The sequence below is a fragment of the Cygnus olor genome, chromosome Z (genome assembly GCF_009769625.2).
Source record: "Cygnus olor isolate bCygOlo1 chromosome Z, bCygOlo1.pri.v2, whole genome shotgun sequence".
In the NCBI taxonomy this organism is placed as follows: Eukaryota; Metazoa; Chordata; class Aves; order Anseriformes; family Anatidae; genus Cygnus; species Cygnus olor.
In genome coordinates this window covers 41773189-42349904 of record NC_049198.1, presented here as the reverse complement: position 1 = coordinate 42349904, position 576716 = coordinate 41773189, and the positions used below count along the sequence as shown (strand labels likewise).

General features: G+C 38.9%; 10 protein-coding genes and 2 long non-coding RNA genes across 43 annotated transcripts; 9 read left to right on the top strand and 3 right to left on the bottom strand.

Annotated features, from left to right (window-relative positions):
• The first annotated feature begins 40167 nt into the window (after positions 1–40167).
• On the top strand, positions 40168–85933 carry SLC28A3 (solute carrier family 28 member 3). The gene is made up of 18 exons (XM_040541187.1): positions 40168–40320; positions 47437–47538; positions 52184–52266; positions 56446–56537; positions 58009–58198; positions 60690–60834; positions 62508–62621; positions 64152–64229; positions 69671–69751; positions 70819–70899; positions 71957–72082; positions 73267–73397; positions 74715–74883; positions 76658–76855; positions 79594–79675; positions 80522–80620; positions 82375–82498; positions 84237–85933. The coding sequence occupies exons 1-18, from the start codon at positions 40264–40266 to the stop codon at positions 84349–84351; spliced, it is 2067 nt and encodes a 688-aa protein (XP_040397121.1). The 5' UTR covers positions 40168–40263; the 3' UTR covers positions 84352–85933.
• A 55163-nt stretch (positions 85934–141096) lies between these two features.
• On the bottom strand, positions 141097–152591 carry LOC121062227. The gene is made up of 3 exons (XR_005815478.1): positions 152581–152591; positions 150739–150741; positions 141097–141382 (listed from the first exon to the last, which is right to left on the bottom strand). It is a non-coding gene; the product is annotated as an uncharacterized LOC121062227 (long non-coding RNA).
• A 1615-nt stretch (positions 152592–154206) lies between these two features.
• On the bottom strand, positions 154207–157803 carry RMI1 (RecQ mediated genome instability 1). 4 transcript variants are annotated; one of them, XM_040542351.1, is made up of 2 exons: positions 157675–157803; positions 154207–156955 (listed from the first exon to the last, which is right to left on the bottom strand). In XM_040542351.1, the coding sequence occupies exon 2, from the start codon at positions 156925–156927 to the stop codon at positions 155068–155070; it is 1860 nt and encodes a 619-aa protein (XP_040398285.1). In that variant the 5' UTR covers positions 156928–156955; positions 157675–157803; the 3' UTR covers positions 154207–155067. The 4 variants fall into 4 exon arrangements, with proteins under 4 accessions (XP_040398285.1, XP_040398284.1, XP_040398283.1 ...); XM_040542350.1 differs by having other exon boundaries at positions 157695–157798; XM_040542349.1 differs by lacking the exon at positions 157675–157803 and adding an exon at positions 157488–157655.
• Positions 157694–177524, top strand: HNRNPK (heterogeneous nuclear ribonucleoprotein K). Of its 13 annotated transcripts, none has more exons than XM_040542365.1 (16): positions 157694–157802; positions 159880–159958; positions 160064–160143; positions 160854–160951; positions 162328–162384; positions 163897–163940; positions 164865–164937; positions 165510–165623; positions 166641–166769; positions 167252–167559; positions 167907–167961; positions 172184–172234; positions 175535–175556; positions 175634–175716; positions 176047–176216; positions 177065–177524. In XM_040542365.1, exons 3-16 carry the CDS (start codon positions 160095–160097, stop codon positions 177093–177095), a joined length of 1284 nt encoding a protein of 427 aa, XP_040398299.1. In that variant the 5' UTR covers positions 157694–157802; positions 159880–159958; positions 160064–160094; the 3' UTR covers positions 177096–177524. The 13 variants fall into 13 exon arrangements, with proteins under 13 accessions (XP_040398299.1, XP_040398296.1, XP_040398291.1 ...); XM_040542362.1 differs by having other exon boundaries at positions 177004–177524; XM_040542357.1 differs by having other exon boundaries at positions 165495–165623; positions 177004–177524.
• A 1076-nt stretch (positions 177525–178600) lies between these two features.
• CZH9orf64 (chromosome Z C9orf64 homolog) lies at positions 178601–186241 on the top strand. Its single transcript, XM_040542368.1, has 4 exons — positions 178601–179264; positions 179801–180060; positions 184363–184558; positions 185799–186241. Exons 1-4 carry the CDS (start codon positions 178928–178930, stop codon positions 186029–186031), a joined length of 1026 nt encoding a protein of 341 aa, XP_040398302.1. The 5' UTR covers positions 178601–178927; the 3' UTR covers positions 186032–186241.
• A 436-nt stretch (positions 186242–186677) lies between these two features.
• Positions 186678–211982, top strand: KIF27 (kinesin family member 27). 10 transcript variants are annotated; one of them, XM_040542342.1, is made up of 20 exons: positions 186714–186825; positions 186997–187118; positions 188274–188668; positions 190640–190840; positions 191649–192607; positions 195148–195291; positions 197569–197775; positions 198445–198605; positions 198997–199130; positions 199682–199837; positions 200172–200270; positions 200896–201101; positions 201465–201662; positions 202009–202122; positions 203748–203924; positions 204575–204790; positions 205834–206040; positions 206813–207011; positions 207486–207650; positions 209905–211982. In XM_040542342.1, exons 3-20 carry the CDS (start codon positions 188359–188361, stop codon positions 210366–210368), a joined length of 4317 nt encoding a protein of 1438 aa, XP_040398276.1. In that variant the 5' UTR covers positions 186714–186825; positions 186997–187118; positions 188274–188358; the 3' UTR covers positions 210369–211982. The 10 variants fall into 10 exon arrangements, with proteins under 10 accessions (XP_040398273.1, XP_040398281.1, XP_040398282.1 ...); XM_040542343.1 differs by having other exon boundaries at positions 186719–186928; positions 186997–187070; XM_040542341.1 differs by having other exon boundaries at positions 186719–186928.
• Positions 211983–213514: 1532 nt separating this feature from the next.
• Positions 213515–234724, top strand: GKAP1 (G kinase anchoring protein 1). Of its 4 annotated transcripts, none has more exons than XM_040541502.1 (12): positions 213515–213880; positions 219149–219407; positions 220349–220492; positions 223979–224056; positions 225512–225644; positions 226705–226727; positions 227419–227571; positions 227989–228090; positions 230375–230438; positions 231702–231772; positions 232673–232750; positions 234420–234724. In XM_040541502.1, exons 2-12 carry the CDS (start codon positions 219192–219194, stop codon positions 234465–234467), a joined length of 1110 nt encoding a protein of 369 aa, XP_040397436.1. In that variant the 5' UTR covers positions 213515–213880; positions 219149–219191; the 3' UTR covers positions 234468–234724. The 4 variants fall into 4 exon arrangements, with proteins under 4 accessions (XP_040397436.1, XP_040397438.1, XP_040397440.1 ...); XM_040541504.1 differs by lacking the exon at positions 213515–213880 and adding an exon at positions 213922–214038; XM_040541506.1 differs by lacking the exon at positions 213515–213880 and adding an exon at positions 214212–214419.
• Positions 234725–239973: 5249 nt separating this feature from the next.
• Positions 239974–266598, top strand: UBQLN1 (ubiquilin 1). 5 transcript variants are annotated; one of them, XM_040540486.1, is made up of 11 exons: positions 239974–240305; positions 253365–253516; positions 257042–257157; positions 258159–258421; positions 258582–258740; positions 259396–259639; positions 260141–260262; positions 261211–261294; positions 263319–263434; positions 263761–263929; positions 265427–266598. In XM_040540486.1, exons 1-11 carry the CDS (start codon positions 240147–240149, stop codon positions 265577–265579), a joined length of 1737 nt encoding a protein of 578 aa, XP_040396420.1. In that variant the 5' UTR covers positions 239974–240146; the 3' UTR covers positions 265580–266598. The 5 variants fall into 5 exon arrangements, with proteins under 5 accessions (XP_040396420.1, XP_040396421.1, XP_040396419.1 ...); XM_040540485.1 differs by having other exon boundaries at positions 239975–240305; positions 265424–266598; XM_040540484.1 differs by having other exon boundaries at positions 239976–240305; positions 260120–260262.
• On the top strand, positions 240315–244398 carry LOC121061522. Its single transcript, XR_005815134.1, has 2 exons — positions 240315–241435; positions 244001–244398. It is a non-coding gene; the product is annotated as an uncharacterized LOC121061522 (long non-coding RNA).
• A 2875-nt stretch (positions 266599–269473) lies between the features above and the next one.
• Positions 269474–277297, bottom strand: IDNK (IDNK gluconokinase). The gene is made up of 5 exons (XM_040540489.1): positions 277144–277297; positions 276963–276993; positions 276497–276583; positions 274775–274818; positions 269474–270501 (listed from the first exon to the last, which is right to left on the bottom strand). Exons 1-5 carry the CDS (start codon positions 277182–277184, stop codon positions 270156–270158), a joined length of 549 nt encoding a protein of 182 aa, XP_040396423.1. The 5' UTR covers positions 277185–277297; the 3' UTR covers positions 269474–270155.
• A 12732-nt stretch (positions 277298–290029) lies between these two features.
• Positions 290030–442432, top strand: FRMD3 (FERM domain containing 3). Its single transcript, XM_040540488.1, has 14 exons — positions 290030–290210; positions 353170–353274; positions 371385–371427; positions 379917–379995; positions 392801–392898; positions 394100–394223; positions 406335–406422; positions 408060–408148; positions 411065–411128; positions 412145–412233; positions 415857–415931; positions 416506–416574; positions 420200–420321; positions 439001–442432. The coding sequence occupies exons 1-14, from the start codon at positions 290112–290114 to the stop codon at positions 439594–439596; spliced, it is 1740 nt and encodes a 579-aa protein (XP_040396422.1). The 5' UTR covers positions 290030–290111; the 3' UTR covers positions 439597–442432.
• A 64617-nt stretch (positions 442433–507049) lies between these two features.
• RASEF (RAS and EF-hand domain containing) lies at positions 507050–546171 on the top strand. The gene is made up of 17 exons (XM_040541649.1): positions 507050–507484; positions 518488–518634; positions 519289–519379; positions 522212–522307; positions 522991–523068; positions 523563–523678; positions 524419–524487; positions 525852–525936; positions 526766–526857; positions 529715–529949; positions 530937–531074; positions 531171–531318; positions 532267–532348; positions 533655–533769; positions 534653–534772; positions 538581–538657; positions 541335–546171. Exons 1-17 carry the CDS (start codon positions 507117–507119, stop codon positions 541441–541443), a joined length of 2166 nt encoding a protein of 721 aa, XP_040397583.1. The 5' UTR covers positions 507050–507116; the 3' UTR covers positions 541444–546171.
• Positions 546172–576716: the final 30545 nt, after the last annotated feature.

Here is a 576716-nt window from a genome sequence, read left to right as displayed (position 1 = left end):
ATAATATCATAAACATTGTTGCTAAAACACATTCCATTCATTTTCAGTGTTTGTCAGTGGTATTTCAATTGCATGCATATGAGTGATTCTTAGACATGTTTCAAGAATTCATCTAATCCATGCAAAGTTCTTTGGAATGAAAACTGTTACACTCTAAACACTAAGCTTGCAGAACTAGGGTCTATACTTAAGTGATTCCCAGAATTTGAAACTCCCTCTAGACATAAGAACAATGTATTCTAACAAAGAAACAGATTGTTAATGTTTTTGTTATTTCAGAGGTACTGATAGCTGCACTCCGAGGAGGAGAGAATTCTGAAGTAGGGAGAAAAATGAAAACATGGAAAGATTAGTCTTATGCAAATTATCCATTCACTTTACTGTGAGTCAAGAGCTGTATGTATACCAAGAGCTATAGATGCTTTAAGGTAGTAAAAAGAGTAGAATTATTCATATGGCCTTCTGGTGTTGTTAAGCACTTAACCATAGTATTATCAATTACTTGCTGTAAGAACATAACTTCATTGTTGCTGAAAGAAATAGTATAATATTACATAAGATAACATCAGACTCCATTTCACCATTTACCTTGATTTTTCACTACTCCCTCACTAAAATAAAGTTAGGTTTTATGTTGAACATATACTTGCTGTATATGGTATTCTCTGTTACAATACTATGAAACCTATTTTCAGCTTCCAGTGTAATTCTTATACAATGAAATATACATATTCTGTGTGTTATCACCATGTACACTGATGATGTGTGAATAAATCTTAAATTCCTGGGGGAAATATAACTTTAAAAATTCAGATAAGTCAAAGGTCTGTATTCAAGAATGCTAACACATTTCTCAAAAATACGGTGGTATGTTTGAACCTTTGCTAAATATTCTGCATCTGGGAGTGAAGACAAAATCAAACCATTTTGACTGCTACATTTAGGAATCTCAAAGGACAGCAGTTCTACCACTGATGCAAGTAGAGACAGCCAAAGCTTTGGTCAGGTGTATGAGCAATTAGGCAGACTGGATCAGGTAGCTCCAAACCACTCAATGCAGTTAATGTTATCACCAGTTTGCTGTCTCATCTCCTTCCTCCTCCACTCTTATACAAAGGCACTCTCCAACATGGTTTTCTATCACCAAGAAAGAATTTGGATGTTTCACCATTTACACACAGAGTGACATGAAGAATATTTAGGACAATAAATAAATGCTGCAACAGCAAGCAGAATGGAGACATCCTGAGATGCAGTGACATATGCTTACACAGTCAACAAGGGACAGAAAACTGTTCCCATCCCTTGCAGTACTTCCCAAGTCTGCTAAAGTTCTCGGTGTTCCCCAAATGACAAACATTTCATTTTCAACAAAAAAACTGTGCAAATATTTAGCTATGAAATCATGTTTCTTGAAGAGGATATTTCATCTGCTTCTACCTTTGAACAGTGATACACCCATTCTGTACATCCAAAGATTTTTTTTTCTTTTTCTCTTTTATTTTCTTTTTCTTTTTTTTTTTTCTTTTTTTACTTAAGTGAGTTTTGTAACACAGAGTCTGTGAGACATATGTTAAACAGAGGATGTACCCACCTTATAATACATCATCAATGTATGTCAAATGAATTGCCCTTCCCACAGCTGCCTTTAAGTGTAGAACCATCACCTTTAAAATGTTCAACAGTGAGATTAAAGGCTAGTTTCTCAGTTGCACAAAGCATGAAAAATGAAGGATAACTGGGTTTTGGCCCAGTTCAGTGCATTTGCTGACTGGAAGTTGCCACATCTGCATATAGATGTTTCTGCCTATAGTTGTCATTGCAATAGTAATTGTACTGGCTGTAGTAGGCTTCAGTGGCAGTATCTGAGAGGCCAACAAGATCATCTAGTTAATGAACTTTCATATCCTACCACTCATAGCACAAAGTGGATAAAACGACCCTTTGGAAATGTCTCCATTTTCACCACACTTTTATTTTATAAACTTAAAATCACCTCCTGTGTTTTGATGTTGCTTTAGATAGTATATTTTCAAGCCTCTGTTTTACTTTCAGAGGTAAACTTAGGGTTTCATATACCTTATCACAAAGATGTAACGTGTGTGTTTTCATCCACCCTCTTGGAAACCGATGGAACTGAGCACTGACTCTAGTACTTAATTGCATACTGAATTACAGCACTGAAGTCATAGAAAAAAATGGAACAAAAACAGACATATCAATCGTGTTTGGAAAATATGTAGGTGGGAAAAAATAGTAATAAAATAAAAAGATTCATTAAGAGAGACACACTAGTTTAAGATTTTTCAGAATTCATTTCTTCATCAGACCACATTCTTTTTAGTGTTTCATAGAATAAAGCTAATTCTGGTTAAATACTAAGTAATGGTATTTTGGTGCATCCTGGAGTGATTTGTAACTTCTTATAGAATCACAGCTCTCTGTAGTTTCCAAATATTGGTGTTCAATGACTCAAATATTTTTAATTTCTGTGGAAAAGTGTTTAAGATGTAGTTACCAAATTAATTTCTGGTCTAAGAAGTCACATTACTCAGGGCATTGAACTTAGTTCCTCACTTCATGTAAAAATGTGTGTGTAAATACAATAGGAGTGAAAATAGAGCCTGAATCCAGTTTTTAAATGCAAAACATGACAATTATTTCCATGCTTTTATAGATAGATTTTATCATAGCAATAGATGCAGTAACTGAAGTTATGAAGTTATCTAGGTTATCTGTCTAAGTTATCTATCTGAAGTTATCTAAGTTACCTATCTGTATTATACTATCTATGAAGTTATGTCTACTTCCACAGTCACTATGTTGCTACTTATTCATATGTCCTCATTTTATTTCATGTTCCATATTTAGTAAAAGATCTTCCTAATAATTCCTTCATAAGTGAGAATGGAGACATTTGTTTTGTCACATTAGCAAACTATAAGAATCCAAAACCATGTCACAGTGCTGTCCCAGCCCAGGTTCCCTCACAGCAAGTGTCTGACTTGTACATAAATCCCGTGCTTCCTGACAAAGAGAAAAACCCTGAGGTTTCATGCACACACATGCAACTTGGTGTGATAGCACTTTATCATTTTGTTTTGGCGTTATTCTCTACTACAGTACTAAAGTACTTTCTAAGTGCAGCAGTTATGTCTTCGTGGAAATTGCAGTTAAAACTTGGGAATGGGGAGCAAGAAACTTTCTTAGTTCTTAATTTAATTTATTAAGATCAACTAATTTTTTACAAAGGAGGGCAAATATTTTATCTATATCACATGTCTTTTCGTCCCTTAAAAAGATGGCTCAGGGCATCTTCAAATACAGAACCGGAATGTATCTCACATAGACAAATATGCTTACTTCTGCAAAAAGAGGGTGGGAATTAGTGCAAAGGCTTCACATTTTCCTGAGTTTACTTATCAGCCATAATTACCCACTTCCTCTGTTGATTTTTTTTTTTTTTTTCAGAAAGTTCCCTATAATCTCTCTTTGATAAAAGCAAGATCTACACAGCTGTCTCAGGACTTTTCATAGATACAGTCCAGCCAAAGAGAGAAAAGAAACAGTGGCTTGCAATTTAGGCTATCAATCAGAGCAATCATTTTGCAGGATGGGACTTTTTAAGAAGAACATGGTACTTCTGATTAATAATGCTTTTGCCTTTCAACTATAGGTGAATACAATAAAATTTCACTAACAAGGAATGAGATATGGCAGACAGATAATAGCAGATGATGATTGCAGTTCAGACATCAAATGCATATACAATGTGTGAGAGAAAGGGATCGTGGCAGAATTACCTTGGTTCTGAACAATACCATGTTGGAAGATACAGAAAATACTGCAGCTATTTCAGTTACATGGGAAATGCTACGAATTGATATTATGACTTAGCTTGCTTCTGCTATCTAAGGGAAAAACAACAACAACTCCTGAAGCACTATACTTCCTTCCATTAGTTTAGCAAAAAGATTGATGCTTCTCTCACTACAGCAAGTACATATCTGGGCCTAAAGCAGGATATCAAGACTTCCAGCTATCTGGGTGCACCTGAATTTTGCTTAGAATCTGAAACAACACACCTGAAGATACATTTTATGTGCTACAGTTCACAAAATCTAAGCAAAAAGTACATTTGTGGAGGGCCTGAAAGCAAAGAGTAACCCATCTGGTGTTGCAGTGGTCAGGACAGATTTCCTCTCTAACCCACCATGCACACTCCCCCCATTCCCAAGGACTTGTAACGATTTAAGTGGGAGGTTACCCTACATCTTTTGTAGTGAGGGGGTATCCCATGGGGACAATTCCCTTCTGTTCTGGAGGGAAGGAGAGAGATTATCTCCGAAGTTGGTCATTGTTTCAAGAGGCGCTTAAAGGGTTCAGCCACAGCATTTCTTATGAAAACCCTGGAATGCAGATGTAATAGCTAAAGGATTAGTGAACCCTTGAGCATCTGGTAATCTAATGCTGGGGTTAGGCCTTTATGGATTGCTGGGAGCACGACTGCATCATGAAGGTGCTCTGCATTTCCTCCCTGTTCATAATGCCACAGCATTTGTCTAAACACGGCAAATCACCCTTTGGGCTGATTTGCAAGTTTACCCCCACTAAATGGCGTAAGGCCTCTTTCCTTGCCTGTTGGGACACTTTGCACCAGCTGTAACTTGCATAGAAACTTCAGGGTTAACTCCATGTGGAGGATATTACAATAATCCCATCGGGAAGTAGGTGCTCTGAGCCTGGAGTATCAGCTCTGAGTACTAATTTTGTTTTGCTTCTTCCTGTATGGAGTCTTTACCCTCATGAGCTGAATTCTCATTGCAGCTGGTCTGGAAGATCAACTTGTAGTGTGTGAAACCAAAAGCCACTAAAGCTGGTTGGTCTTTAATGTTCAGGTCAGCAGTGAGGTCTGCCTGATGCACGCAGTACCACTGGCTTGGAAGCTCTTGCCTTCCAACTGGCACCATTATGGGGCTTGGGGGTATTTGTTAACAGTGCTGGTGTTTCATGTGGCACCTCCTGGCTGCCCTCTGGGGGCAGGAGCCACGGGGAGAGGCAGAGTAGGGCCTCACCCTAGGTCAGCCCCACCACCCCTGCCAGGCAGAGGAGCAGCCAGGGGGCACTGGGGCAGCCCCAGCTCCCAGCATCAGATTAAGCTGACCCAGAAAACAGGGGTGGGCTTCTACCAGTGCCTGCCCACAGGGCATCTGGGAATCTCTTCCCATATCATTATGGGCTCTGAGCTAGCCCTGGGCCCCAGCAGCCAAAACTCCTAGGGGCAGGGGGCTGATCTTTGTAGGATCTGGCATTAAGAACAAGGGGTGTAACTCTCTTAGGCCCAGTCTTTGAACTGAACAGAGGAATCAGTGGCATCCCAATCCTCTGTTCAGGTATCCTCCAGAAATCCATTTCTCTTTCAAAAAATATTCTATGTGCTCATACACAGATCCTAAGTATTATGCAAATCCGACTCTATACTTCTTGGGCAAAAGCTTGTGTTTTTTTTTTTTAATACTAATCAGAACATACTTTGTGTTTGGCTAAGATATAAGATGAGTAATAAAGCCAGTTTTTCTCCCCAAATTTTCAGGATCTTTCTAATTGTCATTGTTCCAAGAAAAAAAAAAAAAAGTGCTATTTTAAAATCTTTTCTCAGAAATCTAATAAGCAGAAAACTGAACAAACACTCTCTGAAGGTTTTAAACTTTCAGAAACAAAACTTTTACCTACCTTGTCCTATGCATTGCAAGGGAATTGAAAAAGAAATTCATCTCATTGGCTTCAGTGCAGCTAAGACAAGTTTAAATCAGTGAAGACATGGGAGAATCAGACCATGTTCTCATAGCTAAACAAGCTTGTACACAAAGTTTGATGGTAAGTAAAAACAAAAAATGGACTACTTCCTGAAGAACATGCATACAGATCTTGATTGTTAGTGTCCTAAATATAAAGAAGATTCCAGATGCATTATTATATACCAACAGGCTTCTGTTATAAAATTTACACAGTTTGCAGTCCATGAGAGTTCGTTTTTACTCAGTTTGTAGAATAGGCTAAAACTCCTAGCATGTAGCACATAGGCTAAGTTAACTATGGAAAGATACACCCGACTCCTCCAGAGTCCTGCTCAATGCCTTCTCATGAAAGTGAGAAACTTACTAGAAGGAAAATTATGTTGAAGACCAGATTCAGCAATTCTGCTCACATGTGACTCCTGAGCAGTGTAAATATTAGCTTTCTGGACTGCACTGCCGAGCTTTAAACCGCTTTGCACTGTGACTCCGAAAATGGTCTTCAAGCACCTTGATACTTTGCATCTGTTATGCATTTACTTTTCAAGACTACTCAGGAAAATAAAAATGTCAGTTTTCATCTTGTGCACCATATGGCTCAGGCATTTTAGATCTGGCAGCTTAATCTCACAGATCTGGCAGTTTAAGTCTCACTGTGTTGGTTTTCACTTTTAAAACAAAAAAATTCCCCTCTAATACATAGCACAGTATTAAATGAAAACCTCCATGTACTGTCTAGTATGGTCCCAATTATAATTGTTGGCACAGGGATGTGTGCTGAAGAAAAGGACTTCTGGGTTCTTAGGCAGAAGACAAGCTTGATTCACACATGGAGATCATATCATAAGGGATGCATCTCAACACAGTTCTATATCATTCTCCTCAGTCAACAGCATACCATCTTAACCTGTAAACTACTGGGAGCTTGGATGCTTTTGTATTATGGATTCAGACACAGCTTTGCAGAACTGACCCCTGAGCTACATTGGGCACCGTGAATGCAGTATTAACAACAATCTTATATTTTCAGCTCCAATGGTATCAATGGCTTTCCCTTAGGTGTTGCACACTCTGTTAAGTGAAAACTTTGCCTGTTTGGACATTAGCTGATGTGTGTGACGAGCTGCATACTCACCTGAACCAGGTCTAGCTGGGAAGATGATTAACTCTCTGTTGTGTCTGAACTCATAAGCTCCATAGAACAGCAAGATGGGGATGTGTACTTAGATGCACTTCCTCAGCTGCATTTTATTATGTAGCTGTTCTCTGACTCATAGAAATAACAAAGGCCAAAAGTCACATTTCCTTATTTTGTCTCTATATCACAAGCCTATAGGTAAATGTAAACACAAAGCTGTAGTTTTCATCTGCCACTTGTTAGCTGATGTGGTAAACTTACTGCCTTTGCAATATGATAAATCTTCTGTCTGGTTTATTATCGTTAGTGTCTGCTATCAATTATTCATAAGCATCAGAAATAGAAAATTCTGTTTATTGTAATTGCATAACAAATTACAATCCACCATGTATGAGACAACATAATTTGGAGTTTGTTTCCTACGTATTAGCCATCTTCACTCAGAAGTAAATTATTTGTATTTTACAAAGCAGCCAACAAAATCAATTCCAAGTCTAAAAACACAGTAAGGCAAGAGAGGGAAGTTGGGCAATTTGATTACTGCTGAGGTATAATAGGCCAGGGCACTTGCATGAGGCTGCAGAGCTGGATTATCATTTTAAAACGATAAGAATTGTTTCACAGTGAGACCTGCAATCCCTCTAATCCAGCTTTCCACTTCTGAATCTGACCAGCAATGCTTCTGAGGAACATACAAGAATGCCATAGAAGAGGCAATGTATCAAAAGTCCTCTACAGCTGTATTCATCTAAGCTCTAACAGAATTCAGCTTAAAATCTAGAGCCTCTATTTAACAAATCTGTTCCTTTCTAAATGCCCACAGTTGTGACGACTCCAAATTTTGAGGTCTTAACCTCCTAGGTCTCCTTTTTAAACATGCTGAATTACTACCCTCAGTTACTTGAGGTAGTGATGAATTCCATGATCTCATTATATTGCACCTGTGGAAAAGAGAAGTCTTTACCAGTTAGGAATTTGATACTGACCAAAACTGTGACAGAAAGTGTAGAGACTACTGTTAGATGCAGATGAAGATATACGACTATACAGATCAGTATTATTGTGCTTCCTCTTCTGATCCTCACATTTTTTCTGTGTCTTGCTTTTTCCTTTGTGTTTTGTTGAGCTCTCCAAACAGATGCTCTGTTCCTTGACCCATGTCTATAAAGAAGTTAGTAAAATATAGGAGCTAAAATATGGAAGTTAAGTGTTTTCCTTTGAAGGTTATGCATTTGTCAACACCGAATTCTGAATTCTGTCTGCCTTCTTCCCGCTACAGAGGGAAGGTGACAGCCCCTCAGCATGTGAATCTGATCCTTGTTTGAGTTTCTCAGTTCAAAGGCAGAGCAGGGCTCAACACAGCAAATCAGTTCAGTGAAGCAAAAGTGATGTCCTCTTCCATTTACCTGTGCTTCTTCTGCCTTAGAAAAAAGATGGCTAATTTGTATTCTGTTGAATTTCCATTTCAAAAACTTCCACTGTCTTCCAATCCATCAAAAGCCACGCTTACTTGAAAGTCTGGTGGTTCTGCTTGAGCTGTCATTTGAAACACCTGACCTTTCTATGTGATGTAGAAGAAGGGATCATGTCAGTGCACTACTGCAGTAACATAGCTCTTACTCATTTCCAAAATAGTAACATATATTTATATTGTATTACAAAGCAGGTGCTTAAGAAAACTCCTGCAAAGCACAATGTATGTGTAACTATTAATACTTTTTTTTTTCCATTTTTAAATTATGAACTCTATAACTGTGTTCAAATTGCCGTATTAAAAAAAATAAAAATACAAAGCTATGCAGTGCCTCAGTTTAAAAGCCTTGTCAATTTGTCATCTTGGGATTTCATGTCCATCAATCTTATCACTGAAACATGTTATGTTCAGAACAATCAATGAAGAGTCCTGTCCATAAGAGAGTAATAGCTTCTAGAAATCTGAGACCACTACTACAGATAGTGGTTACAATAAACTAATAGAAAATAAATGGAAGGGTACAAGAAACCCAGGAGAGCCCATAGGAAAAGGATAAAATAAAATAAAAATTATCTTGTCAAGCATAAAGTAAAGATGAGATAGTGTTAGTAAGGACAGGAAAAAAAGAGAAAAAAAAGAAAAAAAAGGTAAATGCAGGATGACAGTAAAGCATACAATTAAAAGAAAATGTGAAATATATAGAGCCAAAGGAACAGTATGCAGTCTTCTTGCAGGTGCTTTAGAGATTAGGCTTCATTGTCACTGCAAATGAATCAAGTCTGCAACATAATCACATGTGAAAGCATCTTATCTCCCATCTTATTTCTCAGACAGCTTTGAGAGTGCAATAGACAAAAGACCGGAAAAAGGAGAAAGGAATATTGTTCTGCAAACGCTGCTTCTTTAGAGCACTGTTTTGACTAATATTAGTATGTGGCTAAACTTTTTGCCTATGAACTGTAATGGATAGAAAGCTGGAGTCATCTTACCTACTAATAAGATGATATGAGTGTTTTTCTGTAGGAATATGTCTCAGACCTGCTCTGGAAGCAGAACTGCTATGGAAGAGATAAGTCAGTGATGAACAATAGACAGTTTTGGGGTTTTGTTAATTGTTAAAGAAGCAGCTGATTATACAGATTATAGGTAGGTCAACAGTCAGTAACTCTAAAAAAAGTCCTGCAAATAACAACAAACATTAATATAATGCTTCTGGTGATCTCTCTTTACCAAGCACAGCTGGCATTAAGTTTGCAAGGAGGCTATCAGAAATACAGTTTGCTTTTCATCAGTGAGCTGAATTGGTGATCATACAGGAAGGTCCTGTCCCTATCAGGTACCTACTTCTCCTGCAGTTGAAGAAAAAAGATTTTTACCAACACATCTGCTATTTAGAAGCCTAATTGCTGTTCACTTTCTCTAGAAATTATTTTTTTTAATAAACTTCTGCATCTTGAAAGTTTAATTTCTATCAAAAAGATTATGGTGGTGTGGAATAATTGCCTGAGATGACTTAGAAATAAAGCTTATATTCACATTTTAAAGAAAAGGTACAGCATTGGAGAAGCTTCCAGGGCGGAGTGTAGCTGCATTCCATAGAAATTCCCAGTGCCTCCAACCTTAGATGTTGACCACACGGGGGAAATTTAGTGTGCTGACTCTAAGAGGAACTAGGAGGGTAGAGAGGAGTGGAGACGCAACAACCAGGCTCTGTAATACGACGGGGACTTGCAGGTACATCGGAATCAATAAGCTGCATATTTGCTACCCTGGGCCAACCGCCAGCCATGTTTTTCCTGTGAAAAAATGCTGTCCTTTTGGTAAACTTGTTCATTATAATATCATCATAATATCAAAATACACCTCCATCCCAAAGGCTATCCACCTCCAAGGTGTAACCATGCCTCATTGAGTTTGCATTATTTTTTTCTAGTCTATACCTTTACAAGCAAAGCAAGAGAATTTAGCACCAATCGTAATAACAGTATGTTTGACTAGAGTCACTCAAGCTTCACCTGACTGATAAAAAATGATATATATTAGCTTAAGGGAGAGAGGATGTTAGGGAAGATATCATCAGGAAAGAGAAGATACCATCTCAAAAGATACCTTCTGCCTTCTGGAATCAGTTGATGGGCTGAGCCTCTCTTCCCCCCACATTGGGATGTCTTTGGGTAAGATTTGAACACTTGATTGTACCAAATGCCTCCCCGGGAAACTTAGAAATCTCTATAGAGTTGCTTCATATCTTTTAACAGATTTGTAGTCAGGCTATATTACTCATACCTTTGGTATTTGCACATGCTTTGTAGACAGTGGATTTATCACCAGCAATCCAAAGAGCCTATGTATCTGTTGCTTTAATAAATTGCACTGCTCATTAGTCTAGCCATGGTAGTTTTCATTGAACACAACCAAACTCCATGGCAGTTCATGGAACATGACTAGACTGAGGGTGTGTATTACGTTATTTGTGCATCCGTAATCATGGTAGTTCAGTACAGGGAACATGACTGGAATTACAAAGGCTATTTGGGCATCACTCTCAATTACTTTAACCTTTAATGCAACCTAATTTAACCTTTAATGGCCTCCTAAATCCCACCATTACTCTTGCAAAACATCTCCTGGAGTCTGAAAATAACACTTTTACATTTAATACAGTGTGTATAAACTGTTGAGGATTTATGCATCTATTTTATCTTTTATGCATTAACAACTGATAAAATCTGATGTTTGTGAACACTGTTAGCTAGGATCCTTTAAAACAGAAATGCTGTAAAATGTGAATCCCCTTTGGCTTTCATTAATTCAATACAAATCTGAAATTTGCAGATTCAGCAAGGTTTCCTGGGGTAATTTAACTGGCCTTGCATTGATTTGTTTCACTTGGACAAAGACAGAAACACCACAATTGCAGGTATTGTGCTTGGAGGTCACTGACATCCTGTTAAAAGGTGGTGTGCAATGAGATACTATTCTCATCATGTTTGGAAATAAAGACAGTTGACCAATATGCACAAAATGATCTCTCTGAGTGTTATGTTCTTACCAGTTGATGTTACAAAGTCAGCAAAAGTATTCACGAACACTTTGAAAGAGTGCAACTTGCAGAATGTGCAAACAATGTGCCTAACTAGCAATATGCCAAATAAAAACTAATTTCCAGCTGTGAAAGGCCTGACAATTGTTTTCAGATAGTAAAGAGAGTAGCATCTTTGTACCTCATCATATAAGTAATTATATCAAGGCAGTGCAAGTAGCTCTGTAAAAAAAAAAAAAAAATGCAAAGAGCCTTCAAGCTCTAAAATAGTCTTTGGCCTGAATTATCAGTGATACTTGAGTAAAGCAGTAACTGCCGAACCTGATTCACCAACTCTCTAACTATTCTACATGGCAGAGTTATGTACAGTCTTAGTTTGCCTATTACTTTTTTAATGCAATTGTTTTGATATCTTTTTGCCTAATACTGAATGAAAGACCTGTGTGCTTCCAGCATTGTGTTGTGTGGCTGTCCCTGGACCTTCATCCTCCGAGTGGCAGCAGAGAAAACTCTCCCTAAAGGAGATGTCTATAATAAAGCAGCAACTATGATACTGGTCTACTAGGGACCATGAACATGTTTTCAGATTTCTAGCAGCTGCTCAAGTTTCAGCTGACACATTTTGTTGCTGCTATGCAAATTTAGATCTAGAATGGCTGCATCCCCTCCAATAATAGCACACCTTCTTTTAGAAAGTAGTCACACCCTCAGATAAGAAGGGAAAATATCTGTGTGCCCACAACTAAAAGAACTGCAAAGGGAGGCAAAGAAAGAGGATTTGGGGTTTAAGCGTATCCTGTAAAGCACAAGAATGAAATTTGTGGGTCTTAGCTGTTTCTCCATAGCCATTTTTATGATAATAAAAATTCTTTGCAGAAATCTCATGACTTCTTTGACTGACTCATCTTTGCATTTATCCAAAAAGCAGTTTTTGACTCAAAGGCAAAAATTCTTGTAACACTGCTTTTACTGGTTAGGAACACACCTTGTCCTTTGGTTTCCTTCCTGAGGGGGGAGAAAAAAAAAAAAAAAGTGGTGAGGGATTTTTTTAAAGAGCTTTGTCTACTCATTGTGAGGAAATGACTGTTCTGTAATTTGCTCACTAATTCACACTGCCTGGCTGAGGTATAGAGGTTACTATTACAAATTTTAAAGAAAAATACAAATGAACCCGTGAATGGGAGCAGTCATTTAATACACACTCTGTTATAAAGACAAGATGTTCTGTGATTCTATGAAATCTATGATTCTAAGATTTACTCTTGGTAAGTATTAGTTCTTCAACTACGAACATATATATATATATATATATATATATATTATTTTCCACTTTCCAGATATTGAGAGCTAGAAGAAAGGGATAAGGAGACATTAGGCACAAACAGTTTGTTCTCTTCTCCTTCAGAGCGGGGTAATGCAGCTTTATTGACTGGCAGGCTCTCCTCACTTGCAACCTAACTCTCCTACTTGTTACAGAAGTCTGTACATTAGATCCCCAGCTGGTGCAAAACAGTGATCTGATGTCTTCATTGGAAATGCATCAATCTGCACCCTTTAAGAGTCAAACTATGCTATTTCCTATATTAAATGGCAAAATTGAAGCCAGTGAAATTCATATTTGTCTTATCATCAGCAGCATGAGGGTCTTGATGTTCCCACACTCAAGAAATTGAGATTTTGGGCTAAATCTTATCCCATTTACAAATAATTCTACAACATGTGAGATTACATTTAAAAATAACCTCCATGTATTAGATGAGATTCTGATTTAAAGGTGAATTCATGATTGTGCCGCTCTGTTTTCAGTGTTATTCATTGCCTTATTTCAATGGCAGCTAATTTCCTCTCAGTGACAACATGCTGAATATATGCAAATTACTTCACAAATTAGGACTTTGCCAAGATAATTCTTCACTTAAAACATTAACTTTCTTAGCTTTCTTTAAAATGTTTTAATCTCATACCATTTTTCTTATTGATTCAAAGGTAGTAAAAATTAAACACAGCATTACTTTTATTGGTGTATGTGGTTCAATTTCTAATGTGGTTATTAAGGAAATGCTTTGTTAAAGAGCTTGCATTATTTATCTGAAAGAATAATGAAATCATAATTAATGTACACTTGTGGTACCAGATGAATTTCAAACAGAGAAATCCTCCTGTTCTTCCCTGAACTACAGGAGGCATTTCACTATCAGTGAGCTAAGTAATCTGCATTATCGCATTAGTAAGTTACCCTCCAATTAAAGAAACCAGACACGGATAAAATTTCAGCAAAAAATAACACAGTATCTGCAAAGTTCACTATCGTCTTTCACTGACCCCTAGATTTCCAGCAATTCCAGTCTCAGTATAAGTGAATTTACATCTGTTCCTGACAGGTGCAATTCCAGAAGATGCTAAAATCTAAAGTTCACCCTCCTCAATCCAGTCAGAGGTGATACAATATGACATTAAGACTACTATCTTAAAAGTTTCTGAAATCCAAGTATGAAGCCTTTGCCAGGGAGAGGGAAATAGATTATTTAGCCAGAGTTTTCTTCAGAAAGCATTAGGGACACTGAGCTTCATTTCTCATTTTACCAACATTCAATGTACTTAGTTCTCCTCATGATCTGAAGTTTAATTGTTTGAAATTCATCTTGCTGCTGATGGTGTATTGTAGCCTTTTTTTTTTTTTTTTTTCCTGAGCAAATACAAAAGGGATGCCATAGACTAAAGTTGCCTTTTCAGTGGATATTTCAACTGGCAAAGGTTGAAGACATCAGAATTGCTTTTTGCTTTATTACTTTTCAGATTAGATTCTCTCCCTTTCTATTCCTTCCATACGATTTACAGAGTTTTAGGATACAAAAACAGGTCAAGACTTTGCCCTTGAAGACCAACAAATAGCATACAATTGCAAAGCCTAAGAAACATTTACAGCTCTGTATCAGAGGCTGTGCTGTGAGCCCTCTGAGTATTTCTACTTTCCACCCTCACTGCAAAGATGATCTCAGCTTCTCCTGGAGCAGCAGCCAACCCACTGGAAATTACAGCTTCCATAACAACAACAACAAGGGAAGGAAGGGAAGGAAGAGAAGGAAGGGAAAGAAGGGAAGGGAGGGAGGGAAGGGAGGGAGGGGGGGGGGGAGGGAGGAAAGAAAGGAGGAAGGGAGGGAGGGAGGGAGGGAGGGAGGAAGGAAGGAAGGAAGGAAGGAAGGAAGGAATTTTCTCTTCTAAATGAAAAGTATTCAAGTATCACATTGGCCCTGATTCATCAAAGCACTTCAGCAAGCATTAAAAATCCATTCATTTCAAAAGCATAATTGTTAACACATTTGAAATACTAAGGCTCAAGCGAATGAGTTCTACACACCAAATCTAGAAATTTGTTCTTTCTAAAAAACTGATTTTTTTTTCACAGATTTTCAATACAAAATCAATTTATAATGAAGGAAAATGACAACTGATGGAACATCTGTAAACACAGGCTATCCATAAATTTCTGGCTATTCCCAAATTCTGTTAATTAATTTAGTTTTCATGATTCGTAAATCAGTGTGTAACAAACTTTCAGCTCTTTTGACACAGCTCTTTTAGAGAGTTTGACATATTCTACTTCAGTTCTAAGAAGGCAACTACACCTGTCTGTATTTCATATAAGCTTCATAAAGAGAGATAGTTTTGTCATACATGATTTCTAAAGCATTCTGTTAAGCTTCCACTTTACAGATTACTGGCTAGCTTTCTTAGATCAAATTAAACTGCTGTTATGGAACATAATGTGGTATCTGCAGAGATACCAGTATAATTTATTTCTGTCTTGTGACTGCAGACTGCTGGGATTTCTATATAAAGGGGATTTGATAGTGCTCTCAGAAAACTTCTCCTTTTTTAAAATTTTAAAAAATTTCTTTGTTAAAATTTCTCCAGTTTCAATTGTTTTTTTCTCATGTTCATTCACAGAACACAATGATTAGGAATATTTTTCCCCTTCAACACTTAAGAAACTGTTCATATTGTTTTTAAGATAGTGACGTTACAACCATTGCCAGCCATCGAAAAAAAATAAAATTAAAGCCTGAAATTGTACCCCCCTTTTAAAGAATAAATAGTTGTTCATACATTCTTCACTTTTGCACATCTACAATTGGAGCCAAATGAAAAAAAAAAAAAAAAAGCTGTGAAATGTGAAAAACTGCTAGCATTTTGCTGTTTTTTTTTTTTCTTTTTAAACATTGCCTCCTCCTAAATCTAGCATTATTGCCATCCACAGCTATATTAGTAGAGTTCAGCATCAGAGACCTTCACTATCCCCCATTTCCTATTATAACAGCTCTCCCACTTTAGCCAGAGCAGTCTGGTGCTGATTTCTTATGAAACAAGCAATTCTTCACACCTCATATTCCACATGGTAAGCATTTGGTCCTTTGTGCTATTCAAGTAATATATAGTACTTGATCTGGATTAGTATGCTTTTAACCTTTTCAGAGGTCCAAAGTAAGCAGAGTGGACCTGTCAGGCTTTTGTTTGTTTCAGCACTTAGTTAACCAAGAAAAGTCCTACCAATAACTGATAAAGAGAAAAGAAGAGATGACATAGCCCTGGATCAGAGACTTGAGAGTGCTGGTGTCTGGGTGGAAGTAAACCCTACACATCAGTGCCAGCTAAGAACAAGAATGCAGCAACACCAAATAAATTCAGATTAACCTGTCAAGAACCAGCACTCTTTCCAGAGCTAGCTAACCCCAGTCCTAGATATTTCTGCCAGCAGTAGTCATGACCTTCCCTTCCTGCTAGGATTAGCCCACCAGCAACTGCAGAGCCAGATGAGGGATCTAAATTGTTTTCCAGCAGTGCTTTTTAGTAGTACTAGATCTTCATTCTGGCTGTGCAGATGGATGTGTGCTTTTACCAGCTGCCCAGAAGATGAAGAACTGACCCTTCTGGAGGCAAATGAGAGTTAGACCAAGATGTGCAGAAAGTAACACACTTTGGACACTCCTGTTTCCCATGGTCTACCATGCTGACTTTGCAGCTCAGGCTGAAGCTGCTGTTCACAGCCTTTTGCCACTCTTTGGGAATTCAGTATAACTTCCCCTACACCTTCTGTTTTCGTCTTCATATATTTCTGAAAGCAATGTATCTATTATAGATTGAAATCTAGATCCGTGCAGAGGACCAGCACAAGATTTTTACACAGCTGTAGTCCAACTATGAGAAACTACCAAGACAAGATATGTATGGCAATGGCCAAAATACACTGCTCAAATTCAACAGGACTTCAGCAATACACAATTTTGGTCACCTATTGCTGCTTTTCTCTGTGTATGTCTATAGCTCCACAAATAACCCTGCTAGAAGTCTTAGCTGCAGCCTTTTTTCCTTGTGGCAAATAAATATTTCTCTCTAGATGAAGAAACCATAGTTTTTTTACAAAAGGCTAGTATCCTATTAATGTCTAATTATAGAAGAACTCATCCTATTCCCTCTTGAGTCAGGAAGAATTGTATCACCCATTTCAGCAGAAGTATTCTAACACAATACTGATTTACAAATTATCTCTTTATTATACACTGGCTAAATCCGAGTTTCTAAACTAGGAATAATGATTTTTGTAAATACAGAGACAGAAGTTTGGAGCTCTTCTCTCTATTTAGAATAAAATAGTTCAGTTGGAAGGGACCTACAAAGACCATGAAGTCCAACTGTCTGACCACTTCAGGGCTAACAAAACCTTGCAACACGTTATTGAGGGCATTGTCCAAATGCTTCTTGAACACTGACAGGGACAGGGCATCAACCACCTCCCTAGGAAGCCTGTTCCAGTGTCTGACCACCACTATGGCAAAGAAATCTTCCCTGATGCCCAGTCTGATCCTCCCCTGGCACAGCTCTGAGCCATTCTCCTGCGTTCCATCCCTGGTTCCCAGGGAGCAGAGACCACCACCTCCCTCTGCACTTCCCCTCCTCAGGGAGTTGTGGAGCCATGAGGCCACCTCTCAGCCTCCTTTTCTCCAGACTAGACAAACCAAGTGTCCTCAGCCTCTCCTTGTAGAATATACCCTCCAGCCTGTTCCAGTGTTTGACCACCCTCACAGAAAAGAAAATTTTCCTAAAATCTAGTCTGATCTTCCCTTGGAACATATTTGTGCCATTACTGTGCATCCTCTCATTGGTTACCAGGAGCAGAGACAAGCACCTCCTTCTCTGCTTCTCCTCCTCAGGAAGTTGCAGAGAGCAAAGAGGTCACCTCTCAGCCTCCTTTTCTCTAAACTGGACAAGCCAAGTGTCCTCAACCTCTCCACATAGGACATGCCTTCCAGCCCCTTTACCAGCTCTGCTGCCCTCCACTGATGCATTCAGGGACCTTAACATCCTTTTTATATAGTGTAATACTCAAGCTGAGGATGCACCAGTGCTAAATATAGCAGGAGACCTCATTTGACCAGCTGGCTATGCTGTGTTTAATGCACCCCAAAATGTGGTTTGCTGTCTTGGCTGCCAGGGCACACTGCTGGCTCATGCTGAGCCTTCTGCCACCAGCACCCCCAGATTCCTTCCTGCTGAGCTGCCCTCCAGTCACTCACCTCCCAGTCTGAACTTGTGACTATCATTACTCCATCCCAGGGGCAGCAACCAGCACTTCACCTTTGTTGAACTTTAAGCCGTTAATGATTGCCCAGTGCTCCAGTATATCTAGACACCTCTGCAAGGCCTCTCATCCCTCCAGGGAGTCAAGAGCACTTCCCAGGTCAGTATCATCAGCAAACTTGCTGAGGATGCACTCCACTCCTGCATCCAGATCATTGACGAAAATGTTGAACAGAAACAGACCTAGAACTGGGACCTGCAGAACACCACTAGTGACTGACCACCAGCCAGATGTAGCCCCATTCACTACAACCTACCATCAAGCTAGTTCATCACCCAGCATAGCATGAACCTGTTTATCTCACAGTCAGACAATTTGTCCAGAAAGATGTCATGAGAGACAGTATCAAAGGCCTTATTAAAATACAGAAATATTACATCCACTGACTTCCCTTCATCCGCTAAGTGGGTGATCTTATCATAGAAGGAGAACAAATTACTAAGGAGATCAAATTACTATTATAAACCAAACTTTAAAATGCAGACATCTAAATGCTTAAAACCACATTAGTCTTCCTATATAGTCAATCTTATAGATGCTGAAGGTCATAGAGTCTACAGACTTAATTAGTTTAGAAAAGAAATATGGAAAACATACAAGAAATTAAGGCATATATATATATAATGTATTTTAATTCTCTTGGCATATATTTTAAATATCTTAATTTGGTTAAATTACAGTCTTACTGAAATAAAAGCAAAATTCCCACTGATTTCAACTGAGTCATGTTTTGGTTGAATTATTATTTTGATCTTTTGAATTTATATTATACATGCCCATTTTCTTTTATGTGAAGTATTTGTATATTAACATGTGTTACTTATTTACCCTTTTGGTCATTTGAACATCTAATAAATACAAGGTACAATTGTCATTATTAAGTTTCATTTATTCTTGATCTGAATAAGTGTGAATAAACCTAGGGTTACATTTTCTTCTTCAAGACTTCCATAAATACCAGTTTTCCCATTAACTTCCATGGTACAGTATCACTTTGATTGATTGAATGTAGGTATCAGATCTGTAAGCTTTTATTAAGACTATTTTAGAGAAATTCTTTAGTTTTATGTAGGCACTCTGTGGCATATTTGTGAGCACAGTTTAGAGGTGAAAGCGTATATGGGGAGGAATAAGCAATGTGATAGCTTAAAAAATAATCAGAAGTAGTCCAACACTGCATTAATACTTTCCCTTTCATGCATTTGTACAAGGCAGATGACAGCCATGTAAGTTCCTAAAAGAATCCAATGTCATCAAGCTTTTATCACAGCTGAGATATGATCCAGAGGTTAAATGGTCAATTATGTGTCTGCAGCAGCCCATTGGGCAATTTTCCAGTCAGATACATCTACAGTCATCATTGCTGAAGTTCAGTGGTATCTGAAAATTTACATCATGTTCACAGAATATAAAATGACTGTAGGAAATCTCATGCTGAAGAAAACAAAAATGGGACTATCTGACTAGGATTTTTTGCAGAGCCTTGTGTCACTTATTTTATCCAAACTTACAGCTGAATGATATCATGTGCTTGCTATAAACAACTTTGTTCCTTCTAGCAGCTCTGTATTTTGGTGTATCATGGCACAAAGCACCTACTAATATCCCACTTAGAGCCATTACAAAATAATCAGAGGGGCAAATGGGATATTGCCTGTAGCAGTGCAAATGGCCCAGGCAATGGGGTTGTGCTCTTCTGCATTCTCCCAGCTCTTACATCAGGATTCAATATTCATGTGAAGAGGGTAAGCCACCTTACCTGGTTGCTCCCATCCCTCTTCCCCACATCAGTCCTCTTGTTTTCATCCCAACTCTACCAGTTGTGCTCTTCCAGCACAAGCAACTGTTTGGCAAACCAGATCAGGCAATCAACTTGACAGAAAAATAATTTCTTATTCTAACAGAGTTAATTTCTGGTTTACCACACCACCAAACATTACACTGAGATGGCAACAAGCGGCCAAGTAAACAAATAGAATCATAGACTCATTAAGGTTGGAAGAGACCTCCAAGACCATCTGGTCCAACCATCACCCTACTACCAATGTTACCCACTAAGCCACGTCCCTAAGCACCACGTCCAACCTTTCTTTAAACAACCCCAGGGACAGTGATGCCCCCAAGTTCCAATGCCTGACTGCTTTTTCTGAGGAGAAATGTCTCCTAATTTCCAAACTAAACCTCCCATGGGGCAACTTGAGGCCATTCCCTCTAGTCCTATCACTAGTTACCTGCAAGAAGAGGCCTACCCCCAGCCCCCCACAACCTCCTTTCAGGTAGCTGTAGAGAGCAATAAGGTCTCCCCTGAGTATCCTCTTCTCCAGACCTGACCCAGCCCTGAGTTATGTGAGGCAGTGCAGCCGCTGCCGCAGGAGAAGTTGCACACAACCACTTTCCTCAGCCCCTGAGGCACCAGCTGGGAAGAACGGACAGCAACATAGGCTGCCAGAAACTTTCCATACAACTGCTGCAGGCTGTTCAGTGAGAGTTATGCATTAGACCACCTCCTTCCTGGAAATTCTGATGTTACTGCTTCAGGAAGCACAACATGTGATTTAATACTCACATGCACCAGCAGGGAAGTTCACCGCTAGTACATATTTCTTATCTTTGACACGTCAGAGCAATCAAAGAGAGCCTGTATTACACAGACCTATATAAGAAAGAAACTAATTCATTCAGAAAATCCACTCTATTTTCCATAAATAACAACATCTCATGCTCTGCACAACTCACTTCCAAGCTCCTGTTGCTCTATCATGTGTAACTTTTATCCTGCGGTCATGTTTATGCCAAAAGTGGCATCATCTCTACTGTCATCACACAACACACAGGTACACCAAGCATTTACAGAGGTGACATATCTTCATCATAACTTTGTCTTCACCCCAGCTGAATACATTCCCATACAGTGTATGTATTCAGCTATCAGCTTATAGGCTGGTATTACCTTGTAAGGTGAAATCTATGTCATCTTGACTTGGCCCTTCTATATACAATATCAATTTTGACTAAAATAATACCTCTAAGGAAAAGGGGGGGGGGGGGGGGGGGGGGGGGGGCAGGAATTAATTAGAGGTGATTTGGGATTTCTTTTTTCTTAAGGTCACACAAACCAGTGAATGAAACGAATTCAGAAACTCACAGTCAGTTTATCTGTTTGGTTAGAAGAATATGGTGCTGGAGTCTCTGAGCTTGCAAGTGTTTTTACTTTCATGTTTTATGTTTTGTTCTCCTGAGCCTCCATAAATAAGACTCTAGAAGCCCATTTGCTTCATTTGAGACATTTTAACAGAATATTGAACAAAGCATTAGCTCCTCAAAGAGAACTACTACATAATACATTTATGGATTTAAAAACTGGTATATGCTCAGATTGTAAAGATTTATGTGCTTGAGAAAAGAAGGACCTAATGGATGTAATTTATATTAAGCATGTGAGATTGATATCCTTGTTTATTGATGGCAATAATCTATTAATAATTGAAATACAATTCCTTCCCTATTATTTATATGTACTCTACAACATTATTCATATTTATTTTGCAATGGTTTATCAGTATCATCTGCACATTTCTAGTAATTATGTTTTTGTAAAGATATATTTTTAGGGCTGTAATGAATTTGCCTCCAACTTTGAAAAGTACTGGCAAACATAAATTTAGAAGTTTAAGGCACTGTTTCTTTTTTTTTTTTTTTTTTTTTGAGAGAGAGAGAGAGACCAGAAATGGTGTAGATATGGACAATATACAATTATAAAAAATGCAAATAAATATCAAATGAGAAACCAGTGGACTAAAAATCAAACCAGAGAGGCCCATGGGAAGAAAATTAAAAAAAAAAAAAATGATTAGCAGCAAGTCTATCTTTGGGACAAGATACCCACACGCTAGAATAAGGTGACATTAAACTCCTTGCTGGGTTATCTGCCTTATAGATACGCTTAAGCACAATTTGTATCCAGGGTCTGGAGTGAATATATTCAGCTTGCAGATGGAAAAATGAGATGAAGAAACATATATCAACCAGTCGTCTCCTGTTTGACCTGAGACTTTGCAAAACACCAGCGGTTCTGTTTCTAAACTTGATCAGAAATATTTAGACTGAATAGACAGGTGTTTAATTCCCCTAAAGGGATAAAAGAAGTGAAGCAATATTTAAGTTCTTTTATGAGCCCTACACAGTAGGATGCTGTGAGTACATTTCTTACAAACAGACTCTGAACTGAAAGTTTGCTAACTGCTTTCTTTCAAAATGCAACCAAAAGAGGCCCCTTCATATTATGTAATATCCCAGTGAATAAAGCAGTCACGTAGGTGAGACAGCCTGAGTTTCTAGCTCTCCTCAGTCTGAGAAGGTTCAAGCCACAAAAACACTAACCACCAGGTCAACAGAAAACATAAAGAGAAGCCTAGAAGTATGGACCCTTCTCCTACCATTTTAACAAGTAAATTGTCTCTTTCTGACCCAAGAAGTTTTATACTTTTCTACCCAGTCACAAACTGTGATCAGGAGACAAGAACTCTTTGCATGTAGACAGCCATGTAGTCTAGTCATACATGTTAAGGACCTATACAACCCAAGCTTTCCCTGTTGAAGAGTCTTTAAACAGCACTGAGTAATGTCTAAGTCAGATGGCTCTCAGCAATTCCTCCAATAACAGGAAAAAAGATTGCAGCACACTCCTGTTTTCAGGTATTTCCTATTGGTTGCTAGGTATACAAACTTTCTGGAGCACTGCTCTGAAGCATGAATTGTCCTTATGGACTACAAAAGGAAACAGGAGCTTCAGCTCTGGGTTTGATATTCCATTCGTGCACCACACCTTTGGCTTCCAGGTGTTTATGTTTATTGATTTGAATTCTCAATCTTAAGTGGCATCAGATCAGCTCTTCAACATCCTCCCATATACTATGCCAAGAAGAGCACTAAAAAAACCCTATTCTTCAAGAACAATTTGATGTGAACATTGCAGTAATTACTCTACTATCTCATTTCAGACTTAGTTTTAGCTCACTTACAATGTGATTTTAATGAGATGCTAAGTCTTTCAATTAAAGACAATGGCTGTGGGGAGACCTTTGCTCTTCACAGATGTGCTACTTGAATATTTCCCCTTCTCTACTCCCCAGCTGTTAGCAACTGCTTGTCTGCTGGAGGTTGCCACCCTGGCAGAAAAATGTGTGTGTGACTGATGCTTAATCCACTCCCCGCAAATCCAGCTGCACTAATTTAAACAGTTCATACAATGGTTTGAATTAACTTAGTTTATTTTGCATGATACGGATTAGGGGGTATTCCAGCATCCCTTTAACCAACCACGACTGTAGAAGGTGGAAATTTCAAACCAGCCAAGAAAGACAACCAGAGAGAGCAAGCAGTAATGTCTTCAGCTGATGCTCGTACACACAAAAGTGATCATCTCTTCATGAAATCAAATGAAGTTTCAGAGGCAGTAAAACTGAAGATTTTCACTACTGAATTACCAGATATTATGCATTTGATTTGAATCAGGTGTGTACACATAATCACATTTTTATCAGATTAATGATGATAAGCAATCTTGATCCAACAGAAAGTTAAAGAAGTATGATAAATTATACTTGATCCAAAATAAAATTGGTCCTTAACACCCCACACAAAATACATTAAAATCACTTTGTACAAGGTAAGTGAATTTATATTGTTTCAGTGCTTTGTGTTAAAAAATGCATTATTTTTTGACTTGTGTATAAGAACTCAAAGTATTATTTACCATCTTATGGAACCACAGCTGGACAGAAGCTTATTCTGGGGTATTCTTATTTTTTCACAATTTGTTGTAGAAGAATCCATGCTTCTTATGTTTTTGAAGAGTTCAGAGAATCTCTTCTACAAGAACAAGGGTAACTCCATAGAACCAACAGGGATGAAGCAGCCCCTCTTTTACAGTGAAGCTATGGAAACAGTAAAGCAGATTATGCAATTGCAGGAAAATCTGGAACAATCTTGCTAGTATGAAACAGGCTTACTTCATAAGTAAACCCATGATAACTAAACACATTAAGATCACCGAGACTTCAACTGGAATAAGAAGCATCTCATATTAGGTGAAGGAACCGAAACCCAACACAACACTCATATTTCAATACAATTAGCTATTTACCCTGTATAGAAAGACTTGCGTATTTCTTTGATTTTAATATCTGAAATATTCTGTCTTACTATCTGTAGCTCCTCCCCCTCAAGTCTAAGCCAAGAGTAAACATTTTTATTGTTGATGTCTTTATGAGCTCCATTATTGATCATATGCATAAATAAACTGGTGGATTGAGTACAGATTCAATAACCTCTTTTTAAAATTACTTATTGAAGATTAAAAATTTCAAAACTTTCGTAATCAAAAAATAATGCTGCTTGGGGCAGATGACGGCAGGGAAGACTTGAATTTACCTTAAGTATTGCTTACCTTAAATATTATCATTGGACTAAAATACACAACCAGAGCCAAAAACAAACTTACAGAGTCAATCATTCTTGACCTGGAATAGAAATCAAATCCATATCTAAATTTTAAAATGATCACTGTAAAGTTCAAAAAAGCAAACAGAAAACAAAAGCAACAGAAACGTCTGGTAAGAAAGTCTCTTGAACTATGTAGGATTAATCCTTAGTCCTCTTTCAGATCAGCATTTTACAGTTTAGGAACATCTCCATATTTGGGGCAGACTTTCAACCACACTACAGCTCTTTTAAACACCTAATATTAAAGAAAATCTACAAAACTTAAATTTATAGTACTATTTCTGTATTTCCTAGAGGCACTACAGAGAAACTGAGCATGAATAAATCAAGTTATTCAAATACACAGGAAAACACAACCCCATTCCCCCAAATATTTGAAAAGTTGCAGTCAGCAAGCTTCACTTTTGATGTCTGAGTTTTGCAGCTTTAGATTAAATTAATGGGAACTCCATATCATGAGCATCTTTGCAACTCAAATCATCACCTTTGTACTCAGGGAGATAATGGGACGTTCCCTCTAAGTATCTGTTCCTAACACATAAAAGTGAAAGATTTTTCTGCTCTAGCAAACTGAAAATAGCTTTGCGTACTCTGAAGCACCACCTACTGGTCTGTCCTCTAGCTACTAGAACAGTTGATTTTTTTATTTTTATTTTTTCTTCATTGAGGAGGTTTGGATTTTCTTTGATCAGAAGTCTTTTTTTTTTTTTTTTTTAGGTAAATAAACAGATTGATACTTTAAGAGAAATGAAGAAGTTGAATAAATTTTTTTAAATCACTAAAATATTCACAGAATTTACAGCCACTCTCAACATACACATTACCCAGCCATCCCTATCACCCCCCACCCCCCCCCTTTATTTTTTTTCAGATCCTTACAATGTACCTTTATCTCAGAATCTGCAGGCCAGCTCAGAAGTTGTAGTAGCACACAACTCAGCTTTAAACGTAGCCCACTGCAACAGAGGTTTGGTTTATCACTTGGAAGGATAGCAAGAAAAGACTGAATAAGATACCAGAGAATAAATGTGGAATGGGTTCTTAGTAAACTACAGAGGTTTGTCTCGCAATGACCACTGTTATTACAGCTCCAGTATGAAGCAATAATCCACTCTCCAAAAATGGTGTGCAGGGAAACAATGGGGGCTGCTGTTATTATATTGTCCTTCCAGTGCCTCCAATTTTTGATGTGCCTATTGAACACACTTGTTTAGAAGCTTCTATTTGAAATGGATCTTCATAAAATATTTTAAAATGTAATTTGTGAAAACTGAAATATTCCATGATCACAGTCCAACAAAAGAGGCAGGGTTTTATACTTCCCAGGCTATTGTCACCTAGGTCAGGGGACAACCTGATATGCTGGAGCTGCCACGAGCTGCAGTTCTGGGGTTGCATACGATTATTTTTCTAGGTAATGGGAGATGGACAATCATAGATTTTGAGAAGAACAGCTAACCTTATTCCTGGTAGAGACATAGCCAAGCCAAGAGCTTCAGAACTTAGATTCCAAAGGGAAAATAAAAATTAAAGAAACAAAGAAAGGAAGGAAAGAAGGAAGAAAGAGAGAAGGAAAGAAGAAAAGAAGGAAAGAAAGTAAACTATACCCTAAATAAATTATTTCTCTTCTAAATAAAGGTCCTCAAATTCTTTATCCCACTGGAAATGCTGGAAAGTCTATTTACCTTTTCCAAGCACAGAGAACAGTTTTAGACATTTCCTTGGAGAAGAATTTCAGTTTCCAAAGGGTTCTGCTGCAGCCCAAGACTACTCTGTGCATTGCTGTCTTCCTAAATCCTGTCATTGCTAGTCATTCCTTTGGGAAAGTAAAAGGGGCTAAAGCTCTCCTCTCTCTCCCCAAACACACACACACGCATGCACATCTTAATATCTCCTGGAGCCATAGTGATTTCAGAAAATGTTTTCAATGGGGCCCACAACTTCTGAATTTTGATTAGTTCAACTCTAAACTCCCAACAGTATTACTTCACTTAGCATAAATTATTAATTTATTACAGACCATTTCAAGGGAACAGAGGAATAATTCAGCTAGATAAAGACATCAGCTGCAACAAGGAGAGGGAGTCTCCCACACAGTGAGAGAGGTAAAGCTCTGTGCTCAGCTTTTCAAATGAAAACAGGTGGAAAGATGGATCAACTGGACATGAATATTCCCTATCTTCATCCTTACAGTAAGTACTCAGTGGATCAGACCACAGTCACTAAAAATAAGTAATGTCACAGTTACACTGATTTACACCATCATAGGAACTCTTTTAGCATTTGACATGGATTGAGCTTTATCTTGTGTGATTTTCCTCCAGTTTCTAAAACTTTTTAGGAAAAAAATAATAATTATGAGCAACATGAGGGAAGCCATACTATAACATGATATCATTGAACACTTAAGGCTGTGAAAACGATCTCATGAAACCAAAGGATGAGTTTCAACAAACCAAACAAGACAGAAGCAAAATTTTGAAGAAAAATAAAGAAAACACAACCATTATTCTTGTTGTAACTCACTGAAGCAAAGTTGCATTAAGAAAGCAAATATTTTCCCCAAATAAATGCTTGGCGTTACACATTTTTACCAGACCACCAGAATGTATATTTTGCTATTTGCACCACAAACATTTGCATCTGCTGCTCAAATTTATTTAAAATATATATAAAAATAAAGTATTTCCACCAGTCTTATTTGATATTAGGGTAGGGCTGAAAATATGCCACAGCCTACAGGTTTCAGAACACAGAAGGGATTGAATATAGATATTGTTATATGTATGCCATAATGTACATATTCTTCATGGTCTCAGTCCTTAGTTCTGAGCTAGGGTGCATCTGCAACCCCTCAAATGGCTCATTGCCACATTTATATCTCTGCCACCTGTGTGCAGTATTAGCAAGGGATTATTTCAGACATCTGCACAGGCCTGGCATCCCCAGGGAACCATTTCCAAAGGTATCACCAGCAGCAGGTCAGGTACTGGTCAGCAGGTCAGCAGCTGTACAGGAGGCTGCCCCTCATTGCACTGGGGGACCACTCCCGCCTATTCAACTGCTCAGAGATATTTTGCAGCACCAGCAAGCGGCCAAACGTTCCAACTGCTGCTGAAGCATTGTACCACCTGGAAGGCAATCATTATTGGAGGATAATGCTGTCACAAGAACCCTATGTTAATTTGTAATCAATATAACCCCAAACAATATTATCAGCTGCACTATGATAGATTTCAAAGAACAATTCGCATAACTTATGTCTTGAGATTTAGCAGAAAGGGTCAATAAGAGTTCCTGAGATAGCAAGTCAACAAATGGAAAAAAAAAAAAAAAAAAAAAAAAGGACTATTTAAAGCAAATATGTGTATGAAGACAATGGCAGTAGGAAAAATAATAAATCATATTTACTGTCCTCCTTCTCTTCTGCAATTCTCTCTTTTTCTTCCTTTTCCTTCACTCAGCCAAAAATGCCCACAGCTCTTCCCAGGCTGCAGCAGAAACTGCATGGCTAATGGAGTTCCTGGTGCAAAAACCCAATGCAAATACTGCCACCAAGTGCCCAACACATCTGTTCGCAGTGCAGACTCCTGTCTGCAGCTGCATGCAGAGATGTGCACGTTAATGTACATCAGTCATGGATGCTCACATATGACTCTCTCTGGTACAGTGTCAAAAAGTTAAAGAATCTGAATGCACAGGCAAATGCAGCTATCCTCCCAGAAATAGCAGAGCTGCATGAGATATACACAAGTGCACCCAGGATGGGAGTGGCATCCTCCTCATGCTGTTGCTTGTGTGACTGTAAGGCCTATTCCATTTCCTGGTATGCCCCAAAATTAAATCTAAACCCTCTCTCTTTATTCAGCACTTAGTTGTGCTAGCAAGGTCTTCAGAAGAAAGCACATTTAAAGGTGGGGGGACGTTTCCAGTAGCGCACAAGGGCTGGCATTAATTTGGATAATGCCCTGACCACAGTGCGACATGGTCCTACAACACCCGGAGTGTGGAGGAGCTCCCTATTTGCCAGCGACCACTCTAAGGCAGGACCAGTTCCTGGGGCTTAGGACTTCTTTCCTCTGTGCTTGCTGTGGGAGTGAGACTCTGCTGCTTGCCTGGCCCTCCAGCTCACTGGCACCAAACACCTTTCCCCTCCTCAGCTTTTGGGCTCACAGGCCCGTTTCAACTAGCTCTAACTGAACCCACACTTTTTTCTCGAAAATCTGTGATTTTCAGTGAAGAAAACCCTTCAATCAGACAGCTGACTTCTTCTTTTTTTATCACCCTTCTGACCCGACCCATCTGATACATAATAAGGACCCAGATTGGATGTCTTCTCATTTTCAATATTTCTACTTGCATTTTCACTGTGTTATTTTAAGCAGTTAAAGAAGTGCAAGGAATAAAATAAAATAAAATAAAATAAAATAAAATAAAATAAAATAAAATAAAATAAAATAAAATAAAATAATAAAATTAAAATAATATAGGCACATCCTCTAGCTATGTTAAATGTTATGCTGTAAATGACTGTATCAGCAGCATAAATAAATATCATGAGAGAACTGAGGGCAAATGATTGTCAGCAAGAAAAAAAGGTGCAGGAAAGTTTTCTGTCCAAACAGTCACCAGAGAGATTTGAAGGGAACTGCTTGTGGAGAGAAACAGTGTGATTTTTGGAAGCTTAGAAGTCATCAGGGCGGGATATAGGAAGTTGATAGGCAGAGAAAGAGATGAAAGAAAGGACTAAAGGAAAATATTAGTAAAACCAAAGGAATGTAGGGGAAAATTATACTAAATTAAATTGGAGATTAAAGAAGACACTCAGACATAGTAAGGATGAGTTTATAAAATAAATAGCTTGAATACTGTGTGAGGCTTAAAGGTGAAAACTAAAAGCCTCAGTATGGTGTAGAAGTTAACGAATAAGGTGATTCAAGACACTAAACAAGGAGATAATTTTATAGGCAGGTGTGGGTTAGATTATTCTCTGTGCATAAAATACCAGTATTACAGCAACTGGCATTACTGGCCTTGGCTGAGCTTGCTGATCCTTATACTGCCAAAGACAGAAAATCCTTACTTGGGAAGATTAGACATATAAACAAGCTAAGGATTAGTTTAATATAAGTGCTGGTAAGGGGACAATTACAGTTATCCCAACTAGGAGACACCAGGACCTTGCAGCAGGGGCATTTCGGTGCCAGCAGTACAGGAGGTGGTCAGGGAGTTGGCTGCTGCTGTGCCTTGGCAGAGGCACCAGGACTAGGGATGACCTCTCCATCTGGGTGCCCTCCCAGGCAGCAGGAGAAGCCAGCACTGTCAAAGCCAGCAAGTCAGACTTCGATTCTTGTCAGGAAAGCTGATTTAAATGTGCACTAACCATTATATCTATTCATACGCATGGACAAGATATTTTTGTTCCGTTACTTGGTCAGATTGAGGGCATATGTATGAGTAATGGCATACAAGTAATAGTAAAGATAATGCTTATATTCATTTTTCAAACCTCAAAGACAGCTCGAAATATCAGTGCTTACTAACAATGTCACTTTAGGATAAACAGAGGCTTCCTGCTCTGACAGTCTCTGGTGTGTGGCCTCTCTGGCATGCAGCACACAAATACTGTATTTCTGCTACCAGCAAATATTACTCCACTGCTTAGAATGAGATAATTTATTGGAGTTTTTTTCTCCCTTCCAAGAAAGAAAGGAGGGTAAGGGGGGGGGAGTACACCTGACCTTTCATAGTTCTTTACATCAATCGCTGCAGGAACTGTAATACAATTCCCACACACTGTGGTCTGGTGCTGCCTAACAATTAATCTCGTGTACAGCTGGTGCAGGGCAGCTCTGCAAGGTAATTTGCTTCCAGTGGAATTTTCAAATATGCTTTAAAGTACTTAAGTGTAAAGCTTTGTAAAATGAATAATCCATCACAAATAATTAGAGCTGCCCCTAGAGGAGTTAGACAGAAATTCAGAAACAGATGTGTCATGCATTTAGCTTACTGGTTATGTGTGGCCAGAAGAGTCAGCTTTTCTGATGAAGGCATTGACTTAGATGGTAGTTAGCTACTCCAGAAGGTGTCAATTGGCAATTTGCTCCTGTGAGGAAAGGCCAAAAATGAAAGCAAGAATGGAAAAGGAATGAACAAGTACTTTTACAGTGTTTCTAGCATGGAGCCAGGAGTTGGACTTGATGATCCTTGTGGGTCCCTTCCAACTCGGGATATAATGTGATTCTGTGATTTTCTTCATGATTTTTTTTTTTATTTGTTTGTGATGTGGAATTCACTATCCAAGTATCATTTGATACTCTTCTGGCACAAAATATATTTTATTTCATTATGTTCTACACCCAATTCCATATTTAACAAGAACATCTTGCTCAGCTACATGGTTATGATTCCTTCACACTTTTAAATTATTCCTTTATTTTTAGTCCAATGGCAAATAATTCCGTTTTTCCCCCAATACTTATTTTAAGCAGCATGTTACTCCAAAATATGCCCCCAACCTTCTCTGTGGTATGTTTCAATACAAGATTCAGGCTTGGAAATAGTGCCTGCAAGGATCTGAGCCCTTCTTCCAGTACTCTCCTTCCTCTCTCAATTCTTCAAAATGACTTTTTTATTCATCAGTAATCCTCAAGGATACCAGTAGATTTATACAGCCCAAAACATTGAATTTAAAGACATGCAAAGAAACTGCAACCTGCAAGGAGACGCCAAAATTAAAAGTAACTACATGAGGATGTGGGATCAGAAGACTAAAATGAACAGGAGATTTTCCTATCTAGAGGTTTTGTGCAATACATGTCAGCAACTTATAAAAGTGTTTCCTGTGTAAGTTAGATCAGAAAGAACTAGCTAATTCTTGTGAAGCAATAGTGTCATGCACCATCAATCCTTAAATCTAGGTAGCATAAATCAGCTAGAGGGAGCTCTGTTGTTGAAAAAGCTGGCAGAAAAATTACATGTAATATGGTGAAGTGGGAGAGATGATGGTTTTGTCTGTCAGGAACATAAGTAAAAAATGTCAGGTTATGTTGTGTCCATTTTATGAAATAGATTTTTTAAATATACTGCTAGCAAAAGCAATTCAAAAAAATCACTAGCCCAGCAAATATTTAGCTGAAGGGGTACTAGTAAGTCATCAGTACACATGCCCTGCAGTATTGAAATATTACAATAAATATGGAAGGCAGGAGCTTTGGATATTTTTTGAAGCAGAGTAAAACAAAATCTGCAAAAAAGTGACTTCAAATCTAAAATACCCATGAACAGATTAGCTGTGGTAACACAAGATCTGTTGCCAGAAGGAGGAATCCTCTGGGTGATTATAATGTTGGTTGTCCAAACGCACTTATGTTCTGCTAAATCCTTTGCCTTGACAGGCAAGCTGTAGTTTTGTGCCTCTTGGAGCTTAAAGATGTATATCCTGAAATACTTAAGGGAGAGAGGGTTGCAACTCCTTATAGTAAACTATGCTTGGAATAGATACACTTTTACTCTTAGGCATAATTCCAGATTTGGTGTCTTGGAAGACACGCTTAACTATTTCCCAGACAAAAACGGGAGATAGGTGAAAGTGTCCTGCAGGGATAATGCAGGGCATGCACAGCCTCCAGTCTACAACAAAAGTTTCATTTCAGCTGGCAGAACTAGTCTAGGCAGCACTGCTGTGACGCTAGAGCAACCTGCAGCTTCCCCAAACCGTGCTCTAGGCCAAACCCTTCCCAAAAGGCCAAACCCATCCTATTATCTGGTTGATAATAGCTTCAGCTGTGTTAACAGCAGTATGTTAACAGTGGTGTTTAGTCATTGCTGGCCTTTTTATCTCAGCTGTGGCAAAGGCCTGAACTTCTAAATATCCATTAAAAATTCAAAAGAACATTTTAAGTGGTGCCTCTCTCCCCCCAGGCATCCGAGTTTTAAAAAAATACTCCCTGGAGTTCAAACTGAGTGCACATGTTGCCCTTGGCTGGTGTAGTATTCCACAACCTAGGGAATTATTTTCTTTCTGAAGGATATTTCACTTCAAGTTCTGCATCTGGTCAAAAAATGTAAAATACACAAATATGGAAAACACTAAAGGATGTTTAATCATGTGTAAGAATTTCAGTGAATCGACTTCCTGATATTCAAAGAGGAGGGTTCTTTCTTTTAAAAGGTTTTGATGTTTCGATTCCTTTTAAGTTGCCTTCAGCACTCAGGAGATGACCTTTAATAGAATCACACTTTGTGATTCCATTGCATCAAGCAGAGAGACACTACATCATCTCTGGTTCACCTGGGGAACCAACATGGGGCACAGATTTAGCCCAGTCACTTCAAGCAAATAGGTGATATTCAACCCCATTTGTCTTCAAGACTTGATGTCCACACGAGGCTCATTTCTGAAGTTTTGTCTTGCTGTAGACCTACAGAATATTTATTCAAAACCACAGCATATGCTTGTTCTGTTTCAAATTAATTCATTCCACCAAGTCTGTGGTACATAATTAAAGCAGGATTGCTTAATGAAAATCTATGGGGAAGAAAACAAAAACCAAAACAACAACAACAAAAAGCCCTCAACAACTACAACAAAACAACACACACAGCTAGTGGGTAAGTAATTTGCCCCCAAAGAGCTTGCATTATTGTGGTCCTTTAGCCTGATTAAGCCCAAAATCTTTCTCTACTTCCTCTTGAAAGCACACACGCACCATTCCTGTCCTTGCACAGGCCTAGTTAGATGCACTAGACGGAAAGTATTTATCATAGTAGTATAGTAGATGAAAAATAGTTAGGGTATAATGCATCCCAACACCCTTTTTCCTACCACATTTGTTATGCTAGAAAGGAGGCTCTGAGGCTGGAGGAATGGAAGCTGGGCATCCTGGTCTGAGCAGCAAATTAGGGCACAATCCAGAGCTTTGATATTTTGAAAACATAAGCCTGTTGAACTGAGAGTAAGAAAAAATAGGTGGGCCAATACATGGATAAAAAAAGCTTCACCAACAGAGTGCTAACTAAAAATACATATATTGGAATCTTTTACATAGGATATTGCTCATGTGGAGATCTAAATCTCTCAAAAAGGGCTGTCAGTAACTGCACAGATGATGCAGGGCTCCACACTGCAAGTGTTGCAATAGCATTGTCACTGGATCAGATGAGAGTCCCCATAAGGTAGCTCAGGTGGGATCTTACAGCTCTAGTAATCCTTCTAGGATTGTAAGTGTCGTGCTAGGTCCTGCTAACAGGATGACTACTTCAGCAAGTGCATGATCCTTTGCTATCATTTATTTTAAACTATCTACAGAGCATAGCCTATCTTATTCGTGCACAAAATACTATCTTACATTACCATTCCTGTAGTTACCATTCCTGCAAATGCAAGTACAGTTTCTACTGACTTTACATTCTTTTATCTATGCAAATTTTGGTCAGCTCCTTCCTCTGCAGCAGGAACTGCCTGGGGGAAGCCCACAGAATCACTCAGTTTCTCCAGTCAGGGTGTTGGCTAATGCACCCCAACAGGCTCATAGTCTGTCACTGGTCTCTGCCCAACAGGATCTGCCAGAAGTCCTGACCCAAATGGGAACCCAGCATATGGATAGCAGCAGGACCAATTAGGCAGGTGCTTTGTAAGAAATCAAAGTAGGAGTTCAGTCAAGTAATTTGTTGCAAACAGTTCACCATCTGTTTTATACAAAGACAATCCGGGGAGTTCCCCTGACTAAGCACTCCAGGTATGCACAAAGGCACAGCCCTTGTATTCACAGCCTTTACACATCCCAGCTACACCACAACAACTGTTACTACAAGAAAAAAAAATCTTCCTTATATCACAATTGTAAATTAATTTCCATGGGTTTTGCCACACCTGCCTTCACAAAGAGTGCAACATGCTTGCATTACTTACCTTTAATACACTTTCTACCTCAGAGATCTAATTTTCATAACAGTAGTGACTGGCCCATTCATCAATTCTCTGCAGTGTTTCATTTCACTGAACACAAAACCTAAATTATTACAAAGCAAATATCTACCAGTGAGTCTGCACACATGCCTATTTGAAAAGATAGCATTTCCTATTTAAGTGCATAGATTTTTTTTTTAATTTACATTCTGTATTCACATGTCACATGAATGTCCTGCGAAAGTATCTATGTAATGTTACTGTCTTTTACTTAACCTGTGTTTCTTGATTAATATGTCACACACAATGACCTTTTTCTGTTTCTCTGAAAGCCCACTCTTTTTGGGGTTATGTCCTTGAGTTCTCTTTAAGTTGCTGTTAACCTCTGAGAATCAACAGCTGTAGGATTCCTGCCATTTAGACTTACATAGTTATTTGTCACAATGTAAAAAAAAAAAAAAAAAGTCTTCAAAATACCTTTAATTTCATCCCAAGTAATCTTCACAGATTCATTAATTTAGCTAAACATGAAGTTCCTTTACATTACTCTTTGTCTTTTGTAATGGGGAGTTTTAGGACAAATGGGAAACATGAAAATGTTGCATTTCTACTTTTAGGGTTTTAGAAACCCTAAACCTAGGAACTAAATCATTTTCTCAAGAGTTATTCTGCCCAAGTATCTCAGCACAAGCTGGGAGAGGAGAAGGTGGTACCTGGCCACCCAGCCACTGCACAACTGTGGGAGTAGCATATTTTCATAAAGTCCATCCAACAAAAAGTTAAAATTATTCTGAAAAAGCTGGTGATTTTACCCTACCATTTATCTACTGAGCAAACACATTCAAAGTATTCCAGACAGTCCAGATGTCACGTCTCAGAAGTTAGACACTCTGGATTTTTCAGTCTTTATCTTGTGGTTTTCCTCATTCTTCTGTTTTCCAGGACAGAATGGTAAATTTGCTGCTTTTTCTGGGTAAAAAAGTTCACAGTTTCTAGATCAAAAATTCACTTTTCCTCATCTAAATTCAGATTTCAGAAATATATTCTGTCATTTTCCAAAAAGTTTAGTAATTTCTTTTCTTCCTTAGCAAAAGATTTCAGATGAAGCAACATAACACTTCCATCAAAACCAATTCTTTCCGACATATGAATAACGTACACTTTTACAGAATTGGCTGCAAAAAACCATAGTGTTTCTTCAATATCATGTATTGTCACTTTGTATAGATGTAAAAGATTTTTTCTTTAAATCGCTTTTCTTTAGTGTAAACACTTCAGTAAACTTGACACTGTTCTGATTTTTTGAAAACTATTTTTATATTGGAAAGAACTTTTTACTTTCTAACTTTCCCCAAAGAATGCAGGACCAATAGCTGGTAATTTTTAAAAGAATGTTCCCCTTTAATGAGTCCCAAAGTCAGATTGTTCAGGAAAAGCATGTGTTGAGGTAAGATTTTACACATATAATATTGTGTTTCTTTCCCAGAAAACAGTCATTACTTCATCCATTATTGTCATTATATTGTTGATATTTTTACATTGGTAACCTAAATGAACATGTTTATAATAATCGAGTTGGCCAGAGTGCAAACACCAGCAATTTGGAGATTGTAAATATTAGCATAGAGTGTATTTTTGTCCAAGTCTTTCCAAATGTGGAAAAGACCCTTTTCACTCAGAGAAGTTAGTATGGTGATAAGCAGGACTGCTTTAATAGAAGTTGGGATATACAAGAAAAAGTAAAGCAATTCATTTTCTACTTGCCAACCATTTATGTGTGAAAGTATTTATGTGTGAAACATTTATTGTTTCATTTATCCTTCCTTTGAGAGGCAAAACCTATGCAGCAATATGGAATAATCTTAAGAATACTTGTCTGTCTACAGTTCCTCTCTGGCTCTTCCCCAAAGTCTTTCCCAAACTGTTTTGATTTTTTCTGTCTTTTGTCACAGAGATTTCAACAGCCTTGTCAAAGACTTTGCACAGACAATCATGGTCACTGATTGCCAGAATAACAGCACACCTGGAAAATCTACCTGGCTTTTGTCATTAGATCAACACTGAAGCTGCTCTGCCCACCTCATGATCTAGCCCATTTTTGGTTTGAAGTTACATACTGCTCACTCAGGACAGTAAAAGATATTATTTGAGATTGAATTATCCCAAAGTTTTTGAAATCTTGGGGGTATATTCTAGAAAATACAGCTAAATAAATTTAGTGCAGTTATCAATATGATCAAGTATGTAGAAATTATTTTTTTGAAAAATTGTATGTCCTATCTATGAATTTGTTTCCTGTAGTTCAGCAGTGAAAAAAACAACAGAATGATGCCACTCTTTTTAGATATCTCACCCATTTCTTCATACTCCTGCTCATCCTATTTATATATCTAGCAAGTAATTAAGAGTCATATTTCTATGTATTTTCCTGCTGCATATACACTAAGCTGTGCTGTTGATTAAGGTTCTTACATATTACCCAAAAAACCCTGCCTGGTGTAGCCAGGCTTCATAACAGTTTCAGAGTAGATTGAGCATTGCTGTGTTCTTATGTGAAGCATGACAAAGCTATAAGTTATGCCTGCTATTCCTTATGACTAGGATTTCATGGCAGTTGTTTAGCACTGGGGCTACAAGATTTCCTGTTTTTAACTGAAAGTTTTATTTATTTGCCATAATACTCCCTTTTTTTTTACTACTCAAATGTCTGTATATGGGAAATATGGGAAACATTGATGTCTGCTGTCAGCACAGCTACCACTGCCTGTAGGGTATCCATTTATACCAAACTTTATTACATTATGCTACTGAGAAGTACATTCTTCTGTATTACAAAGTACACAGCTCAGCTGAAAGCCTGTCCTGCTAGGAAGGCCTCTGCTTTTCTTTACCTGTATTAGAATTCAAGGATTCAAGGAAAATCGTTTTTTTTTTTGGGGGGGAGAGGTGAGCTGTTGGTGGAAGAGCAGAGGGAGTGCACACAGGGCATGGAGAAGTTCATGCTATCTGCTTCCTTAATAAGCTTTCATGTAATGACTGAAAATCTCTCATGTTTTGAGGAAAGGATCTACAAAATTTTCAACAATATAATTTTTTTTCTCAAGCTTTTTTTCTGGGTTTCAGTCATATGTGTGAAAAAGTAACAGCAGCCCATTGTGCCTGCTGCTTGCAAAGTTATAAAGATACACAATTCATTGAAATGAAAGTTTTCTCATTCCACATACAAATTCTACTTTCTGTTATGTAAATTGTGCAACTGAGCTCCTTTTTCAGACCATTTTTTAACACAACCAAATGCTTTTATTTCCTAATTTCTGAGGCCTGCTAAGCAAAAGAGTAGCATTATTTCAATAAATTCACAAATTTCTACCACTAAAAATGAAGTGAGAAGCATCAAAGAAAATTACGTTTATGTCTTCACAGGAGAATGAACTTCCTCCATGTATTAACCGAATAGGAAAAAACGTAAGTCCCGTTTATATGTTAGGCTTTTTGATTGGTCTCCCTATAAGTAAGAGAAATGGAGTCTTGAATGCAAACTATGTTAGAATGTGTTTCTATTGACTGTAATCTACACAGAAGTATATGGTCTGAACTTGAAGTTTCTTAGTGCTGTTTTTAAAAAGCAGTTCCTCAGATGTAAATGTTTCTATTACTAGTGGGTATAATTTTGGCAACATGGATTACAAGGATAGAGCTGTTAGTCTAATGCTGTATAACACCCTAAAATTTAAGAATCCAGGTCTTCAATGCCATCTTTTATCTGGAGGAATCACATGAGTTTAGAAAACAGATGTTCAAGCTTGTTATCAATTGAAATGGCAGGATGTGATTTCCTTCAGACAGTTCTTGAAAGTCCATGTCTTCATTTAAGTATTTAAACTAATCAGAAATGGGAAAGAGTTTGCTATAAACCTAATATTTAGTAGACTGCATGCTGATCTTAGCAAAAAGTGCCCATCAGTTCCCACCTTGTGTTTAAGACACAGTGCTTTGTGTACAGCAACCCTGCTTTCAGTATCCTGTGAGTTCACTTATATAAAATATATTTCAGAGGAGGAAACTATGCACTGAAATGATCAAGTCAGTTTTATTCTAGAATTCTTTCAACGGGAAAAAACAGTGAAAGACAATTGAATGTGTTGTTGAAGAAGAGGAACAACAGCAGAAAGCACTTGTGTCTTGGTGTAGATACTTCTGTAGAACTTTCTTCCAATCATGCAAGTGCAGAATAAAAATTCTAGGACTGAAGGGTCTGGATCTGAAAATGACTCAATGTCATGTTTCCTCCGGCATTTTCCCTCTGACAGTAAAAGCACTTCCAAAACTGGCAGGAAGATAGAAGGCAGAAAGGAAGAGAGAAACAGCTGAGGTACAGGGTAATCAGCAAGCAATTATACCAAACTTGTTAAAGATATTTGCAGCTATTTTTGCTGGCAGATAGTGTGCAAACAGAGCGGCAATTAGTCACAGAAATTGCTGTATTCACAGAGCAAATACAAATAGGAACAAACGTGATGATTTCAAAATCTGAGACATCAGAAAAAAATCTTAATTATATGTTCTGTTTTTCAGTGTTTAAAGTTATTCATTTCATACTGAAGCACAGAAAAAAAAAAAGTCTTCTTTTTAAGCAGTACTTAGATTCAGAGACCATATACTGCAAGTATATGATACATAATGTAATTAAAACATGATTAGATGATTCCTCAGAAAGATGCGTCACCTTATTTTTCAGACAACTGTTCTTTCCCAAAAATACATTTATTCATGCTAGTCAATTGTGTCTTTATTCCTAAAACAGGACATCATTTTTTGCTTTTTCACAGGAAAAGGAAAAACTCAACATTTTCAATGCCCATGCAGAAAGTTAGGAATTTAGGAACCTGATGAGTATGTAAATATATGTTGCTGCATTTCAAAGAAAAAAAAAATGTTTTTCTCAAAATTTTGTCAGAGATTAGTGTCAGTAAGAGCTCTACTATCTTCAGTCAACTTGTAGAGAATGAGCTGTTGAGAAGCCCATAGGTGACTAAAAACATGTTTAGGAGACCCATCTAGCAGTTCTAAGAACGTAACTTTTCCATACTGGAACTAACAATCCTGAAAACCTGTAAAAAACAGTAAACTTCAGTTAAAGGTGAGTAATGTCAGGACAGATAACCAAATGACCCTGTGTCATAAGATTTGTCATGCAAACTATAAGTGCATAACAGATACTTGTTGAAGGTCCTGGAGTTGCTGCTCCTTTCCTCATGTTTTCTGTTGCTAGATGAAATACCTAACCACTATGAAAACAGAGCCATAATAACATTAAAAAAGTTGACCTGAAAATAGCTCTTAAAAAAAACAAAAACAAACAAACAAAAAAAAACCTGTGCTGACGTCTCAAAGACCTGGGTGGAGAAAATTTTCCATTCACTTTTTACTCCCCCAAGCAAACAAGGAAAGCCAGAAAGTCATGTAAATACATATATTTGCTTTGGGGAATCACCCAGAAAGATAACAGCTTTTGGGGGCATGCAGAAATCCTCCGTTCTGGTCCCAAGGAACTTTGAATTGAGTTTCTCACACAGGTCAGAAGGGGCAGTCCAAGGGAGCAAGAAGGTGGAGCTAGCGACCTGAGAGTCCCTCCAGTCAACCAGACTTCAAGTGCCAGTAGAACACCTCGTGGATGGATTAACTGGATGGTGGCTGCTGTTGCCCTGTGCTACAAGTAGCTTTCAGCACACACCTTGAATTCTCCTGTCCATGCTAGGCACATGGAGCTGAAGGAGACCACCCGTGATCACGCAGGAATGCGCAATTTGGCCTTCCAGGTAAGCGTGGTTTCCTTTGCTTTGCAGGGAAGAGAAAGGACTTAAAAACAATGAACAAGGCTTACCTCAGAGTAAAGAAAGAGCAATTTCTGCTCTCTGCCTGCAGATAGTCAACAACACCTTATATGCTTTGCACTGATATCCTGCCAAAGTACAATGCTCTTATACAAAAAGCCACAATTGACACATTCAGGAATAAGCTCGTCTCACTCCCTTCATCTGCTATCTGGTATACTGACATCTCTGAAAAGTCTCCCTACTCAGTAATATTTGGTAAGCTGACAGGTCTCACAACTAACTCATCCTGTTTTCCTATCTGTTGTATCAATTGCTGCTTTTTCCTGAGGATACTTAATTTACAGTTCTGTTGAAGAGGAGATCAAAATTATGTAGCAGACATACATCTCATCAAAGCAATGTATATTAATAACATGGGAAAAATAATCATACAATCAGAGTGGGGCATATCTTCTTTCTTCCACAATTAAGATAAGTGTAACTGTGTGTTCTGCTCTGGAGAAGAACACAGAGTGGAGGTAAGGAGCCAACACAGAAGGTTCTTCATATTATGTGCATGAGGGAATGTTAACAAATATTTAAACATTGCAGATTTCAAAAGCTGAAGCACCAAAAAACAAACAAACAAACAAAAACCTATTAACCAGTCAGTTATTGTTTCTCAGTGCTTGGCATCCCTGCACTTTCAAAGGAATCAGAGTAGGAACAAACAACACAAATCTACAGCCTAGCCAGTTTGCCATACTTTGTTAGTGAAAGTAGGATGGGCAGAGGAGAGCCTGGTGCTCTGATGCATGCTCCAGTGGTAATGCATCCCTTAATGTCATCCTAGAGCCTTCAATCCTTACACTGTCACAGAGCTCAGCTAACAGGAAGGACAGCACATAGTGGGTATGAATATCAGCCAACGCTATTCAAATAATGCAGAAAATGTTTGCAGAAGCTAAGCATGCAGAATATTTTCTAACACCAATAAATATACAAGCACTCTGTCCTAATAATTAAATATTCATTGGGCTATAGAGACACACATACAAGAGACTGATTTGATAACCTGCCAGCTGGGGAATATTTGCGGAATGTAAAGGAGCTAGGGTCAAGTCCCTACTCCAGTCAATAGTTAATAATTCACGCTAAGTGGGACAGCTTCAAGAGGAGACAGAGTGATAACTCTCTTAAAACATGATAGCCCAGTGGTTAGGGCATTCTCCTGGGTAATCACAGTGCCCTCGTTGCATCTCTGATTCAGAGCAGATATACAAGCAATATGAACTTGTGTCTCTTTCAGTGCAAATGATTGAGTTAAGTGAGAACTTCATCCAGGCTTTGCTTGCACACAACGCAGGTGCCCAAGTCAGCTTCCGAAATCTGTGCATACAGATTCACAGAGGAGAGAAGCATCTCCTCTAGCTGCAGAAGCTCAGTGCCAAATGCTCTTGAATGGCACAAACTGGAAAACATCTAATTCCTCAGCAGTCTCTGTGGAGTACAGAGCAGTGACTAGTTAATTTCCTGCCTTGGACAGCTGCCTCACCTGGACAATATGCAGAGACCCCAGGAGTTCCTCTCCCGCTTGCAGCAGAGGTTTGCAAGAGCATGGACATCTCATTTGATTTAAATAATCTAAACGTAAAATTACTGAGACTAGCCATTAATGAAATCTGGGACTTGAGTCAGGTTTTCTGGTTATTTTTTATTTTTTTTTATTGGAACACCAGAAGAAGTTAACATTTACATTTTTGCTATCTCTGACTCAACATATAAATCACTCTCTTGGCAAAGTAAGCACAGAAGAAAATAGATAACTTCCTGCATAAAGAAAAACAAAAGCAAACAAACAAACAAAAAACACTTCACAGGAGAAGCCACTGTGTAGAAGAAACACATCTATTTTTTTTCCTATTTTCTTGTATTTGATCTTTTCTTGGACAAGCAGTACTCTTCTTCCTCCTTGATATAGTATCTTCTAGTATTAAGTATCTTCCCTGCAGCACGAAACCAAAAAGTGTTCTCAAAATAAATTCATTTAAGCCATTTTTAAGTACCAATGAGGGGTTGCACTCCAAAAGTACCTTCAGATGTACCTGAGCTGTTTAATGATTAACTTGCAAAGTGATAGAAAAAATCAGGGACAAAGTAAACCCCAGTTAGGTAGTTTGTTTTATAAAGTAAATATGTTAAGAAAACAGCTCTTGATGTTATTACAAAGCGGTTAAATACTAACAAGTGCTGTCGAATGGATTATATTTGAGCTTTATTATGCCAAGAATGATTGGCCTTTTGCCTGATGATGTAGAGGGACTCTTAACGGGATGAAGAGGTTGTTAACAAAGTAATGTGTCTTTCAACTAGGCATGCAAATGTTCAAAGGGGATAACTATTTGAGCTTTTTTTAATTTTACATTGGCTATTGATATTTAAACATACATCCTTTAATGTTATAATTGAATTTCCACTACATTACAGGAGTGTAAAACTTTTTCAACCAAACTATAGTAGACCTTAAAAATCAGTTATCTAATGTTAACCTTCAGAGATGCATCCATGTAGCGTAAAGTTCTACTAATTCCATCAATTACATTTCTTATAATGCTTGATCCTGCAAAATATCAGCTACCACTTCTGTATGCTTCATGGATTCCACTGGAACCATAGGTATAGCTGCAAAAACTGCAGTTCCTATTTTATTGCCTTGTGATATAGCCAGTACTTGGGAGACTCAGAAGCAACTTTCTTTCCTCATTCATGTGAGAAACTAAGTTGTGTTTTTGCAGTAGAGAATTACTTTTCTATATTCCAAGCTAGTTGTGTAGTCATAATAAGGAGAAATGCTAAGTAGATAAGTGGACAGTAGAAGGCCTCACTGTTCCAAAATAAGGTGGAAGCTTGAGAAAAACAGGATGACCAGTGTGGGAACAGTAAAACAAAGATCACAGGTTCTCAAAACATAAGAAAGGGGAAAAAAAGGGGGGGAAGGGAGAAATTAAAGGCTTGAAAAAAAAAAAGAAAAATTGTACATATATGGTATAGAAGAACGTCGAGTAGCTTGTGAACCTGTAGTACTCAGCCAATGACGAAACAGGGGTGGTGATCAGGTGTCAGGTAATAGGGAATAAAAGGTTATGATTTGTTTACTGTAATGCGCTCCTAATTGGCAGGACGCCCACCATTGCAATTGTGAATAAAATAGCTTCACAGAAGATCCTGTCTGAAGAAAATTATTTGAGATTTTTCTCACATTCACAACTTGTAATGCTCTCAAAGGAAAACACACAGCAAATCCCAAATGTACAGCTCCACTGTATCTCTCTCTCTCACTGATTTTAAGGCTCCCTTACTAGCAGCCATTTGGGTGCATTACAATGGGTAAGTTTCTTGTATTGATTTTAAGAAGACACATAGCTCTAGCCACACTATCAGTCTGCCCAAACACTCCAAGGCAATGTACCCAGAATAAAACCCCAATGCAAACATTAGGCCTACATGGAAATGTTACCTGCATTGGATGCAAACTCATAGCTAGAATAAACAGATTGCTGCATTGTTTAAACCATCAGATTCAGGTTTTTAATTGTTTTGTTCCCTTAAATATGTCTTGCAATTTAAGGAACCTGAATCATCAACAGATACATTATCCTCATAGTCTCATCATTACCCAGAAGACTGTCCATGCTAAGTGTGTACAGATCAATGTAATATATTGTGTCTATATCTACAATAATGTCATAACGTACATAGACGCTGCAGTGTCTCTTGCTTTCAGTCTGATTCAGTTAGCTTCTCTCTGATGGCGTTGGCTAAAGGTTCACTGCAGCTTCCCACTGGATTTTCTGCTCACAAATCCAGCTACACCGACAGTAACGTTAATATTCAGATGTTAGCATTTGCCTAGCTTGTGTTTAGCCTGCATTTAAGATGCAATGGTTTTACTTGTTTAGTTCTGATGATTCAGATCTCTGCTAATAATGACATTAAACAAGAAGTCACACAACCCTCAAGGGATGAAAAGAGATGGCTCATAAAGGAACGGTAAGCGGAAGTGGGATGAAAAAAATGCCCTGACTCAGGGAGGAATTGGGAGTTAAAAAAATAAACTAAATACAATGCAAAGGGCAGATAACAGGTAATAAATATTTATTGTTCACTAGCCTCTGACTGACAGTGTTATGATGCATTAAGCAGTCAGAACCGGTTTTTGTAGCCTAGCACACCATGCTGTTAAGGAGCTCACCTGAGGAAGGATCTCAGATATAACTCTGCCTTTTATGCATGCTGCATAAGGTGCTGCCCTAACAAATGCAGCTTTCATACTCCATTCCACTCAAACAATGTATCTATAAAAATGACGTTTATTTCTCTTAGTATTTATCAGCATTCTCCACAGCATCCTAGATACTCAAGTCTGGTTGCCTAACAAAGAGTATATGCACTGTGAAGAATATCCTATTTTATGGGCATCCCTGTTATAATTTTCCTTGAAAATTATGAAGGCATTGCACTGTATAACATCATCAGACACAGGCAGGAAACTATGTAGTCCTTTCTCACATTTTCCAAATTTGCTTTCCAAAGCCATGCTGGCATTTATTTATTTATTTATTTTAAGAAGTGTTTTCCTACTATGATATACCACCCTGTCTCTTGCAGGAAATAGTAAAAGCCAGTCATACCTCTACAGACTTTTGTACTGAGGCTAAGTAAATATATTTAAGATTCTTGTCTTTGTTATCCTCTTTGTGTTCCAGCTTGCCATCAACAGATGTTTTGAATGCCACAGCTACAGGGGTTATGTATACTTTGTTATCCTCCCTCTTTCAGTTTTTCTGAATTTTGCTTTCTGGTCCTCATACACTTACTTGTTCTATTTCTTTTGTACAGCCAGCTTCTGCCAGTCTATCATTGTAACTTTTTTATCCTGCATTTCAAATACCATCTGACTGTCCTACTGGTAGAAGACAGACAACTTAAGCTTTTAAAGAAAACTAACATACTAAGAGGTCGGTGAGCTTAATTTACAGCCTGTTTCAAAATATCTCATGAAAATTTAGCCAGTTAAATTTAAATCTGGCACTACACATTTTTTATTTTGTCTTTTATTTACCTTATCTCCTGTCTTTGCGATTTGTTTAACCTCAGTTTAAGGCATGGATAATGGATATTCATCATTCTGGGATAACACTTTCGATCCTGTATGCTGAATTTCATAATCTGACAGAAAATTATGAAAACTATTATTATGGATCAAAAAAATTTCCCCTTTTATTTCAGTATTTAACATTCATTTAAATTTCTTCAGAATGATGACACTGGTTAATCAGACAGTAGATGTTGGAACACCTCAGATTAATGGTCTTAAGCTGCACTGAATATTAAAAGAATTAAAAAGTTTTGAACTATAAATCATGTGACTTCATTTCAATTGACTGAAAGCAATCCACGAAATCCACCTAATCCAACATGGTAAATTAAAATGTTTGCTTTTGAAGCATCTGTTTTGCACTGAGTTGCTTAAGCACCCTAATCTCCAGAGCGGAAGTAATGATCCACCCTTAAATGTAAAACAGTTAAAGCATCTGTTTGGATTCTCTGACAAACATTTTGTTTAAATCACTACCTGGAAGGGGTGGAAAACAATCTACTCTTGAGTGGATGCCTTTGTTAAAAGTGCAACCAAAAGCAAGTGCTAGAAGTACTCTCTATAAAACCAATTATCCCTCAAAACCCCAGGAGAAGGTAGGAGGGAAGCTCAAGGAATGTAGTTATTCAAAAAGACTAGTCGAATAAACAGCTTGTCTACAGGGAAGCAAACAGACATTGAAGGAGCACAAGTACAAGATAAATCCATGCCCTTGCCATTTAATCAAATATTTTGCAAACAGGAAACTCCAATCAGTAACGTACAACAGAATGTGCAAGTTGTATAACACTGTTCTTATTTGCCAACATTCAAAGTAAATGGATCAAGTCTGTAACCTTTTCAGCGTAGCCTAGAGGGAAGAGGATTTTCCCATCCAACTTGTTCTAATTTGTTTTTAACTTCCTTCTTCCTTATGTCAATGCAGATTGACTAAGTTCAGAATTGACTTGGCATGTTGCTGGATCTGTGGTCATAACAGGCTACAGAAGATGTGGCCTGTGGCCATGAAGACAAAGTTCGGGAGCACCTCTTATGAAGACAGGCTGAGAGATGGGGTCATTCTGTCTGGAGAAGAGAAGTCTCCAGGAAGACCTGGAGGTCTTCCAGTACCTAAAAGGGGCCTTCCAGTATCTAAAAGGGGCCTGCAGGAAAGCTGGGGAGGGACTCTTTGTCAGAGAGTGGAGTGTCAGGACAAGGAGTAGTGGTTTTAAACTAAAAAAAGGGTAGATTTAGATTAGATATTGGGAAGAAGTTCTTTACTCTGAGGCTGGTGAGGAACAGGTTGCCCAGAGAAGCTGTGGATGCCCCATCCCTGGAGGTGTTCAAGGCCAGGCTGGATGGGGCTTTGGGCAACCTGGTCTGGTGGGAGGTGTCCCTGCCCATGGCAGGGGATGGAACTGGGTGATCTTTAAGGTCCCTTCCAACACAAACCATTCTATGATTCTATAAAAGGCATACCACAGAGAACTTATGTAGTAAATCTAACTGCTGTCTATAAAGACACTCTGAGAGTTTATTTCAGAAACAATAGAAGTACATGTTAAAACAACGTACACATTTACTACATATGCATTAATAGATGGCATTGTCTTGAACAAAGGTACTAACATCAGGGGGAGGTCCAAATAGGCCATTTTAGAATTGGTGGGAAGAATGGACAAATCTTTGTAAGCCTTCTAAACCACTCCTAGGGCAAAGGGCAGCACTGTCAGAAGATGTTAGTTTCAATCAAGAAAACAGCAGATTCACATTAGCCAAGCTCCACCCATGACCAACAAAGCTTTGTGCAGCAGTGTGGGGGCTTGAACACATTAGTTTTGTACACTGAGTTTTGGGCTCTTCTGTAAGACTAAAGTAAAACACGGAAGTGCAAGCATCAGGATAAATCAGTTCTCACTCTACACAAGAAAAGCTTTCAGCTTTTGATGTGAACTGAGATAATTTCCGGTCTTGTATCCCAGAATAACACCGAAGACATGGACATTATCGATCAGGACAGTATTGGAGACAGTTCACAGAAAATCAAGAATTCACAAAAGGACAAAACTGTACTTAATAATAAGGTATGTTTTTTACTTTCTTCTTCTTTTTCCTTTGAGAGGTAAAATAAATACAGGTATTAGAACAATCTTATGTAAATTCATAAACCACAAATTCAATGTGAGTTGCTGTGATAGCACATCCAATACAGATATTTTAACAAAACATGAATTTGATTTAAAATTCATAAACTTACAGGGAAGCCAGTTCTGTTCTCAGAAATAAATTAACAACAAATATACAAACAAAATAGAAAATCGATAAGGACATGTAGGATCCAAGAAAAAAAAAAAGTTTTCTAATGCCGAAATGGCTTCATGCAAGATATACAACAGGCATCAGAAATGGTAGTCAGAGGGAATACTGGAGACAAGATGCTGAACTGGAAGTATTTTCTCCTGAGATGTTGAAAGAGACTACCTGGAAACACTGTTTTTAGTGATACTATCTTTCAGTCATACAGGGTGTCGTAGATATTGTTAAATACCTGCTCATCCAAAATAAGGGAAATTTCAGAAAAAGGGGAAATTTCAAAAAAACTCAAACTGGAGGCAACAGCTCTGACTTGTGATAGACCAAAGAAAATAAACCAACCAAACAAACAAAAAGATGAGAATACAATAGAAATGACTTCAATAACATGTCTATTTTGACATCTTTTACTAGTAGGTTTGTCTAAGCCCACATTGTATGTGGGCCACACTATAAAGGCTGGAGTAACATTAAAAAAAAAAACAACACATGGAGCTTTTTTGCCAAAAGCAGGTATTTTTCTAGTGTCATATACTAATATTTCCACATCCACACTTAGAAAATAATCTGCTATTCAGAATTTTTTTGTTAAAAACATTAAGTAACCATGTTGTAATCATACTTACTTATCAAGTTTGTTTACGGTACTTGAAGCCACACATAAGAAGCAGAGGTTTCCTGATGCTGGGTATTAATCTTCCAATGGGTTTTTCATATGAACAGAGGCAGCAAAGGCATGTTTGCCTCCTCTGTGCTCCTCAAAGCTGAAGTGATTCCAAATTTACAGTGATGGAAGGGATCACTCATGCAATTCTGATATGCAGACCTGGAAACTGGATCCTAGGAGAGGAATGTGGTAGACAATGCCTATATCTGCCTCTTCAAAAAAGTCATCAAGAAGGAAATTATCAAAAGAAAAGAGGACTTTCAGAACTGTTGGAAACTGCTGAAAATTTAAGAAAATTTGTGGCAGTCAATGAAAGCTCAATTTTAAGTCAAAAAAGCTGCTTTCCAACTGAAAAGGTTCAGCTGAAAACATTCAGCCAGTACTGTGTACAAATATACTACATATACACATATCCTCACCGACACGTTCTCAAGGCACACCATGCCTTGAGGCAGAAGAGTTTATCTGGGGACTCTGGAGCAGACTGACTTTGCTATGCCCCTGGTGGTTGAAGTCTATATCCTCCATACAGTGCTTTGGTGAGCCTCAACAAGGACCAACACCTCCCCAGGAGCCAGATCTGGCTTTATGTTTGGCCAAAGAAAAAGAAAGAAAATGGTTTGGATCCATTCTCCTTTTCCCTCGTGCATCTGCATGGAGTTAGATACAAAGTGGTTTGATTTCAGATTTTCTAAATACTTTGATTTTTTTCTAAACTTCTTTGATTTCAGATTTTCGTAACACTTTTTAATGTAGACTTAGGAAATAATTTGTGACAATAATAACATAATAATATTCTAGACCTATTTAAATACCTTGTAAACAACATGAAAAGATATGGATTGATGCTTTTTACAATGAAACAAAATTTAAAAATACTGAATCAATAGTAGAAAAAAATAGGTGACATTCTCAAGACAAATACTCCTTCCCAGCTTTCATTGCCCAGAAACTTTATGGCACCAGTGTATTCCACAGATTTAAAGGGCCAGGGTGCAGGTAGTAGGTGATCCTCCTTGCCTGGGGAGGACAACACGGCATGGGGAAAAGGGACAAGGGAGCACAGTCTCGACTGGATAACACAAAGCAGGTAGGTTGGTGATGGTGGTAGGGATGGAGGAGGGACATGTGGAACATCAGCATCATGCTACAGCTTGGAGAGAGGACAAGGTGCCACGGGAAGTGCAGTCATCTGCAAAACTGGATGCACGGCTCCTCAACCCAGAGGACAATTCACTCCTGATCTATAACATAGGCCTGAGCTTTTTCTATTTACATAATCAAAAATCTGTGAGAAGCATTGGCATGCAATATAACTTGAAGCCCAGGGAAAAATCAATCAATCAATCAACCAATACCCTCTGCACTCACTGTCCCTCAAGTGAGAAGTCCATCTTCTATAGCTACCGGGAGGAGTGCTCCCAGCTACCAAAACAATAGCAATTCAGCAGGCAGCAACATCTGCATTTTCAGATTTGCTCTATTTCATAGTTGATACCAAAGACAGAAAGAAATTAATGTAACTTAGAGTGCAGCTCCACACAGTCACATGAGTCCCACCCATCCTGCTGTAGAAATTTCAGTTAAGAGGACTGAGAGATTCCTATCTGTGTTTCAGTGGGATTTGTTGTAAGGGAATGAATAGCAATTTCAACATATGTACTCCTACATACCATTTTAATTACAGGCCATACATCTGTCCTTTGTCTTGTGCCCGTGAGCTGTTTTGTTTCAAGTTTCTTGCTAGAAACAGTGGGCTTGCCAGGACTGTCAATGGAGGCCCCAGCATGGGCATAAAAGCCAGGCCAAAGGCAGGGTCATGCTCCAGGGCATGCTCTGGTATACAAAAAGCAGCCTGGGGAACAGGGCTGGCATAAATAATTGTGACATAGGAAAGGTAAATTCCCACGCAGCCTGCCACTGCTCCAAGCTGCATTGGGTTTTTTCCTCCCTAGAGGGTAGCACATCACCCAGCATGGAAGGAAAGCACTGCTTGCTTTTGTGGTAGTCTCCAGCGTGGAGCACATGACTGGTCATGCTGCTCTGACTGGGTGTTAAAACCAGAAGCAGTACAGCAGCAAGGCACACAGCAATGGAGTTGCTGTGCCGCCTTCAAATGCTCCAGGGCTCACCTGGGTCCCCGCTGACTGCAGGCCCCACCACAGAGCTTGAACATGGCCTGCCATGAGCACCGAGGTGCACATGGGTGGGACAGGCACCTGGTGTGCCTCCGAGCAGCATAGTGCCACTGCCCAGCGGCCATGTAGGGAACATCAGGGAAGCCATGTAGCTTCCAGATGCCATGAGGACAGCCACCAAGCATGACAGAGAGAGCCCTATGCTTGGCGCAGCACTGGAACAAAATTTGCTGTGGTTTTGGCAGAGAAATGGGAACTATCCAGAAGATGCAAGTGCTCAAAATGAGAGATTAAGAGAAGAGCTTTGTAGTGTTCCTGATAAGAAACTGCCATATTAGACTGCAAATATATACTTCAAGGTAAGATTAGTAACCTAAAGTAATTAATTAAGGATAGGAGGAAAAATGGATGTTTTCCTACAAAGGGAGATCCAGGTACGAAACAGGAATACATTCTGGAGTTTATGCTAGGCCCACTGGCCGTAGTGAAATAAGCTTCAAGGCGAAGGCAAGGTATCAGTGCAAGTGCCTGTTTTTGCAAGCCATGTGAATCCAGACTGCCATAGGCACCCAGCTTGCCTGCACGTGGGCCTGGAAACAGCAGGCCCCCAGCATCCCAGGCCATGCCAGGACACAGAGCCCCAGGCTACCCTGCATGCAAAAGCTGTAAGACCCCCCAGGCCTGCCCCATCCACAGCACAGCTGGCCGAAAACAAAACATGCAAAATTTATTGAATTTGTAGCTGAGATCACACTGTGGTTATTCAAAATATGGATGTTATTAGGAGACAGACTTACGTGGAGCAAAAAGGTGTATCTCTGATGAGATTGTGCTGTCAGGACAAATTTCAAGTTTCTGTTGCTTTCCTAACGAGTAAATTAATTGGCTTAGCTAATTGTTTAAAATGCTAACCCCTAAAATTTAACCATTCTCCATAAATAAAATTTCCATTCAACCATATTAAGGTTTGGCAAATAGAGAAGTAACAAAAACAGGCAGTCACTAATGGGAAGTGTTGAGCGATCTCAGCACTTGAGGGTGACAGAGCACTGGCACAGGTTGTCCAGAGAAGTTGTGGCATCACCTTCTCTGAAGATACCCAAAACCCTCCTGGGTGCCATCCTTAAAAATATGCTGTAGGTCATCCTGCTTGGCAGGAGAATTGGACTAGATGATCTTCAGAGGTCCCTTCTCCCTTCCAACCTCAGACATTCTGCGATTCTGTGATCTGGTTAGTAGGCAACCATACTATCCCCACCCCTAGCATTCACTCTTCAGTAGGTATGCAACGCTAATTTGTACAGGTGCGTCTTTAACTCCAAGTAACACTAGAGGGTTTTTGTCCTTTATTTCCTCGTTCAAAATTGTGTGAAAGTCTTGGAAAAGTTTGTAACTCGGAACACTGGTGAGTTGGCAGTCATGGTCTAACTAGTGCATTTGCCTGCTAGTTATCACAGCCTTGGTGGCAGAAAGGAGAGTTGGAGCTGTGCTCACAATACAGAAGGAAGTCTTGTGACTGCTTCAGCCATTTGCCTGCGGGGATTTGTGTTTTTCACGTTACTTAACAAGCATGCACCCTTCTCACAGCATTGGTACTGATCTGTTTTCCAGACGGATGAACACATCAATATTGAGAGTGATCTGCATGAAAACAAACACAACTCAGCAGCTGAGGAACAACCACACTTAAAAGGGTAATGTCTTTTGGATGAGTAAGTGTTCTATTGACTTTATTCCAGCCTAAGCAGTCAGCAGCCAGTGTTTCTGCATCTGGAGCAACAGCTCAAAATTTTACAGCTGTGTCCCTGTGCAACACAGACTTTTGTATCACAATTTGGGTAATACAGAAACACATTGTATTTTAAAAGATTATACCTTTCAACTGGCATATGATTACGGAACACTTCTAAAACCTTGCAAATTAAAGGAGCAATTTTATTTCTTTTTAAAATTAGCTGTATGTCCAATATTTCTGTAAGGGCATTCTTAAAAGAGGCCTTAAACAGTATGCTCTTGCAGGAAGTGCAAGATTCACTATTGTCAGATTCACTACTTCAGTTTACATAGCTATTTACCTATTTACCCCACTGCAAATTATGAGTAGAATAGATGTTAAAAAAAAAAAACATTTTGATCTGTTAGAAATTTTACATTTCATTAGCAGTAACACTAAATGACTACACAGTGAAAGTATACATTTTACTTGTGGATTAGTATTTTGGCAAAAACTACAAACCCTGTATAAGAAATTCAAAAATTTAAGATAGAATACATAAAATTTTACTTTAACGTCTTAATATTTTTCTGTCATATTGAAACTTCATATAAATCCTCATAGAAGTCACACAATTTTTTTGCTGATTTCTATTTCTGCACTCTATTATACATTATGCCATTTCAGCTTTGAACCTATGTTTCTATCAGCATATTCTAGGAACTGACTTGCTGGATATCCTAAATAGGAGTTTGTCTAACTCAAACTGAACTACTTGAAATGATCTCATGCTTGTAGAAATGATACACTTATATACAGAAGCAGTAATTTTGGTGACTTCATTTATGCTTCTGAATTGTACTGAGAGAACTTTAAAGACTTCTTAATACGATAAGGTTTGCTGTTGACATCATATTATTAAAATACTGTTTCAAAGAGCCAGCAAAAGTCTTTAGATATCATTTGAATTTTCTCTCGTTTCTATTCTGTGTTCTTTGACGATTTTGTCATTCCTGTAGCAGTACATAACATGAAACAATTTCTTGTTTAAAACACTTTGGGTCTTCTCTACCAAAACAAAAGGTGATATTTATTAGATCAAACACCAGAACGACTTACTAAGAGTCACCAGTGGCAAGTATCCGGTGTCTACCCAGAAGTAAATTAATTGCACAGGCAAATGTTGGCACAGAAGTGCACGTATAAGGTCTGCCCTCTTCAGACCTCAGCCTCTGCCCTGAGAGAGGCAGAGGTAGGTAAGAGACGAAATAGTCATTCTCATAGAATGGCTCAGGTTGGAAGGGACCTTAAAGATCATCAACTTCCAACTCCCCTGCCATGGGCAGAGCTGCCACCCAGTAGATCAGGTTGCCCAGGGCCTCATCCAAGGTCTTGAACACTTCCAGGAATGGGGCATCCACAGCTTCTCTGGGCAACCTTTTCCAGTGCCTCACCACCCTCTGAGTGAAAAATTTCCTCCTAACCTCTAATCTAAATCTCCCCTCTTTTAGTTTAAAACCATTTAAAACCTTGTCCCGTCATTATCTGACTGAGCAAAAAGTTCCTCTCCATCATTTTTATAAGCCCCCTTTCGTTACTGAAAAGCTACAATAAGGTCACCCCAGAGCCTTCTCTTCTTCAGACTGAACACCCCCAGATCTATCAGCCTTCCTTCATAGGAGAGGTGCTCCAGCCCTCTGACAAATACTGTATGTTTGTCATTTATTTTGGTTTATTTGTACTCCTATGGAGACCCAAGGGCTAACAGGTTTAACTCACAGGGCCTAGGTCCCCTTGTTCTTCCAATAGCAGAAGGTATCATGGCCTTGAGCTGCAAAAGCTGTTTGCAGACTGGAAGCTGAAGAGCACTTTTCTCTATTTTAATTATATTCAGGCTACTGCTTGTCCTGTGTTGTTGGATTTGTTCTTGGGGTCTAAGTTTATTTTTGTGTTGAGCACCTGACAACAGCAAGGTAGCTCTAAAAGCATGCCCTAATGTGATTTAATGTATTCCTTGTGTCTGGTTAAAAGAAGTATTCACAAAGTGCCCCTTAATTTCAAATGCATCGATTTCTTTCAACTGAACAGCTTGTGATCCGAGACGCAAAACCTTTGAAAGATCAGTCTGGATAACAATGATATGCAATATGCACAAGGTGGTAGCATTCACTTGGAGAGTACGTGCAGACCAGAACAAGGATTTAACTGAGATGCAAAATGAAAGCAAAAATAGTTTTGGTATACAAAAATGTTTCACATTAAAGTTCTCTTTTAATGTGCTTAAATGACATCTGCTTTTTCAACATCTTCTATTAAGTAAAAGCCAACAGCAGTGTGCTGCACTTTAAGCCCCTAGGGTCAGCCTTTAACAAACAATGTTTATTTAGTGAAGTAACCAAACTTCATTAAGAAGATGATTTTTTGTCCCCTTTCAGAACAGAGCTGTATATTTATAACATATATGCCCGAATTTTTAAGATATGCTTATACCAACATGATAACCACTAAAAACTAAAATAACAAAGGAGGGAAAGATGTTAGATTAAATAAGAAATTATAAAGAATTGTAATCTTAAAATAATGATTTTAAATGCCTTTTATGTCTTTTAAAGGACTCAAAAGACATAGTAACAGATAATAGCAACTATTTTCTCCTTTTTTTTTTCTTTTTTTTTTTATTGACGGAAGAACAATAAACTTGATAAAGTCACTCTGGCTTTTTCATGCCAGTGTCTTTCATTTCTACTTTTCTTTTCTTTTCCTGTTATATCTAATCTCTCCTGAGATTGAGTGGCTAACCTAATGTTCTAAAAAGTAAAAGCAAAGAATTATTATTTGTGAAGTAACAGGAATTCCTAGGAAAACAAACAAACAAATAAACAAAGAAAACCTGAAATATAAAAAGCTATCAAGATATCTCAGAGGTCCTGTTACTCTTTGAACTGAACACGTATTTTCATTCTCTACTGAGTGCTAATGTAAATTAAGTTAATATTCCTTGTTTTTCTCCTTTTTTTTTTTTTTTAAAGTGCAGAAAAGTAGGGTATTCATGCTGAATTTCAGCATGCATCTGACTCCAGCTACAATTAGTTTCCCAACAAGTACAGTCTGGATGATTAGCTACTCTAAACACATCACTGTCTTTGTAGACGTTAAGGCTATGAGGCACCACTTTAGAGAGACATAAGCTATAGCTGTGATTTCTTTTTCAGCTTGAACAATACTGAGGCACTTATTTAGCTAAAGCTTATGTAACTAAAATACACCCACATCATCAGTGTATTTAACATTGGAAATCTGTGCTGAATTAATTCCCTTAACTGCTATTTCCCTAAATCTCAGCCTTTCTCATGAAATCACTTTGTGTTACTCTTGGTGAAATGAGAAAAAAATAAGAAAAAAAAAAAGTATTTTGTATTTTAATAGACACTAGGAAAGGACATTCAAATATTAAAAATTATTCTACCTTCTATGAACTGATGAGTCTTAGATTAAAGGTTAGTGTAAATAACAAATTTTCAAATCCAGAAGCATCTGTGAACACTATAATGTTTTAGATTGATACTGGTTATTTTGCATCCACAAGTGCAGATGGAAGCTACATGCTTTAAGACAAACTCTTTAATATTATTTATTTCTAGGAATGTTATATTTTCATAGGAATGTCACACAATTATTTTTTCAGCCTTCCTTCAAACCTCCTCTAATCTATTCCCTTGGGCCTTCGCAACTATAGCAACACTTCTCCACACAGCAGTGCTGGGCTGACTGTACTAACAACTTTTGTGGGACTAGTAATGGACACAGAATCTTTATCTACCTACCTAGTCTGCACTAACCTTGTAAAACAGGCCTCCTCACAGAAGAACTGTACTGTGGAGGCTGGCAGAACTGGCCTGCTGACTTCGGCCCTTCAGATACCTGCCAGATTTTCCTTTTTACTTGTTTAACATCAAACAAGAGAATTCCCTCCCAAAAAAGTTTTGAAGATATCAAAATTATTTTCTTTGGCACTTAGGGTTCCAAATTTATCTCTTACTCTGGTGAAGAATAGTCCAGCAGAGAAATTTTTGTCAATTTAACCTGATGTTCCTGTGGAAACTACTTTTTTAATCTATAACTCAAGTTTCTGTTCTGTTTGTTTTTCACATTTTCCTAGGCCTTTAGAAAAGAAATATGATAAAGCCTGTGATTTTTGCAAGAAACATAAAACCAGAATCAACTATGTGATCTATGGAATATTAATAACAGGTACAGTATATTACACTTAGTGTTGCTGAAGCCTTACTTATTTACCTGTACAAGGTTGTACATTATGCTTTTCTTCTATCTGATACAAAAACTCTTGACTATCTTAAAAAATGCATTTGAAAGGAGGTAAAAGTGAATTTAGTCCCAGAGAAAGTTCCAGATTTCAAACCTCCACTCGTTCCCAAACACAACAAAACCACAAACTTTGCTACACTGCTCTTCTAGCATGTTTTAACTCTGACTAACTGTTTTTCAGGGGATAAAAGGGTAGTTCAATCTCCATGTCTACTCAATTAATATCCATCTTCAAGAAGCTAGTTAAATTACAGTGTTAGGAACTTGCTCAAATCGATGAAATTCCTCTAAAAAGAGTCAGGGAACAACCTGGATGGAACATAAGTCAGCAGGCTAGAAATGAAAGCTTTCTGCTCTAATCCATATCACTCAATACCTACAGCAAATGTCTGCTTTAAGCAATGTTGTGTTGTATGTCAGCATGTAGTGCAATGTCATTCAATTATTCTTGTTTGTTACTTTCCTAATTATCCAGTAGGTTGGTTTGTTTTCTTCAACTTCACAAAGTTTATTTTTAAGATCTTCCTTTTGAACACTTAGTGAGAACATGTAGACCTAAACATGCCCATTTGATAGGTATCAGCATAATGTAAAGTGGTTATATAAGAGACTCACATACAGAATATCCTTTCCAACTAGCATCAGCTCTTCTTGCTTTGTAATAGTACAGAAGTATCCTGGCTTAAGAAAGGAGGTGAGTTCTAAGAATATGTCAGGGGTTCATACATTAATTCCATAAAAAAAACTTGCCTTAAAAAAATCAGTAGTTCTTTCTTATTTGTCATAGACAAAATCAGATTAGTATTTAAAACCACCTTTTCCATAGCCAGCATGTATAAGCATTGAAACTGCCAAATGACGAATGATTAATAACTACTTTATGAAATAAATACATAAACTGCTTTTAAGCTTCCCAGTTAGTTCAGAGGGCAATCAAATCAGGCAATTGGCAAATGTTTTTAAATGTTTCTTCAAGTTTTATTGGATAAACTCATCCTCTTGTGAAAGAAGAAACAAGATGTATTTTCTTCAATTCACTATTTTTACACAGGAAAAAAGCAGCTATATAGATGTGTTTGATTTTCCAAAATGATTAATATAACTTATATGAACTTGACCTGGCCAAGGTATATATATTCTGCTTTCACAAAAGAAAGTTACCAAAGAACAATTCCACCATTTTCCAGCAATGCAGTTTCATATCAATAAACATAAGTAACAAAACTATTTATGAAAGCTGAATTTCTCAATAGTTAGGCCAAGAGTCAGAAAAGCACTCAAGGCAATCAAAAGATAAGCACAGGCCTGAGTTTAGCCACATCCTTAACACTGAATTTAAGATCTGATTGTGTTTTCAAAGAGACCAGACTGATATGTGTTTTCGTTTCTGTGACAGCTTACTTGGCAGTAGTTATTGCGGCCTGCAGCTTGAATTTTCAGAGGGCCTTTCCTCTCCTCATCATTACTGTCCTAGCTGTCGTCTTCATCTGCTGGGATTTTTTAGTAGCGAAGTATGAAGACAGAGTTGCTGCATTTTTTTCCCCTGGAGAAAGATATTTGGAGAAACAGTGGTTTTGGCTGAAATGGTAAATATGAATGACTACCTATTTATATAAAAGAATAAAGTGTTAGTCAATTTACCTTTAAATCTTTCTTTAAACTTCTGGCCCATAAGCCATGGGATGGATCATAAGCTCATAAGCCAATATGGATCAATCATAAAGAAAATGCAATAAGACCAAATGATAAATATAGGTTTTTTGTGGTTTGTTTTGTTTTTTTCCAGTTTGGAGATGTCAGGCACACCCTTAATATTTTAATGCAGTAGTCAGGTGTCAGGAATCTTTACAGAAAGATAATGTCTGCTGCATTCATTCTACAAGCCAAAATGTGTCATTGTCGGCTGTTCAGAGAACTGAAGTCTGTTATCTAAGCACTACTTGTTCACATACCCCATAGCAATGACCTCTAAGCTTTTTTACTTTAATCTTCAGGCGTCAAAACATACCAGCTACATTTGGTATTGTAATAAGGTCATACAATCTTATTTGGGATTGTAGACATTTATCCAGTAGACAAATGGTAGATATTTAGATATGGTTGCTTTTTATTCCAAATATTCCTTAGCAGTTATCAGGAATATTTAACTTATTACTGGGTAAATGGGGTGTAAAAGGAGGCCCACAGAGTTTCCAAAGGACAAAAAAAAATCCTTAAAAAGAAAATGAATGTGGTCAGTCACCTTCACTCTCAACTACATCACTTTCTCTCAGAAGGAGAAAAAGCTCTAAGGAGGAGTCATTCTGGGTTCAGGAAAATGAACCTGAATGAATCGTTTTAAGATTTTTATATGGTTTTACCCCAGGAGCAGGAATTTCTAAGAAAGATGCTATAAAGATTGTAGTGCTTCTGCTTCCGAGTCACATTAGAGAGCAATTGCACACTAGTACCTATGTTAGACAATTTGGCAGCATCTCTGGGGAGAGGAGGAGCACAAAGACCAGGAGGACTCTGATGGGCAGATGGAACAAGTCAGGGTCAGTAAGTGCTGTATTATTATGCAGGCTGCAATCTGTAAATGGCGTGTGTCAGATCAAGTGCTTAACTGTAGGTCACAGATTCCTACAGGAGACAGAAAATCTCTCAGGTGCAGAAAGTGTTATTTAGCATTGCAGTGGACAAAACATTTTGTGAAGCTAGTTTGCAGTATTTTTGATCCAGGTCTAAAAACAAAATTTGGTTATCTAGGTACCACTGGTATCACTGGAAGCTAAACAACAGCTAGACATAGGTAACATGAAAGAACTGGGACCCTGTTTAATCTTCCTGTCTGTAAATGGGATGATGTATGTCCTTGTCTCTCAGACTGTCATTGGGATAGTTACCCTAATACGGAAGTGTTGTGGTTTAATGCGGTCGGCAGCTAAACACCACACAGCCATTCGCTCACCCTCCCCACTCCCTCTCTGGGATGGGGGAGAGAAATGGGAAAGTGAAGCCTGTGAGTTGAGATAAAGACAGTTTATTAAGACAGGGAAAATAATAATAATAATAATAATAATAATAATAGTATTAATAATAATAATGTGTACGAAATAAGTGATGCACAATGCAATTGCTCACCACCCGTTGACCGATGCCCAGCCTATCCCCGAGCAGCCGGCCCCCCCCCCCCACCCCGGCTAGCCACCCCTATATATTGTTCAGCATGACGTCAGATGGTATGGAATACCCCTTTGGCCAGTTTGGGTCAGCTGTCCTGGGTCTGTCCCCTCCCAGCTCCTGCTGCACCCCTAGCCTGCTCGCTGGCAGGACAGAGCGAGAAGCTGAGAAGTCCTTGGCTTGGTGTAAGCACTGCTCTACAACAATTGAAACATCAGCATGTTATCAGCACTCTTCTCATCCTAATCCAAAACATAGCACCCTACCAGCTACTAAGAGAAGATTAACTCTATCCTAACTGAAACCAGGACAGGAAGCCAGACACAGTTCTATGTTAGTGGGGACCATAGAAACACTGAACACAGATGTGGACAGTGCTCTTGTTATTTCTAAGATGGTTAAAATTGCTATGACTAGAAGTTATTTTTTAAACAGATTACAGCCAGTTGCAAAGTACACGAATTTCATAGGCCCACCAGTTAAACTGCACAATTCATTTTGAAATGAAATGAAATGAAAACCACACGATCAGGCTGACCTGCCCAGATCTAAGAAATGAATCAAGAGAGATGACAGGAAGGGAAAAGGAGGATAGAGTGAGAAGAAATTTTCATTTCATTTAACAGAAATAATGCTCAGACAAAAGTCACTTGTGTTTTATTGTTTTTTCCCCACACTTTGACTTTGGGGACAGGTCGGAGAACAATTCTAAATGCCAGCAAGGGATGTTGCTGTTAGAGTAGCATGAGTAGCACAAGTAAGTATGGTTTCCTGCTTATGTACTGCTAAACATTTCAGCTTAAAACGTGCTCAGAGTTCTCGTTCACAGACAGCTGTAAATGTACAGGGGACAAGGGGAGAAGGAATGTCTGGTCTCCTTCACAATGTCATGCCTGACACTTTTTTCTCTTGCAGGGTGCTGTGTGCAGCTCTTATCATAGCTATCATCCTCTGGCTCATCTTTGACACAGCGAAACAGGGATCCCGCCAGATGATCTCCTTTGGTGGGCTTGTGATGTATGTTGTCTTGATGTTTATTTTCTCCAAATACCCAACCAGAGTGAGTATCTAGTCTATTTTATAACTTTTGTATTTTGAGTTTAATGTCTCAAAACTATTTCCCTACCCTAGTGCCGAGTTCAGTAAAAGTATCTTAAATCCTATGAACATCAAAATTTAAACTTGTCAGAGCACAGTGACATGTTTTACTTCTGAAGAAAGCCATTCTGATCTGACATCTTGGGAAGCACACACAGGGCTGTACCGGCAGCTGGCTCTCACTTTTCTGGGAGGCTACATCCTGTCCTTTGTACTAGCACGTCTGCGGATGGAGATGCATTTGCTCCCAGAGCATCATGGCAAGGCTAGGCAGTTTGCTCTGTGCCTCAACCAGAGCAGGCTCACCGCAGCTCCCAAGATGTCACAGGTGCTTGTATGAATACATTATTGTCATATCAACACAAATTGAGTGCAACTGGAGATGGGCTCCTCTTCTGTGGTTCTTACTGCCTCGTAAGTTTGATTCCCACTGCAAATGCCAAGCTCCGTCCCTCAGATTTCATTAACGTGTTCCCATAGGCTTGTTGATGCCATTTATTTTAATTTTCCAGCTGAGATGTCCACCTTAATACCCTGCACTGCTGTGATACTACAACGGGGTTAATTCAGCCACCACACCTCTCACCTCAGCTTTTATCCCTGTGTGTATGCCAACCATATAGTGTCTGCTTTTACTGGTTGTGTATTAATCTACTGTCCGGGTCATCACGTTTCACCAACATTTTTTTAACACTCCTACATTTGTGCTGAGGATTTGCTTCACAGAAATAGCTCCCTCAGCATGGACTGGTGGCCCTGCCACTCCCCATCCTTTACAACTGCTACTGCCTCCAGCTGAGGTGAAAACTTGTATGGTCCAAATCCTTTGTGCTTTCCCAGGGGTTCTTGTTACACCTAATTGGCTTGTGTTATTCAAATATCATCTGAATAAATTAGCAAGTGCCATCTCAGCTCTTTGCCTTGTAAGTTATCAGATTTAGATTCGGTGTTCACAAAACAAAGATGTTTACTGAGGCAGCAGAACAGAAATCTGAAGTATAGTAAGGAGTGACTGGTCACATACTGCCACAGTTTTTCAATCAAACTGCCTTTATATCATATGAATTGCAATAGCCAACACTAAGTAGCTCTCAACTAGCCAAGCTCTTTAAAGCTGGGGAAGACAAATATGGTTGAAATTACTTTAAAAATAGTAAAATCACTTTATTCCCAGTCCAGATATGTGAAGTGTCCCTATGGTTAGTTAATTTTTTTTCTGATGTTTCCACTCCAGTTAAAAAAAAAAAAAGAAAAAAAAGAAGAATCATGTCAAAGTAACACTTGTCTGCTGCCATCATGTATATTTCATACATCTTTAAGCTTTAACATCTTTAACACAGGAAGAACAGTTTCTCCTTTTCTTTCTCCTTGTTTACTTGCACTCTGTAATTGTGAAATGGACATGTTCTTACTTATCTAGACAGGTTTTCAGCATCTAGCTCAGATACAGACAACCACATCTCAGACCCTTTGAGCCCCCTTGAACATGTTTTGGCAGCTGCTGCTGCTACCCTGAAGTAAGCCAGACAATCCTTACATTATTTTAACAAACATCTAAAGTATATTATTATATATTTAAATAACAAGTGGTTTCTCTCCTTCTTTTTTATTGTTTTTATTTTTCTGTCCATCTAGGTTGTTTGGAGACCTGTATTTTCGGGAATAGCAATGCAGTTTATTCTTGGAATTCTTCTTCTGAGGACCAAAGTGGGGTTTGATGTATTTAACTGGCTAGGAATTCAGATCCAGGTAAACTACTGGACAAAAACATTTTTTTTTATATCATTTTCTGTCTTAAGATTCTTACATAGCAGTCTGGCAATGCAATGATCCATTTGCCCTGGGATGTTTCCCCAGCTGAGAAAAACTGAGATCTCAGAGTGGTAATTAACAACCTGAATTCAATCTTCTCATTTCTGTTTTGCCCAATTAGCACAAGACCTTGTGGGACAGCTTGATAAGTAATGACCAGAGTAACTCTGTTTGTTAGTGCCTCTACTTTCCTTGGATTAAAATCATAACTTGCATCCCTCCAAATACACAGAAAAACTATTCTTCCATGACACTTATAGAAACTTAGACTTGGTCCAACTCCAAAACATCCTTCTGATAATGCTGCTGTGATTAAAAGCCTTGGGATTTAGCAAGGCAGAACAATCATTATCCTCAGAATAGCCCATGGTCGTGGTCACAGTGGCATTTCATAATTCTCACAACATGTAAAAAACTAAATTCAAGTAGAAGTGGCAGAATCCACAGTTGGGACCAGACAAAACAGCTCGCTGCAAGCAGTAAGGGATCTTTAGGGAGGTGACAAGATCCTGCCACAGGTATCTCTACAGCAGTCTGCAGGCACAATTTCTTTTTTAAAAAGTCCATTGCTGAAAGGTAATAATTAAGATAAATCCAAAAAGCAGGTCAGAGAGTACCCACTGAAGGACATTCAGACTTTCCACCCCAGGGATACTACTCACACAACTGTTCTTCACAGTACAGATAATTAAGTGCATTTAAATCAAGACAGTGCAGAATGTACCGTTTCTGTGAGAGAGTGAAGGCACAGGTCTGACGTCTGTCTGGCTGCTAATCTGCAAGCAGCAGGAGTCATCCGGGTTTTGTCACTACATTCTCAGCCTCCCCTTCCAATTTCGACTGAAGTGGGTCTAGTGCCCCCTTTTGTTAGCTCCGGATAGTTTACAGCTGCTCCTCGCATAACTCGTTACTCTGGCTATTACATTTCCATTTTAAACAGAATCATTAATAGCATATGTTGTCATCAGGAATATAAAACTGCACCACATTACCAAAATTAAAAAGAAAAAGCTTCTTTTATGACAGCTTTTGGCTACTCTTTTCACAACTCACTAGTTCAACCATTAAATTTAAACTGTAATTTATTGTACATATTAACATTAAGGGAGTGTAGAAATACACCACAATATCAGGATTAAAAAATACATTTTTATTTTATTGTAGTTTATTGCCTTTATTTTGTTGGGTGCAACAGGAAAGCTTGCCCTGTGCTTTTCATCTACACAGTTTGAAATAATCTGCATTCATAGAGGAACAGAGCAGAGACCCCTGATTCAGCCAGACACAGTCAGTTAAGCCTGGACTCATAAAGAGCAGAGCACAAGCTCCTCAGACCTCACCAGATAGCTGCAGGAAGACTAGCAATATTTGCATATGTTTTATCATGAACATGGACTAGCAATATTTGCATATTTTTTATCATGGACATGGAGCCTATGACTAATTTCCTTTGCTTTCTGTTTGTAGACTTTTCTGGAGTACTCTGACACAGGTGCTAAGTTTGTGTTCGGTGAAAAGTATACAGATCATTTATTTGCTTTTAAGGTAAGGAAGCTTTTATATATGCTGTATAGACAGATAGGCAACAGAGAAAGGACGAGTATGCTTGGGAAATATATATCTTGTGATACCAGTGCAGTAACCAAACAGATCAGCTAAGAGGAAAACTCTTCCTTGTTCTACTCTGAATAGAAATTTTGGAAACCTCGCGTATCAGGGATTGTAATGATAGGAGAAAGAGTAATGGTTTTAAACTAAAACAGGGTAGATTTAGAATAGATATTTGGAAGAAATTCTTTAATCTGAGGGTGGTGAGGCACAGGAACAGGTTGCCCAGAGAAGCTGCGGATGTCCCACCCTTGGGAGTGTTTAAAGCCAGATTAGAAGGGGCTTTGAGCAAGCTGGTCTAGTAGGAGGTGTCCCTGCCCATGGCAAGGGGGTTGGAACTGGCTGATCTTTATGGTCCCTTCCAACCCAAACCATTCTGTGATTTTGTGATTCTATGATGAAGCCCTTCATTTACTGCCAGGCGCTGACTGAGGTTACACTTGTTTAGTCCAGTTACAGCAACATATATCACAAGTATACAAGACTTTGGGATATGTTTCTACAAGGAATAGGTTAAAAGGCTCCTCTCTGGTCCTGCTGAAACAAATATTATCTCAAGCCTATCTTTCCCACCCATCCACAAGTAAAGGTGCTATATTATGTTATGTTGTTACGTTGTCCTATTCTAAAGTGCTGTGTAGACCACTGCCTCACAGACATTGCCCCTGTAGAAGTGGAGAGCCTAGTTTTATCCTTATACCTAGTAGAAGGGGCCCATGCATAAGCACAAAGAATTGCATTGAGTCATGTCTGGCATTCATGTGATCCCATGGAGATTCCCCTGCTCTCCCTTAGAATTTGTAGGGAAACTGTTGTAATACAGCTCTGTGCTCTTTACCATGTAACAGCATGCTGTCTGGTTTTGTTCCCACATAGAGTCCATGCCATGACACTAGTCTGGAATCAAGAACATTTATACGTTCAAAACAACATCATCAACAACAAAAATAATGCAAAATGTATAAGGACTTTATTAGGGACCATTCATCTGATCAGACAGAGACTACTGTCAGGAACTTCAGACATCTGACCATGGGCTTACAAAATTTTTATCTTCTTTCTTGCCTGAATGTGATATTCCAAACTAGATATATTTCACACTTAGCACTATTGCTTCTTAAAAATAAAAAATAAAAATAAAAAAAGATGTTACCTATAAGATATGCTGTTACTAAGAATACTCATAATAATTTAACAGGGAAAAAAAAAGAAGCATTTCAGCAAGGAATAGAAATTACATTTTAATTACAGTATTTTGTCTTCCTTCTGGTTTCCTTTTCGGTCTTCTCTCACCTGTACTTTATTAAACACTCAAATGGCAACTTGCATTCATGATTACATATTTTGGGGGTGAAATGATTTTATCCCTAACCCCATCCCAAATGCTATTTTTCCTGTGTTTCTGCACAGTGCATTCTGAATATGATTTTTCAAGTTAATTTTATAATGCTTCTGAGATGACGCAAAACATTTTGCTGACTAAAGCCGTAACTATTGACCAGACTGTAAAAAGTTTGCTTCCATGCACACAAACAGCAACCAGTTTTACTGTATGTGGAATTTCTAGAAGATGATAACAAGCACAAAAAGGCATTTTCACACTGAAAAACAAACAAACAAAAAAAACACAATGTGTTGATTTTCAGAGCTGCATATGTCTTTGTATAGGAATATATACAGTAAACATAGTGGCAGATAAGCACACAGCATGACAAAACATCCTCCATCCACTACTTCTGTAGAAAGAGATTTCTGTCTTTCTACAATGTTCATGAGTGACAGCCAGCCTATTATCTCTTGAAACACGTGTCAGTTTTTTAGACATTAAGATGGTCAAAAATACTTTTGTGTCTTTCAAATATTTTATCAAATCTGCCATGTAGAGCTGAGCTGACCAGATTTTGACCCATGATTATTCCGAACTGTCTTCAAAAAATGAAACCTCTCAATCTTGGCTTAGCTCAAGAGAGAGAGTAAAAAAGTAATAGTACAGTCTTTGCAGAAAGCTATCAGAGCCCAATCATATCCATACTGCATCCTTAGGAATATGCAGGGACACCTCAGTTTTCTGCTGTCTTAGATGCATGCAGTTCCCAGAGTAGACACATCCCCCACGGGCACCCACTGGGCATTCTGACAAATTCCTCTACAGCCTTTGAGCCTTTTAGTCACAAAAACACTAATTAGTCACAATTGCATGCATTTGCATGCATAAACTGGGTTATTTCAAATGCATGTTTGTGTATGCAGATGCAGAGTTTAGAAGTTCTGAAAAAAACTTGCCCATATAAACAAGCTAATGCACATTGTTTTACTGTAAGAAAAGATACTTTGAACTAGCAGAAACACTCTTTTAGTTCTATTACTAAGTCTGATGGGTGCGATCACACAAAGTTTCTCTTAACTTTAGCACACCTGAGTAGTCAAGTAGTTGGACAATACCTTAATATTGAGTCATCTACTCTGTTGACTACAAAAGGCAAGATTTGCTTCAAGAAGCAGGGAGTTAGATTTCTAAGCCTAGATTTCTAGTTAGATTAGTAAGCCATATAAATGTAATTCTAAAGAGCTCTTTCATATCAGTTCTCAATGGAAATATAATGGGATTTTTCAGGGTGGTCATTAAATTTATTCATTAAATACATTTCTCATTTAACCAACAAATGAAACACAGCTAATTACAAATGATATTGCACCACTACCTCCCCTTGCTATACAGGTATTCCCACATACACAATGTGTGTAGATGTCCCATAGTTAAGAGAGGGAAGTTGTTCTTAGATTCCATGCCTCCTTGTGGAGGCTGCTCAATCCCTAAGGCCATGAGAAGGAAGCATCTGATGTTATTGATGCTGTGACTTTTACTCTCCTTGTTTGGGCACTGCAACAAAGAGGAGGGGTTTGGCCTCCTCTCACAGATATCTTGCTATAGGACAAGAAGGAATGGGCTCAAGTTGCTCCAGGGGAGGTTTAGGTTGGAAATTAGGAGACATTTCTTCTCAGAAAGAGCAGTCAGGCATTGGAATAGGTTGCCCAGGGAGGTGGTGATGTCACCAACCCTGGGGATGTTTAAGGAAAGGTTGGACATGGTGCTTAGGGACGTAGTTTAATGGGTAATATTAGTGGTAGGTGGACATTTGGACTAGATGATCTTGGAGGTTTTTTCCAACCTCAATGATTCTATGATGCTATGAGGGAGAGGATGGCGAGCAACAAAGGATGTTCCTGCCTTCTCCATTCTCCCACCCTCATCCAACCTGCAATATGCAGTCCCACATAGGCCCAGACTGAAAGTGACATTTCTCCTTCTCTCATTCTCACGGAGAGAGGAACCATACAGACATGGGACCAGAGGAGTTTTCTTGAGGTTGTTCTGTCCTTTCTCCCAAGTTTCAAAACCACTGACTTAACATTTCAGTGTATTAGTACTGCAGGGTGCCTTTCTGCAAAACAGTTCAGGTGGTTTGTTTTTTTGTTGTTTGTTTTATTTTCAGTTGTTAAGTTGTTAAGTGTTTTTCATTGCATTCATGTCTGCAGACAGTGCAATTGAAAACCCACTGCTATGCCATGGGTTGCGAGTAGTTTATTTCCATTCTGCTTATTTTAGAGTAATGGTTTGCGGATACTTTTTTCCCTGTGACTTTGTTATGACCTAGATAAATGCTAGCCTGGTTGTGACAGATCATTGCAACAATTATTTACCTGTTAAATAGTTGCTACTATTTTCTGATGAAGACATAACATAATAGGTACCACATTAAGTCATTGTGAATTCAGTCAGGAGAGTTTACTTACAAAGTAGTCCCCAATTTCTTTACGCAGTGAAGGTAGATATTATCAAAACTGGAAAAAACCCTCCCTGTTTCATAAAAACTAATGCTACATCCAGAACTGCCTTTAACTCAAAAATGGAAAAGCATGTTTTAGAGTTATCTAAGTTATTTTCTTAGGAAAGTGCACAAGAAGTGAGGTAGAGGGATGCTGGCTGTCACCCAGCACAGGCAGAACATTGTCTCCTCACTCCTTCAGCTAGAAATGTGCATACCATGGTAGCACTCCTCATCCATTCAGAGTGAAAGACACTTGACTTATGATTTTTACCATCCAATATATACAGCTGACCTTTGATCATCTAAGCTGAGTCTCCAGAGTTTTATCAAAATTGTTGTTGGTATTAACTCTCCTGTAGAAAGGAACAGCATTAATTTACCAGAAAGTTCTGAACAAACAATGCGTTTTGTTCTTTCTTGTTCTGTTTACTTCTTTTATGATGTATTTTGATGATTTTTATGATGTATTATGACCTTGGTTGAACATACATAAAAGCATATTATTTCTAATGGTGCTGTTTTAGCTATAACAAACTTGTATGCCTAATTCTGGACCTTTCTGGGAGATTTTTCTTCCTGTTTTCTTCCTTCCATATACAATCATAGAAATGCTGAGATCCTGCATGTTTAACATACTTGAAAATCAAGTGATACTAGTTTTATTCAGTATGAAAAACTAACACAGTTAGTTAACTGTGATAACCTGTCACACAATGGGTTAGGCATTGTTGGAATTCTTTTAAGTTATATTTAAGGAAAATGTTCTTCCTTCAGTCTCAGCTGAAGGAGAGATACTTATAGACTCCTTGTATTTAAAAAGTGTACACCTGTGAATTTGTTTTTAGGCAGACTGTGTCTGCATTTACAGTTACGGAGTTCTTGAATGTGCCCCATTGTCATTACACTGTCATATAATGTTATCAATAGCACTGAATAACAAAGGAAAGGAAATAGTGTGTTATTAGGAAGCAGCTACACTGTTTGAGCTTTCTAAGGAAGCTGTCCTTGATCCTGGGAAATAAGTCAGTTACAATCTCCATCAGAATCTCTCCATCTTCTGAGGGATTTCTGTCCCAATGCTTATATAGCACTCTAAAAAGTTTTTTTGTTTGTTTGTTGTTTTTTGTTTTTAAACACACACACAGAAGCTGAGTTCTGAATTCTATGCTACAGTCCCACTGTACATATTTCATGGTTTTCAAAGTCTGCAGATGTACTTATCCAAGTCTTTGTAGATGCCAGTGCCCAGTAATTGTTTGATGGCCATAAACAAATGTGTATCATGTTAAATCAGACAGTTTCAAAACTGTTGCAGTCCTATCAGAGAACTACTCAGATACATAAAAAACAATTCCAGCACAAACATACACAACAAGTCTAGAAGGTCAAAATTTTTACAGCATAAGTGTAAGCTTAATGATGAGTTTTCAAGACCTCTAAGTGTATCTTAAAAAACATGAGCCTCTTTTTCAAAAATTAAATGGCCTACAGAATCAAGGACAGGAAAACCACGCTCGAAGTGTTAATGATTTTGTGTTTCTAAATCAGGTCCTGCCAATTGTGGTTTTCTTCAGCACAGTAATGTCTATGCTATATCACCTCGGAATCATGCAGTGGCTCGTTGGAAAGGTAGGAATTGTCGCCAGTAGGTTCTCATTTGCCTAGTACAGGACACCTCTTAAACACATGTAACACTGGCTCTGTCCAAGCTGTTCAGGGATGGACATATGGGAGGTAGTTTATTTTTAACCTGGAAATAGTTTTGAATGTTACAACCACAAAATCCTAACTGACATCACCTAGCACAATTTCCTCCCCCAGCCTGGTCTTATTGTTAATATCACAGTAGTTGTTAGGCTTGCATGGCTCTTTGGCATTCCTCGGATGCCATACTTGCCTAAATCTTCATTTCCACCTGCCCCATGTCCACCCCCCAAAATGCAGGATTGAAGTTAGATCACAGCCAGTGGATTGCTCCCTGCTGCTAAGCATTGCGGTAGGAACTGCAAGCAGTTCCCTGTCACAGATCCCCAGAGGACTTGTCTCTGAATAAGATCAGAAGATGTTTCCTCACCTCATTCTTGAAGTGTTCATTTCAGTCAGGTCCTAGATCCAGTGTCAGTGTCCAATAGCATAATAGCAAGTCTACGAGTAGTCTTTCTGCCCTGTCTGCCCAAAGAACTTAGCAGATGAGGGAAAAGATCTTTTTGTATGGTGGTGGTTAAAGCATATTTCTAGATAAACTTCAAAAGTCCTTTGACCTTCTCATTCCCAGGATTGTTACATTATCACCACAAACCTAACCTAGCTGAAATACCATGTGATAAAATTTCTAAGATGTATTTTTAGCCTTAATATCATTTTACATTTTTTCCCTGTATATGATCAAAGTCCCTTTGGACAGGTACATAAATAATAAGGACACGTTAAAATATCTGCTTTTAGTAACTTAGTTTAAGTGCCAAGGAGGAACCTGGGGTCTTTCAGTATTGTACTCTCAATTCTGTTAAATTATTCCTCTTCTGTCTTATTTAAGCATGCTACTATTACATGAATGGACAATATCTTGGTGTTGGAATCATTAACTCAGGAAGTATTTTAAGGTGTCTCTGAACTCTGACATTGACATGATTAATTCAAGAAGTACATGGATTAGGCAGACCAATGTCTCCTTTTTTTTATTTTAATCATTTTAGGTTGGCTGGATAATGCACGTTTTTATGGGGACAACTCCTGTTGAGTCTTTTGTAGCTGCTGGTAACATATTTGTGGGACAGGTGAGTTGAAGCATGGAAAAACATGCTAGCACAGGATAACTGTATATTGTGAAATATGGCTGCTCAGCAAGCATCTTTGTGTAAAAATAATCCTCATTTCATATGAAGTAAGGACTCCAGTACAGAAGGAATGGTGGCTGATTTCCAGAAAGACTGAATTCCGCTAAGTGTTGGCAGTGATACCCAGTGGGGCAGGTCTGGGGAATCTGTTCCCAACAGAAATTTAAGCTTAACTCTAGGTGATAGATCTCCCTTGAAATGACTACAAGACTACTCCAAGGCTATGAAAAAAAATATTTTTTTTTTCAAATAAGGAGAAGGCAAATGGGATGAAAAGAGTATACATGAGGTAGGCAAGAGCAGAGAAACAGATAATTCAGAAAAACTAAGATCCAGGCTTGGCTTTGCAAGGCCTTAGACAGGAAAGCATGGGACAGTCTAATTTCCCACTGAATGGGAAAGTCCAGTAAAACAAGACTACAGCAGTGTCTGTCCCCGTCTTCAAAGCAATGGGAAAAGATCACCGAGTAGTATCCAAGCACAGAAACAACGCTAACACATGATAGTTATTTTGCAGCAGTGCCTCACTGTTTTGTACTTCTTCCAGACTTAAACTAGTACGTCCATGTAATATTGCCCTCAGAATGTGCTCACACGCATGCCAGAGGGATTCAGAGCTTTAACCTGCCCATAAATACTGGCTGGTACGCATGTTTCACATGACGTACAGGTTTAACTGCAGCTCAGACCCATGGCTGTTTCTAACTCACTCAAAACTGGGTTGGGATTTCCTGGCAATTTCACTAGGTTTAGGGGGAGACATTACAACAGCAAGAACTGTCTTCAGACAAGACGGATGTTGGTACAATTTTCCCTCTTGGGGAAAAAAAATCAAAATCTTATTAATATTCAGAGCATTCATTAGCACAAAGATTAACTAGTCAAAAACACCTGGGAATGTGCAAGGCAGCCACCGATTTTCCTGACCTGTTAATAAGAGAAACCTCTGAAGATTTATTAGGAGGTTCTTCATTTGTTGGTTGTTTTTCACTTCCAGACAGAGTCTCCTCTCCTGGTACGGCCCTATTTACCATACATCACCAAATCTGAACTCCATGCAGTCATGACAGCAGGATTCTCCACTATTGCTGGAAGTGTCTTAGGAGCATACATTTCTTTTGGGGTAAGAAAGGGAAGAAGAACTGAAAAATACATTGCCTTAAATCATGCAAGTATAGAAGCCTAATTAAAATGCTGGCAGGTATCCACGAGTCATTCCTGGATTATTATTTTATTTATTTTTTTTTAAAGGAATTAACCACAAAAAATTCCCTGTCTCCTGATGGTAGAAAAAGACACCAAGACCTGATCTAAAGTATCATGAACTTCTACCTAAGTAGTACAGAGCCTTCTTGCCATAGCTGCAAGGAAATTACTGATTTGTGTACTTTACTACAGTCCAGTTGAACCAACATGGAATGTGCTAACTGATCAATGCCTGCAGCAGCGATATCAATTATGTCCTTCAGGAATGGATGCTAGGCATACAAGCCTAAAGAGTCCACTTGTGACTGAGGTTCTAGTAAAGCTGTGCAAACACAAGTAGTAAATGTCTTGTCTGCCAAAGGGCTGATAGCACAAGGTTAGACAGAAAAACAGAGTTGAATATATGATTTATGATCAGAGTCATCAGGAGATGGTTAATAAACATTCAATATCTGCATAAAATACAGTGGAGAGGCAGTTGCAAGAAAGGCAGGGTTGACTGAAAAGACAAAGTAAAACAAGAAGAGGAGAGATGGAAATACTGCAAAAGTTAGCAAAGAGGAAGTTTTGTATAAAAACTTGTGGTAAAAGAGGTGAAAGAGCAGTAGAGGAATTTATGTTAGGTCCTGTATTTTTTTTTTTTTTATAAATCACAACTTCAAGAGACAAAAACAAATTTCTGCCATCAAGGGGCATAACTTAGGGGTGTCCTTAGGTGGAAGGCTGGCTCTCACTCATCCGCTCTGCTATTGTTACACCCCAGACCTGGCTTTTTTTTTTTACTCTACTCCATAGATCTGTTTTTTTTTGTTTGCTTGTTTCTTTCTTTTGATTTTTGCTTTGCCACTAGACAGGGGAGAAGCAGCTTAACTCTTGGAGCAATTACTCCTTACTTTCAGCTTCTTAGATTCTTCCTTTCTCCAATTAGCTCTGTCCTATATTGCTCATTTTCTTTTTTTTCCCTATGAGTTATGTGATCTTTTTAATGACCTCCTGTAGAAAATTATCCAAACTTTTAATGATTTTTATTGCTTTTTACGTTTGCTTATGATGTTCGTGATGCAGTTACCACAGCATATTTTCTGTTGCCTGAAATTCTAGATTTCTGCCTCCCACCTACTGACTGCTTCCGTCATGTCAGCACCAGCATCATTAGCCACCTCCAAACTATTCTGGCCAGAAACTGAAAAGCCTCAAGTAACTTTGAAGAGTGATCTTAAAATGGCAAAAAGGTAAGCTGATCTAGACTCTAGTTAATAGTGATACTCATGCAATAATGAGCTTTAGAAGAATAACTAAGGTTTGGGGGCAGCACATGGTAGGTGTGCAGGTAATTAATGACACACCACGGTACACTAAGCTAACAGTTTCTGTATTCAAGTGCAGCATGCCCTGCTACACCTGTATGAAGGGACCACCATTCACTGGGACAGGCATAGAGCTGTCATGGAACAGGGCTGGACAATAAACTCTTCAAAGAGCAAAAGAAATTCCTGCCCAATGTGAACCACCAAAAGATTTTCCTAGTTGCTCCTTGCTTTGCAACAAATCTGTAAATACAAGCAAACAAAAACAAAGGTGGAGAAACTGATGCTTTCAGTGATGGCAGCAGCAAATATTGCTCATCTGCAGGGAGACTTGCTTGCCTCAGAAATGACAGACAAAGTAGAAAGGCTTGTGAGAAGCTGCTCCCGATCAGCCTGGGACATCTCTGCAAGGGCTGCCTCAAGAAGAGAAGTGCCCACTCCCCCATCCCAGGCAGTTGCAGCGCAGGGGTCTGATCCACAGCCTGCCTGACCGCTCCATCCCTGCCCCAACTGTGCCAGAATTTGTCCTCAGGGAACTAAAGGCACACCCTCCTAGTGGCTCCCAAGAGTATACAGGCCAGAACCTACTCCACCTGGTCATTAGAGAGTAGATTTAGATTAGATATTCAGAATAAATTCTTTACTATGGGAGTGGTAATATGGGAGAGGCACTGGAACAGTTTGCCTAGAGAAGCAGTGATTCCCCATCCCTTGAAGTGTTTAAAGCCAGGTTGGATGGGGCTTTTAGCAACCTCGTCTAGTGGAAGGTGTCCCTGAAGGGGAGTTGGAACTGCATGATCTTTAGGGTCCCATCCAACCCAAACCATTCTGTGGTTCTATGGTTATGGAATTTCTAACCACATCAATGTTACCTTTAGTTCCGTTATTTATTCTCGAATTACAAACTGTTCATATTTGTAACAAAATGTCACAAAATAAATGTTTTTAGGACAAGAGTGAATGGCCTCAAGTTGTGCCAGGCCAGGGGAGGTTCAGGTTGGATATTAGGAGAACTTTCTTCTCAGAAAGGGTAGTTAGGCATTGGAATGGGTTGCCCGGAGAGAACTGGTGGAGTCACTGTCCCTGGGGGTGTTTAAGGAAAGGTTGGACCTGGTGCTTAGGGACATGGTTTAGTGGGTGATATTGGTGGTTGAGGGAAGGTTGGACTAGATGATCTTGGAGGTCTTTTCCAAACTTAATGATTCTATGATTCACACACTGGTTTTGTTTTCACTGATAAAGTGAATCAAAGAACCTGCTGGAGGCAGCCAGTCAAGGTGCATCTAGCTCCATTCTGCTGGTGGCAAACATCGCTGTGAACCTGATCTCCTTCCTTGCCCTGCTGGCTTTCATTGATTCAGCCCTCTCTTGGGTGGGCAATCTGTTTGACTATCCACAGCTGAATTTCGAGGTATGGTCTTCAGGTCCTTAATTCAGCCTATGTGCATACATAACTTGCCTTTCTCAAATCAAGCGTCTGCATGGTTTCCTGTTGTTTGTCTAATTTTTTCTTTTAAATATGATCGAAAACTCTATATTTTTGTGTGCATGTTCTTTAAAAAAATGTCTTTACAGCCATTTACAGCCAAAGGAGAAAATTGTTGCCATGTAAGTATTTCTGTATCCATTAGTCCAGGTACAGTTTCCCTCTCGGTTGTTCTTGATAACCAGCAGAGTACTTTTTCCAAGCATTGTATGTTAATGCCCACCTCCTCTGACTTGGCAACGTCTCAGATCTGACACTTGCTAAGCCATTAACATCTCTTTCCTCTTTCTGCTAAACATTAAAGTGTCTTTAGCTTCAGATAGCCACATCAAGTCCTTAATGCTCACTAACTTCATCTAGATAAGGACAATGGGACAAGGCTGAACTTGTCTGAACCCATGCTTACTCAGAATTGCTCAGTTTTCAGCACAATTAAATTGTAAATCTGCACCCAAATCACTCAGCTGAGCAAACAGCTTTAAACAGAACTTGTTTTTTACCTTAGGTTAATACATCATTTTTGACCCAATCAAACAATCTTGTTTCAGTGGATTTGAGCTATTTGTTTTGCAACCTCCTGATAAAAGGGCAGTGTGAAACACGGCTATAACACTGTAATGCAGGTGTTGGAGAAGTGTATAAACACTCATAGAAGATATGGATTCAGCAATATTAAGATGCTACCCTACTCAGCTGCCACCACACGAGACACCTACAGCAGAGGAAAGGCACATTTATGCATACTTCAGCCATATTCATTGAAAGGGTGGTATTTTGATAACTGCTAGATGGAACAGGATTTGGTTGAATTGGCAACCCACAAGGAGATGCAACCCAAAGACATGTTGCATTCAACCATTCCTTTTGAGAAACACTAACATCTGTTGTGTTTGGTTCCATTGTTGGAGTAGATCCAGCTGGGGACCTTAAGTTTAGGCTCATTTTGTGGGACTGTGTTGTGGACATACTGACTTGCTGAGTATTTCTGTGCTGAAGAGGAAAGGAAAAAGTTTGTGTGGGATCATTCTTTCTGGGGGCAGAGAAAACAATGAGGAATAGTAATTGCTCAAACACTTCAGTTAAATTCACAAGAGACCATCTGACCAAACCTTTTCACCACTGGATGTATTTTCTTTCATATATAAAAATAGCCTATAGTGGGATATGCTATTTATTTCTCTTGCATAAGTTTTATGCTAGGAAAAAAACATATAGCTCTAATTATCTTAGGAATACAGCTTTTCTGCAGAGTCAAGCCCTTTGTTTACACCAGTTGCAGTCCAATAACATGATTGTTAAAGCCTGTTCATTGATACACTCGATTTAATTAGCACATGAACTGGATTTCTCTTTTCTCTTATCGCTCTTTTAACTCAATCCTCAGTTTGCTTCAAACACTCTGTCCAATCTGAAGGAAAAAAGGCAAGGAAACTTTTGTTTTCTTTTAAGTGTAAAATTCAGGATATACCGGACTACTTTGTTAGACCTAGATTTTCTGTTGGTCCTTTTCAATTTGCTCAGGCATACCTGCCTATTAAAAATTCCCGGTCTCACAGATGTGTTGGCAGTAAGAGGTCAAGACCAAAGTTCCTGTGCTGAAATAAAACCATCCTTATTTTAAATTTAAAGAGTTTTTCAAATGCCATTGTTCTTTGACCAATCATCTCTTTTGACCAGCTTTACCTTATATATTTTGCAGAGCATTTGTTCATATATCTTCATGCCATTCTCCTTCATGATGGGAGTAGATTGGGAAGACAGCTTTATTGTTGGTGGACTTCTAGGTTACAAAACTTTCTTCAATGAATTTGTGGCTTACGAACGCCTCTCAAAACTGATTAACAACCGAGAAAAGGGTGGGAGCATGTACATTAATGATGTGAAACAGTATATGACTGTAAGTAACATTTTTTATTCTGGAGACTTTTTGGATCTAATTCTTTTTTGCTGTGACTCAGCTGGCATTATAATATGTTCACAGAGGGATAATGGCAGCATATTAAAATGTATCTTTCAGCAACAGTTTTCAGCAAGAGTTTAATTATTAAAATACAGCATTGCCTTGTGAAGCTGCCGTGACTGTCATAACCCTAGATATCTCTAACAAACATAGCAAAGAAAGATACAGACTTTGGTAAGGGGAGTTTTGAGGAACATGCACCATCCTGCAGAACACTGCACTAATGACCAAGGCTGTCTTCAAATTTAGTTTCTTCTTAACTCATTCTTAGCTAGAACTTCCCTATGAGATACTCTCCTATGAAAATCCTGGGCAAGAACTGGCAGATACTGCTGTCCACAGAGGTTTACCCAAGCCTCATGTTTCTGGAAAGGCATCCAGGTAGCTCTAGCTTTTAAGATATTATTTAAGATATCTTTTAAGATATTATTGACACTCCGTTGTCCATGGCACACCTGTGACGGAGGTTATTGTCCTCTGTGCAGAAGGCAAAACATGTATTACATGGCATACACCTCCCCTGCCACACTGAGTCCAGCCACTTTGTTTCAAATGCCAATAAAGGTTAGTATGCACAAGGACTTCCATCTGAAGCCTGAGCCCAGCTGTCCTTCACACATCCACCTGGATTCACCCAACAGGATACCTGATTTCTACTACAGTTCAGTGAGGAAGAAACCTCACTGAGGATGGCAACAAAAAGGGCATCTCAGGTGTGTGCATGAGGGCAAAGAACACACAGTGATCAAGGCTGACTTTTTCAGCTGTGACTCTTGCATCTCCGCTTGGCAGTCCTGGTTTCTACCCCATCTGGCCTCCCCATGCAGACTCTGTGCCAAATTTGTCCTCACTCTAAGCACCATGATACTTAGATTTGTAACTGCATTGGCCTTTGCTATTCAAATCAAGATAAGTTGTCACTATAGAGGACCCCTACTTAGGAAGCGTCCTTATGTACAGCCCGTAATCTTCATTTTATCTAGTATGATGATGTGGATACCTGCCCTATGTACAAACCAAAACCGTATTCCTGACCACTTGCATTCCTTATTACTGAAATATATTTTACAAATGGAGGTAGAAAGACAGGAAGTCTGTTCAAATACACTCTTGCAAGAGTACCCATTGCTAGTGGTAGGACCCTGAGCTAGACAGACCTTTGATCAGCTCCGCTATAGTCATGTCATGTTCTACGAGGGGAATATGGCTCTCAACTAAACAAATGCTTAGATAATTTTTTTTTTTAATCTTGAAGTCAGCTTTTCTGAGTCAGATCTCATCACCTATATTTTAACTTTTTTTCGTCAGTGAAATGTAGTATAGGACTTCTTTGCTCACTTTCAATACCTACAAAGAGCTGTATTAGCTTCTGTGGTAAAAAGCTCTGAGATGCAAAAATAATTTTGATTCATAACACTTGTAAAAATTGCCAAATAACCATTTTAGCTATGGCACAAGAGTCCATCTGAGAGTAGCCTGGCTTCCAGTTTTAATGTCTGTTCGGTTTCAGAACTCTCTAATACATCCAGTCACAGATATTCCATCAGAGAAAGCAAACAATCAGTCTTCTCAGCTACCTTACCTGAGTCAGTAATAACAAGTCTTCTTGTTTTCTGAGCTGGGAGAATGCAAGTGAAAGCCGGGAAATCATCATACGCAAAGCCTTTTCTAGGAAAAGCAGGTAGAGTGCACACTTGAAAAGCATTTTCCTGCATATATGCAGACTGATTGAAAATGTCTGCAAATTGGTTTTCATAAAACAGGAAGGGAAACAGAGAAATGTCTGATAAATAGGAAACCTACTAGCTGTGTTCAGCTTGCACTTAAAATGCAGAAAATAGGAGTTCAAAGCTGCCTGGGGGCAAAAATCCATTTGCTGAGAGATGTTGCATCTCTTCCCAAAATGTCTGAACTACATCTGTCTCTAGGTTTATAACCTGATTTCACCCAAAGTCATTCTGTGTCCTGTGGGGAGTAGGGATGTCCCTCCATGGGGGCAGATGAAGGGTGACCCATATTGTGCTCTGAGGTCCAGAATAAGTTGGTGTTGCCCAATGGAAGGAAAGTGGCTGAAATCAGGAAGCAAATATACTGCTACTGGGGATTCCAAAATCATAAAGTCCCTCTGCCTGTTATCACACCAAAGCACCCACTCCAGAGGAGACACATTTCCCTTTTTCTTTTTCTGTGCACAGAGTGGAGCATGCACAGAGCAGCTGGGCACATGGAACCCTCTGCTTGTTCCAGGGACAAGGAATTCAGGAATACATACAAAAACTTGAGGTTTAAACAGAGTGTTAGAAAGGCAGGCCAGCTATGAACAGCAAGCTGAGTTAAAGCTCTGGTTCACACCCTGAAGAAAAACAATAGCTGAATTGCCACTAGTGAGATAAGAAATTTTTTTGTCTTTAATTACTAGTACTCAATTCAGCAAGGCACAGCAATGTACATGAAAAATAAAACTGTCACACAGTCTGAGTCCTTGGGTATGAAAGCCTGCACACCTTCAAGAGGAGAATGAGCTTACCTTGCTCAAAGCCACACACTGGAGTAGCAACCAAGCGAAACAGAGTGATTTCATTACTCAGAGCAGTGGGCCACAATGCCATGCTTCCAGACCTCTAAAACAGCATGGGTTGTCTCAATTCACTCAACCATGTGTGTTTGCTTTTCAGGTCCACTCTGAAACAATTGCCACCTATGCGCTTTGTGGATTTGCCAACTTTGGCTCTCTGGGACTGGTAATAGGAAGCCTGAGTAAGAACACCTCTCACAAATAATTTATTTAGTAAGCAAATCCCAAAGAAAACACCCAGAAGGACAGGCTATGGGTGAAGCTTAGCAACACTCGGGGCTGAGCAGCTGCTTTGCCAAGACTCAGTACCTAGCTGGGCATGGGAGGGCTCACCAGGGGACGCAAGCATTGGGGCACAGGTACTGGGAGATGGGCTGAGAGCAAGGGTAGGGGACCAAGCCCTGACCACAGGTCTTCCAGTCCAGATCTCGTGTTGCCAACTGCTGCAGCTATGGCAAATCTTGGGCTTTGGGGTAAGCAAACCATCTCTGTAGCCCACTAGTTTGAAAGATAAAATAAGCTATTTTCTCTAAAAATGCTAAACGTATTAAAAAAAAAAAAAAAAAAAAAAAAAAACTTTTTAAAATGGACTTTTTGGATCTCTAGGAAAATTGAAAAGTCATCTGGGTTTCCCACCAGACAGACAGAATTGGTGTCAGATCCCTTTAACCTGGGATACCAGGTGGGTTCTGCAGTTCCAGTAGCAGGGCAGTGTGGAAGAGCCACAAGGCCAGACCCCAGTGCCTTGCCTGGGTTTTGCTTCTGAAAGCTGCTTTGAGCTGGCACAGACCTGTGAATTGCCAAGGGAAACAGAAATTACCTTTTGGCACACGCCATCTTAATGGAGCAAGCAAACCTTGCCACGAGGCTTTCAAATGCCCCACTAAAATGTCTCATTTTCCATCCTTGTTTCTCATGGTTAGAGCTACAGGTTGGGGCTTTCCTCTCATGAAGGGAGAATTGTCAGGCTCATTTTCTTTATATCTATATGCATTTATGGTTTATAAACACTTTGTTTTTCTTCCTAGCAAGCCTTGCTCCCTCAAAAAGAAAGGAAATAGCCGGTGGTGCTTTCAGGGCTATGATTGCTGGAACTGTTGCCTGTTTCATGACAGCCTGTATTGCAGGTACTGTACAGAAGTTTAGCATGTCATAGTGTGAGTGTCCACAGGGTGGCAGTGTATCTGTGTGATAAATGCAGCAGAGAAAATCCTGCTACATAAAACTAGTATTTTTGGTTTGACAAGATTAAAAGCCAATATTCAAAAAGTTGCTGAAAATTGGAATATATATTAAAAATCATATTATTTCTTCCCTTCTATATTTTTTGTTAGTCTATGTATAATGCCTGACGTGCAAAAAAGAGATAATTGCAAGTTATAGATGTGACACAGTCCCTCATACACACTGCTGGCTACAGAAATATTGAAGTAATTACAGAGCAGAAATGGAGAAGTAGAATGAAAGTAGAATGCAAGAGAGAAGGAGTAAGGGGGAAGCTGAACAATTTTTGGCCTTAGTGATAAAAGGATATTTTATGCTGACAGTATTCCCACAGTGCATTTAAGTTAATGAAACCATCTTAAAGTGGAACTCAGCAGCAGATCCTTGATTTCAAAGTCTCACCTTCAAGCTGGATGAAGAAGCACAAGGAAACAGCCATTTTAGGGAGGAAATGAAAAAGAACATAGTCATTCTGGATATATGCCCAGATATGATTCAGCAGGCAAAATTTACCCCCAGTATTTAACTTTTCCAGCTTTCTTTTTGGAGCACATGATATGCAGGATTGTATGACAAAAGTTCAAACACTGATATTCCTCCAGTGAAGAATGAACTTGGTACTTTATGTAGCTGAAAAAAAGTGTCTGTACGAACCCCAGCTTCCCTATCCCTTTGTATTCACTGCAGCAACAAAAACATATATGTTGTAATGATAATCCTGCACTATTTTCTGAAGGTTATAGATCTAACAAACTTGAAACTTTGTTGGTCACACAGCCCTCCATAATAATTTAATGCATTACACTATTCTGTATAACTGAAAAATCATGAAGTCTTCCTAAAAGGTGTCATTTCACAACCTTGGCCTTAAGAATAAAATCATGAATAGCCACTGGGAAATCTTTACAAAACAATAAAATCTGCCAGGGAAAGACAATTACATTCCACCCATTCCTGGCATGGCAAATGCTTTCATCTTACCCAGAAGAAGTTAAAAGAGCAAAGCAATGTCTACTATCATGTTTAAGATACAATCATATTAAAAATGTGGCCAAGTTTCCCAACACTAAGTACAAGAGGGGCCTGTCATTTTGATGTGTTTGTGTCTCCATCCCTATAATGAATAGTGATATTAAAATTTGTAGGAGAATTTGGAGAACATCTAGCAAAACAGAGATAAGACCTTAACTATATCCATTTAAGACAGAAGATAAGCTCATGTGTTTACTTGCACTACTATAAATGTACCATACTTCCATTTTATTTATTGAAGGAACACTGGCCCAGCAGTGAGAAAGGCATTAGCATACCTTTTTAGAAGCATTAAAAGATGTAAGCAAAGTTGTCTGAGTGTAGAGGATTACCACAGTTTAACTTCTATAGGTTAAAAAAAAAAAAAAAAAAAGATAATTCCTTAATCCAATTCTATAAAATGATTCAGATTTTTTTTTTTCAAAGCCCACATTTCGAGGCTTTTAATCTTGCACCATTTTACAGAAACATCTCAGAGAAGATGAAATCAGAGAAAGATGAAATCAGAGAAACATCTCTGATTTCAAATCCACCGGAATGTTTCATCCAACCTTGCCCCAGCAACTGATATCCCAAAACTTATCTTACTCATTGCTCATTAGAAAAATTGTTACTTACTCCACAGGAATGCTGACTGTCCCTGGTGTGGAAGTTCCCTGCCACATGTTATTAGCAAATGCCTTCAACTCCACAAGTTTCCCTGCCAACAGCACAGAGGTAGTCAAATGCTGCCAGCAGCTCTTCACCAGGTAATGAGTGTCCTGAGTGTCCCCCACAAGCATGGCAGGCTGTGCTGCAGGTGGTTGTCAGCCCTGCTCCTGTCCTGTACCACTGCCCCCTGCCAATACCCCCTTCCATCCCCATCTCCCAGCCATGAGCCCTGCGGGGCTGAGAAAAAGGGAGCCAGGGGAGTTGAGACCCATCTGTCTCACTGCCAAGAGGAGGTAATGAGGAACTTTTCACCCTTTTTCAGCCTAATTCTAAAAGCCTTTTTTTTAAAAAAAATCTCTAGTAGGTATTTTCTGTGACCTTACACCTTTTAAAGAAAAGAATATTTTAGTGCTGTTCGAAAAGTTTTCATTTTCTTTGGCATTTATCTCTGCTACATGGAAAATACAAACAGAACCTACTGAGAACTCAAAATATCTTTCTCCAAATCTGCTAAATCCAGCTAAAGCTAGTAACAATGGTGACTGTTTATGCAGAAAAATTTATACGCATTTGAAGTAGGAAAATATTCAAATTATATTTTATGATTGTCTATCCAGATATATGGAGAAGAAATAAGAGTATTAAATAAGGAATATATTCAGACATACTTTACACTGTCTCACAAAGAAGTAAATGTCTTTGTCTTTAGTTTATGGCAAGAACCTTTTAAATTTCAGGTAATATGTGGTGTTTTTTTCACATATAACTGCTTTAGGAAAAAAATACTATATTTGATCTCTTTTCCATTCTACTGAAAATCAAAGGAATTAATCTTTCTTTTCACATTTTTTGAGCAAAGACAATGCTCTAAGATTAAACATTTGTCTACAATAAAAATGTATAATATAAACATAACAGTGAGGTTGCTGTAATCTAACCTGCAAGAATTCTCTAAACAAAATCCCCAGATGGGGCGATTTCACTAGATCTTCCTTCACTTCCCACAGTGGCTACTTTAAATTCCTTATGATGTTAAATACAGTAGGAATCAAAATTACGATTCTAACTGCAGGTGATTTTTTTCCTGTATTATTCTTTTGAAACATATTTCTTCCTTGACATAAAATGTAGCTTTGAATATGGGTATATACAATATTTAAGGTGGCCTTATTTTTGTGGAAACATTTCAGATTTCAAATACTCGTAAAAAGTCAATTAGCAAAAATTGTTCATATTGGTATCAATATTACCACCTTGTGTCTGAACATCAGCACATGCCTATCACAGCAAGGAAATGTATATTCTTGCAACTTGATATTTCAAATGAGTTTAACTTAACATGTACCACAGTGACACAAACTTTTCTGCAGAGTGAACATCATGCATGATCCTGGATATGTACCTTCATTCAGGTTTCTTCATCCATCATACTTTTTCTCATCACACACATTTTAACGTTGCCAGGGTACAATGAAGATTATAGCTTGCTCTGTTTTCACCAGAATCAATGTCGAGCAAATGCTTTGAAAATACAAAAACCTTGAGTAGTGAAATGAAGCCCTCAATCATTTCAGTTATCTAGGAAGATACACCTGAGGCACAAGGACTTCACACAGAAAACCAAATATCAGCCCAGTAAAATCAGAGAACACCTGGTGATGCCACTTGGCTGGCATTCAGAAAGGTGTCTCTAAGTTTCACTTCTTGCGATAGTTTTAACACATTTACAGTTGCTTTGAAGAAAAGGGTATGTTCATATGTACATATACATACATATACCCACAGACAAAAGAGAAAAGGAGTAAATCTGAGTTCTGCTTTCCCCTTTCTTCCCAGTGCAAACAATACTCAAGAGAGCTTCCTTGGAGGAAACTACCACCTGAGTTCCTGGAAAGGATGTTGCGAAATACTGAATCAACCTGCTTTTAATTGCACTTGGATTAAACCTTGACTTGGGGTGGGATAAATCATAACTAAGAGATTTGTTTCTTGGCAGAAAAGTAATTAAAAACTTCCTTTTCCACAACAAGTACAAAAAAAAAAAAAAAAAAGAAACAAAACAAAAAATTGACCTTTGTTTCCTGTCTCTTGCAAGCCCAATTCCTATGATGTGCATGGAATTACTTCAAATTTAAACTGGGATAAAAGCAAGAGACCTCTTGCTGCAGATCTCTTCTCCTGTTAGAGATCAGAAAGGCGGAGAAAATTTCTGAGCCTGCATCTTCTGCTTTCATTTTCACCTTGAAACAGATGACTACATGGGATAAAGCTGCTCTAGGCAAGAAGGAAATCAGATTCAGGATTTGACTTCCAATTACAGAAAGTTATGAAGTGGAAATAATGTTTAGAATTGCCATCCTACTAGTATTTTTGCTCTTTTTGATACCTAAGAAATAATTTTACAGCACCAAGATAAATGACTGTTCTCAGAAATCTCTGTATATTTCTTCTGGTAACTATGGCTACATGTGAACTGAGCTGCTAACATGCAGTGAACCTCACCACTTTGGTCACCAAAGTACACAGATCAGGGACGAGCCGCCATGTGCTCCAGACCCCCTCTTTCCACAGTCAGACAGAGGGGAGAACTAATGCATGCCCTAAGGGCAGGAGGTGTCCACTCTGTACCTGGATTCAGGGTGTTGGTCCCTGTTGAGAGGTAACTCATCAGAATCAAAATGTCCAAATTCTAAGGAAAGTTTCCCCTACCAACTCATCTCAGTCTTTGTTGCTAACAATTCTGAAGGTTGATCCTGTAGCCACCAAGTGGGTACTCACTGCAGTATTCCTACCAGAAACAACAGAGGTGTGCTGCTAACTGAACATGGCTAAAATCTGGTCAGAATCTGACTGCTCCCTGTGAAAGCAGCATTTGTGGATCACGAATACCAGACCATGAATAGAAGGATGTGCTATCAAACAAAATAAGTCTGTTGAGCAGTGTCTTATTTTTTGTCATCCAGTTACGTCTTCTGCAACAGGGTGGAGGATACAGGTTTGTTTCCAAATCTCAGTAAGATAGGTCCTGCAACAAATTGCATAATGGAACAGCTGTTTTAATAAGATAGGGAAACAAACAAACAAACAGGAATATTGGTAGAGAGTAAATCTTATGTCCCTTCAGATGCTGGGAACCCTGGCTTCATGCAGCACTGGATGGACCCCAGGTGAGTTTTCCCATAGCAGGCTGCATGGTTCCCATCCATGGAGAGGTTCACCTGGGGTCTTTCTGATGCTGTCTGAAAGGAGAGTTCCCACCATCTGAAGGAACGTAAGATTTACTCATTATATTCTTTATTATTATTATTATAGGACATAAGATTTACTTGTTATACCCCTCTTTTCTTTTTTTGTTCTGTCTTCAAACAGCTGAACTATCCTCTTTACTTCTCTCCATGCAGAACGCTGTGTTTTCATGTGTAAATATCACAAAAAAAAAAAAGGGGGAAAGATAAGCTGTATGTAGGTAATAAAATATGTTTTGAATTTTCTTAATAATGTGTTTTTGAGATCCATCTGTTGACTGAAGTGTTAATTGGTCCCATGTGAAGAATTTCCATTAAAAGGGAAAGTCTGTTAATTTTCTAATCTCTAATCCTTTCATGGACTTAAAAACTGAAAAGTTTTATGTAGATTGTTTTGCAAAATATTGTGATATGTATTTCTATCCTATAACATTGTTAATGCCAAAGGCTTGAAGAAAAACAAGCTAAGAACTAAAGTACAGGAATGTCAGAAAGTCCTGACATACCCTCCAGAGTAAAACTGGTATGGAAGAAGACAAACCAGTCTATTCTGATAAAGCAATAACTACTTTCTCACCCTTCCATTAATTATTGCAGAGTCTGTTCTGGGAAAACCAGACTGATAAACTTAGCTGCCAATATAGCTATTTTCAGTGGGCATTTATTTGGATTTATCATTAAAGATGCTTGTTTCCTGTAAAACTTGTTTTATTAATTTAATCATCCAAAAATTATAAATGCCAATATTACTACTACTTCTGAATTTTAATACTGGTTTCATATTGTTAGGTGTTTTTCTTTGGCTTCATTAGGAGAGTGCATGACAACTTTAGTCTTCAATGCTTTTATAGAAAATTTCCAACCCTGATTATTGCAGATTATGCTCAAATATTTGATGCAAGCCTGTCGTAAAGACACCACGTGGTTTTGGTCCTTTGAGTGAGCATCATTAATATAGCAGGGCATAGCTTTCAAATCACTTTAAAGCTATCTGATCTGAAATACAGAAATATATTCTTTCAAGAGAAATGAATCAGAAATATTAACTCTCACTGTTGGGCAGAATTCCCCCATTTATGAGACATCACTGGCAGTCTCCCTCCTTGCTTCTCCCCAGCATGGTCTATTTCATATTAGCCTTTTGAAATAGCTGCTCTTCCTATTCTTGGAACTGTAAGCTGTTTAAAAGGGGTTCTCTCAGGAGTAAAGGTGACCATGCATGAAATTCTAAAAAAGCCTCTCATGGCTTGGGGCAGCAGCCTTCCTACTACAGGAGAGATGTGGTGTGTTTCTGTTCTTTTTAATGACTCCTCTGTAGTAGGATTACATGGAAGGTAATTTCAGCAGAGGATATGTGACATTGGTCTACCTACATCTGGTCAAACAGATTGCCTACTTGTTTTGCTGGTGGCTTAGTCAGAAGATGATACAGATGGCATGTTGTATCCTAAATGTAGCAAAGGAAGCAGAGAGAGCAGAGCAGGACTCGTAAGTACCACCATGCTTTCAGGTGGCTATTTTCCCTCCTTCCTTGTGATGGTGTTTGGAATTCAGCCTCTCTTGGCACAAAAAGAGAGCTATACATTTCACTGGTTCTGGGTTAACCTGGCACCTTGGACCATGGGCTATCAGTGCCCAGGAATACATTTCCAACAACAAAATTTGCTAGCACTGTATGCTTGTATAGACACAAACACCTGCATGAACTTTCAGGAAATATTAGATTAAGCAATGGACAGAGCCTATGTAGTGGCATCCCTGTTTCCAAGGTCTTGCAAAAAAAAAAAAAGAAGAGCTTAACCTGCTTTGCGGTTACTGACATGGCAGTGTACAATTCCCTGTAGCTAACGCAGATGACAAGCCAAAGAAGCACAGGTGATGTAACTCAATCTGTCTCTCTCAGAAGCTCCCCACTGGATGTCACTGTGTATCCAAAAGCCTTTGTACAGAACTTTGTACTGAAGCATTCACAGGGTGTTAGCTAGTCACTAAAAATTACAGGTAATAATTCCAGGAAATGTTTTATGCAGTTCAGTGTGCAGTAATTCTGGGAACACCATGTAGCCATTAAAATGCTCAGAGCATATACAATCAAAGAAAGCTTGTTTATCAAAAGACAAATTTTCTCTGGCCTCAAACTAGGAAAGTATTGAAATATGTAAATGGGGCAAGGCCAGTGTGGAACAGGAGTATTTCTATTTTCATTGGTTGAAAGGCTGTTGGAAAAAACAAGAACACTTTTAGAAACAAAAGCTTTCTCAAACTCTAACGTCACAACAGCACTTGCAACCTACGTTTGTTTGTGAACATGTGAATAATTGTGTCAAAGAGGCAAATCACAGGGCAGCAAATAATGGAGACTAGCAAGTGTTCTCCAGAGGTGGTCCAGCATTATCACCACCTCTTTCTGAGAAAAGGTAGGAGTAGAGAGAGAGAAATTTCCTAAAGAGGCAGAATATTAATTCTAGTTCTTTTTTTCAACAGAATGAGTGCACCCTCAGCAAGTTTGTGGATGACACCACTGATAGTCTAGCTAGATAGTCCAGAGTATCTAGCTGACAGTCTAGAGGAAGTACAGACTGGGTGACGGATGGATTGAGAGCAGCCCTGCAGAGAAGGATTTGGACGTGCTGGTGGTTGAAAAACTGTGCTTCAGCTGACAGTGAATGAATGCAGCCCAGAAAGCCAACTGTATCCTGGGCTGCTTCAAAATAAGTGTAGCTAGCAGGCTGAGGGAGGTGATTCTCCTCATCTCTTCCACTCTCATGAGACCAGCCGTGGAGTGCTGCGTTCAGTTCTGGGGCCCCAGCATAAGAAAGACATGGACCTGCTGGAATGAGTTCAGAGTAGGTCGAGGAAGGTGATCAGAGGGCTGGAGCACCTCTCCTATGAAGACAGGTTGAGGGAGTTGGGGTTGTTCAGCCTGGAGAAGAGAAGGCTCCAGGAGACCTTACAGCAGCCTTCCAGTACCTAAAGGGAACCTACAGAAAAGCTCGGGAGGGACTCTTCATCAGGATGTGTATTGACAGGATAAGAGGTAATGGTTTTATTATAAAAGAGGGTAGATTCAGATTAGATGTGACCTATGAGGGTGATGAAGCACGGGAACAGGTTGCCCAGAGAGGTTCTGGATGCCCCATCCCTGGGGGTGTTCAAGGCCAGGCTGGATGGGGCTTTGGGCAACCTGGTCTGGTGGGAGGTGTCCCTGCCTATGGCAGGGGGGTTGGAACTGGGTGATCTTTAAGGTCCCTTCCAACCCAAACCACTCTGTGATTCTATGAAACAGGATTTCCTGTACAGATTAGACTGCTTCCCACTAAGCAGAGCTATAAATCCATGGTTCCCACATTTTGGGAATGGATCGCCTCCAAATCTGGCATAGACACAGGCAACTTTAAAGCCACATAAGCAAGATGCACTGTTTAGCATGTGCATGTAGCCAGTGGTATCTCTGAACCTTAGCCACACCAGCAATGCTAGAAGACAAACCTGTGTCCAAGGCAAGAGGAGCTCCCTACTCTGGCATGGGCAGCACAGAGCCCTACCTGGCAGCTGGTGGCACAGGTGGGTGTGCTCAGGGGAAGCTGGACTGAGGCCCCAGCCTCACAGAGGGTTTGGGAGCACTGTTAATCCATGTAGCACTGTTCCTGCTTTGCAAGCAGATGCATGGAATAAATAAGCCTGCTAGCATTCTCAGCTGTTACCTGATATCAAACATAAAAACAAATGGCAGATTACAAACCTTTAACATTTGAGATGCTGAATCAAATTCTTCTCTCATTTATATCAGTCTAAGCTTGGGGGATCTTCACTGAAATTTGCTATACATTTATACCAATGTAAACAAGGCAATAATTTGTTTCCTGGGATTTGATTCTGATTTCAAGCAAGTTTCAAAGTTGTATCCATTCACAGGCTGATGGAAGTACTTCAATTATGACAGCATTGTGATAGTGATCAGTGCATCTGTACCCATGTTTCTGTTTGCTTCATGGAGCTCTGATTCTGAAACCTGAGAATATTCAGGAAAACAAACTGGGGAAAACCTTCTTACTCTTTAGTTCAAAACTACTTCATGATCGACTTACAGAAAAAAAAAATCAAAACATTTTCTTGTTGCTATGGCATAGAGATTCACTATAGCAACCAGTGTACTAGCTCAAAAGGCATTGATCAGAACGGATGGGTTGCCATAGTGAAAACAGATATTTTCTTTTTGTTATATTCATTACTGCCTTTGGTTTCAGGTGGCTAGAAATGTCAGGGAGGGTTGAGAACCCTTCACGAGATTGCTGTATGTTCCTTGGTGGCAAGTGAGGGCTGGAGTTCAGGACCAGGTTGGTCCAGACGAAATGAGAAAATCTTGTGCATTTACTTGCATAAACTTGCATGTTGCCAGGATTAACTCTATTTGAGAAATATTATACCTGTGTCCTGTTTGTTTTCTAAATCATAGGGAAATGTCCCTACCTCAGCAGCGTAACAACATCTGGAGTCTCCCTGATAGGGAGAACAGACCTATGCTTAGGGGAATAAATGTGGATTTGTGTCCAGCTGCCAGTTCTGCCACAAGCCCCATGTGTCCTTGGGAAAGTTTCTCAACTCTGTGATGTCTCTGCTCCTGATCTGCAAAATGAAACAGCAGCCTCGGGCTGTTCTTAGCAAACACTACAGGAAAAATGGTCAGATAGCAGAAATGGTCGAGCAGAACCTTTGCAGCTGTGGGACAACATACCCAGGGTCTCTCTACAGTGTTTCTGTGCTGGAAACTATACACTACTTGGCTGGTTTCTGTTAGAGGTTCTTACGTATGGATTGAAACAACTACAACTCTACCAATCTGATGCTTTTCCTAAACAGAACAGTTTTGGTTAAAGTAAATGAGGAAGACTGTGGATAAGTCCACAGTCATTTTCCCCTTCTAAAGAAACACTAAAGCTCATATAGCAGGGACACAAACAAATTGGTGCCCATACCAACTGACTGTTCTTACATCACACTGTCCCAGCTAACATCCCTAGCTGCTTTATTACATCTATAATCCCCTTTATTCTAAGTATCCGTAAGTGCTGGCCTGAATTTTCCTAAAAAACTCCCACTGGACAGTAATTCATTCTAATTGGCTATTTTCCACTAATTATTACACATGAAAAAAACTCAAAAGCCTCTTTTTATCTTGAGTGATTTATATGTTTCATGTACTTCCCCATGAATGAAGAAGAACTTGTCAATGCAGTTAAACACTATTCTTGTGAACAACTCAAGCTGACATCAAATGAGGTACTCTGTACTATATATGTACCTCATGTAACTCACTGCATATCTGGCTTAACCTGAAATTACCTAGGAAAACTTGCAGAACTGCCTGAGAGCAAAACCAGCACTATCAGCTCTCTCCGTGTGCTAACTTAGCTACCAAGATAAAACCACGTCAGAGCCCAGACTGAGATTTCAGGTCAGACTGCTTACATGCTCATCCAGCTATTTTGTATTCTCAAGCCTCTTGCTTCTCTCCTTTCATTCTTTCTTCTCTGACTTCTCCATGGCTTTACAATAGCGCCTTTCACATAGTGCTTTGTGCACCTGCTGGTTTAACTCTTGGTCACCTTTCGTTTTATTTCCAACACCACCACAGAGGACACTTGAATTTTTCACTTCTCAGATCACTAGGTGGCAGAAAGCAATCAGTGAAAGCCCTTCACAAAAACAAAACAAAACAAAACAAAAACCACCCACCATGTGAGGGTACAAGTATCTAGCATTTTCATTTGGACATATAGGGTGCAATTGTTGGTTCTTGCTCAAAATGGCAGAATAAATATTTTAATTAGCTGCACTCCATTTTAGGGTAATATAAAAATATGGTGCATTTTGGCTGAGGTAGTTTGTTTTTAGTGGGCCACTGCAGGCACTTTGAATAGCTCTCTGAAAATTATCTTTTCCTAAAATGCTGCTTGCTGATCCCCTCAAATCTCTTGTTACCTTTGTAGTTGTGGTGGAAGGTGTTAGTGACTGTTGACAGTAACCTTAATGAAAGTAGCAGAATGAATTACAGAATAAGTGAAGAAATAGGTGCTGTAAAAACTTTCAACTGATGACGTTGTGGGGATGTTAGATGTGCACCCTGCTCCAATATCCCCATGCTACTTAGCTGCAGATAATATGGAGGCTAAATGCTTCTGACTGTCTACATATCTCATGCATAACCCAGAATAGTAGCACCAGTAACTCTACCACCAGCACTGCTCCTCTGCCACCAGCCTAGCTCTCAGCATGTCATCTGCCTTGGGGCTTGCTAAACTGCTCTCAAAAGAAGGCTTTTCACATGCTCCACGAGGTGGAGATTTCCTTAGATGCAGTGTAGGGGCCAGGGGGAGCAGAAGGAGTCAGCTCACTGCTGTGAGGTGGGTTAAGGAAAAAGGCATGAAACATGGTATGCTCCGTGATTGGCGGCCCTAGAAAATCATGCCCTTGGAAAGGAGAGAAAAATGTACTGTGGAGAAAGCAATGACAAGATGTGTTCTTATGAGATGTAACTCAAGTGAATGGCTGCTTCTGGAGTGCCATTGGTTGCAATGCCTGGCACACTCTTATTTACAGGGAAGAGGGAAGCACAAAGAGCCTTCCTTGCCTTCCAGAGATACTAGAACCACTACTCAAGAGCTTAAAACTCACTGCTAAATATGGCAAAGTAATCCACTTTGTGGAAGAGTAGCCTGCTCGCAGTGAGCTGCAAGAGCTTGTACAGCATTTAAGAGTCTCCTTAAAAGAAACTGGATGGGTATAGTCTTCTCAAAAGCCACATCAGGAGGGTCTCTCCATTACTTTCACTCCAATTGAGAAATGTTTCATCAAATAATACGAGACAGCAAAGCACATGCTACTTACTTTGGGCTGTTGTCATCTCTCAAAGCTGTGACAGTGTTAACAGGAACATTGAGGAAAGGCAAGGGAATGTGATCACACAGCCTTCAGAAACCTCAGCGGAACCCTCCACAGAACACTCCTGAAAAAAATGAAAGGCTCAAAGCCAGAAACAGCATGCTGTTGAGACAAGCCAAGTTTTTTGGCTTTCTTACATCATCTTATCTTCATTTACAGGCATTCTGTAAAATCTATAATGTATGTTTATCACCATTAACTAAAGTTCGGGGGGGGCAGGGCGAAGTTCTTACCAGTGATGCCCTGCTTCAAAAAGGTTCTCTTTTCAGGAACATTTCTCATAAAAGCATTTCCACTTGGGCATGAAAGGCAGTATATTCTCCACAGGTACTTTCAGGTGGTTCCAAAAGGTGCTTTTACGTCCTTCACACTTTAGCTTGCCTGTTTCCACTGAAAAAGTTGCTAAATAAAGCTGTAAAGTAGAGACAAAAAGGAAAAGAGGATAGTGTTGGTGTAAGTCACTATAGCATTTTCTATATATTCCTTTCTTTCCAGGGATACACAAGACAAAATAGTGATACTTTTCCCTTCTGCGGAGCTTGCAGCCTAAATTTCCTTGAAAATATTAGCACCAAATGGAAGTGCTTTCTTCTCCCCGTCTGAGTCTATCTGAACTAGAAAAATATAATTCTTTAATCACCGCTATTCTGTCTACAGGAATGTTCATTCCTTGGCAGTTCTGGGAGGGTTCAGTACAACACTAAAACAGTGCAGAACTTGTTACTGCATTAGAAGTCACCCTCATCCACTTCTTACTCTAAACAGTCCCTAAAATAGCAACAGGAAGGTGCTTTCAGCTACTTCTAGATTTATTTCTTTTCTAAGACAATGTCTGTGGTCTCTACAAACATTTTCAATAATCCTACACCAGAAAAATCCTACAACACTGATATCAGGAAAAAGAAATGGCTTCTGCTCTTTGTATATGTTTACTTACGTGTGGTTAGTTATGTGGCAAAAATATTTTCCTTTTGTATTTGACTCCACTAAAGCTGTATGAGGCAATGGCAGAGAGTGAACTGGATTTCTTTTGTGTCTTACACCTGTTCATGTATAGCTGTTCTAGCTATTTCTGTGCAAATCCAGTCTGGTAATTACTCATTAGCCATCAAAGAGAGAACCAGCTTGACTCCTAGGACCTACGTGACTTTTCACTGTGCACTTTGCACAATGAAGAAAAAATTCTTATCTGACAGGCTTGAATCTACCGAAGAAAGTTCCAGTTGTATCAGACCTGTAGTACTGCCCAAGGGCAGAGTGAATTGGCAATCCTTTCCCTTGTTTATTTTTCAGAGGGGACATTGAGGACACCATTTTTCAAATGACAAAAAGCCTTCCTTTTGCTGATTTCCTTTACCAATATAGATATTGCAGGGAGACAAGGATGAATCCTGAGGTCTTGGTAAAACTGACCCAGGAAATATTCTGGTGGTATTGGGAACTATTACTGATCTTTCTCCAAAAATGATCTCATTTAAGATTCTTGGAAAAGCCTCTTGTACTTATATGCCCCAGCACAAACCACTGCTAGCCGTCTTTTTCCTGCGTGACAAAATGAGTCTATGTTGATCACGAATGCCTTGTTTGACAGCACTGACTGCAGTGAAACATATTCGAAAACACAGTAGGTATAATTCTGAGCGTATTACTTTCATAGGGACCATGAACTGGCAGTAATCTCCATTTTATTCTGCATTGTACAAACAAATATACTAAGCACCTAGGGAGAGCTTTTGATTCAATTTTTATGGAATAATAAGAAAAAAACACATGTAGGGATAAAGGCAACAACAGAGACAGGTGCACAGAACAGTAATCATAGTGGTGCTATCTTGGATAAATTAAAGGCAGTAAAAATTAAGGAGCCATTAATGATATAATACAGAGCACAATCCAAATAAAACCTAGCTTATTTTCCTAAGAAAGAGTATGAATGTATTGCACTTTTATTCTACTTGTATGGTGTAGCCCTCAATGCATATAAAACAATACAATGCAATGGGATAATCCCTCCCTTTTGCTGCTCAGCCCCATGTTTATTGTACCACAGCTAAGTCTGTGTCAGCCAGCTCCACCACTGGACTCCAATGAGAGCTGAAGTTTCCATTTGTTGTCACAGATCGGCCTGTGGGGCTTTGTTTCTGCTGCAGGCATCCAGCTGCCTCTCAGTGGGTTGGTACTTGAGTTTTATATAGACATATTTTCTGAAGTGACTCTTCTATCACTCCAGCATCAGTCAGAATGTTTTGAGGGAGATTTTTGTTTAGTGTTAGCATTAGCCTGTTCGTCACAAGCCTAAACAGACCAAGGTTGAAACTGTGTGTGACTGGCTCTGCTCCAGTAGCTCCAGTGGGGCTAAAAAGGGGCAGCAAGGACAAATGTCTCACAAAAAGCATTCGTAAAGGGTTAGGAAACAGCAGCTTTGTTAGTTCATTTGCATTGTGTTGCTTAGCCTATAAATAGGCAGTTTGATAATGATCAAGAGTGAAAGAATATATCAGTTCTGTAATGTAATCTTCACACTCTGCTCTACCTGGGTTCTAAGGACCAGCCTGTGAGGTCTCTGTTTCTGCTAGGTGTGTGGTGGGTCTGTGCTGGACCTCCATCATAAACCAACCTAGGTGGTGCCACCAGCACTCCTCTGCTCTCGGTGGCAGAAAGGCTGGAGCTGCCACTGCTGGAGCACTCCTGCACACAGGACAGAGCAAGTTACACACAAGTGAAATGGAGAGCAGTCTTACAGCTGCAGTTGTGATTTCTTCTGCAAACAAAGTCAGCAAAACATCAAACCCCAAACTACAAAAGCAGTTGTATGGGCTACAAATGAAAATTTTCAGCAACCTCTTTGTTGCAGAATTATCCTCACATGCATCCACCTTTCCTTTATTGCAAGAGAAAAAAATTGCTTTCCTGCTTAAACATAACTTGGGGATGGTTGCTCACCTTGTTGGAGTACACAAGGTAAGTCTTGTCCTATAGCTGTGCCTTACAATGACAGTGTAAGTTTCCATATTATATGTCATTGCACATCCTATGGAACAGGTTCAGGCTATGAAACTGTTCTGGATGGCCCAGCAGGCTGGAAATGAAAAACAAAACAGGTAAACAAATAAACTCCAATTGCTCTCTGTTAAAAAGAGTCAGGAACATCAGAAATGGCACTAATGGAAATATTACTGGGCTATTACCTTGTGCTACCTCCGTGTCTAATCAGAAATACAAAACTACCTTATCTGACTATTATTTAATAAAAAATGAGCTACGAGAACCAGCCTGTGACTTTTAGCTCGTGTAATTATCACCTCTGTTTTGCTTATTCCTCTCATACAAACTCTAAGATCTTTTAGGGGCAAAGTTTATTATTTTTCATTTTAGCCACTTTGGCTACTGTGTATTATTGAGTAGATAAGATATTCCTTGGAAACTCCGAAGAAGGAAGGAACCATCAACAAAGGCAGTCTTTGTTTCCATTCCTGTACCCATTTCTACCGGGCGCAGTGAGTGCTGCCTCACGGGATTTTTATGAGGTGCTTGTGCTGCCCCTTGGTTCCACCCACACAAGGAGAGGTTCCAGCAACAAAAGAGGTGACCAAACCTAGAGCTGCCCTGCTGCTATGAACAAGCCAGGTAAGCAGTTTTGGGCGGTTTTGGGGACAGCTTTTCAAGCATTTAATGCTTACAGAGAGCCTCCACATATTCCGTATCAAGCTGTTTGCATCCCGACACCTGTACCTAAAACGTCCAGAGAGGTCAGCATCCAGAGTCTTAAACGCTGTAAGAATTCGTTTCTTTTCTGATGTTGAAATTGGATCTGAGCCCCCTCAAAACTGACTGTGTACCAGCTACTAGTAAGCTCTTCAGAGCAGACTCTGCAAAGTACATGCGCTTCTGAGCCACGGTGGGCTCTGAAGTCAGTCAGGTGTTTTGTTTGTTTGTTTGTTTCTTTTAAAATTGTGTACCTTCCTCTCCAGTATTCATCTGCTTACATCGTCTTAACTGTTGTTTCAAATTATCTGTTCAGTGGAATCCTATGGCAAATGCTAGAAGCTTAAAAAAAAAAAAAAAGGTGAAATCTCCAGATTGCTGGATCCTAACCACAAGCGCCCCAAAAGTATGTTTTTTTTAGGCTGTTCCCAAACTTTTACTAAAGATCTGAAAAATCTACCCCTCATGCTGTTTGTGTTGTGACAATGAAGAAATACATAAGGCATCGGTGACATACTGACATATGTCGTGACGTGTGCTGTGAAAGCATACATGCCACAGTACTCCCCTAAGGAGTGAGACGGTGAAGGGGCATGCAGGACCCGCGCCTCTCTGGGCATGAAGGATGCCACCTCTTACTTGACAGAGTTTGAGGCAGATGCTCACTTGATTCCAAGTCACCTTTTTGAGCTTTTCCAACCTCTTTTCTGCCCTTCCCCTCTCCTCTGATTCTCTTGTGAAGCAGCTTGCCAAGCAGCCGCCTTTGGCACAGGTTGGTGAACAAAGGCTGGCCTGTGAACTGAAGACTGCCGAAGCCCAAACAGGGCTTTCAGTACCGTGTTCTCCAGGTGTACACAAAACGATCTGCCATTTCTCACCAACACAGAGGTAAAAGATGAAAATGTTTAAGAAAACCTGGAAGGTGGAGCTAAAATACGAAACACAAAATGGTTGAAGTTTAAAACATTCGAGTGCTGCCTGCAGAATTTCCATGCCAGCACTATTTTCTGAAACAGGAACATGCTTTGTTCTTTTCTGTTTTGGCTGAGACTTTTTAATACTGCAATTCTGATTTTTCCTGTTCTGTGTTTGGACTCCCTAGTGCTAACAAACATACATATGTCACACATCTGACATTCAAGAGGTTCATTAATGACTCATTTTGTCTGGGGTAGAGTTAATTTTCTTCATTGCAACCTCTATAGTGTTGTGTTCTGGATTTGTGATAAAAACAGTGGCAGTAACACACCCATGTTTTAGCTGCTGCAGAGCAGTGCTTGCACTGCACCATGGTCTTTTCTGCTCCTTGTGCTGTCCTGCCAGTGAGGAGCCTGGGGGTGCACAAGATGTTGGGAGGGGACACACCAGCACAGCTGACCCAAACGGACCATAGGGAAGGCTTGTACCATACGGCATCATACTCAGCAATAAAAGCTGGGAGAAAAAAATAAAAGAGAAGGGAGGACATCTGGAGTTACAGTATTTCTCTTCTCAAGCAACAGTTATGCATTACGAGTAGTGCTTTCCTGGAAATGGCTGAGCATCTGCCTGCTAATGGGAAGTAGTGAATGAATTCCTTATTTTTGCTTTGCTCATTACCACAGATTTTGCTTTACCTATTAAACTGTCTTAATCTTGGCCCATGAGTTTTCTTACTTTTACCGTTCTGAGTCTCTCCCCCATCCCAGTGCAGGGGACTGAACAAGTGTCTGTGCGGTGCTAGCTGCCTTCTGAGGTCAAACTACAAAAGTCTTTTACGACACTCAGTGTGAGGCACAAGGGGTTCAAGATAATGACAACTTGACTGGAATGTGCTAGACCAAATTTTATAGCTGTTACAGCTCTGTAGCTACTAATTGGCAAGGTTCCTATGCCTGCCATTGGTCTTGCTTGCCTTGCTGTATATTAGAGTCTAGTTCTGGTTAGCAGCTGCTTTTTGCTCTTGCTGTTTGCTGATCTGCTTATCATCTTATTTTGCTGTGCCTAGGAACATTTTGATAGCAGTGCTGGCCATGCACTTGGGCTGGTAGACAGACAAGGCATTGCTGCTGTTCCTGTGCTGCTGTACTGGACAGGCTGGGACTCCATAGTGAACACAAGTCAGAGCTGTGGATGAGTCCACATGGGAGCATGGACACCCCAAAATGTCTGTGGCCATGAATAAGCCCACTCCAGAGCAGGTACACCCTTGAAGGGACAGTGTTCATGGATAATTACAGGCAGAAGCAGGTATACCTCTAGGCATCTGTGGATTTGGACAGGCCCACAAGGCAGCAGGTATACCTCTGAAGGAACTGTGGCATGGGGATGGGCCATAGCAGAGCAGGTACACTCCAAAGGGACTGTGGACAAGCAGGAGGGGCAAGGGCAGGAGTTCCTTGCAATGTTAAACCCTATAGCCTTGTCCAGATGGACCAGGGGTGGTGACTGTATTGGATATGCCTTTAAACTGTCTGAATTGTACGTTATAGGAAGTACTGTAGCAGGAACCACGTAATCCAATAGAGGATGAGCCTCACAAGAAGCAGTGCAAATGCAGCAATGACCTGACCTAAGCTGGCTTTGTCACCCAGCAACTACATGCAACACACTGGCTCTCTTGTCCTGAGGGACCACTGTAACAGACAGAAACCAGACATGGACTAAAAGAGCACAGTGGACATTTTATTGTTATTTTATAGGCATTTAACAAGGGTGGCCAATACACCACCATTGAGGGAATGATAGCTGTGTACATATCAAAGGATGAGAAGGGGCTGGGGTAGTTAATAAGGGTATATTAGATAGCATGGGACCTGAGCATGACAAAATTGCTGTGGCATAGCTGGGGGAGATTGTACTAGTTTGGGCTGATAGAGAGATAATTTTCTTCATTAAAAAAAAAAAAAAAAAAAGCTATGGTTTTATGTTTTGGATTTGTGATGAAAACAGTGTTGATAACACCCTGATGTTTTTGCTGTCACAGAGCAGTGCCTGCACAGAGCCAAGCTCTCCTCTGTTTTTCACGCTGTCCCACCAGCGAGGAGGCTGGGGGTGCACACAAGTCTGGAAGAGGACACAGCCAGGGCAGCTGATCCAAATGGACCAACAGGACATCCCATACCATGTGATGCCATGCTCAGCAATAAAAGCTGAGAGGAAGAAGGAGGGCGGTGGTAGGCATTCAAAGTTGCATTTTTTTTCCCAAGTAACAGCTATGTATGATGAGCAGTGCTTTCCTGGAAATAGCTAAACATCTGCCTTCCAATGGGAGGTAGTGAATTAATTCCTTATTTCACGTTAATTTGTGTGCAAACTTTTGCTTTACATTGTCTTTTTCTTAACACGAGTTTTATCACTTTTTACCTCTCCAGTTCTCTCTGCCATCCCATTTGGGACAGGGAGCAAGTGGCTCTGTGGGTCTCTGACGCCTCCTAGAGTTAAACCACAACAGTGAAAACTGGCAATTTCAATTTATTTAAAGCTATTTTTTTTTCATGAGGCAACAGGAAAAAAGTTTGCATTTTAAAATTAGCATTCAGACAATTTTTAATGGCATATACATCCAGAAAATGTGTAATAGTTCACATCAATGTTGAAAATTTGTTCCATCTCTCATTGTGAATCTATCGTGCTTGTATATATTTAATTTTGTTGTTTTCCCCAGTTCTAGTGTTGTGTAGTTTCCAAAAATATTACTACATGAAATACAGAGAGAGAAACTACTGGGAATGTTCTTCAGAGGTAGAATTAATCTTTCCTCTTTCAACACTATTACTTCACAGAATTTTCTTTTGGTCTATCACAACAACACACAGCTAGGCTTTATGTGCTGTTATGAGGAATGCTCCAGAAATGCTTGAGACTGGTTTGTATCTGTATGCCAGCATCAATGTGGGAGTGATCTCACTTTGTGCTTCCTGGTATTTCATTGTTAGTTTTCAAGCTCAGACTTTCCAGCCATCAGAGAATTGAAAAATGCAACATCTGAGAGAAAATGATAGAATATTAAGTGCACTCATTTTTCATCAAGTAGGTTTCCTGCAGTAATCATTCGTGAACCCAGAGAGCTATTATTGAAAACACTCATCACTAGAAAACCCTCAGCTTCAACAACAGCTAAATAGTCTTTCCAACTTGTCTAGACTCATAGAGGCTTGCTTGGCCTGTTGCTACCCTGGCTGATTTAATACTCATTTCCATACTCATCACTCTCTGAAAAGAAGGCAAAATTCTTTTCCTTGAGAAACTCCTGCCACTTTCTGAAACTTCCTTCTTTTTTTTACCTATCTCCACCTGTTCCCCTTCCCCAGTGAACTTCAAGCTGTTGTTCCACTCGTGTCCTCCTGACTCAGCTATGTGCTGTTTGAATCCCTGCTTTTTCTGAGCCCTGATTAACTGCCTTCTATTTTCTAGTCCCTTCTCACAAGTCCAGCGTACAGTTCAGCCTTTCAGATGACTAAGTACTCATTAGCCCTTCCTTGGCTAACATCCTTAACAGCCAGGTAGCCACACTTGTCTCTTGGTAGTGGTCCTTCCTCAGCTCACTGATGAATTTCCTCCTCCTCCTGTTTTACTAGTGCCAACTTCTGAGTGCTGTTAAGTACAGAGTACTTGTTTAGCTCCCCTGTAAAGATATGATTAAAAACCTATGCAATTAATACCTATCAACAAAGGGGTGGCTGGGGGAGACGGGGGGGCGAGGGGGAAGGGGGGTGTCACCATGATGAACATTAGCAAGTTTTCCAGTCCACTGCCCCATCAAAGAGTCACAGAAATTTAGGGTTTGTTTCAAAGGCAAGCAGAGTATGAAGGTGAAGTCCCACCAATTCTTGTGATGTTTTGGATTAGACTCATAGTACCTGAGGTGCAATGCATCATTGTAAGATAATGAAGTAATAGATTTGTATACATAGAATATTGATCAATTTATCTGTCGTTTATAATTTGTAATAACTTACATTTTTATTCTTTCTCCCTGGAGAATCTCAAAGAATTATATCAAGCTCTGAAAAACTAAGCTTTTCCTTTTTAATCTCCATTAGTTTTATTAAATTGCAACTTTTCAGCAGCTGATTGTGTTTTATTAAAAGAGAAAAATCTTTTCTGGGAGCTATAGCAATGCAAAAGCATATTGAGGATTTGATGATGTGGTAGGCAGAAGGTGACTCTCAAGTGCCTTGCCACACTGAAATCTTGAGAGGCTGTGAGCATATAGCTAGCCTCACTGGTAGTGCAGTTCATGGGTTGGTGGCTTTTGTCATGTTTTAAGAAGACATGCTTGTCCCTCTTCCCTCTGGTGTGAGCTGTACATATGTTCTCCACAGGCCAGTTCAGTCTTGCTACTGTAGTTTGTTTTTGCTCTTTCTGCTTTTACTTTCAGTTCTGTCTGACAAGGAAGCTAAGGGACCTTTTTATGCAAAGATCATAAAAATGCAACATGTGATATGCATGGGGGTTTCAACTGTAGAAAAAGGATATTAACTGAATGTTAAACACTTGGTAAAAAGAAATATAAGAATATTGATACAAATAATTTTCTTCAAGCATTAGAACTCACAAATGCAGGAGACATAGTTTCTATTTCGTGCTATCTGCTGGTGGTACAGGTTGACCTTGCTGCATTTGGCCAAATTCCGTAGGTATTTGTAAGGCTTTCTTCATAATCACCTGTATCATACTTTTTCAGTGTTCGTATAAGATGCATATTCTTAGGCACAAATATTCTGCAACCATTGAGTTAAGTTGCCACCTACCAGGCAGTCTCAAATATTTAGAAAGGTAAAAGTATTATTAAAAAGAAAAACAGCTATAGGTAATATTAAAAGAAAAAAGTGTATTAAAGGTGTGTGAAACGTGGGTATTTGTCACTTGTAATTTTGCTTCTCTTGTAATACACTGATAACTAGAGGGGGAAAAAAGTAAAAAGAAAATGGAAACAAATAGATAACTACCATGAAGATTTATACCTTACCAAGGGAGAATAACATGGGAGTGTGTGGCGAGACGAGAAAACTGTGAGCTGAAACACAAAGAAAGAAGTAAAGTTAGAGCCAGAGGACAGGAAAAGAAATAAAAGCAGAAGAGAGAAGTTAGGGGTCAAGAAAGAGATAATAGTGAGAGAGAGGAACTGAAGGGGATAAAAGAATTAGGGAAAAGACAATGAGCAGGAAGAAGAAACAGAAAAGAAAACAATCAAAGTGGTCAGAGCGACAGGAGGGTTGAAGAAAGAGTATGAGAATGAAATTGATAGAACTCATCTGATGGTGAAGTGAAAATGAAAATCATATAAGAAACTATCAGGGTATTAAATAATTCAAAACCCAAGGAAAATAAAGTACAAGCTCCAATTACACAAATGGATTTTTTTCCCCTCTGCATTAACCTCTTGTTGTGGTTATACTTCCCTGTGAGAGGAAAAAAAAAAAAAAAAAAGGCAGACAAAGGTCCAGATTAAAAAAATCTTGGGATAATCTTGGTCTGCACAAAGTGCAAAGAAAATCTTCAGTCGCTTGCTATGGACCATCCATAGATCTCATTCTCAGTCCTCGTAAGAAGGCCAGAAGGAGCTGATTGTCTTAGGGTATAAGGAACATCTTTGCAAACAGGTAACAGAGAAATATAGTGAAAGGATTTGGTCTGAGTGTCCTGCCCTCCAGTTGAAGAAAAAATTGTTTCAGATCAGTTAAAGCATTTCTCTGATATGCTTGAACAATCTATGAAAACTGCTGCTATATCTATCTTGCATTTTGCACCGTAGTGAAAAAGACTTGCATTTTGCATTTCGGACAGCCTATACTGATGATTTTGAAACTTTTCCAAACATTTTTCAAGCACATGAATTTGTTGAAAGAAATGCTTTCCTAGCAGAGAGAGAGAGAGAGAGAGAGAGAGAGAGAGAGAGAAAGAGAGAGAATGGCTTTTTAGGAGGGAAAAAGTGAGCTTTGACTAATTCCTGTCTCCCTGGTATTTAGAATCAATGTTTCCTTCAAAATACTAATGTGATTTGTTGCTCTAGATGTAGAGGCCTATTATCACTGCTTAAAAGCTAAGGCAACTAAATCCTTTTTATACTTCATGAGTAATGAACCTTCTGTTACTTTCTCTCATTAATATGATAAAGCCATAAATAAGTTATTAATAATCAAATAATCTCTGTTAACAAGATTATGATCATGATTTTCTGTAGCAGGAAATATAGGCTTAAGTCCTTTGGAAATGCCTTTGCAAAAAGATGAAAGGCTGTTGGATAAGTGCAGACTCAACAAGAATTCTGCCAAATGTCTTGGCTCTTCACCATGCTCAAAGTCCATGCTGAATGTTGCAAACAAAATGGATCCCCAAGTTCCTTTAAAAGCTTTATAGAATTTATTTGGGAAACCATCCAAGCCAGCTGTTTTTTCATTATTTAGAGCATTAATGGCCTCCTCAGTGAATGCTTTTTCTGAGCCATCCCTTTGTATATCTGGGCATGTGGGCATTTGGAGGTTGTTAAGGCATCCATTAATGTTTTTATGTGCATCAGGGTAGTCATTTTCCAAGCATATATCTTCACAGAGCTGCCTACAGGCTTTATCTTTTTGTTTGTTTAAAGTTACTTTCCATTATCTTGAATTTAAATTGAACTTATTTTATTATTTCTAAATGTACATTCCAGATATTTTTCCTTGCCTGTTCTCCATTTTCCAGTGTCGTTCCCTTAAATGGTAATGTACAACATACTCTGTACTGCGGATCATTTTATCTGTAAAAGCAGTGAAATAGAAGATTCATCACTTTACCACAATAATGTGTCCTGAGGTTTGATTTTTCACAAATCACAATTTGAGATGGATCAATAATAGTTGCCATTTATATAACAACTTACATCTCAGGAACTAAAAGTACTTATAAACATTACCAGAGCCAGAGAATGTCCTGTAAAGTTTTACTAATTCTATAGTGTGTTATTTCTCCCACTTGTTGGGCTACATAAACACAATACTTTAAAACAACAACAACAAAATAAACAAACAAACAAATAAATAAATAAAATTGTGAGCTTCTCACACTTGGGCTGCAGTACTAGGAGGGAAGCAAAACATGCCGATGTTACTGTCAACTGTCCAACCAGTGCAGCTAAGAAGGGGGCTAGAGAGGTTCTCTGGTGGGCTTATGGGGATGAGGACATGTCAGGATCAGATGCAAGAGCTGAGGGTTTTTAACAGGGATATTAACCAACAGCAGCAGAGTAAGGAAAAACAGTTGTAGACACACATAGCTAAGTCATTTGTTAGAACAATATTACTTTAGCAAAATCCTCCCATTAAGCCTTCATCATTATTTTGTAGTATACCTATGCCATATCTATGTTCTATTTTGATGCCCAGCCCTTTTTGTGTATTTGCTTTAAATAAAACTTTAAGTTGTTGGACACTTTTAGTCAGGGTCTTGAGCTCCAAAGTTTATTTTGACTTGCCATGGAACATCAAAAAGTTTCAGTAGGAGCTTCCAAACAAGAGCTGATCCACACCTCAGATAAAAAATGTTTTGGCTGAAAAAATACAGGGGTAGGGGAAAAAATAAATTGTTTATTTAGTTTAACTCCTTAATTTGAAAACATCTGCTGAAGGTACAAGAATCTGGATTCACAGAGTCCCCCCTTTCCTATCTTCCCCTCCCCCCCCCAAAAAAAAAAAACAAAACACAGTGTTTGTGAGGGGTTGAGATGCTTGGGAGATTCAGCTTATTTCTTTTTTTCATGGTCATACTTCTCTAGCCTGAATAAATTCACAGATCTGGAATAGAAAGTGTTGGTTGTGTAATGTAGGTCCTATGTTTGGCAAATGAAAAGAAAGACATGGCCTTAAGAATGGGAGTGATTATACCTTAAACTAGGTCTGTTGGTGACAAGTTAGTACATTTGCATTGCTTTTAAACTATCATGTTTGTTGAGCTGAGCTTGGTGGTGAGATTCAGGAAATCCACACTTCTGCACCTGAACATTCTTGCTTCATCCTAACACAAACTTTCCATTAGCTTTATAGCTGTGGTTTCTTGAGCAATGATTTAAGTAGCCCTTATGCTGAACTCATTTTTTCCTGGTGAATTTACTTTCTTTTAGTACCCACGTGCTCCTGCAGAAAGACTGGAGGATGACCCTGCACAGATCAAAGAGCAAACCTCCGATTGTTTCCTGAGGGTCCAGTGTTTATAGATTTCCTCATTTTTGCTACTCCTGACACCACTGTAAACAGCCTCCAGTACCAATACTGACATTGCTCACACTGCGTTATGAAAACTGTAAGACGGATAGCTTGTCCTTTGTGTGCATGTTCTTTCTTCAAACAGCAGGAACACTCTGGCTGAAGTCTAAACATTTTGAAGCAATCGTAGTGCAGGGGCAGCTCTTTTTAGTAAACTAACAAACTGAGGTGGGATTGGGAGACACAGAGATTATTCAACAAACAGCATTCACCCCAGACAAGGGCACCTCTTTAAAATACTCCACTGCCCAGGAAAATTCCTCCTTTTGATCACTCTTTGTGCAGTGAAATCCATTAAACAACAAGCTGGGCAAACCTCTTTTTTGCATGTTGTGGCTGTCTATTCCAAATGGCCGATTGCCAGCAGTTTTACTGATAGTGGGAGCCATCCGATATTTCAGTGCACAGAAAGAGAGAGAGAGCATCAGCAGGATACAGGGGATCAGAGAACTGAATGGCACTCAGAGCACAGCCTGTATTTTCTGTATGGTTTGAGAGACAGCACAAGTTGTACAAAAACATGATTTGGCTGATAACCAGCTTTTGTCCAACAGGCTCCTTTTAAGCTCTAAGCGTGTAATGGATGTGCTTATTGTTTACAGCTTGTTAAATAAGGGCTTGAACAGCTCCAGTTTGAGTCAAACTGTCCTCCAAGACAGGAGTGAAAGAGAAGAACCATACAGATTTTTCTCATGAGGAATGACAAAAAGCAGGAGCACTTTGTGTGATAGCCCCATGTTACCACTTTCCCTAGTACTAGACTTTAACAAAACATGCTCACAATGCTTCACATTTACTGACTCAGATATACTTTCTGATTTCATATCTCTTCAGCTGATCTGGAAGAAAACTTCCCACATAATTGTATTCCCGCAGTTACCTTTACCACAGAGTTAAACAGGGCATTTACTACACTGCTGACGTAAGTCCTCCCCTTCTTCCTGTTCCAGCTAAAACCTTCTCAGGCAGCTTCACTGTGGCTCTCAAGCTGTGGTAGCTTGCTATCTAGGCAAGATTTTAAACCTTGAGAGGTTTTTGGCTGTTTTGTAAGTCATCTCCTTTGCAGTGAGGTTGCAGCCTGTGTCACTCAGCTGCAGGTAGGCCTCTGGTGCCTCCTGTTTCATGCCCAAAGAAGAAATGTGCTCTTGTATGAGTCAGAATGGAGGAATCACAGAACTCCTAAGTTTATGAAGGCTCCAGGATGTGTCAGTCTCTACTTCTCAGTAACACACACCAGCTACCACGATGCCACTGCTCACACCTGGGCTGGGCTGACCTGCATGCTCAAATTCAAGTAGAAATAATCTGACTTGACTGTGGTGATGACACACCACTTGACATTATCATCTAGAGCTTCCAAGTCTGCTCTCAGCTTAGGAACCTCCACACAGCTCTACATAGCAGACGTGAGTTCTCAATCCTTCCCATTGCCAGAGAAAACCTTTACAGAAGGAGTCATATTCCTTGACTGTCCTGCAGTCATTACTTGAAAATTATTGCAATCAACATCATTAAAATCTTTGAAAACAACATGCCACTCTTGTACACTCATATTGTAAGTATTTATGAGCAAGACTTGATGATTTCTATGTAATTAACATGAAAAAAAAGGCAGGATTTAAATAGAATCACTCAAGGTGAGTAATATCAGAGAGTTTAAAGTCTATATTTCTCATAACTCATGCTGTTATTAGTGTACTCAGCTCAGCAATAACAGAATTTTCAGATTTTTAATATCATATATTACTGAGTTTAACTGAATTATTATTATGTACATTAACCCTAGCAGGCAGCTAAGCACCACACAGCCACTCACTCCACCTCCCCTACTGGGATGAGGGAATAGGAAAGAGTAAAAGCAAAAGAATATTGGGCTGAGACAAAAATCATTTAATACACAATGAAAAAGTGAAAGAAAAGAATAAAACAAGAGATGCAAAGGCATTCATTCACCACTTGCCCTAGGTAGCCAAATGCTGAGCCAGCAAAAGATGGCTAACCCACCGAAACCTCATCCCCTCTGTTTCCTTGCTGAGCATGCTGTTTAATGGCATAGAATAACTCTTGGTTTCTGCAAGTCATCTGTCTGGTTGTGCTCCCTCCCATACTCTTGCGTACCCCCTGATCTACCAACTGAGTCAACAGAGTGAGAAACAGGAAGCCTTGATGCTGCCCAAACACTGTTCAGCAGCAGATATAAGCACTGGTGTACTTTCAGCATTGTTTTGGTCACAAATCTAAAACACAGCACTGTACAGGCCGCTGCTAAGAAAATTAACTCCGTCCTAGCCAGACACAGTACTAATGGTTTTATCTTCTGTCTCTGGTATGAATTTCCTTGACTTGGTTTCCATAGCCATGATCTCTATTTGAAAGGCAAGCACCGTCACCCTCTCGATGACTAAGGGGAATGGATAGAAGCATAAAGCTGCTTTGGTCCCTCCAGAAGTCATGGCACAAGTTCTAGTGCAGTAGCCACATGACCAAGCTCCAACATCGTAAAATCCATACCATGCTCACATGGGACTACCAGGGTAAGGGGTAGGCATGCATTGCATGAACCCAGCACAAACACCCTCAGATACTCTTGGTCACCTCAAAAGAATTAAACTGAAACACGCTTGGACAAGGTGGATCTGCTGCTGATGGTTCCTCCAAATTTAGAAAGGTCTGAATGATCTTCCACTATGCCATTTTTTGGAGGAAAGAGAGTCTGACTTAAGGCAGGCGTTGCTGAATATTCTCCAAATAAGCTCTGGCTATAAATATACCTACTTTGTATTTAACATAGTGTCTTTTTTGAGATGACCCCAAGCTGCCAATGTCAGCACATTTCATCAGTGTCATTGTTGTGGCTGTTTTAAAAACAAACAAACAAACATACAAAAAAAAAAAAAACAGTCATGGGTGGAAGTGTATGCTGAAACCTGATAATAATTCCCTACTGGGACCAGTGGATAAGTAAGGCAGCAAGGAAGGGCTATGGTGGCCTGGTGACCTGACTTTTTCAGATGTTGTGGAAGGGCATTCAAGGATGGAAATTTTTTTGTCAGGGTACTAGCCTGTATCTGCTCTGACCTTCTCATTATTTAGACCGATGATCCACAGCTTATACTCAGATATGTCTACACCAGTTTCAGTTCATTTCTTTTTTGAGATTGGATTGACCAATGCTAAGCAATGAGTTTTCCTAAATTAATTTTCTTTTATTATGTTTTTATAGGCGACTTTATTATTTTCAGGTGGGGAGGGCAGTCTTTTTTTTTTCTTTTTTTTTTTTCAGTGAAGTCAGAAATTACAGATAAAGAGTTAGCAATAATAATAAAACTGTGCCATCACTGGAGCAATGCAATACAGGAGAATGAAAGCTCTAGCAGGGGTTGCTGGGGTAACAAATAATAATAGTAGTAATAATTACAGTTCAAGAACTTTTAACTATATACATGTTAAGCCATAGTTTGATTTATCTGTCTGTGTGAGTTAACAGGAAACAAATCTGTAATAGCATGGCATAATTTTCTGTTCAAATTATTCTATTTGTGTACTTATGTTGTGTTGAAAAAGACAGAGGTCAACAAAGGGATAAAAATATGCTTCAGCTTAGAGACCACTTTCAGAAACACTCAAATAATGCCTGGCCTTCCACTGTTTTATCTGACTGCCAGGCAGGTTCTTGTAGGTGCTTTTGGATTAGGTTTCTCCTCCTCCTTAATAAACAAAGAAGTTAAAGTAAGAAGAAGAAGACAATTTCAATGTTTCTGTTCATTGATAAAGCTAATAGTGAACAACAGGGGAAAAAGGGGAGTCTGATTTCTTGAGAACGACTAAACAAATACAAATCATTTAAGATAAGGCCTTCAGATGTCATATAAAGTGCCTGTATACTTTACACTTACAGCTTTTATGACCATCATTGGTAATTAGAATGATACATGGCACATTTTCTAAAATCAAGTATTAGGGTAATAAGGGTGTTCTATTTTGCAAAACAAATTGACAACATTAACCGTGCCAAATGTACAAGTGGTTTCAGGTGTTGGAAATTACAAAGGGATTTGGGGCTTCAAAATGGCAAAGGGATTTAGCCACATAACTTCCATTGATTTCAATGTTAGATTAATGACTGGATGCCCTTGTTAAATTTGTAAAACTTTTTGTCTTTTTAAATCAAAGCCCAATACTAAATAGTATTTTATCCCAGCTTAGTTTTTCCTGCAGATGTTTCATATCAACAAGCAAAAACATTAGTGTCTAGCCTTCTGTTCAATTACTTTACTTCTCCCCAGTTGCTTTTTCCTATTTATGCTAATAAGCAAAATACTAATAATAGCTTTTTAAACATTATTATGTTCTTAAGAACCACAGCAAGGCCTATTTGAGTTTACTTAGCAAGGCCCTTTTTATTTGGGAACACATGTACATGCTGCTTAATTGTGAAACACAGCTACAGAAAGAAAGATCCGGCAACCAAGCAAGTAAGGGGCTGAAATGGTCTGTAAACTCTGCTTAGTCCAAATTAGCAATGTGGGCAACAATATTGCGTTGTGTTTTCATCTTCAATTGCATATATTAACAGCTACACATGCAAAACAAATTCTCCTTTGTGGAGAATGAATTATGTAAATGTAATTTATAGCATTAATTTGGACTTGTATATTTAATCCACTCAAACATAAAAAGGTTTTCATGCACTGAATATTCCTGAGGTAGTTTAATATGCTTAAAATAAATGTGGAGCAGCTGACAGAAAAACATTCCCTCCATATCACAAAAGCTGTTTAAAAACAATAATTTAAGTGCCTAATTAATATTTACTACCCAGGGATTAAACTCCTAAGTAAATTTTCTCTCTAAAATATTCATTGTGCAATCTATACAGGTGGCAGGTATTGATGGGAATAGATCACAAATGGACAAGCCAAAGGCACATTATAAATGCTACTATATTGAAAAATCCTTCCATGAAATAAGAGTATCTGTTAAAAAAGACAGCTCGAGTTTCAGGTCTTTGTTTTATGAAGTGCATTTTCCACAAGCTCCCAATTTTTCTGAAAGTAAAGGTAGTATAATCTCCCCACAAAACTTTTGTTTAAAAGGCTATATGTTAGCAGTGCACCATCAACTGCTTGTTCACCAAAAGAGAAATGCAGTGAGCCCCAAACACAACAGCGAGGGTGTTGCATTGCACTAGCGAGCTAGGCTGAACTTGTGCCTTACTTCAATCATTAACTGCTTCAGCTTTTGAACTATTCTGGGCTAATCTCTCAACTTGTTAAAATCTCCCAGATGAAACTAGCTTGACTTTTCCTACTGGTTCTAAAATTCAAAAATGAACTTTTACTGTGGGAAGTAAGGTAAATCTCCCAAAGTAAAATGGTACCATTTTTTTCCTTTGCTTGTTAGACTGAAAAGAAGGAAAAATATTTCTGTAACTGTGAGTTCTCTATGATTTCTCTCTGAAGTGCATCTTCAAGTATCTATCCTGGGGGATATAACATGATCTTTTACAAGCAATTTTATTTCCTTGCTACAGCCAAATCCTCCTTATCTTCAGTAATGGATTAATTTATACTTAGAGTATAAACAAAAACCTTAGGTTAGCTTTCTGAGCACTATCTTTATTAAAGATTGTGTTTTGCAACTTCACCATAATGTAAAGCTAGTAACTGAAAAACATTAAGCCCTGCTGCCTGTCCAGCCAACTGGTAGCAAGTCTGACGAAATCAAACCCCTCAATAGAAAAAATGAGATCTGGGCTAGCTGCAATTAAACACAGCTGGTTGTGGGAGGACCTTTGTAATCTGATACAGGGGTTTCTAAGGCTGAAGATAGTGGGAGTCTGCTCATAAAGAAAATTAATTTATATGAAATCATAGTTCTTTTATAACCAGCAATGAAGGAGACACGTAAAGAGCCAGGCTATAGTAGAAGTATAAGGTCTGTAAGGTGTTTGATCAACGTCCATTAGCGCATACCCATGGCAGGGCTTGAAGTGGGTGAAGTGATACTTTGCAAACCCCTTTTGTTCTGAAGGAGTGGAGCCCAGGAACCCTGGTGTAGCAGTATCAGTTTATCTGCATTTCACAGAATCAAAGAATCACAGAATGGTTTAGGTTGTAAGGTACCTCTGGAGGCCATCTGGTCCCACCCCTGATCAAGGAGGGACACCTAGAGCAGATTGCCCAGGTCCATGTCAGACAGCTTTTTACTATCTCCAGGGAGGGAGATCCCACAACCTCCATGGGCAGCCTGTTGCCAGTGCTCAGTCACACTCACAGTAACGAAATAGATATAGACAGAATAGTTCATTTGGAAGGTACCTTCAAAGATCTTCTAATCCAACTTCCCAAAAGTGTTTCGTGATGTTCAGGCTCCCATGTTTCAGTTTGTGCCTGTTGTCTCTTGTCCTGTCACTGGGCTCCACTGGAAAGAGCCTGGCTCCATCCTCTGTGCGACCACCCTTCAGGTATTGATACATAGATGATACCCTCCCTGAGCCTCCTTTTCTCCGACCTGAGCAGTCCCAGCCCTTTCAGCCTCTCCTCGCAAGAGAAGTACTTCTGTCCTTTAGTCGTCTTTGTGGCCCTTCATTGGACTTTCTCCAGTAGCTCCATCTCTCTTCTGTGCTGGGGAGCCCAGAACTGGATACAGTACTCCAGTGATATCCTCACCAGTGCTCAGCAGAGGGGAAGGCTCACCTCTCTTGACCTGCTGGCAATACTTTGCCTAATGCAGCTCAGGATGCCATTAGCCTTCTTTGCAGCAGGGACACACTGCTGAATCATGTTCAACTTGCTGTCCACCAGGATCCCCAGGGCCTTTCCTGCCAGGCCACTTTCCATCCGGGTGGCCCCCAGCATGAAGGGGGTCACCCAGATGGAAAGCATTATTGAACTGCATTAGGTTTCTGTCAGCCCACTTCTCCAGCCTGTCCAGGTCCTTCTGGATGGCAGTGTGACCCTCTGTTGTACCAGCCACTGAACCCAGTTTTGTGTCACTTGCAAATTTGATGTGGGTGCACTCAGCCTCATCACCCAGATTATTAATGAAGGCATTAAACAGGACTGGGCCTAGTATTAACTCCTTGGGGTACACTGCAAGTTACTGGCCTCCAACTAGACTTTGATCACCACCCTCTGGGCCTGGCTGTTCAGCCAGTTTTCAATTCATCACACTGTTTACCCATCCAATCCATATATCAAGAGCTTGTCTATGAGCATCTTATGGGGAACAGTGGCAAATGCCTTACTGAAGTGCAGGAAGACTATACCGACTGCTCTCCCCTCATCCATCAGGCTGGTCATTTCATTGTAGAAGCTTAGCAGGTTGGTCAAGCAATGGCTTCGCCTTGGTGAATCTGTGCTGACTAGTCCTGATGATTTTCTTCTCCTTCATGTGCCTGGAAACAGTTTCAGGATTAGCTGTTCTATCACCTTCGCAGGGATCAGGGCGAGGCTGACCAGCCTGTAGTTCCCTGGGTCCTCCTTCCTGTCCTTCTTGAAGACAGGAGTGACATTTCCTCGTCTTCAGGCACTCTTCCCAGTTGCCCTAATCAGTCAAAGATTATTGAGAGTGGCCTCACAATAACATCTGCCAGCTCCCTCAGCACACGTGGGTGTATCCATCAGGGACCACAGACTTATGCATGTCCAATTTGCTTAAGTATTCCCTAGTCTTCCTTTTGTCATTTATGTGTGTACATACACCTTTCTTGTTGCCCTGGACATCCCTGGTCAGATTCATTTCCATTTGGGCTTTAGCTTTCGTAACTTCATCCCTGGATGCTCAGACAATGACTCTGTGTTCCTTCCAGGTAACCTGTCCTTTCTTTCACTCTCTGTATGCTTCATTTTTGTGTTTGAGTTTTGTTTATCTGTTTGACTTTTCAAGCCAAGCTGTTGGAAAGGGGTGAGGCCTACACTGCCAAAAGAAAACAGGGGTCCCACACTCTCAGGGTCTTGATTAGCAGCCTGCCAGTTAATCATAAGCATAAAGTGGAGAAATCGGATGAAAGCAATCACTGATTTTTATATAAGTATGTAAATAGCTATATATACACAATATATTCACCCAAATATGAATTAATTTAAATTTTATATTGCACGTTCAAATAAAGGCAGGTGCAGGTGATGAGTTCATCTGAAGGTGCAATCATTCATAGGCTCTTCATTTCTCTTCTGTAAAAAGAAAGACAAAAATTACCTGCAGATGATTATCGTACATTGGAGGCACATTTGTATTTTTTTTTACATATACTGATGTCAGGATGTCTAAGTTGCTGTTTCACCAAGTATAATGAAGGTGAGACATCTTTTACTTCTTCAGATGCACTGAAGTTGAAAAAATAAACATTAATGACAAACACAGCCCTATGGATCTTTAATTTTCAATTTATGCAAACCCAAAGCCAGGTGTTCTCTAATCTGTTAAAGAAAAAGAAAGGAAAGAAGAAAAAGATTCATTTTAACCCTCATGGTCCACTGAAATATCTCTACTTAAGGATCACTAAATTACTCTTCTTCTGAAATTAAAGCAGAACTTTTCCCAAATCATGTTAAGAGTTTGGACAAGAACTATAACTTGTCTTTAAGTGCTCCAGCAGCTAACTAATTCTGAAATAATTTTAGAATAGAGATCTATACTATGTTCCTGAATTGTCTTCTGAATCACTGTTAACCGTTGTGTAAGTGGGATTCATATAGTCTTGTTTTATAGCTCATTTAGTATTTAGGAAAGCTTTGACATTCTAGGGAAAAAAAAATCCAAAGAATTCACAGAGTTTTAAAGTTTAATATCTAAAAACTTTCTTTTTTTTCCAATTGCTGTTGTTATGATAGTTGTACTTTTCCTCAGTATAATCTGAAGCAGGACTGCATGGGAAAAATGATAGAAATTAATTTTAGTAAAGTAGTTCTTTTTAGGATTATACAGTATGTTATTGCACTGATCCAAAAAGAACAATGGCAACAAAGCATATTCAAGCACAACACAACAAAATTTGACAGCTGGCTCTTGCAAGAGTTTCTAGAATATGCATTTTCCCATATCTTTCCCATATCTTTCGCTGCTGTGACTTCTAAGCCAAGTTTTTACAAACAAGATTCTATCATGTAGCTCAGGCCCTTTCCTGTCTAAAGAACATATATAGGCTTTTGCCTGAGAATTAAGACTTTGATGTCCTCTGAGGCCCTTTCAGTAATTTGGGAGATAACAGGGGGTGATCTTAAGGATGCCTGGGATCTTCTAGATCCTTTTGAGAAAATTAATAGATGTGAAGAATGACCTTCCATGTGATTATACTCTGAAAATGATCCAGAGTTACTTATCTGGCACCACAGAGATCATCACAAGACAGAAAGCTGGAGCATCAGCTCTCTTGCATACCTGACATCTGAACCTGCTAGACTGTTTCTTTTGGTGCGGGACACAGGAGGACGAAGATCACCTAAGTCAATGGCAGCAGGGAAAAACCAGCAGCAGGAGTCACTGGAGGCAGAAGAACAGGATGCAGGGGCGGAAGCCAAAGAGCAGCATCTCATGTCCCAGCTGTAACCTGTCATGGGAGAACAGATGTCTGGATGTAGGACTAAGTGTGAATAATAGCTCAGGCGCAGAGACTAACTGGGGATCAGGAGACTTGTTGAGGCCGAGGTCCTGCACTACGGTCCAGAGAGAGTGGCATGTTCACAGCAGGAATGTATGAAGGGAGAAAGAAGGAGTTCTTATATTTCATCCAGTTTTTATAAAACTCACCATTTTATTTGTGTAAGAGAAGGGAGAGAGAAAGAGAGAAAGAGAGAGAGAGAGAGAGAGAGAGAGAGATATTCTTCACAGAACGTGAAGAATTAAAGAGGTATAACCTAAGAATTAAAAGGTGTAATCAAGCAAATATCTGATGCATCAGTTCTGCCACAGACCTCATATTTCCTGCCAAAAGCCTGGCAAGAAATCCAGCATTATCCCAGTGAACCATCCTAACCCACTTTTCTATAGTAGGAATGACCTAGTAAATTTGCTATGCCCAGCAGTGAGTGGCATAATGCCACTTCAATGAACCTGCTAGGAAGAGCCTTTTCCTGTGAGTTGCTGAGAAAAGACAGCATGCAATATCTTGCTTCACTATCCCTGTGTAACTCGTGCTTTTCTTCTCTTTCCTATTCTCCACAATGATTCTTGAGACTCTTTGGGTACAGAGAGCAGAAGGCTTTCTCCATCCCTAGCTTCACCCACCGGGCATGCCTAACCCTATGCAAACCACACCATGCAGCAGGGACACAGCTCAACCCCTAAAGAAAGAAGAAGAAAAAAAAAAAAGGCTCCAGAAGCCCAAAGCTGCAACGGCGTTCTGTAGCAGGGACAATTTTGACATTTACTGTTTCCAGTTACTTTTTTGTATAATAGACTGCTTTGAAAAGTGAATGTTACAATCATTTCTTTTCTTAATTAAGGTCTTTAAACACAGGATTTGTAATTTAATTAGAACACTCTCACTTTATTACCATTCATGTGTCTGCCAGAATTAAACTATCTGCCTTGTCTTTTACCTAATATGTAAATTGTTCCTGGAATGTAATAAAAATTCCATCTTACTCTTAAAAATTCAAGCACAAGATAACCATTTTGTTTTTTTGTTTGGTTTGGTTTGGTTTTGTGTTCCAGGAGCTCCTCATTCATCCATGCAGGCCTCATGGTATTTTTGCCTGGCTTCTTCTTTGGGATGCATCCCTCATGAGCTTTGAGAAGGTGATCCTTGAATATTAATTAATCAGCTTTCTTGAGCCCCTCTTCCCTCCACGAGTTTGTTCCATGGTACTCTACAAGCAGATCCCTGAAGAGGCCAAAGTCTGCTCTCCCAAAATCCAGGGTAATGAGCTTGCTGTGCTCCCTCCTCACTGCCCTCTGGATCCCAAACTGCACCATTTCATGGTCACTGCAGCCAAGGCTGCCCTTGAGCTTCACATTTCCCACCAGCCCCTCCTTGTTGGTGAGAACTAGGTCCAGCACAGCACCTCCCCTCGTTGGCTCCTCTATCTCTTGTATAAGGACTTTATCATCAAAGCATTCCAGGATTCCAGCAATCCTCCTGGATTGCTGATGCCCTGCTGTCCCTCCGGCAGACATAGGGGTGGGTGGTTCAAGTCACCCATGAGGGCCAGGGCCTCTGAACACGAGGCTGTTCCTATCTGCCTGTAGAGAGCCTCACCTGCTCGGTCTTTCTGATGTGTATGTCCAGTTAATTTAAGGGCTCCCTAACCTGATCTTCCTGCAACATGGGTGTATCTTCTTTGCTCCAGACTTCCTCATGTCCCAGGGGCTTGAGATTCCCAAAGACTAGTCCTACCAGCAGAAAACGAGGCAAAGTGGCAGCAGGCCCACATTTTCCCTAATCTTTATTTTTGCTGCTGATATACCCACAGAAATTCTTCACAGAATGACACAGAATCACAGACTGGTTGACGTTTGACATCTAGAGGTCATCTGGTCCAACCCAAGCAGGGCCACCTAGAGCAGGCTGCCCAGAGCCATACCCAAGTGGCTCCAAGAAGATCTCCATGGAGAGAGACTGCAAAAAAGAAGTGCTTCCTGATTAACAAGAGCTTCTTGTTGCCTTTCATGTCCCACTCTTGATTCAACTATAGGTGGGCTTTGGATTTCCTTACTCCACTCCTGCATGTTTGGATAGTGCCTTTCTGTTCATCCTGAATTACCTGATGCTGGTTTCACCTCTTGAATGCTTCTTTTATGCACATGAATTTTGTTATGATCTCTGTGTTCATTTGTGCAGGGCTCCTGCCACCTTCGCTTTAACTTCTGCATGTTGGGGTGGACTGTTCTTGAGCTTGGAGGAGGTGATCCTTGGAAATCAACCATCTTTTTTTAGTGGTACCTTGCAGACTGTTAGTCTTCAGTATAGAACTTAGGATATTTTTTTAGTAAAGGAAACAAGAGGAAATGGTCATGTTATTTGAACACCAGCACAATTACTACCCATATCTTTGTTAAAAAAATAACAGCTTCAGATTGCAGTTGGAAAATGTATTACAAATCCTTCATTTTCAGAGAAGGAGAAGAATGACTAAGGTATTTTGTACACAGAATTGATAACATAGTATGAGAAAAAAGATGGATGTCACCCTAAGACAGTGCAGACACGTGACTTGTCTGGGGGATGAAAGATAGAGATATTTAAGAATCAAACAAGATTTTCAGAAGTGCTGAAGACACTTGAAATCTGTAAATGTAGCTCCCTCTTTTTTAAAATCTTTAGGTCAAGAAATTGTAGCCCCTACATTTGTGTTGACAACAAATCCTTTTTGGTACATGAGAAAAAGTGTTTATGAGCAAATAGATATCTAAGCATCTAATAGTGCAGTGGCCTACTGTTCTTTTTGGTAATCTATTCTGTTTGTATTTAATTACTTTTAAAAATTTAAAGATTAAATAAACTTTTAAGTTTGTGCAACATTTAGATCTTTGTATACTCACCATTTAACAGTAAAACAGGCCCATAAATAATCACAGAAGGGTTTGGGTTGGAGTGGACCTTAAAGACCATCCAGTTTCAACCCCTCTGCCATGGGCAGGGACACCTCCCACCAGACCAGGTTGCCCAAAGCCCCATCCAGCCTGGTCTTGAACACTTCCAGGGATGGGGCATCCACAGCTTCTCTGGGCAACCTGTTCCAGTGCCTCACCACCCTCTGAGAGAAGAATTTCCTCCTAACAACTAATCTTGATCTCCCCCCTTTTAGTTTAAAATCATTCCCCCTATTGCTATCACTATCTGCCCATGTAAAAAGTCTCTCTCCAACCATATAATCTTCCTTCATAACACAGCATTAAATAAAAACACATGAAATAGAAAGGTATGGCAAGTGTCATGTTGCTCTTAAGAGAATTTATTTTAAATTCTAGCCAGGTCACAGTAACATTAAAAATTAGAATCAGGGGAATACAGTATGCATGTATCTCTGTTTAAACCAATATTTACTGATGTAACTTTGTTTTTGCATATGGTTTTAACTATCAATTTACATTTTATTATGCAAGCATTACGTACAAGCTGTCACATTAAATTGATGTTATTGCCATTGGAAATGTTATTCTCTGATTATCTGAAAAACAACAGTCTTTTTAAAAGGAACCTACACTTCACAGAAACAAAAATCATTATTTAACAGTTAGTTATCCATGAGCACAGATATACGTAAAGGCAACAACTGTAAAATCTGCTGTTGCATAAGGTTATATTACTCATTCTCACCTTCTGCTTTCAAGATCCTTTACCAAATGTCTCTGTGGTCAGCCTTCATCCCTGAGATGAGCAGGAGTTATGACGCATTGCTTCTGTAAGGGGTTTTCCTTCCAAAGATGGGGAAAGCAGCATCAGCCCCCTCACATCTTGGTCTTCTTTATTTAATAGTGCTTAGCAGTTGCAGCTCCCTTTGAGTTCACTGATATTTTTGTGTAACTGGGACTTCTTAAATCCAGACTAGCTTTATTTAGTTTCTTTTTAGTTTTTTGTTTTGTTATTGTTTTTCCAGGACTGAAAAAACACCAGTTTAGAAACTTGCAGCACATTGTTAAAATGATCTAAAACTTTTTCAAGTCATAATAGCAGTAGCTAGCACAAATGACTTATTTTCAGCATTTAATCTATTGCCAGACAAGAATGTATCTGTATTTCCTCACACAGGTAGCCATAGCTCTGAAAAACAGTTTTGTTTCTCTTTGGGGGGAAAAAAAATCACATTTACTCATTTGTGGCTAACCCCTATATATATGAGAGCAAGACAAATCTACTTTCAGTGTTTGCACATTGCCTTTAATAAACTGCTATTTACGGGGCTCCCACTCCCACCATGAGGATGGACAGATTGTGTCAGGGCTACAGTGTGCTATTCTGCTCAGCAAAATACACTTTAGTGCTATCAGTTCCTGTTTTCACTGAAGTCAATATTATTTTGTCATGAACAGCAGCGATGGCAGTATTTCGCCCCTAGCAAATAAAATTCTTGCAAATCAAGGAAGAAATATGATCCTGGAAGAGAGCCAAGCGGCAAAGTATCATGATTTAATCTTCAATTACTTAATCAGCTATATAATATAACCATATAGGGCTTTTCCTGCCCTTTCCAGTAAGTTATATTAATAAATAGGCTCCCTTAAATAAATACAGCTAAGATGCACTCCAAGACTAACCGGATCTAGTTAATGAAAGAGTATGTCATATAACATATGCATGAGGAGGTACTCTCTGCATCTTAGCAGTGCTTTGAAATTGTCTGGTTCACCTGGATGTGTGTGTTTTTTGAATGTCATTGGCAAAAGAAAATTGATTAAATGTAGTGCTATAGAAAACAGGAGGCTGCTGTGAATGGGTTTGTAGTATAACAGCAGATGGCACAGGTTAAATCTATTTATTAGCAGCCGTTTGTCAGGGAGATTGAAAAAAAAAAAGAGAGAGAAAACAGAGGACAGGTGTAACATGATACTTAGTATAACAGTTCCCCAGCTTAAAACCAAAATATGCTTCATCTTCCTGTTTCTCTCACTTAAACTTACCTCATCCTTCTACCAGAAGTGTTTAAAATACACTGTTTCCCATTAGATTTAAAAAAAAAAAATCTGCACATGTGCTCAACAACATTGCTGGACAGCTGTTTTTCCACTGCTCAAAAACATGAATGCTATTATTCCTTCAGCTGAAAATCAAGGATCAGAAGTAATACAAACTCATCAAATGGTGATGAAGAGAGCTAGTTTGACATGGGAAATACATTCACCTGAAACAAGCAAGTAGGATGGGTAGCTTAACTGCCTGCCGAGTGTTTTCAGATTAAACTCCCTCCCCTCTTTGTTTAATGCTCTGGTGTATTGTACCTCTTTAAGAAAGAGAATGCTGATTTTCATGGATATTATTCTTGTTTTCTCTGTGAAGTTTCTGAAGGGATTAAAAATACATATTTTTAGTCTCTTAATTTTGTTTTCAGCATTAAAAACTAATGGGCATTACAGTGGCCTGTGTGTTCAGAAGATAATTATCCTATTATTGCTCCCTTAGATCTCATTAAAATGGCAATGCATTTTTTTTTAAGGAGACAAGGCTGCTAACTCTGGTGATAATAATATGATAATCCCATTTGTTTTTCTTCTTTTTCTTCTTTCAGAGGTTTGGCATTCATGGCAAGAAAGGTAGCTTTGGTCACCATTAAGTCAATCTCACCTTACATCCTTTCATAAGTGTGAAGTTAATTCTGAGTGATACTGATTATAGCAACTGTATCCTGGCCTTGGGCAAACCTAATTACTATTTCATGTGGTGTGGCACTCCATTATTGTTTTCAGGTAATATGGCCTCTTTTTTGCTTAGCAGCCTTTGCATGCAGCTCTCTGTTAATGAATAGGCAGAGCTGAAAACCTACACAGATTCTCAAATGACCTCTTTTGCATTGTAAAAAGATATGTGGATTGATAAATACACTAGGATGTGTTATTATCTATTATTCAGGTTTACAATTAATGAACACCTGGCATGGGGAAAGTGAGATGACTGTTTGCTTCCCATCAGTATTAATGCTGATTTCCAGCCCGCATCAAAGAGAATACAAATTTCACCCTTTCAGAGGAGACAAAAATGTGAAATAAAAACAAAAAAAATCCTAATGTTAAGAGATATAGACTTAAATGTTAACTTTAAAAATTATGGATTACAAGCTTTTTCTTAAAGGATCACTTATATGAGTCTTCTTTATGGAGTTGAAATAAGACTAAAAGGGATTTTGAAAAGTCAATCTATTTCAAGTCCACAAAATAACAGGGAGATAGGTCAAGAAGGTATAACAATGAAGTTGGGCGTAACCAGACAAAGAACATTTTGTTTTGTCTAGCTGATATTACCCAGCAGAGCTGAATCAACCTGATTTTCAAATAGCATTTTAAAAAAAGTCTTCAGTAAATTACAGATATGAAAACTTGGTAATGTTTGATTGACCACTATTAGGTGTTGATTGGTCTGACGTCTCTAGTCTCCAAATGTATCATTTTCTATTTAAATGTGTGTTTGAACAAACACATGGGTAGATCAGACTTGCCAATCAACAATATCTTCTCTAAAAGAAACGCTGAACAAAGTTAAGAGGAATCACATGTTTGCTTAAAGTCGCCATTTGAACCTCCAGAAATTCACAGCTAAGACTTCAAGTACAACAAAGAAAACAGGTAAAAATATTAATTTTAACTTTGACTGTTCTTCATGGAATTAAGAAAGATTTGTGCGCAAAAGTATGGATTATTTTTCTTTAATGTGTGCATGGGTCTTTTTTTTTTTTTTTTTTGAGCACTGAATTAACTTTTTGATGGTTTATACTAAAAGCAACGTGACCCTCAGATAACAAGTATAAGGAGACAAAAAATTAGTATACTTATTAAGAAACATTGACTTTTTGACCAGCATATATCTCAGAGTAACCCAGGCTGCTTTTCCAGAGGGATCAGGCAGAGAAGGAAGGAAGAAAAAATAAAGGCTTATTAAAGACTTATAATGAAGAAAAAAGAAAGAAGTGTTAATGGTGTACATCTTAGTTACAAAACCAGACTCACTCATTCACAGAGCCAGTCCAGATAAAGCCCAAATTGTCCAATGTGTTACTAATTTGGGAACAGTAAACCACTAAACACTAAGCCACAAAATCTTTTGCTTAATAAGCATATTTTCAAATGATGTTGTGAAAACATAGGCTGGAGCCTTCCAGTGCAACCTACAGACTTTTTCATACATGAGGATATTTCGGCTGACATCCATGGGCTGCTGTTCTATTGTCAGACTGAGATTGATTGTACTGAGTTTGTGGTTAAAGGACACTGGAGGCTAAAGGTGGGACAACAGAGGCATCAGTGCTCATAAAATGTACCAGCCCAAAAACACAGCACTGCATTTACACACCATCTCATAGGAGAGGGCATGCTTTCATTCACCTTTCCTGCTCTTGCCACCCACTCTACCCCATCTATAGGATCCATAACTTTTGAAAAACTTGATAATACTTTTTAAAGAGACTGTAGCAATAGGTGCTGTCATCAGATATACAGTTGTCTGGCCTGTATGGTTGGTTTGTCTGTTGTTTTAATGCTAAGATATAATAACTAATACAAACATGCAAAGTTTTATTAGCCATGAAAGTCATAGCTCCCACTGACATCTCTAATGCATATGCATTGTCATCTTTATGGCTTTGGTATCAATGCAAGTTCATGAGAGAATAACTTTTTAATAAACTCATTTTATTAACATCTGTTCCACAGATCAGCTGGAGCTAACATATGTTTAGCAATGCTTCAGTATTTAAGTGGTGCTGAAGGTCTTGTAGACTGATATTCCCTGGCTGCGATTAGTTTTGGGGCACATACTGTACCAGCAGCTTTTGCAGATACTTACATGCTTTGCTGCATCTTAAAGCAGCATTAAAATTGGGGAACACAAATAATAACACACTGAGAGGCTGTTCCTGTGGAGACAAAACAAGACTGGCAAGGATTAGTTCTGTGAAATACCTCTTCAGAATACAGCCATTAAAAATAAATGTAGTTTCCAGATACCTGGCAACTTATAGTAAGAAATTTGCTGTAGACTGAGATGCAAATTTGCAGGCACTGTTCTCCTAACCTTAAAGATGCTTGCTGGGTGCTAATAGCCTCAGACTCACCTAAGGACAGAGAGATGAAGATGATTGTTTTGGATTATATCAATTAATAAGAATAAAGCCTTAGATAAGGCTTAGTGAACCAAATTCTGCCCATGGTAAAATGTTTATGATTCTTCAGAAAGTCCCCCCAAGGAGCGACAAGTCAATGGACATTCATTTAGTGCAAGTTCTGACGATCCTACAAGCTGCAGGAAACAAACATAAACACTTCTTTTCCAGCCCCTATAAATAATGCTGTCTTATAACTGCTCTTTAAAACTGTCAGATCCACTTGCAGTCTTCTCTCTATACAACATCAGTTTCTGGGCGTCTAGGTCAAATCTGGGTGTGTGCCTGCGAGGACCATACAAATGCAAAATGAAAAGCTGCAGGCTGAAAATTAGTGAATCTATTAGCTGAAGTACAGTCCACTAAAAAATAATAAAAAATAAAAAAGACATTTGAATGATCAAATTTGCTAAATTTGTGCCTTTCCAGCATTGACTAGAAATAACAACATACTAATGAGACTGAACCTTTCCAAAATATGAATGCAGGACTTTCCAGAATTCTTGAAAATATCTCTGCAGAGCTGAGGTAAAGGTTTACAGTAAAAGAGTACATTAGAATTTGTTCTGAAATAAGTTTTCTGGTTTTGGGCAACAAGAAAACTAATACTGCATTTTTTAAAGTAGTTAAAAAAAAAAAACTTTTTAACCTTACCCTGACTACTACTTCATTAATAATTATAAGCATTCCTTGCTTGCTAAACAACATGCCAATGTTTTACAAAGGCTTTTTAACCTCCTAGAGTCATCTAATTGGACAGAAGTTCTGTGTTAAGATGACATCACATGCCATAACTTAAAAAATATGTATGTATTAAGGCTTTAGATGATCTCCAGTTAATTATATGTGGTATTAATTCGAGAGCAGTAGTCTCCTTCTCTATGAGCAGTGAATATATGTAACAGCAAGAGATACAGACTGAGAGAAAAGTGTACTAGCTTCTCTTATGTTTGGCGTAGCAAAAAGCCATCAGCCCAGTAGGCTAAATATCAGCATTTAAATCAGTGTAGATGCATGTAGAGTTTACTAGCTTATACAAATTGTCAAAGCAGAGAAGAAAGGGACTGCAACAGGGCTAAATCTGGCAGCAGAAGGGAGCAGCATGCTAGCCAGGGAAAAGGGTATAAGCCAGACTTGCTACCAGTAGGTAACCAGAAATCATATAAGCCTTCTGCAAAACAAACTTCTCAAAATTGATCAGATGCTTTCATGTGAGAGATTCAAGCCAGGCAAATAAGAGTTTCATTCTTACTGGTTCTACTGATTGCAGTCAGAGCAATGGAGAGTCTAAGGGTTCCTAGACAAGGATGGCTCTTAGCGATAATGCTTAGATTGCGTGGCTGCTCTTCTGAGGGGAGGGAGCACAGGGAGTGAGAGCCAACAGAGTAACTGAGCAAATTGTCTTGTCTGTCTGTCATTCAGGGTTGCAGATTCTGTGGAGGGTGAAAGGAAACCCAAAATTGTTTTGCCATTTGTACAGCAGGCATACTGACATATCTGAATGTAGCCTTCCCAGTGCCATGGTAGGTGGCATAGGTGGAAAGGACAGTTAGTGAGCAGAGGTTCAGATCATTCCAGTATGGAGAACATATTAAAGTCAGGCAGAGAAAAACTGGGATAGTATCATTCCCAACTTACATACCCAAATGCTTTTATTTACTGTCAGCAACGCAGTTTCTTGTTTCACAAAATGGCACTGCTGCCCAGGTCAGCTGCTGCTGGTTAACAGGAGAGGGGAAGAGAGTGCCCCAGTCGATAGACAGCAACTGTGCGCACAGAGCTGCACTGAGAACCAGCTAACCTGGGAGCTTTTAAGTCATGTGAAAGTGCTGCACACACATGAGAGCACTGTTCGGTAAGGTGTGCTGCGACTGGCTGCTGTTCAAGGCCCTGATGCAAGCAGCTGCTCCGGCAGCTCCCCCTGCTTGTGCAGGAAGGCATGGTGCCCCCAGTGCAATGAACGTGGGAGCAGGGCTTTGTGGGGAGCAGGGTGCTCACTGGGCTGAGTCAGGATCTGTTTCTGCCCAGGAATACACTAATACCTGTGCCTTGGGGTCCTGGTGCTGGCTCCCCTGTTGGGGCTGAGGCTCGTCCATGCTCTGTGGCCACTTTGGTAGAAAGGCAGGACCACAAGGCCAAGTTCTCCGTAAGCAGCTGGAATGACTAGGTCACCAAGTAGGGTGATTTCACAGTGTTGTGAGAATTGCAAAGCCAAGGCATTTATCAGGAAAGTATATTTTGAAGGTGCTGCTGGTGTAACATTGGTGTTACTGCACAAAACCAAAATACACCCAGCAGGAGGAAGAAAAAAAAAAAGTGTTTTTTTTTTTCCACTGACAAAAGTGGAGACCAGCCTTTTCTTGTCAATCTTCTGATCATCAATGGATGACTCTTCCACCTTATTACACATGTTTTTTAAGTGTCTTCTCAAAGCAAGTGTTTCCATTTAGAGCTTTTACTACCCCTGAGAGATCTCTGCTTTTTCACCTTCTATTAGCGTTGCTTGCTAGTCTCTTTCATTCTTATTTTCTTTTGGTGCTTATATTATACAGTGAGATTTGTTTTCTTCTGAGTCACAATGCTTTTTACTTTTTTCAGCTGGGATCAAGAACTTCTTAATGATTTGTCACCAACCCTGTTTTTTTTTTTTTTTTTTTTTCATCTCAGGTGTATCCTTCAGGGTGTATCCAGTTCTAAGACAAATCTTATACTCCCAACATTTTATACTAATGTGCTTCTCGTTCCATTTTTTTTCCTAAATTCTCCTTTCAATGAGGCTTGAAAGATTGCCATTCTACTTACTAACAGGCTTGCTATGTTGTAAGCATTACCTACTTCTGTTGAAGCAAGTTGAGGATACTCCATTCATTTAAGGAGATATTCAGAAGCTTAAATTTTCTGTCCTCTGTAACACTATTGATCTGCTCTCTAGCAGGCAGACTACATAAAACAAGTACAACTACATGTTAGCACATCTGTTTGTCTGAGTCCAGGCATTTAAAACAAAATGCAAGTTCAGCTGTATAACTGTTACAGTGCCGCAAGCAAGACATGTTTGATTTCCAACAGTTTATTTTTAATCTGATGCTAACATGGACAGAAGAATAGGATTTTATAACTGTTAGAGAAAAGGCTCAAAGCTTAACTGAAGGCATCTTCTCTACCTTAGATACATTACATTTAGCACTTCCAGTCCCAGAGTCTCAACATCCTTGTATTAAAGACATGAACAGGTACTCAGATCTTCATTTAATGAATGAGGAAGCTGAAATGCAGAATATCATCAGATTAATGACAAAACTGTGATCAGAACTGAGGACTTTCAGTTTCAAGTCCCAAACCTTATCCACCTTCTCTGGCAATAAGACTGTGAAATAAAAAGTGTTTGCTGGTTATAATAGCATCCCCATTTCACCTACATCAGTTGGCAAAAACAAACAAACAAAGTAAAACAAAACAAAATCCAACAGAAATAAATGGATCTTATCCGCCTCTACTTCGAGCAACAAAAAAATTGTCAAGTGTTACTTACAACTTGCAGATGAAGTTCTGTTATTCACTACTAAGATAGTGACATGGTGTGTTTTGGTATGTGACATATTTAGCTTTAGAAAAAAAAAAAAATATATATATATGTTTAGAAAGGCCATAAGATTTACAGAGCATTGTTATGATTATCACTGGTACTTATTTGTGTTTAAGAAATATTTTAGTCAGAATAAAAAATTTTAGTCACTGACAAGGGAACAGATTAGACAATATATATAAACCAGTTGCACTGGAAGATAATTCAGAATCTTCATTCTAGTAAATGGTGTGTGCATGTGTGTGTGTGTGTGTAAATTGGGATGTAGTAGTTTGATACTATTGCCCTTAAAATACATTTTGCTGAAACACTGTATAGGAAGCATTACTCCTCCTTCTACTTAATTTCCTTGCCTATCATACAGTATAAAGCAATTAAGAAAAGATTCATTAAAATGTTTGCTATAATTTAAAGCTAGCTCAATTTGGAAAACATTTGACTCTTTGTCTTGCATATAACGTTGTGATTCATCTGTTCGCAATTCCTTCTTGTTTGTTTCAGTGTTGCCATAGCAATCCTTGCCTTTCAAGTACCAAGTAAATTGTTGAAAAGTACATCTTTTCTTGATTATGTAAACAGCATGCTCCTATAGAAGGAAATACTTTACTATTATGTGCACTAACATTTCATCTATTGTAGCTACACTCCCCCCTTTCAATAGAAGTATATCCATTAAGGTCCTAGTTTTTAAAGTTCTTTTCTTATCGTGACTTCAAAAGATTTTCTCCTCACAATGACATTCAAAAGATTTGCTCCTCAAAAAGGGCATGGTAATCAAATTATAAATGTTAATATATTTCCTTTTTCATAACAGTTCTGTAATATCCTTGTGCAAGCAAAGCACTTAACAACAAAAAGTCTGCTACACATATGCCAGAATTCCAGTCCAGTATCTCTCTGTAAATGGAATTACTTTCAGGCATCTGAGCAACCCCCATAACAAAAAGAGATGCATTAGAAGACACAAAGCTCACAAATGGTTTGGCTTTTTCCTGCTTATTAAAGCAATGTCTTGTCAGAACTGCAAGTAAATGTAAAGGGAAAAGGAGAACAGATATTGAACAGAATGGTATTGGTCCACTGGGGAGGAGGGGAGTGATGCAGTTTTATGTTTTTAAGAGCGTAGGATAATCTCTGTTGGAAGGGACAAAGTCCAACCTCCTGCTCAAAGCAGGGCTGGGTTTGGCATCATACAAGATTGCTGAGACCTTTATCCAGTCAGGGAATTTCACGCTGGGAAAAGCAGTGAATACTTGTTTTGCTTCACTGGTTCACATAGATTTGCTTTATCTAGTAAACCATCTTTATCTCAACCCACAAGTTTTTACCTTTTACCTTTCTCATTCTCCCCTGGACCATGTTCCTTACCTGGACCAGGCAGTCTGTAACTCACTACCACTCTGCTGTCAGCTTTACTAGGCTCTCTCCTGAACCTGGCCCACAAACTCTACCCTGCCTGTCATCTGTCCCACGACTCCTCCTTCACGTAGATGGCATCTCCCCCCTTCTCTTCCCTGCCTGTGCCTCATGAAGGGCTTTGTCTGTCCATCACAGCACTCCAGATATGTGAGCTTTGCCACCTCCTCTGAGCAGTTTCACTAATGCCATAGTTCTGTGACTGCACATGAAGGTTGAGTCCCTCCTACTTGTCTCTAAGGCTGCATGCATATGTGTTTACATACTTGAGATGCATGGCCCTTCACCTTGTTTTACCCTTTCCGAACTTGCCACCCTGCCTTTGTTGCTTTCTGCCACATCCAACATCTCCTCCTTTTACCGTGCACCAACACTTCCTGTCCCCATCATTACTAGTTTAAATCTCTCCTTGTAAGATTGACCAGCCTGTTGACAAAGATGCTTTTGCCCCATTTTCTGGCTGGATCACATCTCTTCCCAGCTGTCCTCAATTCACAAAGTGGGTTCTGTGGGGACAAATGCCAAGTTCTTCTCCATGACACCAGCAGTGCAATGAGGCATTGACCTGAAAAATCAATCAACTCCCCTCCGATCCTTTGCCCTTCACCAGTAGTGTAGATGAAACTCAGCCTCGTGTCTCATGCCCTCAGCTACCACCTCCAGAGACAGGCAATCATTTATATGGTCAAGGTAAGCCTTGGCCATATTACTGGTGCCCACTGGGACAAGCAGCAGGGAGGAACAGTCCAAGCACTGAGCAAGCCTCAGCAGTCTCCCCACAGCATCCCAGATCCAAGCCCACAACAAGCAGTAAAACTCCCTAGGCGGCAAGTCAGATCAGCATATGAGGACTTCTGGAGTCACTCTCTGTCACCTGCTGATACCTCCTGTTGCTTCCGCAGGACTGGGGATCACCCAGTTCTGATGCTTCTCCAGACAGGGTTTTTTGCCCCTCTCCTGCTAGCATAGTTTGCTATGCAACTGCAGATCTGCAGGTGGAGCAGCAGCTGTCTTCTTGCCAAAAGACACAAACTTCCAACCTGTCCCCACCACAGGGGTTTCTGTTCATCCCCGTGTCAGCCAGTCTCTAGCTGCCTCTCCTTTGGGGCAGTTAGGGGTTCAGTCTTTGTTCTCTGCAGAGTCTCTGTGAAGATATCACCAATTTTAACTGTATGCATGTATGTTTGTTTCTTTCTTTCTTTTCTGATGCTGAGCAGTCTGCGCTCTCAGCTCCTTGGCAGCTCAGCTCCTTGGCCAGCACTCCCTTCCTGCAGGCAAACACACCACCTGCCGCAGTCCTGGAATGGCCTCCAAACCCCCAGCCTGGGGAGCTGCCTCCTCCCTCTGGAGCAATGCCTGAGTCAAGGTCTCTGGTGTATTTGACCCTCTATAGCTCAAGTAAGCTGTCAAAACTTCAAAGCAGGGGACATTCAGTTCCAAAACATAAAATATTTTACAAAAAATGAGCTGCTTCTCAGCTGGTCAGATGCATTGAAGATAAAAGCCATTCTGCATCTGGTCATCCTGCCCATGGTAATATGGACTTTATCTGTTAACGAAGTATATCCAGTATTTCCAGTACTATCTGCTAACAGATGGCTTGGGCAGAATAGTCTTTTCCTGTAAGGCATCATGCTGCCAGTTACTAAGGTGTCTTCTCACAGCATCCAGGTGTTACCTGTGGTAAATGTTTTGCACCTACAGTCTACATACCTAACCCCATGCTGAGAATGACACCATACTGGAAGATTCTGATGCCATATGGATATCCCACATGATATCTTTGTCTCTAAATTGGAGAAACATGGATTTGACAGATGGACCACTCAGTGGGTAAGGAATTGGCTGGATGGTTACACTCAAAAAGATGTAGTCAGCGGCTCAATGTCCAAGTGAAGATCAGTAACAAGTGTTGTTCCTCGGGGGTCAGTATTGGGAGAGGCGCTGTTTAACATCTATATTGGTGACACGGACAGTGGGATTGAATGTGCTCTCAGCAAGTTTTCAAGTGACACCAAGCTGTGTGGTGTGATCAACATGCTGGAAGGAAAGGATGCCATCCAGAGGGACCTGGACAGGCTTGAGAAGTGGGTACATGAGTACAGGCTGGATGGAAATTGTACTGAGAGCAGCTCTGAGGAGAAGGACTTGGGGTGTTGGTTCATGAGAAGCTTGACATGAGCTGGCAATGTGTGCTTGCAGCCTAGAAAGCCAACCATAATCTGGGCTGCATCAAAAGAAGCATGACCAGCAGGCTGAGGGAGGTGAATCTCCTCCTATAGTCCACTCTTGTGAGTTCTCACCTGGAGTACTGCATTCAGCTCTGGGGTTCCCAGCACAATAAGGACATAAATATATTAGAATGAGGCCAGAACAGGGCTATGAAGATGATCAAAACGCTGGAGCACCTCTCCTATGAAGACAGGCTGAAGGAGCTGTGGTTGTTCAGCCTGGAGAAGAGAAGGCTTCAAGGAGCCAGTGGTCTTCCAGTACCTAAAAGGGGTACCTACAAATATATACAAGAAAGCAGGAGAGTGACTCCTCATCAGGGAGTATAGTGATAAAGCAAGGAGTAATGGTTTCAAATGAAAAGAAGATAGACTTGGATTAAATATTCAAAATAAATTCTTTATTCTGAGATTGGTGAGGCACTGGAACAGGTTGCCTAGAAGAGTTGTGGATGCCCCATCCTTGGAAATCACAGAATCACAGAATCTTCTAGGTTGGAAGAGACCTCCAAGATCACCTAGTCCAACCTCTGACCTAACACTACCAAATCCTCCACTAAACCATATCACTAAGCTCTACATCTAAACTTCTTGTAAAGACCTCCAGGGATGGTGACTCAACCACTTCCCCGGGCAGCCTATTCCAATGCCTAACAACCCGATCAGTAAAGAAGTTCTTCCTAACATCCAACCTAAACCTCCCCTGGCACAACTTTAGCCCATTCCCCCTCGTCCTGTCACTAGGCACATGGTAGAATAGACCAACCCCCACCTCGCTACAGCCTCCATTAAGGTACCTGTAGAAATGTTCAAGGCCAGGTTGGATGGGGCTTTGAGCAACCTGGTCTAGTGGGAGGTATCCCTGCCCATGGCTGGGGGGTTGGAATTAGACAGTCTTTAAGGTTCCTTCCAACCCAAACCCTTCTATAATTCTGTGATTCATATTAGGCCTTATTTATTCTAATGATTTGCCTGGAGACTCACACAATCATCTTCTGACTACTTCAGCTTTCCTCCCTGCCAGCTAACCTCTAGTACTTACCACCACTCCCAACACCCAGTCTGAAGCCCAACACCCAGTCTGAAGCCCAACACCCAGTGCCATGGTTGCTTGTGTTTGCTGAGGGCTGGCTGATTTCTGGCACAGCAAATTCTGAAAAGTGATAAACATTGAACCTAAAATTCAAAAACCAACCCTATGAAAAGCCTAAAAATAAATTCTCTGGGTATCTCTGGTATCCCCAGTTGTGTATTTCATGGCACTGTACGTTATAGTATGTCTCTTAAAAGCACAGGAACAGGCAATTCAAAAATACACAGAAGGTCAACCTGGGTGAGCATGGATCTTGCAGAACGTATGTGGAAAAAGGAAGTGTATGGCCACTGGAAGTGAGGTTGGGCTACATGGAAGACTACAGAAATGCTGTTAGCCTTAGCAGGGAGAAAATTTGTGTATCCAAAGCTCAATTAGAGTTGAAGCTGGCCAGTACTGTGGGGGGAAATGAAAAGTTTGTTGTTGTTGTTGTTGTTATTTTAATATATATTAACAGGAAAAGAAGGACCAGAGAAAACATTGATGAGGATGGTCATCTCACAAATAGGGACATAGACAAAGCAGAGACATTTGATGTCTTCTTCGCCTCCGTCTTCAACACTGATGATGGGCTCTGGGACCCCAGGTGCCCTGAGTTAAAGCCCTGTTATTGCTGTAATGATAAACTCCCAGCCAACCCCGAACTTGTGCAGGACTTGCTGCTCCAGCTGAATGCATATGTCTATGGGGCTTGATGGGATCCATCCCCGGGTACTCAGAGAGCTGGCTGATGCCGTCACAAGACTTCTCTCAATTATTTTTCAATGGTCTTGGGAATCTGGAGCTGGAAAATGTTCCAGTTTTCAAGAAGGGAAAGAAAGAAGACCATGGTAATTACAAGACCAGTCTCACTTAAGTGCCTGGTAAAAAAATGGAGAAAATTGTTCTGGGAGTTACTAAAACACACCTGAAGGACAATGACTTCATTGGTCATAGCCAACACGAGTACATGAGGGGAAGCTTCTTCTTAACGAACTTTACTTCATTTTATGACAAGGTCACCCATCTTGCTGACGAACGGAAGCCAGTTAATGTAATCTTTTTGCATTTCACTAAAACTTTCAACACTGTTTCTCACAGTGTATCACAAAATGTCCAGCATATAGGTAGATAAATGCATAATATAATGGATGAACAATTGCCTGATGGATCAGGCTCAAAGGGTTATAATAAATGGGGTCACATCAGGCTGGTGGCCAGTCACTAGTTAGCTCCCCAGGACTCAGTATTAAGGCCAGTTCTCTTCAATCTTTTCGTAAATGACTTGGAGGTAGGACTTGAAGGTGTTCTAAGTTTGCAGATGACACTAAATTGGGAGGAGCTGTTGACTTCGTTGAGGGTAGAGAGGTCTTGCAGAGAGATCTGGACAAATTAGAGAGCTGGGCAACTGCCAAAAATACAAAGTTTAGCAAGAGCAAGTGCTGGATTCTGCATATGGGAAAGAGCAACCCTGGCTATTTGTACAGATTGGGGGACAAGGGGCTGGAGAGCTGCCCTACAGAAAGGAATCTGGGGTTCTGGTCAGTGACAAGTTGAACATGAGCCAGCAGTGTGCCCTGGCAGCCAAAAGCGCTAACTGTACCCTGGGGTGCATAAGGCTAGCTGGTTGAGGGAAAGGATTCTCCTGCTCTGCTCTGCGCTGGTATGGCTTCACCTTTTGTACTGTGTGCAGATTTGGGTAACACAATACGAGAAGTACATAAAACTATTAGAGAGTGTCCAAAGGAGGGCTACAAAGATGGTGAAGGGTCTAGAGGGAAAGATATATGAGGCGCAGCTGAGGTCCGTTGGTTTGCTCGGCCCAGAGCAGAGCAGGCTGAGGGGAGGCCTCATGGCAGCCTGCAGCTCCCTCACGAGGGGAGCGGAGGGGCAGGCGCTGAGCTCTGCTCTCTGGGGACAGCGACAGGACCCGAGGGAACGGCATGGAGCTGGGACAGGGGAGGGTCAGGGTGGGTGCTAGGGAAAGGTTCTGCACCCAGAGGGTGGTCGGGTACTGGGACAGGCTCCCCAGGGCAGTGGTCACGGCACCGAGCCTGCCGGAGTTCAAGTGTTCGGACAATGCTCTCAGACACAGGGTCTGGTTTTTGAGTGGTCCTGTGTGGAGACAGTATATGGACTCAGTGATCCTTGTGGGTCTCTTCCAAGTCAGGATATTTTATGATTCTGTGATTCTATAGTAGTTACTCAAGGTTCATACTTCCCCCTAAGGGCAATGAAGCATTTTCACAGCTCTAGAAACTAAGTGATCTAATCACTGAATTAAGAATTCCTAATAAGACAACAATAGCTTTAAATGCATATTCTGAATTCTTCAACATTTGTTGTCTACATTTATCAAAATTTCACCACACAAACTAGATGAGATTTTGTGAATTTTTAAATGGAAATATCATACTGTTCCTCTTCTCTATTTTGAAATTGAATGAAAAATCTCAGTAAAAGAACAGATTATGAACAACAGAGGGTAAAAATGGATTTTAAAAAATATTTTAAATATTCCAGGCAGCATCCCTCCCACAAGGCAACAGCAGCTGCGATTAGTCATTGGATTTCTACTGGGCACATATTGGTAAAGAAAAGCACAACAACACCTTGAAGGACTAAAAATTTTAATCATTATCCGAATTCTTTGTCAAAGACCTATCAGAAACTTCTGTTGCTTGGCCAGCAGCAGCATTATTTATCTTCACTTGAGTATAGGAATAGCTCACAAAAAAAATTCCATAGAACTTTTATCAGAAAAATAATTATCCTTAATTATTTGGAAAATTAATTTCCAAAGGACAGATTCATGAACATGCTCATTACCTTATCCTCTGCATATGAGAGAGCATGCAAAACACAGTCCTTTCTGAGTCCTGCTTTTTCAGGGCCTCCTAGGGAGACGTAGATCTGACAGGCTGTCCTATACTTCTGCATGTGAGACCAGCGTGGGGGACTGGAAGAACATGGCTGCTGTTCATTTGCCAGCCCATGTAAGCTTGAGTCTCCAGCTAATCCTTAATTCATTTTCAGGTTTGGGTACCAGATGAAGAATATGCAGACATGTGGTACACAGACACAGAACCATGTCTGTAGTCACTTCTGAGTGGAAATTCTTTGGTACACTGAACAATAGGTGATCATAGCAAGTGCTTGATTTTCCTGAACTCTGAGGGAACACAATATCACACAGCTCTGCTATAGAAAATATTTCCCATTAGTTTCAAGCATATTATATTGAAATTAATGAAAAAACTGATGACTTTCATTACAAGGTACTGCTATCCTAGGATTGTGGTTGAGGCCTCCATGAAACAAAATATTCATCCTTCCTAGAGGCTGATAATCACATATCAGGAAACAGATGAACATTTAATTCTATAGCTCTCTTCTTCTATTGGAATTAATAGAAAAAATTGCACATCTGTACTCATATAAAGATGCGCCTACATATTTTTATCTGCAGAAATACACACATGTTGATAAATGTAGTGGCAGCTAATCTAAGTCTACATTCCTATTTAGGATCAGTTGCAAAAGATAAAGTAATATTCTTCAAAATTCCTATAACACTGGCACTAAATTCTATCTTCTTCTACTTACTTGTTCTTCTTGAGCTAGTGTAAAATAAGCAGGTTCCATATAATGTAGACCTGCAGTCTTCTACCCTGGTGTCAGTATCCCTAATAAACTCTATTCCTTCTATTCCAAGTGCCATTTCAGCTCCAGCCAATGGGGAGGGGAGGGGAGAGGAGGGGAGGGGAGGGGAAGCAGAAGGGAGGGGAGGGAAGGCAAGGCAAGGCAAGGCAAGGCAAGGGAAGGGAAAATCCATCTACACTGCAACTGAAATGAGAACTTTGGTTGCCCGTGTTGATTTATGAGTCAGAGTGGAACCTGTTCACTTGCTCACTGTTTGGTTCTCCAGTGCCAGGAAAAATAACATACTGCAGGCGTTAAAGTCCACACAAGTAAGTTTCACATATGCAGTAAAAAGTGATTGTAAGGTACAATAAATTAATTTAACAGTTACAAAAGACATACTTATCCTAATAGACTTTCAACTTTTGAATTCATTATTGCGTAGAATAGGAACATTATGACATCCTCAGTATGATTTATTGTTGGTGCAGCTGCTTTCAGCAAAAATTAAAAATGGATACGGAAGCCATAATGAGATCACCTTATATAAAAGCTTCTTTAGGTGTGCAGGTACATCAAAAGTAGAATAGTCTTTCCTTTAACCATTGATTAGTAACACATTTTCATTAAAATAACTGTTTGTCCAAGCTGAAACATATAAAAAAAAAACTACCTTAGTTTTACGGAGTTTTGAGGGTGGAAGGTTTTATAGCATCCCAGGTCAGACGGTTATTTCAGGTCAAAGAGAATAAAATTGAAAACCTGGATATTTTATCCAGAAATGGGTATTTCAATGCAGTTTTACCTGTGAAAAAAATGTTTTCAAAGTTTTGGTTTTACTCTAGTGTGGAACAGAAACAAACTTCAAAAGCTTGAGTGTTATAATGAAATTGAATTGTCATCTTTCACCAACTCCAATTATCGATAATAATATTTTGCTATAACATTTTGCTTTCCAGAGGATTGCAAGACTGCAGTCAAAATATTCATTCAGGTAATAGTACTTTTTAGAGCCTCCTTTATCAGAGGATCTCAAGCATAATTAATTAAGCCTTGCAATACTCCAGTCATGAACACCATGCCTACATATTACAGAGAATACAGAACAGAGGTTGAATAATTCCCACTGTAGCCTGCTGTGGAAATTTTATCTCCTCACACCCAGTCCAATTATCTGAACACAATGATTCTGTCAACTTGCGGGAACTATTGACAATCATTAAGTCACAATCAAAAATATTATCATCCACAAAAGCAGAAGTCACACTGTAGGTCTCAGAGGAGACAAGAGCTAAAGGGAAGGAGTCAAGCTATATTTAATAAGCAACTTACTACCTGTCAAAAAGGAAAGTTCAAAATTCATTTTCTTTTTCAAAAAAGGAGGTATTTCAGTATTATGGTCATCAAGCAATGCATCACTCATTTATTAAATAAGAGAGCACTATTACATCTGAAATGTGGACTAATTATTCTAAAAGCATTAATCAATTTGTTAAGAACTCTTCAGTAATAATGTAGTCTCTTTGTTGCTACCACGGTAGGATTTACCTTACATAGCCATAATCGGCTTACTGATGCAAATACCATCTCCTTTTAGTTAATTTCAGGAAAACATTTTAGAAGTGCTCTAGGCTGAAAGGGATGATAAATAATTTTTAGACTGAAAGTTGAAGTGGATTGATTAGGAGCAATTTTTTATGTTTTACACAATAAAAAGATGAACTACATGGTTCATGGAGCCAATTTGCAGAGCAACCTCTTTTCTCTAATTGCTGCTAGACTAATGTAGAAGCACACTCCTAGGAAGTAGAGAAATCCATTTACCCAACCATGTCATTTAAGTAGCAAACAAGTAGTGGATTTTTCCATTACTTTTCATATTAGCCTTGCTACATTCCACCTGTGACCCTCATTTTAAGAGGGCATTGCTATAATAAAGGTCCACTTCAAAATTTTTCGAAGTAGACTAAGGACATTTTAAAAAAACATAATTAGGGACATAACCAATCTCACTAATTCCTGGTAATGTATTGTAAAACCAAATTATTTGCTAAAAGGTCTAATAAATCCCCATCTTTGGGAGAAAGAAAAGAACATTTCCTCTATTTCCTCCAGCACGAGAATCTAGTGACTGTTCTCTTCTAACTACTCACCCTGTGGTTGCCCCAGCTACTAAGAAATTTATTTTAAGAATCATTTTTTTATAATAGGAAATTGACAGTCTCAAATGGACAATCCTATTTAAATCAAGATAGGATTTTTTTTAGTACTCTTCACTTGAAAATAGACAACATATTGTAGTTGGAGAGAAAAAAGAGAGGCATATCCTTATCACCCCTTATTATAGCAAGTCAGAGTACATGGAATAATTAGCTTTATGTTCCAGATGTCTTCTTTAAGGACTGCTTCAATTGTGGCTGGAACTCCGTTAAAAAGAATGCTATAAGTAACAACTACTCTGGGAGCAGAAATTGGTTCTATTCAATGCTTCTGAGTTTTTTAATAACATTTTAAAAAGTTATTTTCATAAATATCTAGAAAGAAATTGTAAACATGTTTGAAGAGAGTATTCATTATTCCAGAATAAAAGCAAAGAACACCATTGATATTGTCAGGTTATACAGAGTTTCCTAATAAACTGAAATACGTCTACACAGTCTTTCCTGACCTTTTAATGAAATTCATTAAATAAGTGCCAAGTGTTGTGATACTGTTAACCCAAAATATTTTATGTGCTCCAGCAAAACTAAATTAAAGGCATGATTCCCAAATAACTGCTCTAATTCTGCATTGCATACACAGAAGCACCCATAATCTGAAAAACTGTTAGAGCTTTTGTTGCAGCACAAAAAGGATCTGTACACAGTAAACGGGAGAACTGAAAATGCCAGCACATTTTTTTTTTATTGACATCAGCAGTACCTGTCACTCTTCAATACAGCTAACAACATTCTCATTGCTAATGCTCTGCTTTAATACGTAATTAATGAAACCTGACTCTTCCTGAAAACTGTATTATCAATATCAACTGCAGTAATTCAAGACAAAAGTTAAATATCTGTTACTTGGCTAACTACTGATTTGAATGTGTTATTTAGATACCATAACAGCAAGGCTAGCATGGATACATTTGCATTGCAATATTTGCTGGTTTTCAGCAATACCTGGGGTTTTGAAACAGGCTTTAGAGCAACTTGGTCCAGACAGCTGGGAAAAAGAAAGGTGTTAGTTAATATGTTGTTTACAAAGGCACATTTTAAAGAACATATTGTTCATACTAATAAAGATGGGACATAATGCCTTTAAAAAAAATAGCATCTTGAAAATGAGGCAGTAATCATGGTCTGCATGCTGCATATGCTGGTAATACCACTACAGACTTAAGACTTAATGAAGGTTCAGATAAAATGAGCCAAAAAACTCAGTCTTAAGAAGAATGACTTTTCTGAACCTAGACCAGCCGACTATGCAGAACTCATGGGTTGTTCAGCGAAGCCAGGGAACACATGAAGAAATGTTTGTGAAGTCCTGTTTGAGCAGCAGGAAGATAACAAGCTCAGGCTGTTATAGCCAACTTCTGTAAGTTAACTGAAAGCACAGCTGCAGGTCCACAATCTAATTGAGAAGCAGGACCTGGACAGAAAAAAAAGGTGTGATTTTCTGCCTGAGAGTTCCTTCTGCGGGTCCTTCTCTTTGGCTCATTTGTGACACCTTCCCAGCAAATGTTTGATATTGAGTAGAGACAGCTGTGTCCTAAAATAGAGATTTACTAGTTTTCTTTTCAATCTCTGTTTTATCAGCATAATATCACTTTGTTAGATTAAAATCTGATTTATATCAGCAAAACTGGGAAGAGAATCAGAGAGGTATATTTATGAAGCATTCTGTAAAAACCTTAAGCAAGAACGGACTGCTTTTAAGGTGCAAAAGGAACTCTGTTAAGCTAGGTTTGAGATTTGACTTTGTGCAAAGTGTGGTTCACATAAACATTTTGCCTACTGATTTTTTTAAACAGTTCACTAAACTTTTGCAAAAATTTGGTTTGTTTGTTTGTTTGGTTGGTTGGTTGTTTTTAATCAGAATGTAGTAATCAGAGTTTTCCACTACTGGGGGTTATCATCAGTTAGCTTCTTTATATATTCAGGACAGGATATCACAAAAATTTCCTGCTCGGGTACAGTGACTACTTCTTCTTTACTATTTCTGGCTGATTGCTCTTGCAGTACAGGCTGCAATCCTGTGGTTAACATTACCCAAAGAAGCTAGTCTTACATCAGACATGCCTGCTATGAGTGAAGAGGTAAAACTGCTGCGTGACAAGGGTTGTGCCGGCAAAAGTCCCAAGCATAAGTAGGACTCCACAGGCAAAACTGCACTGACTATTGGAAATGGTATATGCAGAAAGGACAGCATCACAGTGTGTAGGTGGAGGTGACATTAGCAGACCACAATCGCTTTTATTGAGGCGAAAACAAGCTGTTTGGATAAGCCCATTATTTCTAGCTGTAGCTCCATCCACCCCTGGGTCAGCTTTAGAAAAATTTCAAGTATTGGCATTCAACAGAGAAGCACTGTGAATTTTAATCCTAAAAATCTTCCCAGCTGCTTAAAACTTCACTGTCAGGAAAACATATGTGAAGGGACTCCAGGTTATGTAGTTCTGTTCACCAGCTCCAAAACACCTAACTGTATTCAAGGCATTCCTGACCAGCCTGGTCTGACCCGTTCTTAAAGGCCTTCTGGACATAGGCCCCTGACACCTCCCCAGGCTTATAATGCACTTATTGGAGGTCCCTGCACATAGTGCCTTTAATAATATTTTCCTCATTTCTAACCTGAGTCTTTTCTGCATTAATTTAAGCCTGCTATTTCTTTTCCTATTGCAGATAAGGGGAACAGATTAATTACCTTCTGTCTGTAATAACCTTATGCTCTTTTGAAGAATATCATGTTTTCCCATTGCTCCCTCCAGCCTTCTTTCAGGTAAACAACCTGATTTCTTTCAACCTTTGCTCTCCAAATACATTTTCTCTAGCAATGATCTTTCCTGCTGTTTGTTTGGATTTTTACTGTTTGGTTCACATCTTGTGTAGTCCCTAAATCCAGTCTGAGTAAACCTTCACAAATTCAGCAGTGCTGACCAGTGGGGAATTATTTCATGTGTTGTATTGTTCATGGTTGGGATGGAGTTAATTTTCTTCACAGCAATATCTGTGGTGCTGTGTTTTGGATTTGTGATGAAAACAGTTGTGATAACATGCCGGTGTTTTAGTTGTTGCTGAGCAGCACTTACGCAGCACCAAGGTCTTCTCTGCTCCTCGTGCTGCCCTGCCAGCTGATGCTGCACAAGGTGTTGGGAGGGGACACAGCCAGCACAGCTGACTACAGCGACCCAGGGGACATCCCATAGCATATGGTGCCATGCTCAGCAATAACAGCTGGGGTAAGGAAGGAGGAAGGGGGGGACATTGGGAATGATGGCATTTGTCTTCCCAAGAAACTGTTCCACATGATGAGCCCTGCTTTCCTGGAAGTGGCTGAACTCCTGCCTGCTGTGGGAAGCGGCAAATGGATTCCTTGTCTGGCTCTGCTTTTGCACATGGCTTTTGCTTTGCCTAGTGAAGTGTCTTCCTCTCAACCCATGAGATCTCACACTTTCACCTTTGTGATTCTCTCCCCTGTCCCACCTGGGGAGTGTGAGTGAGCGGCTGGGTGGTGCTGGACTGCCTACTGGGACTAAACTACCCCACAGAATCACAGAATCATTAAGGTTGGAAGAGACCTTCAAGATCATCTAGTCCAACCATTACCCAACTACCAATATCACCCACTAAACCATGTCCCTAAGCACCACATCCAACCTTTCCTTAAACACCCCCAGGGGCAGTGATGCCACCACCTCCCTGGGCAACCCGTTCCAATGCCTGACTGCTCTTTCTGAGAAGAAATGTCTCCTCATTTCCAACCTGAACCTCCGCTGGCACAACTTGAGGCCATTCCCTCTGGTCTTATTGCTAGTTACCTGTGAGAAGAGGCTGACCCCCAGTTCCCACACCTTTCTTTCAGGCAGCTGTAAAGAGCCATAAGGTCTCCCCTGAGCCTCTAGACTAAACAACACCAGTTCCCCCAGACACTCCTCACAGGACTTGTGCTCCAGGCCCCTCACCAGCTTCGTAGCCCTTCACTGGACACGCTCCAAGGTCTTGATGTCCTTCTTGTACTGAGGGGCCCGAAACTGAACACAGTCATAGGTTTCGGGTTATAATATTTTTCATATTTCCCTTACATCTTTGTTTTTCACATGTTTTTGACAGCCACATGAGGCTGAGGCTCACTCATTCTGTGATCCACTACAACCCATAAATGCTTTTCTGAAGAACTACTTTCTAAGCAGCTACAGCTCATACTTAATTTGTGCAGTTGATTGCTCCTCCTCAAGTGTACTATCTTGTACTTGTTCTTTCTGATTTTCATTCTGTTGTGGTTTTTGTTGTTGTTGTTGTTTTTCTTTTTTTAACTGTATATCCCATTTGCCCAGATCATTTTGAATCACACTTCAACCATTCAAGTATCATTCCTGCTCCAGGGTAAACTGAGAGAAATTTTAGCAAGAATGGTTCAGCCATTTATGAGAAGATGGAAAAAAACATCCTATTTTGCCAGTGACTTGAATAATATTTTAGAAATGTTAATATGACCCCAGCTGCCATACCTCTGTGCTCACAGGCACTACATCTTCAGCCCAGCTGCCTGTCCCTTTCTGCTGTACCATCAAGCTTCTTTATTTCCAGCTTTGCATGTTAGCAGCATCCCAACTTTCAGCTTCTGCCCACCTACTGTCACCCTACAGTTCATGTTCAGACCCTTGCCAACATCTACTAAAGCTTCTCAATTCACCTGCCCTGTCCTTTTGACTCTGCATACCTCCACACCTGCCCCAAATTTCCACTTTTTCTCTGTCTACCTGTCTCACCCTACATGTTTTTGTTTCCGGTTCTTCTGTTCAGGTACGCAGAAATTCAGGACTGTCCGCTGCCCTTGGACTACTCTTTATAAAAACATGTTTTGCTGCATCCTTGATACTTTTGCTTCCTCTAAGTCCTGCCTTCTCTGTACTTTCAGGCCTCGCTGCTGCAGATGCTTTTCTTTCCACTGGGGTCAGTGACTCAGTGGGTAGGAAAAATCCATACAACAAATACAACTCTCTGTGTAGATGTTGTGCTAAGTGCCAGAGTGCCAGCAACAGCCAATAACAGCAGTTATGGGAAAGGCCTACTCAATCATCTCAGTTGTGAGAGGCAGCACACATGATGCACAGTACAGTTAAGGCAGAAGGCCTGTTAAAGGGAAGGGTGATGTGTGTGTGAAGTTAACACTGGAGACCCTACTTGCATTTAATTTGTCTGTGTTTTTGCAAGATATCTAGAAGTGTCTACAAGTATAGCGAATTTACTGAAGTGAGAAGGCAGTACTGCCTCCATTCCCACTGTTGTGTGACTACATGAAATAATTTAACAAGCAGAATGGGACAACCCCTGGTTATGGAGGAAAGTGACTGTGGAGGGAAGTCTGAGAGTATGCATCCTCAGGCAAGAGTATCAGGAAGTGAACAAAAAAGTCTCAATATTTTTGAGATGTAAAAAAAAAGGTATAGTTACATAGTTATATAGTTATATAGTTATATATAAAGGTATAGCCAGTCATGTGCTTCTTGGAGCAGAAATCCCTACTGTACTCCCACTAACTTCCCATTGCCTTCTCATTCATCACTGAAAAGCGTGGGGCATGTAGGGAACATTATGGGAAAGTACTGGACTCTGATAATCCCCATCTGGTGAAATTAGCAGTCCCAGTTGTCTTCAGGATAATAAACCAAATGGCAGAACAAGAGCTTTGTCTGACCAAAGAGTTTATTCCACTTGGTTTCTTGTGGAAACAGCAAAGTTTGGAGGGAACTACAGGTAAAACATTGGTTTATGTTTTGTACTATGATGTCCCAAACAAGAGCAGGACCAACAACTTCAGACACTTGGGTTAAAGAACACATAACTAAAAGAGAGAGTACAAATCCTGATGAATTTATATTTCAAGTAAACATAGTAAAGAAAAAAGAATAGGAGAAAAGAAGTATTAACTGTATACTCAACAGGAAAATGAGAAACTGAAATAGAGAACTCAATTCTTCGTAAAGCTGTGTGACTGACACACATATATAAGTATTATATATATAACTATATATAACTATTATAACTATTAATATAACTATTTCTCTGTATTTATATATTTATTTTTAATATAATGAAGATTTTCCTTAAAATGGCTCTATTTACCATCATTGAAGTTAACAGTTCTCAAAAAGACCTTTCAGAATACTGTCATTACCATTTCACGTAGCATTGCTATGATTTCCAGATAAGTATTAAGTTCATATTATCATAATTAATTTAAGACTCCTTATAAATATTCAGTTAGCATTTTAAATTAGTTGGATTTTGTGCTTAGATATATTAACTAATTTGTGGAGGTTTGTTTCTTGTTTTTTTGTAAGATTTAAAACAAACTATTGATATGGGAACATGAGTGGATTAGGGCATTAGCTGTACTTCTACTAGTGATTGTGTGCATATCACATCTTAAAAAACAGACTGCGTAGTAACAGAAAGAGATAGCAATGCCAGCAAACTAGGAACACATTTGATATGGACAAAATATTTCTTCATCGAATATAAGTTTTACAGCCTCTGAATGGAAGATGGTGTACAACAACTATATTTTTAGACAATGTTTTAGATTCACAAAACCTTGTAGTGTGGGTTTACACCAGTTATTGCGTTTTCTAAATTTCTATCAGTGAGCAGTAAGTGCAAAGGCTTAGGGTGTCCATGAGTCAGAGACAGCTGAAAAAAAAAAAAATCAAGGAAAAAGCTCCTTATGTCTGTAATGCTACTCTAGAAATCCACTACTAGAGTTTTCATTGATATGATACTGAATTACATAGGCCGTTGGTGTCAGCCTGTACAGACTTCCTGTATTTTTGTTTATAAAACTAAGATTACTAAAATATTCATGTAGTTCCCCTAGTATTTCAAAATAAGTTCATATTTGTAATTTTGTGTATTAATTTATTTTGTTTACATATGGTTTTCCCCACAGTGGAGGTGTGGAAAATCACATTTTGTGTTTACCATATCATTTATATATTTATAGTAATGTATTCTGAGAACTCATTAGGATACATGGTTGGAAAATTCTCATTCTAAGTAGAATTGTTGTTAAGCAACTCTAAAATTTAATTAGAACTCTTTGCTGCATTTCATTATGAGGTTATTTCATAATCACTCAGCAGGTCCTAAGTATTTACTAATGCAGAAGTGACAGTACATGATAGTGTTGAATTATAACTGCACAGCTGGAGAAGATACTTAGAAAAATGAAGAACAGATAAACGCATAGTTTAGAAAAGCATCAGGGGAAAACTCAGCACTGAGTATCCTTCCCTCCCACCCCCCAGCCACCATTCGCAGTTGTAAATAATGCCACAAAATTCAGCATGGTCCTCTAATGACTTAAGGAGCCTACCAAATAGAACCAGCTGGTTATTTACAAATGCATCTTACAGAAATTAGGATGCTCGTAACTAGAAGAAAGGTATGTCCCTAACTAATGGAGAAATGGACAAACTGCTACCTACCACTAGGGCTGCCCAAGCTGGCATGCAGGAGTGGAATGGGGTTCAAAATTTGCTGAGAAATGCTTTTTATTCTTCTTTTGTAGGAAAAAAAATCAGAAACAAACAAAAAACCTACACAAAACCTAAACCTACAATTCCTTCCACTTAAGTAATACTCGTATTATGTACTCTCTCGAATTCTGCCGTAAAAAATGGGAGTTACGACCATCAATCAAGTCTGTTTAAAGAACATGGTAACATGCTGCTAATTCTCAGAGACCGATAGACATTATTATCACGCAGACATTATTTGTGCCCGTATCCACAGAAGTGCAGTCTATACTTTAATGCTTTCAGACACACAAAATTAAAGTTCAATGGAATACTTATATGAAAACAATGTGTCTTCCTTTCTCTTTTGACTAGGAAAATCCCAACAGGAAACACAATGTAGGTACTAAATCCCCTTAAATTAAGCAATTTCTCACAATTATTTTTGGATATTCTCATTGGTATCTTTAATCAGTATAAATATACATGATTTACTTCTTTAGCTTCCCCTGCAGCTGAGTTGGGCATTCTGCAATTGCTTACTCTTTTTCAATGCCCCAGGGAGCTTAGAATTTCCCTTTTCTTTCCTCTCCCCTTTTGTTTATTATTTACGACTCCTAACAAAGCCATTGTTTGATTCATGGACGAAAACAGAGGACACAGTAGCCTCTTTCTCACTGTTATATCCAGAGCTGAACTTCTCAGCTTCCTTCTCTTGAGTTCTTCATTTGGCCACTTCCTATATTTTCATCCTCTTTTCCTCCAGCTGGTCCCAAGGATGCCTGTTGCTATCCGTCAGCAGAATTGTGTCTGCGGATGGGGTCTTGCACGCCTTAAACCAGTCTATGCAGCTCTCCCTCCCCCTCCCCCTGCTTCTTTCCACCCCTGCACCATTTCCTCCCTTGTTCCTTAGGGAACTGATCCAGGCTAAAATCAGGATAAAACGGCTACCAAAGGTAGTTTTGCAACCCTGCTGCGTTATGGTGATTCTTTTTTCTTGTTTTTAGCCCAGCACAAAGAGGATGGTGTGCAAGCATGAAAACGGGGGCAGGAAATGTCTAATAGCTTCTTTCAATGGTCATACTGGCTAATAGAAATCTGCAAATGCAGAAGTGTCGTACAAAATGACCAGGTCCTTTTTATTTTATTTATTTTATTTTTTCAGTCAGGCAAACTCCACCTAAATCTTAAGGGTAATCTATTAACTAGGGTTCAGCATACTGGCAAAAAAAATTACCAGTCTAAGCATCTGTATGCCAATAACATAATTTATACTGATTTTGTCAGTCTGTGTCAATTTCACAAATAGGGCAGTTGCACTGAAACTATCTCTCATAAAAAACAAATAGATTCAGTTTCTGAGACTCAATGGCATCAGGTTACCTCAGACATCTGAACGTTTTATGAGCTTCTCCCATAGAATGAACACACAAGTTTTTGTTGCAAATATGCTCGATGAGACAGCATGGTCAAAAAAAAAAAAAACCACACCGCCCACAGCATCCTTAAGTTTTGACTGGCAACGTTTGCAAAGTTTGTTTACCATGTAAGTGTTAAGGAGTAGTTGTAGATGTGTTCTACTGTGAGCAGGCCCAGTAAAAATTGTGCTACTGATTGCTCTGTGGACACCACTAGCACAATGTTTAATACATCATACCTGTAAAGAACATTGCTTCCTTGCCCAAAACAGCAACCTTAGTTTAAATACATTTTCCTGTAGATACCAAACTAAACTAAAAGAAGCAAATAAAGCTTAAGAGAATAATCTTTTAATGTTGCTTTATTTAATCTTTTGCTTTTTTTTTTCCTATGTAACTAAAGAAATGTCCTGCTGAAATACACTTCCTTTAAGATAACTGACATTCTCACCAACCACACTTCCTTTTTCCATTAATAAATCCTCCTTGTCTTACAAATTCTTACACTCCTCAAATTAATTCAGGAATACAGTCATACAACTTCTGAGCACCAGACCAACACAAAATCTTAGCTGGCAAAACACTAGAACACAAAATATTATCACCTCCATCACCATAAAAATTTGGTTTGCTTACTTCCATTACAGAACATGTTTCTTGAACTTTGAAATCTCTGGTAGATTGAACGCAATATGAACAAACTTACTGTATTTCTCAGGAAGATCTAAAGTGGTAAATTATACTGACGACATAATATTGGATTTTTAGATTAAAAACTGTTCATTGCACAAAATAAAGACATCATGAATAATGTTCACCTGTGTATTTAAATTAGTTCAAGATTATACAAAACACTAATATTTTTTCATATCACACAACTTCACGTATTTTCAGCTGAAAAAAATAAATTAAAGATGGCTTCCTTCTACAAAGAAGTGGCAGCAAAGGCAGTAATAATAATAAATTCATACCTACAAGGCAGTGGTTTTGTAAGAGCTCCATTAATTCATACTGTACTGTTGAAGCATATCTGTCTGTTGTGCAAGAATAAACTATTATTAAATATATATATATATACAACAATAGATAAATACATAGCCATGCTTCATTTTGTGCATTTGCTACTGTCTGTGCAGACTGATTAACTGTAATTACATATATGTAAATAATACTTACCTATGAATATTCACAATTATTTCACTTCTTAATTTTTACAGATGTTCCCAGAGCTTAATATACTGGTTAATAACTTCATAAAGACCACTATGGAGATATAATAGATCAAACAAATTCCCATTTCTGCTTTTTGAAGGGCAGAGGTAGAATGATCACTGAATAAAGAGTTTTAAATGGAATTGGGAAAGCAATAGTCACCTCATTTGTATCACAAGACTCCTCTCCCTCATCATTAGACTTCCACTGTACCAATACTACAGACAATACTGGAGATAGGGGAAAGTTACACTGTTTTCTCTTATTTTACATTAAATAAAATTTTAGCCTGTGCTCTAAAAAAATTGTATTAGAAAACAATGTTATAAATAAAAGATAATGCAGTTATTAAAAGCATCATGTAACGTCAAACTCATTTCCCTTCATGAACAGCAACAAACCCTATAGCTAAAACATCTGCTTTTCTCCTTAATTGGCTTTGTCTGCATTATCAAATGTGATCGCATTCCAGTATTTCACAGTTCATGCCTGTCACCTTTGTATCTGACTATGTGCTTTCCTAGTGACTGGTGAAATAAAAAGTAAAACCTCCTTCAATGTTCTTTTGTAGTTTGACATATATTTTTGACAACTGTAACATTTATTTCATATAGGTCCTTGCCGTCCATATGCTCCGCGGCATAGTCATGGCATCTCAAGGGTTTTTTTCATCATTTTTTGTTCTCAATATGTAAATAAGAGGACCTGGGCAATAACATGTGTTTTCATAAAATGTATCTACTAAATGACTTTTTGAATACTTTAAATTACAAGTAGGTCCTTATTTACACTTGCTATTTAATGACATTTTCTAGTTTGGAGAAACTGCATGAGGGCAACAACACTAACAGCCATTACTGGGGGTAAATTACGTAAGCTTGTGTTTAGATAGCCAGCATGACTGAGGTTTCCAAGTCTGTTTTTCTGTACAGTAAATGCCAGAGTTGTGGTTTAATAGCAATAATGCTTGCCTGTATTTTATATATAGTACGCATTTGTTAAATGGTGATTGCATTGTAATTGTAAATATTAAATGAAATTGCCTGACATGCAGAAAAGTCAGTTGTGAACATTTAGCCTGTAATTACAGTTATTTCCTCAGTGCTGTTAGCATAGAACATTTCCTTATAATGACCATACATCACAATCTTTCTCATCACAGATTCTTTGTACTTACACATATTTTCACCTCAAAGTTTTAAGATTTTTTTTTAAACCAGAAGAATGTTTTATGAAGTCTGTGATTCTGACAGTAGTTCAAGATCAGACTGTTATCTGCAGGAGTTAATGCTACCATTGCCTCATACTTGTCCTGTAATTATCAACATCACTAAAGAAAGCCCTTGACCCGTTATGCAGAAATAATAATCTGCTTCTTTTTTCCCTGTTGTGAAGGCTGTTCTCATCCAAGGACAGAATTCCAAAGAAAGACACAAACAAAGAATTTGCGTAACATGTCAGGGTGGTCCATGCCAGCTAGGTTAACTGCACAGGCTCCCCACTCAGCCTGCACAAGGAGTTAGGTGCCTCTGTAAAGGCCAGATAGCTCAGCAGGGAGATACTTATTTAGCCACCATTAAATACTGAATGTCTCCAAGCTCCCACGACCATCTAGAGATGAGGTGCTTAATGGGGCTGAAAATTAAATGCTAGTTGAGGCAGATTTCTTTTTCTTTGGCACAATGTTCTTACAAGAACTTCCCCAGGAAATCAGGTATTACCCTTGCCCTAAGAAAGACTTCAGGTCCATCACTCCTCCCATGAACATCTCTTTCAGATGCTCAAACAGCCAGGCTGTATTTTTGATGCAGATGATATTTGTCTACATCTTGCCCCTTTTCATATTCCCAGAACTTTGTTGAAATCATTGAGTTTTGTCCTTGAAAATAGTGTAAAAGTTAGGTTGTTTTTTATTCATATACCATAAAACAATAGGCTGTATGTTGCCAATGTTTTTTAATATTGTCCAGCCAAACAACTTACTTTCTTCTATCACTCACACTGCAATACAGCAAAAATTATTAAACTGTTTTAAACCTAACATTAATGATAAGTTGTATTATGATATAAAAACCTTCCCCTAAATAACTTGCAGCTTACACCAGCCATACAGATACCGAAGGAGGCAGGTGATCCATGAGGGGGTGACAGGAGGCGCTCGGCAGGGCCTGCCACTCGTAAACAAGACAGACCTAAACATGGCAGAGCTGAGGGCTGTCCTGGCTGAGCAATACTGAGACTGCGTGGTTTAACATGCTTTGAGAAGTGAGCATGGCAGCAGAATCACAACTCTGAGCTTCAGGAGCTCGGATGGTAGCTCATTTAGGATCTACTTGGGTCCAGTGGGTGCCTAGGCAGGCAAAAAGGCCTGGGTCAGTGGGCTGTTTTTTGAGGGCAATCACCGACCCAGAGGAGCCAGCTCCCACTTGGTACCAGGTACTATGTCACCTGTGTGGTTTTGCTTTTATATGACAGCATCATCTCCAGTAGCACTTTAAGCAATACTTTACAAGCTTTAAGCACCTTTCGTACTGAGATCAGATTTACCAGCTCCACCTGGTGCAAAACGGGGTACTTAACCCTACAGACATGTACATCTCCATGGGACCCGTCAGGGTGCTGCTGAGGGTGCTGAAGTGAGCAGGCTGATGCTTTTGCAAGGCCACTCTCTGGTGTTGGAAAGGTTGTGATGATCAGGGGATGTTTCTGACGACTGGATGAAGGCTTCACACCCACCCTCAAGGAGGAGGATCCAGGCAGCTACAGACAGGGCAGCCTGACCTCTGTCCTAGAGAAGGATGGAGCTAACCCTTCTTGAAGCCATATCCAGGCACACGAAGGAGAAAGTGAGTGGGGACAGACAACATGGGTCTACCGGTAGCAAGTCATGCCTGCCTAACTAGATTCCCTCTGAGGAAGAGAATACTGATAGCATAGATAATGGGCAAGCAGGGGAGATGTAACCACAGACTGCGAGGTAAAGGGGAAAGACAAAGAAAGCAAGGGGTCAGTATCTTAGAGAACTGGTACCACAACAGGCTCAGCACAGGCTGAGAGAAACCTTCTTAAGCTTAATAAGGGTAAATGCAAAGTATTTCATCTTAACAGAAATACTCCCATGCAACAGTATGGGCTGGGGGCCAACATTGCCAAGTCCCACCTGCCCTGGTGGACACACTGAATATGAGTCAGAGCTGTGTCTGCAGTGAAGGTGGTTAACCATACAACAGGCTCCATTAGAGATCAGGAAGCAGGTCCAAAAAAAGCCATCCCTTCTTCTGTTTCAGTGCTTGTGAGGCTGCAAAGAGTGCTGCATCCTTTTTGAGTTCCCTAGCACAAGAAAGCCACTGACACAATGGAGCACATCCAGCAGTCAGGCTGCCAAGGTGGTCAGGGGGCTAGAGCACGTATCAGTCCCTAGAGAGGATGAGAAGTGGGTTTGCTTAGCCTAAGAAACAAAAGCAGGACAGATTCTAACAGGAACATGCTACGGTTTTGCCCTGTTAGAAAATCCATATGGAAAAAAAATCCTTAAGGAAAAAGGATTAAGCAGGAATATACAGAATTTTGTGTGTGAAATATGCACAGAATTTTGCTACATGTACATTTATACCAGAAGTTTATTTGTAGGAAACTTCTGCCTCTTCTATTGAACTTTAAAAAGTTCCAGTGTCAGGCTGCCCTTAGCCTCCCATTTGCTGTCATTGCTGCTGGCATTCTGTTCCTTTTAGGACTATAATACAGAGAATTGGATCTGAAATCAGAAGTACTATTTATAAGTCCTTTTCACCCTTTTCTCACAGGTAAATAAATTTAAGTTTTTCTACCACCAGATAACTCAAATACTGTGCTGTATTTCACTCTTCTCTCCCTAAAAAGACTTACATTTTTTAAAAGTTATAACTTAAAAGCTATTACATTTTTATTCTGAACAGAAATGCTTGACATTATCAGAGCAAGATATTAAGAAATAAGGTTTTATATCGAGTACCAAATGTTATATTTACTGTTCTAATTGCATTCTGTATTCAGCTTTCATGAAAACTTCTCCTGCTGATATGACCTGAAATTCCATTCTTTCAGTGCAAAGTCACAGTAATGCTCTTACGGAGGACCAGTACCCCACATCCTTTTGGAAATCCTTTAACATTTCTAGCTAGTACTTGAAGATGACATTATCACAACCAGCTGTTGCTTCTTTCCTTAGGACACTGCCTTCATTCAACAAGAAGGACATTGCTGGGCTATAATGACATTCATCACTGCGGACAAACTGGTATCCAATAGGATTAGGCTGGTCCCTGAGCTGTTCTTGAAGCCTGGCTTATTTGGAAACCAGCCACATTCTTTGGTCTAGCCGCTGCCTTATTCTACAATTTGAGGGTGAATACCTTTAAAGAAAGTAGAACACAGTTAAGTTTCTGAGAACTCTTTTCTTCTACTATCTTGCCTTAGTGATAGAGAGTTTAAAATGAGATATTCTGATGCAGGTATCTGGCACTGCCATAACCAATTTACTGTTTTCAGTTTCTCTAATAACTGCAAGTAAAAAACAGCAAACTGTCATCATTTATATCAATAACATTCAAGACATTGAGTGACAATGTTGTAGGTTTCATACTGAATTATCTAGAAGTAATGAAAAATTGCACTTTATTTTTCCCATAAATATGAATACATTCCTGAAGAACACAGCATCTGAAATTCTGCAGTGTCAAATACACTGTGGATGTAGAAACCTATTTGGCAGCTGAAAAAAATGTTAGCAAGAAAAAGTGGATTTGTAAAATAGCAAGAAAAGAGGAGAGGAACTACTTTCTGATAGAAGACTACATGTAACTCAAGTTAATACTGACAATTGCCTTCATCGGCTTGCACAGGCTTTCTGTCACATTTCCAAGTGAAGTGCAGTCATACCTCTCCTCCTGATCACTACCGCAGTCAGCTGAGATTGCAGCCCGTTTCCTGAATTTGGCCTGTAAGAACTCTTTTTATCTGAAAGACTGAAACATGCACTACTGCTTGGCATGCAGAAGCAATACACACACACCGTATGTACTCAGAGCACAAAAGCATTACAACTGGTGATAAAGAACGTGGTTCTGAGAACCAATACAGTGGATTAAGCATGAAATAATAACTGGTACACAACCACTTATGTCATTCTCCACCTTACAACTAAGTATGCATTCCTTAAGTTGTTTTCTTTCCTTCCTTTTCTTGTCTGAAAAACAAAAAACAAAAACAAAACAAAACAAAAAAACAACGTGTAATGCTTCTCATTAATTCTGAAAGCTTAAACACAGATCTGGAATCATCACATGCCAAAAAATTGTCCTGAAATATCTGCAGAGCAGTCAAGTGCTGAACAGCTAGCAGTACTTAGATTTATGTTGTTGCTTACACTTGAGAACATGCACAGAAGCCTTCCGGGAAGAACATTCTGAAAAAGAAGACTAGTCCACTGCGGGAGGTAGAGAAGGAAAAGTCAGAAAAGCAACACAGTGCCTGTAAGGCAGGGGGAGGGAGGGAAGAGGATGGAAAGCACGTGAACTTCTTTTAGCAGAGATGACTAAATGTTAACATAAATACAGAAAAAGAGGCGCGTGTGACTTCAGGTGATCAGCTGAGACAAAGATAATACTAAATACAATCCTGTTTAAGTGCTTTGAATGGCTTTGCTCTTGCTTTGAACAAGTAAAATAAAGTCCACAGACTATTTGTTTCGCTCAAACTTTAAGGACTCCTCTTCTTTCTCATGGCAAAATCAATACATAAAATGAAATGAAGCAGTTTCTACAACACAAAGAAATGTAAAAGGTTTCCATAAAACTGCACTAGAAGATTACAGTCAGCTGTTTTACCTTTCAAGGGGTTAACATGAGATGAAGGTTGGTCAGTTCCCTGTTAAGAAGCAAGTATTTCTGAAACAATCAAAGTCCCAGCAACATAGGTTCCACACAGCCAAAAGTTTTTGCTGTTATAGTTCTAAGTGACGCACAATTCCCAGCAGACTCAGGAAATAAAACCAAGCGACTCTCAGCATTGTGGTTTGCCCAGGTTCTCTTCAGAGGGGAGCGGGAAAGGGGAGGAGAGGAAGGAAAGGAACACAGGAATTCATAAATTTCTAAGCTGTTGGAAACAAAACCCAAGAACGCTCATGCCTTACAAAGCTTTCCCTTCCTCCACCCCCCTCCATTTTTACTTTACTTAGCAAATTATCACTACTTTTCCTTAGGTCACACAGAGTCCCAAAGGAAGCCTCTCCACTGGGGACAAAGCAGGGAGGCAATACTGACGATCTCACAGCAATTCCCAGTGGTCTAGCAGACATTGTTTAGATAAAGAAAATGCCACAAAAAAAAATGGAAAAAAAAAATAATGACAATCCAAATGAAAACTTCCTCTCCTGACTACTGCTTTTACATTCTTTGCAAACACGCTCAATCAAGACTGCACAGACTTCTGCTGTCATCGGTCCCCAACTCCTGACAGAATTTAGAATTCTACTAATTTCAAAGAAAATCTTCAAATTGAAGAGCAAGGAAAAGGATGAGAAGAAGAAAAGGAAATAACAACAACAAAAAAACAAAACAAAAAACATTTCTGAGACTCTATACACTGAACAAGACACATTTTTCTTTGAAAATGACTTTAATATGTTTACTTTTATACATTCTAAAAGCAAAAATTAAAAAAAAAATTAAGGCCAACATTAAGTACACAACAGATTTGTAGCACAAATATTTTAACTACTCTGTGGAGAGACTAGATTAGCAATAACTTTAAGAGCTAACGAATAAGGCTCAAAATTAGAATCATTAATTAACAAGCCAAAAATCTATTATAATAAAATTTCTCCATTTATTAACAGATAAGAACGATTGTAACGAAAGATTTAAACATATTTGGTGAAGTTTTTGTTTTGCCCTTTTTTGTTTTTAAAGTACACAGCTTTTAATCCCATTTGTGTTTGCTTTTTAATACATGAGTATTTGGAAGAAATACTTTTTGCTTTTCTACACTTCAGGTTCCTGCACGCTCTGTATCAAGTTGGCATAGTCAGACGTACTCACATCTAAACAATAATTCTTTGTTTAAATTTACTCAACTGCTTTCCTCCTACAGCTACCCTTAAAAAAATCAGGTAAGTAACCTTTTTCAAAAATTGCAAGAAAGAGCTGGTTTGTTATTTATTATTCACTTCCTGACAGTCTGCTCCTCCAGATCACCAGTTAAGGACGCATAAGATTTTGCTGAATGAAAATGATGCATGAACATTTTAAATCAAGCTGGAACTATTTGAAAATTAATTTCAATACTACCATCCTAAGAAACAAGCTGCTAAATTCCTCCCCCTCAAGTCGTCTCCTCCTCCAATAGTGGAAATAGTTTTTCCACTATTTTTCCTGAAAAAAGGCATACTACTTAGCCTTAAAATTTAACTTTCAACAGTCCCTTGGGGAAAATACTTACATCTAGTGTGTGCAAACTTGCAGACTATTATTTATTTAAACGTATTTTCAATTGTTCTAGATGCCTTGTATCAACATCCTGTAGAATTATGACAGTGGCTTTAGACTGAAATGGATTAAACTCTATAGTCATCAAACAACAGAGATCTATCAGTCGTTTTTGACATTTCTCTAAACCATCCTTAATTTTCCCACGTAAAGCTGGATCTTTTCTCAACATATTCACTTCAAGCACTGACAATCCTATCAAACTTGTTAGAATATCATCAGCAAAATTTACTTCAAGATACGCTGAACCATCAGAAATTTTTGCCTTTATATCCCAGGACCCATTACTGCTCCTGAGGTTTCCAGTGAGAGTTACAATAAAACACTTAACTTTCACAATTGTGACAGCTTCTGGTTTCTTTGCAAGGAGAATGGAAAGGTATGTGAAAGGTGGAGAATCTAAATCAAGGTCACAAGCCTCTACTGCTCTGCAAGGAACGGTCTGCATATCATGCTTTGGCTGATCTGCTTCTGGATCAGTTTTTGAGAAAGATACAGGATCACTGTGTAACTGCCTGCTGTCAGAAGCATGATGTGATTTACATCTGCTCTCATCTAAGTCTTTATCATTCTGCCTTTCTTCATGAGAATTTCCCAAAGAAAAAAACGCAGAGCTGCAGGCCTGATGTACACTGTTATGCTGTGAAAAGCCATTCATACTATTGCCATCTCCAGCAGGTACTGTTCTTCCAAAAGTCTTTTGCTTGCTGGTAGCTTCTACAGGCTTCTCTCTTTCATGCCCTTCATCTCTTCCAGAAGTGCCATTTAAAGATGAATCGCTGGAGTTTCTATATGTATGTGGAATCCTCTCAGTCGTTAAATCAATGCTTCTGTTTGTGACCACTGCTGGCACTTCTTCCAGCTCTCTTTGGATCTCTTCTTCCAGAAGAATGTCATCTTCCAAAGGAAAATCATTTAACTCCACAGGAGTTTGTTCACGTGAATGAGAGCCTACTGACACCTGTTGCAACGTATTTTCGTTGCGTGCAGGGAGTGAACCTGAGGCTGTATTAAAATTGTTGCTTCTACTCCAGTATCCACTTTCTGAAGACGTTTCATTGTTTAAAATAACTCCATTATTTTCATCAAGACTGGCTAAGAGCTCTTCATCTGAAGGGCCTAGAGTTTGTTCTAACTCATCCATAGGACTGAGAACAATTTGTTCATGACCAGGTTGTCCAACAGAATTAGGGTTCTCAGCTTCTCCAATTAGTCTAGCAAGGACTCTTTCCTGGGAATACTCCTCCAGAAGAGCATCCACTTCACCCCCTAACAGTTTCACATTTTCTGGTTTAAGCAAAAGGACTCCAAGACGATACGCAACACTACCGTGTAAAGTGATTTTTGTTCCTGGAGGAAGATCACTATGGAGGACCGGCACCGGTTGGTACTCCATGCCCTGAATTTGATGGATCCCATCAGTTAGCTGCAGCATCAGCATTCGAGTAGGCTTTGCCTCCCAGGGCTTCGGGAATGCCTGAGTATTGGCTGTTACTTCTTCGTTCACAGTACTTTTCCCTCTTATCTTCTGCAACTGGGAATACGCTGGCTGGCTAACATCAACCAGTGAATCGATCTGTATGGAGTAAAAGCCAGACAGCTCTCCTTTGGGAGCATCCAAGATGCAATCAGGCAAAATCGGATATTCTAAATCTCTTAGATCCGTAAGAAGCCATTGCTCAAATACCTGCTTGTTAATCTGAGCTTGACTTAAGTTACTACCACTGTTTTCTTCCTGGATCCAATTAATACACGCTTCCAACCATGCCAAAGGAACCTTAACGTGCCACGTGGATGAAAGCCAAGTTTCCACTCTTGCTGCAGTGTTAAATGTAGACATTTTCTTTTAAGCTAGAAGAGTGAAGTCCCTAGAAAAAAAACAAACAGAAAGACATGTTTACTCTCTGTAAGTAGCTGAATTTATGATAGGGCTCTCACTTGTACAATACAGCAATTTGCCCTTGATTCAAAGTTCAAATATTCTAAGAGTGGTAACATAGATGAGATTTAAAATAGATACTCTTCTGTGGATACTAAATATAAACACGTATTTCCAATACTTGAAGAAGTAAGCTTCAATTGGCATAAACAGTCTATGAGAGTATGAGGTAAGCATCACAGAGCATCAGGAAAGCATCAAGATCTCTACAGCCAACCCCTCTTGCTGATTTCTGCTTTCTTGTTGATTTAATTACAAGCACACAACTGAGGCCCTTCTGGTGCAGACAGGCAGGCCAGACCGAATGAATCTGAAAGACGACTCCTGGTCATTTAATAACCAGAACTATGCACAAACACGGCTTTTTCCCTGTTTGCTTGTTTTATTCTGGGCGCTGCTGCTAACATCCAACTGACCTGAGCAGTTCCCAACAGAAGCCGCCCCCCTCCCCCCCCACTCACCGCGGCCCCGGGCCCGACGCCGGTTGCTGACGGGAGGGGTTGGGGGGGGGGGGGGGCGGGGGTTGCAGCCCCGAAATGCCCGCGCACGCCGCCAGCCAATGGCGGCCTCGCGCGGTTTCACGTCTCGCGAGAGCATCGCCCCCCCCCCTTCCTCCTCCTCCTGCCCCCCCCCCCCCCCCCGCCCAACCGGAGCTGGGCAGCGGGCACCGGGCGGGGTTTTCGCAGACGCCATTTTCTCTCCCCGCGACCGCGGCCCACTCGCGCTTCCCTTCGTCGCCTCCCGCCGCCGCCTCCGTCGCGGCCGCCGCCCGGCAGGTGAGGGGAGCGGCGGGGCGGCGCGGGGCCGTGCGGAGCGGCGCGGGGCGGCGAGCGCTGCCCTGCTGTCGGTGCCGGGGCCTGCCTCGCCGCGGGCCCGCACGGAGGGCGGGGCGAAGCGGGGCCGTCCTTCCCCTCGGCGCTGACGGGCAGCCGTCTCAGCCAATGGGGCGGCGGCGGGGGGGCGCGGCGGGGCCAATGGGGCGGCGGCGCTGTCGGCGGTGCGCGTTGGCGGCGGCGGGGGCTGCTCCCCTTTCTCTCCCGTGCGCGGCGGGGCCGGCGGCGGCCGCAGGTAACGGGGGAGGGGGGAGGAGGCGGAGGAAGGGGGCTGAGGCGGTTGGGCCGGGGGCACAGCGCCGCGAGGGCCCCGCCGGAGGAGAGCGGGGTCACCCCGCCGCCCCCCCACTTCCCCCCCCTCCGATAACTCCGTGACGGGGCCTGTGGCTGAGGGAAGGCCGTTGAGGGACGGTTGGGTGCGGCCCGTGCCCGTGCTGCCGGCGGCGGTGCCCCCACCCCGCCCCGGTGCGGGTCTGCGCCGCCGGGCGCCTTCTTTTGTGCGGCCCTGGGCGGGGGGGGGAGGCGGAGGTGGGGGTGAGTCTCCTTGTGACCGCGTGGTGCTGTCGGCTTTTCCGCTCCCGGCTCCGCCTAGCAGCGGGCAGGCGCCATTGCAGCCGCCGCCGCCGCCGCCATTTCTGCTGGTCCCCGCCGCCGGGGAGGGGAAGGGAAGGGGAAGGAGGAGAAGGGGAGGGAGGGGAGGGGAGGCCGGGGCTGCGGGGTTATGTAACGCCGCCTCCGCCCCGCCCGCCGCCCCGACCGGCGGGGAGAGGGAGAGCGAGGGGAGCGGACGGGCTGGGGCTCGGTGCCGCCGTGCCTCGGCGCTCTGCCCTGTCGGTGTTTAAATATATAAAAAAAAAAAAAACACAACATCGGGTTCGGCGGGCTAATCCCGCAAAGTCGATTTGCAGAGCACAGTGAGTGAGAACACCTTCAATGCACGTGACTGGGGGACACACGGTTAGGAGGGGATAAGCACGCAGGACCAGAAAAGATTAAGCCCTGTGCCGGTGTGTTACGTCTCGTTCCATTCCGCACAGCCCTCAAATCGCTGGGATGGTCAGAAGTAAAATAACCAAGGTCCAAAACGGCTATTTGAACCTTGTAAAAATCCCTCTTCACTCGTATTAGTGTTTTGGCAACGCGTGGTTGAGGCTCTGTTAAGCATGCACGGAAAGGCCGGCGTGTTCTGTGAAGGCAGTTGCTCAGCAGCGGCTGGCTGTGGTAGGCTGAATGCCTCTCAGCAGTGCCTGTTAGCCTGCACAAACGAGGTAACTATAACAAATGAACAACTAGCTGAGAGTGTGTTTAAAAAGTTCAGTCTGTCTCACTTTTCTGCTTCATGGAAACCAGAGTGAGCGTCGACTGTTTCTTGAGGAAATTGAAATTAAACAATAAAATACTGTTTGAGATACAGGTTTGTTCCGCAGTGCTGTAGTAGAGTTGCGTTTTTGGAGACAATAAACTGTAAAATAATCTGTTCTGTCTGGGCTTTTAATGTAACTTAGAAGTGTTCCCAGATGGACTAAACAAAAGAAGGTATGCTGAAAAGCCAATTAGTACATTGATAACAGGATTGATCAAATAAAAAAGGTTAAATAAAAGTAATGCTGACAGTTATCAGAGAACTTTTTTTAATTGGAAATTGTTTAGAACTAACATCAGGAACAGATTTTTACACAGCATCCTTTTAAAAATTGAATTCTAGACGTGTAATATAGCATGTTGAAAATAGAGGAACCGTGTTGTTCTAAGTATCCGAAAATCTTTGTTAGTAAACGAAATTACTTAAAACTAGCAAATGACTGAAAACTGCCTTAATTCAGGCTGTAATTGATTATCTGTAAATTTACACGCTTGTATAATATTTCCTCTTAGTGGAGTGTTTGGCCTTGGTACGTGTTCTCATTTATTAAGAAAAGCTCTGCAATGAAACTCAGGTCAAACCCCTGTTTTTCTGTCTGTAGCGAGAATCATAGCTGTAAGTGAGCAGAGACACAACTGATCTATGCTGTTTTCATAGGCTCGTGAAGCAATAGGCTGTTGGATTTTGATCCCGCCCAGAATACTTGAGTTTTTCTCCGCAAGGATATATAACAGCGGTAAGTTCCAGAGGCAAGCATTTCGTTTCGCTTTTTCTCTTTAGTAAAATGGGCAATTTGCCTTTTCACAAAATAGGTATGCTAGCTCTAATATTCTTCCAACAGGTTTTGTCTGCCCACCTAGGAAAAAGAGGTAATGGAGACTGAACAACAGGAGGAGACCTTTACCAACACAGAGACAAATGGTAAATTTTTTAAAGGACTATTTCTTTCTAAAAAGAACCCTTCAAAATATTTTTTAAAATATTTTTTTAATGCTTTAATTGTATGAAATATGCTTTTCTTGGCATTAGTTTTGCATTCTGTATTAAATGTATTCATATTTGATTAGCATGTGTTGCGTGCTTTTGAAGCATGAAAACATAATTTTTCTGTGAACGTGTTTTAGAGAGAGCATAAGTAGCTGTGAGTGTGTAGAAATACTATTAGGCATATTTTTAAACTGTGTTTATCCTAGGAAGTTAGGGTGTTAGTGTTGAGTTGGTTTGTGACAGTTTTTCCAAACAGGTTTTGAAACACTGCTTTCCTGTTATTTCACCGTTATTTTGGTGTTGGACAAACTACCTTTGAACTTTTTGGTTGAAAGATTTTTTTCCAATTACTTTTTTTTTTTAAAAAAAAAAAAGTGGATGGTGCTGCACTGTTTTAAACAGCGTGTTGTGAAGATATGACTAAGTGAGTTAGATGTCAATAACTAATGTAGGTATGCAGGTTCATAAAGTAAAAACCTGTTTCCCTGTGTGGATACTTAAAGTAGACATCAGAAATTAATGCTGAGCTAACTGGAAAGAGTATGCTAGGAATACGGAGCATAAACATGACATCCGTTCCATTTTGTCGTGACTTAGAAAGTTAAATAAATGTTTGTGTTTCCCCCCTATGGACCTCTCTACAGGCAAACGTCCTGCAGAAGATATGGAGGAAGAACAGGCCTTCAAAAGATCTCGGAATACAGACGAGATGGTTGAATTGCGCATCCTGCTTCAGAGCAAAGTATGCTTTTTATTATCGCTCTGTTGTTGCTTATTGCGTTGCTAAAGTCAGTGGTGACAAAATGTATGGTGGGATATATTTTCAGAAAGAACATTGATACTAAATGTAAGTAGGAAAATTTTCCATTGTGCACGAGTAGTAGTAGAATAGTATCGTGATAGAATTTGCTTCAGTGATCTTCTAAAGGTAAGTCATTGAGGATCTGCAGATTTATTTTTAAGGGCTCTTCTTTCTGAAAAAATAAAATAGCAGAAATGAACATCTGTTTTTCTTACGTTTAAGTGGGAGGTTGTTATTTCAAGGGGGGTGATTGTGAAAGGAAACGGTTTAAAGAAATGATCAGCTAGTGATTATTAAGTACAGTAGGTAAGATGAGAACTTGTCTGGGATCTTCGTAACTTTTCCGTGACCAATTTCCTAAATCTATTCAAATGCACAGACAGGAAGAAATGTGGGAGTAATGCTGCAGGGATAGCAATAGTTTCATTAGCTAGTGTGAACTGTTATGGTAAAGTTGCCAAGTATGAATTTTGTCTACTGTTTACATTTATTAAACGTAATTTATGTTGTTTGAAGTATCTCACTGTTTTGTGTTGGCATGGGGGAATATTATCTTAACTCTGTGTGGCATTTCTGACCAATAGTCAAGTTGCGTGGAAACATTTGCGTGCTGTTAGCCTCAGGTATGAACCATTTAATAAAAGCCATACTTTCTGCATGTAGTCCTTGAAATAACCTGGTAAAAATGCGGTTTTGCAATTACTCTTTTTTAATACCTGCTAGTTTATTCCCGATGCTTTTTTAGAAACCTAAATTTAGACAAAGGAGATGTTAACAGTCACCTTTCCAAATGTACTAATCTGAAAAGTTAGTTGTCTTACATGGGTATAAACAAAAGTAGCCCCTGAAGTTGTCAAGAAACACTTGCAGTGGAAAATTGACCAAACATAACACTTCAAAAGAAAATAATAAATTAGGGAAATCACTGACGTTCATAACATTCATGGAATTCCTTTTTTTTTTTTTTTCAAGTCAATGGTCTCAACTATGAGACTGTTCTAACATGGGTGGAATTGTCTAGAAACTTGAATTTGGAATTGAAATAATACTATACTAGTTGCAAAACTGAATGTTCTTCTAGCTAAGTGCAGTGGTAAGAGCCGTTGGTCTTTTTTTTCTTATGGACAGGCTTTATCAATTTGTTCGTATTTGATTTGAAGCTTTCAAAAGAAGAACAAGTACCTGCCTGCTCTCTCCCTTCCCCTCCCCTCCCCAGCTGACAGGGTAGGGTAGGGTAGTACAAAAATAGATGTATCATTCTTATTCTGGATACAGTCTGTGTTGGCCAAATGTAACTTCTGAAAACTCTTTTCCAGAACGCTGGAGCAGTGATTGGAAAAGGTGGCAAAAATATTAAGGCACTTCGTACAGACGTGAGTATATATGAGTTTGAACTAATTTAACACCAATTCTTTCAGAGCACTACATCGAAAGCTTGCTTGCGTGCAGTTTTAGAAATGGGACAATTCAACTCTAGACATCAATATTCTAGTTACAAGCCATTTGTAATACTTGTTAGAGTAGGTAACTTAGTTCTTCAGTTTGTACTGTAATTACAGCCCAGCTTGACTCCTGTGGGAGGAGAAGTTTACATTAAACCTCTTCTCTTTTGAATAGGATTCCACTAAATTACACACTTCAAATTACTTAACATCCTAATGAGAAATATTGACAAAGCTTGATACCCTTAATTGTACCATTTCCCATATGTGTGAATCAATTATAGTGCTACTGAAACCATTGCAGGTGGCTGGCTTAACCCAGTGATAGAGGAATTCTTCAACTTCCTTTAAAAAAAAACCAACCACCCCCCCCACCCCACCCCACCCCCAAAATGGCCCATCTGTTCCTTAACAGCTTGCACATCAAACACAAAAGCATTAATGTTAAATTTGCTTGATTAGAGTATAGGTATAGAACAGCAAAGAAACATTTCATTCTGTTACTTGGAAGCATTTTTAAACAGTCATGACTTATATGCCTATTCGCATATTAGAGTGGGTTGACTCTTGTGATTAGACACATGTTCTACGTTAATGTTATGTATTTATAAAACTTGGCAACGCTTCTTAAATTCTGTTTGTTTACACTCTTGCACTTAACATCAGCTACAATTTCAACAATTTTTTTCAAGCAGTACTCTGTTCAACACAATATTTGGTAGTATGTCATTGCAAATCAGTTCCAACTTAAGGTCATAAACTACAGCAACTTCCTAGAACTGAGGTTGAAGCTGAAATGGTCAGGAATCATACATACGCTCTCTTTGGCAGCTAATGGTTTTTTCTTTTTCGTTGTTTTCCTTCTTTTTTTTTTAAAAAGTAAATCAATACATCCACCTAAGTCCAGATAATTTAGTATGGTCTGGAAAACTGAACTTTCCCAATTTGCCCGAGGATTCAGTAGTATCAGTCTCGACAGGTTTTGTGTCTACCCTCATGAGCCAGCCTGCTTACTGAAACATCATACGATAACAGTAAAAAGTAGTTCAGTCAGATCAAGTGACTCATTTTTAAGGTCCATACTGTTAAGCCACAGTCGATGTAGCAATCCGTTATTGTGTTAGTCTTCAGAACAACTTAAGCTTGTTTCATTAATTGAGAGTAATGAGTATAGTTTGTATTAAATTAAAATTTATTGCTTTTCCCCCTTTTCCCTCTCCTTGTTTTTTTGGCCATATATCTCCGTTGCCCATGTACTGGATCGACTTGCCCCTGCGTTGCCCACCATGACGTTGGCCCATCCGCCCCTGAACGCCCATGTGAAAACCCTGGTTGGCTATGCCCAAAAATGTGCTCGTTGCCAAACGGGTACCATACTTGACAACTTCCGATTGAATACCCATGCCCAATGCCAACATCCACGAACGCCAATGACCAATGCAGTACAATGCCAGTGTTTCAGTCCCAGACAGCAGTGGCCCCGAGCGGTATGTCCCAACAGTTTATGCCTCACTGCCTGATTAGAAAGAGAGAAATGTATTTTATTACCTGCCTTTTATATAATTAAATAGTATCCCCTTATAGACGGTGTATTGTTTTTTTCAAGTTTTCTGTCTTATTTTCCCCATTAAGTCTTTTTGTCACTGAACTTTTACGTGAGTTGCCCACCCAAACAATCCACTAATTTTATTTCAATGGAAGGAGCACAGCTTCAAGTGTTGCATATTCGCTGCATTGTAAATCAGATTGTTTCAAAGTAGTCTCTCGCTCTGTCTTTGTGGCCCACCTTGCTCCCTCAACATTGCCTGTTCATAATTATTTCTGATGAAATGCTAACTCTGGTTCACTTTCCTTCACTTTTCATTTGTGTTGTCTTTTTTTTTGTCTTGCATTTGTATTTGTTTTCTTGCAGAGCCCATTAGTAATCTAATTTCTAACTGGTCTCATAACCTTACTCCAGATACAGTGTTCACCACTTGCATATCCCCACTTTTACTACGAGAAGGTGTGCCAGTTTTACCAATGTAATAGTGAGGGTATCCTAAATTAGTGGTGGCGGGGAACATGAATATTCACTTCTACTTTCAGTTCTGCGTCAATTTCTTGCCCACTTAATCTAAGCCCTTCCAAAAGTCCTCTCTTTCTCTCTTTCTCTCTCTCTTTCTCTCTCTTTCTCTGCAAGACCTACCAAGTCTTAAATGTATCAACCATACATTTTGGGCATAAACAAAGAAAGATGCATGTGTTCTAAATTCAGTAAACAGGTTTACTTTAAATGGGGAGTATTAACTGTAAGTTCCTCTGTGTAGTAAATCTTGTTAGAATATTGTGTATGAGTATGAATACAAAATTTACTTTTACTTTTTCTTTTCCACCATCTCCGTATTGTCTGGCACTGTGGCTTCTGACAGCATCTTGAGTATAAGTGCAGATATAGAGACAATTGGAGAAATCTTGAAGAAGATTATCCCTACTTTAGAAGAGGTATGTATCTAAACATGTTTCTTCCTTAGAGGTATGAGGCTAGCTTTTAAAATGATCATTCTAGATGGTTTGCTGCTTACTTTAATACATGAAATTAGAAAATAAACAACACAACCCTTTTAAACAAGGGGTGTGACAGTATGATCCTCTAACTACATGATGGTGTCTTTTTCGGTAGAGGACAGAGAGGGTCTTTAATTACTAAATGAATATTTAGAACAGCCTTCCCCTCCCCCTGGCTTTTTGAGCGCTTGCCTACTGATAGGTTTAGTTTGAAGTTAGCTCTGTGGTAATCTGTATCCTGCCTTGGTTTTGAAAGCACAAGAGGGTCTGGTATCTTCCTAAATGTGTATAGAAAGTTGTGCAGTGTAATAAAAGTAAGGAAAACTGATTTGACATCAGTTCATGTTCAGGCGAGGTGCTAGTCTGTCAAGGGAAATACATAATCAATAAATTAAGTTATACCACCATGTATGGTGGGGAAAAAAAATCCTGAACAAAACCCAAAATTATTATGTTAATTTATCGAGGCTAACATTTTTATTCTTTTTCTTTATGCATCTTTCATGCAGTATCAACACTACAAAGGCAGCGACTTCGACTGCGAATTAAGACTTCTTATTCACCAAAGTCTGGCAGGAGGAATTATTGGCGTCAAGGGTGCTAAAATCAAAGAACTCAGAGAGGTACTGTTTTCTGTTCTTCTTGATTCAAATTCTGTTCTGTAAATAGCTTAGTGGTTTGTGTTCATAAAGAGCAAGTGTAAGTATTTTTTGTGCAGTAATTCCTTTTGAACATACTGCATATGTGATTTCTGTGTTCTGAGATGAATCTGAGTTGAAACTTCAATACAAACCTTCAGAAATAAAGAGGTGGTTAGTAATAGAGCTTAAACTTTCTTTTCAAGCTTTTAAGCAGTGTTAGTGGTGGAGTAATGTTTATAAAGGATCATTTTTTGATGAAAATGGTGCTCATCACTCCTTCTAGAAGGAACTGCTGCCTAGACCAGATTCCTTGGAGTAGCTGGATGTGAGAAACGATTTAGGTTTTTTTTTTTTCCCCACAAACTTTCATGATGGTAGTTCAGTGTATGTCTGCATATCATTCTGAAACTTGAAGACCATTGTTTTCTTTAAGTGAAGGAATGAGGTTTTCTCCTAAAGAACTAATGGTCTCTGTGAATTTAAAGACCTGTGCTCTCTGTCCTTCGGTGGCATTGTGCTAGAGGCCATTTCAGGTCAGTTCAGGTGTAAGCTGATAAACCTTTGTGTGGGCTGAGGAAGGCAAGATGGCTAGACATAATTCCAGCAACATTGCTGTCTTGCATCAAAAAAATGTTTTTCCTGTCACATGAAGGTTAATAAAACGTGAGCTTCCAGTGCATATGCGATCCTTTTCCTAGTATTTAATTGAAAAATGGCGAACATAAGACATAATGGAAAGAAGAGAAAAATTGAGCTTTTTCCTTCTTCAGACAAAAAGATATAATCACAAAGCTTTTAAAATGGGTATTCCTAAAAGCAAATTTGTTGTGGGAACTTGAAAACAAGCAAGCACTTAAAGTGATTGGGAATTCAGTTGTCTTTTTGGATCGATTTTATTTTTCTAATTAATGTGCATCTTAACCCATTTTTATTTTTGACAAGTTTATAAAGTTGTTTAATTATATTTTTTAAATCTTGGCTACTTTTTCTTTTCAACAGAACACTCAGACTACCATTAAGCTCTTCCAGGAGTGTTGTCCTCATTCAACTGACAGAGTGGTGCTTATTGGTGGAAAACCTGATAGAGTTGTTGAATGTATCAAGATTATTTTGGATCTGATCTCTGAGGTAATGTTCATTAAATTTTATTCTTTCTTTGGCATGCGTGAATGCTAAGGATCGTGTGGTTGGAACATTGCATCTTTCAGTTTCCATTTTGAGTTCAATACCTCCCACTTTTCCAGCAACAAAGTGTTGGGACTGTTACCACTTTTTGAAATTACTGCTGTTCCCTAGAATTGTGGTGCAACTTACGGGAGAGGGAAGCAATTTTTTGTACTAGTGGTCCATTAGTCATGCCTTGCCTGTCATTAAGATTCAGAAATTGAAGAGGGAGACAAATACCACTGATAAGCAACAGCAGTTTTTCTGTTGTAGCTAAGTTTCCAGGAAAACACATTATCTCCTCCTTTCTTACCAGCATTGTGAAATCAAAAATAAATTCTAAATGCATAAGTTCACTTCTATGCAAGTAATATATTTAACTAAATACGCTAATTACAGTGGTGCTAACTTGCTAACTGGGGGGTGGTGTTTTTTATTTGTTTTAGTCTCCGATCAAAGGACGGGCCCAGCCTTACGATCCCAATTTCTATGATGAAACATATGACTATGGTGGCTTCACGATGATGTTTGATGATAGACGGGGACGTCCAGTAGGCTTTCCAATGCGTGGGAGAGGAGGTTTTGATCGAATGCCTCCTGGTCGTGGTGGCCGACCTATGCCTCCATCAAGAAGAGATTATGATGATATGAGCCCTCGCAGAGGACCTCCACCACCTCCACCAGGTCGTGGTGGCAGAGGTGGCAGCAGAGCTCGTAACCTTCCTCTTCCTCCTCCTCCACCTCCTCGTGGCGGGTGAGTTGTTGCATAAAGGCATTGTACAAAACTCAAGTTGTGTACCGTCTACTGAATTGTATTCATGTTCCCAGTGTTTGTTTCACACTTCAGTGTTGGTGGTGATTATGCAAGATTGTGCGCAGATTGCTGTGGAGTATTTGGAAAAGTATTGGAATTTATTTGCTACTCTGTAGCAAACTGCCAGGACTGTGATCAGTAGTTGTGTAATGCCCTTTGTTGTTCACGACTTGGCTAAATTAGTTAGAAATAAAGGCGTGGGAGACTCATGAATGTGAAAATCTGAATTGGAATATATAAAACTAGTTTACAATGTGATTTATTTGCGGCTGCTTTTTTCATTTTAGAGATCTGATGTCTTATGACCGAAGGGGCAGACCAGGAGACCGTTACGATGGAATGGTAGGAGCTTAAAATTTGCTTTGTTGCATTTCATTAACGCACTGAATGCCTGAATATACTGTTGCTAAACACAACCACTTAAACTGGGGACATGCATAGTTCTGAAATTTTGATGTGATCAAAATGACTTCTCTATAAAAATGATCACTCCTGTGTAGGAGTGTTGGAAGGATAAAGAGTATCTGAGATGTGATCCATTTTCTTTCTTTTCCCCCCACCATCAGTGACGCAAAGTTTGACTTTGCTCTACTCTGTAAGTTTTCTTGCACTGGCTATTTTTTTTTAAGATAACGGCAGAAACAGGAGTTAGTAGGTTTCTCAGATGAAGAAAACATGTCAGAACAGTTATCTTAAATTGTTTGGTTCATAGAAGCATTCTGAATGCATATCTTGGAAAACATGGAATAACACAGAATGTAGAGTAGTACCAATGAAGAGCTCTAGGTGATCTTGGAAGATGATTGCTCTTTTAATCAATTTTTGTCTATTTTATGGTTTCTGTGGTCGCAAAAGCGGTCGTAATTCTGTATGTTACGAAGCCAGGGCCACTAATAAGTTGAATGCTAAATGAAATTAGGTACATTTAATCATGTTAATGCTAACATCTGCTTGAGGGGAGAACAAGTCTCATAACTTCTGGAAAAGGGTACCCTTCTGTGCTGTACTCTGAGCACAGCTTCCCCAGCAGTCGTGTTCAGTTGTACTAGATTCCTGGAAAGAGAATTATAGGTGTTCGTGCTAACCTTTTTGTCTAACTTTGTTGGCCACTGTTCTTGAGATGACAGATGAGATCTTAAATTTTTGTATTATTAAATGAATGAACAAAAAAGAGGAGGCATCAAATTGGGCTATCTAAATGGGCTTTACACATTTCCTCCTGGAAATAAGACTGGAAGTACATATTACAAGAACATTGGATATTCACTAGAAATGTGAAAAGGAAAGACTTGCACTTCCTGCTGCTCAATGTCCTAAAAAATTGGAAGAATTGAGAAATATGCCTCAAGTTCTTTATCAGTATTTATATGTTTGCGAGATCAGTTTTTGTGTTTTCACAGTTGCAGCTAGTAAAGTTCGTGCCAGTGCATATAAACTAAGTAAACCACCCTTGCCTGGGTATCTGGCTGAGCACAGTCCTGACCAGCTGTATTCTCAGACAGTGATGTGTTCTAGTTTTATTCCATTCCAGGTAGAATAGAAAATCTATTTGTCTGACTATTAGCAGTTTGACTGTTATTTTCTTGACATGAATGTTTACAAGTAAGTGTAATCATGTCTGCTCACTTTTTGTGTTGTAAAAAACAATTTTATTCACAGCAAAACTCCTCATAGTTTTGGCTGCTTAATGCCCAGGTATGGTAGTCTGCTTCAAGTGAGGACTGCTCCTCAACACAAATTGTGTTTAATTTCTAGTTTTCGTTAACCATAAGCATGGTATCCTACATGGCAGACAAAAAGTTTTCATGTGGGTTGTGAGGCTGGCGTTGGAAGTGTCGTGGTGGACACATAAGGTCTTCCTATGCCACCATTGGTTTCATACAAAAAACATTCTCTAGCAAAACACTGAAAGTAAACATCATTGTGAATTGTTAAGTAATGCATGGGAAAGGCTGCTTTCAGAGACCTTAAATACTATTTAGAACAGCTTCTATTTTACATAGACATTGGAGATGTTGAATTTACAGAAATCCTCATTTTGCTGGTTCTCCCAGTAAAGGAGAAAACTTGCAGTAGTGAATTAAGTCTGGATGTCGAACCGTTAATTGTATGGGATTCCTGAGATAAGACAAAATTGACAGCCTTGTAGATTCTGAGGTGCAAATAACTCATTTTTATTTTAAAATAAATGCTAATTTCCCTTGCCGATGGTAGCCTGGATTACAGTTGTAAGCTGTTGGAAGAAGTTCACTGGATTTATTACCTTTGTTCTGAAGGTTTTTCCTGAACAACAGCTCTGTGTTGTTTCTGCAACAGAAACAATACATTTCAGTCTGTAGCTACTCCGAATCAAATGCATGTAGACGGCAAAGAGTATTCTGAAAACTGGGTGGAAAAAATATTTTTACAGTATTTCTTTTTAATGTCCCCATTCACCATTGGTCTTTCAGACGTGTAACTGAACACAAACATATAGGTATGGGTGGAAAGTGAGGATGTTGTGCATTAACCCCAGTCCAGTAGGCAGTGAATCACCATACAGCCATTCACTCCCCCTTCTATGGGATGGGGAGAGAACTGAAAAGATAAAAATGTGAACTTGTGGGTTAAGATAAAGACAGGTCAACAAGTAAAGCAGAAGCTGCACATCAGGAAAGCAAAATAAGGAGTCTGTTCACTACTTCCAAATGGCAGGCAGATGTTTAGCCATTTCCAGGAAAGCAGGGCTCCATCATGCCTAATGGTTTATTGGCAAGAGAAATGTTGCAACTCCCAAAGTCCCTCCCTTTCTGTCTCCCCCGCTTTTGTTACTCAGCACAGTGTCATGTGGTATGGAATATACCACCCCTTTGGTCAGTTCAGATCAGTTGTGTCCTGGCTGTGTCCCCACTCAACTTCTCACGCACCCCCAGCTTACTCTTCAGTGGGGCAGTGTGAGAATCAGAAAAGAGTGTGACTCTGTAAGCACTGTTCGTCAATAACCAAAACACTTGAATGTTACCAGCACTATTTTCATCATAAATCCAAAGCATAGTACTATACAAGCTGCTGTGAATAAAATCAACTCCATCCCAGCCAAAACTAGTACAGAGGTGGCATTTAAACAAGCATTCAAAGCCATTTTGTTCTCTCTTTTTCCGTCACCTCTTTTTAGCTTAATTGCTAAGGTACTAAAGCTTTTTAGATAGTAAACATTTTAAAAATTGGAATTAATAAAAGAATTTAGCTGGAATATGTCTCTTAAATGTACTGTATCTTCACAAACTTACATGGAGTGCGTCTCCTTTTTTTAACGTGCTTTTGCTCCTTCAGATATTTCCTAGTTCTTGATTTTTCTTAGCGTATGTATGTACGTGTACATACATCTCTGTATAAACACTGCAGAAAAGTTTCATGCACTTAAAAATGCAAAATAATCTTCATGTTTAAGAGATGTGACATGAAGCATGGAAAATTGGTAGAGTATTTCACATCTACTTATCCAGCTAAATGCTGGAAATATTGTAAGAAAATTTCACTCTTCTATGTAACTCAAAATTGAGAGAGTGTTATGGTAACAGGTTTGACATGAATGAGGACTGCTACATCATCTTCTCATTAGGTGTAAAAATCAATAAATTACTATTTATACTAAAGTCTTTGCCTTACCCCAGTGGTGTTTCCAGTAGTTGTTCCATAGTACCAGCAGTCGTTAGCACAAATTAGTTTGTAGATTCCGTTATGTGTCTTAAGATATCCTGCACTTAGTGTTTTAGAGACTGTTTTTAGGTTGCACAGATGAACTTTATATTTCAGTGTGCTACTTACGTTCTGTGTTGTACATAATTTTTAACCCTGCAAAGGAATCTACAAACTATTTTTGTAATCATTTGCTGATTTTTCAATATTTTTTGTAGAATTCTGAAAGAACAGAAAGCCATGATCTTGTGTTTTAAAAACATAAATTTGTGATGTAGTTAGGCAGTAGTATATTGCTAGCTATATATTGCTATATGAGATACATAGAAATGAATTAATAGAACATGAAAAGCAATGTCTTTACTACTTGACCTGCTGTTGGCATCAAGGTAATCACTGATAAGTTAACCAGTTTACTCTTATTACTTAGAAGTCACATCTAATTTAGTTTTAATAAAAACTTTTTTTTAAAAAAAAAAGCACATAGGAGAAACGCAACTTTGGTATCAGAGTAACGCTTCTTGATATATAGCTTTAGCACTTTAAGATGTTCTTAAGAAAAAATCTAAAAACAAGCAAAAAAAAAAAAAGCCTATTGAAACTTTGCTGTTAGCTGTCTGGTCACAAGAGGAAAGTGTTACACCACAGAAAGAGGGAAGAAGTTAGTGTGACCAGTTACAGTTCCCTTTAATTGAAAATAAAAGGGAACAAGTCTTGTAATTGCCTTAAGCTTTTGAATCCGTGGTGTAGTATAGGTAGTTCAGGAAGATGTTTCCCTGTACCTGTTTGTAGGGTGTTTGCTTGCCAAATTACCTACAAGTCTCCATGATATGGATGGAATTTAGATTTGTTTCCTCTTTTCTTCCTATTTTGTTTTGTCTGGAAGATGATGCAGTGTCATGTGGATGCCTGTGATGACATGCAGCCACCAGAGCTGGTGAGTGTCTTCAATTTCATTTTATTTTTTTTTTCAAAATCGTTTTATTGAACTGGTTAGTTGGTAAAGGAATTTCTTGAGCTTGAATACAGTCAGTAGCAGCTTGCGTCTGTTGAAAATCCCAACACTGCTCTTCTTACTCAGAATTTATTGGCAGTTTGTCCTAACGGTTAGTCCTGTACAGGCATGTAATATTAAGAGATGTGGAAGTATGTAGCAGCACAGCCAAAAGAGAGGAACTTTTCTGTTGCATTGCTTCTTTTGTACGTCATTTTGGCATTCTAAATAGTAATGCTTTCTCCATAACTGATGCACTGTGACTGCACACATTTAGGTTATATATTTTGGTTCAACTTCATTATGTAGTGTTTTTTCATATATCAAACGGAATATTTAAAGTAGCCTTTTACTTAACCTTGTGAATAAACTGCCAGGCTTTATCATCTTTGTATTTGAGAATATTCCATTTGATTGGAAGGGACAGGTTTAAAGAATGGAAGTTCCAGCAGGGTTCAAGTGTTTATGCTGTCAAGTTGTCAGAAGTACTGCCACATACTAAACATCAGTTCTTAGCTCACATAAACACTACATCTGTAATTACTTATCTGCTGTCAAATTCATGTGCTGTCCTGTAGTTTCAGGAGGAGAAGCAGAAATGGTAAAGGAAAGGAGTATAGTTCAGCTGAAAAAAGTGATTCTGTCATAAATATCAGCAGTATGCTGGTTAGCTTCTAAAGTCTTAAGAGTGTCCCTTATTCTCTTGTATTTTGCACTTTACTACAAACTCTGTTTTGCTCAATTACAATATGTAATTCTAAGCAATATGATTACACACAGTGGGTTAGTTGAGAGACAGGCAAGGAAAGGCTGAGAGAGCTGGGACTGTTAAGCCTGGAGAAGAGAAGGCTCAGGAGATCTCGTCAATGTATGACATCAGTGTACCTGAAGAGAGGTTTGACAGAGGATGGAGCCAGGCTCTTTCCAGTTGTGCCCAGCACCAGGACAAGAGGCCGTGGGCAAAAACTGGAACACAGGAGGTGCCCTCCTGACCATGAGGAAGCACTTTCATGCAGTGCAAGTGATGGAGCACTGGCACACGTTACCCTAGAGAGGTTGTGGAGTCTTCCTCCTTGGAGATACTCAGAAGCCATCTGGGCATGGTCCTGAGCAACCTGCTATGGGTGCCCCTGCTTGAGCAGGGGGTTGGACCAGGTGGCCTCCAAGGGTCCCTTCCAACCTCAACCATTCTGTGATAAGCTTAACATTTTGGTCCAAGTAACTTCCATTTTGATGATCCAAAAAGGTAGCAGGTAAAAATAGTTTTTTTTGGAAACATTGTTGCATTACAACTTCTGTAAACTGGTAGTTGCAATGGGTTGACCCTAGCTGACTGCCAGACTCGCCAAGCTGTGCTCTCACTCTCCCTCCTTAAAAAGAGAGGGAGAAAATGAGGTGAAAAAACTCACAAGAAGAGATAAAGACAGGGAGATGGCTTACCAGTTACTGTCATCCGATTTGGGGAAGATTAATTTATTGCCACTTAAAAACTGCGTAGCATGGTGAGAAACAGACAAATACTAAACACACTTTCCTCCCCCCAGATCCTCTTTTTCCCAGTCTCAACTTCAGTCCCTCAATCCTGAGTCTTCTACCTCCTTCCCAACCCAAGCAGTGCAAGAAGGATGGGCCATGCTGCTCATAACAGCTCCTCTCTGCCACCCCTTCCTCCTCACACTTCTCCCTGATCCATAGTGGGGACCCTCCCTCAGGATACCATCCTTCCCCAGCTACACCAGTGCAGGTCCTTCCTACAGGCTGTGGCTCTTCACAAGCTGCTCCAGAGTGTGCCCTCTGCATGGGGTCCAGTCCTTCAGGAACAGACTGCTCCACTGTGGGTCCCTCATTTGACACAGTTCATGTCAGAAAAAACTGTCTGTCGGAGCTATTCTGTATGGTCCACAGTTCCTGCCAGGATTCTGCTCCTGTGTGGGTTCTCCATGGCCTGCAGTTTCCTTGAGGGCACATCCACTTCTTGTGACATGGGGTCCTCCGTGGGCTGCGCTGTGAATATGTTCTCTGATGTGTCATCCATGGGCAGTATGGGGGCAACATCATGCTCTTCTCCACAGGCTGCTGGGGAATCTGCTCCAGTGCCTGGAGCACCTCCTGCCCACGCTGTCCCTCCGCCATCCTTCTTCACTGGCCTTGGTGTCTGCAATATTGTTTCTCTCACATTTCTTTTCCTTACTCCTGTCTGTCACAGCTGATGGACAACATCTTTTACCCTTTCTTAAATATGGTGTCACAGAAGTGCCACAAGCTCTGCTTCTGGGTTGGTTCAGCTCTGGCCAGCAGTGGGTCTGTTTTGGAGCCAGCTGGAACTGGCTGTATCAGGCACAGGGACAACCAAGGTTTCCTCTCACAGAGGCCACCCACACAGTCCCTCTGCAGTTGAATTCCGAAGAACTATGCTTATCTATTCTGTGCTTTTATAGGAAAACAATTAAATGAATTTTTGTTAGTTCAGAAGGTACTAGGTGGAATTAAATATTTGATGTCAAGTACCAGTCTGCAAATGTTAAAAATAAGCCATGAGTGCTCGTTGCAGTGATTTGGATTTGGTACTTGGCTGTTTCAGCAGAACAGAAATAACTTGTGTCATGATTGTCTGTTTTAAGACAGAAAGGACTGTAGTTTAGTTTGAATTGAGAGACAAGTTACAGAACTACATTTAGAGCTGAGTTGTGTTTTCCTGAAGATGTAGGATGAGTGATGTAGGAGGACTGACAGTCACTGGTAAACTTTTGGTCCTCAAACTGAGGCTTTCGTCTCTCCTGAGCTACATTGGTAGTATACTACCAAAGCTGTACTAGTGTACTACCAAAGCTGTACTCAAATCTCCTGATTTGAAAGTTAGTTCAGTCATGCGTAGAAAGCATCAAGAGCTGTCTTACCAACAGCTGAATTTGTAAGATTGCTTGGTAAACTGATATAGCTAAATTGTTAGTGTCATTTTCTGTTGAACTAGAGGTTTTGACAGGCAGGTAGACTTGGCAGTGCTAGGTTAATGGCTGGACTTGATGATTATAGAGGTCTTTTTGAACCTAAATGATATTGTGAGACTTCTACCCCTTTTTGTTTCTGGTCTGCCCTCTTTTCCCTGGTATGCCTTTGGCAGTCAGGTGGTGGGTTAGGATTTCTGTGTAAAATAGACTCGACAGTTAGCAGTGTGTTACTGAAAATGAAAAGATGTTAATGAAGCATGGCTATTCACTAAAGTGCTTTTTCTTTCTGTTACAGTTTGAGGGTGGCTCTGGATATGGTAAGTTTTTATACAGAACCTTAATAAGTAATTCGTTAAGAAGTTACTGAAGAGCTTGATGCATACGTTTAAATCAGACTATTCTTATGCAGGGGGCCGTGGTTCATACGGAGATCTTGGTGGACCCATCATCACAACACAAGTAACGATTCCCAAAGATGTAAGTAAAGTTAACTTGCTTTCGATCTGTTTCTTTAAAAAAAAGCCACAGAGATGCACAGAACAATTTTATTAATAATCAATGTTGAATAATAAAAATGGTATATGTAACTTTTTTCCCTTTTTTTTTTCATATGAGCAACCACTTGTTTAATTTTATCTCACCTGCATTTCTATACTTAATATTGCAGGAAATGTTTTGAGGCTTTAAAAGAGTAAACTGCCATTGCTGCTCTTGAAGTCATGGAAGCTACTGAAATAGTGCTGGGACTTTTGTTTCTGTTTTCATAGCGAAATATCAGGAAGTGACTGCTTTTGTTTTCTCCCCTAGTTGGCAGGATCTATTATTGGAAAGGGAGGCCAGAGAATCAAACAAATACGTCATGAGTCAGGAGCTTCGATCAAAATTGATGAACCATTAGAAGGCTCAGAAGATCGGATTATAACTATTACAGGAACACAGGACCAGATACAAAATGCACAGTATTTACTGCAGAACAGGCAAGTTAAAAGCTTGATGTTGGCCTTTTTGTCGATTTTACACTGACTTTCTTCGTGGTACATTCTGAAGTTCTCTGTGATACGGTTTTTAGAAGGCAGGTTTTAAGTAACTATTTGAACCTAACCTCTCCAGTAGTAGTACTGCCATGATTCTCTTCTGTTCTCCATTCTAACTAAAATGAAGACACCCTCAAAACTAATCTTGCTGGAAGACACCTTAACCAAGCAGTCCTCTCATTTCTCTGGTGAAAACTGCTGCAAAAAAACCTACTTGTAATAAATTACATAGAGCCTGTAGAAAATGTAGAAGATTTCAGTGGATGTTGGTCTAGTTCTGTGTGGAAGACTAGTGATTTTGTTGTTTTTAGATAACTAAATTGACAACAAATCACAGTCTGCCATATGGCACAGATCATGCCTCTACAGGACAAGTTGAAATCGATTTGGTGCTGTTATGCAGCATTTCACACCTTGCTGGCATTACTTTGTCTTTTCTGCCAAATACTAACAGCTTCAGATATAACTTGCTTAGTTTTTCTTTATTAACATGTTAGGTATCATAGCAGATTTTATTGTTTAACTTGAATGTTGGCTTTAGATTACTAATATTTAAATGTGCCTAAAATATTCATATACGTATAACTTTTAGCCATTAATCTTCTATGATTATTTTTAAATTTATTACAAATTTGTAATATAATCTTTTCTAAGAATGTCATTATGAATGTTGATGCAAGATGTATGGTCAATCATTCTAATACATGCTTTTTTCTTTTTTCTTTTATAGTGTGAAGCAGTATGCAGATGTTGAAGGATTCTAATGCAAGATTATTTTTTCTTTTTTATAGTGTGAAGCAGTATTCTGGAAAGTTTTTCTAAGACTAGTGAAGAACTGAAGGAGTCCTGCAACCTTTTTTTTTTATCTGCTTCTGTTTAAAAAGCCAACATTCCTCTGCTTCATAGGTGTTCTGCATTTGAGGTGTAGTGGAATCTTTGCTGTCCACCAGATGTAATGTTTTAGTTCTTTACAAATATTTGGGGGGAGGGAAAGGGTGCGCGAGACTAACGTGAAATTTTGAAACAGCAGCAGAGAGAGTGAATTTTATTTTTGTTCATTGTTGGTGGTAAATTGTAATGTTTCTCTGTAACTATTGTGAACACCCTGCTTTTATGTACACTGTACTTTTTTGAAGGGGGCAGAATGCTGGTAGTCCACGTGTACCTGGCATCCTTTGAGAGCAGTGTGCAGAATGTAATGCTCTTTTGTAAGAAACGTTTTATGATTTTTAAATAAATTTAGTGAACCTACTCTTGGTGGTCATCTTTCTTTAGATATAAATAAGGTAATATCTAAAATTGATACACTCTTCTTTTCTCCCCACAAGAAAATGCATACATGACAGTTGCTGTTAAGCTTGCTCTTATGCTTCTTTGATATAGATGGAGTTCTGTGTTCTTGACAAATTAAAGAAACCACGTGAAAACAATGGCTCAGCTTTGCTGTTTGGGAAAAAAATGCAAAAATACTCATGCAAACTTTGTGTAAAATTTGACTTTTTTGCAAGTGTTTGGCCCTCTTTGCAGTACATATATATTTTGGTGACAGTATATAAATAAAATATTTAAAAACTTTGTGATGTCACTGATTAAACAGTGGTAAAGTACACCTGGTTTTATGAAGCTTGCTTAATGCAAATAACACTTAGAAATGGCAGTTGGTGTACCATTACGGAATGAATTCTAGTTGTTTTCAGAGCTTTCATTTGTATAAGGTAGACAAATTGGCAAATGGACAGTATATAACTCTGTAACTTGTTTTTCATTGTATTCAAAACTTAACCTTGTTTGATTTCCCTGTTGTATGTTGAATTCCGTAGGAAATATGTCAGAAATTAAAAAAGGTAAAGCCTCTGGATATCTCATGTAATACCTTCGCATTTGTATTTATAGTTTACAAGTTCTAATTTCACTTCCTTAATAATAATAATAATAATAATAAAACAGTTTACAAACTGCAAAGGAATGTTGCGTATGTGGATGTGATGGGTGTGAGAATAAGAATGGATTCTTTTTCTCCTTCTGGCCTATGTTACTTTTTATTTTTTAATGGGGTGGGTAATTCCTGACATAGCAGGATGCTACCTTGTAAAACACGGGGGAAAGGGCAGGGAGGGAGAGTTTTACGTACGGCAGACCTCGTGGGTAGACGTATGCTCAGCTCTTTAAAAAAAAAAAAAAAAAAAAAAGGCAGTAGCACACCAGAAGCTCGTTTTTCGCCTATGGGACTGACGGGCACGGCAAAGCCTGGCGCAGACCGGAGAAAGGGGCGGTCTAGACAAAATTGCGAAGGGAGGAAGGAAAAGGCGGGCGCTGCCGTGTGCCTCCCGCGGGGTGCGCGCACGGGGCTCCTGCTGCAGGAGGGGAAGGCGCCGGGCGTGCCAGCCTCCTTTGTTTGTTTCTAAAACCACCCGGATCTCCGCCAAACCGAGCGGATCTCCGAAGATCTCCGCCTCCCCGCGGACGGCCCCCGCCGCTCCCCCCTCAGCGGGGAGGCTGCCGCCGGCCGGCCCCGAGGCCTGCGCACTGCCGGGGCTGGGCCGCTCCGGGCCGTGCTGTGCTGCTGCTGCTGCTGCCGCCGGCCGCGGTGGGACAGGGGTGCGGGCGAGGCCCTCCCGCCGTGCCGGTGCCGGTGCCGGTAGCGGTGGCCGCTGATGGAGGCGCCGCCGTCCCCGCTGGAGTCGGCCCGGTTCATCGCGGGCCGCAGCCGGGACGTGTCGGTGTCCGAGGAGGGGGCGCGGAGGGTGGCGGAGGCCCTGTTCGACAAGGTGTCCTCGGCTGCCTTTAGCCTGGCGGGCTGGAAGGAGCTGCACGAGCTGAACCCCCGCGCCACCAGCGAGGAGGCGGTGAGCTGGGTGTTCCTGGTGGACACCCTCAACTTCTCCTTCTGGCCGGAGCGGGACGACCAGAAGTGCCTGGTGAAGTACAAGGGCACGGCCTACAGCGGGTACTGGGCGCTCTGCGCTGCCGTCAACAGAGCGCTGGACGAGGGTTAGTGCGGGGCGTCGAGCGGCGACATGGCCACCTGCTGACAAAGGGTGCTGGGGCACCTGGCCTTGCTGCTGCCGGCCTTGAAATGCACAGACGGGTGTGTGGGTGCTGGTGGGAGGCCTAAGGACAGTTCTGCCTGTCTGTAGGTTGAGGGGAAAGTGTGTGATCAGGCCCTTTTTGTACATACACGGTGATTAGAAACAGGGGTATAAAAGACGGTTGCTAATGATTGTGTTTGGGGGGTGCACGCCGGTGTAGTAAACACAGTACTGAACAACAAAGATCAGTCGGGAAGAGCTGCGTATAAAAAGTAGGAAGATGCAGCTACGTGTCAGAAATTCTTATCTGAGGAGGGAGCGCTGAGAACAAACACAAACCTGGTTATAAAACGCCTGTTCGGGTGGTTGTCACGGAACAACGTCAATTTCAGGAGCTGATAGGCCTTTTATATCTTACTAATGGTGTAAACGCTCTCATTTGTAATCACTACATACGTGGTACAATACCCTAAACATCTTCTTTTTACTGTTCTGAAGGAATACCTATTACCAGCGCCTCATATTATGCCACCATGACGCTTGACCAAGTCAGACAAGTATTGCGCTCTGACACAGAAGTGCCCATGCCTTTGATCGAAGAGAGGCACCGGGTGCTGAACGAAAGCGGAACAGTTCTTCTGGAGAAGTTTGGAGGCTCCTTCCTCACCTGTGTTAAAATGAGTGAGAACAGTGCCCAGAAACTACTACGCCTAGTAGTGGAAAACTTTCCTTCTTACAGAGATGAGGCCGTATTTGAGGTAAGTTAGCTGTAATGTTGAATCTCCTTTGGTAAGAACTTATTCCCTTACTCCTTTCTGACTGCGGCTTTAAAAAATAGCATTTAGGCTGTCTATGGAGTTTTTTTTTTCTGAAAGGATAGTCGTTTCAGAATTGATGTAAAATTTGTGAATTGCTGGCATTTTTTAATACAGAAGATGGAAGGTGAACAGAAACACTTTGGTGGAATTCATGAGTAAAATTCAAGGGAAATAGGAAGGAAAATTATTATTTTAATATTTTGCCTCAAATCTGTAAAGCGATTGGTCTATATAACAAAAGGAAAATCAGACTTTGAAGTGGTTGATCTTTATTATGTAAATTATTGTAGGTAATATGTGCAGGCAGGGCAGCTTTTGAAATAATGCTTTTGGACTGCAGTACACTTTTTTGTTAAGATAGGGTAAAATTACTGAGATTTCATTTCTCTGTCAATTTAAACTTCTGAAGACAAAATCGCACTATTTATTAACAGTAAAGGAATCCTCATTATCTTAGTGCTGACATAGTCAGGAGCATATTTCTAATAATGAGGTTTTTGTTTTTGTTTTTTTCACCAGAGAAGAGCCATTTTTTTATATGCTTTCTCTGTTGTATCTCCACTCTGTTGTAATTTTGATATACAACAAGTTCCCAATTAGATCATGACTATATTGTATGCCTTATAATATGTGTAATATATGAGGTAATTTCTGCCTGAAAAGTGAGAATCTTTTTTTTTTTTTTTTTCCCCTCTTAAATTGCTACCCCTCACCCCCTATCCCATCTCTTTTTCTTCATTTACCGTGAGGATCTTTGCATGTAATGAAGGAAGTGAGTCTGTGGTAGTATAGTGGAAATGTGCAGCTAACTGGGAATCACATGAATTGTTGTTGATTAATGACTACAGGCATGAGTTAACCCCAAATGTCATGCTTTTGTCAGAGATGACAGTGTACTGAAGCTTTATGCAGCAGTCTCCCTGACAGAAACTGGTGAGAAGTAAATAAGAGTATGTTTGGTATTTTCTGTGTCTTGTTTTCCCTACACAGGCATGCTTTTTATTTAGCCTTAGCGACATGTAGCTATTCCTGCACTGTGTTCGTCAGCGGTACTGTTCAGCTGTCAGATCACCAAAATACTTTATTCTAGTGACAGTACAGCCTATACTAATAGTTTGTACAGTCTTTTGAAGATAACTCCCTAGAAGACCGTTCACTGGAGTTTTGAGCCAATAGCATTTTTCACTTAAATGTGCTGTTGAATAGGTGGCATCATTTTATTTTCCTCTGTCTCCTGCTATGAAGTAATGTCATATTAACATGAAAAATCAGGGCTTCTCTGTAAGTAATCACTGAAGCTATTAGTTTAATTTATAGGGATTTTTTACATATGAAGTAATTTAATGACATTTTTGTGATGTAAAAGGAAGTATTTTCCAGGTAAAGCGGTAAATAGAATATTTTCTTATCTTTATAGTGACTGTATTCATTGATGTAATACCTTTCATGAGATGATGCCGAATGCTTTATAAAGCAAGGCTACCTAAAAGCAGCAGCAGACTTCAGAATGAAAAGCTGTTCCAAAAATGATCCCAGACCGTAAGCAGTGGCATAGTAGTAAAGCCTGTTGCATGAATACAGAAGCTATTTTTCTACTTTCACTAAGCAAGCTGTGTATTTTGAAGGTAGGTGGAATAATGCAGACCAGGCTTACACCCTGCTTGTTTTGAAAAATATTAAAAAAAAAACCCACACATATAAAATCAGTGTTGTCACCTAATCTGAGGTGGTGACGTGGATCATGTTATAGTAACTATTTCTATGGCAGCAGGCTGAGATCTTTAACGAAAGCAAAGTTGTACTTGTGAGGATTAGGAGGGAACTGGAAATAGGATGAAGTATCCAACAACAAGCCAGTGTTTTTCACTGACTCTCTGTAATAAAAATATATATATGATAGTAAAATAAATTGTGTACTGTAATAAACCATACTATCACAGATAGTATAGCTCTCCTGTAATCTGACCTCCTAGAATAACTTTTAAAATTAAGACAGTTCTTTGGCTTTATGTTTTATCGAATATGCACACAAAACATTTCTCATAATTACACACTACTGAATGTAGTTACATAAATTGTCAATGTTCTTTTGCTTCTGAAAAGTGAATTGCAAACCAAAATCCCTGAAGCCTTTTTGACCTTACATGGGTATTTTATCTTTAGATGCTGTGCTGAATTTGAATCCTGGCAGAAGTTTAAATATTAGACCATGCTATACTTGCCTGTCAGGTTTTTCATGTTCTGACATACAGTGGAGTCCTTCTGGGCTTCCAGTAATCCATGTTTTATGTATGTGCTTTTAATTTCCCATCACCTGTGATGGAGGTGGTAAAATTCTCATGATCTTCCTGTTCTCTGCTTTTCTTCCTAGCCATGCTATGGCATTTTGATATCTGCCAGCACAATACCCCTTCTTTCTTTTGATGTCAGTAGGCCAGAATTAGTTATGCCTCTTGATACTGGCTCGTTGTAGTGGAGAGAAGACACAAGTGTCCCCATATTTGGTAGCTTTTCCTGGAATGTGAGGATGTTGCAGAAAAGAAGTATAGTTCATCAGGTACAGTGTTCCATTTTTGGACAAATTACACTATCTTTGAGACAGTGTCATCCAGCTCCATGCTTGCTATCTGTTGAAAAGAATATTGGGAAAATTTACTGGAAACGCTTTATAGTCTGTTTCATATAGAAAATTTGCACAAACTCCAGAAGATCTGTGCAGCATTAAAATTAACAATAATTGAAACAATGAAATCATAAATTCATATTCTCTATGAAGAGTCCCAGTCGGTATTTTTCTTCCAAATTAAATTGCAGCATGAGATGAGAAGTTCTGCCTGAAGTCTGTCTTCCATACTGCTGTTGTAAAATGGTGTGTTGCTGGGGGTTATCTGTACCTTACTATATTGGAAAAAAAGCTATTAGAAGAGCAATGTCCTTGGTCTTCATTAGCTTCAGAGCAGTAGGAGCTACAATGGAATTTGGTCTGTTAATCATTTATGTATTTCCTGTTGTGAGTCTCAAGTGGTATTTTATTATTTACCATACAAAATGCAGTATTCTCTAGAAGTAAGTTTGTACATCTATATCAAGTAGGGAATGAAGTGGAAAGTTTTCAGAATGTTTACAGAAGTTGTTCTGTGAAATGCAGCTGGACATCTTGTTCTCAACGTTTTTGTAGAATAGCACTCAATGACAAACAATCAACTTTGTTTTCAGCCTGTAGCATCTTGGCAGTCAAGTAAAATTAAATGAACTTTTAAAATGCCATTTTAAATTGTGGCTATATGAAGGGTGGTGAAACAGAACTGGAAATAAGTAGAATCCCCATCTACCTGTATTTTTGCTTAACCATTTCAGTTGCATGATGTTGTTAAGAAATGCATGATGATGTTTTCGAAAGCTGAAAATCTGTTCTAGCTATAAAGCAAAGAAAAGGACATAATCCAATCACAGATTTTTCTGAAAGGTGCAGGTTTACATTTGCGCATTTTGTTTGTAAATAGAGTACAAGCCTCAGCTCTGTACAGATCATAGCATAGCATTAGTTTTTCCCCTTGTGAGTAGTCATAAAGCATGTAATGTTTTTCAGGGTTAGCACCAGCAAAAAAAATAAAATGTAATAAACACTATCCATGGGTCTATTTTTAAGAAAATCTAATATTTGTGAATACACCAATTACCGAAATTAATTTTCATCTCCCCTCCTTAACTAGCAAGGTACACTAGACACCACTGGGAATCGTTCATTATAGTTTTCACCAAAATTTCCTTAACATTTGGGGTAAGTTAACGTAATATGTTAACTGTCTAATCTAATACCTCCTATTTAGGCTTGGATGTTGGATGATTTCTAGGGTTTCAAAAAGAATTAATGTGTGCTGGATTGCAGCCACTGTTTGTGAAGTGGAAATAAACAAGCATTGTTTTCTGATATCCAAACGTTTTTTTTTAATACAAGTATTTTTTTATTCCATGACAACAGTATCTACATTTCTTTTTTATTTTTTTTATGAGGATTCCACTTGATATCTGCTTGTGATTCAATTTTTTTTAAGTATTAAGGTATTTACAGTATTGCACTTCTATTCTCTTTTAGTTAAGTAACCTTTGCTTAACTGAGTAATATTTTGGGTTGTGTTTTCTAGAACAACATTAATTTACCTGTCTCTCTCGAGATGCCATTTTCTGCATTTCTTGATGTGTCTCTGGCACTTAAGCAATTTGTATTTTTTTTTTCATCAGGAAAAAAAGGTTTCTTTCTACAAACGGGCACAAATACTTGTGGCTGATACATGGAGTGTACTGGAAGGCAAGGGAGATGGCTTTTTTGGTGACATTTCTAGTCTGACTATATTTGCTGACTACAGAATTCCTCAAGTTCTTGTTCACTTAAAAGCAATGAAGTATTCTGAAGAGCTAATGAAGAAACTACGTGACGGTTTGTTCCTTCTTTTCTAATGTCAAGTAATCATGTTTTGATAGAGTAAGATAAAAGCTAATTTTAAGATGCAGCATTTGCTCTCTCTGAGGGTCATATATATTATATATATATTTTTTTCCTCCAAGGAACTGGTACTTCTGTAGTGATGAGGTAATAGAAAGGAATTCATTCTCTAATAGTGATTTCAAATGAGATGTTAAGGTTACTTTTTACGAAGATCTAACTTCCTTGGATTAAGCACAGAATTAGAGACTCCAAGCAGTTGATCTCAGAGTTTTAAAACAACCACTGTTGCCAGAGTCACTTTCCAACACGAGTATCGTTGTGATTTTGAGGTTTAGATAATAATAGAAGCAGTGATTTCTTTATGAAGTTCAAAGAACATATAACAGCATGGGGATTCTTGTTTGTCTGTATGAAAAAACAGCTGCTGTTTATATGAGGGACAAGCAAGATAATACCATAAACATCCATTTAAAAAAAAATACATGCCATTGCTTCTAAAGAATATAATTGCACAGCACAGGTTACATCTTCCAGTACTTAGTAACTAGAAATTCGAACAAATGAAAACAGAAACCAACCCTTTGTCCACTGCAAAATGAGTGTATTTATAAGTAGGACTGCCATTATGCCATTTTAAAGTTACACAGCAAGATAAACAAATTAATGCAATAGTCCATGAATCTTAATAAACTGGCCACACACATATATGTGTGCATATGTATGCGTATTAATGTGTGTGTTTATATATCTTGTGTGTGTGTGTATGTAGAGAGAGAGATACAGGATCTGTTTGTTTGAACGGCTAAGATGGAAATGTCCTTATTAGGATGCATGGAAAAGAAATTGTCTATGTGGTCTGTTTAATTTTTGATCCTTGTAAAGAGTAGACTTATCCTTGCAGAAAGTACACACGTTTGGAATTATGTTAGTGTATCCTCTACAAACAAAATTGTCATATAACGTGCAGTGTAACCCAGACGCTTGTTCTGTTTTTAAACTCAGTCTCTTAGAATACAGGATGGCTTTTCAATTGAATGGAAGGCAAACTTAAAAATATGGTAATATTAAAGTAAGCAATAGAAAATGTACAGTAACATAGTAGTTACAGCGTAAGTCATGAAAACTGCGGTCCCAGATTAGAATAAATGTGAAATAAAAAGAGAAAAATCAGGACATACTGTGACTTCTGTCTCCCAAACGTAATTGGATTGCTGTCTCTCATGTCCTGCAGGAACCATTTTCCAGTCTGGAGATAAGGAGGAGGTGGAGATCCGTGGTTGTTCAATTTGGTGTTGTGCACTGATTTGTAAGCACCTGCTGGAGCTCTATGAGAAGAAGGGTCAAGACATGCGCGATCAGATCAACGCAGTTTTACTTGATTACTATCTTTGGGACTATGCCAGGGATCACAGGGAAGAGATGAAAGATACTCCATTTCATCGCGTACGGTGTATATATTATTGAGTCCCATCTGGTATCTGTTACAGCTACTTTTTTAATACAGTGGTTTCTCATGTACTAATTTAGAGCTTGCTAAATCAACCAACGCTCACTTTCTGATGTTACGTTACCTACTTATGTATTATTTTTTGGATCTTTCTCTAGCTGTGCCTGGAGTTAATAGTGTAAAATCATGCTGGAAAATCTGTATTAATACAGGTTTTACTGCTTCGGCTTTGGGCTCTGTTTGTATGTGTATACAGATGTGTATATATGCGTGCACATACATGTACGTGTGTCTGAACACTCCAGACGGCTGCTTGGCCGGCAGTTGTGAGCTGTTGTGAGCATGGCACACATAGGCAGAGACCGCTTGTGCTCAGGGAAAACTCCCGTTTTACCGCCGAGCTTCACTGGAGCCGTAAGGAGACGATGTCCTACATGACGAGCGCGGCGATGTACGCCGCATTTAGCACCCCTGCTTTAATTAAAGCGCGCAGACCACAAGCAGGCGTCCCCCTTCATCCTTCCCGGGACTTGAGGGCGGGGTGTGCGCGTCCCTCGGGGCCGGGGGCTGCTCCCCGGAGCCCCGCCTCACACCCCTCACACCCTGCGGCCGACGCTCCGCCCGCTCCGCCCGCGCCCTCCTGCCGCGGGGGGCCGCTGTGCGCGGCGGGGCGGCGCCGCCGGCCGTTTGCCGCCGACCGTTGCGGCCGTTGCCGGCGGCCGTTGCCTAGCGAGGCGCTGTCAACAGCCGTGCGAGCGGCCCACGCGCGGCCCGCCGGCCCCACGGGCGGCTGCCCCGAGGCCCGGACCAGGTTTGGAGCGGGGAGCGACGGGGACGGGGCTGGGGGGAGCCTCCCCACCCCGCCTCCTGCCGCTTAGCCGGCATTTTGCTTTGCGTTTGTTTTTTAGGAAATAGTAAGTAGGATCTCTCCCCTCCTCCGCCCCTCCCCGCGACTTGTTTTGTCATTTATTTCTTTGTTTAGGTATAATTTTGGGAGGCGGGCGTTGCCAGCCTTTTAAAGCAGGCCTTGCTGCTGCATACAAAGAAGGCACCTGGGTAAATAAAGACAGAAGCCCACCAAAATGCGGTTGGGATCTGTAGCTAGTAAGGTTAATTGGTTGCTCCCGATTGCCGTGCCCTTTATGAAATGAGCAGGATTTCAGGCTCTTGCTTATCTTCCCTGGCTTCCGTCTGCTCGGCTCTGCAAAACGGGGCTTTTTGTCAGCTTCCAAAGTTTCTCAGCTCTGAATGGACAAGCCCTCAAAGCAAATGAGTGTAAATGAAATGCAAAAACTCTTCTCTTTGCAACCACAGAAGACTATGACTGTTTAAATCTGGCTGTGTTTTCATGAAGGCTGAATTTGATGTGCTTAGCTCATGAGTTCTGCCAGTTGGGTAACAGAGCATAAAGGCTGTGTGGGAGTTCAGCAAGAAGGAAGTTCAGCAAACTTTCCTTTGCACTGCAAAACCTCCTTGAATGAGAATCAGCAAAAACAAAAGATGTGTTTGGGATCCAGCAGTATTTGATACCCGTACAGGTTTTTGAGTGTTTCTGACATTTTTAAAGAAATACTATTTGATGCTTCTGTATTGTCCTTCAGAATGCATTTGTGGGGGGCATTATGAGGAGCCATGGTTGCTGAAATATGTAACTAATAAAAATTAATTACATTAATTTTTAATGTAAAAAATGCATAAAAAGATGGATTAAAGTCAGAGGAATGCTTTGTGTGTAGTCATCACAAATATTTAAAATCATACCTGCCATGTAAGCAACACGACAGCTTTCTCTGTGCTTCTGAAATTATAAATACTTGGCCCTTGTAAGCAGAAGGTGGCTTTAAAGCACATGTGTGTGTATAGGTGTAACTTCAGGAGAAAAAGGTTTTGTTTGAATAATTTCTGTTGCCTATGCAGCAGTAATGTAGCAATGAGAAAATAAGATTCATTGTAAGTATATGCTTTATCAACAGCTTATTAACAAGGTCTTACAATATTGTTGCTTCATATGGCAGTATAATGTCCAAGTAGAAAGTCTGGCAACTTTCAAACTAAAGGTTAAGTCTGCTAGCTTAGAAGCTAATAGAAGCAAAATTAATTTATGCACTGGTTTAACAGTTATTAATATATCTGCTTTTTTATCATAGTTACTTTCCAGAGTGTAATGGCGCTTATGTATTCTTTGGGAAACTCTTCAACGTTCTACTTCAGCAGGGAGTTAATTCTTTATTATTTAACTCGGAAAACATTTTTTCTTAGGTGCAGAAAATTGCAAATGAAGTGAACACAGGAATTGTAAGAGATCTTGTAATGACTTCATGAATACTGAGTGGGGAGCACAGAGATGGAGGCCGGCATGGAGGAGATCCCAGTTAAAGTTGCAGTAAGGGTCAGACCTCTGCTTTCCAAGGAAGTACTTCATAACCACCAAGTGTGCGTGAGATTAGTCCCAAATACACAACAAATTATCATTGGGAAAGACCGTGTCTTCACTTTTGATTTTGTATTTGGCAAAAACTCAACCCAAGAAGAAGTTTATACAGTTTGCATTAAACCTCTTCTAGTGTCTTTGACTGAGGGATATAATGCTACAGTATTTGCATACGGACAGACAGGTTCTGGGAAGACTTACACCATTGGAGGTGGTCACATTGGTACGTTGTAAAAAGTTTTTTTGTGTGTGTGAATAATATCGTTCTGCAAGTTAAGTATTTAATATATAGCAGATGATGCTTGAGAACTTTTAAGGGATAATGAAAAAACGTATAGCAAAAAAAAATAATTCCAAAGTTTATGTGTTAGTTGAAATGTTCTAAACACAAATTCTGTGTGCATTAGGCTATAATGAAAGTATGAGAGAAAAAAACAATTAGTAAAGTGCTCTTTCCCATTCTCCATTCTAACAGGCAACTTAAACTAGAACTACTTTCTGAAACACAGTGCTTTAGAAATTCTCGCTACATTTATCCTACTTAGAAAGTATCTGCTTTAGGTAATTGTATTAAGCAAACTCACTCTTGGACTTTTTTCAGAGACTGGCAAAGAGATTTCACATATAAATTTCGTGGAATAGAGTCATAGAATGGTTTGGGTTGGAAGGGACCTTAAAGATCACCCAGTTGCAACTCCCTGCCATGGACAAAGGCGTCACCCACTAGACCAAGTTGCCCAGGGCCCCATCCAACCTGGCCTTGAACACCTCCAGGGATGGGGCATCCACAGGTTCTCTGGGCAGCCTGTGCCAGTGCCTCGCCACCCTCTGAGTGAAGAATTTCTTCTGAGTATCTAATCCAAATCAACCCTCTTTTAGTTGGAAAGCCATTACTCCTTGTCCTATCACTACACCGCCTGACAAAGAGTCCCTCCAGAGTCCCTCCCCAGCTTTCCTGTAGGCCCTCTTTGGTACTGGAAGGCCGCTGTAAGGTCTCCCCAGAGCCTTCTCTTCTCCAGGCTGAACAATCCCAGCTCCCTCAGCCTGTCTTCACAGGAGAGGTGCTCCAGCTCTCTCAGCATCCTTGTGGCCCTCCTCTGGACTCGTTCTAGTACTTCCACGTCCTTCTTGTGCTGGGGGCCCCAGAACTGAACACGGTGCTCTAGGTGGGGTCTCATGAGAGCACAGCAGAGGGGGACAATCACCTCCCTCAACCTGCTGGCCACGCTGCTTTTGATGCAGCCCAGGATGTGGTTGGCTTTCTGGGCTGCAAGCACACATTGCTGGCTCATGTTGAGCTTCCCGTCAACCAACACCCCCAGGTCCTTCTCCTCAGGACTGCTCTCAATCCATTTTCTATCCAAGCTGTACTTGTGCTTGGAACTGTCCCAACACAGGTGCAGAACCTTGCATATTGGCCTTGTTGAACTTTATGTTGAACTTCAAATTTTGCTTTTTTAAAGGCAGGTGTCTGAAACTCTACTATTCAACTTATTTGGTATTTCCAAGTCAGTGTTTCTCAAACACCTGAGACTGGAAACTACTTTTTTTCTGTACTAGTTTGCAGAAAAATTCTGCAGCTTCTGCATGTATACGTTTTTGCTTTCTGACTTTCCCCGGAATCCTGTATCACCAGCTCTGGCTATCTTCCCTTCCATATTGAGAAATGTAACAATTTGTTTGTCTGTTCTGTCTAATAAGAGAGAAGAAGGGGAGTAGCAGGAATTAGAAGACTACCTGGATTTTTCTTGGTCCTTTTCTTATACTCCTTAGACTAGTCTGTATAATCATCTCCACTCTTCCCCTAACCAATTCACCCACTTTGATATTTTTGAAAGTCTGAATTTGAAACCCTGAAAATTATGTATTCGTTCTTTCTGCAGAAAGGATTTGAAGTTTTATCATTAATTCATTAGCAAATTTAAAATATTTTTTTCTTCTAGCATGATTTTTTACTGATTTAATTTTCTCTTACTCTCATACCCGCAGAAAATAGTAAAGTTCTGTATCATTTCCATGCATTTCTGATCAACAGAAAAGCAAATATTTACATGAAAACTTGGGAAAACTGAGCTCTTCCTATTCCTTAGGATATTGAGTGGTAAACCTCACAGACTTCTCTTTAGTTTCAGTCTTTGTAATTTGTGTGGCAGAATGACTGCAAGTGTCTGTGACATCTGTGTTTATATTTTAGCATCAGTTTCAGAGGATGAAAAGGGCATAATCCCACGGGCTATTCAGGAATTATTTCAGCATATTTCTGAAAACCATAACATTGATTTCCGTGTGAAAGTATCTTATATAGAGGTTTACAAGGAAGAACTTCGAGATTTATTGGAGTTGGAGACCTCTGTGAAAGATTTACATATCCGAGAAGATGAAAAGGGAAATACAGGTAGGATTTCAGCTCTACTTGGTGCATTTGGTTTCTGTTGTGTGCCCTAATTATTCTTTCCATCTCTTGAAAAGAGAGCTTATCGATGACTAATACTAGAAGAAGTCACATTTTCAAAATACAAATTCAGTTTAGCTGATCTGAAGCAGTCTTGATTTTAGATTCCTATGAACAATATCGATGTTCCTCCAGGAGCAGCATCAGCTGATAAGGTAGTACTGTTACTGTTTCTGCAAATTCTGCATAGAAACACAATTGTGCATGATTATTCAATTGAATGAATGTTTTAAGATTAAGCCTTTGCTTCTCACTTCAAAGTTATATTTGTTAAGCTACTTATACTGTAAATATATGCTTCCATTCCACTAAGAACTGTGTTCTTAACATAGGCTGGGAGTCACTTTTACTACAAACTTTTAAAATTTCTGTCTTTTTTTTTTTAACTGACAAAGTAAGCTTTGAGCTAGGTTTGCTCATACTTTTTTCTAGATAGCACTAGATTGCAAATTGCATAAGATGATGTGTAAACACTTAACGCTGTGTATTCTGTTTAAGATATTGTTTCAAATACTGTGACAAAATATGCCCATGTATTACGTTTCTGCAGGTTTCAGATCTGCTGTACTTCATGCTTTCCACATACTGTTTTATTTTATTTAGCTGTGTGCTACGACCTTATAATAATGCAGGCTTGTATGCTTCTGTGATTTGTGTTTATAGATTGTCTATTCATAATTGCTGTAAACTTTTACTGAAAAGTTTAGAATTAATTTAATTATTCTGATTTTCTTTGTTTTGGTGTTTGAAGTGATTGTCGGTGCTAAGGAATTCCAAGTAGAATGTGCAGATGAAGTGATGAGCCTGTTGGAAAGTGGTAATGCAGCTCGTCACACAGGCACAACACAAATGAATGAACACTCTAGTCGATCGCATGCCATTTTTACTATCAGTATTTGTCAGAAACAGTCTGCAGAGTCTCAAAAAAACAGTGATGTTCCACAGGATTCGTCTTGGAAATCAGTCCAGATGATTGCTTCAAAGTTCCATTTTGTGGATTTGGCAGGATCAGAGAGGGTGACAAAGACCGGAAATACCGGTGAACGATTCAAAGAATCAATTCAGATCAATAGTGGTTTGTTGGCCTTGGGAAATGTCATCAGTGCTCTTGGAGACCCAAAAAGGAAAAGCGTACATATTCCATACAGGGATGCTAAAATCACTCGCATTCTGAAAGACTCCCTAGGAGGAAATGCCAAGACTGTCATGATAACATGTATAAGTCCATCTTCATCAGACTTTGATGAATCTTTAAATTCGCTCAAATATGCAAACAGAGCCAAAAACATTAGAAATAAACCAGTTGTAAACTACAACCCTGATCAAGACCGGATTGATGAAATGGAACTTGAAATCAGATTGCTCCGAGAAGCTTTGCAGAACCAACAAGTCAGTAATCAGTGTTCACACGACGTAAATCAAGAAAGAACCCGAATCAGTTTGCTAGAAGAACAGCTCACCCGGCTCCAAGTTCAGTGCTTCAGCTACAGAAACTGTTTAGATGAAGCCTTCCCATTCCTGGTTGATTTGAATGATGATGTTAGCTTAAAAAGAAGTCATCGGGACAGGTTGCAAAGTTGGATCAACATGGTACGGGAAGTAATGAAGGAAGCTCTCACCGTGCAGCAAATTGACACTGGAACCGGGACCATGCAAGAGCCCCATCACATCACAATTCTTCAGCTGAAGAGAGAACTAAAGAAATGCCAGGTATTTCATTATAAGTTGATTGTTTAGGTACCTGTGAACAGATCAGAAAAGCTAATCTGTGTCTGTCTTGTAGGAGGAGGAGATAGAGTTCCAACAAGTTAGAATTTTATAAAATCAACCCATTTTCAGTTTTCACACTGAATTCTGGTAAGCCTGTAGATTGTTACCTGGCAATTGCATACACAAAGTCTGGCTTTTCTTGGTTCTAATCATTCTAAATTACAGCTATTTTATTTATTCTTCATTTTTTTTCTCTGGCTTATTGTAAACCTCTGCTTCCCAGGTTCAAAACAGTGTAAGAGCTGGGTTTAAACTGAAAGATACCCAGGTAAGCATTACATCCACAGCTAGGAGGAGATGGTTAGGAAGATACTAAAATAAATAGGACAATAAAGGCTCTTGAGCAGCTCTTAAGATTTGTCTTTTCTTGAAAGATATAGGTAAGCTAGTTGTACAGAAGTATCTGTCTTTAGAATGGTAAGACATAGTGTGTCTATACTTTTCATTTGGCTCCTAAAAGTTTTCTGGAAGGCCAACTACATTTGGAAGTAACCTTCAATCACTATTGGATCACTTACCCAGAAAAACACCTGAAAAAAACATTATTATAATTTCTTTAGGCTCTTATTTGAGATGAAAAATGAGGAAGGCCATCCTTAGTTTTTTGTTTGAGAAGTGTATTAATATTATGATTGATGCTGAGATTTTGTAGCCACATCTCACAGGACACTGAAGAAAGTAATTGGATTTAAATACCCACTTTGTAAAGTAGTGTTGGTTACGGGTACATTATTTCCTTTGGGAGAAAGAAACTTGTCAGAACAAAATCAATAGATGAGAAACAGAAGTAAAGGAATAACTGGTAGAAACCACACATAACCACTTCTGAGGGGAGCGGCTGATTCCCCAGAGGGCCATGCTGCCATAACCACAGGGACCTTGACAGCTTAGAAAGGTGGGCTGACAAGAACCTCATGAAGTTCAGCAAGGGAAAGTACAGAGTGCTGCACCTGAAGAGGAACAACTCCAGGCACCAGTGCATGCCGGGGGCCACCTTGCTGGAAAGCAGCCCTGCAGAAAAGGACCTGGGAGTCCTGGTGGACACCAAGTTGAACATGAGTCAGCCATGTGCCCTTGCTACTAAGAAGGCTGGTGGTTTTGTTGGCTGCACTAGGCAAAGTATCACTAACAGGTCAAGAGATGTGATTCTTCCACTCAGTGAGGCCACACCTGGAGTAGTGTGTCCAGTTGCAATTGCAAACTGTATTTTGTGGTGCGTTAAACACAGCATAGCCAGCCAGTCAAAAGAGGTGATTCTCCCGCCGTATTTAGCATTGATGTGGCCTCACCTTGAGTATTGTGTGCTCAGGGGCTCCACAATGTAAAAAGAATGTTAAGATAATTGAAAGTGTGCAGAGGAAGGCAACAAAGCCGGTAAGAGGGCCGGAAGGCAGGTCCTGTGAGGAGAGTCTGAGGACACTTGGGTTGTCGAGTCTGAAGAATGGGCGGCCAAGAGGCGACCTCATGGCTCTCAGCAGCTTCCTGAGCAGGGAAAGTGCTGGTCTCTGCTGCTGGTAACTGAGGGAAGAATGCATGGGCATGGCACAAAGCTGTGGGAGGGAAGTCCACACTGGACATCAGGAAAAATTTCTGTACCGTGAGGATGGTCAGACACTGGAACCGGCTTCCTAGCAAGCTGTTTGGTGCCCCGTGCCTGTTAGTGTTCAGGAGGCATTTGGGCACTGCCCTCAGTAACATGCTGTAACTTTAGGTTAGTCCTGAAGTGGTCAGCCAGTTGGACTTGATGATCTTTGTAGATCCTTTCCAACTGTTCTACTCCATTCTACTTTATTCTGTTCAGTTCTGGGCTCCCCCATGCAATAGATTCAGGGACATACTGGAAAAAGTCCAGCAGAGGGCCTCAAAGATGCTTAATGGACTGGAGCACCTCTCATTTGAGGAAAGGCTGAGAGGGATGGGACTGTTCAGTCTGGAGAAGAGGAGGCTCAGTGGGGGATCTTATCAATGTCAATTGATAAGATCAATAGTTGACATCAAATGTCAATTGATAAGATCAATAAGATCTTATCAATACCTGAAGGGAAGGTACAATGAACGTGCAATGAACGTGCAGCCGGGACAAAAGGCAGTGGGCATATACTGGAACACAAGAGCTTCTATCCAAACATATGGAAGTACTTCGGTACTGTGTAGGTGGCTGTGCACTGGAACAAGTTGCCCAAAGAGGTTGTGGAGTCATCCTCAGAGATCTGCAAAAGCCACCTGGACGTGGTCCTGGGCAACCTGCTCAAGGTGGCCTTGCTTGAGCCGGGGCTTATAGCAGGTGACCTCCAGAGGTCCTTTCCAGCCTCAACCGTTCTGTGATTCCGTGATGGGAGAATTTGCCATATATACATCACAACTTTGCAGTTCCAATCACATCTTTTAACAACAAATGAATATATATATTTTTAATTTTCCAACTTCAAGAATAACAATGTCTGCTTTTCCACTGGCTGAATTTTCCTTTTATTATCTAGCAGGCTCTAGCTATGGATGAAGAAGTATTCAGCCAGAAGGATCATGAATTGAAGATATTGCAGAATCAGATAAAGACATTAATACAGGAAAATGAAGAGCAACTGGAATCTTTAAAGAAGGCTCAAGAAACACATAGATTACAGGTATTTTTCCTCCGGCGCATATTACGTATATCCATATCAAACAATCCTTCCACTATAGGAATGCACTCATTATTTCAAGACAGATCCTTCAAAATTTTTTTGGACGTAAATACCTACCAGTCTTACAAGCACCTTGTTTGAATTAGAGCTGTATGCCTTAATGAGCTGAGATCATCTAGTGGATGAATCACAATACTGTGATTCCTGAAGTTTGTATATCAGCCTAACTGTGCCACAGCCTTCCTGTATGATATTAAGTGATTCATTCACCCTCTCTTTGCTTCCTGCCTTCCTCCAGATCTGTATTGTTGCTAAGTTGTTTCAGGACGATTCATGATTTAGGACTTGAAAGGCTTTTAAAGATTATTTAGAATCTCAAAAAGACCATAAAGTTCCTACAGAATGCTGTAATTGAAAGGCTGTATAGAAACATGTTTTGTTATGTCTTTATTCAGTGTGAGAGTTAAGTATTGTTGCCTTTTGACTTTGTAAGACAGAATTTCATCCTAGTTTTCTGAGAGTTTACTGTTACAAGAAACTGAGTGACATAGTGGAAACACTGTTTGCCTCCTTCCCTCTCTAGATCTTGTATGTGCTAATGAAATTGTAATGGGTAGTAAGTGAATATAGCATTTCAGGATCCAGGAGACCATATGTAGGATAGTTGATAGATCTGGCTTTTTTAAAGGGAACAGCATAAACATGGCTAGCTAGTACTCTTCTCCTTATTCTACTTTTTCTCCTTTTTCTCCTTTTTCCTCTTCTTTGCTGATGGCTTGGGGAGAGTCAGTGAATGAAAGGTAAGTATACTAGTCACCATCTTTTCCTTCCCTCTGTTAACTTTTTTTCTGTTCTGTCATCTCTGGATAGGCTTTTTTGTGTGTTTTCCTTTTTTAACCCATACTGCATATTGTCAACTTATTAGACTGAAACAATCTATGCTTATAATACACATAGATGCTTATATATGATTATGCTTATAATCGTATCCTATGGAGGATACGAGGCAGATGTTATGAACAGAAACAGTCGTACTGTAGGCAAAAGATCACAGCTGCCACTTTTACTTAAAAAACAGAAAAATCAGTATAATAATTAAATCAAATGCTTGTATCAAATACTTGTGTCAAATGGTTTAAAGTTGTATGCAAAGGAATGTGTTATTTCAGTGATATATGATAGAATAAGAACTGTAAAAGTGGCATGTAAATGTACACATGTAGTGATTTAACAGGTTATGCACTATGGGGTTGTATGTACAAGGGCATAAGGGACTTAAGGGCATATAGGGATTAAAAAAAAAAGTTGCAAGGTGGAGTTGCCCATTACTGCTTCCAAAATCATAAAATGTATGGTATTCATATATATATTCTTTTTCCTGTGACACAGGAATATTATGTATTGTATTCCAACAAAATGTCAATTTGCGGGACATTGTCTATGTATGGGGAAAGGACTTGCAGTCTAAGAAGACAAGAAAAAAAGAATAAATACAAAATAAATGATTCAAAGTAGGAGAACGCATACTTTAGTTAACTACCTCTAGCAGTTCTTCAAATTTCCTGTTGTTGGTAGGCAAGATTTTAGATGAATTCTGAAAGGAACAGAGACAATTGAAAATCATATGGTCTTGGCCTTATGGATGAATCAGTTCAGTGAAGATATGTAATTTCGAACAATGCACAGAGATTGCTGTAGGAAAGGCAAGTAAGTTCTTCAAACTAGCATTACCAACAAATTTCAGGCTGGGTAGAAAACAAAGTAATGGTTGATACAAGGGATCCTGGGATCGTGTACATGTTTATGTTTATTAATAAAAATAATCTTTCAAGTTGGACCGCTCAAAGAGGAAGAGGAAGCCTGTGTACATTTCATTATTTAAACTCAGACCATGTTCTTCATTTGAACATTTTTCTTGAATTACCATTTTATTTCTCCATGAACACACAAATAAGGCAAGCAGGGGCTGATAAATATGTCATCTCCTTCTCTACTTCTCACTAGATGCCTAAATCTAGCTGATATAACTTATCTAGGACAGGTCCTTTAGAGACAAAAATGTCTCAAAAAAAAATATTGGAGTTTGGGGAGAGGTAAGATTCTACTTGGCATGCCAGAGAATTTTCAGTTTGTTGCAGAATTTGCCTGTGCACTGCAGAAGAATTTAGAGTTAGTGAGTGATTTACAAGAAGCCTGACCTTTATAATGAATTTAGAAAGGTATGATGCAGACCTGATGATCAGCAACAGCTTTGCTTTTTTTTTTTTTTTCTATGAGAATGAAAAAATGGTGGACCAGCAAATCCTTATTGATCAGCTAAAAGAAAAATTAGAGAAGTCTGTGGTTGTGAAAACTTTGGACTTCTCAAGTGCTTGTGGAGATGGGCCTGCTGTTACTGCATCTGCAAGAAGGCCATATAGTGTCCCACTCACAAAGAGTCTGCTACACTCCTTTCATCCATCTTCAGGGACAGAGACGCGAAAGGTAAGGTCTGCCTAAACATTACATTTTTTTTTAACAGTTATTGTTCAATAATTAGATTTGACGTGACAAATTATGGTGACTTTGTCAGCTGCTGTTTAGCTTCCCCATTGAAGACTCTGAAAAAGTACTTTCTAATGTCTTGTAACACATGCCATGCCACAGTTGTCCAAAATGTATGGGCTTTCATTTTGAATCACAGAATGGCTGGAGTTTGAAGGGACCTTTAAAAATCATCTAGTCCAACTCCCCTGCCATGGACAGAGATATCTTTCACTAGATCAGATTGCTCAAAGCCCCATCCAAATTCACTTAAAACACAGAATTTATCACAGTGATAAAGCTGTAGTCTTTTGTGATCTTTTCGTGGAATGTTTAACAGTTCAGATAGGAAGCATTACCAAAATGAATGATTATTCTGTATTGATACACTGAACATTTTGGGTAACAAGTTGGTAACAGTACCTTCTTTTGCACTTGGGACAAGTGTTCTAAGCAGAACCTTCTCTTGCATAAACTTCTGGTACACAGGTACTCAGAAATATTATTTAAAATACCTGCAATTTTGCATACAAGGTCAGGTAGTGAAAGACTTTTAAACTGAAATACTATTGGAATATCAGTAAAGAATTACTAAACTATTACAAGTGCTTTTTGGGTGCTTTTTGGCAGGTGTATACCAGTCCCCCTGCTTTTTCCCTGGCTCGGATGATGGCAGGATTCCGTGCTCGTAGCCAGATGATACTGAGCTACTTAGAAGATCAAGATGAAGTCCTTCACTGCCACTTCTCTGATCAGAGTGATGAAGAGAAAGAAAATACAGACAGTAAAAAGTAATTTAAGTAATTTTTTTCTCATTTAAGTAATTTTTTCTTTAATTTTTGTTACAGATAAATATATAGCAAATATAATTTTACTGCTTAATCCTACCGTAATGTGAGGCCATTTGTGATACTACTTAAAATAAATTTGCAGGACCAACTGGGCATATTATGAAATTAGTTTAAGAAACACATTTTTTGATGTGATAAAGATTGCATGATCCTTGTTTCGGGGACAGAATCCAACAAGAAGATCGAGCAGGGGAAGAAGATGGTGCAAATGCTTATGTAAGCTTTCTCAGTTTGGCACTCTTCTTTTTAAGATCATGTACTTTATATAAAGCTGAAAGAAAAAAAAATCCCTTTGTGTTTGGAGTGCATCGTGTTTTCCATTCTTCCTTAGGCATTCAATAAACCAAACATGGACACGAAAACGGGCTTCTCTGTGCTTTCCCTTTGAGCTAAGTGACATGAAATGTCAAGTAGACAAGTCCAATTTATGTAACAAATCTGTGCTACAGACTGATACAGCCACAGGTAAAATGGAAGTCATGAGAGTAAATTGTGTTAGATATAATATCAGAATATGCAATAATGTCCTTATCACATGTAATTATTTTTCCCATCAAAATGTCTTTCTTTGCTACAAATACTTTTTTCATTATAGCTCAACATAAATTTATTTTTAAATTATTTTCCTTTTCCCTTTTCTGGAACTGACATTAGTGACCTTAATGTTTAAGTACTACTTACTAGCAAGAAAGCACTTCACATACAAATCTCCAGTACTAGTTCAAGAAAAGGAAACATGCTATTATTTCATCAGAGATGCACTGAAAATGCTTAAATAATATTTTTTGTCTCTCTCAGGTTAGCTGTTTCTCTTGAAATGCTAATGCATGCTATCGTTTCCCTATTTAGACAGACGTCAGGGAAAGACTCTTTGCACTACTCTCTCCTTTTGACTCTTTCGCTTCATTTTTAAGAATTCTACACATACTATATTTCAGATCACTGTCTTTTGGATAAAGAGTGTATTCCTTTTTTTTTTTTTTTTTTGTCTCCACATTCCTTTGTTTTCTTTCAAGGTGAAGAAATTGACTGCCTCCAGAAAAGTCGTGTTTTTAACATGCAGAAGCTAAAGAATTCAGAATTGAGACTCACTGAGGCCAAGCAAAAAATGAGAGAACTTGCACTTAACATCAAAATGAAAGAAGAACTTATTAAGGAATTAGTAAGAACAGGTAAGTGGCTGTAAAATTGAAATGAAGACATTCAGAAATAAGCAAGAGAAAAGACACAAAACTTCTGAAGTCCTGCATGTCTTAGTTTTTATGTAATTTTCTTATGCGGGAATACTTCTGGTAACTTAAAGATTCATAACTTCTATGAATTACTTGCTATGACTGCATTGAAGGCTGCAAATTTTTATTGCGTCCTACTCTGCTGTGATATGCGGATTTGTGCGTTAAATATTTTTTGTGTTTTGTAGCTTACTGTGTTTATCCACCTATAGTGTAATTTTTCATGTATGCTTAGTGCAGCTGATCTCTTCATGGACATGTGTTTGTCACACAGTGTCTGGGATAGGAGAGAAGATACAACACTGTGCTGGGAATGCTTGCATTCCCATCATAGCAGTAGAGAAGCAGGAGTCAGAAGTGGATGAGGGAAAAGGTCAGTGTCCATGTTAGCCTATATCATTACACACCTGTCCTGATATATATATGCTTGCCAGAAACTTATCATTATGATGACCCTAAAGATCTCTCCTTATCTGTTTCAATCACACTCTTCTACTGTGTACATATTCTCTTGAGGCAGTCTTTTGGCACTGAGAAAGATTCTGTGCTCCCAGTAATAGTACTTTGGGAATCCCAAACAGAGCAAATCAGATTGCCCAAACAGGGCAAATCAGTAGAAACACAATCCAAAGTTTTTTGCTGATTACCGAAAGCTGAGAAATACGCAGCATATTCTTCTGGGGAAAAAAAAAAAAGTAATACAGGCGAGCTATTTTGTCAAAGACTGCAGTAGGCAGAAAATTTTCACTTGATGTGGCACTCAGGTGTTGCTTTCTTTGGTGACATCAGATGATTTATGAAGAGTTCAGATTTAAGACTCCTTCCTTTATCTATATTTCAGTGTTATAAGGGAGCTGTTTGTTTAGGTTTGGAAAACGTCTCAGAAATTTTTGGTTTAATCAGGATGAAGTAAGTAACGATTCAATTACAGGTTTAAGTAATACATTTCAAATTATTATCTTGCTGTTTTAAAACTATTTGTATATGGTGTCTTTAAGGTAAGGATGCACAGTCTGTAAGCAGGCAATATTCTTTGAAGATAACTAAACTGGAACAAGAGTCTGAGCAGGCCAAAATGGAACTGGCTGAAACACAAAAGCAGCTTCAGGAGCTGGAGAATAAGGAGCTGAGAGACATTCCAGAGAAAGCCAAGTTACAAAAAGAGTTCCGGAAGAAGATGGATGCAGCTAAGCTGAAAGTGCAGGTATTTCTGATATGACCATTAGGATTTGCAAATTCCTGTCTCAGTGTCACCTTTGAAATCTGAACACTCTGCTTGTGAAAATCCCACCAGCTTCACACAATTGAAGCTGGTTGGATTGAAGTAGCCAATGAGAACCTTCATACAATTATACCCAGTGCTACTTACCAAATATGTGGTTAGATAGTTCTGTCTTTGATGATTTTACAAAAGCTCAGAGACCTTAGAAATAATGTGTGATTGTTGTGGCAAAATTTAGTAGGTCTTACTCACTGTCCGAACTCACTGAAATAGAGAATTAACCTGAGTCATGTTTTAGTTTTAAGTTTTCCTGCTGTTACGCTGAAATTTTCCATGAACGTTCAGGCTTTACAGAAGAAGAAGCAAGACACTAAGAATCTGGCTTCTCTATCTAACCAAAGTGAAAAACGAGCAATAGAACTTGAGCAGAACGTGGCTCAGATGAAGCATCAGCAGACCCTGCTAGAGAAAAGACTGCGTGAGGAGAGTGAAAAAAAGAAGCAACTAGAAGCAGAGATTCAGCGCGACCAGCTACAAATTAAAGTAGGATTCTTTCTGTTTCCTTATGACAAAGAATGAGATCAACCGGTTTTACCTTTGTTTTCCCAAAGGCAATGCACTATACTACCAGATTTTGTCATTTTAAGTAATTACTTTCTTGACACTGAAGAAATTGTGTATAAATATTTTCACAGAAATCTTCAGTCTTCCTTTCTCTCCAGCTATTTTTCTAAATGTTATTATGTGATGTCTAGCCCTGAGTTGCAATTTTGCATGTAAATTAGGTCAATATTTCGGATTTTATAATTGTGTAGATTCTGGCATTAAATGTGTTTGAAAAACAGACTGATGGAGGCAGAAAGAAAGTTTTGTTTGTTTTTGTTTATAGGAACTTCAGCTTAAGATGGAACAACAACAGAAGATTCTTAAACTTAAAGACAGAGAGATTGCTGCATTTAAAAAGAAGAAAAATAATTCGGTGGGAACTTTACAGAAATCAGAGGTAGCTAATCTATTCCAAATCTGTGTGGACACTGAAAAGAAAAAGATGTCTTTATTCACCCCTTGTCATCTTTGTAAAGTGTTTGGAAGAAGAGTATTTCATCCTTTTTTTTTTATTTTTTATTTTTTTGCTGTAGCAAAAACTGAGACTAGAGTTGTTGTGGTTTAGCCCGGCTGGCAGTCAAACACCACACAGCCGTTTGCTCACCCTCCCCCCTCCCTCTCCGGGATGGGGGAGAGAAATGGGAAAGTGAAGTCTGTGAGTTGAGATAAAGACAGTTTATTAAGACAGGGAAAAGAATAACAACAATAATAATAATAATAATAGTATTAATAGTAATAATGTGTACGAAATAAGTGATGCACAATGCAATTGCTCACCACCCGTTGACCGATGCCCAGCCTATCCCCGAGCAGCCGGCCCCCCCTCCACCCCGGCTAGCCACCCCTATATATTGTTCAGCATGCCGTCAGATGGTATGGAATACCCCTTTGGCCAGTTTGGGTCAGCTGTCCTGGGTCTGTCCCCTCCCAGCTCCTGCTGCATCCCTAGCCTGCTCGCTAGCAGGACAGAGAGAGGCTGAAAAGTCCTTGGCTTGGTGTAAGCACTGCTCTACAACAATTAAAACATCAGCATGTTATCAGCGCTCTTCTCATTCTAATCCAAAACATAGCACCCTGCCAGCTACTAGGAGGAAAATTAACTCTGTCCTAACTGAAACCAGGACAAGAGTCAAGGAACTCTTGTACTGTTTTTGAATGAAGGAAAGGAGAGGGCTGTAATGTCTTTGTTTTTGCTATGACTTGTCAAAGGTAGTGATTCAAATAGCTGGAAATTCAACAGGTTTGGTTGTCTGGTAGGTTTGAAAGTGATTCTGGTGAGCTCTGTTATAAATGTTGCAAGGTTTGTTTGTTTATTTCTTTTCCCATCTGATAAATATGACAGAGGGCTATGGTTTTGGTTGTTCATAACAGTGTTAGAATAGCAGGTTTCCTGTGCAACAGTGCTACCTGCATGATTTCAGAATTGAACATTGGAACATGAGAGTTTCATGAGTTAACCAAAGTCTTTAGAGGTGAAAATAAATTTAAAAAGTGAAATAAAAGCAACTTTTTAGCCATACCAGCGATATGCCCACTGATAAACTGTTGCTTCAGAGGAGACTTATAATAGACTCTGCTAGCAGGATCAGAACTCCCATTTTTTCTTTCTTTCAGCATCACAGTTTCTCATCACTATATGTTTTTCCACAAATCTTGGTCTTGGGCAAGAATAATGCAATGAGGATAGGCTAGCTGAATTCTTGTGATACCTTCCAAACTTAGTTGTTGTCATTCTATATATGACATCTATTTATATAACTGTTTTTAGGAACATTTCCTTAAAGGCATCTGATAAAATTGTTTACATAAGATATAGTAATATAACATTGCTGAGCCTGTCCTTAAGTCAATCCCATTTCTGTATTATCCTGAACCAAGATTCTGTTGAATAATTAATGTTAAGAATAGAAATGTTGATTTCCCACATTTTATCAGTTACTCTAAAAGAGGAAAAACATAATCATAAAATTCTGACCCAAATAGTCCTTGTTAATGCTCTCTGGATCTCTGTTTAAATTGTAGAAATTAGAAGAGCAAAAGAAATGGCTGGATGAAGAAATGGAAAGAATTCTTCAACAGCACCAACAGTTAGCGGAACTAGAAGAAGATTTAAAGAAAAGAGAAGCCATTGTAGCTAAAAAAGAAGCATTATTGCAAGAGAAAAACCACCTAGAAATCAAGAAACTGAGATCTAGCCAGGTGATTTAAGAAAAAAAAAAGAAAAAGAAAGAAACTCAACACAATTGTAGTGCTGACTGAAGAGACTATGGGGGGAGGGCAGCCAGATAACAGAAGAGGTTTAAGCCATGAAACTTGTGTCTCTAGCACTGCCATTACATTATTGTGTGGCTTGATCAAATCAACATTTAAAACATGAATAATACAATGTAATAACCTTTATTTACATGTTATCCCCCAAATTCTAACAACAAAACAAAATCTGACTTCCAAAGTTCTGTTATTGCAGCGCATTAAATAACGATATCTAAAAAATTGCTCAATGCTTGCAAACTAGAGAACATGGCAGAGAAACATTCTGTATTATTTACTTTGGCTACTGAGAAATAGAAATTGAAATGTCATTGTCACTGTAATGACTAACTCATGTGATATATGTAGAAAACTGCACATTGATTTTTTTTGTTTTCTTTCATCTTTTGAGTAAATAGTAAATTTTATGGTAGCTGTCTACTCAGCCTAAACGGCATCCCTTTACAAGAAGTAGACAGGTCTTCCACTTTAGGATGCGACAGTTTCATGTATATGTTTCTTGGGGAAGGAGTTTTATACCTACAGTCTCTTTCTTTCTTTCATTCTTCCTTTTATTACTCTTTTTTTTTTTTTTAAAGGCTTTAAACAAAGATAGTATGAAATTGTCTACTCGCTTAAGTATGCTGGACCAGGAATTGTGTGATAAAGGAATGCAGCTTCAGGATAGCACTACTGAAGATAAGACAGACATTCTGGAAAAAATTCAGGTTCTTCAGAAGGAAAGGGATCAGCTACTCAGAAGAAGAAATAGTGTGGATGAGAAACTGAAAGAGGGTAAAGTGTTGTCAGCTGAAGTAAGTAACCATCTCTGAGATACATAAAAGTTTTAGGCAATGTTGTATAATAAAGCCTTCCAATCATGACCTAAAATGTCTCCCAGTATTAGATAGTCTAGAATCAAGGAACTGAGGTTGGGTGTTTTTAACAGCCGACATTAAAATACTGCTATAATAGCGCTACTTACATACCAGTGAACAACATTTACATTCAGAGGGACTTACTTTAGCTAGAGTCTGGACAAATGTCACTGGCCTAACAATTATATAATTAGAAATAATGAAACAGGATGTACATCAATTTATCTTAGGCAGATATTTTCATGTCAGGACATAGGACAAGGTAAAGTACTCTAATAGTGATGTCCCTTGATTTTTTTTCATAGGGTTTTGTGAAAGACCAAACCTCACCTGAAGGCCTCCATATAGTTACAATGAAAATAAGCCATATTGTGGATGTTACACACTTGAATTGATCAGTATAATTAAGTTGAAGATAGAATAAATTCATATAAAATACACAGATTTGTTTTAGGTCTTGAGAAGCAGCAGTATGGGCCTATCACTGAGCTGATAGCATGCCAGAAAGAATCCTATTTGCTTCATGCCACAGAATCTTCTGCAATACTTCAGGGCATTAATTTCTGTCACTTCCCTGCACAGATAATGGTCGCCAAACTCCTTACAGATCTGATTCGTTCATTAATTGCTAGTTAGAAAACTAGTTCAACTGAAAAAGTAATAGTAGAAGTCAAACTGTGGGGAGGGGAAAATGAAGGAAGAATAGAACTTCTGCTTTCGTGGTGATGAACCATTTGTTTGAATTCTGAACTGTGGAAGGGATATCAAGACATTTCCTGCTTGCTCCAAACAGGTTCTATATTTGTACTCTTCCTCTTATTTTTCCCATTCCATTCTCTATACTACTAGTAGTAGTAGTAGTATAGTAGTAGTATTGCTCTTAAATTTAGATTCACCTTTGAGAATAAAGTTAATGTTTTATGTACACAAAGATTTGTTTTGTACTTTTTTTACAATCTCACTCCTGTGTTTCTGTGTAGGAAGAACATGTCCTTTTCCAGCTGGAAGAAGGAATTGAAGCCCTGGAGGCTGCTATTGATTACAAGAATGAAAGTATTCAGAGTCGCCAGTACTTGCTTAGATCCTCTTCACAGATCCTTTCACAGAGTGAGGATAATGTAATAGGAAAACTAGTTTCCTTGTCTGCTGATGAGCTCAGAGCTATCCTCTTCAAATACTTTAACAAGGTTTGCTTTGGCTAATGATTAATATTTTATCCTATTACCTGTTACTGTTCTAGATAATGAAATGAAATAGTGTCAAGAAGTAAAGTCAATTTAATCCACTTTCATTGAAAGCCTGCTTAGGTTACTCACGTCTGTTGTTAATTTGGATATTTTGGATCTGTACATCAACATAAAAAAGGATACTTTTGTGTTAATTGTTTGTATCTTGTTTTGGTGTCTTTAGTTTAAAAGGTGTTGCAAATCTGGAAATTTCCTTGCTCCTTTCCACTGCTTTATGCTGCTAACTTCTCAAGTAGCAACATATTTAAATAGTGGTGTCATATTGAAATTCTTCCCACCTGCAGTCTTTATTAATCTCAGGATAGTATTTCTTTTTTCCAAATCCAGTATAAAATCTTTCTGCAAATAAGTGCTTACCGCCATATACTGAAGAATCATACTGACATCTGGAAACATAAAAATGAAATGCATTAGGACTTGGTGTCTCTCTTTTGCCCTTGGGTGAACCTTGGGTGATTTTGTGAACAAGTCGTCTGTGGTATGCAAATCGGAAATTTTCCAGAAACAGGAAAAAACTCTTCTATCAGTTTAAATTCTGCACAGGGCATTAAAAAATCCACTAGTCCATGTGATCAAAATGTACAGAGCTCAATTCTAAAGTGTGAACTCATGTCAGCAGGCAAATCTGTATCTTTTGTATGCATTCATCTATTAAGCAGAACTGTAAAACCATTTGTTGAAATGGTTTGATAGAAGTGTATTTCTTTCTTAGATTGTTGGCCTGCGAGAGTCTGAACGTAAATTACAACTGCAGACTGAAGAACAGGAAATGAAGGTCATAGACCAGGAAAACATAATACGTGAATTGGAATCTGCACTTGAGCACATCAAGTTGCAGTGTGACAGGCAGCTGACGCTACAACACAGAGAACATGAGAAAAAACTGCAGTTGATACTGCATCATTTCAAAGGTGCTTGTTTGTTTTCAAAGGGGGATTGTACAGCAGATACTATCTTTAGTCACTATTGAGAAATACTGTATTTCATATGAAAGAAAAAAGAATATATGAGGTACAAAGATAACATTTTGGCTGTTACTAATTCTGCTGTTGTGTAGGATGCTGATGAACAGACACAAGATGCTTGTATAAAAGAAAAAACTGAACATTTTTAAAAAACTGTCAGAATTGTCATATTTTTATATTGAATTTGCTGATATTGGAAAGCTGAAAGATACCAATCGCATTGATCTTTATCCTCTAAACGCTCCTATTAAAATTGAGACATGGGCTTTTTGATCCTCTGTCATACTAGTTTAAATGTAGACACTGAAAGCAGAGTGTCAGCAAAATACAGGACATACTCTCTCTAGCTGAGCATCTTGATTTTTGGCACAGAGAAGTGAAGTGAAGATTTGGTTCTCATGCTAGTTTTACTTGTCCTAGAACAAGATGGTGAAGGTATTGCAGAAACCTTGAAAGAGTATGAAGTAAAAGTCCAGCAACTGGAAAAAGACTTATTTTTCTATAAGAAAACCAGCAGAGAGCTGAAGAAGAAATTGAAGGGCTTTTTTGGAGAGTCATCCCATCAACTAATGGCACCTACTAAATGTAAGTACGTTATCTTAAAATGCTTTTGTGTTTGTCAGTAGATCATTTGAGGGGTAGTAAACAGACAAAAGTATATCTGTCCTGGTTTCAGTTAGGACAGAGTTAATTTTCCTCCTAGTAGCTGGCAGGGTGCTATGTTTTGGATTAGAATGAGAAGAGTGCTGATAACATGCTGATGTTTTAATTGTTGTAGAGCAGTGCTTACACCAAGCCAAGGACTTTTCAGCCTCTCTCTGTCCTGCTAGCGAGCAGGCTAGGGATGCAGCAGGAGCTGGGAGGGGACAGACCCAGGACAGCTGACCCAAACTGGCCAAAGGGGTATTCCATACCATCTGACGGCATGCTGAACAATATATAGGGGTGGCTAGCCGGGGTGGAGGGGGGGGGCCGGCTGCTCGGGGGTAGGCTGGGCATCGGTCAACGGGTGGTGAGCAATTGCATTGTGCATCACTTATTTCGTACACATTATTACTATTAATACTATTATTATTATTATTATTGTTGTTATTCTTTTCCCTGTCTTAATAAACTGTCTTTATCTCAACCCACAGACTTCACTTTCCCGTTTCTCTCCCCCATCCCAGAGAGGGAGGGGGGAACGGTGAGTGAACGGCTGTGTGGTGTTTGGCTGCCAGCCGGGCTAAACCACAACAATATCAGATAGACATAAAAATCATATTTTTACTGAACTAACTCTTATCCAGGAATGTACTACATCTCCCCGCACTTGCAAAGGAGAGACAACATCAGTTGGTAATTGAGGCAGTGGTATAACGCTGTTCTAAATTCATGTTTGGTTTTCTCTGGATTCGAGCATAATTTCAGAAGTTATAGTGTCAAACTGTTGTGATTAAGAAAACGGTATTTTATTATCTGAAAGACTCTGAATGGCATTATAATTAACAACTGTCTAATATGCCACACTTTTAGATGCCAGTATTTTAAACAATTAACTTGATTTTGCTGCCAGCACTTGATTTCATAGAAGTTACTTATTGGAAGATTGTCAATGAGGAGGTCCATACTTCCAGTTAACTAAAATAGTTCTTTATTAAGGTTAAAAGACATAGACATTTGTAGTAAGAAGATAAGTTTCCTAATGTGATCTATGCTTTGACCAAAAAAAAAGGACCAACAAACAACTATTAAAAGTTTTTAAATGTTCCATGTCCTACTAACCACAACTCAAAACTTACAATTTAAACAGTTCTAGTGTAGGAGCAAAAAAGGTTTAATCATTGTCATTATCTTGGTTGTCTTACACCTCACACTGCCACCACCACCACTTCACATGCACAGTGCAGCTTTCTTGGCCCCGTGTTTCGTCTTAAGGCTCAGCATGACTCATTCTTCCTCTTAACTGATGGTTCTGTTTCATCACACTTGAGGTAGTGCCATGTCTTTGTAACATGTAGACGCTGGTTAGATATGCATCTGTTGCTACCAGAGTGAACTAAGGTTTAGCTCTCCAGGCAGGATAATAAACCTAGAGGTTCATTACTCTAAAGTATGCTGTGAAAGTGTGGACATGAATATTCCAGAGGTTGGACTGTAAATGAGCATGGGGAAGATTATTCTGTGTCTAATACACAAAGAAGCATGTAGTTCAGGACACGTTTCGCTGTGAGGAAACACATACCCTAGCCAAACTATAGCAAAGTGTAGAAGGGTGAATGTCCCTGTGAATTTCTAACTTTTTCAAATACATATGTTTGTAACGTTTGTAAAAAGCGCTCTGTATTTTTGTATTATTACCTTTAGTTATCTTTCCTTTGAATATATTTTGGGGCATAATACAATGTAATAAAAAATTGTTGAGCTTTAAAAATAACAAAAATCCTTGTGTACATTAAATTCATTCAAAGAATATGTTTTGAATATGTTTGAATGTGTAAACGCATTCAAAGAATATGTTTTGTGTGTTCTGCTAATGAAATTGCAGACCGCTTTTGAAAATATGAATAATCTCATATTTTACTGTCATGGTTCAGTTAAGATTGCCTAAATTGCAAGTTAGAATGGTGAAGCTTGTATTACAAGCACAGAGCCAGAGGAAAGTAACAGAATCAGAGGAAAGCAAATCCCTCTGATGTTTTTGTAGATGACAAACTTTTTAACAGAAATAAGTGAGATTACTGTTATTTTTTACCACTTTCATACTACAGGTTACTCATGCTGTAAAACCATACCAACTTACTAATGTTTCCTGATAAAACTTCTAGCTGTGTATCTCCTGATAAAAATTTCATTTTAGGTAACAGTGCTGGTGACAGGGCATCCAGTCAAGATGAATCGCAAGCTGCTTCTGAGGAATTCAAGCTAACCCATAACCCCGAAACCAACAGTCAAGCAGGAAAAATAAAAGAAGCAGACAGAACAAATATTCTGAGAGCACGGCAGAATTCTTACAAGCTTGGAGAAGATGTATCAGAATTTGGATGCAACAAAGAGTGTTTGTCAAGCACTAGTGATGACAGAATAGGAAGAGATGAAGCTCAGCCTTCAAAATCTCATCCTCAGCTACCTTCTGTCACCCACAGAAGAGATACCACAACACAATTTCAAGGAGTAACCTCTGTAAAACTATCTCGCCGAGAGCTACGTCATATCCCTCCCTCTGAATTATCTTTGAGGCGCTCAAGCCTTGGTGCAGGTGTCAGTTTTATTGCTCCAGACTCCATCGAAATGGACAAAAAGTCTAGTATCACTAAGACATAGTTACTCTTCATTGAATTTTAATAGCTGTTGGTACCGAAGGTACTGTGTTAGATTCCTTTGTTGATGGTCTTGTTAAGTAGCAGCCATGGATGAACAACTTAATCCCCTTTAGTTCTACTGGTCACTATCAAGTCATTAGGTGCTTGTGATGTTCACACAGTTTGAGTGAATCTGAGATGGATTTTAATTAATGCAGTATCTATGGACATATCATTCAAAGACCTTTTAATGTTGAAGAAGTAATTTATATTGTTTACTTGTTTTTATTTCACTAACTTAAAATATTTTTCATAAATTGCACTGTGAAGTGCACTGTACCTGTGTAATTTAGGTTTCCTGAAAGAACATTTTGCTTCATTTTATTGGATCAGAAACAATAACAAACTACATAATTTATTTCACTATATAACTAGAAAATACAGTTTCCAGAATCTTACCTAGTATTGATAATGACTGACTTCTGTATGCTTTTTTCAAAATACGTTTTATACAAGCCATGCTTGAGATTAAATTTGGTGCCTAAAGATAAACTTGTTATTGAAAAGGAATGTGAAAGTATTTTAAAAATATATATCTAATTACTTTAAATGTCCTATCGCATGACCCAGAAGTTTTTTGTTTTTCAAAAAAAAATATATCTTTAATTCAAAATAATTGTTATGGTCTGGTTGTGAAATTAAGAGAACTGCTTATTTCACTTGAAGGTTTTGTTTGTTGGGGCTTTAAAAAAATTGCACTTTGGGAATCTCAAAGCGTGTTGTTTGTTTCTGTACCGTTACAGTAGAAAAAAGAGGATAAAATTCAGCATTTTCTAGGTAAGCTAAATGGACAAATACAGTATTTTCTTTGTACTAATTACTCATGTCTTTTTTTTAGAAGATAGACAAATAATTCTTTTGGATACCCTATCTGCTTCAGAGCAAAGGCTACATGTATCCTTTGATTTACTGTTGTTGGTAATCAGTTCAGGATGAAAAGCAAACCTTTTTCGTAAGAGTACAGTACTCACTGAGAAGCATACACTTAATAGCTGCACAAACTTGAATGCAGAGAGCAGAATGTCTGCACTTAAGTGAATTTAACACTTTTATCCATAACTCTCTCCAACATATCAAAAGAGGCACTTTTGAAAGTAAGGTTAGTTTTATATTAGCGGTGGACTACAAGTGAGCATGTTTGAAAATGTTGTTGTGGATTATTAGACGTACTAAGCAAAGGGATTTTTACTCTGCTGTTTTCTGGGCAAGTAGTGTATAGCATGTGTGGCTGTAGATATGAAAGGACTGCATTTTTCCTTGCTGCAAGCACAGAATAAATTTGTCCACATCATGAAGTGGCTGTTACAACATGATAAATGGACCTATTGTCTTGTGGCACATTTACAATTTTTCTGAGTAGATTGCAAAATACTATATTCTAAATGGTTAGGTAAACCATACTTAATTATTCCATCTTGTTCATCTCAATTGTGAGATAAGAATCGTCATCTTTTTGTTGGATTATTTCTACTTTCATGGAAGTAACAAGTCTTGCTAATGTTAAGTTTAATATTAGTGTCTATATTATTCACTCCATGTTTGTTGTCAAAGAGCAATAAACAAACAAGTAAATACAGTTTAAAATGTGTACTTATTTACTACTCTTTATTAGGTGAAAGAATTGCTAAAGGAATTTCTTCTTCGGATAATACTGTGTATTATCATATACCTGACACTACTCTACAAATAAGTATGAATTCCTCTTGAAGTCTGCATAAATGAAAATTCTGTTCTTTATGGATGAAACATAAGCAAGAGGTAATGTAGGAAACATACAACTCAATTGGTGGTAGATGTCAGCTGATGCTCTGCAGGTTTCTGCAGCTGTGACGCTACAGATTAAGTTGTCATTCAAACATCAGATCCTGTATGCCATACATATCCATTTCCAGACATAAGTACAATGTCCTCTAGCACTACAGGAGGTAAATACATCGGATACATTTGTGATCTTTGAGAAGTGGATGAATTGTTGACCATGAATGGGAGCTAGCAATTTCAATACACAAACAGAAGAATGTGAGAGAGAGGCCAGTAAGGCAATCATACGTGGAAGAGGGAAGAAGAAAAAAGAAAACGAAGGAAAGAAAAACAGGGAAGAAAAAAAAGAAAAAGAAAAACACCCCCCCCCCCCCCTAAAACAAAACAAACAAAAAAAAACAAACAGGCAGATGAAATATTCCATATGCAGCTAGGAAGTCTCATGTTTGCTACCCTTGTTCTCATGGGGGACTTCAAATTCTCAGGTGTCTGCTCAAAATACAACGCAGCAAAGAGGAAATGGTCTAAGAGACTCCTGGAGTGTGTGGACACAGGTGGTAAGGGAACAAACAAGGGAAGGTGACCCACTTGACCTGTTGTTTGCAAACAGGGAAGGACTTGGATGACATGATGGTTGGAGGTTGTCTTGGGCACAGCCATCATGAAGTGATGGGGTTTTTTGATCTTTGGAGAAGTAAGGAAGGCAGTTGGCAGAAACACTGCCTTGGATTTCCAGAGGCAGACACTGGCCCGTTTAGTGACCTGGCTGACAGAGTCCTTGGGGAGGCAGTTTTAAAGGCAGAGCACTCCAGGAAGGCTGAACTTTCTTCAAAAATGAAATCGTAGAGACACAGGAGCAGGCTGTCCCAGTGTACCCAGAACTGAGCTGGCTGGGGAGAGGACTAGCCTAACTGAGCAGAGCTTCTCCAGGAACTCAGGAATTCATGAGCTCTGGAATAAGGGGCAGGAAACTCAGGACAACTATAGAGCTGTTGAACTTGGAAGTAAGTTTTAATCAGAGTGAAAGTTCTAGCTTGAACAGTTTTATTAACAGACAGTAGGGTAACTGCTGTTCAGGATCAGTGTGCTGATTAATCAGGTTATTCTATGCTGGGTTTCCAGTGAATCAAAAAACACAAGGAAATCTGTGGTGCTTCACTTCAGCAAATACACATTTCATGCGCTTCTAGCACTATTTTTTACCAAGGATAACACAGAAAACATTTTTACGTTTGTTCACTGTTTCATTTTTATGCAGCGTTCCGTAATCACACAACAAACGAGGCCGGCGGCCGTAGCCCGCCTCGACCCGCGACATGGCGGCGCTCCCGCGCTGCACGTAGGGCGGCCGGGCAGGCGGGCGGCGGCTCTCCGGCGGCGGCCCGCGGTGATTTTTGATCCCGGCCGGACCCCGTACCGCCCGGCCGGGCGGAATAAACAAACCCGGCGGCGCCCCGCCTCTACCCCTCGCCATACCCCCCCCGCCGCCTTCCACCTCAGGCGGCGCGAGCCCGGCCGCGGCCGTTCCCCGGCGCCGCGGACCGTTAGAGCCGAGCCGCCCGCCACGGGCCGTTGGGGCTGCGGTTGAACCGCCGTCCCTGACGGCCCCGCCGTCCCTGGCGGCCCCGCCGCAGCGAGCGTCCCGCCGGCCGCCCACCTGCCCTGCCCTGCCCTGCCCTGCGCGGAGCCGCCGTGCCCCTGCCCTGGGGAGAGGTGAATGAAAAGCTCCCGGCCGCGAGGAGCGCTCGGAGTTTCCTCGGGACTTGCTGCCCCGTCACCGCGGCGCTGCTCGGCTGCCTCAGTTCTCTCACGCGTGCTGCCGCCGCCGGCGGGTGTTGGTCGGCTCCTGCCGCGGCGGTCAGGCGCAGGAGGTCGGGCGTGAGCTTGGAAACTCCGGCAGGCAACAGCTGCGAACTTAATTAATTTCCTTTAATTTTTATATATATATATATATAAATAATATATATATATATATATATATATATATATATTTTTTAGGGGTGGGAGGGCAAGAAAAGGGCTTCAAGGGGGGTTCGCAGCGTCCTGCGAACAAACTGAAGGCAGGCTGCCCGGTGGCTTTTACATTTTAACGCTGAACTTAAACAGCTTTTCCTCAAAAAAACACATTATTTATTCCAGTGAATTCACTCACAACCCGTTCACCCTTTTAACTGCCGGGATCATTGCTTGCCATGTGCTCGCTGCTGCTGCGTGCGCCAGTGCTGCGGTTTGAAGCGGGTTTCTGAGGCAGGGTGCGTGTGGCTGTAGAGCTGCTCGTGGAACTTGGAGACAAGCTGATGGCTTGGTCTTAAGTAGTTTTAAGGATTTAGAGCATTTTAACGCAGCTTCATAGCTTTTGATCAGATGGCTTGAAAAAAAACAGAGGTTATTAAAAGGGAGAAATCTGGTCCCGCTGGGTGGATCAAAGCTTCTTGTAAATGCACTGATAAGGAATAGTAGATTGGGCTTGCCATGGTAAGTGTACAAACAGCCAAAGATCAATACTGTCGCACGCAGACAGTGCGAAGGTTGGTCGGTGCCAGCAGAGGATAGACGTGCGCCTTCAGTTATGAATGTATTGTGTATCTTGGTGTTGTTTCAGGTTTACCAGCGAGTGCTGAGATCAGTCAATACTTCAGGCGTTAGCTAAGCACGTGTATCGATTATAGATGATGGCAAATAAGCACGTTAGTAATAGAAACAAGGAGATGGTGTGTGGGAAGATGGTATTTTCAAAAGTTTTTGGAAATCTGTGGCTTTATTAGCAGTTTATTTGAAGATGGAAGTGGTTCAAGAGGAAATGGGTTGTATTTTTGGGCTCTTCAGCGTGTTTTCCTTGAAATAGTAGATCACCGTATTTAAAGCTATGTGGTTTTTCCACAGATGCTTGAAAGTCTGCTACTAACGTCAGCCTAGAGTCTCCTAAATTGTGGTGTGCTGTTCATTTCTTAGTGGTGTTTGAACACTTGCCAGTTAAATGCAAATTCATGCACGTATACAAAGCTGTACACAGGCCAGGAAGCTGCTGATGCTCAAACTAAGTTTCTGGGTGTGCATTACACTCCTCTTAATATGTGTTTTGGGGGCTTACAGCAGTGCTTACAGTAGAGCTGTTTGACCTGCAGTGTGGGTTAAGGTGAGTAACACAGAAAAGGGCTTCGACGTTACTGAAACACTGGCTATGTTACTTTTATCACAGTAATCTTTGTTACATCATGTCTAAAACTAGACTGAAGCTCTTCAGGGCATTGTCCTATGTTTCTGAGAAGTACTTAGTACACTTTAGGGAACTGAAGCTAGAAATACACCTTTTCATTTCAGTCATTTCACAGTTTAGCTTTCTAAATGTCTCTGTTTATCAAGTATTTAAGGTGGAGTAAGCTGTGTGTGCTTACAAATTGCTGCATCAGACGTGTTAAAGCAGTGTTACATGTCATTAATGGGACCGATGTGGTATAATCTGTTGTTTTAATATAAAAATCTAACATAATCCATTCACGTATGCTGACATGGTTTGTAGAAAAGTATGACCTACAAATGAGTAAAGCACTAAAAAAAAACAACAAAAGAAATTGCTAGTTGCTAGAAATAACAATTGCTATAATGTTGCCTTAAAATTATATCGTACATGTGTATAATGCTCATCTTATGTTGGTGATGCATGAATCTGAGTAATAGGTACTTTTGGCTTCATGAGCTGTGTTCACAACTCTTATTGTTTGGAGCAGACTGCATGGAGAGTTGCACTAACAGCCTGCTAGTGATATGCAGAGCAGAAAGTTTTGAAACTGGGTCATTTATTGGAGCTGTCAATCCATGCCATTATGATGTTGCAACTTTGCTTATTGAGGGATCTTTTTGTAACATTGGAATGAAGGGTTAGTTACTTCCTTGACACATTAGAGAAGGTCTTCTCTGAAGACTATGGCTATTGCTAATACATAACACAAATGGAAACAACTTCAAATATTTGCCAGCAGGCTTTGCTTCCTTTTACCTTCTTGCGGATTTTTCCTGTAGCCTGTGTATGGTAGGGAGAGGAATTGTCTTGCATTTAGATAAATAGGCTTTGGGCAACAGGCTGTTACCTACTCACAACATTTTACCAGACTTCAAAGCTCTTACCTGAAAACTACTGTAGAAGTTGAAATGATGTTTCAGGTCATAGTTTGATCTGTGGAATTATGAAACTCTTTGTGGTGTTTGAACGCTTTCTTTCTGTGATCAAAAAGTTTCCGTAAGCACAGCCTCAAGCTCAATTATGCCAGTGTGTTTTTAATTTTCTACGACTGGTTATTTCTGTAGCAATACAGAATAACACTGCTTATAATTCCCAGGGTAGAGGGAACTACACCAGCTTCTGAAAGGAGGCTAGCAAGCACCTCTAATTGGCCGAAAGCTTTTGAGGTATCAGTCCGTTGCTTTTTTGGGGAGGGGGAATGGGAGCCAAACTTTGAAACTGAAGTGTTAGGTACTTAATAAAATGTGTCTGTCAGAATTGTAGGTGTGGTGTTAAAATACGAAGCCTGACATGGTGGTAGGCCTCGGTGAATCACTGGATCCATCTTTAGGTGTTGCACAAGTGGGATAATTTGATCCTGCTGTGATATCAATAGTATTGAAATGTCCTACTAACTGAATTAGCAATGTTAACAACTATCTGAGACTCAACTAGAAAATAACCTTCAATCTCATGTATTTGCAGTTCACTTTATAAACTCATTACTATCCTTTTTATTATTATTACTATTATTATTATTCTGTATAAACATGTAATTCAGGAATAAGGTTTTGTAAATTGATATCATGTTGTCACTATAGTATTTTGGTGAATTGGAACAGCAGAATTCCATGGGTAGTACTTGTTAAATGTACTTGGCAGCTGGGCTCTTAATTGCATGCCAACTACAGTAAGACAGCAAAGGTATACTTAATGTATTGGAGTATTTATAGATGAAGGAGAAGGGAGTTCGCAGCCACATTACACAGCTGTGTAGAGGTTCAGCTACGTGTGATTGTTTTCAGATTGTATGTGCAAAAAGAAGTATTTGGCACCATTAGCCACTGTTAATAAAGACTGCGTTGTGCCATTGAACTGTTTACATGAAATATAAAGTACACCACAGTTAGTAGAGAGAGAGAGACAAGAAATTCCAAGCTTTTACTGAAGAAAGAGTCATAGTATAGTTCACTTTTTTCTTACGCCAAGCGCAGCAGAGAGTCTGCAAACTTGTAGTGTTGTCTGCTTTAGAGCAACGTCCAGTATCGTAAGTTCTTGTGTGACATGATCGAGCACTTTTCTCTGGTGCTTTTTCTTGCTGTAAAGATGCACCTGTAATCTTTTCTCTGAGCTTCAAGTTTCAACTTATTGCATGTCCAGCTAGTAAGAGCACAAAGTCTCTCATCTTTAACTAATTTCCTAAGCTGGTTAGCTATATAGTTATTTAGCATTAAAATATTTGTAATTGTATGCACACGTGTGCATACATACACAGACTTGTCTGCACAAAAATCCAAACTTACCTTGTTGTTCTGTCATTGAAAGAGTGACAAATATGAATTACTTATGATGTTTTAGGTGTGATTGACCTATTTTTTCTAGATATGTAGTTGTGGTCTGATCAGATAATTTGAACATCAGCATCAAGTAGATTCACAACTCGATGACCAGCTTCATTTTCTCTTTTTTGAAAGAAATGGAGTAGAGTAACTTTGTATGACAAGAATGCTCTTTACTGTAACCTTTTTTCTTCTGTAAACTTAGGAATAGAGCATGGTTCTTTCATCTCTGAAAAGTGAAATGACATATTCCTTTTAAATAATTATTTTGGGTAACGGTCTCTGCCATGCTATTGTTGCATGTTGACATGTCGGAGTATATATGGAGCACCTACAGAATTTTGGATTTGGGAAATTCTGGAGTTAAGGGGTAAAAAGAGCCTGTTGAAACTTCTGCAGAGCCTTACGTTTTTTTTGTAATAGTAGTTAACAAGCAACAGATTTGTAGGCTATCTAAGCAGATAACTAAGCAACTTGTTTCAAACTATAAAGATTCCTTTTGAACAGCAATTTCAAAAAGTATGTATTATCTCACTACACCTCTGTCATAATACATCAACATATCTAGACGTGTTTTTTATGGAATTTATAATCAGAGATGGATATCATCACTTTCAATACTCTGCTAATTGACTAAACTCTGCACGGAAAACTGCAGTTTGACAAACATGGATATACCCAGGATTTAGCTTTTATGCTAGGTAAATGATTCAATCTTTAGAATGGTGTCACAGGGACGTACGTATGTGTTGCTTTTAGCTACAGGCGACAACAGAAGGTTTAAGTGTTACTTAGTTCTGCCTCCCCCCAGCATATCCTCTGTGTTTTGCTGTAAGAACAGGTGAACTTGATGTTTGAGGACAGTACCAGCTGAAATGCTGGGCTCACCTTCCTGTGGAGAAAACTGCTTGTTGAATCTCCAATGGCTTGGGAACAAAATATCTCTTCTTTTACAAGAAGTTTAAAGGCTGCGTACCCCAAACTGGAGCTTGCATATGCGTAGTATCTACTTCATTTTTAAATTGTGTTTTTCAGGCTCCGGGGATGGCATCTGAAACAGTTTCTAAGCACTAAATTATTCTATTCTATTCTATTGTCTTTTTCCCCCCAGAACATGAAGACCAGCTTCTTTTAGAGCCTTCTTTTTTGCACTAAATCTCTCAAGAGCCAATGTATTAGCCTAAAATGTGTTTGGTAGATTTTTTTTTTTATGTAATTCTTCTTTAGATACCTAAGATAATACAGTATAGTCAGTTAAAATATAAATAAACGATACTGTATTTTTTTTCTTTCTCCCTCATTCCCCCAATTCCAGCCCTGTCCTATGCTTTTTGAGCCAAAACTTCTGCGGTTAAATGATATGAATTATTGCTTGTTTGATTAAACAATGTTTTCATTCTAACTTCTGTGCTACTTTCCCAGGAAGCTGATAATTAAAAGAAGCCAGCTCAGTAGAATTTCAGACATGGCAATGGAATCTGCTATAATCAGTTCAGTCCCTACCACTGCATCTCGTTTTGCCTTACTACAACTGGAAAGTGATACTGATTCAGAGCCTGGAAAAGGCAGAAGTGGCCGACGTGCTGGTAAATCTCTAGCTCCAGGGAGTAGATCTACAAATGTGAAGAAAAGAGAGAAAAGGAGAAGAAAGAGAGAACAGCAGCAGAGTGAGGCCAATGAGGTAAAGGGATTGTATTTTCAGTAGTGAGTAAGGTTGTTATCTCATAAATAGTTTTTGCTGTCCCTGAAAAGTCATTGTTTTTTGTTTTCCCTATGAAAGAAGAACTACTTAATCACAGGTTACATTTTTTTTTCTTTTGTTTTAAAATTACTTCTTTATGTGAAAGTAGGATATTCCCTATTTTACAAGCTAGTGTGTACCTTATCTGACTAAACACAGATGTAGCCCAGGCTATAGAGTAGGGTAAAGCATATGTTAAGGAAGTCCCTGTTGATAAATTGATACTAGATTGTTTTCATGCCTTCGTTTTCACTCAGTGAAATAATCAGTGTCAGTTAATGCTTATGCTTTAGCAGTGAATGTCTAGGAGTTGCAAAATTTGCAAGTCATCACAATCACATTTTCTAATTATGTGAGGTATTTTAAATGTGGCAGTATTGTATCCATATGGTGCAGCAATTAAAGGTAATTCTTATTGCAGGTTCGTAAAATATGACCTGTTGCGAACTATAAGGACTATCTACATTATTCTTTTTTCTACCTGAACATCTTGTTCTTCTGTTCACCCATGCCAAAACAGTATACCACAGTTTTGTTGGTATTATGTTTAATTTAGTTCAGGTGTAAGCAAACAGTAATGTCTGACAGAACATGAAAACTGTAGGACACCGCTACCTATTCAGGTTTGTTCAGAGTATTTTCAGCAGGAACGATATATTTATTTTGTTATATTACTGCTGTTTCTAATGCACTATTAAGATATATGAGAAATTCTGTTATGGTACGTACCATATCCAATTAAACAAAAATATAGCCCAAACTGTAGAGTAAAACATGTATATGTCTGTTTGCATGTGTATAAATACTTCTGTTAGTCTGTTAAGGCTGTTTTTGTGTACTTGTTAGCATATTGATTAATATGAAACATAACTGTTTTTCAGCTCAGAAACCTTGCTTTTAAAAAGATTCCTCAGAAATCTTCCCATGGAGGCAGTCTATCTCAGCAAGAACAAAAACTGCATACTACGATGCAGAAGGACTCTCAGGAAGAAAACTGGCAAGAGTGGAGACAAAGAGATGAGCAGGTACAGCTTACTGTGTTTAGCTGTCTTTTGACTTTCCTGTCTTGTTACGTCCTTCAGAGTAGTTAACTTTGCATGAACTTTTTCAAGGCTAACTGCAAATAAGTGACACTGACTGGAATTAAAAAGTATTTCATGAAACTAATGAACTCCTATGCTGGCAGCTGGTAGGATGATATTTTCATTTAGAGATTTTCAACTTATATCTCACCAAAAAAGATTGTATTGAACTGCTTCCCATTGTAGTTAATAGAAAATATAGAAAGCTATATTGACAAAAGATTGACAGTTGGATGCTGCCCTTGGTTTTTATATGTTGCTAATGCTTTGATATAGGTTCTTCCTTAAACAGAATATATCCAAGTTCTTACCTTTGCAGGCTTCTGGATGATTGTCCTAGCAGTGGAGTAATGACCTAATAATCCTTTTTGAAAATTTCCAGAGCTAATTAGCTTCAGAATTACTTTTAAGGTGCAGGTTTGCTTTGTCCAGTAGCTAAAATTTTTGTATTCTGCATGCTATTAAGCAATTATTTCAGGTAAAAAGGAGAATCTTGTCTTATTATTGGATGGTGAAATGGTCAGACAAAGTAAACTCAATTATAAAAAATAAGTTCTTATTCGTTTTGATCTTACTGACATAGGCTATACTACTGTGAAGTTGCCTTGGGATTCTTTTGTTTTAAAAATAACTTTAGACCGATTACTATTATAGTGACATACAGTTGTTAAAGTCCTAAAGACATTTGTCTCATTTTTTAAGGAAAAGAAATAGCCAAATTCTGTCACAACTCTGAGACTGAAAAATAGGCTGTTCCGTAGCACAGCTATATTTCGAACAGCTTTCTCTGGTTACAATGGACCGAGTGTAAGGAATGGAGGTACACTGTGGACCATCAGTATTTTTCCAACAAATTCCATGATAAATTTAATTTTGTTACAGTAAATGTTTAGAGAAATAGATGACATTGGCATAATCACTGTTAAATTGCAGTGTAAACACAAAATAATTGTTTCAATTTACTGATAGAACTCATACACTACAGGTTTCTCAGACAGCCATAGAGGTTACGGTGAAGTTTTTTGGTTCATATATGATTTAAAACATCAGGTTCTAGACCTCAAAGTGCCAAAAATGTCCAGAACTACTTTGAATTTCTTACTTTACCCAGAAACTCTTAAAATGTGAATATTAAAATCTGATGGATGGGAAAAGAAATTGTCACTTGTGATTCCTGTCTTAGAACAACAATGAAAATGTTTGCCATAGTACAAAATATATAACATCAAGTGGGTATCTTAGGATATTCTTAATAAAATATGCATAATCAATAATTTCCTTTTAAAATTGTTACATTATTTCACTGCTTGTAGCTGCCACTGCTAAATTACAGCACTGTCAGGCATTGAATCGGCTTTGTTTTTCTTGCATGATGGGGAAAAAAAGACACAAGTGAAAATGGTGAGGACTTCAGTTTGGTTATATCATGTGCATCTCAAAAGCTTGCCTCAAATGTTGGTTAGTGTTATTAACTTTTGATTTCTGTTTTTTTTGTTTGTTTGATTTTGGTGGGGGTAAAAATTATACTGACAGTATCATCAGATTTAATAAAAACATCTCTGAATTGGAGAAACCGATTAACAGGAAGGTTCAAATTGCAACTTGCACATGTTTATCTGAGAGAAGAGGTATGGACTCAAACTGTTCACATTCAGAAGGCATGAAATCCTACTCTCTCACTTCCACAGTTTCCCTTGTCCAATAATACAGTATTGATGAAGAGGTAAATGTTGAATGGTGTACAGTAAGGGAGGGTGATACTCAGCACCAGATGAGAAACAGTGGCTCCCTGCTGTGGATGCTGTAGAAAGGGATGAACTTCCACAAAGAGCAGCTCCCAATACACGAAGAGTTCCTCCTGGCATATTTACCTTTCAAATTGCCATACTGTGTGACAGTTTCCTTCTATAAGATTTTGCCTAGAGGACATCAAAAGTTAAGTTTGTCCAAACTATAGAGCTATTTTGTAAATACGATGGATGATACTAGTCTTTCTTCAGCAAAGCTTTGAAGAGAGTCACTAAGTTTTGTGTACGGATTTCTATTTATGAGGGGTATTATGTGTACTCAGAGCTTAGTTATTAGAAGTGTATCATGAGTACATAAGAAAAGGAATCTGTGGTTTCTGGATTTTGGATAGGTTTAAGTAATAATGAGCCTATTCTGAAACTAAGACTGTGTGCACCAAAGCAGGACTGAACGTGCTTGGGAGTCTTTTGGGTAGATGACTGTCTTTGAGAATAGTCAGGTCTAAGCAGCAGCTCAGTGGAGTGCTTTAGAAGTAGTGACCTTTGTTCTGCTTACAGACAGCTTTGAACATGCTCAGCCCTGTCCAGAACTGAATGGCTACTAGGTAAATTAATTATGATAGGGTTATTGTTGTATTAGAGATCACATAATGCATTTCTTTAATATTCATAGTAACGTTATGGCAGCACCATTTTGTGATAATTATTTAGCCCACAGGATTCTAAATTACTGCTTACAGACACAATAAGTGATGAATGCTATGTTCATCTTTTTATGAGCGTACCATATTTTTGTACATTAACTGTTCTCTTTTTGGTATTTTTTTCCCTATCCTCACTCTCTCTTTTTTTCATGTTCATATGGAGCTTTTCTGTGTAATAGAAAAGTCCTAATTTTTGGTAGATAACTATCATGGTCAGAATGGATTCAAAAGTTGTGGGCAAAAGCAGTTCACTGATTTGGGGGGGAATTTCAGTCGGTTTAACTTACTGTCAGTTAACAAACTCCTAATTACTGGTTCTAGTACTGAAAGAAAACAAAGAAACAAGTTTGGAAAGCAAACAAAAATCAACAGAAGAAACCTCACTGTCTCTGTAAAACCTTTCCTCCCCACTTTTCGCTCCCCATTCTCCTTGCTGCATGCTGCACTTCTTTCCTCAGAAATAGAAGAGGAAAATATCTCAAAATCGTTCAGGTTGGCTTAGCTCTGCTCTCCTGTTAAGTGATTTAAAAAAAAAAAAAAAAAGGTGCTTACTCTTTTCTGTGCAATGAAAGAACACAGACTTTCTGATGATCTTTTGATGATGATGCTTTTAATCCCTTAGCATCCCTCTGATTTTTGTTCAAAATGATTTTTATTTTTAGTCTGAAATAAATCTCATAAACAAGTCTTCAAGATAGGATACATGTTCCATAAAGATTTTTTATAACACTGTGTGCTTACATCTATCAAACAGTTTCCCAAAGCAAGTTATTTTATTACTCATAATACAAAAAGTTTTATCTGTTGTTAATAATGTCGTGTTTACATCAGTGAAGCTTTCTGGTTACTCTACTGATACGTGTATCAAAACAGAAATTTTAATGTGGTCTCTGTCTGCTTTTTCTCTTTTTTATTTTTTTATTTTTTTTAATGTTTTAACAAACCAGTCACAAGCAATGTTAATTTTGTTTCTTCAGCTGACATCTGAAATGTTTGAAGCTGATCTTGAAAAAGCATTGCTGCTGAGCAAACTGGAATATGAAGAGCACAAAAAGGTATTTGTGGGATTCATCCTAATGTAAAAACTGTAGAAGTTTTTGAGACTCGAATTTTAAAAGTAAAGTAAATCACTCTTAAAAGTACAGCTCTTTCGTTTACATTGTTTGCCTCCACTCCTCAGATCCTTGAGAGGTTTAGAAAAATAGAGGATTTGAGAGAAACCATATCAAAAAATATTTTGGGTGGTTTGTTTGTTTTGTTTTTAATTGGCCTGTGAAGAGTAAAACAAGAGATCCTGACCTTGCTCAGAACAAATCTGGCACACTTGGAGAGTCAGAAGATAAAAGCACTGACTTCTCTTAAACGGTTAGTTATGTTTAAAACTTTTGCATTTTCACTAACAACTTTTCTCTGTTTTAAATATTTTATTTCTGATAAGCTGTATACATTTCCCTCAGCTGGTCAGGGAATAGATTGGTTCAGACTGCTATTTTCTGAGTGGTTCTTACAAAATACTGATGAGTTTTCTTTAAAAGTATGGTTAAATAAATTTTAATTTCTAACAGGAACTTGCTTCTTAGCAATAACTCAGGAGGCAATGAAATGTTACAAAAAATACAAGTTTAACCATAATTATGCATCATGAAGAAATAAAATGTACACATGCACTTCTATGCAAATATACTCATACTTCAGTTATTTAAGGAGGGAGAATACCACAATGCTTAAAACCCAGAGTTAAATTTTTAACTGGTGTACTAGAAGTTCTTTTTGAAAGTGAAGACAATCTTCAGGCATAGTAGTGTTTTTCATTTTGTGCAGACTTTTTGAGAATTACCTTTCAATAAACAGTACACATGAGTACAGGTTAAAAACATTGTTTTCATGGAAAGAAAAGTACTAAATTTCCATTTTTTATATAACATTTCTTCCTTAAGGCTATTTGGGCTAAAATCAAACAAAACATCTGGGACAGTGACACTTTGCTAAAAATGTTAATGCAGATATGGGGGGGAGGTGTTGTTTAGGTTCAAATGGATATCATGTACCAGCCTGTCTGATTTCAAAAGGAGACAGCTGTTAGAGCATTGCTGCACACTAATTACTCTTACTCCTCCTGAATGGATAAGCATATTTTGAGAATAAAATGAAGGTCCAGTAGACCTGTTTATTTTTCTTAAAGGCAATGCTAACTTTTTTGCACTTGATTACCTTATATTCTCAGTCTGAGTTTTTGTATAAAACTGTGGAGGTGATTGAGGGGGTATTAGGGGGTATCACATTCATTTGTGATTTAGTGAAGAGCAATGCTCTACTTCAGAAAACAGAACCGATGCTTAATTGCTGATGTGTGCCTTACACTCTTTAAACCAATCTGAAGCCTGCAAATTCCTGTTCAGGCCAAAGTCTCCTTTAATATATCATCACCATATTTTTCCTTTATAAAGCTTCAGGTAAAACAATATTTGGGTACTGAAGAAAATTATACCAGTGGGACTTTATTCTTCTAGGAATATGAAAACAATGAATGTACTTCACCTCAGTCAAAGTCTGTGAATAAGAAAGAGAAAAGAAAGAACCAGCAAGGAAAAGACAAACCTCTCACTGTGTCCCTGAAAGATTTTCAGTCAGACAGTAATATAGGTATGCCTTATCATACCATGTGAGCTGTTCTACTTGGAATTTTGATAGTGTGTATGCTAACAGCAAAATGACCTTCTGTCTCTGTTCATTAATACTGTGTTTGAACAAACACTAAATGAGTTGAAGTGAATATGTCCTACAAAGTCTAAAATCTAAATGTTCATTATATAATAACAGACCAGTTAAATTAGCAGGAAAAAAAGAAGAGGTTAAAGAAAACATAATTTAATGTATCCCTGGGGTGTGGGAAGTAAACTCAAATACTGTGTCTATTTTAATCTGTGAGTGTTTTTTGGAGTGATGTAGTACGTCCGCATTCTTCAGGCAACTGAGTTTTTCTGTTTTGAATAATAGCAAGTCAATTTGCCTTTCTTCAATACCATTTTTTATTAAAATGAGCAAATACAGAAAGAATTTTTATATACTAGTTATTGGTTACATGTTTAGAACTCTTTAATTTTTGTCTATAGAGAAAAGCTTCTGAAATTTAGTGAAGAAGTAAGTTTAAGGTAGAGTCTGGAAAAGGAAGAAAGTTATTTGTTTTCTAACATCCTCTTTCTAAGGATGTTTTCTATCTAAATTTACAATATTATTAATCACATTCTTTCCAGAGAATTTGAATATAAGAAAAAGATAAATAGCATAGCGTTAGTATCTTAAGACGAGGCAATGGAAGGCATTCAGGTATACAGTGAGAAATATGCTATAAAAGCCTAAGCTAAAAACAATACCAAACAAAAAAAAGTTGTAGCCGTATGTACCAAAAACATTGCCTTCCACTTTAACTGAAGCAAATGTATATGGGATGCTGCTTTTGATTTAAATAGTGTGAAAGAACTGGGAAAAAAAATCAAATATATAGAGATTAACCCAAAATGCACTTTATAATCTTTACTTCTAATGCTTTGTACTTTTTTTAATGTGGCATTGAGAGGCGATTAATGTTGAAGAACTCCAATACTATTTTTTTGTCCCCACTTTTCAAAATGGCTTGCTTTGATAGTGAGCTATATAAGATTTCAGTGACTTCTTGTCATTTCTTTTTTTCTATTCTTTTCAGATAACCTTGCTAAAAAACATGAGGTAAGTCTTAATTTTTTCTTACTCAACTAAATTTTCTTACTAAATAAGAATAATTCTTATATTTAGGAAGTAATTACTTGGGCACTCTCTGTAGTGACAAACAGCTATATATTCCCAAACTGGCTGATCCGCATTTGGAAAACTTTTACAGATGCAGATTTAATAGGGATGTATGTCTGTAGTGTAGTACTTGAGAACTTAGTGTTGGCTTTCTTAGAGATAGTTCTTGCTTCTTTAGTTTTCAGATAGTCTTAAACTTTGATGCGAATTGCAAGTTTGCATGTTCAAAAATAAAAATAGTAGTACAAACAAAAACAGGTTAAGAAAGTGTTGTAATGTTACTATGTTGTGGTACAGTGCACAAATATTAAAGCTCTTAGAGGGAAGAACAGTTAACAGTGAAGTGAAACAAAACAGTGAGGGCATAGTGCAAAAGTATTTAAATCTAGTTTAATTCTTTCGTGTAATCCCATGATCAGTTAAATGATGACCTTTAATTTCTAGCTCTTCAACTGGTATCGTATTCTTTAGGTAGAAATCACAATATTGTCAGGATGTACAAGACAAAATAATATCAGGATATTGTCTTCCATTACTTAAGTTATTTTTGAAGCATGTTGAAGCATTGAAGCATGAAGCTTAATAATAACCTGTGTAAAGGGAAATCTGTTATGATGTTTACCTTTGACAGGAGCTGAGCTCTCCCCAGACTTCATTGAATGATGGAAGATTTTTCAACAGACTAGAAGATGATGTTCACAAAATACTTAAAAGAGAAAAAAGGAGAGACCAGCTTGCTGACTGCAATGAAGCAGATAACTGCACATCTCATGAGCACAACCAGGCATGTAAAACGGAAGTCACTCTGAAATGAAAAAGTTTCTTGAAACTACTTCAGTGATTAGAAGAGAGCACCTGACAGAAGATAGAGATAATTACAAGCAGGATAATCTTAAAGAACCTAAACAAAGAAACGAACAAAAATAAACAGACAAAATCCTGTAACACATTTTTTAATACGTTTATTAATCTGAAGAGGTGTTTAAATCACGTGTGATCAAAATACTTCTTTCCTCACAGAACATGCCAATACTTATTACTGCATTTCTTATTTATTCTTTTGGCATTTGAGAAGATATTCTGATCCAATTTCCATTAAAAAAAAAATAAATCTAGCTTATAATAGAGAAATAAGTTGCCTTTCCTAAGAACTGAATTCACATGACTCAGTTATTAATAAATGATACTTGCTTGTTTACAGGAAAGTGTTATGAAAGATGGAAGAACAGAACAACTAAAGCTTGAGCTTGAAAAGAAAGATGCAGAAATTCAGCAACTTAAAAATATAATAACTCAGTGGGAGGTATGTAGCTTAAAAAGCTTTAAAGTAGTGAACAAAATTTAACTTTAGTTGCGTCTTATTATCCATTTTGAAATAAAGTATGTATTAATCTGTAGAGATGGTTTAGCTTGGACAGAGATTGTCTTTACAGAGCAAAAATAATCCACTCCTACTACATGAAGTAGTCTTTTTTGCTAAATTAAGAATCTAATAATAATTAGAAGAATCAATGCAGAGTACCCAGAAATAAACTTTGTATCTGGCATATCTGTTACTAGTTGTTTTCTAGTGTTGCTATTTTGTTCATTGTCTAAAAAAAAATCAAATTAGTAATCTAAGACTAGGCAAGATCTTCAGCAATCTGATCTGTCTTGGAAGTTAGCTCTGCTTAGGGCAGGAAGTTGGATTTCCTCAGGTCTTTTCCAATTTGTAAAATGGAATTTATTTTTTTTTAGTTCAAATAAGCTTTTCTTGCATTTAGTAACTACTTATTTGTTGTAGGTTTTTTGTTGTTGTTTTTCTTTAGAGATTCAGTCCACTATCTGAAGTGGACTCTCTTTACCTCTCTAGTATCCCTCTTTAAAGAGAACAGTATTTGGAAAGGTTTAAGAGGACTCCCTTAAAGCTGCGGTATAGCAAGAATGAAATTCTGTATTCTCTCTTCTCCTATTAAAATACAAGTAAAACTAGAGTGAGTCAGGCTCAATATATACTGAAGCACACCAGGAAAATAGATTTGCTCTTTAATAATTACACAATATCGCTATATACCGGAATAGCTAGGAAAAATGCCTCTAGTTGTTTCCATGTGTTCAGGCAGTATTAACACTGTATGGATAGTATCTAGAGCAACAAGGGCAAAAAGTCCACGAGGAACTGGTATTGCAACAAAAAGAGTAAAGCAGCGTGGAATTAAATTATTTTATTATGATTTTTATTCATTGCTTAAGGTAGATTGAGCAGGTTGATTTGGGAGTCTTCTGATGCTTCAAAGGACTATTACTGGTATTAATAAAGACATAAACTTCATTAAAAGCTGTTTTCACTGTGTACTAGAGTTGTAATCCCCAGGTTATTTTTTGGAAGTATAAATCTGTTCAGATTTACCACTGTTAGCACTTCACTGCATTTGGCAGAGTACAGACAATGCATACGGATATTGGTGAGATGATAGATGATGATACAGCTGTTTAATTTTATAAACTTGTCCAGGGAGTCCAGAGTTTTAGGTGGCCATCAAAGGTCTTGCTTAAGTGTAAGTTTTTGAAACATTAAAATACCACATCTGTTAAAATGCCATTTCATTTCCTTCCAGTTCCTGTAAATGTTAATGTTTGTTTGTGGCTGTGATACAGTGTGTTGGTATACTGGAATTGGAAGGGCTATTATTTAAAACAAACAAACAAAAAACACAAACTGTGGTTAGGCTGCAGTTACTGGGTATATGCACATGTGCATGGTTCTATGACATTAAGAAACTGGACGTTCCACAAACTATACTAATAGCTTTTTTTCATGTTTTCAGTGCATTGGAGGGTAAGCAGTAGCTTCAACTTTTTAGGGGGAGTAAGATTTGTGAGGACTAGGTGATATTCTGAGTGGAAGGTGATAGCTTCTTTAAAAAAAAAAAAAAAAAAAAGCATGTTTGAAATAGAACTTCATGTGCAGTTTTCTTTAAAGAGCCTACAGGAACCAGAGATTCATGACAGGAAAAATAAGTTCAGTTAAGATACATGGCTATAATGGACATTGGTGGCCGGTTAAGGAAAAGGCTGCCTTATGAAGAAAGTGTATCGGATTGGAAAAATACCAAAAAAGGAGTTCTTGAGTAGTAACCTCTAAAGAGTTGAAAAGGAGAGATGGTAACTACGAGCTAAAAATACTGAATGAAATAGTCTGTAGAGCAGCAAGATCTTATTCTACTCACCAAGTAATGTGAAAACTATTCATATTATCCAGAAAGCGTTTATAATTGCATGCTGTCTGAATGCTTTTCTGGCAAGAAACCATAAAGCCCTTGATGCAACAGGCCTTTATAATTCAGGCAGCTCTAAATGCTTGTTCTTGTACTGACACAACACTTATTTTAACTTCCTCTAAGGCTTGTGGTTGCCTTAATTTCTGGGCTTTCAGTTATTCACCCATTTCACCTGTCATGTATCCATTACTTTGGTTGTTACTTATCTAAGACAAATCAGATTCTCTGCAGCAGTGATGATTTTCAACCCGAAAACCTTTTATTCGTGGTTATTTAAAGAATGTTTTTATAGTGTATACAGGTAATAATTTATTTTCTTTCATACAGGCAAAGTATAAAGAAGTAAAAGGAAGAAATGCACAACTTCTGAATATGCTTCAAGAAGGTGAAAGTAAGTAAGAGTTTTATCAGGAAACTTCAAAGTTTTTTTAAAAACCTGGAAAAACTTTCCAAGCAGCTTTAAAAAAAATAGTTGTCATAGTGAGTAGAAAGAACTAGGAAACTATTGATTTGCAGCAATTCCAGTAAAACAGAGGGTTTGGACCGCACAGTACTGCATTTCTGATACTACATAATCAAATATCAGTTGCATTTTGAGATCATTCTTTGAAATTTAAACTGCTTAGTTATGTTTTAGGTAGAGTGATTCTTTGAGTTGGACTTTGTTTTCCTAGAGACTTGATCTGTTCTGGACTGATCTCATTACCCTCAAGTGGCCCTGATTCTGGTAAATGTTCAATTCTTGTATATTTGCAAACTGCTATGAACGGTTGGAAAGACTCTACATCAAGCATTTTGCCATACAATGAATAGGGACAGCTAAACCCTATTATACATGAAATGATGATAGTTCATAGCTCACATAATTCAGAGTTTTTGTCAAAGATTGAAAAAATATATATACACAGATGTGCATATTTATGCACATAGTATCTTTTTATGTGATAGGCATGGTTATCCCTTAATATCCCTAATGTTGTATGAAGTAATTGGATGGGTCTGTGATACCAGGCACACCAATTGCCTTAAAAAAAATTGCCGTTGCTTTTCAATTTCTTAATTTAGCTCTTACATGTAGCTTCCTCTCTGGGTTAGGTTTTTGAGTTAAAAAAAATCTCTTCTTTTTTTTTTTCTGCAAAGTGTGTTTATAAAAAAGCTAAGCTGTTTGTAGTTCTCAATGATATTATGAATGTTTCATAATGTTAACTCATTGGAACTTTATTACTTCAAGTCAGTTCTGAGCCAAGTATAGATGTTTTCATCTTGAAAGGAAAGAGATAAAGTTCTGAATGTTTTTTCTATGTATGTGGAATAGTGATGGAATATAAAAACCAAGCACCTTTGTGGTTTTACCAGATCTGATCTTGTACAGAGTTAGAGTATTCTGTATTTTGTCTCCAAAATTTGCTTACAGGGTTAAGTGTCGTATAAGTAGTGCAAGGTTGAGGTTTAACCTTCAGAATTTTTCAAGCTGCTACTAATGGCATTGGTAGCTAATATCTATTTTTGATAGACATCTTCTGTTGTCTCAGTGAAGGCAGAGTTATTCAGAAGTAACAAAATAGTGAAGTAAAGAAACGCCACAGTGCTGTTGTAGATGAAGACCTGCAGATCTAGAAAAATCCTCATGCTTTATCTCTTTTTGTCTCTGTAGTGAAAGACAAAGCAGAAATACTCCTACAGGTTAATGAATCACAAATTATCAAAAACGAATTGACCTTACAGGTAAGCAAGGATTTCTTAATGTACTTCAAAAATGCTGTTCAAGGCAATGATAGGAGGAAGCTGAAACCACAACTTGCTTGAAGTAAAAAATGTTATGTAGCGCTGGGCTAATGAAATGTGTGTCAGATGACATGTAAATCTGTGGTATGATTAACTTAAAACTCTTTCTGGAAAGACAGCAGACTTCAGCATGCCTGAAAGGATTTTGCCTTCAATAGTGCTTTAAGGATGTCATCCTTCGGTAACCCAAGCTCAGAAGCTCTGAAGGGTGCTTCAGAAGATGCCTTTTTTTCTGTATGTTGTTTCCGCGTTGTTTTTTGGTGGTGGTGGTCTGGAGGTTGTGTTGTTGTTGTTGTGTTTGTTTTTGTTTGTTTCTAGTCTCTGTTTGGAAAAGGCTGCTGTATAAACACAAGTGAGGTGCAGATGACTTCTAAGCATGACTGTTGGCAAGCCACCACTGTGAAGAGCACACAAGATTTTTAAGCTTAGTTTCAGTTTACGGCTGCTCTTCTAAGCCTTTAACTCATCTAAATTATTATCAATTTAGTAAATTGTCTAAACTTATTATCAAGTGGTAATTTTAAGGATGATGTAGTAAGCTTATCTGTACTGCATAATATTGCACCAATTAAGTGCTCTATGAAAGAAATTAATGCAGAGTTCAAAAGTCAGAAGAGTTTCTAACTTTATAGCTTTCAACAGCATTATACAGTTAAACCTGTAAATGTTGCTTGGGAAATAATGGTCATTAAAGAATGTTTTATTTGTAGTTGGTAGTTTTTCTTGAATCCAGCACATATTACTGGTTTGTCCACATGATACTAATGGAGAACTAAATTGACTTGATAAACTTGTAGATGTTAACCATACTTTATAAATGAATATTCTGTATGTTTTTAGGTAACTACACTTCATGCTGCATTAGAGCAAGAAAGGTCCAAAGTGAAACTACTGCAGGCAGAATTAACAAAATACCAGGTATTGTTATTTTACATACCTGTAATTTTATCTGTTGTTGATGTAACTGAGACTGTCGTGAGGTAACATGCTCCAAGCTGACCTGTTAGCTTGAATTTTTCTAATTTAAAAAATAATTTGCAGTTCAGGTTGTAGGGGAAAAAAACCACACAGTAGCAAAAACAATTTGTACTTTAAAGCTTGAAGTATGCTGGTAAATAAAAGCAAGAAGTTCCACCCATACTGTCTAATTGTGTAATTGCACTAACTGTAGATTTCATAGTTTTTTTTTTGTCACACCTTCTTCCCTCAATTCTGTGTCAGAGTTCTGTCTCTAGCCAAATCTTTGTAGAAGATGAACACCAAGTTGTGTTGAAATTGAGTGCTAAGATCAGCATCTTGCTGACTGTGCATATTCTGTTTAACTTGGCCACTAATACAAATCATGTTAGTAAATTTCAGTTAACTGCAGTATAAACAATATGATGCTCAACATTCTGACTTTTTTGAAGACAGCAAATATTTAATCCCATGAGACTGAGGATTTGTACTTGTGCATGGCTTGGCACAGTTTATATTTTTCTTTGGCTGTGACCTTTTGCATAAGTTACAGGGAGAGCCTATAGGATATAGTTGAAACTGTTAAGGTAGCCCTGTAGACTTTGGCAAACAAATGTCTTCAGATAACGTAAATTCTTTGGCTGGCATTACATTGATTCTATAGGTAATTCTTTGTCTTTCTGTTTTTGTCTTCTCCCTGTCACTTTACCACAAGTGAACAAGCTGTTTCTTAAAATTGTTGTGCAGCAGTTGCCAAATATAGGTAGTTCAGCCCCTTATAGACAGAAGAAGCCTCACAGAAGCCTTCCCCTTACGGAGAAGCTGAGTGCTCACACCACTAATTGAAACTAAAGTAAATCCACTACTGTCACATTCATTCATATCACTGTTCTTACTACTATAGGTAGTATTTTGCTAATATTTAGTATTTTTTGTAAACAGACGTTTTTTATTAAGAAAAGTTCATCATTACTTGTAATAAACAGGATTAACAGAGTAACAGTATTGACTGAAAAACATGTTCCTTTACATGCTTTTGTAATTACCACAAAATCACCTCGTCTGTTACTCTTTGCCACATCCTCTAGTATATGCTTTTATCTTTACACATCTTGCTGTGTTTTTTCATGTTTTTTTTTATTTGCTTATTTAAAAAAAAATAGTCTTGTCTGCCATGCAGGGATCATTGTTTCTACTTTTATTATTCTCCACTGTAATATTTCCAGGAAGACCACAATAACCCTTCTTATCTCCATTTCTTGTGTTGGTTTTGATAACACCAGGTTTGATGTCTTTAGGGAATATTTCTCTGAAATATGAGGAAGCCTTTAAAAAACTTGAATCAAAAATGTGTGGGTTAAAAATAATAAAGAAAAGCAATAAACCAGAGTGTTTTTTATCACCAGATGTTAAAATCTCAATTATGTATCCTATAAATACCTCAGCTGTTTTCATTTATGTAGCCGTATTTGGTGTTCAGATGGGTTTGTTTCCCATAATATTTGTATAGCTTATGCAGCTCCTCTTCTTTTTCTTGCTAATTTACACTAATTTAATAAAGAAAATAACTGCAGATAGAAAATGTCATGTCTACTACATTAATTAAGCATTTGTTTATCTTCTCTTACAGAGCTGGAAAAGAGGTAAAAGGCACTTAGAATCTGACCAGTGCAGGTGATCTCCTTTGCCACTAGATTCAATGCAAAAAACATCAAATCTTTCTTCAGGGTTTTGCAGAAATTTATATATTTGTTGTACAACTGCTTAACTATGCAGTTTTTGAAGAGAAATTAACAATTACTAGTCTGATTAGCATTCTGAATAGTTGATTTGTTGCACTTAAAAGAAAAATAAGAAAACTAGTATTCTGGCAAAGCTCAAACTTTAATTGTAATGCCATTAGTTTTGTATCACTCAATAAAACTTACTCTTGCATTTCTGTGTTTGAATTCTTGCTTTCATAGATTTTTCCATTTCGAAGGGTTCACTTAGTGACTCTTAAGCTACAGATGCATTAGCATGCACATAGTTTCACCAACCCAAAAAAAAAAAAAAGCCCATGCAAAGGCATCTCCTTGTTTGCTGAATCCAGGTGTGTAAAAATTAGCAGTCCTTGTCTCCTTTCCCTGTATAGGACAACTGTGTCCTATGTGAGTTTCTGCCATAAAATGCAGAAGGTGACCTTCAATTACTGTGTGAAGTGAGCTTTCCTACACAGCTTTGAAGACCTCCCTGTGCTGTTCTTCACAATAGACTCAATGATAAACAGTTAAAACCTTGGAATAAGACACAAATCTCTAACATGTTCTTTGTCCTGTATAAACTGTCAGTGATATGACTATAGAAACACAGAAGTGTTTGTGCAAAACTGAACATAGCACTAAATCCTGGTATGTTACTCATCTTTGCACAGTTGTTGATGTTAAGCATTACAGAAGTGAAGTAAGAGTTGGTTGACTAGAAATGGATTAGAAAATCACTGTTGGGATTTTGGGACCTGGGAAGTCAGCAGAGAATGCATAAGATGGAGAGAAAGAACCACAGAAGAGAGGAAGGAGGAAACAAAAATAACTGTAGAGCTAAAACCAGAAGAGATCTAAAAACAGAAGATTTATTACTGACTGCAATGAAGCACTAAAAAATCTCCAAAGCAATGTAGTTGTTAAGATAGTACTTCATTAGGAGGTAGGAGAGGAAAACAGGACAAAAGTCTTTATCAGTGAAGGTACTATGAATTTGTGTTACTTTTATAATTAGCAGTGACTTCGGAAAATCAATACCATGTAGATGCTAACAGTGGAGTAAGAGTTTTCTAAGAAATTAGTCATTGTGGCTCATGTAGAAATGTAGACATTATAGCCCATATTAATTCAAATTTCTTAGTAAGACTGGAAGTCTTACTGTAATTTCACTGATTTTTGTCCTTTTTTTTTCTTGCCTTTGCCAGTTCTTTGAAATTATTTTCCAAATGCTACATTCCCATGAAAGGATTGATACCTGGGTCTGATGCCACTCTTTCAAAACTGTACATTGTGACCACATATAACTGCAGCATCTTGTCGTATTCTATCAAACACTGTTACGTAGATGAAAGTAACCTGTATTTTTAATAGTTTGAAAGAAAGCCAACAACAACTGATTCTGGCAGGAGAAGGCATTTTTCATTATCTGCTGCTCCACAGGAAATATTTACCAGAACAAGACAGACTTTTTAGTCGACACAGTGGTGCCTGTAACTTTAACTTGTGACTTTTTTCCAACACGTTTGTATTTGTAAGCAATTTTAAATTAGGAAATCCAGAATATAGATCTCCTCCTAAAATCCAATCAGTCAGTTTCCAGGTGTTTCTAAATTGTTAAATTATATGTAGAGATAAGAATTCAAAGCTGTATTGCTTCAGATGTCTAGAAGACAAAACCCAAAAGACTGGCTACCAGCTATGCTGTACATTAGTATTCCTGTAAGTTTTAATTTACTCCTCTGTTTGTATTTTACAGATTTTTTTTTCTCCTTGCCTTCTAGGACTATCAGTAATCCCTGCTCCACATCCCCCCTCCAGCCTTGTGGAACTAACCTGTGTTTCCTGTACTGTGTTTGACATAAATGAGAATTTGCTTGTATAATACTTGTTGATTAACAACAGAAGGATTTTTTTTTAAAAAAGAAATATAAAATGTATTCTAAAGGTGCATGTTCATTCAAAAAAAAGTTAATTTTGTTTTTAAGTGCTAAAAACACACATTTCTAATGGGGGCAAAGCTGAATATAGTTTTCATTGTTCAATGCAACTCATCTTGATTCTCTGTGTTTGCCCCTTGGGGATCTGCATAAATTACACAAATTATTTAATCAGCTGAATAGTTCTCTACTCTGTTGCTCTTGCTCCTAAAAGTTTTGTATAATACCTGGACAAAAACATTCAATTTTCCCATATCTTGTTTCTTTTACCTTTGTAAAAACTGAATGTTCATGAAGACAAAGCTGCTTTTCATAGTTGTTGCAACCTGTTTCAAGAGAGATACTCCCACTATGCCTTCTTATGAAAAGTCAGCAGTTCTCTTGCTATTTCTTTCCCATAATGCGTCATTTTAGATTGAGTGTACATAATTTACTGATAGACAAACTTCTGATTTCCTGTACAAATCTTCAACAATATTTTGCTTGTCCTAGTTGCTTTGAAAGAAAGGGAAAACAAACAACCACCCTGTGCATTTTAAAAAGAAAGTATCATCAGAATCTCTTAAGTGAAGGTAAGGTGACAAAGCCAGAAGTACAAAAACTAAAAGGCTCCTATTTACTGAACATGCTTACACTGCATAGGTTCTGTGCTACCTTTGAGGTAGGTGGTTAAAACAGTAACACAGAGAAGTTTCCCATACTGAACTTAGGAATACTAATGAATTAAAAAAAAAAAAAATCTGAAGTGGGGGGGACTGAGGTGTCTTTGCTCAAAGAAAAGCTCCACAAAATACAGATTACGGAGACCAAGAGCCTAGTGGAAAGATCATAGCACAGGATATATACAGAGTAGAGATGGAGAAATAAAATTTCTGACATGTATGGCTACAAAATTTTAGATACCCGAAAAGATTGTGAATCAAAACAACAAAAATAAGTATGGATGGGGCTTTGGTAGTACAGTACAATTGGAAAATGCCTGTTAACTACTCAGGAGAATAAAACAGAGGAATGCTTTTTTTCCTAGACTTTGTATGTGTACTTTTTGCTAAGAACTAGCAGTCACAGTTCAGAAGCTCAGAGCTCTGTTCCTGTGTAATGCTACTTTTATGAAAATCTTTAGTGTCTTCCAGAGAGTAAAGATAAATCCAACTGGAAGTGAGACAACAGCGTTTTATTTGTTGGAATGGCTGATGAGCTGACAAGGATGTTGCCCTCTGATTCAGCTCTAACAACGCATTTTGCTCGTGGTTTGCTGTACTAAAGGCAGCAGCGTATCCATGCAGGGAGCACCATATCAGCAGCAAAAGATAATCGTTGTCTATCTGGTAACACTTCAGCATGCAGCTTTTATTTAACGTCTTTAACTGCATCTAAACAAAGAACCCTAGCCTTTGTTCCAGCAAATCAGGAATGGGAAGCTTAATACGTGTGTATTTTTGTAAAGGTCCCACAGGAGTCGAGATGTATGCTCTTTCTCTTCCCTTATTCATTAAAAACTGATTATCAAGGTATTTGTGTTATGTTTTGGTTTTAATATTCAGAAATGTATTGAATATTATGTCTAGTTTATAGCAAAACCTTGAAGCTCTTGCATGTAAACTTTACTGTACTTAGACCACATGAGAACTTGTCTAAATTCAAAATTTTATCTCTAACTTCAGGTAGAACGTTAGAGTGAGTTCAGCTAAACTGGGTCAGGACCTTCTGCTGATATTCTTAATTTGGTTCAACTTGAATTCAGCCGGTATTTTCATTTTGATGCAAAATAATCTGTAGTTGCTGTGAACTCTTTTTTGTTTTATTTTAAGCCAATTTAGCTGACTGCACTTGTTTAAATCAACTACCTATGGAAAAAATATCAATCTGGAGATGTCTAGTCAGAGTTGGGAATTAAACTGAACTTCTGCAATAAGTACTTTGATAGGATCATGAGTTAATGAAGAAAAGCTGTACAGATGATTATAGAAAGATGAAATAAAAGCAAAGATGGAAGAAAATAGGAAAGATAAAAACAAAGAGGAAAGAAAGGACATTGTTTACAAACGTGGCAGCCTAAGGAGGTGTAAGGACTTTTCTGTGTCATTTTCACTTGTCCATGCATTGTGCGTAAGTTGTATTCTGCATATCTCACTGCAGACACACATGCATGTTGTCCTGTTTCGGGGTATTTTCCATTTTGATACTTCCAGTACCAGCAAATGAATGCTGTTACCGCTGTCATCTGTACCAAAAAAAGACGAAGAAACAGCCATTCTCTGTTAACATTTCCTCTGCTTAAGTAAGAGCTTTTGATAAATTCAAATGATTATTTTATAGGAGTTTGTAGTATTATTTGTCTGTTAGGTATTTTCAGAAAATACCACAGATGATTATTAGTCTAACTGGTAAACCTCAGCTAACCTAAAGTGGGTAGCGGTTGGGCTAGTTTAGTACAAACCGTGCTGCAGTAGGCCGTATAGTCTGCAAGAGCTATTGTATCAACTAAGAACAGCCCTGGATGAGGAACATCTCCTTGCACTTTGATCAGGATTGATTTCTGCTTGAAATCACTGCTTGGTTGCAGTGCAAAGCATTACTTCACAACAGCCCTCGTTCTGCCAACCGATGGTGAGGGCAGCACTGACCAGCTGGTGGGTGTCCCAGCGCTCCGGTGCTGCGCGGGGTCAAGTCCAATGTGGAAATGGAACGAACGTGGCTGAGGAAAGAAAGGCTCAGTGGTAAAATGTGCCTGGAAGCGTGCTTTTTTCTGTAACAAACTGAAGCTCTAGGACAAGCAAAACTTGGAGTGGCCTTCTGTCAGCTGTTTTAAAACCTTTTATCAGGTTTTAAATCACTTTAGTAAAAAAAAATTCAGAGGGTTGGAGACTGCTGTGTTGTGCTACACTTAGTTTAATACCAACTGGCACGATTTGCCTATGGTGAGACTATACCAGTAATAGAGCAAGATGGCAAATCATTTGAGGAGTCGGACTCCTCTGGGAAAAGCTAATCCTAACTTAAGGAAGAAAATGCGTTTGACCCTGGAACTGAGGGCCATGCACACAATTTACACTGAAAGAGGAACGGGTATCTGTGACTTCATGGCCAGCAGGAAAACCCCTGATGTTCTGGGAGAGGGTCTAACGCGGTGGCACTAGATCAGTGACCGAGGCGCTTTGGTCCAAGCCTGAGGTGAATGCAGCCGTCAGGTACAGAAGGCTGCCACGGTAATCCTAAAGCCAGCGTTATTTGTTACCCCTGAGCAGGTGCTGATAACTAAACCGAACAGCAGCGGCAGACCCTCACCGCTGCCTTTCTGCAGGCTGACGCGCAGTCCTTTATTTTATTTCTATTACGATAATTTGATACACCACGGTACCGCAGCCCCCTCCCCTCCCCTCCCCTCCCCTCACGGCGGGCAACGGGCGTGGCCCACCCCCCTTCCCCCACGCATGCGCGCTGACAGAGAACCGCCCCCCCCCGGGCAGCCGGCTCCCCTTTCTAGTAACTTCCCCGGTGCGCGACGTCATCAGCGCGCGCGGCGGCCGAGCCGGGTGTTTCCGCCCGCCGCTGAGGGAGCGGAGAGGAGCAGAGCGGGGCGGAGGCTTTGGGCAGGCTCGGGTGGTCCCGGCAGGTCCCGGCAGGTCCCGGCTGGTTCCGTCGGCAGCCGCGCGCGGGCACCCGGCCCCGGCCGCCATGTCGGAGAGCGCCGAGAGCCCCGGGGGGCGCCGCAGCCCCCCGGGCTCCCCCGGGCAGGGGCAGGGGCCCGCCGAGCCGCGGATCATCAAGGTGACGGTGAAGACCCCCAAGGAGAAGGAGGAGTTCGCCGTGGCCGAGACCAGCAGCGTGCGGCAGGTCAGGGGCCGCGGCCGGGCCGGGGCGGGCCGGGACGGGGGCGAGGGCTTCGTCCTCCTTCGTCCCCCTCCTCCTCCTCCTCCTCCGCCTCCCCTCAGCGCCGGGGCCGCGGCCGGTTCTGTCAGCCAGCGCTGCCCCGCGGAGCTGCGGGCCGCACGGAGCCGCCTCCGTTGCGGCCGCTGTCGCGATCTGCGGCTCGCTGCCTTGCGTTTTGGGGAAGTCTGGCCTCACGGGGTGCAGGCGTGCTGGGGCCCGGCTCGGGGCTTTGCCCGGCCGTGCCACCCGGTAGCTGAAGCGCCAGGGTCTCCCTGGGCTTCTTGCGAAAGCCCGGGCCCCTCGGTGCCTTTGGCACAGCAGGAGCAGTGACACCTGCTGAATCATCGACGCTGTTTCCTGCCATGCTGCTGTTTTCCTTGGAGGTTTTCCATGCGGCTGTTGCTTGCGATTTCATGTGCTCGGGTTAGGAGGCTACCGATCTTAGAAGAGCTGCAGTCAGAGTGCAAGGCAGGTGTCTGTAAAGGATAGGGTCTTCTGCTTGTGAAGGAGGTGTGCGTTGCTACGCTAAAATGCTCCAAAAGATGAAGCTCCCTGAAGGCGATTTAGAGCTGCTTTCATTTTCTATAGGGTTTGTTTGAAATGTATTCTGAACTGCCTTTAAATGTTATTTTTCTCGCGTGTAGTTGGTAACAGCAACCCAAAAACCGTTAACGTGTGTGAGAATGCCACCGATGTCTAGATAAAGTGCTTGATATCGTTCCTTATGGATGAGCCAATAGACACTGTGTGGTTATCAGGGCAAACCAAAAGATGAACTAAACACTGCCGAGCATAAAGTGTAGCGCCAACACCTTGGCTGAATATCAGACTTTCGCTCCACCTAGTTGCTGTAAAAAGACAAAGTGATGTTTTTTTTCTTTGAAGTTTTTTTCCTTGAGTCTGTTGTAGTTTTTTTTTTTTTTTTTCCTGTCAGTATTTGGCTTGTAAGAATCCCAGATGGAAGTTTTATCGAGGCCTTCACTCCTGCTGCCAGAGGTGTTTCTCTCTTGTCTTCACTGGTCTTCTGGCAGCCGCAGCGCTGCATGCTATCTGCCACTCTGTCCGCAAGCTTAATCTAGGCGTTTCTCCCAAAGGTAAAATGGCTGTGTTTGCTTTTGATGTTGTCTACAGCTTTCCCAGAAATCTCAGCCTGAAAAAGGTACTTTGTCTCTCTCTTCACCCTACATGTGTGAGCAGCATTAATGCAGTTGCTGTAAAGTTCTTTACATTTTTTTTTTTTTTAAAGATTCATATGCTGGATCCAACTAAAGGATCATGTTTGTCCTGGAAAACAGTCTGATTGTGGGTATTTGGGTATTTCAGGAAGTATAAATACATTTACTTAAGGTATGAATTTTGTAGGATGTCTTTAACAAGATTGTTTCAAATGTGAATGCCAGTTGGGGTGCTAGGTTTCTGTGGAGGGCAATTGTCCCAAAAACTGAAATAGTTAGACGAGCTAGCGAGAACATAAATTCTTACAGAAAACAGACGTACATTTTTAAGTGATTGACAGAACATGCTGCTTGAAACATCCTCGTTGTCAACATGTCTCAAACTAAACATTGTACGGCAGCTCTGTCAGATACACAGATTAGATTCACAGTTATGTCTTTGTTCCCATGAAATAGGATTGTCCGTGGGGGTCCACTGTTTGCTGTGAGTCCTAGACGGTGCCCCAACCAGCACTGAAAAGTGCACTGCTCACTAGTGAGTAGTATCGTGCTGTTTTTCTTAAACCGTAATCATAGACTGTTGTTAATAATAAGCGTCAGCAGTAAGCGCGATGCTTCTAGAGTCAGCCCTGAAAACAGGTTAGTCTCAGATACAGAGCAAGTTGAACATCTGTTCAAATGCGCCTGGGATCAGTAAGTGTTTGTTTGTTGTTACGGATGGGCCATCTAGGTCTACCATATTTGCAAGAGGAAGAAAAAAAGTGCTAAACTCATACAGCAGAATAAAAGCTATTCAGTGGCATATTTCTATAGCTGACATTATGACTTTGTGAGTTGTTTATTTGTTGGCCACTTCCAGACCACTGCCAGAATAAAACTCCTTTTTTTTTTTTTTTTAAGATAAATACTTATACTTACTGGGGCCAAACTTGGTGCTACGCAATATCCTCGGTTGGAAGGGAGGGGCCTCTGAGAATCACCAAGTCCAACTCCTGGCTCCACACAGGGCATCCTAAGTGTTAAACCACGTATCTAAGAGCATTGTTCAAAGGCTTCTTGAACTCCGGCAGGCTCGGTGCTGTGACCACTGCCCTGGGGAGCCTGTTCCAGCACCCAAGCACCCCCTCGGTGAAGAACCTTTTCCTAACACCCAGCTTGGAGCAACTTTAAGCCATTCCCTTGTATCCTGTCAGAGAGAAGAGGCCAGCATCTCCATCTCTGCTCCCCCTCATGAAGCTGTAGGCAGCAATAGGGGGGTCACCACTCCACCTTCTGCAAGCTGAACATATCAAGTATTCTCAGCTGTTCCCCTGAAGTCATGACCTCTCAACCCTTTACCATCTTTGTTGCTTTCCTTTGGACACCTCTAATAGTTTAATATCCTTTTTATGTCATGGAGACCCAAACTGCACACACTACTTGAGGTGAGGTGGCACCAGTGCTGAGTATAGTGGAACAATTGCTTATTTTCATGGAGTAGCCATACTGTGCTTACTGTACCTCAAGATGTGGTTGGCCCTCCAGGCCACCAGCACACATTGTTGACTCATAGTGAGTTAAATCGTGAATCAGAAGCCTACGTCCCTCCCTGCAGGGCGGTACTTCAGGTGTTTGTCGCCAGTCCTATATGTACATCTAGGATAGCAGCATCCCAGGTGCAGAATCTAGAATTTGCTCTTGTTAAATTTCACCAGGTTGGTGATGCTCAGCGCTCTGATCTCTCAAGGTCTCTCTTTATGGCCTTTCTACCCTCAAGGGAGTCAACAGCTCCTCCTAACTTAGTATTGTCTGCAAACTTGAATAGGGTGTGCTCAACTCAATCTAAACCAGATTTGCAACTGTTCTAAGTCAGGGAGGATTTTTCCCATGTTGAAAGACCTCAGGAACACAGGAATTGCCATTGCTGATCCTGTACTGTGCATCCAGAACAGGCAGTAAGCAGTTTAGAACGAAAAATAACTTTCAAGTGCAAAGCTGCTCTAGGAGGTTAGTTAATTGCAAGTGCCACACATCTGTCTCTGTTTTTTTTTGTTCTGTAACTATTTGTGCTGAGCACGTTTGCTCAGTGTAAAGACAAGGACCAAATATTTCCTTTCTTGACTGTGTATGATAATGAATTTGCAGGCCTATAGAGTGCTTTGCGCCAAGATTTCTATTATGTAGGTGAAAATGAATACTTGTGAGCCTGATGACTTCGAGTTCCCATTCACTTGAGCTCAGTAAAACTGTTTGTCCTCTTTTTTTTTTTTTCTCCTTTGGTTTATTTTGTGAGTTCATGGCAATAAAATCTTTACAGTTCTTTGCTTAGCAGAGTTGATTTAACAATTTGTTTTGTTAAAGCACATATACAAAGAGAAGGCGTAGTCACGTTATGGACTGCTCACATCCTAATGCGAATGACTTCAGTGGTTTGAGGGATGCGGTGTTGGAACTAGGTATATGAAAAACAATTTGACTTCATTGTTTACTCTCTCTTCACCACAGGGCAATATTAGAAGAGCAAAAGCTTGCTGAGATTTCCGTTGGGCTACTTGGAATGCTAAGTGGTGAAATGTGCATCGAACCTTGTTCGAGGTTTTATTATTACGATTGGTTCACAGTTGCTCTCCACTAATGTGTATGCAGACTGCAAGATGGGAAGATGGGCAGAATACAGTTTTCAATAGTAGCATGTTTATCAGCTTGTGTTTTTTTAAACTAATTGAACACAAATGTTGTGCTCTCTGCTCTACACTCAGCTATAAATTAAAAAACAAACAAAAAACTGTCCTGAATTACATGTGTTAATGTATACATCCTGTTGGGACTCTGCTTCTTGACAAGTGGAGATCTCACAAAGTTGTATTCTGTGATTAAAACTTGAGTAAAATTTATGGTCGAAACATGAGATACGTAAATCCAGTATTTCAGATCTGTGCCTGCTGCTACTCATAGTCTCAAATTGGCCATGTTCTGCTTACAAAGATCACACAGGTGTAAATGTGTTAAGGGGGGCATTGTGTAATTGGGTAGTGGAACATCTTTCCCAACTTACATAAGCTTTTAACATTTGAGTTTTCTTTCATAAGCACAGGTTAATCTCCGTTCTTTCAACCTAATCCAGTTCTGTCTTTGTAGTCAGGGGTTACTGAATGGTACAACTAGAAGAAGATGAGACCACATATGTTATATACTGTTCTTTCACAGTATCGTGATCTAGATTTCTGTTGTCACTCAAGACACTTGAGTATATAAATTGGTCAGCACCAAAGTTGAAGCATTGTCCTTTCCATTGTTTTGTGTCTTGCTGCATTGAAACATGTTATTGATGTGTCTGTGTGACTCTTTGTGGACTTTTCCATATACTCTGATTATTCATGATCTTTAAGGTCCCTTCCAATCCAAACCATTCTCTGAGTTTGTTTCTGACTTGTTTTTCCTACCCCTCAGAGTTTGGAAATGTGATTAAAGTTGGTTTAGAACAATGTCAGGCTGCTGTGGTGGGCTGCCGTGTCCCACCACGTGTGCTCTCACTCTCCCACCTCAGCAGGACAGGGGAAGAAAGCACAATGAAAAAAAACCCACTACTTGTCCCTGTGCTTATCTCAACCCACATCACTGACCAATTACTGTTGTGGTCAAAGCAGACTTGTCTCGGGGAAGATAAATGTATTGCCAGTTGCACAGAGCAGTGAGAACTAGGAGCAAACTAAAAACACCTTCCTCCTCCACCCACCCTCTTCTACCTCCTCCCCCTGAGTTTTGCAGGGTAACAAGGAATGGGGGCTGTGGTCAGTCCCTGACGCTTTGTGTCGCTCCTTCACAGTCCCTCTCTGCCCCTGCTCCATGTGGGGTCCCTCCCACGGGATGCCGTCCTTCCCGAACTGAGCCTGCAGGGGCTGTCCACGGGCAGCAGCTCTTCAAGCACTGCTCCCACACGGCTCCGTACCACAGGGTCCATCCCCCAGGAGCAAACTGCTCCAGCACGGGTCCCCCATGGGCGGCAGCTCCCACCTGACCCCCTGTTCCTGCGTGGGCTCCTCTCCACGGGCTGCAGCTCCGGCCCGGGGCCTGCTCCTGCGGGGGCTCTCCATGGGCCGCAGCCTCCTCCAGGCCACCTCCACCTGCTCCAGCGGGGGCTCCTCCACGGGGGGGCTGCAGCGTGGAGATCTGCTCCGTGTGGGACCCATGGGCTGCAGGGGGACAGCCTGCTCCACCAGGGGCCTCTCCACAGGCCGCAGGGGAACTGCTGCTGCGTGCCTGGAGCACCTCCTGCCCTCCTGCTGCACTGACCTTGGGGGCTGCAGGGCTGTTCCTTACACATTTTGTCACTCTTCTCTCCCAGCTGCTGTTGCATGGCAGATTTTTTTTCCCTTTCTTCAGTCTGCTCTCCCAGAGGCCCAACCAGCATTGCTCCCTGGCTCAGCTCTGGCCGGCAGCAGGTCCCTTTTGGAGCTGGCTGGAGCTGGCTTTGACCTGACATGGTTTAGCTGCTGGGCTCTGCTCACAGAGGCCACCCCTGCAGCCCTCCCACCTAGCTCAACCTTGCCATGTAAATCCGATACAGCTGGTATTTGGTAGAACAAAAACCTTAAGAAAAAGGTATGTTGTCTTTCCTGACAGTTGACTTAGTTAACTGGTGTTTCTGATTTTCATTTGTGATACTTAGCAAGTGTTTTCTGATAAATGATTGGCAGAATACTATGAAGTATTTTGCGTGCAGATACCTTTATGCAGAATACATTTCATTTTGATAATTTTATTTTTTAAGCTATCCATGTCAAGTAGTGCTGGCCTTCCTCCTGTGGTTTTCTGTGGTTCTGCAGTCATCAGTCATCCTTTGCTTTGGAGTAGGGAGCATGAAGTTGTAAAAGATTCTCCTGTATACTGTTTGAAATTGTCAAAACCAGAGAAAATCCTAATGGATTAATTAATACCTGTTGTAGAGGTAACATGGTAAGATGTTCTATATATTTCAGAGCCCAGTCAGCATCTGAATCTAGTGACTATAAACCTTGGTGATGTAGGAAGGTCATTACCAGTGGGAGTAAGGTTTGGTCAAAATTTTGAGAATTGGGGGTTACATGGAGGAAAAAACTGCTTTTAGACTTCTTGATGCTGATGGGATTAATAGCTCCTTATGCCTGACAGACTTAGCCATCATGTCTGTCGTTCACTCATGTTTTATGTTCTGTATCATATTAAATTTAAAGCGTGCTCAAGTCAAATAATTTAAAGATATTTACCTGTGTGGTCGAATGAGTAATAATTGTACTGGCAGTAACTCACATGGCAGTTTTTCCTCAGGAAAAAAAAAATGTTGCCTGAGCTCTTTGCAGTGAAGATGGAAAGTAAGACATCTTAAGCTGTCCCTTGTAAAAAAGGAACAATAGGGTAAGCTCTCAAAAAGCAGCTCTACTGCACGAATCGCAGTTTACCTGTAGTCCTTTTATGCCCTTTTCCAGTCTCACTGACTTGCTAGAGAACAGTCTTGTCCTGCTGAAAGTACCGTGGCTTCCATCAGTAGGTTGTAGAGCTCTTTTCTGGAGATGGGAGGTGCTGCTGATCATTTATCCGAAGTCGTTGCACAAAGAAACGGAGTGGCTTGCTGAGGATTGCCTGGAAGAGAGAAAACTGGCTCTAACATGAGTCCTGGGTATTTCCACTAGATTGCGCTGCCCCGGTTTTCCTTTCTGGACTTGTTTGGCTTGTAAACTTGTCAAGAATCTGAATTTGTTTCTCAGAATGACTTTTTTGTCAGTTTGATTTGGTGGAAGAATTTGAGGCAATAATTTGATTGTGAAACTAGCACATGTAATTGATGGGCAGATAGTAACTTTGCATCAAGTCGCAACAGACAGAAGAGGGTTGTGTGGAAGTGCAATTTTGAGTGCACTTTCCAGCTCTGCTTTGTCTGCTACAAACAGCAGGCTCTGCCAAACGTGCTTTGCTGTCCATAACCACGAATACTTGTCCCCCTTCCGGTATAGTGTCCAAGAGTCGTGCAATGAAAACTCCCTTTTCGTCAATACCCTTTCATTCACAGTCATAAGATCACCAGATATGATTCATCAGGACAGGAGACCGTGGCTATCACCAGCTGCATTGCCGTGAGTGTATTTGGTTCTTCTGGTTCCTCATCTTGGGTTCAGTGTATGTGTAGCCACTAATTCTGTTGTACAAAAAGCAATCTGTATATAACAGGGCTGTTATTTGAGGGACTGCTGGGAGTCTAAATTGCAGTTCTGCCGTGTAGATGCAAACCTTTTCTTGTTACCCGTTGCCAAGCTCAGAACGGTTTGGTTTGGGAAGAGTGCAACTTTGCTTTTTTATTGTTATCCAGATAAAGTTGTAGCTTAGTATTTTCAAAGCAGTTGCAGTTTTCTGGAGCCTCTTATACATGGGTTTTCAGCGGTAATTGGATGTTAGTTCCCTGAGGCCTCTTTCAGACTGTTACTGTAATTTAATTTTTCAATATGTTGCATTAAGTCAAGGTTGAGAGGATTTGAATTTTTTTTCCATTGATCTGTTTTCTTCCTTTTATAGTTTTTACACAGTGTTTTCTGGAGGGAGTGGGTAGCTCCGTTGTTGCTGTTTTTGATGGCAGAGAGTGAGTCAGCAGAAAGCTTTAAAATCATAATGTAGTAACACATCAAAATACGGTTTGCATTTTTGGTTTTTACTTTGCCTGGAATAATAATTTTTAAGGGGAACTTCCTAGACAAACTTGTCAGATGATGGGAGGTTAGTAGGTTAAGGTGTAAAGTATGGATGTGCTCTGTAAAGTGGCTGTGCAGAACAGTCTCTTTTAGTCAGCTGTTGTAGTTCCTGTGTATTCAGATGCATGGGCTTTGTTCAGTGACAAAATATTTACTATAACTAGTTCATGTAGGAATTATGCAAGTTGGATTATTTTCATGCTGGTTCAGGGCTGGACATCAACAGAGTGTTATTCACCTGGATGTTGCAAAAACCTTGAGGGGGGCAGTCAAGCTGAGAGGTGTAACAGAAGGCCTGATGTGACTGGTGGAGTCTGTTTCTGTGAGAGCGTGGAACAAAAGAGCAGAGTTTGTTAGCTGAGCACTGGGCTGAATTTTACTGAAAGTAGTGTGACTTGAACGATATTAGGTGTAGAAATTGAGACTGTAAACAAGGAGTGCTGCTTATAAAAAAAAAAAGTTAATCCTCTAAATGTAAAAAATTATACTGCTCTTGTCCTTTAAAGAAAAAATAATAGAAACAGGGTAAAACAATAACACAGACCAGGTGCTTCAACATGACTAGCTTTAGATCTGCTCTTATTCATGTCAGACCTACAAGTTGCTGTATTTTGACGAGTTTGTGACCTTCAGTCAATTCACTCTAGTTAAGAAGGCTTTCTGTTTTTTTTTTTTTTCCTCCTTTGGGAAAGCCAGGGCTCTGTCTTGATGTTAGTCTTGTGTTTCAGTCTGTTCACTGTTTCTTTCTACTGTTCCTCTAACAATGTTGTCTAAAGTTGATGTCACTTTTTACCTTATTTTTATTGTATTTGTTACTTTCTATTGTATTTGCACCACAGTGAGCTAGTTTCTGTGAGCATGCTAGGTATTAGGTATGGGGAGTCATTATTTATGCCTAATATTATAGTGAAGGAAAACTTTGTTTTGAACTGAATTTTTGAACAGTAAATCGAGTTGGCTGAAACCACTGTTTGCAGTGCAACATGCTCATGAAAAGGAAGTCAGCGCTGTAGAGCTGCACTCAAACACTCATTGCTTCTTGCCAGCTGATGAGACTTTGGACTCCTCCACTCTTGTTTTTCCCAGGTGACAAAGTATTTTAAAGCAATAACTGTAGCTTACTGATAGTATTACTTAGTTCAATTGTACAAATAGAAAGTGTAATAAATCCCAAAGTTTATTTTCTTACATCTGCCTAAGTATGTCTCATCATCATCTCATTTCCTTTACTCCCTTTTCTGTTGGTTGTATATGTTTAATTTGAAATGCTGAGGTGATACATACTGGATTGACCCCAGGGAAAATGAAATTGATAGAGTTGCCTTTGCTGGTCACATCTGGGAGCTTCCAGAGTTTACACCTATGGTCTTTCACTACCATAGTGCTGTAGCACAATATCTGCCAAATTATTCGTTGCATGTTAGAGTAGTGAGGAGTCCTATCAACACTGCGCAGGCAGGATCTGTGGCAATAAAGCAATTGCCAGTCATTTTTCTTGTCCTTACACTGTCTGAATTGAAAGAAACTTTTGTGTTTCCACCTTTATGGTGGGGGAATGGTCTTGTTGCTTGTCCACAGGGGATGGGAGAAAGTTCTCTGTTCCACCCTCCCTGACTTCATTTCACAGCTCAAACAGTAGCTATGTGCAACATCACAGAGTGGTTTGGGTGGGAAGGGACCTTATGGATCACCTGGTTCCACCCCCTGCCATGGGCAGGGACACCTCCCACCAGATCAGGCTGCCCAGAGCCCCATCCAGCCTGGCCTTGAACGCCTCCAGGGATGGGGCATCCACAGGTTCTCTGGGCAACCTGTGCCAGTGCCTTACCACCCTCTGAGTAAAGAATTTCCTCCTAATCTCTAATCTGAATCTGCCCTCTTTTAGTTTAAAACCATTCCCCCTTGTCCTATCACTACACTCCCTGACAGAGTCCCTCCCCAGCTTTCCTGTAGGCCCCCTTTAGGTACTGGAAGGTTGCTATAAGGTCTTCCTGGAGCTTTCTCTTCTCCAGGCTGAACAACACCAACTCCCTCAGACTGTCTTCATAGGAGAGGTGCTCCAGCCCCCTACGTATCCTCATGGCCCTCCTCTGAATCTGCTCTAATAGGTCCGTGTCCTCCTTGTGTTGGGGACCCCAGAGCTGAATGTAGTGCTCCAGGTTGGGTCTCAGAAGAACACTCAAACGTAGATCTAATCATTTTCTGGTTCTGGCAGAGATCAGGTGCAGCTGAAGACTGGCTTATATTAAACCTTGCCCCGCCCCTCCTCCCAAGCAACACATTACATGTTGACAATTTTAAAAAACTTGTGTTCAAAATGTTTTGTGAGCCTCTTTTTTATGAATATGTAAATGATTCTCTTCCCTCTGTCTCAGGAAAAAATAGTGTGCTGTTCGCTGGCCTATTTTGTTATTGATGGTATCTTTGATTGTTAAGAGTAGTCAGCAGACTCATTTGCGAAATAAATTTCACGTTAACCTATTTTTTTTTCTGTGTTTTTCTTTTGTGGATGAAATGCCAAAGAAAGCTCAGTCCTGCTTGGAACCTCTTAGTACCTTCTCATTCATTTCAGAAATCTCAAGATTGTGCTGAATCCATGTGAAACCGATTCAAAAACAAAGACCTGACTTCATCTTTTCTATCCTCCCAGTTATTAGGCTGTTAATGTCAGTAGGCCTCAGTTAACTGAAATTTGCTCAGTACTCATGATAGATGCGTTATCCTGGCTGGAAAGTGATCCCTTTTGATTTTTGATCATGCACATACATTGCTGTAGAGGTTCCTTTGTGGTCCTGGTACACAGGCTTTTGCATTCATGTCTTACAGTAATGTTTTCGCAGGTCATCTAATCAGCTTCACATGGTGGTAGGGAAAAGGAAGTGCATAGCCTTTGATGCCTATATGCCAGTAATATTAGACACCGTGTGGTTATGGTCTATAAAAGGCATCTTGTTTCCTTGACCTCGTGGGTAAATAGCTGCTGCTAGAAACAGGCGACGGGGCTTGGTTTAAGGTAAAGTAATATAAATGCTGTTTATACTACAGCATCAGCTTTCTGGTGGCAGTTAAGTTGTGGGTCTCCCTGTTACAGCATCTTGTGAACATATGATAGTAAATGGTTTAGGTAATGACGTTACTTTTTGGTCTGGCATAATATCTTTATTCTTCTGCATTAGCTGTGTACCAAACTGTGAGTATTTCTGCTGTTTTTATGTTGCTCTGGAATGTGCGTTCTCAGGACTAATTAACCAAAAGAATGCAGAATAGGAAGTAACTGCCTAAGTCGTTGCTCTGCAGAAAAGGGCCTAGAGTTTATACCTGTTAAATAGTCAGCACTGTTATTTTCATATATGGGTTTCTTTTTCTTACAAACGGAAATACAGTTTGCAAGATGTAGAGTTCATCCTGTTATCCTAGCAAGGGTGGATAAGAATGCATGTGGAATATTGTGACCACTTTTGAGTCTTACCAGACTCAAATATGACCAGATTTGAAAATTCAGAGTGGAGAGAATTATTGGATTAGAAAACACTGCCCTCAAGGAAAGGTTCTTAGGAGAAGAACAATCTGTTTGCATTGGCTGTGGTGGGCAGGACAATGAAGAAACAGGAGAGTAAAGCACTGGAGTAGGTTTCTTGGAAGAAAGATAGAAGAGCCTCTCGCTGGGGGCCTCTGAGAACAGGCTAGATAGATAAATATGTCAGTAATGGGTCAGGTAAGTGACCCAGTTGGGAAGGAATGGACTGGAATTTTCTGGAATACTTGCAGGTCTAAATATTACCAGCATGAAATCTGTTCTTTCCATAAGAACCAGAACTAAGTCTGTGTGAGCAGACTTAAATAACCAAGGACTATCTACTACCCGTATACAGAGGCCTTTTATCTCTGTTGTGTCTCAGCCTTTTTTTTTGCATCTGTTTTTTCCTCTTCCTGTACAATAAACCCTTTCAATTAGAAACTTTCCTTCAAAGTATAATGCTGTGGAATTTTTTTTTCCAGTCCTACCAATTATAAAATGCAATTTATATCTCATTGCAAGATTAATATTTGGATTTTCTATAGAATTGAGAATTCCTAGAATGCTTGGAATTTTTCATTTCAAGCAGTATGATCAATTTAATTTTAAAATGTTAAATAGGGTGACCTTGCGGAGGTCTTCCTAACTGCCTAGGATACCTTTAAAATAAATAGCCTACTGACTAGTCTTGTTTAAGAATTTGCCAGGCTTTGCTATAATGGAGTCTTGCCTTAATATTTTTCCTGGATATTTTCCACTTTTTGTGATTTTTCTTTCTCTGAGAGTGCTTTTCTGTAGAAAAATAAAATCTCAGTCAGAACTCAGTCAAAGCATGACATGGTTATTACTGGTTAAGAAGGGAGGAAGGCATACAGTGGGTTTCCATGTTCAGTGGTGTTGATGAGGTTCCAGGTCAGGTGATGTATATGGTCATTCACCGTGGCCTGGGCTGGAACTCTATTTCATGTGGCTATGTCGTTCAACAACGAGAAAGCATTGTCACCTGAGAAGTATCTTTTGCCTGTATGGAAAAGTGTGCTGGTTTTGGTTTGTGGAAGGCAGCAAAACTGTCTGAGAGGGTACTTCTTCAGTTAATTCCAGCGAAAGTGTAGACAGATTCATTCTATTGTGACTTTGCATCCTCAGTCTGTCAGCAAATACATGTATCTAAAGAAAATTGTGTAAGTATATGTTAGTTTATGTATGCTGCTATGTAGTTGTAGACGTGATTATATAAAACTACCTATAGGCATGCATATGCGTGGTACGTATCAGTAGTACATATACTAGTATACATTGTCATGGATGTGTGCCTGTTTGAAGCCACAATGGAGTGTCTTTAAGTGGAATCAGATTTTTTGGTATTGTCAGCTATATAACTAGCGGTCTGTGAAACACTAACTGTGAAACACTTTCATCTTTATTACATGGAAGAGGAATGACTTAATTGCCCATCTTTGGAAAAAAAGGTTGAGTGAACTTAAGGAAGTGTTTCTTGAATGTGTGAAGCAGAACATGCAGAACAAGTGCATTAATACAATAAACTTGAACAAAGTAGCTTGTCCTTTAAATTACTGAGAAATTTAGCAGTTTGGTATTCAGTTATGTAACAGTACTTTTTTTGTTTGTTTAGTTTAAGGAGGAAATCTCTAAGCGTTTCAAGTCCCACACCGATCAGCTTGTATTGATATTTGCTGGAAAAATTTTAAAAGATCAAGATACTTTGACTCAGCATGGGATTCATGATGGACTCACTGTTCACCTGGTTATCAAAACACAAAACAGGTAACTACTTATTGATAAACAGTCTTCTATTTACCTTTAAGACGTAAAAATATTTTTACTTTTTGATACAGCTTTCTGTGTGGCAAAACTAGATCTGACTAAACCACTGAGTCAGCTTTTTAGCACAGTTGGTGCAAAATAAGTGTGAAGTTACAATGCTCTTTTCTTAGGCTTGCCTTGTGTTTTGATTGGATTCGTGTTTCTAAATTCAAGTCTCTTGTTTTTGTTTTTTAACTTTGGTAACTTTTTCAACTTTGCCAAGTGTTGGCTGCGTTTTTGCTCTGTAGTTCTCTTAGATATCGGCTTTAACAGACCATAAGTGTCTGTTGTGCACCTTTCCTTTTCACACTTAAAAAATGTGGTGATTTCTTACTACTTTGGTAAAAACAAGTAAAGAAAATTCTTGAGAGAGAGCTACTTTAATGGAACTAATTTATCTGGATGAGCAGACAGACTTTGCTTGAGATGTTTTGTTTTGGTGAGACTACTTCTAAATGATGGTGAGAAAGATGCATCAAGTTGAGCTATGCCATCTGCACATTACTTCTTGTGAAATGCCCTGAAGGAAAAGAGTTGACTGAAAATTCTTTTGGCAGGTAGGGTAATGTAACCCTCATTTGAATCTAGCTCTCAGAGTTAATAGTATGCTCACTGTGCTAGCCTGAAAGTGTTTTTGCTTCTGTTCTACTTAAGTCTCCCTTGTCTGTAGCGAGGATCATCTGTGGGAAAAGATCAGATGTTGGAGGAAGGAGTGTGAAACTAGTAAGGAGAAAGCTTATGCTTTGTAGGCTTCACCAGGTCACAAACATTACCGTTACATTCAGGCACCTGTCAAAAGCAATGTCTGAAATTAAGGTCTCATGACCATCCCAATTTTGTATACAGTATCAGCTAATACTGTAATTTTGTGCTCCATGTACCTGAACTAGTATTCTAATGTTGTTGTGACTTTTTTTTAACTGAACTCTTGAATGTGGTTTCATAAGAGGTTTCATTTGAGAGGTTTCATGAGTCCATAGTTAGTGAAACCAGGATTCCTTGAATTGCCAGCACAGTGAAAATCCTTTTTGAGATAGTTCAGGATGATGTTATACTTTCTCATTCTTCTTCTTACTGAAATACTTGGATTTTTGCTGTACTCCAAAGCAAGACCCTTACACTTGTCAGTGTGGCCTGGCAAGTGCCGATTTTCAGCCACGAGTATCAGAACTGAATTGCTTCAAACCATTTTAGGCGTGCCATATACCTTTCTCTCAACTGTTACTGCTACTGTTGATGCCATGTAACTGAACAAACAAGTTCTCTTCCAAAACTAAATCTCAAAAAGATCATCTTTTCTCTTATAAACAATATTGCATGTGTAGCTTTCAAGTAGGAATCCTCATATATATTTTTCAACCAGGATTGGTTAGGGACATTTTATTACAAAGTGCTAGTGTTTACAAAAAACATCTTTTTTTCTTTTTTTGAATAATTCAGGCTTCCAGTATAGTCTTCTAATTTGGCCAATACAGTTTCAAAGTAGCAGTGATTAGCAATGGGTAGTGAAGATGCACTGGAGTTCTGAATGCAACTGTTACAAGCAAACACCCTTTTAGGTGCTGACAAGAGGAAACATAATGGTAAAGCAGATTTAAAAGATGCGTGCTTTAAAGGATTTTCAGTCGAAGGCTTGAGGCTGAAAGACTTCAGACCTAAAGCACTATCTTGAGAGTATATACCCCCAATTTCAAAACAGAAGCACACTGAAATGAAGTTTTGAGTCTTGTCCAATTTTCTCTCCTGCTTTGAGATCTCTTGACAGTTACATGGAGAGGTAGATTTGTTTCTCAAAATAGCTTCTCAGTTGAAGAACGAAGGAAGATTTTTTTTACCTTTTGCTTACAGAGAAAAGATTTGTGTGTTTTCTTGAACAAAGGAAACCAAATAGCTTCATTAGAAAGTTCATATTCAGTGTAACCAATTTTGCAGTTTATGATCTTCATCACTGAAGTTACAGCTGCTTGGCTGATGGAAGTAGTCTTGTGTTAAAAGGTGGCGGTTGCTGTTAATGCTTGTTTTTCTCAGGAGCCCAGGATTTCACCCACCTTATGTCAAAGCCAAGTGTTCAGGTATTCCCTTTCCCAGATCATTAGCTTGTATCTCAAAGGTTCCCTCTAGAATGGGTTTTCATTCAGCAGATTGTGTGTGTGTTTTGATGGACCCAAAAGCCTGTTATTAGAGTGCAAATTAAAACAGGCAAAACTGAATCCATAGGAATTATGGAGTTAAGTTATAGGACAACTGTTAGATCTTGTGGACTCAATTTTCCTTCATAATTGGAATATCAATAGGAACTTGAATGAGGTTATTAGGTCCCATGTCGGCTGAAACATTCATGACTCAGCATGCTATGTTTTATTTGTCATTTACAAGAATGCTGGTCAAAATCAGCAGGATGTACTAGCAGGTGGGGTATTTACACTGTAATGTCGATGACTTGCAAAATGTGCAAAGTATTTCATTTTCCCCTTGGGTTCTATCAGATGTGACATTTAGCTGGAATCAGAGCTCTCAAACATTCTAGAGAGGCCTCTGGACCTGAGTCATCTCTCAGACTTGGTGTGGGGGGGGTTGGTTTTTTATTTTTGATTTTTGTTTTGTCTTTGCTTTATTGAAACAAGAATAGAATTTTATTGTACCAGAAAGGCACTGAGATGAACTGAACTGTAAAATTTAACATAATGTAATCCTCATATCTTTGTGTGAGATTTGAGTGAATAGTTTCTCAGAGTTATTTTACACTGTGATTTTTAATAATAAGTACAGGTATTTATCAAATTATTTGAACCAGATAGGGGAACTGATTTGTGCTTAAAACTAGCCTCTTTTCTCTGAGTAGATAGCAGGTTAGCTTTAAATGAGCTCAGTTCCTTGATCTCTTTCATCCCATGGCAGCACCTAGGCTTATGCCTCTGCTATAGACAGGTGTGATGAATATATGAATTGGGCAGCTGTTTTTACCCTGTTCTTAGTCTGAAACTTTATTGAGATTCTGATATTTGTCTTGTAATGAAATAAAACGCTAATTGAATTTCACATTTCGTAAGGCATCCTATTAAATATGTGACATGGAATAAATTAGATTTTGCTAGTCTTTATTTCTTTAAGCCCTAGGCATGTAATTGGTACTGTCTGAGGGCTACTGTTATTGTAGAATAAGGCCAAGGATTCCTAAAGCAAGGTAAGGACTGAGAAAGCAGTATGTTCTTAAGTGTCCCAGGGATTGCAGAAGAAGGTGGTGATGACTGCAGGTGGGCAAAGGCCCATCCATTTTCATAATGTTAGAAACTACTGTTGTGAAGAACAGATGATGTTGCTGATGTCTGAGAAGGATTTATTATAGGAAGCCATCTAGAGGTCTGTGATTTCTGAGAAGTTATCAAAGTGAAATTTAAGATTCTCAAGAATGATGACACTGCTCCTGTATTTAATGACATTATTTAAATAACCTTGCTAAACTTATTATTTTAAAATTTCTTTTAGATCACAAGACCACACAGCTCAACAAACAAATACCACTGGCAGTACTGCTACCACATCAACATCAAGCAGTAGTACCTCAACAACAGCTTCAACAAATAGTAACCCTTTTGGCTTAGGTAAGAATGTTTTGTTAGGTATCATGGTAGATATCTTCCCTTGGATTCAGATAATTGTCACTGAAGCTTTATTCTACAGTAAACAGGACTTAAAAAAAACAAACCAACAACCAAACAAAAACAGATTACAAATATCTATGATGTGGGTTTTAGAAGGGGCTGTAGACATGGGTTGTTTCACCTTCAGTAGTAAGGTCCCACTGATGTTGTATTCTGGCATTATGGGTAACGAAACTTTTCCAGTGCATCCTGCTCCTTAAAAGTGTATCTTTATTGGCATGAAGAGGATGTTGTTGAAGTTGTATCTGTTACGTGAAGCCAAGATCTGGAACAGAAGCAGCAAAATCCTGCTAAATTTATATAATTATTTGTTAGTTTCAATCTTCTCTTTCAAGAAAAAAGACTGCAGTCTGTTGATTTTTAAAATACTGTGTATTTCTATAATAATAATTTTTTTATTCACGCTTTTTCATCTCATGCTTTTTAAACAAAACAGAATTGAAAAAGCTAACTGTTAGGCAAGTGCTTTTTAGATGTAAACAGTTCTTTAGACTAGTATCTTCTAAAAATGTGAATTTTCTGTTCAGACTCAGCAAAGGAAGAAAATGAAAAGCATTATTAGCTCTTGGTGCAGCAGTAAAAAGAAGAGCCCTACTTTTAATTCGAATAGGGAATATGTGTCATATTAGGAGGTCTCTTGGTTATATCGTAAACAAGGAGATGGAGAAATGATTATTACAAATGCACTGGAACGTGTTAGAGGGGAAAACTCCAAAGGCCTCAAACAAGTTATATTTCAATGCAATTCGATCATCTTTCAGGTGTCTTGTTATTTAAAGAAGCAAATTAAGTGGATGACTATCAGGCTCATGAAGATGGACTGTTGCATTTATTTTGAAGTGTGGGATATGTTCAAGTATTTTGCATTTAGAAAGAACATGGTTGTGTTTAAAAGTATACCAGAAACTGAAAGTTCAATTACGTTTTTTCCTCCCCTAAAGGTGGCCTTGGAGGTTTGGCAGGTCTGAGTAGCCTGGGTTTAAATACATCAAACTTTTCAGAGTTGCAAAGTCAGATGCAGCGGCAACTTATGTCCAACCCAGAAATGATGGTTCAGATAATGGAAAACCCATTCGTTCAGAGCATGCTTTCAAATCCTGACCTGATGAGGCAGTTAATTATGGCTAACCCTCAAATGCAGCAGCTGATACAGAGAAATCCGGAAATCAGTCATATGCTGAATAATCCAGATATAATGCGACAGGTATGTAGAAAGATCTTTGTAAGTTCATGATGTTTCATTATTTTGTAACTGAATGACATAGCAAGAATAGACATTAGTAACTGAGATACTGCCAAATGCTGACGTTTTCACTTTAGAATGGATTTCTTATTAATACAGATTAAACGTTCCACTTCCTTAGACACTAGAACTTGCTAGAAACCCTGCAATGATGCAGGAAATGATGCGAAACCAAGACCGAGCCTTGAGCAACCTTGAAAGTATACCAGGTGGATACAATGCTTTGCGACGTATGTACACAGATATTCAGGAGCCAATGTTGAATGCAGCACAGGAACAGGTGAGAAAAGATTACAAATGCCTCTGAGGGAAAATATTTTTCCAAAATGAAAGAATATAAACAATGTAACTTTTCAAGTGTGTACTTGGCAAAGCATTTCTATAAGCTTGAATTCACAATGTAGCATCTTCTCTCTTCAGAGGAAAGATGTTCACAAATTCTGTGCCTTTCTGAAACTGAAGAAATACAGATAATGTTTTGTGGGTCCAAGAAGCTATTTTAAAGTTAATGAATTTCTATATTAAATTACCACAAAAGTCTAAATTGCTTTACTTCTTTGACTTGAAAAATTATGAGGTCTAGGAAAATTTTAATGGCCTGTTTAGTAACTTGGAACCTAAGATGGGAAGAGAAAAAGGTTTGAAGTTGGAAACCGCTATACAGGAGATGGTCTTACTGTGATCAAAATACTAGTGTAGTAGAAACATTGCTTTCTGAAAGAAATGGGATTTTTTTTTTGAGATGCTGGTGTTTCTTAATGTTGGAGTCTTCAGAGTACTTACAATGAATTACTTTAGGTTGGTGAGTATAACCAATCAAGAGCCATGAACATTTATCTTCATGTTTTAAATTTGGAAAGGTAACCTGCCATTTATAGTGGACTTTAAACAGTTGGCTTTTGTAGATGATACGTTTGCTTTTCCTTCCCCTGTAGTTTGGAGGTAACCCATTTGCTTCTTTAGTAAGCAATGCATCATCAGGAGGGGACAGTCAGCCATCTCGTACAGAAAATAGAGATCCTTTACCAAATCCCTGGGCTCCTCAGTCCAGTTCTCAGAGTTCCACGACAAATACCAGCACCAGCGGTGAGAGTGGTGGCAGTAGTACTGTTGGAAATAGCACCTCTGGCAGTATGGGACAGAGCTCAACCATACCAAATTTGGGACCTGGACTAGGAGGTGTGTCTATTATTGTAGTTATATATATTTACAAATACTGCAGAATTTGGTGGAATGATTCTTTTATTAGAAAGATTTGGATTCAAAGTTTTTATTCCTGTTTGTTTTAGTAGAACATTTGACTAGTGTCAAAGTCCTCTGTACAAAAACAAACATGAAAAGTAAACTAAGAGTGATAATACGTGGGTATTGCCTTAAAATAACAAAGGTGGGGAATCTCTAGATGAGTGATAGTATTTTTCTTGTTTGGAGACAAACAGGAAAACAGTTAATAATAATTTAAATGCCTGGTGGGACTGGTTGTTGGATGCAGCCTTTTTCTTAACATGTTTCTAGGATGCATCTGTGTAAGCAAAACCACACGGAATTACATTTCAGTGACTAAAACTTGTAGAAAACAAGTGGTCAAATCCTGGTTTTAATTAGTCTAATTCATTTGATATGGTGTTTACAAAAGTGTCCTTGTACTTTTTTTTTAAGCTGGTATGTTCAACACACCAGGAATGCAGAGCTTATTACAGCAGATAACAGAAAACCCACAACTGATGCAGAACATGTTGTCTGCACCCTATATGAGAAGCATGATGCAGTCATTAAGCCAGAATCCTGATCTTGCAGTACAGGTAAATGCATCTTATATAGTAATGTGCATTTCAGTTTTTTTTCTTTTTTTCCCTGTTGAATCTGTGATAGTTATGTATTGACCAAATGATTCAGCAGTTGTCTGCAGTGAATGGCACAGTTCTTGAAGTGTGTCAATGTCTAGCTCAATGAAATTATTACCTGGTTACCTTTAACAATCCGTCGCAGTGAGTTTCTTCAATTTGTAGTTGAAATCTGCCAGGCATTCTTCTGAAGTAACTTGTAAGTTTGTGTGTGTTGTGTACAGCCCTAAACTTGTGACCTAGCTTAAGAGACAGTTAAATAAAACAAATTAAGGAGTTACAGTAGATAGGTCTGCTAGCAAATAAATACCAGCACTAGTCTGAGAGAAGTGAAGGGGGAGGTGTTGATGCCAGTTTTAGGTGTTATTCTGGTTTTATTTTCTTACCTGTAACCCTTGCTTGCTATAGAAGTACAGATACTGCTGTTCTGTGAATGGTACAGAAGTGCTTTCAAATTTTACTTTGAGCAATAATATCCAAAGTCAAATGCTGAACTTACAGAACAGAAATAACTTTATCTAAGGAATACTGGCTTGGAAAATATACCTGACTTTTTGCAGATGTTTACAAAGAAACCATGTCATTTAAATATGTAGTGGACACTGAGCAGAAAAGGATTGTCTTGTGATAAAGTTAGGTTGTCTTGCCAAGTATCTGGCAGTATTTTCGCTTAAAAAGGTTAAAAAAAAAAAAAAAAAAAAAAAGAATAATATACATCCCTACATTGTGTTCATGTTGGTGGTTTATAACAAGTTCTGGTCAAAGTAGTAGAAGGTGATTTTCCTGTGAGGTTATTTTCATAGATGATTATCATCCTCTCTATAATTCATATGTGGTAAGTAATTGCCTTAAAGCCCACTGGTTTCTACTGTTTGGTCTTTAATGTTAAACATTTTTGTCCCGTAGATGATGTTGAATAATCCTTTATTTGCTGGAAATCCTCAGCTTCAGGAACAAATGAGACAACAGCTTCCTACTTTCCTTCAGCAAGTAAGATGAGATACTAGCTAATAATAAATGTCACAACTCAGTGGGTGATTTTTTTCAGTAAGCTGTTGTCCTTTCTTATTTGACTAAAAGACTGTTACATACATTCTTACTAGCTCTAGACACTAAGTTAGTTTGTCACGTGTTAGTTTGTCCCCGTAAATTGGAGTAAATAAATGCTTATTGCTAAGATCTTACTGCAAGCAGGCAGTGTTATGAGTAAAATTGAGACACGCCTGAATTACAGTAGCAAGTTCAGTGTTCAGAAGAAACTAGTTAAATTGTTCTAACTACATGAATGGATGTAATGTTTCATGTTGTCACTACTTTGTGATGACTCGGTATGTGAGAAGGTAATACCACGCTTGTATTTTGAAATCCACAAATAAATGCTAGTTAGCGAAGACACAGCAGGAATCATTTCTATGATTCTACGACTTTTTTTCCTTTCCTCTCTCTTTACATCAGTATCCACACCGTGTTTACAGTGTAGACACAGCTGCTTCTCAGTCCTCACTATGTTGTGTCAGATGATCAATAGCATTAGCGGATGAACTAAACTGAAAAAATATCTGTGTTAATCTCAGAATGTTGACAATATTGCAGTTCGTACTTCCTCACGTGCCTGTTGGCATTATATGATGGGACTGGGGGACAGGAACCATAAAACGTTTCTGAGTATAATGGAAACGCATCTTTTGCAATAATGGGCAACTACCTGCAAAACTAGGAAAACTCATCTGTGAGGTACTCCACTGGCAGCTTTTATGAGTATTAACAAGAATTGCTGCTCAACAGCTGGAATTAGTAACAGTAGTAGGGATATGATCACCTAAGTGTTCTGAAAGTCATCGGGCCACCATTTTCTGTATAAACAACTCTGAATATTGGACAGTAATTCACAGTTTATAGATTGTTTACTTAGAGTGATTGCAGCAGCTTACTCTGGGGGACCCAGAATGTTTTTAAAGACTTGGGTAGACTTTGCCAGCTATATGCTTAGTTATTCTCTGACTTTTGGCTATCACGAAGATAAAAATCCAAGAGATGAATGGAGAGTGTTAATAGATGGCTGTGTTTAAGTCTTGTTACACACCCATATTCTAGACAGACTTACTGCAATTCTGCTCTGGACCAGAGGAATTTTGACCGTAATATGTGCAGTTCTTTGTGAATCTAAAATGTTTTTGCAGCAGAAGGAATTTGGTCTAGTTGCCAAGTGAAGGCTGCTAAGATTAATCAGCCTATCTGCTGTTTGAATTACGTCTTCCTACTAAGACTGCCTCACTTGTGACTGAAACAAATAGCTTTTTACTTGTGGGTGGCATCTCTAAGCAGAGGTGAGCATAAGCCTGTAGTTGTAAATTTTTATCTAAAGTAGTCTGTTTTCTGGACATTTCAAAAATCAAAAGGATTTGCCTTTTAAATTGTCTGTGGATGTGAAAGTCACCTCTTAGTTGAAGTCATAGTAGAGTGAGGGCTCTTTAATGCTATGCATTTGCTTGCTAGTGTGTTTTGTACTGTATGTATTTATATTTCTATAGTCGGTAAGGGCATTACAAGTATCAACACATGCATAAGCTGTCATGATCTTACTGCTGTGGTCTGAATTTAGATAGGAAAGGGAAATCTTTTTATTAGATATCTTTTGGCTGAGTTTCATTGTATTCGGTGTTGTTGCTCACCAGTAGTGTGAAACAGGAGACTAACCCTAGAATGATGATGGACAAATACAATCCTATGGGTTTGAAAGGTGATAGCCTGCTAGAAGTAATGGAAAATACTTTTCCTGATGTATTCCTTATTTGAAAGGCTTTGTCCGTCTCTGGAGAGTTCATCGATGACTTTCAATGCAAGTTTTATTAAAAAAATAATAAAATACCTGAAGGATTTCATGTAAATATTCAAATTTAAAGTTGAAAAACAACTTTGGAAAGAATGTCAGATTCTATAAAACATCTGTGATTAAAAAAATAACATTGAACATCTGTATATGATTCAGTTACAAGTTTCTCTCCTTTTCTTAGATGCAGAATCCTGACACATTATCAGCTATGTCAAACCCTAGAGCAATGCAGGCTTTGCTACAGATTCAGCAGGGCTTGCAGACACTAGCAACAGAAGCACCAGGACTTATACCAGGGTGAGAATTGGTCTTACAAGTTTAGACAAGAACTCCTCTCTTGCACTGTATTGTTCCTTCTTTTTACATGTAGAGATTTATCGCATATAAAGACTGTTTTTTTAGTTTCACTAAACTTGTTTTGGAATTTTTTCATGATTTTGTCTGTAGTGCATTTTTAAACAGTGGTGGCTATGGTCTTTGTCTTAGTATGTTACTTAAATTGTTAGCCACTCTATATTTGGCAGTATTTTTACTTGGTTATTAAGTATAGGATCAGAAGAAACATTATAATTAAGCTTGTGTTTATTATTCAAGTGAGGTATTTCTTTCTGTCATTTGTGCAGATTTAATCCTGGTTTAGGTGGACTGGGAAGCACGGGAGCTCCTACAGGATCCACTGTATCTAGTTCTGTTCCCAGTGAAAATACAAGTCCAGCGTCAGGATCTACTGAACCCAGTCACCAGCAGTTTGTCCAACAGATGTTGCAGGCGCTTGCTGGTGCAAATACTCAGGTAATGTAGATCACTATATTCTTTTTTTAATTATTATTGCATTTTTCACTTTAAAACGCTAAAAAGGAGTCTGAAAGTTGAAAGAAGAGCTCAGAATAATTATGGCCAAAAGAAAGCAAAAGAGGCTTAAAAGTGGTGTCGCAGCTGTGAAAGTAAATAATTGAAAAACATCAAATTTGAGTAAAGTGTCCTCTGAACAGATATTTTTTTTATATGCTCATCTTCATACCCCTAAATTTCTAAAATGCCTGGAAAGATGCAAATTGAGGTGGTGAGGTTCATTGACAAATGAAAGGTCGGCTCAGGGAAGAGCTTAAGCTTACTGAAAACCATCATCTCTGTGCTTTTTGTCTACATTGTTGTTACTCTGTAGCTGTGACTAAGTCTCTGTCCCAGGCTTTGGAACAGCCACAGTCCGGTTTTTCGGGGCCTGAATTTGTTGTACGCTTCATGGACATCCTGCAGGTCCAGGCTGCGATGCATCTTGTTATGCCGTCATGTCCTAGGCTACTGATGGAGAATTCTGCTTAGTTGTGTTTAGGGGAAGCAGGTGGTGGCAGAGATGGTAGCAGTGAGGTGAATTTCTTCAGTGTCAGGTCTTTACTTTGTACTGGTTTGGAACCACATGTTTGGAGCCATTACTGATAGTAATTTCTTCATGGATGAAATTGTTGAACTGGAACAAAAATACAATTAGCAGTAGCTGCAATAGTTTTGTTTAATATCTAAATTCTCATTGATTTCAAAAATTGTCATCTTGGTATTAGTCCAGCACGTTATTTTCATATAATTGTTCTAATTCAAAAATGCCTTTAAATTGAATTAGAAGAATTTTGCCACATATGCACAGGATCAATCTATAAAAGCTGTCAGTTTGCTTTATGCTGAAGCTTTCTAATAGTTAGAGTTCTGGTAACTTTAATCAACAAATGCTTGTAACATCAAAAGAGTTGATTTTTATACCAAGCAAAGAAAGCCTAATACATTGCCAGCAGCATTATCATCAAAATGTTGCTGTCCAACATTGCTATATTGAACTGTTTTAAAAAAAATCTATATATATCTTCTGTATATATGTGTGTATATATATTATCTATCTATATATAGTATGTATATATAGCTACACATATGCATATATATATTACACAGTATATAATATGGATATCTAAATAAAATACGCATAAAATCGGTGTCTGTAGCTAATAATAAGAAAGTATTCTTAGGATATAAATTTACCAAATTTAATTGTACTCTCTTTTTATCAGATGAGCAGCTTTTCCTGTAGTTCAAGAATGTCATGTAAGTGTAGATACTCTTCAAATACAATGTATTTCAGTAGGGAATTTAACTTTTGTCATATTCTAGTTTCAGGAACTTGAAAAGGTTTAGGCTGATCTTAGTAAAGACAGGGAAAATTGCATGACCAACTATGCTTAAATCATGTACTTTGCCAAATATGTATTACAGTTTTATAGCTTAAAATTTTGTTCTTAGCAGTTACAAAATCCAGAAGTTAGATTCCAACAACAACTGGAGCAGCTGAGTGCAATGGGCTTTTTGAACCGTGAAGCAAACTTGCAAGCACTAATAGCAACGGGAGGAGACATCAATGCAGCTATTGAAAGGCTCCTGGGCTCTCAGCCTTCATAGCAGTGTTTCTTTAACTTGAAAAAATGTAATTTATTTTTGATAACAGCTCTTAAATCTTTAAAATACTTGCTTTATTTCATTCTGACTCTTGGGATTGTCTCATTATAACTAAAATCAGTCTGATGCATTTTAAGGTGGAGTGCAGTAGTTTTCTTCAAACAGTGGGGATCAATGAATTTTCCCTAAGTTGTTGCATGCATCACACTTCCTTCGTTTTGCATTATTTGTGATTTTTTGAAACAATATCAGCTTTCACAGTTGGGTGAACAGGTTTTGCCTCATCTGCAACTGTCCAATTTATTTACTACTTAAACATTAGCCTTCAGTAGTAATTTATGTAGAATACAAATTAAAAAGGAAACAAATTAAAGCTATAATTTGTGGGTACCAATACTGCTTATTGTGATTTCGGCATGTACTTTTTGCTAGCAAAATGCTGTAAGATTTATACCACTTGAGTAATCTACCATTTTTGCTTTAATTTGTATAAAGTATAAACACAGTATATATAATGGAAACTGCTCATTTCTAGAATTTACACATTGCAATATAATGAAATTATAAGTAACCAAAAAAGCCAGAAAAAAAAAGTCGCAAAACATGTTTTCAGTGTAGAATCTTTCAGCCTATTTGGTAACCATCTCAGCAAAGAAAGCTTAGGCAAGTTCGTTTAAAATATACTAGAAGTACTGTTCTGGTTATCTCTTTAAGTCTAACTGTACAGAAACTTGGATTGTAACATTGTCTCAGTATTCCTGAAGATTAACTGTAAATTACTTCAATCATTGTGCAAATTTAAGGGGTACTGCCCTGTGCTCTCAAACTGCTTCTAAGGCTTTTGGGTTTGTTCCACTGAGATTCTAACATGTATTGATTTGCAATTGGCAACATTAGTTTCACACACTGTCGCGTGATACTCTACTTCTAAACACCATGTAAAAATACTGTATATCTTTTGGGTTTTTATTGGTAGTTACCTCTGTTGTGCACAGGTAATAAATAAATTAAATCTTTAAGCATCTTGTCTCTGTGTGTTTGCATTGGATAATTTAGAATTCAAGATGACTGACTACCTTAATAGCTGGCGTTTGACCGTAAACTGTGAATATTTACTGATTTGGGGCTAAGATTTGTGAAGAATTCTCTGAGTATGAAGTAGAGGGAAGAGGCTAATGGGAATACGATACTGAAGACTACTACTTTAGATATAGTGGGGATTATGGAATAAAACATGCTGCTGGGTGTTACTGAATAGGATTTACCTTAGTTGTGGATATTCTCACTGAATTTCTGTATTGCTTTTAATATTTGACTTGAACAGTCTTTTGATGGTAAGTATAAATTCAGCTTGCTTAAAAATCATGGCTTGCAAATGGCTTAAAATTACCAGTTTTAACTCAAAGGTGTTAATCAGCTTAATGAAACAAAACTATAACAGGATATAAAAGAGAAAAGTTGACCAAAGTGTGAAACTTTAAAACTTTTAAAAACTTAAAACTTTCAGCAAAGCAGTTTTGTTGGCAGTAACTGAATTGTATTCTTCACACAGAAGAGTTCACTGTCCAGTAACCTTGTCTCTTATTTTGCCAGTAAGTAGATTGATAAAATAATGCTGATGCACGCTACTGGGAAAAGTTCAAGAAAGTCTCTTGGTTGGCTGGCCTGTGCCTCTGGATCAAAGTCTCAGATCCAGCAGCACAGAGTAGTAAATAAGTAAATAGATTAAAATAGAATATCCTGGTAAGATAAGCTTTATATAATCAAAACCTATTCAAATACATCTAGTTTGGGTACAAAATTATTAGTACTCTATTTTCTAGTCAATTATAATAAACCCATATGGGAACTAGTCTTCACAGTGACTTCTATTTCAGTGGGTAGCTTTCATTGCATTTGAGTAGAAGGCTATGACAGAGAAGTCATTGCAAGTAGTTTCTGTAGAATAATTACTACCTGTTTACAATGACTTTCACAATAGCTATTTGTTAGGATCTTCACAGTAACTAATCTGATTTCATGATACGCTGTGCTTTACTGGGATCTTGCCTTAAAAAAGTGAGACCCCATGTCATTCAGAAGGTGGGTACTTTTACAAATACAATGTGTAACATCCATAATTCTACTGTCAAATGAAAGGATGAAGGTGAGGTGAGCAATGCTTTTTTACCAAGCTTTACCAAGACACTAAAACAATGAATCTAACTTGCACGAATGTTTTCCTGAAGTGTGCAGTTCACCTATGCAAGTAAGAGACACAAATTTGAAGTCAAATTCCACTGGAATTCAAGAAAAGATGCTTGATCTGAATTATACCAATAAGCCCTTGCAGTAAGTTTATTTCTTGAGGTATAACCAATATTTATCAAATAGTAACAACAGTAACTTTTTTATAAGTATTGGAAGAACAATGAGCCATCTTTTGCACATGAGGAATTCTAGTTTTGTTAGAAAACAAATTAAAAACAGCAGTAGGTGGGGCAAGGTCTATAGGTGGATTAGTTTTTATTACCTCTTTAACAGTGAAAGATCACGCTTGGGAATGTGTCAGCAAGATGGCTAGTTTTGTAAATGATGCAGACCAATTCTTTTGTTCAGTGCCTGCGTAATAAAATAACCATCTCACTTTGGAACTGAGCTGGCAGGCAGCTGGGTCTCTTCCTTTGCCTTTATAGATAAGCCTGTGTGGTTTAATATGATTCCACCCTTCTTGTATTTAATGTATGAAGAAATACTGCTATTGGGAACTAACATTTCATTTTTATTTCCTCAATATAATATTGCAAAATGCTCCTAAGTGCTTTTTATAGTTATGTACAGCATTTACACAGCATGTTACAAACTGCTAGGCACATATTCTTGAGGAGGTAGCGTGTGCATCTTCTATGCTTGAACTCAGTCTGAGACAGGAAAAGCAATTTCTAATTCCAGATGTTTCCTCCTCAGTTTTTGCTGCCTTTGTTAAAGGCATTTCAAAATAAGGACAGAAAACTTCTATCCAAATAACTTGAGCTAAATATAAATAATCTGAATTGCGCCTACCCTGAATACATCACCCCTAATAGACCCTTAATTTGGGCAGGTAAATGAAACTTACGTACAGAGACTGTTCTGCGATCTCTCACTATACACATGTACAGCCTTAGTATATCTGGGGGAGCTGTTGTATGTGGGGAGAGACCTGTTAAGTGTTGAGTAGAATTTTCTGTTAGTACTGGCTAATTTGTGAGCACAATATAAACACAAGACATGCGGATCTCAAATCTGGAGTCTAACTTTTTAAAACATGATTGAAAATAACCCAGTTTCTTTTTTGTTTTGGGGAGTCTAAATCATGTTTGTGACAGGATGCAATTGCTTTCCTATCTACTGTAGTGTCCTGGATCTAGTTTATTGCAGCTGAAAAAAAAAAAAGCCTAAGTATTTGATAGATGATGTGATGGAAAAGCGCTTTGCTTGTTAATGGTGTATTGGGAAAATACGAAGTCTGCATTAAAAGCAGAGGTACCACAAGAGGGTGCCATTTCTTTTATTTGTCATACTTGACTAAACTTTTATATTCTGACTAGTCACTAGGTCTCTGAAATGTGAGGCTGTTCAGAAGCACCCAGATGTCTCTTGCACTTAACTTTGATTCTGAGAGCTTGCAGTGCTCACTTATAGCACTGATAAAAGCACAGCAATTTGCATGATAAGCCACAAAGCCCTTACTATTAATACAAAATGATAAACGCTTTTCAAATAGTTAACCAGGTAAAAATTACTCCAAAGATGCTTTGAAGCATGAGTTGTGTGATTCATCAATCTTGTATTTGGTATCTTCACTGGTTGACACATCCTGTAGTTTACACTACAGGTTACACTTTTTACGTGAAAGATACTAGTTCACAGCCAATATGATGCTCCTTACACTTTACTTCTGAAGCTTTCCATACAATTGCATTTTGTACATTACTTCACAACCGTTACTTTTTTTTTTCCCCCTCACATTTTCCAACTTTGTTTTCAGTGCATGTTGTATTGAAGAGCTGATGAAGTTGCCAGCCTCCCCACTGCCCTGGGGAGGCTGGTAAGGACACAAACACAGAAGTTACAACTTGTTAAAGACCTGGCAGTGAGACCGTGGCAATGTCAGGCATGAAATTTCATCATGCATGTTCCTTTTATACTAGTAAGAAAATAAATATATTGCTTTAAATAAAGCTGTAAATTATTTCATCGCTTAATAGAAGATGTGCCTTTCTCATGTTTGACAGTAAAAATTAAAAAAAAATAATAATTCTTGTGTGCGACCCTTGATGGGATTTTCAAAAGCTGGCTCTGCTTAGATTCTAATACAGATTTTAACTTGATATGATAAGGAATTCAAACATTGCTGACAGTTTTTTAAAATTTCATATTGCATATCTTTTAAATAGCCATGATAAAAATACCAAGAGTAGTGAACCAGCTCTTAACATTGTAATTCAACTATTGGGAAAAACAAGTTGCTTTGATTAATTAAAATGCTGTTTCATAACCCTGGTATTGCCAAGTGAATTTCTGCATTTGTAATTTAGAAACTTACTCTGGAAAAGCCTTACCCTGAAAAAATGGCTTTCTCAATCTCCATCACTATTTCAGGAAGAGATTTTTCTAGACTGACAGTGATAAAGTTTTCTGGTGCTTTAGGAGGCTCTAGAGTGTCAAACTGAGACTTGAGTAGTTCCAGTGGCATGAAATGTCCTCTCCTCTTCTCCAGGCGGCGAGCAATGAGCTCTATAGGACCATCCAGGTGAACAAAGAGGATCTTCAGTGCTGTGTTTTCTTCTGGTTTCTCTGGCTGGTTGCTTTCAGTTGCAGATACTCCACTAACTAGTATGTATCTATACATTTTCTTCAGTGCTGAACAGGCCAGAACAGCATCTTGTCTAGATGATTCTTCTCTGTCAAATAGAAAAACGTATAATGTCATGGGAGACGAACCTTGTATCCTTGTAGAGGACAGCCTTGGGAGTATTGGTAGGCAAACCAATGCCACCTGCTTCCAAGTACTTGCAATTACACGTTGGCATTAGGCACTGTTAAAGTACACTTGATTTTGGAAAGTTTCTGGAGCTGGACAGTGGCCTTGGGCTAGCATGTGACAAAAAGCGGTGGAACTAGCATAACAATCTAGAAACATCTCTCAGTAAATTAATGCCCACTCCAACAAGGTACAACCAGCTGGTGTGCACATGCTAGTAATTGCTACTGCGTAAAGCCAGAGCAAGAAGAGCTTTAGGGAATACGACACTGAGGAAGCTGGCTAGACATGACGCTTTGTCAGAGTAACTTTTGAGATGATTTATTCATGCAAGGTAATTCCATACACTGTGGGAAATACGTGGCTGATGGTACCCAGCATTTGGTGTGGTTTGATTCCTCTTCAACCTACCCCTAAACGATCAATCCCGTGATCCACGAAGGGACATGGTGTACTTGGAGCAGGCTCTATGCGAAGGGCAGTTGGTGGCTGTGATAATCATCCCCTTCCTATTTGCAGTAAAGATGCAAGCAGGTGAAATGAACCATCACCACATGGAGGCAGTTGTAACCAGAGAAATACGATGTGATGAGTCACAGCCTTAGCTACTTATGTCAAGTGCCAATCTTGATGGCTTTTGGCAGGCATCTTGCCAGACTAAACCTCCCCTTCTCTACATTTCAGCTTCTAGATACTTCTGAATAGGCATCAAGTTGCCCCAAAGGTTGAGTGCCAGCAGTTCAGTAGACTTCTGCCCCATGAAACTCACAAAATCCATTCTTCTGTTTCCAACCTATTTAAAAACTAAAAGAACACCTGGTAATGGTGATAACTCAATAAGGACAAGGAGGTGGAGTGCAGCAAAATCAGCATTTGAGCATTCTAGTGCTCTCTGGAAATTCACAGAAGAGTTGAGGTTGGAAGGGGCCTCTGGAGGTCATCTGGTCCGCGTGCCCCTGTTCAAGCAGGGCCACCTACAGCAGGTTGCCCAGGACCATATCCAGACAGCTTCTGAATATGGACAGAGTCCAACACCACTGGGCAGCCTGCTGACAGTGCTCAGTCACTCTTACAGTTCTTCTCTAAGCTCAGAAGAAACATCCCATGTTTCAGTTCATGCCTACTGACTCTTGACCTGTCACTGAACACTAAAGAGTCTGGTTCTGTCTTCCTATTACAGGCCCCTGTTCAGTTATACAGGCACCTTATGAAATCCCAAGCTGCCTCTAGGCTACACAGTCCCCATTCTCTGTCTTTCTTCCTGTGGGAGATGCTCCAGTCCCTTCATCTTCATGGCCCTTTGGTGGACTCTCTCCAGTAGCTCCAGTTTGGAAAGCCCAGAACTGGACATAATACTCCAGCTGTTACCTCACCAGTGCTGGGTAGAGGGAAAGGATCACTCCTCCTTCCACCTGCTGTCAACACTCCTAAGGCAGCCCAGGATATCGTTAGCCTTCTTTGCAGCGAGGGCTCACTACTTGGTGTCCACCAGGATTTGCAGGTCCTTTCCTGCAGAGCTGGTTTCCAGCTGGATGGCCCCCAGCATGTAGTAGTAGCCCAGGCACGGGCCTCTGCACTTCTTGTTGAACTTCACAAGATCCCTGTCAGCCCACTTCTCCAGCCTGTCCAGGTCCCCCTGGATGGCAGCAGGACCACCTGGCGTATCAGACACTCCTCTCAGTGCTGGGTCATCTGCAAGCTTGCTGAGGGTATACTCTCAGACCACTAATGGAGATGCTAAGCTGGATCAGACTCAGTATTTACCCAATGAGTATACCACTAGGTACTGGCCTCCAACTAGACTTTGTGCCGCTGATACCAGCTTCTGAGCCTGGCCTTTCAGCCAGTTTTCAATCCATCTCACTGTCTACTCATCCAGCTGCTACTTCATCAGCTTCTCTGTGAGAATCCTATGCAAGACAGTGTCAAAAACCTCACTGAAGTCCTGGTTGACTATCAACTGCTCCCCCTTCATCTACTAAGCCCATAATTTCATCATAGAAGATTATCAGGTTGGTCAAGCATGACTACACCTTTGTCGACTACTCCCACGATGACTACTCCTAGTCCCTTCTCTTTTGTATGCCTGTGTCCAGAATTAGTTATTTTATCACCTTCTCAGGGATGAAGGTGAGGCTAACCAGCTTGCAGTTCCCTGCAGTTCCCCCTTCCTTTTTTCTTGAAGATAAAGTAGTTACATTTACTTTCTTCCTGTCATCAAGCACCTCTCCCAGTTGCCATGACTGTTCAAAGATCATTGAGAGTGGCATCTGCCCACTCCCTCCATGCTCATGGGTGTATCCCGTCAGGGTCTGTGGACTTATGTAAGTCCATTCTGCTCAAGTATTCTTTAACCTGTCCCTCTTCTGCTGGGAGTAAAACTTTCTTGCTCCAGACTTTTCCCACAGGTGTCTGGAGCCTGAGATTGCTGGAGAAAAAAAAATAATAATCAGTCTTGCTAGTAAAGACTAAAATGGGAAAGGCCAAGGTACAGAACACCTTCTTCATGTCCTGTGTCACTACACTCCATGCCCCAATCCAGCAGCAGACTTGCATTTTCCCTAGTCTTCCACTTAACATACCTAATAGAAGCTCTACTTGTTGCCACTGATATCCCTCACCAAATTCAGCTCCAGACAGGCACTGTCTTTCCTAACTGTGTCTCTGCATCCTCAGACAGTGTCTCTCCATTCTGCCTGGGTTACCTGTCCCTGCTTCCACCCTCTGTATGCTTCCTTATTATGTTTCAGTTTTGCCAGAAGCTCCTCGTCCCTCACAGGCCTCAGAATTTTTGCCTGACCTCCTTCTTGTTGGGATGGACTGCTCTAGAGCTTGGTGCAGGTGATTTCTGAATATTAAGGAGTTTTCCTGGGCCCATCTTTTTTCAACGGCCTAATCCCACGGGACTATTCCAAGCAGAACCCTGAAGAAGCCAAAGTAAGCTCTCCTCAAGTACGGGATTGTGTTCTTGCTTTTTGCCTGCTTTCTCCTTTCAAGAATCGAAATGCTGCCATCTCATGGTCACTGCAGCCACAGCTTCCTTTGAGCTTCACGTCCCCAACAAGCTCTTCATCCACTTGTTCTTCCCAGGCAGAAAACTTATAGCAGGCACCCTCTACAATGTCAACATATTGTTCTGCTCTTTAATCCTCACCCATAAGCTCTCAGCTGGCTCCTCATCTATCCCCAGGCAGAGCTCCATGCATCCAGGTTTTCTCTCACAAAAGGCAACTCCTGCTCCTTGGCTTCCTGGCCTGTCCTTCCTGCATCCGTCCCTCCAGCACAGCACTGCAGCCATGCCAGCCATACCTGCACCTCACCGAGTGAGTTGGACCCACCTCTCCCAAGCAGATGCTGATCCTTCAGCAGGGACCCATAGTCACAGAAACCAAAATGCTGTTGCCAACACCAGTTCTGTAACCGATTGCTGGCATGCAGTATCAACGTCTTCCTTCTTATACCGTTTTCCTTCAAAGGAGAGATGGAGGAGAACACCAGCTGGGCCCCCATGCCCCTGGTTCCTCTTTACAAAGCAGGCTTCTTAGGGGTTTAGCATAACACACTGAATTAAAGCAAGATGTAAATAAAGTATTCCAGTTTAAAGCTACATATTTTTACTATTCTCATTTTTAAGTTTAAGAAAACTTCCCTTGAATTATCTTTGTCTCTGAATAGTTGAGGCAAGGTAATTTGAGCTTAGGAAGTACATAATTATTAAAATTCATAGTTGAATAAAGAGTTTGTCACCTGATTGAAACCTCTGAGTATATCTTTTAACTATCAAATGCCTAAGCATTTTGGACTGTATCTCACTATTACTAAAAATATTTTAGAAAATTTTTATCCTATTATTAGTGTATTCTGTGGCTATGCCCATTGTAAGTAGCCAACGTCAGGTTTATTATCAAACCAGATCCTTGAAATGATCTACAGACAATAGAAAAACAACTATCATAAACAACGATTTTCCCAGGGATTCCCCATAACCCCAGATTCAGGGAGTAGCTCACCCTTTGCAATTATTATGACACCTTAGATTAGTGAAAATAGAATGCTTTTACTAGCTGCAAAAGTTCTTACACTATCACAAACATTTCTGTTTTGGAATACAATGGGGAAAATACTTATTGTTGAGGTGGGAGGATTTTATTTTATCTTTAACCTGAATTCCTTAAATCTAGAGGTTCTCTTACCTCCTTAGTATATCATGCAATGTACAAAGCCATGGAATCCTGTCCTAGAAACAAAATAAGTTAGTTCAAAATTGTTTGGGAAATTGATTTGAAAGAATCACTTTTAACATTGGGAGCATTTCACTAGAGGTGAAAATTAGCATTAAAATTTATGGCAAGTTCAGTTTACATTCTCTTTCTTACTAATGTAGATTTGCTACCACTGCCTGAACGCTAAGAAGTGCAAGGCATCTTATCAGTATGGTATTTTTACGGGAATAGTACCTGTTACATTACAAATACTTAGGTGTATCTGATGGAAGTAATATGTATTTACATATAGCATGCACCTCATAAGCCTTTGAAGGACAGTCAAATTCTCTCTTGCTTGTATTACACAATTTACTTTTATTTTTCTACTATTTCTATTTCTATTTCTATTATACAATTCAAATACTAAGTCTGCTGTAAGATACCAGCTTTCACTGCTTGAATGGTTATTTCTTTTTCCTTATGTCTTGACATACACATGCAATACTTCAGGTCAGAGTTGAGGCTTTCAGGAACTACTCCAAGGCATCAAAACAGACCTAACTGTACTTATCTGCAATAACTTAATTATATCATTTTTATGTCAGTAGCAATCAAAAGTAAATGTACTCATAGCCACAATTTTGCAACACCTTTGCTCAGTAGATTGGCAAAGGCAATGCGAGTGATTGGTAGTTTTCTTAGTATAATCTGATTTTAGGCCTTAAGCTCCCAGCAACATTTGTCATACCAACTGAGCATTAAACTATTGCTCCCATTTCATCTTTCAGTGTAGCTACTACTGGGTGGGCGCAACAAATGAAAACATGGACACATAAACGCAACAATTTTTTGTTGCTTTCATTAGAAAATCACTTCCCGCTAGCATTCAAGAAAGCCCTTATGATTTTGCACCACTGATGTTTCAAAAGAGATACTTCCCCCTTGCTTGGCACCATACACCAATAACCACTGGTCATCCAACTGTGCAGTGCCACTTTACATGACACAAATAGCTTTTATGAACTTCCAAACAGATTAAAGTGTATAATAAGTACCTAGAATATTATCTTCAGTCTAAAGAGAGTGTTTTGAACAACTCTCTAGTTCAGCCTTACATGTCTAAAGATTTCCTACAAAAAGTTCGAGAGGTGTCTTGTTGTAGCTTTTCTAATTTACTTGAGACTCTGAACTTGTAAGTATTGTTTGTAAAACGAAGCTTGATCATTTTGGCATGTTTAGGCTGAACAACAGGCTGAAGGGGAGGAAACGCATTTTAAGTAATCGCACATAAAACAGAAATTTACAGCGTAGTCTCTACAGTAGTTGAGATTGATGTACTTCAGTAGAGAAACAGGAAGACCCTTTCCTGTCTTTGTGTTTTTAATTCAAAGCAGAAGCATGTAATCTAAAGCTGCAGTTCTATATGCTGATGTACAGGAAAGATTTCTGATAAATCCTGAATCAGCATACTATTTGCTTTGTTAACTTTTTTTTTTTTTTTTTTTTTTTTTTTAATGCAGAATACTTTGTAACATAAAAAGGCACTCTCTCTTATTAACTGCAGACCTACACATTCAACCTATGTTTATAGTCAGCCTAGTTTACGTGAAACACAACCTATTTTAATGTGATTTGCCAGAGGTTTTGCAAAAAGGTCAGATTTTGCAAAGAGGTCTTGATGACTATTCTTTCACAATTCATACAAATTACCTCGTCATTTAGTGGTATTCCTGATGCCATCTTCTTTTTATTCTCTGAAGAATGGTAATCATCTGCATCATAGAATTTCCATCCCAGCTAGGAAAAAGAAATGAGTGTGGGTCATTCAGCCAAAGCAGACTAGCTAATAGGGATCCCAGAATTTAACAGGACGACACCCAAAAATTATCGTCCTCTTACACCACAGCATGAATCACCATTTATGCAATGATGTTTATCCCTACAATCAAGTCAGCTCGGTAACAGCAAGAGCTGGTGATAATGGCTGTTGTTAATAGACTATACTGCATTGGTGGTGGGCACCCAATTCACGTTTGGCGACGAGGGAGACTGAACCCTGAAGTTACAGCTGTCACACCAGCTTTAGGTAGTAGCTGTCTGTGAGCCACAGGCTGCCGGATGGAGTGAGAACAGGCTTTCTGGTCAGAAGCAATGCCAAAAACAACCCCCGTCGTACCTTTGCTGCCAAACGCGACCCAACCGTGGTCCTGCAAGAAAGCACAGCGAGTTCGTTACCTGAGGGGCCGGGACCGCGGCCGGAGGGCCCCGGGGCAGGTCTCCCCCCGCTGTCCCCGCCCTGCCACCCCGAGGCGCGGGGTGACGGTGCCCCGCGGCCGGCCCCGCCGCCCGGTACCTACTTCCCCGAGCCGCTCACTCCCATGACCACGACCAGCACCATGGCCAGACCCGCCGCGGGCCGGGACCGGGACCTGGGGCCGGAGCTGAGACCGGGACCGGCCTTCCCTCCGCCGCCGGCCCGCCCCCGGCTCCGGCAGGGCGGCACCGCGGCGGGGCGGCGCTGCTCGGTCCCGCCCCAGGGCGGGAGCCCGGCCCGGCCCGGTGCTGCTGGGTTCAGGGCCCCGCTGGGAGGGGGCGGCCTTGCGCCGCTCCTCAGGCCCGGCCGGGCTCTGCGTTTCTGGTAGTTCCTACCACGGCCCTCTTTTCAGTATCTATCAGGCTTGTAAAGCATGCATCCGTGTCTGTTGGATACCCCCTTGCTCATAAACCTCTGCCTCCAAGCCTTAATTCACCTCTAACCTGTGCCGCGGTCAGCTCCGCTATCCTAGTTCCTTTCAGGTTTCACGGATTCACGTTTTTTAAATGGCCAAAACCTCCCTGGCCACGGACAGGTTGTGCCAGGGGGCGCGGCGGTGGCGTTGGTGGAAGCTGCTCCACCTGGCGGCTCCGTGAGGGCACTGGAGATGTATGCCTGCTTCACTGTGAGGCAAAACGAAACACAGCACAACACAACACAACACAACACAACACAACACAACACAACACAACACAACACCCTGATGTTGCTTGTGGACCTCTGTTTTGAAATGTCACCACGAGGATTCACATTGTATGTCTGTATCTTCAAAGGTCGCCTCTTGCAGCGCTGTCTCTGAAGGCAGACAGTCACCACTTTCCTATCTGGCTGGGTTTCAGCTTCTTATCTCCAAGTACCACGAAATATCCTAGGTGGAGAAATTGCTGCCTGCAGCTAGTGCTGCAGCAAGGAATGCAGCGTAGCCCTGGGTAGGAATAACAGATACGCGTGTGTGAGAAAGGATTGGGTGGAGGCCTCTCTGTGAAAACTGCTGCAGTCTAAATGGAGAGTGTGGATGACAAATGACAAGAACACGACTGGAGCAATTATTTTTGTTTTCTTCTCTCTTTTTTTTTTTTTTTAATTATTTATTTATTTATTTATTTTGCAAGTGTTGCAGTAGGAATATATCCCAGGTACAGGTGGGGAGGGAGCAACACCTCTTTGTGGAGTCTGCAGCTCACACTCTGCACTGATGGCCTGTGCATGCACACCAGAGACACTGCATTTATTCCTCTTGCACAGACCATCCATGCCATGCATAAATGGCAGAGTTGCTTTGCTAGTGCACAGTGGGCACAGCAGGGACTTATGGAGTTTGGCAGGTTGGTCTAAGCTGGCATTTCTGGGATGTCTGGAAACTCCAGTCCAAAGAAGGTAGGTAGGTACATAGATAGATAGATAGACAGACAGAGAGACAGTCAGCTTTCAGGTAGCAAAAGTGGTTATGATCAACCGAGCTTGGACATCTCGTATTCCTAACAGAGGGAAAGGCTAGCAGGTGGCCAGAGTAGATGGCCTGACATGGAGGCATTGGAAAGGGTGGAAGTATCCAGGAAAAGACTGTGACACTGGTTGGACACCAAGGATGATTGTATTGTATTGAATGTTCTGTATGAGTAAGCTGCAAATGTCTTAGAGGCCGCAGTTGCCAATGTTAAGTGCTACATAGGAAGTATGCTCTTTATGTTACAGGTACTGAATTGTTCCATAATGGGAAATAGTGCTAATTCTAAATAAATCGCTGTAGTGTTTCTCATCCAGCCATTATTGTTTGGCATCTATCTCAAGTTTCTGTGTGAGAAATTGTGTTTTGAAATATGAAAAGAGATGTTAAATGAACATGTTTAATGATATAATTAATTACACTGATTCAGCCAGTTAGATTTAACTCTTCCTGTCCAAAATTCACCTAATGTTATCATAATGGTTTACTGCTGTCACAGGTGTAGGTAGACAGAAGACTGCTTTTATTTTTCTTTAATAAACAAAGTCTGTTTAATGGGCATTGCAACAACAAAAGACATTTATTGAAATATTTTTGAGAGTTGAGTTTATGGGAAAATATCTCCGTGTTTTAATTACCTACATTGGATTTCTATTTATTTTTATTTTTTATCCTGTTAAGGAAAGGCTCTCTAGGTGGTTGCAAAATGAATAGGTTCATGACACTGAACATCAGAAAAAAACACAACAGAACACACTATATTTACATAAGAGATCATATAGTGGTGCTGATTCTTAACAAAATATGTTACACGTGTTTCTTTACTAGACTTTTAAGTTTATTCCACTTCTGAAGAAGTAAAAATATTAAACTAATATCAGTTAAGCAGATTATATCACTAGCTTCACAAATAGAAACCTTTTTCCCAAATGAAGAAGATTCCGTCAATCCTAGTTTCTAAAGCTAAAATGGATAATGTGACTTTTTGTGAATCCAGCCTCAGAAGAAATTCTGAGAAAGTACACTAAGTATCCCAGTCAGCATGATTTTTTTTTCTTTGCAGAGCACTTCAGAAATTTTATGAATGATGGATGCCATTTTTCCACGTTATCTGTCTCTGACCATTTAACTGAGGCTTCACATACCTCTTATGACTTTTTTAACAAAACCAGAACCTTCCAAGTTATTAGGCTATCACCCAAGCAGCCAGTCCTCAAATTACTGGCAGACCACAATGATTCCTTTAAGGTGTCCAGTGACTGAATGCAAATTATGCTTTAATAGCAATATGATTGTGCTAAAGTAATTGAATTTTCCTGGCATCTTTTCAGTTTCTTGGCTGATTAATTGTGAGGTAGTGGGAAATGTTTCATTCAAATGAGAATGCTTTATCCAAATGAACAAACTTGAAAATACTTGTGGTCATATTTGCCCTGGAAACATTATCACTATTGCTATTCCCACTCCCAGAATTAAAATCTTAATTGCTCTGTCATAACAATCTTTGAGATTTTGTTAACATCACAAGCAACTGACTACTGCACCTACAGTGCACACTCAACTGGTTTTGTAACCAAATTATCACCATTTTACCTGGTAAAATCAAGTAAGTTTACTTGATTACTGCAAAACAGAAAACACTTGTTTTTCCTTCTGACAGCTTTTTTTCATAATGTATAACCTTACATCTTATAGAGAAGCTCCATGTGAAGCTGGCATGATGTCATCTGGCAGATATTTTTTGTATCAGTATATTTGCAGGAAGCCTTCCATGGAGTTCTCTTTTACATAAGCCTGGGCTAAACGACCATGAGAATGCATTCAGAGGGCTGCGCGAGCAGCTGTGCACTGTGCAGATACTGCAGGGAGGGTAAAAGGAGAGGGAGAAAACTAATCAAATTGTACAGACACAGGATCCTATAGGCAATGTGAGGTTACAAGAAGGCAATTATATTCAGACTTCCCTCTGGTACGGTTAATTTTATTTGTGCAAATATAATTCATGTTAATAGTCAACCGGACAGCTGACCGGATAAAACTCAGGCAAAAGGTTGTCTTAACAAAATCGTGTCGTGTATGCTTCAGTGTCCATTTAAGATGTGTTTAATTAAGTTGTAGGTCCACTAAGATATTGGGATTCTTTGGTTTGAGAGAATGAGGATTTCCCTTCCAGTCTACTCTAGTTGCAGACAATAAGTAATTTTTTCATTTTTTCTTTCTTATCAGTAACATGGAGGAGCTTCATTTTAGTCTTTGTTGTTTATTGACATATGCGTATCTTAGGAAATTTATTCTGACGCTGTTGGCATGGGTGCCTTCTCTCTACTATTTAAAATTCTTGTTATCTCCAATGTTGGCAGAATACGTAACTTGATTCTGAAGCTTTGATGTAGTTATACAGATAAGCTGCGTGGTTTCATGAATTCCAAGGTACATTCACATAATCGAAACAGGAGACAGTGGAATGTAAATATCTTCCAATGTTTTATTTACAATGTTTAGTAACAGGTGAAATTATGACGTAATATTGAAGAATAAACAGTCAAGAATCTTAAAAAGACAAAAACACAAGAATGCCTATCAGAAAACCCATCACATGTTTCTAGCTCCTGAAGACTATTCCAGATAATGTATTTTACAATACTCACTTTTAAAATTACATTTATTGTCTATTTTATGGCATTTTGGAATATTACCAGACATTTTCTAAACCTCTCTGCTTTGACTAATTGTTCAATACTGATGGTGTGGAAGTCAATAAAGCATTATCATCTACTTAAATTAATTGCTTAATTTTAGAGAACTGTAACGTAAAATATACATTAGAGAATTCTAGCTTTTCTGGAAGTATGCTTATTTACTCTTTGTGTGTCCTTTCCAGGGATGCTTGGAAAGGTCTGTTTTGTATTCAGAATATTGGAAAATATAAAGTGAAAAGAAATGCAAAGTAAAAAAGGAAAAAGTGCCTTTTTTTTTTTTCCCTATAAAGCACGCTCATCCTGTTGAACATATTGCAATGAAATGGAGAACTACTATAAAAGTGCACAGGCTTCTTAACACTTGTCAGGAACATCCAGCATCGTGGATATCTATTTCTTATAAAAGTGAGCTCAGATACATCGGGTAATCTCAACTTCTTGAATCTTAAAGAGGAAAAAGATTGATTTCCAAGCAGCTAATGTTCAAAATTACTTTTATGGGTTTAAAATAAATCCTGTATATATATTGACTGTAAACACAATGTAAAGAGTGTTAATATGATATGTTCACCGTAAGAAGTGTTAGTGAAAGAGCTTTTACTGTTAATCACAATTAGTCCTCATTATGAAGTAAACCAGCTTCAAACTTTGTATGTATAAATCAAAACTATACAAACAATTTTCAATTTGTTCTATGTAATGCAAAATAAGTCAATGCATTGTCTAAAGTTCTTTCCTTTTGGTCACGTACTAAATATCCACATGGGAGGTTGAAAAGCACTCGGTACAAAGTGGATCTCAGTGCCCAACAGGATTTACTGACACTGAGAATTCAGCAATTTGAGATCAGTGAATCAAACTAAAGCTGTTGCAGGAGTTAAAAATCACAAAGAATTTGTACATGCTACCTCATTCCATTTTTTCGTACTGAAGTGCAGTGCCATAGGGTATGTTGTGCACGAAATGTGAGTTGTAAATAGCTTTTCTTTTATTTCTGGGTTGCAGGACAAAAAACGCAGGTAAAAGGGAATGGGAGTAACTTCACTGAGTAGCTTCTGTGTTCTCAACTTGCCTGTGAAGCTGAAGGAAGGACAAAGTTACTTGATCTAGTTACACGTAAAAGAATGCAATACTTTATAATCTGTTACAATGTGTACATGCCTGTGCATGCCAGAATTCAATGATTTTTGTATAGAGAAGCCTAAGAAAACATTGATTTGCAGTTTAATACACATGATTCTAAACACAGAAGCTATTGCTAATTGCTTTTTATTTTTCCAGCAACAACACAGGAAATACTGTACTATGTTTACACAATGGCTAGTCAACTCAATTTTAAGAAAGCCATTGTAAACACACGGTGGAAGTCTAGTTGTCTTTTTACTGGATAGTTCCATAGGTTTTGAAAACATCTTAATATTATGGGCTGTGAACACAAAGTAAGTTTTTTGATGTCACCCCTTTAAGAGTCTTGCCAAACTTAATTGAATATAGGAAGTCAAAGTCTATTTTCCCACATAAAAATTTCTCCACATGACCTGTCCAAAATCAGTGCATTAACATAAGGATTCCTGGGAAGTGCTCAACAATCAAAATCTGTCTGAAAGCTTGAGGTTATAAAATAACACGCTATTTATCTGCCATGTTGAGAGTGTGGAAAAAAATTGGGAAAATTACACTCTTTTCAGTCCACAGTAGCAACCACAGCTGCAATAGTGGAATTCAAAAGTGGCTGTCAAAGCCAAGGGGTTATATCTGATGCTTTTGTGCTCCTCTGGAGCAGAGTCAGGAAAATAACTGCATCTTTGTGCTTGGGTGTGGAAGGCTGCACAGAATGCTCACGGTGAGCGCACAGCTACTGCTAGCAGGCCAGATGTGTGATCTTGAGCAATCTCAGTGTTATTGCAAAGGCAGACTGGAGATAAAGACTGCAGACTTATGGGAAGAATTTATTTTCTTTAGTCTCTTAAAAAATAAACCGAGCATAGCTGAAGAGGACATCAGCAGAGCTCTATTGGTTTTATTCCAGTCTAAATGAGATTAAAACCAGCTTCTCCCAGATTACTTTCTCACTTTGAAAGCTTCTCATCTCTACTGGAATTATGGCTTCCGCAACAGATTTATTATTTTAACTTCTCATCTTGTACTTGTCCTCTAACTCTTAGAGTGTAAAAGTTTTGTATTGTATATTTCAGTATGGCTTTACAATAGCAACAGTGTACTCCAATGTGGAACCATTAGTTTTGAAAGCACTCAAGGCATTATGAAAATGTAGCCACCTGCTGGCTTTTGAAGGTGGAAAGGCAAAAATAAAAACCTTAAAATGTTTCTCCTAAAAGTGAGTCTAAATGACAATTATTGAGCAGTTAGCAGTAAGTGCTTTTGAAGTGTGCTCTCTTATTTTGTCTGATGTCTTTTTGCATTTGCTTTGTCCACATCTCTTTCCTGAATAGTCAAGCCTTCATTCTGCAATCATTTACAAGCATACTCTTACGCCACAGAGCCTCTCACAAGTTTAGCAACAAAGGTAACTAAATCTAAATCCTATCCTTATTAGCTTTTGCATAATTAAAGACTCAAATCAATAAGAAGCAATGGTCCTTAAAGCAATTTGGAAAGGAATTAATGACAAAAGTCAGAAGCTATAAAGAGAGCTGTATCAGAAACTGAATATTGTTGCATATGATTTTTTAAAAATCAAGGTGCTACTTACTTGAATAACAGATTCCAGTTAGATGCTGGCAAGATTAGCAAACTTGAAATACCTGTTGCATATGGCATGCATTCTTCCTGTACTCCTTAATTTGTTCTCAGAATATACAAGGAACCTGATTTATATGCAAAGGAGAAGCTTTATTTTCTGGACTTTAATGTGATTTAAACCTGATTACCTATCCAGGGCCCAACTTTGAGGATCATTCCAGCTTGGAAAAGTGCTTTATGCACATTTGAAGTTAGACAACTATCAGTAAAGACAAGGTATGTAAAATTCAAATTGCATGACAGGAGTATTAAAAAGGAGAATAACACAAAAGACGAAAAGGAACAATAAAATGGCCCAAACTCATCTAAGTACTTTCAGCTGTTTGAAAATGCTTGTGCAGTGGCCATGGAAGCAGAACGTTATTGCAAGCCAGTGCTGCACAGCAGCAGTCATATTGTACCCTGTAACCAGAGCAGTAGAAAAGAAAACACCAGATAAGTGGGTGTTACTTGTGTGGTATGTGTTACAGTGTACTCAGTAAGCAAGGCTTGGAGGGTGATGAGAGCTCTTCAAAGCCTGTCTCTGAGGAGGTTAGCTGGACTGGCCATCTGGTAACTTGTGTTGCTGCAGTTTTTACTTATTTTATAACTAGTGTTAGTGTTACAGTAATGATCAACTTTCAGTCTTGTTTTTATCCTCCTAGCAACACTAAAATTCATTCATTGAAAATAGTTGACTTTTATTTTGAATCGGAGCCTTATTACATGATCGTTTAGATAAGTACTTTTAACAGGAGGAACAATTCCTGCTGTAGCCTTTTCTTCATTTGCCAACAGTGTCTGCAGACATACCTCTACATTAGTTTTTTTAATGGGCAAATGCAGTATGACATGTATTGCCGTATTCTTCATCTCTGCACAGAAACAGACAGGAAAGCAGAGCTCTGGTTTTCAGCTTGGTCCACAGATGCGGAGTACCTTTATTTGTATTATTAAGTCACAGGTAGAATTACTTTTTTTTTTTTTTTTTTTTTTTTTTATTTCATCATAGACCAGTGAGGTACATGGATGTGGTAGCTACCTTTGCGTTCAGCAAGAGACAATCAGGTTTCTTTAGGTAATGAATTAGCTACAGACATCTGATGCCACCAGTTTTTTTACATGTAAACTGTGTTAGTCTTCCAGTGGTGTGAGGGGCAAGGTCTCTCTGGGGCTCTTAAAAAGTGTGGAAATTTGTTGCATTGCTTGTCTGAAAGCAGCCGTAGAAAGCTAATAGTGAGAGCAGTATTTGGGAACAGAGTCCTCAGAGAAAAGAGAAGGACGGTACAGGAAACTATAAGAGAGTACACTGACTGCTGTAGTTTTCCTGACAATTATATTACAAAAACAGGACTATATGTTCTCTGAAAAGGGAGTGTACCAAAGAAATGTTTCAGTCCCCACTGGTAGGGACGTCTTCGTAAGTCTTAGGACCCGGTGAACTGTGATAATCGTCTCACTGACTTTGTACACTCTGAGCCAAAGGCTCTGAGCTGACATTTACCCTCACGGTAGCTGGCTTGAGCGGATTAAAATCAGTGGAAAGTTTGTTCCAGTAAGCAACTTTCAAACATGATGTTTCCGATATGGTTTAACTCAGATAAATGCTGATAAATACTTGTGCTTGCAGGTGACATCTGCAGGAAGTTTACTAAGAAGTTTGCACAGTAAATTCAACCTGTCCCTCTCTGCGGGAATGGAGCATTGAAATGCTTTTTTCAGCATTTCCTGAATCTCTGCAGAGATTGCTAAGCTTCAGCAGTGGAAGAAAGTGCATTCTTCTGACTCGCCCACTTTGAGCCATGTGTGTGACTGTAGGTGAGGAGTGCCATGAAGGCAGCGGTACGTCCCTGCTGGTTTCTTTCTGCTGGTGTAGCTGTGGCCGATTATTTCACTTATAGCTCTGCAGTTTTAGTGGATTTGCGAGATCGTGCTTGACTCACAATAAATGTTTCCTTCGTAATGCAAGCATGAGAATCCTGGGTACGTTGGTGCCTCTGTCAGATAAAGTGATCTTTTACAGATCTCATTCATACAATGAACTTGTAATGTTTTTGGAATATAATAGGAAGTAGAAACCCTACGTGAATTAAAGTTTCAGCTTCTGGATCAATTCTGCCCTCATTGCAATCAGTAGGACTTTGGCTATGTAAATATTTGTTCTTTGTAAATTATGTTTCTTTAAATACTCTTAGGGTTTGTTAGTACAGTAATAAGCATTATAGAAATATGCATTAATATTTTATATACAGTTTCCAAGTTATGGGTGTAATATTCAGATATAAGAGACCTTCTATTTCCACATACAAAGAGCTGTGTTTTCTTTACAATTGTTGTTTGTAACAAAGTGTTTATTTTTTTTCCCTTCTCTCCAAATGCTTACTTAAGATTGAAACAAGAGTCTCCAGCAGATGTGAGACCTCTTTGTATAAAGAACATTTGAAGAGCTTCTTTGTAATCATCTTCAAGTGATGCCCTGTATACCCACCTCTATTCTATTAGCTCATTGCTAATTTAGGTTTGGTTCTTGTATATATTTTATACAAATATAGTGTGTCTCAAAGGGAATTCCACTGAAGAAAACAGAGTAATACGCACAAGTGTCTGTAAACTTGGAGCCTTACTATGGACAAGGTGTTTTTCTCATGAACTGGGTCCTTCAGAAATGATCCAAACCTGATGTATAACTGGATGTCTGGACAATGCAGAAAGCAAATTTCCTGTGAACCTTTGATTCTGAGAGCAAAACTCAAACTTCTCTAACTATAGCTAACTTTAAAGGACTCCCTAAAATATTGGCTCGTGGCTAGCTGGTTTTCATCTAACTTGTACCAAATTATTTTAATGAAGTTGCTGTTTGCTTGTGGCACTGTGATCTGTAAGAGATGTAGCCTCGTCTATTTGCTGTATGGCCTGGCTGCAGGAACCTTGTGAGAGGCCCAGGCCTGAGGTGATGGCTAGGTATGAGCCTGGGGGAAGGAGGTGAGGGTGTCACACAGGTGTCCCTGCGAGGGTACTGAATTGTGTGTCTGCTTTACCTGTGCTAGAGCTCAAGGTCTGACCCAATGCAGTTGTGCTTACAGTTGCAGCAATTGCATTTATAGGTTAATCTTTGAATATTTGGAAATATGTGTGTGTGCATATTTTTTAAAATTATAAATGTTGACTTAAAGAGCTGAAGTTGCTGTGATGATCAGTCACTGAAGGAGAAGCCCTTGACTTCTATATTCTGTAATTTGAATCCACGCAGAACCATGCAGAAATCAAAGTACTACTCAAACTCATTAGTGCTGCCTGCTGCCCTTGAGCCTAACTTCATAGCTGGCAGCAATTCCTAAGCAAATAGGAAGTATAGGCTTACTTATCCAGAAGCACTCGTCCCTAAGCAAATTAATTCAGAGACCAGTTAGATGTACAAAGAATGAAAATGCAGCTATTATATTGAGTGGTGGCAGCCCTGGGACTGGTAAAAATCAAACACATTTCAAGCAGACACCTACCCACCAGCCCTTCTTCCTGCAGCCACTTGTGCATGGCACTGCAGCCCCCCATCAGATTGCTCCTGCTCGCAGCGTGAAGCCAGGAGGGTGCTCAGACAGACCTCACTGTGGCACGATGGGGTCCTGGCAGCAACTGCAGCGGGAGATTGCCTTCCACCGAGTCAGAAATGGATGAGCAGGATATTTTGTTTTACGCTTCTCCATCAGCTCAGCATTTAGTGGTAACTGAATTGATTTCTATACCTAATTTTGTGTTTTCTAACACTAGCCATGCTATTTAATGTCACTTCCTGGAGTACTTGACTTTTCAGGTGATCCTTCCATACACTACCTCCGTAAGGACTGTCTGGCTTCCGAGATGTGGTAGAAAAGGGTGTGCTCAGTCAAGCATGGCACTTGAAATATATTTGTGGGGTTTTCTGTATAGTTTCTAATTATACAATCCATTTAAGATTTTTGGGGAAAAAAAGGGCCATAATGTTTTTTGAAGAGGGATGAGATTGCTGTCCTAGTATCTGATGCAAAATCAGCTGATGGGTTGATATCCTGCAGCTCCAACAGGGTAGAGTGCTTGTGTGCATTGCAATTTTTTTTGTTCTATGGAATGGAGGTTTTTTTTTTTTTTCTGTTTGTTTCATTTACTTGGTGATGTGCTGCTAGACAACTGCTATATTCTGCGCTAGTAGTGACTGCATTTCTGTGGTAACTGAGACAGAGAAATCTCTTACTTGTCTCACAGGGCTCCCAAGCACTTCAAGTCCACATGGTACGGCGTATCACAAAAGCAAATAAAGTGTCAAAAAGACGCAAGTGGTCTGTCTTTAAACCAGGTAAGTACAATTCCGCTGAGCTCTGTCCCCTTCAGCTGTGCTGCCGTTGGAGAGGTGTATTTTGTGCTGCAGTCATCACTGTGTCTGTAATACTGAGCATCCTTGGGAAGCTTGGTCCTCTCCATGTGGTTCTGAGAGGAGAGCGAAAAGACCTCTGACAATGGGAGACTTTGACCTGATGCCTAAAACCTGAGTTCATCATTGGCTCAGCTCCCTCCTTGTTTCTTTTGTGGATGGAGAAAGGCATGTTGGAGAGACAGGAGGGAAAGGTAAAATATCTGGCATAGAAAGAACAGATTCCTTCTCCATTGTAGGTAGGAAAACCTGTTGCCTCAAAGTCAGTCCACATGTGGGCTAACATCATGCATCTACTGAGCTCCCATGTTGTAGAACAAAAAGTGTCTATTATTAATGAGTGGGCTTCCACAACTGGTGTCTCAGCCGATAATAACCATCTTCTTTAATTTGTGGCTGTTGAGGTGCACAGACTGTTTCAGGTACTTACTGGTTGGCTTCACTGTTCACTACACAATTGGAAGCATTTATCTTTTACGAGAAGCATATACATACATTTTTTCTTTTATGTTCCACATTAAAAGGCTTTGCATATTAGCTGGCAGCAGTGAGCACTAGGTACTTCTCATTTGCTTGTGGCTGTCTGTATTTCCTGCTGCTACCAGTCCAGCAGAAAGCCAAAGGACAAGTTTACCTGAGTAGCAGTGCTTAGGCTTTTTTTTCAGTAGATTTTCCAATGATTGCTACTTTCACACAGGACTGTTTAAAGAATATGGAAGTTTACAGGTCAACAAGGATAGAGAGGCAAAATGAGTGGAGCACCCCTCCTGCGCAGCCATTAGCACTCGATGTGGGATTTCAGTCACACCCCATGTCACACCGTCTGCTTTTCATCTCACCATGAGAAAGGATGCACCCCTTTTTCAACACAGAGCTGATCCCCGCTCCAAGGCTTGTGAGCTTTGGTGCTTGGTTCCTGCACAGCCTACAAGGTTTGGAAACATGCGTACATCCTTTTATGATGGCGAACACAATTAGCGAAGCCACCGGGTGATGTGTTTTCTTTCCCACTTGCACAACAAATGGGATGAGACAGTTCCTCCCTAATGGACCAGTCTTTTTCCCCGAGGAGACAAGTTTCCAAGACTCGCGCTCTTAAGCGAACTTGCATTACGCTCTCCATCTCCTTACAGCACACCCACCTCGCTTGGCCATTCCTGCTTTATCCCCCCCTCCCCAGGCACACATACACTTCTCTGGGACACCCGGAGCCCCACGGGCGGGCAGGCTGAGCGGGGGGATGAGCATCTGAGCATCTGGGGGGGACCCTCCCGGGGGGGTCCCCAGCCTTCGGGGGGCACCGCCGCGGGGAAGGCGGGGGGGGAGGGGGATCGCTTTTTCCCCCAACCTGCCGGCACCGACGGGACCGGGGGGGCGGGCAGGGGGGGGTGCGGAGGGGAGCGGACCCCTCCTTGTCCCGGGGGCGGTGGCAGCAGGGGGATGCTGCTGCCGGCGAGCGGAGCGCAGCCTGACGCAGCGGCGGCCCCGGGCGGGCGGATGGCGGGGGGCGGCGGCGGCCGCGGGGCGCCGCGGGGCTGAGGGGCGGTGCCGAGCCGAGCCGTGCCGTGCCGTGCCGTGCCGTGCCGTGCCGTGCCGTGCCGTGCCGTGCCGTGCCGTGTCGCGCCGTGCCGCGGTCGGCCGGGCGCCGCTGCAGGCTGGCCCCCTGCGGCTGCCTGCGGGGCGGCGGCGGCGGCGGCGGCAGCGGGCGGGCGGCCGGGATGATCCGGTTCCGGAGCTCCAGCATCAGGTCGCTGAGCCCGGAGATGAAATGCACCGTGCGGCTGCTGGACGACTCCGAGATCTCCTGCCACATCCAGGTGCCGGCGGGGAGAGGCAGGAGAGGGGCGGCGCGGCTCGGCTCGGATCCGATCGCATCGCATCGGGGGCGCAGGGCCCGGGCGCGGCACCGGCACCGGCAGCTCCTCGCCCCCCGCACCTGGGGCTAGGGCTGGGGCTGAGGCTGGGGCTGAGGCTGCTCCTGTCTTGGTCTTGGTCTTGGCTGGAACCCGCCCAGGCGAGGAGGGGGAACGGGGATGGCGGCGCCCCGGGGGTTCCTCTGGGGAGGGGTCCGGGGAGCAGAGCCCGGCTCGGGGGGCGAGGCCCGCGGCGTGGGGCGGGGGCGAGCGAAGCCCGGGGGGCAGCACCATGTCCCCACAGCCCCCCAGCTCCCGGTGAGACGCTGGCGGTAACTCCAGCCCACTCCAGAGGGCTCTCGATGCCAGGAGCTGTGCGCGGGGAGGCAACTTTGCTGTGGTCCCCGACACTAATCCCGTGGTGCCGCCACCCCGTGGTGCCCCCCTATCCCCGCGGGGAATAAGGGTGAAGGAGGCAGAGGCGAGCAGCCGGTGGGGTTCAGGGGGTGGGCAGCATTTGTGTCGTGCGGGTGTTTTGCCTGTGCCGGGCAGGCTCCTGATGAGACCCAAACTCTGGTAGGAACCAGGCTGCGCCGATCGGCGCTTCGGGGGCATCAGCAGAGTCACCGAGGTGAGCTTGGTGGCCAGGTGAGGAACCACGAGTGATTTTCTGCAGAGTTGTTCAGCACTCGCAGTTGGTCTCCCCTGCTCTCTTTTTCCCCGTGATAGGATGAGACACCAGTGCTTTAAGCCACACCGGTAGTCTTGTACAAAGACCAACTGCATCTGAAAAATAAAGTGCCGTGAGATGCAAGCTACCTTTCTGCTTGAACCAAGTTCCTTATTCTGTTAGTTTTGGTGGGGCCATTTAAAGGCAGTGACACTCAGTCAGTACAGAGCCTGGAAATCACAGGAAATAACTGAAACATCTTGTACCCATATCGTGGTAATGCTCTCGCTAATGAATAGCGTGGTTATGAGATCATGGCTTTAATGTCTAAGAAGCAGAATGGCCTTCAGAGTCTTTTCTCAGAGCCCAATACAAGCTTCGCATAACTTCTCTGATATCTTCAAAAATTAATCCCTTTAAAGTAAGAATCTGAGATGGTGTGAAGCATTACAGCTCTGTAGATTTGAAGTGTTCAACAGACTTGCTTGTGCTAAAGAGTATGCCCTTTTGCTGCCCACGGGGTACAAAAAACCAACCAACCAACCATTACATTACATTTTCTGTTGTGCAAGGTGAGGTAGTGAGCTCAGAACTGGTTGAGTTGTGCTGCATTGTTGTGGCCCATTCCACCCTTAAGGCACGCGGGGGAACTGTGTTCTGTGGCACAGTTTAACATGTCTTAAGTATTCTGCTTCTAAGGCTAACCCTGAAAGTCCAATTCTATTATCAACTCATCTAGAACTGCATTGGTTGAATCAGCACTCCAAAAATATATAAAAGATGGGAATGGCGCATTTTTTTTCCTGCGACTTTCAGGCTGAAATTCCAGCATGTAAATACAGATCACGATATTAGGAAGTACTTTGCTCTTGGCCACTTTGACAGAAACACCCAACTTAAATGAGGACAATTCCTGGTTCTGAGTTACATTTTGCTCTTTTCCCTTGCTTCGAACTGCCTAATCCTATGTACAGGTCACTACCACTTACGTATATACAGAGGAGTTGTAACTTAGCTGTACTATTTATTTATCCTCTAATACACGTGTAACTGTTGAGACACTAGACATTAACAAACCCCAAACCACTCAACTTTTTAACTTTAGCCTCTTGAACAGATTTGTATTTGAACTTTGTAATGCGGATGAAACTTGCTAGGAGCTTTCACAATACTACAGTTTTATAAGTGATTGGAAAAAAAAAGTTTTGAGTTTGTTGTACATATGCATTATTGATGCATGCACATTCAGCGGGACAAAATAGCCCAGATGATGTGCTGCTGGGTTAGCAGCAGAGATGCCAGGGTTGTGCCAGCTGGAACATGTTGGACAGCTGTGTTTCGGTCGTTAAGAGGATAAGAAAGCCTAATTCTACAACACTGCGAAATGCCAACAGAGTCTCTTAAGGACGCAGGTTGCAGTAAAGAACAGTGAAATTCTGGCTGTGCATTTTCAGGGGGAACAGAGGGGAGACAGGCAGAGTCTGAGTGGTTCTGTATGTAGCTGATGGCATGCTGCGTGTTAACCCTCCCAGTTTTGCCAGCTCCTGCTTTTTCATTTATATCTTTCCAGCAGTTGGCTTGCACACATGGTACCCAGCACCACCCCAGTGCTGAGGTGTCTGCTAATTACAATCTTTGTGGATGCGCTGTTGATTTCGGACTCTACAAAACATGCAGTCAGTTACTGGGCTGAAGTGTTGTCAGGTAGCACTGGGAAGAGCAGAAAAGAGATGTGTTCAGGTGCAGCAGCATATATACGTATATCTATACTTTTGCTGTGTGAATTTCATAGTGCTTAGGTAGGAGCATAAAATTCAGTTTTCTTTTTAATATTAAAGTCCTTTCAAAGCAGTGCTTCAGCTACATAGGAGGCTGACAGTGCCAGCTTATGGAAACTGCATTTTGCAGCCAGCAGTCCAGTGACAGCACACGGGGTAGTGTGGGGAGAATCAGAGATGAATCACACGTTTGCAGGCTCCAGCCAACTAGTTACCAAGCTGTGCAACTGCCATGTAGGTCACCAAGTCGCCCAAGGCTAGGTTCCCCGCTCAGGGGTCGAGATTCAGCATGTCGTCCTCTTCGTCTGAGAGACTTCATGACTGCAAATTAGCTGACGTGGTGACAGGCACAGTGACGGGCTGGGGCCCGAGGGACGCTAAACTAATTCTTGTGGTGACATTTATTTTCCCGTGTCTTTTGCTTGTTTGTGAAACTTCCCTGGGACCTGTGTGTCGCGCGGTCTTACAGCAGCGCTAGGGTGAAGTTGTAGTGGCACGACTGAAATAGAGAGGTTATGAAAAACTGCCCAGAGGGCCAGCGGCCACTGTCTGTCCCTGTTTGCTAAAGGGAGAGATGACCTGCTTGTGCTGACTGCCTGATACAGCGCCTGTGGGCCTGAAGGAGAGCAGTGGGGGAAGTAGGTCTTCAGAGCTACTGGAAGTGTGACTGGAGCAGCAGGAAGACCTCCTTTCTGGAGGTACTAATGAGATACTTATTTTCTGAGTCACTGAGATAACAAACACTTTACTCTTTTTGCAGGCTTACTGCAAAAACTTCATGCATCTAGTTAACCTTTTGCTGACAGTAACCTAAACATTGTTAATAGTAAGGAAAAAATTTTATTTATTTATTTATTTATTTTTTCCTGGCTTATTCTGTAACATTACTTGTGCTTATGTAGTGAGTAAAGCCAGCTGTCAGGGTCCTGTTTTGGTAGCATGTTTGTTATTAAATAAGTGAGTACACCTTGGCTTTGGTGGTTCCACTTGTGTGCTTGATACAAGGTGTGGGCTTAAGTACACCACGTTTAATTGAAGAGTCTCTCGAGCATGCTATTAGTGTTTTGTTAATTTTTTTTTAAGCTATGAGTAAGCATGTATTAGGAACCACTACAGCTCTAAATTTATTTCTCTGTAAGAACTTAAAAAAAAGCCCCTATCTAGAAAAATGTGACATTTAATATGTTATTTAGTTTTAAAATTAATAAAAGTTCTACTTGACTCCTTGAGCTGTTCAGTTCCAGCTTTACTAAACTGGAAATGAGGTTGGTGTGAATAGGCTTTTCTCTCTGCTGGAGCTTATTAATGGCAACAGTAGTGAACTTTGCTTTCTCTGTGTTTGTTTGTAGAAATACTGTATGGCTAGATCTTCCTGTGCAGCAGTCAGCCCATACGGAAATTCATTGCATCGTTGTGGAGCCTTTATAATGTCAGAGGCTTTGCTTTGTAAGAAGTTTCCCAAACAAAAATCTGTATAGATATCCCCCAAAATATCATCTGGCTGCACTACTTTTTAGCTTTTACTTTTATCCTTTTAAACCCATCTAAATGACTATTTGCTGTCATTTAAAAGCACAAACTTGAAGTTCTGGATGTGTCCCACTTTTGAGCAGGAGGGAGCCATAATTTTAAGAAAGTGGTGTAGAAATCAGGAAGAAAACAAATGGAGCAAAGCTTTGGTTTACTTGTCTGTTCTTAGCCCTTAGCTGAAAATGAAGGTGAAGAAGTCTGAGAAGGGTCATTACTTCTGCCAGGGATGATCCAGTAGCATAAGACAGTCTTGTGCTTTCTTACTCCTAATGCAGGATCAGCTGCTGTGCAGTATGAGTGCTGCTGCCTGTAGTTTGGCTAGTAGTGCACGCTGTTCTCTCTGGCTCTTTTTGTAACACATTGAAAACCGGAATATTAAGTTCTTGCTTAGTATTTCCTTCTTTGCCTGTATCTTGCAGACAGATGATAAGTTTAATATAAATCTGTTAACGAAAGAACTCTTTGTAAAATTCCCATCCTTCAATAAAGTGTAGAAAACAATGCGATATGCTGAAGCAGGCTGTGCAGTAGAAGAGCAGTGTCCATAGGGAAATGAATCTCACTGTGAAAATGTGCTGAATATGTTGATGATTTGGGAAAATAAGTGGAAAAGGGAAGCATGCGTGCAAAATGAATGAAGCAGAGAGGCCAGAGATGAGAACAAGGCAAAGAACCATGGCTGCGGGAAGCGAGAGGTTAAGGGATTATGCAGACAGCAGGCAGGAGATTTAGTGAATTTATATTTATCCTGTAAGCGATGTCAGAGCCGTAACCAGCAAGCGCCTTGAGCTGCGGGGATGATGCTGGAACGGTTCAAAATAGTAAGACGAGATAAGGAAGGGGATGCAAGTGAGGAGGGATTCTGTGCTATGTTTTCCTGATGTATTTTAAAAGACGCACACTAGGGCTTGTATTCATAACGCTGTGCTGGAGCCTCTAATTGTACGATCGCAACAGGTACACTTGGAGAGAGGTGCAGGTGAAAAGCCTGCCTAATTAAGCTAAGACTGTGGGTTAAACCTACCTCTGTTGTCATTTCATGTGTTTGATTAAATCTGCAGTAATGTGTTTTCTTCTCAGTAGCACTTACAGATGTGCTCTGAGCTTCTTCCAGGGCTGGAAGTGAAACAGTGAGTGGAAGGTGTTACTAGAAAGTTACTAGGATGTTACGAGCTCTTACTTATAAATGAAGTAATTAGCTTATCTGGAAGGATTCTGATAAGTGTTTGTGAAGCTCAGTGGTATCTTAACAGTGCTTTCTGTATCCCAGGTAGGGGAGAGGCACATATCTACGTGTAATGCTAATGTGTTGCTACCACTTCACAAACTCTTTTATTCTCTATTACTTTTAAATGAAAATATTTAAATTTTTGGCTTATGCAGGACTTTATCCAATACATACTAAGCTGCAGCTGAATTGCTATTCTGTTGGATAAAGTTTACTAACAATGTTGAATTAATTTTGTTTCCACACTCTGTGTTGTTAGATTTTTAACAAAGTCTGAAAATCCTGTATTGGTAAGACAGTGCTCTCACTTTTCATTTTACTTGTGTATTTCCTGTGGATTGTAGTTGGTGTCTTCCTTCGTGTTTTTGTTGCTAGTATAAAAAGACAGGCTACTTACCTGTGTGCTTAAGGACTGGCCTGATCCAGGGTTGAAGAAGAACATACATTTTAGTAAACACAAACAATATAGTCCAATATTTCAATGTATTGGTATTTCAAGGTATTGGTGGGACCTGGTGCTGCAATGTGGGAGGAAGAGTATGAAAAAAGCAGGTATCTGTACTTGAAGTAGCTAGTTAACAGTGACAAGCTAAAAGGGTAGTTAGTGATTGAAACATTGGTATAATCTTTTCACTTTTACCCATCTTTCTCTTTTTCTTTATAGATTTGAAACAAAATTTTTATGTTTGTTGCCATGCACGTTTGGGCACTGGCTGAACAGTAGGAGGGGAGCTGTAGGAATAACAAAAGGCAACTGGAAAATGGATAATGCAGTGCAGGACTGCTTAGCTCTCCAAACTTGAAATTGTTGGTTTGTTGGAGAGCGTCTCCTGTGAGACGCAGCGTGCTTTCTGCTTGCATGAACTTCGTATGCTCGTTTGTCTTGACTGGGCTTTTGGCACCTCTTAATGAAAGTTAGCCTTCTTGCACCTTGAGATGCTCTCATCTGTCTAAGCATCTTCAGTGCCTATATACAGACCTAATACATGAAGTAGCTGAGAAACGATCGTTTGGCAGAATCAGTTGGCCCAAGATTAGAGCCCAAGTGAATCACTGTTAAGGAAGCACTGTGTTTTCACTTTTTGGTTGTATTTGCCTAGATTGAATTTTCCTTAAAATGCATGAATGGTTCAACAAAATACATCAATGTCCCTGAAATTATCTTAAAAAAAAAAAAAAAGACGTTTGTGCCTTTTCTGTCAGAAGGACAATTAGGGAGATCTGGATTTTGCTTGTATGGATGTTGCTGGACCTCTGGAACTGACAGTATATAAAAAGCATAAAGCGTACACATTTAGAGAATGGGAAAAATGGTAGCTGATTTTATTGTTATACCTCAGAAAAATCAGCTGGGTTGGGAAGACAGGAGGTTGATTCTCTGATAAAATGCTATTTTCTGTAGTAAAGGTCTCTGTCCTTTTGGGTATTTTGGCTCATTAAATCAAACATACTGGAAATGTCTTTATCATCTTTTTTTTTTTTTCTTTTCTTTTTTTCCCCCCCTTTTTCTTTTATTGCCCCTCCCCCCTTTTCGCCAGCCTCTGGTGTGGATAATATCAACCTGTTAGCAAGGTTCATAACATCCAGATAATCTTTCTCTCCTTTTTCTGTTAAAGTTAAGCCATCACCAGATGAGTTCTTCTGTGTCTTTCTCTGCTACATACGGAAAATATCTCCTTATAGTACTTCCATTCGCTAAAGCTGCCTGTCTGTTCCTTCATTGCTTGTTTGCTTAATATGCCTCATTTTTCTCTCTAATCTTGCTTTCTTAATGCCCTTTTCTAGACCTTGCAAATTATCTTTTTGTCCAGACTGGCTTACCTTCTTGTTACTCTGTTTTAATTCTTTGTCTAGTAATGAAAACACAATTGTAATAATTCCATAACAATTAAATTAATACTAAATCTTTTTCTTTCTGGCATAAAAATGAAAAAAAATATCATACAAACATTCTTTCTTCTTTTCCTCCTCCACTTTCAGTTTATTTTATTCTTTCCAGCCACAGGCACTCAGCTCATAAAAAGCATTCCTGATTTCCTCTTTTCAGGGTTTAATACTTTGATTTTGATGGAGGTGAATGAATAATCAGCTCTTGCTGTTTCAGTCTTCTGTCAAGGTAGATGCTGTTATCCAGCTCACAGTTAACTATTTCAGTAGTAGGCCAAGTGTGAGTAGCAATCATGCTATTCATGGTTGCTGTTTGTGGGAGTTACCGAGTAACTCGATAAAGAAGGACCCAGGGATGAAGAGCGTACGTCAATATTCCGCTAATGTTACATTTAGAGGAAATAATTGCCCTGAGTGAAAGTAGAGCTGGAAACCTGAGATAAAATGGATCATACAAATATGTGTAATGGTAAGCATATTTCTCAAGGTTGCTCACAGCCAGAAATTAGAAGATATGAGCTATATCCAACGACTTATTTTTCAGCAGAAAGGTTCATGAATACAAGTAACTCCTAAAGCTGCAAGAATTGGAAATCTGGCTATTCAAGACTGTTACAATACAAAACTTAAGTGAGTCTTAAGTGGCAGCAAAATGATTGCTCTTTAAAAGTTTCCTTTGGAAAAATGTTAAATGAGTCAACATCTTCATTAAAAGCACTTGTTATTTCTCCCTTGTTTACTTAAACTCTAGAAGAAGTAAACAATCTGGACTGAAGACTTTCTTTGTTCCTCCCAAACATATGGTCTCACAATTATATTTTTCCCATAGCAACTCTCTTTGGAGAGAATTGTGCTTAAAAAAAAAAATTCTAGATTTGCACCTCTCCCTTTTTGGGTTGATGTTGAAACATACAAGCTTACTATACAAGGGTGTGTGTTGCAAGCATGACTTTCATATTTCTGACAAAACTGCATAAAACCTTTTTTATACAGTCAGTCTGTATGCCCTCATTTTTGTTGGTCTTTCACATAACTGCAACAGAAGCAAATAGGAAAGGGGATTGCAAAAGAATCTGCTCTACCTCTCCAAGCCCAAACACTATCAGGAGAATTTACAGCAGGATTTAATAATATAAGTCTAAGGAGCCTAAAAAGCAGGCAGTTTCAGTATTAATAGTGAAATCCTATGGAAATTGATGCGTGAAGTTCAGGCTGTATTGGTACATGCGTGTAGTTTCCAGGCGCAGAGGCAATTGAAATGCTGTTGTCTCTGGAGCAGAGTAGGCTGCATGTGAACTGCCTTTCAGGAATGGTTCCTGGGCCATTCTATCTGCCAGGCGCTGCCTGGGAATCGCTCAGGATAAATGTTCAGTGGCACAGGGCAGATTGCTCTCAGGCAGCGGTCCTAATAGCATGGGCGGTGGACTTCAACACCCCAGAATGCTTGATGGGTTTTAGAATAGATGCAATCTCTGCTCTCAAAAAACAGACAAACAAACAACAACAAAAAGATGTTGTGAATGACTGAAGATATATTTTGTAGCTCTGATACTAATTCTGTGAAATGTTAACTGTGTTCATACCACTGTCATTCTAAATGGGAAATCTGTAGTATTGTGCACAGCATCATCAGCAGTTGGTGGTAGTTAAACTAGGAGCAGTACTGGTTTCGGTGAGTGCTTACAAAATCACTGTGTTTAGGATCTGCAGCTGTAATCTTGGATATGAACCTGCAGTCTCTCCTGGGATGACAGGTTGATTATGATAATGATGATTATTATTTATTAATATTATCTTTGCATGCTCTGAACAACAGGTTCTAATACAAAAGTACTCTCCAGGATCAGGAGATCAGGATCTCAGGTTGTGTTGTTCTTTTACTTATTTTTTATTTTTACTGGCACAATAAACTCCAAACCCTGTAGTAGAGCAAAAAATGGGACATGGCTATTTCTTTGAAAAGTAATTGCAAAGATGCAGATGATGCCACTCTCCAGAGATACCAGAGGACCGACTTTTACTCCTATTTCTTTAGTCTTTTGGGATTACAGTGCAGCCCATCCTTCATTTCCGCTCTTTCACTTTAAAATTGTAAAATAAAGATAAATACTTCAGTAGGAGAATGATGGTTACTTTTGCATTAGATGGGGCAGTTACCCAGGGTGTGAGTTAAGATCTGAAGCTGTGTGCTATCAGCCTGAACTCAAGTGACTCCACTGATTTACCTTGAGACACTCAGTGTGCCAGTAAGTGCAGTGCACCGACTCTGCTTTCTCCTGTTTATGTGAATTTTCTTTAGCTCTGTCCTGGAAAAAGAAGAGAAATAACAGAGGCTTTTACAGATGGTGCTGTGAATGATTCAGTGTGCAGACTGAGCCATTCACACAAAATTACTCCAGCAGCTTACTGTGCTTCAGTCAGTTGCTAGGTGCAGAACCAGAGAGGCTTTTCTGTTTTGACTGGAGAATCCACTCACGTTGCCAGGATTTCCGGATTAGTTTTCTCATACGGTCTGACAGTTTGTACTTTACAGCCACCAGAACTGGGAAGGCTGAAGCAGGAGTCATTGGTCCCCAAACCAAAAAGTCCCGAAGGCTAGTATGCCTTACAGCAGGCAGAGTGGCACATCTAAGGGAAAAAATGAACAGTAATCGACACAGTTTAAGGACGATCTGTTGTCTGCCTGGTGTATCTGGTTATTTTTTGTGTGTGGATTACGTGCACCAATTAGTAACTTCATCCAGTAGTATGTTGTGAATCAGAGGCTGGTTTGCATCTTGCCCAGAATAGTTTATGGTGTACTTTCAAGGAAAGCGCAATAAGGGAATGCATAATTAGCCTTGTGATGATGAGGCTGCACCAAGTAGTTTGTGTAGTTGTCTCAAATTTGACTTAAGCTGGGGGTGGGAGGAATACTACCATTGAAGAAGAAATTCTGACTTGCATGCTGGTTTGTGTGGGGCAAAGATCGAGAATGTAGAGGTTTCAGCATTGTGGAGAATATGTCAGTATTCACTGTGCTCTCCTGGTGCTTGTACACGGTCTTTGTGTTAGTCTCTTAGGTGCGCTTTCTGATGAAGGAAAATGTTGTTCATAAATCTGTGATCCCAACTGACAAGGTAATTTTTACTACTCTAATCCATTTCCTCCCTTATTGCTGACTTCATGTTTGTTTCGAGGTAAGAAGTGAGCGGTGTTGTGGTTAGGGTCATGTAAATAACCTGCCATCTCCCCGCTGTACAGAGGCTAGTGCAATTTGTGAATTTAGCAAGAACCACAAGGAGATGGAAATGTTAGGTGTAATTCTGCCCTGTACATTCACTGGTTTTAATGTCTGCTCCTGCCCTTCAGCAATTTATAGCTTACTGTCTTCTTCATCACAGAGGAAGATATCAATACCATGCCTAAACCCAGATCCCTGCAGTACCCTTCTGAGACTGTCATCCAACCCGCCAACTAGCATTTCTCTTCCTTCAGTCCTCTGGACAGTTTCCGCTCCTTTCCACAGTGCCACATTGCTTGTATTCATGTTACTTCAAAGTTATTTCTAGCTTTTTTTTTTTTTTTTTTTTTTTTTTGGAAGTGGGGCAGCATGCTGTTAGATGCACAACAGAAATCTGTTAATAAATGTCATTTCCTGGTTTGCTGATTCCTGTGATTATTTCATAGAGAAAGTTCAAAGAGCTTTTATAGATTTATGCTAATCGTTGCTTACATTTGTCTCATTGACTTTTTTTTCCCCAGGATACCTTTTTTGGTTCATCATTTTGATGGTGATCTGGAGTTAGTCACTGGGTAGTAATTACCAGAAGTAGTACTTTTTGATGTTCAATGCTTTTAATTTTTTTTTTTTTTTTTTTTGGTAATGTGGTGTAGTTTATTGGCTCAGTGAACTCTCTTGACTCCTTTCTTACAATATTGCTGCTCTTGACCACATATCATCAACACCTGGTAATGTGCATGTGTGTGTGTTGTATACCTCCTATAACTTACCTGTAAAGGTCTGTGCTGTTTTAAGACTTTTACAGTCTTCATTGTACAGTATTTCATTGTTTGTGTCTTTGTTTTGCCAACTGTGACTTAAAACAATCAGGTTTTCTAACAATGAAGTCTTACATTAGAAACTACAGTTTCTTTACTTTTTAGTCATTAACTAATTTATTCTTACCAGTTTAGTTTCTTTTTATTGATGTAAAAAATCTTTTATTTTCATGGTTTGCTAGCCTGACCCCTCTCATCTCACATTGCATTTTTTTCAGTCTTACCCAAAGCCTTAATAGATTTTATATATTTTTTAAATTGGAGTCAACACTTTTGGTCTTTATAGTACAGATTTTTCCCCATTCTTTACATTTCGACTGTTGTGTGAAATATTGAATGATACTGGAGTACTTCAGGAATTCTGGAAATATTTCTATATCCTGAAGGGTTTTTTTCATAGCATCAGGAAACACAGATAATTTTTGAAAACTAAAGCTGCCTTCCTCTCTAGAATGAATTTCCGGTTAAAACTCTTAGCACTGCTGACATGCTTTTCTGTATGCATATTCACATCTTTTAATTTTTTTTGTGTGTGCTAAAATTTATTTAGACATCCTGTCTTGTTTACAGAAAATTATGTATAGTTTTCCATCACAGGCTGATAAATAGTTCAGTGGATATCGTGTGTCCTGAAAAATTAGATACAAACTGAATGTTTTTGTATTCATAGCTCTAACATCTGTCATTTTAAGTGCTTTTTCACTCTGTGAATATTTATGCTATTGTTGCTTTGTGCTCAGAGATATTGTAATCCAAAAACTGCAAGGCAGTTGTATTTCCTTCTCAGTTTTTCCATACATACCTGATATTCTGAGCACAGAAGAAATTTTGCTTTATTTTATGGGTTCCTGTTAAGTTGCTTTTGATATTTCTGGGTAGCAGTATCTTTTATTGATTAGGAAATAAAAAGGAAGATGCAAATATGGATTTTGGCGCTTTCCCCTTTCCTCCACCCATGCAGGTGGAACTCTTGGTCGGTGTGAGGGCGCTGATTTCTAATGGTGATTCCAGTCCCCTCCTCCTGCTTAGAAAAATGGATGATGAAAACTGCACCAGGCATTTGCAGGTTTTGGCAAAGCAATCTCTCCTTGATGTCCAGGCAGATCGCTAACTAGCCCTGTGATGTCCGTACCCCTCTCCTGGCCCATGCTGACCTCTGTGGTCCCCTGGCTTGCCTGTCTCAGCAGTGGGTGCATCCCGTGTCTGACTCGGGAGTGGAGCAGTGGAACACACACCAAAGGGCACATGTGTGGCAGGCTGGTGTCAGGGTCAGGAAGAGAGAGACACAGCCTTGCTTTCTCCTGGAACGTTGCGGCTGGCCCCTCCAATGGGTCTTGGTTTATGGAGGTGGATGGGTGGTGCAGAGTGTGGTGTTGTACAACTTTGTTCTTTTTTGGTCTTTGACAGCAGAAATAGTCCACATTTTCCTTTTTCTCATTGAAGGAAAACTTCACTTTCCTTTCAGAAGATCTTTTTTCTGTTCACTGCATCAAAGTGGTCTTTTTCCCCTTTTCTAGTTGCTCTGTTTCTTTTTTTTTTCTTTTCCTTTTTTTTTTTTTTTTCCCATTTTTTTGTTTTGTTTGTTTTTTAAGAATAAGCAGGTTGGCATGTAAATATACAGATGTTTTTTGAAATTCCTAATTTGCTGACTTGACATTACTTAGAGAAGACGAGAAGAGCTATGCTCACTGTGAACCTGCAGAGCTGGTTTGTGTCCTACATAATGTTTGGCACCTCTCTGAGAGGTACAGGAGGAATTGCATTTCCTAACCTATCGTCGCTTCCTCTGTCTCCAAAGGATTCATGGCTTACTTAGAAACCAAAATGTTTGCTTGAGGAAGATGATGAGTGTTTTATCCTGCAGGCTGAAGGATGAGGAAAGGTTATGAATCCACAGGGAAGTGAGTTTAATGAATTCTGTTTTCCTATACTGTCCATACAGATTTGATATTGCTTTGTAATTAAAATTGAATCTGTTTCTGCAGAATGCTGTTTTTCTCATTTTGAACTATGTAGCCTTTCCTATGCATTCCTGAAATAGAACAGCTAAATGTATGCTCCAAAAAAGTAGAAAAAAAAAGGGAAGGCAGTCTGTTGTCCCAGAGGTGTACCGGGATTCCTACAGCAGTATTTCTTTGCAGAAATATCATGAGATGAGTTTCTAGCCAAGAGAGAGAGATTTTTGCCTTACGAACAAGATAATTGTATATTTCTGTTCAAAGTAAACATCATCCTGACACATTTCATGACCGCAAGATATTTTATGCGCTCACTGGAATAAACAACACACAGGGCTGTCTCTGACACTTGGTCAATGGGTAATGTTGTGCCTGCTTTTACGCGTCTTTCCGCTTAATCAGAGATCAAAACTGAACTCCAGCACTTGAGGGCATTCAGGGAGGGTTTTTGACACTCTGGAGGAAAGTGAGTCTGTGAAGCCTTAATGATTGCTTCTTCATCTATGCAGATTTGCTTTAACTGGTGCTAAATCTGATGTAATATTGATATCATTCCTCACCTAATTAATGTCCCGAACATAGCGGAGTGTATGCTGGTAGCGTACTTTAGTTCTCGATGCAGGGAGAACACAAATGGTAAAGATTGCATATAAAGATGTAAGCTATGACTACAAATTTGATGTGCCTTCTGTTAAGTGAATGAAAAGTATTTTAATCTCTAATTTTTGTACGTCGGGCCATTCCATGGCTTAGCTGGCATAAGAAATTTTATTAAACGTATTCTGGAACAGTTCCGCATAAGAAATTTTATTAAACGTATTCTGGAACAGTTCCCTGACAGGGAGGCAATTAATTAAATGTTGCGAGCTATATTGCTGAAGAAGTAGGTTGAGTGACTGACTGTCTTTATTGCCAACAGAGTATGTGAATTCATGGAGGTGAAAGTTGCCTTTTGCTTTCCATCCATCCTGGTCTGTGTGGTTTGGAGATTTGGCAAAAAGTCTGGCAGCTCGAACACAAACAGTATGAATGCCTACCCAGACAGGAATGGGCAGCCGTAGTGTTTGGGTTTGCTGGTTTATGATATGGACTGAAATTTAACTGAGCTGGGGCTGTGAGGAGCTGTGGTTGTAGTCAGGGTTGCTCCTGGGAAGTGGGTGGCTCACGAAGCCTAGTCCTTCTGAAAAATAAGAGGTGAAGTGAACAGAAAAGCTTCTTTCCATGACATTTTATGGTCTTGGTGAGACAATTCATTCTCAAATGTCTATTTCTAGTGTTCATATAGGGCACGCTGTAAAGTGCAGATCTAGATTTTAAGGATAAAAGTTGCTGTTGGGGCTGTGGTGGAAACTGTTAAGTGTCCAGTCACCCGTGAAGTGGCTGTAGTGGAAGCCGTTTAATTTGGAGCTCCTTAAAAGCTTTGCAACAATGACTACAAACTTTCCAAATCTGGGATAGAAACACTCGTGCTCCTCTGTCTGTACTAGATATGTTCACATATGAACATCTTCCCTGAGGTTTGCAAGAAGCATTTAGTTCCTCAGGTGGCTCTGTAGGTGGAGTGTCCTCCTCCCATCTGGAGCTCATCTGCTTCAGGGTGAATGAGAGTGGGCCTTTCAGTGTGTAGCAGTGGTGTGGAGACACAAATTAACCTTTGGTTTTGTTGTCTGCCTTGTGAGCCTCTCCTGCTTTGCAGAGAGGAGTGACTGAGCCTGCATTGCTCGTGCTGTAGCTGTAGCACTCCTTCCTCGTCTGCGGGATCACTGCGTCCCTCTGCAGTGCCCAGGGGAGGAGTAGCCATCCAGGCCGTCTCCATATTGGCACTGCTCCAGGGCTGGAGGAGATTAATTGATGAATGTCTTTCTCTGCTGGGTGGGGTAGATTTCATCGTGTCCCGGAGGGTGCCACAGCCCGTAGCTTTGCTGTGTCTTGTGATTGTCATGAGCAGAGGTATGGGCTCATCCATGGCCCTGGTTACTGCCAGGCCTCAGGTACCTCAGGTGGTTTGAATCATTATGTTTGCTGTAGATGAGATAGCTGTTCAGGAGTACAAATAGAGAGCCCAGCACAGGAAACACTCAAAATTTAGCAAAGACAAAGAAAAAGTCACAACAAATGCCTTTTGGAGGATTTGTTGAAGGCAGAATCACGTTTCTTTCATAACCCATTGTTCCGCAGTGCTAGCATTGTTACAGATTTTTAGTGGACCCCTTTCTGTTTTCTTGCTAAAGGAACTCATATGTATTTTTCTCCCTGACAGGAATTTGCTTCTCTTTAGCATATTACCATTTTATTTTTGCAGAATTTTCCATCATTAAATAAGTATGTGTCTGACAAGTTTGGGTGACTTTCATTAGGAAAGTCACTCATTTCATTTCTGTAATTAAAAAAAAAAAGAAAACTCAGGTGCTTCAATTGTCTCAGTATATCTAACGAATGCAAGGAGCTTAGAGCTAATGCACAAAGGGCAGCTTGACACAAGGAACTAAACATGCAGAGCGCATTTCCAAGGGTGGTGATATCAGTGTTCACTGTGTTATCACAGTGGTAGCTGGGAGCCTAGGGTGTGGATAAGGACCCCATTTTGCTATGTGAACACGAAGTAAAATACTCTTCCTAGGCATGCCTGAGGTCATAGACACCCGGTGGAATAGTGAGTTAAATACATAACAGCTTATTGCCATTTAGATGAGAAGTCTTACTTGAATCTGTATGCGTTCCCAGTTTGTGGTAAGCAGGATTGAAAACATAACAGTATAAATCCTTTTTGCTGGTACATTTTAATATATTACAATTGGACAGTGTTCACTGAGGCAGGCAGTAATCTGTTCAATCTTCAAATGAGACCGAGTTGTTTTCTGTCCCCACATCCTTAATGTAAGATTGCTGCCCAGGTGGGCATGGGCACACAAAGAAAAAGGATTGGAGAGCGTGATGTAATGATCTCAGCATGTTGTTATTTTTGCAAAAACAGGGGCTTAGAAAATTATAATGGAGCGTGTTTTTGTGTTCCCTCCTTCCTGACTGAAGGGCTTACCTGGAAGGAAACAAAAAGTTACTTGTTTTGGAAACTCAAGAAGGGGACTGGGGTTTCTAAGAAAGGTTGGTGATTGCTATCCTCTCTCACTTGGCAGTAAGAAGAAAAGGAACGAGAGGGTCCTGATAGGTAGGGGTGAATTACAGATGAGAACAGATGGATGAAGTGTGACTGGTAGAAAGGATGAAAACTCTTGGTGGTGTGCATGAGGGACACCCTGAAGCAGTAGACTAAGGACAAGATCTTTGCATCAGCATCTGGAAGGAATATGAGTGGAGTGAAATGTCATTTAGCAAGGTCAGAGGATGTGATACTGGGATAATATAGACATAAAACAATGGTAACAAAATAATGTCTTGTTTCATTATACCCTTGTCTACTTAGGGGTTAGGAGGAATAATGATGATTTGTAATAATAATATGGTTTGAGAAACAAAGTAGGTGTGTTAGTAGAACATCAGCTTTGTCATACTTTAAAAATTAATTGAGCAAGTAAGAGCTTTTTAAAAGCTTTCTTTGACAGGCCAAGGATGCATGGGCTATGAAGCTTGTTGTACTATATTATAATTATGTTTCCAAGAAGGTAATAGATCTTTGGATGCTTAGCAGTAGAATCCCATTTTCAATTAAATGATATTTTAATACTTTCCTGTTTTGAATCTGGCATGGAGGATCCATGCTTGGACTTAGTCACTATCTTCTGCCAGGAGGGTCACTGTCTTCTGGATGATGTCATCTAGATTAAGACATGCCCTCTTTTGGGATGTTTCGTAATGACATCTACAGACTTTAAAGGTGAGTCTCAGCTATGAGCTCTTCAGCTACTAGTGTTATATTTTTTTGCAACAAATTATGGGTACTCTGACCATGAATGGTGCAATTTTCAATACAATCAGTAGTTTTTAATGCTTCAAATTATGTTAAATTCTGTAACAATAGAAAAAGGCTGGCACCTCTAACATGAAAGTTCTGGTGTGCAAAACCCAGGAGTTTTTAAGAAAAAGTTAGGGAACACTGGAACAGGGTAAAAGTGCTGATGAGCTGCTCATTGTCTTCCAGTGTGATTTGCTGCTTTGGATAAAAAAGTTGAGGCACAAGGGAAAATGAAAATGAGTTTACAATAATAATGTAAATGTTTCTGTTGATTTGCGTTTGGAATTTGACTAGCTAAAGTTGAATTAGACTAGATTACTTTAGTTTAAAATTACGCTAGATGAAAGACTTTAGGAATGAGGCAACCAGCTTAAACATTAGTGCTGAAAGACTGCAATATAAGCAATGTCTGTTAGAAAATTAATAAGCTAAAGCACTTAAATACTTTTTAATGAACATTTCACAGTTGGCTTTTAAAGGATTGTTTAATGTGATTAAGGATTGTGTGGTGAAGAATGCTAACAGACTGTGAGTGTTCTCAATTCTTGACCAAAATGTGAAGGAAATCATTCCACATTTACTCCAGTATTCATGAATTATGTAGAGGTATTATGCATAAGGTTTAATATGGTGTACCTGAATTATGAAACTGGTGTTCGTACTTGCACCAGGTTTCCTCTCAACATTATTGGATAATCAGAGGTGAATGCAAGTATGTATACTGCTCTTCTTACCGCTGACACCAGGAAAGTATGAATGGGATATGCAAATACACGTACCTTTCATTACACAGAGTGAATTTTAGAGTATTTAAGATGTTTTTCTTCATCATCTGTAACTGGGCTAAGTGACAGATTATGTTTGTTAACTGCAAAACATACACTGAACCAATGCCTTTGAGTACAATGGGACAGAAGTTCAACTATTTTAAAATGCCTTGACACCAGTTACATTGGTGTGTAACTAAGTGGATGGATCCGTGCTCGTTGAACTCCGAGCAGAGTGGATTTGGAGAGAAGTAAATGTACGTATATTGCTTTACAGCTAATGTATATTGCTAGGTGAATAGGGTTTTAATTTATATCAGCTTTAGGCAAAGCTATACCATGAATAATATGCAAAACATACACAAAAATTGTCTGTTTAGATTAAGGTGTGTACAGCTACTATTTGTTTGACCAGTTAATGACATCAGTTAAAAACAAATCTTTCATGCAAAACATCCAGCTGGAAACAGATTGGTTTTCAAGTGTAAAATACTTCAAAAGCTCAGTCTGGGAAGCAAAGACAGAAATTCATGTGTAGGGATTTTAGTTGGGGAAAATGATTTGCTCCTTTTCAAGAAATCCTCCAAAATACGTTGAGGTGAGTGGAACCAACTGAGTGGTCCCAATGCAGTGGAAATCAGTATGATTTAAGATACATGGAATGTACATTATTATATGGGAGTCGCCTCTATCTCCCGAATCTTTCTTGGAATCTAGGACTAGCATGTGCACAAAACATTAGTAGCTCTGAAGTGTATGTGCTTTCTTATAATTTTGATATATTTACACTGATCAGAGACATTTTCTTGAATAAAGGTGTTTTGAAATATACTGAAAGTAGTTTTCTAGCTTGCTGTTTTGTAGATAACAGAAACAAGATTTGGAATATTGTAACCAGGTCTTCTGGTGTAGAGGTACCCATAGGCTTGGAATTTGGGCAAGAACAGCAATTGCTGTTTGAAATGTTACAGCTAGTACTTTCGGTACTGGTTTTCCAGGAGATTGAGGATGCACTCCCCAAATCACATGAGCATCACAATCAGCTTTGAAAGTTAATTTCATGTAACAGCTCTGAGATCTTGTCAGACCAAATAAATAATTTGTATGAGGCTGCATAGTTCTCATGAAGATAGTCTTTAGCAAGCACTTGGCACGCTGAGGTTGTTTGCTTTATGTACTATAATAAAGCCTGATGCAAACAGATAATGAACTGGAGTTTCCTGTGGTGGTGATGTTAAGTCTATCCCCTTGTGTGAGTTGCAGGCAAGGGAAAAAGGGAGTGTTATAAACTATCACACTGTCATAAGAAGTCACTAAACCATGTTTTGGTTCATTTTCTCTGCACAATATGTTAGCGATTAGATGATATAATACCAAGTGGAATCTGATCTTTGACATGTCTAATGGTACCAAATAAAAAAAAAAAGTTAAAATGACAGACCTCATAAAAGCTGACTACCTACTAATGGTCTTTCTTTATTCACAACAGTAGCTTTTTCTTGAGCAATCATAGAAATTGTTCATCTCAGTGACTTGTACAAACTTCAGAAAGTGACGAGGAAGAATTTTTTTCCTCTGAAGCACTATGAATGAAATGATAATAAGATGACAGAAGTTCAGAAACATACATGGAAATAGTAACATGAATAGTCTGAATCTCCCACTGTAGATGGTACTTTGGTAAGTTTTTTGTATCTAATGTATTTAAATGACCTGCTGGATTCCATTCCAATCTATAATTTAATTATTAGACATTTGTTTACTTTTCAATCGAATTTTCTGATGCTCATCCAGTTAGAACGCAAATAGAAATGGAGTATTGATCATCTTCTTACATCCAAGCAAATTCATGCATAGCAATATAATTGCTTAAATAATTATATATGTATACTCAATGCAATGGCGTGGTTAAGTCAGTTAATGTTTTAAGGCTTATCAACTAAAGATGCTTGAATTAAAGAAAAAAACCACAAATATTAAAATGGAATAGTTTGTGTGTCAGTAGTCTTCTGGTTGGTATTGTAAATCATATTTAAACCACTGTTACTTAAGCAGTACATTTCAATATGCATAATGTCTGCAGTGCCAGTTTGGATTCAGGTTTTACTGGCAAAAATAAGCAAGGAAAATCCTAACTTGTTAAGAGCTTAAGGTCCCTCCCAATTACTGTAAAGTGTGCCTGCAAGGGGTTTTTGTAAATGTTTCCACCTTTGCGGTTTTTATTGCGGGCTAAATCCTGCCTTTAATTTAGAACCTCTGCTTGTGGTCGATTTCACAGTGCAGAGGATGTCAGAGCTGCAAACTGCTGGGCTCATGCACTGGCTGTGCTGCTGTATGCCTTTCTGCTCCTGGTGCAGCCTCTGCTGTTCTGTAAAACAGAGTGAATTATCCATTTAAAGAGAATGTGTAATGCTATGTGTTGTTTTCTTAAAATCATTGTGCTTAGGAGGGGTCGAATGTAAAGGTCTCAAGTATTCACATTTGCTTAAATATACATATTTTTAATGTGTATACATATAATATATATATATATTATATATATATTTAATGTCACACAGAAGTGTGATAGTCCTAACTTTTATTATTTTCCTTTTATCACAACAAAGTGATCTTTCAAAGCATTTTAAAGGAAAGAGCCAGAATTAGGTTGGAAATTCCTTTCAACAATAAATTATGTTCTGAGAACAGGAAGTCAGCGTTTTTGGAAATGCAAGTCTTAACTCTGCTTACAAACTAGCAGAAAAGAATCAAATCCATTAAGCATATGGATTTTTGTAATTATTTTAAGAGCAAAGACCTAGCTTTTGCCATTTTCAGTCACATAAGCCTGATTTATCCTGTATAAAACAAGTAAGTAAAGCGTATTATTTAAGTGGGAGACTATAAACACCCATATTTCAACTGAAGAGAGGGAATGCGGGGGGCATGCAATCTGTCCTGAAATGTAATTCATAGGAGGGATTATTATGAAGGTTTTTGCAGTTCCTGCTGATTGTGTCACTGAATGCTACATAATAATGCTATAGATCGAATTACTGGTCACAGAAGATGTCCTTGTGTCATCAGAGGTTTTTAAGTAAATGAGAAAGAGTGCATTTTACTATTTGGTCATAAAAGCGTTTCTTTGTTTATCTAAAGAAGGTATATGTGCCTGAGGGGAGAAAAGCATATGCAGTATCTGCTTTGCTTGTGGAGAATTTTTTATTTTTAATGGAACTCACCTTACTTTGGGACGGAGGTCATTCATCAGGCAGTGTTACGCAACATTGCCCACATCCTAGGTATATGGCAGTTCTGCACTGAGGTCTGCCGTGGCCATATGTGGGAAAGACCCGTATTTCTTTTTTAATCTTTAAACTTTTTCTTGTTTTTTTTTTTTTTTTTTTTTTTCTCTTTCTCTCTCTCTCTCTATGTTATGTTATGTTATGTGATGTTATGTTGAGTTATGTTATGCTATGTTATGTTATGTTATGTTATATTATATTATGTTACATTATGTTATGTTATTAAGACCATGCTTTTAGTTTTTGTTTTGTTTTATTTTGTTTTAAATTTAGGGCTAGTATATTCAGGTATAGATTCACCTGAAGATCCCTGAAGTCAAGAAGCTGCTACTATCATCACCAGAAAATTTTGATCTGATTATTTGGCTCCAGGACCAGCAGGTAGTTTAAAGAGGAAACCTTCCCTGCTCATTTTCTTTTGATGTATGACTAAAGTCTCAATCATCTGACATCTCTGGTCTGAAATCAGTTCTGTCTCTCTGTGTTATTGTTGCACAGTGTTTCAGAGAGTATGTTCATCTCTTCATACAACCCTCCTTTTCCCTGTACTCTTTATATGGATGTCTTATAGGTGGTGGGAAGGCCTAGTTTGTTTCTCAGGTTTCCAAGTGGCAGTGACAGCCGTAATAGCTGTAGCCGTAGGGCTTAGGCTTTTTAACCCATATTTGTCCTATTTAGCATTCCAAAGGAACATTTGCTTCTCCTAGCCATGCTACCAAGATAACAAGTCTACATTCTCATTCTCTCACAGATTTAGATTTCACTTTTTTTTTCTTTTTTTTTTTTTTTTTTTTTTTTTCCTGACCTTCCAGCAGTCCTACACTGTTTCTTTCTCCATTTGGTCTGTGAAATACTTACTTTATTGAGAGTGATTTTTGGCAAAAAGTCCATGAGAGTTGGTGAGCTTTTGGTTACTGTGTTAATCCAGTGAAGGGATGTCTGTAACAACAGCTGTCCTATGGTTCCTGGTCTGCACTTTGAAACTGTGGTGTGCTGGTTCTTTCGGGGATCCACATAGCAGTATCACGTGGACCTTGACCTGAATGCATTTCTCACATGTGTGCATCCCAGCTCATCTGTACAAGACTGAGGGGAGACCTCATCGCTCCTTACAACTACTTGAAAGAAGATGGCAGTGAGGAGGGTGTTGGCCTTGTTTCTCAGGTGACAAGTGATAGGATGCAAGGAAATGGCCTCAAGTTACAGCAAGGAGGTTTAGATTGGACACTAGGAAGAACTAGGGTGGTCAGACATTGGAATGGGCTGCCCAGGGAAGTGGTGGATTTGCCATCCCTGTAGGTATTTGAGAGACGTGTGGATGTGGCACCTAGGGACATGGTTTAGTCACGGGCTTGGCAATGAGGTGATGGCTGGACTTGACGATCTTAAGGTCTTTTCCAAACTAAATCGTTCTGTGATTCTGTTTTGCCTACTGGGATGGGAGGTAGCATCACTGGGTGACACAGCTTCTGCCCTGGCTGAAGTTTTTAGCAGTGTGGCATTAAGAATAGAAGCATTGGTATTGTAAGTGCTTCACATGTCGTCTCCCTTGCCCAAGTTACTTTGTGCCCCAGCGGAGCAGGATATCTCAAAGCTGCTGTTCTGGGAGGTGCTGTTGTTTGCACAGGCAGCAAGTAGGCACCTAGAGGCAACTTCCACAGCCCTCTGCTGATGTCAGTGAAAAGGAGATGAGTAGTACCATCTTCTGTTGGAGGAGTCTGTGACTGTGCCACCAGGAGTACAGGCCAGCCCTTGGTGGCATCTGCTGTGTCTGTTTCCTTGCCCTGAGGCGAGGGAGGGTGCTATATCTGTAGGCTGGGGAAGGATGGGGGTGATTTGAAATGATGCTGAAGGGTTACATGGGGTACAGGTAAGTGGCTGTGCAACTGCAGTGCAAAGTGGGCAATGGAGAGAGGTTGGCATGTGTTTGGGGCTCCTGTATTGTGCTGGGTATAGTGCCATTTCAATTACATGGTGTATCTTGGAAAGTTTTCCGCTCTAGTATCAGTACTGTGTCTGAGTGTAAATGGTTCTTTAGGAATGGGACAGGCCCATTGGTTTAAGCCATACCGAACGATTGAACATACAGTAACATGACACAGACGAAATACAGCAAGTCTGATTTTGTTCTTTACCTTCTTGCTTTATGGACTATTCTTATGCCACATCTTATGAACTCATGTGAACTCAGTCTTTATTAGTAAGACTAATAATTCTTGGGGTACCCAGCCTGCTGAGCTGGAAGACAGAGGCAGGGAGCAAAACTAAGCCCTTATAATCCAAGGGGAAATGGTTAGTGACCTGCTACACTACTTGCAAACACACAAAATCTATTGGGCCAGATGGGATCCAACTAAGGGTGCTGAAGGAGCTGGCAAAAGTGCTCACCAAACCACTTTCAATAATTTACCATCAGTCCTGGCTGATTAGGGAGGTCCCAGTTAACTGGAGGTTGATGAATTTGGCTCCAGACTACAAGGAGAGCAGGAGGGAGGATCCAGGAAACTACAGGCCTGTCGGTCTGACTTCAGTCCCAGGGAAGTCATGTGTCCATAACAGAGCAGATCATCTTGAGTGCCATCAAACTGTACATGCAGGAGATTTGCATGATCAGATGCAGCCAGCATGGGTTTATGAAGGGCAGGTCCCGCCTGACAAACCTGATCTTCTACGACAAGACGACCCACTTAGTGGATGAGGTAGAGGCTGTGGTTTTTGTCTACCTAGATTTGAGTAAAGTGTTTAATGCTGTTTGCCACAGTATTCTTGTCGAGAAACTGCTCATGGTTTGGATGTGAGCACAGTTTAACGGGTGAAGAACTGTCTGGATGTCTGGGTTCAGAGAGTCATAATAGTTCAATACAGTTGGCTGCCAGTCACCAGTGAGGTTCCCCATGACTCAGTACTGTGGCTAGTTTATTTTTGCTGGAGTGGCCAAGAAGGCCAATGGCATTCTGGCCTTCATCAAAAACAGTGTGGCCAGCAGGACTAGGGAAGTGATTGTCCATATGTACTTGGAACTGGGGAGATTGCACCTGGAGTGCTGTGTTCAGTTTTGGGCCCTGAACTATAAGAAGGATATTGAGTTGCCTGAGCGTGGTCAGAGAAGAGAAATGAAGCTGGTGAAAGGACTAGAAACTGAGTTATGAGGAGCAACTGGGGGAAACTGGAGTTGTTTAGCCTGGAGAAAAGGAGGCTGAGGGGAGACCTCATTGTTTTATGACTACCTGAAAGCAGGTTGCAGTGAGGAGGGTGTCAGTCTCTTTTCTCAGGTGACAAGGAGGCGAGTAAACAGCCTCGATTTGCACCAGGGGAGCTTTAGATTAGGTATCAGGAAGAGTTTCTTGATGGAAAGGGTGGTTAGGCATTGGAATGACTGCTGAAGGAAGTGGTTGACTCACCATTCCTGAAGGTATTTAAGAGATGTGTGGATGTAACACCTAGGGATGTGGTTTAGCGGTGGACTTGGTAATGTTAGGGGCTGGTTGGAATTGATGATCATGAGTATCTTTTACAACCTGAATAATTCTATGATATTTAAACTCAGTTCTCCAATTTAGTTATAATTTGCATTATTTAGTAATCCTGAGGAGTTTGCATCCATTTTTGATACTCTTAATTGATCTTTTTAAAATACTGAAGGTATCTTCACAGAAGGCAAAATATTCCCATTCATATGGGATATTGTAAGAAATGTATTTTCTGTTATGTTCCATCCGTGTATAAAGTATCAAACCTTCCAAAATGCTTCCTGGGATGCTTCAGTTTGTGGCTGTTCTGTGATTTAGTTTCGGAATGCCAAGTAGACTTCACATACCTTTGTAGCCTTAACATGATGGAGACTGTGATAGTCTAGCTTCTACATTCACTACTTTCCCTGCAAATAAGCAGGTGAATAAGTAAGTAGTATTCCACAATATGATAAAAGGGACTGAGAAAATCTGTTGTGTTTTCTCTCCTTGATAGATTTTTTACTGTATGCTGTTCTCCTGAAAATATTTTCTTCTGTGATACAGTGATGTCAAAATGTTAAGCTGCAACTGCTGCGTGATAATGATGACCTTTATATGTGTTGGTTACTATACTATTAGATTATTATTGTATATATATACACTGCTGAATGATGATGGTGATGATGATGATTATTATTATTTCATGTATTCCAGGACTGGTTCCAGATACATGGACCAGGTTAGGTAGAAATATGAAACTACTGGGTACTAAGTTTAATGACTGCCATGCATTTTGCACAGCCTGTGGCGCTTAGGTTAGAATGTCTAATGGTAATTTTCTTTATTATTATTACTATTTTTAATTGTTCATATAATACAAGTAATGTGGTTCAGGTTTATGTAATTCTGGTTAAGTATGAAAAGTAAATACATTATTACCTAGTATACTAAGAATCCCCTATGGACAGTTCTGTAACCTGAGCTACTTAATTCATCCCTTATCTCTTCTGTTAAATGGTGCCTGCAGTGAGAATTTTCATTTACTCTTGTGCTTCTTGTATTTTGCATTGCCCTTCAGTGCACCCCTCTCAACAGCACGGGCTTTTCAAGGGAGTTGCATGGGGTGACAAAATATCTGATTCAGCTACGAAAGCTAATGACACATCTGGCTCAGTTTCAGAGCCGGTTCTAATCCTACGTGGAGACTCTGCTTTTTGCAGTTCCAAATATGTTTTCTTCTAGTTGCTATTGCCTCATTCAACGTGTTATTGCTGGCTTTTTAAGTGGAACAATGCATTGTATGGTCTGTCACTAGTTAAGCTTTTTTAACCTCTCCATAGTCCATCTGTCTCTCTTCCTCCAAACCATCTCTCTTCTTCCCTGCACACAAATCCATTTGTTAAGTTAAGATGTGCTTCCCTAAAACAGTTATTATTTATCTTGATGCAAGTTCTCCCAATAGTTGATTTGTAGAGAGATTACATATGTTTCTTTCACAAGGGTTAGATGCAACACCTGAATTGCTTACAAGCACCAACTTTCTAAACAAGCTCCACTCACAGGCTTTTGGTGAAAATTTTGTGTCTTTTTGATGATCTGTAATCATGTTATGAATTGTACTGACTTGGTCATTGAGATGTTTACTCTGTGAATATCATAGCTAACAAAGGATACATAATTAATTTGAGTCTAGTGAAAGTAGACCTTGATTAATTCACTGTCCACGAGGTCAGGCATCAGGGAGTAGTTGCTGTGTGCTGACTCTAGCTCTGCAATGCCAAAAGGCACTACATGTTTTCTAAGCAATTGGGAACTGGAGCAGCACATTGCAGTTACTTTCCAAAGCCCTGGGAGAATGGGAGAAGGATTTCCTGCCAGAGCATAAGAGGCATTGCATATCTGGGCCATTGGTGAAGCCTTGAAAAAGCACAGAGCTGGCTGTGGACTGGAATCTGCCATTTAAAATCATTTTATGCCTGGTTTAGCTTGTTAGAAACCCATAAACAGCAGCAGCTAGTAAGAAAACAGAATTGTTCATCAGCCACTGCTTTCAAAACACTGAAGAACTGGTTTGAAAAAAATATATATGTGCATGTAGCAGGTCCAGAATTTTTTGCACTGGCTGGCAAACACTGCTGTCATTTTATAACATATTTATGGCATTATAGTTAAAAGAAATAAAAACAAGGTACAGTCTACTAGTACTGCTGTTGACCTTTGCTTCTTTTTCTTTCCTGCTGTATTTTTTCTGCTTTCTTTGAAGTGCTAGTTTTTAGTAATTTGTAATGATGCTTACCCATAAATCTTATCTGGAGAAGACTAGAAAAAGAAAAGGGGAAAATGACTGAAATAAAGCATGAAAACTAAGAAATAAATGAGAGTGGAAAATATAATACTGTGGCCAGAGACTGAATTTAAAACAACTAACTACTCTTACAGCTTTATAAAAGAATAATAGATGGTAATTTGCAACTTTTTCTTGTTCTCTTTAATCTCTGTCAAATTATTTAATATATTTTCAAAGTGTCGTAATTAAGCCTGCTGTCTAAAAATGGTTTAGAAAATATAAAAACTATCTATTAAACCAGAGTGAATTTATTGTTATTATTATTATTATTACTATTATTATCAGAAATGGGAGGAGAGTGTATTTCATTCTTGGGCTAAATAGCATCAAAATGCTTTCATGGTTTGACCTCATGCTGGGTTTGAGGCCAGTTTAAATTTTTCACTGTCCTAAATTCAAATGAGATTGTTTCACATTTCCTAAATGTTTGCCCTAAATTTGGACATGTTGACTTATATATTATTACTGTTGCTTTTGTAATCCTTAATTTCTATCATTTGCACACATGCATGTACATGTATGTATTTATTTATAAAATTAGATACAGAGGGGAGGTGAAATGAGATGTATCCTAGATAAGCAAAGAAGGTGAGAGTTAGGATCATCTTTTCTTGGGAAACAGTCTGATTTGGGTAAGTGTGGTCTTGCCTCTAAGTTTCATGTATTTTCAGTGAATATCCTAGTGTCATGAAACATCTTTGGGTTTTCTCTCTGTTTTTGTCATAGAGTTGGTGTCTGTAGCACTTTCCTCAAAGCTTCATATTTGGTTAACTGACATTGCTACGAAATTTTTTTTGTGTGTATGTGATTAAGAAAGGAATCAACTCTTTGAACTAGAGAAGTTTACATTTAACCTATCCTAAATTTACATTATGTGTTCATAAAAGCACATATAGATACGACAGAAATTATCTTAATGGCTATAGTTTTTTTTTTTTTTTTTAAATTATCTTCAGTCTGGACTGTTAAGGTTTCCCTTCTCCCTGTTGGATATTGGGTGCATTGCATGCTATGAATTTTATTGTATGAGCAGTTATGAGAGGACAGCATGAGTGGCATTTTCTGCATTTAATGCTTGAGTGTTAGATGATGTGTAAGGAAAATATGTCAGTTTGTTTCTTGTCCTCAGTAAGACAATAATCTACTTTTCTGTCATCATCTCTTACTGTTCCTTTTAATTAAGTATCTATTGGCACTGTTTTTCCCAGCGCCACCTCAAGCCATCCAAGTGTGGGATTTGGAAGGGACAGACTGATGCTCATTTAATACTTTGCAAGAACTGCATTCTCCTTGGGATAGATTTTTCTTGCTTCACTTGTTCAGTTCCAATTAGCTGTTTGTGTAGGTGTCAAAATGTGCAGGCAGTATGGCCAGTTAGCTCTGAAGTATTTTGCTGACATGCTTCAAAGGCTTTGGTGTCTATGCAGGGTTCTTCTAAGAGAATGTATATCTGCCTAGGATGATACGCAGCTGGCAAAATGTAATTATCTTGGTGCTTTGGGGGCAGACCTAGAAAGTCTGATAATTGTTGTTATTTTTTTGAACTGGCCGTGGCCTCACAGACTGCCTGAAAAGGAGGGACTCAAGACTGAGACTACCAGCTCATGCTGAATTGCTTAGTGTATGCAACTTCCAGTGCCTTTGTGATGAGTTCATACAAAGTAGTGTATTAAGGCCTATTTTCTGTAAGAGGTTTCACAGAAGAGTGGAATACAGTTTCAGTTTTTTGCACCATTTTCTTGTATGGTCTCTTGAGTTGAAATGTATGGCATGTGCACTGGGGGAGGTCAATGGTTCTGCAATAATTTCAGTCCTGAATTTTTTTTGAAGAAGCAGTTCCAATTGGTTTAATTCATACCTGTTCTTCTTGGTGTGATCTGATCTACTACAGTAGTACATGAGTAAAAGTTGCAATTGCAAGTGGAGCAGCTTGCAAAAACACCTGTCTGGGACTGAGCTGCTTGCTACCTGCAGGGCAATTTTCAGAAGCATGTTTTGCTGAAGTCAGCTTGACTCCTTTCTCTTATGTGAATAAGCCTTCTCTTTGTCATAGTGGGGAGCAGCGGTTGATGGAAAGAGCCATGGGGGGGGGTTAGATCGACAATCATGCAGGTCAAGCCTCTGTGTTAGCTTCTCTTTTTAACAAAAACATGAAATATTGCATATGGGGAGCTAGAGACACAATCAGATGAACTGTGGCCAAATTGCATTTTAGTAAAAGACAGCATCTGTTGTGTAATCCTTGTTAAAGGAAAACACTTATCTCATTTATTTTTTCATGACATAGTTTTCTCCTCTTGCGTAGCTCAATGGGAGTGGCTTATACTGTTTACTAGGCAAGATACATATTGTAAGAGTTGACTGAAGGCCTTGATGTGTTGTTTAATTAAATCTATAGAGAAGGTTAACTGTAGACTTGTAACACAATCATGCATAAACTCAGTGTTCAAGGCATTTTAAATGAAACTCCAAAGAAAATGGAATTGATTGAGTGATTTATTGTAAAAAAGTAGTAATGGTAAGAAAATAATTTGAATATTGATTATGAGCTAAACTTGTGTTATAAAGATACATAAATCTGATAAACAAAAATGACAAGATGAGGTGTGTTCAACTTTTCCAGTTACAAACTCCACCTTGCAATTAAAATTTGCATACTGCAAAAATGGCAACACAATTAGTTCAATATTTGCTTGTACTGGGATCTACTTAGGCAGATAAGCGGTATAGCGAATTTTAATCCAGGCATAGAAACTTGGATATGGTCCAAGCACTCCTTTAATTTCTGCCAGAAGAGTTCTGTTCAGAGCTTATGGGGTATTTTTACCTGGCAGTGCATTCTGGTACTTTGATGCATGCCAAATGTTGAGTCTGTTGCTGCTATTGCTAATGCATCATGTGCTTTCCCTTCTCTGCATCTGAGAAAAGGCAAAGCTGCAGCTGCTAACAGGAGATGTTAGCAAAAAAGAAACAAATTTAATTATCTTCCTTCCTAGCTACAATAATGTCCCTTTGTACCTCATCTTAAAAGAGAAACAGGAAATGTTTCTGGAAATGGAAGTATCATGGTCTTAAGTGGCCATTGCGTATTTTCTGAGAAATGGCATTGCATGTGGGACCTACAGTGTTCCTAAAAGCAGCTGGGAAATCTGAGACTAAGGTTCTGTAGCTAAAACATCAGAAAAGCAATTACAATTAACCAGAAAATGCTTTTATTTCACAATTGTTCAGTATTTCAAAATGTTTTATTTCTGAATTGGGCTGCTATCTTTTTTTTTGACATTGTAATTTCAACATGCTTCTAGCTGATGTTATCTCCTTCTAGAGTAGAGATTAACACTGTATATCATTTGAAACTGTGATTACAAGCTTCCAGTTGGAATGCACAGGAAACTACTAATTTTTTCAGGAATTATAGGTAGTCCGGGTCAGTTTCTGTACTTACAATCCTCAAATTCATGCTGAAGATAAAAATGCTGACATGAAAGAGTCCAGCACTTTTAAGAACCGTGCTGGGGAGGAAGGCTTATGTTCTTAATTTGGGTTTTGTTTAGTCATTTTACATGCAAAACTCCCAATAACTTCAGTTAGACCTTTACTTCTAATTATATCCCTAGAAGTGATTACTGCATAGCACTGCTTACCAGTGCTTCAATCAATTGTGCATTTTTTTTTCACGGGTCATGAGAGAGATGTGTTGAGAAAAGTGGGGTTGCAAAGTATTGTGACGCATTAAGTCTTTATGCCAAGGTAAGACCGGAGAGAGACCTGCTTTTCCAGCACATCATGCTTGATTCCTGAGAGGGAGAATTGTAGAAGATGGCTAAGATTTTTGAATGCCCTGTATCATGGCTTCTTAATCTTGTGGGTCATCTTGAGACAGGTCAATTTTCTGCTTTTCTGTGGAAGAAACACAAGTAAAGATGAATTTGGGTGCCGAATAGGTAAGGTTATTGTCCCCAGTGTCTTTTATAAAGTGATAATTTATTATAAAAAAATTACTGAACCCCCAAATAATGCACTCTAAAATGTTGTTGCTACTTTGAAATTTTTCCTCTTTGTGACTCTGATGTATTACACTCAACTTTTATATAGTACTGTTAGCCTCATATTTCAAACTCCTTTCCTTTTTCTTTGATTGCTCAGCTATCTTTAGTAACTCCCCAAACAGGGCTAAAGATGAACAAGAAAGAATGTGTGGTGGGGGAGGGGCAGATGCAATTTTAAAGCTGGAAACAACTTCCAGACAGAGCATCTCTATTGACACCAAGGAAAGGTCAGAGCTACTTGAAGAACTAATACTAACACTTGAGCCTCGGTCGAAGGCTTATCCTGTACCAAAGTCAAATTTTTGCAGTACCGGATGGATCAAATTACTGGTGTGTCTGGTTCCTTTGAGATCTCTTAGTTTGGCTCTAAGAGGAGGAGAAGTTGTCCTAAGGCAAGCGGATGTCAGACCAACCTCACCTGAAGCCATTCAGGGACTCCTGTTCAGGAGCATGCACAGTGTGTGCCGGCAATATTGGTGGTGCAGTCAAGGCATGCCTCCTGAGGAGCCGCTTCTGCAAGCAGGCGGTCTCTGTTTCTGGGAGCAGTTGTGATCCCTGCACAGCCAGGTGACAAGCTGACATGCAGAATATGCACAAGTAGGAAATTTCACAATATCATGTTCTTATAACTGCAGTCAGCCATCCAAGCTTGAGGAGTCCCATGGAAATTATCTACCACGGGGTTTAACGGAGAAGACTTCTGTTCTTTGCCCCGTAAGAAAAGCATTCTAGGTAGAAGTAGCCTCTCTCTCCCCGACCCTTTCCTCCTCCCCATATCTTTTGTAGGGACAATGCTAGGCTGGGGTGAAAACGAAAGGAATAATGACCAAGTCCAGACAAAATCATACCATTTTACTCTTTTATCAACATGTTCCTAGACCTAATTTTGGATATAAAGTGACACTGAAGGTAGATTTCTACTGCAAGTCTAACCAGGATAATCAATTTCAAATAATAACCATAAGCAATTAGGATCAGATTAGTAAAATTTAGAGGTTCACACTGTAGTATGAAATTGTGTTTGCCTTTGTTGCACTTGTCCTGCATGAACACAAGTGGGCTTACTGTTGAGTTTCTAACTATCAGCCTCTATACTTGCTAACTGTGGAGAAGCATCTCCTGGAGTCAGTTGTGGAAACACGGATGCATACCTGCATGCACCTTTTGTGACTGTCTCTCACACCTGACTAGTGCAGTTGTGGTCTGTGCATTGCTGAAAGGTCAAACAAGGGTGATGTATGGACTCCTCCAACTTCTCAGCTTCCCTCTGGTTGCAGGTTCAGCAAATAAATCCTTAACGAGGCACTTTGGTAAGTTTTGATTTTTTTTCCCCTGCAAATTTGAACTCTGCAGTGGAGAATAGACTCAGCTAATAATGATGATTTAATGAAGCGGCTAGGCTTGCTTTAGTACATTTCCTGTCTGTAACACATACTGTATCCCTCAGAAATGACTTCCGAGGAGACTGTTGTGCTCCTGTGTTAACTGGCTTGGCAAATGGTAAAGGGGATGGGGTAAACAACAGTTCTGGTTTGCCGAATGGGGTCTCTTCAGAGAAGGTAGGGATATTTATGGGTTAGTGGAAATTCATGAGTGAAAAGGAAATGTCCTTGCTATCACATAATTAACTGTATCCTCCTCCACTTGCTACCTGGCTGTCTGTAACTCTTTCAGGCAGTTTGTTGAGGACTATATCCTGCGTAATAGTTTCCATAGAGACAAAGTAGTGCGTCTCTTCACTATTGGTAAACAGAAAATAAATCCTCTTTTGTGTTTTTCTGGTCATGCAGTACGAATAACAAATAAGAAATAAAACGTTCACTGAAGAAATTTTTGCAGTGAAGACCCAACTACTAAAAGATTTGAGGAATCTTAAGGAGTACTAAGAACTGATCTTTCTCTGTCTGTGGTATTATTTTATCAAAGCAAGAATCTGTACTTGAACTAGTGATATTTATTTTTCTTAGGTAAATGCTTCTGAGGGTCAAGTAGAAACATATTGCAAAGGCTTTAAATGCACAAATACAAGTGCAACAAATAAATTGAAGCCGAACTGCACAAGCAATGATATTTCCCCTGTGTCTTAAGGCTGTGCTCAGCTGCTTGACCTTGGATGATTCAAACTCCATATATTTTACCATAAGAATCTCAGCTTCCAAGGATGCAATCCCTCTCCATAATGATTTGAGGAAACAGTCACATTTGTTCATACAGATACAATGGTGATTTGTGTGGAGCTAGTGAGATTTTTGTCAGCTTTTTTGTGCTGTCCTGTAACTGTTGTTCTTAGGAAAGTAAATGAAATATTTAACTTTTAGTCATATGTATTTAGAAAGAACTGGGATATGGAGGCAGAAGAAAGTGGTAAAACTAACATAACTGAGGCTGATTGTAGAATGCGCAGTGATATCATCATCGTACTGCAGTACAGGGGGGATATTTAGGATACTGCATATTCTGTTTTTCGATTATCTCATTAGTGGTATTTAATAATAGTTGCTGGAGATGCTGTATATGGAGTTGTTTTAGTATGTTAGATACCACTCATCCTGTGTTCAAAAGTAGCATGTTTTTGGATGCATCTCATGTTTATCAATAACTGCGTCCCAAAATTTAAGATGCTATTCTACATCATGCTAATTTTTTTCTGGAAATCACCACTGACAGAAGCATAGTTCTTTCTGTCTTTAAATAACTATTCATTCTTCTCTTTTCATGGCTAGACCTCGTACCGTCTTTTGAAAACTATTTTTAGCTTTTGTAGCAAAAGTGTGCTACAGTCATTCATTCTCTTGCCTCTGTCAGTTGTTAAATGTTCAAGTCAAGGGAACTTGGATGTTACCATGCTTCTCAGAGGATTTGTTTATGCTTTAGGGTTTGTGTATGTGGGCTTCATCACATATTTGCAAGGAATAAATATTTCCTACATCCGTACATACAAAAAGATTTTTTTTTGCATATAGTGATTTGTGACAGCTCCTGAGAATATAAGTAGGAGGGTGGAGGGAGAAGATATGCCTCTTCAATCTAATTATATGTTGAGTTTCTGTTTTGATGTATTTTTAATAGTGTTATTGGTTGATGTAGATTGGTTGTTTTTGATGTGGTGTATTTCTTCAAAGATATTTCACAGGTTAAGTTGGAAGTTGAGCAGCTGTTCACAGTGAGTTGCTGTTGGCACACAGGATTAGTTCACACATGTTAAACATCTGAGTTAGAATGATACGTACTGATCAGTTAAGGCAAAGTAAATAACTAAACGCAAAGTACTGTTCTATAAAACACAGTTCTGCCTTAAAAATGCTACTTGAGATTTATTAACTTGTCTAAGAATAATTGAATACCAAATACGGTAGTTTAAGTAGTTTGCAAATGAGCCATAAACTTATTGCTGTAGGGTCTGGAGCAGTTTTTAAGCCAAAAAACTGCTGGAACAATACGGTATAAGTTGGAAATTAAATGGAGGGCAGTCCCTCCAGTCTTCTTCACTCATTCCGTAAGTACGATTGTATTGAGATAATGCATTGCCACATCCAGGGCTTTGCAATTAAAGGCTGTCCAGCTTGCTGTGCAGTTGTGACCTGGACTGATGGATTACACAGCAACGGCTGATTTGCACTTGCACTTACTTTCATGTTAGGGGGTAATCTGAGGGCAGTAAGCAGTAGAGTATCTAGAATGAAATCATAAAATATAAAAGAAATTGAAGCAGTAAGTGATTGAACTAATACAACGAGACATTTCTCTAGCTTACATAGGTTTTACCTTGGTGGTAAAGGTAGGTGCCATAAATACTTGTGTTGCTGCAGTAGTTGTGTACCTAGTCAACTCTTGATTTACAATAGCTGCTCTTTTGTGTGTGGGTTCATTCCATTTCCCATGCTTTGTTTTTAATTAATAGTGAAATATAACTTTATTTCGATCTTTAGAATCTGAAGCTGCCTGATGTTTTATATGGTATTGATTATACACCTGTAATTTATTAAATGATAATAAATTGGATAAACCATGTGCCATTGCATTACTATTCCCTGTATTTTCCTGTGCTTTTCTGTATGTGTTGGTACCTACAGAACATCTGAAATGAGAAACACAGTAGATTTAGTGCATATGCACATCATACTCTCAGCTTCTGATTGCTGGGATGGGAAGGTCTGCCCTTCTTACAGACTTAGAGCAAGTTTGTTGTAAAATTTTACATAAAGGTTCTTACAAATCATCAGCAATTTACCTAAGACTTTGGATAACATTTGGCACAAACTTTTTTTTCCTTTTTTCTTTTTAGTTTGTGTTCTGATTTAAATGCTTTTTTTTTTTTTTTTTTTTTTTTTTTTTTTTTTTTACAAGTCCTTAGAAATTGGAAGCTGCAATGTAGCATAGAGGATGTTACAGCTACAGCAGAGGCCTGGAAGAGCTTAGGTTTTATCTGCCTTTGCTGCTGAATTCTTAGCAAGGAATCATAAAAATGTAAAGCTGGTACTTCACTGCTACTTTGTCCTTTGTGAGCAGTTTACATGGCAAAAATACCATGTAGTGTTTTCAAGGAAGAGAATAGGAACACAACAAGAAAGCAATTCCTTTATTCAAATATTTTACTGTAGTGAGCTTCTGTTTCTATAACAGCTATTTACTAGCTATTTTTGAACTTGAACTTCAAGTCCTATGAAAATTTGCACTTACCTTCTCTAGAGGGTATAGACCCTAGTTTAGGAGGAACAAGACGTTTTGTATCTTTTTCATAGGAATTTTCTGATAAAATGTATCACAGGTGTGCGGACTGAGGGAGGTCAGTGTTAACCCTCTATATTTTACTGCCATGTGCATTTCTTCCTTTTCTTTTTCATGTTTGCTGCAAATAGATGTACTTTAATATGTATACAAACTTTCATGTTGGAAGCAGAAAACTAAGTATGAAGAGGCTGACAGAAGTGAATCTGCAGTTAATGAAACTGTCTGAGAGACACTTTTAATAAAACTGCAGTTGCCTGATTTTAAAGAGTACTAGTGTTCAGCTTAGAATTTAGATATCTGTAGGTGAAATATCTTTGCCCGTTCAATTTTGTACATAAGCATAAATGGTGTGCATTATCCTGTCAGTTGACCAAGAGGAAAATACAGAAGCAGCAGGAGCCAAAGCTCAGACCACTGTATACCCATGTGGTGAGAGGGAAGACTCGAAAAGCCATTAACAACACTGGGGCAGGTTTTGTTAAGGTACACAGGTTTACTTGAAAGTGAAGTGAAAAACAGATAAATGAATTCAGCAGCACTGTCTGTGTATGTACTACTTTTTCTTTAATAGGTAATGTGACTATGTTGATTCTGTCCATGGTGACACAAATTTGTAAGTCATGTCCTGCTGTAGTGTTTGCCTAAAAGATAATTTGGTTGAGTATCAGTGAGTCTTTCATTTTTGGGGTCTCTGAAGCTTCTGGAATAGTTAAATTTAGTTTTCAGTGTGATTGCTCTATTCAATTTTCAATCTGTAAAATGAAATTATAATGTGCAAAATACACCACCCCCACCCCCCACCCATATTGAGGAATTTCTTCTTCTCAAAATGAAGATTCTAGCTTCTGCCAGGTGAAAGGTGAAATGAAGGTGGTTTTCTTGCTTGCTCCCCTGTGTGCTTCCTCACTGTGGGGCTGCAAACCCTGGTTCTGCCCCATGCTTCACATTGACTCCCCCTGGAGCACTGGGAGTCACTTTAAAAGGAGTGTGCACTCTTGCAAAATGTACAGGCATCCTGCTTTGAAAGTAATCTTTAAATTCCAGACTAATGTTCTATAAAGGGAGGACTGTTTTTGTGGGGAGAAAGAAACTTAAGTATTTTTACCATCTGTAGACCATTCCCTGAGATCTGATATATTGATATCATAATTATATCACTAAACTCAGCCTCATTAGGCACCGGTATTTGTTTATTACAGGTTTATTTTAAGGTGAATTATTAAGGAATGCAACTAGTTTGCCCTTTTATGTCAACATTTTTGAAGAAGTTTTCTGCTAAGGTTTTATACTAACTTATAACTAGACATAAACTGTAACATTAGTAGATAGTTACCTTTATTTTATATATACAGGTAACAAAAATAAAAACCAAAAAATCATGCAAAACTTGAACAAGTTATGGGGTTTACATTGATAGGGAAAAAAGTTGTTTATCCCCATGAATTGAGTGGCATCACTATAGTGCAGGACTGCAGGGTTTAACTTCTAGTGCTTACACATGAAAATTGGTATGCAAGTGGGAAGTTGAATAAGTGGTGGGAGGCTTTTATCCCTTCTCCCCACAAGAGTTTGGCAGAGCTTTTATGAGAACAACGAGACATACTCCTCTGTTGTCCTGTTAAAGAACAGTGGTCTTCTGTATTCTTGTTAAACGCAACCTCTGTGGTATTTTTAACAGGGAGTAGATCCCTTGTTCATGCATGTTTCTGAAGAAAAATGACGTGCAGATGAATAAAGTTGTAGGCTGTTGTTACATCACACAGCTACTAGCCAGGCTGGTTGGAAAACAAGTAGGATTGTCAGCTGGGGACACAAACTGGCACTTCTGCAAAACAATACTCTATTGGGGTCTGCTGTAAATATGCGGAACAGTCTTGGGGCACTGAGCTGATAAGGTCCAAAATTGTTGTGGAGAAGGATGAGATTGAGGGGGAGTGGGCAGTAAATATGAATTTACATTGCCAAGCAGTAGGTATCTGTCCGTGTTGGCAGCCTGCTGGAAGTGTTTGTGCAGGTCATTGGGACCTGGTTTGTAGTAGAGGCAGAAAAGGAGTAGGAGGGACACATTTATGAGTTAAGATTGGATCTCTGCTAATTCACTTAGTTTCTTGCTTTCCTGTCTGAAATAAGAAGCATGGTGCTAATTTCCACCACAAAGATACCATGAGAACGACGAATCCATTAATTTGAGAAATGTTATATGATGATGATGGGACCTTCTATTACTCATTAAAGTGGAGGACTACAAAACTTTCTGCATACATTTTTTCAGTGTTGTGGTAAATGGCCAACTTGTTAATGGAATAGAGACTTTGGTTAACTGGGCTTCTGCAGCTTTTACCCATACAGATCCTTCAAAGGGATGCTGTCATACTGGCTGCTTTTACCTAGGAAGTTCACAGATCTCAGTCTGCTGAATCTGAAAGCTCAAGCCTCTTCATTTCTGAGGAAACTAATGTTTAGGAAGTGAATTTTCAATGGTGTGTGTAAAACTATTTCAGCCCTTAACTTTTCTCATGTTCAATCTTCTAGTACTTGTCCATTCATTTTATCTATTAATTATTTTTAAAAAAGAAAATCTGTTTTCCTGCATTTTTTGTCTCTAGCTATGTTTTTTACTAGAGACATGTTCCATCATCAGTAATGACCTCACCTCCCTGTTTGTAAATTTGTGAGCTTCAGGACAGATCAATGGCAATTTAGTGCACAGTTTATAAGTACAGAGGTTTCAAAACCTTTTTAAGATTTTGTTGTTGTTGCAGAAAATATTAAACAATCTCTCTGGACAAAAAAGCAAAAATTGTAGTGAATCTGCAAATAAAGAGGAGGAGGGAACATAGGGAGGGAGGAATACTCCAATCCAGTGAACCTTTGAGTTTCTCTGATGAATCAGAAGGGTGTTTAATATTTTTATTTTTTTTCCCTCTTGTTTATCTTATTTCCTTAAGGGAGCAGGCACTGAGGACTTTTTCCATTTCATTTTCTGTTGCTTTAGGCTTTCAGTTCATTCCCATGGTGACTGAGTTTTTTGAAAATTGGCCCAGAGCACACTAATCCGTGATGGCATTTTCATCATATTCTGTGCTGCAGTATTGCCATTGATACACTGCTTATCGCAAGGCTAAAAAGCTTGATGTAGAGACAGATTGACTGGAAAAGAATTACATGTGTACCCAAGAGACGGTTCTTTTATGGCTAGGTTAGACAAACAAGTCAGTGTGGTAACATGTAGGTCTTCCCTTCTCGTTTTGTGAAGTATTTGCTTACATGCCCATAATGTTGTGCAAGTTTGAGTTTCTAGAAGTCCGTAGCCCTTTTTTTAAGACCGTAAAAGAAACTTACTTTAGAGGAAGTAATCAAAATTTAAGTTTCAACTGATGTTTTATGGGCTTTCTAGATGTTTCAATAGTCTGAATATTTTAAAATGCTTGCTTTTTGTGAACCCGAATTTTGTAGGTATTTTCATAAGACAATGTTTTACTTTACAAAAAGATTGAAAATAAGTTGAGGAGGTTGGCAAACAGATAGTCTTATTGTAGCCCTTGTGCCTTAACTAGAAAAAAAGGAAGAGAGCAGTAAGAAGCTTGGTAGTGGATATTGTTGTAGCTCTATGAATAAATCAGAACCAACCAGTGTATGAGTGTGTGTATGTGCATCTGTGCATGTAACAGTTGATGCACAGTGATGGATGTGTTTTGCTTTCAGATAAAGGTGACTTTGCTATCTCTTGAGGCAGAAGGCTACATTTTTATAACAGGAGACCCCAGGTTGCAATGATCCATGCTATTCTGGCACAATGCTGAATGGCCATGGAGTGCACAGTAGGTGACTGCTTGAAATCCTAGGCAGAAGGTAATTTACTTTATTTTATCCATTTATTTTGTACTGCAGAAACACATTTTTGATGGTCGTTCTAGTCAGTTGCCCCTGCCCAGGTCTCAGTACTGCACTTTTGTACTGCTTACCTATCCACCACAGTGTAGGGACAGAGGCCGTGGGTTAGGTCCAGCCTGTGCCTGGGCTAGGCTCTGCTGGTACCTAGGATGAGATCCTGAAACACAGCAGATTGCTGTTGTAGGTCTCCTTTAGGTTGCCCTTTACCACTCTTGTGCTTGTTAAGGCAGAAATATGGAGTAGGAGGGAGAACATTTTTTTCTGTCTCCTACTCTCTCTCTGATTTCTTCATCTGGTTGCTTTTCTCGTCAGAACTCATTTTTTATTCAGCTTTGGGCATGCTGGAGATCAGTAAAGAGTGGTATTCTACAGGAGTTGGTATTGGGACTGATACTGTTTAAAATTGTTGTCATGGACATGGACAGTGGGATTGAGTGCACCCTCAGCAAGTTTGCTGATGACACCAAGCTGTGTGGTGCGGTCTACACACTGGAGGGAAGGGATACCATCCAGAGGGACCTGAACAGTCTTGAGAGGTGGGCCTGTGTGAACCTGGTGAAGTTCATCAAGGCCAAGTGCAAGGTCCTGCATCCAGACCAGGGCAATCCTAAACACAGATACAAGCTGGGCAGAGAATGGACTGAGAGCTGCCCTGAGAAGAGGGACCTGAGGGAGTTGGTTGTTGAGAAGCTCAGCGTGAGCCGGCAATGTGCTCTTGCAGCCCAGAAAGCCAACTGCATCCTGGGCTGCATCAAAAGCAGCGTGGCCAGCAGGTTGAGGGAGGTGATTGTCCCCCTCTGCTCTGCTCTCATGAGACCCCACCTGGAGCACTACATTCAGCTCTGGGGCTCCCAGTACAGGAAGGACATGGACCTGTTAGAGCAGATCCAGAGGAGGGCCACAAAGATGACCAGAGGGCTGGGGCACCTCTCCTGTGCAGACAGGCTGAGAGAGTTGGTGTTGTTCAGCCTAGAAAAGAGAAGGCTCCAGGGAGACCTTACGGTGGCCTTCCAGTACCTAAAGGGGACCTACAGGAAAGCTGGGGAGGGACTCTTCGTCAGGAGGTGGGGAGTGATAGGACGAGGAGTAATGGCTTTAAACTAAGAGAGGGTTGATTTGGATTAGATATTCATAAAAAAATCTTTACTCAGAGGGTGGTGAGGCACTGGCACAGGTTGCCCAGAGAAGCTGTGGATGCCCCATCCCTGGAGGTGTTCAAGGCCAGGCTGGATGGGGCTTTGGGCGACCTGGTCTGGTGGGAGGTGTCCCTGCCCATGGCAGGGGGGTGGAACTGGGTGATCTTTTAGGTCCCTTCCAACCCAAACCATTCTATGATTCTATGCTCTGATGAAGAGGAAGCATCAGCATTTAAGCCTCACCATGTGAGACAGGAAAGTAGCCAGGTGTAAAAACTAAGAAGGGATTTGTTTAGGTTAAATTTAAAACCAAAATACAGAGAATAGCATGTGACATGAAGAGTGATCACAGTTGTTGAAAGCATTTTTCAGTGCTAATAATCATTTTTTTGATCCAATCCATTTCTTACTGAAATAATTTCAAAGTGATTACTTTGAGGAATCATTCTAAATATTGTGTGTGCTTCCAGAATATTACATGGAAAAGAATTTTTTTTTTTTTTTTTTTTTTAATTTGGAACTGATTATCACTGAAGAGCCTATCATTTGCATGACTCCCAGGCAGATACTGCAGGGATGGGTATTTATTCTTTGTAGAGCCCTTCTGAAGCCAGTAGCATCTCAGTTGACTTCAGCCAACTCCCCAAGGCAACTTCAGAACTCCAGGGCCAAGTGGTGTGCACTGAACTGAATACTAGGCTTAATTTAACCCTTAAATGGATGCGTGTGGAAAAAGAGATAAAAGTTTAATAAGGAAGGAAGTATATTTTGTTGTTATAGGAAAATTACATCTTTTTCTGAGAAAGAAAGTTGACCACTCTTTGAGAAGGTAAGTAGTACCAGTGCAATGAAAAGGCTGACCACTTTTACAGCTGGGTGACTTAGGGGAAAGGCCACAGTGAAATTCCTTTATAGTGACCCTGATAGTGCATTTTTTTTTATGTTCACCCTCAATGACAGTTCAATATTAGTTAATCATGACTGTTTTGAATTTAAAGATTTTGCATATATAGTGTAGCATCATATTTTTAGACCTTTTCACATTTCTTTCACTGATAGCTTCCCCTCAGTACTGATGTGATCTATTAAAATGGTCAGAACTGTCAGTATGTATGAAAGAAGCAAGAATTTCCCATCAGTTTTTGAAAATATATATTATAATTATACTTCCCTGTGTTTTTGCAAGTCTAAGTGCTGTCAAATCATCACTGTTTAGTGCCTGCGTAACAAAGGAGCGTGAAAATGTGGAAAGGGGCCATGCTGGCAGCAGTGCTGTCCATTACAAGTTTTACCCAAAACAGTAGCAGGAAAACCTTACTGTTTTGGTTCAGTGAATGTGAGAAGAATGTGCTTGACATTAGTAGCAGGCTCACTCCTGCCTCTGCATAGTGATCACTTCTGCTATAAAGCGATCTTTTAAAGTGGATGATGGTCCAAGTCAAATGCTAGTCTCCACTGTATGCTGGTGCAGTTTTTTGTTCGCTTGGTGTTGTGCTGTATTTTTAATTTTCCTGGCACCTTTGTCATATCAAGAACCACTTTTTTTTCCTTTAAAAGTTATTTACAAGTGCCAAATCCTCAGCGAAAGAAATGGGGATCCGCTTTTGAAGTCAGAGCAAGGTCTAAGTGCTGTAAGCCGTAAAGCATATGTTGTTCCACACCAGCTATTTGTGCAATGACACCCAGAGGAGAACTGAAGAAGAAACAGCGATAGGTGGATCACTGAAATGTGTGAAGCCACAGGACAATTCCCATTACTCTACCATTAGAGGTAATGCATGGAAGGCATGGCTGCAAAAATGGCCAGAATGGTGTTTTGAAGTGGGAAAACACTTCATTCCCTCACTTACTGCATTAATCATACATGCAAAACCCATTTGCTTCATCTTTATGTATAAGATGAAAAGATGACCCTAAGTGCTGCTTTTTCTGATTCCATTTTTTTATCTAAATGACTTATTTTTCAGCTGCAGGCAACAATTGTCCAATAAACCTTTAGTGATATATTAAATCTATTAGTGCTAACTGCAAAGAGCTTTTTTCACCTTTTCTTTTTTTAAATAAAATCAATATCAAGTTCCTGTAGGCTGAGTTGATTTAGGATGTGCAGTTTTTCGTTTGAAGCATCTTTGGAAGCATTAGGTATGCTAAAACATAACGGGGAAAGCCTGGCATTTCCTGGGAAGAACAATTAAAGACCATAAAGATCATACAAAACAGAGATCAGTTGTGTTACTCAGTTTCTGAGGAAATTTCAGTGAAAATGTCAAGCCCTGCTACTTTTAAAATATTTAAGATTTATGCAACTTATTGGTCAGCTTACTTTTGAACTAATGAGCATAAAAGCAGAGCTAATTAATTAGCTTTTTCATCCTCAGAAAGAAAACTTCAAACTTAATCATAATTAAAGAAATTAATACACAGATGTCTTTGCTTTATGTGAAGGGAGAGCTTAGGCCACAACTTTCTGTTTCATTGCATAATTAATTCTTATACAGAAATCCATTTGCCTTGAAGATGCCATTGTTCTGCTAGTGCAAGTTCCTACCTTCCATTGAACAGCGCTTTTCATGTAATTTCCCATGACTGTACCAATTGATAACTGGGGACAAACCTAGTCTTCCTGTCTTTCCTCTGGGAATACAGCGAGTTTTTCAAAGGCTCCTGTTGCAAGTAGGTTGAAGGAATCCAGCCATCCCAATGTTTCATTCTTAGTAGTTCTCCTGTGTATTTCAGGATCCCATGAATGCTGCACCTTGAGTCCTGCAGTGCAACAGTCCCTGTAGCCACTGGTACAAAGCTGTGTGTATTTGCACTCTTTCAAGTCGATGCCTCTGGGCTATTCCTGAGTCTTATGAATGTTGCCAGTGTTTCTCGTTTTCCCTGCTCTGCACTGAGGACATGCAAGTAGACAGGGTAATTTGGAAGAAGAATGCACACACTGGGACTGTATGTTTTCCACTGCAAACCTGTGGCTGGTTCTCCTTATGTTTTTTCCTGAGAACATGATATGCATTGGAACAGGCTCCCCAGGGAACTGGTCATGGCACCAAGCCTGATGGCTTGTTGAAGAAGCATTTGGATAATGCTGTCAGACATATGGATTGATTTTTGGGTGGTCCTGTGTAGAGACAGGAGTTGGACTTGATGTTCCTTGCGGTTCCCTTTCAACTCAGGATATTCCATGATTCAGTGATTCTGTATATACATGTGATATTACCATAGTATATGCACGTATTTCAGACCATCAGAAATCTGCATGATGTGCAGTGCTGCATTTTGCTACGTTAGTGCACTGAAAACAGAAAAGATCTAATTTGAGAGTAAAGAATGTAGGCAGGCATGTCAATGCAAAGGCAAACACAAGAATGGGTGACTCTTGCTCATGTTATATATACCTTGAATTTTATAGAGACCAAGACAAGGGAGCCTAAGCACTGAAATCTTTATTCCACTTTCGGAGTTGAGTGCAAGCTTCAGCTCCATAAATTAGCACGAAGAGGTCCTTTTGTGATGTGCATATAACAACTTGCATTGTAGGCTGTGACACTGACCTGAAACTGCAAAATGCTGCACAGTGTGTTTGCTTCTTTTTTCTTTTTTTCTCCATCTTAGATGTGAACTTGTTCAGCCTCCATAAAACATGAAGTTAGGGGGGTCTTTGACCCTTTGCAGATTTAAGCTCTGAACTTTTAAAAATAAAACTAGTCAGATTTGCAGAGTTGGTTCTGTGATGTATAATAAATAACTTAAAAACATTGCCTTTTCCAGGAAGGATCCCCTAAAAACAGCCTTTGAACTAAATTAAAAAATGCAATTCAAAAACATATTGAACTGAATTTACTCAGTTAGAATAGCCTAACAAGCCTTCTAAAAATTCTTCTTATGCATGTGTTCTTGAAAGCAAGGAAGAATTCGTCATGGTAGCCTGAAAGTCTGGGTTGCTGGCTTAGAATCACTGAAGTTTATTTTATGTTTATTATAAGTTGGTTATGGTACCACTCTTACTGTTAAGTGCTTTAGGTGTGGGACATCCTAAAGTAAATTAATATTGAATGTTTGAAGGTTATCCTTGCTTTCCCCTGTCTCGGATGGTAAAGCTGGTGTAGAGCTAGCCTCAGCAACGTCTGTCAAGACCAAGTTATGTCCACTGATGTATGCATCCTTAGGTGCCCTTGTAATCCTTCCCTCCTCTGATATCAGATGGCTCTGCTTTGATGTACCCTGTACAACAGCATCCTGGCAGTAGAGTCATCTCCCTGCACTGGGCTGATACCCAAATGACTGGCTGGGGGATTAAAGTGTTGTCCATATTTCCTTTGTGTGATCTTCAGGATATGTTGGACCATGACTAATGGGCAGAATAAGACCTTGAATTTGCTTTGATCTTCTCTGAGAAGCCAGTATATATGTAGGGAAGTTTGCAGTTTGCCTTTTTATTTCCTTTTTAGTGCTTTGGGATGGTGTGGGGAGAAGATCTTAGACTTTTTCTTAGCTTAGGACCCATGCAGCAAGGAGCTGGTGTACTTCCATAGTTATGTTTCTGAGAGGAGACGTGCTCTAACATTCAGTGCTGCTGCTCTTGACATTTTTTTTTTTTAATCAGAGTAATACAAATATGCAACTTAGATGTTTTCCATCAGTGCACTAGACAACCTTGCAATGTTGTTATCAGTAGATAGACTTCCTCGCACATCCCTAATACATCTCCTGTCTGGAAGAGTTAGGTTATATATTGTTCCTCAAGTGGCCAGGAGACAATCATTCCCATATTACAGTGAAAAGTTAATAAGAATTTGTTCACTGATTCTTTGCACAGGGACTGATTCATTTTTCAGGATAGTCCGGAGCAAGACCGTCTTCTTAATGGAAATGCTGGTGTCAGCACACCAGAAGATGAAATGGATTGATGATTAAATTATCAAGCGTCATAATGTCCCTAAGCACCCAGTATTTTTGTTGCTGTATTTTAGGGTGTTCAGTGCTAGTGGAACATAACAGAGAAGGACATGGAAGTTTGTTGTTCCTTGCTATACTGAAACAGTATAGGCAGTGGAATACAGCCTTTTTTTTTTTTTTTTTTTTTTTTTTTTTTTTTTGTGCACATGAAGATTGATAGGAAAGAAAGTGGGAAAGCAAAAAACTGTCAAAATGTAATTCATTAAATCAATGCAATTTGTTTCTAAAATTTTATATTACTGAGCACTAAAATTTACGAAAAGGAAAAACTACCTGATGTTTATCGTAGATTATAAGAGTAGAGACAATTTATGCACTTGGTGTAGCATTTAGACAGGAGATATTTTTCTGCATTGTCTTGGTTCTGCAGTTGAAAAGCAATGCTGATATTCTTAGCAAATCAGTTTTTCAGGTGTTTATATTTTATTGTTTGAACCCATTAAACCATCTCAATAAAATTTGGCACTCTCATTCCCAATTTAGATATAATGCTGAAATGTATTTTTCATTTTTTTTTTTAATTTCAAATTTTAAATCTCTGATGCAAACACCTTTTAAATGTTTGCTTTTTTCACAGTCTAGACATGAAAGTATTGCATTAGGAAAGAAGAATCTTTGTTCTTGACATGGATTAATATCTCTGTGTGCAGAAAAAAAAACCCTGAACGGAGTCTAATTTATGTAGTCCTGACAGGATTCTGTTGAAGGCTGATTGTTCACTGATACTGTTTTGGTTGAACTATTACATTTACTGCAAGTCATGCAACATATTTGCTATTCTTTTCCAGTACTTCCAATAGCAAGTAAATGGAAATCAACCCAAGAATTGCAAGGCTGGCTTATATATAAAAACAAATTGTATTTACACAGTGCAGTTTGCTTCCTTATTTACTTTCTGGTGTGTTGAGGAGGATGGGTTTTCCTTAGCTTGGGGCTCATGTTTTGCTTGTTACTTGTTTACAGTTTAACCAGAGATTCTTGTCTAATTGTATGGCAGCTGAAGCCTTCAGGAGTGGATCGAGTATCACAACAATTTTAATGCAATAATGGGAGCTGTCAACATCAGTCTGCTAGCATCAACCTTTACAGTAGGTGATGTGCAACAGGAGGCAGATGTTGCTGTGGAGAAGGGTAGGATGGTTGATACCTCATGCAGTTGAGAGGTTGTGGTTTGCTCCTGTTGCAACCCTTGTTTTGGAGTGTCAGTGATTTGTCTATTGGTGATTAGAGAAAGAAACTGAAAACAGTATGTGAGTTGTTAAACTAATGTGTCTTGATGTGTACTATGTAGTTATCTGATAATTTCACAAGCAGCAGAAGCTCTGTGTTGTAGCCTTCTGTTAATTTTGAAGCTTTCCAACAGAGACCATAGGTCGGAGTAGCAGGTGAGGGTGGGTGAAGGAAACTGGGAAATGTTCTAATTTAAAAGAGCAGAAGTCTAAAACGGCCACATGGAGCACAGTGGGTGGAATTTCTACACACTGTAGTCAGAATCTGTTTTCTAAGTTTGTTCCCTTAGCCGAGATTTAATTTTTTTTTTTTTTTTTTTTTTTTGAGGGGGGCAGGGGAGAACTTGGCAAATACGAAATTCAGCTCGTGTTCTATGCATGACTCTTAGGATTTCACTTATTTCTGCTAGCAGAGAGGGGAGACACATGTTTTCCCCCTTGATGGGGTAGCATTAGAAAGGTTCTGTGGCACAGTGAGAAGGGGACTACAGACATTGCACAGCCAGGGCTGACATCTGCTTCCCTGTGATTTTGGTGTGGGGGCACACACCATAATTTCCTCCCAGGCTGCCTGCCTGCCTTCTGTTTCACTAATCTGTCATTAACTTTTTGGAAATGGGAGCTTGAGTGCAATGGCAAGTGTTGCTCCTTGAGGTCCATGGCATATGTGCAGTCGACAGAATCCAGTGCAGAGGAGCTTTTGGGGTATGGGAAATTCCTCAAAACGTACATGGAGAAAAACTGCACTGAGCAAGGAGCTGAAAACTAACTGGATTCAGCAGAGCTATTCTCTTGTCAAATAACAGCTTTGCCCTGCATTTATAAGAAACTTCAAGTCTGTAGCTCTCACCTAAAATTAAGTATACAACAAATTAACTGCTTTCAGCATAAATTAGGCAGCCGAACTAATTATCATGTGGGATTCTCCTTGGATGCTTGTTGTTCTGTTCATAATTTTTTGAGAAAGGATATCTAAACTTTATAGCTGTTTAAAATATTAGAAACTGTTGGGATGGTGAAGTTTTGCATCATTTTAAAGGATGATGCTGAAAAACAAGGTAGATGTTGCTTGGTTGGTCTGGAAAAAGTTTCACCCATTATGGTGCTTCAAGTTGGCTGCTCATTTTAGGGACCCAGTAAGATAAGGATGAGACTCTATTCAAAACCTCTTAGCAAAAGTTGTGCTTAAAACTTTGGAACGGGTTCAGGTTCATGAGAAACTGGACATTATTAAATATGACAGCATATATTTTTTAAAATAACTGTTTTTGAATGCTGTCAAGTAGATCCTGGTCTGTCATTAAACACCATTTGATGAAAGGAGATTGTTCTAGGTAGCTCTTTTATTTTAGTATTTTTATTTAAATAAAAATATTTGTAGGCAATTATGGTACTCCTTGATGCTGTGCAGTTTAATCGAAGCATGATTTTTCCAAGTTTTTTTTTTTTTTTTTGACTTATAATACAGTAGAATAAACCAGCAACAGAATTTCCATCTCTCTTTTTTTTTTTTTTTTTTTTTTTTTTTTTAAAGCTGTAAATTACAATTGACTGCCTCAGCTGAAGACATACTGTAGAAAAATGTAATTATTGAGCCTGACAAAAGATAAAGCTGGCTAGTATAGGACATAAAATGAATATAAAATGAATAAAATTGTGTTTACAAAATTTTACAGACAGCCCAACGATCTAATTGCCTTCTCTAATTTTAGAATCCTTTAATCTTTTTCACTGACATCTTTCTTATGTATTTATATAAAAAGGTGTGTCTGTGCATGCCTGCATAGGCACAGATGCATAAAAAGTATGGTGTATATCTGTGTGAGAGGTGTCAAAGATGCATAATAAGCCAGGCAAAGAAGTGCATTTTATCACCTGAATACCAGATGACGTTCAGCATTTATGATCTGTGAGGTATTGCTATTCTAGGATCTTAAAGTTAGTATTTCAAGACTATCATCTGTTGCAGTCCAAGACAACCACAGATGAGTCTGTGTGGCAGTGACTCAGTGGGGTCACTGTATAAACAGGTAGTCAGTCATATGTAGAAATAAATATCGGCAGATAATTACTGGAACATCTTTCAGCCACACAGTGAAGCTGTGCACTTCCCTTCATTTATTTCTGATGGCTGTGCACTGCTAACCTCTTATGCCTGCTTTCATGCCATGCCTGTAGCTCATTGCAGATGCTTGGAGCTTGGTAGATGAAGTTCATTCAGTTTTAGTTTTCCACTTCCTATTGAGAGAAAGTTGAGTGAAGACAAAGCTGCAGAGCACCCTGGCCACTGGGAGTCCTGATGTGCTCTTCTCACCCACGTGGGAAGGGGCTGGACATGGTTTGCTGTGTGCCAAAGAGGACAACGGGCAGGACTGGAAAGGTTAGCGAAGATCGGGTGCGGGAGACAGGGCAGCCTGAGAGAAGCATCTGGGCAATGCTGACAGCCATAGTTTAATTTTTTGGTACTCCTATGTAGAGCCTGGGGTTGGACTTGATCCTTGTGGCTCCCTTCCAGTCTGGGATGCTCTGTGAGAGGGGGCGTTGGTGCTCTTCTCAGGCTTGATCTCATGGTGAAAGGGGACCCTGTGCCTTGTCCAGCATATTTGGTGTGGTCTGGGAGTCCAGTGTCTGGAATACTGTTGTGCTTAACTGTAGTGCTTTCCCAGCTGATTTGGGAATCCAGTCCTTTCTCTTGGGCTGAACATGTGCCTGTGGATGGGTTTGGGTTATTGACAGAAATGTCCGTGGTGCTGGGGTCTTCCCCTGCCTCTCTGTCCGCCTGCTGCTCATGCGTGTACGTAGGGCCCACGATCAAGTGTTGTTGCTGTATCCCAGAGGAAGCGTGCAAGGTTACTGAAAGGCTCGCTTGTTCTCTTGCCCATTTCTGTGCTGGGCTGTTTCTTGTTTTATTTCCTGAAAGTCCTTTTTTGTTTGCTGTGTCAGGCAGAAAGAGAAATCCAAAATGTTGCCTTGTGCTGTAAGACAAAACTAGTTTTCTGTCTTTGGTGTCATCTGCTCATTTATGTATCTTCTTTGATTTTGAAAGAGAAAATCATTATAAAATAATTGCATGCTGAGGTTTTACAGTCAGTTTTGGTGCAGCAGGTATGAAGCTGTCAGAGCTCCGCTTGTTATAATCTGCGTATCAGCACTGTGCTGGCTTTTTTTTAAGAGATTTTTTTTTTTTTTCCATAAGCCCATATCAGCCATAGATGATCTGGGTGAAGATAAGGGAGAATGTAGCCTTAATTTCCTCCCAAATTACAGGATGTTCAGTGCAGATGTTTTAAAACTTTTAGGGGAGAAAAAGAAGCCTTTTGTAACATTGTACCTGGGGATGATATTCAAAACTGTTCACTCCTTCACCAAGTTACTCAGTTTTCTTCCTGACTTTTACTGTGGCTCTGCTTTAACTCTGAATGTGACAGGAATGTAAAGAGAGGCCTTTCTAGTGCAACAGGTGTCCTAGGAACAGCTGTACAATACATTTACAGATGCTACTGTTTTTTGTTAGAATTTTTGACTGGCCTTCTCCCTATGCCCCCTTTTTTTTTTTTTTTTTTTTTTTTTTTCCCAGAAGTCTGCTTTGGTGCTTCAGTACCTCTAAACAAGTTCCCATTTAGGAGCTTTGACTTACCTGAAGAGACTTGCTTGGGAGAATTATGCACTGCTTTATTGCCTACAGAACATAGTTTTCACTATGTGTCTTTCTTATCCAACAATTAAATGAATACAGGTGTTCCTGTTCAGTAACTTCCTCTGGTCTTTTCTTATTTTAATGAGTTATCTTCTACATGTGTTCAGTTGTAATAGGGAAGAGGGACAATTAAGGGAAAATGGTTAGTGTTTATAAAGATCCTTTACATATATACCATAACTGAATGTCTTTAAAATGCTTTTGTTAAATGTTGTCTGCTGTGGAGTATGTCAAACAACTCTGTGTTAGTTTTGTTTAGAAGTATATTCTGAGGTTTGGTGTACAGCTAAAATGTTGTAAGACAGCAAAATGTATTGTGAATTGCTATCCACGGTGTTTTTGTGAGATCATGGCTTGAATTGGGAAAAGCGTAGCTGTGCTATGAGATGTCATTTGGTATGTAATTCAGGACTTTGCTTTCCTTTTTCTAGGTGTAAGAAATGTTTGCAGTATCATAGGATTTATTTCAGATGAATCAAGAGTAACTACTACTGAGAACCAATCAAGTGTCAAGAGTTCCCGATTCAGTCAAAAAATATGCATTTTAATAGCGTATATGTAGTAGGTATCAAAGACGTAGAAAATAGAGCAATTACTGAAACAGCAAAAAGAAAGGTCAGTTTGTGTTTCGTCTTTCTATTACTCTGCTGAGTTAGTGGAAACAGGGAGTCTGGGAAAAGGACAAAAATGAACATGAATCTGACTGAGTAAGGGAGAAGAGTGAAATCCAGTAAGAGGAACAATTCATTTGCTATAGGACCTGTAAAATGTATTGCTTTATTATCTTCTTTCTGCAGCTGCAGTTAATGGAACAAGCCTGTAGAATCCTTTGCTTGGATTTCTGCCACCTATTATTTAAGATGTTTGTCTTGTGTCTTTCGTAGTGATATTTAAAATAAATTAAGAAGTAAGTTCTGTTTTAAATCTGGTTTATATCTAATCATTCTTCAAAGAATCACAAAATATTTACCATAACTGTAATATCATGGGTGATGATTAGAAACGGAAGGGGGATTTGTTCTGACTGTGCTACCAAATAGAGGTATTATTTTAGGTAGTGCTAATGAGGCAGTTCGTGTGGCTTTCAAGGACTGAATGACCTCCATAAAAAGAGAAAGAAAGAAAAAAATCAATCCAACTCCCCCTACTACAAAAAAACTGCGAGCTGAGAACATTTTTTTTTGGCACAGAGAGAGAAGCTTATATGGCACAGAGAATGAGTTCCTCCTCTGATGCCAACAGCTGACTTTTATTAAACATATTGGGGTGCATTGGTATAGGCACTCTATCCAAGGAATGCTTCTGGAATACTTCTATTCTCCATAGTTTTTAATCTAACATAAATCTGCTTTTCTGAAAACTGGATGTCTAATCTTGCAAATTTCATGTTTGTTTTGCTTCTCAACAGGACTTTAACATCTGGCATTTACAAGGATGCAGGGGACAGGAGGGGGAAGTATTGATGAAAAAGTTCATTTTGTATTATTATTTCTGATAGGAAAATAAGTTCATATATGTGTGTGTCTATGAAGCACTAGTTAAGCAGTTTGGAGATACATATATATATATATATATATGTATAACTTTTTTTTTTTTTTTTTGGTGGTAAAAAATTTCTTTCAGTTCACTCCGTGCCTAAAGAGTATAACCGGATAAAACACTTTAGCAAGTGGGAAATGACTCAGTGTGCTCCTAAAGTTATGAAATTTCTGCAGTCAAAACACATGGGAAAAGTGAGAGAGCATAGTGTAATACTGATAAAGACCAAATAGTTTTCTCATAAAAGGAGTTATTTGCCATGGACAGGTGAGCCAGATGAGTATTTGAAAGGCGAAGTGTGTTGATGAATACTAAATTACTAAGAGGTGGGAGGGATTTTTGTGTGTCCCCACCCTCTTCCAATCTATAATAATCTTTTTGGATATCCTCTGAAGGTATTGTGATGGGTATCCTCTGAAGCATTATGATATGATTATATGGTATGACTATCAGACAATTCAAGTGCATGGCATGGTGAGGCTTCCTCAGCTACCCAAAAGGTTTCACCTAGGCCTTTATCACATTAGATTAGTGTATGAACTGTACTTTCAGCTGGTTCACTGGGAGCTGTTGAGTTCATCACTGTGGTTGAGGGTCTTGCCTGTCAGGAGACGTTATCTCTGATTTGCAGCACTTGGAGAGATTCAGCGTGCTTCTCAGTTGATATTCCCAGACCACTACCTACACAGCTGGGCTTGTGATTCTGGAGTAATCCACATAATGGTGGGTTGGACTCCCATAATATCTAGTCATATATTCTGCTTTTTGTGTAAGCTTTTAGCCTCACACATCACTCTGATAGCTTTTCAAATGGGCATTAATCCAGCACTTTTCCTGTCTCTGCCTCCAGGGATTATCTTCCATGATATTCCATTTCTTTCTCCTTCCTTTCCACCCTGTGCATGCACAAGCAGTGTTGCAATTCCCCGAGCAGAGGAGAGGGATGTGGGGAGTAGCCCCAGCTCTGGGGAGATGCATGGAGGTGCCATTACCAGGGGCTTCAGCTGCCCTGTGGCAACAGCAGCTGCATAGCTCTGTTTATCTGTTTATCCAGCTTGCCCTTCTCTGTTGCAGTCCTGCTTTTCCGTTTAGTGTGGAAACAGCAGTGTGGCTGCTCCTGCGTGACCCTCACCATGGCTTGGGTTCAGCGTGTTCAGCTGAGCTCTGGAAAGCAACAGGGTGCTCTTGTCCCTCATCAGTCTGAATATTTTTCACGCACTGAAAAGATTCAGAAATGCCTGGAGTCCAGAGAAGTGTTTCTGACCATCAACCCATACCTGATGACATCATGAATCTTTTGTCTAAAACCTGATTTGGCTTTTAGGTTGCTCTGTAGATAAGGGCTGAGACCTCCGTCTTGGGATCTGTCATTTGGTTTGCTGGATGAGGTGCGACGGTGCCTGCTAGCTGCATCTTCCAAGTTAGTTTTGATTTTCAGGATACAAGAAAGAAGGCAGCGTTAGCTTTGTCAAAAAATACTGGGAATTGTGTAAAATGATCGGAAGTTTTACTGACAGAAGCACTCAGTTCCTTTTAAGAAATCAATAGTGCCTCAGTTGGCATCACGAATCCTGCACTAATGGAAGCTGTTACCAGAAGTGAACAGCTAATGCTGCAAGCCTTCTGTGAGGCCATCGCTTCAGGGACATAAAACCTAAATGGCCAAGTATTGCCCATGTGCAGAAGGACAGAAAACAATGATGAGTGCTCTAAATGAGTACCGCATTTGTGGTTTCTTTAGTGCCTGCCTGCCAGACTGGTGGCAACTTTAGAGAATTGCAGTACGCGAACTATAAATATTTCTTTTTATCATTTATAATATAGTAGTGGGTCAGAGTAATTTACTTGCAGAATAGCAGTAAGGTCGAGAGCTGATTGTGTGAAAGCATATTCTCTCTTGTTATCTGTTTTCACTCCTGCCATCCAGATTTTACTGCATAGTAGAATACAATTTCCATTTTACATATGATTTTGTACTTATGATAGTTTCCCTTGCATGGACTGGCATAGTGGAATTTTTCTACGGTGTTGTTGTTTCTTTTTCTCTTTCATCCTTTATTATTTGACCAGTATCATCCTGCAATAACCTCTAATTCAACAGAGAGCAAAAATACACTGTTGTGTGGATGAAAAATACATAACCTCATATAATGTCCTTCATTTCCCAACTGAGATAGCATGCAAGAGGAGCCGTCTTCAACAAATTCGTTTGTGACCTCAGTACAGGAGATACCTGTGGGTAAATTTTCAGTGCTGCGTACATTTAGCTATGCAGTTTCATTTAAGATTAATAGAGCCGCCACAGCTGCTCTCACACATATAGCCTTGTCATTGCTCTCCACTTTTTCCTTCTCAGCATAGACACTTTTCTCCTTTTTTCCTTGCTTTCTCCCTTATCCTTGAATGGTGTTTGTCTATTTGTTGCCTAAATGAAAAAGTGGGAAGATAGACAGATTTAATTTAGGTCTATTAATTAATTTATAGCACTTGGGGCTAAACTGATAATTAATTAAGAGCTCAGAAATCTGACTTTAAAGACTGCTATCTTTGTAAAAATGATGTTCTTCAAAACTCATTTCAGCTTAGCAAATGAGTTTGAAAATGGAGAAGTACCCTTTATGAGTGAAAAATTGTCATGTCACCTCTGTTAATTTCTGGCATATCTGCTAACATAAATCCACTGGGCATTTTGCGGGGGGTGGGAAGCTGTAGTGTAGGTGTGAGATTTGTTGTTTTGTGTATGTTCTTCCTCCTTCCCCCCCCTCCAAATAGCTCCTGAAATTTTTCTCTTGAAATACTGCACTTTGGAGTAATCTCACTATGGTTTCTTTTAAGTTCATATCTTCTGTTATCACTGGGGAGAAATACAACTTTACTACAGAAATCTGGGAAATGCAAAGCCTGCAGTTCAAATGCTTTTGCAGCTTAATTTTTTTCACTTTTTTTTTTTCTCTTAACAACAAAAAAATAAATAAAAGTTTCTTTAGAATAACAAATTCTAGTTCGTAGGCTTGTTTGAGACTTATTTCCTGGGTGAACAGCATATATCATGGAACCAGAGGTAGAAGAGAGCAGCTGAAGTCAGAGCCTTAGGCTAAGTGCTTCCTCTGTGCTTATGCAATTTGTAAATAATGCTCAGCTTCTCATATGGGATGGGTGTTCTTTTACAGTGTAACTGTGGTAATGGTGGTTTGTCTCTGACTTGAGGTGTTCTTGTGGACAAAGGTTATCGCTGGTGACTGCTGAATTCTCTATGAAATATAACTCTGATGCTTTCACTTGTTTATTTACATCCCTCCCTTTTCTCCCAAAAAGCCTTTCCTGCTTCAAAGTGGGGTAAAATAAGATGAAAATTCAACTCTAAAGCTCTGCTTCCTGTAGTTTTGAGTGAGTTGGTGCTGTTGCATCAGTGTGCATTTCTACAGCATGTGCTCCTGCGAAGGCCTCTGCTGAAGCCATGCTGTGAAAGCATGGCAACTAAGGGAAGCATGTATTCTGGTTATGGGTTGTAGTGGGGGGCTTTTTAGGAGTGAGATGCACTTATCTACTCACTTCCTGAAGATGCAAGTATAGTCTTCCTGTAGTATGTCTTGATACCGTAAGGTACATTTCTGTTTTGTGCACTAAACATAGTAATGTTTAGTTGTCACTCTCCTTCTTAGAGGAGGATTTTCCAATACATCCCTCAGATCCTCACAAGTCCTGAGCATGTCTTGTCATGCAGCTTCGTGTCGCTGACATTTGTAATGGGGTGGTATTAGGGCTGGATTTCCAACAATGTAATAGAGTGCCCCTTTTTCTCTTCAGTTAAAGAAAAATAATGGAAGCTTCGCTATGCGGGCATGTTTTTTGATTATTTCTCCTGGATTAGATGAGTGATGCAGTTCATTGGAAAGACCTGGGACGTACGGAAGTAAAACCTTCTTACAAAACCTAATTCCATAAAGTTTTGTAGTTAAATGAGTAAACTTATGCATAAGAAAATATATTTACAGACACAGACTTAAAAAAAAAAATTCATCTTCAACTACATTCTAGTGTTAGGAAATGTTTATACAAATTATGGTTGGGTAATTGAATAAACAGAATGAAATATATCATTTGCAAGAGGTAAGTCATACAAGGTAGTGTATGGAAGAGTACTCTTGTAATTAAATAAATGCCAACTGCTTTATTGCAGTGTTCTTTTTTTTAAAATCTTTTTATTAGTACTAGCATTCCCCCCCCCCCCCCCCCCCCCCCATTTCAGTTTTGTAGAAATACAATTATTTCCTCATTGTAAAGAAAAGAAAATTCTGTTATGTATCCTTTGCTTCTAAAATGAAATCTGCCAGTTCCAAGTCAGGTTTTGATAAGAAATGTTCATTTCTCCTCCCCAACTTTAATTAAAAAATAAATACAGCTGGCCTTTATTACAGTTGACAAAACTTTCCAGTTAAATGTGTATAATAGATTTCCATTGTATTTGCAAGTACTTTAAAATATTGGAGGATACCAATTATTAGAAGGCAGGAAATCCTTTTGAAAGGTTATAGCATTTTACTTCAGGAATGAATCGGGAGTGGTTTTAATCTTTATATTTCAAAGGGATTATGTGATGTTCAGTTCTTGCTAAATGTCTGCAGTGGTGTGTTCCTATCGCTGTCCCAAAAGGTGGAGCAGTAAGGGCAAAGGTTACCAGTGCTTCTTCCATCTCATGAGTAGCTGCAGTTATGGGTAGTCCCAGTGACTCCGTAAATCAAAGGAGCTGTGAGAAGTTTGCTCAGGTGCTGGGGGCTGTCAGTGTTAGGGTTGGCCATTGCCATCTTGGAGCTGAGCCTGTTTCTCCTTGCTGCCTTCAGTTGTTGCAGGGTTGGGATTCTTCTCTTGATGCTTCTGTTTGGGCAGGACTTAAAAATTCAGTTTGAGTGTGCTGCAGAATTCAGGCACACCAAGGTACCTGCCTTCTCTGTGCCCTTGTCACTCCCTATTCAGCTCCCAAGGGTTGATTTTAAACCAGACCTGGTACACTGGTTAGGTAACACGTGGCCCCGTCCACCAGTGCTGCCGGGTGAGCTTATCACTGTGCCACTGGAGACAAATGCAAGCGTGGTGACAGCTGCCCCAAAACTGAAATTAATGGGGAATTGCACCCAGGTGTCATTTTACAGCTGCATTTCATTTCTGTGTAGGAGAGTAGCACCTAGTACCGAGTCACAGAATAATTACGAGTGAAACGGCAGGTGTGTGCCTGTTGGGAGTCGAGGTGTTTCTCTTGCAAAAAGCAGAGCAGGATTTTGCTGTGTCCAAACAGGAGTCAGAAATGAGAGAGGTGGCAGGTGAGGAAGCAGCTTAGTTGTGTAAATCTCTGCTGCTTTTTGTCAAGTGTGATGTTGTACTAGTTCAGTTTTCAGTGGGCTCAACTAGTTGCTTTCTGAGTTATGTTTTTACCTTCTAGGAACTTCTTTTTTCACTCAGTTTTTCTGAGCTGGTTAGGTTTCATTCAGTGGTGGTGTTATGGTTGTTCTTGAATTTAAGTATTTAGGATTTTTAGGTCCATAGAACTTAGAGAACTTTGAAATATGTCACACTAAAGAAAGCGAGCATCAGAAAATCAAACATTATTCCTGTCTTGCCTGAGAGCCTGAATTTTCTAATATTTAAATCATAGAAATATTGGTTTGATTGTGGCTTTATTTTATTCTTAGGTTAGATTTACATTAGTCTTGCAAACACTTTGTTGTATGATCAGCTTTACGCAGAGTTAGTTGCTATTCACACAAGGAAAGACACTTGTAGGATGAGGATTGAACCCCCGTGCACAAATAAATGCTATGCTTAGAACTATGTGCTGCTGCTTAGTGATGTCAGTGGCTTCCTGACTGATATAAGCGCAGCTGGCAGGGTTTCACTGGTTAGGTAGCAGAGCAGAAGTGTTGTTTAATCTGCTCATGACGCTTCTTTGTGACAACATGCAGATAAATAGACCCAGAACTTCACAGTGAAACAAATGCAAACAGAGAATTCATTCCACTGAATGTAAGATTTCAAACTTCTATAAATGGTTTTCCTCTTACTTTCAGAATCGTGAAACAAGAACAAATGTTTTGTGGTTTCATTTTACATCATCAGAGAAGGCTTGAATTGGCAGAACAAGGTACACTCTCCCCTGATTTTTTTAATGTGCACAAAGAAACTAGGAATTAAAACAAGGAAACAAACAACAAAACAACAACAACAAAACTCGAAAACAAGCCCAAGTTTGGAATATTACTCTTGTGTTAGATTAAAAGTGCCCAAGAGCCACTGAGACCTTTGGACTATTTTCTGCATAACATAGGAGTTACCAAGGAACTGGGTTTCTCAGTCATGTATTTGCAGAGTTGCAGAAATGAAAACAGTAAAAATAGTATCTGGCAGTGAATATGAAACATCTCTGCAGTGTCTTCCTCAGTTCCTAGAGCTGAGGAGTAAAAAGCAGGCAGGATTGTCTTGTGAGTCCATTCATCGATGGAGGACTGTATTTGACTGTGTTTTGTTGGAGTGGAGAATGTCCCTTGTTTAAATTTCTGCCAGAGCTGTTAGTTTAATTTAACACGTACTTGTTCCCATAGAAAATAAAACTTTGATCTGGCTTAAAAAACAGATTTTAGCAGTTATCTGCAAGTATCTGCAATCCCTGTTCAGGGATTCTGTCATTTATATTGTATGATATTCCTTGCATATGTATAGGGGTTTGTTGTGGCATTTTAGTGGTATTAAGGTCAGATACTCAAATGCAGCCTTAGGAAGAACATATGTCTTGTTTGTGCCTACTTATCTGAACAAAAAAGATAGTTATTCTTCAAATTATTTATAGGAATCTCCTAAACCTTATTTTCCTGTGCATGTGTGGAAAGGATACATTATAGGACCTGAAGGCTTTTTGAAAAAACACTTTTCCTAGAGTATGGGTCAGAGAAGTTTGAAAGAAAGTATATCTCAGTTGAGATGACTAGATATTGTATTTCAGTTAACAGACCTAGAGAAAAGTGGTTTAATTAACTTCTTATTCTGTTATGGAAAACAATGCACTGATTGCAATCCATAATATTTTGGCTCTCTTGCTTCTATGTTTTGGTGATGGTTGTTTCTGCCTGGGTTGTTTTTCTCTACTTGAGAATATTTGATATTTTCTGGGTGAGATATGGTATAATTATCAGCCTCAAAGCTTTTAGAAGTCTGACTTGATTTTTATTCTCAGATTCCTGTGGTCTGCTGACATTTTTCAGTGGTATTTCAAATAATGGCTTTTTTATGATGTCATTTTTGTCTCGTTCTGACAAAGTTCTGAGATGTAGCATAAAAATATTTTTGGAAGCAAACTGCTTTATTGGTATAGCACTTAAAAAAACAAAAAAACAAAAAAAAAACCAGGATCATATAATTGGAAAGCCATATAGCAACTGTGTGAAGTTCCAGGCGATATTTTATATTCATTATTCTGTGACCCAAATCCATTCTTGTGCTCTGTTGTGGATGACTGATAGTTCCTGATTTAATTTATCCATATTCTTTCACAAATTAGGATAAGCTTTGGATTTAATGTATTCTTTTGTACTATACTATGTAATAAGTATATCAAAGAGTACAGGAGACAGCAAAGATTATCAGATGCTAAAGCTCAGGAGAATTTGGAGCATTGTTAGAGAAATCTAGAAAATGTTTATGGATGCTGTTTGCAGTAAACAAAAAGAACAACCATTGCCCACCCCTCTTGACACACAGTTTTGAATTCAAACTTGAGGTGCTCTGTGCCACATTGAGTATTTGTATTTTGTGTGTGAAATATGATCAGAATTTTTTCAAATACCAGATATTTTGAAAACAAAATAGTGGAGTAGTTAAAACAGTATTTCTAATGAGAGCACATTATGTATGTACCTACTTAACCACTTTGGTCAATTTAGAATCTTTTCTTATACCTCGTAATGAAAGGTGGATCCGGAAGCCTGACTGAGTAGTGCTATTAACTGAAGTGTATATTAACACAGGGTGGACATATTAACTAGTCCCTTTTATTTATCTGTGGAAGGTTTAAGAATTCCTAGAGCATGAATTTAGCTTGGAGGCTTTTGTTTGCTCTTTTTTGTTCGGTTGATTTCTATCATCTACCTTTCAAGCAAGAAAATTAGGGCAGCAATTCATTTAAGAAAGGGAGCTTTGTTATTGGACTGAAGAACACAGTATGTGTCCTCTCCTTTTATCAGATTCCTCAAGAACTCAAATGTTGTTTTATGATTATTTATGTGGATGAAGCCAAGGACTTGTTAAATGAATGGATTGGAATGTGAACCTATAGGGCTGAGCAGATTTATTGACTGTTCTTCCAGTAATGCCCTTTACTACTGTCAGATGAAAATCTGATTAGTCCATTTTCCTCATTTACAGTGTTCTAAAAATTGAATTTATTTTATATGCTGTTGTCAATAAAATCTATTTTCATGTTCAACTGTACCTGAGTCACCTAAGAGCTTTTATTCTCCAGTATAATTTAGTTCATTGTATGTTTATCTTAAAAGCATGTGGAACTGAAGTTTCATATCTGTGTTCACGTTTTTTCTTACTGCCTATGTATTGAAATGTCACTGTGCAATTCTTGCCTTAATATTTTGATGCTCTTGCTTGTAGCACAGTCATATAAGTTTGCAGAGACTTCTAAGATTTTAAGCTAGAAAATACTTCATTAAGATACAGACCTGAAGGAGTTTTTTTATTTCTCTCAGTCACAGGGAGAGCAGCAATCTTCTTTAAGTACTTTCCAGCCTTTGATAAAGGCTTTGCCTTTTAAGGAGAGTTTTCTCTACGCTGTCACTAGCATGCCCTTACCTGTTACTGCATACAGTATGAAAAGCCAGTGTTTCTGTTAATCATTTTTAACACCAAAGAAGTAATTTTTTTTAAGTGACCGGAAGCTGGAGAGAAACAATTAGAAAAGGAAATGAGTTGTTGCTATGTTGCAAAGGAGGAAGGTAGTCACGCAGGGTGCAAAGCAAGAGGTTGAATGAGCATGTACAGAAACAGACAAACTGGGTTAACATCTCTTGCCACTGGCTGTTTAAAAATAGGAAAACAAAGTGCAGAAATACCATGGTGCAGACAAGGCAGTGATATCCTCTGGGCAAGGTGTAGCGTGTAGAAGAGTAAAGGAGGCACAGTGAAAGGTAAATACGTAGGAGGTAGAAGGGAGCAGAAGAATGGAGTGGTGCAAGAGGGGAGAAAAGCAGAGGCCCCACACTGAGGAAAAGACATCTGGTGAGAAATGAGTGGTTTCCTTGTGGCTGGAGGTGACCTCAGGAGGACAGAAAGTCCATGGGGCGAGGAGAGGGACAGTGCAGCAGCCACTGGTGCATGGGAAAGGCTGTGTGGCACTCTGGTGGTGGCTTAACTGAGGGTGCTTTCTATTTAGTTTATTTATTCACTGATGGAAGTGGAGGGACAAGCAACTATGTCCATGACAGAGAGTATCTTATTAATTGCAAAAGTAACAAAACAGTTATCAAAATAGTGCAGTGATGTTCTTGTCTGTGTAACATTCCAGTCTTGAAGCACATCTTGTGTAGTCTTGAAGCACATCTTGGTTTTTTTTTTCTTTTTTGTGGGAAGTAGTAAGTCTTACTGGATGGTGGTGGTCACAAGGCCATTTAGATCATTTATAGATCGTTTTAGATCATTATGCTCTTTAGATCATGACCTTGGACAGGTAACAGCACTGTTCTTGCCTCAGCTGCTCCTGTGTAAAGTGCAGATGAAAATGATGTCCAGTTTTGTAAGGGACTACTTTGTTTTTTGTCCAGCCATGCTGTTCACATTTTAAATTCCACATAACTTCTTAATTGTTGAATAAGCCATAGCATCCAGTTTTCAAGGAATCATTTGGAGGAACAATTAAACATTTTTGAATCTATGGTGATTACATATCCCATACAGTTTTGATTTTGTAGACATTAAAGAGTTAAGTACAAAGACTCCAGTAGAAAGAGGGACAGAAATGCAGAGGCTCTGTGACAGAGGGAAGCACTTCTGCCTGCTAAGAATGGACTATGAACAGCTTTGCCCCCCTGTTGATACTCACAGGCGTCGTTTTTTTGGTAACAATATGGAAAAAAATACACCACAAATTGCTTGAGTAAGAAGAAATGTGAAGATTTATGTCAGTTCTCTGTACCAGGCAGTAGATTAAGGAGACATGCAATATAGTATTAACATTGAAGAAAAGCAGAAACAAAAAATGAGGTCATTAACTAAACATCATGTGTATGGCAAGTATCCTCATGGTTGCTGTTATTCAGTGACAATGCAAAGATGAAAACATCCAGTCATTCATCTGTGCATTTCTTCCTTGTACTGTAGTGCTAGCTGGGAATTAAGTATCAGGTCTTCCTTGCTGTGGACATTGTGTGTGGATCCAGTAAGATACTTGCTCCCAAAAGTGCTTGAGGACTCAAAAAGCCACACACAATTTTGAAATTCTGTATGTAAATAACTGTTATGCCATTAGAGCATCAAGTGGACATATGGCTACATATTAAAATGTTATAAATGTGCTGCTATTAGAGTACCATGAGTTTTCCCGAGGCAGAAGTGGCGATGGCATTTTCTTAAGGAATCAATTTGTTAATGTGCAGAGAGTATATTGATCACTAATCTGTTGCGTCTTTTAGAGGAGATGAATTCTCAGACCCTTGTCCTCATGTGAATAACACTAAATGCCATGTGATGTTTTCCTTGACACTTTGATTATATGTAATTAAAGTTTATTATAGCCAGCAAGTTTAGAATATTCAGAATAATATATCAATTCTTTTTCTTTTTACAGAGGGAAACTAAAGGTCAGTTTCTCATAGATCACATCTGCAACTATTACAGCTTGCTGGAAAAAGACTATTTTGGCATTCGATATGTTGACCCTGAGAAGCAGAGGGTATGTATATAAACTCTGACTACGTTTGCTTTTAACTAATGCTAACTTGATTTTTTTTCAACAAACAGAATAGTTCTAATGCAAAGTTATGTATCTCTGATGGATTATACTCCGACCATAATCCATAGAGATTCCTGAAGTAGCATTATTAGATTATTTTTTCCCTCAGTTCATGTATTTAGTTTCAGGTAAATTGATGTATTCTGATCTGTGTAATTCTCCCGGGTACTGAACGTAGAAAAGATTTATAGACATGACTCAGGGTAGCTCTAGGCTATGGCAGTGCACTGGAATTTGGGGATTCTCTCTTTCTTTAAAAAAAGAATATGTTTCCTGGGACAGGTAGGCAGGAATCCTGTTGAGCTTAATAGATAAACAGTCATTCTAGGTTGCGGGGAGTTCTTCAGGTTAGTTCTGTCTGTGAGCATCCTTATATTTGCAGAGTAAATTCTACAGGCCTCTGCTCACAGTAGTTATGTGGACAGTGAATTGTCTTCTCTCCTAGGAGGAAGGTCGTCCTTCAGGTTGTGTTCTATAGGTGCTTTGCTACAGCCACTCCCTTTTTGGTTTCAGATGAATTTTACTGTGTGACAGTGGGAAGGGATGGTCAACACAGGGAGCCAACAGTGAAACTCAGAAGTGCTTCTTCCGTCTGTGATTCTGCTGGTCTCTGGTTTAAGATTTAAATAGGACTTTGCATATGGAGGGCATATAATGGCATTTAATCTGTGGATTCACTGCTATGATTGAGGAAGAGAAACACATTTTTTTGGGTATCTCTTGCTATACCCAAATTAGTTGTCTCAAAAATCACTGGAATCAGCACTCTCTTCTCAGACTTACGGAACTGGAATTGCTTTGCAAAGCTGCAACAGGTAATTTCCACTACATTCTCATTTTAAAATTAAAAAAATTGCAGAATAATTAGCTATTGTTTTGCCCAGTGTACTTGATCATTCATGATCAGTAAAATTATAGAGGTTTTAACCTGGTTGGAATTGACTGAAAATGTAGGTGGACTGCTGGATTAAACAATAATTAGGTAGGACTTAATGAGTAGTTATTTCTGTTAGTTCTTTCTCTGACAGTCATTCAAAAATTGCTGTGGTAAAGTTTATTTTACTGAACAGCATAGAGGGGTGATTTTAGTAAAAACATTAACTTTTTTTGGCAGACTACTGCAAAAAATAATGGTGCACTGGAGAAAACCAAAAGTTACTCTGATGTGCCTATTATATCATATATTATACAGTTTGCCTTTTTATCAAGGAAATGCTGGAGTACCCTATCCTTGTTGGCTGTACAATTGCCCGTTTACATCTTACAGTATAGTTAATTCTGTGTAATGTTAATGAAAGATTATATTTTATACTGAAGCTTAAGTTTGCTCTTGGCTGCTAGTGAAATATTGAGAAAACTCTGAACGTTCTTACCCCCCAAAAAATCTTATGTTCTCATTTCACTTTCTATTCAGTGCCTGAGAATACTGTGGCCGTCTTGTGTCATAGTATGTTTTATATCAGCTGGCCCTCTCTTCAGCTGAATTTTGTTAAGCAAAGTTCTCAATCCTACGTTTTCTATATGTGTGTTTTTGAATGCTGATTTATAATTACTCCAAAGTTTTAAAGCATATTTATAACTTCTCTAATTAGGTATTAGTTCTTGATTTTAAATTCTCTTATGAATTAGGACATGAATGGCATTAAATTATGTGGGACATTGCTTAAAACAGACTTAAATTCCCTGGATGATGAGTTGAAAGCAGCATACACTTTTCTTTTAGGTTTATTACAACTCATGAAAATAAGTTGTTTTCAAATACACTATCTTCTGTTGTCCCTTCTTTGTGCTGTTCTGTTGCATTTCTAGACATTTATGTACATAATGCTTCCCCTCAGAACAGATGTTTACTTGCAACAAACCCTGTCCTAAGAACTAGAATGAGACAAGTGTTATAGTAAAGAAATACTGGTTTTATGACATCTAGGTCTCTTTGAATCTGTGATCTTGCTGTGGTTTGCTTACCTGAGTTTTATCTCTGTATCAGATACACAAGTACCTCCCAGCTGGATGCAGGAAAACTGTGAAACTATTATTGCATTTTTTTTCTCCCATCAATAGAAGACTATTCTGATCTTTGTCTGATCTTAAACACATGCTAACCAACAGTCTCCAGTACTATCACAGGCATGGTACATTATGAATAAGTATGCTGGGGCCCAAGCATTGTAGCTAGATGAAGTTGATCAGCAACTGGATCAGTAGAAAACTAGAAGAAATCACAGTATTGAAATGATGAGGTTAAGTAATGATTCTACCCATGGTTTTATATTTTGGTAGTTGTGAGTTTAGCTTGCTGAAATCAAAAACAAATCAAAACAAAAAAAATACTCTTCTGTAATTGCAAAGTTTGGTTGTTGAAGTATGTGGTTAAAGAGCTAAGCTGCAGCAAGTAAAAGATATAGTTCAGTAAAGATCTGTAAGTGCAATTCACTGTGTGTCTTGCTTGAAAACAAAAGATCCATTTGTAGTTTGTTTAAAAAGAGCTTCTTTCTAAAGTTAGATTTGGTGATTTGACTGAGAACAATTGCTTTGAAGGGAGATGATAATTCATCCTAAACCCAACTCTGAACTTGTGTGGAATTTGCTGCTGTGTCTGAATGCACATAAGTCTATTGGGCAAGATAGGATTTATCCCAGGGTACTGAAAAAGCTGGCAGATACCATCATGAGATGTCTCTCATCTGTCAGTGGTCTTGGGAATCTGGGGAGGTCCCAGTCAACTGGAAGCTGGCAACTGTTGTCCAGATACTCAAGAAGATTAAGCAAGAAGACCTGGTAATCACAGGCCTGTCAGTCTCACTTCAGTGATTGCAATGTCTTTCAAGTGTTTGTCACTATCTTCCAGAATAATCTTCTTCATAGTTTTAGCAGTCATTGGTCATAGCCAGCATGGGTTCATGAGGAGAAAGTCCTGCTTAACTTAATTTTCTTTTACAACAAGTTTACCCACCTAGTTGACCAGGGGAATCTATCTGATGTAATCTTTTTGTATTTTTACCAAAGCTTTCAATATCTCACAGTATCTTTCTGGGCAAAATGTCCAGCATACAGCTAGACAAATAAATAATATGATGGGTGAACAGTTGGCTAATGGGTTGAGCTCAAAGGGTTATAATAAATGGGGTCACATCAGGCTGGCTGCCAGTCACTAGTGGGATTCCCAGGGCTCCATGTTGGGAATAGTTCTCATCATTTTTTTTTGTGAATGATCTGGATGGAAGAGGTGAATACACACTAAGTTTGCAGATGATGCTAAATTGGGAGGAGCTGTTGACTCCCTTGGGGATAAAGAGGCCTTGCAGAGAGATCTTGACAGACCCAGAGGACAGAGTGGTCACTAACTGTGTGAAACTTAACAGGTGCCGGACAGGGCAACCCTGGCTATATGCACAGACTGGGGGTTGAGAAGCTGGAGAGCAGCTCTGTGGAAAGGTATGGGGGGGTTCTGGTTGCTGGCAAGTTGAACATGAGCCAGCAGTGTGCCCTGGCAGCCAGGAGGGCCAACTGTACCCTGGGGTGCATCAGGCACGACATTTCCAGTCGGTCAAGGGAAGGAATTGTCCAGCTCTGCTCTGTGCTGGTGTGGCTTCAACTTGAGTGCTGTGTGCAGTTTGGGGCACCATAATAGAAGGTGGACAAAACTATTAAGAGAGTGTCGCTTGGTTTGTTCATCTTAGCGAAGAGTGGACTGAGGGGAGACCTCATGGAGGCCTACAGCTTCCTCATGAGGAGGAGTGGAGCATGAGTCGGACTCAGTCATCTTTGTGGGTCCCTTCCAAGTCGGGATATTCTATGATTTGGAGAGTTTAACAATGTGTGTGACAATATACATGCCCCAAAGGAAAAGAAGTATAGGACAATGAATAAAATGAGCATTGCCTGGTCTGTTTTTGGCAATATGCCACCAGCATGATGTAGCAATGATAAAAGCAAACACAGTCTGTTCCTTAGGATTGTATTTTCAGGAATGTATTAATGTAATTACATCCTAATGAGGCCTCAGCTATTCTGATCTAGCTTGTCTGCTTTCAAGAATGATTAATTTAAATAAAGCAGGAGGAGTATTTGTATGATCAAGAGAATGGAAAGCTTTTTTTAGACAATATTAGGAAGGGCATAACCTATTTAGTTCACCAAAACAAAGGATAAGAGGATATGGTTCTGTGCGCATCAGAATATAAAGCAGAGGAAAAAGAAAGTTTCAGGAAGAGAGTTTGTTTCTCATTTAAGCCAGCTGTCAGCACATCTGGAAAAACCTAATGGGAGCAATGGGGCAAAAATTTTAACTATTTTTTTTTTTTTAAGTATTTTAAGATCTCTATCACTTTATTGAAGGTGTTTGTATTAGAGATCAACAGGAACAGAAGCTAGGCACTAGATTCTGAAGTGTATTTAAAAGAATTTTTTTTAAAAGCTAAAACAAGAAAACAATATTTTTAGGAGAGTTACTAAGAACACTGAAGATAAGGCAAGGAATGGTACAGTGCTGTCTGCCAAGGCTGAGGAGAACATCTACGCTGTTCCAGGGAGTACTGCTGATGTAGGAGCACACCAGAAATGCTTGTATACCAACATAAAGCAGCATGAGGAATGACTGGTATGAACTGGAAGCGTTGGTCCTTTCCCAGAGCTATGATATCACTGGTATTAACGAGACTTGGTGGAATGCATCCCGTGACTGGAGTGCTGGGATGGAGGCCTATCAGGAGCCTTTAGGAGGGATAGGCAGGGCAGGCAAGGTGGAGGTGTTGCACTGTGTGTATGGTAGAGGTTAGATTGTACAGCCGTTGAAGATAGGTGTGATGCAGTAGAGAGCTGCTGGATGAGGATTAAGGGGATGGATAGCAAAGCTGATGTCATGGTGGGTGTCTACTATTGATTGCCCGCACAGGTGAGTTATTCTATAGGCTATTAGGAGAAATCTCTGGATCAGTAGCCCTTGTCCTTATGGGGATCTCAACTTCCTAGACATAGACAGGGAATATTTTAATGCTGTGATAAGCAAATCTAGGACATTTCTAAAGAATGTTGAAGATAACTTACTGTCACGAGTACTTAGTGAGCAAAGTAGGAAAGATGCCCTCCTGGACCTGTTGTTTGAGAACAGAGAAGGCCTTGGGAGAGATGTGGTGGTAGGTGGCTGTCATGGCAACAGTGATCATGAAATAGTTGAGTTAAATTTTTTTTTTTTGGTGTAATAAGAAAAATCATCAGAAAGGGTTGACATCCTGGATTTTAAGATAGCAAATTTTAACCTGCTCCCAGAGCTAGTTAGTAGTATCCCTTGGGAATCTGCTTGAGAGAGCTTAGGGGTCCATAAGAGTTGGTCATTTTTTAAGAACCACCTTTTAAAAGCATGGGAACAGGCACTCCCATTGTGTTGGAAGTGATGAAGACTGGCTTGGCTGTACAGAGAACTCCTTGTAGAGCTTGGCCAGAAAAACAAACAAACAAAAACAAAACCCAAACAACCAAACAACCAAACAACCAAAAAACCAAAAACAAAACAAACAAACAAAACACCAGATGATCTCTGGAAACAAGATCAGGCTTCACAGGGAGATTATTGTGGTGGTTCTATCCTGCTGGAAAGCCGAACTCCACCACAACCACTCCCTCACTCCACCTCCTCACAGGAAAAGAGTTAGAAAGTACAATGAGAAGGGCTCACAGGTTGAGAAAAAGATAGGGAGATCACTCACTGATTATCGTCATGGGCATAACAGGCTCAGCATAGGGAGGTTAAAATAAGTTATTGCCTATTACTAACAGACTAGAGCAGTAAAAAAGTAAAAACAAACTAAAAACCACCTTCCTCCCATCCATCCTCTTCTACCTCCTCCCCCTGAGCAGTGCAGGGGAACGGGGAATGGGGGCTGCGGTCAATCCCTAACGCTGTGTCTTCGTCACTCCTTCATGGTCACTCTCTGCCCATGCTCCACTTGGGGTCCCTCCCACAGGATGCCGTCCTTCCTGAACTGAGCCTGTGGGGGCTGCCCAGAGGCAGCAGCTTTTCAAGCACTGCTCCCACATGGCTCCGTACCATGGGGTCCATCCCCCAGGAGCAAACTGCTCCAGCACGGGTCCCCCATGGGTGGCAGCTCCCCCCAGACCCCCTGCTCCTGCGTGGGCTCCTCTCCACGGGCTGCAGCTCCGGCCTGGGGCCTGCTCCTGCGGGGGCTCTCCATGGGCCGCAGCCTCCTCCAGGCCACCTCCACCTGCTCCACCGGGGGCTCCTCCATGGGCTGCAGCGTGGAGATCTGCTCCGTGTGGGACCCATGGGCTGCAGGGGGACAGCCTGCTCCACCAGGGGCCTGTCCACAGGCCGCAGGGGAACTGCTGCTGCGTGCCTGGAGCACCTCCTGCCCTCCTTCTGCACTGACCTTGGGGGCTGCAGGGCTGGTTCTCACTCCTTGCTCTCCCAGCTGCTATTGCGAAGCATTTTTTTTCCCTTTTTTCAGTATGCTGTCCCAGAGGCCCAACCAGTGCCTCTCTCTGGCTTGGCTCTGGCCAGCAGTGGGTCCCTTTTGGAGCCATCTGGAGCTGGCTCTGCTGTGACAATGGGCAGCTGCTGGTCTCTGCTAACAGATGCCACCACTGCAACCCCTCACTATCAAAACCTTGCCATGTAAAACCAATACAATTACAGAACTGCAGTTAACATTTGTAGGGAGAAAACAAGAAAAGCTGAAGTTTAGCTTGAGTTAACATTGGCCAATGTGGTGTCAGACAACAAAAAAGGCTTTTTAAGTATTTCAATTGCAAGAGGAGGTCAAAGGAAATCATTGGATTGATACTTGATAAAGATGGTCACCGAACAAATAGGGATAAGGAAAAGTTTGCCTCAGTTTTTAATATTAACGATAGATCTTGGGCTGCCTGGTCATCTGAGTTGGAGGACTGGGGCAGCAATGACTTCACATTTGTGGCCACTGAAATTGTAAGGGACCAGTTTTATCAGTTGAATGTTCATAAGTCCGGGGAACCTGACAGGATTTGCTCCAGAGTACTGACGGAATTAGCAGATGTTATCTGCTATCTGAACCCTCTTAACAATTTACCAGAAGTCTAGGGAAGTCTGGAAGCAGGCCAGTGTCATTCCAACCTACAAAAAGGGCATGAGAGAAGACCCAGGAAACTACAGGCTTGTTAGTCTAACCTCAATCCTTGGAAAAGTTATGGATAAGTTTATCCTGGGTGATGCTGAAAGGCATTTGAATAACAATACTATTATCAGGCATAGTCAATGTGTGCTCATGAAGGGAAAGTCCTGCCTTAGTGATTCAACCTCCTTGTGTGATAAGGTCATCCACTTAGTGGATGAAGGGAAGGCAGTAGATGTAATCTTTCTGGACTTTAATAAGGCCTTTGATAATAGTCCTTACAACATCCTTCTGGAGAAATTGTCCAACTTTGAGATGAACAGGTTCATGCTATGCAGGTGGATGAACGGACTGAATGGTAGCACTCAAAGTGTTGTAGTGAATGGGGCTAAAACCTGGCTGATGGCCAGTCACTAGTGGTGTTCCCACAGAGCTCAATTCTAGGGCATGTTCTGTTCAGCATTTTTTATCAATGATCTAGATGCTGGAGTGGAATGTCTCCTTAGCAAGTCTGCTGATGATAGTAAACTAGGAGGTGCTGTTGGCTCTGTGGAAGGACAAGAGGCCTTGCAGAGAGATCTAGATAGATTCAAGCATTGAGCAATCATCAACAGCACGAAGATCAACAAAAGTAAATGCCAGGTGTTGCACCTGGGACAGAGTAATGCTGGATACCAGTACAAACTGGGAAATGATTGGCTGGAGAGCAGCTCAGCAGAAAGAGATCTGGGGGTGCTGCTTGACAGTAGGCACAACACGAGCCAGCAGCGTGCCCAGGCAGCCAAGAGGGCAAACCGCTTTTTGGGGTGCATTAAACACAGCACAGCCAGTTGGTCAAGAGAGGTGATTCCCCCACTATGTTTAATGTTATTGTGGCCTTACCTTGAGTATTGTGTGCAGTTCTGTGCTCCGCAGTATAAAAAGGATATTAAGATACTTGAAAACGTGCAGAGGAGGGCAACAAAATGGGTAAAGGCTCTGGAAGGTATGGCTGATGAAGAGAGGCTCAGGGTGCTTGGGTGGTTTAGTTTGAAGAAAAGGAAGCTGAGAGGTGATTTATTGCTCTCTGCAACTTCCTGGGGAGGGGAAGTTGATAGGGAGCTGCTGGTTTCTTCTCCCTGGTTACCAATGATAGAGTGTGTAGGAATGGCACAAAACTGTGCCAAGGGAGGTTCAGACTGCACAGTAGGAGAAATTTCTTTTCTGTGGGGATCGTCAGACACTGGAACAAGCTTCCTAGCGAGGTGGTTGATGCCCCTTTCCTGCAAGTGTTCAGGAGGCATTTGGGCAGTGCCCTCGATAACATGCTGTAATGTTTGGTTAGCCCTGAAGTGGGCAGGCAGTTGGACTTGATTTTTGAAGGTCACTTCCAGCTGAACTATTCTTCTTCCCTACTATTAATGATTCTGATGAATGTAGCATAAAATACCTGTTGCTTTGTTCATTTGTCTTGGAAGTGTAATTGCCTCTGTTGTAGTGTATAACACTGCACAGTCTCTGTGTTTGCATGCAAAGGACTGTATCTGTGGTTCCAGAAGAAAATGACAAAATCATGCATTTGATTCTAATGATTTGTTCTGGATTGGCTCTTTGCATAACTAAGCTATATGAAATAATAGTATATATACAAGTGTATACTGCTGTCTGAATGTGAGCCAGCAGTGTGTTCAGGTGGCCCAAAAGGGCAATGGCTTCCTGGCTAGTATCAGAAATAGTGTGGCCAACAGCACTAGGGAAGAGGTTGTCTACTTGTATGCAGTACTGCTGAGACCACACCTTGAATATTGTGCTTAATTTTGGGCCCCTCACTGTAAAAAGGATATTAAGTTGCTTGAGCCTGTGCAGAGAAGCTGGTGAAGGGACTTCAAAAAAACAAAACAACAACAAAAAAACAACCAACCAACCAAAACCAAAAGAACAACTTACGGGGAGTGACTGGTGAAACTGGGGTTGTTTAGTCTGGAGAAGAGGAGGCTGAGGGGATACCTCATTGCTCTCTACAACTACCTGAAGGGAAGTTGCAGCAAGGAGGATATCAGTCTCTCTTCTGAGGTCCCAAGTGATAAGGCGCAAGAAAATTATCTCAGGGAAGGTTTAGCTTGGATATTAGGAAATATTTCTTCACAGAGAGATTGATCAGGCATTGGAGTGGGCTGCACAAGGAAGTGGGGGAGTAGCCATCCTTTGAGATGTTTCAGAGGTGTGTGGATGTGGCATTGAGAAACATGGTTTAGTGATGGGACTTGGTAGGCCAAGTTGACAGTTGGACTTGATGATTTTGAAGGTCATTTCCAACATAGATGATTCTATGATTCTATAAATATTATGTAAAATTTTTTTACTGTTGAAATTTAGTCTACCAGTCATGTCTACCTCCCTTTTATTTGTTCGTAATATTCTGTGACAAGGTTGTCGAATTGCTCCAAAAGCTCATTTGCAGTCCCATTGAAGTAGCTCAAGCAGGGAAAAATACCAGCTTTTATTCATCCTAGATGTCTTCTTTCAGAATATTGTACCAAAACGTAAATTTTGACTTAGGAGTGTTGAAGCTCTTGACTGAGTTTGAGAATTTAAAAAATAAAATGTTTCAATATTTCTGATTAGAACACTCAGAACTTTTGGCTATTGAGCTAATCATCTTAAATTGAAAGGAAATGTTGACTTTTGGGAATGTTTCCACAACTATGTTGTGGAAACAGTTTTTGTTTTTATAATTATTTTTCAAGTAAGTTATAAGGTATACTACTTTCCCCCTTCCTTCCCTCCCCATTTAATAATGACTCCTTCTGTATAAGTTAATGTATGTGAATATTTTAGGCGTATTTGATCTATGTAAAAAGTTTCTGTAGGTTTCTATTCCAAGCAAAAAAGAAACCCTGGAAGACATTCTTGGCTGAATGCAGCGTGGTAGCTTTTTGTAGGTCTTTGGATGTACAAAAAAGGAATGATGCCAGTGACCGCAAGTTGAACTAGTAGTTAAAAGACTGTTGGTTCTACTCCATCTCTGCTGTTTTATCTTCTAGTGCCACACTTGGATGTCCCTTTGGGGAAACTGCACCTTAGAGTATCTTCGGAAAAGCCAGGTTTATACTAAAAGTTTGTGGTAAATTGCAATACGCCATTTTATGTCTAATTGCACTATAGTAGGAACTAATGAGTTCTTAGTGTTCGTAAGTCAACTGTTGAATTTTTATTCTGTATTCCTGGGGAAACTAGGTATATGGCATCACCTTGTTTTCTCCCTGATTCTCTACTGTAGTAACTTTTGAAGCCAGTTTCAGTCAAGTCTGGCTGAGGATATAAGTCTCAAACATTAAGTTCCCATAAGATTTCACAAAGATGAGCTGCCATATCTGTGAGTAAAACCCTGTTTTTCTTCTTACTAAGTGAAACGCTGCAGTACAAACAGGTCCCATAGGGAATCTAAAGAGAGTGGGGAGAGACACTGTGAGAACCCACGGATCTTCATTTGGAACTTATACGTTTTTTAGGCATAAGTGGAGACATACCTGGAAGATGTGTTACTGACTCTGCTGCTCAAGGAACTATGTATTGATACTTTTTCTTTGTTTTACCTATTATATTGAGGTCAGTTATCACACTCTCACCCTTGAGGATATACAGCATGGCTAATTCTGTGCCAGAGGCCCCAGGTTAACACAGCACCTGTTTTGCATCATTTGGGCTGGTAGGAGATGGGGCTAAGGTGAAATAATGCACCTACTCTTCAGCAGCTCTGGCTAGAGGGAGGGTTCTTGTTGAGGGAGGCCACTGGTTTTCAGAAGGATGGAGGACTGGACCGAAGGAATATGGTAGTGTGATGAAATCTTTTCTTTAAATCTCTTTAGGAGAGCATCTGAGCAGGTTTAAAGTTGGAAATGTGCAAAATTAAACTGGTGTTTTTTTTGTTTGTTTTATTTTTATATTTTTTGTTGGTGGTAGCTAGGTAAAAACACCTTGGAGTTGTCTAAGGGGTAGATTGGAAGAGTTAGGTGTTATGAAAAGCCTTTGTTAGGACCCTATAGCAGCTGTGAAATCTCACCGTTTGCTGTAGGAGTGTTTGAGACTGTAGTCACCCTGAAGCATTAAGGTACTTTCTCATCTGAACAGGCTGCCGGGTTGAGTGGGAACAGTGTAGTGTGTAGTAGTTCTAGCTCTGCAAGTGTATGCCTGACAGTATGAAAACAGAGCCTTTAACTCAGAGAAATTGTTGTGTCAATACACTCCCACTAACAGAGCAGATCTGAAGCAGTGGCTGTGACTACAGTGGGATTTTCTGACTTCCCCAGAGCCTGGAGCCTGTCTCTGTGTATTGTTAAAAAGACGACACTGTGCACTACTGTCTTGCTGGTACTCCTGTCCCTTAGAAAACTGTCACAAATCCAATCTTCTTTTTGCTTTCAAGCTTAGAAGCACTGAAAACTGATAAACACATCTTTACACAGGCAGTTGTCTGACAGATTATATGCTTATTTCACTAGCAAGGCTCCCGGAGAATCCCTTTTGTATTCTAGGGTACATCACATGTAATGGACCTGGACAGAGCATTTGTTTAATCTTACAGCCCAAGTTGTTCAGCATTGTCTCAGTATTTACTAATGAAGGAAATTGGAGACTTCTGTCCTTGAGTAATAGATTTTTTTTATCATGAAGTAACAGTTCTGTTTTTAATGGGGCATGTACATGAAGTGTACAGCAATGCCTCATCAGAGAGACTTTTTGAAAGAGTCAGCAAGTCTTGGGCACAGTTGATCTCTGCTTTAACAGCAGAGATGTTTTTCAAGTTGTGCGCTTAGTTCCATGTGAGGGTGGTGAAAGTTGACGGAAGGAGAAAACAATCAATTTCCAACCTCAGTTTAACAAAGCTACATCTTTGCATAATGACTTGTAAGACTCCATACACCTACAGAAAGAGAACTGAGACTTCTCCAGTTTCTTTGAAGGGGTAGAGCAGAAGTATTACAGACTGAATGCTAAACTGCCACAGCCATAGGTTAATTAAAAATTTAATGCTCCTCTATGTATATGAATACTCTGTACAGAGTTATCACAAAAAATTGTGCTTTTGCATGAAGTCTTGATGTGGTATTGCTCAGTGTGTACAGTAAGGTCGTGCTGTTTCAAAAAATATAGTAGAAGTAGAAAAGGATCAGAGGAGGCCATGAGAATGACATAAAGGCTTTCATGCAAAGGGAGGTGGATTAGACTAGGATAATTTGGCCAGGAAAAGAGGTAATAGGTTGAGTAGAAGATACAATATAAAATGGCTTGGAGAGGATGACAAGGGAAACATTGCTAGGTAATTCTTAGAACTAAAGGCACTTAAAGTCATGAATAATTGATGTACTAAAACACTTTTTAAAAATTACTGCATCTAGCCATAACATTTGTTGTTGTAAATGCCAAAAATACCAAAAAAATATGTTGAAAAATAAATGTTCAGATAAATTGGTGAAAGCCTGCAAAGACTAACAAATAAACGGAGGCTAATGTAAAGGATGCTGCTGGACAACAAGCCCAGTGAATAATACAGCAACTGCTCTTGTTCTTTTTCTAAGCGTTTGCTTCAGGCCATTTTCAGGGATAGAGTGATGAGTTACATGGGCGCTTGTTTTTAGCAGTAGAGGTGTATTTGTGAACAGTAAACAATTTTTTGCACAAGTAGAAAAAACAGTGTGAATATACACACACTTAATCCAGCACTAATGCTGCTAACTGAAATGTCTTTGATTTGTAACCTTGTAAACCGAAAAATTGTGCAGGCTGGTCTGATAAAAATAAAGATCGTTCTTCCATCAGTTGTGAAGCTGATGGCTGCGAGAGCGTGGCGGCTCCATGCATACATCAATAAGTGCAGATTTTAGGACCAGATGTTCAGCTGATATAGAGGTTATGAATCAGTTGAGCTACTCTAACTTAGAGCATTGAACAGTCTCTGAAAATGCCAGTGTGTTTGGAATAACAGAGTAAGAATTTGGAAATTTGTTTAATAAATTCCAGCCTGGAGTTGTACAAATGTCGCTTCTGTTCCAGTGTGTGGTAGTGTTTCTGGACCAGATTCATTTTTGTGTTGGTGACGTCTGTTTCTTTTTGCTTAGTACACTGCCAACTAGGGTCATTGCCCTAATATCAGAACAGTAGAGAGGAGCAGCTCCTTTACTGCAACAGAACAGTATTGATATTCTTGTTTTAGATATTCCTGAAGGCGTGAAAAAATGGTGTCAGCCCCAGGGCATGAAGAAAGAGACATGCAGGTGCCATGGGTCATTTGTCTGCTATAGAGCAGGCACCAAATTAATTTCGCCTGTCTGAGCTGCCATTAGCTTTGGATACTGTTACTATTTTTTTGAGCCTAAATTTTGACAGGCAGTGACCTGGTGCAAGTCACTGCCTTGAGGCTAAAGCAAATTGATTTTGCTTTCCCTTTTTATTAAAGGGGAAGGGTAGGTATTCATTTTAAAGATTAATACAGGGATGAGGTTTAAATAGAATTAATTTTGTTATTTTTTTAGCAGTGTTTTCATGCATCTCTCCATTTTCCTGCTCTCTTCTGTTCCTTAAAATCTTCAATCAAATCCTTCCTTGGCCAGATTATTGTGATATCTGCCGGCTCTTCTCATTCTTTCACTGTATGCACATGTGAGTACCTGACTGGGTATTGCTTGCTGAAGACAATTTAAATATTAATGGCATTTCACCACTTCTGGTTGTCCCTTCATTACCATTCCTCTTGCAAGCACAGAGACTAGATCAAAAACCTCGTGTTGAGTCCCTGAGTTCATTGCCCTTACGGTTGGTCAGGTCCCAAGCGCCTGGCTTGGGAATTGTTTAGGAGCTTAGCTTTGTTTTAGGCCAGGCTTGCACAGAAGTCTGTAGGAAGTGGAGATGGAGCACACATCTTTGCATTGTAGAGTGTCTGTCACTGCGTGGAGGAAGAGCAATATGGGGATTATAATGAGACCTGACCCCTTACAAGGACTGTGAGAATAGGTACAGAATATTGTGTGCTCTTTTCTTCCCGCTTTTTATTCTAAAAGCCTTGTCCCTGTGCTGTACTGAGACCAAACTCAGTCTTGCCTGAGCTTTGCAGTGGATGACTGCATTTGAAGCAGGTTGCTGGCTGCAGTATCTTTTCCAGAAGCACATCAGTGTTTGGAGAGTTAAATCGACTTACTAGAATGGAGCATTTACCCTTGTGTGGTGTCCTTGCTTATCCTGAGCTTTTGCAGTGGAAACTGGTAGCACATCAGCTACTCAGCATTCCTGGGTAAGCAGGCACACACCTGGCCACGCTAATGATTACTCAGTGCCACTTAAATGCTGATCAGAAGTGAGGGCTGTATTTACAAAGTAAAAATTGCTCTAGTCTGAAGCACAGCTTGCAGTTGCAATGAACCCTTAGTGAGAGAGCCTGTAGTTACTGAAGGACAGAGCCAGAAGACAATTTTAAGGGTATTTTAGGATCTCAAGACCAAAGGTGGTTATCTGTAGTATTTTGCTTACTCACCATTGGCACTTGAACCATGAAGAGTCAGTAGCTATCCTTGTGACTGATCTTCAAGACCTCTAAGCGACTTGCTCTCTGCCTTCTGCTTATGCAAGGACATCTGGCTGACCATCCAGATACCCAGCTCCCACCCAAACTCCTTTCAGCACAAGAGACTAGAAGTTGTCAGTGTGGAGCATGAATCTCCACACAAGGGCCTTGGTAATAGATGTTAGTTGGATTAGGATCAAAGTCTTTTCTTCAGTGCTGGTGATGACCAGGTTGTCCCTCTCAGAAACAGGAGGCTCAGCCCCTGAAGGAATGATTTATGATCTTTATTAAGGACTATCCTGTATAAAGCCAAGCTAGTGTGAGGGCATATGCGATTGTCCAATTAAAGCAGCCTGTATGGACCGTGGTGAAATTCATCAGGCAAAAATGAAGCTCTGTAAGATTTTTTTTGTTGTTCCTAGTTTGTGCATTTTATTAGATGGAGAGAAATTAAATTCTTATCTAGAGTTCCAGGCTTAAGTCTGGTTTATGTTGTGCATCTCTTTTATTTGTCCTGTTAGGTGTTAACCTTACAGGAGAGTTTGAAACACTTGTGGTCTGTTCCCACAAGACAATGTGGCATACTGTAGTAATGAAACTTTTTTATAATTGAAGATCTAAAATACTTTAAAAATTTTGCCTAAAAAGCTAATTCAAAATGAAACATTGTATTTTCCTTTCAGGTGTGTTTTTTTCTTTTCCAGTAAAAATGTGAAAAACAAACCCCACACATTTGAAACATAAAGACATTTTGCAATGACAAATGCTTTTCAATTGAAAATTGCTGCAGAAAACCTTGCATGAATTCATAGGAACCTTAATCTGGTCCTAGCTATAACAGCTAATTAATCTTGGAATAAATATAGCATGAATATAGTAGAGAGGAGGCACAGTTATTAATTATTAATAGTTAACACTGTAAGACTGGAAGATAAGTACTCAGGGGAAAATCTTTCCTAAAAATCAAATTGAAATATGCAAACAATATAGGGGTGGCTATTTTCAGAAGTACTAGCAGTGACTAGGTGTCTTTCTTCCCCTGACACTCAGACAGTACTTGGCACCTAATTGCTGTGTCTTTGAAAATCTTCACAAATTATAAAGTAACTGCTTAGTTTTCTGGGAAATTCAGTTGAATCGCCTACATGTTTGCACCAACAGAAGGTCACCGCGGAAATCTGAGCTTCTAAAAACTGCCTGTCAGTTCTCTGACCTGCAAGTGAAAGTCTAGGCTGCTTAATTGCTTGTTTCTTTTCTATCCATTTTTAACCCATGAAAATCAGGTCTTGGTGAAACATCTGTTTGCTTCTGGACACATGAGCTAAATCTGCATTCCTGGGAGTTTGGTGCATGAGGCATTTGATCCATGTTTGCACAGCCTATTTTATGTGGTGCTCAGGGTTATTTTTCAGTCCCTGCTCCATTCACTTCTTGCCTTCCTTAATTAAATAAAGAAGATAATTGGATTAATTGTTCTGTCCAGTTTGCCCTTTTTCACTATTCATATGATGAATCGTGAGGGTTTCATATTTGCATTTTTTTTTTTTTTTTTTGCCTTTGCTTTTTGTTCGAATAGGTAATTGACTTTTTCAAATATCTATAAAAGCTGACCTGGTCTGTGCTGGTATTTCAGCTTGGCCTTTCAAAGGGAAATATCAAGCAAATTGTGTCCTGCTCGTGCTAGATGAAAATAATGAAATACCTCTTAACTCTTAGCTCCCTGGGAACAGCACAGGACTGCACCTTGTCCAAGTTCCTCTTTTCTGTCTGAGTCTTCAGCTAGAACTGTCTGTATCCTGGTGGAGGTGAGGTGGGCATGTGAATAGGTTAAGGAAAGTAAATTTGCGTATCCGTGTGACTTTACTGGTATCCTGTCTGTTAATTAATGCTGGATTATATATCTATAAAGTACTGCAGACTGCAGCAGATTTCTTGAATTACTTTACCATTTTCTGAACAAACCTCACCGCCAATCCATTCGCCATTCCTTCAGAGCAAGATGAAGAAATAATGCATCTCTGTGGTCTAGAAAAGATTAAAACAAGCTAGACATTTCTGGTAAGCTGGTAACAGGCATTGTTTTCTTGGTGTTTCTTTCTTCTTCCCTACCCTCCAAAAAGAGATGTACTAGGTAGAGGGAAGAGGAAGATTTTTATTTTATTTATTTATTTTTGTTAGTTGGTTAGGGCTTGGGGTTCTTTTTCTCTTTTGTTTGGTGGATTTTTTTTTTTGAGTACCAGTGTTCTGTATCAGTCTCAAAGTGGCAGGCAAGTTTCAAACAGAAATACATAATAGAGGTTATCTCCAATATTGCTGTTAATTGCTGTGACAATTTCTGAAAAGCCACAGAAGTTTGAAAACTTCTTTCCAAGGTATTTTAATATTACACGTTTTTACAAATGCTGTTTTCTTTTTGCAGTATATTATAGGGTTTTTGAGATAGAATGAAAAGGGTTAAAAATGCAACCCCTTTGGTCCAAGGCCCTCCAGTGTTGATTATGCTTATTAAAACTGAATAGTATGCTTTTTGACCAGCTGCTTCTGCAGCACAAATCTCATTTTAGTTTGGAGATTTTTTTGCTTACAGGAAAAATCCTTGTACAAATGCTTTTGGCTGTGGTCAGAAGTGGTGCTTCAATATCAGCATGTTCTTTTGTCAATCAAAACATCCTCCTGAACGGTTCAGCTAGTGTTAGCAGGAGATGTGCTAAGGCTCTTAACTGAAATGTGAGCATAGCTTTTTATCATGGAAGCATCTGAGTTTATTTTCTAGGAGAATAAAAAGTGATTTTTTTTTCCATTGCAGTCCTTCTCTGCAAACTTAAAAACCAACTGGTGGGCCTGGTGGGCATCCATATCTCCCCATTGTGCATTGACTATCCATAAAGTAAACACTTCATGGAAAAGTATGTTCTTTTCCCTTTCAGATTTTTAATTTTTCCTAGGAAACAGAACATTGCTCTTTTTTGAGGGTACTGAGTGAGAGTACAGTATTGATAGATACTTTAGTTATAGGGACTGTAAAAGACAGCAGTAACAAACAGATGTTTACTTTTCTGAGTAGTCTACCTTACTTGTTCATTATGATCATTCTTCTGGAAAAAATGGTTAAAAGTGTAAGACTGAAATGTCCCCTGCAAATTAATCAGTAGAGCATGACCACTTTAAATTTGTATGTGAAATATTTGTCTTTTATTTGTGTCAACTACACTTTACCAATGTGGTAAGATCAAGTACGTTTGCACACTACAATTGTAGTATTATAACTGCTTGGAGGTGGTTTTTCCAGTTTGTGTGCCCGGTGAAGCAAAAATCCTACTTCCTATTTTTGGTACCACATACATCTTCAAGGATGTTGTTGCCTCCGTGATCTGTATTAACCTCTGATCTTTGCTTTGCCTTTCCAGCACTGGCTTGAGCCCAACAAGTCCATCTTCAAGCAAATGAAATGTAAGTGTTGAGAGCTCATGTTTTAATCTGCTTTTGAAATGCCCAAAGCTTTTTTCTATGCTCCCATGCAGTAATTTAGGATGTACTTTATTTATTTCCTGGTGGAAAGAGGCCTTTCATGTCCTATCTACTAGAAAATCCATGCTACCCTCATTTCACTTCTTTTTTTCCCCCACAATTCTGCACATCAAGAGCTTTTCTTTACTGTGCAAGGCAGGAGACAGCTGACATTTGTGGAGCAGCAGATCTGGCGAGGAGAAGACCTGTATGTTCTCTCTCTCTAAGTCAGCTATAGTCAGCCACTGGAAGATGGAGTGTGACAATCTGCAGTGTTGTTTGTGTCTGCTTGTTTGTTGCTGCTGTTGTTGGTGGTTGGTTGCTTGCTTGCTTTCCACAACCCCTTGCTTCTTGCCAACGCAGAACGTTAGTTTAAGATCATTGCTGCAGCCAAGTAAACTCGGGTGCTAGGGACTGGCAGTTTAGGTAGTGAGTTTCTGCCATAGACAAGTAGAAAATTATAACTGTTATTTCAAAACAACTCCTCAAAATAGAAATGTATAATTTGAATTGTCTTTTTGACATGCTCTGATCTGGCTCATCTTTTTCATTAAATGGTCCAACTGTGCGAACTTCTTCATTAAACAGACGTACTTTGATATTCAGAAGATTACATCCAACAGCAGAAGAGAGTGTTTATTTTGCTGTTCCTGAAGACTTGACCTAGGTCACTGGGAGTTGTTTAATAGAAGTTGTCTCTCGACTTAGTTTATGAAATGAAGGAGAATTTTACTCACATACGTACCCCTTTGTGTGCAAGTCCTTTGTGTTTTAAGCATGAATACAAGGCATCTTTTGTATGGGAGACTGTTTATTTTAAAATGAGATGAGGTTAAAGAGATTGTCAGATATATAAAAGCAAGCAAACAGGAAACCCCCTAGGTGCTGGCTGGATGACATGGAATACTTCAAAAAATTCTTCCACTAATGCAATAATAACATATACTGCAAGATGGGTATATGTGTACATATAAGTGTGCACACACGTGCCTAGCATATTCAATGTGAATTGTGTCTAGTGTTTAGGTAGCTGGAGTGTTATGCAGTTTGCATAGCAACAAATTCAGGAACTCTGCCAATAGATGCACTGAGCGTGTTTTCATTTATCGAAAAAAACTCTATCTGCATATAGATGTTGCCTAGATATGATCGATGGTAGTCAATAAATTCCATAGATGCTGTGATGTGGTGGGCTTATCAGAGGGCTTGTGTGGCTTTTGTTGAAGACTCCTAATCAAAACTCTGAAAATGTGTAGAAAGAAGCAAAATAAAATGCAGCTAATATGAGGTTATCAACAACAACAGAAAATTAGAATTAGAGGCCAACAAAGGTGTTTTGTTATCATCCTTACATTTAGCACACAAATAGAATTAAATGTGTTGTTGGCTTTTCACGAGCAATTTCAGTTTAATGCTGCATAACTTTATTTTTTGTCACAGATGAAGAACTTCAGTTGCTACCATAACAGGTGCTTTAAGGCAACAAAACAAGGAGATATATTTTATATAAATGTGTAGCACCCACGTAGATTATGGCTAAATGTATCTTTCTCTACCACAGGTTTCAAGGACGCTTTTGTAAGCGTTTCGTATCAGGAACCTCTCAATTTATTTTTCTAAAAATATACTATGTAGTAGAATACTAAACAATTTCTAAAGGCACACAAGATTAATTGATATTTTGTCTAAAAATATTCAATTCACTATGAAAATATTTAGATTCAGAAGCTAGTTCATAAATTACCAATATTAATTTAAAACGCATCACCGTCTCAGGTGACCTAAGTGAGTACTGAAATTAGCAGCAGGTGGAAAGCAAAAACTGAAGCAGTGAAGTGGCTGGTTAACAGAACATACGTTATGTATATCTGACTTCTGGGAGAAGTAGTGGCAGAAAGCTGTTGACAGTGAGCCTATTAGATGGAGGCTTCCTTTTCTTTCTTCGCCATTAAGGAATTCAGATGACAATGAAATGATCTGTTTTGTAAGAACAGATATTCATTTCCTCTGATGCAAGAGTAGTTTGTATTAAATACTAATGATTTAAAATATTCTAAATTCAATTGTATGCTTTGATTTACATATGATTACAAGGCATTTGGATACCTGCAGCAAAAACAGAAATGCTGCATGCCTGATCTCAGCTACCATTTGTGGGGGACTTATTTTCCCCTACTCACTAACAAGTTTTGCTGTGTAATTACTCATACAGCCTTGTGTTTTCTGTCTTCACTGAAATGATTTTGTCCTAATGTGATGTGTAAATCCTAGTTTAGTGCCTCAACCATTTTTGCTACTAATTTTGCATGAGAGGGGGAATTTTAGTCTCTGAGAAGTGTCCCGAATGACTACCCGTCTTGTTTGTACTGTCTGAAGTCAGCTGATGGCTAGCTATTAGGAACAGTGAGCACCGTGCTTCCAGAAATGCATTTAAAAGTTCCCTATAAGGCTACTTAAGGTACTTGCATCTTTGTAGATAAAAGTCTTTTTAAACCAGTGTTTGTGTTCTTTGCATGCTGCTTTTTTTTTTTTTTTTGTACTGTTATTCTCCCCCTGATGTTGGCAATAAAGCACATCTCTATTTGGCTATGCTTTTATATTTTTTTTAATGTCTGGAAACGTCTTGGTGTAAGTTCTACTGGTCACTTCAGCAGTAATGTTTAAAAAGGACAATTTTTCCATCCTCTCTCTCTCATCCTTCCCTGCCTCTCCCCGCCCCCCCCCATTTCATTTTTAAGGTTAATTTGTATAATAAGAATGCAACTCTCCTGTAACATGGGGTGTGGGAAATATCCAAGTATATGGGTTTTGTTTTTGATGACAGTGGAACAGGATCAGTTTTGTTTCTCTGAATTCAAAACGTACATTTTTCTTGGTGTCTTACATCTCAGATTATCTGAGAAAGGAGTGCAAGAAGGATATTTGCCTGTGTCAGGCCACTGGAATTTGCTAAGAAAAATAAATTTCCTTCATCTCTAATGCTGTTGTCAAATTGGTGAATAGCTGGAATGAACCAAGGAAAACGAGAATGAAGGCGTAGAGATGGACTGTGCAAAACTTTCAACCTGATTCTTAAACAAACTCATAATTAATTTTTCATGCCTCAGTACAAATCTAAAAAAGAATTTAACCAAATATGTTGTTTGTAAATTCATGCATAGTGAAGACAGGAAGTTTCATGTGATTATTTGGGCACTAACCTGAGTGCCCTATATTCTTTATCTTTGACCCCATGTGTATTTAATAACACAATTTGAAGCATTTTCATAACTGGTTGATGAAAATCCACCTTGCCCTGTGTTGTACTGTAACTAATTAAGTACAATGAGGAAGATACCACAGTTAGAGGTTTGCGATTGATCAGGTATCTCTTAAATATAAAATAAAAGCATAGGGTAGTGTTTTGTCTTAGATGTGCTCAGCCAGTGGTCTGGATAAACATCTGATTCACATGTTAAGGGAGGAGGTATGTAGAATTATCAGCACACGTCTTAGGGTTCCCCAGAGGTCCTTCTGCAGCGTCAGTGAACATGAAGACAGTTTGAGTGTAAAAGATTATTATTATTTTTTTTCTAACGAGCAGTAGCTTTTGGTACAATAACGTAGTTCAGAGACTCTGTAACATCAAAGAGCGATACAGGAAGTTTTCTGCCATAAAACAAACAGCACTGCCAGTACAGATCTTTGCAGAAGCTAGTGTTTATGCTGGGTGAAAAGCAGGTTGTTAAAAACAAATCCTTCCCAGAAGTGGCAGCTGAGAATTTTCCATCCTTTTTCCTCTATTTCACACTTCTAGAACTTCAATCAAGGTGTTCACTATCTTTTAAAAATATATATTTTCTCTTAAATATTTTTTCTTCTGTTGTTTCAGGTTGTCTGTCAGCGAAGGAAACGATAGTATGAATGTGTAGTTTTTCTTAGGCTTATCATTCCCTGTAAGTGTTTCACATACATAGAAGACTTAAATGATTCAGAAGCAATTGCTTAAAAATAGATGCACCTGAAACTGAGTTCCTTGCACACTGGTGTCTGTGTCAAGGGGTATCACTCCCACATCCCTCTTTGTTTTGTTTTTCAGTTAAGAGCTTGTTACTGACTAGTACATTGGATAGTTTGTTTTAGTCAAAGGCAACTGAAATATTAAAAACTGTATGTTTTTTGTGGCAACTTTAATCAGTTGCCACAAAAAAATCTTCTGCACTGTGTATACTGTTCCTTCATGAGAAGCTAGGTCATGCTGTCGAAGGTTTCAGCATTTGACATAACTTGAGTAGTTTTATTCATTCTTTGCCTTCATCTCCTGTGTGCTGTTAACACACAAACTGGCAAACTAGCAGCCCTATTGTGACAGAGTTTGCAGTCAGTACTATTCTCTGCACTAAAATCCTTTGAAATGACTGCAATTGTGAATCTTTTTTAGTGAGAAAGCAAAGCTTGTGATGGTAGGATATCCTTACAAAGCCTTGGGCATTTCACTGCAACAGCTGCTCCTTATCTGACAGATAAAGGACCACTCTGAGAGAAAAGGCTTATAGGTATTATAACCCTGATTGTATTCAGACTGGTTCGGTGTTGAAGAAACATTCTTCTAAAAATTGAGTTCTGTTTTGGGAAGGTTTGTTTTTGTTATTGTATCCACTTTAATGTGTGAGTAAGAGGTAGCAAGTAATTTTAATTTCGAGGAATTGAGGAATTGTCTGGTTTGACAATCTTATTTCTTGATCTGATGCAATACGTTGCCTGTCTTGCTTTCCACTACAAGAATACAGAGAACGAAAGAATGTCAGGTTCTCGTGTGTGTTTCTCCAGTGCTGTAAAATCCATAAGATAAAGGCCTTAATAAACACTTACATATAGTCATCTGTGGTTTTGGAGGAACATTAGGTTTATGATCCATTTTTAAATTAAGATGGGGAGGAAAGTGGATAGTTGCATGCATTCTCCCTTTCATGTTTCAAATATTCATTGTTTGTGGCTTGTTGTCTGGTCCGCTTTCCCCAAATAGACAAAGAGAATCTGCTGTTTCTTTCTGTAATTGAAGGGTACCACATTGTAACACATCTGGAGATGAATTGGATGGCTGAGGTCATGTTCTTTTCAGTATTTCACATTGCAGGTCAGGATTGTGCTGTTCGTGTGGGTGTTGCTGAGAAAGGAAATCTATTTAGCAGGCTGCAGCAGCCTTGTTTTGCTTTCCTTGCTGCTCTCCTGAGGAGGAATATTGTTACAGAAGCCTGAGTCTAGGAAAAGGCTTGCAAAGCCTTCAAACTGTCTTGCCCAATCTCCTGCATATTCTGTGTGTTTAAGTATAATTCTGTCATGTACTGTCCTCCTGCTACAAGTACAACATTTCTATTGTAAACGTAGCTGGTGACTGATTGTGGGCTGTTAGTGCAGTGTATGCTGTCCTTTTCTCCCTGTGATACTCTTTGCATGGGGACAGCTGTTGCTTTTCTGCAGCTACCAGCAGAGCTTGGGTCTTACACCATTTTCCCTTTATTTTATTTTATTTTATTTTATTTTATTTTATTTTATTTTAATTTTTACCACAGCCAAAGTTTGTCATTTCACTGACATCCAAAATTTGGGTAAAGTTCAGCACATTTTTAGTGTCTTGTGGTAGGCTTGTACTGGGTAGGGCCTTGCAGAGCCATGCACTAGCTGTTCTTATTTCTGCATCCCTGTTTCAAGCACAAAGTAGTTTTAAATCTATCAGGAGATTTAATAGTCTCCTTTTTCTTTTTTTCTTTTTCCTGAGGAGTATCTTCTATTCATTTAATACAAGTTGACTTTTCTATCAAGTTTTGTAAATGGATCCATATCCTGAAAGGACAATTTTTTCTGCCTTACTTAGTTGTAACAAGGCTATTAAGAAAAGACAGAATCATTTAAAATTATATACATTATCTTTCACTTTTTCTGTGCAATATGATTTCTTCGTACATTGTTCGGTGACTGTTTTCCTTCTGGGACATTGAATTCGGTTTACCTTCTAGTTTGCCACTACAGGGCAGGAAGGAGGTAGTAATGTTGTCTGTTTTACAGCCAATTTCCAGTCACTTTAAGTCAATGCTGCAGTCATATCTAAGCCAAAGCCCATAGAAAGCATTCTTAGTGCTTCTCTTGCCTTCAGTGGCCTTGTCCAGATTTGATTACCTTGAATGTTCAGACCATGCCTAGAGAACACTTAAGGCTTTTTTTCTTTCTCCATTACCTTTTGTTGCTGCTTCCTTGCTTTCTTTTTTATCTGTACTTTTCATCTCTCACTCCCCATCTCTTCTGATATTCCTCCCCGTGTCTCAAATAAGAAGTTATTTAAACAAGAAAAAAAAAGTGAAATCAACTTTTTTTTTTTAATTGAGGCTGACTGACCATATTAAGAAAAAATGTATTATGAAGCCTTGAAAGGGTAAAATATTCTTTTATCTTCAAAAGCAGTTGAACCCTCCAAAGGATAAGAACCATAACAGAAAATGTAATACATTTTTATTTTCTGTTGCTTTTATATATACCATGGAATGATGTGTTTCTGGAAATTTGCAGCATGCAGGTAAATACTGCAGCCAAAGTAGCATCAGTAATATCAGGATTGTTGAACCAATTACTACTTGTAGTTTTGCACAAGCCAATGAGCTAGTAAACTTGCGAAGGTGCTAAAGTAAAATTTTCTAGTAGCTTAGTAATTACTGATAGATTACAATAAGTAAAACTTAATTCTGTTTCAACAGTTTTCTTCTTCCATTATCACTATTTTTGGTCTGTACTTTTCTTCCACCTTTTCTTCTTTTCCCTCTGTAAAACCACCATCTCTTCCAAGATTCAGGAAGGTTAGACTGCCTCTGTGCCTTGAATATACATTAAGACTAAAGGACTTTTAAAACTAACTAGAATATTTTGTATCTATACTTCACTATGATATAAAGTTGCATAAATACTTTCCTTAAAAATAAAATAATTTAAAAAAGAATGAAAACTTGTTAAGAGTCTATACATATTGAGAACTACTGTAATTGTGTGTAGAAACTTTTGTATGTTAAATATTTTAATAAAAGGTTTATAATGCTACACTTGTGTCTCTAGGACACTTTCCCAAACGAGTGCAATGATTACATATTCCCATTTTATTTGAAGCCTCAGTTCTTCCTCTTTTTCTGGCCGTCTAAAAATGACGGTGTTGGTCAACGTTTTGGTACAGTCCGCTTGTGCTGCTGGCAGAGCCGAGGCCCTTGCTGCTGGGACAGCAGTTCTGCCTTTGTGCTTGATCCATCCTCATGCTTTCTAATGAGTTTACCTGCAGGCTTGAGAGTTACCATGGCTTTTATAATAGAGCTGTGGCTTTTCTGCCCACACCATTTACTTTTTGAAGATGCAATATTTTTCTTCTTGTTTCTCACTGAAATCTAGAACATGAGTGTTGTCAGGCTACAGATTGCTCTGAGGACTTTTCCTATCTCTGTATCGTGCCTGCTTTGATATTTTTAAGTTCTCTATTTTCACACTTCTTTTATTCTATTAGGATTGTGGCAAGATTCCTCTTTATTAGAATAATGGTCTTTTGTTTGCTTTCAATCCCATCTGTAATCACCAAAAGATCACTGGCCTAGGGTTAGATAATATCTTGAACACTATCAAAGATGCAACAGTAGGATGTAAAGCTGTGTAAAGTGAAATCTTCCGTTACTGTGATAGTCTTTCTCTTTTTGCTTTATTTTTTCTCTCTCTTTCCCTGTCTCCCCTCCCCTCTCCCCCCTCTCTTTCCCTTCCCTTCTCCTACCTTTTCCCCTCTCCTTCTCCTTCCCTCCCTCCCTTCCTTCGTCTCTTCGTCCCTTCCTCCCTTCCTTCCTTCTTAGAAGTGAAAGTATATTTAAGGCCTAATACTGATAAGTTAGCTGAGGAGTAGGTAATGTAGTATTATTAAATACTGGAATCAGAAACAGTCCTGTCTCTGGCTTACTTAGCCAAAATTAATTAATGGGTTCTTCCATTTTGTTGTCTGGGCATTATCATTACCAGGAATAACAGTTATTCATAACACCTTCATACCTCATTGTGATCAGACACAAATGTTTCCTATTTATCATTTGCCAAAAGGAAAGGAGGAAGGAAAAAACAAACAAACAACAAAAGTATGCTCAAAAGAGCAGTCCAAATGTTTTTATTCATACTGCTTGGATCAAGCAATAAGCCCTGTGAGGTGCAAAACCATGTATAAATTGCTTTGCGCAGGCTGTCAGTATTTTGCATGTGCTTTAGCCTTTGTCATTTATTCAGTTCTTTTCATACACATAATATGTACTGGTTTTGTTTGATTCCCTGCATAATTCTTCAAAGCTGACCTTCACACGGACTTTGTGAGAGGCAGTTCCTTCAGAATATCTGAGACAGTGTTGTTTGCTACAGTTCTCATGCTTTTCTTTTTTATAATCTTTCAGCTCATCCACCATATACCATGTGCTTTAGAGTGAAATTCTACCCACATGAACCCTTGAAGATTAAAGAAGAGCTCACCAGGTATTTTTTTTGTCTGTACATTTTTAACCAGTCCAAAATAAGACTGCTTGTTGTGTAGGCTAGGGTTCTCATCATTTATGATAAAATGTTATAGCAGACAGATGTTTGCACTACTGATAACCTTTTTTATTTACTATGATAACTATGGAGATTTAAAAGCAGCTTAAGGGGACTTTTCCTAACATACAGAGAAGTAGTGATACTGTTGCAGAACTTCCAGGAAGTGGCAATGATCAAATTGCTGGGCAAGTATTATGCTGAGTCTCGCACATGGAAGGATTGTGGACTTTATTAAGTTTCTTTTGTTTCTAAGATTTTCTTTTATTGTGTGTGTGAAATAAACTGTGAAGTTTAATTCAGTAGCGGCTCTATCTTTTTTAACAGGAACATGATTTTTTTTCTAATTGAATTTTTGAATTGAAGTGTCTGTCATAAGGACCAGGAACAATATAGTATTTCTAAAGCATGGATGGAATTTAGAAAACTGATGTAGAAGTGAAATGTATGTATATTTTTAAAGTATAGCTACTGTAGAGGTTAAGAAGACTTGTTGCTTACATTGGAATTTTCCAGTGTTTTGAAAATATACCTGTGCGATAGATCTTAATAAATAGTACTTAATAGTACTATTAATTAGATTAATTATTAGTACTAACTATTAGTTAATTATTAGTTAATTATTAATTATTAGTTAATTATTAACTATTAATTACTATTACTAATTAATTAGTACTATTAATTAGTACTATTAATTCGTACTATTAATTAGTAATTAGATAGTACTTAATAAATGGGATTTTTGTCCTTCCTGCTAACCATTTTGAATATTCTATTGCTCCAGATATTTTTCAAGAAGAGCACTGGGCAAAAATGTAGGGAAGTAACAGCTACTTTTACCTCTGCACCAGCTGTGCAGGGCTGTCATACCACATTGTTAGTCAGCAGGACACACTGCTAACTGATAAGTGTGTGTTGCAGAAGTACAGAGCAGTGGAGTGCTTGTTGCCTTGAGCTCTTCATCGATGCTTTCCCCAAGCCCTGCAAATTCTTATGCTCACAAGTCACTTTGTGAATGGGAGCATTCCCACTATCCCTGGTCTCATAGTGAAAGTTTCAGGAACAGCTTGCATTCTGCTGAATGGTAAGTTTACAGTTTGTATAGAGCAGCTGGAACATGCTGTTCATATTATGGCTGTTTATCTTGGGTGAAGTACTGAAACTGTTTAGCTGAGGGAACAGGTTATAAACCAGGAAGTTTAGGGATTTTCGTTATTTGTATTTGTCCTTGAATGAATGTTTTACTTTTTATGAGCTGTAGTTTAAATCTTCTAGGAAGGTGTAGACTTTTCTCATTCAAGAGCCTTAATTGATTGATTTTTTTTTTTCTAACTGCTTGGATACCCTCTCAGCAGAAGTTTAATGAAAATGCAAAGCACCTTGAGTTAGCTCACTGAAATGGATTGTGCTATCAGTACGTTTTAGTATCTCCTGGAACACTTCAAATTGATTTTTAAAGTCAAGCTACTGTTTAAAAATATTTTATGGACTTTTATTAGAAGTAATACTATTAAGGTACTAGACAATCTTAAAAAGGAGAAATAATCTCTCTTTTCATATGTTCACCTAGTGCACATGACTTGTTTTTGCATTTGATCAGCTTTATAGTTTCCTAATGTTGCTATTTCTAAAGCTTTGCTTGGCGTCCAAATTTCCAAGGTCTCTTACACAATAATAAGGTATGGGAAATACTCCTGAAATCACTAAAGCGGAAGGTCAGATTCAAGATGATGCTCTAAACTGGCTGGAGTTCTTTTTTTTTTTTTTTTCCTTGAATTGAAACAATTGGTGAAACTCAAGGAGAAGAAGGTCAATTAGTATTTGACAGAGGGCAGTCATGAAACCTTGACAACTGGTTGATTGTTTGGTATGTTTTTTTTTTTTTTTTTGGTGGTAGGGGTTGGGTTTTTTTTTTTTAGGACCTCTTTTCTATTCACATGTTCCTTTCGATGTATCCTTAAGACGATTGGAAAATATATTAATAATATTGTCACCCATTGACTTAAAAGCCATCTGTACTTTATAGCTGTATGTATGGTCAGGTGAGTCACAGTAAAAGTGCTTTACATTTCTCATAGTGTGCATGCCTAAATGTATCATAGAGCTGATCTCTTCCTTCTTCAGCTGTGTAGAATCTGTTGGGTGTCTGTAGTCCCCACTTAGTAGGTGAAATTAAGAGACAGTAAGACTCTTCCTGCCACATTGTCATACTGTTTAGTTCAGAATATTAATTAACCCTGTCTGAATTCCACATGTGGATTATTGTTGGTGCAGTCTTTGTAAAAGCTTTATAGGAATAAATCCTTAATAAAGCATTTTACAGACATCAGGGAGATGTGCAGGTATTTTTAAAAGCTGATTTTCTTGCTATTCAATGGCAATATTTAATATAAGAAAAACATATTCAGTATGTGAAGCTGTGTATATGGGGTTAATTGTGTAATTTCTGTGAAAATATTATAAAATAGAGAAATAGTACTATGGATTCGGACATCCCTAGCAGGAAGAAAACTGAGTATTCATCTTCTCAGACTACTACTGCTGCTTCATTTCTATTCTACCTTGGGTAGGCTAGACTGTAATCCTTGAGGTAGTGTATTGTTTTCCAGTGGGAGTGTTTTCAGGAAATTAAAGTGGAGAAAGACCTATCTGAAGTCATCCCTCTGTTTGCAATATTATAGAAAAGAAACCATGAGAATCTGAAAAAGTGTGTACATAGCGGCCAGGAATGCCTTGGGCAAAGCATCAAGCCATGTGCTTGTCTGTCACAGTGTTTAGTTCCACTGTTCAGGATGTGTGAGAATATTGTCAGTCACATTATACCATTCCAGCTGCTCACTTTCATCTTCTCTCATTTTAATTAATGATTACTTCTATAGCTATGCTTTTGAAATAAAATCAATGCTTGCCCCTGGATATTAAAGCACTTGGAGATACAGCGTTGCTGAATCAGAAGTTCTGTGAACTCAGACACTAAGGATAACTAAAGAATTCAGGACAAATTTTCAGCATTTTGCTGGAGACGTAGGCTCTGTGTGGTCCTTGATCACTGTGTTCTCTAGAGTCGGCTAATGTTAGGATTTCAATCCAAAAGTTAACTTCATTAGCCACGGGGATTGTTGCCTTGAGCTGTCTTGTTTCTGTAATAACAAACTATGTGAAACCTGACCTGTCGACAAACCTGTCAACCTGTCTTAATGCACTTGAATGTTTAACTTTCTTAACTTATCCCTTTAATTTGTGTTAACATGGATTTAAATGGTCTGTCCTTGATTTTGGAAATATTGATTCCTCAAAGGGGCAGTGAGGCCACACCTGTTTGAAACCACTTTGAGGAAGACTAAAACCACACTTTTTCTGTAAGAATCAAACTATTCAGGTAGTTTTCCCAGAGTCTTTTAAAAAATGTGATGAGAAAGTGGCAAGGATTTAACATATTTTGCTCAAATGAGCAGGCCTCTGAATTTAATTCAGGAGCGCTGGAGGGTCAGCAGGTTACAACACAAAAAGTGAATATAGATTTTTGAATGGTTTGTGTAATATTTTAAACTGAGAAGCACTCAGTCTTAGTGAGAAGAGTGGAGGTCTTCTGTACTGCGGACATCTCTGAGGGGTTGACTTCTGCCTTGTGTAGAATCTGGAGAATGTCGGTCTTTTCTGAGTGGTGCATTTGTGGCTTTCTGTTTCACATTATATAATAGTCTTATTGGTGATATGGAGTCAGAGCAAAGTTCTTCAGCTTGGGAAAACAGCATTTAACTGTTTTCACTGAACATCCTTAATGAAAGGAATGACTACTAGTTTTAAGTAGGCAACAGCACCATAACAAGCACGTTGGCACATCTCTCTTGTTCTCTGCCACACTCACATGTAAAACATAACTTCAGTCTCTTTTCTCATTAAATCAGCATCTGGTCACAGCCTGTTTTCTAGCTGACACTCCACAGGGCTGGGGTAGAGACCCTGAATACATATGCATATACTTACTTTATTGCTGCTAATTTTGCTCTTCTCCTTACTTCCTTTTACTTCATCTTTTACTGCAGTCAGAACATTGTAGTTGTTTTTTTTGCACAGAGGATAAGTCTGGGTCAGGAGAGCATTTTTTTCTTTAGCCATGTGTACAGAATCACATTCAGAAAAACTAACACGATATTCCAGGGTTCACTGTAATGGTTAATATTATCCTGGCTCAACAGGCAAAGATGTAAAGTTGCCATGAAAGAAACTACAGAGGCCATTCAAATCCACTGTATGCACAGCATCCCAACACCCTCTGCAAGGCACAGATGTTTTTGCTCTCTGCCTCTCTTCACTATTCTTTGATCAGAGGTCAGAGCTCTGGGAGGGTCCACAGCTGTGAAAGCATGAAATGCTGCACGTGAACAGAATAGGAACAGCTGAGGGAGTATGAGCAGATGGATCCAATGACCCATCACACTTGGGCACAGATTTTTACTGCTTGCTTCTTTTCAGTGTTCTTGTTTAGGTAATAAATAAATCAGTGTTTGTTCTTTTTAATGTAATAAAGCAGCCCGAGGCCTCGTGCCTTCTTGTCTCTAAATCCCTGCATTATACTGTGTATGTATAATTAAAATGAGAAAATATGAAGTCATTTGAGGTCCCAAAGGAGTGATGCTACAGATAATATTGTATCAACAGTAATCCATGATTATTGTAGAAAAAAATGAGAACTAGAAGGGGGCATGGGTGAGTAGCTGGTGGAATTAACCAAAGATGGATTATTTCATCTAGCTGTCATCATGCATTTTTTTCCTAATCCATGTTTCATAATCCAAGAAGCAGTTCTTCAATCACTAGACTGTCATAAAACAGTGTAATAGGTACTTTGGTACAAGAAAAGCAGATGAAAAGTGTTTAACTGGAAATCATATAAAATGGCAAAGACGGGGCATATAAACATGGCAAATTAAAGAGCCCTGAGTGAGCTAGCCTGGTCAAGCAAGAACAAACAGTACAGCTGCATGCATGCAGGGATTGACTACCCTGTCACAAACAGCTATATTCAATGCTGCTTCACACTGGAAGAACTTGTGCTTTTCCCTCCAGATTGAGGAGCTAGTTGGGGCCAGTAGTCTTCCTTTAGATTGCTAATGCTTCAGTATCGAGCCATTTAGTATTGCAGTAAGTTCATCTTTACCCAATATTAGCTCATCTTTGGAGAGCTGTGCTGCTGAACCCTATTCCAGATATAATTTAGGAATACCTCTACCTCCTTGGGTGCCCTTGTCAGCTCTTCTGAAGACATGTGGTGGTAGCTATTCTGATGCTGCTGCAAGCCCACTTCTCTGTTTTGGCTTTACAGAGGTAATTAGCAGTTGTCAAGTGAGTTTTTATTTTTAATAGTATTGGATTCACAATCAGATAAAATACCATAGGACTTAAAGATCAGTGAGAGTTGTTAATAAGAGTACTTAGTACTCGCAGGCTTGCATCTAGCATTCAAGGTGGCAAAAATAAATTAAAAAAAAAAAAGGAGGATTTTTTGGTGAAGCTTGTGCCTGTGCATGAAGGAGATCTGAGAGGTTCGTAGTTCCTCTTGTGTCTCAGTGGGGAAGGCAGGAGAGCTGAGAAGATGCAGTTCTGTTTTGGAAGCCTGCAGAGAACAAACTATTCCTGTGCTGTGTTGAGGCTTTTATGTACCTACTTTTCAAAACAATGCTACAGCCTGTCCCTTACTATTTCTTTGTCTTCTTTATTCATTATTTAATTAATTATTGTGTAGCAGTAACGTTTTTCCCATGTAGCCAATGCTTTTAAGCAGCTGGCTGGTACAGCAGTGTTTCACACTTTTTCCTATTCCCAAGGAAAGACCATGCATAGTAATGCAAATGCTGACCAGCTCTGCAGCCAGGACAAGCCCATGTATTGCTAGATCCAGGTGGCAGTTGTCATTTTGACCACAGAAATGAAAGGTTAGAGATTACTACAAAGCTGTCATTCAAGTCATGTTCCCATGCCCACCCCAGGCAGAAAATGGACTATTTCTTTCTGAGGGAATAACTTTATTTATTTTTTAATAAGTAATACTGCTGGTTCAGACTTCTCTGATGATTTTTACCATCCAGGAATTGCACAGGTTCAGTGTGGGGTTATGGGATGCTGCTACACTTTTTTTTTTTTTTTAGTTCTTAGCATTAAAACAACTTTCCACAAAGCATACAGAAAGGTGTTTGTCCTTTCTACAGATGCTTGTTAATACAAAAGACATGCAGTTACCCAAATATGGTAACAAAGTATATGCTACTAGTTTTGTTTTTTGATATTTGTGGGTGGATCATACATTTGACCTTTTCTTAGTAAGAGAAATATATTGTTTTTTCTCATGTTTGAACAAAGTTCATGTTTTGAAGTCATGATGGCTATGTCCCTAGCTTCTAATTCTTCTTATTTGGCTTATGACTGATCAGGTGAATTGTAGGGCTGACTGATGTACTAACATCACTGTGGCATACTTATTAATGTGTGTGTTGTACAAAAGTTTTGAGGGGTTTAAGCCACTGCAGTGTGAATAAAACTTTCATATTTTTTCAGAAAAACAAGAAAGCAGATAGATGATCTTCCCCCCATCTGCATTCACTAAAGTCAAGCTTCTAGAATTGTTCTATTAGGAATTTTAACAATTTAATTCCTACCTATTCATTTTAGTAAATTTCTTTTTCTGGATCCGTTAATCATGAATTTGTTTAATCCTTCCTTTTTTTGGACTTAGTAGTACTGTTTTGAATTGACAGCCTCCTGTGGCACTTAGAAAGTACCTTACACAGCAGGTAGTGGACTTTCAGTGCCTTAAGCAATCCCTTGATTGCACTGACTTTCCCCAGCTCTGGTGTTGCAGGACTTGGCAAGTAGCAGTTCTTAATTCACCTTTCCCACTGCCTTTGTGATCTTGTAAGACTCAGTCTTACTTCACCTCGGTCACTATCTCTCCTTTCAAGGAAAGCTCTATCCTCTTGCTCATTTTAGTTGTTCTCTTTATCAAGCTCAGCTGTATCCTCTGTAGGATGCAGGGGCTAGAGTCTAGGTATAGCATTTAAAATGTGATTACATCAAGGCTTTAAGTAGCAACAAAATACCCCTCTGTCTTGTTCTGAGTGTTTTCCCTAATGACGTTCAACATTTTTTTTTTGGTTTGGTTTGGTCTGCAGTTGCACACTAAGTTGGTGATTTCAGAGACCTGTTTGTGGTAACTCCAAGAGCTATCTGTCAACTCTGCATTTTGTCAATAGCATGTAGAGTGATGACTTTAATATATAAGATATCAAAAAATTCACAAATATTTGTGAGTAGACAAGTAAATTTTTTTTAAAGAATATATATTTTCTATTAGTCTTGCTATCTAGGTGGCAGTATAAAGCAAAGAACAGATGTTCTCTTAGTTGTAGTATTAGATACTGGCATGTAGTAATTAGTGCTTAGGTTAGATTCATAGACCTTGGCAGGAAACTAGAGCTCCTGCAGTGTAACTGACTCTGTCAACTGTAGAATCTGTAACTGTAAAATTAGTGTCCAGAAGAATGTTCATAAAGGGTTCATAAATTCTTCTGGGAGATGAGGCCACCCAATCCAGGAATACTGTAAATATGGACATTTGCACTCTGCTACTCTGCACCTGAGTATGCACTGTAGCATGGGAAAGACCAGTAAAGTCAAAGCCAGACACCAAGCTGAGATAACAATTTTTTGAAACATTGCTGGATCTCTTAAGACAACTGTGTCTGTTGGCTGGAAAGATTGTGGGAACACTGGGAGAAATGCCTGCTACTGGAATAAAATGAGTGTAGTGACTTGAGCACAAGAAAAAAAAAAACAACACTCTGTGGACAAACCACAGATTTTGATTATGGGAAAGCTTTCTTTCCTCATTGAACAACTTAAAATAGGTAAAAACAGGCAGTTAAACAATTAGAAACATGGTTTCTGTGGGTCACAAATACTGCCTGAAAACAAGAACTGATATTGCTGACCCTCCACCTGTAGAAAGGACTTGGCTAACTTAGAGTTGAGACAACTGTATTGTAAACAGATAATAGATGGAAATGAGGTTATTCAGTGTTAGACAACTGTGAACATAAATGCTAGAAGCATATGTTTGCTGCCTTGTTGGTAAGCCTGAGTATTTAGATAAGGCTGGAAATCAGGCTATAAAGTTGTGCTAGGGCTTAGAAGAAACACAGCAGTGGTGGAAGGGCATGAAAAGCAGTAAAACAGATCTGAATCTGTTGGTTATTTCTGTTAAGTGTAGGCAATTTTAAGTACGTACATAAACCTTATTGAAGTCAGTAGTCAGGTGCACATTCATAGGTCGTCTTTGATGATCTAGGACATAAATTACTTTAGGAGGATTATAGGAAGTGTCTGAGGCGGAGACAACCTATTGCAAAGCTTACAACTTCAGTGTTCAGTCCCAAGCGCATACATCTCTTTCATTTGAGAGAACTCCATAAAGTCCAGGATTTGTTCCAAGCTGCCCTTGTTGCTTTGCCTGAAGAAGATGAACAGTATCCCATGAAGCTTGCTGTGTGGGTTATCTCTGAAAAAAAGGCATTTAAACTCCAATTCTGGTTTGCATGGGTATTCTTCTGCCCTCCTTGTAAGTTCAAGTGTTTCCCTTGGGTCCCAGCCAACAATTTCTCCAGGCTCCACTGGGAACCATGCTCTGTGCCTCTTTTCCCCTCTTAACTGCTGCCTTCTGTCTTAGAAATGGCTTTTTTCCAGAATTGAAGTAATTCTCTGAAAGTAGAATTTAGAACTGTTTGAACAAGGATTTTAAAGACATCAGAAAGGCCAAACCTAGTTTCCTCTACCTGGATTTCAATGGTCAAATTCAGTCAGCAACTCAGTAGCATAGAAACTTAGTGGCAGAAAAAAAAAATAAATTTTAATACTCTTATTTCAAGAATTATGAGTGTAATAGGAAGGTATCCGAACAATTCAACAGATCCCACTCCCAAAACAACTTTGCAAAAACTTTGCAAAACCTACTCCCTTTTATTTATGGTAAGAAAATAAATAAAGCTTCTTTCTCAGACTAGCTAGCCCTATGAATTATACATTTTAAAGAAAAATGAATCACATCTGTGGCCCACTTCTGTGACAGAAGCTGGCCTACATGATGGCTTGAGTTCACCTGAATTACTTCAGGGCTATCATTCAGAAGAAATCAGCTCTGAGGCAGATGTTATTTTCCGTAAAGTTAGGTCTTATGTGCTGGTTTGGTTGTATGTTCTCTGCTTACTCTTATGTATTTGCTGTTGACATACTTCTCAGCAAAAGTTGAATATATACTTCTGTTTTGACAGTTTTTACAGATAGGAAATATTCCCTAGTTTGTCAGTGAGACAAAACAAGACGAGGAGAAAGGTGTTATATTAAACTTACAGAAAAAAAAAGTCATAATGGAAAGTTTCAGCAACTTTTTAATTCTGATTTTTTGTAGTTGTTGTTCTGAACAGCTTACAAAACCAGTGATTTATATTGGAGTGATGGATAATAATACCTTTTTTGTTAGTTCCATGTAACTGGCAACAATGCATATACTGAGAATTTAGATTGAAATAGTAAGGATTACTTTTTATAGTAATGAAGCTAACTTCCGGGGGGTGAATTTTAGTACTTCAATATTGTGGACAGGCCTAAGCAAGAAAACAGTATAATAACTGTATTTATTCCTATTTGATTTATATGGGGAGAAAAAAAGAAAAGCATTTCTTGTTTAAGATTAGCTCAGATCGGTGAGATTATTCTGGATGTAGAACTGTTACAAGGATATTGAGGATCTTTGATCCTGGCCAGCAACAAACTATTTTCTTAGAAATGTCACAAGTATGCACACTCCCACCCAAACACCCATGTTCATCTATATAGAATTTTAGTGGAATGCACAGAAATGTCGTTTTTGGAGTTATTCTGTGGAGTTTCTGTTGGTGCTGCTATTGTTTTTGATTCTAAGTGCCAGTAATATCATAGTGATCCTTCACAAACTCTTGTATTTAGTACTGTCCCTCTGTATTAAAGAAACAGGTTTTGAATTCTGTAAAATTCATGTATGTGTGTTTTGGGGCTTGTCATAAAATAACACTCTATTTGAGGGAGAGGGAATCCCTACCATCTCAGTTCAGGAATCTAACTTATGATTTATTGCTTTATATTATAGGGAGGGGTGGGGAGGGAGAGAGAGAGAGAGAGAGAGACTGATTCTTGAATAGGTGCTTTGAGTCAGTTCCCAAAGGTTTTCCATTCTCCCTGGGCTGTGAAGATAATGGCCTGTAATAGATGGCTCAGATTTGGCAGTATTGGTGAATAGTCCTATTGCACAGGAATGAATTTATTTTTAAGTTTAATTTTTCTTCTTATAAATAGCCATATACGCGTAGAATGGTAACAGTTCATAGTGCTTGCTCCCATCCATACAGCCAGAGGGTTGTACCTGGTGCAGCTCTGAGATGTCAGATTCATAGCTCTCATCTCAGACAGATATCTGTACATCAGGTTGGAAGCAGTGGGCTACTATGTTTCTCCACAGTCCTGTTTACTTTCAAATATCCTTATAGTAGTTTTCAAACTCAGAAACAATCAATGTGCAGCATCTTTGGAGAACTGTTGACCTTACAACTTGGCTAGCAAGACATGCTGTGAAACCCTGGGATGCCCCTTTCATAGGTGGCTTTTTCATCATTTTTTAAAAGGTGAAATGCAGTTTGTCCTCAACCTAATGGTCATTCTTCAGAGAACTGCAAACTAATCTTTCACCCTGGCAAAACTTAGCAGAGGTTTTAGGACTGGTGAGTGTTCATTTGTCTGAGTTTCGTGTGGTATCTGTATGAATATACTTTTTCAGTAGAGTAGAATCATTCAGGTTGGAAAAGACCTCTAAGACTGTTTAGTCCAGCCTTTAACCTAGTACTAATGTCCACCACTAAACCATGCTACGAAATTCTAAATCTACACTTTTCTTGAAGACCTCCAGGGATGGTGACTCAACCACTTCCCTGGGCAGCCTATTCCAATGCTGCACAACTCTTTAAGGAAATAAATTTCTTCTATTATCCAACCTAAACCTCCTCTAGTGCAACTTGAGGCCATTTCCCCTTGTCTTATCACTTGGTGCTCTGGAGAAGAGCATATTGATACAACCTCTTTTAAGGTAATTGTAAAAGTACAATAAGGTCTCCCTGAGCTTTCTTTACCTCAAGCTACACAAACCCAGCTCCCTCAGCCACTCCTCATAAGACTTGTTCTCTGGATCCTTCACCAGTTTTGTTGCCCTTCTTTGGTATGGTGTCATTGCAGATACCGAATTTTTACTGCCTCCCACTGCGGCCTTTAGTTCATCCCAGTGCAAGCAGATTCTCTTCTGGGAACTACACACACAGTAGCAGTACTAAATTATGGGAGTGAAATAAAGATCTGTTACTGGGTGCTGATTGCAAGAAAAAAACACAGGTATTGCCAAAAAAAAAAAAAAAAAGGCCTTGAAGAACAAGATTCTTGTAGGAGTTTGTAATACTGTAGCACAGTGAAGGGATGCTTTCACCCTAAGAACAAGTTGCTTTTCTTTGTGGTACAAACTAGTTTTTCTGTGTCATTTAGTAACAGTCTAAAGAAAGGAGGCAAACTTCACTTGTCCTTCAGATAATACTTCCAGTCTTGCTCAAATCTGCAACTCACTTTATACTTCAGATAGGCTACTTGGTATGCATACACATAAGCTACTTGGTATGGTACACACAGAACAAAGCAACTTGGGCAAAATATGTCTGACACCAGTGTTATTGGTAAAGTACATTTTTATTGGCTACACTGTAGCTCACGGTTGGACAGGACTCCCCGCATCCGGGAACATGTTGCAAGATTTACTGAAGCTGCTGAATCTGCTAAAACCCTCATGTTAGTTGACTTTATCAGGCTAAAGCAATGCTCAAATGATGTCTCTTCCCAGATGGGCAAGGCTGCTGCGTGGCCCAGCTGTATGCAGCGAGGTGGCTGGGAAAGGAGCTGTGGGTGCCTGACTGGGCCTCGCACCAGGCCGTGTCTGCTGACCAGGCCTGCGGCACTGCTCTACAGGGCGGAAAGCAGAGGAGAAAGTGATAGCCTCCTGGCTGTTCCTCTCCCCTTGCTATTGTGGCAGGAGGCAGAGGGCAGCAGGAATGAGCCGTTTCTTGTCTTCTTATCAGTTCTGCTCTGTGAGGAAAAGCTCAGAGAGGAAGAGAGCTGGCAGCTCCCTCAGGCAGGTCTCTGATGCCCCACAGTGCTGCTGGGCCCAGGGAGTCTCTGCTGCCTCAAAATTTCATCTAGGATTAAAGAAAGGCAGAGAAATAAATTGTTCCCACAGTGGTCACTATGCTATTTTGTCTGCAGTGATAGAGAAAGGTTATTTCTTGTGTAAAACTGTTTTTAACGAGAGAGGGTATGCTCAAGAAAAATAGAATTACTATAATTTATTTCACATTATTAATGAGCATTGTAATAGCCGTATGTTTCTAATCAAATACTCTCCATGCTATCTCTTAGTGGGTTTTTGTTACTTCTGCTGCTATTGCTTCATTTTTCATGAGAAAAATCTCATCTAAGATTTTTTTTTTCCTATGATTACACATTACCTTTTTCCTGCCATTTAAGGTGGCAAAAGAAAGATTCAAAATAGATGTACAAATGGTTTCAGTTAAGTCTGTTAAGGAAAGATGCCACAATTTCCTTTCTTATTTTTATTTTAATAATATTTCAGATACCTCTTATACCTACAAATAAAAAGGGACATATTCCATGGCCGTTTGCTGTGTTCTTTTTCTGATGCTGCCTACCTGGGTGCCTGTATTGTCCAAGGTAAGTAAAAGGAGCAGGTTTGTGAGAAATAATTCATAACTCTTAGAAGTGATCAGAACAAAGAGAAATGCAAAGCTGGTGTGGGGATATAACTAACAATAATTTTTTGTTTTTAGTAGTACTGTTTCCCTACATTGATAGGCACTCTAAGGTTTTTAAATAATTTGGCTATTTAGCCAACTTAAAACAAACGGGAACTTAAAACAAACAAGCCAAAAAAAACCCCAAAACAAATAAACCCTCCACAACAGGTCGTCTTAGCATTTAAGTGAAAAAATGTGGCATAAGTGTTAGATTCCAGTTAAAAAGAAAAAAAATTCTATTCTTTCACTGTCCTGAATGTAAATATATGTTCCAATTGAACTAAGCAGTAAAAAGTTCTGTTCAGTGACATTTCTTGTGGTAAAGATAACTTCTGTGATGGTGAAATCCCTCGCAAAGGTGGTAGACACAATTTGAGGATATAGACCTTTTTTCTCTTCTTCTTTCCCCATCCTTTCCTGAAGGCAAAATTGAGATAAGTATCTTGGATTGCATTCAGGAAAATAGTTAGCTAGATGTCCTATTAGGCACTTCATATGTGTGCAAGTCCCTTTTATCCTGCCTTCAGATGAATGAAGCTCTTAATGCATTATAAGGTTTGCTTATCCAAAACAAGATCAAGTCTAGACCATATTAAAAGAGGCTTATTAAAAAAAAAAAAAAAAAAATGACACCAAATGCCTCATTTGAGTATCTAAAGGATCATCTCGTAGAAGGGGAATAAGATACTCTGGGACATCTTTAAATAATGGTACAGACTGTGTTTCTCTGCTGGAACTGAATTAAACCACTCTGTCAGCGGGGATAAATTGGTGTAGAAAAGAGGATAGTCTGGAGTACATAATTTTAGTTTTGCCTGGTACCAGAATGATGAGTAGTGAAAGGGGGAAGGTTTCCTATGTTTGCTTTATAGACTGTGTTTTTGCCAAAGCAGACATTTTAAGATTGCTAATTACTTCTGCAGTTAATAAAACATGAAATTTGCTTGAAACTCAGAGATTGAAGTTTCAGTTAACTATCAGTTCTTCAAAGTAGCATTTCTTCAGAGCTGCTGCATTCTTACTGACCGTGAATTACACTGTTTACTATCTTTTTTTCCTTATTAACTAACATTGCAATTGATTTTTTCCATTCTGTTTTGTATTTTGGATCTATTTAGCTGAGCTTGGTGATTATGATCCTGATGAACACCCAGAGAATTACATCAGCGACTTCAAGATTTTTCCCAAGCAGTCACAAAAGCTTGAGAAGAAAATAGCTGAAATACATAAAAATGAATGCAGGTAAATAAGAATGCTGCTTAGTAAAGTCAGCTAAGGTTTACTTTTATCTGTTTCTACATAGTGTGTATTAACTTAGGAGGGTTTGTTCCTTTGATTATAACTGGTGCTCTAGCAATGTGTTGTCTAAGATGCTGTATTTGAAAATTCAGTTTCAGCTTAGTGGTTTTTCTTTTCCTGTTAACCTTCATCAATCACAGCTGATTCCTACATGTGTGCTGGTAAATTAGACTGTATTTGTTTGAAATGTAGGTCTGGTTAGTGTGAATATCTCACGAGTGCTGCTGAAGTTGGTTAATGGAGCGACATCTTTCAGTTAGGGATCACAGTTATGTAGAAGACTGTTTTGCTGTGAAATTTCTGTATGTAATGCAATTACAGAATTCTTGATAGATACTGAAACTGTAATTAAGTCATATCACAGTTTGTTAAGAGTGGTGAATTGTACGGAAAAGTGTTTAGATAAATCCTTTGGGAGACAAGAGAGATGAAAATCAAAACTATACACGTTCTTTTTCTGAACCTAAGCTTACAATCAAGTTACAAAGAGGAATGGGTAGAGATAGATTAATTGCTCTTCAGCTTTCAAAGTTGAATGTGTCCCTAAATATCATGTTTCAGAAGAGAAGTACCAGTGCTTTGTGCAACTGTACCATCTTCAGGATTGTCAACGAATAGCATGCACAGTAGTAGAGACAGAATTTTGATACCCCAGTCGTTTTGCTTAGTAGAGGATGGTCCTCGGAGAACCAGGAGAGGAATAGGATGTGAAGAAAATAAAATAAAAGCAGCAAGTTATTATATAAAGTAGAAGGGTTTTTTTGTTTTGTTTTTAATTCAAAGATTATGAGGCTCTTTGCACTTCCTTAAAACACCTATGTATTATTTTCATATTGCTAAATATGCAAATGCTTTGCTTACTTATATGAATGCTACTTGTACAAAAATAGGCTTGTGAGTCACCAAAATCTCTGAGAAAAACAAATGGAAAATTCCTTTTCAGAGGAGCTAAAGTACAAAGCATGGCTTTTCAGAAGTCTATTATATATGTTGTTCGAGCATAAATGCAACTATATAGACAGCAATTGTGTTAGTGTTAATGTCCCCCCTTTTTTCTTCCCCAAATTTCTGTGTTTTGCTTATATTTCTTTCAGTAAAACAATGTTTTAAGTGGTAAAACTGTGGTTAATATTTTTAGTGCAGTCCAGGCTGAACTTTTTTTTACAGATCCAGAGAAACACTGTTTAAAGAAAAAAACAACGAAAACCAACTCTTACTTTAAGTACTGTTCCATAAAGTGGCTGCAGCTTTCCAAAGGCTAAATTCAACCTTTAGAAAACAAGATCTTTCATCAATTAAGCTATAGTGAAATTGAAAAGATTTTGATCAATTCAGTTTTGCAAGAACAGACTAGTCCTTTATTTAAAGTTAGGAGAGGGTAAGGAAGGCTTGTTAGAGGAAGCTGTTTTTTGTTGTTTGTTTTTGTTTTGTTTTTAATAGCCCTGGGAGTAGAGGTATTTTTCCAGTTGTATTTTTCCCTTGTGCATAATTTTGCCAATCCATTGTGAATTTAACCTGCTAACTTCTCTATTTTGAATAACCAGGTGTATTTTTAAGCTCATTTTTAATCAACTTGCCTGATTAGTGTAGTATCCCTAATCCTGTGACAGTGCATTTTATAAGCCTTTGCACAGCCCCCTTAGGGATTCTGCTGGTGTCCATTCCTGGCCCTCCATTCCTCTCGCCACTGCCTGATCACCAGGTGAGGATGTCCTCTGAATTTTTTTAGTATTCTTGGTGATGGAATTTTCAAGCAGACTGTATCAGGCCCCTTTTCTTTGCCTGCAAATCTGCTGATTCCTTCAGAGCCCCAGGAAGTGTCTGAGGCAGAACTCTAATTTATAGCAGAATTCTCCTCCTATATCACATTTCCATGTCTGTGTTGCTAATTCTCCGTTCTAGGTTTTCAACCAATTTGTGCACTATTAATGTTAGACTCTGTGGTTCGTATCTCTTTTGAGTCCCTGTGAAGTGTTTTCTTCCCTCTCCCTTCTTCCCCCCTCCTTTAATTTTTTTTTCCTTACATCAACACACAGTGTTCCTTAAATATTTGCCTATTTACAAAGACAGTTTGAGAGGTGTCTGCATAACTACTTTCTGGTCCTGGCAGTTTGCTGCTTTAGCACTGTCTTCCCATAATTGATCACCCTATTACTTTTTTTACATCATTCAGTTGTCGCATAAAAGTTTTACCTTTTTCCGGGTATTTAATTCCTTGGATATCTGTTCTAGGAGTACAAATGAATAAAACATACCTGTCATATAATGAAACACATACAGAAAAGTCCAGTGCTAAATGATCAGATTCCAGTATCTAAATGGAAAAGATGATTAGAAAAACCACTGAGCTTGGAAGCTAGTATTTCTTATCGATCAGCACATGTTTCACTGCATTCAGCAAGTAGAATTTTTCTAACAAGTATTAATATTTTTGCTGCTCAATGAGTATTGTTAAAATGCTGAAGAAGGTTCCCAGGCCTTTTTTAAAAAAAGACATTCGAGTCACATGTTAACTAATATGAGAGCAGAAGAGACTGAGAGCCATTTTAGTCTAACTGTCCTTTGGCTAACTTCAGAAGAGTTACTTCTGAGTGTCGGCACTGCAGGTGAATCTGTTTCTTCATTTTCTTCACATATGTAAATAGGCAAAGATCACAGCATCTGTTCCTTGCAGCAGGTTCCTGTGTAATCAAAGCCATACGGCTTGGAAGAGGACAGTTTTTTGACTGAATCCTATCTCAGCATTATCATCCTCAAAGGCTATTTACCGGGGACATCTTCAGTTCTACAGCATAATGGAAGAATTTGCCTTCTGAAAGACACATGAGAATAGTGAGGGGAATGTCTGGGAAGCAGCGATAGGGTATTCTTGACAGTTGCCAGTGACTTAGTGACTCACTTTGTGTCATTCAGAAGTCTTGTTCTTACTAGTTGAAACAGATGTATGACATGGTGCTCCTATTTCTCATTCTGCTTGCCTGTGAAAACATCACTGGATTTTAGCAAAATGCAGCCTTTCCTATGACCTTCCTTTGCACCTGGTTGCAAAAATTATAAATGTGACAGACAGACAAACGTATGACAGTTTCATTGTGCAGTGATTAATTGTCTTGTGGATTTTGATCAGTTATTCTTCCCTCATTGTGAAAGGAAGAGGTACAGGAATAACCTAATTGAACATTACCAGTGGTTGGGCAACACACCTGCTGTGATTTCATATTCTCATTTTCCTGTCATTCCAATAAAGACCTCTTTTGAAACATGGCATACTGCTGAGAAAAGGAGAAATAATGGTCTTTCAACTTAACACCTTAGATTGTGTGAGGATGCATTAGGAATTGACATGACTTGAGGCTTGTTCTTAAATGAATTCAAAGTTGATTTGAATGTTATGTGTTTGGTTATGAATATAATTGAGCATAGCTACTGAACTCATAGCTACTTGCATTTCTGTTTACCCGTCACTCCTAACAGATTGGAACAGATTTGGGCCATAAAAATCTAGATATTCTGTGAGTATATTCTGGTATACTTTCTTTTTCAAGTGAAATGAATGATAACGTACCTCCCTGGGTTGTTAATTTTCATGTCCCTTATCCTTTTCATTTAGACAAGTGCAAGTATTCATAAAGCTGCATTGTAAATAACATCAGTGAAAACAATCCCAGTTAAAAATTACTTTTAGTTTTTGCTTGACTTCTGAGGAAAAGTATATGGAATCACATGTGCAGTTCTCAAACATTTTGGCAGTATCAAAGATATTTAATGCACTCTACTGTGCTCATTGTATATAGATGTAGCTTATTTTTATTTCTAGTCACCAGTTTAACAAAAGTATATTGAAGAATACTGTATAGATTTGGGGGAGTGGGGGAAGGAACAAAACCACAAAAAAGCTAATCCATCTGGTGAGGTTAGGTAGAATCATGAAGTCTTGATAGAGGAGAGAGAAGATAAGTGAAAGGTTATTTCATCAAGTGGAAGGACAGGGACAACTAAGATAACTTTTTTTAACTTTTTTTTTTCATTTTTTTGGTATAAGATCACTCAGGTGGAAAGTACTCAGTGGTTGAAACTAAAGATTTTTTTTGTATCCTACCTGAAGATTCATTTTTTCCTACTTCTGATATGAAATATAAACCATGTAGTTTATATGAGTGTATTATGTAAACAGTCATTAATTTATCCGAAAGCCCTAAGTAAACATTAACTTTGCCCATTAAATTATGGAATTACATGACCAATTCAAATGGGTGTTTCTCAGGCTGATTTTATAGGTAAATTAAAGTTATTTATCATTGCTCTGGGTAGCTGGTGTGGATACAGGCTCGAGGGAATTGAGTTCTGCTGAGTGGCTGTTCTCTCTGTTGTGTATATCAAATACTCCAGATTTTGCAAAAGTTGAATGTGGGAGAAAGTCTTTTGGGAGAAGGGAAAGTTTCCTCTGAGGGTGTGAAATCACTGCCATGTTCTGTTATTAATTATCTGAACAGAAAATTAAACTGTTAAGCTAAAGTGTAGCATTTTCTTGAAAACCAGAGTAGTTTGTCTTTTGATCCAAGTTAAATGAGAAGTGTTGTTTAAATCTGATTTGAAAGGCATATAATATCTACACTGTAGCTATGCAATGGTGAGTTGAGCCTTTTTAACTTGACCCCACCGCTCTGACTCCTTATTCCCTTTACTGTACCATCAGATACCATGGGTGTTCATATTCTGGTGTCAGCAGGAGTACAGGATTTCCCAGTGGAAATCCACCCATCTGTGGTGATGTGGCTTTCCAGCTCTTCTGGGAGCTGTCAGTGGAGCCACTGGCAAGCACAACTACAAATGTTACTGTCAGAGTATATTCTGAAAGCCTATCCTGGAAGGCTTGGCAAGGGTTTCTAGAAAGTGTTTCCCTTTGTGGTTGTTAATATCGTTTGATCCAAGATTAAAGCAGCTTGTTGCATGCTATTCAATTCATGAAAAAAATGGTAAAACTGAATTCCCATTTAGTAAGTCTGGAATAAGCTGGATCTTGTATACCATTTAAGAGCTTCGTACAATTAAAAGTACATATTATCTGCTTTTATGCACTTAGAGCTAGCACCACACTCATCTACACTTTACTTTTAGCTTCTTGTACCACCCTAATCACATTGGTATCCAATGGCCTCATACACTGGAAGGGAATCCAATCAGAATGACATACATTATGCTCCAAAACTTGCAAGTTATGCCATAGGAGGCAGAAGCCAGTTGGCTGGGGACCTAGCATCTGTTGCCATTTACATGGAGAGGGAGGAGTTTGCAAAAGAGCAGCATTTGGGCTACAGCACCAACAGATGACTTCCAGGCTTAAGGAGCCAAAGTCTTTGTAGTTCTCATCTATGCAAAGTATACCAAGGACTTTGCAGAGGTGAGGAGGAGGAGGATGTGTTGGGGGAGTTCACACCTACATTACAACCCTGGGCTATGCTGAATGTCCTCTTCATTTCAGAATTGATAGTCTGTGCTGGCTTATTTTTTGTTTCCTGGAGCAGGCATTTTTAATTATCCATCAGGCTGTATGTTGGCACATACCACTGCAACTTCAGAATTGTCTAATTCTTTTAGAACTTAACAATCTGGTATTAACATGCTGTTGTGTTTGCTTTAATGGGTGGAAAAAGTTGTTTCTGTTCTGCTATATTTTCCTGTTGTATTCTTCCATTCCATAATTCTTCTTAGCAACAGTGATTTGACTGAATTAGAGAGATGGCTACAGTGTGTATCGATTAGAAGTTGTGTATAACAGGTTTCCCTCACCACCTGGTCCTTTCCCTGAAGAATGTTGTGTGTGCTGCATTCCTCAAAGCTTTGTTCTTCAGAAACAATTTGTTTTTTCTTACCACATTGTGCTTAAAAACAATTAAAATTAACCAAGCAGTACCTGTAATTCTGGATGCACTTAGTGGAAAATGATAGGGGTGAGATGCTATTTTTTGGGGTGGGTCTTTGAGTGGCATAGAGAGCATTTCCAGCAGCTTTACGTCATGCAGCAACTTTACCTGAGCAAGATTTTTATGGAAGATGCAGTTACAGAAGTAATACACAGGAATGTAACTTCACAGACTAAACAGATGGCTTTTCCTTCCCTCCTCTCCTGTTTGCTACAATGAAAAACTAAAAAGATAGATCAATACATGTGATTTTTCTTTTAATGAGAGTTCCAAGAAGAATTCAGTAGAAGGGATAATTTACTTTAATTGAATTTTTTATTATTAATTGATTTTTTTTGTGTGTGTGTATGTATTTGAGTGTGTATTTCTTTCTTTCTATTCCCCCCCCCCCCCCCCCCCCCCCCCCCCCGGAATTAGCAGTCATAATTGTGATCAACAAATGTAGTTATTTTCTTTACCAAGCTAGTTCTTGTCAGTTTCATGGTGAGGTTTTGTTTCAGGTCCTGTGTATTTAGAATACTGCTGAATTCACGTCTATATGAATTTTCATAATGTAGGGATTTCTTCATCAGCTGAAATCCCCCTTAATGTAGAGACTTCTTCATAAGCATCTGCCTTTCTCTTCCCTCCCCACCACTTACTTATCTGGGAGAAAGCTCTAGGGGTTAGGTATATCTGAAACTAGCAGGATGCATCTACAGTGCTATTAGCAGCATATCTCAGTAGATGTCCCTGTATCATGGGAATAGATTTTAATTTAATTATAAATAAATAAAGATTGTATCTGCTCTATAAATTGGTGATGTTGAACAGGCTTAAAGGTTTTTGTGTCACTGAATCTGTTGTTGAAGTTGAAATACAAATACGTAAACACAAACTTTGGAGATACTGTCTCAGTCTGATGTTTGAAGCCACACAAGTAATTAGAAATGTTGTGGCAGAAAGCCTTAAGTAAGGGGCACATGTTATTACAGTGTTCAGGGTGTACAATTAAACAATAAGCATTTAATCGTCTCAGTAAAAGATGCTGATTACTGCTTTAATACAATTATTTATTTTTTTCTCTTCTTCTCTATCTAGAACTCTATATGGAAGTATATTTTTGTAATACAAGTTCAAATTGGTATTTGGGTGTTCCATAATTTTCTAGTTGTTAGGTTTTATAAGTTCTAGCACCATCTGAGCAATTCAGCTAATTGATAATCTCTCTTTTCATATGCAGATCTGCTTTAAGTATTTTTCTCTCTCCAGATGCCTGTAGACAGGGCAGTTCTAAGTGCAATGCCATCACGTGGGGAATGTGCAAAGCCTTGTCTTGCTGTTCTGACAAGTTGAACCTGAGCCTAAAAAGCAATTTCATTTGTCAGTCTTAATTTAGTACTTTTCTCTGAAATTATCATCACAATTGTACTATTATGTCCAGCACAGCTGAAACTCTGATCCTTGTATTAGACTAAGGACTAATAGACAAAGTATTACTTAGTCCTCCTTAGCACCATTATTATGACTAAAAATATTACATGACTGTATTTAAAACATCTCTAAAGTCTGCTAGAGTCTCCTGACCTTAAAGGAAAACTATGCAAGATTTTTAGCCCTATAATTGTGTGTTTGTTGGAGTTTCAACTACCTTTAAAAAGATTTGAAGAAACACCAACAAAACCTTAGCCATGTGGTAGGTAGTTCTGAGATCAGTATATGATGTAAGTACACTTGCTAATGCTTTTAAGTAAAATTCTTTAAAGCTTTAAAAGAAATCCAGATAACCCTGTTCTGCTGAAGGATACCTTGTACAAGATCGGAGATATAAAGGATAGTGCTTCATAGATGCGTATCCCCCTTTAAATAGTCATTGTTGCCTCTCCTGAGGCTGCAGGGAATATTGCAGGTCTGAAAAAGTGCATCTGATGGAGATTGAGCCTATGTTATATAAAGCTTTATGACTTGTGCTTTTCCCTGGTTTGAATGGAGGTGAATATTTCTAGAGGCCAGATTGTTATGTAATTTCTTATGTTCTTTGAATTACTTTTAAATATCCTACAGATCGTAAATATCCAGAAATGATGCCTACATGGGGCATGCTGAAGTCTTGTGCTGCTATTGTATTCTGCAGCTGGTAACTTTGATCAACACAGAGATGAAGCAAAAGGGTGGACAATAGTTATGCTTTTTATTAATATCAGTAGTAGTATATTAATAGTAGTGTCTTAAAGCACTTCATAAATCAGTGAGAGAAATCACATAACATGAACGAAATGATTTGACTGATGTCATTCCAAACTAAGTTACAGAGAATGGCATTGAAAGTGCTTTTTGCTTTGCTGTTACTGCTATATAGGCTTCTGTTTATTGAAAGGAATTAATGCACACTCTTGTGGTATTGGGTAACAGATACCTCAAAGGAAAGGTATGAAGGAGAGAAAATCCTAGAATCAGTGTGGGCAGCCAGCAAAGCAAGCAGATCATTGCCATGGCACACCCTGAAAGTATTTGTTGTTGGGCTTCCTGGCCTTTGAAATGCTTCAGGGTTGGAGGCCCTCTGGGGAATAAACAAAGCTTGTACATCCTCTAGTGTGGACTCCTCGTGTGTCTCAAAGAAAAAGTAAAGCCTGTGCAGACTTCTCATTCTTATTAAAGTTTTTGTTTGAAACTTTTATTAGGAACTTAGATTTACTGATTCCTAGCATGAATCATTAATTCATAGCTAATAGCTGTGGAGATCTAATTTCAGAAATTCCTATTTTATTATTGCTTTGGTATACAGAAACATTTCTTTGTAATGTGTTACTGGTCCTGCTCAAAATATTTGTCACTCTAGAGCTGGGTACTAGAATGGTTGCAACATACGCAAAGGGGATACATCTCTGTTTTAATGCTGGATACACATCGAGTAAGTTGAGCCAATCACATAAGGTCAAAAGGAGTGACTGCACTTGGCGACTTTCCTGGGAGAACTAACTACAAAATGTGGTATTTTCACCCTGTTGGCTAGCTGAACTCCACCATACTGCTGTCTCACTCCCCCTGCTCAGGAAGATGGGGAGAAAATACAATAGAAGAGAGCCCAGGGGTTGAGATAAGAACAGGGAGATCATTTGTTTGCCCATGATTAACTGTCATGGACAAAATGGACTCACTGTAGGGAGATTGATGTAATTTATGGCCTATGACTAGTGGACTAGAACAGTGAGAAACTAAAAGCAAACTAAAAACACTTTTCCCCCATCCACCTTCTTCTACCTCTTCCTCCCGAGTGGCGCAGGGGAAAGGGGAGTGGGGGCTGTGGTCAGTCTATAGCACTTTGTCTCCACTGCTCCCCTCTGCCCCTGCTCCACGTGGGGTCCTTCCCATGGGATGCCGTCCTTCCCGAACTGAGCCTGCGGGGGCTGCCCAGAGGCAGCAGCTCTTCAAGAACTGCTCCCATATGGGTCTGTACCATGGGCCATCCATCAGGAGCAAACTGCTCCAGCACAGGCCCCCCACGGGTGGGTGGCAGCTCCCCCCAGACCCCCTGCTCCTGTGTGGGCTCCTCTCCACGGGCTGCAGCTCTGGCCCAGGGCCTGCTCCTGCGGGGGCTCTCCATGGGCCGCAGCCTCCTCCAGGCCACCTCCACCTGCTCCACCGGGGGCTCCTCCACGGGCTGCAGCGTGGAGATCTGCTCCGTGTGGGACCCGTGGGCTGCAGGGGGACAGCCTGCTCTACCAGGGGCCTGTCCACAGGCCGCAGGGGAACTGCTGCTGCGTGCCTGGAGCACCTCCTGCCCTCCTTCTGCACTGACCTTGCAGTCTGCAGGGCTGGTTCTCTCACACTTTCTCACTCCTCTCCCAGCTGCTGTTGTTACACAGCATTTTTTTCCCTTTCTTCAGTCTGCTCTCCCAGAGGCCCAACCACAGTTGTGCACAGGTTCAGCTATGGCCAGTAGCAGGTCCCTTTTGGAGCTGGCTGGAGCTAGCTCTGACCTGACATGGAGCAGCTGCTGGTCTCTGCTCACAGAGGCCACCCTTGCAGCCTCCCTGCTACCAAATCCTTGCCACATAAATGCAATGCAAAAGTGCATGATCAGACAGTGTTCTGCTTTGTTCTGTTCTCTTAAGGCTTTCCCTGGTAGCCATTTGATTTGCCTGTAATCTTGTGGCATCAAACTTGTCCATGTCATTTGCATTGTTTTCTAAGTACCACAGCTCTACAGCTCTTTCCACTTGACATGACAACATATAAAGACAGCATAGTTTCAGAGGTTATAGGTGAGGAGAGCATGTTAATTCTTTTTAATGCATCTCATTGTTTTAATAATTATTGTAATTTAATAGCGTTTTTCCCTTTTGTGAAAACGACCAAAATGCCAAAACAACCAAATCCCCAAATCAAGTATTCCAAACTATATGTCACTTCTCAGTGACACACAATTTGAAACTACAAGACTCATCACTTGACTTTATACCAGCAAAGAGAGGTGATAAAAATATTATTTTGTAAGATCTCATCTAATAAGCAATGAAATCATCTTGTATTTTTTTGACTTTTCCCTATGCAACATAAGCAATCTAAGTAATTTAGGTTGATTTAGTTAATTTTGTCCATTCTGTGCAGTTTGTAGGTACACGGAACAAACTTGTTCTATCAGAACATAGTTATTTATTAGTATTGAAAAGTGACAAACAGTCTAGAAGATACATCAAAATGTTGATTGGACAAAACAAACATTTGGTTTTGTTTGTTGCTTTCATGCTCTCTTTTCCTTAATTATTTAGCTGTGTAAATGCACATTTATAATTTTTGTTCCACTTGGATACACATACTTTTCCTTTGGAAAGTGCTTAGAAAAAGACCCAAAAATGAAGGAGAAAGAAAGGCATTTCTCTAATCCTTTTTTTTTTTTTTTTTCCCATTTAAAAGCTAAGCACTATCAACAACACATGATCTTAATTGAAATGCAAGTAGTATAGTAGCAAGAAGGACCAAAAGCCATGAGGAAAAAGCCAAATAATTATCATGGAATTGACTGGGAGATGAAGGGCAGTGGAGTACAAATGACCATGAGTTAAAACTTTGTAACAGAAAAGGTTATTGACACTGATATTGCCACAGAGCATTAACATGGTAGGTTCAAAATAGGATTTGACATCCACAGACATGCTGGACATCATCTTCAGAGTTCATCTGAACTTTGGGCAGGGAGGGTACTGAAACTTGTATGCCAGTATTTTTTGGTTTCTAGCTATTGGCAGAAATACAGGGAAAGTATTCCACATCATTGCACAGAGCATTACTTTAATGCCTACTCCTGGCTGACGCTGGTCACAGAGTGAGACAGGATGCCAAAATGGAGGTGTATAATAAAAGTATGATCATTACTATGTTCCTTGAAGATTTGTCTATGCCTCATTTTTTGGATAATGTGCATGTGAAGCATTTACGAGGTCTGGCTTTCTGCAAGTCCTAAGCAGTGCTTGTCACAAAACCATGTATCTATCAAAATCATGATCTCTAGTCATGCAAATATCTAAACAAAGTAATACTCGGTTCACTGACAAGCAGGCATTGCAAGTCTATGTTAGGACTTACGGTAACACGAGTTAGAAGAGCTAAAATGAAATAATAAAACTTACTCCAAGGCTTGCATGCCCTGTTTCAGGCTTTAGTGTATATTCATGGTTGATTATAGATACCCTAAAAATAGGGGCATATAATGGAAATGCTGACAGATTCTAAACTATCATGATGGTAACAGGCACAGCTATAATTAGGCATGCATCTGAGTAGACTGTAATATGATTGCTGTGTTTATGCCCTGTGCTGGAAGGAATGTTTGTTAATCTGGACAATCCTTTTAAATGAGTTTGGGAGTAAGAGTTTGTGGAAAAAAAGATGCTGAGGTTTATTTCATATTCAGGGTGTTGTGCTTATGTATCAAAAGACAACAAATACTTGCAGGATATTAGATAACTCTGGTTAACTGCATAGCATGCCGGTATCCCAGAAGTAAGGAAGAAAAAAGTCAGAATTTACCTGAAAAGATAAGGCATTGGGCAGGTAGTTGCAAAAATCATGTTAAAAGTCTCCTGTCTTTATCTTATAAACAGAACGTGGTCTTTTTGTTGTCAAACTACTGTTTCTTTTGTAATTTTAGAGGTCAAAGCCCAGCTGTTGCTGAATTTAACTTGCTCTTGAAAGCGCATTCTTTGGAAACTTACGGTGTTGATCCTCATCCTTGCAAGGTAACAGTTCTTTTTATTAGCATTTAATAATGATAACAAAAAAATAAAATAAAATGATTGAGCTTTTTTTTTTTTTTTTTTTTTAATACAGTCAGTTAGAAAAGAACTTGCCCTGGTACTACTCATTATGTTTAAGCACTACTCATTATGTTTAAGCCATAGAAGAACATTGAGATCTGTGCACCAAAGAAAAGATCTCTTCAGAGGAGCCAGACTATCACAGGACAATATAGTAGACTGTTGTGCTAGAAGCTTTGATATTTATACTGGATTTACTTGATAGTTTCTTTCCATTTACTGCAAAGATTTCATTAAATGCACTAGGTATTAAATACTTTGTATTTGCCAAGATGTTCAGGATTCAGTGTTATTCTTAGAAGAGGATGCAACAAATTGTTAGACCTTGGCAGATTAATATTTCAAACACCATCAAAATACTCAAATTTTAGGAATAATAGCAAACTAAGTGTACAAAGAGGAGAACCAGATATGTTTGCATATTCCTCTACTTGACTGTTTTGTGGTTCTCTAAAAGAAAGTGATTATAGTTACCAGTTCAGTTTATCCCTTACTTCTGTATTTTTAGTTGCTTGGTTTTATCTGCATACCCTGCAGTCTGTTAGTTTTTAATGTTAATTTTTAATTTTACTCCAGCTTGTATGCCATCTAATTTGGTGGAACAGCAGAAGTGTGCAGTGCTGTCCAGTTAGCTGCTCTGGTGATGAGAGCCTTTAAACAGTCACCTCTTAGGACAAATCAAAATTTGTTCAGCATCCCCTCTTTACCTGTGAGGGGATATTCAGGGGTCCATAGCCCATGACAGAGGAAAATTTTTTTCAGACTTCCAGAAGCGGACTACAAAGCACAATGTTTCCCTGGCTCCTCACAAGGTGGTCCTTCCAGTCCTTCTGCTGTTTCTCAAGAAAAATCACATTTTTTTTTTCATTCTTGTTTTCTTGGTGGCACAATAAAGCAGATTAATAAGGTGAGGGTCTGGAACTTGGGACAGACAAGAAATTCAGTTAATAACAAACTCACCTGATTCTTTGCTCAAAGAATTTGAGCCAGAACTTTTATTGTGGAACTAAAAGTTAAATAAATAACAATAATAATAATAATAAAAATATATTTCCTAATTTAAAGGCAAATATCACCAGATGTTCTGGTTCATACTTAAGAGTTTCTTGCTTATTGTAGTAAATGCTGTCTGTTAAAAGTACTTTCACGTTAGAAATCTCACAAAGAAACCATCTTAAAAATATCAGTGTTGAAGCTGATGTGAATCCCTGGTTTGTAGTTAGTCAGCACAGTAAGAACAGGGCATAAAAAGAAATATGGTTTCAACAAAATTAGTAAGTATACCTAGGGATTTTTTGTTGCCATGAGCTACAAGTAGATGAAGACAAAGAGTAAGATTCTGTTGATCAGTGAAATGCCTAGAAATAAATGAGGCTTGTAGTACTTTTGTTTTTTAAAAATCTTTGTCTTTAGAAGTATACAGTTTGGAAGAAAATTCATTTTGAAAAGGAAAAAGAAAATACAGATAGCCTATAATACAATTACAACTTATGCTGTCGGTAAGGAATACCAATACCTCACTGGATAAGGGGAAAATTATGTCTTTTCTCTCTTTCAAGGACTCAACGGGGATGACTACGTTTCTAGGATTTACAGCTGCAGGATTTGTAGTTTTTCAGGGGAATAAACGAATTCATTTGTTAAAATGGTAAGCATATAAACTAAAACTAGATTAACATGCAAGAGTCTTTTCTCCTATAGCTTTCCTTCTTCGTAGTATCTTCACCAGTATTTGGTTTCTTTAAGGTGAAGCATGTGAATATTCCTTCTTTTGCCCCATCATGTTTCTGTTTTAAAGCACCTTAGATAACAAGTATAATAATAATAATTTGATTTTGTTCTTCGTACAATGAAAATTATTCCACATGGTGCATTAGTCAACATAATGTACAAATGCTAAAATGAATAAGATGATTTTTCAACTCTGCTTTAAATCATCAGTGAAACTTATTGACAGAGATGTCTGGAAAAGTTTACAAGAGTCCACCTGCGTTTTTGTTTGACTCTTGGAAATATTACTATTTCCTCATTCAATTAACTTCCTCCAATTCAAAAACAATGTATTTTATAAGCAGAGGATGTGGTGATAACACCTTTTGAATTTTTATTTTTCAGCCTATTTTTAAAGGAGTGGACACTTAGGTAATTCCTCTTTGTCTATCTGTCTTTCTTTTATTTTTCTTTTTCTCTTATTCTCTCTTTCTTTCTTTTACTTCCTCTTTCTTTCTTCTTTTTCCCCATTTCTCCCTTTTCCTTTAAAATATTTGACTTAGTTGATCAGCCTCAGCCATGTATAAGGAAGAGGTAAAATTGAGCTCCCACAGGTGGTGTGACAGGAGATGTCCATGCTATCAACAATGTGGTGCAGAATGCACACAGGCATGCTCAGACATCAGTAAGTCTCACTTCAGTCCTGCTGCTAAACAGGTCTCAACAGCAGCTACATAAAAGTACTCCTTGCCCTTCTTATGGGAAGGAGGTGAGCAGGAAGTGAAGAAATGGCGAGGCAGTTATTATGTAGCCATGGAGTCTTTTCTGGCTATAGAACCTTCCTAAGAGCTGACTAACTAGAAATCGGGTACAAAGGTATAAAGTCAGTGTAGTCCTGCCTATACTGTTTGCTTCCCTGTGGAGCTCTGGGTATGTTTGTCAAGTACCATGCATTTGTGATCCTGTATTCATATTGTAGTTTCCCAAGGGGTAATATCAGGTTGCCCTAGTAACAGTGCTTAGGTGGTTTGTGCTCTTGGTGTAACATCCACGCAACTCTAATGTCATTCTACGGTGGAGGAAGGACAGGATATCTCTTGCCAAGCATGTGTCCACCATAGGAGCCGAGTTTCACAGTGCTTTGTTTTTTTTGATGTTTCCACACAAGGATAATGTGACCTTTTGGAGATCTCTATGTATTCATGTAGACTGTTGGCACATAAACAAGACGCAAAATGAAATAGTGATACATGAAAAGTCATAAAGTTGTCTCAGTGTTAACACTAGCTACTGAAAGGTCAATCTGAGATTTATCTGGATGTAGTGTAGTACTCCTTTCATTTCTAAGACCTAGATCTGAGTAGCTTTCACTGGTATTAGATGAAATTTGCAACACTCAATAAAAATCCGAATTCATATTTGAGGTTTTGTTGTCTTCAGGTTTTACTGATCCTGCCCCACAGAATCTCAACAGATTTTAAGGACCAATGAGTTAGATATTCATTAAGAAAGGCATTAATTATGATGGACATACCAAAAGACATTTTCTTTAACCAGCACAATAAAAAAAGCAGCAAAAATTTATATACATTTTAGTTTGGGTTGCATTAAAAAAAAAAAAAAAAAAAAAGATGCGTTCTGTAAATTATTATCAGTATAATGTATTGATAATGCATTGTTTTTGTGCATTGGCTCAACCAAAGTGGTTTTGGATTCTTGGTTTACTTTAAAGATTTATTGTCTTATTATTGTTTCCAAAAATTCTTTTATTTTCTGAATAATTTTTTGATTCAGAATTCAAGTCATCTCTGTAAAATGCTCTTGCATCTTTGTAACCTGTCTCCCAAACCCATTTTTGAATAATATAACTTTTTTCACACTTCATTATATACCAGAACATAAACTTATTTCAAATTGGTTTATCTCGAAAAGCAATCGGCCAATCAGTATTTTTTCCTCCTTACTTTAAAAAGCTTGTCTTTTTTTCATCTTTCTATCCTTCTACTGGAATGAGACATTTTTGTTGCTAATGTTAAATGTTAGAAAGTTTATGGAATATCATCCTCCTTACCTCAAGAATCTTTCCCATTTCAACAATCTGTTATCCAGAGTCTTCAGAGAAATTTATGAGAAACTATGGTGTCTCCATTTCAGCTGTAGTAATGACAAAATTTCCATTACAGTTTAAGCAGGGATACTGTATTGTCTTAATATGGAATAGCATTATTCCATATGTAGATTTTACTATGGAGCTGGGTTAAATTCTGACATGGGTGTGAAACTCACAATACCTAGTAATAAGTGCTGTCAAACCTTTTCCTTGTCTTCCTGTTGTGTTCTGGCTGTAAGAATCAGTTTCCAAGACGTGCAGTATGAAATCACACAGAAATAAGGATATAGATGACATTGGTGATAAAATGTTCCTGCATATGAAAAGTTGTATGCATTTTATGCAGCATATGCATGCTAACAGTATTACCTTTATCTCAGTTTTAATCACTTAACATGTTCCAAAATTTTAAGTAAGAGGAATTACAGAAAGTATAGTGAATAAAGTGTAAACATAGCCTTCTGTCTACTTTTAACTTCCTCTTCTTTTTCCAGCAGCTAAAATGATTTATTTTTTATTTTTTTGAAAAGGGATGTAAAACAAATGCTCTGGGCTTATTTTCTCTGCTGTAAAGGAAATTAGAATATTACATGTTTTTATGTTAAAGGTTGTAAGACTTCTGTTGATGCTTTTTGTCATTTGAGATCCTGCTTGATGTCTGTGAATCAGTGAAATCTGCATGCAAGTTACTTACCTGTAGTTCTGTCTCTTGTTCCCATACTTAAATTATTTTTCTGTTTTTAGGTGTGATGTCTATAAACTGAAGTTTGAAGGGAAGACTTTTTATGTGTTTGGAGCTCAGAAAGAGGTCAGGTTTATTATTTTTACAGATATTCTGTACTTGATTTAGAATCAGCTTAAACATAACACCATTTTTAAGCCAAATGTAAAATTCTAAACAGGTGATAACTACACTTCATATTGTAATTAAAATACAGAGTACAAGTGAATGGGAATATTGTCTTTGTCAAAAGAATGTTGAATTTGCAAGGTGTTGAGATGTTTCTCACTTAACCTGCATGCAGTGCAGTGTTGATTGCTCATGGTTTTGATATCTGTGTCATCAGGTTTTAATGGATTTTAAAAAAAGCTGTACCTACCCACTCTACACCAGGTATGATCAGCATCTCTGTATGAATTAAAACTCTGGTGGGCATTGATTCCTGAGTGAGATATTTTTGTTTAATTATGATCACTTCCTCAAATCTTGCTCACCTAAATAGCCTGCAGTCAGACCTAGGCAGTTAGGAGTATTGTCACTGGACTGTTGTCATTAAAATTCTAGAGATTTTGCCTACAAGATGCTAGCAGTACATCCCCTAGGGCAGAGTGAAATAACCCAAGACTATTGTTTTGGATTGCAATCTAGGTGAGAAATGGAAAAAGGAGGAAGAAAGTAGTGCCCGAGGTAGCAGGGTCTGTTTGTGTGAGTGCAAGGAAGACTTGGTAGAACACAGTGAATGGGGGGAAATGGATGGTAAGCAATGCAGCAACATGAAATACTGAAAATAGAGACCTTTGCTCCTTTGATTTTGGCTTGAAGGCACTTGGTACAGATTTATCCTTGAAGACACTTGTATATATGCTCTTCTCTACCCCCCTGAAAGTATCCCATTTTATTTATGAAACTGTTGCCCAAGCAGTTTGATTATCAGCTATATAGGGTTTTCATTTCTGTGGGTGAAATATAGATGGAGGCTACACAGGAAAACTTGACCTTCAGCATATCTGGTTATTAATGATTGCCAGCAGGTATGGCTACTTTGATCTTTCAGAATTCAACACTTCTGTTACTTTTATTTGCCTTCTTTTCCCCATACTTAGAAGAAGGCTGTGCTGACATTCCATACCTCAACACCAGCAGCCTGCAAGCATCTTTGGAAGTGTGGGGTGGAGAACCAGGCTTTTTACAAGTATGTAATCCCAAAGTCATTATGTATACTAGAAGTAAAGGAATGTGCATATTGGTAGAAGATTGTTCAATGTGAAATGTTCCATTTCATTTGCAGAATTCAAAATGTGAACAGAAAATATGCAAGTTAATAGGCAATATCATTTCATTTCAAGAATAAAATGTTTAATAACAGAAAGATGCAGAGGGGTTATGGGAGTGAATAAGCATGTTTTCTCACTGTTTCTGTGACTCTGTCGTGTGATGTTGGATGGACATGGTACTGCACTTGTATTTGGGAACATACTTGTTACAGTTAGCCCTGCTGCTGAATGCTTTGAGAAAGGAGGAAGTAATCTGATATATTTGATTCCCTGAGCTTTTCTGCCAGGTGGTGGTATTCTGCCACTGAAATCCAAAGCTTAGTAAGAGTTGATAAAATAAAAATTAACTGCAGTGAGTTTTAAAAATATTCTTAGGGTTTTAAAGATGTCAGCTGTGATCTATTTTTTTTCTAATATATAAAAAATTGCTTGTAAATTAATGAGATTCTATTCTGTCAAAAAGATCCTGACTATAATTCCTCATTAAAAAGCCTTTATGCATTCTTTCTGCCCTCAGCTGACCTTGTTAGGTATTTCTCCTTGTTTATTAACACTTCCCGTTGGGCATGTAACTTTTCTTGCTACTCAGTCTGTCCTTACAGCATCTTGCATATTTCATAAAAAAAAAAAATAAAAAAATTGTTTCTCTGTAAGTACATAGCATCCCAAGGGGGCTGGTGTAAAGGTAAATCGTAACTGACCAGGATGAATGTGTCTTCTAACATGGATGTTAGTGACATGCTTTATTTTGAAGAAGATTCCTTCTTTCATTTGAATGGATACATTACCGTATTATTATAACTATTCAATTAATATGTTCACTGAAAAAAAAAAAACAGGAAGTATGAGGTGCTACAATACAGCTGCTAATTCTTCTCTATGTTAGCATCTACTATGTTTGAGACTGAATTAATAACAAAAAATTATCAGAGAATGTCTTGCCTTGAAGGTACATGTAAGTAGGAAAGTAATGTATGGTGTTTGGTAAATTTTATTTTATATTACTACAACTAAGTGTGGGGAATAAAAAAACAATTCCCACTTAGAAGAAAGGAATTTGTGCTCAAAGTAAATGTTTGAGGGGGACTCATACGAATACCATCTCTCTGCTCTTACTGTTAAATGGTTGTAATATTAACTGTTTGTGTTTTGGTTACAAATATATGATTGTATTGGGTTTGACCTTTACTGACTTCCAGATGTCCACCCAGCCTGTCTCTCACTCTCTATACACAGGATGGCAGGAAAAAATAAGATGAAAAAGCTCATGGATTGGGATAAAAACAGAGAGATTGCTTACCGATTACTGTCATGAGCAAAACACACAACTTTGGGAAGATTACATTAATTTATTGCCATTAAAAATAGAGTAGGGTGGTAAGACACAAAGAGAAAACTAAAATCACCTTTGCCCCCTTCCCAGGCTCAGCTTCACTCCTTCATTCCTGACTCTTCTACCTCCTTTCTGTGCTGAGCCATGCAGTGGGGATAGGGAATGGGGATTATGATAAGGTAGACAGTTCCTCACTGCTGCTCCTTCTTGTCATGTCCTTCCCCTGCTGCAGTGTGGGGTCCCTCCCATGGGGGTACCATCCTCTAGCCACTGCTCCAACATGGGTGACTCCCCACGAGCTGCAGTTAGTCAATAACCACTCCAGCATGGATCCTCTGTGTGGGGTGCAATCCTTCAGGAACAGACTTCTCCAGTATGAGCCTGCTATGGTTCGTGGCTCCTTCCAGAAAACCTCTTCCATTTTGGGCTCTTCTCCACAGACTGCTCTCCACAGGAGAGCACCAAGCTCCTGCCAGGAGTATGCTCATGCATGGGCTCTCCATGGCCTGCAGCCTCCTTCACCATGAAGGATCATCTGCCCCAGCGGGAGGGGTCCTCCTTGTGTGGCAGTCTGGATGTCTGCCCCACCACAGTTCTCTCCATGAGCTGTGGTGGAATCTGCTCCAGCACCTGGAGCATCTCCTCCCCCTCCTTCTTCACTGACCTTGGTGACTTGAGGGTTGTTTCTCTTGCATTTTTTTCCTCGCTTCTCTCTTTCATGACTGGTGCACAGTGTTTTTTTAACCCTTACAGTAGCACAGAAGCAGCAGTGGGTCTGTTTTGGAGCCAGCTGAGACTGACTCTCTCCAGCGTGGTGGCAGCCCCTGGTCTATTCTCACAGTGGCTATCCCCTGCAGCATCTTGGGATACCAAAACCTTGACACATAAACCCAGCAGAATATCTCACTCTTCTGTTTCCCAAATGTCTCCAGGACACTATCATGGAATTATTTCTTCAGTATGGTTACTTAAAATTACGCTTGCATGTTTGATTTTTGGTGGGTCTTAGAAGAGGACTAATTCAGTAAAGACTGGTGTTGATATTCAGCGGACAGGCTGATTGGCTGGGAAATGATTAATGATTAATAGTTAATGCAAAGTGCAGAAAAATAATGCCAACCCTCCAAGCATGGAACAGAAGCCAAAGAAAATTTGAAGATGGACTTAAGATAGTAGTTTTCAAACAGAAAAAGTGTTGATATGGTTTATACAGAGAAACTGAACTGTGTATTGCAATTGTTAGTTACTTAACAACATTAGATATTTTAGGGTCTATATTAGAGTCCCATTGTCTCTTTATGTTCTGTATAATACCAACAACACATTCTGATTAGAACAAATATAGCCAAGTCCTGCAAGTAATTCATGATAATAACACTCTGCCTTAATTAGATTTGGGCCTCTCCTCTACTTAGAACAGCTTGAGACTTGAAATTTAAGATAAGATCACGATCTGTTGGTGAAAAATGGGTCTTTATTCATTTGGAAAATGGAGCTTTAATCCTGACTCAATCCAGGCTCCAGGTTAACTGTTTTGATTATTTTCAACTAGTTATAAATCACAGAATATTGTCTACTAGGGTCTGAGATTGAGAGACTACATATAAAATCAGTTTGCCATTTTGAAGCCACAGTATGTCAAGGAAATGACAAGTCTCTTCCATGATCTGCGTAGGTCAAACTCTGATTGTTGTGGTAAAAGGTTGCTGTATACTCTGTGGCTAGGGAGGAGTGGTATGGTATGATTCAGGCTACTGAGAAGTTGACTGCATAGTTACCAGAAATGCAAGTGCTGCTGGAGACAAATATTACTGCTTCCGTATTCTTCATATGTTTTACTAGTGGGAATAGCCATTTTGTCCTCCTCTAGGCTAAACATGTCCTCAGGGCTGTTGGCTTACTAGTCTTTCCTTCATCCTAAGAATGAAAGTTCCTGGAGATGTAGCAAGTATCTGCATTTCATTGTCGTGCTTTCCTGTCAAGGTGATCACTTGTTTTATGTTCAGACATTCTGCACTGTCTGAATTGTTTTAGGTGTCAGATTATATTCAAATTTGTAGGTAGGCCTAAAAACAGTTGGAAAGCCAAATTATTGAGTATTGCTTTGTGATATATAACAAACACAGCTTGTAAGTGGCCTTGTTCATTTTTGCATATCCTATTTCTTCTGTGCTGAAAATGTGAGAGCCTTTTTTCTTTTTCATCAAGGTATGCAAAATCCAGTCAGATCAAGACCATGTCCAGCAGCAAAATATTTTTTAAGGGCAGTAGATTTCGTTATAGGTGAGTACTTCCTCTTTCTTTTTCATGGTAAACCATTTCAAAAAGCAAGAGAAAATTTCAGTTAATACTTGTGGCAAATCGAAGGCTTTTTCTTCCTGAGGACATTGTTCAAACCTGGTCCAGGTCAAGATTCAAAATATTTTTTCTTGTCTCTTTAATGTCCTTTTATAAAATAAAGTTAACGCAGACTTCTGTCAAAGAGCAGTTCCACCATAACAGGGTCCCTCTTTTGGTGTAGTTTCTATAAAATAAGTATGCTTCGTTTATGTAGAGATTGACTTTCCCTGTCACTAGGCAACTCTGGAAAAGGGATGCAGTAGTGGGATGGTCTTAGTAACACCTTCCATTCCGCTGTAATAAGCTTCTTTTTCTTCAGTAGCTTTACAGTTAATTGATCAGCAGAATTTTTACTCTGTGACATTATATATCAACTATACAGGAAATTTTTTGTGCCTCCCCCCAGCCCCTTTTTTAAAAAAATAACTTAATTGCTGATGTATGTATAGTGCTTGGCATGTAATGAGCTCATCTTACTATTTATTTGCTTGAATATGTGATTTATGTTTTAATGCAGTGGAAAAGTAGCCAAAGAGGTTGTTGAGGCAAGCTCTAAAATCCAGAGGGAACCTCCTGAAGTTCACAGGTATGTCATTACATTCAATATTAAAATTTAAGGACAAAAGAGGATTATTGTGCTCCACAGAGAAATTCTCGTTCCTCTTCTTTGAGATGTGATGACTGTCATCCTGAACCTCCACACTGAGGCGTGCGAGCCTAGGGAAATGTATTTTGTCAGTGTTACAGAATTTTGACAATAGTGTATTGTCTCATAGGGAAGAGAAGTTAATCCCTGATGCTTCGAGCCTAGTTTTAATTAATCAATCAGTCAGATAAGTAGCTTATATTATGACATGGAATGTTGTCACATGATCGTGACAGAGGAGTAAATTTTCATTTCCTTCCTAGTTCTTGCCCAGTTTTGAAGGATTCTATTTTGTTTATGAAGATGGGTATATTTAGAGGTATACTTGCTTTTCCATAACCTAGTCAGATGAAAATGCAAGAAGTTCCTTCAGTATTTAAGAAAAAAAAAAATTTGACTTGTCAGAAATAATCACACAATCACAGAATAGTTTGGGCTGGAAAGGATCTTAAAGATCATGTAATTCCAACCTCTCTGCCATGGACAGAGACACCTGCCACTAGAGCAGGTTGCTTAAAGCCCTGTCCAACCTAGCCTTGAAAATAAGCATCTGGACTTTCTAAGCAAACTAATACTTTCTAGATTTTATCACTCATCATGAAAATGAAAATTGGTCAAAGCCTAATTAAAGCTAGCAGAGTCATTCAGAAGAGGAGAAAGAGGCCAGCAAGAAAAACAGAATCATAGAATTATCTAGCTTGGAAAAAACCTTCAAGGTCACAAAGTCCAACCATCAGCCTGACCTACTGGCTCCCATCCCATGTACATATTTCTTAAATACCTCTAGGGAAGGGAACTCCACCACTTCCCTAGGCAGCCCCTTTCAATGCTTAACCACACCCTCTGTGAAGAAATTCTTCCTAATGTCCAATATAAATCTCCCCTGGTGCAACTTGAGACCATTTCCTTGTGTCCTGTTGCTTGTCACCTGAGAAAAGAGACTATAAAGCTATATAACATCTTCTTAATAGTTACTTAATTTTCTGAATATTCTGCAGCTATATCCCTAGTTTATTTATTTATTTGTTTTGGTTTTGGTCAGGGAGTAGGGAGACTTTTTGTTTTATTTTTAATTGGGTATGCTTACTCCACCTACACTTGAGAGAAAAGTCTTTACTAAAGTGTAGAAATATATTTGCAAAAAATATAAATACATTGTCCAGCCCTACTATGGAATTAATAGTAAATACATGCAGAAATAGTTTTGTACATGTTTTTGCAAATTACATTTAAAAATGGTGAAAGCAATGGTCTTAGGAAGTGTTAACTGGGAACATAGAAGGCAGAATATAGGTCTATCACTGAGACAGGGTAGGATGCTTGGACGTAAAAATGCATTTTAAATGAAATTAGTTACACAGAAAAGAAGTATCTTATCACTTACTTTCCATAAGGATTCTCTTTTTTATAGGATAAAAAGAGATTTTTAAGGAAAAATATTTTGAACATATATTTACATTTGCTTTCAATATTTAAAGAGCACATTATTTAAACTCCCACTGCATATAAAGAAACAGAGCTGGAGTAAGTTTATAGAACAATGACACATAGATTTAACACTCATAAATAGGAAAGCTTATTTTTTATGATCAACCTTCTTAAAAATGCTTGCATTTACAATATTATGGTAACTCCAAATTCAGATTTTTTTAAACTGACCACAAAAAAGTCTCCTGATGTCAAGTGTTTTTATAATGCAGATTTTGAAATGGGAGACAGTGGGATATAGCCCTGTCATAATAGATATGCAAAAGGCATAGACCTAAGTAAAAGATATAGCAGAGTTTCAGCTCAAATATATGTATTATATAATCAGACTTTAGAAACAAGTTAGACTCTGAAAGAGGATCTGGAGCCTGAAAACAGTAGCTTTTTCAGGTGCAAAACATTTAGAAGAAATGGTATGGTTGAAAGTATAAATTAAATATATTTAGTCTCCTCACAATCCCTCCCCAAAAAGTCAGTTCAGTTGTACCATGGCTGTGTTGAGAGAGAAATAGCTCTGAGGTTGTTCCTGCACAATGTTGTTGTGTTCAGATATTACACGTAAATAACTATAGACTGAAAACCTGCTTGAGTGTGTACTCATACAACATTAATGCAGTGGGAAATTATTCTGAAAAATATATACTGAGTGATTTAATTTATTTTGCTTCCAAAGCATGCCTGAAGGAGGGATCCCTGTAAATGAGCAGGAGCCTTATGGCGTTAGCAGGCACAACTCCCATTTTGGGAATTGCTGGACAGCTTGTTTCAACAAGCACAAAGATCAGGGGCCGCACAATAAGCCTGCAGTAATTACAGTCATGTCGGTGGAAAACTTCTCTGGACAGTGAAAATTTAAACTAAATAATTGTTAGTGACTGCTCACATAATGCAAATGAGGACATATATTGCTTTGAGCATATGTTAATAAACAATCATGGCAATTGAGCAAGAAAGCTTGTTTATCTCCAGGGTATTTACTGACATGTAAAGTGACTTAGAGCAGGACATCTGTGTCCTGAGTTTACCTAAACCCTCAGCAACACTCAGTCCCTTCTTCTGACTTGCAAAAGGTGTTTTACTCAGCGTGTTTATCAGTGTGTGTTATTTTGTGCAAACTTGGAATGTATTCTGTGAAACTTCAGCATTGTTCCTGGGTCTGCTGCCTTTTCTTTCACCGGTGATTTTAAGACAGAGACTAATTTGGGGAAAACTGAAGATGGATGAAGAGAACACAACATGAGCAGTATTCCCACACTATAGTGAATTCAAAGCAATATAATATTTGAAGTCAAGGAGAATCCTCTTTCCTTTTGTTTTTGTCAGAAATAAGTATTTTTAAATGTGATGGTTCGGATTTACTGTAGGATTCTTGCTTCAGGCTTGTGTCATGTAAGCCCTAGATAAGTAATTTATTCTAAACAGCCATTTTACTTTCTCAGTAATACGATTTTAGGCTAGTTAGCCATGCGACTGAAGCAATTCAACAACATTCCTTACACTTTCCTGAGAAAGTTCAACACCTGCTACCAGGAAAACCTGTTAGAGGCAAGAAAGACAAGAAAGAAAATGAGCTTGAGCACCTGGAGGCATGGTGCAGAGACAAAGTCTGGGGCGCATAAGAATGAAAGCTCTTTATCTGTTAACTACAGGGATAGAGTTGTTTCAGCTTTATTCTTTAGTCTGTGGTGCTCAAGCTGCAACAAATCCTTCAACCAGTCCCAGAGGCAATGGAATAACATCAGCAAAATGATTTGTATCCTCCCTCCCCTCCCTCTCCTTGAGGCCAAGTACTCCTGTCTGCTGTGTGGTGTGGAGAGGAGCAAAACACTAATACTGCATGAGATGAGAAGGAGCCAGGCTTCATAAAAGGAGGTCCATCAGCACAAAGCCTTCTCTTATGCTTCAGATATTGAAAAGTTTTTTATCGACCAAGGGTGCAACATATAACGTTGCTGAAAGCAGGGTGCAGAGCTGAAGGCCTATCATAATTGTAAAATGATTCCGAGGTGAGATGTGTTTATACGACTGTAGTTGTTTCCATGTGAATAAATTGATCCTGTTTTCCCTATTCTTTTAGAGCCAGCATTACCCAGAGTCGCAGCTCTCCCTCTCTGAACAAGCAACTCATAATTAATATGGAACCTCTGCAGCCTCTCCTTCCTTCTCCATGTGAGGAGGAAGAGGTTCCTTTAGATGAAGGTGAGTCACTTACCTGATTCCTGGCAAATGCTAACAGTATGTATTAGAAAATATATCAGAAAAATATAAAGGTGTGTTACTGACTCAGGGATATGGAAAAAAAATAATCATTTCCACTAGGAGTACACAATTAAGGCTCTGTACATCACACTGAGAAATGACCTCCAGCTCAAAGAACTGTGCACAAGCCTCATGCAAAGTACACTGTGAGGAAAATTAATGCTATTCAGTTTCTGTTTCTAAAATCCTTTTTGTGATTGTGAAATGAAAGGAACTTAACAGAAAATAAATAATCTCGATATAGGACCATTTTATTAACCAATAACTGCAGTTTATTGCTAGATATCATGTTCATTTTGGTTCCCTTTTATATTTATTAATTGCTGTTCTAATGCTTGGAAAAAGATTCTACTACTTCAATTCTATGGATAAAAAGGGATGTTATCTGATGATCAGTTCAAATGCATTTTGTATAACAAGGATTTCCAAGTGTTAATTCCATGATATTTTAAAAATCATGTTGAATGCCTGTCTCCAAAATGCACTCATTACAAATAATGGTACGAACATCTTAGCCAGTTTAAGTGAGGATAATTGCATTGTTCATAATAAAAAGGAAGCCAACTAACTAAACAAAATCTACCAGTGGTTCTTACTTGAGATATAATAATCGAATCACTTCAGACCTTGGGAAATACAACATTTACTGCTACTTTATTATGGTCAGTTCTTGGGAAACAGAAAAGCTGAGTGTTTCGCAAGTGAATTTATTTCCATGGGCGTATGTTCTGAGTTTCATTTCACAGTAGTCATATGTGAAATCCTGTTTTGTTCATTCTTTGGAGTTTCATCACAAAATGTTGTAAGAATAGGATGAATTAATTGTCTGTGTACTTGGATTATAATTATTATTAGTAAGAGCCGATGACAGGTAGTTAATTTTAACAGTTACTTATTTACCTCTGCTCTGACATACCTGTATCTTGTGAGAATTCACTTTCTGGCAGCCAAGTATCAAGCTACTGTGTTCCTGCTAGGCATTTCCCACCACTGAAGTGTAATAACAGCTTGCTGGTTATGCTGTACTTACAACCCTAAACAATGAAATCCATTTCTGGAAACTGCTGACTAATCATTGCTGTATGCTCACCAGGGAGTGTGGCTATGCTTCAAATACATAGATTACATAAGTTGGAAAGTCATGTTTCCTTTTAGGTGAGCAGATTGTTCTTTCTTCTACATTTCAATACAAATATTTGTTGTTGGATCTTGTGTAGAAAATATTATGTATGTACAATTAAATACCACCAGCTGCTATGTAACAGTGCTTAGCTCTTGTACAGTATTACCCTGCAGTGAGCTTGACTATATTGTTCAGATTGCCGTTTAAGCTGATCTTGCAGCTCGGACACTGATGCTGGTCCTTCTCCAACCTCCCCACATGCACTCATACGTCCTTCTGCTGTAGTTTCCCATCTTCTCCCTAGCACCAGCACTAATCACCTAGTGAGCTGACACAAGGACTTAAAATATTAATAATAAAAAGACAACCCCTAACTGTACGGTGTCCCAGTTCTTGCTGGCTCAACCTTTAAGAGGCTCATCAAGAGGGCCAGTCAAAGTGCTTTTTCAGCGCAAGGGCAGGAGCAAAAGTTTGTCAGCAGGGAGAGGAAAGGCAGCTGGTCCTGGGACTGACTGAACCACACTGGCAGACTTTATTAGTGTGCTACACATGTAAAACAGCCTTGGCATCTCTCTAGATGTTGGGGCCTGAGGTTGGGGCAGACAGTCTGGGGGCTTTCCAAAGTGCCTGTAAATGCTGCTGAGCACAGTGCAGCCATGCCAGAGGTGGCTGCAGGGCAGGTCCGCTGTCTCTGGGCTGTGTGGGTTGGCTCATGCAGCTTCCAGCACCCATGCACATACTTCTGCAAGGTGTGGCTGTATGCGTGTGATGTTCCAGCTGCTGATGGCAGAGACCTTGACACGGCACTGCACTGTGCTGCATAGGAAGGGCCAGGCAGCTCATCGGCAAGGCTGACAACAGCACTGTCACCACAGCATGCCTTGGGCAGACTCAGGGCAGTGCACAGTTTTCTCTTTTAACTGAGCAAAACTTATTTGTTCTTAATTTTATATCAGCTTCACATATTATGAGCAAATCACATGGCCAAAAATACAATGATTGTGGTGTTACCCTTTTTAATTGCTGTCTTGAATAAGCATCTCTGCTCCTTAAGCAGCTGGAGAGATTAATTCTGAGTTGGCTGTGTCTGAAGGTATGAAACTGAATGAACAGTAACTGCTGGGTAAGAGAGAAGATTTTGTGTCAATTACTCTGATGTTGCTAGGGAACAAGTCAATCAGAAATGATGCTAACAGAGTTTGTAGGGGATTTTGAACAACCTGCCTTGTTATCCTTAGGATAATCCTTTCAGATGGGGAAACAAACAACAACAACAACAAAAAACCACAAAAACAACCCACAGTGCAACCAAATATTAAAAAGCAACTACAGCCTAGCCATCCTTCCTTATGAGATGTCAACTTTACAAATCTGCTCCGTCTGTCATGCTGAAGGGAAACAGTCTTCCAAAAATCCCAAATTGTCCAGTGGATTTGCTGACATATAAGATAGTGTATGCTCACTAAAGAATGGTCATAAACAACTGCTTTCTGTGGGAAGAAGGATACTAGATGTCTGCAACACCACTATAGTAGTTATTTTAGCAGTTAGCACTTATGTAAGAGGTTTTGAAAACAGGCATTTGTTAAACTGGCAGCAAAAATATCTGGAGTTTGTCTGCTGATGTCTCATTGCTCAAGATGCAATTCTTCATTCTGCCCTTAGAGGCTGTACACAGGTGTCCAATTACGAACTTAAACAGATTTGAATTGGAATTCTTACTTAAGCATAATTGTTTCCTTTTTAAAATCATAATTATGTAGCTGAATTAGCTAAGAGGCTGGACACCAGACAGTATCTCTTTTACCAAATTAGACAGTAAGTGTGCCAATGGAAAATTGGTGAAAGCTCAGAATATCTGCATTTTAGATGTCAGCTGTATATAGTATTTGGCTTCTGTGTAAGACACTGACACCCAAATGTCAGTGGATTTCAGAACTGGGATTCAGGATCAAGGAGCTGATGCCCCACTGATGGTGCAGTCACTTTCAGATGCCAAGCCCAATGTGTAGTATCCAAATTTGTCTTAGCAAATGGGGTTAAGAAGAGCTACAAGACTGATGATGATGTATTTCATAGAATTACTAAGGTTGAAAAAGACCTTCAAGTTCATCTGGCCCAACCATCACCCTACTATTCCTTGTTAAGTTTTCAACTGCTTTGTGACAGCATCAAGAACTAGCCAGAAATTCTTAATTTGTTGATCAATTAAATTGTTTGATTTTTATGAAAGCCCTGAAGAAGAATAGAGATTTGCTTAAAAAATGTGTTGTCAGTATTTTGCAGTAGACTTGCTGCTGAAGTAAACTATAGCTAATGCATTTTTTAAAATTATTTAAAGACGTGATTTTCTCAGGATTTCTCAGGTTTTACAGGGGAAAAAAAAAGAAAACAGTATGCCTCTGGATTAATGTTTTTATAGATTTCTTTCTGGTAATGACTACACATTTTATATCATTTTAATCACATTCTGTCTTCTTTAACTTAGTTCCACCTGGTTCTAACATATTTGTTGAGGTATTCTAAGGAAATGAACTATCTCCAGAAATAATGGTAATATTTCCCTTTTTTGTCCTTGGACATCCTGAACATTTTATTTTTGTTCTTTTGTCCACTTTTTTTTTGTTCTTCTCTGTGGCCTGATCTGGGGCTTCATACTCTCTGACATCTGTATTTCATTTACAAAAATTGAATGAAACTCCAGACTTTTTTTTAATAGCTGTTTTGTGCATTAGCATCACAGCTTCTGACATCTGATTCTCTCCCTCTAATGTTGCTCTGGTTTTGTATGGTTCTAGTACCTGAGCTTCTCAAATCTCTAACAAGTTCTTGCAGTATGTGCTTCCCTTCTCCACTTTGATATGTCTGTCTTTGGAAAACTAATCTGAAGTCCTAATGCCTTAGCTTTTGCAAGTCAGTTCTCAGATCTTCGTGGATATTGCTTAAAATTCTTCATGTTTTCCTTGTTATTGACTCTTGATTTCTTTCTTAGGAGCAGAAAAGAGGTATGGTAGTGTACAGATAAAGCATAAAATGACTGACCTGCATAAAAGTTATCACATGGAACTGAATCTAACATGTATGAGAGGTCATTTTTACCTTTTGAAACGTAAAGACGTTCTTTTGAAGGCACTCTACTACACAAGTTTCACCTGTATCGAGGAGTGTGTTTGCAAAATTTATCTTTGTCACAGATGGCCAAATTATTTCCTTTTGAATGAACATTCAAAAATGTTCATTTTTGAAATGAAAGAAAATGAATGAAAGAAAAAAATGAAAAAATGAATCAAAGAAGTGAAAGAATGACAGAAATGAAAGAATGAAATGAATGAAAGAAAAAAAATATGCATTTTTGAGATGTTTATTTTTGAAAGAACCATTAGGTTCTTTCCATGTTCCCTATTCTGTAGAATATGTTTCACCACAGTGCAACTGAACACGTTAGATTTCTTTTGGTGTTGCTGTAGTAATTGTGTGGGTGCCTTCTTTCACTGATTTGGTAATGTAGATTAGTTCTTGTCTTGATTACCTGGCAATTATTTTGAATTTGGTGAGTATTGTCTTTGGATTTTTCAGCACCAGCTGCAAGCAAGGCTTCACACGAGTAGTTCACTTCCTCAAATTAAAAACCATATCTCTAATACACATTAATATATATTATGTTAATAGAATCTCTAAGACTCAGAGGTGTGGTTTTGCTATGTGATGAAAACTTCTTCTAAGTAATTCCATATACGTGTGTTCAGGTTTCAAACAGGAATTATTTTCTTGGTGACATTAATTTTTGCCTTTGGAGCAATCAAAGTGGAAATAGCATGCTTCAGTGATTGGTTGGTCTACCTCAAACTGTAGTTTAGAAAAGAGTCGATTGTACAGACTCATTCTAAATTCCTTCTGGTTAAAATTCTTGCTCCTTACTTTTTTCTTCCCCAGAGAGTTCCATGCTTTTTAGATGTCCTCATTGAGCTGGATGACATTTTTAAGTTTTTTTTTTCCCTTTTGAAGATGTATGTCTATGTGTCTGAGTTGTGTATGAGGAGCTCTTACCCTTTATTCAGTACTAGTAGCTGTCTGTCAATAAAGGATGTGTGCTTGACAGATATTCATTGCTACATAAAAATTTGCAGCGACTGTGTATTTTACTAAACCTACTTTTGTAAATCACAGAAGTATAAAGTACAACATTAATGGCAATTACCTGGCATTAACAATATCTTTCCTTTAAAATATGGAGTCTTTGTTGCATCCAACAAATATATGGGAATGAGCACACACCAGCTATTGTGTATGTCTGGTTGTGTGTGTGAATTCTGTAAGCTTCATTTCTACAGCAGAGGCATCTGGAACTTCTGTGGTTACAGCTTAGGCATTAATGTGAAATATTGGTCCCTTATTTATTACAGTCCCATAAATATCAAAAATATGCTAGTAAAATACAAAATAATGTTAAGTATATGTTCACATATTATATCTATAAGCAAGAACACTGTAGCAGATAGCATAGTCCACTTTTCTCCTGCGCACAAATTAGTGTTGTTGCACTGCATTTTTATTAGAAAAAGGTTTTAGTGATAAGTCTTTATGTACAGTGAAACTAATACATAACCTTTTGATATTCTTATTTTTAAAATAAGAATAAAATAATGTTAAATATTAAAATAATAAAAATAATGTTTTAAAAATCATACCTGCTGGGTAAAAAAGACACAATTTATCTTGGTAGGTCAGATGAGAGAATCATGAAATGTCTTGTGTCATATAGTATGAAACAGTTTTTCCCCTTGAAATTGGCAGAATCACTACTCCTGTCAGCTGATGGTATCTGGTATGTGCATGCATATATAATAAAAAATTGTAAATTGCAGTATGTTGGAGGCCAGCAGATTTCTTAGTTGAGTTTCTAAATAAAGTAAGTTCTATTTTTAGATTTCTGTGGTCTGCAAGATAATTACATTTTTCTAATTTTTCATTAAACTTAGTTGAGGCCAAAATGAGCATCCTTAGCTCAGGCCACATATATAACAATTTTGTACTAATTGTTTGGTAAATTTTAATGATGATTCTTTCATTTATGGAATAAAGTCTGCTCCTTGTAAGTTCCTCTACTGTGCACTTTGACTTAAAATTTCTGGGAGTTTCCTAAAGTGCGTTGTGGAATCAGGAGATCTTAAGATCCCTGTATGTGTTATTATGTCTATGTTCAACAAATTAACTTGGATTTACAGTCTCTAACCATATAGTATAGCCCTACGAGGTCTGAAAACAGCTTTTCTTACAAGCAAACCAAGATAATACCTAGTGTAAATGGCAATGAGCTCTGCCATCTTTCCTTTATCATATTTATAAATTCTCAGATTTCCAGGTGTTTACCATCCTCTTGTGTGGGCTCCTCTCCACAGGCTGCAGCTCTGGCCCGGAGCCTGCTCCGGCCCGGGGCCTGCTCTGGCCCGAGGCCTGCTCCTGCGGGGGCTCTCCATGGGCCGCAGCCTCCTCCAGGCCACCTCCACCTGCTCCACCGGGGGCTCCTCCATGGGCTGCAGCGTGGAGATCTGCTCCATGTGGGACCCATGGGCTGCAGGGGGACAGCCTGCTCCACCAGGGGCCTGTCCACAGGCCGCAGGGGAACTGCTGCTGCGTGCCTGGAGCACCTCCTGCCCTCCTGCTGCACTGACCTTGGAGTCTGCAGGGCTGGTTCTCTCACACTTTCTCACTCCTCTCCCAGCTGCTGTTGTTACACAGCATTTTTTTCCCTTTCTTCAGTCTGCTCTCCCAGAGGCCCAACCACAGTTGTGCACAGGTTCAGCTATGGCCAGTAGCAGGTCCCTTTTGGAGCTGGCTGGAGCTAGCTCTGACCTGACATGGAGCAGCTGCTGGTCTCTGCTCACAGAGGCCACCCTTGCAGCCTCCCTGCTACCAAAACACAGCCACTTAAACCCAATACACCATGCTGGAGCAGTTTGCTCCTGATGGATGGCCCATGGTACAGACCCATATGGGAGCAGTTCTTGAAGAGCTGCTGCCTCTGGGCAGCCGCCACAGGCTCAGTTCAGGAAGGACGGCATCCCGTGGGAGGGACCCCACGTGGAGCAGGGGCAGAGGGGGACTGTGAGGGAGCAGCGGAGACGAAGCATCAGGGACTGACTGCAGCCCCCATTCCATGTTCCCCTGCACTGTTCAGGGGGAGGAGAAGGAAGAGGATGGATGAAGGGAAGGTGTTTTTAGTTTGCATTTAGTTTCTCACTGTTCTAGTCTGCTAGTGATAGACAATAAATTATATTAATCTCCCTGTTCTGAGTCTGCTTTGTCCTTAATAGTAGTTCATGAGTGATCTGCCTGTTCTTAACCCCTGAGCCCTCTTCCATTGTGTTTTCTCCCCCTGTCCTGATGAGGAAGGGGACGGAGCTAGGCAGGGTGCTGGAGTTTAGCTAGCCATCAGGGTGAAACCATCACACCTGTTCACTGTTTTCATTGGCGTGGGAAGTGTATCAGCTTTGAAGAATGTTTTGTCATAGTTTTTTTTGCTTTCGGGAGGAGATTTTTTTTTTTTTCCTTTTTGAAACACTTTGTTTTGATTTTAAGAGAAGTTACAGAACCATCTTCTGTTTTCAACCTACCCTGAAACTCTACTTAAATGGTAAGGGTCTCTCTAACGCAGTTTCTGCCAGGGGTTAGCATTTCAGCTGTATCAGTCTAGAACAGCATCTTAGGAAGGAGGAGAGTGGACAGAGCTGCAAAACCAAATAGTTACTAACACTGGTGTTATAGCCTTCCTGTCTGTCTGCTGGAGGAAAAAAAAAAAAAAAATAAGTCCCAGGCAGCCCTGCAGGAGAAAAACAGGCTCCTCTTCTGAAAAATCTTTGCTGAAAAGTGTCTTCCAACCATTATGCAGGATTCACTGCCAGTGCCAGGTCATGTAAAGTCTTTTTTCTGTCTCCAGAAACAGAGCCTATTCCTTACTTGCACCTTGAGAGAGAGAAGACAAAGAGTTGCTGACTCAGCTACAGTATTTCAGCATAAATCGCCCTTAGCTTTGTATACATGGTATTGATGGGAAATGTCTTGAAATCTCAGTCATTTCTTTTTTATAAGAACATGGTTATGTAAAACATAAATGACATACATGTATTTACGCACATGAATGTGTTTCTGTTGGAAGTCATTTACAGCCTTTTCCAGGGGATCCTTGTGTCCTCAGTTAGGCTTTTCCTTGTGTTTGAGCATTTGCCCTGCAGGAGGAAGGACTGAAAATGAGCACTGCTGCATATTCATATTATGGGCCTGGGAGGCAGAGGAAGGGAGCCACCACAAAGACACTTTCCAAAAAGTTCCATTGAAGTAGACATCTTTCATGAGAGAGCACACATTTGCAGGACTGTGTTCCCCTTCCTCCCTTATTTCCCATGTATTTGCATGTGTGTCATTGATTTTATGGTGCAGAGAGAACAGGGATGCCAGATAATAGACTCAAGCAGTACGAAAATTAAAGGTAAGTATTTGGGGAAGTGAGAGACTATGTCTCCCCATACAACCCTTCTCTCTGTGGCTTCAGTGAACCTGGTAAGAGCTCCTTTCCCACTGGAACAGCATGACACTGTGCATGTGGTTGCATTCCAGCTTCCAGCTGGAGCAAGTTATCAGCAGTCAGCATCTACGCGTCACGCCTTTTTTAGGATCCTGCATATCCCTTCTGCAGAGGAGCAGAGAAATGGCCAGCCTTCTAAAGCAACACTTCTCTCTGGTGAATGTGAAGGCATTCAACAGTTACCCACAACTGAGAACTGGAGCCCATATGCAGAGAGACATTTTTCCCAAACTTTTTTCTCTTCTTGTTTATTCACAAGCAGGTTAGCTTTGATGCTAGGCTTGACATGAAAGCATTTTCATCTCATTGGTTTCCCCTCTGACTGAGGCTTTTAAGCATACCATGGGGTTTTTCCTTTTGTAACTCTACCTTTTCCCCAAGTATTTTCCAGGTAGCACTGGGGAAATTGACATCAGTTATCAAATTAAAGCTCTTTAGAAAAATAATGGCTGCAGTGTCAGTTTGTTCTGTGAAAAACAGTCCCTAAATGCTGGCCTTTTGTTTCATTGCACTGTGTTTTGATGCCTTGGATATTTTTATGCTTGTGTGTGTGTGATTCAGCTGTTATGCTAGCAACTGCTAACTGAGCTGGATGCTGTGGAAGTTCGTATCGTACGTTATGAGGCATGTGGAAATGTTTAAAAATAACGTCTCGTTCTGTTCCCTGCTGGGATATTTTTGTTGTCCATGTTAGAAGCTTGTCATTTGATTCATTGAGAGGGACTTGAGTTAGTCTTTTAAAACTCAGTGGAAATGCAATAAAAGGTCAGAGACAGTATGGGTAGAGACTTTACAAGACTTTGAGAACACGGATTCATAGCCAAAATGGTGAAATGCCTTGTAAAAATCCAAACCAAGAGAAGCATTCATTTACGGATGGTTAACCACTGTAGCAAGGAAGTGTGTATTCGATTACTGCGGCATGGCTCCAAGATCACAGCCAGAAGGGCTGGTAAATCTAAATTTATTTTACTCATATATATATATTTATTTATTTATTTATTTATTTTTTCCATAGTTTGTTGTGCTAGTACTAGTCACTTGGAAAGAAACTGTATTGAAAATGATGAAATACTACATTGGGTACAGCAGAGAATAAGGATAAGTTACTGACCAGGAGGATTGGAGAATGAATGACAAAAAACCTAAATGAGATTTGTTGTAATATATTGCTGAAACAGTGGACTAATTCACTAATTGCTAATGAATGAATGACTGGAATTTTACCCTTACAGTTTTTTCAACTTAGGGGGAGAAAAACTTTAAAAAATAGTAATTTCTAACAAACCAAACAGTTCTTAAATTAGCAGATAGGTTGATAGTATATTTTGAATATTGACTGAATACAGTAGTTGATACAGTTTAGTTTTACTGTGATTGAGTGGCTTGTGTTGCGAGACCATAACTTTGTTGCTGTTATTTTTCTAGTACTGAGTGATAATAATATACTGAAAAGAAAAAAGGAGCTTGATTTTTTTTCCTTATGCATAAAAGGAATGGAACCCAAGGAACAAAATGTATTCAATGTTGCTCTGGATAGCAACCACAACTAAGATTTTTATGTGCTTTTATATCATAATAATTTGTTTTCCAAAAATGGGTTCGTCGACTCATCAATCTATATATCTCTGCTTCCTTAATGAAGGTTGGCATTTCAAAATTTGTTTCTCCATGCTTTCTGTGATAGCGTTTACTTTTCATATTTTTGCATACATGGGTAGACAGATTTCAGTTACTCACACACTTGTATACAATCATGCCTTGATATTGAATCTTCATTTCAGAAATGGGTATTTACAAAAGAATTAACTGACGATATTCTGGCCAAGACCAGAGTATTGTCATATTTGTAACATTTAAATTCAGAAAGCAGCAAGCATCTCAGGTATGGGAGAACCTGCTTCTTGCAGTGACTTGTCTCTGAGTGGCAACAGCTCCTGGCTGGCTCTGCTTCATAACATTACCACTCAAGGAAAGCTCTAGTAACTGTGGGAATGCACTGAACTCCCTCGTTTCAAAAAGTAGTAGCAAAATGGAAAAAGCATTACTGTTTACGTGTATTTTGCATTCATGCTCCTCAGTTAAATGCTGTCTCCTAATACATACATGCAAGATGTCTTGTATTAGATGCCAGTCGAATAATGGACTTGTGCACTGGGGCTATGATGATTCTTATAAACCTTGATGTTGTGCTACTGTTTACAGGATGTTAGCCTTGTTGGTGTATACGGGTATAAAATCTGTATATCAGCATATAAAGCCAAGGACTGTGGTTAGTTTGTGTAGAAGGGGAAGGCATAACTCCTTGGGACAGCACCGTTCTGCATGCAACCATTTCAGAACAACGTTGACTTGTACCAGAAGTGCTCTTCTAACTCAGTGGAGTTGCTGAAATGTCCCACTTGTCCTTTTCTCAGGTGCTAAGCTTTCACATTGGTGCCAGTTCTTTGCAGACTCGCTCTTGTTGGCCTTTTGCTAGAGAGCCAGTGGTTGCAGTCTCTTCACCAGCTCCTCCCCTTTCTATAATCTGCTGACAGACAAATCTTCCTCTTTCATTCCTGTTTCCAGGATGGACATTTCTCCTTCCCTGCTACTCACCTTAACCTTTTCACTGCTAAATCCTATTTCTGGATGGGGCCAGCAGTGCTGGGGTGAGCTCCTTCCGGGGCAGAGGGTTGCTAGAGACAGTATCGCTCAGAAAACCTGCTGTACTGCATGCTCTGCATTGCTTTTATTTCTGCACTTCGGGTGTGCATTGCAGGGTGTAGAGAGCAGAGCAGAAGCCTCTGGGGGCCACACAAACTGTGGCATTAGCTGAACACTGTGACTCAGTGCAGTTGTGGGGCCAGTTGTGATGCCTTAGAGTTACAGTGTCTGCACCTGATGTGAGCAGTCCTCACAGAACTTTACTGCCTTCTACAAGTTGCAGCAAGAATAAAACTAACTGGAACTGCCATGAAGATTGCCAGGTCACTGCCTGAAATGGAGTTACTAAAATTTGTCATTGATTTACTCTCCTTGCAAAGCCAGATTAGGTGTTTTATCTGAGCACAGGATGTGGGTAGGGTATGGCCTCCTACTTCTGAGGGCTGGGCATCGGGCTGTGATGCAGATCTTGCTTTGATGTAGATGCAGGGAAATATTTGAGTGCAATTCTAGATTCTGTTTCCCTTTCCTATGTTTTCTTTGTGATCTCCATGCATTCTGTTCACGTGAAAAAGTCACCCCCTCCTTCAAGTCATTTGATGAATAGTACATATGAATTATGTCTGCAATGAAATTAAGTAAGGCGTACGCAATATTTCTAGAGGAAGTGGTGAAAGGCATAGGAAGGAACTGTTCCAATTGCAGCCTGACAGACGTAGTTCTTTACACACTCATATAAAGTATTTCCAGCAGAGAGTCCATTTGCTCTCCTTTTTCTGGACTGTATCTGTTTTTTCACTTCTCTGTTTAAAAGAAGGAAATCTTTATACTTGTTCCTTCTCCCTGTAAAAGTCCTAGGCCTTTTACAGATATGTAATTACGTTCGCATGTCTGGTAAGTAAAGCTATGTGCAGTATATCCAGCCACAAGACAAGGGACAAATTGAATTTTTTTTAATAAGAGTACACATTGTTCTGGAATGCTGTATTCCCAGCAACTGCAGCTTCTTAAGAACAGGAAAGTTAGGGCTGCCCTTCAGCCTGTGAATCCTCAGCTGCTGTTTTTGGCTCCTTTAGAGACACTAGCTGCTGGCAACATTTATGTCAGACCTCTTACATATTCGTGTTCACAGCATATGACCACTGTAAATTTGTGTTTTATTCAGCTGTTCATGTTCCCATCCGCAGTAGCAAGTTAGAGGTTTGGAGGAATCCCAGTATTTGGTGAAAGGGAAGTACTGAGTTTTGGCTCGTATAATGAGATCTCTCTGGCTCTGTAAAATTTGTCCAGTTGCCAGAAAAGTATAGCAAGTCTTTCCTGTAGATATGTAAGAAGTAACATTGGGCTTATTTATCATACAGAATCACAGAATAATTTGGGTGGGAAGGGACCTTAAATCTAATTCCAACCCCCTGCCATGGGCAGGGACACCTCCCACCAGACCAGGTTGCCCAAAGCCCCATCCAGCCTGGCCTTGAACACCTCCAGGGATGGGATATCCACAGCTTCTCTGGCCAACCTGTTCCAGTGCCTCACCACCCTCTGAGTAAAGAATTTCCTCCTTATATCTAATCTACACCTGCCCTCTTTTAGTTTAAAGCCATTCTCCCTAGTCCTATCACTCCACTCCCTGACAAAGAGTCCCTCCCCAGATTTTCCACCGGCCCTCTTTAAATACTGGAAGACCTTTATAATGTCTCCCTGGAGTGCTCTCCAGGCTGAACAACCACAGCCCTATCAGCCTGTCTTTGTAGGAGAGGCACTTCAGCCTTCTGATCATCCTCATGGCCATCCTCTGGACTCATTCTAATACATCCATGTCCTTCTTATGTTGGGGGCCCCAGAGCTGAATGCAGTGGTCCAGGTGGGTTCTCATGAGAGCAGAGCAGAGGGGGCAGAATTACTTCCCTTACCCTGCTGGCCATGCTTCTTTTGGTGATTTACCTAATATGTCAGTAATAGGTATTAAACCTTTGAGCTATGGACTGTAAATTGCAGATAAAATTAAAAAATGAAGAAAGAAAAGAAGTGATCTTAAATATAATTTAATACTCAAGCCAGATTCCTTTAAATCTGAATGTTATATAAATATTAACTGTTATTAAAGAAACAGTAAACTTTTCAAAATCCATCTCCAAATTGTTGCCTTACAAGATCGACAGCAAAGTAATTGTTATGTGTGAATAAGATCAAAGCATTTGCAGCAGACTTGTAGAGTTAGTTAAAGGATATTGACTTCAGGCTTACTTTGTTTTATGTTCTCTCTTTCCATTGGAAGATTGAGGAATTTTTGTTTTAAACCTGGATTCGTTACTTTGGATAACTGCTTGTCATAAAGGATATACTAAAAGCAAATTATCTGAAAACCTTCTTCCTTCCTTAAACTTGTGTCAGTGGAATATTTCTTGTTGTCTAGAAAAATTTTGAATTTTGGTGCTTTATTGTGTTATTCTCATGCCTGCATAAGACATCTCAGCATTGAAAGCGATAATATGCCATTGCACTTGTGTCATTTGAAATCATCAAAGTCTAAGTGGCCCAACATATACGTGTACTGTAACATGACTGGAACTTTGCTGTGGGCTTACTTTCACCCTGATTAATAGCTAAGTGTTTCCTCAGGCCTTGACTTGAGAAATGTTGCAGTGTCATAACAAACATGAAAGAATAACAGCTTTTGATATTTGATATTTTAAAATATCAAATGAGTTTACAACAGCATCAACTAATGCTCACTCTAAATTTTCATATATTTATATTAAAACATTTATTTACACTTTTATCAAGCTGATATAAAATGTTTTGATTTAATGTGGTTTAACAACATGTAAAATAGTTGAAAATACATTTTTTTTTCTCTTGCTTTGAGTCTATGGATTAGGATGATTTATTTATTTAATTTTTTAGCACTGTATTAGGGAAAGAGTATGGGTAAGAATGATGGGCAGTAGTAATTGTTTTAGTTTCGTGTGTGCCTTCCTCTGATTGTGTCGCTTATATGTTATCAGCTCAAGCTAAATAATGGACTACAAAGTTGATATACACTTTGGAATTGTGCCACATTGCAATTTTAATACAGTCCCCTCAGAAAACACTGATCTGAAAAGGTTACTCTGCTGCCTTCTATCTACAGGTTGATCACAGTGAAAGAATGTTTGCCAGCTATAGGAGAAAAAAGCAATGTTCGTAGAAGTTAATATGATCTTTCTTGTTTATGTTCACTATGCATGTTATGCACACTGGAATTTACTCTGGGGAAGGAGAGAAGGCTCAGAACCATAAATTGGGGTGACCTTTCTTTGGAGTAGGTGCAGCTGTCCTCTGTATGATGAGAAACATGATAAACAGATATAATATTGACCTTGCATCTAAGCAGGTATAGAGAGCCTTACAGCCAGGATTCTCGAATTTGGGAGGTTAAAATTAGGTCTTTTAATCCATACTGAGGTGTCTCAACTTACCTTTTACTCCTATTAAGAGAAAGTGAAAAGCACCTTGGAAAAGAAAATTGTTGTACTTCTGTATCTAAATATATATGTAGATGCTTAGTGTTGGGCTACAGTGTTCAAAAAATTTGGCTTTCATATTCAATGCATGCACTCTGAAATAGATCCAGAGTGTGGTTTGATGATCCAGCAATACGTGCTGTTACAGTATGCTTAGGAGAAAGATTATCCCAAATCTTTTCTTACCTCTTGATGGTCATATACTGTTGGGTCTAGTGTCAGTCAGTTTGTATGCTCTCAGTGGCTGTAGCAAGTATATTTGTTAATGCAAAGACTCCAGCACGATGCTTGCTTCGTTTCGAAAAGTGATGAATTTCTGAAGTGGCTATCATAGGAGAGGACAGAGTAGTTGAGGCAAGAAATTAATAGCTAGACAGTCAAATTAGGCTAACGAGGAGACATCTGCATTTTCTTTATTGAGGGCGAGGCTTCATTTCAGCTGTGCATGGTCTGCTGTCTTGCAGCTGGTGAAAGGAGCACTCCTTCTCTCTCTCCATTACTGTTAACATGGTGTGCTCCTGGGAACACCTGACAAGCCAATTCAGGAATAAAAACCATCAGAGAATTAACCTAGGAAAAAACAAAAATAGCTGTTTTCTTAGGTTAGCTTTACATATGGGCTCACTCAGGGATCAAACAAAAGGGAGCAGAAATGGTCTTTTCGGTTGCAGCTAACCTTTAACCAGGGTGTGAAACCTCACCTGGAGGCATGGCTGGCTTATCTCCTAGAGAGTAGGAAAAGATAATAAATTACAGGGGCAGAGATCTGCCTGGGCCATTTTGAAGAGTTAAAAGGGAAAATGAATGTAACATCTATCATGCTCTGCTGAAGGGGTGTTGCTTCCCAAGGATTGTGCTGTATAATGAAGAGGTTTTCTCTGATGAATATAACATGAGGCACAAAGCTTTGCATTAAGAAGGGGATCCAGAAAGCTGTCCTTTCAGGTAAGGAGCAAGCTGGCTTGTTCAAGGAGTGCTTTAATGTAAGTAAGTTTCAAGTGTAGTTTTACTGTCACTGCTTATGTATTTTTCAACATATTTGTAACATATTGTAACAACATATTTGTAATATATATTTTATATGTTGCATTTATTGGCATTTCACCCCAGCTAATATTGAGTATAAAACAGTATAATTTTAAAGTTAAAAGATATTAACATGACATCACTCACCCAGTTTTTGGCAAGTCTATAGGCTGTGGTAACTACACACCTTACTTATCTATTTGATAGGCTGGAGAACGTGTTAATGGACCTGCACAGGTTACATGGAAGATTTTGGGGCAACTCTCAGGCACTCTGATATACAGCATCATGCTGCGGCAGATATTTTCATGAGTATACATTTTAACAAGCTTTAAAATTCCCAGTGCTGCAACTCCATCTCGCAAAGTATTGATCTGTTGATTTAATTTAATCTACAAAGTTTGATGCGTTAGCTTTGTATTGACAGGTTTTCTGCAATTATTTTTTCCAATGAGGGGGACAGAGCATGAATAAAAAAATAAAGCTGCAAACCCTGAGTATTTAGGGCTCTAGTGGAAGTGTGATTGTGTGCCTATGTCTGGCCCAGAACAGGTCTATGTTTGGGTGACCTGGTAGTGCACATATCTAGCATCATTTGTTATAAAACTGAGATTGTTATAGATATGTCCTGTCTTGAGAGTATGGTAGCTGTTAAAAAAATAAATTTAAGACCTTGTCATTCAAGAAATGCAAAATGTGTTAACAGTGAGAAAGTCTAGGCTGTAGTGAATATCACCTACTCTACTGGAATACAGTTATGGCTTGCTCTCAGTTTAATGATCAAGAGACCAGTGACATATGAATATTCTTGTGCTATCTAGTCAAATAGAGGGCAAGCAGGTTTCAGAAACAAAGCTCATCATTTCAATATAGTGCATCTAAAATTCTTAGGACTAATAATGTTTTTTTTTTTTAATTTAAAAAAAAATCGGACATTTTCAAGAAAAAGCTGAAAAGGCTTCTGCTTTCAAAGTGGGATTCTCAGCAGCATTTTAGTCAATTATAGTTGAGTTACTATTTATAATTCTAGCTTAGAACTGTGATCCAAAATGCATGTAAGCTTTATATCTTCTTATACTGTAGATGTCTTTATGACCAGGATTTTTGCTTTGATTTTTGTTCTGTATCATTTTTACAGAGTAGTGCTGCATTCCTTTATTATAGCATGGTTCAGGTCATGCTTCTTTTACTTCATCTCAAAGTTATCATCATGTTTTATTTTTTTATACTTTTTTTCCAGTGTTTGTTGCTCTTTAATAGAAAACTATAATAGAGCTTGCAGAGACTTTCTTACTTCACACTGAAAATCATGATGCATCTATTGTAATTAACAGTGGAGATGTATTACTTTTCTTAGTACTTGTTTTTCTGTAGTAATACATATTGTTTTATACCACATTATTTTAAAGTCTCAGAACCTTAATTTTTACTGCATTAAAACTGGAATTAATCCTTAATGATGTCAGTACTCCATCTTCTGCAGACCTCTGTTGCTAAAATCAAAGCACTGGGCTAATTTGAATTATAAATGCTAGGTTGCTGTGATTTTCGTGGGTTACTTGTTGGATAAGTCATATAATCTTGTTGTGTTGGTTTTACCTGATATATCCTTATCTCTGTGTTGCATCTGGATTAGTCATTTATAAAGAATGGAGAGATGGAGATCACAAAATGAGATGTACTAAGTGCTATTATATATTGCTGGTGCACATAGCACTGTGTATGGTCTGTTCCTTTTGCACATAGATGGCATCTGATGATGTTAAAGAGTGTCAGACATGGTATAAATTTTAAAGTGTTCTCCCATCACTTTGTTCCATCCCTGGGCCATGTTTCCCCCCCTAATACTGACTCCCCTCCAGTTGACAACTAAGAAGAATCACTGCAGTGTTCACGTAGCTGCAGAACAGCTAGACACCTTTGCAGATTTACTGCTGCTAGTGCTAGTCCGGAAAAGGGGTATTAAGTCCCGAGAGGACAGAGTTTGAGCACAGAGTTGGCTAATAAGAAATAATCATACAAGTAGGGCTAAGAAAGACTTCTTTGTGAGGGGGAGAGAGAAATTTGAAGGAGAGAGAGAAAAGGGACTGAGTATGAGGATTGGAAAGATGACTGGAAGAAAAATGAGATATGAGAGGTAGCTCATTAAAAAGGTGAGGCATTTTCACTCGGTTTCAATCCTATCAAATCCTCATATGGTGTGCCAGCCCCCCTCTCCTTTTATCCTGTCTACTTCTAATATGAATTTATCATGACAATCTATTGTCTCTCTTTAATATCATTCTCTGTTGAAAAGTCCCAATCTCAGCCATTATGTTATCACTTTATTTCTTTGAGATGAGTGAAGAGAAAGTTGTGCTTTATTATTATTGTGAAAACAAATAGCACCAATGCACATCTGCAGTAGGTATTCATTTGTATCAGAAACCTGACTGTCCATGGAAGATAAACTGTTCTGTTTTCTGTTTGCATTACACTCTTATTGGTGGTAGCTGCATCAGACGACTTTAGTCAGGTCTGGTGTACTGCAGTGTTGTAAAAGATTTTGTCCTCCTCTGGCAGAGATGAAATTTTGAAAAGGTGTTTCCAGTGTTTGCTAATTGTGTGTGGTCAGGTTTCAATATGCAAAATGATTGCAGAATCTTCTTTCCAATCTACATTAAATGCGATTGGAAGGCTGAGCTTTGCCACCAGGGAAACAGAAATTTAGGATCACTGTTTTCATCTCTTTTTCAGGTATCCAACTGCCAAAGGAAGATGATGTTTCAGTCCCTGTGATTTCCAGCTCCCCAGTTAAAGACACTGGGGAGAATGTTGATCTTGCTATTGATCAGGAAGAGAAAATGAAAGAGGAACCTTTAACCATCTCAGAACTGGTATACAATCCCAGTGCCAGCTTGCTGCCCACACCAGTTGATGATGAGATTGACATGCTTTTTGATACCTGTCCAAGAGCAGAGAATGAGAAAGATGATACAGATTCATTTGAGGAACTGGATGCAGACGAAAATGCCTTTATGATTGCAGAAGAAGAAGAACTGAAAGAAGCTCGAAGAGCGCTTAGGTGGAGCTATGATTTTCTAATGGGCAACATAGAGGTGAATGCCTTTGTGAAGAGTTTCTCCAGACTTCTGCTTGTAGGCCTTGGACTGTTACTGTTTGTGTTCCCTCTTCTCCTTGTTCTCCTGGAGTCGGACCTTCAGATCTCTTTTCTCCATGAAATCCGTCAGACGCCAGAGTTTCAGCAGTTTCATATTGAGTATTACTGCCCGCTTAGGCAGTGGGTAGCTTGCAAAATAAACTTCATTCGTGACATGCTGGGCAGCTTTTAAATTTTAAAGAAATATGACACAACTAAGGGCTATATTCAAAATTTCAGTTAGTGCAGCTTTTCATTATGCCCCTGGGGCCATCAGTCTGTCTTCATATTTAGTTCATTACAGACTCCTCAGGCTCTTATGTTTCCTTTACACACTTAAATTGCTCCTTTAGTTTCAGGCTTATACTGTCACCTTTCAGTAACCAAAAAGAAGCTTTATTTTAATTGCATTTCAGATTTTCTGCTCATCTGTTGCATCATATGAGATGGGATAACAATAAGGTTCATTGTCTTTAACCTTAGAATACATGACACTAATGAAAGGGAAAGAAAACCTTTTTTGAATATATTCCTTAGTGCAGCAATCTCTTCTAACCAATGCCTATACAAGCAATGTTTATGCTGGGTTTTTGTTTTTGGTTTGTTTTTCTGTTTGTTTGTTTTTTACATTTTTATGTGTTTAAAATATTTTGGTAAATTTTTAGCAAAAGATAACTTCTGATGTTATTTAATTGTACAGATTGGTAAGAATAGTGCAGAAGGGCACATAAGATACTTTTAGTGTTTTAGCAATTATTTGTTTTTAACCTACTGGCTGGAGAATGAATGAATTCAATATAGCTCTATAAGAGAGACAGTGGTTTGGGAAGTACATAGAAAGTTCACTCAAGTTCAGTAGGGTCTACCTGGGGGAGGTGAAATGACACCAAGTACTCAGAAGAATTTCTGAAAGGCATAGTTGTAAAGCTTAGGGAAGTGAGCAGAACTGAAAGTAATGATCCTTCCTCTTATGTTAGTCTTACACTTTATCAGTGCTATAGAAAGTCTTTATAAGATAGTCCAAGTATGTTTTGGAAGAGAGTGAGTCTTCAGTCTAAATGTAGATTATTGTACATAACATGGAAGAAGATAATAGTAAGTAGGGAGAAAAAAAAAAAAAAGCTAAAACCCTACCTAAATCAGTAGGCGAGTGAGTGACCTACTTTTAAAAACGTTAGAGAAGAAAAATGTATTCCTTTTTAAAGCAAAACTTTAGACTGTACAGTTGACATGAAAACGTTCTGACTCACAGTTAAAGGATTAAACACTTTAGCAGATGCATCTTCATCCTTGATGACCTTTATTACTAATCTCCAAGACAACACAATTTCTGTGCGTGCTGATATGCTTACCCTCTTGCCCTATTAGTATGAGCCCAGTTACAGGACCTAATGCTGTTTCATGTAACATGGTTTTGTATATCTAGTTATTCCAGTATTGCATAGAGAATATACTTAAAAAAAAAAAAAAAAAAAAAAAGACTTGCCAATAGCTGAGAGCATTAGAAGGCCCTCAGATGCATCACAGAGCTTCTATCTAAAAAGAGAGAGTTTTTATTTTTTTTATTTTTTTTTGTCCCCTGATCTTAGTGCAGATGTATCTTGTATTTAAACTAGGGAACTCTGATTTCAGCCTCAGAGTTGTTCTCCTGCTTAGAGAATTATTAACTGGAGGCATATATGAGGCTGTTTTATTAGAAGTACATTTAACGTATTGTAACCACATCTCTTAATTCCTACTGAGTAAACTCCTTTACTTCTGGTATCAGAGAATTGGTTTTGCTTGTGTTTTTCTCATGTAAGCCTTTGCAAATATCTAGTTTGACGATTTCCTTACAGGATTTCTCCTTCCCTTTCCAATCTTCTCCAGTTTTTAAAGGATGAAACAGTTACAGGGCTTAAAAATTCCTTTCCTCAGTTGAAAACTCTTCAATTGCTATTCATTTCCCAAGCAACAAAGGCTAAATTGAACAATTGCCTTTTTCTCTTCACTTTTGTTTTTTCTTGACATTCTGTTCCACAGAAGAATCGTTATTGATTAGATACTTGATGAGGATTTTATCTTGTGCTACTTGCTGTTAAATGATTCTTTCCAAATATCATTCAGCTTAATAGAAATGGAGAGTAAACTAAAGTAGACATCGGGCCTTAACAGGAAATTATTCACTGATACTGTTTTTAAGCAAAGGCGTCAGAAAAGGTGTGAGTGGTGAAGGCTGTGAGAGCTGGTGTCCTGCTGGACTACAGAGACAAGATTCTGTGCAGGCTCCTATTAAGTCTGGAAGTTATATTAAAAAAAAGTAAAAAAAAAAAAAAAAAAAAAAAAAAAATTAGATCCTGTGCTCTAAAATATAATCTTGTCCCTGTAAATTATAACACACCAGAAGTAGGAATATTGTTTTGCTTGATTTAACTCTATTGGAAAATGGTTGAGTTGCATGATAAAATAATCTCAGAGAATGTGCAGTGTAGTGAGGTCTTATGTAGGGTTAAATGCAAGAGTATGTGTGCACATATCCTTGCCTTTACTACCTATATGCATACACTCAGGCCTGGCCTTTTAAAATTCTTCCCTTTCTTCCTAATCTTCCTAGTATTCTCTTGCATATCAAAGTAATTTAACTGAAAGTCATGATAGTCCTCTAACATAAAGGCCAGGACCACCTAATGCACACAGAAGCATATGGTTGGGCATATTCAGACAGAGTAACAGTCTAGCATCTTGTTGGTGAGAATTACAGAGTTGGATTATGGAGCATCTATAGGTACAGTATTGTGTATTTCTGTCTGTGCTTGGATTATATTGTAAAATGTACTTGAAATCTATTTTGTGGTTTGTCTAACATTTATAAACACAACTCTGGGAAGAATTAAATATGGTTTTATTTCAATGGAGACTGGGGGGATAATATATCTGTAACTCGAGCCTTATCTTTGTACAGTGAATTTCACATTTCTATGTCAACATCCTGATTGTTTTGTATGTTGATATGATGGCAGGAATCCCTAATAAAAATACACTGGAGAAAAGCTTTCTGCAGTTACAACAGTTCTTATGATGTGTTGTGGTTTAGCCCGGCTGGCAGCCAAACACCACACAGCCGTTCGCTCACCCTTCCCCCTCCCTCTCCGGGATTGGGGAGAGAAACGGGAAAGTGAAGTCTGTGAGTTGAGATAAAGACAGTTTATTAAGACAGGGAAAAGAATAACAACAATAATAATAATAATAATAGTATTAATAGTAATAATGTGTACGAAATAAGTGATGCACAATGCATTTGCTCACCACCCGTTGACCGATGCCCAGCCTATCACCGAGCAGCCACCCCCCCACCCCAGCTAGCCACCCCTATATATTGTCCAGCATGACGTCAGATGGTATGGAATACCCCTTTGGCCAGTTTGGGTCAGCTGTCCTGGGTCTGTCCCCTCCCAGCTCCTGCTGCATCCCTAGCCTGCTCGCTAGCAGGACAGAGAGAGGCTGAAAAGTCCTTGGCTTGGTGTATGCACTGCTCTACAACAATTAAAACATCAGCATGTTATCAGCGCTCTTCTCATTCTAATCCAAAACATAGCACCCTGCCAGCTACTAGGAGGAAAATTAACTCTGTCCTAACTGAAACCAGGACATGATGAAAGATTTTTTTTCACCAGAACACTTTTTGTTGCAAATTAGTCGGTGCAAGGAATGGTAGATTTCTTAGCTCTCTTACAAATTCCTTTCCTACATACATTTTTTCCCATTCACTAGCTAGAGAGACACTAAGAAAGCGGTGGCCTTAAAGATGTTAATAACATGGCTTCAGATGTGTAGTGCCAAGGGCCTAATGGTTTGCCCAGTTACCATGTAAGAAGTAGTTGCCGTTTTCAGTTTGCCCCTAAATAAAATTACTATGCTCAGAGTACAAATTGAGCAGTCTTGTTTTAAAGACAGGCCCTGGCTATAGACATATGGCTGAAACTTTTTGGTGGGCAGATCTAACTAGAGTGTCAAGCAAACAAAGCTGTGCAGCTTTTGGATGGAGCATGCTTACATTAAGCTGGTTTGGAACTCAGACAGTGCAAAAGCATCTGGTAAAAAAAAAAAAAAAACAACATATGGTCTGCAAAGAGCCAATTCCTAAGAGACTTCAGTAACAGGAACAGTATTTGGAGGAGCTAAATCAGAACCTGAGGCAACTTGAGCACATAAAACGTTTAGATGCAGGCATGTCTGTGCTCTATCTAAAAGACAAAAATTTAAGTGGAATCTCAGGCAATTTGAAATGTAATTTTCAAGGACTACAGACAGATCCATTTATTCAGTTAGATGTATGTTATAAAGCTACCTTCAAGAGAGGTTGCTTTCCTGTTTTAACATATGAAATATACAGCATATCTGCCTTGACAGTATTTGAATTCTAAAGTACTCAGCATAATTTATGAAAATAGTATGTGTAGTTTGGGTAGAAATTCAGCAGTTGTCATAAATTCTTTCCAAATGATGAGAAACAATTTTAGAATTTCCATTAAATTACAAGCCACTGAAATGTCATGCCAAATGTATGTTGGTAGAAATCTAGCTACATTTATTGGAGCTAATGGTTACTATAGATAACCCTTAGCATTTGATAATATATGTTATATATTGATTTGCTGTATGTTTTCTTACAGCTGTTTCATATTATAAAGGGTCTCTGAGAAACCTCGTGAACTCTTCTACCATTATAGCAGTTAAATGCTGTGATTGTCTGATCTTATGTCTTCAATTATGTTCCTCTACGAAGGTGAGTCCTTCATCAGCCTCCTCATCTGAAATTTGTAGCTTCATTTTGAAGCTGATTTGCTTCTAGTTGCTTTCTTATAAGGCAGATTATTGCTGTTCATCTCAGCCAGAGGAACCCACTGCAACAGCTCCACTTTACACTATTACAAAGGATATTACAAAGGATCACTGTGGTGGCTTAATACTGATGGGCAGCTAAGTTCCATGATGCCATTACCTTGCTCCCCTTCAACAGAACAGGGGGAGAAAATACCATGGAAAAAAAAAGAAGCCCGTGGGTTTAGGTAAGTTCAGGGAGTTTATTGGAGCTCACCAATTACCATCACCGGCAAAACAGACTCAGAATAGGGAGATTAATGTGATTTATTGCCTATTGCTAGCAGACTAGATCAGTGAGAAATTAAAAGCACCTTCCCCCCATCCACCCTCTTTACATTCCTTCCTCCCCCGGGGGAGGCAGGGGGACAGGGAATGGAGGCTGCAGTCAGTCTATAGTGCTTCGTCTCTGCTGCTCCTTCATGGGCACTCTCTACCCCTGCTCCATGTGGGGTCCCTCCCACGGGATGCCATCCTTCCCGAACTGAGCCTGCGGGGGCTGCCCAGAGGCAGCAGCTCTTCAAGAACTGCTCCCATATGGGTCTGTACCATGGGCCATCCATCAGGAGCAAACTGCTCCAGCACGGGCCCCCCATGGGTGGGCGGCAGCTCCCCCCAGACCCCCTGCTCCTGCGTGGGCTCCTCTCCACGGGCTGCAGCTCCGGCCCGGGGCCTGCTCCTGCGGGGGCTCTCCATGGGCCGCAGCCTCCTCCAGGCCACAGCCACCTGCTCCACCGGGGGCTCCTCCACCGGCTGCAGCGTGGAGATCTGCTCCATGTGGGATCCACGGGCTGCAGGGGGACAGCCTGCTCCACCAGGGGCCTGTCCACAGGCCGCAGGGAAACTGCTGCTGTGTGCCTGGAGCACCTCCTGCCCTCCTGCTGCACTGACCTTGGGGGCTGCAGGGCTGGTTCTCACCCCTCTCTCCCAGTAGCTGTTGCACAGCATTTTATTTTATTTTTTTCCATTTCTGTAGTCTGCTGTCCCAGAGGCCCAACCAGTGTCTCTCTCTGGCTCCGCTCTGGCCAGTGGTGGGTCTGTTTTGGTGCCGGCTGGATCTGGCTCTGACCAGACATGGGGCAGCTGCTGGTCTCTGCTCACAGAGGCCACCCTTGCAGCTTGCTTGCCACTAAAACCTTGCCACATAACCCGAGCAGTTTTCTCTGTGTCTTGTAACTCCCTCCTGGAAACGATGGGCACATTCTATCCCAATGAAGTGGTGCTTAGTGATGTAATGAGAATTAAAAACTGTGACGTAATTTTATCGTGAAAGTTTTCTTCTTATAGCCAACTGCTGCTCAGTGCTTCTGCATTACAATAGCTGGCTCCAAAAGCAATCTGACAACATTAAAGTGAGAGGCAGTTCTCATTTCCTTTCTCATTCTTTTTAAGTGTGAGCTACTTTGGCTTATAATTACACTGAGCTGTGAAATACGGACAAGTGATTCCTGCATATTGTATGCTGAACAGCTATTTTCTGAGACATTACAGCACTCGCTGTCCTTACATATTTTCTAAAAATCCACTACTATAGCAGATGATACTACGATCAGGCACTCTTGGGACCCTTATGAAGTATGATAGCATCTGTTTCAAAGATTTTGGCTCTGCTGGTATCTCTGCTCTCCTGCCTGTGTATAACACCTCTGAATTTATGGTTGTACTTTGCATATTGACTTCTGGAGTGGTCAGGAGTTCCCTGGCAGAACGCTGAGTAGAACATTTAGCAGAAAGCAATAAGCAAAACTCTGGAATTGCAAAGTAACCTCCCGCAAAGTCTGTTGCTATAAATCACAAAATAACAACTTTGAAAAAGAAATACAGCAAATTTGAAATTATGTAATCATAAATAAAGTCAGCCTCACATCTGGCTAAATCTTTCTCCAACTGTGACAGAACTTCAGAAAGCCTTGCTAATTATGAGCTCTTGACTTTTTCCAAAGATATACAAAATGAGGAGTGTAATCCTACTCACAGTTATGTTTATCTAAGTGTTCATCTCCCATGCACGTCACAAGACAATAAAAAAAGAGAGAGGAAAAACAAACAAATGTAGTTCATATTATTATCAGCTATAAGCTGGGTATGCTTCAGAAATGCACTTCTGGTTGTTTTGATACGAATTTCTTTGCATTCTTCTTATCCAGGCCCTTGCTGGATATTTTTGACATGTTAAATCAATGGAATGGTTACAGGATGGTAAATTTAGCCTGCTGGAAATGCTGTAGTGCATCAGACAGGAGCTGGTGATGTAGAAAAAGCTGTTTTGCTATTACTGCATCAGATGGAAAAAAATCAGCAAACAGATGTAAATGGTGTAAGAAAGCGCAAAATGTCACAAGATATTCTGATATAGGTCAGAACAAAGGTAATCATAGTCTCCTGCGTCCAGACAGAATGACAAAATACTGCTAAGTTAGAAGTGCAGTTTTGAGGCTTTCAATAAAAATTTGAGGTTCCTTTCCTTCCCTCTCCAAAAACAACCATTATAACAAAAGCATGAAGGTCCTACTCAACTTAGTAACAATGTCATTCAAATCTGTGACATCTTTAAGATTAAGTTATGTATGAAACTTACTTGTCTCAGATAAATCCAGTATTACCAGCTATCTTCAACTTAGGAACAATGTTCCTAATTAATTGATTTATTGCTAAGCTGTATGTACAAAGAAAAAAAATAATGATTTAATTAATAACCTAAATGGAGGAAGATTCTACCTCTGTTGTAAACACGTGTTCCACCAGACATTACTGTAAGGAAGCAACATATTTTATGCTTTTGTGTTCTTTCTGTTCCAAACTGATGACTGAGTTACAAAAACATAGGTGTTTTAAATATCTAATTCACATATTGCAATTACTTGCTTGGCTCTCAACAGAAATCTCACATCCAATTTCTCTAAAATAATGATAAAACAATGACAATGTATTATTTCAACACCTTTTATACTAATCCTATTTTTATGAACATAATTTTATGTTTCTAGAAACTGAAATCCTAAGTAATTAAGAAAAAAGCCTAAAGGCCCAGTTGCTTTGAACAAAAAAAGACAAACATGTAAATACTGGTAAGAAATTAGAGATCAGATCAGAGAATGGCTGAGGTTGGAAGGGACCTCTGGAGATATCTGGTTCATGAACCCTGCTCAAGCAGGGACACCTAGGACAGGTTGCCCAGAACCATGCCCAGATGTCTTTTGGATATCTCCAGGGAGGGAGAGTCCACAACCTTTCTGAGCAACCTGTGCCAGTCACCCTCGCAGTAAAGAAGTGCTTCTTGATGTTCAGAAGGAACTTCTTGTGTTGCATTTTTTTTTGTCCATTGTCTCTTGTCCCGTCACTGAGCATCACTGGAAGGAGCTTGAAAAGAGCCTGACTCTGTCTTCTGTGTATTCTCTCTTCAGATACCTGTAGACATTGATGAGAACACCCTCATCCTGCTCTTTTTCAGGTTGAACAGTCCAAGCTTGCTCAGCCTTTCCTCCTATGGGAGATGCTCCAGATGCTTTGTTGGACTCTGTGAGTATGCCCATGTCTCTGCTATACTGGGGAGCCCAGAACTGGACACAATACTCCAGTGGTGACAGCACCAGTGCTCAGTAGAGGGGAAGGCTCAGCTCCATCAATGTGCTGACAGTAATTTACCTAATGTAGCTCAGGATGCAATTATCCTTTTTTGCAGCACGGACACACTGTTGACTCATGTTCAACTTGCTGTCCACCAGGATCCCCAGGGCCTTTCCTGCAAGGCTGCTTTCCATCTGGGTGGCCCCCAACATGTATTTTTGCCTGGGGTTGTTCCTCCCAATGGGCAGGACCTTGCATTTCTTATTGAACTGTGTGAGGTTCCTGTCAGCCCACTTCTCCAGCCTGTCCAGGTCCCTCTGGATGGCAGCGTGACCCTCTGGTGTATCAGCCACTCAACCCACTTTTGTGTCAACTGCAGTCTTGCTGAGGGTGCACTCAGTCTCATCATTCAGATTGTTAATGAAGATGTTAAACAAGACTGGGCCTAGGATTGACCTCTGGAGTAAACCACTAGTTACTGACCTCCAACTAAACTTTGAGCTACTGATCACCATGTTCTGGGCCTGGTTGTTCAGTCAGTTTTCAATCCATGTCACTGTCTGCCCATCCAGCAGACATGAAGAGCCTTTTTATGAGGATCTTATGAGCTACAATGTCAAAGGACTTACTGAAGTCCAGGAAGACTATACCCACTGCTCTCCCCTCATCCATCAGGCTGGTCAGTTCATTGTAAAATCTTATCAGGTTGGTCAAACAATGGCTTCCCCTTGGTGAATCCATGCTGACTAGTCCTGATGATTTTCTTCTCCTTCATGTGCCTGGAAATAGTTTCCAGGATTATTTGTTTCCGTTTTGTTGTTGTTGTTTTTTGTTTGTTTCCCACGATTCCAGGGATCAAGGTGAGGCTGACCAGCCTGTAGTTCCCTGGGTCCTCCTTCTTGTCCTTCTTGGAGATAGGCATGACATTTACTTTCTTCCAGTCTTCAGGCACTCTTCCAGTTGCTCTGATCAATCAAAGATTATGGAGAGTAGCCTCGCAATAACATCTGCCAGCTCCCTTAGTACGTGTGGGTGCATCCCACTGGGGACCATGGACTTATGCATGTCTGGTTTGCTTAAATATTCCCTGACCTAATTGTCTTCCACCAAGGTTACATCTTCCTTGCTACAGCTTTTCTCCCTAGTCTCTGGAACTTATGATTCCTGGAGGCTGGTCTTGCTGCTGAAGATGGATGCAAAGAAGGCATTCAGTACATTGACCTTTTCCTGTCCTGTGCAACATGGTCTCCCATTTCATTCAGCAGTGGACCCACATTTTGCTTAGTCTTCCTTTTGTCACTATTGTATTTATATATGTCTTTCTTGTTGCCTTTGGTGTCCCTGGCCAAATTCAATTACACATGGGCTTTAGTTTTCCTAATATCATCCCTGGATGCTCAGACAATGACTCTGCATTCCTTCCAGGTTACCTGTCCCTCTGTAGGCCTCCGTTTTCTGTTTAAGTTTGGCCAAGAGCTCCTTGTTCATCCACAGAGGCTTCCTGGCATTTTTACCTGACTCTGTCATTGTTTGGATGGACCATTCTTCAGCCTGGGGGAGGTGATCATTGAATATTAACCAGCTTACTTGGGCCTCTCTTCCCTCCAGGGCTTTATGCCATAGGATTCTTCCAAACAGATCCTTGTAGAGGCCAAAGTCTGCTCTTCTCATGTCTATGTGAGCTTGGTTTTTGACCTTCTCTCTGCCCTCAGAAGCTTGAACTCCACAATTTCATGGTTACTGCAGCCAAGTCTGCCTTTGACCTTCACATTTACCACAAGACCCTCTGTTAGTGAGAATGAGGTCCAGCCTAGCACCTTGTTGACTCTTCTGTCACTTGGAGAAAGCTGTCATTGTGCTGATTTTACCATTCTGGGCAGCTGCAATCCGCCACAGCCACTTTCTCACTCCTTCTTCTCAAAGGAAAAGGGGGAGAAAATACAATGGAAAAGGCTCAAGGGTTGACTCAAGGACAGAGAGATCTCTCACCAATTATTGTTATGAGCAAAACAGACTCAATGTAGGAAGAGTAATATAACTTATTGCCTATCAATCACGGACAGACTAGAGCAGTGAGAAACTAAAAACAAACTAAAAACACCTTCCCCCCATCTCACCCTCTCCTACCTCCTCCCCCTGAGCAGTGCAGGGGAATGGGAAATGGGGGCTGCGGTCAGTCGCTGACATGGGGCAGCTGATGGGCTCTTCTCACAGAGGCCACCCCTGCAGTCCCCCTGCTACCAAACCCTTGCCACATAATCCCAATACAATCATCAGCACATTCCATGAAACTCCTGGATTGCTTATGTTCTTATGTGCTGTCCCTCCAGCAGACACAAGAGTGGTTGAAATTCCCCATGAGGACCAGGGCCTGCAAATGTGAGGCTGCTCCTATCTGTCTGTAGAGGGTCTCGTTTGCTTGTTCTACCCAGTCAGGTGGCAAGTAACAGACACCCACTGTAATGTCACCTGTCCCTGTCCTCCCTTTAACACAAATCCATACGTGCACAGCTGGATCCTCATCCACCCCCCCTGTCAGAGCTCCAGGCACACCAGCTGCTCTCTCACAGAGGGCAGCACACCCTTCCTGTCTGCCCAGCCTGTCCTTCCTAAAAAACTTGTATCCAAACGAAAGAAAAAAGTTTCTAAAAGTCTTGTAATTAACATGTAAAATATTTCAGGATTTCAGAGAAAAGGTATGAGCGCAGAAATGAGGAAAGCTTTAAGAATTAAAGTGTATGCAATTCTTAGAAAGAAATTTGTAAAAAACTATAGCAGCTGTCAGTTGAGCTACAATTTTGAAAGAAAATATACTAAGAAATTTTGTTTATTATAGGGATTTTGAACTTAAGCAAGATTCCGTGAATAACAAGAACTGTCTTTGCCCCAGACACATTTTTGGCACAGAAATGTGTATTTATCACTGAATACAAAAGATTTGTAAACCAATGGGCCTCATTTACGGAAAGGAGAAAAAAGAAAGAAAGAAAGAAAGAAAGAAAGAAAGAAAGAAAGAAAGAAAGAAAGAAAGAAAGAAAGAAAGAAAGAAAGAGAAAAGAAAGAAAGAAAAAGAAAGAGAAAGAAAGAAAGAAGTTTAAGAGCGTCCTCTTGTGGCAATACAGAAAACTCCATCAGAGCTTTTTTTTTTTTTTTTTTTTTTTGGAGTGCTATTCCGTGTTTTTCACTGTTATTTTAAAAATAATACTAAAGAAATATATATTTGCAGATAGTTAGAGTTAGGTAGTTTTGAATGATCAGCTTATAATTTTAGGCACAAATCTTTAAAAAGTTTTGCTGTTCTAGGAATAAGCTCTGTCTTACACTGTTTCAGGAAAACAACACTGAAGCTTGGCTGCAGCTGTTTCTGTATGTATATATCTCCCTATGTATACATTAAATTTCCCGTGGTATACCCATAGAACCTTTTTCATAACGTGGTAAAAGTGAGTTCTTTTTAAGTCATGTTCTGGCCTCCTGTGGTTGTAAGAACCCACATTGTGCACCCCATTCACACACCAAGCTCTGCTTTGGCCATACCATAGCCCTGCTTGGAAATGAAAAATACTTGTTACATTACGAGTAAATGCAGCTAAACACAGCTTACAAAGATCTATTTTTGTCCAAAAACCTTTAGTCACTTTCTCCCCTACCCATCCTCTAGCTTAGGTATCCCAGAAATTACCGGAGACTTTAGTGATGATACATCACATGACAGAAGGGAAATCAGTTCTCCCAGGACTGATGGCCTCTGCTATGCATTTATTTGCCTTCTAGATTGCTTCAGAAAGTCCCAGTAATAACATTGTGCTGCATTTCTGTGTAAGTAGCTGCTCTTCAGCAGCATGTAGTAGGAAGGGAGGCTTCAAGAGCTTGATACCAAGTTGCAAAATTTGGCTGTAGGTTAAGATGGTGCCTGAGAGATTACATGGAAAAAGCGGGAAGAGTAATGAAGACAATACAGTTATGTAGTTGGTGAGGAGTGTAATGCCAAACTGAAATATTTCCTTTATAAGGGTGTTTTCTTTTTTTCTCAACAAACAATTACTGAAATGAGGACCAGGTCTTCCAGTACCCTGCAAGGCCTGGTGGAGCAGTGTTTTCCACAGACATGTTTGGAACGAAAAGTTCTTGTCAGCTCTGGTGAGCTCCTGGGTTGTGGAAGTACCTCTGTTGCATTTCACCAAGTGGTCTAAATTTAAAGTGATCACCTTCATCAACTCATATGGCCACTGTCTTGAATTTTATGGGAAAACTCTCATTGTAAAAATTTTCTCACTGTTCCGTTATTCCCTGAAAAAGCCCTGAAGTACCTGATAGGAAAGAAAAATTTCACTGGGAGAATGTTGCTCAGATGGCAGATAACAGCAGAAAATCATGGAAACCTATCCTGGGATCAATCAAGATTAGTGGTCCACAAAGCCTATATACACATGCATACTGCCACACAATGCACAATTCTGATCTTCATATCTAAAAACTTGGTATTATTTGATATCTTCTTTTCCCTCGTTACCTACATAGATCAGATTTTTGATTTTGATCTTTTTCTCTTAGTGTTAAAGAACAGGTTGTACTAGTAAAAACTAAGAATTTGATTTGAGCCAGAGAGCTTTAGATTTTAAATTAATTTTAGAAAGAAAGAAAGAAAAAATGAAAAGAATATTTGAGAATTATCCCTGGAGAAGTCAGGAAGGGAAAAAAAAATGTAGTAGAGGCTTGCTTTGAAAATTATTGTGGACTGATAACCTGAAAAAAAGGTTTCTCAGAAAAGTTATTATAAAAATGCATAGTGTAATTTTCTTACCAGTTCAGACAGTTCTTATAAGATGAAGTTAGCTTTTGTGTTCTTGGATATTGTTTCTGTGTCCATATTATTTGGAAATTATTTGCAAATGCTAATTATTTGTTTGATGTTGCTTTTTTTTTTTTTTTTTTTTTTTTTTTTTTTTTTTTTTTTTAAATTGAAGCTGCAAGAGTGTGGTTTGCATTTCTTGCTGTGCCAATTAAGATTTTGGGTGAGCTGCTTAGTTGTTTTTCTTCTCTTTAGCAACTGAGTTAATGTTTATCAGCCCCAAAGGCAACATCTGAAGGGTAGAAACGTACAAATTTATTATTGCTTCTCAATTACAAGTGGAGAGCAGATAGCAGGCAAAGAATTTAGAAAGAAAAAGCAGAAAAAAGCCCTTGGTATGTACTTGGAATGTCAAGTCATTGGGTCTTAAAAGAGCTATGTGGGAAAGAAAGCTCGTCTGTGAAGTAAAAAAAAAATAAAAAAAAATTCCTGGAAGGAACTTCAAGTAAGTTTTAGAACAAGAAGACCTGTCTCCCCTGTCTTTCATCTCTCATTTGCTGCTGTGTCTTGCATGGCTTACTTATGGCTTGCATGGCTATAGATACCAGTGACCATCTCTGCTGTATTTTACAAAATCATTTGATGATATTTAATTTATTGGGCATATCATTTGCAGCCTATTTTGTTATAGATGTGATTCACTCTGTAAATGTTATAGATTCTTTTCCATGTTGGACTGATGGGTGCCACTTTGTTTTTACTGTCCTTCTGACAGTCTTGTGGTGCCTTCCTGCTGCCTGCTCTGCTGGCATCGTGTGGGCTGGCACACTGTTTGCATTCACTCCACTGGCTTTGCTGATGTGGAAGTCATTCCTGAGGCCAACGCTTTGTTAGAGTGGAGACTAGATGGAAGAATATTTTTTTTCCTGATTGTTTTGATATCCGAACCCATTCTCTATGACCAAAGTAGCCAAATGGGAGTGGTTGGAAGATCTGTGTCGGTAATGAGGTCAGCTTAACCTTATCCTTAACCTAAGGAATGATACCACTTGGCTTGCAGGTTCATACTAGACTCATTTGTTATCTGCTAAATATGAATCAGTCTGGGTAGCTGAGTTACTTGGGCAGGGGACTCAGATCAGTATGGGCACAGAAGTCCATGAATATACAATGTTTTCACCTAAATTCTTGTACATCTATATTAGTTCACGGCAGTGACTTTAATCCTAGTGGAAGCTTCAGACTTTAAAGAATCTGGCTTGACTTTAAAGTGTCTGCTATTAATTTTCTTGGGAGAATTTGTTCTAATAGCAGCCTCTGAATTAATTTAACTTATTAGTTATATTAATGTATAGAAATGATCTTTTGAAACACCAAGCCAGTCTTAGCTTTGCTCTCAATTTGATTGCTTCACTGCTCTGTTTTCACTTAGCATTTAAATTGTGATTGTGACCTTTTAGTGTAATTTATTGCCGTGCTTCCTAAAATAAAAAAATAGCAATATGGAATCACAGAATCAGAGAAACATTTAGGTTGGAAAAGATCTTCGGGATCATCAAGTCCAACCATCGACCAGACCTACTGAGTCCAATCACTAAACCATGACATTTAGTGCCATGTCCACACATCTCTTAAATATCTCCAGGGATGGTAACTCCATCATTTCCCTGGGTAGTCTGTTCCAGTGCTTGATCTGTGAAGAAAATCTTCCTAGTATTCAATCTGACTTCCTCTCATGCAACTTGATGCCATTTGCTCATGTCCTATGGCCATTTCCTCATGTCCACTTGCCACCTGAGAAAACAGACTGACATCCTTCTTGCTGCTACCTCCTTCTGGCATTTCTTTTACTGGGGGCAGGATAAAGTCTGTAGTCACAGTTATTACTAGACAGTAAAATACAACAATATCTTCAGTGAAGGATAAATAATTTCAAATGGATTTCTGTGTTTGGGCATTTTTTCCCCACTAACTGCTTTCTTCCATTAAAACAATGCAGATTTGCATATATTAAAGGAAGATTTTAGTTTATTTTGGTGTGCATATTTTTTCCCCCTTTCAGATGGAACACTTCCCTGATAAAGCAACTGAACAGCTGTATGCCAAAATCCCTAACAAAACAAAGACACCCTGCATGTGAGATCTCAAGTTCATACAGGCCAAGTGCTTAGCTTACTGTGAGAAAAGGAAGGTTACCCATCATAATACTGATGACAAAGAAGTATTAGAAGCTTCCAGGGAAACAACTTCATATTCCATAATGATGACAGAAGAAGACAGGAATCAGTCTTCTGTATCAAATAGCACTCAGCCATCCTATGAGACAGTGACTAGCAGGATATTGCTAATGGAAAGACCACATGAAATATCACATCCAGAAAAAAATAATGAAATAATTTGTACTTTCAGAAGTGTCTAGAAAATATGTAGGTCAGAGTCCTAGTAAAGCTCACAAAGGAAATCATCTATAAAGAAATTCACAGCTGTTCCAGGCACATATCTTTTTTCAAGGCAATAAAAGTGAGAAAGCACCATTTAGCAAGATGGAGAAAACTAAAAATTCAGTCAGCTTTTGTTCTGTGTGGGCAGACAGCCTCAGTTTATTTGTTGATGCATGCAAGACCTGTAGACTTCGCACTCTTTCATCAATATCATGGAGTGTTCAGAAGAATTCACTCTTCATCTCTTAAGGGAGAATTCTTTATCTTCTCAAAGCAAGTGTTTCTGTAAGATTCAGTCTAATACTAATCAACAAAAGAGTGATTTTGGATAAATGGGAAGGAAAATTCAGGACTTGAATGCATACTAAGTAAGTTTGCAGATGGTACTAAATTAGGAGGAACTGTTGACTCCCTCAAGGCCTTGCTGAGCGATCTTGACAAGCTAGAAGTATGGACAATCACCAACCAAACGATATCTAACAAACGTAAGTGCCAGATTCTGCACCAGGGACAGGGCAATCCTGAATATTTGTACAGACTCAGGGATGATAGGCTGGAGAGCAGTCTGGCAGAAAGGGATGTGGGGGTTCAGGTCAATGACAAGATAAATATGAGTCAACAGTGTGCTCTGGTAGCCACAAGGGCCAGTCATACCCTGCTTGCCAGCTGAGGGAAAGAATTATCCTGCTCTCCTTTGCACTGGTACAGCCTCACCTTGTTGTCACGTATTTTTAGACAGGAATCTCCTCAGAACAGGAATTGTTAGAACAAAAGCAATGGCTCAGGGAGGCAGTAGGAAAATTCCAGTGTTGCATCATCTTACATACATGCAGCTGAAGCCAAGGTTTGCTTAATTTTTAGTTTATATTTTATACAAGGTATGGTATTTCTTATCTTTAGCAAATATTCCAGTGAGGGTTCGAATACTTAATTTTAACAATGTAGTGTCCTTAATCCTTGTCTTCAGCTTTAATACTTTTTCTCAATTTTTAGTGTATTGCCTGTTGGTTACAATTGTCCCGACAATGATCTGATTTAACTCAAAGAAATCAAATTACAATTGTCAGGGTTTACTTTTACAACACTTTAGAGTGAGGTGGCTGGCTGCAGTAAATACATTATTTTATCAGTGTTTCTATATGTTTTGAGAATAGCCATAAATGAGACAAGATAAGTCCTCTATTGTTAATATACTGTAAAGCTTCCATAATGCCTGTGGTAAATTTTTGTTCAAAGGTCTCAGAAATTCATTTATTTTTGATTAGTAAGCAGCCTAATATTTAAGACAATGAATAGAAAAAATATAACAATAACAAGAAATAGAAAGATGGTATACTTAAATAGATGAGATTGTTTAGGACAGATTGGATTAGCACTTAAATTAGACATAACTGTAATACAAAATGGGGTAAAGGGTGACCTAGTCATGAATGAAAATCAAGCCCACTGAAGGAAAACAGCAAGAAAAAAAAATTTGGAAAATAGTTCAGGAAAAGAGCATTGAAAAACTGTTTACATAACAAGTAACTTTTTTTTTTTTTTTTAAATTATTTTTATTTCAGTCCTCCAAGGCCCCCTTATAGCACCAGGACATGGGGTGCAAGCAGGTTGGCTGACTCCTTCTTTATGGTATATTTTGAAACCTCCCATTTTCAGCAGGCACTGGAATTGTCCAAGGAGGCCTTTCCCTGTCCTGTCTGTGAAAGGTGCGTGTCCATGTCTCTGCCGAATTATTGCCCACCCAGAACCTCACAAAAGCAGTAGGACTCTGGACCAGTGGGTTTTCCTTCACTCTGCCACCCCAGCCATGCATTTTCACGCTTCATAAATCTCCGAATCTGAAACTGGGAAAGACAATGTGGTGGTCCTCTGGGCTTGTGCTCAATTCCTCACACCTCCTTCATTCTTATTTTCAGATAATGTAATGGCAAGAGTGGACAGAGACTTAGATAAACACTCTTGTCTTATCTCTCTATCAGCATTTGGCTGATTATACTGCATACTAGGTCCATTCATACTTAGGGAGAGTTCCTGGCCTTCATGAATACATTGATTCAATTTTTTCTCACCAGCTAAAGACTCATTGCACAAGTGATTTTAAGGAACTTACTGCTGTATGGGCAGGGCCTAGGATATGGGCTGGGAACTGTGACTGTGTTGTGTGTGTCTGGGAGAAAGGGGAGAGTATTGCTTTGCCTGATTTTTGGCTAAATCAGTCAGGGCTGCCGAGCTGAGTTACTTCTATGAAGCTCTCATTTACACAGACATCATTATCTGACGACTGAAGTACTGTAAATAGTCCTTTTCAATATCTCTTAATTTCTCTTGAGCAGAATTTGGCTTGAGTGGGAAAATGGTCCTGTTCACTGATTTTTAGGGGAGGTGCTGGTCCACGGATTACTGTCCCAGCATCTTGCACTGAGGAAGGCCTCTCACTTTCATTTTTCTTCAGAATCTTTTGCTACATTTTATTCTAATTTTATGTGAGATTAAGCAGAAAAAAAAAAAAAGTTTTCCAAAAAATGAAAATAAAATCTTATTGTCATTGTCAGAACCATATAACAATATCATGTTTTGAAAAGAAAATTTGCAAAGAAAAATTATGTAGAGATAACAAAAAAGTAACAAAATTAATTTGAAATACAAATGTATTTTATTTTTGAGACACTTGATTTTTTTTAATTAAGTGTTGTCAAAATGGTGCATTTCTGCTTAAGCTTGCATTCAGTTGAGAAACACCTTCGAGTGGCAAACTGCTCCACCGCTGCTCCATATTTCAACTATCTCTTCTGAACTAAACCATCCATGCAGTGTCTGCAGATTGTTCTTAAACTAACATGTTGCCAAAACTGCATATAACTTTTTGCACTACCGTGTCAGACAGTTTCATGAGAAGAGGAAAGAAAAAGACTCACAGAATCATAGAATCATTAAGGTTGGAAAAGACCTCCAAGATCGTCTGGTCCAACCATCACCGTACCACCAACGTCATCCACTAGACCGTGTCCCTAAGCACCAGGTCCAACCTTTTCTTAAACACCCCTGGGGACGGTGACTCCATCACTTCCCTGGGCAACCCATTCCCGTGCCTGACTATCCTTTCTGAGAAGAAATGTCTCCTCATTTCCAACCTACACCTCCCCTGGCACAACTTGAGGCCATTCCCTTTAGTCCTATCACTAGTTATCTGCGAGAAGAGGCTGACCCCCAGCTCCCCACAACCTCCTTTCAGGTAGTTGTAGAGAGGAATAACGTCTCCCCTGAGCCTCCTCTTCTCCAGACTAAACAACCTCAGTTCCCTCAGCCGCTCCTCACTGGACTTGTGTTCCAGGCCCTTCACCAGCTTTGTAGCCCTTTTCTAGACATGTTCCAGAGTCTTGATGTCTTTCTTGTAGTGAGGGGCCCAAAACTGAACACAGTACTCAAGGTGTGGCCTCACCAGAGCTGAGTACAGGGGAACGATCACCTCCTTGGTCCTGCTGGCTACACTATTCCTGATACAAGCCAGGATGCTGTTGGCCTTCTTGGCCACCTGGTCACACTGCTTGCTCATGTTCAGGAGAACGTTGACCAACACCCCCTGACCCCTTTCCTCTGCACAGCTTTCCAGGAAAATCCTACTTCCTATTAGTAGTAATTAGAAGCAGAAATCCTACTTTCAAGGCTCTCTGGTTGTGCTTTAGGCCATGTTTCTGGTTTAGGAGAGTCTGGTTGCACTAAAATATATCTGAAAATGTTTTGGGGACATGAAGGAGAATAAAATGAGATTTACTACTATAGGTGGCAAGTCAAAACATTAAATGCATCACTCTGCACATTTGGAACCAAGAAATACATGGTTTTAACACTTAGGTTGGAAGTGTATTCAATAAGTAAAGTTGTCGTTGTCTACCCTTTGCCAATAAACAAAAGAAAATGCTCTTCCCTTCAGTATCTGACTTTGCATCCTTATTTTCTTGGACCAGAACTGACTGTTAGATACTACTGTATTTGTTTGTTATTTATTTGTCATACATGTAGCTTTAATCTACTTTAAGGACAATAAAGGAAAAAATGACTTTGCAGTATGGCTCCTTCTGTCTGTTGAGGTGAGGCTATGCATTTCCTGCTGTTCCATAAGGAACCTTCACAGGTTGTTCATCCACTACAAATTCCACTGAGATGCAAGGGATGAATTCAGTGTCTGAATTAAGATCAGTAAGCAGAAGGGAAAGAAGTCCCACTCTGGGAAATAACAAAAGAAAACTCTGAAAACCACCCTTATAAGCACTGATAGAAATGTGGTCATTTTTATGTTTTAATTAGGTAGATTTTAAATAACCTTGCATTCAGAAAAGTTCAGACCTAATTTTAATTTTTTAATACAGGCCTAATTCAAATTGAAAAAGTTTTTTTTTTTTTTTTTTGGTAGAATAAACTTCTGTCAATATTGTATTTGTTCAGAGAATAACTCCTTTACTATTATACAGTCATTGTTGTAAACAAGCTACCAGTTGTGAATTGATGCAAATATATATAAATATAAGTATATATATATATTATTTTTTATTTTTTTTTTTAAGGAAAATTTTGAAGAAGAATGATCTGCTCACTTTTGGAGCAAATAAATGTAATTTTTATAAGCTACAAGCCTATTCTGAAATATTAATTAAAATTGTAGATATTTCCTTTGTCTCTACCAAGTTATGTTGTGGAAAGACGACATTTGGAATAAATTTCTGTGTATTGATAATCTATATAATCATGGTAACAAAGAAATGTATGTCTGGAGGGGAGATGGAAAAGAGCTTAATTTTCATGGTCTTACTACAAATCTGTCAGGTGCACTGTTGCATGTAATGTCCCCCTTTTTGCTTCAGTATGTAATTTATGTATTAGATATGCCATGTTTTTGTTTATATGTGAATCTCAATATTATTGGAAATTGAATTTAATCTAGGTTTATCCATGTGTTCAGCTCTGGACACCCTACGTTTACTACTTATTCCACAGTGTTTCATTTTTTAAAGACTATTTTAATTTTATTAAACCACTTGGAACATAACTTTTGCAAATTGTTTTATGCTTGGCCTATATTATAAATCAAGGTAATGATAACATAATGATTGAGTAGCTGCTTTATATGATACAACAACAGATATTACTACACTTGTTTTGTTCCTTGTAATGTATTTAAGTAAAAAAAAAAAAAAAAAAGAAAATGAAGAGAAGAGCAGAAGGAGAGGAGAGAGAAAAGGAGAGAGAAAACAAGAAAAAGAAAGAGAGAGAAGGAGAAGGTGAGGGAGAGGGAAAGAAAAAAAGAGAGGGAGAAGGAGAGAAAGAAAGAGAGGGACAGGGAGAGAAACAGTGAGGAGGAGGGAAAGAGAGGAAAAGACAAAGAGGAAGACAGAAAAGGACAAGGAGAGAAGGAGTTGTGAAGAGCTTGAATATGTTTATACATAAGTTGTTTAAATCTTTTTACATAAAGACATAGTCATTAATAGTCCCATTAACTTGGGAGAGTTAAAAATTCTAGGTAATAATCCTTGATAAAATGTGACTTAAACATTATTTTTACTGTTTTTTTTCTTTTTCTTTTTTTTTTTTCCAGTTACGTCAGTTCTTCTGAAGTGTTCCTATTACAGAAAATTCTGTTGTACTTCTCTTTAGAAAGTGATTTCCCCTAAAGTTGTCATCTTCATTTCATGCTTTTATTTTCGTTTTTAAGGTCACCTTGACATGGTTACTATGGATTTTTTCCAGGTACTGTAACTACTCCTGCATTCAGTACCCAGCTTGGATGTAAACCAAGAATGAAAAAAATACTTTTATTGTTGTAAAAGGACACATAAATACATGTCATCTTATTAAGTATGATCCAAAGACTGAATTTGACCAATGTTACTTGAACAAGTTTTCTGTAATGAAAAAGTTTTCCTGCAGTCCTCCTTCAGCAAAGAAGGAGGAAACCCTGTAGACTTACCATACAGGGAAATTATATGTGAGTGATTAATGGCATTTTGATTCAGATCTTTGCCACAAAATTTTGTTTGGGACTGAGGAAAGTCACTGAACAAAAGTTTCCTCAATTTCTTCATACAGCTAACCAGAATCTCTTAGCCATGGGAAAGTTCCACTTATTGTATGGAAACAAAATGAAAACAGAAGATTTTCCATTGTCAAACCAAATTTTTCCTTCATTCTTCTCAAGAATTTAAGTCAAATTTTAATAAAATATAAGCACTGTCTAGATTTTATCCAAAGGAAGAAGAGGAACAGTTCAGAAACAAAGCAAAAAGAAGTGAATGTGCACTTGAGTGACCTGAATGGTTAAAAGGAAAGAAAGGATCTAAAAAAAGCACAAACTCAAGGCTGTGACTAAGGAGGCAAACAAAACCGCAGGTCACCTGCTACAGGTAGCTCTGTCATGGCTTATGTCACGTTCTCACGGTGAATTCCTGAGCAAATACTTACACCTTGCCCAAACAAACGTCAGGTGTTGCATTTCAGTGGCGCTGAACAAATGTTCTAGCAAATAAGCATGTTGTTCTTTCAGAGAGGAGGTATTCGCTGTGGGCAGGAGCCCTACAGCCAGGCAGAAACGTCCTGGCTCACCCCAGTTGTATAGTTTGAGGATCTTGTGACAGAGGAAACAGGCTTCTGGGTAGGATCTTTATGCTGTTTTATTGATTCTGATAAATGAGGTAAACCAGTTAGTCAGCCAGGCATGGAAAAACCCAAGTCAGAGAGGGATTTTTCATCTTGTACTTGTGTTTTATTATGGCTTCGTTGTTCTGCATGTCACAAAGAACATGTCACAAAGTTTCACAGCTTAGTGAGATTTTTCAGTTGTACACAGTCGGTTTAATAACAAAAAGCCTGTCAACCTCAGGATAATGAGGGTATGTATGTAGTACCTCCAAAAGCAACATATATATTCATTTTCCAAGATTGATATAGGGCATACTATTATAATTGACATTAGGTACTTTTGCACATATATTTCTATGCTACCAGTCTTCTGCTACTAATAACGCACAGTTTACAGATATGAAGGTAATGCTGATAATTTTTAGTCTGTCTGGAAGCCTTTAACAATTGAATCTAGATTTTTTCCTGAGCCAAAGGCACCGTAAGGGTTAGTCTACCATTATTGTGTACTATCTTTTCAGACCAATCTAATAACACATTCAGCCCATGATGCTGATACAATTGTGTACTTTACACACATTTTTATTTTTTAATCAACCCCTGGATGTGTATAAATATATCAGACAACTTTAGTTACTTACCACTTCAGTGGTTCCAGTTTCTCAACTGGTACCATAAACAGTATGGCAAATACTGGGCAAAGTTAATGCTAAGACAGCTTTTTAAAAGTCTTTCTGCTAGTGCCAAGCTGTTATTGACAGAAAGATTCATGGTCATATGAACAGTGATCTTACAAAATTCCTCTGCAGTTGCCAAAAGTATAGCAGGGTGGGAAGGTTAGTATTCTGAATATGCTAAGGTAGTAAGATCCTTCTTTTATATATATATGTATATATGCTGTAGGTTATTCTAGCCATCAAGGTTACTAACGTATACTTTATATTTAAGAGTTTCTTCTCGTTAAGAAAAAAATAAAAGTCTATATTAATTATCATTTGTAGTCTGTAAACAGATAAATATACTATCTAATCAGGCTGAATTAAAAATAATTAAATCATTTAGTTTCACTGTAGCCATAAGTGCAGACAGCTGTTTGGGGTTCTTGATAGTCTCTCATCTAGTTGTGCTATACTCTGTCATGCAGAAAGAGTGAAGTGGGAGACATCTCTCTGTGTAATTCCTGCTTTTTGCATTTACAGCCTATGTCCCCCCAAATCAAGTTCTGTTCTGCTTCTAATGCCTCATTTGTACTCATAATTTCTGTTCTCAACCACTTTTTCAGATTTTTTTTTTTTTAGTCTGTAGTAGTGGTGAATATCATTTTTCAAAGTGAGTGTTATGCAAGAAGGATCTGGGTGCTACTCATGGGTCAATATGATGTAATCAAGCAGTTTATTGGGGAAATGGTATTATTCTGAGTGCCTACATTATAGTGGACTGTTTTAAGAGCTGGCTTGTTTAGCTCACTGACATTTGTCCCTGTGTCCTCTTTTGAGAAAAAAAGCTGAAAATGGATCTTAACCAAAGATATGGATTCTTTCTTACATTTTATATGAAGCCCTCTTAAATAAAACCCATAGAGGAGTGTGTGTATACATACACATATAGAAGCAGTGATTTAAAAAGAAGCAAATCTTTGCTGAAGACTGTCAGTAAATGTTAACATGTCTTCCACAGCAACAAGCCACAACCTTAGACCAATGCCCATTTTTTATGTCTACAAAGCTATCTTTCATCTTTAATATCATATTCATAAAATATTTAATTTTTATTCCTTTTGCACCTTGCATTTTGAGGTGCTCTGGACTGAATCTTAGAGCATCAGCAGTTTCACTAGAAATGAATGTGTCCTGGGAAAACCCACTGAGATCTCCAAATAAAGCCCTAACTTGACAATACACTACATACAACTAAGTCATTTATATATACGGTTTGAACTGATGTACATGGTGTATAAAAGAGATTAAATCAGTACGTAGAAATGATAAAGGTTTGTCAGCCACTTAACAGATTTTTTACAGAAAACTTGGCACTATTTTGAACATTCTTCTTTTTGGAACTGATTTTAAGTTAATGAAGGGAAGTTTCTGTGATTGCTTTGTGTTGTTGTCAAATGCTAGTGACTTCTAATACAGAAAAAGAAGCTACGGTGATTTGCTGAAAGTAAGATAACATGGGTAAATGACAGAGTCTGGATCTTTTGTGAATTAAGTTTGTTATTGCTGTTATGATCATAGCTATATATACAGTGCCTGATATGCATACAAAACCTTATGAGCAAGCAAGAATACTATTTTAGTTTTGCTTTAGATTAAATTTCATGGTATTTGAAACAAAAGACAGTGAAAAAATGTGAATGACTGTTAACAGGATCTTAGTGTAGTTTTGTGACACTGTGAAATCCACAGCTGTAGGTGTCTGAAAGTGGGAAAATGGAGGAGTCATAAATTGCTGCAACCAGGTGTTTAAACAATGGTGTCAAATATTTCCCATTAGCAGAACAGACTTTAGAACTGTTTTGGATGAGGCCAGTGTATGTTGAGGATCTATAAAATAAGGATACAAAGAACATAGGATAGTAACAGTTATTATCCTTTAGTCCTTCAGTTTGGATGCAGAATATAGGTAGATGTACATGAGCAGAGCAATGCTATTAGCTCAAGCCATAGTATGTTAAAGATTTAAGTAACCTACATAAAATCATTTTGACAACTAAAATATAAATTTTTCTTGACACCCTAGATCTGGTTTCTTCTGCAATCTCTTGTGCACTGAGCCTAGCTGTGCATAATCATTTATTTCTTCATTTATCTGTCCAGGATATTTGGTTTTATTTTCTTTCTTGCTATGCATTGTATATGTCTCTTGATATCAAGCAGCCAATTCGAAGAGTATTTAAGATATTTATATAGTGCATTTCCTGCTGTTGGATCAGCCCAAGTAACAACATTTTAAAATGGAGAAGGGGAGGTAAAATGGGCCTTTTTTAGTGCCTTGCCACACCCACTGCTTTGGGCTAGGGCTGTGTGAAAGTTTACCCTGAAGCAGTGCTTTATTATGAGGATGCTATGGGCACTGGTATACAATGACGTTGCAAACACAAAACCCACTAAACTTTCCAGGGTAATAACAGTCAAAATTAATCTTTGCTATAGTAAAGTGTTAACATTTGAACTGGTATTAGAGATCTTTTGGTTACTTTATTTAGACATATAAAAGAAGCAACTCACGTTTCCTTTCTGCTCACAATTTGCCTCGGTGATGTCCCATGCATTCATTGTAAGTCAGTTAGCTAGGCAGTCAGTCAGTCAGTGTAGCATGCTTAAACAAGATGAACAATTCTAAACAAAGAGTCACAGCTGGAAAGAAATAAAGTAAAACCCTGGGAGATAAGATACTTTCAATACAAAGATTAAACAAAGATTTTCAAGCCAAGAAAGGCCCTGCTTAGATGAAAACTTTTGACAGATGAAGAGCATGTTGAGGGGTCAAATTAGAATATAAATTTGGAATCTATTCTTGAATGTGACCTGAGAAGTGTGGCTTAAGATCATGAGTTAACTTGAACAATTTTATTATGCTTCTTGTGTTAGCCCAGATACACAGAGCCTTGTTGAACAGGCTCAGACAGTGCAGAACTAATTAGCTGACATCAAAGACATTGCTTATTTGGAAGGGGATGAAATTGACATGAGCTACCTGAGCAACACGATCGTTTTCTGGGAAGTAAGCAGAGCATGACTGAGGTTGAGCTGTTCTTTATGCAAAGCCTGACATACATCCTAGAGGAAACTGTTAATGTACCTTCAGTTTTTAGCAAGCAGAAGAACTTCAGCAAACACCATAAAGTAATATTTTTTTCCTCCTGCAGTTGAAGAGTAACACTATTAAGGAAGTGATTGGGTGAAACTATATGAGAAAGAAAACTGTCTGATGGTTTTGTTTCAATGTTATTAAAAGATTTGTGTGCATCTTATGTGAAGAAACAAAATTCCATCAATGAAAGAATATGACTTTATTATAGACTTTCCTTCTAAGAGAGACAACCTGAGAGGAACCCAAGAGATGTCAAGATTTGCTGTTAACAGCTAAAGATCTTCCAAAATAACCAATATGCAGCATAACTGCATTGTTAAAATCCTTGAAATATATATATATACATATATTTTGTAATAGCCTTAGATATTCCTTGTACTAAAAATGTGTTTTGAAAAGCAAGCTTCTTTCTTTCTTTCTTTCTTTCTTTCTTTCTTTCTTTCTTTCTTTCTTTCTTTCTTTCTTTCTTTCTTTTTCTTTCTTTTTTTTTCTTCTTTTCCTGAGTGGTTTTACATAGAATAGACAGAATTACAGGAGTCTTCATCTCCAAATATACTAGAATGTTACCTGCTGATTGGTGTACACCACGTAGTGTAGTGCTGTGATCAGCATATAGTCACATCAGCATGGTTCTGTCCTGTGAAATTCAGGCTGATTGGCAGAGGTAATTAGCCTGGATGCAGCATTGTGCTGATGCAGTTATACAGCTTTTTAGAATCTAAGCTAATATTGTTGCATGCTAATGTGGTGTTCCAGTCCATTAATTGCTACATCATCTGTTTCCCTAGTATGGTATTACATTCCCTGGTGTAGGTATGCTTACAATGACATTGCACTAGTGACAATTTCTGAAAAATTTCCATAAACATTAACATGAGCCTGGAAACACTGGGAGCCTTAAGGTAAAAAGGGTTGAATTTGCTGCAGAATTTTTTCAATCATGTATTGATCAGACATGTAGTAGGCAGGAAGTTCTATAAAAGAATTCAGTCATATTCACTGAGACTAAACTTTACAGAAAAAGAAGAGAGTGTTTAGAAAATTATGCCATAATAGTCATAGGCTAAGAAGGGTTTAGGATTTCTTTGTTCGATAGAATCAGAGTGGATAAAGCAGGAGGGACCTCTGTAGACAGTCTAGACTGCAGTCCCTGCTCAAAGCAGGTCCTGCTTTGGAGAGGTTCAGAGCCATCTCCAGTTGGGTTTGAATATCTCCAGGGATGGGGATTTCGCAGCCTCTGTGGGCAACATATTCCAGTGTTCAATCACTCTTACAGTCAAGAAGGAATTTCTTGCATTTCAGTTTGTGCCCATTGCTTGTCCTGTTACTGGATAGCACTGATTGAAGCCTGGCTCTGCCTTCACTATACCCTTCCTTCTGGAATTTATGCACTCTGATCAGAACCACCCCCTCCCCCCCCCCCACGCCTTTTCTTCCCCAGGCTGTACAGTCCCAGCTTTCTCAGCCTCTTCTTTGATGACAGGTGCTGGAGTCTCTTAATCATGGACTTTCAATCTCCTTCATGGCTCTTTGCTATAACGGGTCTAGTGTACTCATGTCTCTCTTGCACTGAGGAGCCCAGAGCTGGAGCCAGCTCTGCAAGTGCATCTCACCAGTGTGGAGAAGAGAGGAAGGGTCTCCGCCTTTGACCTGATGGCAAAGCTCCTCCTCATCCAGCCTAGGCATCTCTTGGCCTTCTTTGCTGCCTGGGCCCAGTGCTGGCTTGTGTTCAACTGACTGCCTGTGGAGCCCCCAGGTCTTTTTCTGCCTGGCTGCTTCCCAGCTGGTTGGCTCATGGCTTGTTCTGGTGCATGTGGTTATTCCTCCTGAGGTGCAGGCCTTTGCCTTTCCCTTTGCTGAACTCCATGAGGTTCCGGTCAGTCCATTTCTCCAGCCTGCTGAGGTCCTTCTGGATGGCAGTGCAACTATCTATGTATGAGCCACTCCTCCCAGTTTTGTATCACCTGCAAACTTGCTGAGGGTTTACTCGGTCACATCATCTGGGTCACTAATGAAGATGCTAAATGGTATTGTCATGAATGAAGTCCAGAAACCTACTGACTGCTTGTGCGCTGCTGTATTGTTCCTTCAGGCATCTGGGTGGTTGAAATCCACCATTAGAATCAGGGCCACCATTAGAAAGTGAGGCATTTGCCGGTTGTCAGAAGAGTAGACAACTAAATAATGTAGCTTATATTTTGTTTCATTTTTTTTATATTTTAAAATTATGGGTGCTAATATAATGCTGGTGTGTTTTGCTAGCTCTTATTTTTCTTCCACTTTCCCTCACAGGAGTTTGTTGTGATTCATTAACTGTGATGATATTTTCACTATGATTTGGTTGTTGTTCTGTTAATGCTGGCATTTACATACCTAAATTACCTTATTAAAAAAAAAAATTAGGGTAAATTAACTATAAATTTATGCTGTGCTTCCTGGAGCCTCCCTAAAGCCTCAGAGAAGGTTGCAGAATATGCTGCTGTCAGCTGCCTTCTGTATTCTGTTCTGTGGATGGCAGAAATGGGCAATACATGGGCCTTGAAATCCTAATGATAGTGTTTCAGGATTTAATTTGTCACTCCATAATAAGAGCAAGACCTGAAAGGATTTTCCATGCAGTTTCTCCTTTATAAAAAATGAATTTTTTTCTTAAATTAAAAAAACTATGGTAGAAGTAAATGGAAACTGAGAGCGTTTATTTTTCTTGGGACAAGCCTATCTATAAAAGATGTTGCAAAGGGCAGAGATTCAATAGTTGGCTTACTTTCCCTTGATCATTGTGGATTATTTCATTATTTCCTCTCATTTCCTTACTACATTGGCAGGTAGGTGAGAACTGCTTTTGTTTTTCAGCCATTTTCTATCAGGTGGAGCAAGTATGTGCTCCACCATGAAGTATGGAAGTATGGAAGTATGTGCTTACTTCCATATATGCTATAGCCTTACCTTTCCTTGCTGTCTGTCCTGTGCAGCTCCATCAGAGCACGGTGTTTCCCAGTTCTGTGTTTGTAAATCAGGAAGTCCAAGGCAAAACCTAACCTGGATTCCAGAATACTTCCTACGAAGTAATATTGATTGGATTTCAAGTTTTACAGCTTTTATATACTTAATCATATGGTACTTTTTGCCGTTATTTTGACTAGGAATGGCATCCAGCTACCTGTTGTACCATTACCTGATCTACCAGTAAGCCTTTTCTTACAATATTTTCTCAACATTTCAAGGTTTTAAAAGACTGGTTATTTTCTGCCATATGATCTATTTAGCCAACTCATTTGGAAGTGTCAGGTTTGATGATTTTAAAAGGATTCTAGTCAATGTATGTTTTAAAATATAATCCTCTGCTCTTGACAACCTGCAAATCTTCCATTGCACAGGTAAACTATCTAGATTCTTTTCAAATACAGAACAGAAATATGCCGAATGGTTTTGCCTTACATGCAAAGTTAATAGTCTACCATCCCTATCCTGAAATGGGGTTCAATCATTGACATTATTTCTTTTGTTGCTAATATAATTCAAATATTTTTTTTGTTGGACCTTCATCTGGCAATATAGATTTATTTCAGGAATCCTTAGTTTTCCTTGTCCTTTTCCTGAATTTTATAATTTCAATTTTATTACCATCTACTAAAAAATTAATTAACTTCTTTTTGTTATTTCTAGCTGTTGCTTCTAAGTTCAAATCGTCGTTGTTTAAGTGAAGAAGACTGGAATTAAGGAGTTCTGCCAAATGCAGCATTCTTTAGAACTTCTGGTTTTAATTTATTGTTTTCTCTGATCATTTGTCTTCCCAGTAATCTTTATTATGATTTTCTGCATTGGGATATTTAGTCCTTCTGAATAACTTATTATGCATAATTACTTGTCAGGACTGTCTTCTGTCTTCCCACATTGCATACAAATGTGTCACAATAACTGGTCCTTAAGCAACTACTACTTTCCAGGCTTGTAATTCATTCATTTTTATTCATTATAGTGAGATGAAAAAGAGACATACTTACTGTTTTGTGCAACACCTTTGCCTTACTAGATTACCATCCATAATATTAATAAATGTGATGTTCTGGTATTCATTGCATGAAGGATCCTATATGCCACCTAATTTGAAGCCTTCACAAGTTCCAAATTTTAATTTTCACCCATTACAGGCAAGCTTTTTGAAGAAAGAGTTGTTATACCATTGTCTACTTTGATCTGGAAAAACACAATATTATTTTCCACATAACACATATTGTTGAATTCTATAAATGGGAATGTGGAGAATTCTTCACATTTAATACTGAATCTGAATAGCAGTTGCACTGCCTACCGGTATTAGTATTCTGTGTCACTAGTTTTAGCATATCAGAAATTCTTTGATTTTAAATGGAGTGAAATAAAAAAATTGAGAACCTAGATTAGATTAAAGCAATTTATAGATGCAGTCAGATGAGAAAATTAACAGTCCTTCTAGCGGAATCATCAGAATTATAGGCCAGCTGTAAGGTAAGAACTACTGATATGCAGTAATTATTGGATATTTATTGACCTAACTCACCACACAGATGGACTCTTGAATGCCAAACACAGCTGACTTGAGACTGGAATTCTGCTTTGACTTGCATGTTCTGATTTTCATTCTCAACTGTAGGAAGAAACTGATGGTGACTTCAGAAATCGCTCTTCTTTTTCTGCTCACAGTAAACCAGTTATTATGCTTTTAAAGTAAAACAACGTGATTGGTGTACTATTGTTTATACTTTGGCTTTATGGGTGTCCGAGATGTTTGGATATGTCAATTATAACTAAATTAATTGACTTTAATTAATGTAATTATTTGTATCAATTAATTGATACATTAACAATGTAATAGAAATAGGCTTGTACCTCCTTGTTTGGCATAGTAGTATGACCTTTATGCAGGAAGGCAGATTCAGATTCCAGATTGGCATTACCTGAATGATGAGTGGCTGACCAGTTTAGGACTCCATTATCCTCATCACTATTTCACTCTACCAGTGAAATGATGCAACACAGAATCTTACTGACAAGGGGTTAAAGCATCTAAGGGGTATTTCATTTATTTTGTGTTTCACTGAAATGATTGCATTTCACAGTGGGTTAGAACTTAGAGAGTTTCAGTTCAGTTTTGTTGATCACTGGTTATTTATATAAGGACTTTGTTCTGGAAAATGAAATACATTGATTTATATTTTGTTCCCATTAACTTTCAAAAACATTGGGATAATTCTCACAGTTTTCACTTTGGTTTTCTTTTATGGAAGATCAGGATTAGAAGTCCCTCCTGTTCTAGAAAATCTGTGCAAAAGTGTGTCAATATACATATGGCATTGCACTGTGGAAGGAAGCCTTAAATTTGGACTAGGCAGTGGACTCTGGGGAGATTAATGCATGCTGTTACAGGCAGGAAGGAACAGACACAAACATTTAGCATGGTAAAGCTCAGTTTGTTCCCAGAGAAGGTTCGAACAGCATTCTGTATGGGCACATCCACCTTTCTAACCTTTGCAGTGGAGCAAGAGAAAGACCAGGTATTGATCTGGCATGATTTGTTGTGTCTCCAGGATTACGTCTGTATCACAAATTTACCAGCAATAGCATTTGTACAATTTGTCAGTCCTAGGCAAGCATGGCATGTCTGATGCATGTCTGATCTAACATGATGCAAGACAGATTAATGCGCAGTGGATGCTGCAGATAATAACAGAATACTGCGCATGAGTGAGTGAACTGCAGGAGACTTGCAGGAATCCACATTGCAAGTTAGGTGCCTTAGTTGTCCCTGTGCAGCCTTGGTTGCACCATTCCAAACACACCAGTGGTATGCTTGAGTACACACTGCATAGCTACCAGTATAGACACAAGGAAAACATGCACCTACAGGGAACCTTTCCAATGCATTAGATTGCTAAAGTGTGTTTATTCAGCGAGTCCCTTGATAGTGTGATGCTGTAATTGCAGATAGGAAATTTTTACCCGCTCTGTACCTCCATTTCTCTTATGCAAAACAGGAATAATACCAAACATCTCCGTGAACTTTCCTTGTATGTGAAGGACAGTTTCTGTCTGTGAGACGTTCTGTCGCTGTAGTAAAGGTCTAATTCCAGACCTGGTTTTGAGTAGTGGGCAGTGGGTAGCACATGGAACCAGGTGCTGAAAAGTTATGATAAAGCAAGCTGTTCTGCACCTGCCCATCAGGTAAACACATCCATGTAAAGCAGAGCAATTTTTGATGAAAAAGATGAATATTTCTGATGAAAAGTATGTGGTAATGTGGTATGTGGTAACTATAAGTTAAGGCACTTAAACTAGATTTCCACAAACGCTCATCTTTCTAGACATGCCAAGACAACAATTAAAGCTATTCTAACTCACTTCCAAAGGAGATGGAATAAACTTGTATTAAACTTTTATTTAGTTGTACAGATATCATATTGATATAAAATCCTTGATATGTTTTAAATTGAATTACTCGATTCTGGGTTGGTTTTTATCAGTACAAGCTAATGATTCAAGAGTTCTTTTATTTTTATCTTTTACAGATGAATGAAACAAAACAGAACAAAACAAAACACGTTTTTACACAGAATGCATTTAATTTGAAAACATTCCCTTGCTTGGATTTTTATCTTTCATTAGCAAATGTAATTTTCTCTGTGTAAAATATTTCATAACAAATAACCACCAGGGGGAGCCCGTATCACCACATATTTTTAAAAATACTCAGCAGATGATCCTCTTTTGTTTGGAGTTAAATATGCACATATATCATTAGTAGTTGGAGGTGTTCAGCTTCTTGTTCTGAAGGGCCTAACCTAGTCCTGTTATCTGATATATTGATAATCTGAATATTTCAGAATAATACCTGATACCTTTAAAATTAGGTAGAATTAAGCAGATAGGATTCTTATTTTGAATATAAACAGAATCAAAGAAGGTTGTGAAACTCAGTTGGCTCAGTTGATCTCTACTGAACCCAGGTGATGTTTTCCTGTCAGCTGTAATGAGATCAGAGTTTCATCATAAGCCTCTTAATGACAACTTGCATGAAACTACACAACCCTTGGTTTCTGTTGATTTTTTATTTATTTATTTACTTAAGAATTTTCAAGGACTGATGTAGAGAATGGAGTCACTTCTGTTTGATTTTAGAGTATTGATAAGGGCTTCAAGAGCTTCCGGTAGCTATATGGTCACTCCTTCAGAAGTGTGAAAACTAGTACTTGCTGAAGGAGAGGCACAGACTGGTAGTGAAAGTTTCTCCTAGTAAATTTTCAGACACAAATTCATTCTGCTTTATGGTCATCTGGGTACAGAAAATATATAAACTGAAGTCAAGAAGAAAACTATATTTGAAATACAAAAGAATAACAGTAATATATCTGACTGAGTAGTATGAAGTTAATTACACAAGTTAAATTAATTAATTAATTAAAAATATCAGGAGAATGTCTACTTGCATTTATCTTGCTTCTAATGCAGTTGTTTTAACCTTACTTTTAATGTACACTAATGTAAGTAGCAAGAGGGTGATCTTGCCTAGTGAGCTCTTAACTATTGCTAGTAATGGCCATAAATCTTACACTTCTATATCAGCACAGTATTTAGAAAACTCCTGAGCTATCATAGTGAAGAGGGTACATGAAAATAAAGACTAGAAAATATGGGCTTCCTATTCGCAGTATGGGATTGTTTTGTATTCTCTGCTGTCATACTGTAGGGGAAAACAATCACAGGAACAAGCTGCCATGGATATGCTTTTGCATTACCAAGACAGCATAGTGCAGGTATATTTGGAGGTAGGCAAGTGTTTTCAATATAACAGGTGCTGCACCATGAATAGAGAGTTAGGTATACATTTGGCTCTGTAAACTTCTGTGTATGTATTCTCATTTTATTAGGTGAAGGAGAAAGTTCTTCCTCACTAGCAAATATTACCCTACCTGAGGATATTGAATGAACTATAGCTTTCCCTTTCTTCAGAAATTTTAGTAGGTGCCTGCTCTTTCTGAGGCTTCCATTCAGAACAAGATTTTAAGAGCAAGATTTCAAGACTGGCACCAATTCTTGCCATTGTATCCAGCTAACCCACAGAAATCTGAGCTGTGAAAAGTCATGAATATTTTTCCCTTGATAAACTTAAAAACCTGTCATATCATATGGTTGACATTGCTGGCATACATCTTTGATCACCTGTAAATTACAAAAAACTCCTTGAAACTCATTTTACAGTGATGAAATTCATACAGTGCTCATCTCTATATCAGGATGCCAAGACTTTCCAGTGGACAAAAAATAGAAAAGAAAGAAACCCATTGTGATGGCTTCTTCTTACTAACAAAATACATTGTAGTGGCTGCTTTATAGAAATCAATAAAGGAAATAAGTGTATAACATAAAATTGGTGGGAGGGGACTTAGATCTATAATGGCTTCCTGGTGAACTATCTCAGAACCAGAAGATGACAGAGAATTTGGTGCTTTGAAATATTTATTATTAGGAAATGTTTTGTGTAATTTATGAATACTTATTAACTAGATAGTCACATATTTCTAGAAGAGATGTAATTTTTATCAATAATTACAAGAAGTATCAATAGTTAAAATAAGTCATCCTACATGAGAATTTTTAAGAGGATGATTAAGGAGAAAGGATGTTATATAAGACTATTGACAGATAACTTGGGAGAAATATTTACATCAATTTTTGTATAAGGTAACTACATTCATCTGTATAAAATCATTGGTAAGAGAGACAAATGGGTAAATGCTCAGCATCTTTAAGGGAAGGAACAGATTAGAATATACTTGCATAACTTAGATGTTTGCAACTGCTTGGGCCTTCTATGCTTCCTCCTGGACTGCTGCTCTTAAAGAGCAAGCTGATGAAGCTGTGATTTATCATTGTGATAGAAGAGATAGTAGAAGACTGGAAAAATCCAGTAGTGCTTATCTTTGAACGGAACAAGAAGAAGGAAGCCAGAAATTTTAGGATAAAAAAAGATTAACTTCTATTGCTTAGGAATTTTTCAGATACATAGTCATATTTCACTATTAACCTGGAAGAAAAAAAAAAGTTAGTAGCTACCCTTTTCCAATCTATCAAATCTCTTTCTGCAGTATGCTAACAGGTCTTGCAGAAAGACTACAAACAGTAGATATCAAATAGGCTTTTGACTCTGTTTTTTTTTTTTTTTTTTTTCTTTTTTTTTTTTTTCTGTGTTGTTCTTACAAGCAATCAAGGGAAACAATCTGACAATCTACATGTGAATATACAAATGAATGAACAAATGTTTGAAATCTATTTCAAGAGTAGATAGAAGAGATTTGCTTCCAGTATTGGGAGAACATTTTGAGCTATTACAGTCATTGCCTCTTCTTGGTCCTCTACTGTTCAGACTTTTCAGTGATGATCTTTATGGCAGTGCAGAGTTCACTCTTTGCATTTGCAGATGATAGCAAACTGAGAGTCTGTGCTAGAGCTTTGGAAGCCAGGATTAGATAACCAGCCTGAGCATTTTTTCAGCCGTGTCATGCTGCTGCAAAAAAGGCAGAGTGAAGAAACCAGGTAGCTTTTGACACCTTGACTCTTGAAATCTCAGAGCTGCTAACACTTATCATTGTGGTGGAAGATGTATCACAAAACTGGACAAAAAGTAGTGTTATGGGCTGATATTTTATATGCAAAATGTATGAACATCCAAGTGCATATACACAGCTATAGATAAATGATTTAACATGCTTTATATATGTAATATACCTGAAATAGGTAGTCTCTTTTAGGTAGCAGCTGAGTAAAGTGAATAGCAGCAAACATAAAGTGTCCGGTAAAAGCATGTATCTCGTCAAAATAAATTGTCTGTTATATGAATTAACTAGTCTTCTTCAGAACATTAGCTATGGCTGAACGCTCCCTAATGAGAACATTGTGTTGAACGGTAAAACTATTTAAGACATAGAGAATTACTAGGAATAATTGAGTTAATTTCTGCAGCAGTTGATCTTCTGTGCAATTATCATTTAACTATATGCACTTTTCTGTAAGTTTCAGATCAGTGAATAGAAAAAATCTGTTCTGGTAAAACAGTTATAGGATATGTTTACTAGCATTTAGTAGTTTTATATTTAATGGTAATATTAACTCTTAATTCTGCTGTTGGAAAATTGATGTTATATGAAATGTGGACTAGATACTTTCTCTTTCCTTTCCTTTCCTTTCCTTTCCTTTCCTTCTCCTTTCCTTCCTTTCCTTTCCTTTCCTTTTCCTTTCCTTTCCTTTCCTTTCCTTTCCTTTCCTTTCCTTTCCTTTCCTTTCCTTTCCTTTCCTTTCCTTTCCTTTCCTCCTTTCCTTTCCTTTCCTTTCCTTTCCTTTCCTTTTCCTTTACTTCCCGTTCCTTCCCTTTCCCTTCCCTTTCTTCCCTTTCCTTCCCTGTCCTTCCTTTCTCCTTATCCACACCGTCCTTCTTTCATTTCCAACACTTTCCTTTCCCACACCTTCAACACCTTTCCTTTCCATAACCTGTCATTTCCTTTGCTTCCACACCTTTCCTTTCCTTTCACACCTTTCCTTTCTTTCCACAACTTTCCTTTCCTTTTTCCACACCTTTCCTTTGCTTTCCACACCTTTCCTTTCCTTTCCACACCTTGTCCTTTCCTTTCCTTTCCTTTCCTTTCCTTTCCTTTCCTTTCCTTTCCTTTCCTTCCTTTCCTTTCCTTTCCTTTCCTTCTTTCCTTTCCTTTCCTTCCTTTCCTTTCCTTTCTTTCCTTTCCTTTCCTTTCTCTTTCCTTTCCTTTCCTTTCTTCCTTTCCTTTCCACACCTTTCCACACCTTTCCACACCTTTCCACACCTTTCCACACCTTTCCACACCCTTTCCACACCTTTCCAAACCTTTCCACACCTTTCCTTTCCTTTCCACACTTTCCTTTCCTACACTTTCCTTTCCTTTCCTTTCCTTTCCTTTCCTTTCCTTTCCACACCTTCCCTTTCCTTTCCACACCTCCTTTCCTTTCCTTTCCACACCTTCCTTTCCTTTCCTTTCCTTTCCTTTCCTTTCCTTTCCTTTCCTTCCTTTCCTTTCCTTTTCCTTTCCTTTCCTTTCTTTCCTTTCTGTTCCTTTCCCTTCCTTTCCTTTCCTTTCCTTTCCTTTCCTTTCCTTTCCACAACTTTCCTTTCCACACCCCTTTCCACACCTTTCCTTTCCCCACCTTTCCTTCCACACCTTTCCTTCCACACCTTTCCACACCTTTCCTTTCCACACCTTTCCTTTCCACACCTTTCCTTTCCACACCTTTCCTTTCCACAACTTTCCTTTCCACACCTTTCCTTCCTTCCCTTCCCTTCCCTTCCCTTCCCTTCCCTTCCCGCTCATTTCCTTTCCTTTCCTTTCATTTCCTTTCCTTTCCTTTCCTTTCCTTTCCTTTCCTTTCCTTTCCTTTCCTTTCCTTTCCTTTCCTTTCCTTTCCTTTCCTTTCCTTTCCTTTCCTTTCCTTTCCTTTTCCTTTCTGTTCTTTTCTTTTCTTTTCTTTTCTTCTCTTCTCTTCCTTCTCTTCTCTTCTCTTCTCTTCTTCTCTTCTCTTCTCTTCTCTTCTCTTCTTTCTCTTCTCTTCTCTTCTCTTCTCTTCTCTTTTCTCTTTTCTTCTCTTTTCTTTTCTTTTCTTTTCTTCTCTTCTCTTTTCTTTTCTTTTCTTTTCTTTTCTTTTCTTTTCTTTTCTTTTCTTTTCTTTTCTTTTCTTTTCTTTTCTTTTCTTTTCTTTCCTTTCCTTTCCTTTCCTTTCCTTTCCTTTTCCTTTCCTTTCCTTTCCTTTCCTTTCCTTTCCTTTCCTTTCCTTTCCTTTCCTTTCCTTTTCTTTTCTTTTCTTTTCTTTTCTTTTCTTTTCTTTTCTTTTCTTTTCTTTTCTTTTCTTTTCTTTTCTTTTCTTTTCTTTTCTTTTCTTTTCCTGCACTTTCCTTTTCCTTTTCCTTTTCCTTTTCCTTTTCCTTTTCCTTTTCCTTTTCCTTTTCCTTTTCCTTTTCCTTTTCCTTTTCCTTTTCCTTTTCCTTTTCCTTTTCCTTTTCCTTTTCCTTTTTTCCCACTTACTGTACATTTAAAATAACTATATTTCAGATCAAATGCAGCTTCTGTTGTTGATAACATAAAGGATGCTATTGGCTTCTGGGGCAGAATTATTCTTCCTTTCCTCCTCATTTGTAGACTTTTAGGTCCGTCTAAAGTTCATACGTTGTTCTCATGCCAGTGTTCTATAGCAAATATGAAGAATCAGTCTTCACATCTGTGTAGTGACTTGTTTCTGCACGTGCAGCAGAAACTGCAACCTGGCTGTTATCCTTTTTGAACTGATAGCAGGCATGGGCTATTTGGATCCCTTCCTTTGAACACTGCTCTTCAAACTTGTGTATCCACTTGCATCTCATTTTCTTAAAGGGCAGAAGGGAAAAGAAGAATATATGTATGGAAGAATAAGGAAAGTATTGACACTAAATCTATCGTTCATGTCTTTAGTCTCTACCTTCAGTGGCAAGAACTAACAAATGAGGAGAGGGTCTGCAGCTAAAGCTAAACAGTAGATGACAGGAAATATCATAAAGCAGGAATTTTCAATAAAGGCACTGAAACAGTGATATGGGAATTCCTGGGTCTGTCACAGACCCCTTGTGTTATCTGAATGAAAATTTCCAAGGAGAAATGAAGACAAGAATTCCCATACTCATCTTTTCATTTCAGATTTTATTTATTAACTGGGGCTGATGATGTCAGTTCTTCTGTCAGAAGTTGCTTGGAAGATATGTTCCTTATCTATCAAGTGTTCTGATAATATGGTCATAGAAAATACAAAATTATCTAGGTAGATGGGTAGAGGAAGTATGTCAGCTAAAATTATATATAATTTTAGATATTGTTGTTATATCAATCATGTGAAATTATGAAAGCAAGAGGAAGACAATGCCTAAAATATTTAACTGGAGTCCAATGAGTCAATTCAACAGAAAAATTTCAATTGTAATATCCAATTATTTGGAGGTTGTATAGGTGAACCACTAATTGGCAATTGATTTTAGAATTATACCAAATGTAATAGAAATCAGTTTCAGCACTTTCTTCAGTACTAGAATAACAATAAATCTTTTATTGGTTACCACAGTGAGAGTTTCCTGCCAAAATAAAGGTTTTCTTCTTCTCTTTGGAAATCGACGTTCATATCCTGTCGTATAGAGAAATGATTTGTGGCACCATGGTAAAGTTCTTGGCATTTGCAATTACTTTCATGCTACGGCAGTGAATACACTTCAGAGCTGGGTAGAGATAAATCAGTTGCCAAGGGGACAGAATGTCAAGTAGAGAAAAACCACAGGGGATATCTAAGGCTGGGGGTTGCCACATAATACCTGGCAGCAGCTCTCAGACTCTGGCATTCAGTGGGCTGTAACCAAGCGAAAAAAGATTGACTTATAAAGGACTTCAGATTGCTTTGTGAGGAGTGATTAAGGGCAGCCACCTAATATGATTATCAGCTGCAAACCTGTTTTCTGTTCAGAAGACACAGTGGAGTTCAAGTCCCAAAGGCTTCACGGCACAGTGGTTTGAATGGGGGGGGGGGGGGGGGGGCGGGGGGGGGGGAACACTGAACAGGGAGTGCATTAGGACTCAAACCCAGGCTCTGGCTACGCTTAATACACACTGTAAATACTCACTGGTTGTGTATAAGGGTTTGGAGAGGGCTGTCACAATGAGACCGAACTATAGATAAACTAGCAGTGGACTAACAGAGTAATTGCTCAGCACTGTTAGCCCACTGCTAGTGTTTGATAACTCCTGGGTATAAGAAAATACCTGTGGGGAAATAACATAATTCAATTTACTGTCTGTAGATTGATGTCTGTATTTCACATAATACCTACCCACTCACCTGTGAAAACAGGAGTTCTGAGGGCTCAGAAAAGGCAAGTAAAAGGAATATGGAGTTAATTGCAATTAATTTATTAAGTAGTATAATTGCAAAATCATAGAATATCCCGAGTTGGAAGGAATATGCAAGGATCATTGAGTCTAACTTGTGGACAGGACTACACAGGACTACCTAAAATTTAAATCACAGATCTGAGAGTATTGTTGAAATTCTTCTTGAACTCCAAGAGGTTTCATGCTCTGACCACTTCCCTGGGGAGCCTGTCCCAGTGCCCCACCACCCTCTGGGTGCAGAACCTTTCCCTAACACCCAGCCTGACCCTCCCCTGTCCCAGCTCCATGCCGTTCCCTCGGGTCCCTGTCGCTGCCCCCAGAGAGCAGAGCTCAGCGCCTGCCCCTCCGCTCCCCTCGTGAGGGAGCTGCAGGCCTCCATGAGGCCTCCCCTCAGCCTGCTCTGCTCTGGGCTGAGCAAACCAAGGGACCTCATCTGCTCCTCATAAGTCTTCCCCTCTAGACCCTTCACTACCTTTGTAGCCCTCCTTTGCACACTCTCTAATAGCTTTATGTCTTTGTTATATTGTGTCACCCAAAACTGCATGCAGTTCTTGAGGTGAGGCCGCACCAGCACAGAGCAGGCCGCACCAGCGGCAGGACAATCCCTTCCATCGACCAGCTAGCAGTGCCGTGCTTGCTGAACTCCGGGGCATGGCTGGCCCTTTTGGCTGCCAGGGCACACTGCTGGCCCAGATCCCTTTCTGTGGGTCTGCTTTCCAGCCCCTTGTCCCCCAGTCTGTACGTTTAGCTAGGGTTTCATCCCAGGAGCAGAATTTCGCTCTTGTTAAACTTTTATGGTTGGTGATTGCCCAGCCCTCTGGCCTGTCCAAGATCTCTCTGGAAGGCCTACGTCTGAGCGAGTCAGTAGCTACTCCTAATTCAGTGTTATCTGCAATCTTACTTAAAATGAATTTGAGTTCTGTGTCCAGATTATTTGTAAAAACATTGAAGAGAACTGGCACCAACATGGAGCCCTGGGAAACCCCACTAGTGACTGTCTCTCTAGCCTAATGCAACCCCATTTACCATAACTGTGTAAGATTGACCTGTGAGCCGATTTTTCACCCATCATATTATTTATTTGTCTAGCTGTATGTTGGACATTTTCTCTGGAAGGTTTACATGAGAAACCTTTGCTGAAATCTGCCCCCCCCCCCCCCAAATTACTTCTACTGGCTTCTCTTGTTCAGGAAGGTGGGTAAACTTGTTGTAAAAGGAAATTAAGTTCATTAATCATGACTTTCCCCTTGTGAACCCATGTTGGCTATGACCAATGCCTGCAATGTCTTTCAAGTGTTTGTCACTAACTCCCAGAATAATCTTCTCCATAATTTTACTTTTACGGAAGGCCTGTCAGGCACTGAAGTGAGCCTGACAGGCCTTCCGTAATTACCATGATTTTTGTAATTCTCTGGATTTATTTGTATTAGCTGTATGATATTTCTAGCTAATGTCTGGGAAGTTGAAGTCACCCATAAGGATAGGGGCAGTTGATCTGGAGATGTCACTTAATTCTTTGTAGAATAATTCAGAGGTGGTGTATCCCTGGCTGGGTGGCCTCTAGTAGACTCCCAGAAAAACATCGGCTTTATTTGCTTTTCTCTTAGTCCTTACCCAGAGGCTCTCAACTATGTCTTGCACCTGGGTTGGGGCAATCTCTAGTGCAAATACAAGGTGACTGGAGAATAGATTGAGAGCAGTCCTGAGGAGCAGGACTTGGGGGTATTACATGGTCAGAAGCTCAACATGAGCCATCAATGTGCACTTGAAGCCCAGAAAGCCAGCCATATCCTGGGCTCCATCAAAAGAAGCATGGCCAGCAGGTCAAGGGAGGTGATTCTCCCCCCACTCCTCTTGCGAGACCCCATCTGGAGTATTGCATTCAGGACTGTGGCCCTCTGTATAAGAAGGACATAGACCTGATAAAGCAGGTGCAGAGGAGGGCCATGAAGATGATAAAAGGGCTGGAACACCTCTCCTATGAAGATGGGCTGAGAAAGTTGGGCTTCTTTAGCCCAGAGAAGAATAGGCTCCAAGGCTCTTACAGTGGCCTTTAAGTACTTAAACATGGCCTACAGGAAAGCTGGGGAGGGAGCCTTTGTCAGGGCGTGTAGTGATAGGACAAGGGGTAATGGCTTTCAACTAAGAGAGGATAGATTTAGATTAGGTATTCCTAAGAAATTCTTTTCTCAGTGGGTGGTGAAGCACTGGAACAGGTTGCCTGGAGTTGTTGTTTAGGGTTTGTTGTTAGCTGTTGATTAGTTGTTGTTGATTCCCTCTCCCTGGAAGTGTTTAAGGCAAGGTTGGATGTGGCCCTGGGCAACCTGGTCTAGTGGGTGGCATACCTGCCCATGGCAGGGGAGTTGGAATTAGATGATCTTTCAGATCCCTTCCAACCCAAACCATTCTATGGTTCTGTGATTCTATGATTCTATGATTATGTCCACTTCTGATAAATGTTTTGTTCCAGCCATGTTTATGAGTTATATGTTTAAACTACATGGACATATTCACAACATGTATTCGTTCTCCTTGGTTATGCTGCCATTAAGTTGTTCAGATTTGAGACTGCATGTATTTTTCTCTAAAAGAGTTCTTTGCTGTAACAGTGCTAATAAAAACTGGAAGAGTAGAACTGAATGTGTGAATGGCTTATTGCCTAGTTTTATGCAATTTCAGTTGGTTGATATGCTGTGTAACAACCTGAATATGAATTTAACTAAATTTTGTATTTTGGAGTGTATAACAGACATTAGATTTGAATGATTGACTAGAAAGAAAAATCAAACCCTGTGGAACCTAGGAGTTTGTCAACTGTAAGAGCTATGTTAGCATGATACCTGGGGGGAAAAGGAACAAGATGCATGAGAAAGAGAAAAAATGAGTGAATATTTTATAATAAGTTGGTGTCTATGTACTTCTTATAATACTCAGCTCTAGGGAGAGGCAGGAGTATATTGTGACTCTGTGTGTTACTCATATATTGCTAATCAAATAACGAAATAATTTTTTTATGCCAGGTATTTTGGCAGTAAGGTATCAGGAAGCATGTGCCACCCTGTGATGGAAGGAAATCTTGGCTGTGTGGTACCTAAAAAATAAATAGAAAAATAAAGAACATAAGCTATGACATTTTACACCTGCCCAGACAAACAGGTACTGTGAAACAATCTTGCTTGCTTCTCATTGATCTTCCTTCTAATACATGGAATCAGAAAACACATACATCTGTGTTGGTTGTTGGCTGCTTTTTGTTTATTTGTTTCTGACATTCTACCTGTTATTGCTAACAAGTATGATGGAGAAGATGGAGAAGCGTAGCCAGATGAGACCTATCTTTCTTTTGTTTATAGTCAGTGACCAGTTCTTCTCCTCAGATGTTTGCCTGGAGTGGTGCTGGAATAAATTCTTGTGAATGATATTAAGGGTTAAGTAGATGTTTCTGTATGTTTCTTCTGGAATGTAGCAGCGCTAAGTTTGAGGCAGAAACCTTTGGTTCAGGAGGAGGCAGACAATAACTCAGACAGTCACTTCATCATTTCTGTTCAGGAACAGATTTCTTACTTTGATTTGTTGGGAGGAACATTGCATATGCTGCTGTCTGGACTTCTTCCTCACATGGAGTTTGTTAGACTTGCTCAGAACATCTTTGGTGCACTGACTTGACCTCAGGAGGCAGGGAAGTTCTCTGCTGGTGTTGGGGCAACAAGTGAAAATACTAGAGAGGGTCAACCTCCTGAGTTGGCTGAATGCAGCCAATGCAGCCTTTGAACTGAGCACTATTTAAAGTGATTTTTTCTTCTTCTTTCTCAAGGGATGTATTAATCCTCCTCTTCTACACTGATTCTTCCAGCTGAAGGGAAAACCCTCAAGTGGACAAAGATATCCATTTTTAAACTTGCTTGTTAGCCAAACAGCTGTCTTCTCTGGATTCGCATTTTGTGCCCCATATGTCTGTTTTAGTCATATGTGTCTTTCATATTTATCTTTCTGAAAAGACTATTTTCATTTTGTTTGTTTTCCAGGGCTGTGGAAAAGGCTTTATTTCTTGCTACTTTTTTTTCTTTTTTTTTTCTTTTTCTTTTTCTTTTTTTTTTTTTTTTTTTTTTTTTTTTTTTTTTTATTGTGTGTGGGAAAGAAGGGGAGGTAGAGTGAAGGGGATGCAGGTACAGTAAATACACAGTTGTTCTATGCTTGTTGACTACTCAAAGGATGAGTAGTACTCAAAGATCACACTAGCATACATTGATTTTTAAGTGTATAAGTGATTTCATTTTGTCAGGCTTAGTTGTAAAATTACTTCTCTTGTAAACAATACATATGAATATATATCTATGTACATATACATATAAATGAATACACATAAAAAGAACTGCATTACCTTAAATAAAAAAGGTACAACATCATAAAATTATTATTTTAATCTAATAGACACTAACCAGTACATTTTATTTGCTCAGGTATGTTAATTAATAGAGTGAGACTGTAAGGTATCTGTATTTCAGTAGAGAAATACTAGGTATGTTTGCCTGGACACTCTGTAGTGATCATCACATGATCAGTGAGTGCAACAACGTTTGGACTTACTGTGTTAATGTGTTTGAGTATGACACATGTACAAAGAGACCAGCGTACCCAAAATGTGCTGACTCACTGTCTGCGCCATCTGTATAACTGCAGAAGCTTGAGATGTCCACATTTCTGGTAGCCATACAGAGCAGTAGTCTGATTTTACAGGAATGTAGAAATCCTGTACTGAATTCTTCTCAATTTCTACTAAGATCTGTTGGGGGAAGATGTTACATGTGGATTACACATGCTAGTCGCCTACTTTGCAGTACATCATGTCCTTCTTCATTTTAAGAACCGATGCTCTAAAACTCCCAGTTTGGTGGTGTCATATATGTCTTAAAAATTTGCAAAGCAGTTGTCTGTGTACAAAGAGGAAAAATATCTGGTACTTCCTAGAGGAAACTTGTAGTTCCTGAATCTTCCCTTTTTCAAAAATGTATGGAAATGTTCATGGTAATGTCAGACATTTTCAGTTAAATTGCCAGAAGTTGAGCACTATGAATCAGTTTTCATGTGTTTCAGCCTCCTTGTTAATTGTTTACTTGACAATGGAGCCTACGTGTCATTTATTGGTAAGGATGACATGCTTCATGTATTGTATTAACGTCATTTAATGGACACTAATACCACTTGTAGTGCTTTTTGCAGCGAAGAGTGTATATATATATATATATATAATTCTTGAATTCTGATACATATATACATATATACATATATATACATATATACACATATACACACATATATACACATATATACATGTATATACATATATACATATATATGTATATATGTATTAGAATTCAAGAATTTCACAGTATGCTGTATTCATTCAGATGAATTAGACTAACCAAAAAATATTAAAAAAATGAAGAAGGTAGCATAGCTGCATTGTCTTCAAAGAAGATCTTTAAAACTCTGTACAAAGATTATGTATTATGGATTAGGATGATGGAAACAAAACCTTGTCCATCACTTGTTTTTCTTCAGTGTGGAGGTTTCAGATCTCTGAGGATGCTTAAATATTTCTTGCTAGTTTAGTGTCTGTCTGAATTTTTTATTTAGAATGACATTAAAATGTCTTTATATGATGAATTGCTGACCCTTCATGTGTCCTTCCTATTTCATATATTGCAGTAACATGAACTATCATAAATTAATGCATATTAAAGCCTAGGGCAGGATTCTGCTAACAGTAGTGTTGTTTCTTACTGAATAGGAATTGTGTATGATGGGTTAGATCCCTGGCTAGTACAAAAGAACTCAGTACAGTACTAACTGATTTTACAGGAGCACCTAACTGTCCAGACCATGTCAGGATTTGATCTGATTTGTTTGTGTGTACGGTTTTACATTTCCTTGGCAGGACGTTCTTATTTGGGTAAAGGTTGGAGAGAAATTTGTACCTGGAATCCAGGTACAAATACAAACTCCTCAGTATAGCTTCAAAAATATGAAACAGTTATTGGTAATGTAATACTATATTATCACAAGAAGACTTTTCTAACTCACATAATGACAATGGTATCTTCTGTAGTAATTTTGACACAATTTTAAGTCAGTGTTGCCTATTTTAAGCTTAGACATCTAAACTCAGATTTTTACAGAGCCACTTTCAGAAGTGATTTTCCTGATTTTCAGAGCTATTGAACACAGTCTTTATGTCTGCCATACATTTCACAGTACAAACTGGATTTCGCAGTCTTAAAAGCAACAACAAAAACAAAACAACAACAAAACATTAATTGATTTGGGTGTGAGTAGAAGTCCTATAGTCAGGTACCTGCAGGCAGCTTTGCAGGACCAACATTTGTATCCCCAGCAGTGACTGAGCACACAAGAACTTGTCAGCTGCTGTGATTCTCCTGCTCTGGGTGGCCCTGTCACAGTTGGCCCAAGAAACTCCTCATGATTTGCAGCATGTTATGTGGGCTTGTCTGTACTGGCTTTTAACTAGCTTTGCTGTGCCCTGGGGTCACAATAGAGTGAAATGCCATACAGGCTATCTGCACAAGTATATATCTAACAGGTCTGGCTGTTTATAGTCCCCCAAGTTATGCTCTGTGTTGGTGCAGCTTTGTGTTGACGGTGAGTCAATAGTAGCTCAGGCATGGCTCACAAGCTGTGATCACGGCGATGATTCTGTATGCATTCTGAGTACTTGACTATCGAGTGCTGGTTCCATTTCCTATACGTCCAAGTGTTCCTTCATGACAGGGTGAAAGCAGGTGGTTGCCAAGTGCAACAAAATATTTAGATACATACAAGCCAGCCAGGATCCATATCCTGTAATTAAAGTTCCACTGCAGTTCCTGACAGTTCCTCTCTGACTTCTCTTTAACCAGTTTTGAAAGAACACCTGTTCCTCTGCTTACATGTCTGTCTTGCATTAAATATTAATCCTCTCTTACCTCAATCCTTCAGGCTCACATTTTATAATATGGGAGTGACTACAATGATCTGTAAAATGTAAAAACAGAAGGAACAGGTTATGCAATATGTGGAGAAGGAAATTACTCTCTTGATTAGGTCTAGCAGAAATTTAGAAGAACTAAAGAGGCAAGGGATCAGAGGCAAGTAATACAAAGTAACTGATTTTTGTTTCTTTTCTTCCTGGAATGGAATAAAAAGATTTTGAAGAAGGAAAAAAAAAATAGTAATCATGGTCACATATTATGTAGAATAAACGGGTTTCTAAAAATAGATTTTAAAGAATCAGAGAGAAGGAAAGATATCAAAGGAAAATCTTAGTAAGAACAAAGAATAAACTCAAAAATACTAGATGAAATGAAGTAAGACACAATCCTGCTCAGAAGGAATGCTCTGCTCTTTCATATCCTGGTAGATTCAGGAAATAAGCACATTAAAACACATTGCAGATTCAAACTTATGGCGAGAAAAGAACAGGTACTTTCTTATGTGAGTGAATCTTTGCCATGTTGAAAACAGCTATAAAACCTACCATTGTGAATACGTACCACCGTGACTCTACCACCGTGATAAGTACCACTGGACTCTTCTGAAAAATGGTTTCAGACTACAGTACGGTTTGTTGCAGAATAGAGAAAGTATCTAATGAATAATTCCAGTTAATCACTAAATGATATTTACAAGGCAGTCTGATCCTTATGAGGCTTGAATTGCAATATCAACTACAAGCGAGGTCTTGGTAGCTGCTGTTGCTCAACAATTCCTTTAATAGTAGGACACACTATAGATGTGAGTAAAGAGTTGGGAATAAAGCGATGTCAAGTTTTGTCTTTATTTTGTTTAGTTAAAGGTACTCTGACCTTTGTCAAGTCACCTTTTCTTAAGTAAAGGTAAAGTAATAAAAGATGATATTATTTACTTACCTTTTTGAGGAATCATAAAGAGACTTATAATTGCATTTCAAAGGATTCAGATATTTTGTGGATGTGTTCCTACAAAGTGTCTCAGGAAAAAAAAAGAAAAAAAAAACATGTTCTGTGCAATGCTATTTTATGACAGTACACTGTGAGTGGTGCAGAAGGATATTTTCCTAATTCTCTCACGTGAGCTGTTTTGAGCCCTGATTAATAGCTGTATTATCACACCACTGAAAGCACCTTATCAGACAATAAGGAAAAGATGGTGAATTATTATTGTGTATTTGCTCAAGCCTAAAACTTCAAAGGTTCTGGAAGTTTAATTTTGAAAACAATAGATTTTATTAAATAGGTTTGTGCTCACATGATATTAGCAGACTAATGAACTCTGAAATAGTCCTGAAATAACCACACATGTCAACACCTGTTACTGCTTTCAAAAATAGCCACATACCTTTCTCTTTTAATCTGTTTTGTTTCTCATCCTTCATTCCCCTACTCTAATGAATTTTGTGCTGCTGAAATGTGAGTCATAGAATGATAGAATCCCAGAATGGTTTGGCTTGGAAGGGTCCTAAAAGACCATCCAGTTCCAAATCTCTTCCCATGAGCAGGGATGCCACCCACTAGACCAGGTTGCCAAGGGCCGTGACCAGCCTGGCTTTGAACACCTCCAGGGATGGGGCATCCACAGCTTCTCTGGGCAACCTGTTACAACGCCTCGCCACCCTCTGAGTAAAGAATTTCTTTTGAATATCTAATCCAAATCTACCCTTTCTTAGTTGAAAGCCATTGCTCCTTGTCCTATCACTGCACTGCCTGACAAAGAGTACCTCCCCAGCTTTTCTGTAGGCTCCCTTTAGGTACTGGAAGGCTGCTATAAGGTCTCCCCAGAGCCTTCTCTTCTCCAGGCTGAACAATCCCAGCTCCCTCAACCTGTCTTCATAGGAGAGTTGCTCCAGCCCCTTGATCATCCTTGTGGCCCCTCCTCTGGACTCGTTCTAATACGTTCACGTCCTTCTTGTGCTGGAGGCCTCAGAGCTGAACGCTGTACTCCAGGTGGGGTCTCACGAGAGCAGAGCAGAGGGGGACAATCACCTCCCTTGATCTGCTGACCATGCTGATTTTGATGCAGCCCAGGATATGGCTGGCTTTCCGGGCTGCAAGCGCACATTGCCAGCTCATATTGAGCTTCTCATCAACCACCACACCTAAGTTGTTCTCCTCAGGGCTGCTCTCAATCCATTCTCCACCCAGCCTGTTTTGTGCTTGGGATTGCGCCAGCCCAGATGCAGGACCTTGCACTTTGCCTTGCAGACCTGTATGAGGTTCACACAGGCCCACTTCTCAAGCCTGTCAAGGTCCCTCTTGGTGGCCTCCCATCCCTCCAACATGTCAACTGCTCCACTCAGCTTGGTGTTATCATCCTGGGAGAGTGCCTGAAACCTTCCAGGTTCTTAGTTATGCTGTACTAGACACTGTGGCTAAAAGGGCCTAACAAGGAGAGAAAGAGGGAGGGTCAATGTATAGGAAATTAGATGCCCTGCTGACAGATTTAGGTTCAAATTCTCATCCAACAAAATCTTCAGTTTTTATGGCTCTGAATTATAGTCTATTGGGATGAAAATTTTGTAAGATTAAATAGTCCAAAGTGGTTTCTGTCAATCTGATCCCCAGAGAAGGATGTCCAGATAACAGAAACTAATATTTTGATGACCTGTTTCTTCCTCTGGGCTTGTCGTTGAAGTTTCTGTTTTGCTTGTTTCCTCCCACATTATGCCAGAACTGGACTGCAGCAAATCATCAGTTCTTTTCTGTCACTGTATGCAACCTTTTTGATTTATCAGGTCCAGTCTATTTAGGAAAAAGAAAACTGAAACATTTTAGAACAATTTTTTTTTTTTTTTTTTACTAATGATTTTGGATTTGATATTTCTATAATTTCATCCACCTCTCCCCATATTCAGAAAACCGTAAGTATTTAGCTGTCATTCTCTAGCAAATACCTAAATTCTCCAGCTAGTAACTGTCCAAATGTGAAGATACCGATTATTGACAGAGTCCTGAGCATTACTGATGTGTGTTTGTCACATATTTTGAAATTTCTGAAAAAAACAAGCAAACAAACAAACAACACCCTGCGGTCAACATAACTGGGCTCAATGTGGTACGGAAGTTTTGCTTACCTGCTCTTCCTTCAATTAGTTTTAAGACAAACTGTAATTTGACATATATCTGTAATATTTGCATTATATGCACTTGCTGATGTTTGTAATTATTCTGTGTTGATATATTGCTATGTTGATATTTGCTATGTGCTTGCAGTGTTTTGTGTAATTTATAGGATTCATAGTACTGCCTGCAGTTCTTGTTTCTCTATAGGCCTGTGAGCATGGTATTATATAATTGGTGTAATACAGAGCATAAGAGTGTCTCCTACATATTATACAACAGAGAGGACCCTAGAAATATTTTGATAGTATCCCCCATTCACGTGCTAAAAACTATACATTATGTTGCAGACTATTTTCATATATTTATGAATAAGTACATATTTCATATATAGAAAGAACAGTAAGGTACCAGGTCTCTGTGAATATCAGCAGCAGTCATTACCTACAGCATTTAAAAAATACTACTAGGGTAAAAAGTGGAAAGCTATCTACAGTGAGTGGATCTGGATGCTTCATGTGATAATGAAGAAAACACAGGCGCTATGAAATAGAAGAAATTGTGGATGGAAGACCTTCTGTTAATAAGAAAATAAACTCTTGCTGAGGTCTTTTGTTGCAAATAACTTCCTTTATTTACATTGCTGTTATGCTCATAACAACCATATTTTAGAAGTAGGCATTTGTTATGAAATCTACAGGTATCTTGATATTTGTAGCTGTAGAACGGTGACAGACGCAGGAACGCAGGCTTTGGCAGGCAGCTGTCACCAGCTTCATTATCTTGATCTCTACAGCAATATGTGAAAGACAGCAAGGCACTTGTCTGAGGTTTAACATATGGAAAGTAACTAGCATTCTTTTTTTTTTTTTTTCCTATTCTTTTTGGTAAGAAACATATTACAGTTTTGTTTCTTTTGTAGAATTTTACTTGCTAATTATAGACATTCAAACATGGCCTACAAGCATAACTTTCTGTGTAAAGAATATGCAGTGGATGTCCCTAAAGAATAGGTGTATGCTAATCACGTTTTGATTAGCACCCTTCTCAAAGGAAACAGTATGCCAGAAATGCTTGTTTAAGACAAACATTATATCACAGTGATGCAGATATGTAGGTTTTAAAGGTGCTTGCTGTGCAGTGCTCCACAGATATTTGGATGGTTCATTCTCTTCATTACATTTGTTTGAAACAAACTGTTGGCATAATAACACCATGCATTTGTGTGGGGTGCTGCCGTAGTAGACTTCTTATTCTTCAAATGCACAAACTCACTCTTTGAATGAAAAATTATTAGTGAGTCAGATATTCTCTGTGGTATTCATTCTTCTGTCCTCCAGTTGCCTATACAATCCTAGATGGTACCTGCTCATGCTATCCTTGGAGGTAACATGAGGGTGCCCATCATGGTATTAATGGCTAACTTCCCTCTAACCACAGTAACCACTGACTTCTCCCCTAAGTGTGACCTAGACTCTTCTCAATCAGAAAATCCTTCATGCACAGCCCTGGTCGAAATATCCTTGCTACTAGTAAAGCTTTAGAGCTGAAAACAAAACATTAAAATGTTTTATGGCTTGAACGCTATTTGGCTGTCATTATATTTACTACTACATTTATTTATTTCCTATTTAAAAGTCAAAATTAAAGCCCCACCTTCCATATATTGTCTTGATAAAATCTTCATGTATCAAATACTTTTAAGTTATGTGGAGTTAAATCAAAATATAAAGTTATGTGGAGTTAAATCAAAATATATTATAATTCAACTGTATGTCATGCTTTTTCATAAGCAAGTTGAAATAATGTATGTATAAATTAAACAGAAATGTAATTTTGGAACATTTCTCTAGATATGTAAACCCTCTTAGAAAAATCAATTCAGTAATTATGTCTTTGTGTTAGGGAGTGAATATTAGGAAAGAAAAAAAAAATATTTTTGCTTGCTCTAGACCAGATACTTTAGATGTAACATAGGTCTGTTTAAGCACAATTTAAAGTTCTTTAAATACAATTTAAAACATAGTTACAATTGCTGGTTTTGAGACCTGGGGTTTGACAGGTATGCTGTGTTTTGGTCTCACAATGCTGGAGGAACCTGTAAGCACAAGTGATATTTCCCCCTGTTTCTTCCTGAGGCACTTAGATATAGGGCTGTGTCCTGGAATGGTGGATGTAACGTTCTTCCACTTCGGGTATTCTTTAGCCATTTAAAAGCCTCTGTATGTGATCTCTATGTCATATTGCTGGTGCTTTTCTCTTCTTTTCCCATTTTGTGAAATCACAGAAAACAGGTCATGAAGACCATCATACCTAAATTATTCTTTAGGGAATGTGTCTCTTAACCCTTTCCTGAAAATCCTCATAGTGGAGTGTAAGCAAGCCTAGGGCTGGAACTGTTCACAGACTGGGAGACTGTTAAGGTGGAGAGATCATTTTTTGTATGACTGGTTCTGATACTCTTTTCTGCCTATCAGCTGTTTGTCAGTCAGAGGTAGCGTACTGGGCTAGCTGGACCTGACATAGCCCTTCAACTATCTTGTGTTACGCTCTAATTTCCAGAAGGAATATATTCCTTACTGTTAGAAAGATTCTCCTAGTGAGCAACAAGTTATTCCCTACATCCTTACAATAGCCCTATACTGAAGATTTTTACAGCTTTTTTCAGTGTTCCCTTGTCCTCAACAACCTTATTTTTTTTGGGCCTTTTGTATAGGATCATGTTTCTCAGGCTATAATGCTTGTTATTCTCTTCAGGATTTTCTCCAGCTAAGCCAAGTACCAAAATTATGGCGTAGCTCTCCCATTGAGACTTTATTAGTGCTGAACACAGTGGATTTTCACTTCAGGTGTCTCTGAGGCTGTGCTCCTCAGCATAGATACCAAGTATGATGTGTGTTTTTTTGGCAATAGCATGACACTGCTGATTGATGCCCAGCTGATGACATGCACACCACCTACATCCTTTCCTGAAAAATTACTGTCTAGACAGTTATTTCTCAACAAGTTTGTACAGTTAATCAGATCTGCCTAAATATAATGTCTTATTAATTTTAAGGATTTGTCCTCACCAATTTGTGTCCTATTTATTCTGCAACTTGCCCAAGTATTTCTGAACTCAGCCTGCTATTTCACTTGCTAGTTTCTCTTCTCAGGTAATTATTGTCTGCAATTTTGATAAGAGTATTCCTAACTCCAGCAAGGTAGTAGCAAGAAGTTGAACAGTTATGTACCTAGGACAGATCTCCAGTTTGAATTTGAACCCTAGGAAAATACTCTCCAGGTGTATTCTTTTGAAGGGAGCATTTTGCTTACATAAGAACACTTTCACATAGATCATATTTTCCTTACATAATGTTAAATAAATCAACAGCTAAATCCCTTAATGACCCTGAACTACATAACCTCTGCTGCTGTTGCTTATCCTCTCCCATTTACAATGTAGTAACTGCTATGTAGCAAAAATAATTTCAGAATACTGTTTCTGATTTTTTTTTTAGCTTATTCTTATGTGTTTTGCCAGCTCAAAACAAGAAATTACTTTACCCATTACTTCATCAAAGGCTGGTCCACAGTTAGTTTCCTTGGTCAACAGAAGGGAAATAGTTTTCCCTGCATGACTTCTGATTAAACCTATTGCAACTCTATCCTGATTTAGTCTAGAAAAAGAATTGTTTGCAAAAAAATTATTTGCACCAACATGACAGTTTTATTTTTAACAAATGAAAACATATGTCTTATACTGGAATTCAGATTTATATTTTTCAGTAGTAAGAAACCTACTTTATTTATTCATTGATTTATGGAGAATGAGGGGCTGCCATACACTGACTATTGGTAAGTTCTTGCTTATGGTTGTGGATCTTTGTCTTCTGATTGTAATAAACTGAAACTATTTTTAGTGAGAGAAATATTTACATTTAAAAAGATCATTTCTGATGGAGTTGATGGTTGTCACAGGTTTCAGAGCTTCGTGTTGAGATAATAGTTACTAGCATGTATTATGAATATATTTTCTTTTCATCATGATTCTATCTTTTAAGAGTCTAAGAGCATGCTAATTAAGTTACAGCAGAATAGGTTAAAAGAGCAAAAGAGCCTCTCAATACATTTTCAATTTCCTATCTTGAATCACAATGTATTAAGATTCTAGTCTGTGTTTCATACGTAGCTATAGTAACGTATTTTTTGCTGCCTTTTATGTTTCTTTAATGGAGTTCAGTGCTATAAGACTATCCATTTTATTCCTGTTGTTGTCCAATTACACATAACTCACATGAACTTTTCAGTTGATCCTGAACTTTTTTTTTTTTCTGTGATGAAAATGAATTAAAGTGCATTTGTGCTGACTAAATGTGCTTTTGGTAATTATACTTAGTTTACTGCTGTGTCTAATAAATTATAGGGATCGTTTTAATGGACGTTTAAGTCTATGAGTACCTTCTACTTTGTTGACCCTGTGGAAGGCTCTCTGAATTTGAAAGGTTTAGAAAAAAGGTGTTTCCATTTGTGCTGTATCATTTATCAGTTAGATTGATTGAATATCTAACTCTAACTTTATAATGATTACATCTTTTTACATTTATTTTTTTTCCCCAAGGATAGATATCTCTAGTTTGACATTTAAAAAGAAAGTAAGAAAATGTTATTATTTATTTTAAATATAGAAGAAAAGTGATTTTTCCAGTATTTTATAAAGCAATACTAGCTGTTCTTACCATTCAAGAAATTTCAGAAGAAGAAATACTTAGCTGTGATCTTGTGCAGATAGCATATAATTTTGGGATCTAGATTTTGATGTAACAGCATTTGTGGAATGGAAAGTGGGATATGCTGGCACTGCATTTGGCAAGGACTCAAATAATGGTAAGCTGTAGTTTTGTCCTTGTCTTCCTCTCTGCTCAGGCTTTCTGTGCCATCATGTCATCATATACTGGAGAAGGCTGACTCTTCATTCCTTATTCCTTCCACATACCTCAGTCCTCTTGCTCTCCTTTGTAAGTCACTAAGGAAGAAGTTCTCAGCTTTAAAGTCTCATGGTGTTTGGAGTATTCAGGCAGCTGGAAATGTTTTTATTGCAGCGGGGTCTAAGGTTACTTGTATTTGAAATTATGGACCTGAATATAAATGTCTGCTTGGGGTTATCCTTAATGTCATGAGGGTCTTTATTATCTGTTTAACACCTTTGATGATGACAACCAGTTGGAGTTAGTACACCCTCATTAAATTTGTGGACGACATGAAGCCAACCATATCCTGGGCTACATCAAAAGAAGCATGGCCAGCAGGTCAAGGGAGGTGATTTTCCCCCTCTAATCCACTCTCTTGAAACCCCTCTGGAGTACTGCATTCAGGACTGGGGCCCCCTGTATAAGAAAGACATGGACTTGATAAAGCAGGTGCAGAGGAGGGCCATGAAGATGATAAAAGGGCTGGAACACCTCTCCTATGAAGACAGGCTGAGGAGAGAAGGCTCCAGAGAGACCTTATAGCAGCCTTTCCTAGAGGAAATTCTTCACTGTGAGGTTGGTGAGGCACTGTAACAGGTTGCCCAGAGAAGCTGTGGATGCCCCATCCTGGGAGGTGTTCAAGACCATGTTGGATGAGGACCTGAGCAACCTGATCTAGTGTGTGGCATGGCAGGGGGGCTGGAATTAGATGGTCTTTAAGATCCTTTCCAACCGGAGCCATTCTATGATTCTATGATCCTATGTTTATGGTTTCTATTAAGTAAGCATTTATATTGAACTACATGGAAGATATGCATTTTTTTTTAAAGCTGCAGTGGAACTACAACCAGAGACCTGGTAGTTCCCTGTTAGTGTAACTTCTCAAGGATGATTCTCTTGAATTATGGAGTTGTTATCATAGCAGAAGTGGTAGTCCTGTGGATCTTCTGCTATGAGCCTGTGGAGTGCCTGTGGCGTCCTGTGTAGCTTTTGACTGTCAAGGACTACCTTGTGCATGTGTTTTCCTCTATTTATAAACATAAATACTAACTATTCCAAAGAGCAAACATATTTTATGTCTTTTTTTATTTTTAGTAAAGAATAGGACTTAGAAAACTTACCAGTTCTCTTCAGCCTAACCAGTATAGCCAAAAGTCTGTACAGCCATGTGTCCCTCAATAGAGTAATATACGTAGTGTCTTTCAAAAACCCAGGATTTTACATATTATTTTCCACAAACAAAAGAGAAAAATGGACTGTGTAGACTTGTACTAGCTATCAGCAACTAACATGTAGCCAGAGCCAAATATTACTCCTGCTGCTTCTTTTGGCAGCCAATTCGGTCACCTCTGTCCTGTTTCGATTTTGTCAGATGGATAAGACTTGTGGATTTTTTCAATTTAACTTGTGGATTTATTTATTTATTTATTTTTATATTTATTTATTTATTTTAATTGAAGGTATCCTTATTGATCTGGAAACTATAGTTTTTTTTCTTCAGCAAATGGTGCTATCAGTGATCATCTTTCTGAGATAGTTTAATCACAGGAATACTTACAGCAGAGTTCACCCAATTAGGAGCCACATTCTGTCAATTAAGAAAACACAAAGTAATGTAGTCATCAGAATTAATTTTAATTTCTCAGTTGTTATTAGATACAATTTTATATTTATGCTTTCTATGGATTTGTTTACACTATTACTTTCCTACTCTATGTTGAAAAACAGATGATTTGTCTTTTGATTGTATTAGTGATTAGCTGACACATTGTCACTTTCAAATCTTATTCTTTGGATTGCATTAAATGGATAAATTTGAGTACTTATACATAATTATATATTTTGAAAATGAGCACTAATAATGATCTTAATTGAAAACAAGCTCTTACAGCTTACTGCTTAATGGATGTACTTTGTAGCATAGTATATATTCATGTCAAAATAGCACTTAAAGATACACACACACACACACACAAAACCAAAAACAACCAAACAAAAAAACAGCCTAAAATGAGAATGATAACCATATTCCAAGCTACAGGTTACACCTGAGACAGACCGGTACAGTGCTCATTGCTGTTACTTTTCCTAAGTTCTTAGATGCTGTGTTTTGAATTACAGTAATTCCTCTTGCTTCTATGAAATGAATGATTGTAAAAAGTATTAAAAAAAACACCAACACATAATAATATTACATTTCTGTTTCTATCTTTATTTAAATATGTTGGAATAAATTTAATTTATTCCCCTAAGACTTCTGTCTATGCTTAACAGTAATTAGGTAGTTTGTCCTGTTGATATGCCCTATTTGCAAGTTTACATTTAAGTGTCTCTTCACTGTTTACATGATTCAGACTGTATAGTAAATTCTGATTCTTCAGGACACAACAATTTAAATTAAGACTTCTCATTTCTTCTTTCAGACTTGGTACTGCAAAAACCCAGGGTCCTGCATGTCTCTTATTCAGGTGTAATTAAAGAACATTGAAGCTGCAGTTCAGAATATATAAGGTATTGCATGAGTGGGATAGCAGCCTCCAAAGTGGGTTGGCACATGAAAAATGTTGTTTTGCAAGTTACAGAAATTTACCACACATGGCTGGTTCATCTTGCATTTAACTAGTCTGAAATAAAATCTAGGTGAATAGCTGGTCCAATGAATTGTTACATATGCCTCTTTCTATTAATACTTTTGGTGCATGAATTATATTTCATTTTTTGTTACTTAAGCTGTCTGGCTTAAACCTGACCCTGTTGAACAAGTGGCAAAATTCTTGATGCACGTATGAATCCTCTTTCATTTATATTGACTAGTTCAAGCTCAGTTACCAAACCCACAAAACTGCAACAGGACAGCTGTTAGAAATACTTAACTCTTCTTACCACTGTTGGAAATGGGAACTGTAAAGGAAGAGGGGCTTCTTTTTCTTTATCCTAGTCATCAATATATTTATCTATATCTAGGTTGTTTTCCAGACATGTGCCACTTGACAATCATTCTCCAGAATTAATTGCCACCCCAGGGTCCTGTGAGAACTACTGTAGCTCTGTTCAGGTGTAGTCTTGATGATTCCCTATACTAGTAAATAAATGAACGTTCCTAGGAGTATTCCTGGGTGCTGCAATTAGTCCACATGGCATGGCACATGTCTGAGGAGCTGATTGCGTGCACACCCAGTTTTGGGAACTGTCTCTGGACCATTTTCACTGCCTGAGAATTGTTCAGAGGCTGCTAGTTGGAACAGGTCCCATTTGTGCCAAATGGTCTAATAATTTTCTAGCTGTTGCAGCTACATTGTAGTGTCTAGAAACAAGCACTGAAATGCTGAGGATGAGAAGAACTAGCTATTTAAGTTGGACACGTGGATGAAGTGTCATTTCCTAACCTTGAAAGTTATACATTAAAATTCACCTTTAGTTAAACACGTTTACAAATTCCTCCATCATTTCTAGAGCTTTTTTCTTTCCCAATTTATGCATCATTTCCCTTTCTTTCCCTTGATTTTTCTACATCATGGAAAATGAAATTCAAATGTCATCAATATTTGTAGGATTCTGCATTTAATATTTATGCATGGCTTTCAAAATATAAAACTGGATCAGGCCTTATGGTGGTGCCATGTGTAGATCTCTTGTGTGTATAAAAACAATGAAGGTATTCATAAAGATATTTGGCAGAATTTAGGGTCAACTTGTCTTTCCTCTGTGGGTCTCTGGGTATGCTTGTTGGCTAGATTTTGCCATGTTGGTCTGGAATGTATGAAGCACTGCTTCTGCAGAGATATCACTTTGGATGTAATTACAAAACTCCATAGTAATGGCAAAAGTTAAAGAGTTTGGCTTTCCAGAAAGATATCCTTTAGTCCTTGACTGTAGTTTCAGCATTTTCTGCTAGATCCTCATAATTTAATGCAAATATGAAAGATTTATTATTTTCTTTATATCCAGAATATAATTTTGAAGTCATTCACAGCTAACATTTAAAATACAACCAGTTTGTATTATCCTTACAGGATCTTGCCAGCACAACAGTGTATTATACTCACATTACAGTAATTCACAGTCTTTTGTTAAATTATCTAATTTTATAAGCTGTACATTACATTTTTCACAATCACAGCTCTCAAAGATGGCCTGTTTTACAGCATTTATGATGTAGCTATTTTAAGCTACTTTTTAACTTTAATACTGTATAGTACAGAAATTAATGAAGAATAAGTCTGATGCAGATTGTATTTTATTTAAAGCCACACTTTTAAAAAGTTTCATCTTAAATGTAAGAATGATTATACACATCTTTGAGACAGTTGCAATGAATTACATAAAAATAATTTGTTAATTAAAAACAAACCCTTTTCTGTTGCTCTGGATTACCTGTAAACAGTTTAACCTTTTTTTTTTTTTTTTTTTTTCTTCTTTCTTTCTTACTCGCTTTAAGCCATTTATTCAAGATTATCCATTTTTTTTGTCCTTTCTTTTAGCTTGAAAGTTAAGAGCTCAAGATGTGTTTTTGAAATTAGAGCTGTCCTCATTCCTGCTAAAGGTAAAGTCAGGTAATATGTTTTTTCTCCCTGATCAGATGGGTGTGTGGTCGCCCATTTGTGCTAAAAAAAAACCCAAGTCAGCAGAGTGCATTACGTTAACTGACACATAGCTACAGAGTTTTATGAAATGCAATACGAATATATCTAAATGCTCTTAGCTCAACAGTGTAGTCAACCAAAGCGCTTAAACTTCATCACAGCCAAATTCTAGCCTAATGTAGCTGAGTGAGCAGCAGTTCTTTGGGCTTCAGAAGCCAGTTGTTTTAGGCAAAGGATCATATTGCCACTGAAAACACTTATTTTTACTTACCCAGAATTCACTTTCCATGGATGTTGTCTAATATTTACTTAGAGCTTGCTGAATACATGAACATCGTACACTCACTGTAAAAGATTCGTGAGCAATACAGTTTGTGCAAAAAGTTTCACCTGCAGAAAAATAACACAGTGAAAGAAGTTATTTTTGTAGTCTTATCCAGTTGTGTAACTCTTTAATATCTGTAAGATGATACACATATTTAAAAGCTGTAATAAGTCTGTTAATGGATTTGGGTTCATAAGATCATTATTTTTCTTCATGCCTTAGAAGCTGATGAGAAGGAGTCTAGTTTCAGAGAGTTTTTAGAGGAGAAAATGTCCAACCGAACTGAATGTATTTTTTACTCATTTTAGACTATGTTGCTGAGATGCATTGTCTTTTCTACAGTTTGAACAATGAGAAAAAAGACTCTCTTAAATTGGCAGAAACTCTGGCAGAAGATTTCTCACGTCTTTTGTCTGAGACTTGCCTGAGACTGAAATCTCATTCCTCTTCAAGATTAATGAGCACAGTATTTTATCTAACATTCTAGAAGAATGAGTGTGGCTTTATAACTTTGCACTTCTTTTATTGTTTGTTTTACTTTTCAGCTCTGAGTCATGTAACCTTTAATCTTCTTAGGTATAAGGAACCCATGAATTTCCTTTAACACTTTCTTATTTGGGAGATCCTTAAGAGATGCCATTACTATACCTTTCTTCTTGCCCTGCCTGTCTGTACTTCTATTGCAATATTTTTGGTTGCACACTACCTTAAATAACAATTATAGTAAATAAGTATTTTTCTATTATTGTTTATTGTAATAACTAATACCTATTGCAATAAATAATTATTTAATGTTTCTTAATGCCCTTATTTTTATTTCTCAAGTGATACAGAATTAACCTTGCTTAGGTGGAGAAAAGTGAAATCAGTTTTGTTCACATTTATTCAACGGTTGTGGCCTGGCTGTGAAATAACTATTTCCAAACTGCTATATATTCAGGGAGTAAATTCTTATAACAGAATCATCTCAAGTATTTTTCTGAACTTTTATACTTACAGAGGCCTACGTGGGATAGTTCCACGCTGGTACATAACACCAGAATTTTTCTCTGGCACTGAGGCCATGGCATTGCTCATTTCATTATTTAACTGACTTGCCTTCCAAAACACGGTGGCCACATTAAAACTGGCTTATCCTGTTTTCTTAACTGTGTTTGTTAGGACAGAGAAATCCTTTTGTCCCATGCTGGGGAATTGTTCTAAGCAATTTTTAAGTTTCAGTGCCTTTGGCTGAGATCTGGCACTTTCAAAATGGTTGGTTGCCATCAAGGGGGCTGAGAGACACCTTTCAAAACTGCTTTCAAAGGGGCATTGACCAGTTCTGTCTTACCCAGTGAAATTGTGCGGATGCCTGATGTTCTGGGCAACACCCAGAGCTTGCCTAGTATGAACAGGAAAAAGTTTCATATAATGAAACAGTGGCAGACACTTTCACCAAAGACAAAGTAGAAAGAAGTATTGATTGTGTGTCTTCTTTACAGGGCAGCATAAACGTAAAAGCGTTGCACACAGTCTGGGAGACTGATTCAATAATCACTGTCTGAACCACTTCTCAGTTTGAGCGGATTCAGATTTTTTATTTCCATATAAGGAACCCTGTCCTCTGGCTGTTTTACAGCTAAGTTCATATACACCTTTTAGCAAGAATCTATGAAAATAACGTAAGCATTTTGGGGTCGGAGAGAAATGAAGAATGGATCAGTGATCCATTGGCATAAGGAAAACTGACACCTGGTATCTGCTCCAAAGACCTTTTGATCTAGTTACAATGCACTGTAAAACACAGAAATGGTACTTTGAGCAGTTGGATGCTTCTCAGCTCTATTACTGTCCCAGTTAGCTTTGTGGTTAGAGCATTTTACAGAGAAAAAATAAAGGTAAGTTTAAATTGCCTCAGGCAGGGAGTTAAACTTGGTTCTCCGACTTCTAGGGAAACATTCCAACACATTGAGCAGGAAAGAGGTTAAGAGGAGGGTTAAACAGGTACCTTTCTGTCTGAAAGGAAAACCTGTACCTTGCAATATTTTTGAAAGTGCTTTGGCACTGTTCTGCAGAAAAAAGGTCAAAGCCTATCCTAACTGGAAGAAGGTACGTCCATCACATGAACAATGTTGAATGCATGTGGGGAATCACATTTCGAGATGCCCACTTACTCAAGAGGAGAGAAGGCTTTAAGCAGATAATTCTATTTATTTATTTATTTGACTATTACATTTGGGAAAAGTATGAGGACTTACAAGCACACAAGGAAGGCTTGCATGCCTGATAATTTGCATGTTTTTCCAACACTGATAGAAAAAGAAAAGTGACTATTGTAACCCGGAAAACTTGCTTTGCTTATGTATTGAGACTACTCTGTCCTTTACAGCACTACAAGTGATTCTCTTCTTGATTTCTGCAGGAAACTTAGGATACTGTTTCATATGAATTTCATCTTCTAAGACCATGCCCAAAGGAATGTTTGCTCTATGGTGAAATACAAACTCTTAATAATGAGCAGCATATAATAATCCTAATTTAATAAATGACTTTTCCATTGATATGTTTTTTTCTTTGTTCACAGGATAACTTTCTTTTCAGTTCTGTTCATCAATGGACCTGTAGAATTTTGGTTTAGACTAGTTTATTTTACAGCTATGGAGGAAGAAATAGTAAGAAATTAGACAGTGGTCAGTTTTTCTCTTTAGAGAGCAAGGTAATTATGGCTTGCTCTAGCAATCCACCCTTACCACAAGAAAATAATGACAGAATGGAGCTCTGATTTCTTTGAGCTTCATAGAATTGAAAAAATGAGGGAAGAAAAACCTCTATTTTCTGAGGACAGTTGTATTTCTTTCAGTGTTGAACATTCTCATTTGCCCCTTTGTTTCTGAGGAAGTGCCTGACAGTAGAAGGAAGGACACAGTGATTTCTTTTGCATTTCACTCAGCTAGTTCTGCATTTAAATTCTTGTTCACTAAAAAGCAACTGGCATTTGTCAGGTCAAACACATTAAAAATAGGACAGAATAAATAAAAAAAAAAAGTCAAGATATCACAAAAATCATCACGAAAGCCTTCCTGTACAAGGTGAAATTCATAACCATTTATTGTTAGCTCCTTTATGTTATTCAAAATCATTACAAATTTTGAGAATAGGCAACTTGACAGCATGTCTTTAGAACAGTCTTCTTCTGCCATTTCTGGGTTGGAATATTCTTGTTAGAGCAGCATCAAGATAACTGCTAATGCCTCCAGACTTGGCCCAGCAGTCATTATTGGTCATTTCAGTGTCTCCCTGGCTATTCAGTTGATCATACAGACAAAAGATTTTAAAAAGGCTGTCAGATGTTCATTTCTCTTTTGCTGCCAATGCTCGATTATTTCTGCAAAAGTATCTTGGGTACTTTACTGTTCCATTATTAATGGTCTATTTGCTCTGTTACAGGCTGAAGATGCTTCATCTCTATGGTTTCCACTTCAGTCCTCATCTGGAGTCCATTAAAGAAATTGATAAAACCATGAAAGTCTTTTGTGATCTCACTGTCCCAGCTGCTAACATATCAGATGAATGAAAAGTTTTATGTGTCTTGAGAGATGTTTTTAGCTATTAATGTACTACCACTTTGACAACGAGCTTTTATGTCACTTTGTGTCTCATTTTTTTTTGGTAAAATCTAAACCTAAGATCTTGTTCCTTTGCAATATTATGTAAGTTACTTAATTTCTGTGCCTTGACCTGGGGTTTTTAAGATATAGATCACGCCTTTTTCCCTTCAGAGGTTATACTGACACAATGTATCTGAAAATGAGTAGAGTCTACATGATGCCTGCTACTGAATACATTGTCCATAGTTTTTAATTGAAAAGAATAGGAGTGAATCACAATCGGTAGTATTAAAATTTATGTGTCAGGGAATGAGAGTATGTAGGAGTGGTCTGTAATCTACCTAGATTTGGGATTTAAGTACGTGCACCTATCATGAGGTATATACCTGGTTATAACTGGATAATTTATGAGCTCTCTAGCTTATTTTGCTGGGCAGCTGCATTCCTCTGCTCTTTTCTTCCTGGGGCAATGATTTCATGTGATGCCACACCTCCCTTTTCTGCTTTCCTTGTCTTTTCTAATCCCTATCATTTAAACTTTGTGTTTGTAACAGCGTCAAAACCTACGTTTTTTCAATCAGTAAATATACGACATTTTTGTAGTGATAAAATGTGTCTATCGTTTTATGTTTTATCTCAAGCCTCCCCAAAATTTCTGTGTGTGGTTTCAAGGTTTCTTATCTCTTCAGCCAAAAAGATGCTCAAGCTAGGTGGAGTGTTTCATGACAAGGTGAAGTAAAACAGATTGAAATTAAGCTTGGGGTAATATATATATATATATATATATTTTTTAAGAAAAGCTTTTTTAGAAAAAGACAGAAAAAAAAGTTTTGCTTTTGCATATTTATTTAATTTAGAATTAGGTTTAAAAGGACATATCCTTCTAAGAATAAGCATATAATTTCAGAAGAAAGCACTCTCTTGCTGGGAATCCTGCCTTCATTACTCACCCTTAAGTCTCATCAAACAAAGCATCTTTTGTTTGTTATCTCTGTTCTGGTGCATTAGGACCATTTGACTGAACCATGGTCTGCCAAGCAAGCACTATTTGCCTGGCATTGTGCAATAATGTGGGTACCATCTGTTTTGCAGGATATACCTATCCCATTGCAGAGCTAAATGACACACTGCACCTCAGTACCCGAGATTTATGTGACAAAACTTCTGCAATAGTGGAAAAGAAGAAAGACATTGAAGACCAAATTCTCTTTTATGATGTTATGGTTTACCACTGGTGGGCAGCTCAGCACCATCACAGCTGCTCTCTCATTCCCCCTCCTCTGCAGGATGGGGAGAAAAGATGATGAAAAAGTTCAAGGGTTGAGATAAGGACAGGGAGATCACTCACCATTAACTGTCATGGGCAAAACAGACTCAGAATAGGGAGATTAATATGATTTATTGCCTATCACTAGCAGACTAGAACAGTGAGAAACTAAAAGCAAACTAAAAACACCTTCCCTTTTCTACCTCCTCTCCCTGAGTGGCACAGGGGAAGGGGGAATGGAGGCTGTGGTCAGTCCATAGTGCTTTGTCTCCACCGCTCCTTCACGGTTACTCTCTGCCCCTGCTCCACGTGGGGTCCCTCCCACGGGATGCCGTCCTTCCTGAACTGAGCCTGTGGCGGCTGCCCAAAGGCAGCAGCTCTTCAAGAACTGCTCCCACATGGCTCCATACCACAGGGTCCATCCCCCAGGAGCAAATTGCTCTAGCACGGGTCCCCCATGGGCAGCAGCTCCCCCCAGCCCTCTTGCTCCTGCGTGGGCTCCTCTCCACGGGCTGCAGCTCCCACTGGGCCTCCTGCCCCCTCCTGAGGCAGGTCTGGCCTCAAACCTTCTCCACCAAAGGCTTCTCCACAGGCCGCAGGGGAACTTCTGCTCCAGGGCCTGGAGTACCTCCTGCCCTCCTTCTGCATTGACGTCGGTGTCTGCAGGGCTGTTCCTCAATCCTCTTTCCCACCTGCTGTTTCTTACTGTTTTAATGCTTTCTTAAATATGCTCTCACAAAGGCACAACCAATGTTGCTCATCTCTGTCCAGCAGCAGGTCCCTTTGGGAGCTGGCTGGAGCTGGCTCTGCTCTGACATGGGGCAGCTGCTGGGCTCTGCTCACAGAGGTCACCCCTACAGCCCCCCTGCTACCAAACCCAATACACTCACTGAATGCACAAGGGATTTTCTGCATAGGAAGGCAGAAATCTGGCCCACACAGATGTTGCATTGGGAAATATTGCAATACATTTATATATCTCGATTTAAAATAGAATGTTAATATGAAGATTTCCATTTGTTTTCAATGTCATTTATTATTTCCTTGTATCATATAGGCAGAAACATAAGGCTTAAGAAAACAAAGATGCAGACCTTTGCAGCAGGAAGGTAAAATCCAAAATCATGTAAATACAGGATTATATGGAAAGATTTGGGAGAAGATGGTGTTAAATCTCAGAGGAAAAAAGATGGGGGTGATATGTCCAAAATGTATGTCCTCTACTTAGCAGCCCAGGATAGACACTGTGACAAGAGCTATGTGTGACGGAGTGAGGACAAACAAACATCACCTCAGTGAACGTGCAGCCACAAAAGTAAAGAGGAAGGTGAGCACTTTGATCTGACGAGGAACTCCTTGTCTAGTGAGACACATTCAACCCCTGCTGCGGTTGAGCTCAGAAGCCTGCCGACACTGAAAGCCAAGTGTCCTGACTGTTATGAACAGAGAGCTGTAGGTGTAAACAAGATACATTTGTCATTTCCGATCGCTGAGTAACAGCTATCAGCAGCCCTGTTGGGGCTTCATGATTGACTCGGTCAATTCTTTGGGTACAAAAATTAGGCTGACAGATGAGAAAACATGGAACACAAAGAACTCTTCTGTCAAATTAACTCTGCTTTACTAAAACACTAGGTTTTGACAGAATATGAGAATCTTAGGATTTTGCTACACATAAGAGCTTTATCGTTCTAACAGAAATGTACCAAAAAGTGACAAAAAGTGTTAAAAAGTGTCAAAAACATATAAAATCATATATTGAAGCCCTTCAATATTTATGTTTAGGCTACAATTTATACTCCCAGTTAGTGGCTGAATTTATCTAGAGTGCAAGGGAACATTTCACAAAAAAATCCATTGAAAAAATTCAGATAGGTATTTGTAGGATTTTAAACCGAGTCTGTCTAACCCTGGCAAAATAGTAATCAAAAGCTGTAAAACCATTTGTTTCCTTTGAGGGCATTCCACACTTCTTGGGCAGAGGAGCATTTATTTCATAATCCGTTTGCAATGTGTGATTTATTCTAATGAGAGGTCAGCTGGGCTGCTTGTGCTTTGCTGGACCGTGTTCTTACCCTCGGGCTCTATTTCAGTGAATAAGGAAACACGGTTTTGTGAGGAGGTGGATTTGCATTCTGGTTATCACAACTTCGGTATGTGCAATTTACATTTTCAGATAAAGAAGAATAAGTGGAGGGGAATAGAAAACATCTCAGTTAAGAATGTAACTGCTTCCGATGAAAAGCGAGCTTTTACCAAGGACTTAGAGAAAGTGAGGAGCCTTGACTTCTGTCGAGAAAGACGGAAGCTAGTTCTGCTATACAAAGCACTGAAATCTGGCTCCTTCGGTTTATTGATTTTGCGCTTTCACTGTTTTCACAACGTCCCTGCCTAAATCACTGCTGGTGGGACAGTCGCAGGCGCTCTCTCCACAACATTTAACCCGAAACTGCTCACGGGCAGCGGGAACCTACGTGGTGAAACCTCGGGTAGCCGCGGTTTCCTTGCCTGCCGCTAACACAAGGAGCAGTTTTGCGCTGCTGGCACCGGGCATCTTCATGGGGGCTCCGGGGTGAGCAGGTGCCGTGCCGTGCCGTGCCGTGCCGTGCCCTTCACCCTCCCTCTCCTCTCCGGCCACCTCGGCGCTTGTTGCCGGCCAGAGCCGCCCCCGTGCCCGCCTCCCTCCGGGGGCACCGGGGCGGAGCAGGGACCGTCCCGTCCCGTCCTGTCCCGCCCCGCCGAGCGCACGGCGCAGTGCTGCCGCCAGCCCGTGCCGTGCCGTGCCGTGCTGTGCCGGGCCGTGCCGTGCCGTGCCGTGCCGTGTCGCGGGCAGAGACGGGGGCGATGGACCCCGACGGGGAGGACCTGTCCCGGCTGCGCGCCCTCTTCCTGTCTTGCGACGCCAACGGCTCGGGCCGCATCGAGCGGGAGGACTTCGCGGCGCTCTGCGCTGAGCTGCGGGTGCGGCCGGAGGAGGCCGAGGCCATCTTCCAGCGCCTCGACAGCGACCGCGACGGGGCCATCACCTTCCCGGAGTTCGCCCGCGGCTTCCGCGGCGCCACCCGGCGGCGGCCTGGAGCCGGCCGCGGGGAGCCACGGGACGGGGGAGACGACGAGGGGGAGACGGCGGCGGCATGGGCCGCCGCGGGGCTGGAGCATCCCTGGAGGGACTTCGAGGTCCGGCTGGGGGACGAGGCAAGGTTCATTCCCAGGTAAGCCCCGTCCCGTCCCGTCCCGTCGGGCGCAGCGCTGCCCTGCGCCTCCCCTGACGCCACACAGCACCGGGACGGGCACTGCTTCGCCCCAGTGTCAACGGGAAAGAAGACCGGGGGGTAGATTTGGGGCATTAAAGCTGGGTATGGTGGGTCTGTCAGTACGAAGCTGGTTGCATTTCACTGATACATATTTTGGGGGTCAGCAGTAGCCTGCCTGAAACTTCAGGTGCTCTGTGTTCTTACAAAGATCTTGGCCATAGAAAGTACAGAGTAATTCTGCTTAATTCAAAAATTGCAACTTGAACTGGAAAACAAGCAATCTGAGTTTAAGGGCAGCTAGTTCAGGGGCAATTGAAACAGATACATGACCATATGCAAAGGGGCTTGTGTCAAACTCTAGCAGAGCTGTCTGTGAGATCCACAGGCTCTAATTAAAAGCATGTCAGAACCTGTGTAACTTTTCCACCAATCAAGTCGATTGTACAGTTTGTTGCTTTATAGGAACACAAATCATTGGCAAATTTATCATTCCAGACTTCATGTAACACACTTTAAATTACTCCTGAACCCAACAGTTTGGTTCTAGCTACTTTTAAAAATCCATTTGGCTCTTGCAATGACAAATGTCTTAAAAGAGATGTCCCGTAGGTTAAAGAACTTACTGTTCATGCCCACAACCAGAGTAGGTTGCTTTTTACTGAACTGAAAAATAAGCCTCTTGTTTGAAAGTCTGCAGAAGCAATTCAGAACTTAACCTAAAGCCAGAGAGAAAATCAATAGGAGATGGAAAAGTGTGACTCATGAACAGTGATGGCTTGTGAAAGCATCCATCGCCTTTTGGTAATATGCCTATCTCCGTCTCTTGGTTACTGTGTTTGCAACAGCAGGGTTTGAATATAGTCTGGTTGCTTGTCTAAGAGGACAGTAGGACGGGACAGAACTAACCCTCTTGGGTTTGAGTGTCCAGACATGTCATTTAATTATATTGTTTTGGGATTATTATGCATCAAGTTGCAAACAGAACTGAATGCTGATAATTAAATACATGTGTGCCAGGTGGGCAGTTATTTGTTGTAACATTTCCCATTCATGTTTAGCTTTATAAATACCTTTGAACGTCCTTCACAGCTGGCTGTATTTGTTAGGTGTGTGCCAACGTCAGCCGAAGAACAGTGTGCCCTTTGTTTTCCCTGTTTTTTGTCGTTCTTGTGCTGAAGCACTAGAAGCAGGTCTTTGTTACAGCTCAACTTTTGTTCTTTTCTTTCCATTTATGACCCATATCTTTTTGTGCTGAAATATATCTGATATACATATTTTTTTATGTCCCACTGAAAACATTTGGACCAATTATGTGAATGAGCAACGCATACATATAAAGTGTTAAAGTCTGGGCATGGGAGAGATTTTAAACAGCAGAATATAACAAAACCATGTAACATACAAGATGGTACTTCAAAAACATGTTTATCTTTTTATTTAAATTATTAAATTATTGTTTTATTTTTAGTTGTTTATTGGTTCTTTTTTTTTTTTTTTTTAACATTTTCTAAGAACAGGCCTAGGTTGGCACAGACCTGCCTCTTCAATACTTTAAAAGAGTCTGCGTTCTCACATTGTGGTTTATTACCCTTCATATGTTTGCTGTAACACTTGCGTTGAAAATCATGAGAAAAGTAATTACAAGAAAGAAACTCCTCAAATAGAGATGAGTGGAGTTAGTTGTCCATATTTTTGATCTCAGTCTTGGGGGAACTTGGAGGTTCAGTCCCTCAAGATACTGTGCATTCTGGTCCTGCTCTAGCAAAACACTGTCACATGCTTTGATGCTGTTGTGGTTTGTACAGCAAAAAGCAAGGTGCAGGAGATTAAACTGATGAGTTAAAAATATGACTGAATTGAGGAGAAAATTACCCAGCACTTGTGGTCTGTGTCGTTCTTGAGTTTGATCAAATACCCATGGGAATCAAAAGGAAATTTTTCACTGATATCAGCATATGTGGTTCAGCCTCTTCTTCTATAAATGAGCTTTTAAAAGCCATAAATAAGTCTCCGTAATAGCATGGAAAACCCGGTAACACTGATCAATATCCTAACTCAGCCCTTAATGGAGCAGCAGGCATTAGATGCAACATTGTTTACTGTTAGGTACTGCGTAGTACTGTACTAAAATGAGCATATTTTGAATGTAGTTAATTTTTGAAAATATATTTTTATTGTGGGATGGACCTTGTCTCTGTATTTTGGTGTCTGGGTTGCATAGTTCTGTTAGCTTATATTGTGAAACATTCAAGTCCGTTCTGGAGTTGTGTAGTTAACAGTGGTAACACCGAAAAGTTTCTTTTCAGCCCTGCTCCTTCTTTTCCCAATCTGAACAGATTTTCAGGGCTGAATTCAGTTAGGTTTCTTTGTAAGGTGGTCATTGTGAGTCAAATTATTGTTTGTCTTAGTCTTCACATGTACTCAGTGAGCAATTGTGCCTCTAGCACAAAAAAGTGGAGTCTTTCCAGGCTAGTGACCTAGTATAATGTGTGAAGTCAGATTTTAGTGGAATTGCGTAGAGGGTTGGGTATTTTTTTGGCATTCATTTAATTTAAAATGCAACTACTCCTTCTTTGTTGTTATATTCAATCTGCTATAATGAGTAATTAAACACAAAACGGTTGCTGTACTTTTGATTTACATGTAGAAAATTGCCAACGGGGGTATAGCTGTGTGAGCTATAGTAGATCTACTTTATTAGAACTTAGACACATCCATTGGTCTATTCCTCTAAGAAATATTTGCATTTATCTAGAAGTAGACAAAAAAAAAAAAAAAAAAAAAGAAGGAATTTAGCTATTTGGTGCTCCAGGCAGCGAGTACTCCAGTGTATTTCTTACGCTAGAAGGGTTTAGCTTGTGGTTGTGTTACTGGTGTTGCATTCTGGTTTAATACGTGGTCATCCTCAGGTCTGTTTGGATTTCAGTGGTAAGATGAGAAGTTTCCCTCCACTCCCTTAGCAGGCATGCGCTCCTTTAAGTATGCGAGGAGGTCTCGTGATAGCCACACTTCTGCTTTTCTAACTTGGAACAAAAAATGATCCAACATTCACTGGTGTGTTAGGACAAAACCTGTTCTTATGATCCCTATGGCAGTTATTTCTGTCTGTAAATCATGGGCAAAAACTTCCCAGAAAACGTATTCTGAAATTTAAATTTCAAAGATCTTAAATCAGAAGGAGCAAAGATTTGAACTGCGTGTATGGTGTGTCTTCTTGTTTATTGCTGGGATAAACTGTATCCCTTTCAACAATAGCAGGCAGTATTTCTGTGATATTTGGGATAATCTGTTTGGAAAATGAAATAAATTAATTTCAGCATGAATGTAGGTGAATCTAGAGAAGAAAGTTTGTATCCCTGTTTTGAGTTAAATTCTTCTGCTTCTGACAGAAGCCTCTCCACTGCCTTGGTTGTTCATCTGGGGGTCTGTTTCTTTTGCCTCTTTTCTGCGTTGCCATACTGTGAGATTTTATGCATTGTAAAATTACAAAGTTTCCTAATTTAATTGTGATAACAGTTCACTCCTAAATATGTAACCTGGACCTGTATAGAAAATGTTGGTCTGGTAGACATCATAAAATGAGAAAACAGTGTTGTTTTTAACAGTAGCAGCTTAACCTGTGAAGGTGGATGATGCTCATGGCATATGCTGCTGTGCAACATGAGAGGAGGTGGGCTCTTCTGCAGAATAAACAGTCCAGAACTCATTATGCACTTGCTGTCATGAGCCAGAATGGATTTTGTGCCAAAGTGAATAGAGAACTCAGCTTCAGCTCTTGTCAGGAGATTGTGTTTACTTCCAGGAGATGAAGAGCCATGATACTAGCAGTGGAATTTCCGTGGAAGTGGACGTGTGTTTCTCAGAGAGGCAGTGAATGCAAAGCCTGAGGAGAAGCAGCTGCTTGGGCAACCTTTATCACAGTGCTGGAGATGGCATCTGTGCTATAGGATTTTGTCTTGTCTTCTAATACATCTCACAATGAGGGGTTGGCAAATGGGTCTGCTGGAAGTGTGTGGAAGTGTGGAGGACTTTCTGTGAGCTAGAAGTCTTTCAGAGCTACCTTAGGTTTTCCTGCCAGTTATTTTTTTCCCTTTAATCAGAACAGCATCTGTACCAAATAACTTAGTCTCTTAGCATTTGTTTTCCTGAAATTTTCGTGTCTCATTTTCCACAGACCCATCCTTTCTGCCTCTCCACAGACTTTATCTTTCCCTCCTTTCCTACAGGCTTTTCCACACCTGCCCCACTACTTGCTCCAAGTTACACGTCTGTCCTCAGGCAGGGAACAGTATTTTTTCCTTGGAACAGTATTTATTCCTTGGAAACACTAGAAGTCCCTTCCCTGCAAATCCGCTGCCACTCCCTCGCCCAGACTCTCTCACCGGGGGGTTGAGGATTTGTTCTTCTTTTAATGCAGTTCAGTTAGTGAAAGGACTTATAAAGAAAAGCTGATACTAAAATAAATGCTGTGCTTCAGGTTGAGAAATACTTCAAAGTTTAATTTGTATGAACGTTTCATGTAATTGTGTCTTTCCTCAGGGCTCTTACTCTAGGAGAAAGCATTAGACACTCACCTGGGACACAAGGTTTTCTGAACAGGGTATTTCCCTATCCTTGGTAGTACACATAGGTTATTGATCTCCAGTGTAAGGACAGATGTCTAATGCCTGATCTTTCTCTTGCTTTGACCACCCAGCTCAGATCCTCCTGGCTCAGAAAACCTTGCATTTCATCCTTTCATACCCACACCAGAACAGAGGTGCTACAGGTGGTAGGAGTGATTTTTACAAGCTCATGTACACTGGGAGGAGACCATTCAAAGAGAGAACATTCTAAAGCCTAGAAACAGGGGCATATTATTATTATTATTATCAGTATGCAGACATGTTTAAGTGTAGTGGTGATTGTCTTTGCTTCTACCTGCACATACAAAATCAGAAGCTATATTTTACCTGTGCCTGAAGGATGTCTGGGTCAACAAATCAAAGAGAAAGTTTGAAAGTTGGGGACCTTAAGTCTGCAGGTAATAACACGGATAAGAAAGAGGACAGAAGTGAAGGCAGAGATCAGAAAAGCAGCAATGGATGTTGCTGAAAAAAACATATATATATATATGTAGACAGAAAGACCTCTTTTGAGTTAATGTAATTAATGCTCTTGCTGGAGAACAATTTGGTCTAGTTTTCTTACCTCTCACTGCAGTCCTAGCCCAGTGAGATTCTTTAGCCCACGGACACTTCTGGTCCAAGTGGGCTTCTATCTTGTCCTGCTGCATTGTGGTCTTCTGAGTGCTCTGCACAGGTGGGCCCTGAAATTCTGCTGGTACCCTTGTAAGTCTCTACCTTTCTAAATCAGACCCTGGTAAATATACACAAAATAGTGGTGGAAGAAGCACTGAATCATTACCATGCCAGGGGAAGTGGTATTATAACATCACTGTCAAATCTTTGATTTTTGTCTGTTTTCCGAAAGCTTATTGCACTTTGTGTTTTACTTGGTGGAGAACTGCACTGCATATACAGCCCATCCGGTCAGGCTAAGCAGAACATGTAACATAACAAACTTTCTCTGCTACTAGGTAGGGAATACATGTAAGAAACCCAGCAACCATAGAGTTACTCTTTCTTTGATACATTCCACCAACTTCCTTTAAGCTGCATTCAGAGGGTGGACTGGTAGGCAAACTGTCATTCAGCCATTCAAAACAATACTGTGAATTGATATGAATTGGTTTAAATAAAATTATGCCACGTAATATCTAAGTATCTGATATCTCTCTTTTTTTTTTTTTTTTTTCCTTTTTTTTTTTTTTCTTTTTCCCTCAGCTCTTTCTCCATTCTACTTTGGTATTTTAAATCTATCATATTACAGATGGCATTATCATCAAGGCAGATTTATTTTCTTTCTGTAATGCAGTAACTCTATGTAATACAGTATTATGTGAAGTTATTAAAATATTAGTTAGTTAATACAATTACAATTAATATAATTACAGTTAATAATTTTACAGAGAACCTAAACTAGTAAAACCTTTGAGATGAGGTAAGGTAAAGTCAGAGCAGTATCTGGTCAGGATACTGTACTTTTTTGAGCTATAAGTGCTTTGTGCTTATACTTCATGGTAGATGGTACAAGCGTAGAACCAGAGGGTCCAAAGTGACAGTTTCTTTCATGTTATATTTGAAAATGCGCTTGCTATGCAATTGTGAAGCTTTACAGCTGTGTTTGTGTGGAACTTAAAGGGGTACAGCTTTTAATCTATTTAAAAGGGGATTTCTGGATTTCAAGAAACACTAATTTTAAAGGACAAACCTGAGCATTTCGTATGAATTTTGTTGAGACTGAAGCAAAGGCATTTTAGTTTCCTTTTTTTTTTTTTTGTCCAGAGCAAAGACTATTCAGTATTCAGGAGTCAGCTCAGTGAAGTCTATTTGTGAAATCTCCCTCAATAAATAATTTTGAGTAACTAATACATTTGCAAAAAGAAATAGCATGTCCAGGAGAGAACTGGAGATAAACAAATAAATTTGGCAATATCTATTGCAACTAGTTTGTCCTGCTGTGGTGAAGTCACTAATGCTTAGCAAAGTGTGCAGAGGAGTGATTTAAAATATGGAAATAGATGATTAAGAACAATTCTTCTCTTAATCATCAAATACTTATTGCATGCTGATATACAGTGTATATAACTTCATCCTTCTAAAATCCTGTGAAAATATAAAATATCATCACAATATACTTTCTGCTAATGCATCATGGATGCTTGGAGTGATTAAGTCAGTAAGAGTCTTCCCAATTCATGAAAGTGTATTACTGCTTGCTGGAGGCGTAAGTAATCAAGTAGGGTCCCATCGATTTTGTTGCATTAATTCATTTCTCCTGCATTTTTCTGTTGCTACAGTAGTTGTTGATCCATGTTTTTAACTGAGATATCCTGTAAGGCTGCCATAGAAGCACTCAGGTGAGTGTCACTGAGAATTTTAGTGGCCAATTTCTATCTAAAAAAGTCTTGTGTGTCCTTTCCAGGATTCTGTGCAGTTGTGTTTGGATGGTTATTGTTTTGCTTCCTAAAACTAGGTCACAGATGTTTTGAGTCCGTTTGTATGGTAGCCAGTCACTGGGCTGAGGAGGAACAATAAATAAACGAGTTTTTGGTATCATAGGCAAAATTAACTCTTACAGTAACTACTTTGTGCTTCTAACTACTACATCTTAAAACAGAGCAGACAGCCATATGGCAGAAGCACAGCAGTGTGCAGAGATTGATTTCTGTCTTCAGTTCTGGCATCTGTATTTACATAAACTTTGCAAAGAAGCTGCGGGAGGGAGTGACTGGCACTCTTGTAAAGAGCACAAACTTGCAGAAATACATTATTCTCCTACAAATGTCTTCTGATCCTGGCACAAAGTACTGTAGTGAAGGGCCAGACTAATTGGTTGACTCTCCAGTCCAACAGCGTGAGACACCATACCTTCCATTTTGCTACAGCCGATAACAGTCCTTGTGGTAGGAGACTTCTGGTGTTATGCATGGGTTGTTTTCAGTCACAGGACTTTCAGGACAGATGGAGGTACAGTGTAGTTTTATGGATGTAGCTTCTTTGACCTGAAGTTAGCAAATGACTAACCCTGCACAAGATGGGGCAAGAAAGAGTACCAAGATAACCCTATATTCTTGTGAAAATAAGTGATGTAGGTCCTTAAATATCCTACCATAAATTGGTAGGCTGTGATTTGGAAGAATCCCAGGTAAACCTTTGCTCAAGTAATGAACGTTTTGTGTTAACATCGAGTAAAAAGTAATTTTGCCACTGTTTGGTTGCTTTCTAGGAAATAAGGTTATTAGTAGGCATCTCCTTGGCAACACTGAAATTTAAAGGAAAAAAAAGATAATTCCAGAATACAAATCTTATATCTGTATTTCTTATTCCTAAAAATTATATGCACTGACCTAGATTGTGTTGAATGTATCTGCATCAAAAGATTGATAACCTCTGTCCATCTTGCTGTGGCTAGTGCTATTTCTGTTTTACATGCGACACTTCTAAAGGGGTATGTGTACATTGACACTGTGTGAAGAAGTGACATTCTTCAGCAACTAATTTCAAATACACACAGTAGCTGCTTCTATCTAAAATTTGAGACTGTTCTGTAATGGTGTATTAGCTGTTTTGGTGAGGTGTTTACACCTCTGAAGGACGACTGCTGAAGTGCCAGGAATTTATGAGATGCAGCATATGTCACCGTATCCTGCTATCAGACTAAATGGAATTCCAAGTAAAGGGACTACAGAGAGACTGCATTTTGTAATTTTTGAAGTACAGTCATGCTCCAGCTTCAAGGCTAATCAGCAGTAATGGAAGTGTGGTAGGAAATATGTGAATGGTATTACCTCGGGACACTCAACTTACTGTTTGTCCAGTTGCTGATACTTGGAATTCAGTGTTTAAATACAACCAATCTATTGTACACTTGCAATTTAACTGAGACCTGGCGAACCTCAATCTCAAACTTATTTTGTGATATGTGCTGTTATCACAAGCATTCTAAATTTCTCTATTGTGCTGTAATCTTTCAGCACAGAAATTTCGCATACATCTGAATGATGTAATAGTACAGAGTGAAAGAAGGCAGATTTTAAATGATTTTTTTCTTGTTGTTATTTTCTCCTGATTTTAGTATTTTCGATGGTGTTATTTTAGCTGAGTGTGATTGCCAAGGAAAATGTCCCTTAACTGTTTTTTAAAGGTAGAATACTGAGTAAATATATGTTTGGGGAGTTCTTTAATGATATATTGCTTATACATATGTTGTAGCATCTGAAGATCAGATAAATCTGTATGTTATTGTAGCCATTTGTGAACCTTGATCTTACTCTGTTTAAATGTTATTTAAATGAAATTGTATGTGTACATAGAGTCAAGTTTACATTAAGTTTAACTTCTGTAGATACTGAATACACCTAAATCATAAGCCTTCGTAAAGGAGACCATTTGCAAGAGAGAAACATGTAGGTACACAAAAATGCCTCTGGCTTCAGTAAATCTGTATTTTCTGTGGTGGTGTTATGTTTCTGTATATTGAAATAAGTATCTGCATTTCATATGGAAACTTATTTTTTGGTTTCCTGAAATATTTAATTGTTTAAAATGGAAATCTGAGCTACAGGAGCAATTCTGGTAGAGTTGTAATAAAATAAATTATACTTTTAGTGGGAAAATCATACAGAAGAAGCAGAGTGCTGGAATGTCGATAATTTAAACTGTGGAAGTACCTCAGGCGGGAAAACCACATTGAATGTTGATATCATAGTTGTAGTGAATGTGTTCATTAGCACTGCCTTCATAGAAGATAAAAGAGTATCATGTTTCTAATAAGGAGGATCATTAAATCAGAGGTTAAGCTTTCCTGTAACAATAAAAGGAGGACAGGTATTTGTGATGTGTTAGATATGGTGTCGGACTAGAAATTTGCAGAACATTATTTCTCTTTACATTTCTGCCACTGGTATGATGTATTTCGTCATGACTGGTCTGCTTCCTGCACTTTTGTAGACCTGCTCTTCCGTTTTAACTTTTCTTTTCTTTTCTTTTTTTTTTTTAAATCTGTAAATTCTTGAACACCTGCCTATGTTCTGGTATATTGTGTACAGGGCAGTCAGCTTCAGTTGTCCTTGCGATTGCTAAATTCTGATGTTATAGAATTTTCTATGATAAATTGCCTTATGATAATCCAGTTATTGGAACCAAGCTGGCATGTAACACAAACTGTTACCTGAGATTACTAATGGTATGACCAGAAATAAGAGCTTTTTACAAACTAATCTATGTAATAACATTTTGGTGCTTATGCTATTGTTTGTTTTTGCATCTTGTTAAAATGGTTTGCTTTGACAATTAAAACTGTACACAATCTACAGGAATGAGTCCAGATTAAATGGGAATCAGAACATTGTACTCCTGCATTGGGGCAGCCATTAAGAAGCAGTATAAATTTCAGGAGGTCTTTTAATAACTTAAGGATCTACATAGACCTTTTTATTTTTTTCTTTATATATTTGTTGTCTTTCATATAAGAGTTATGTATAAAATTAGCTTCTTACATTTTTTTTCTTCTACTTTTATTTATTTATTTATTTATTTATTTATTTATTTATTTATTTTGTGTGTGGTATAAAACAGGGCTGTCATTATTAGGGGTGCAGACTTCAGCACCAAAATACTTTGTTTTAAATGAGAGACCTGTATTTTCTTTTCCCCTACAACTCTGCCCACTTTTACAAGAGATATGAAGACTAAAAGTCCAACAGATGGGGGAACATCAGACTTTGTACAGGTAGCTCTCTTTGCTTCTGTGCCTCTGTGGGTTGCTTTTTGCTTTTCTCAGAGTTTTGCGGGCCATGCATATTTCCATATTGCTACAAAGATATTGTTACCTGTATTCAGTTTTCAAGATAGCTTCAGCCTACCTAGCAAACCTCAGTCATTTTACCCCCTGTAGTGGTGTCATAGGACATATGACCAGCCCCTACTCTACCTTAAGCATCCATTTTTACTTAGGTGGTTGGTGTGCTTACCCACTTTCACATTTTTATGCAGCTTGCTATAGCATTATACCTCTCCACAGATTATAATTAACATTACAGCCACCAGAAATGTTGATTTGCATTGTGGATTACTCCAGTGGCATGCTCTTCAATACATCACGAATATAAGTACAAAAAATTGACTAAAATTAAAAAAAAGATTTTTCTACAGTAGCTATATTAAAGAAATGGAAAGGGTAAAAATATTTAGAAGAATTCAGACCTATCTTGCTGAATGTTCAATGTCTGTATCTAACTTGTTAAATTTTAAAAATAGGCAATAAAGGGAGCTACCTTCATTTGTAATACATTTTTCAAACCTCTTACAAAGCATTGTTCCAAGAAAGTCTATTAAAAAGGTATCTGTCTTTTTCAGACAAGAGCAAGTCAGTGTTCTGTATCAGAACATACACATAGTGGAACCAAGATTAATCCAGCCGTACGAACATGTCATTAAGAACTTCATCCGAGAGATCAAGCTTCAAAGCACAGAGATGGAAACCTTGGCCATCGCTGTCAAAAGGTATAGTGAGTTGTGCTTCCAGTTCAGTTATGCAGTTACATTTTTCTCTATCACACTTTCTTGGATTAAACTACTGGAAGTCAATGCCAAAATATGCCTGAGTGTTTTCATATATATGCACATGTGCATAAACATTCCCTGTTCATACTTTGGATAAGGTCTGTCTGTGTTATGTTTAATGCCTTAATGCATTTTGACTCCTCTTCCTTGGCTGTACCTTTGAGGTTTAGCATACTCTCCCATTACAATTTAATTTGAAAAAATGTATTTTTGCTTCTCCTGAGTTCAGGACAGAGATTTTCTATGTGTCGGTGCTGCAAGTTGCTGCAAGTAGTTATCCTTTTAAAGTCTCTTTACAGAATAACTAGAGGGGGCTTTTATCTTTGTAACTTCATTTTCAAAATATGATGTGATGTCTTTCATATTAATCATCTGCTGTCAGTTATTATTTAAAATCTAATTAGCCTGTATTTTCAAATTAATTTGTGATTTGGGTTCCCAACCACACCAGTTTCAAGGTCTGGGCAGTGCTCAACTGTTTCCATGTCTGTCTGTCCAATTTGTTTCAGTGGAGGCCAGCAAATGTGTTTCACGTAAGTTTTTTTGTCAAGACACAGGGCAAGTCTTAAGAGAGTATTTACTTTTAAATTTTAGAGCTCAGGATAAAGCGGCAGTTCAGCTGAGTGAGCTGGAGGAAGAGATGGAACAACGGATACAGGCTGCGGAGCATAAAGTTAAAAAGGAAGTGAGTATTTTGTATTTACACAATTTCATAATGACCAAACTCTCAGTGGATTTATGCAGGATTGATGGCCAGGTGTGTCTTTGATGCTGATCGACTGGCTCAAAGCCAATGAAAGCAGGGCCTGGATGAAAAGAAAATATCCAGGAGATGGGAAATGTATTCTCTTAATGCTTCTCAAAGGGGAATGGCTGCTCAGATGTAATAAACCAAGAAAAAAAAAATCTCTTTTTCTTTGGTAAGAAAATAGTGATGTAAAGCAGTTTATTTCTGAGTCCAATATCGGAAACAGGTTAGAAAAAATGACCTTTCTCCAGAAAAGAATGGAATTTAGTTCTAGTAACTAATAGATGAATTTATGTCGAAATTAATGCTTAAATCATTTGTTCCTAATTTGTACATCTGACTGGAGCAGTGACCTTTCTTTCCCCTGTTGTTACGTTCTGGTCCTGCAATCTTATTTTAAAGACTTCTAGAGGAGAGAGGTGTTTGTGATGATAGGGTGTGACAGTCATGACCTCTTGAAGTTGATAGGATATTCTCTGTTTCAGTGTACTCAGGTTTTAGCCTTTGTTTCAGCCCACTTGCAGTCTTGATGGCAAAGTACAAGAACCCTCTTCCCCTTTCTTATTGAAAGATATAATAAAACTGCACGTGCCTGTGTAATCCTAAGCAGAAAGCAATACAGGAAATCCACCCTACCTGTCTTGTCTGCTTCATGTTGAACTGTTACTAAATTCATGTATGATATACCAAACTTTGTAGTATATGTAATATGAGCTGTTGTTCATGCAAAGTATTCTTATGTGTGCATAAGAAATTCACTGATTAAAACATAAACTCTGGTTATTGTCATTACTTTGGTAGGATAAACCATATACTGAACCTCTGTATATTTGGTATATATTCTTTCATCAAAGTGTTTGCAGGATAAGAAGCAAGAAAGTGCAGTCAGCCAACTTGCTGATTTTAAATATCTCTTAGTAAATGAGCTGTGAAAGTAAAAGGTGTTCTGACAGATTTGCTTCAAACATTGTTTTTTCTATACAAGAGGAAGAATTCCTACTGTGGCATCAAAATCTGTTTCCCTAGTAACGAAATACAATGACATAAAAACGTTATAGTCCCAATAAAATAGCATATCATAATATATTTAACAAATTATAATACAGGTCTCAGTACAGAAAAACTTGCCATTTCCAAGGAGAGTATGCATTTATATTTAGAAAACAAATAAGTTTGCTTTGGAAAATTTCTGTTCTGCAAAAAGTAGTAAATCACTGGAAAAAGTCCTGAAAAACTTGTTCCCTACTGTAAAAATATGACCAGGGTGTGCGCATTTGTTCAATCGGAGGACATCCTCAATCACATACTATCTTTATGTAAAAGTCTGCTACCTATTATCTGAATGTAGTTTATGTTTCAGGTTCTAAAAAGGACCCTTTGTAGTTTGCAGTGTTTATGCTAGATCTGTTCTTTGGATTGAAGTGCCAAAGAAATGGCCAGGCAACAGCCCGAAGAAGTCATCGTGTTAGTTCTCAGATTGTTGCTGAGTTTCATGGACTGAGGTTTCACCTTTCACACCCAGATATTGAAGATGGGCTGTAACTTGTTTCCCACAACGTTCTTCTCAGTATACTCCTGAATGTTCACTGTAGCTCATAGCTCTGCATACTCCACCTACTAAAACACCCGAGAGTAAATGTAAGGTATTTACTTTGTGGGATTGTGCTAAACCATTAATCTTAGAGCCTGTACTCAGGGCTATTGTTTGCCAGAGTGATCTCACTCATACCACCGTGACACCTGCCTTTGCATGTTAGTATCTGCAGTGCGAGCCTATCCTCTATTTTGTTTCTTCAGGGGAAGCAAATAGTTACCAAGTAATACTTAGGAGTCCAGTATAGGTGCCAGAAGGAAGAGAATCCAGCCTAAGCTGATTACTATGACAGATTATCATTTTAACACATGGATGTCGGCATCTCAGGGAGGGAAGTACTGCATTCTGAGCAAAGTCCATGCATGCTTTTTCTGTGTGGAAGCACAGCCTGTCTTGCAAAAAAAAATGCATGCACCTTGGTACCTGGGAGTACTTGGGGGGGGGAGCTGAATGCATGCACATCTGCATTATTGGGCACATACCATTCTTTTCTCTGTCAATCCCAGACCCTTCTTGGTGAAACTTCCTTTCACAATTTCTTGGAATTAAAATAAGATCCCCAATACTGCACTTGGTTTAAGACCAAGTACTGTGTGAAACTCTAATGACTAAAGATGCTGTCATCAGCATACCTTTTACTGAATGCGGGCCTGTCATATTTAAACGCTTGCAAGCAACAAAATTCAAAGAAAGTATGTAAGTAACTGATGGTGGCACGGTAGTGCTATTACCAGCATGTTGTGTGCAAAACCCTGGAAGGCTAGTTTGAAAAGGGTTCAGTGCCTTGACTTGCATGTCTGTGTGTGTGTACATACATCTGTATAGGTAATACACACCTACATATATGTAAAAGTAAAATTTGAACACTCCTCTTTTGGCTTTACTTAAGAGATTGAAAATGCTAAGCATAGGAGACTGTGAGAAGAAAGCAAGCATGGAATTGACCCATGTCTTCACTTCCAACTCAGTGTTTCATTTCTGTGAATATTTCATAAGTGGACTGCAATAATAGAATCAGTATCAGTGGATTTTAAGAAAGGGGTGGTAGACAATGGAAAGACAAAATTACACACATTAATCTAATGGGAAAATGTTTGGCTTTCCAAATTGATGGATACATTTTTTAAAAAACATTTGAAACCTATGTCAGCTTTTAATAAAATAACGTATTACAGGAGAAACGAAAAGCTGAAGAAGCACTAAATGAGTTGAAGCGCCAATATGATACTGAAGTTGGGGATCTCCAGGTGACAATAAAAAAACTTAGAAAGGTAGGTAACTTGAACTCCCGGCTAGAATTTTTAAAGTGTTGGAAGAGATGCTGACTTTATGAAGTGCTTTCCCCAATATGGTTAATCACGATGTAGTTTTTTAATTTAATGTGTATAGGTAAATCACAACTTCAAATTATTTTTTGGGTTGTGTTGTGGTTCTGTGCTGTTGTATACATTTTGTGTAATTTAGTGAAATACTTAGGAAAGAGACCAAATTGCCAAATTCTATTGCTGAATAATTTTCTAGGTCCATGAAGATATCAACACTGCAGTTACCTGTCTTGTTTTTGATACATTAGAAACAGTCTAATATATTACTACTCAGTATTTCTAATTAATACTTAGATGAAATTGTCAATCCAAATGTACTAATTCACTATGTTACTACACTGCTATTCACTAGTGGTTTTGTCATCTATTGCATTTCTTTCAAATGTTAAAAATCTTAAAAATCTTAAAACATCTTATAGAAGACCAGAAAATTTTGGAATAATTTTTGGAATAATGCTCCCTACTCATGCAGCTGGGAATACTGTGGGTTTTAAAAACTTCAATAGCTGTAACACACTCTAGGGGTTATTTAATATCATTTCCATTAAGTTTTACATATTTTGAATGAGAATAATGAGGAATGTACGTTAATTGAGTGTTTTTTTTTTTTTTTTTTTTTACCATCCTAGCTGGAGGAGCAATCCAGAAACATAAATCACAGGGAAGATGTGGTTGAACTGAAAAAAAGAATACATGATATGTTGCTGGTAAGAAGCGATTATCATTAGGATATTAATTTAGCCTCAATTTTGTGCTTTTTGCAATAGATTGCTTTCCCCCCCACATTTAATGCTATTAAATAAAATAAATTAAATGAATAATTTAATGATTAAGCTAAGAGAAACTTTTACGGTTGTTGATATGTGTATAGAGATCTTTAACTTAGAAAAAAAATTAACAGTTCTATATAAATGCATGCACATTCTAGGTATTACATTTAGAAATGGCTTGAAATGACATAGCCCCATTTATGTACGACTATGAAATCCAAAAATCAAAATTCATTGTGGCTCTTGCTTGTAACTTTACAGATTTCTCTGATGTTTTAGAGTGCTCCTCTTCTCTTTCTTCCTCTCTGCTGAGATTTCCTAGTGTTTCATTTTTATTTTATTTTGATGGCTTTTATTTAAGTATTACAATATGTCAGCATTTTATGGAGATGATTATGACAGCTTTTATCTCACATCTTCCTTTTTTACAGGAAAATCAGAAACTTAAGAAAGATCTCCTAGAAGCACAGACAAATATTGCTTTTCTACAGAGCGAATTAGATAGCTTGAAAAGCGAGTATGCAGATCAGACTTTAAACACGGAGAGGTAAGATCTTTCTACTTCATTATTTTCACCAGGAAAAAAAATCTTTTGTCTGATACAGTTACTATGTAAAGTTGGTAGCTTATTTTCTAAATTTGCCATAGGCAGGTACATATTTGACACCATGACTGTTACTCACTTTGCTTATCAGGTCTCTGAGAGAGCAAGTTCTGAACATGATGCAAACTTTGATAATTGTTCAAGGAAGCCTATTGATTTTACTGGGGCTTCAGTTAGGAGTAAATGTTTTTTCCTCCATGACTTGCACTCTGATGTGTATCTCTGTGAATATTAGGGAAAATAGTCTTGGGAGCCTCCCACATTCATCTCAACCATTTTTTCTGAGAGCAAAGGAGAGCTGCTTCTAGATTTTCAGGGTAATTTAAGAGTCTTTGTAACAGTGTCAATACACTGTTACCTTCATAAAACACAAAAGGTATTTCAGTGAGTCAGCTCATATGGTTTGGTTGATTTTTTTTTTTTTTTACTTTTCATTCACAGTCTTTGTTGAGATTTACTTGCATAGATCAATTAAGTTACCAAGTTACTTGTTTTGTGTAAGAATTCAGCAAGGATGTAAACATAGCAAAACTGAATTCAGAATTATCTTGAAAAATTATCTTCCTTTCACCCCCTCATCACCTTTATAAATGTTAGCTGTTGAGTGTAGCCCTCTGCCAAGAGCAGTATAAAAATAAAAGAAGGTATTCTGTAAAATATAACTTTTTTTTTTTTTTTTTCAGAGACCTAGAAATGATCCGTGAGTATACTGAAGACAGGGATAATCTGGAAAGACAAATCGAGATGCTTCAGTAAGTCCTCAGTAATTCAGATTTTATTAACAAGCTTTGTCTCAACATAGTCATAGATAAATATTTTTGTAGTTCTGAAAAAGGCTACTATGAGATTTGGCAAAAATAGCAAGTAAAAGTACTAAAATGGCCTCAGTGCTCATTGAAGGTAGTCTGCTGATCTTTATTATTTCATCTTAAGTTTGTGTTCCTCTGTACTCAAGTCAGATAATAATGACAAGATACTGCTATGGCATCTAAGTTTTGTGTTTCTCCTTGATGTTTTTGTTTGAGCTCCTCTTTTCCTCAAAAAAAAAAAAAGGCCTATCAGATCCCACTTCTTCGGATACTCACTTTGAGAAGGCTGAATCCATTTGGAATGGCATTAGTTGCATTCCTGATTCTTATTTTTAGCTTAAAGTAATTGTGCACCAGACAACTTCAATACAATCAAGTTTTTGGTAGCCTACCCATGTTCTGTTTATGCATTCTAAAACTTCTGTTTTTTTTTTTTTTTTGTTTGTTTTCATGCTACTTGTTATGTGGAGACTTGGAGAGTCATCCTGTGCCATTTGCTTTTAGACTGAGCTCTCCACTGACTCAGGCAGCCAGGAGGTATTGAATACTTATCCGGCGCAGGTGGCAACTTCTTGAATTTAGTATTTGGTAGTGTGTTACAGTGGAACCACCAACATTTTTTTTTCCTTTTCCTATTTTTTTTTCTTAGCCTCACTGACTTTTATGTCTTTCTGATAAACTGAATGAGATTTGAGTCTATCCATACTATTCTAAATATCATTACTTTGGCCCCTTTTTTATTGACTTTTCTTCTCCAGTAACTCCCAGTCTTACTATTATCTGGAAAGCAGTAAGTGTATGCAGTACTATACAAGGCACACAGAGAGTTTTGCTTTCAAGGAGGATCACAATGAATAGTTTGTTATATCTTTAGTTCATTCTTAATCACATTCTTTCTTTCAAGCAGCTGAATCACATCTGTGTTTAAAGTAGTCTCAGCAACACTTAAAGGATAGTTATGTTTTATTTCAGGAATGTCTGTAACAGTTTACTCCCCCATAGGTGTTTTTTTGTTTGTGTCTTTCAACCTCTCAGATGACCACAGATCGTAACACGGAAGTGAAACAGGGTTTCCCAGACTGCCACTGGAGGCTGAACTTTACAGTGCTTTATTTTATCAACAATCATTTGTTTATCTGACATCACAATTCTGGTCCCACATTACTCCTTGCTGTTTACCTAAAGAAGAAGAAAGCTTTTTTTAAAAAAAACTATGTGTTTTTTCAAATTTTTCTTTGCTATAAGTTATATATATATTTATTGTTCTTTGCTGTACTCCTGCAAGTTAAACTATATTTCCTTGTTAGATCAGCTAACAGAAAACTACATGACAGCAATGACGGTTTAAGAAGTGCACTTGAAAACAGTTTCAGCAAGTTCAACAGGTCATTGGTATGTGATTATAAGTTTGTAATGTTATACTTTTAGCTGTAAGAAATAGCACACCAAATGCAATCTAAAAGACTAACAGGGACTGCTGGTAGTAGGCCCTCACTCAGGGCTATCGCAGTTGTACAGGCATCTGTTGTAACAGATGTAACACAGCATCCTTCAAATCAGAGAATGGAAGGACTGAAAGTCACAAAAAATCTACTCTATATTGCTATTTTGTGGTATTACTTATTATTATTATTATATCTGTGGAAACCTGCTAATCTCCAAAACTAGTAATCGGGCAAGCTCTTGCATCACCAAGAAAGCAAGTAACTGTTTTAGAAGAATGAAGCCAGAATAATGGGCCCACAGAGAGAATACTGGCCAGGAAAGGGGGAAAATTGAATGGGGATTCAATTTGCTGCCATGCCCTGAAACGCATGCAAGGGAGGGAAACTACATCTCAGCTGGTGACATTTTCCTTCTTAAGGTAGTAGTCAACGTGATATGTTCAATACTGAGATCTCAAACGTGATATTTTCAAAATATTGAGATCTCAAAATCTCATAGGTATAGTTAATGAAATAATCCTCTTGGAAATTCCATCGTCTTGTGATTGAGTGTGGCTAGCAGGTTTTATGGCAACAGTGGAGCCTAAAATAGTAGATGTAGTGGACCTTTTGGCATCCAGTCATATTTAAAGGATGATGTTTAATTAAAAAAAAGTGGTTGGATATACATGAAAATATACAGTACTAATTTTGATGATTGATGCTTTTATCATGATGAATATAGATGCTTACTGTATGTTAATCAAATTTATGCATTTGTTATGTATCTGTCTCAGCGGTTAGCAAACACCTCACCAGGAAGTACCATTTGTAGAAGCAGTCCCAAATGCAGTGGCGGACAGTCTCCTCTAAACCCACAATATGACAGGTAAGCCAGGTTTGCTTTTACTAAGTTTAAAAAGACTAGGCATCACAAATGTCTTAGAAAATCAAATATTGTCAAATAAGAGAGAAAACAATTCTTCTTGATTCAAAATAAATGTGGCCATAGCATAAGATCCAAAGTACAGTGAAGTCAAGAGGAATCTTTTCAGTGATTTCAGCTCAGGAAAACTCTGTTCAGTGGTAATGGTAAATTGCAGAAAGGTCAGACAGCCTTTTGTTTACTCTTAGACTATTTTGTTGCTAGTTTTATTTTTAATCTCCCATCATTGTCTGCAAAAAAACAAAAATCTACTGAGGACCTCTATTACCTGGCCTCCTCAGTACTTAGGAAATACGACAGTTTTGTTCATATCTTTACCCTATGTGTCTGTTTTTTTCCTGTAATAATTACAAAAGTATATAGGCCTAATTCTTCAGGAGAATAAATGTCCTCATCTCCCACTGACAATGCAAGAATAGTGAATGCACTTGGATATTAACAGGATAAAAGCCACAGAGAACAGGAAGTTATCTAAACACAAGTATCATATTTGGTCAGAGCTTTATTGGTTTTTTACCTAATGAATGGAAGTCATTGATCAGAACTTCCTCTGATCATTGCAGAGACTCTCATTGACATCACTGAGCACTGGGTACAACTTTGAGTGCTCTAGGTCATGCTATTTTGTGAAACTTTTGGTTTTGTTCTGTTTTGAAATAGCTGGAATTGCCATTAAAAATGTGTGTTCTTACTCAAATGATAGATTATTTTGTCGTACTGTTCTTTTGGTATTACTTCAAACACTACAGAGATCTCTGTTTAGAGTTCTTAGTAGCCTGTGTTTTATATTTTGCCAGTGGGATTAAAGTCTTTGGTAGTGATTGAGTTGTCTTCTGCTTCACACCAATAATATCCACATTCATTCAGTACTGTTGCTCTGCTGTTTCCATGTGTTTGCAGGCTACAAAATTTTGTTTGTCACAGAATGATTCCTTCTGCTGAATGCAGATAATACCAATTTCCCTCTGCTGGGGAATTTTGTGAGAGCCAGCCATTACTAAGTTGCATATTAGATTGAGTAATCTTCTGAGGATAGGGAAGGAATTACTAAAATATCTTTGGATGTTAGTGTTGTCCTTCTCTGAGAATATTTATTAATAACTGCTGCTTGGTGCAATCCTTCCATTTTCATAAAGGTGAGAAATGCAAGCTACTTTAGAAGAGAGTTTATGTGGCAGGAATAAAACTTACTCCTATTAGGTATGATTTGATAGTATGAAGGGAGATATAAATGTCCCCAAACCTGTTCATATTAAGTACTTTGTCTCCTGACATCAGGTCAGCATTAAGAGATACTGATTTGCATTCTAACATGTTCTAAGCAATTTATGTTAGTAAGTACACTTTTTCTTTTTTTAGCTGCATAATACATCTTGGTCTAACTCACTTGAAGCACATATGAAATACCCAGCATTGAATCCATGCTTCAGTGAGGCTGAAAATTGAATAATAAAGACCTTTATTTCAGTGGATGTCTGACAAGCTTAACTTTGTTACTGCATGCACCATTTTTTGTATGTCAGTAATTTGCTGTAGGCTAGCAGGTATGTGAATACAAATTGCAAGGATGCTGTGATATTCCACAGTAAGGATAATGCTTGTTCATGTGGTTATTCAATAGTCTGCAAAGATGGAAATTAAACAGTTCTGCATGTTGTTGTGTGTGACAGTGATGACTCTATCACCCCTGTATTTGGGTACTTGCATTTGATTCAGTAACAGCTTCATAATTCCATGATTCTCCCCATTGTGCTCCTCTGTGGTGTGCCGTTGTATTGGGAGGTCCCAGCCTCTCTGGCAGAAAACCAACTTTACAAGGATTGATGCTGACACTGTCTGTTGTTGACATTGTCTGTTGTAGCAGTTTAGTGCTTCACATCCATTCCCATAGCACAGAACCAAACTGTTTCTGTCTTCTTCACTGTGACTTGGAGATCTTTTCTACCTCACTTTAATTTGTGCCTGTCCCTGTCTTGGTGCAGAGCAGGATAATGATTGTAGCCCTAATACACTTTTTTAAAAGATTGATTCTTTTAAGATTTGTTCTATTCATCTTTCTTTTCTGTAGCTTCTTTTGCACAATTAAAAAGTAAATTGTTTTGTTCTGTAAGCCATATAATCATTACTGCATCCATTTAAGTGTTTTTCTATGCTATAGCATCCAGGATGAAAATAAAAAAGATGGCCTTTGAAGGAAGGGAGAGAGGAAAGAAAGGGCTTTCATGTAAAGAAAGTTTTGAATGGTCTACCAAACTGTAACAAAACAGTGGCTTCTTCTTCTGCCATCTCTGAGCTTTTGAACTCAGTTGTCCTCTTTTCTGTATTTTTAGTTAGTAATTATTGGCCCATGTGCCTCTGTGAGCAAAAGCCTGGATGTATTAGAATAAATAAGATACAGTATACCATGACTATTTTTTTGTGTTTTGCTATTATTTGCTCATATCAAGGCCAAAGTTAGCTAAACCATCAGCAATGTACAGTCATTTTCTGTCTTTGATGTCTTCATAGTATGTCAATTTTCAGATTTTTTTAAGCAATTATTTTTTCTGCATATAAATAAACTGGGGTTCTTACTGAGACTTGGGCAGTAAGTATATAATCTGAGATTCCTAAGAAATATGATTTTAGAAAAAAATATTTAGAAAGCCAAAGTAGGGCAGTGACATATGTCTTAAACTTTATAGTTAGCATTTCTAAGAACTGAACATTCTGAAATGGTTCAGATTTTGCTGGAAAAAAACAATTGTGAAATAAAATTCGTTTGTTTTGTTGTCTTTCTTTTTCAATACTTGTGTTTTAGATCATCTCATTCTTCATGTGTGGATGAAGATTATGATTCTTTAGCCCTCTGTGACCCCATGCAAAGGATAAACTGTGAAGTTGACAGCTTACCTGAGAGCTGTTTTGACAGTGGTTTGTCTACTCTGAGAGATTCAAATGAATATGATTCAGAAGTGGAATACAGGCAACAAAGACTTTTTCAAAGGTCGCAGTGTATGCAAGAAGGCTTTGGTGGTGATGCTTCTGATACAGATGTAAGTGCCAGACTTACTGCCTCTCTAAGAAAGACCTTTGGTTGGAGACAAAATCCACTTCCTATTTTTAAAATGAAATGGAAATTTGCCCATAGATAAAACCTAAGTATGTGGGTTACGTGTATTTAGGTAATATTAGTGACAGTTTTTTATAGCGTTCTTAAACAGTTACTCCTCTTTAAGAGAAAATGTATGTTTTGACTTTTTCTAGTAGGCTTTTGAAGCAATAAATCATTTTTGAATTACATTTAATATTTTTGAAGGTTGTTGAACAACCAGGAGACGGGAGATCTTTTTGTAATGATTTAAAAGCAGATACTGTAGAAGGTTTCAGCTCACTTTCTCTTGCTGTGCTATAGCAATGAATGAAAAAATCACATATACGAGAGCTTGAGTATTAATAGCATACAGTAATGTCATGTAGGGAAACTTATTTTTTGTAAAATAAGCTTTGAAATAAAGTATTTGCTAATTGCAATTATTTTTGAAGTTGAAGTTTTCCATAGGGACATTAATTTGCTTTACCTGGATCCTGTCCTGAAAGCTTGTGTCCCAAGTAGCCAACATTCAAGGACAGAATGTCGGCTCTAGTAAACAGCAAATGCAGTTCCGCTAGTGTATGGAACTGCTACAGAAAGTTCTTACAAGATTTCTTCAGAATTTGCTAGTGTTCTCAAGATGGAAAAATGAACACATCAGAGAATACTGAAATATACTCTAATAGAGTTTTCTATTGAACCTGCTGTAGAAGTGGCTGTGAGTGTTGTTTATCCTCCTAGGAGAGTATATAACTTAAGACAGCTGCTTAAACTCTCAGATATAGGATCAGAATAAGAACAGAATTTCAACTAGAATTACATAGTTTTGTTTGATCCTTTATTTAAAACAAACAAACAAACAAAAAGATTTCAATCAGTCTTAGCAGTGTCATTCCAAAAAAGAGCATACTTTCTGCACTGAAAGTGACACATTGGCTTATACTTTCAGGTTCCAGAGATCAGGGATGAAGAAGCATACAGTCCTGATAATGGCAGTACAATATTAGATTGGAAACCCTCAAGACCAGTAAGTCGAAGCAGCTCAGTTGCTTCAACAAGGAAATACATATCCGCTCTGATTCCTCAGGTAACCAGTTCTTTACGGGGAAAAAAGTGATTGATATAGAGAACTGTATTTTAAATATTTGTATATGTGAATCAAGTGGATTCTTTGTATTTTCAGTCAGGTGCAACAGAATGTACTCCAAAATACCCAAGTTCAGAGAAGGCTTACAAGATTGTTCTTGCTGGAGATGCAGCAGTGGGAAAATCCAGTTTCCTTATGAGACTTTGCAAGAATGAATTTAGAGGCAATACCAGTGCAACCCTAGGTACAGTTGTTCACTTAAAATTCTAACGTGAATATCACTGCTGTTATGCAAAGGTAGTGGGTGAAAAGATTGCTAGGGTTTCCTCAATACCCACTTGCACTTTCTTAGGCTGTAAGATCTAATTAAGCACTAAAGTTTAGAAGTGTATAACTGTTATTTTGAGTGGATAATAGGGCAGTGCTCTGATCTACTTCCTCTTTGTAAAGCACAAAGCCTGTTCCTGAACAACAGAAAGTACCAAAAAATGCAGTTTCAGAGTAATGAACTTAGAATGCATTTACAGTCTTTTTCACATTTTTCATGGCTGTCTGGTTTCCTCAGCTCTTTTGTCTTTCCTTAGTCTTTCATACTCACCTTTTATTTCTTTAGTACTATTCTTTATCTCCATTTCTCAAAGAGTCATTGAAGCTGGAGAGATTTCTGACTGTCTTGTTGTGTGTATTAATATAGATGTCAGCTAAGAAACGTGTCTTACTGTTTCCAAAGACTGAATGTTTGCCTTCCAATCAAACCATAGTTATCTATTTGTTTCATTGGCTTTGTCTTAGAATTTTTGTCTAATTTATTTATTTTTTCTTTTTTGGAGGATTTGAAATAAAGTCTGTATTATAAAAAAAGTTCATCTATAAAAGTATTTTGCAAAATGGAGTGCAGAGGGATCTTCCTGTTTGTTGATCATAATGCCAGATTTGTATCAGTGCACCTGGGAAAATGTGTGGGAACAATATGCCTTCAAATGTTTTTCTAAGTACAAATGAAGTATGCATTGCCATATTCATGGGATTTTTGCAGCTCAGGGTGATGTGAGTTATTGAAATCAGACAATCTAGGACAAGAGATGTAGTTTGAAATATGTGCTACATAATATAGCAGTTAACATTGCATTTTTTGTGTTTTTTTAAAAGTTTTTGATATTTTTGATTAGACTACATGTATTATTCTTTTCAGGGGTGGATTTTCAAATGAAAAGACTAATTGTTGATGGAGAACCTACAGTGCTACAGCTGTGGGACACGGCTGGGCAGGAGAGGTTAGTGATTACATGCAACTTAAGTAATTTCAATTTTTTTTCCTAAATTACATATTACCTTTCTCATCTAGGTAAAAAAAAATCCAATAAATATTACATGGATCGATAGTAAATAAGTCATTATGACCACCATATGTAGATGTCTGTAGACAGATGTGTTGTTGCACTGCTGAGACTGAGACAGGTGGAATGTTTATTTGTTAGCTTTGGTGATGCCCAAGATAGTCTTTTCTCCCTGCAGAGAGAGCTGGCTGAGGTTCAACACAGCATTAATTAATTACATCCATATGTCCCTCTCTTGCAATACAAAAAGATGGAATAGATGTACATTGTTTCTTCCATTTTTACTCTTTTGCCTTCTTTGTCCTTACAGATCTGTATTTCTGAACAAGTTTATCCTTGAGATGTTCTTTACTTACACTTTCCTTGAAATTCCTGGCCCTGATTTGCATTGTAGTTAGTATATGAAAAATCTCTCTTCTCTCCAAAGATTTCGAACAACATATGGCAGAATTGTACAGACTGCTGAGTGTGCAAGCAATGTACTTCAAATTGCTGTGTAGAATTTGACAGAATCCTATGACATGCTTTCTTGCAGAGTCATTACTTCATTGGCACCTTGTAGCTCATTATGGGTTTAATCTAACGCCTTAGAAGTCAGTTTTATCTGTTCACTGGCAAAGATGTATATTGAGCTGTATGTGTTTACTTTTGCCTAAAAGAGTGTTTATGTGACATAGGTAGTCAGAGGCCAAGTCATTCTTCTCCCACGTAATAAGTTTGTGAAGAATATTTTAATATATGTATAAATACCTGATTGCAGCATGGTTGTTAAGTAGACTGTGTTATGATGTCTGTAGATGACTAAAGATAACTGATGGATTCATTCCTGGTATAAGTTTATTGGTTTCATATTTTTTCAAACATATCAGAGTAACCCACTCAAGTTATGAACTTATACATAAGCAAAAAACCCTTGTCAGCTAATAAAAAATACAGTGAGAAGTAGATATTTGTAATAGATACACTATACATGGTTTTCATACAAAAGGTTCTTTGTAAGATTAGGATAGAATCCTATGGATTTTTATGGAGAGCTGCGTAAGCAGTTTTCCAGAACTAGTTATGAAAAAAGCTTGAGAAAACATTTTATAATGTGGAGAGAATCTTACTCAGTAGTGTAATAATGTAATGCTGTTAAATAATGATGTAATATGTAATATGTAATGTAAATAAATGTAATATGTAATGTTGTTAAATCTTAATTTTTTTTTGAAAATGTGACGTCTTTTTTTTTTTCTAAAAGATTCCGAAGTATTGCTAAATCATACTTCAGAAGAGCAGATGGTGTCTTACTGTTATATGATGTAACATGTGAAAAAAGCTTTCTTAATGTGCGAGAGTGGGTGGATATGATTGAGGTAAGGACCTTAACATGCAACTTACAGACTATGTTTTATTGCATTTATTCCCATTGGAAAGCTTATTTTTTTACTTTAGAATTCCAGAGTCCATTTAGATTGACTTGACTTCAGTAAGGATGGAATTAGCCAAACTGCAATCTCTTGTAGAAGTTCAAGGGAAACTGAAGTTCTAAGGGTATTAAAGTGTATTCTGACATAATCAGTGTTAAAACTGATACATCTTTAAAATGAAAGAGTATCATGTAATCACACTGTTTCCATTCACTTCCTTTTGAAATGAACATGAGAGACCATATCAGAATCCGTGTTGTGTCTGAAGTATTCCATGGAGCCTCTGCATTTTAAAACAGTATATTAAATACTCTAAAATAGCTATAGTCCAAGTGAAATTTTTAGTATTTATTTCTGTTAGTACTTCTTGTTTATTTTAATACAAATTTGAATTTGATGAAGAAGATTTTGCTGTTGTAAGAGACTTGGTTAATTAGAGGGAAAGTGTCAGCAAAATATTTAATTCCTCTTCTTAAAGCAAATTATGTTTTTTATCATTGTATAGCAGTTGATCACTCTTCCCGTAGCATTTTTGTCATAAAGCTTTTAGATATAATAACTGTTTCCATTACTATAATTTAACACATGAAACTCCTTGCTGTGTAACAGGGCTTATAGATGCAGATCTTTGCAGGCTGATATTAAACTGACTGCTCCAAGTATGGATTATGTCATGAAAAGTTCTCAGCATGACTTAGATAATTTGTCGTTTTTTGTGAAAGTGCACAAGAATTTTTGTGGGGAAGGAAGTGAGTATGACACGATGATGCTAGTTACCTGTTTGTATTCTCAGTGTTCTAGCAATAAAGAAGTAAAATCCATTTTACAGGATGCAACTCATGAGAATATTCCAATTATGATGGTAGGAAACAAAGCAGATCTCCGTCAAGCAGTTACAGAACAAGGGCAAAAATGTGTGCCTATAAACTATGGAGAAAAGCTGGCTATGGTAAGATCTATGTCTACCTTTTAAGTATAAAATGGTTTTAATAACTTAATAATTCAAAAACTCTGTGAAAAGCTTGTAAACAAAAGTAATTTTCTGGTCATTTATTCAAATCTAGTTATTAGGATTCATGGATAATTGTAATGAAAGCTGTCCTATTTTGATGGCGTTTGCTGGGCTAAATTTGCACTGAGATGAACTTAATTATAGGCTGGGATATTCTTCTCAGTCTTTATGGTCAGAAGTGAGTGGGTACTAGGATACTAGGATGGATACTAGGATACTAGTGGAGACTAGGATACTGAGCTTTTCTGCTTCCAGAGAGAAGTTGCCAATGCAATTTTGTCAATGAAATGAAGCACACTAGTGAGCAAGTGAGAGTCTTAGCCTGACTTAGAATTGTAGAATATCCTGAGTTGTAAGGAGCCCACAAGGATCATTGAGTTCAACTCCTGGCTCCACATAGGACCACCCAAAAATCAGACCACATGTCTGAGAGTGTTGTCCAAATGCTTCTTGAACTACGTCAGGCTCAGTGCCTTGACTGCTTCCCTGGGGAGCCTGTTCCAGTGCCCAACCATCCTTTTGGTGATGAACCTTTTCTTGATGTCCAACCTGAACCTCCCTTGATGCAGTTTCATGCCATTCCCTTGGGTCCTGTCACTGGTTGTCAGAGAGAAAAGATCAGTGCCTGCCCTCCAATCCTCCTTTTGAAGAAGCTGCAGGCTGCCATGAGGCCACCCCTCAGCCTCCACTCTAGGCTTAACAAACCAAGTGACTTCAGCTGCTCCTCATACATCTTCCCCTCTATACCCTTCACCATTGTTGTAGCCCTTGCTTGGATACTGTCTGATAGTTTTATGTCCTTCTTATATTGTAGTGCCCAAAACTGCACACAGTATTTGAGGTGCAGAGTAGAGCGGGACAGTCCCTTCCCTTGACTGGCTGGCAAGGCTATGCTTGAGGCACCTCAGGATATGGTTGGCCCTTTTGGCTGTCAGGGTACACTGTTGACTCATATTCAACTCGATGTCGACCAGAACCCCTGTATCTCTTTCTGTGGGGCTGCTTTACCCCCAGTCTGTATAAATATCCAGGATAGCCCCATATCTGTGATTGTATGATTCTATATCAGGTGCAGAATCTGGCATTGCCTTTATTAGATTTCATACAGTTGGTGATTTCCCAACCCTCTAGTCTATCAAGATAGAATCATAGAATCATTTAGGTTGGAAAAGATCTCTAAGGTCATCAAGCGCAATTGTTAACCTAGCACTGCCAAGTCCCTAATCCATGTCCCTAAGCACCACATCTACAAGTCTTTTAAGTATCTCTAGGGATGGTGACTCAACTACTTCCCTGGGCAGCCTGTTCTAATGCTTCACACCCCTTTCAGTGAAGAAATTTTTTGTGATATCCAACGTAAACCACCCTTGGTGCAACTTAAAGCCATTTCCTCTTGTCCTATTGCTTGTTGCTTGAGAGAAAAGATCGACCACCACCCCGCTACAGCCTCCTTTGAGGTAGTTGTAGAGAGTGATAAGCTTTCCACTGAGCCACTTTTCTCTATGCTAAATAACCCCAGTTCTCTCATTTGCTCCTCATACGACTTGTTCTCTGTACATTTCACCAGCTTCATTGCCCTTCTTTGGATGTGCTCCAGCACCTCGGTGTCCTTCTTGTACAAGTGGCCCAAAAAACAACGCAGTTCTTGAGCTGTGGCCTCACTAGAGCCGAATACAGGAGGACAATCACTTCCCTAGTCCTGCTTGCCACACTATTTTTGAACAAACCAGGATGCTGTTGGCCTTCTTGGCCACCTGAGCACACTGCTGGCTCATATTCAGCTGATAACTGACCAATACCCCAAGGTCACTTTTCGATGGACATCTTTTCAGACACTCTTCCCACAGCCTGTAGTGTTGCATGAAGTTGTTGTGTCCCAAGTTCAGGATCTGGCACTTAGTCTTGTTGAAGCTTTTGCTGTTGGCCTCGTCCCATCGATCCAGCCTATACAGAACCCTCTGTAGAGCCTTTCTACCCTCAAACAGATCAACACTCCTGCCCAATGTGGTGTCGTCTGCAAACTTACTGAGGGTGCACTCGATCTCCTTGTCCAGATAATTGACAAAGATGTTAGAGATCTTTCTGCAAGGCCTCTCTGCCATTGAGGGAGTCAACAGTTCCTCCTAATTTAGTGTCATCTGTGAATTTACTTAATATGCATTTGAATCCCATGTCCAGATCATTTATAAAAACATTGAAGAGAACTCACCCCAAAAGGAAGCCCTGGGGAACCCCCCCTAGTTACTGGTCTCCAGCCTGATGTAAGCCCACTTACTATAATCCTTTGAGCCCAACTCATCAGCCATTGCATTATGTATTTATCTAGGCATATGCTGGACATTTTGTCCAACTGTTAGTGATAGACTGAGAATCAGTATGAAAAGCTTTGCTGAAATCCAAAAAGTTTACATATACTGGCTTCCTTGATCAGTTAGGTGGGTAACCTTGTCATAAAAGGAAAGTTCATTTAACAGTATTTTCCCCTTGTGAACCTGTGTTGACTATGACCAATGACTGCAATGTCTTTCAAGTGTTTGTCACTAACTTGCAGAATAGTCTTCTCCATAATTTTACCATGCACTGAAATGACACTGACAATCAGGCCTGTAATTACCAGGATCTTTTCTTGCACTTCTTGAAAACTGGGACATTTGCCAGCTTTCAGGTGACTGGTACCTCTCTGGATTCCCAAGACAGTTGAAAAATGATTGAGAGAGGTCTTGTGATGACATAAATGAGCTCTTTGAGTATCCTAAGATGAATCCCATAGGGCCCCACTTGGACGAGATGATCTTCAGAGGTCCCTTCCAAACTCGGCCATTCTGTGATAAACATGTATGCATCCAGTGGGAGTAGAAAACATGCACAAGTTCAGATTGGCTGGGAGTTTGTCGTTCCCACAGTTATGGTCTTACAGCTCAGGGCTCCAGGGATCCCAGGACCCCATCAATGGTGTTGAAGACAGATGAAGAAGGCACTAAATTTTTATGCTTTATATATGTCCCAATTGTTAGGTTACCGTCTCATCAGGTAACAAACTAATGTTGTCTCCTGTTCTCCTTTTGCTGTTAACATACTAAAAACCTTTTTTTTTATTGTGTTTGTTCAACTTTCAAATCGAATATTTTCACTTTTGAGGGATTGTTTTGCATTCCTACCATGTCTACAGATAGAAAAATGGAACACTGAGATAAATAGCATGGACAAGTTTTATGCATATTTTTATATGTTGGATAAAGGGTGCACATATCCCATGTTTTGCAGAAAAAAAATGTAGAATCTGTAGTGTCTTCGGTTGCTGCGTGATTGTGCAATTGATTGATTTGTACATGGGCATGTAGCATGTCTGTTACTTATGGAATGATATTTCTGGTTAAACTGTAGGTTAAACTAAAATACCAGATGCTGTAGGTTATATAGTTTAGTAGCTAACAGGCTGATTCGGTAACCTGTCCTAGCAAGTCTTCCTATTTTGCATTTTTTTGGACAAGAAGATTCAGTTCAGACATTGAGCTTACAATGTATTTTTAACTCAGTTTGTTAATTCGTTATATACCAAATATAAAAAATTACAATTAAAAGGCAATTGTTTTTTTTTTCCAGTACTGAAGTGAAATCCTGTTCATTTAAATATATGTGTCCCAATTCATTGAGTTACCGAGGAAATTATTTTTAATTGAATATACATATACAGATGAGAACCATTTCGATTGAGTTGGCTTAACATTTTATTTTTCACTCACAGACTTATAACGCACTGTTCTGTGAAACAAGTGCTAAAGATGGATCTAATATTGTAGAAGCAGTTCTTCATCTTGCTCGGTAAGTAGATGTGTTTCTAATTTCAAATAAACATATAATCATAGAAACATAGAATGGTTTGAGTTGACAGGGACCTTATAGATCACCCAGTTCCAACCCCCTGCCATGGGCAGGGACACCTCCCACCAGACCAGGCTGCCCAAAGCCCCATCCAACCTGGCCTTGAACACCTCCAGGGATGGGACATCCACAGCTTCTCTGGGCAGCCTGTGCCAGTGCCTCACCACCCTCTGAGTAATGAATTTCTTACGAATCTCTAATCTAAATCTACTCTCTTTTAGTTTAAAGCCATTACCCCTTGTCCTATCACTCCATTCCCTGACAAAGAGTCCCTCTCCCGCTTTCCTGTAGGCCCTCTTCAGGTACTGAAAGGCTGCAATGAGGTGTCCCCAGAGTCTTTTCTTCTCCAGGCTGAACGACCACAACTACCTCAGCCTGTCTTCATAGAAGTGCTCCAGCCCCTTGATCTTCTTTGTGGCCCTCCTTTGGACTTGTTCTAAGAGGTCCATGTCCTTCTTGTGCTGGGGGCCCAAGAGCTGAATGCAGTGCTCCAGGTGGTGTCTCACAAGAGCAGAGTAGAGGGGGACAATCACCTCCCTCGCCCTGCTGGCCATGCTTCTTTTGATACAGCCCGGGATACGGCTGGCTTTCTGGGCTGAATATTTGAATATCCATATTTGAATATATTTTATATATGAATGTACATACAAAGTATGTACGTATGTACACACATGTACATACTTAAAATTGTGCCAATGTCAAATTCAACAAATGATATTATAAAAGGAATACCACGTTAAATCTATCAATAATGTAAGGTGGGTTTTATTCTCAGTTTAATCAAGTAACAATTTTGCTTGCAAATGTTACGTGGCTGTCTTAATTATTAATATTTAAATTAGAGCTTAGTTATGGACCCCACAATTTTAAAACCTGGTTGGTGAATGAATCATATTTTTAGTGGTATGTGGATTTACTTTCTTAATTCTTTCATGTGCATAAATTAATTCAACTTGCATATAATTATGCATATAATTAACAATTAATTCTTCCATGTATGTTAATATATATTCAGCTTTGTTACTGACCATTCTAATCCCACATATTTTCCTTGATGTCTCTAAATTATTTAAAGGACAGAAACTCTGCTTTATATCTATTTAGCAATGTGCTATTTCTGTGATAAAGTGTGAGCCAAATGTTACACTTTTGCTACCTTTCCAAGCTGGCCTGTGTTACAATATTATTTTGAAGTCCTGGTAATATATAAGAAATCCTCAGGCTCGGATTTTTCAGTTTAATACGGGGAACTCAAGGTCAGAATTACAGACCAAATTAATTTCATTTTTCCAGCAGTTCAATGCAATAATCAAACTTTTTTTTTTTTTTTTTTTTTTTTTTTTAAATTCAGTGTTAGAACACTATTAATTAACAGGGCTTAAATACAAAATACTGGCTTCTTGGAGAGCATCATTGCTTCTTCACACTGGACTTTCAAGAGCACTTGTATTTCCAGGAAAATGATTCCATCACAGTTGCAGCAGGAACACAGGCATTTATTTGTCTGTTATTGTTAACAGCTGATTTGTTAAACGACTCATTTCCAGGAACCTGGCCATGAATGCAGCAGTGAATTATAAATCAGAGAACATACATAGCATAGTTCCATAACATTAATCACAGTTGGAAAATGATCTCTAATGTTTAACCATGATAAATTTGTTTAACTGTTTCAAGGATAAAGATGTTTTGGCAGTTGGAGCCCTTCTTTTCAGAATCTCAAAAAAAAAAAAAAAATTTCTTCAGTAGGTTCATTGAATCTTATATGCTTCAGATACTACCCAGAGACTTGGTCTGGAATGGTTGGCTTCAGTTTCTCCAGTTTGTAATCCTTATTCTTTGAGAAAAGCATTTCATTTTGAAATTTAAATTTCTAAACGAACATTTCATTAGAGCAGATATCATACAGACTAATTTGTTACTTCTTTGCAGGGTTCCTTTCTGCCACTGTTTGTTTTATTGAATATTACAGTGTTCTGAGTGGACTTCGTGAATTTATTCTACTGGTATAAGGAGGATTTAAATTATATATGTATATGTGTAATACATATGATAGCAAGAAATTCTAGAACTTGCTTTTGACCTTTCTAGGATGCCCTATGACAGTGGCTGTGTAAGAATACAGGATCAATAATCATTCTTACGTACACAATTTTTAAGTTTTTGTTTATAACAAAACATCCAACAAAATATGTTTTTCCTCTGAGGATAAATACATACCTGAAATTGCAGTTATTTAGTTTTATACTTTCAGCTGTGAACATACTCTGTTTCTATGACAATGTATTGAAGCAAAAAAATGAAAGAAAAATGAGCAAAATAAAAGGACAGGGGAAAAAAAGAATGCTTGGGTGTTCTTACATATCAGAAATTGTATTTCTGACATTAGCAGTGATTTGTTTAGAAATATTGATTCAATCCCCCCAAATGGAAACTTAAGGGACATGTTGATTCGGTGCAGTAACAATAGTATTAGTGTTTTAATGGGAGATAAATAAGTCGTGGTGAACCGTGTAAGATATGCCTGCAGAAACAACATAGTGAACATGAATGTGTGTAGAAATATATTCACTGACTGTATTTTTATTGTGTTTTGTTTTTTTTTTTTCCTTCACAGTGAAGTGAGAAAACGAAGTGATAATCAAGATGATACGAGGTCAATAACCAGCTTGGCTGGGATGCCTGTCAAAAAATCAGCACTCACAAAAAACTGTTGCAATGTTTAAGTGACAGACTCTTGACTTAAAGAACTCATATACATATATAACTATTTAAAAAAAAAAAAGAAAAAGAAAAATGAAGGATTTCAATTATGTATTCTTTTTACTATGGATTTATACATTTGTGTATTTAGAAGTTCTACATCATGGAAAAAGTCCAGCCTCTGCTTTCTACTAATTCATATTTATACACTTGCTTTGTCCTGTAGGCTCTGATTTCACCTTTCTTAAGTATTGTAATTCAATGAAGTGAGCTCAGAATCAATACTGCAGCAGTCAGTGCATGAAATATTGTAATATATTTTATCTTCTTTACCTGCTTGTTTCTTTATGGGCTCAATATTTCTTACATACAGAATATGATAAGATAATATAATATCACTCATAGCAAAAGAAAAAAATTGCATCTTTTTTTCTCGTGCCCATGTACCTAGTTTTTTGAAGGCCTTAAGTTACACCTTCATGAAACATTTCCCAAGAAAACCCCAAGCCATTAAAATGTTGCCTAGTTACAAGTTCAGGGCGTGAAGCAGAATGGTCTCTTGGGAGAAGACAGAGGTGGGTGTATGGGGTACTGGTTTAATTTTACAAAAGTTGGCGAGATAAAATTTATTTAATTTAGGGACTTAAGGTATGATTCAGAACTGAGAAGCAGACTTTATTTCTGATCCTACACAGCTTAAAAGTGAAATTAACATTTGCGTGGGCCATTACAGTTCCAAATCCCAGATAGATCTATAATACCTGTGATATGTAGGGTTACTGAGATTAATTAATGATCCAGTACCTGCCTCTTTGTTTAGACTAGACCATTAATAGTGTTACAGAGAGATAGAGATTGTAATTTTTGCTTGTTTTTCAAATGCTTCCCTTTTATACATTAATTGAGGGTTTGTAATAGCACAGAGGAGTCTGTTTTAAATGGATATTCTTCAGACATTTTTGAAGTTTTAGACATGCAGGTGGAAGAATTGCTGCACATGCACAAGCATCTGTATGAGCTATTCACTGAAAGTCTCTGGAATGAACAGCAACCACTTATCTTAATGAGAATACTGTAGCCTAAATTTAAGAAAATTCTGAGATACCAGTAGGTGATAGTTAGAGGTGTCAGGATCTTTAAAAGCTGAGTTGTTATTGCTTATAATAGTTCCCAACAGTCATATAGTATAGTAGAAATTGAAGGTATTTCTGTTGTCAACAATCACGGTACAATCCTCAGCTTTCACTAATTTTGATGGGACTAGGTTAGGACCCCTTAAGAGCAAGTGAACTGTTTCAGTGTTTTCTGTTTATATATAGAAAATATCTCCAGGCTGAAACCTGCCTCAATAAATCAACCTTGAGTAAAGTTTTATGGACTTAATGGAAACCCATATGACCAACAGCTGCTACTGTGTTTTATCAGTGCTGTATTTGAACACTGTATAGCCTGAGCTATGTTATCAGTAGTATAAAATGTGGAGTTCTTAGAAATAGGAAGGTTCATCATTGTTAAAAAAAATACTGTTTTAAAGGAGGGGGAACAGTGTTTTAAAGCATCTTTTCGAGCCTCTTGATCCAGAGCAGCTAATAGGTAGTTATATGAAAGCTTGTTCTTAACGTGACAAAGAAATCTAATGCCAGAAGAAATAAGACATTTTTATTTCACTTTATTGTACTTCAGCCCTAAAAGAAAAGACATGTTTAGTGTCCTCTTTGAAATATTGAGGGGAAGCTATTTGGAGTTTCTCTGAGTAGAAAACCATGCCTAGCTGAGCTAACTGATGAGGGCATCTTTCGTGATCTTTGTGTCTAAAACTTGTCTCCAAAGGAGTAAGGTGGAAGGAGAGTCAATATGGGTTGTACTTGCATATAGTTCTTCCTGCAGTAGAGAGGAGAGGTGGAGAAGATCTATGAATGATTTCTGAAGTGAGCTTACGCTCACAACGTGTAGGGGTTTGCATTTTCTCAAGAAGAAAAGGTCGTGATTATAAGCTTGTTACTTGCATTCCAAAATACTGCTTCTTCAGTGTTACTAACTTCATTTAACTTGCACAACTGAGACTGGAGCTTGGTGTTCTATGGTCCATTGGATGAATCACAGTGTTTGACCAAGTCTGTGGTCTTGGCCTGCTATAAATAAGGTGAAATACATTTGTGTAAACCTTCTTGACAAGCCCACATCAGAAAAACATTTTGCTTGGGTACAGAAAATTACATAAATTTGTTTGCAAGAAAGATTTCAGGATATGTTTTTTCCCAACCTCCAAAGCACTTAAGCAGAGATGGACTATTGCCAGTTGTAGATTAGGTTAGCTGTGTTTTTTACCATCTGCTGCTACCAAGAACAGTTTGGCTGTGGCCTTTGTAACTCTCCTTTCAACAGCTGATTAAATCATTTAATTTCAGTAGCTGTAGTCTATTAGATTACCCTCTACCTTCTATTCACAAATATGGTAACAATGCGGAGTACCCCTTTCAAAAGTGACTTCCAGATCCTTAGTTAGCCTTAGTTAGCCCTAGCACGTGTGCATGTGCAGTAATTCATTTCACATCTGAGGTGCTTTTCATACAGAGTGCTATGTGAATATCTATTCCTGTAGAGAGCCTGGCTGAAGGACATGAATTCAGGGACCTATTTTTTTTTTTTTCTCTGCCAGATTGGGCCATGGGCATTTTGGGTACCTTTTTTCATTTATTTTAATGAGCAAAATGTCTCCTGTGATATTTGGCCAAACTATGCAAACCAAATAACTTTTTTTAAGCTATGTAATTTTTATGTGTGTCAAGTAAAGCAACAGTGTTTTGTTTTTTTTTGTTTTGTTTTTTATAAAGTAAGATTCAGGGTTGGAAACTGTTAACAAAATTTTACCTTGGACTAGTTTTATGATCAAGGTATGAATTACTAGAAAAAGCACTATTGAATGGGGATATAACTATAGCTCTGTTGGAACTGGTTTTAGAAATCCTATTATGATCAGCTCCATCAAGTCTGAATATTCACATAACACCAGGTAGAATTTGTGTTAAAGCAAGAGAAATTGGAAAAAATATTTAAATATGGAAACAAAACCATGTATTTATAAATGGAAATAATAAATATTTGAGGCTTTCAATTGTTTTGCTTTGAAAAGTTACCTTGCTTTCTACCTGAATTGTAAAGTGAAAAACATCAGCTTTATGCTCTGACATGGTTGCACTATTGTACTTTAAATGTTTTTATGGTTTTGTTTAGTATGTAAGAGCTATTCATTAAATCATACAAAGCTATTTTTTTAGTTAGTGGATGTGTTCCCTTAATACATATATTTATTCAAAAAGGAAAGACTTTTCATGTTTTTCCTCATGATCTGTAAATATATTATTTTTATTCAGTTGACATGGAAGTATTATTTTGTCCTGTATTGTTTTTGACCCTAATTGTGGCATAGTGCACGTATCTGAGGCAATAATTTTTGTTAGACACCCTGAAAACGTTCTGATAAATGACTATTCTTCTAACCACTTTGTGCCTGTTCAGCATACATTAGTGGCTTAATAAGATGTGTTGCAGATTTGGTTAATTGTTCTTAGAAGTACAGTTGTGGCCTAACATGGATTACATGTTTTTCAATGTAGCTATTTTTTTGTACAGAGTACAGCATCCTCTATTATTTTAGGAAAAATAAATTACAGTTTTACATCTGTATGCCTGTTAAAGTGTATTTAAAGGAAAATATCTACAGGCCACTGCTTCAAGGAGTGTCGTGTAGATGTGTACGCATGCAGATCCCCAGTTAAGCTAACAGCTTCTGTGCCAGTGCAGGCAATCTGTTCATTTGTATGAACGTTTTCTCTTGTACACAACCTCCTGCTGTTCAACGATGCTAGGTAACTTTATAGGGAAACAAATTTCAGTGAAAGATCCCAGATTCATAAACAGAAGGGAGATATTTATTCATATCATCAAGGCACTTTATTATTTTAGGAAGAAACTTACTTCCAAGATGTTTCTGACTGTAGTAAGTAATTAAAAAAATAGATCCAGTAACTCATCTGCAGTTCAAATGCCTTTTCCCACTGCCTGTGCCAGGTTTGATATAGCATGTAATGCTATCCCTCTGACCCTGTACAGGCTACTTATGGACTGGAGAAACTTTTTACAGTACTAGAGGTTCTAGTATTTCTCTCCCACTGCATTACTGTAAGTAATAGTAATCCTAATGCTTACTTATGGATATCTGCAGGACTGGTAACATCATTATTCATCATTTTTTTTTTTTTTTTTTTCACATACCTTGTTTTGCAAGAAAACCCTCCTTATGGTTAAAGAGAATTTGTCTCAGATGTGTGAAATGTATGTTCAAATGTATTACATAGTTTGTAAAATGAAGTCCTTTTCCTATAATTTCTGCCCTTTGAGTTATAGCTATAGATAACTGAGTTTATGTGAAATTAGTCATTAGGTGACTGACTAACCAATAAACCCAAGCTGTGGAAGTTTCCCACTAAATATAAAGTATTTAAAATAGCAATGTATTTTCATACTAGTATGAGGAAGAAACTCAGTGCCAATGGCATGTATCAAATTTTTATAAAGCTCTAAATTGTGAAAACTTCTGAAACTTTAATTTATACTGTTTACGATTAGAACTGTGGTGTTCATGAAGTTTGTTCCTCCTCCAAATGAGTGATCACTGCATCCACTGTAATTTTGTACATGTATATGTTTAAAAAGAACTACACTTTCCCTATATTGAAAATTACTGTACAATAAAATATGTTTCAATAGCTATGTTTCTGAATTGTATTTTCTTTTTGCCACTGCTTATGGGCTGCAATCTGACATAGCATCTGTGACTTGTCAGCTTTCTGTGGTTAAGATTCACCGGTTTCTGCAGCCAAGAGCATGTAAGAGTGATGCTGAGTGGTGGATACTTAGCCTCAATAAGTAGTCATCAGTTTGTATCTCTGTTGAGAGATGTCCATCACTGTGAGTCCCAAATAAGGCTTGCAATCATGTAGCTGTATCTTTAGAGGGATATTTTAATCACTTAGTCTCCACATCACTAGTATGTGATATTACTGTGGTAAGAAAGAAAAGAAGAAGGTAACAAAACCAAACAAAAAACCTATTGCAAATATGCTGTATAGGGCTCTAGACCTCGAATGGAAAATGCTTAGAGGTCCATACATCAAAGAAGAAACACCCCCAAATCCAAATTTAAAGCTGCTTCAGATAAAATTCACAACCTTAAACATTGATACAATTTGAACTTAAAAGGATGTTATTGTCCGCTCTCTTCTTATAAATACATCCTTAATAAGTACAATACTCAATAAATGCGCTTCTTTTAAAGTAAAAGGTAGCTGAGAACAAACTGAAAGAAATATTTTAGATTTTTAAGTTAGTCCTCAGATTTACTGGCAGAACTACTCTGGTGTATGTTCTTAGGTTTGAGAACAGCTGCTGCTTTCCTGAATACTACTGCCATCTGTACTTCTGTACTTGTGAAGTTTTAAAAGCTTGACCTCCTTGGTGAGGTGACTTTAGAATAGCATTGGCTGTATGCAGTACAGTGTTTCACTGTTTTTTTTTTTTTTGTTTGTTTGTTTGTTTTGTTTTCACCTGAAGCCAAACTTTGACCTTCTGCCTTATTTCTCAAGGAATTTTACATGTGTTGGAGTTGTTTTTCGTACCTGCTCTGAAGTCCACAAAGGCATTATGGTCTCATGCACATGAACCTCTGACCTAAATGGAGTTAGAGCAACAGAAAAAAGTGTGGCTAGGGACAGTGAGTATAGTGTGAAAGCAAGTTCTGTACTTCAAAGTTCGCACATGAGTTTGGTAGTGGTTGGATCTGGAGCTAAAGCATGAATGTCTCCTCCTCTCTGTCCAGCAATGAATTCTGGAAGAAAGTGGTGGTGGTGATGGTGGTGTATGTGTGTGTGTCATTGTCAGCACTTCCTCATGTTGCCCTGCCAGGGAGGAGGCTGGGGATGCACAAGGAGCTGAGAGGGTACAAAACCAGGGCAGTTGACCCAGATCAGACAAAGGGATGTCCCATACTGCATGGTGTCATAAACACTTCCAGGGATGGGGCATCCGCAACTTCTCTGGCAAACTGTTCCACTGCCTCACCACCCTCTGAGTAATGAATTTCTTCTGAATCTAATCTAAATCTCCCCTAATGGTTTAATGGTTTAAAGCCATATCACTCCACTCACTGACAACGGGTCCCTCCCCCACTTTCCTGTAGGCCCTCTTCAGGTACTGAAAGGCTGCAATGAGGTGTCCCCAGAGTCTTTTCTTCTCCAGGCTGAACGACCACAACTACCTCAGCCTGTCTTCATAGAAGTGCTCCAGCCCCTTGATCTTCTTTGTGGCCCTCCTTTGGACTTGTTCTAAGAGGTCCATGTCCTTCTTGTGCTGGGGGCCCAAGAGCTGAATGCAGTGCTCCAGGTGGTGTCTCACAAGAGCAGAGTAGAGGGGGACAATCACCTCCCTCGCCCTGCTGGCCATGCTTCTTTTGATACAGCCCGGGATACGGCTGGCTTTCTGGGCTGCAAGTGCACATTGCTGGCTTATGTGGAGCTTCTCATCAACCAACACCCCCAGGTCCCTGACCTCAGGGCTGCTCTCAATCCATTCTCCACCCAGCCTGTATTTGTGCTTGGGATTGCTCCAGCCCAGGTGCAGGGTCTTGCACTCAGCCTTGTTGAACCTCATGAGACCCATCTCTCAAGCCTGTCCAGGTCCCTCTAGATGGCATCCCTTCCCTCCAGTGTGTTGACCGCACCACACAGCTTGGTGTTGTCAGCAAACTTGCTGAGGTTGCACTCAATCCCACTGTCCATGTCACCAACAAAGATGTTATACAGTGTTGGTCCCAATACTGACCCCTGAGGAACACTGTTTGTTACTGATCTCCACCTGGACATTGAGACATTGATGACAACTCTTTGAGTGTGACCAATCAGCCAATTCCTTACCCATCAATTGGTCCATCCACCAAATCCACGTCTCTCCAATCTAGAGACAAGGATATCATGTGGGGGATATTGTTATACTGTGGAAAAGCATTGGAAGTGGAAGGCCGTATGTAGTTTTACGCAACAAGTTGCAGAAACTACTGAAGGAGAAGGTGAACTGAGCCAATTTGCAGAAATGAAAGCCATCCAGCTGGCCTTAGATGTTGCTGAAAGAGAAAAGTGGCCAATGTTCTGTCTCTGTACAAACTCATGGATGGTGCCCAAATGCCCTGTGGGGGTAGTTACAGCAATGGAAGCCAAGTAACTGGCCATGCAGAGACACACCCATCTGGGCTGCTGTATTGTTGCAAGATATTGCTGCTTGGGTAGAGTACCTGGTTGTAGAAGTACACCATGTAGCTGCTCATGTACCTGAATCAGGCCAGTGAAGAACCTCAAAAAAACCTGTAGGTGTGTCAGACTGCTAAGGCTGAAGTAGCTCAGGTAGACTAGACTGGCAATATAAGGGTGAATTATTTATATCGGTGGGCCTATGACACCACAGGCCATCAAGGCAGAGATGCAGCATATAGATGATCTCATGATTAGGAGTTGACCTGACCATGGACACTATTGCACAGGTTATTCATGATTGTGAAACATGTGCTGCAATCAAGTAAGCCAAGATACTAAAGCCTCTCTCATATGGAGATCAAATGCTCCTCAGGAGGAGGTTAATACCTGTAATATAGGTTCAGGTACGGAGGCCTTGCAGAGATATCATACTCCCACAAACCTGCCACAGCAAGTGCCATGTACTTACAATGGTGGAACCAACCACCAGATGGCTGGAAACATATTCTATGCTCCCTGCCACCACCTAGAACACTATCCTGGGCCTTGTAAAGCAAGTCTTATGACAACATGGCACCCAATGCACAAGCATGAGACAGACAACAGGACTCATTTCTGAAACATCCTCAAAGACACCTGGGACAAAGAATATGGCACTGAATGGGTATATCACATCCCCTTTCATGGACCAGCCTACAGGAAAATTGAAGGATACAATGGACTGTTAAAGAGTACACTGAGAACAATGGGTTCAGGGACATTCAAACATTGGGATACACATTTAGCAAAGGCCTCCTGCTGAGTCAGCACTAGGGGATCTGCCAATGAATCTGGCTTTTCCCAGTCAAAACTTCTATGTATTGTAGAATACTATGAACTGTGGGATAAAGTCCCTGTAGTGCACATACAAAAACATGCTGGGTTATTCCTGCCTCAGGCAAAGACAAACCCATCCATGGGATTGCTTTTTGTCTGGGATAGAATTAATTTTATTCCTTGTAGCTGGTATGGTGCTGTGTTTTGGATTTGGGAAGAGAATAATGTCAATAACACACTGATGTTTCAGTTGCTGAGAGGTGCCAGTAAGGAGGTTGGAGGTGCACAAAGAGCTGTGAGGGGACAGAACCAGGGCAGTTGACGCAGACTGGACAAAGTGATATCTCATACTGTATGGTGTCATGTCGAACAATAAAACTAGGGTAGGTTGCCTGGGGTGGGGGTGGGGTAGGGGTGGGGGTTGCTGCTGCTCAGGGTCTGTCTGGGCATCAGGGTGGTGAAAATTGTATTTTGGATCACATGTTTTGTGTATTATTATTTTTTTGTAGTCATAATAATTATTATTTTCCTTTCCTTTTCTGTCCTATTAAATGCTCTTTATTTCAACCCATGAGTTTTACACTTTTTCTCCCATTGATTCTTTCCCTGTCCCACTGTGGGGGCAGGAGTGAGCAAATGGTTGTGTGGTGCTTAGCTGCCTGCTGGGTTAAACCACAGCTAATACAAAGGTAGTAAGACACCAAATTTAATTTTCATGCTTGTTTTCCATTTTAGGTATTTTCCTCCCTTGTTCCTGTATTCTTCCTGTGGCCATGGAAGTTGTAAGAATTAAAATGTAACTCAGCCTTCTGTATAATTTGCACAAATTAAAAATTAACATTGAAACAGAAACGTTCAGCCATGTTTAATGCCTGATACTATCAATATATAATCAGGAACAATTTTTATGTTCCTACACTAAGGGCCTACCTGTATCTTCCTACCGATACTGTGGTCAATAGGGAATTCTACTTCATTAACTGGTGTTGTAATCAAAGGAAAAAGAGCATCAAAAGCTGATTGCCTTGCTTCAACTAGAAATACTTGCTTGGTAGTTTTCTATTTACACTTTTCTACTGATTTGTGCAGATAATTTCTAACTTTGCTAAGATCTTGCTACTGTTTTCTTTTTGTAAAAGGTATTTTTAAATTTTATTTAAATAGGAAAAAAAATTCAGGTATTTTTAAGGTATTTTTGAATTTCATTTAAAAATAGGAAAAAAAAAAAAAAAAAGGAAAAAATCAATAACAGAGTCCTTAAAAGAATGGAGAAAGTTCTTACAGAGTTCCTTGTTTCCACTGCTTTCCAGCTTGCACCAGAGTAAAAGGGTAATGGGAACATTTAAGAGGGAGGAAAAGATAAAAAAAAAGCCAAAGCTACTACGTTTAGAACAGAATACTCATGTCTTTTTTGATGCTGAAAGTCGCTGTCTTTCTGCCTTTGTCTTTTGCCATTTCTGTAGACTCTTCACTTTATCATTCTTAGGGAATTGTTCTGTTCATGTCAGAGAGATATCTTTACAGAGATAGCTGTTATTGGAGTAGTCAGAGAAAATTGTTAGACATTTTGCAGTAAATTTATGGAGAAAATTGCCCTTATAAACTGACTAAGTTAAAGTACCTGAGGTTTGAACTGATTCTAGTGAATAAACTCACCTAGCTTCTATGTACCAAATAGATGCACGTTTTAAGACAAATAATGGAGCACATTAACATAAGACATCTAACTCAAACCAGGCTTGTGAGAGCAGATGGTATCATATTTAAAACTATGTGCATAAGTGAAACAAATAAAAATGAAAGGTATCAATTCTTTGAAATGTTTTAGATAGATATAAGCCAAACCCCCAAATGTAAATCATAATAACAGCTTGTGAAGTAGTCAGTATTTTTTAAAATATTTCTGCTAGTCTTTATTTTACCGAAAAGTGAATACATTGTTCTGGCACTGTCAGAGCTGTAACACTGAGCTTGTCTGTAGCCAGAGTTGTGGGTGACACACAACCTAGCTGAACCATACACCATCCTTGACATCTCTGTGGCTCTTCCCACCCTTAACCATAGTCTTGATCAAACTGGTAGAAATCTGAATATATCTGTGTAAAGAAATTATAGTCAAAGAGATTGTAGCAAATACATGCAAATACATATACCCTTCTACATTTATTTTGAAGTCATCTGAAGTGACCAAACCTGAGTGATAGTGTAAGGCTAAGCAGTGACTGGTAGCCTCTTTTTGACAGAAAAACAACATTCCAAGTCTGGAAAATCAGGTTTGTTGAGGTAAATATAAATGCCTGTACATACATGCATATACATAATATATATGCTCTCATTTTATGTACATACATATATATTTGTGTATGTGTGTACTGTGTCCGCACATAGGAAAAAAACCCCTGCTATATTTCCTTTAAAAAATCAAAATCCTAGATCACAGGAATCATAGTGGTTTTCATAACAGGTAACTGTTACATTAGTGTTGTTGTCATCTTTTCCTCTTAGTATAAATTTGTTCTGAATCAAAGGTTGTACCTTGCTGAGCACATACTGGCAACTACTTCTGCCTTGGAAACACACAGAGCATTTTTATTGCTTTATTGCAAAGTACTTTGGGCTACCTTTGTACATGGAAGGTACTATAACATTTTTTCACATTTTACTCTGTAATTACTTGGGAATGTGCATCAGCATCTGAGTACAGAAGTGTCTCAAAACGATCCTCTTTCAAAGGTGTGAATGAATGATTTAGGTTGCAAGGTGGTCCCAAGGAATAAATACTGTCTTTCTTAAAGACTTCATGGACCATTTGAGCAGTATGGTTCTCAAAGAAAAGCTGTGCTTTTTGAAGGGGAACATGAATAACTGGAGCAGTGAAGTGCTGTGATTGACATGAAATCTGTCCGTCTTAAATGGGGACCATACACGGATCATTTCATGTGTGTAATGTAGAGAGAGTTTTTTTTTTTTTTTTTTTTACTGTTAAGGGCTTGTTGTTGTTGTTGTTGTTGGGTATTTACAAGTGATGAAGTAGTGGGAAGGATAGGAATCATGCAGCCTGTGCATAGTGGCTTTCCCAGAGAATGTGATGATAAATCAAGCTTTTAAATGAGTTTGAAATAGAATATGACACGCTCAGTGAATGGAACAAATAGGTGATGTGAAGTGTTAAATATTTTTGGTGATTAGCTACTGATAGGATCTTGTTGGATAAAAGTATTATTAAATTTATACTTTCAAACAATACATTTGAAGTAAGATGGGGATCTTTAAAATCCCTACCAGCAATGCATGTAAGTACATATGGAAACAGACATGGGCAGGATTAACCTGTTTTTTTTCTTTAAATGCAAATACTGTAAACATTTTGTTACGCCCCTCTTTTTTTTCTTCTTCTTACTTTTATCTTAAATTAGAGATTTATGACTTAGCAAACCAAGTAACTTATAAATCAAGACATATGAAATATTTTCTTCCTTAAGGAAAGTGTTATATTCCAAAAAGTTTACCAAACGTGTGAAGGCCAAAAGTCAACCCACACAGCACATCCAGAAAGGTTTACTTTTTCTGCTTCCAAGTCCTGGATTTCTCTAGTTCTCATTTTAGTCTTTTTACTTGCAACAATATCCTGTGTGTCTACCTGTCTATCTGTTCTCCACTCCTACTGTCCTTCTGTGCATTTCCCCTCCCCTCCCATTCATCTGCTTCCAGTTACTTCTGTGTTCTCAATTTTTCCTTCACCAATAACAATTTCTTTGCAATCTTCTATCATTTCTGCTTCACTGTTTTTCTAGTGCATGCCTAGCCTTCTGACACCCCACAGCCTGTCTCTGCTCTGCCTCAGGGTAAACTTTCTCAAACAATCACATCGTTTCTTTGGCAACTTACTAAAGGACAGCCCAGGTGATGGATGCTTTGCTCTGTGAGTGGGCTGGCATTGGTTTGATTTCAGATAGCAAAATTTGTGTAGCTGTTTTTATTACTGATTTATTTTTATTTTTCTTTTTATTTTTTCAGATTAAGAGTGGAGTAGAAAAGCACAGTGCATAAATCTAAAAGTGTGCACGTGTTTGTCTCAAGGGTTGATTATTAGTTAGATAACTTTGGTATTTAGTGTCCCCCATTCTTTGAGGTTCAGTACAGAGGTAAAAGATTGTTAATGACAGGAGAAATAGTTTTGCTGGATTCACAGCAATAGTGAATATCATAGTTAGGGGTTAAAAAACTGGAATGTTTTGTGCTAGCCGGGATACAAGTGCATGAGAAACTGAAGCCTTTGGCAAACTGGAAAGCTGAGAAGGTGGTGTGAATAAGTTTTTTCTTTCTTTTTCTTTTTCTTTTTTTCTTTTTCTTTTTCTTTTTCTTTTTCTTTTTCTTTTTCTTTTTCTTTTTCTTTTTCTTTTTCTTTTTCTTTTTCTTTTTCTTTTTCTTTTTCTTTTTCTTTTTCTTTTTCTCTTTTTCTCGTTCTCGTTCTCGTTCTCTTTCTCTTTCTCTTTCTCTTTCTCTTTCTTTTTCTTTTTCTTTTTCTTTTTCTTTTTCTTTTTCTTTTGTACTTGAGAAGCAGTAGCTTGCTGTCTTGGGAAGAAATCCCAGTTCAAGGAAGTTAAATTTGATAAATCATTAGCAATTTCATAAAGCAACCATCTCATACTCCAGGAAATTTTGAAAAAAAAAAGGATTTAGTTTCTCAAGAATGATTATACTAGGTTGATTATACTATATTAAGGGTGCATTAACTCTTTCCAAACTGTAGTGGTTTAACCCAGCTATTCAGCTGTTCACTCACCTCCCCCCCATAGGATAGGGGAGAGTATCAAAAAGAAAGAAAAAAAAAAAAAGCTTTTGTTTTGAGATAGACACAGTTTATTGGGACAGAAAAGAAAGGAAAATAATACTAATAAAGACGATGCTACTACTACTACTAATGTGTACGAAACAAGTGATGTACAATACAGTTGCTCACCAACTGCTGACTGATGTCCAGCCTATCCCCAAGCAGCTGATCCCCACACCCCAGCCGGCCACCCCTATATATTGTTCAGCATGATATCAGTTGGTATGGAATACCCCTTTGGCCAGTTTGGGTCAGCTGTCCTGGGTCTGTCCCCTCCCAGCTCCTGATGCACCCACAGCCTGCCTTCTGGCAGGACAGTGTGAGAAGCTGAAAAGTCCTTGGCTTAGTGTAAGCACTGCTCTGCAACAATTAAAACATGTGTGATTCAACATTATTCTCGTCCTAAATCCAGAACACAGCACCATACCAGCTACTAGGAGGAAAATGAACACTATCCTAGCTGAAACTAGGACACAAACCCCTCTCTCACCAACAAACCTACATAGGTAGATGATTATGTTGCTAACTGCAGTAATTTGATTATAATGTTATAAATAACAATGAAACCTAAACAGGGGGCTATGTCTTCAGCATTCATAGAATCACAGAATCATTATGGTTGGAAAAAAGCTCAAGACCATCTGGTCCAACCACCTCCCTACCACCCATATCACCCACTGAGCCATGACACTAAGCACCACATCCTTATATACCCCCAGGGGTGGTGATTCCACTACTTCCCTGGGCAATGCATTCCACTGACTCTTTCTGAGAATAAATTTATCCTAATTTCCAACCTGAACCTCCCCTGGCACAACTTGAGGCCATTCCCTCTAGTTCTATCACTAGTTATCCGTGAGAAGAGGCTGACCCCCCGCTCCCCACAACCTCCTTTCAGGTAGTTGTAGAGAGCAATAACGTCTCCCCTGAGCCTCCTCTTCTCCAGACTAAACAACCCCAGTTCCCTCAGCCGCTCCTCACTGGACTTGTGTTCCAGGCCCTTTACCAGCTTCATAGCTCTTCTCTAGACATGTTCCAAGGCCTCAATGTCCCTCTTGTAGTGAGGGGCCCAAAGCTGAACACAGTACTCGAGGTGCAGCCTCACCAGAGCAGAGTACAAGGGGACGATCACCTCCTTGGTCCTGCTGGCTGCACTATTCCTCATACAAGCCAGGATGCTGTTGGCCTTCTTGGCCACCTGGTCACACTGCTTGCTCATGTTCGTGTGAGTGTCAACCAACACCTCCAGATCATTTTCCTCTGCACAGCTTTCGTGCCACTCTTCCCCCAACCCACAGCATTGCATGGGGTTGTTGTGGCCAAAGTGCAGGACCCAGCTCTTAGCCATGGTGAACCTCATCCCATTGGCCTCTGCCCATCAATCCAACCTGTCCAGGTCTCTCTGCAGGGCCTTCCTACCCTCTGGCAGATCAACACTTCCTCCTAACTTAGTGTTGTCTGCAAACTTACTGAGGGTGCACTCAATTCCCTCATCCAAATCATCAATAAAGATATTAAAGAGGATGGGCCCAACACTGACCCCTGGGGAACACCACTCATGACCAGTTACCAGCTGGATTTAATTCCATTCACTACTACTCTCTGGGCCCAGTCCTCCAGCTGGTTTTTGACCCAGCAATAATGTGCCTGTCTGACACATTCTCTGCCAGCTTGCTATGTATAAAGATGAAAAATGGGATTTTTACTGAAATGGTTTACTATGTTGATTCAATTTGTTATAATTTGGTTGAGCTAAGTGGTATTTATGCTGGTGGAATAAATATGTTTAAGATTTTGCATTAAGAAACTGCATTTTCATAATTGTTCTTACTATGGGCAAGATCCCATTAGAGTTATCATTCATAAGCTAAGCAAAAAATCACCGCCACAAAGTATTGGGAATTTGGAACTACAATATTAAGGAATATTAGACAACTTGTCTACGATAAAATATTGATTTTATAAAAAACTTTGAATTTTTAAGAAATCTTTTAGGACTAATTTACTCCTACTGAAATGAGGGGAAATCCTGCACAGGCATAATTTATGAAATGAAGGCAATGATGCACATCTAACAATTGACATTATCTTTTGTTGAAATATCTCACACTGTTTATTATGAGAGTTACCAGTAGGGTAAACATGGTCACATACATAAAATATTTGGCAGATAAATTAGAACACTTGATTCAATGAATTAGTTAGGAAATATAGATTCCTTGCCTGTAAATTTTCTGGATTACTTGTACAGTATTTTAATGCAATACAAACATATCATTGATTTTGATCATTTATTGCACTCCACATTACATTTATAGAAATATTTTATTTACTTATTTATTATATTTAAGTGTCACACATCTATAGCTTTATCTGGGATTTTACATGACATTTCTTAGTGTTACATAAAAAATCAAAGTTCAGAAACTGATCAACCATTTGCAATGAATTTTGAATGGTTTTCTGTCATTGTGATTTAAGCTGCAATTCCACCTCAATTACAATATTTATAATGCAAAGATATGTATAAAGCTGAAGATAGAGGACTAGTTTTATGACTCTAAGTAACTCTGATAGTATACTTTTTTTTTTCTTAAATGTGTATGGTTTAGCCTAGCTGATCTTCAGTGTTGTAGTTACAACTGTATTCCATTGCACAAAAAAGTTTTTGTTTGATTTAAACACTTCAATATTCAAATGATATTTTAAGACTAAGACGAACTAAGATTTCACTCTCATAAAATTCTATCGTAGTTCAACTATGCCCAGTTTATTACAAGCTATGCTGAGGGCAAAGAACCCTTTGGCAGCATCCTTCCAATTGCTAGTTCCGTGTAGTCACTAGAGGGCAGCAATGTCCAATAAAACACTTTATTCTAACAGTCTCTCAGGTTCAGCTCATGTTGGAAAATAAAAATAAATTTAAAAAATCATATATGCAGTCAAAAAGTAGGCTAGTAGAGTAGAACACTCATACTACATTAGTTAAATTCAGTACCGTTTTTCACTAAAACAAGTCTTCTGAATGGTTTATTATTTGCTTGTGAAAATCACCCTAAGGCTAGGCTTTAAAATAAAAATCTTATCCCTGGAACATATTTTTCTTGCCATATATTGGTTGGACTGTTCTCATGTTGCAGTTTGTGGTGCTGAAGATATTTTTGTGGCTATGGGTACCTTCTGCTGTCTTGCAAAAACGCTTGGATTAGTTTTGTTCTTTGATCGCTTTCATTCATATCTTATTATTATTACGAAAATAAATCACTGCAGGGTAGTTTCATTAAATTTCATTACAGTTTTTGAATGGAGGAAAGAAAAGCATTCAAAGTTCTCTGACTGGCAATATGGCAAAAATTAGGAATGTGCACCACATTTTGTGTTTTGTAGTATCTACCGTACTGAAGAGATTACTTCTTTTAAGAGTCCTTTTAAGAGTCCTTTAACACATACATCTTGATAGTCTGAGTTTGTTAAGGTTGAATAAGTAAATCACTAAAATATAAGAAATAAAAATCCTTCACTTTGGGACTGTCCAGATTAGAATTTTCAGTTGTGTAGTGGAATGTGTTAATTGACAAGTAACTCAAGTTAACTAAAACAACTGTAAATGTTAAGACTGGCTTGTCCCAAGGTACTTATTCATTGTTCTTTTCCCCCTTCTCACCAATGCAGCAAATGTTTGTTCTTTACCCTGCTGATCAGTCTAGAGTAATGAACAAATGTTTACAGTTGGAAACAAATGAGCTCCGCGCCAACCTTACTGTGTGCCATGAAAAACAAAAAACAAATGTGGAAAAAAAATCTACTCATTAACTGGTGAGTTCCTGACCCTGGATAAAAGCTGGTCTAGTGTTATGATGGTCTTTGCCTCCACTGTGGGCTTAGGTGAGAGCTGGCCCACCATCACTCCGCACCACACAGTGAGCCTATTGCTCACTTTGTTGGTGAATGGGGCTCCCATTCATAGTCCTCTGAAATCACCCTGGGGAACTAGTACTCTACATACATGGGCATAAGTTTGGCTGTGTAAAAAGTAGGACAAGAGGCCGGGTCTAATAAACATAAATGGTAAGGACTGTGAATTGTTTTGCAGTCCAAGTGGAGCCTCCTTGGAGCCCCAGAGAAGTCTGTAAGATGCTGGGTGCTGAAGCCACTGTTAGGTGATGGTCTTTCCAGAGACAAATTGGCTTCGGAACTGTTATTCCTCCTTTGTTTGGACATGTGGAAAAGAACAATAAAACATAAAGAAAGAAGGTTTATTTGTTTCAATCTCATATATAGATGGCTTTGATATCTGACTTGTTTTCTGCTTGTTTTGGAGGGAGGTGAGCGGGAAATAAGAAAATTGTTTTTAGTCGAAGCCAGGTGTATCTCGTACGGGGTTTTGATGTCAAATGGTTTACATTTATGTATGTACATGCATTCATATATATATGTATATACGAAAATTTTCCCAAAATGAGTTGCTTATGAAGTTTCAAAAGCCATGTTTCCATGATTGTTTTTGTGTTGCTTCAGTAACTCTGGCCGTTTATCCATGTAATAGCGTGGTCTTCTGCTTCACTGGTTATATAGACCTCATGCTTCAATAACTTTGATAAGATTCAGATGAAATGCTGCTTAGTATATTTTGTGTTTAAAAGCTTATTTATAGCTAATAAGAAATGCAAACATTTTAAAAGACATAATCAGTTTGACTTCAGATGCTAATTAGATTTTAATATGTAAAAATATATGACTGAAAACTTTTTATTTTTTTTGTAATGGTCCGAAACATTTCTATGTGTTGTAATAGATATGACATATGAGTTATCAGCAAATACATTTGTTGTAAATGGAAAGATTTTGATTTCATGTGTGCATAAACATTTCATATTGGTAATGTATTTTAGGGATTGATTCTCATAGGTAGGTATCTATATGACATTAACAGAGTCTTCACAAGGTGATGGTGGGACAATGATGACAGGGCATCTGTGAAGCTGACGTGGATTAGCCTACAAAATCAGGTTTAAGCATTAAATTACTATTACTACAAAATTAATCTCAGAGAGTTGAATTAACTGTCCTAGTAGACGAGTGAAACTCAGTCATATAAACATTAATCCAGAAGTGGTAGATATAGCTTAACCTTCACCTCTCACCTACCTTGGAAGTTATATGTATCTTCACTGACTTGCAATTCCAGTTCATTATTTGCTTTCTTTGTGAACCAGAGACAGATAGATGGTGTTCTGGCATGAGTAAGAAAGTACATTTTTGAAGATGAAACCCTTACCAATTGTGCCTTCTCATATGTCATTGAAATTCCAGCTCAGATTGTAGTATTAGTACTTGTCTGAATATGGTGAAGGAGGAGAAGTGTTGCATATTGAATGAATTCCATACATACGAAGCCTAATAGCTTAAACCACAACCATGGAAATCAATCCAGTCTTGAAGTCAAATGACTGCACCTACAAAAGGAGGAATGCAACAGATATTCAGGCAACTCTCTTCTGGATGACTTGTCCATGCTGGAGTCAGTTCTATTAAATAATGTCTACAGATTTGTTGCTTTCACTCAGTTTACCCTCTCAAAATCTAGCAAATAAGAGGTTATCAGTGTCTAGGAGGGTTTTTCACTTGCAAGAAAATGCATATTAGTTAGAGAGGCTATCAGGAGAAACATGACAAATAAAAGTTATTATGCTGTCTCCTGAGTACTCTACAAAGTCCAGCTTATAAAATACAAATGCTTGCCAAAAACATCTGGAAATCTAGATTGAAGATTTGTTTCATTCTTTATGAAGTATCTGGAAATATTGACATCAGATGTTCGCTGTTCCTTTTTTTATGGTTATCTTGGGACCATAGTTTCGAGGATTCTTCCATTCATGGTTCAGAAATATATGTAAATCAGTTGCCTATTTACCATGGGGAGGTAAACTGCCTATGACCTCAGAGCATGAACTTTAAACACTTGGATAAGAGAACTTCCTGCTCTGTCATTTTGGAGACAAATGATTTTTCATTACTTGTTTGTATGGATTTATATTTTTAAAGGGTGTACAACATGATAAAACCCTTTGAAAGTTGCTGCCAGACAGCTGCTGACTGCAGTTTAGAGCTTGACCACCTGAGTATTGCAAAACTCAGGTCAATTCTAAGAAAACCTTAGGCTGTGCACTTGTGATAATCTTTATCCAAGCTGTTTTTCAAGTTCTTCAAGTAAGTAACAGAGAGTTGAGGTGCCTGGCTGAGGCAGTTTGTGCAATTCGAGGAAGGCTAGACCATTCAAAGTATTAAGATACCAGCTTCATTTAAAGCTTGGACAAAAGTGCAAAAGCTTGGATTTCTTTGTTTTCCAAATGTTTTGTCAAATACATGTATGCTAATCAAGATTGCAAAAGTTAGTTTTTGATCACTGTTCAGTTCCTGTGGAATGCAAGTCATGAAGTAACTGGTAATTTTAAGAGAGTCATCTGAATTAAATGGATAATGTTGTCTTTTTTCTTTTTTAAAGTTTTTATTTTTCCCACTGACCTTTCTCTGGGAAATGGTTGAGCTGTTTCTGCTGATATTTGTAAATAAATTTAATATAGCCTTAAGCTATAAGATGCATGAAAATTTTGGTCTTAACTAGTAAAATTTGCTGAAGTTATAAGCAAGGGACAGAATTATAACAAGTGTAATGCAACTTTAACTTCTCTTGCAACACAAAAGAAAGTAAATGTCAGTAGAAATGATGTGCATGTTGTAGAGGGAGAGAAGTAGAAGATACATCAAAATCATTGCTTCTATAAATAATAAAAATATGTAAAATCGTACTCTTGTGTGATCATTTACTACATCAATGTCCAACAAAGAATATGCAAAATGGTTTTTAAGAATATTTGATAGTCTTCTGTGAACTTGCATTCAAATTACTGTGGGTACAGTATATTTTATAATCTGAGGAGTGGGAGGGTTTGATCAGCATGTTGATTTCTTGTGACGGGTACCAACACTCATGTAGGTCTTGGTGATATGTATGTGTAGTTTAATTATGAGCATCTAATAAGCAGAGCACTCAGGCTTTGCTAAATTGGAAGGATGTGTGAAGACAGATAAAACAGAAATACAGTAGAACACATCAAACCACAAAAGTTGAATTCCCAGAGTATGATGAGAGATCACAGGGAGAAGAAACATCTAGACATTCAAGTATGTAGAGGGGAGATGTAAGTGTGTAGACAGAAAAGACATAAAATCAGTTATTCTGATTGCCAAATATGGGAAAATCTGAACATCTGACAAGTTTTGAATGTTTTATTTATTTAGTAGTTTTGAGTCCTTTTTGAATCCTCCTTGAACTCTTTTGTGCAGAATATAGGAGTTGTGAACACGTCTCCAAGATTTCCAAAGGTCTGATAACCTATTTGATGGCCTGAGCTAGTGGCACATGTGCAAACTCTTTGTGCAGTGCAGATCTGTTTTTATTTTCTGGGCATACACTGTACAACACAATATCTTATTTCTATATGCAATTTCCTGGAAACTACAGAATCTCTACCATCCCAGTAGAGATGAATCAAGTTATTATCTTCTGAGTTGAAGTTACATTAACAGTCTGCCGTACAGAATGTGTATGCCACTACTCTATATATATTCAGAAGAGATTAATAGATTTGTATTTGGTAATTTTTCTATATTCTAGCTAAAAATCTAGTAAGAGCACGAACTATCCAAATAAATGCTTAATGCCATCACCTCAAGAATTCTTTGAACTACAGTTCTATGCTGCTGTGTTTTGAATTTGTAACTGGAACAGTGTTGATAACATACCAACATTTTTGCTACTTCTGAGTAGTAATTGCAGAGTGTCAAGGTTTCCTCTTCAGCTCCCCACCACCCCAGCCCTTCCTGCCCCCACAGTGATTAGGCTGGGAATGGGCAAGAAGCTGGGAGAGGATACAGCTGGGAGAGTTGAACTCAACTGGCCAAAGAGGTGTCCCATGACACATAAAGTCATAGTCAGCAATAAAACCTGAGGGAAAGGAGGAGGAAGCAGGGAGATTGTGGTAATGGGGTCTGTCTTCTCTAGTAACCGTTATGTAAGCTGAGGCTCTATTTTTCAGGAAGTGGCTAAAGAAATGCCTGCCTTTGAGAGTTAATAAATTAATTATTTGTTTTGTTTGTGCAGGCAGCTTTTCTTCACGTTAGACCATTTTTGCCTCATGAATTCCATGAATTCTCCTTTCTTCTGTTTTATTTCTTTTCCAGAGGAGAAGGGTGTGAAAAAGTGACAGTGTAGATGTTTTGCTGTTGGGCTGGGTGAATCACCACAGTCTTTTCATTGTCCTACAAGAGACTCAGAGTGTTCTAGATAACATCAGATTTGACTGTAGTGTGCCAGACTGAAATTATAGCTGGGAAAAGAGGTGGAGATGTGTTTTAGTGGTTGTAATCCATGATTTGAATAATTTGTTATATGAAGTGTTATAGCAGGAACCACTGAACCAATGGAGGATGAGCTTTGCAAGAAAGTGGGCAAGAGTGGCAGTGATCCAACCTTAGCTGGCTTTCATGTCTGATACTTCAACTCATCACATCTCTTTTCACTGACCACTATAACAGATGGAGCCAAAGTCATGGGCTGAATTAACTTAATTGACTCTTATGTCTACTCACCTTCATCCTATTTTCTTCCCATCCTATGTCAGAGGGGAGAGAGTGAGCAGCTGAGTGTTTGGCTATTGACTGGGGTCAACCAACCAGAACTACTCATCTTTTAAAAAAGTACATTTTCTAAAAAAGTTCTCCCTGGAGATGGGTGTTACCCTTCCCTTTCAAAACCTTAGAATTCTACCTGATCAGCAAGGATTAATGAAAAGGAAACTGGAAATAAACTAACTACTAGATGCTATTGGAGAAAGGAACTTTGCCTACAGAGACCTCTGATGTGATCAGTAGGTTTCTTCCACTATTGACAGTGAAATGGTTGTTAATAGTCTTCCTTATGATTTGGCTCAGTCATGTTATTTGGTTTTGGCATCTTAGAATAAAAACAAATTGAATGAAATAAATGCTTGAGATTCATAGTGTATGGGGAATCACTCAAACTTGTAAATTAATGGTATATGCTTACATGAAAGCTGCAATTTTGGCTTGAGATACATCAATTTGTGATTAATCAAAGGGTAAAAACATTAGAAGGAGGACCCAGGAAACTATAGCTTGGTCAGCCTCTTCTTGATCCCTGGAAAGGTGATGGAACAGCTAGATAACATTTCAAGGCACCTGACAGAGAAGAAAAGCATCAGGAATAGTCAGTATAGATTCATTGGGGGGAAGTCATGCTTGACCAACCTGAAAAATATCTCTAATAAAATCACCAGCCTGATGGATGAGGTGGGGGGAACAATGGATATTGTCTTCTTGTACTTCAGTAAGGCCTTTGACACTGTCCCAATCAGATCCTCATAGAGAAGCTGTTGAAGTGTGAATTAGATGAATAGATAGTGAGGTGGTTTGAAAACTGGCTGAATAGCCAGACCCAGAGGGTAGCAGTCAGTGGTGCAAAGTCTAGTTGGCTGCCAGTAAAGAGTAGAATAGGGGTCAACATTAGGTTCAGTCATGTTTAACATCTTCATTACTGATCAGTGGGCTAGAATGCACCCTCAGTAAACTTGTGAGTGAAGGAGACCTACAAGAAAGCTGGAGAGGGACTTTCAGCTTTCAGCTGAAAGAGTTTAGATTTAGATTAGATATTCGGAAGAAATTCTTTATTACGAAAGTAGTGAGGCACTGGAACATGTTGCCCAGAGAAGCTGTGGATGCCCCATCCCTGGAAGTGTTCAAGACAGGCTGGATGGGGCTTTGAGCAACCTGATCTAGTGGAAGTTGTCCCTGCCCATTGCAGAGAGGTTGGAATTAGATGATCTCTTAAGTTCTTTCCAGCCCAAGACATTCTGGGACACTAGGGGGAATGGCTGACTCTCTAGAGGGTTGTGCAGCCATCCAGTGGAACCATGACTGGCTGGAGAGGTGGGCTGACAAAAATCTCATGAAGTTCAACAAGGAGGATCCCTGCACCTGGAAAAGAACAGCTTCAGGCACTGGTGCATGCTGGGGGATGACAGTCTGGAAAGCATTTCTGCAGAAACAAACCTAGGAGTTCAGGTAGATGCCAGTTTGAATATGAGCCAGCAATGTGCCCTTGCTGCTAAGAAGGCTGATGGTATTCTTGGTTGCATTAGGCAAAGTATCACCAGCACGTCAAGAGTGGTGATCCTTCCTCTTTACTCTCAGTGGTGAAGTTGCACCTGGAGTATTGTCTCCAGTTCTGGGCCTGGATATACTGGAAAGAGTCCAGTGTAAGGCCATGAAGATCATCAAAGGACTGGTGCACCTCTCCTATGAGAAGAGGTTGTTTAAGCCTGGAGAAGAGGAGGCTCAGGGAGGATCTCATCAATGATTATAAATACCTGCAGGGAAGTTGTGAAGAGGATGAGACCATGCTCTTCTCAGTAGTGCCCAGCGTCAGGACAAGAGGCAATGGGCACAAAATAGAGCACAAAAGGTTCCATCTGAATATCAAGAAAAACATCTTTACTTGTGGGTAATAGAGCACTGGAATGAGTTGTCCAGGGAGCTATTGGAGTCTTTCTCCTTGGAGATCTTCAAAAGCCGTCTGTACGTACTCCTGGGCAACCTGCTCTAGGTTTTCTTGCTTTAACAGGGTGGTTGGACCAGATGACCACCAGAGGTGTCTTCTAACCTTAACCATTCTGTGATCCTGTGAAATAGACCTCCTTTTCTATCCAAAACTTGTAAAAGGACCGAAACTGAACAAGAAAACTAACACATTTAAAATTAAGCTAGATATAGTATTAAGGACTATACATAAAGGGATGAGAAATCAAGCAGAGTTAAATAAACATATTGTTCACTTTTACTTGTTCTGATTCTGAGTAAATAGTTCTTCAATTCACTATACATGTGGTAAGGTCCTTAGTCACTCTTGAGGTATGCTCATAGCTGACACATCCAAAGTATCCTTCAGACCACAGAAGTCTGTGTATGATGGCAATTAATTTTTTCCTGGGAAGAATATGACAATATCATTTAATCCCAGTGTCTGTTTCTACTGGCTATCCTTATTATTCCCCCCCCCCCCCCCAAAAAAAAAAAAAAAAGAGAAAAACAAAGATATACAAAGGTATTGTGGTTTAACCCCAGAAGGCAGCTATATTTAGCTGCTCCACAGCTGCTTACTCACAGTCCCCAGGTGGGATAGGGGAGATAATCAGAAAGGTGAAAGTGCGAGAACTCATGGGTTGAGAGGAGGACGGTTCACTAGGGAAAGCAAAAGTTGAGCATGCAAGCAAAGCCAAACAAGCAATTCATTTGGTACTTCCCACAGCAGGCAGGTGTTCAACCACTTCCAGAAAAGCAGGGCTCAGCTCATAGAACAGTTTTTTGGGAAGACAAACATCATCACGCCCAACATCCCCCCTTCCTCCTCCCATGACCCAGCTGTTATTGCTGAGCATGGTGCCATATGCTATGGGATTTCCCTTTGGTCTGCCTGGCCCAACTGTGCTGGCTGTGTCCTCTCCCAGCTCCTGGTGCACCCCCAGACTCCTTGCTGACAGGGCAGCATGAGGAGCAGAGGAGTCCTCAGCTCTGTGCAAGCACTGCTCTCCATCAACTGAAAATATCGGTGTATTAGCACCACTATTTTCATCATAAATCCAAAACATTGCTTTTTCTACAAAGAAAATTAACTTTATTCTGTCCAAAACCATGACAAAGCATCTAGCCAAAGAATTACATAACTACTGATTTGCAGTTGAATTATGTTTCATTTTTTTCTGACTATTTTTCTCAAGAAAAAAAGGATTATTTTGTGGCATGGATTAAAATTTGTCCGGCATCCAACTACTTTGACAGACAAAGCTCAGGCCAATGTATATAATTCTTTTCTACTAAGGTATGCAAATTACTGGTTTGAGCTGAATTATGTCCTGATTGTTCACTGACAGGGCTTTTAAGTAGTTGTGTTCTACTACCACAGCTAGAACAACCTTTATGTACTCTAGCCAAGAAAATCCTTCTTTGTGACATTTTTTACTCAGATCTGTTGGTTAGAGAAAGGTGATTTAGACTTTTGGATGAAGTGTAAGCATGTTAGTTGACCTGGATTTACAAATATCTGATAACCAAGACCTAGAGTATCATATGTTAAACTCACATAAAAAAAAAAAAAAAAGGTGTCAGCATTCAACAGTTCAGATTTGTATTAAACAACAGCAACAACAAAAAAACAATTAATAAATAAATGAAAGAGAAAAGTAATACCTGCTAGGCATGAGATAAATCTCTTGGCTCATGTTTTAGCAAATAGGGCAGTGCTGCTATCAATGGCAACAAAACACATGCTGGGGCAGTCATTGGAGCAGAAATGCCAGGTTGGTGGACTATCTACTGCAAATCTGAAAGAAGGAATTAAGTAGTATTTGAAAATCATTATTTTTGCTGGTTGAAAAAATGATTGCATGTCAAAGCACTGATTTACTTACAGCTATAAACTATATCTAGATTTTGGAGCATTAAGTAATTCCAGACCATACCCTCCATTGCATAGATGCGCATTTAATTGAGACCAGCTCATTAGTCTCTCCCTCATTGCTCTCACTTCTCTCATTACAGAGAAGGGTAATCTTTCAGAGAATGTGTAATGTGGTGATAGCTGATAACAACTAAAGGAAAATAACAGAATATGTAACCAGTCAGGTCTTAACAGATCAGCAAATGATCTGTGATCATAATTTGGGAAACATGGGTTTCAAACAGCAACCTCCTTGTTAGGTTGTAAGTTCTTTGCACAAATAATTGGATGGTCAAAAAAGTGACTGCTCCATAGACTCTATTTCTTTTTGTATTTAAAGCAATAATAGAGAGTAGAGTAACTACTTATCTTCTATTTGATCCAAATTTAAAATTTGTACCGGTACACTTGTAGACCCCTTTGCACAGAATGCCCTTCCTTCCTTCCTTCCTTCCGTCCTTCCGTCCTTCCTTCCTTCCTCCCTCCCTCCCTCCCTCCCTTCCCCTCCCTTCCCCTCCCTTCCCTTCCCCTCCCTTCCCCTTCCTTCCCTTCCCCTTCCTTCCCCCTTCCTTCCCTTCCCTTCCCTTCCCTTCCCTTCCCTTCCCTTCCCTTCCCTTCCCTTCCCTTCCCTTCCCTTCCCTTCCCTTCCCTTCCCTTCCCTTCCCTTCCCTCCCCTCCCCTCCCCTCCCCTCCCCTCCATTCCCCTCCCCTCCCCTCCCCTCCCCTCCCCTCCCCTCCCCTCCCCTCCCCTCCCCTCCCCTCCCCTCCCCTCCCCTCCCCTCCCCTCCCCTCCCCCCCTCCTCCTCCTCTTCCCCTTTCCTCTTCCCCTTCCCCTTCCCTTTCCCCTTCCCTTTCCCCTTTCTTTATTTTCTTTATTTTCTTTTTTCCTGCATCCCTTTGGCTCTTACTAGACTTGTAATGTTTTTGCCATGGCGTTTCTGTCTGAGGTTAAGAGCTATTTCTTAGAATCTGCATTTGAACTTCATGTCCTTAGTAGTCAATATGTTGGTAAACAGTTGAGCTCAAAGAAATGTTGAAGGTATTACTTCTATCCACAGTATGTAGAGAAGTCTTTCAATGTAGAAGGCTGTTTGATAAAAAGACAGAAAACTTAAATTGATTAATGATGGTACTTATGAATTTGAAAGTAGTTTTCCTCTTCAGTATGCTTCAGTCATTAATTAAGTTTTCAACACTTTGCCATCCTCCCATCTGTGCCACTATTCACCCCTCCACCCATTGGTATTAATTTCTACCATTCTCTAATTTTCCACTTTAGGTAACACAGCTTTGCTGTTCTTTCTATATTTTAATTTCGTGGTTATCTGCAAGCATCTTGTGATTCTTCAGTTTTAATGCACACTCATTGCTGAGCATAAACCATAAACCTATACAACATTTAATTTAATGCATTTGACTATGCATTGGATTCTAGCAAATTAACCATAAATTTATCTGAAACATTTTCACTGGGTACTAGATTTAGTACTGCTGATTTATTAAGAGGTTGCTATGTATAACAATTAGTACTAAATAAACAGATGATGATAGCTTCAGCAATGTAAATAAACATGTACAATTAATTCTCCCTTTAACTTTACAACTTCAGTGTATACAAATATTAATAAAAGTATTATGAAGTCTACAGCCTGCATCATAAATGTGACTCTTGATTGCCTAGAATATTAGAGAGTAAAGGTAACTTGTTTTGAAATTCAGCAAGTCGAGTAGCATACATCTATTGAAGGCACAAAATAGGACTTGGGAAGATAATATTTTCCCCTGACATTTTCTGTCTGACTCCAGAGAAGGACATCCCTCCTGCAAAATGGATGGAGCTGCACTCCAGGGATTCAGAGGCCCTCCCACAAGTGTAGTGGTGGGTTCTTTTCTCCTTTTCTGTAGTGTTCCGTAGTACAATAAATTCTTTCATATGACTGACAGCTGTCACAGTTTGTAAGACTAGGGAAGTTATTGTCTCCCTGTACTCAGCTGTGGTGAGGCCGCACTGTGCTTATCTTTGGGCCTTTCACTAAAAGAAGGACATCAAGGTGCTCACGCGAGTCCACAGAAGGGCAATGAAACTGGTGAGGGGTCTGGAGAACAAGTCTCATGATGAATGGCTGAGGGAGCTGGGGTTGTTCAGTCTGGAGAAGAGGAGGCTCAGGGGTGACCTTATTGCACTCTATATATACCTTAAAGGAGGCTGTAGCGAGGTGGGGATTGGTCTATTCTCTCATGTATCTGATGGTAGGATGAGGGGGAATGGGCTAAAGTTGTGCCAAGGTAGGTTTAGGTTGGATATTAGGAAGAACTTCTTTACCGAAAGGGTTGTTAGGCATTGGAATGGGCTGCCCAGGGAAGTGGTAGAGTCACCATCCCTGGAGGCGTTTAAAAGACGTTTAGATGTAGAGCTTAGTGATATGGTTTAGTGGAGGACTTGTTAGTGTTAGGTTAGAGGTTAGACTAGGTGATCTTGGAGGTCTCTTCCAACCTAGATGATTCTGTGATTCTGTGACTTTATGAATTCTGCTAAAAATGAGAAGGTGTTTTTCATTCTCCTGTGACTTCACTTATAGAAGCTCTGTTGTTTCCCAGACTGGAAGTAGTTTGGTTGCTATTTGTCTTCATTGCAATTAATTTATAACAGAAGGATAAATGTCATATACTTGATATTCTCCCCATTTCCAACATGTGCACAGTTGCAGCAGTGTTGTCTAAAACAGGAGTTTGTATCAGACAAAGTACAATTAAATGACAGTTCACTAACTCATTGCACTAATATGAGGGGAAAATAATAGTTGTACTGGATGCTTGCATAGACATCTCTGAAGTTGTGTTGCAGGTTTATATGCTATAAACTGCATGTAGAGAACTCATGTATTACTTTAAATCCTAAGAGCCATTTCCGCATAGATATATTGGCACTGAATTCTCAATGACTATTCAAGTTGATTGCTTAACTTTGATCCTGAGTTCAAATAGTTTTGCAATTCCTATCTAGCTGTATTTACCTAATTTAGATTGTTAGATCCATTATCTTTCATCTGCTTTGCAAGGTGTTGGTCTATAAAATATTGTTTACATTAATGATGAGAAATGGTAATTGACTGGTCTTTTTGTCTTTGGGGCCTTTCTTCCTCAACAGTAAGTGTTTAGACTTTTTTTTTTTTTTTTTTTTTTTTTTTTCCCTGTTCTATTTTCTTTCAGTTTTTCCATTATTTTTGAGCAGTGAGTTTGCTTTAGTGAACCTGTAGACTAGAAGTCTATGAAGGTAAACACACTTTTGTGTTTTGAAAAAAACATAGGTTACATATAATTGAGACTTTTTTACCTTTTTTCTTTTTAATGATAAATAGTGCTTTATAGATCTACCACATTGTTAAAAATGAAACGTTACCGTTCATGAAGATTTCTGTAACAAAATCAGTAAAAAAAAATACAGTAAAACACCTGTAAGCCTTTCCTTAGATCACAACAGAAAGCTAACACAAAATTTGTGGAGTAAAAGGCTATCCTTAATTTCAGCTATAAAACTGTCAGCTGCTGAAGTCCTTTTTATAGTGTTGGTACTACTGATTCCTCTGAATGTTTTACCTGCTGAGCTGAGGAGCATCTTGCTTTTACCTGAGGCCTTTATATTAAAGAGCAGTTGTTCTGTGTCACCAACTAGCTGTTTTTTCGAATGCTTTGTACAACTGTGTTCTGTGCTCCACAGTTTCTTTTCTGTGAAAATGAATCTTCCTCCTACAGATCCTGGAATTGTTCTTTACTGTGTCCAGATTTATGCTAATTTAAAAAACTTCAGTTGTTGCTGGTTGTTATATACTCAGAAATTCTTATCCTACAAAAATCAGTTTCCTATACAGATGGTAGACTTTGCAGAAGAACTCTTAGCAAGGTCTAAATAGTTCAATTGTTTGAAAACAAAATATTCCGCTTACAGATATTCCAAATATAAGTCTTACATTTCTAGTGGGAATAATCAATGACATTCTTTGTTTCTCTTTCAATAAAAAAAGGAAGTTTAGTACTCTTCTGTTCTATTTCCTGGGCCCTGGAATTCTGTCCAATGTGCATTGTGATCACTTTTTAATTGTTCTACCTGAAGAAAAGTATGATTAAACTATGATTAAGAATCTCTTAATTATAAAATATTCTGGGAAAATTATGCAAGAATGTAATAGACTGAATAATGCTGATCTGAAGTTAAGTAATGACATAAGATGAGATGTGTCATACATGAAAACCAGAAAAGATGATTATAGCAGAATTGCTGTCCCAGAATTAATGGGGGAAAATACAGATAAGACAGTTTTCTGCCTGAACACAGATTAGCTGGAGAGAATGTACTGAAAGGAACTGATGGATTCAATTTTAGTAAACAGATAAAGCAATTACCCACAGGGCTGTACTATTCTGATAGACTTAGTGATAAGCAACATTCTTATTAAATTAAGTGTAAGGAAGGACTGTTTTGGGGGTTATATTTTCAAAGGAGTTGCTAATTAACATCAAACATTTTGTTTTTACTTTACATGTTTAGGGTTGAATAACTTTGGGGCTAATTAGCCTATTTATATTCCATGGTGATTTTAAGAAAGATGCACCATGCAGCATGCAATTCTGGCTCACATTGTGCAATTAAGTGAAGTTGCTCTTTGGAATAATGACTATAGACTCTTCAGTATCATCATTTCACTGGTTTGCAGTTCTGTCAAGGCCATGGGAGGTACCCGAATGGGCAAGCATAACTGAGTTTCTCTGAAGGCAAGTGGCTTAAATGGAATAAGAAAATAGCTCCCAGCAAGACATGCAATAGCTTGACTGGTTCGGTGGCGGAGTAACATTCCCAAAAAACTAAATTTTGAGAGCAATTTATGAAGGAGGAAGGCGTGAAGCATGATTTTTGACATGGGAGGAGCAGTTGGTTAGCACTTCTAGTTCAGAATTAACTGGCTCAGAGCAAAAGAGGATTGGGAGAGAGAAAAGTCCTGATTTTGAAAAGAATCCATGAAGCTCTGTATGTTGTCCCTAATTATTTCACCTTCCAGGAGGCAAGGTAGCAGCTGAGGGCAATAAATACAAGTCCATGAGAGATGCATCTGCTGGTCCTGAGGGAACTGGCAGATGTAGCTGCTAAGCCACTATCCATCATATCTGAGAAGCTGTGGCAGTGTGGTGAAGTTCCCACTGAATGGAAGAGGAGAAAATAACCCCCATTTTTAAAAAGTGAAAAAAAGGAAGATGTGGGGAGTTACTGTCCAGTCAGTTTCACCTCTGTGCCCTGCAAGTTCATGGAGAAGATCCTATTGGAATTTCTGCTAAGGCACATAGAAAACAAGGAGGTGATTGACGACAACCAACATGGCTTCACTAAGGACAAATTGTTCCTGACAAATCCGATGCACTTCTACAATGCGGTTACTGCATTGGTGGACAGGGGAAGAGTAACAGACATCATCTCGCTGGACTTGTGCAAAGCAATTGACATTGTCCCACATGATATCATTGTCTCTAAATTAGAGAGACTTTGATTTAATGGATGATCCGCTTGATGGGTAAGGAATCGGCTGAAAGGGGAAAATTGGAATAGTTGTGGTCAATGGCTCAATGTCTGAGCGGAGACCAATAAGGAGTGATGTTCTTCAGGGGTCAGTATTGAGACTGGCACTATTTAACATCTTTGTTGGAGACACGGACCTTGGGATTGAGTGCAACCTCAGCAAGTTTGCTGACAACACCAAGCTGTGTGGTGAGGTCAACACCCTGGAGGGAAGGGATGCCATCTAGAAGGACCTGGACAGGCTTGAGGGGTGGACCTGTGTGAACCTCATGAAGTTCAACAACGCCAAGTGGACAGTCATGTGCCTGGGCCAGTGCAGTCCCAAACAGAAATACAGGCTGAGTGTAGAGTGGTTTGAGAGCAGCCATGATGAGAAGGGTGATATTGGTTGATGGGGGTGTTGGTGGACAACAAGCTCAACACGAGCCATCAATGTGCGCTTGCAGCCCAGAAAGCCAACCACATCCTGGGCTACATCAAAAGAGGCATGGCCAGCAGGGTGAGGGAGGTGATTGTCCCCCTCTACTCTGCTCTTGTGAGACTCCACCTGGAGCTCCGTGTTCAGCTCTGGGGCCCCCAGCACAAGAAGGACACAGACCTATTAGAACAAGTCCAGAGGAGGGCCACTAGGATGATCAGAGGGCTGGAGCACCTCTCCTATGAAGACAGGCTTAGGATGTTGGGGTTGTTAAGCCTAGAGAAAGAAGGTTCTGGGAAGATCTTATAGAGGTCTTCCGTACCTACAGTGGGTGTACAGACAAGCTGGGGAGGGACTCTTTGTCAGGGAGTATAGTAATAGGACAGGAGGTAATGACTTTAAACTGAAAAATCGTAGATTTAGATTAGACATTAGGAAGAAGTTACACCATGAATGTGGTGTGGCACTGGAACAGGTTGCCCGGAGAAGTTGTGTTGCCCCATCCCAGGAAGGCTTGTTTAAGGCCAGATTGGACGGAGCTTTGAGCAACCTGGTCTAGCGGAAGGTGTCCCTGGCTATGGCAGGTGGGTTGGAACTGGATGATCTTTAAGGTCTCTTCCATCCCAAACCATTCTATGATTCTATGATTTAGTGCCACTGGTTTAAAAACCTGCTCCACTCACATTGTTTAATTCAGATGAAAATTGTTCATAGCTTTATTAACAATGTTCAATTATCTGGTAATCTGTGAATTACATATGCAAGATCAGTATCAGCCATACAATCGGAACTTACAAAATGTACATAAACTCCTACTGATTTTCAAATATGCTTTGTTAATCTTCAAAAATAGTAATTCTCCAGAGTCCTAATCCCTCTGTCACAGCACCACAAGCTCACCCCAACTCCTGTCTGGGCACGTATTCCTTTGGGAAGAGGTTCAGGTTCTTCATCTCCTTGTGCACCCATATAACCGTCTACCATTCTCTGACCACATGCTGTTGAGAAAACCCTTCCTCAAGGTCATACAGACCTACTTGAGGTGTGTGTGTGGGGCCCTGCTTGCTGCACCCTGCACCGTCAGCATAGGTGGAGGCTACATGTCTGACAGGGAGACTGCTTCATCAGGTCTAAACAGAAGTCACATTTAGTTATGCCAAACCCACTTTGACCACTGTTCTGTTATCTAGATCTTCTCCTTCAATCACAAATTTGTTTTGTACTTCTCCTTAGGTTGACTCTTCTTTCTCAATAGCTTTTTAGTAGTCTTTTTGTTACTGTTTGAACTGGCTAATGGTACCCTCATGCAAGCTTTGTCTTTGTTAAATGTTTCATAATGCTATCAGGTTTTGGACAAATGCTCTCTGACAGTTTTGGGTATGCCATCTGCATATGGCCTTCATTCTCACACATCATATCAGCTGTTACTAACCAGATCATCTCACCAAGAGGGACCACATGAATTCTACACAGTCAGTAAGAGAATGGCCTAATGCATCCAAGGTGTCCTATTTTTTGAAGAGACTGCAGTTAGAAGTAATACACTAGACCAGTACACCTGGGAAAACCAGAAATCGTTTTGGGTGTACTATCCTTCCTGTTTTTTTTTTTTTTTTAAATTTTAATTTTATTTTTCTTTAACACAGTTCTGCATCCAATAAAGACTCATTTCCTGTGTGTTGTACGTGAGGCCGACAAAAGTGCACCAGGCAGTGTAGTTTGAATCCAGAGCTGAATGGATAAATAGTATATGTTTGAGAAGAGATTTTTTTCAAGCCTTCGGAAAGTGTGTGATTTGTCAGAATTGGTCCTTCTGAGGTCTGTCAAGACTGGCTGAAAGGTTTCATCCTCACAAAAGTGTTATGAACTACCTGGTTTGCTTCAGATGCCAGAGGAAAAGCACTGCTGCAGTCTACTTAAACTGAAATAGAATTAAAAGTGCTAGGCCTAACAAAAAGGAGATTTTCCACAAGTCTAGGTAGCTACATTGAGACTAAGATATTTATTTCTCTGTATGTAAAGACAGTGAATGTTAAGATATCTAATTTATAACTTTCCATGTGCTAACTTTTTCTTGCAATTTAATCTTCTCTACATTAATGCATGTATATTCTATAACAAAGTATCATTTGAGCCTTGGGTACATACGTGACACAATTAATGTTGTCTTAAATGTTTTTCTTGTGCTTTTTTGAGGATCACTGTAACTATTCAAACATATTAGTTTCCAAGTGAGGATAAATTATTTAACATGGAGATGTTAAAAATTTTCTAGAATATGTTTTCCTTTGTCCTTGAAAATGTTACTATTGATTACTTATATGATAAATATTCAATGTTCCAATTCCTCTGACTGAATTTTAGGTTTATTGATAAGATTAACTATTAACAGGACAAAGATAATAACAGTAAAGTCAGCTGGTCTCTGATTCCACTTCCTTAATGACACATGGTCTACAGTGGTGCAACTACAAGCTGCATTTTGTTAAGCTTTGGGTGATGTCATTTGTTTGTTCATTTGTTTTCACCATCATGAGCAAAGATGGTGATTTATATTAACTCAGATCGCACTTATCTGAATAATGATTGTATTCTCAGACCTTTGACCAGGAGCAGAAGGTAGTCAAAGCTCAACAAATGCAAATAGCATCTCCTCCAGAATGTATGCAAAATATAAATGCAACGATTTCTTAAAATAAAACACATTCTCCTTAACCAAGAAATGTTTTCTTCATTGTGATGTTTAGTCAATATTTTTGTGGTGTTTTTCCAAAATCTAGAGCTGTGCAAGTACAGTATTTAGATATATATAATATATGCATTTCTTGATTATGGGTCACTGCATACGTGTACTGTTTTCTTCCCAAAATACTGTGGTACAACACCTGATTCTGACTGCCTGATTCTGGGGCTTCTGAGGTAGCTGATGTTAGTGAAATGATTAGTACAAGCAGCAGGTTTTTTTTTTGTTGTTGTTGTTGTTTGTTTGTGTGTTTGTTTTGCTTTGTTTTGTTTAGCCTCTAACATTAGGATCAAAATCTTAACCATTGAAGTAAATGAAAGAATAATACAATCAAAACGAATGAATTAATTTTATTGACATTTTTTGATAGACTCCTGAACAGATTTAAGTGCTCTCAAAAGTTTATTTCTGAAGCTAGTTTCAGTAGTGCAAAGTATTTTAAATTTCTAATTATAACAGAATCAGTATAGAATTCATGTGTGATCTGTCAATGAGATGACATCCATTATATCTTTAAATGTATTTTGAACACAAGACAGTTCTGGAAAAAAACTGTTTTCTTGCTCTAATGATATACTATTAGATAGGGGACTTCCTGTGAAATGTCTATCAACTTTCAGAAAATATGAGACACTTTAGATAAAATCCTCCAAATGATATTTAATCCTGAAGAAATTCAAGTAACTTTTTTTTTTTTTTTTTTTTTTTTTTTTTTTTTTTTAGCTAGAAGTATTGTATAAACCTTATCCTTACCCCTGAAAATGGTAAGTTCTACTTGCATATGCTTCAGCTGTATAATCCCTGCCTATGCGGCATTTGATAATACCAACAGATGCAGCCAGCAGGAATATTAGAGATCGAAAGCATAATGTACTAACACTGATAAGGATAAACTTAGACTGTATTCTCAACAATACATTAATATATTTAAAGAGTTTTATTTCAACATATTTTATTGATATGAAATAGGAGATCTAATAGAAATACATTAAAAATTCTGAAATGATGTGGATAGTCAGATTCAAAACAGCAATTTTCACC

Bases quoted from the DNA above. Each gene is read 5' to 3' on its own strand.
- SLC28A3 (XM_040541187.1), top strand. From the start codon at position 40,264: ATGGAGCTGAAGGAGACCACCCGTGATCACGCAGGAATGCGCAATTTG. The intron at 62,622-64,151 runs GTAAACTACTGG...TTCTGTTTGTAG, and splicing joins GGCTAGGAATTCAGATCCAG to ACTTTTCTGGAGTACTCTGA. The intron at 69,752-70,818 runs GTAGGAATTGTC...TAATCATTTTAG, and splicing joins TGCAGTGGCTCGTTGGAAAG to GTTGGCTGGATAATGCACGT.
- RMI1 (XM_040542351.1), bottom strand. From the start codon at position 156,927: ATGTCTACATTTAACACTGCAGCAAGAGTGGAAACTTGGCTTTCATCC.
- HNRNPK (XM_040542354.1), top strand. From the start codon at position 160,095: ATGGAGACTGAACAACAGGAGGAGACCTTTACCAACACAGAGACAAAT. The intron at 175,557-175,633 runs GTAAGTTTTTAT...CGTTTAAATCAG, and splicing joins TGAGGGTGGCTCTGGATATG to ACTATTCTTATGCAGGGGGC. The intron at 175,717-176,046 runs GTAAGTAAAGTT...TTTCTCCCCTAG, and splicing joins AAGTAACGATTCCCAAAGAT to TTGGCAGGATCTATTATTGG.
- CZH9orf64 (XM_040542368.1), top strand. From the start codon at position 178,928: ATGGAGGCGCCGCCGTCCCCGCTGGAGTCGGCCCGGTTCATCGCGGGC. The intron at 179,265-179,800 runs GTTAGTGCGGGG...ACTGTTCTGAAG, and splicing joins CAACAGAGCGCTGGACGAGG to GAATACCTATTACCAGCGCC. The intron at 184,559-185,798 runs GTTTGTTCCTTC...CATGTCCTGCAG, and splicing joins AATGAAGAAACTACGTGACG to GAACCATTTTCCAGTCTGGA.
- KIF27 (XM_040542339.1), top strand. From the start codon at position 188,359: ATGGAGGCCGGCATGGAGGAGATCCCAGTTAAAGTTGCAGTAAGGGTC. The intron at 192,608-195,147 runs GTATTTCATTAT...TTTATTATCTAG, and splicing joins GAGAACTAAAGAAATGCCAG to CAGGCTCTAGCTATGGATGA. The intron at 201,102-201,464 runs GTATTTCTGATA...ATGAACGTTCAG, and splicing joins CAGCTAAGCTGAAAGTGCAG to GCTTTACAGAAGAAGAAGCA.
- GKAP1 (XM_040541502.1), top strand. From the start codon at position 219,192: ATGGCAATGGAATCTGCTATAATCAGTTCAGTCCCTACCACTGCATCT. The intron at 226,728-227,418 runs GTAAGTCTTAAT...TACCTTTGACAG, and splicing joins ACCTTGCTAAAAAACATGAG to GAGCTGAGCTCTCCCCAGAC. The intron at 228,091-230,374 runs GTATGTAGCTTA...TCTTTCATACAG, and splicing joins ATATAATAACTCAGTGGGAG to GCAAAGTATAAAGAAGTAAA.
- UBQLN1 (XM_040540483.1), top strand. From the start codon at position 240,147: ATGTCGGAGAGCGCCGAGAGCCCCGGGGGGCGCCGCAGCCCCCCGGGC. The intron at 258,741-259,395 runs GTGAGAAAAGAT...CTTCCCCTGTAG, and splicing joins TGAATGCAGCACAGGAACAG to TTTGGAGGTAACCCATTTGC. The intron at 263,930-265,423 runs GTAATGTAGATC...TTTTGTTCTTAG, and splicing joins TTGCTGGTGCAAATACTCAG to CAGTTACAAAATCCAGAAGT.
- IDNK (XM_040540489.1), bottom strand. From the start codon at position 277,184: ATGGTGCTGGTCGTGGTCATGGGAGTGAGCGGCTCGGGGAA. The intron at 276,994-277,143 runs GTAGGTACCGGG...GCTTTCTTGCAG, and splicing joins GGAGTGAGCGGCTCGGGGAA to GACCACGGTTGGGTCGCGTT. The intron at 270,502-274,774 runs GTAAGAGAACCT...TCTATTTGACAG, and splicing joins TTGCATGATATACTAAGGAG to AGAAGAATCATCTAGACAAG.
- FRMD3 (XM_040540488.1), top strand. From the start codon at position 290,112: ATGATCCGGTTCCGGAGCTCCAGCATCAGGTCGCTGAGCCCGGAGATG. The intron at 353,275-371,384 runs GTATGTATATAA...TTGCCTTTCCAG, and splicing joins TTGACCCTGAGAAGCAGAGG to CACTGGCTTGAGCCCAACAA. The intron at 420,322-439,000 runs GTGAGTCACTTA...TCTCTTTTTCAG, and splicing joins AGAGGTTCCTTTAGATGAAG to GTATCCAACTGCCAAAGGAA.
- RASEF (XM_040541649.1), top strand. From the start codon at position 507,117: ATGGACCCCGACGGGGAGGACCTGTCCCGGCTGCGCGCCCTCTTCCTG. The intron at 522,308-522,990 runs GTAGGTAACTTG...TTACCATCCTAG, and splicing joins CAATAAAAAAACTTAGAAAG to CTGGAGGAGCAATCCAGAAA. The intron at 523,069-523,562 runs GTAAGAAGCGAT...CCTTTTTTACAG, and splicing joins GAATACATGATATGTTGCTG to GAAAATCAGAAACTTAAGAA.